This window comes from Tetrao urogallus (genome assembly GCF_951394365.1).
Source record: "Tetrao urogallus genome assembly, chromosome: 1".
In the NCBI taxonomy this organism is placed as follows: Eukaryota; Metazoa; Chordata; class Aves; order Galliformes; family Phasianidae; genus Tetrao; species Tetrao urogallus.
The window spans coordinates 93,999,267-94,525,146 of record NC_136813.1 but is presented as its reverse complement, the minus strand read 5'-3'; the positions used below and the strand labels follow the sequence as shown (position 1 = coordinate 94,525,146).

At 36.1% G+C, this 525,880-nt stretch overlaps 1 protein-coding gene across 2 annotated transcripts; it reads left to right on the top strand.

The window, feature by feature from the left end:
* Nucleotides 1-38,920: 38,920 nt before the first annotated feature.
* NCAM2 (neural cell adhesion molecule 2) lies at nt 38,921-289,381 on the top strand (the record flags this gene model as incomplete). Of its 2 annotated transcripts, XM_079547212.1 has the most annotated exons (18): nt 38,921-39,203; nt 164,012-164,086; nt 164,843-165,049; nt 167,314-167,457; nt 170,717-170,854; nt 174,210-174,327; nt 179,922-180,082; nt 188,400-188,545; nt 209,892-210,042; nt 221,478-221,665; nt 223,792-223,888; nt 232,673-232,846; nt 247,941-248,060; nt 249,617-249,738; nt 256,897-257,077; nt 280,880-281,084; nt 285,064-285,183; nt 289,270-289,381. In XM_079547212.1, the coding sequence occupies 18 exons, from the start codon at nt 39,152-39,154 to the stop codon at nt 289,379-289,381; spliced, it is 2,511 nt and encodes an 836-aa protein (XP_079403338.1). The 2 variants fall into 2 exon arrangements, with proteins under 2 accessions (XP_079403338.1, XP_079403339.1); XM_079547213.1 differs by lacking the exons at nt 164,012-164,086; nt 164,843-165,049; nt 167,314-167,457 and having other exon boundaries at nt 39,152-39,203.
* Nucleotides 289,382-525,880: the final 236,499 nt, after the last annotated feature.

Genomic DNA, 525,880 nt, shown 5'->3' with positions numbered 1-525,880 from the left:
GGCTGCAGATAAAAGGTAGGAATATGCACGTAATGACAGTGTTAAGCAGCTACGCCATACTAACTGCTATATACAGTCATGCAGTTGCAATTACACATGAAGTCATATTGGCATATGCATTTGCTGCCTAGTTATTATAGAAATTTAACTTCTGCACAAGATCTGTACTGACACTTCCACTTCTAATACTGCTGAAAACAATCCAGAACATAACAAACTTAGAACAGTGGAAGTAGAGGTTCTGAGAGGAGAAGGAGACTAATAGTCATTTCTGTTGATTCATTTGACTTACAGCTTGGTGAGTGAAATCAGATTGCAGACTGGGGACAGACTATAGCTGTGGAAAAGAAAGTAGCTGTAGCTTGAAATTCAGGAGGAAGTTGTGATGCACAACTTTTTACAAACTTCTGACACAGGAGCAAATAGCTAAAACAGAACAAAAACTATTTATTGCAACGCTCTAATTTTTTTTTAAGAGCATCATGATAGCTCTTAAGTAGATAGTTGAGTATTTTAAAACAAACTTAAAAGTGGTAAGTTGTCGGTGGATGAAAATATGTTGATGTAGGACTTCATCAGAGCTGGTCCATAATTATAAAATTTGTTACCTTTTAGGTCTGTAGTCAGCACAATCTAATTGAAAAAATAAACTCCATTAATTATGTACACCAAGAGGAAAAGAAATTTTTCCACTATAGTCTGTTAGGACATTCTCACACTACCTTCTTAATTTTTTTTTTTTAATAAATATTTAATTATTTTAGTTCTTATAACAACTTCAATTTTATAACTGCTTTTTTGTGTAAAAAAATGTTGAATGAAAGAAAATACACCTAAATATTTTTACGCTTTGAATGCATAGTCTACATAAATGCTCCAATTTTATTGCTGAAGAACAAGGAGTGACATTTAAAATTAAATTAACAATTTTATAAGTGTTCACAGGATGTAAACATCCATATTTATTTTTAATAGATGACATTTTCAATGTTTTTATAGTGGTTCTAGTGTTATATAGTTTTCACTGAAAAAAATACTCACAGAATAGTAAAGCATTCTGTATTATGACAATTTTTATGCATTACTGTTATTGTATTGCTGTTAGTAACAAATTGGTTACTGCTACCTGAGAGACTGAAAAAGATCATGCATACTCGCTTTCCAACACTTTCAACACCTACTTAATTCTCTCCACTCTCTTCTCTAAATATCTTTTTTTTTCCATCATACAGATGAATTTGCAGAATTGGATTATCAAATATGTTTGAAATGTGAACTGAATACAGTGTAGTTAAAGCCATCAATAATCAGCATCTTCCATTCACGCAGTTGGAAATGCCAGTGTGGCGATGGGAGAACTTCTAATTTAATGTCATGATTGTCTTAATCTATTACAAAGATCTGTTTGCTTTTTTTTTTTCTTTTTTTTTTTTCATTTTTCTCTTCTAAGGGTGTCTCGTCCAACTCAGTGGATTTGGAAAGAGGTGAATCTTTCTATTTCCTGAGTCACACCTCCTCCTGTCAGCGAGGGTTGCTGCCATGATGGAGGCATTCAAGACTCAGAGGAATAATACACATCCATTTATTGAGAGCTTTCTTAACAAGTAAGAACAACTACTTGAAGGTAAAACTGGCTAATTGGCTAATTACGATTAACAAGCATTACGGGTAAGCCAGCAGAAAAGATAGAAAATGAGGGAAGAGAAAATGACAGATATATAAATACAGTGAATCAGTTCACCACCCTGGGTCCAGTGATGTCTCGGTGTCAGATGCTGATCAGTGATGAGTTGCCGGAGGTTGTGTTGTTCAGCTGACGACGACTAACGACTACAAAGTTTGTACAGAGTACAAACTCTTACTTACAGTCCAAAGTGACTGAGCCAGCTCCTTTGGAGTGACAGCTCCTGGCTTTGGGATCTTTGGGATCTCAACAGGAATTCCTTTGTTCCCATCTTCCAGGCCTTGCAAATTTAAGTCAGCATCTAAGAGAAAGCAGGGAGATGCCAGCTTGTACCTTCTCTTGACAGGATCCAGCGATATCAACTCCCAGTCTCCCATATCAAGCTGGAGTTACTTGCTCACAGGCCAAATCTTTAGCTAGTTAATACTCCTGAGCACTCCCTTTCAAAAGCAAGCAGCTCCAAAGAAATGCTGTCAAATGCAAAATTGTCCACAAAATGATGTTGATGTCTCATGTTGATTTGAGACTCTCCTTCCCAGTCTCAGACAAAGGGTTTGTGGGTCAGGAGGTTGGTCGTGTTCTTTGTTGTTTTGCTTTGTCTTCAGTTTGAGGCAGAAATAAACCACGAGTATTTTTCCTTCCCCTTCTAAAGAAGAAAGTGTAGTGAAAATTTTTAAAGTGAAGTGAATGAATCATGTTTACCAAAAAGTTATCACTGAGGTTAGGTCTTTCTCAAAACAAACTCTTTTACTTTGTAATACAGTGAGTCTGTAAACTATGCATAAGTCCTGTGTCTTATGAAGATGCAATTCGTGAATCAGAGCAGACTATAGTAACATTAAGTTATTTTCTGAATCAGCTTTCCCATCATAATTTGACATTTGTATGTTTGACATTTTTAAGGCTGAGTTTTCATACAAATCTCTGTGTTTTTTGGCATCTGAGTGGGAGGTGACGTTTCACAGGGGACCCAGAATATACTTAATGAAATGAGCTTTGTTAAAAGCATTGTAATGACAGGTTTTGTTCGAGGGTAGTGAGGCAATTTTAACAACAGAGTTAACAAAAGATATATATGTGGTTTACTATCTCAGAACTTTATTAATAATAGCAAATAATATATTATTCTACTACTTTGGTTTTTTTTAATAATACGTAGATAGATGTGCTAGTTCTTCAGATCAGGCTTGAGATATCAAGAAAACCTCAGTAAGAATCATATATAAGAAATTATCAGATGGTAGCACTTGTGGAAAAGTAGCTGTAGAAAGATTGTAGAAAGATTTGTAGAAAGACTGGGTTTTGAAACTCAAGTATAAGGCAACAGATGAGAGTGGGCCTTGTGTTTTATGAGCAAGTGTACAATTTTTACAGTCCATGTCTTTTTTCAGAGTAAGGATAAAAGTATTTTAAATCAACGTTCTAGGGGAAGATACTGTTTATGACCTGATGTGAACAGTACTTTGGAACAACTGGTCACGTTGATCATTCATTTTTACTGTAACCAGACCTTCTATTCATAGATTATTTATAAATGGTCTAATGATTTCAATGCTATAAACCTAATGGGAATGTGGCTGAGAGAGAGGAGGTGATGAACTGTCATTTGGCTATTCGATGTTTGCTATTCATAAATCATGCTGTGCTGTTTGTCACCTAAATCATATGCTTTTGCTCTGCTTAGTAATTAATTGGAAAAAAAAAAATTGCAACTGAAACTTGACGAAAACTCCTATTGCCATAGGGATAATGTTGTTTATGTGGTAGTATACACATATTTACTTAATAGCAGGTGTTGTTTTGTTGTTTTTTTTTAAACAGTCATGTAAGCCACAATCCATTCACACGTCCTTTCAAACATCAAGAAACAGAAGTCATATATAAATCAAACTGCCATGAAGTTGTCAAAGATTTTTTTTCAGTTCTGCTGTACTTAAGAATTACTAAGTTTTATAATTGGTTAGTCCTGTGTCACTGATAAATTGTTTATTATTCAAATTTCAGAATTGCTATGAAAACTAAATGACAGCTCCTTGACTTGGGAAGTTGTGTACACCCAGCTTCTCTGGGCCTCCCACACACCTTAACTTTTACCTGTAAAAGAGTAATCTTTTTCCTAACATTTCTTAAGGCTGGTATAGTGAATAAACTGTTATTTATTATTACAACAGATGTGAAAATGTGTAGGTAAGCCTAGGCAGCAGGTCTTCCCAAGGGAAAGAAAAAGATCTCAGACCTAATATCTCTTTTAAATGTGCCTTCTTCATTAAGTAGATAAGACACTATAGAAAGCTCTTCAGAGATACAGTAGAATAATTGAGCTACAGAAGTTAAGTACTTTGGTTTTGATATACTGAAAGCATTTCAAATTGTGATATTAATGGCTTTGCTTTTATGCCCTATACACGCTAATAAAAGCTGAACAAGATCTTTTTTTTCCTGTGACGGAGGCTGGTATAAAGTGGAACCAAACTGTTTCAATACAAAATATTCTTTGCTCTTTACAGTATCTCTGGCTTCCAATATATACTATACTTACAAAGGGGTACCTCAGACTACCAAACGTGCAGGTGAATTGTGTATCAACTGTGATAAAATCTCTTCACACAACACTGAACTTTCACAAACTTGCCTTATTTGCTTAAATTTTACTAGTGTTTGAATTTTCTTAGGAAGTTGTTCAGACTGTAGTATTTTGTCTTCTCAAGCTTCCTTGATATTTTTCTCTATTTGCCTAATTAATCAATGAAATAATTCTTCAAGCACTGGTCAGAACAACTTCCTATAGTGATATCCATCCAAAGTTTAACAAATTACATTTCAATAGTACGCATTTTTTTTTTCAGTAATGTAACATGATGACATCAAGCAACTATTGCACTTCATGTTTTTGTGGTGTTGTTATTATCCCCCTTTGTAGAGGGTATTAAGTCACCACAGAAACTTGAGTGACTGACCTTGAACAGTGCTGATGATCTTTGGAAAGAGCCTGTGTAGCTAAATCAAGGGACAAACAAATACAACTAGCTAAGCTCTTAATGTCTTAATTTCATATGGAAACATCCTATGAAATTTTGTTCACATGAACATGCACGCTCAGTTGTTGGGAGATCAAAAGAGAATTAAAATTTGCTATTTATACAGACAACCCAACTACATTCCGCATGCAAACATAGACTTGTTATGGAGATAGGTGACTACACAATTTCTGAAATTCAGTCCCCCATCCCCCATTTTGTAAGTCAAAGAGATAATTTTTGTTGTACCAAAAAAATCGCTTGATACCTTTGTTTTGTTTTTACAAAGACATGTAATAATGGGACAAGGAGTAACAGTTTTAAACTGAAAGAGAGGAGATTTAGATTAGATATGTGGAAGAAGTACTTTACTCAGGATGGTGAGGCACTGCACAGGCTGCCTAGAGAAGCTGCGGATGCCCCATTCCTGAAGGTGTTCAAGGCCAAGTTGGATGGAGCTTTGGGAAACTTGAACTAGTGGGAGGTGTCACTATCCATGGCAGGGATTTGAAACTAGGTGATCTTTAGGGTCTTTTCCAACCCAAATAATTCAGTGATTCTATGATTGATTTTAATGAAGGAGACATATAAATAAGTCTGAGCCTGAAAGTTTTCTGGCTTGAATTTGATGTAATAAGTCAGCTCTGACAGATTCCAGTGCAAGCTGGAGATCAAAGAGTTCCCAAAAGGTTCCTGTCCCCTGCTCACTTGGTTGTTGCTGATGGTTTATTCAATTCTGAGAACCGTAAGATCTGACTAGTGATAATGCTGCTGCTCTCTTTGGCAGCAATCACTTGAAATCATCTGTGCATGAGACCAAGACTTCCTACTGTTTTCCTAGTAAAAATCAATCCACTGTTTCCTAACTTTCAGGCTACAAGCTCTAATGCATGTGGAATGATGGATGACTTCTCGTTATACACACAATTAAATATTTTACCCTTAGGCAAATATTTGTTTTGACATTCCTAGTACAATTCAAGGTGTTTTTGTGACCTTTAAAACACTGAATAGACCACAAGACTGTTACTGCAGCTGAGATAAGCTGGAAGAAAAGTCATGTCTGTGTCTCAGCTTGAAAGTGCCATTCAGAAGACTGCTTCTGAAATCTGCTTCCTTTGGCAGTTTATCAGAACTCAAGTCTAGTGACCTTCAGATAAAAAAGAAAAAAATGAAATGCTAAACATAAAAAGAAAGCAAACCATACCTACTTTTTCTTCTGAACTTTGTAGTTCAACTCTTGATTGCCCTAACAATAGCCAGAGTTGATGTTAGTATAAATACAAAGAGCCTCCCCCCTTTAGATTATTTCTTTTCCATGTCTTTTCAAAACAGAACTTGTTTTACAGTACAAAATATTCTAGTTTCTCTGCACAAGGTAATGTTAGCTGATATGTTTTCTCAGTAGCTTATATTTGTTTTCCCATAGCTGAATATGTTTACTCTCCTCTTTTCCCACTAGGAGACTAGTACTTATATTTTAAAATATTATGTTATTAGTGCCAATCAGAATGACTGTCTTAAACAGTAATAGAGAATATACTGTTCCTTCTTGCCCAAGAAATTAGGCTAGTGAGTATGGCTTATCAACAACTAATGGACTGAGTTGCTTCAATGCTTCTGAGAGTTTTGACAATTTCACTTGTATTTTTCACTCCAAGTTTATCATATTATTGTTAGAGTTTCAGTGATCAAGAAAGTTTAAACGTCTGAGAAAAGAAATACGTGACCATTGCAAAAAAAAAGCCTACAGTAAATATTTGTAACATATGCAGTTTTGAAGACACATATCAAAAGTGGATAATGAGATATAAATCTTAGGACCCAAAGGAACATTTACTCAAACTGTTACACTGTCAGATGCTTTGTGGCCCTCTGTTTGTATGCAAGAAATGCTTTAAGACTACTGAAAAAGATTAGATTCTTTAAAAAAAAAAAAAAATCTATATCTATATATAAATATATATGTGTGTGTGTCTTTCTTAGAAAGGTAGAAAGACAATATAAGAGGATTTCTTCTGCCCTTGGGATTTTGGAAAAACTGAGTATACAACATATTTATAGCAATAAGATCATGAAGTTCTTATATAGTCATATCACCTCTTGCCTTTGACAACGGTCCCTCAAAAGCTACTTCAACTTCCTGAGTCAGTAGAAAACCTTCTAGTGATTTCAAGAGAATTGGATGAGGTTTTAAATGCAGTTATCCAGCTGCACAATTAACAGCCAGAAAAGCACATTCTATAAATTATTTCGCTATTTAGGGATACATTTAGCATGTCCTAGCAATATCAATTAACTGGGAGAAGAGTGACTCATCCAAGCCTTCTCCAAATCCATTAAGTCAATATCTGACTCACTTTTTGTGGTATGAAAAATGGGTTGTTCATGTAAATTCACTCTGGATTTTAATCAGATCAAGTAAACTGTATAAAACTGAACTGCAATTGAGGCAAAAATTTGTGGTCAGAAAGCACCATGCTGCAGTAGAAAAATAAAAGGAGCAAATCTGCCATTCTGCTGCGATTTGCCTTGCTGTTTGTATAAAGAAACCTTGGCCCTAAGCAGTGCAGGAGCTTTAGGAGGATCACTAAAGGCCATGCTGTGCAGCAGTGCTTGCGTGATGCCCTGGTTGCAGATGCAGCGTGCATGTAGCCACCCTCAGCCCCTCTATAGCAGTCAAAGCAGACTCCTTGCAGCAATGAATTTGTGAACTCTTGACAAATTCCTAGCAATTACAACCCATTTTGAGGAAAATGTCTTCCTTCTTCAAAAATTGAGGACGCCCAGATGCCCTTTCCTGATGGTCAGATTGATTAAGAATATCTTGTTGTCTGATGTCAGGGGGCTTTTGGAGGTAGGTTTAAGAAAGCAAGAGGTTAGGGAAAACAAATTCCCTACAGCAAGACCTTTTGGAGAGATGATTGTTGCACTAGGGCACACAAAAAGCAAATTTTTGACAGATAGCTTAGGATCTTTAGCACCATCCACTGTTGCTTAAATACCCAAATGGTTTCAGCACATTCCTTATGACAAGTTTTATGAGCAGCGGCTGAGGGAACTGGGATTGTTTAGACTGGAGAAGAGGAGGCTTGGGGAGACCTTATTGCCCTCTACTACCACCTGAATGTAGCTGGTAGAGAGGTGGGGGTTGATCTATTCTCCAAGATAGGATGAGAGGTATTGGCCTCAAGTTGTACCAGGGGGGTGGTTCAGGTTGGATGTTTGGAAAAATTTCTTCTTCAAAAGAGTAATCAGATATCGGAATGGACTGCCCAGTGAGAAGGTTGAGTCAGGGTCCCTGGAGGTATTCAAGAAATGTTTAGATGTTGTACTGAGGGACATGGTTTAGTGGGGAAATATTGATGGTAGGTGGATGGTTGGATTGGACGATCTTAGAGGTCTTTTCCAACCTTTGCAATTCTATGATTCTGTGGTTATCCACCCGGATTTGTGTTGTGCTTAGAGAATATGGCCAAGTGTTAAATATATTCTACATTTTTCACATTACTGAGTGCAAAAAATAACTTAATATTGATGTGAAAACATGCAGAGACAATATTTTATTAGCTGAAAAATGATCCATAAGGAGGTAAGTTTACATATCATAATTCACTAAAAATATTCTACATGGATCATTTCAAAATTAATGCCTCCTGTCTACTTCCATGGGAATAACAATAGATGCAAAGAGCACAGTAACAGTATTTGATAGTTATTCTCTGCTAAAAATGCTATTTTGTCAGCAGTCTCTGCCATTAGCTACATGTGTGCTCATAAAAATCTACATGGCTATCCTGAGCATGGCTTCTCTCTCATGTCACTGTCAACACTGATTAAACGTAAAACCCACCTCCTCACTGTACTCACATCTACTCTTCGGTTTCCATAAATGTTCAGCAAGCAGCAATGAATGTCAATGGGTGCCATTTTTCTTTTTCTGCATGGAGGAATTCAATGAAGCACCTTTGCTTCATTTGTACTTTCATGTCGGACACCATTCTATCAGACTGCCCCTCTGCTGCCATCTGTCACACAGCAACAAAATGTAGTGGAACATTGGTGGGAGTTTCAACCTCTACTGCTATACCACCAACATCTGCCGCTGACATCACAGTCCAGAAAACTAAAATAGGAGTCTTTAATTTTGAAGAAGTCCTGGAATGAGGTAGCATTTTGTGTGCATATTCGAGTAAATTAAATGCACAAGCAAAGTGAACTTCAGGCTATATAGTTATTTCAATGAAGTTTTCTTAGGAAACTTGTGATTTTTTCCTCATAATTATGCTATTGTGTTCCTAGGTTATCTCAGTTTAGTTAACTTTCCCCTTGAAACTCTGAAGATGTTATGCTGAGACTCATTCAATAAGGACCTTGACAAAGTTCAGTTAAAAGTCCCAGCAATTTTTCACTTTATCATAAGCACATTGTAATTCTAACCTATTGAAAACAAACAAAGAAAAAACAAACAATAAAAACATACAAAACAAAGACAAAAAACCCAAACACTTATTTGGTCCAAGTGAAGATTTCATGTCACACACAAAGATTGTATTATGTGTTATCATTTTCATTCATAGTTCTTTGTCTCACAAAACTTTCATAACCTTCTATTCGTTCTAATGTAGAAATTATCTTTTGTGATCATCTCAGTCCAGTATTCTGGTTTTCATCACAATTTTTTCACAGATTTCTTCTTTAAAACTTTCTTTATGTGGTAGAAAACACTTTATTCTCTGTCCTCTGTCTTTGTGACTGCTTGTGATCTTATTGAAGAATGCTCTTGTTTTTCTGATTTGATGGTGCTGTCTTAAGAAAGGGAAATGTCTGGATCATAGGAAATAGAGGGAGTTAGAACTCTAATATGTTTCTTTATTATGGACATAAGGAACCATTTATTTCCTTTCTCATAGGAAAAAACTTTACATGTCAAGTATAGGATTTCCTCTTCTTTTTTTTTTTCCTTTTTTTTTTTTTTTCCCCTCCTGTTAGCTCAACAACTTCGTTTTAGTCATTGTCTGTAAATGGTGTCCTTACTGGTTTTCTCTGAATTCATTTTAGTGGGTGCACTTCTTTTTGGACTTCAGAAGTCAAAAGACTATAGCATTTTTATCTGCTTCAACTCTTCTTTATGTTTAAGATCATACTAATGCAAAATTAAATAGTGTTAAGATAAGTTTACATTCCTTTTTTATTGTCCCCAGTTTGCCTGAAATAGTTGGTGATCAATAATAGCTACAACTCCCTAGCTTCTCTCTTGAGAAAGCTAATGGCTGCCACTTATACTCAAGTATCATATTCTTTCAGCTGAACAGTGAAATATGTTTTTTCTTTCATTCTTCAAATACTATTTTTTCTTTAATTTAAATCACTTCAGCTTGTAAAGATTATCTTGATTTCTAATTCCAGTCCCCAGAGATTTGCAATGCCTGTGAAGATGTGTACTCTGAAGTCCTTGAAGTACCAAGAGTAGGTAAATCAAGATCAATTTTAACTCATCTTCGTGGGGAAGAAAACATTCCCTAAAAATGCCACAGAATGCACTGAAATTGATTCTTTCACAGGATCACAGAATCACAGAATAGCCAGGGTTGGAAGGGACCTCAAGGATCATGAATCTCCAACCCCCCTGCCACAGGCAGGGTCACCAACCTCCACATTTAATACTAGACCAGGCTGCCCAGGGCCCCATCCAACCTGGCCTTGAACACCTCCAGGGACGGGGCATCCAACCTCTCTGGGCAGCCTGTTCCAGCACCTCACCACTCTCTCTGTAAAGAACTTTCCTCTGACGTCTAACCTCAATCTCCCCTCCCTCAACTGAAAATTATTTCCCCTTGTTCTGCAGTTATCTACCCTTTCAAAGAGTTGATTCTCCTCCCCTCTGCAGGCTCCCTTTATGTATTGAAAGGCTGCAATGAGGTCACCCCACAGCCTTCTTTTCTCCAGGCTGAACAAGCCCAGCTCCCTCAGCCTGTCCTCACAGGGGAGGTGCTCCAATCCCCTGATCATCTTCATGGCTCTCCTCTGGACCCTCTCCAACAGCTCCCTGTCTTTCTTGTACTGGGGGCTCCACACTTGGATGCAGTACTCCAGATGGGGCCTCACAAGAGCAGTGTAGAGGGAGACAATCACCTCCCTGCCCCTGCTGGCCACCCCTCTTTTGATGGAGCCCAGGATACCATTTGTCTTGCGAGCCACAAGAGCACACTGCTGGCTCATGTTAAGTTTTTCATCTATCAAAACCCCCAGGCCCTTCTCTGCAGGGCACCTCTCAAGGACCGCTCCTTCCAGTCTGTATGGATGCCTGGGATTCCTCCAGCCCAAGTGCAAAACTCTGCACTTTGCTGTGTTGAACCTCATCAGGTTCACCCAGGCCCACCTTTCTAGCCTCTCAAGGTCCCTCTGAATGGCATCCCTTCCTTCCACCATGTCAACTGCACCGCTCAGCTTGGTTTTATCAGCAAACTTGCTGAGGGTGCACTCGATTCCTACATCGAAGTCATTGGTAAAGATGTTAAAGAGCACCGGTCCCAAGACAGACTTCTGGGGGACGCCGCTCGTTACCGGCCTCCATCTGGACACAGAGCCATTGATGACTACCCTCCGTCTGCAGCCTTTCAACCAGTTTCTTATCCATCGAGTGGTCCACCCATCAAATCCACATCCCTCCAATTTGGAGATGAGGATGTGGTGGGGGACCATGTCAAAGGCCTTGCTCAAGTCCAGGTAAATGACATCAGTGGCCTTTCCCTTGTCCACCGATGCCATCACTCCATAATAGAAAGCCACCAGATTGGTCAAGCATGACCTTCCTCTGGTGAAGCCATGCTGGCTGTCTCGGATAAATGTTCATTCCTCGTGTGATCAAGCATGTTGTCCAGGAGGATCTGTTCCATGATCTTCCAAGGTACAGAGCTGAGACTCACTGGCCTGTAGTTCCTGGGATCCTCTTTGCTCCCTTTCTTGTAAATGGGAGTGATGTGACCCTTCCTCCAGTCATCCGGGACCTCACCTGACAGCCATGACTTTTCAAATATGATGGAGAGCAGCTTGGCAACCACCTCAGCCAGCTTCTTCAGAACCCTTCAGAACCCTTCTTTGCCTTTGTGCAGTGCAATTTATTGCCTTATGGTCCTATATGCAGTTCATTTCCATCAGAAGCAGAATGGATATATTTGTGTGTTAATTATCAGGTACCTATGTATATTTATTAATATGTCACCTGTTATCTGGTCATGTGTCAGCTGCTCCCAGTTTTCTTCAGCTCATTAGAAGCCTGCAGCATTGCATTTTCCTGGAAGCAAGGAATGAAGATGGCATACACTTCTGGATAACGTTTTATTGTCTGGCAAACAGAGAAACATGAATGCAAGCCTTGCATTGGTCTGCTAATACTTCTATGAAAATGACTTCCAACTGTTTTGAAACAGATTCTGTTTATAAACAGAACTTGCTACTGCTGGAAGCAGATTACTTCCAGTTCATCCACTCTCCCACTTTTTTGCCATGTTATGTTTCATTGATATGTTTCACTGCAAGCAGGGAAAGTCACAGCCTGGTTAAGCAACATTTAAATGTCAGCCTTTCTTATCTGCTACATTTTTTCCTTATATAATACACACTACAAACCCAGAAATTTCAGTACTGTTCCAGATACATTTGTCTTTAGATTTATGATAAAGTCAGTGATTAATGCATCATAAGAAAAGTAAATAATTTTATTTTACTTCCTTTAAAGTGCACAGTCTATTTTCACTAGGAGGACTGTATTAGCTCCTGAACTATGAATATTACTCACCTTATAATCATTCTAATGTCTTACTTGCTTTGCCAGGATTAAAATACTGGCACATCCCCATTCTGAATCATTTTCAGAATTAAAATAAATCTTTCAGGCTTAAATTGAGAACACTCTCATCATTTGATTTGTTTTTAATCTAAAATTCTTCCATTTGACAAAAACATGGTAAAAATAATAATTCTTTTCCTTTAAACACTTGATTTGAAAGTGGTGCTTTCAAGATTACTGCAAACTACATATGTATATATATAAATTATAATTAAAGATAAAGTGGTAAAAATTGCCTGGAAAATGTTTCTGACAATGACATTTTGATTCAGCTGGAAGAAAAATCTGGTGTTGTGCTGAGATGGTGGAACTTTTAACTGTCTTAAAGCAAAGGAGAATTGGATTTCTGTGATTAGTGTTTGCTCTGCCCTCTTGTGGGTAAAGAGTCCTCTGGGGCCTTGACACAATTGTTTAATTTTTAAATATTCATAACTCCTTCAAAAAAAAAATGTATAATTCAATTGATGCCCTTTTCCCAGTATCTGTGTAAACCATGGACATGAGGAAAATATACTGATAAACAGAAGTCTTCACACATGAATAATGGATGGATGAATGGTTATAATTCAAAGCAATTTTGCAAAATAATTTTTTTAGGTTATGGAAGGAAGCTTGAAAACTTAAAATGTATGCAACAATTTCTTCAGAATGTAATACTAATGGAAATAAGATAGAAATAAAGAGTAATTTCAGCTTTAAATACAGCTTTTCCACTATGGTTTTACTGATACGACTCAGCAGTAGGGTTGTTTTTCTTTCTCACAAGAAAAAAAAAAAGTAATTACCTTTGAAGTCAAATTCACCCAGAGCCATAATTCATGCTGTAACACCATTGCGTCTACAAAAGTGCATGTATATGTTCAATATTTTCATTTACATAGATAAATTCTAGAAATATTTCACTTAATTGTGAGGAGACTCCACAGTTTTTTTTATTACAGATTAATTCTTGGATAACAGGTCAGACTTTAATATCAAGAGGTGATGTAATAGACAAAGTTAATGTCTCAACATCCTGTTGATGATGGTTCAATGTAATTCAAAGACTAAATATTAGCTGTTCTTAAAGAGAAATTTTCTTAGACTTTTCCTGTTAAATAGAAGATAGAGCAATATTATTACTTCATTTTCCTTCAAAAATTCACTAGAAAATTTATTAAAATACTTTTTTTTTAATAGGGTAATTTTTTATTATTATTATTATTTCCAGAATACTGACTCAATCGTTAGATGGTATTGTTTCAACTTTTATTTGAAGAAACAAAATAACCACATTTATTAGTCTTCATCGTTTCAAAAAATTCCAGTTCAGTTGCCCTGAAATCCACACTTGTTTCAATATAACTTAAAAATACCTTGGCAACCTAAATTGTGCCTGCTTTATTATTGAGTGGAGTTGTAGTACTAGTAAACAATGTAAGAAGAATTGTAATGTATAGAAAGTTAAGACAAGCCTCTCTCATCCGTACACACCCATAATGTATATTATGTAATATATATAGTGTTATACTGCATGTAGCTGAATTTTTGGTATTTATATTTTTCTTTATCTCATGACATGACTATAATTTTGTAACCATCTGCTGCATCTCAAATACTTCAAACCTTTACAAAGAGGATACATTGGAATAACTCCACAGATAAATCACATCACTGAGTGACTCAAAAATAATCTGAAATAAGGAAAACAGATTTTGAAAATAAGTGTGTTCTTGACAAATCTGTGTAACACAAATGTATTTACAGTAAGAACTGGCTGCTGAATCTGTGGTTTCTTTTGGAGAAATGTATGTGTTATATGTGCATGTTAGAACATGGTACTTGCTCTTATTCTCCATGGAAAGCAAGTTGAGGTTAGCCTAGTTTCATAGCCACTGCAACTATCAGACTGTTGTGAACCTTACAAAGCAGTTGCACAGCTTTCCTTTCTCACTGCTCATCCATCACCACACAGCATAATGGTGCAGAGCATGTAGTTATTTGTGCAGTTTTGTATTCATCTAATCTAATGCATTTCTAATGAACCCTTCACTGTGAAATTGGTGCATTCTTGAATATAAAAAGAATAAATCCTTGGAATCCTTGCCTAATTTTCAGACCAAACTGAGGCTATGTACCATTAAGCATTTGTATTCATGAATATTTAAACATATTTGTTCTTGTATTGATTTTGTACAATGCCTTTGGGTGTTTCCTAGTAGGACTTCCTATGTAAACCTAAGCAAGTGACTTACTGGGGGCAGGGTTTCAGAAATCCATAAATACGTACTTACAAAAGTAAAGGATATAGTCAGTATGTTAACATTTCATTCCCTTCTTTCTTCCTTTCTTCCTTTCTTCCTTTCTCTCTTTCTCTCTTTCTCTCTTTCTCTCTTTCTCTCTCTCTCTCTCTCTCTCTCTCTCTCTCTCTCTCTCTCTCTCTTCCTTCCTTCCTTCCTTCCTTCCTTCCTTCCTTCCTTCCTTCCTTCCTTCCTTCTCTCTTTCTTTCTTTCCTTTTTTTTTTTTCATGTTCATGAAGAGTCTGATATGCTTATAAAGACACCTGATGTTTTACATTGCATAAAGTATACATTCTCAGTCTTTTAAATCCATTCCTCCAGACTTTTTTTTCTTCTTGCTATTCTTTTCTTGAATCTTTTATCATGCATTAACCTTGTGAAATGTTTTAATAGACTTCTGTAGAATAGCAAGTACAACAGGCTCCCAACTTATTTGGATGGAATGTAGGAGTGAGGAGCAACTTCTTCCACTGTAGTATTCATAGTTATATAGTTCACGCTTATTGATGTGTTTCCACTTCCATTTGTAATATATAGCTTGTATTCAACTCTTCATTGTTATACAGGATAATCTGATCACATTCCTCTTCTTCAAATGTTTTAGTGAAACATACAATATTATTTACAGATGTGAGATTACAAGATATTCCAGGGCCCATATGCTGTAGTTTTATTGTAAATTAATTAGTTTATTGTCATTTTGTTTACTTTGGTTAACACAGAGCCTCCATTGATGTAATGGGTGGATAAAGAAAAAACATCTTAGAACATGGAAGGTTACCTCCTGTATCACTGTACATGATGAGTGCTTAGCTACGTCTCTACAACACATAGCAGGTGCTCTAGAAACAGCTGGCAAGAAAGAATTAGCGAAACAAAAACACATTGCAATGTTGCATGATATTTTCTTGAGCGGAGGGAGCATCAGCATGCAGCATCCAGATGATGTTATGTATTTAAGCACTTAATTCTGAAATCTTCCTTCTCTGCACATTAGCTCAGGTGGAACTCAGATGATAACTTCACCAGCATCATTAATAACAGAAGTGATGGAAATTATTTTTAGAAAGTTGAACTGTCAGGGGTGTCACTAGCTGCCATATACAATCTCTCCCCAAGTAGCACATCTGAAAATGTTTGAATTCAACTTTTGTGCCGATACCTTCTGTGCTAACTTACATAGTTAGAGGATAACAGGCTTACTTTTCCCTCTTGGGTTGAAAGATAAGTTTCACTGTTGAAGAGAAAGATGAAATATTTTGGAAAACATGAAACTGTTTATTTTTACAACTATTATTGAGATGTTACATAAAATACATTTATGTGTTCAGAAGAGAAATAGAGTGTATCAGAGTCATATTTACATTCTAAACACTGAAGATGCCTGTTCAACAATTTTTTCTGTTGAGAAAGCTGTTGAGAAACATCACATGTTCTTTTCTACAAGGAATAGAAAATGGTTCAGTGCAAGTTACATGAGTTTGAGTAGTAAAAAGCAAAGACTGTCTTCCAAGCATTTTCAGGCTTTCCTTATACTTACCCTTGAAATCTTGCTCTTTTCTAACTCAAGTTTTAACAAGCAATATTTAATATTACAGCACCTTCTATGAAGATATGACGCTTCTACTGAATTTTCCTAATGCTTTATTTATGTCTAACAGTTGCTGATGGAACTGTGGAGATGCTCAGATTTTCTTACCAGCCATGAGAACCTTATCCCTTATTTGAAACCAGTAGTTTCTGAGATATATTTGGAATACCACTTCACACTATCTGCTAATGCTGCCATTAAATGTTCAGCAAGAGTCACAACTTATGATTTAAGCTCACCAGCTCTCTCTAGGTTCCTGAACATTCATTTCAACTTCTCTTGAATTGAAATTATCCCAAAGTACAAGGCTGTCTAGTGCTAAGTATCTAAAGAATCTGATGATGTTTAACACTATCTGCAGCTAAAACAGAAATGATCTGTACTTCCTTAGGTATACATTATCTCTGCCATCTATGGAATAAGATTTCATTGCAGAACATTTATAATTCCTCCTCTACTTCTTTTCATTTCTAATTTGTTTAATAAGAACGATAGTACATTGTCCTTATTCAGATCACAAATGTATTATCATTTACAATTGTGCAAATGCATTTTTATTTTCAATGTTCAATGTTTTATCTGTAAATAAAATACCTCAGAAAAGCTAGAGAGAGTCTTTCTTAGGCACTGTATGCAACACTAAATCCAATGTCATTGGATTCACTAAACTCTATACATACAAACTGCATGAATATTTTGATAGAATTTTGCAGATATAGGATTGTGAGGCTCTACACATTAGTTTCCTGAGAGCTTGAAATACATTCACCTCCTCTAATGTATTTTAAACTCCACTAAAAATAAAGTATTGTGAGCAGCAGTCTAAGAAGTACTTCTGCTTTTGCAGGGAGACTAATAAAATAATCCAATAGGCTTTCTTCATCAGTAATTTTTGTGATTCAGTTAACTGGGATAATGTGGTTAATTATATAATTTTAAACTGATTAAGCCTGTAAACATTCACTTCTCAAAGAGCTTTTGTGCTTGTATACTCTGTGACAAACAGGCTACCATCACTAACGTAAGATCTGTTCTCATAAGTTTTTGTTAAACCATTTCATCAGTTGTTCTTGAAACCAGTTAGAAATCCATATGAGAATTGCAGGCTTTGAAAAAAAAAAAAAAAAAAGAAAAAAATCCTTTTGGTGAGTTTTTGCTTGCAGGAAAGCCATGAAGAAAAGAAACACATAGCAAAGGTTAGATATTGGCACAGCATCTTAAAATCTAACATAGCATGTCATAATCTACAGAACTGAGTAGTTATAATCCCCTTAGCACAAAACAAACATGTCAGTATGGAAAGATTAAAAGGTTTAGTACTTACAATTGGATAGAAAGCAAAATTTCTTTCTGGAGAATAAACTGTAAATGAATTGCATCTGCATTGGATTCAGATGGATTTTATCATCCACAAAACTACCTACAGTGAAGCTACTCTTGCACCAGTATGGTCTAGAGAAGATGTACATTGGACACAGAGATCCATCTCCTCTGTGCCAACCCAGTGCTGCACAGGATGCTTCACTCTCCCACAGCTCCCCTGCCAGCACGCTCCTCCTGGCAAGGATGCATCTTCCCCAGGCCCTCTGAGAAGTCCTCACAATCTCCACAGTGCCAAACCTGCAGAGCTGTGTCCTCCCTTAGGAGCTGGGTTGAGTCAAGGACTCTGACAGGCTGGTTAGATAGAGTAAGGGTGTGCTGGGGACTGGGTCCTGCAGGGCTTCACCTATGCTGTTAAGTGTAGGGACACAGCGATGCTGCCCTCAGCCGAGCTGCTTGCTTCTTTCCATGCCCCCTCCAGTGCCCTCTGCTCCACATGCAGTTGCATCTTTTGGCTGCCTCGGCTCACAATACAACAAATTATAAAGGATTGTATGGTTTCCTGAGATGTGGTATAAATGTGACTTAAGATGTTAGCTCTTTTCCACAAAAACAAAACAAAACAAAACAAACCAACAACCACAAAACTAAAAAAATATATAAAAAAAAATCAGAGATTTACTTTCTTATATATTGGATCAAGCTACCTTGGATTCTAAAAGCCTTAATCCTAATGCTATAAAGCTTTAGGAATGAAGCTTCACAACTACTTTTTGCTACATTTTGATTCTACTTCTTTGCTAACATGTTATATTAGAAATATATCAAAAGCAGTAACACAGACAGGTCAGGACCTGGTATTTTTTCTATGGCAATGAAAATGAAAGAAATGGATTCTGAGGGTCTTTTATTACAGTAAAAAGTAAAGCAAAAGCTAACATAAAGACCAAAACTAACTGTCAAATCTGTCACACCTCACAGAGTTGGATCTATATCCATTTTGTAAATATTTACAAATAGGAACATTTTAATTTACTGAATGGTTGAAACTTGCTAAAATTATGCTTGCTTACAGGAATAGCTAATGGGAAAAAAAAAATAGAATGCCTGAAGTGTATAATCACTATCCAGTTCAATATGGCAGCATATGAATCTCGTGAAATATGGCAATATACTTATATAACTATGTAATATTTTTAAAAAAGTAAATAATGTTATTAGGGAAAGCTCTACACATTCAATTTATTAAAGATAAATGGAAAGTCTGTCCAAATGAATGGATTCTTCAACCCTTCACCTCTTCATTCTACCTGTACAAATAAATCCAGTGCTGCCATAATCGCTTGTTATCACAGATCAAGGAAATGCTCTGCAAGATACCAGAAACCTGCAATAATTGCAAATTGTCTCGATTTAGCAAGACGTCATTAATATTTTAAAACAAAATACAGCCTTCATTACAGAAGTTACACTGCTCACTTGCTAATTTCCCCCCAAATACCTCTTCTTTTTCCTGAAAGAATTTAGCCGTGAACAACTCTTTTAATATTTATAAACTCAGTCATGATTTGATCATTTGTTCATGAATAAAATTACTTTGTTCTCACTACTAGATGAAGTATGATTCCAACTATACACCTTATAGAAGATAATTTTTTTTTTTCCAAAACCTTAAATTTGAAAATTTATTTCTATATTTTAATAACATAATCTGGGTAGTTCTGGACAACAACAGAAATAATAATTATGTTTCAATTGTGTCTAAGCCAGTTTACTCTTTAGGTGGTTTTAAGTAAAATTAACCTTTCTTATCTGCAAACTCTCATATTTCCTCTGCTGTCATTTTGCTTCCCCTTTATATTTTGTGAATAAACACAGCATATCTCTTCCTCAGCATAACAAAAAGAGTGGGACGCAATACCAATGTTTGCATTTTTCAACTGTCACGTATACCCATTTCTGTCTTCTTCCTACTTACGCTATTGGTTTTTACTCCTCAACAAAGCTCTCTGTCCTAATAAGCTGCATGTACCTCCTGCAGTACCACTTGACCTTGGTGAAAGTCTTCTTAGGGTGGTCATGCAATAGAGATTTCATAAATATTTTTAAGGCTCTAAAGTTTGTCCAAAATTCCCCAGACAAATCCTGTCTGCTATTTGTTCATACGTACCTGTATGTTTGTCTCTCTGGTCTTCTGTGAAGCCATGCTAATTATACTCAACATTGCTGCTAATTCTTTACTGTTTTATCTTTAATCAGCTTGATCTTATTTGCTCTTTGTACCTCCAGACTTGAATACTCTTTTTTCTTTAATCATTACTTCTTACAGGATATCCCTTTGGATGACTCCCTACATCTCATTTATTACTTTTTTTCCCCTGCTTTCTAATGACTCCTGTTGATTTTAGTGTCTTTCTTAAATATGTTTTTTTTTTTTCCAAATTGTTAGTATTTTTCTCATGTAATACAATTTTGCTTCAGTATTTGGGACATATTGTAGTTTGGTGTATTTCCCAACAATTAGTTCTCTCTTCAACCTTTTTTTTTCCTTCTTTAAGAATGTTGATGCAACAACATCATGTAAGCAGCCTGGAGTGATGGCTGTTTGTACTGATAAAATATTCCTACACTTATTGAAGGGTTTCTCACTCCAGCAGACTCCTTTTCTCCTTATCATTCCTGCAATAATATTACTTTATTCTTTGCTTCAACTTTCCTTAAAATTACTTCTGCATTCCTTTAGCTTAATTTTATAACATTTGCATTCTTCTCCATGGTTGAAGTGGTTTATGTTTTACACCTTATTCTTTTTATAACAATGCCCTTTCACTTCAGTAATATATCTTATGCTAGGACCTATGTGCTTTTAACTCATGAGTTAAGCTTTCAGCATAATGTAAGAACTAATGTCCATTATTGTCATACTAGTAAAAGGAAACTGAGGCACTGTAATAATCCAGAAGAATTCTTGGAGATAAATAGTAAATATCAATAAAGCTGTAGAAATGTAATCTTTTCTCCTTGTTTGCTTTATTGTTTACATATTCCGTTTATCACAATATAATTATCTCATATGTAAAATATTTTTATAATTATTATTCCCTGTTCATTCACTGGTAGTATTTCATATGACTACTATTTAACCTGTCAGACCAATTAGAAAGGAAAGAACTGTATTTTAAAAACTCTTTGAAGGTATTTATATTGTGAGTTTTCACATATTCAATACAATAGTACCTCTAGTACAAGACATTCTTCTGGGTACATATTTATATATATTATTTGTATATTTTTTAATAACTCAGAATCTAGAAAAAACAATTGATGTATTTATTTCTCTGTATGCATGCATGTTATTTGAATTTTTAATTACATGATGACAATTACAGTTAAAGGTTTTAATGCGGACATATGTATCATTCAAATTTTTAGCTACCCCCTACTTACCCTTTAAATTTTGTTCTGTTCTATGCTTTTCTATTCTATTTTATTCTATTTTATTCCAGTCTATTCTTTGTTTTGATGATCTCTGTAATATAAATACTTCTGAATAGAGATGATCTTACTAAAACATTGATACAACTGATGCTCGTATGCTAAACATGCATGTTTTAGCCTTGATGTAATATAAATATATATATTGATTTTCAACTCTTTTAAAATTTTTGCATTCATAGCTCCATAATGCTCTTCTGTGCCTCTTACATCATGTGTCTTACAGCAAATGTTCAACACTTTCTCTCTTGTCTTACTTTCTGTTGTCAGATATTGATCAGTGGAGATTTCATAGAATCACAGAATCACAGAATGGCTTAGGTAGGAAGGAACATTAGAGATCATCTAGTTACAAACCTTCTGCTTTGGGCTGGCTGCAATTCACAACATCAAGCTTCCCACAGACCTACCCAACCTGGCCTGGAACATCTTCAAGGATGGGACATCTACAGCTTCTCTGGGTAATCTGTTCTAACACCTCACCACCCTCTGAGTAAGGAATTTCTTCCTAACACCTAACCTAGATTTCCTTTCTTTTAGTTTAAAGCTATTCTTCCTCGTTCTAATATTATCAAACTGTGTAAAAAGTCAGTCTCCTATTTTATCCAATTTTAGGTTTTCCTAGATCCTTCCAGTGCTTTCAGAAATTCCATTTCTACATAATTGTAAAATCTAGTTCTATCTTCTTCCAATCCAGAAACATCTTTAGAGAGTCATATTTCCATTACTCAGTGCCTGTCCCTGCGTAAAAAATTGTGCAGTGAGGAAATATGAAATACTACATTTTCTAAATCTGAATTGGCCCTCTTAGTAATTCAGTTTATTTTATTTTATTTTATTTTATTTTATTTTATTTTATTTTATTTTATTTTATTTTATTTGCCTGAGAAACTACTCTTCACTTTTGGCAAGCAACATTGCTTTTATAATATTTTTATAAGTGTTTTCTTTGGGGAAATAAGGGTGATGGAAAGGAAAACAATTTACATTGTTTCTTGGATCTCTTCTTACAACAAAACCATGACATAAAACACCAAATAAACTAGCAGCCCCCAGCCCTGATTAGTAAATATTGTAAGGCTTAGTTATGCCATAGTTAGTTATGGAAGAGATCTTCATCCTCGCTGAAGGGTAAAATCAAAACACACATACTTTACCTCAGAGTGATTAAGGGCATCAAAATGTAGCTCTTAGCTCTTTCCTTTTCAGACAAAGTCTTTCTGAAAAGATGATGAGAGAAAAAGAGAAGTAAATGTCGTCTTTGAAAGAGATCTAATTTTAGCACTTATCTAGCTGAATATACTTCTCCAACTTTTAATTGAATAGTTGGATTCAGCTGAAGAAGTGTAGACTGAGGTCTTTACTGAGCAATTATGGCATCCCCACTGTAGCTTCCCAGCAGTTGATGCATACCAGTGATGTGAATCACACACAGATAATACACATTATTGGTGCACTGAAACCTAAATGTGAAGGCTGAAAAAAAAATAAAGGAGAAAAACTTATTCTCTTAGTCTTAGTCTTTGTCCTAGTCATATTTCTGTGTACACTAGCTTGTGACATTTCCCTATGCTTGGAAGAATTATAAAGTAAAGTAAAAAAATATCACAGAATCATAAAATCATAGAATGGCTTGGGTTGGATGGAGCCTTAAAGTTTCTAACCCCTGCTGCAGGCAGGGTTACAGCAACTAAACCAGGCTGTCCAGGGCCTCACCAACCTGTCCTTGAATACTTTCAGGTATGAGTGAATATCTCTATACAGCCAGAGGAAAGCTACAATATCTTATAGAACAGAAGAAAGAAAGAAAGAAAGAAAGAAAGAAAGAAAGAAAGAAAGAAAGAAAGAAAGAAAGAAAGAAAGAAAGAAAGAAAGAAAGAAAGAAAGAAAGAAAGAAAGAAAGAAAGAAAGAAAGAAAGAAAGAAAGAAAGAAAGAAAGAAAGAAAGAAAGAAAGAAAGAAAGAAAGAAAGAAAGAAAGAAAGAAAGAAAGAAAGAAAGAAAGAAAGAAAGAAAGAAAGAAAGAAAGAAGGAAAGGAAGAAGGAAGGAAGGAAGGAAGGAAGGAAGGAAGGAAGGAAGGAAGGAAGGAAGGAAGGAAGGAAGGAAGGAAGGAAGGAAGGAAGGAAGGAAGGAAGGAAGGAAGGAAGGAAGGAAGGAAGGAAGGAAGGAAGGAAGGAAGGAAGGAAGGAAGGAAGGAAGGAAGGAAGGAAGGAAGGAAGGAAGGAAGGAAGGAAGGAAGGAAGGAAGGAAGGAAGGAAGGAAGGAAGGAAGGAAGAAGATTTAAAAAATTATTAATCTTTAATAATGACCACTCTTAAAGAATTAATTCTTCTTCCAGTTGCTGCAATCTTTGCCTCATTCACTAAACTTGTGAAAAGCTTTCTTAAAGATAACATAGCAGATGGAAATCAAGAGAAAATCTAAAATCTACAGCTGTGTTTTACTGTGAGTTTGGAGTTCATACACAAAGGAGGTATCTGATTGCTACCTTTGCTGGCAAAAGCAGTTCTCTAATTTTGCTTGAGTTTGTTTCCAGGGAAAGCATCACATGCCATTGAATTCTCTCACAGACTCGGGGAGATATTCCCCAAGGCCACAAATCTTGACTAGCTTTTCACACAGAGCTCTTACTCTTAAATTATGAACATTACGTTTGAATTGTTTTTTTGCAGTGTGCCAGTTTCAGGCTTGGTCTTTGTATCTGGCAGATTGAAATAGCATTAAAGGCACTGTAAACTGACTGAAGATGTAGTTGGATCTTTCTGCCTTTTCATCTGACTTGCACGTGTGTCTTCCCAGTTACGGTTATTTTTCCCAAATCAAAAGAAAAATGTGACATTTTGTATACAAATTTCATCAAAACAGTCTTTGAGAAACACTTCTGCTTTTAGTGAGAATGCTCCAGCCTTATAAGAATGCTTGATTTGTATTCTTCTCTTCAAAAATTAGAAGGTAAGTACAGAGGAACACTTCACTGTATAACTGATAACTGATTCTAAAACTGTTACCTCCCCATGGCAATGCTATGAAATAATAAAGCACAGAGAATTGTAGAATTGCAGAATCATAGAATAATAGAGTGGTTCAGTTGGAAAGAGCTTAAATACCTCCAATTTCCAATGCTCCTGCAATGGGCAGGGTTGCCACATTCAGATCAGTCTGCCCAGGGCTCCATCCAACCTGGCATTGAAAGAGGCATCCACAACTTCCCTGGGCAGCCTGTTCCAGTGTTTCAACATCCTCATCATGAAGAATTTTTTTCTTACATCAAATCTAAACCTACCCTTTCATTATCTCTTGTCTTGTCACTACACTCCCTGATAAAGAGTCTCAATCCATCTTTTCTGTAGGCTCTTTTTAAATATTGGAAAGCCACCACAAGATGACCGTAGAGCCTTCCCTTCTCTAGGTTCATTAACTTCAGATTACTCAGTGTTCCTCCCTCAAAGATATGCTCCAGCCATCTGATCATTCGTCTTTCTTAAGCTGGGGGCCCCAGCACTACACCGTGTGGGGTTTCACCACAGTGGTGAAAATCACGTCTTTCAATCTTCTTTGATGCAGTCCAGAATACAGTTGGTTTCTGGGGTTGCAAGCATGCTGTTCTAGCTCATTTTGAGTATTTCATCCATCAACGCTCCTAACTCCCTCTCCTTAGGGCTGCTATCTATCTCCTTGTCGCAAAGACTGTATTTCTGTTTGAGACTGCCCTGACTCAGGTTCAAGATCTTGCACATGGCCTTGTTGAACTCCATGTTGTTCACGTTATATAGTGCCAACCCAATACTGATCCTCTGAGGAACACTACCTTTCACTGGTCTCTACTTGGACACTGAGCTGTTGATCACAATTCTTTGAATGCGAGTATCCAACCAATTCCTTATTTAATGAGTGGTCCATCCATCAAATCCATGTCTCCAATTTGAAGACAAGGACACAATGAAGAACAGTGCCAAATGCTTTGCACAAGTCCAAGCAGATAAAGAGAATTTGCTCTTTTCCCTGTCCAACAATGCTGTCCCCCATTGTAAAAGGCAATTGGAACAGAGGTTATTGTTGATAGTCAGCACAATTACAGTAAAAGCAAACGATGATTTAATAAATTCTACAACATTGTACACTGGGCTTTTTTTCTACTTTTTCAGTCACTGTTTAGAAATAAAGTTGTGGAGTAAAGTGGAGAAGAAAGTGAATGTTTCTCAGCATGGCTGCAGAGGCAGTGTGAATTGTTTAATCTTTTGCATGTGAGACTTGAGCTTCAGTGAGAAACTGTCTAAAAATCTAAAGCAGAATTTGCAGGGTTCTTTGTGTCTCTGACTCCATAGTTCTCCTAATCTCTCTCACAACACTGCATTTTATATAGGATAAGACAAAGTTTATGTATATCACCTTCTAGAATACAGGATTAATGTATTCCTGCATCTTGAGAAAGTGTAAAGGATGATAAGTATAAATCATCTTGGACTTTGAAGCTGAACATCTTCATCCATGAATAATAGTCTTGGGGTATCTGTTAGGATCTGGGATGGTTCACAGGGTGCTGTGGAGATGCTGAGGATCAATTTCCATATATCTGACTAGCAGCTACACTAAATAATGGATATAATCCTGCTCCAGACTTTTCTCAAAGATATAACTGTTCAAAGAAGGTCCTTTTCAATAAATCCACCAGAAGCAACTTACTGTTTCCAGAAACCAATCTACATATAAACAGGGAGAATGTTCATACAAATATATTCTTTCTTATGTATGTACATAAAGAAATATCTATGTAAATATAAACCTGCAACCATACTATCATAGAAAAGAACACGGAAGCACAAATATATGTACACACTTCTCTCCACCTAAATATATCAAAGCTGAACAGATGTAGTACTGAAATATATCTGTACAGCTATGTTCTAGACATGTGTTCTGTTAAGATAATTCTTCAGTAAGGGAAGGAATAGGCAAATACAACTTATTTCTACCATTACAAACTGTGCTTTTGAGTACCTAATGAAATACTGATATGCTACTTAAAATGAATCATTCTATCCTGTATCAGATAAACATGAGTACATAAACATATCTTGTCTTTTCTTTCTCTCACTATTCTATCCACTCCTTAAAACAACTTTAATTCAGATTTTTACTGCCAAGAAGAAATTAAAGAAAAAGTAAACTTTTTTTTTTTTACTGCCAAGAAGAAATTAAAGAAAAAGTAAACTTTATGGAGTGCAGTTTCCCTTGCAAGCAGTCAGTAAACACTTTGCTGCTTTGAATATTTTCATGCCTTTGGCAACCACCTGTTTTGTTTGTGTGCTAAAGCCAAAGAGAGTTCCAAGAAATAAACATTCAGTGCCATAGTTCAGGGAACTCAACAGATCACTCCCATAACTGATAATTGAAGAGTGCCCTTAAAACAGGATGTGAAAATTCTGTCTGATGGAAAACAATGTTGCAGTGCAACCAGGGAACTTTCTTGAGAATCACCCCAGCAGTGAGAGACAGGTGCACTTTCTTACTCAAGCATTAAAGAGCAAATATCTTGCAGCAGCTTCTTTTTCTCCCCCTCACCATCAGTAATCCAGGATTTGATTGTGTTTGTTTCTTTATAATTTATTAATCTCTTCAATTAGAGGAATGTAGTGGAGGAGTAGACTTACTCCCATGTAACAGTAAGAATTGTTAAAATCAGTTGCAGGGCACAAGCAGGCCAAATGAAAACAGAACTGGGTTTTAATAGACTATTTATTGTTTTCTTCCTGTTTCTTTCATCTCTGAAAATAAAAACTGTCTTTGCAAATGGGATCTCACTTCTAGACAGTCAGTTGAAACAAAAAGTATCTCTTTTTTTCTTTGTCATATTATTCCTCAGAGGAAAGACGGTATTAATAAAGATTACAACCCAACATGGACATACAGAATTCTCCCTATAATGTTCGCTGTGCAGTTGATTCAAGTTGTTTTTTGTTTTTTGTTTTTTGTTTTTTTTTCCAAATCCAATATCAACTTTTCATCTTTAATGAATTAACATCCTGGAACGAAGATAAGTTTTCATTTGCACAAATCACATTAGGTTAAACCCCCATTGACTGAATCAGACACAGACACTGAAATTACGTTGGGTTGCTATATCCTCATGAATGGTGGGCATTCTGTTCCTTTTGTTGCCTAAACAAAATGAAATGTTCCGGCTCTTCAACATGCCAGTCTGAAATTTTTGTGGCCAAGGTGTGTATTATAATATTTTGTAGATGTAAGGCATTCAATTAATATTGTTAATTGAAATAAATTATTTTTAAGTTTTATATGTATTTTATTGAAATAACATTCTTATGTCAATTTTTAAAATAAAGTTGATCTAATATTTAAAAAATTGCTTATATATATATATTTTTCTCTTTAACTTGCCAACTACAAAAATATTTTCCTGATTTTAAAGAGTTGAAAAATACCTCATCTAAGACTTACTTGTATTTCATCAGACTCCTTTTATGCGGTGGCAAATTCTTCTTTGATCATAATTCTGGAGTGCTCATTTCCTCTGTTTGTCAGACAGTCATACCCCCAGATGCCCTCTAATAATCAACCTTACTTAACATGATGCTGTTTGAGGTTGTTTAAATCTGACTGTTTTATCAATATTCATACCTTTGATTTTTTGTAGGTCAATTTAAAAACACAAGTAGTTTCAGAAAAGAGAAAGTATATTGCCTTTGCATTAACATACACATTATAGTGGAAGGCATTATAAATCAGAGTTAAAGTAAAGTTAGGCTTTAAAGATAATATGATGCGTGTTGCTATTTATATTTGGTAGAATTTGATTCATGAAAATTCTGAATGAATAAAGGAAACATTTTTGTGTACAACTTTGTCAACTTTGTTGCCATAAAGGTTTGCAAAAGCTGAAAAGCACTACAGCCTTCTGATTCTTACTTAAAGGAATATAATTCTATTGAATGCCTGTCTTCTGTTTGCTACTCAGAAAAACATCAATCCCTCTGTAGCACTGATAAAGTTCTAAGTAATCTAATTTGCTTCGAAAATCATCATTTTTGAAGTAGAAAAGGGTAGACAGACTAAATGAGCTCCAGAGGGCCTTTCCAACCTAATTGTATTTTTTTGCTTGCATAATTTGCAATTGTATTCCAAGCAAACTACAAGTATGCTGCTCAAGCTAGAAAAGACAGAAAACGTACAAAGTGGACTTTTTTGATGAACCAAATCTAGACTACATAACTCCATATTTCAAGATTAAAAAACTCATAAGAACAACCAGACGACAAACAGAATCATATGAAAGGTCCATTTCCTTCTTAAGCTGTTTAAGATTCCTATAAGCTGTCGATTCCTGTAAGTGAATCGACTACCAGTTTTCAAGGGGAAGAGTATCTCTTTTCCCATTTGAGGGTTTTTGAACACTAAGATGGCAAGTACTTAAATTTAGTTGTTTAAGAGTAATTTGCTCCTCAGCATATAACTAGAAGTACATGCAGGAAAATGAAACAGTTGCTTTGCTTGAATTGTGGACACTTAAGGGAAAATATTGCAGCAGTTCCAAACATACATAAAAGCTTAACATTACAGAGTGCATAGATCATGGATGTACTGCTTAAGAAATCCTATTATTTTGTTATTTAAAGTTGTATAGCTATAAAAATAGAGATGTACATCTTTGTACTTAAAGCAGTTAGATAAAATGTTTCCAAACTAATGTAAAAAGAGGGGTATCTGCTTGGCTCTTCCCCCCCTCCCTTTTTTTCCATGAAGAACATACAAATTAGAAGAAAAGGAGTACACTACCAGTACTCAGAAAATAGAGAGGTACATTGCTTTACCTACAAGTCTTAGTAAAACATTCTTGTGAACACTCAAGGAAAGACAAAAGCAAAAGCAAATTCTCCAGCATTTCCCTTTTCTTTTTCTTCTAAAAGCTTCTGAGGACAGAGGATCCCTCAGAGAATGTATGCTTTGTTGACACTAGTAGAAACAGTTATGTATTAAAAGGCCCCTCTCAGCTCTGCAAATTTTCTTTACTGTGAGTAGCAAGAATTCTGAAATCACACTGTGGACCACAGGAGGTTTTGCTTGATCACAGAAATCAAAATCCAGACCCATATTTCCAAATCACATTTAGAACAGAATTAAAACACTGATCCAAAATAACTCCTCAAGCTGATTCCCAAAAAGAAATGCTGGAAGCAAGAGCAAATAAAATAACCAGGAAAGGCTACTTTTTTTTTTTTTTTTTTTTTTTTTTTTTTTTTTTAAGTAATAGTGCTATTGTACAATACATTACCATCTGTTGGGATGGGGCTCTTTGAAATTGTTTAAATAAATGAAGTGTGATTAACAGGAAGTTTGGCTTAAAGTCATACATACTATTAATCAGATTTTAACAAACTTAGTTGCAATATTCATTGAAATATTTTGACAAATACTAATATTGTGGCCAATTAAGATTTCTAACGTACTTTTTATGTGTTCACGTGCTACACATCTACTCCAACATGTGAACAGGAGCTGTATGAGAATCACCATGCTATCTTCTATAAATGTCAGTTCAGTGAGATTCCTGTCTGTTCTTGTTACAAAGTAAGAAGATGCTTCTTTGCATCCTGAGGCCATCAGAAAGTTTTTTCTAAAAATTGCATGCTCCAGTTCAGTAGCCATTTCAGCACTATGGATGATATCTTGGGGCACAAAAACATTTTCTGCACCCAGCCAGCATTAAAGTCTGCAGAATTAAAAAATTAAAAACAAACAAACAAACAAACCATGAACTGCAATCACAAGTAGCAGTCAAATTATATATTTTATGAGTATCAAAGGATGTTAAAGCAACATCATGATAGGGACCACTAAAGAAAAATACCACAAGGACAATAAAAAACTCATCCAAAGAGCTTAAGAAAAAAAAAAAGTGGGAAAATTAAAAAACAATACATAGAAATAATGAAAATTAATTGTGATATCGATATCAGTGTCAAGATTGACTGTAACTACTGGCCTGAAAATCACGCTGAAAAGTTTGAATGTACAGCAGCATACATGACACAGGAAAAGGCTGATTGCCCCACCCCATGCAGGTACTGAGCAACTACTCTGATTAGAGGTATCTCAAGAGATCAAACAAAAAGTATTGGATATTGGTTCTGATATCTCATAATTCTGCTGAAGAGTTTCCCCAAATTATTCCAGTATTTATGTAATGGACAACCTTAACTGATAACAGTAACTTTTTAAAGTGATGCTCCTAATACATGATATGACTAGACTGAATCAGAGTAATTATTTTTTCTTTTCCTTTTTTTTTTTTTTTTTCTTTAATAATTGCCAGTTTTCCTGGAGCTTATTAATAATTACTATTATTTTTCAAACTCATTGTACATACAAAAGGCAACTCAAGAGCTCACGCTGATCATTACATACACTACTGTTTGTAATTTCACAACAAGGATTCTATTAAGAACTAAAAAAAAAAAGGAATAAACACTTTCATGTTTCCTGTACTTAAATGTTTTCAAGTGGAGATTTAGTTGGCAAATAAGGTAAATGAAAAAAACCTGAGAATGCTTCTTAACACTCTACATGCCTGCTATCTGTAGCCGCACAGAAGTCAGACAATAGGGGGGAAAGGTTCCCGAGGCAACCAGGATGCTAAGAGAAAGGAAACAACTGCAGAAAGATTTAAAGCTTTCTTTCTCTTGCATCTGCGGAGTCATATGATAGTCACATAATCACAGAGTCTATGAGGCAGAAAGGAACCTCCTGAGATCCTCTGATCCAACACAACTGAAAAAGAAGAGTCAGACAGAGCAGACTGTCTGAGACTGTGTCCAGTCATGTTTTGAATAGCTCCACGGATGAGATTTCAACAGTTTCTTGGACATACTGTTACGGTGTTGGAAATTCATCACAGAAAAAGAGATTTTTCTTAGTTTGAAGGAATGTAATTTGAAGAAACATAGGAAATGGAATTTTCTATGTTTCAGTGTGTGCACGTTGACCCATCACTGGGCACCAATGGAGAGAGAATGACTTCATCTTTTATGTCGTCCACTTCCACACACTGATGAAATGCCCTACAGCCTCCTCTGTTCCAGGTCATAGACTCCCAGTTCTCCTGGCTTTTCATCACGTATCAGATGCTCTGAGTCCTTAGTGGATCCTTATGGCCCCGTGCTGGATTCAGACCAGTATATCCCATTGTCTCAGCACGGACTCCACACTTTGGATGTGTCCCATCTAAGTTGAGCAGAGGGGAAGATTCACTTCTCTTGGCTTGCTGGCAGCTCCCTGCCTAATGCTGCTGGAGGCTGTTGGCCCTCTTTGTTGAGAGTACATTGCTGTTCCTGGTCAGATTGGTGTCCATCTATTTGTGTTGTCACTGCTGTAAATTTCTCATCAGTTCTGTGAATTAAACTTTGACCAAAATTTAGTGTAGGATCCTTTAAGAACTTTACTAACAAACAGAGATATTCTCAATTCAAACAATTTTTACTTCAGTACCCTTGGTCAAAAGCAGACAGTGCTAAGGAGTTACATACAAATCTTTATTTCCATATACCTCCCATCGGTTTTATTCCCCTGTATTTTTTAAAGTATAGGGAACAATCTAGTTCTGAAACAGTTTTGAATTCTTGATATAGGTTTTGGCTATGTTCTGCTGATTTGCAAAGATAAACAAATAAACACAAAGCCCTAGAGAAAAATAATATTAAAAAAAATATCAATGCCTTATATTTCTCCCTTTCTAACTCTCATTCTTCTAACAAATATTGATCATTCTCAAACCTTCTGCCTTCCCTTTCTCCCTCGAAGTACAAGACAGAGCAGCAGTATATACAGTACACTGATTCCCCTTGCCTGTCAAAAACATAACTGATGACTTCATCAGTGTTATTGGCAAAGTTGTTGAAAAAAGAAAGCTGTAATGTAAGTATTCTACAGCATAATGTGGTTATTGGTGGCAACTATGAGATTTTAAAATGTTCTTTTTATTTTCAAGGAATTTATCTAAAGCTTAAATGCTTCTACATACAATTTTAAAAATAACGTTTAATGCTGAATCTAAGTTACAGCAGAAATTGCTAGAAAGATGACCTGAGTTCAATTCTCTGTATTCATCTCATTTCCTGTTTCCACCTGATTTGAGGCACAAATAAACTATCTTTGTTGAGCAGATCAAGTTTAAAGAGTCTGAATATATGCACAGGCATCATGTGTACCTGAAAACAGAAACTGGAACGCCTGGAAACTAGACCATGTTTGAGGGCCTTGTTTTACAAGCATTTCAATAGAAAGATATAATTGTGCTTTCACAGAGTCAAATCTGCAAAGGTTGAGGTCTGCTCACATAAAACAGTCAATTAGGAATATCTAGGCTTTCATATATTTTTAAGATCATTCTTTAGCTGGATTTTTCTCAAGTTTTCAGCTTGGTAATCCTATGGAATAGGCTTCCCTGTGGGATAAAATTCTCGGATATAATGCTTCCGAAATTACAAAACAACACATTAAAATAGTTATTCATGTAATCTCAGAAGCAGACAAATATTAGCTCTGATAAATTTGGTAGAAAAATTCGATTTCAAAATTTATTTTTCACTCTGTTGTTTACTTATAACTTTACATATACGCAGACGAAACATTATAAAAAGGTACAAGCAAATGTGTTGTGAAACCAACTATGCTATTATTTTAGGTATTTTTAATTTCAGTATTCTTCTAATCATTATGTCTTATATATGACCTTTTTTTTTTTTTTTTTTTTTTGCTATCCTGTTTTAAGTTCAATATCTCTCCAACTTAGTATTCCTTGTCCTGAGAATATCTAGTGCATACAAGTTCAGCTGCTCCATAATCTTGATGTAACATATTGTTAATGTGGAAAAAAATAGATTTTTTTCCTGAAAAACAGAAAAAGGCATCTCCAAAGCAAAGTTCTTGATAAAGGACTGGGGATAATATAGATTTGATTAACAATACAAGATTTTCCCCCAGTGTTTCAGACAGACTTCATAACACCTTAAGGTTTTCCAACTTGAGTAGTTATTAGAAAGTATTCATTATTTACACTGAAAATCTAAACCAGTAAAAACCAAAAAAGTATTTGTGATGTTTATTGTTATAATGCAGTATTTAGAGGAACCAAATTGAGAACTCCTATCTTTCAAAACTCAGCAACTTAAAAATAGTGAAGGAATTGCTGTGTAGCCAACATAGCTAGCCTTCTAAACTGCTATATCAAAATGCTGGAACGTGTTAGGAGCTCAGAATATTTCAGCAAAGGAGCAGATGTCTGCTCATGAATAAGAACTTCTGAAGTTGTAGGTCTCAAATTAAATTAAAAGGTAAGTGCTGATATAAAGTCTGGTTTTTTTAGAATACACTCCTCTATAACAGCATGGAGTCAAAATCTACAATCTTTTGGCTTTTACATCATTGTTTAGTTAATAATCTCTACCTAAATCCACAACTGAACTCTTTTAGCATGACCTTTCCCATGTGTCGACAGCTGGAGTTGTGGACTCAGTTCTTTTAGTACATGGATAAATTAATATATTTAAAACAACTTATCATCTTTTCCTAGTCTTATTTACATATTTTTAAGTCCTCCACAAAGATTTCACTGGCTGCTGACATCCTTCATTTTGGCCATCATATCTCTTTTCTCATTTGTATGTGGTCTAACTCAGCAGTTGCTTGGTTCCAATGAGAAATGGGACAGCGAGATGGATCTGGGGTGATTAAATTGTGAATCCCTTACACTCTGTTTAACCCAGACAGTGCTTTAAATGTGAGGCACATTTAGCATCAGGATACAGAAGTGTAACTCAAATGTATTCATAAACTTTCTAATTTCTATTTGAGCTCTAATTTCACATTCTGGAGATAGCTTTTATTTCTTTGGTCTGGGTTTTAATATCTTTTTGGTGTTTGCTGTTAATGAAAGTATGGATGGCTGAATAAGTATGATTTAAATTCTGTTCCAAATGTCTCTGAAATTTATGATGATTCCAAACACTTCTGGAAACAAGTTCCACAGTTACAGAACAGTGGTATGTCTTTGCACACACAGTAACTTTAAAATCATCTGTTGTTCAAACTCTTACCATTCTTTGCTACTCCACATACCATAATATCTTCTGTGCATCTTGGTTAGGGCCAACAAACTTTGTTGTTGTCTGATCTTCAATGCCACCGTAAAAAAATATTCATGAAGAAATGTCTACTAATATTAAAAAACTGTACTAGCATGAAAAAAAAAAGGTGGCAGGGTGGTTGTAGATAACGAGCAAATCGTAACGGAGGTAAAGTACACAAATGCCGTGTTGCTGAACACGTGAGCAGTTACACTTGAGCCAAGTGCAGCACCACCCCTAGCACTGGCAGCTTCATTCTCAGGTGAAATGAAGTCTCCATGACCCCACCCGCACATCTGAGGCTGACAGTGGCTGTTGAGAGTTTGTGGTTATTTGAGTGTCTGAATGGAGATGGGGAATAAAGTCATACATCTAGAAATGTAACCTGGAAGATACAAAGATTTTACTTCTAGAATTCAGACAAGCTACCTTTTCCAATCTCTCAAATACTACTTTTGCTGCACTACGGTATTTCCCTCAGACATATAAATTCATTGTATTGATTTCTTTTGTCAGCACAGTGTTCTATATTGTGATCAAATTAGTACACTGTACTTCAAGCAACCTTGCTATCTTTTAGAATTAAGCAGTCATCTTACCTGGAAAAATAATTTCACACATGCACTTGTCATTATTCAGTTCTAGGAGTGGTACAGGAATTTATCCTCCTTACACAAAATCCATGAGTCTCTTCTTAGCATCTGAGTAATCTCAAGATCTTTTTATGTTTCTCTAATGGGAAGGAGAATTCTTTATTTAAAGCCACTTGAAAGAGAATGGAAACATTTTTTTTACTTTTTCTCATAAAATTTTAATCCAAAATGGTAGTAATTTTAGATCTTTATAAAAGTTTTTATAAGATGTTAAGAACTTGAAACATAATAGTGGTGCAAACACTTACGAAACTGCCTTTTGTTTATTGTGCATCATTTCCTCACAACAACAATGCTGTTATTCACTGTTGTATAATTTATCCTAGTGCCACTTTAATTGTGCTTTCAACATTCATAGGAACGCATTCTATTTGGGATAATTACTCACTTTGGAGATGATCAGCAATTTGGTTCAATGAGCACCTCTGAAAATTACCCTAAATGTCTGCAGAAGGCGTTTTCTTGCAAACTCAAGACACTAGGTTTGTGAGAAGGTTGTTGTTTTTGTTTTCTCTTTTTGTCTTTTCCTTTTTTCTCTCCTTTCCAGTCCAGAAAACATTTGAAGGCTGCCCTAGAGCATTCTGTTCCTGCTAACTGTTTACCAGCTATTTCTTTTTGTTTGTTTTCTTTGTAACTGTGGCACAAACCTACGACTCCCCAAAAAAACTCAACTAACTTTAAGGCGCTTCCTTAATATTTCAGTTTATTTAAGACAAGTAAGCAAAACCAGATGGATCCCTCGGCAACTTGGGTGTCCACAGGGAAACATGTATTTCAGTATAAATATCCATTATGAAATCATCGCTAAGATTTAAATTTCTCTATTTAATTACATTTGCATTGAACATGCAATCATCAATCAATTTAAAAATAAAGTAATCCTTGCTATTCCTGTTTAGACTGCAAAAACACCATGGAGACGGGTCTTTATAAACAGGTTCAGTCACAGCAAGTTTATGGATCCTGTTCTTCTAAACTGACTTAAATGCAGTGATGAAAGCTTGAAACAGTTTTGTTGCCGGAGCCCATTTCTGACGCATTTATTCATACTAGGTTACCACATAGGCAACTACTCTGAGTTAAACAGGTAACTTACATGGGGAAAAGAGCATTCTTGGTATCTTTCTATCTTTTTGCTAACTTCACAGATAGTAAAACTTTTTAGTAGAAAAGTTGTGTATGACAGCACAGTGGTGAAAGCTGGAGAATGATGCATGCAAGAAAAAAAAACAAACAAACATGGAATTTACAGATAACACTTTGATTCTGAGTGTGGTATAGATCTAGTAGTAGATCCAAAGTAGATCTATGGTGCTAATCAAATATGTATATAATATTATGTAATATTTTCCCTTCTCTTCCCTAAGAGGCTTCAGCAAGGCTTTTCAGTCTCTGTATTTTAATTTGCTTCAAGAACATATCAAAGTTAATGCCCCCACCTTTGCAATATCTACCTGGGTAAAATCCTGCTCTGAAGATACATCCCTTGGTAGTTCATACGAGATGCTGCTCAGTGCAGCTGATTTCTGATATGGTAGTTCTAAAACAATCACAGCATGAAAATGTATTTGTTTTCTGCCATCATATCTGATGGCAGACTCCAACCTAACTGATTCTATGTTTATTATGCATGTGCTATTATCCATAAATGTCTTCTAACTCCCTAGTTTAAGAACAGCCACAAAACTCCTTGTCAGCTTTCCCCCCAGTAAACAGCATTCTCTTTAAAGAAAAATACCATTGTACAAAGAATGGCAAGCATTACAGGAGTATCATTGACACGGATTAGTGTTTTACAGCACTTTGAAATGCTCATCTTTTGATTCATTTGAAGTATGGTCACAAATATAGATTATCTGTGTATATAGTATAATCTATATAATATAGATTATAGAGCCATATAGATAAGGATGGCAGAAAAGCTGAGCACTTTTCCTACATCTTTCTAATCTCTGATTGCATGACCTCAATGTGATCTGCTGCTCTGGTTCAGTGTGATACATATTTTGAAATCCCTCTTCTGTAAAAATGAGTTTTCAGTAAGAAATAACAAAATCCTGCATACTTGCATATCTTTCCCCCTATCTCCTCTCCTTCCCCCCGCTCCATAGTCTTAGGATCCTTGCAACATATGCACCAAGTAAGAGATGATATACATGAGCATACCTAGATCTCTGTGTCTACTGATGGACAAAACAGCTGCTGCCTCTGGACCTGTGTGTCTACTGATGGATGAACCAGCTGCTGCCACTTCCTTCTGTGATGAAGATTTATCACAATACCATTCTTTCTATTATGTGTAGTTCACATGGGAAAATAGTTTACTTGCTTCCTTCTGTATTGTCTGTGGGATGCCTGCTGTACATTGATTTCACGTCTGTGTACATGTGGAAACCAAGGTGCTTCTGCATTACTTCTGGCCCTTATCTAAAGCAGGCTGGTTGTCTTGGTTAATACTGTATTTGTTGCACATCTGCTGGATGGTAATGTTCCAAACATATTGAAACCAAAGATACATTTGACAATAGCATCTTACATACTTCATAGTGAAAGTTTCTTGATTTCTGTCCAGTAAGATTTACATTTCATTAAAGGTTTTTGCATGATACTTGATTTAATCTTTCTGTATCACTTCATTAACGATGTCTATTTCTGCAGTTGGGCACTGTGGCCAACATATTATTTTTATCTGATAGGAAAACAGTCATCAAAAAGCCTCCTTTCATTGTGCTTTCCTGAACCTGGGCTAAGAACTCTAGCCAGAGGTGTCTGCAAGACATCCAGAATGGCTCCAAAGTAGAAATCCTTTTGTCACCTAAAAGTTTCAACCAAAGCTGACTCATTTGGGATTTCCAAAACTACATGAGGAATTACAGTTCCATGTCTGCTTACAGGTACCTGAAAACTAATCTGTTCATTTTATAATAGGCTGAAAACACTTTTACTTTCAAGAACAAGGGTCCTTGTGATGTCATCAAGCCATGAACTCCTGATGGACATCCCACACATTCACCAAGAAATGGCAGAGAGCCCTCAACGACTTGCAGTGCATGTCTTTAAGTATCCTAAAATGTCCCCTCTAGAGGAAAGACTTCCAGTTTTACTGTGTGCCTTGTTCATCCCAGCAAGACCTGCTGAGTGTCTCATTTCTTCCTCCTACATCTCATAATTTTGTAAGACTACTGTGCAGCAAGACTCAAGCTGAGGGATTTGTCTCCCTTTCCTCCCTAAACCCAAATCCTGTTTAAAAAAAAAAAAAATTATTAGGGGTACACTAATTTGGATTAATCTTTATTAATTGCTACCACTGCTCGACATTAATATAAATCCACTTCTGTCTCCTCTCACGTATCACACAGGTGGCACGGCTGCAAATTTATAGAAGCTGCTCTGGAGACCGCGGCTTAATTAATGCAAGGCAAAGAATTACCTCTGGATGGAAATCCATCTCCTTACTTTAAAGCGGGTTTTTATATTTGTTACCGAGTAAGGTTCTCAGCCAGACAGCGCAAAAGTACAGTAAAGGTAAGCGAGTTACTTTTCATTGGCTTCCTTTCCTACACAGCCGTGAACAGCAGAGGCATTCTCCCTCTCTGTAACTAAGAAAACTCAAAACGCGCGAGTGCCAGCAGACCACAGAACGGTCTGAAAACACGGCGGCGAGGCGCAGCCACCCGCACAGGGTCCCGCAGCGCGCTGCCTCACTGCCGCTCCGCACCGGGTGCCGAGGGCGGCAGAGCCCCGCCGCCCCGTGCGGGCTGCCCTCCCTCTGCCCGCCGCCCCTCAGGCACGGGAGCGGCCTCTGTGGGGCCGCGGTGGCCAGGCTGCCGGCGAGCAGGGAAGCAGGGAAGCAAGCAAGCAAGCAAGCAAGCAAGCAGTCAGACTGCAGGCTGGCTACCACCACTTAGCTCGGCGGAGGAATCGCCCGGCGGTGCTTTGGTAGTGCGTGTGCCGCGGAAGGATCCGCGCGGGCCGCCGTGTGCCCGCCTCCTGCGCGGTGCCGCTGCCTCCCGATATAGTGCGGCGCGGCGCGGTGCGGACAGCAGTTGGCGGGCGGCGCTGTGCGGTGTCGGCTGCGAGCGCGTCGAACTTGGGACTGTCCGCCGGCGTCAGCTGCTGAACATGAGCCTCCTGCCTCTGTACCTGCTCGGATTGCTCCTCAGTAGCGGGCAAGGTAGGAGCGGGATTTTATTTTTTTTATTTTTTAAAATTGTTATTATTTTTTCATTCTCCCTGAATTATCGCTGTCTCCGCGCTCCGTCACTCAGCTTCGCGTGCAACGGGGGAAGGAGGAAAAATCAAAGCGGTGTGTCAGCCGGGAGCCGAATTAAAGCGGGTCTCAAAGTTGTTCCATTCCCTCGCCCCTCCCTTTCCTAGCGGTCTTCGAGGCGCGGGGAGAATCGCTTATGAGAAGGGGGGAAAAGCTGCGAGGTTCTCAGCGCACTTCGCCGCTCCTGGTTGCGATTTTTTTTTTTTTTTTTTTTTTTTTTTTTTCCGGAGATAAATGTGGGAGGGAATTCAAACCAATAAAAAAAAAATAAATCAGTTGGGGATCGCGCTTTAAAATCCGCGTCTGAGTGAGGCAGAGGCAGCGTGGGCTCCGTTCTGGGTGCGGGCGGGGAGGCAGCCGGCCGCGGGGAGCCGCTCCCTGGGGCAGGTGTGCGGGGTGGCCCCTTGTGCCCGCGGCGCTGCGCGGTGGTGTTTTAATGTGGGGAGGGGGGAAGAGCGATGGGTGGCTGTCACCTGCGTGGTTACCTGGGGCTCAGCCCCGCCTGAGGAGGCGGCGGTGCGCGGCCGTGCGCGCGGTGCCCTCTGCCAGGACTGCCCGCCGCGCTCCGAAGTGTTGAGGCAAGTTTGAGCGTTGGTTTCGGCAGCCGCTGAGCACCTGGGAGCAGAGCGCCCGTGGGAAGGGCGGGCGGCAGCAGCTCGCGGCTTTTCTTTTTTTTCTTTTTTTTTTGGAGGCGGTGTCAGGGAAAATAATTAAAAAAAAAATAAAAAATAAAAAAATAAAAAATGCGCTCGATGCGAGCGGAGCTCCGCGTGGGAGCGGCGGGGAGCGCCCCTCGGGCCGTGCCGGCGCCCGACAGCAGGGGGCGCCAGAGCTCCATGGCGCCGCGCTGTTGTCGGTCCCGGGTACTGCCCCGCGCTAAGCTCCGGGGCGCCGGGCCGGGTGGGGAGGTTCGGGGGGAGGCGGTGGACCGTGGCTAGGAGCCTCGGCTGGACACCGCCCGGAGCTCTACGGAACGGCGGTGCCGCCCGTTGCGCCTGGGCGGGGTGTGTGTGGGGGTTCAGCCTGAAGGTATTGAGAGCCCTGCTCGGAACGTCTTCTCCTTCGTTGTACTTGCCTCCGAACCTCCTGCCATGCAGACATTTTGTCTCGGTGTTAAGTAGTGAGACTCCACCGGATGCTCACCGTTTGCAGAGAAATACTTCTCTGCTTTTGTCACCTCGGGATGAGCTCGGTGCGCTTCCCAATTAGTGACCGAGAAGCAGTTCGGAGGCTTTCCAGCGCAGCTAGCGCTGGGATGGCAATGGAAATGCATCTCCGGGTCTTTCTGTCGATCTACCTGAGTGTAAATGGTTATAGGAACGTGGTCTGTGGTTCCTCTAACAGAGGAACGGCAGAAGGGTGGTTCATGAACTGTGATTACTGCAGCTTGGAAAGATCGCATAGTTTCGGTATCTTCCTATTGCATATGTCAGGCGTTAAATAATGGAGTGTAATTCGAGATGCCATTAAGCAGAGTTCTAGAAATGATAGCAAGACAGATACGATAGAGAGATGAGAAGGATGAAATCTGAGTAAATGTAACACTGATAGTAAGTTACAAGCGTTAACACAATGAAATTAGTCCTTTTGTAAATTGATTTTTCTAATGAATGGAGTGCAGTTGTTTTAAGGTGGGAAGAATTTCTGGAGTAGTTGTGGAAATAGTCACACAGCCTCAATGCACAGTGAAGGGATAGTAAATGCAAGTGGGAGATATTGCCTTTTAGGTTGGTAGGGGACAAGGATGTTCTGCAGTGATTGCTTTGAAGATAAACAAAGCCTTGGTCAGGGTTTTATCGTTGCTTTCTGTATTTTTTCTTGGCATCTCCTCCAGGTAATCTTGACATATCTTGAAATAATTCAAATAATCTCAGAGGCTGTTCCAAATTCTCTGGGGGCTTATCCTCTCGATATATTAATGAAACTACTATTTTTTTTTTTTTCTTTATGTTGAAGAGGAGATAAAGAAGAATTTGGATGGTTAAGAAAAACCCAGTAATGGGATTTAGATCATTTGCTTCAGAAATACAGAAAATCTTAGGCTGAGGGTTGTTTTTTGGTGTTTTTTTTTAAGTATGTAGCTGCAGTAGATGTCATGAAAAATGACTGAAGCTTCTTCAATGTGAAGTGCTGTTGTCTAAGACTGAGGCGAGGAAACTGTGATGTGTTTGTTCCATTTCAGAAGACTGAAGCAGTTTGAAAAACAAGTGGCTGACAGCAGCCCCTTCTCCCAGCCCCCTTGTGTTGAGAGCTTATGAATGTCATAATTATCTACCAGGGCCAAATATTCCCTTTCCTAATTTCACCACAAGGGAGGAGTTTTAGCATAATAACATTGTCAGTTAAACAAAAGGATTTTTCTTTCCTTAACCTTTCCAAGCTGTCCAGGATGAAAGGCTCAAATTTAATTAGCTTTGCTTTAATAAATAAATAAGCAATAAACAAAACTCTCCCCTTTTACTATGTACAGTGATACAATGCTCAGAAGAGCGGGCTTCATTACTTCTTGTTGTGGTTTTTTTTTTTTTTTTTTTTTTTTTTTTTTTTTTTAAAACCAGTGTCTGGGGACACTGACTTACAGAACAATAAAAGAAATAGGATTTTGCTATGTAACATACAGTTCTTCAGGTTAACAGAAAATTTGTGATACTGCAGTATAAATTGCTTCACATGCAGGATTTAATCCGTTTTGTGTTCATCCTCAGTATTTGTTTTGGTGAGTACTTGTACTGTTATTGCGCTCTAGGTTTCATCTTCTTGCTGTTTTGATGCAGAGCTCACTTTTGTTTTTAATGAAACATTTCTCTTTACAAGTGCTTATAAGGAACTGCTTGTTAATAAAGACTGTTCCCCCAAAAGAGACACCAGTGTGTACATCTCATTTACCATGGTATAGTCACTTCCTAGAGCCTTGCAGCTTTCTGCTTTTTATGTTGGAGACAGATGAAATCTTGAATTGTCAGAATCGATGGTATGTCTGCTGGATTAAGTGGAACTGGTATTATAGCTTGAGATGTAAACTGAAGTCTGAAACCTGTCCTGTGACTTCAGCTAGCCATTATTTTTTGTTACCAGTTGATTCATAGAACTGCAGTAGGATGAAAACAATTTCTCTGGTGTCTTCTCTCCTTTTCATCCTTCAAAAAAAAAAAAAGTATTAAAAATGTTTTGAATTTGCTTTTTCTTTTTTAAGCCTTTGTAACTTCTCTTCGTGTATAAACCAGAATCAGAGTATCTGCTTGAAAATAAATTGGCTGAAGTGTTCTAGCAGATTTCCTTCAGAACGGATTCTTCAGAAGTATGTAGTTTTGTTTCATGCAATCCTATAAAAATGCTTTATTCAAGGAGATTTTTACTGCTTTTGGTGGCTTCAAATAATGAAAAGTATGAGATACTCCTGGAGCTGAAGCTTTAGTCTTTTGTTAGAAGTTGAATAGGGTTACAGTTGTTATCTGTAGGAGTGTTCCTGAGGTGTTATGACCAGTTTGTGTATTATTTTGCCTTTAACAGGTGTTTCTTACAACATACAGAAAACAAACAGAGGTTTGTTTGCCCTTTCATTGACCTTTTGAGGTACCCATCCCAGATGATTCCTGTTTATTTACTGGTTTCTTTCCGACTTACTACAGTAATCCTCCAATTATATTCAGTACGTGGCATTTGATTCCAGGATGAGATCAAGTCAAGTTAGTATGATATTTTGGAAAACACATGTTTTAACTGCATAGTAGTTGGTGGCTGCAAGTTGAAGATCTGTTACTGAAAGAGTAGGATAGGCTGATCTAGATAGATAATATGGGTAATACCTCATATTTTGAGCAGTTCAGAGTAACTAATTTATACCAGATTATTTTTCTTAAAAGCATGCCTTAGTTGTTATAAAACAATTGCAGTATACTAGAGGCATGCTGCAAGGTATTGCATGTTGCGGGTCATTTGAAATTGGTTTGATTGCTCTCGAAATTCAGAAACAGAGGAGGGCTTATGAGTAACCTGATAAATGGGCCTTCAGGTTGGAATTTAATAGATTAGATCCAGGCATCCTGGTATCTAGCATATCTTCATTTATTTTGATATCGTAAATTATTATGACCTAATAATTGTGTAATGTTCCCCTTTTTTCCACCCTTAGTATATTTAGGTGCTTTCTAGTGTATGTAGTTCACTAAAATCATCCAACTTTTGGTATCTGTTTTAAAGCTTGAAATAGTTTTGAATGATAAGAGAACTCAAAATGCTCTTATTTCGATAATATCAGCAATCCAAGGATGTCTGGCTTCAGTAATGTAATCCTGCGTTCTTTAACAATCTTTCTATTGCTTTTAAGCTCAGTTTAACTCAGTGCTGTGGTTGTGATTTTAGATATTCTTAAAGGATGTCAAGAAAATGAAAGGAGTTGATTTTAAAATAGCAAAATAGTCTTCAAACTCTGCATAATACTTATAACACCTTAAAACAAAGGTACCAAGCTTCTTATCTTTGTTTTAGGGTTACATTTCTATATTACTTGTTATCATTGATTGATTGCATTAATTGGAGAAGGTTTTTTTTTTTTTTTTTTTAAATTTAGTGTAGGTGAGATAAGAATCTGACTTGTAATTTTTTTGAAGGGAAAACATAAATAAGCTAGAGAAGTAAACAGGGAGAGTCACCTGATTATAGATATTTGCATTTGCGGGTTATGTTATTAAAATCTTGTACTAGAAAAAACACTGGCCCTGTAAAACCTGCTTAAATGTAGTATGGAGAACGAGCCTTGAAGAATACATGTATGCATACGGAAGCCTTCTTTTTAGAACACTTTTTTTTTTTTTTTTTAACAAGAACTTAATATAAATAGCCTGCATTTGGGTATCTGTGTGAGCAGTGCTGGTTGCACTAGTGTGGAAGCTGCTGTGCTGTGCAGGAGTCAGTTGTCTGCAGTAGGCTTTGCATTAGGCTGTGGAGTGTGAAAGCATAGCTTGAAATGGCAGGTGGTGAATAACTTTCACTTATGAAAAGGCATGGGATGGGGTAGTGTTATCAGTTCATGGTGCTTTTACAATTTAGGAAATGTATGTTTTCCTAAGTAACGGAGAATTTATCTCTGTGTGTTGAAATTTAGGTTGTTAATGACATGAGATGTCACAGGAGTGGTGGCTACAAATGAGATACTATAAGAAATTTAATTCTACAGGCGATCTTAAAGGCAGCTATTAAATGTGAAGATGACTGCAGGCTTTGTGGCAGAGCTCTAATACTTCCAGTCAGTGGATAATTTCCACTCACTTAAGCTTTTGTTTGCATGAGAATGATGCAGGACCAGTTCAAGGAATTATTTTATTCCCTCACCTAAGTTAATTTGCGGTGAGGTAGATGACAAAGTGTATCAACTACAAATCCATTACATGGCTTCTGTCTACATAAAAACAGTACTGCCATTTCAAACAAAAAGTTCTGAAACGTTTTGTGATCCCAGTTCTTAGAAAAGGAATCAGCATCTGTTTGACCTCATCCCTCCTTAATAAGGTACACCAGAAGCTCTGAAAGTAGGGTGATTGAGTCTTCTAAAAACCTATTTTAAGAAATAATTTCAGTGAACCTGAAGATCTGTTAAGCAAGGTGCTTGCATACCACCAGTTTCCCCTGCTATAAGTGTGATCTGATACGATCAATTCGTGGATGTAAACTGTCTAGATAAACTTGCAAAGCTACATTAAATATTATGGATATTTAGTCAGCTTCTTTACAGCTGTGGTAGGTGGGAACAACAATAAATTTCCTCTTATCCATGTCTTACATGTGTTCCTTCAAGAGCTAGCTCTGCATAAAAAGCATAAAACATCAACATATTCATTTAAGATGTAGTAGTGTTCTGTTTTTTTTTTTTTTTTTTTTTTCCCCAGAGAAAAAGGGGAAGAGGAGAGCGGAAGCAGCCATTTTTGTCTTTTTTTATTGTGCTTTTAGAAGCATACGCTGCTTTCTATTTACTATTCTAATTATTTGAGTAGTGTTGCTAAACAGCAGACAAAGGTTGATGAATAACTTCACAGTCCAGAAATAAGCAAAGTAATACATAATAAACTTGTCGCACATGAATAAAATATTAGGATATGAATGAAAGTTTCCTTCTCAAAATGACTTTTCTAGTTAGCTACAACTGCAGCATAAATATTCAGTTTAATATTAGCTTAAGTAACAAATACCAATTGTTTGGCTATAAGCTGAAATTCTTAGTTGGAATTCATGTATGAAATTCATAGAATTGCTATCCTCATGGCTTTGCCCAAGTGGTACCATTTGAAGCATAGTTTGAATTTAGTTTTAAAACAAAATCATTGCCATCAATTTTCTTACTACTGCAACGCTTTGCACAATATTCAGTCAAGCTGCAAGCAATTGCAAACCCATTAATTTCACAGACCATCATGCTGCAGCTGAATTTGACTTGTTTGAAGTCAAGCCTATACTTAAAATGATAGAGTACTGAAAAGGAAGCATAAAGCAGTGCATGAAGATCCTTTTAGCATGTGTCGTAGATGGGTGTGAACAGATAAGAGTTGATTCTCTTGCTGTGAAATAGTTTTCTGTCCTGATCATATATTGTCAGTTTTCTTCACAACACAGAAGATGCAATTGTAGTGGCAGTGTTACCATGCCAATTGTTTCCCTTTTTGTTACCTTATTAATCTAAGCTAAATATCCAGAGATTGGGGGAGAGGGTAGAAAAGAAAGGGTGTGTTAAATGTACTTATGACCAGTTAACAGGAATAATATGATGCAGTGTTGTTTTTGAAGTTATTAAACAAATTAATGTGCCTACCAAGTCAGAATTGATGTACTGTGTGACCTCATGATCTGACAGACTAAAGACAGTGGAGAAAGAAACAGGATAAGTACAGAACGAGTGGTATGTTACTTCTGTTGGTTCACCCTACAGCATTTGGGGATTTCTCAAGTTATGTCTGTGTGATCTTCCTGTATAATCTCAACAAATCTCTGGTGCGTGAATTTGTTTCTAAAACTTTTGATACTCTGATCTACTTGATGCCTTGTCAGTGACTGTCAGGAAGATGAAGAGAGCCTTTTTTTTAAAAAAAAAAAAAAAAAAAAAAAAAAAAAAGTTGCTTAGTTGCTGTGTTTAAAGTAATGTAAGGAGTATAGTAACGTTAATGCAAATAAAGTGTAATGAACAATAATTCTTTACTCACCTCTTCTGTGACATTGTATGTACCATGAGAAGCTCAACTAGAAAAGCTATTCTGAGAGGGGATCAGGATTAAGTACTGTATTCATGGACTTCTCAGAGGTTTTAGTATGCTATCTAGTTTCTTTCCTAGTTTTCTTTTTCCCCTAGTACTTAGTTTCCTAGCCTTTTAGTAGTGGTTATCTTTACATTACCATTTGTTAGATAGTTAAAGTAATTTTAATCTGATCTGCATCAGGCTAATTGTAATCAACCTCTTTGTTTGTAAGACTGTATTCTTCTGGGGATGGGAAGGGCTGTAATTGATGTTGTGGGATCTGCCTTAGGTGTGAAGTGGGGGCTAAGATTTCTGACCAGTTACAGTAGTAACACAAATGCTGAGAGGTTAATTGCAAGGAAGAAGACCCCAGGAATGAATATGTGGAAAGTGCAGAGGCAGTTAAAATCATGATATAAGAATAAATGTATCTACACAGACCAGAGAATGTCCAGTACAAATATAAATTACTGGTCAAAAAGGCAGCAACTCTAGAGCATTCCAATAGTGAGAAGAAAGAAGCATGATTATTCTGAAGATGGTCTTTGTCAATTTATTGAAGCATTACATGCAGAGTTTCAGGAATGTCCCAGGAGAGTGTCTTAAGAGATGTGAATGCTCCATGTGAATGTTGTTGATGTAGAGAGAAGTGACTTTCAGACTGCTGAATGATACTTTGTAGAAATTATTATTGCAGTGTTTCTCATCCTTTCGTGTGTTTTCCATAGCAGAAACTATTTCTGAATGTGGTATGAATTGCTGGAGTTTCTTCCTTATTACCTGTTGCAGTTTCTGCTGATGTGACTAGATGTCTGAATGTTTATAGAGAACATCTGAGCCCTACTAAGCCATTTCTAGGAAGGCATTAAAAAAAAAAAAAATCAGATGCTTGGCTATCTGAAACCTTTTTTTCTGTGTTTCTGAATGTCTGAATGTGTCTTGTCACATGTTCGAAAGTGAAAGGAAGTTGATCTTGGGAAATGGAGCCTTAAGTTATATGTGTATTTACATACACAAAATAATAGAGAATTAGATAAAAATGAAGAACACTGGAATGCTGTGGCTTCTGCAGTTGCTTAAATGATTTTGTCAGTCACTCATATTTCACAGTAGAATTAAGTTTGGTTTTGCTAGTTTTTTGCTTTTTGTCCTTCCATTTTAATGTCAGTCTAGTCTCAGATCTGAAATTATAGATGAATTATATTTAAGTGGGCATTATCACCAATAATTTGAGTTTTGTGAATAACACAATAATTCATATACTCTGCACTTGCAAAATAATACTCTGACTTCAGATTTATGAAGAACTGCATGCTGACTTTTTCCCAGTAGACAGTGCCTGTTGTGTAATATGAATGCAGAGTTTATCTTCAGCCTTCACCATTTATTTTAAGAAAATTATATTATGTGAGGTGAGTTCTGCTGACAGAACTGTGCATACCTGCGGTCATAGAACTGAAGTCAGTGGGAGGCTTGTGTATCAAGAGTGCTGTTTCAGAGGTTATACTGATTGCAGCTTTCAGGGCCTGATTGAAGCTTTTGGGAGTTGTGTAACTACTGTGTGTGGAGGAATTTCGATTTAGTGAAGAATAGAAAATCAAGCTCTGACTCCATGTATATGTAAGTAGTGGGCGTGTTTATTAAGTAGCACTGATAAAGCAGAACAGTAATCCAACAGCAGAGAAGAACTGAGATCTGAAGTTATGTTCTGATGTAACCAGATTCTATTCAAGATATGAGACAAAAAAAGGTGGTTTTTATTTTAATAGTTAAGCAAAAGTCTTATTTTAAGGCCCTCATTTTTATTTTGTTTTCCCCTCCCTCCCCCCCCCCCCCTCAGGAGTATATGAAGAAGTTGAGCCTTGTGCAGTTAATCATTATGTGTTACTAGGTTGTTCCTGCTCAGGTAGAGCTGTGCTGTGGACTTTACTGAACAGTACTACTGAACAGTAGAAATAAATAAAATCACCATTTGGTTTTGTTCTTTTTTTTTTTTTTTTTGAGAGATGTGATTTACTTGTTTGTTTTTTGTTCTGTGACTAGTCAGAATTGTTCCTTGGATGCTCAGTATTCAGAGCGTGCCTGTAGGTCTGTAAGCATTCTGTCTGAATGATAGATGTGAAATGGATTTCTGCCTGTTTATGGCAGTTATGGACATTGGGTTCAACAGCTTCTTAGCATTTAGTCAAAATAATCCTCCCCAGCACCTTTGCATTACATTTGTGAGCAGTTTTGCATTTTGCAACTGGAGTACGTATATATTCATGTTACTGAGTCTGGGAAATATTGTGATGTTTTCCTGTACAGTTCCCCTAAAGTCACTGTAGACTTATTTGAAGCTTTAACATTCTAAGAAGTAGAATTACAGGTGTTCATGTAATGTGATCGTGGTAGTAGTAGATTAAGTTTTTGTGCGCATGATGCAGCTGAAAGAACATGGAATAGCATGTGCTTACATGCTGAATATGTCTTGTCACATGTTCGAAAGTGAAAGGAAGTTGATCTTGGGAAATGGAGCCTTAAGTTATTTGTGTATTTACGTACACAAAATAATAGAGAGTTAGATAAAAATGAAGAACACTGGAACGCTGGAATGATTCTTGATATTGTGTTCACTTTTTCTGTCACTTACAAGTGTTAGTTAAGATTCTTGTATGTGTTCTCAGACCTCAGGAAAGAACTGTCTGCATGCAGCCTTTATAGGTGCCATGTTATATTTACTCCTTCCGTGCAGAAATGAGTGTGAGCAAATCTGGTTGGAGAAATTATTGCTTCTGGGAGGAAGAAAAAAAACTTTGAAAGAAAATACTTTCCTATGAATAGTAAATGTTTCTCTTTTAGGTATTCAGAAATAAATAAAACTGAGAAGTACTACTTTTCAGAGGGGGGTTCTTTCCGTTGAATGGGAGTTCTGATCTGGTTTGTTTATCACTATTTATACTATGTAAAATGACTGAAGTCACTGAATGGACTGAAAAATTAAAAGAAAATAATTTTTTGTACAAGTGTTATTGCAGAATACTATTCTGAATATTTTTATATTTAGTAAATATTGATATTGCTTAATGCAACTTAGTCTCTTATTTTAGAGACTACGGAGTTCACTGGATTAAATCCTGTAAAAAATTTCTAGGTATGTTCCACTTTGAACTTAATTAAAATTAGCCCTGTGGAAAACCTTTTATACTGTTCATAGATCCACACTGGATCTATTACATGTGATGTGCAGGTTTTGAAGAAGTAATATCTGTATTTGTCAACCACTAAAACGATCTATCTGCACAGCAATACTCTGTTTTTACCTCTGAAAATAGTGCAATTTTCTAACTGTATTTGTAGACATTTAGTTAGAAAAATCTGTGTTTTAATGAGGAGGAAAATGGATAACTCAGCAAGAAGGAGATAACAGCAAGCACTTAATATTTATTAAAGATGTATGCTTTAATCAGAGGAGAGTTTTTTTTCTGGGCAGTGGGAGGTGAGTTTTTTTTTTTAAATATCTTTTGTTTTCATAGCCCAGTTATGCTTTCAGTGTCTCTCACGAAGTTTTGCATAAAAGCTCTGGAAGACTTTAGTCTTAAGACTAGAAAACAGGCTTTACTTACAGACAATGTTGGCATTTTCGCAAGTGTTGGATGACTTATTTGATCTGTAACTACATGTGGTATTTGTGAGAGTTTATATGATAACTTGAACAATAACTTTTTAAGAAATAATACTGCAAAACATTCTTTATAGTCTTGCATCTTTGTCCTAGAAATAGCTGCAGATCTGTGATGAGGAATTATTAAAACAGGAAAAATGAGTAGGAATTTTAAGGCTTTATTAGGAAAAAAAATACATAGCAAAGCAGAAGCACTTTTGACAATGCTTTTCTACAGAACAAACACTACTTTCAGTCTAAGTTTAATCATTCCTGAAGTATTTTTGTATAAGGCTTTATTTTTTATTACATAAATGATTTTGTTTTCTAGCCTTTACATTACAGAAGTACCTCTGTGATCCCAGTGTCTTACAAGAAGGAAAATAAGCATGGGAACAGTTTACTTTCTTAAAGATTCATTCAATTAACTCAGCTTTGCCCTACTTCTGTTGGCAGGATTTCTCTCCTCAAGCAGTGCTTCTTTTCAGTTACATTGGATGGTGTGACTCCATAATCAAAGCTGCATTTTGAGGTATGATGTCATGGAGGTAAATATTTTTGTGGTGAAACTTCTGGTTTCAGCCTTTTTGCATCTTGTAGTGTAAACAGTCTACAGAAAAACCTGGCAAAATAAATTAAAAAAAGGCTGATCTAACTGAAGAATGAAGTATGTCGCTTGTTGGTTGTGATTACCAACAAGTAAAATGCATTTATTATCAGAATACAGATTTCAAGCTATCAGTGTTCCTAAAATTACGTTGTCCATCTGTAATGCAAAAGTGCCTGTGCTTTTGTGTAAGGTTTGCTAATCCTGAAGAAAGTAGGAGATGCAGGTTAATGGCAACTTCAGTAGAGGTTCTCGCAGAACCAAGGGTGGCTAGCCAGTCAAGTCTCTGCCGAATTCTTAGTACCAGTGGTGGCTAGCCAATATAGCATCAGCCCTGAGATTATCTCCAGCATATACTGCTGGTGTCAGCCTGGCAAAATGTCTTCTAATCTCCTCTTAGTACTGTGGCCATATATGTAGTAATGGGAGACAACACATCATGTATCAGGATATGCAAGGTCATTCACAGAAAGCAAGGGTACTTGTGGCTATAGAGCAGTTTCTCACAATGCTCTCACATGCTGAAGCTAGAGGCAATTTATTTGCATTCCCAAGCTAACACAAGCTTTTTTTTTCTTCTCAAGGGCTAGTCACCTGTTCAGGCTGTGATCTTTATTTTTCCACGTGTTCCAATCCTTTGTGGCTTACTGTGGGACGTAACTTGTTGGAAGATAGCTGAAGTGTGCTGCATTCTGATAACACAGTCATTAGAGAGCGCAGCAACTAATAAGACAAATAAGACAGAATCCAATAATACTGTACAACCACTTCCTCCAAAAGGAAGGTATGGAGGCTAACCAGAGAGATGAGATTATTCTTCAGTTGTCTGATTTGAGTAAGTTGGCTCTTCATCTGTGTCATCATAAGAGATTTTTTTTTAGGAAACATGAGGAATGTATATGCAGTAATTGGACTTGGTGATTCCACAGTTACTCTAATGGGCAGTGATCAATATGTCTAAAACCATGTGATTCTGTGATGCAATTTTTCATGTTTGTTCTAATTCCTAGTTAATCAAGCCACTGGCTTGTTGGATTAAACTTAGTCCTGCTGCAGTATAATTAGCTAATGCTGATAGTTGCAATGGCAAAGAAGCACCAAGCTGTCAGCTCATAATGGTAGAGTTCATTGGCAGCAGCTCTGGTTCCAGTATTGGACAGACCCACCGAAGATGAGTGTTACTGGACCTGTTGCTCGCCAGTGCAGAAGAGATCATAAAAGAGGTTAAGATTAGAGGTGGCCTGGGCTACGGTGAATGTGGCCTAGTGGAGCGTGGTCTTGAAGAATGTGGGCTTGCCAAAGAGTAGAGTCAGGACTATGAACTTTAGGCTGTTTAAGGAATTGTTGGATTAAATCCCTGGGAAACTGTCCTTAGGGACAAAGGAACAGAACAGAGCTGGCAGTGCTTTAAAGATGCCTTTGAGAGCGCAAGAGCTCTCCTTCTCTCAGAATAAAAAAATCAGGCAGATGAGACAGGAAACCGGTGTAGCTGAGCAAGGACCTGCAAATCAGACTGAAGAGGAAAAAAAAAAAGGAAAAGTATAAGCAGTGGAAGCAGGGAGAAGTTGTCAAGGAAAAATATAGGGATGCTGTATGGGTCTGTAGGGATGGAGTCAAGAAAGCCAAGGTACAGATGGAATTGAACTTTGCCAGGGATGTGAAAAACAACAAGAAGGGATTCTTTATACTTATTGGGTAGAAGAGACAGGCAAAGGAGAGTGTACCTTTCTCTGATAAATGAAAAGGGAGAGCAGACCACCTCAGGCATGGAGAAGGCTGAGGTACTTAACAAATTCTTTGCCTCAGCCTTCACAGCCAGTCAGGCTTCTCATACCTCTCATTTTCCTGAAGTTCTAAGTGGGAATTGGAGCAAAATCTCTCCCAGTGCTTAAGACCAGAGCATATCTGAGAACACCTCATGGGGCTGACTGTACAATTTATGGGGTCAAATAGCATGCACCTCAGGGTTTTGAAGCCACGGACTGATGTTGTCAAGCTGATCTCCATCAAACTTAAGTCACGACTGTCAGGTGAAGTCCCATGTGACTGGAAAAAGGGAAACATCACTCTCATATTAAGGAAAAGAAGAGAAAAGAGAATCTGAGGAGCTACAGGCTGGTCAGCCTCATGTCTGTCTGGGAGGATCATGGAGTGGATCCTTTCGGAAGAGATGTTAAAACACATGCCAGATGTGGAGGTGATCTGAGATAATCAGCACAGCTGCATCGAGGGCAGATCATGCCTGACCAATCTAGTGGCCTTCTATGGTGGAGTGATGGCATTAGTGGACAAAGAAAGACAACATCAAGAGTCCTACCTGGATTTGTGCAAGGTGTTTGATGTGGTCTCACATAACACTTTTATCTCTGTGTTAGAGTGAGGTGTATTTCAGTGCTGGACTACTAAGTGGATAAAGAAATAGTTGGATGGTCATAACCAAAGAGTTGTTGTCAGTGGCTCTGTGTTCAAGTGGAGGCTGGTGATGAGAATTGTTCCGTGGGGGTCAGTTGTGGGACCAGTGTTCTTCAGCATCTTTCTCTGTGATGTAGACAGTGGGATTGAGTGCACCTGTAATAGGTTTGCTGATGACACCAAGTTGTGTGGTGCAGTTGACACAGTAGAAGGAAAGCACACAATCCAGAGGGATGTGGACACATTCAAAAAGTGAAAATATGAGAATCTAATGAGGTTCAACAAGTGCGGGGTATTCCATTTGGGTCAGGGTCATCCCAGGTTTGTATACAGATCATGAGAAGGGCTCATTGAGAGTAACCCTGCAGAGAAGGACTTGAAGGTCCTGATGAATGAAAAGCTGGTCATGAGCCAGCAGTGTACTCTTGTGGTCCAGAAGGTCAGCAGTATCCTGGGCTGCATCAAAAGAAAGTGGTTAGCATGGAGAGGGATGTGATTGTTACCCTCTATTCCACCCTTCTGTAAGGCCCTATCTGGAGTACTGTGTTGAAGCCTGGGTCCCCCCCCAGTACAGTAGGGATGTGGAGTTTGTGTGAGTAGATCCAGAGGAGGGCCATGAAGACAGCCAGAGGGCTGAAGCACTTAATTGCAACCTTCTAGTACTTGAAGGGAGCTTACAGGCAGGAGAGAGACTGGCTTTACATGGTCTGATAGTGATAGGACAAGGGGAATTGCTTTAAGCTGATATAGGGTAGATTTAGGTAGATGTTGGTAAGGAATCTTTTACTGAGGGGATGGTGAGAGTCTGGAACTGGTTGCCTGGGGGGGTTGTAGATGACCCATCTCTGGAGGCATTCAAGATCAGTTGCATGGGATCCTGAGCAAGCTGATGCAGGGGCTCGCCACTCTGCCTGTGGCAGAGGGTTTGGAACTAGAAGATTTTAAGATTCTCTCCAACTGAAGCCATTCTGTGAAGACAAATGTTAAATTGACACCAGTTGTAATGCATTCGCCTTCCATGGTAATATGCAGGCAATGCTAAAATCTTGAGTCAGTGCTCCTGCTTGAGTAGGGACATTACCAGGTCTGTTATACCAGAGTTTTTGTTCTGGTATTAGGTGCTGCTCGAGTAGATCTGGTAACAAAAGAGGGACCTGGATCTGCCACAATATAATCAGTGGTCTGTGTAAAATAAAAACAGACTCATTGCTAAATGTTTTTGTGGGCCAGGTGCCAGTAGGCAAGCACGCTGTTGCTATTGCTTTGCTCCACATCCTTTTTTTTTTTTTTTTTTTTTTAATTCATGTCTTTATGGGGCAAAACTATTTGTAAGAGTTCAGTGTGTACAGCATAGACAGTGTGGGTGATAATTGGTTGTTTTCCAAATTAGGTTTATCTTCAGAAATTCTACATTGTGCAACAGCAGAATTTGGATACTTTGTCACATCTGTAACTTCAGCATTAAAAATGTAAGAGTTGTGCAAACTGAGAGTACCTGTGCAATATATATTCATGAAGCAAAAATAAAACCATATCCTTTTAGAAGACAGGTCACTGCTAGATTGAAATTGAACTGGTAGTGAGAAAGGAAATCCAAGCTTCACTAAATCCTAGAAAATGTTCTAAGTCATTATTTTATTGTTAATCTTCTGTCAAAAAGTCTTATTCTCCAGACAAAAAACCTGTAGGTCAAATTTGGTAGATTAAATACCATTTCTAGACAATAGACCGGATACCCATTTAAATAGGGAAGAATTATTTTACGATGTCTAAGAGGCATTCTAGTTTTCTTGTTAGAAAACCTGTTTCCTCCTGTTGAGAAGACTTGTGATTTAGTTCAGATGACTTTATTTGTGCCTCATGATTTTACATATTGGGCCACATGAACATGTACTCTGGATTAACTAGTTCAGGCATTATGAAGAGATGAGATAGGTGTTGCACCTTGGCTGATAGTTCTCTTAATGTTGTTTATTTTGCTTCAATTCTGTCCTAGTCTCTAAAATAGGACTACTTGAATTTACTTTCATGGTTTTGGTAAAAATTTCTGTTTTTTCATTAAAGTCAGCATGTGAGTGCTTCTCAGAATGAGCAAAGTCATACTTCTCTCTTGGATTTTTCTTATTGTATTAAGATTCCCCAAGTTACTGGCATGAACTGAGACACAAATGAACATGAACAAGGTCAGACAAGTCCTCTGTGAATCTGGAATTGAATTAGCTTTTTTAATTTCAGTCCAGAGCCTTCAAGAGTCATCCTGCTTTTCTTCTTTGATAAGATTCAGAGTCAACACTGGCATGAAAATGTGTTGACTGTAAACTGATTTCTTCTGTTCTTTAGGGGGTGTACACACTGATTGCAGCAGCTGCATTAAATAGGTTTAATCTGTGGCTAGTGTGATTGGGTGTGGTGATTTGTCCTTTCTTACTGAAATCTGCAGATTAGCCAATGGAACATTCACTTTAGAGAAGATAATGAAGCAAAACATAAGTATACTTGTTGATGCTTTTCTATATTTTGTGTCAGAAATTATTTTTCTTTTGTAGGTTTTTTTTTTTTTTGCAGTTTTGAAATAATAGCACTCATGATTCTTTTGAAGAATGGAAATGAGTAACAACGCTGTTTTGTTTCTATGGCAAAATGGGCAGTTTTGGTGTTTCAGGCTGATTTTGAATGTTAAATGGCTATCACTGCAAGTGATTGAAATTGAACAAGAAAGATGCTGTCAGTATCAGTAAGTTCAGAATCTGACCAGCTTTTTTTTTTTTTTTTTGTCTTTGCTTACTAAAAAAAGTCTGAATTTGTTCCTGTGTGTCCTCATCTAGGTGTTCCTGCTCCAGCAGGGGGATTGGACGAGGTGATCTTTCGAGGGCCTTTCCAATCTCTAACATCCTGTAATTCTGTGAAAATGCCAGCTTTAGTCTTGAGCTTTGTTTCTAGTTTTGAAGTTAAGATGAACCTTTCTTTGTCTTATGGATATTTTTTCCCCTTTTTTAAATAAAAGTGGTATAGTGTGACATTGCTGTTTTGTGATAAGTTTTAGGGTCATACAGTACTAGTACAAAAACACTAAAACTTTATCAGTTGAACAACTGGTGACATAAAAGCAAGCAATAACATTATTTATGTGAATGTTTTGAATTGGTGTTTTATAGTGTACTAAATGCTGTTATAGGCTGTGTAGATGCTTTAATCCACACACAGTAAAAGAAGGACTCTGAAACGCTCTCTGGAATACACCTTCTGCTTTACTGATCTGCTAGCACAGAAGAGAGAACAATAATTACAAGACAAAAATTTGTGTATTCCTTTTATTGTTCGTACACATAAGCAATCATCTATTGCTGTAAATTGGATTAGCTATTTGAATAGCAGTGTAATTGATTTAAAGTCTTGAAGTCTTGGAGAAAAGTAGTGCAAGAATGAGGATTGTAAAAAGTAGAGTGAACCTGTACTTGTGAGACTTATTAACTTCAACAGGTTATTTGTTCAGCTATGGCTGAATGTATTGGATTACAGCAGAATTCTTAACCATTGACAGTGTAAAGAGCTTAAGGCTCAAAATGTCAGCAGAACCTTTAAATCTGCATCTAAGGGCTGTTGAAATGACATTGAAAACTAGTCATATAAGTTTGTGAAATCAATTGCTACTTTCTGCAGAGCACATACAAATATTCATGCTTACACTTTTTCCCCAAATGGCTGGGAGAAATCATGATGTGCCTTCCAAACAGATTTGTATAGTTGTCAGTGAAGTCAGTTCTTGTGCTTTGAATTTGTTTAGTGTGTTCATTCTTAAGTACTGAAAGGAATGTTTTGGGTATCTTCCTGAACTACGACAGTGATGACAGCATGAGAGCTGTGGATACGTGGCACTGATGAGGTCCATTAGAACATGCATTACATCTCTCCTGGGTTCCACAGAGCTGGAAAGAATATTTTTTTCTTCCTTCAGGGACTACTTAAATGATGAAAAGCATAACTTATACTAACACAAACAAGTTAAATCAGGATTGTTATTTATAGTGTTTAAGCATAGAGTTACTTTGCTGGTAAAAGCAATGCAACTGGATCAGCATGCATGACACTGGCTGACGGAACCATGAATAACACTTGCATTAACCCATTTTGCAAATAAAACTGAATTCTATGTTTTAAGTGTGCTTTCTGGTATTTTTTTGGGGGGAGGGAATAACTTATCTATTCAATTAGATCTTTAATACTTTTTTTTTTTTTTTGAAACTGCTATTTATTTAGAATTTTCTCCAGTAAGAGACCCTGTATTTTTGGGGAAATTTTAGAACTGAGTGCTTCTAATTTTTTTTTGGATCTTTTAAATGTTTGCCAAAATATGTAAAAATATGCTTCCTGTTACTTAGGTGAAAAAACCTTTTTTAATGTGTATTTAAAATAAGCTGCTTGACAAGAATAGCTGTTTTTTTTATTAGATGTTATATTGTTTCATGTAGTATGTACCTTGTTTTTCATAATCTTCATTGGAGATTTTACACATCAAGCCTGTCAGTTTGGTAAACTAGAGGTTGTATTTAATCTGTAGCCTTTATGCAGTTTTCTAAAAGAGGGATCTTTTTGAGTGCAAAGTTTGTTGTCATGTTGCTAGTGTGTGTTTCTGACCAGAATGCAAAGTAGTTTCAATCCATACATTCTTTTTTCCCTGGACTGGGGTAGCTGCCAAAACTATGTCAGTAGATTAACTTCTAAACGTGTCAGCTTTTACAAAATGCAGTTCATTGTTTCTTGACCAGTTAGCAGCTAGTTAAAAGGCAAAAAAAACAGTTAAAATAGTTGTGTATCTAAAATACTGAGGCGTTTAAAACTACCGATAGAGAGGGGCTGAAAAATCAATTATTGAAACGATTTCTAGGTAGATAAAAAATACTTAACTGACTCTTCAAATCAAAACATGCCAATTCACTGTGTAAGGAAGATGACTAAATTATGACCAATTACCTTCAATACACTATTATATTACTCAGTATTAAAGACTTTATGTTGCTTGTGTGAAAAACAAAACAAAACTATCCAGAACAATTAAACTTGCCTGGAACTGTTAAAAAGATATCTAATAAAAAACCAAAATGCCTGAGCTTACTTAAGGAACCAGAGAGTATGAAAGTTACCTGTGTAAAGCAAACTGCAAAATAACCTTTTTAGGGGAGTGAGGTAGTGATGCATTTCCTCCACACAGACATGTATACATGTTCACATTGGTCGTGTCTTTTTGCTTGTGTACTACTTACACCAAGATACAACAATTGGATGTTTATGCTTTGTATTACTTTCAGTACATTTTGTTCTACAGGTGGAAAACGAGCAGTTGGCTGTAAATACCTTGAAGTTATGTACTTTGTTATTTAAACTTCATGTAGACTTTTTTCTAAATTTTGAATGAACTGTCCCAGCAGGAGCTAAGCTTTGCAATGCAAACTGCATTTTTTGTGATTTTTTTTTTTTTTTTTCATACTTAGATCTTAAAAAGTATATTGTCTCTTCTGTTTTGCTGTAACACATTACTAAATATTATCTGTAAGAAAGCAGATTGTTATTTTATCATAGTGATGACAGGTGCTAGGTGCAGAGAGGCAGAATTATTTTTGTTGACTGGCTGATTTGACCTCTGTTATTTTAAGTTACGTTGACTGAAAAGCTTGAATTGCCTGTTAGGCAAAGCAAAGACAGGAGGTGGTGCAATGAAAAGTCAGTAACCTTAACTTGAAGTGAAAATTTATATTGCTATATAAAAAGAACAGAAAATCTCTGGAAAACATGTATCTGTTTAATGTTGAACATTAGAACTGTACACTTTGACAGCCAGCTAGCTGTATTAAGTGAATTGTTACATGCTAGGTGAGGGGGGTGGAAGTCATGTGCTTAAGTATTTTTGAAACAAATTATGTAACTTAAAGAAAATGAAGAGGGAAGATGTTTCTGCATAGCTAGAGAATATGGACTTACTGTGTCAGTTTGTGGAATTGAATCTTCTCAACTGATTGATGGTGGAGTAGACTATACAGTAAAGTAGTATTTACACCTGCTGTGTAGATTATGGATCTGTAGATTCATTCCTTTAGCGCCTATTCAGTCTGTTCTTCCAGGGCCCTCTCTGCCATCCCATTCCCCTCGTTGCCTTCTTACAATGGAGTACTGTTTGATTTAATAAGAGACTCCAGACAGTGACATACCCTATACATGAATCACTAGTTTAATGTTGAAAATGTGTAATTTTGCAGAACAGTAGTATTTCTATCTGTAGAACAGTAGTTATGAGTCATGAGCTGCATTTGTTTGTCCTCAACTTACAAACAGCGTACATGGTGGAAGACAGGCATGGTTCTCTCCTCCTGTGACACTTTTTTCTTTCTTCCACTCCCTTCATCTTCTGGTGGAATAATCTGTGAGTCTTAAGGGAAAAAAAAAAAAAAAAAAAAGTTGAGAGGAATATATCAAGAAATGTGGTAATGTTAATTTGGCATCCAGACTCTCTTCCAGTAAAGTTAAATGCTTCTAGCTCACTTTTTTTATGAAAGCTCAACTAGCTTCACCATTATTTTCTATCATTACTTTTTGTTACTCTTCCTGAGATGCTGGTTATAGTGGGATTAGTTCAAGGGTGTCACATGCATTCATTTTCTTGAGTTCAGGAGCTGAGTAATGTTTTAGTGCAATGCTAAGGTTTTTGTAAGGAAAATAAAGAATTAAATAAGGCATTGGAATGTGGAGATAATGGTTTTTGTAAGTTACTGCAGTGGAAGTGGAAGAAAATGAATGGGCAGGTATAGTGGAAATGCTAAGTCAAAGCCTGAAGCAGTGGTTGAGCACCTGGTGAGAAGGTGGGCCAGCCCAGGGGAGCTCAGGTGCAGCTAAGTGACTGGAAGAGATAGAGCCAGTATCCATCCCTTCCCAGCCCTCATTTAAGGGCTGACAGTGGAGGGGAAGAGTGTTTTGTTGGAGATCCCTGCATACCTGGAGCCTTCTGATGGTAAGCAGCTTCTTTGTGTGCCCACAACTGTTGCATTTAAGCTAATCCTCACTTGCTGCAGCCTAGGACCTTACTGCTCTGATGCTACTGGTGTGCTTTCTGTTGCATAGAGTGAGTAATTTCCTATCATCTTGAAATCATAATCCATAGAATGGTTTGGTTTGGAAGGGACCTTAGAAAAATGTGCTTTGCCGTATGGGCAGGGATGCCTCCCAGTAAATCAAGTTTCTCAAGGTCCTGTACCTGAAATAAACAGGATTCAGTGGCAAATGCTTATGCTTTTGTTAAAAGGTAGAAGAAAGATGTCCTTCTGGTTCAGACTTTCTGTTTGTTTTGAAATAGTGTGTGAAGCTGTATTTGTGTAAATATGTATTTATCATGCAGTTTTCACAAATAATTTCATTTGCAATTATACTGTTGTCCCAGATTCCAATGAGTTCTGTTCTTTTAATAACTGTATACAAATCTAGTGATTCATTTTCAAGCATAAATGCCCATGCAAGATGAGGAAAACATAAGAAAATGGACTTGTTTCCTTTAAAATAGAGGAAGATACACTTGAAGACTCCAAAAATTCTGGAGTGGTATGTGGAAGGGAGAATTATTCCCTCTTGAGCTGGAAATATGTGCTCAGTACAGGAACAGGTGATCATGGACTGATTGAACAATATTAGTCTGAAAATGTAAAGACTGTTTTCATGTATAAAACAATGGAACAGCCTTGAAAGTTTAATGGATTTTTAAGGAGGGAAAAATCTGAGTAGCGTAGTGCCTGCAGTAGCAGGTCAATAGATTGTTTTAGTTAAAATTGTTCTGTTCTCCTCAAGAACTCCTTGATTTAGTTTTGTAACTTAAATTGTTCCTCTTAGATTGCGTTTAGTAAATAAGTACGTCTAACTATTCAATTATGTAATAAATTCTTTTAGTAATCCCTACTGAATAATAGCATATTTATTTTTTCAGCAAATTATTTCTGTAACTTCAAGATGTATAAAATCTGTTCAGTGAATTCTCATGCAGTGAGAATTACTTCTGTTTTCATACATGTCATGATCTCGTTATGAATTGGCAATGATTAACTTAGTCTAGAATTTGAGATTAAAAGTAGTGTTTTGTAGTACTTTAAAAGTATGCCTACAGAATTTACTCGTGGTCTGAAATGTTTTGTAAGTGCTTGAGAGAGAGAGAGTAGAGCAGGAATTGTAATGCCTTGCAAGTTGAGTGTGTCCAGCATGTTGAAGTCTCGTTCTGCAAACTTAAAAGGATGAACAAATGAAATGTGGGGATCATCTGCACTGTTTAATATCCTCTCTTATGAAATAGCAGTAACCTTGCCAGAATGTACTGTCCAGATTTTGAAGCTTCCTTCTTTTACTGAAAGATGCTCTTCTCACCTTCACCAAATTGAAGCTATTTGGGCTATAATTTAAACTTGCATTGCTCTGTCACTTGTATTTTAGTAGCTATTAAGTGTATTACCATAAAAAGTTAGGTATCTATATATATTTGCCACACTTTTCTAATCAGGGAAGTCTAATTTCCATTGCTAATATCAGTGAAGGAAATAAATTTATGTTGCTAGTAATGTTGAAGTTTGTATTATATGAAAGTCTATCAAAATATCCATCTTATCCAAGTACATTATTTATAGTTGCAGTTTGTGGTGAACAGTGACCTTCTTTTTTTTCCCCCTAATTCTGTTGAATCCTTTTTACTACGTAGTAATTGCTTCAATGCCTCGCCTTTGTGTTAGAGCTTTAATTGCATGTGCCAGCATGCCATAAAAAAACATGGATTATAGTTTGTAGGGTCAAGCTCTTCCAAGTTCACATGCTTCAAATAATTGCTTTTCACTTGACAAGAATGTCTATCTGTGGAACATTCACACAGATCTAGAGTTCTCCAAATGCTGGAGATACCTGAATTTTAGCTCTGGTTCATGTTCAGGTGGTTTTCCAGGCTGTTATTAAGTCAGTATCTGGCATGATATCTCCAGTTTAGTTCTTCCTTACTCAGTACAATCCCATCAGCAATCCCTCAGTAGAAATAAATCTTTCTACTAAATGTCAGCTGAATTTCAAATGATATCTCTAAATCTTTAACTCATTGAGAGACTTCTATTTTAGAAATGACTTGCTACTTGAAAAAAGAACCAAAAAAAAAAAAAAAAAAAAAAACAAAAACAAAAACAAAAATGACTTTAAGATGTGCAGTTCTATAGCTTTCATAGCTGCTTATCCATTCTATGACCAATGAAAACTTCCGTTTAAGGAATAAGGTGCAGATATTTTAATGTAGCTCATCTTTTGTTTATCTCTGCTGCAATGCTATAATTTAGTTTTAAAAAAAAAAAAAAGTAGCAATGTATAATTAAATATCATGTGCCTCTTGATATCACTGTTTCACTGTTTTGTTGTACTCACTGCCCAGAGAGGAAATTATATGTTACAGATTGAAGCAAAAAGAGTGCTCTCAAGTACCTGTTTTGAAAAGATGAGAATGAAAGAAGGTGTGAAGGGGATGTTTTCGAAAATAACTACAAAGGTGAACATCTGTTTACTTTACGGCCTGGAGGTCTAAACCAAAACAAAAATAATAGGAAATGACATACTGAATAGGAAGGAAAAACTGATAACCAGTTAGTTGAGCTTGTTTGTTTTACATAGCATGGGTAATTGTAAATATTTGAAAATGTATGCAAATCTACAGCTGGGCATAAAAATCAATGAGCATTCTTAGTATGAGCAATACTCTTCATCTTTGCTTGACTATGCCATCTGCAGTGAAGATAAATTGCAAATTTGATGCTTTTAATTTTGGCTTGGAATGAAGTTGATTGTGAACTCTTCCACCAGCCTAACTTCTTACAATCCTGGTGATAGCCTTTACTGCTGGTGTAACTTCACAAGCCAATATGTAGACAATGTAACAGTGGCTCAGCAGGCCTCGGGAGGAAAAAAAAAATCTAATTTTTGTAGAACTGTGGAATCACAAGGTTGGAAAGGACTTACAGGATCGTCCAGTCCAACTGTCCTCCCACTACTACCACAAGCCCCTAAACCATCTCTCATAGCTCCTCATCCAAACTCCTCTTGAGCACTGCCAGGGACAGCGACTCCACTACCTGCCTGGGCAGCCATTCCAGTGCCTGACCACTCTCTGAGAGATTTTCCTTATGTCTAAAATGTAGTTGTGTCCCTCTAGTAGGAGGGAAGCAAGCCACGTATTATCTTTGCCGTTCTGTTTTTATTGTTTTACTAACACATAGAAACAAAACCAGTGTGTATTTACTTGTGTATGTTAGAGAAGCAGCCCATCTGGTGCCTCAGTTCCATCACGCTAAGCAGTTATCTTCTCCCCTCTCCCCACTGGGATTGCATTTGGAGTGGCTCTCTGGTTTGTTGGCAGCTACTGAGCTCTCGTAACGAATTTGTTCTAAACTTACCAAATCAGAGAACTTCCAGATTTTTTTTTTTTTTTGTCAAGATACAGTGTCTATAGCTTATATTTGAAGTACACACAAGATATATGGCCAAGTTAAGCAGTTTTAATTGAGGTTCTGTTTTCACTTATTTCTTTTACAATAGTAATTTTAGGTTACGAAATTCCCTCCAATGTCACAATACACAAATGGGCATCTTCTTATGAAGTGATCTCCACCTGGTGGCAGTATGTCATAGCTAGCAACAGACTAACAAGCAGAACTGGAACACTTTTTATTTTGCGGAAAGATAACAAAAGTTAGTCAAAACAGATGAGTCACTTTTTTTTTTTTTCTTGAAACAGCCTGTAGATATGCATGAAATATTTTAAAACTGAACTGTGGTATGCCTTGTATGAAAACTGAAATAAATACTTGGATGGTTACTTATAGGTATCCCATGTAGGGGTGCCTTCAAAGTGAAGTCGGTTGCAAAAAACTTCTAGGCATTAACACAACTACGCTGTATTATTACATTTTTTAAAAGGAAGCAATAGAAGTATTTTGATGGGTAAAGTCAAAACTCAGAAGCGTAAGGTACGTTCTGCTTGTTCCTGAAGTTATAAAATATGGATGAGTTTGTGCAAAGCTTGCATAACGTGTTTTCTTCAAGCACAATTTTGTATGCTCTTACAAAGAAGTGTTCTTTCCTGATGTGCTGATTTTCCTCAGAGAAGAAAGATTTATTTTTTTTTTTTTTTAAAGAATAAGCACAATATCAACTTAGCAGAACATGTAGATTGCTCTGAAAGTAATAATTCTTATTTATGTCTATGGAAGCAACAGATACAAAGAGAACAATGACACTATTTGATAGAACTATTCTCATCTACAAAATGCTTTTTTTTCCTCAACTTAGTTACTGAAATTAGCTATGCATTTTACCAGCAGCTCACTAGTGCCACTGATGGAATGCACCACCTGCTGCCTCACTGTGCTTAGGCGCGCTGTTTAGTCTTCATAACTCTTCAGCAAAAGTCAGTGGATACCACTTGGAGTTCAGTGTCTCACTTTCTGCTTCATACACACTTCCATGTCAGACATCGTTCTGTCAGACTGCTCCTCTGCTGCCATCTATCACATGGCAACAAAATGTAAGGGGATGTTGGTGGGAAGATTCAACCTCTACTGCCATATCACTAATGTTCACCGCTGATGTTGTGAGACAACAGAATATAATAGGAACTATTAGTTTTGGAGCAGCCCTTTTTAAGAACTTAGCTTGGCTTTTCATATTCAGTTCTCAGAAGAACAGAGTTTACATAAAAGCTATACAATCAATTCCATATTAAGAAGGGCCATGTATGATTAAGATTCTTGCAGGGAAAGCAATTATTTAGTTATCCACAGTTGAGTAGTTGTTTTGTCACACAAGTAGTCACCTTTCAAGTGGTATTTACATATCAAGTTTCAAGAGCACTCCAGAATGATTCTTGTTTGGAAAGGAAGTTAGAGATTATGCTGTATTTTCAGTACTTCCTATGACAAAAGGAATCTCCAGCATCTCTGGGTGTTAGAAATTGCTTTGACCAGCTATAGTAATAGTTTTTCTAATGTCAGGGAGTTTTTAGAAAATGGTTAGAGTTTTTCCTTTGGAAAATACTGTGGTGTTGGTTTCTTTTTTTGTTGTTGATATTGTGAAGAAAAAAAAAAAAGTGGAATACTTATGGTAGTCTAGAACTTACTGGTTTTGAGGAAATTGTGAAAAATATTTTCTCCCTAACATATGTGGAGCTAGTTAGCACCTGAGAACTTGCAGCAAGTCATATGTTTAATGGTTTAAAGGCTCTTAAATACTAAGCAAATGATTTTATTTGCCTTGTTAAATGTAAAAACAGTGAATCAAATACAACCAATTTATTAATATACTATTTTTGTTTACCTTCAGAGTGCTGGAGGATACAAAGACTTTGACTTTAATATTTCTATTTGCAATCTCAATTGAAGAAAAAGATGGAGCTTTTGAAGTGATGTTTGAGAAATGTATATTTCTTGAATGATCACTTCAAGTGTAGACTAACAACATTTTTAGGGTAATACTTGAGAAAACTTGATACCCACTTGCCTCATTTTTATAACTTTTCAAATACTGGTTAGCAATATAATCTACTGCTGTTGTTAGAATATCTGGAGCTTGTGAAGTCCTTAGGAAATATGAAAAAAAGTCTTTTGTAATTGGCTTGGTAATTTAATACCATTGGCCATATTTACTTCCACTTTTTTTACTTTTAACTTTGCTCAAAACTTGCACTGAATTCTGTTCTTAAGAATTTTATTGCTTAGAGTGGGAACAAGAGATTCTTTTTGTAAAACCTTTCTATCTTTTTCTCAAAGTATTTTTCTTCCCTGAACTATTTTAACTATAACTAGTTTATTAAAAGAAAAATGCAAGGAGGAGAACAGCAGAAATGTAGCCAAAAATATGTGATTTTTAGAAGTTATGTCCTTGCTTTTCATCAGTGGGTTCCGACTGAGGTGGTATAGAAACTAATTCCATTAAGCTGACTTCTGAGCCCTAAAGTAACAGTTGTCTTTGCTACATGTAGACTATGGTTGTATGGATGTTTTTTTTTTTTTGGGTGTCTGCGTAGATTGACCTTTAATGAAGTCTGAGGCTATGACATGAAATTTTGTTTTTCATAAAACCACTCATTAAATTTCTTCAATACTTAGTAAATCTAAACAGAGTGCTTATAAGGTAATTTTCCATAATGCCTGCAGAAATTAGCAATTCCTGTCTGACTATTTATTAAAATGGATTTAGGGTAGGTATTTCAATTTGTTTTATTTGAAACTTCAGTTACTTTGAAAGCATGAGCATAATTTGGTTCTGAACAATTAATGTATTTCTGAAGACTTTAAACGTTGTCAGCCCTGGGTAGTGCTAAAACTTATAAGCTACTGCCTGCCTATTCTTTCAAAATTTGAATGTAAGGGGGGAGAAAAAAAAAAAAATTGTTACCACTAGCTTGTTATGGTAAAGTAAATCAGACTTGCAAGACTGAATTGCTTTATAGTGCCTTTACCCAATGCTGCTGCCTTCAAAAAATTCCATTAATGAGTTTTGTGAAAAATCTTAGGATGGAATGCTGTATGATTTAGGTGCAGTAGATGTTACCACATCTCTATAGAGGTTTAAGGAGTTATTTCCTTACATGCTTGAAGCTGGTTTGTAGGCATCTGATAAAGAAAACTACTGCTGTACAGAAGCGCAGTAATGAACTCCTGTCCTCTCCCCCCTCACTCAAATCTTTGAACATCTTGTGCTTTCCTATTCTCCCAGTATGGGAATGAACTGAAATTACCTGTGGTGTCCTTGTCTGTTACTCCTTGTTTGTATTCTTGCATTTTATGTCACCTTATAGGAAAAATGTTGAGTTAGATTAATGTTTTTTAGACTAATAGAAAGCAACACCATAAATTGTGCATTTATTTTGTACCTTTACTTAGCCTCTAAAGCACTAATGGAAATTTTATTTTTTTGAGTAAAACTGTGACTGCTGACTTACTGCTGATATTGCCATGATGATTTCATCTTGAGACAAAATTAATGCAGTGTCAAAAAAAAAAAAACTATTATACACTCAGTAGCTTTTTTTGTTAGTTCTCAATCTTGAAGTTCATCTAAGTATTTCATGGGCATTTCAATGTTTTCTGGCACTTTATGGTGAAACTAGTTTTTCTCTAATTGCAATATTATGCAATACTGAGAAGCATTTCTTGCTTTCTTGTCTTAAAGCTAAATAATTTTAGCTTTTGTGGGAATTCATCAAGAATACACAGTGTTGTAATTAAGTAGCTACAGTGTTGTAGGTAAAGAGACATTACTTTCAATAATAGTTTAATCTTCAATTTTTACTGCCTCTGATTTAGGAAAGTGCTTTGACAGCTCATCAATTCATAGAGAATAACTGCATTACAGACCTCCCAAGAAATGTTCATGCTATTTCTTAATTGGCTTTGAGTTATTTGTATACATCTGACTTGAGTTACTGAGGAGAAGTTTAGAGGGTAGACTGGAGGGCATAAAGGTTTCAGCTGCCTAAGCCACTGTGTGTTTCTGTAAAAGAAACCAGTGCAAGTATCTTATATCAAGAATGGATATTGTGTGAGTTGTCCTGAGTCCCTGGGACTAACATTTATTTCATAATGCTCTGGAATCACCATCTATTGTTTGCATATGTAACACTGCTATTTATGACATTCAGTTGCCCATTTTGCTTCTGTGTATTAAGCGCAACGTTACTTGTGATGTTGGTTGTTTAAAAATGTTAACTACAATATTTAAAACTTCAAGTCAGTTAATTTTGGTTGACTATGTACAAGTCTGTGTAGAAATGCTGTATATTTTGGTGTTCTTTCCTCAATCACTAAACATTTGAAAATTGTGAAGGATGCATAAGACAAAGGCTAAATGCATGTGTACGTCAATGTGAAGTTTTTCAACTTCTGTGGGGCCTAAAAATGTTGGAATCTTTGTTTATATAAATATCTTCAAGAAATTTCGATTAAAATCTTGAGCAGACCAGTATAAGATTATGAAGGGAATAGGTGCATTCTAGTGTTGATAACATACAAATAGCTGTGCCTGTGGAGGCTATATGTGCAAGGGAATGTGACGTGTCTGTAGCCAGTCTCCTGGAGAAGTACAGCGCTTCCCCATAGGCATTTCAAAGTAGGGATTTGAAGATTTTTGAAAACTAAATGGTTTGGATTCTTTAGACGATGAAGGTGTGGTGTTGAATTCATCTGAATATTCTGGGTGGGGGGGATGTACTACAGTGCTGAGGGGGACCTCTTATAATACTTAACTGTCATATAATTGCATCCACATTCAGTAAGTGAAGTATATGCTTCAATACTTCTGTGATTATAATAGGATATTTATACTTTTGCTCCAGTGGAAGAAAAACTAAATTGCTGAGTTCCAGCTGTCTTCAAGGCTTCTCATGACATTGCAAGGAAGTGATAGAAGGAATCTTATCCTTCCTAATAGCAGGAAGTAGTTTAACTTGTAGTCTGCATATGTGTTGAGTTTGGGGATTTAAAAATATCCACATACCATTCTTTAGCTTGGATCTGAGCAGCCATTGGTTATATTCAAACAAGATCTATCTCTTATGTATTGAAAAGTTTTTAATTTGTCAGTCATAGCACTAGGAAAGACACAGGCTTAAGAGGATGAACTATGGTAGTTTTGTATATTACTGTCTGAATTGGAAGTGTTATAGGTGAAAGATGTTTTGAAAGTCGGAGAAAGCATTTTCAGCATGGAAAGTGACCAATAGGATTCAGTGTAAAGAAAGAGAAAGAACTTGATTGACTCTGAAAACTATCATGTCTCTTCCCTGTCGGAGGCTCCAGACTTCAGCGTCACATCCTTAGTTCTTAATGTCTCCTGCACCTCATGCATTATATACTAGGAACTAAAGAGCATTTCCTGTCTTTAAACAACTACATGGGAGGTGTGTGGCTCTTCTGTCTGTTTCAGATTCTTCTCAGGCAAACCATACTTGCTCATCCCTTATTGACACTGGGGATGTGACTCTACTGTGTCATCAGGGGGAAGACAATTTAGGATATTTCCGTGTTCCTGTAAGGTTCTGTTCTGTTAGTCACATCACTATAGTGACTAATTATAAAGCCATTTCCTCAAAAACTGTTTCTATTCTGTGAGAACTTAATGAAGTTTGGAGATACAGATAGTACTGACTGAGCACTAGACAAATCTAGGTATATTTAATCCTTATGGGTGTACAGTAAGGGGGAGGAAAAGGGAAGAATGTAATAGTTGCTTGTGATGAAGTCTCTGTCAACAATATACATGAATCTGCTGTGTTAAAGGAATTCTTTTAATGTGGGACAAATGACAAAACATAAAAGGAGATATATATTTATACCCTTCTGTAGTTTTTTAATTCAAAATGTCATTATCATACTATTGTTGTTATAAGGAAAATTTATTGCTGTAGTTTAAAATGTTCAATTCCAAGGTAGGCTTGAATGTAGACCTGTGGTTTGGCACATCTGTCACCGGAGCAGAAGATATTTATGCCCTTCGCTGCTGAGTTCTGTTCTTTGCTTCTTTAAATGTCACCTGCTAAAATTTTAGAAGACTGGCATTAAATTGTGTCCTTATACACACAATTTTGTTAAGGGCAAAAAAGAATCACGTGATATGTCAGGTCAGTTTATTGTTAGTTCAATAATGTTTAATGATATAGTCTCTCCCTCCAGAAACTGTAGCTAGCATTTATTAATGTTGACAGCTTACATCTTCCTTAATACTGGTGGGAAGAAAGGGTTATGAGAATTAGTCAGCATCCTGAGGTCTCTGTCAGCTGCATGCGTTTCACAGTAGTGGTGTTTATTTCATCTGAAAACACGTAGATCTGCTACTGCATTTGTTCAGGCTTAATGATGACTTGATCATTAAGGAACAAAAGATCTGAGATTTTAAAGAAAACTTCAATTTTTCTTTCTGCTGAAATGCATTTATTTTGAAACCCTTTAACTATTGTCATTGCAAAAAGTGTTAGCTAGTAGGTGCCACTTGACATGAAATGACAGGTCATTCAGAATATAGGAAAATATTTTCTTGTTCAACATGAATATTTGATAATATTGAACTTGCATCATTCTTCCAATGTGGAAGGTTTATTCATCTGAAATTCACCTTAGTCAGTGTAACATGTATTGAATTCCAGTAGTAAATAACTAATACCTCATAATATCCTTTTAAGACACTTTAAGCAGTGTAATGTCCTACCTACAAAGGGTGGGAAGGAGTGATGGGGTTCACAAATTCCTCTGACTGTATCAAGGTAAAATGATATTCAGAGGTCCACACACATCATCAATTTTGAGAGCTTGTATGCTACGATTATCTCAAAAAATTGCCACTCTAACACTTAATATCTGCCCTAAACAGTGAAGCTAATCTATATAGCAGTAAGGAGTGGAAGTAAGTCTTGCAATTGCTTAAAATTGCAACAGCATACAACTTCTAAGAAACTGAAATAGGTCTTGCAATTACTTGATAACTTTGTGAGAGAAAAAGAATGAAAAGGGGAAGCTGAGGAAAAGCCAGAAAGAGCAAGAGTCAGATTCTGTTTCAAAGGTCTATTTTGAGGAGTTGCAGCATTGGCCTGGAGCAATGGAGAAGGGATGGGGCAGTGAGTGTGTTGATCTGGAGATTGTGGTTTCAAGCCAGCGAGTAGTAAATGATGACCATAAAAAGGTGATGATATGAGGTAACTCTCAGACATCCTTTAATGCCTGCTAGGTTTGTAGGTGTGCAGTCCCAAGGTCAAAGATAAGCAAGTTTGCAATAGTAAGTTTGTCAAAAATAAGTTTGTAGCAAAAACTTTCTCACAGGAAAGTTAAGGAAGTTTGTCAGTGAAGCAACACCATCATATGCAAGAACAGGATCTTGAACTTCATGATATCAGCCTTCAACTGGTGGTCATGGCAATGACCTTGCCCTGCAGGAGTTTGAGACATACTTATCTCATCCCAGGAAGTCAGAAAGTGTTTTGTTGGTCCTTTACACAGAGTATTTTAATTGCTTTCTATGTATTTCTGCTTAATTATATTTACATATGCTTTATAATAAGAGCTGAGGTTTAAGAAAAGGTCTATTGAAAGATATCTTTTCCACTTAATTCTGTAACTTTAAAGACACCAAAAATGAAACTTCAATAGTCAGGTTCACATTATGGCTTAGAAGACTAGATGACTAAATACAAGTACTTCAGCAGTCCTTAGAGATCTTGTTACTGGTTTGAACATCAGTTTTATGCTTTTTGTTATCAGGAAATGACTGGAAATATTTCCTTGTTTCTGCCAGGCGGTAATTCATTTTGCCTTTTCATTTAAAACTTCACTAAAAGGTTTACACATCAAACTCAGTGGGAGGTTTTCACCTAAGGATGTAGTTTGTAAAAACACTGTGTAAAGACATGGAAGGAGAGAAAATGGAACGTTTGAAAGTGCTAGATTATATTACTCATGTAGTTTTCTGGGTATTTTTAATAGAGTAATTCAGATGCATTAGCACCTGGCTACTTTTTAGGTAGCTAGATCCCTTGCAAATTGAATTTAATCTTAAAAAGTAACTATTGAAGTGAACTAAGAGTGAGTTGTATGATGCAAAATTTTCTGTGTTCTGAATTCTCTTCTGCACATCCTGCAGAAAATTTACTGGTTTGTTCAAACCATTGTTGTGCTCTGTGGAGTAGGTAGAATTAATTAGCCTATATGTTATCCCTTAAAACATCAAGTATTTCAGCTGTTCATTTTTTTCCTCTTTTCTTATTCTGGGTTTTCAACTACCTTTCATTTCCTTTTTGCTGTGATAAAGGTAACTTCTTTGATTCATAGAATTGAGTTGGAAGGTACCTTTGAAGGTCATCTGGTCCAACTCCCTCCCCTGCAGTGAAGAGGGACACCTGCAGTTAAATCAGATTGCTCAGAGCTTGGTCCAGCCTGACCTTGGATGTTTCCAGAGATGGATAATCCACCACCTCTCTGGGCAATCTGTTGCAGTGCCTCAGCACACTTGCCATTAAAAGTCTTTTATATTCAATCCAAATCTACCCTCTCATAGTTTGAAACCATTTCAACAGACCCTGCTAGAGTCTGTCCCCTTCTGCCCTCCTTTAAGTACTGAAATGCTGCTACCACGTTTCCCCAGAGTCTTCTCTTCTCTAGGTAAAACTATCTCAGCATGTTCCTGTAGGGAAGGTGTCCTGTCCCTTGAATTATTTTCATGGCTCACCTCAAGATGCACTCCAACAGGTGCATGTCTTCTGTCTTACATGGATAGTGGGGGTTACCACTATCCAGGTGCAAGACTTGGCTTTATTGAACCTCATGAGGTTCTCCTAGGCTCACTGCTTGAGCTTGTCTAGGTGTCTCTGGATGGCATCCTTTCCCTTGGGCATGGTGTAAACTACAGGTTTGCTGAGAGTGCACTTCATTGTGCTGATAGTGTCATTGATGAAGATGTTAAAGAGCACTGGTCTCAGAACTGATCCCTGATGGATACCAGTTGTCAGTAATCTAAGTACAGACATTGAGCCCTCTGGGCGCAATCTCTCAACTGGTTTCTTGTTCAACAAACAGCCCACCCATCGCATCTGTATCATTCCCATTTGAAGGATGTTATGGGGAGCCATGTCAAAGGCCTTACTGTGATGCAGATAGATGACATTGTTGGCCCTTCCCTTGTCCTCTAATGCAGTTACACCATTGTAAAAAGCCTCAAGATTGGTCAAACAGGACCTGCTCCCATTGAACCCATACTGATTATCCCATATTATATTCCTCTTTTCCATGTGCCTTATCACTTCCAGGATTGCTTTACGATCTTCCTTGATACAGAGATGAGGCTAACAGTTCGGTAGATCCCTGAGTCATCCTTTGTCCTCCTTAAAAATGAATGTGATACTGCCTTCTTTCCAGACTCCAGGGACTTGTTCAAGCTCTTGAATGACAGTGTTCAATTTAGACTTGTAAACCCAAAATTCGGTTTGTAAATGTGTTTTATCCTGTTAACCAGCAGTGACAAAAAAAAAAAAAACCACAACATGATAGATACCATTTAGACCATAAGGATAGGGGCTTTTTTGAAGACTACTGAATTCCATGCCCTTGAGTGACCAGTAAGCTCTCTTTGAGTCAAGGTGGAATAGATGTATCACAATATATTTTATTTCCTCACTCTGATAATGACAAAAAAAAAAGTATTTTCAATAGAAACTCAGCTGCTCCTGTGATGTTTGAAGAAGCATTCATATAATCATTTATCTTCCCATGAGTGTTTTGATTGTGCTCTTCAACATCTTTATCAATGACATAGAGTGGAATTCAGTGCACTCAGAGCAAGTATGCTGATGACACCAAGCTGAGTGGTGTACTTGGCACAATAGATCCCTTGCAATCCAGAGACACATGGAGAAGCTCAAAAGGTGAACTGCTGTGAATCTAGTGAAGTTGAACAAAGCTGTTGCACTTGTTTGGGAAGTTTCAGATATGTATACAGACTGGGAGAAGAACTAATCGAGAGCAGCAATGTTGAGAAGAATCTGGGGATCATTCTAGTGCATGAAAAGCTGGACATAAGCCAGCAGTGTGTGCTTGCCAACAATTTTCTGGGCTGCATCAAAAGAGGGGTGTGTCAACGGTTTATGGGTTGGTCCGGCCCAGTTCCGTGACCAGCAGGGCGGAGGGATCTGCGGATCCGTGCCTCTGGGAAAGGGGAAGCAGGGGACCCCAAAATACTTGAAAACAACAGCACTAATCTGAGGTGGAACAAATGATTTTACTAAATATAGTATTAGTAAAATACAATGAGAGAGAGAGAGAGAATCTGTTTGAATTGTATAGACCTCACCACAATGCTGGGGTGAGAAGTGCAGTCCAGTTGAGTGACTGAAGTGCAGACGGCAAAGTGCAGATGGCGAAGCGCAGGCAGCGAAGCGCAGATAGCGAAGCGCAGACAGCGAAGCGCAGGCGAAGAAGAAGGATCAGGTGACCTTGCATGGAGTTATATCCCCTTGCTGACCGCAAAGCCTCCTGGGGAAATGCAGTTCTTCTCCGTCGGACGAACATTCGGCAGATATCAAACCCCACCCCCAGTGCATTACATGATGTTATGGTGTGGAATACTGATGACCAAAAATCATAAAACCATGACATTCCACCCCTTATTCTACATCACTACATCATGCTTAACACATGGGATTACAGACTGCACTCCCCCAACATCAAATTCCCTTGTGGTACACACTGAACATCCCCGTTTTTCTGCATCACCCACCAGGTGGACCCAGGTCCCTGGGCAAAGACAGTTCCGCGAAGAGGTTTGCCCTTCCCAGAAGCAGGAAAAACCCAAACTGCTTTTCCTAACATGTTCTTTACATGTACTACAGGGACCTTATCTCCCTCTACAATATGTAGGGAGCTGGATTGGGTAGGACCATCTCGACTGATTGATCCTCTGGTGTTAACCAGCCAGGTGGCTTCTGCCAAATGCTTCTCCCAGTGTTTAAATGTTCCGCCACCCATTGCTTTCAACATGGTTTTTAACAACCCGTTGTAGCGTTCGATCTTACCAGAGGCTGGTGCATGATAGGGGATATGATAAATCCACTCGATGCCATGTTCTCTGGCCCAAGTATGCACAAGTGAATTTTTAAAATGAGTCCCATTATCTGACTCAATTCTTTCCGGGGTGCCATGTCGCCACAGGATTTGCCTCTCCAGACCTAATATGGTGTTTCGGGCGGTAGCATGGGGTACTGCATATGTTTCGAGCCACCCGGTTGTTGCCTCCACCATGGTGAGCACATAATGCTTACCATTGCGAGATCGTGGCAAAGTGATATAATCAACCTGCCATGCCTCCCCATATTTGTACTTTTGCCATCGCCCTTCCTCCCAGAGAGGTTTCATCCTCTTAGCTTGTTTAATTGTGGTGCATGTATCACAGTCATGAATGATTTGTACAATGGCATCCATAGTTAAGTCCACCCCTCGGTCTCTGGCCCATTTGTATGTTGCGTCTCTCCCTTGATGACCTGAGGTCTCATGGGCCCACCGAGCTAAAAATAACTCACCCTTGTTCTGCCAGTCCAGGTCTACTTGAGCCACCTCAATTCTGGCAGCTTGGTCTACCTGATGGTTATTTCGCTGATCTTCTGTAGCTCTACTCTTGGGCACATGAGCATCTACATGACGCACCTTTATAACCATATTTTTTGTTCGGGTAGCAATATCTTTCCATAGGTCAGCAGCCCAAATAGGCTTGCCCTTTCTTTGCCAATTATTTTGCTCCCACTGCTGTAACCACCCCCATAAGGCATTTGCTACCATCCATGAATCAGTGTAAAGATAGAGCATTGGCCACCTCTCCCGTTCAGTGACATCTAAGGCCAGTTGGACAGCCTTTACCTCTGCAAATTGGCTTGATTCTCCTTTCCCTTCGGTGGCCTCTGCAACTTGTCGTGTGGGGCTCCACACAGCAGATTTCCATCTGCGATGCTTTCCCACAATACGACACGATCCATCTGTGAACAGGGCATATTTCTTTTCATTTTCTGGTAATTCATTGTATGGTGGGGCTTCTTTAGCACGAGATACATCTTCTGCTGGTGGTGTTCCAAACTTTTTACCTTCAGGCCAGTCCATGATGACTTCTAGGATTCCTGGACGGCTGAGGTTCCCCATCCGTGCTCGTTGTGTAATCAGTGCAACCCACTTACTCCAAGTGGCATCAGTAGCATGATGGGTGGAAGGAACCTTTCCCTTGAACATCCAGTTCAGCACTGGCAGTCGAGGTGCCAGGAGGAGCTGTGTTTCAGTACCGACTACTTCGGAAGCAGCCCGAACCCCTTCATACGCAGCTAAGATCTCCTTTTCAGTTGGAGTGTAGCCCTCCTCCGACCCCCTGTAGGCTCGACTCCAGAATCCCAAGGGTCGGCCTCGGGTCTCTCCTAAGGCTCTTTGCCACAAACTCCAAGTGGGGCCTTTCTCTCCAGCAGCAGTGTAGAGGATGTTCTTCACATCCTGTTCCATCCGTACTGGCCCCAGGGCCACAGCACGGGCTATCTCTTGTTTAATCTGCTCAAAAGCCTGCTGCTGCTCAGGACCCCACACAAAATCATTCTTCTTCCGTGTCACCTGATAAAGTGGGCTTACAATGAGGCTGTAGTTTGGAACATGCATTCTCCAAAAACCCACTACACCCAGAAACGATTGTGTCTCTTTCTTATTAGTGGGGGGAGACATGGCAGTGATTTTGTCGATCACATCTGTCGGGATGTGACGACGGCCATCTTGCCACTTTATGCCTAGGAACTGAATCTCCTGGGCAGGTCCTTTCACTTTGCTTCGCTTAATAGCAAAACCAGCACGGAGAAGGATCTGGATTATTTGCTCTCCTTTCTCAAAAACTTCCTTTGCTGTGTTGCCCCACACAATGATGTCATCAATGTACTGTAAGTGCTCAGGAGCACCTCCCTGTTCCAGTGCAGCTTGGATCAACCCATGGCAAATGGTTGGACTATGTTTCCACCCCTGGGGCAAACGGTTCCAGGTATACTGAATGCCCCTCCATGTGAAAGCAAACTGTGGCCTACATTCTTTGGCCAAAGGAATGGAGAAAAAGGCGTTAGCAATGTCAATGGTGGCATACCACTTAGCTGCTTTTGACTCCAGTTCGTATTGGAGTTCTAACATATCTGGCACAGCAGCACTCAATGAGGGTGTGACTTCATTCAGGCCACGGTAGTCCACCGTCAGCCTCCATTCTCCACTGGCTTTACGCACTGGCCATATGGGGCTGTTAAAAGGCGAGTGAGTTTTGCTGATCACTCCCTGATTCTCTAATTGATGAATTAACTTCTGAATGGGGAGCAAGGAATCCCTGTTGGTACGATACTGCCGTCTGTGCACCGTTTTTGTAGCTATCGGTACCTGTTGCTCTTCCACTTGTAGCAACCCCACAACAGATGGATCTTCTGATAGGCCAGGCAAAACAGATAACTGCTTAACACCTGTGTCTACAGCAGCTATTCCAAAGGCCCATTGATACCCTTTGGGATCCTTAAAATATCCCCTTCTGAGGTAATCAATACCAAGTATACATGGAGCCTCTGGGCCAGTCACAATAGGGTGCTTTTGCCAGTCTCTACCAGTGAGGCTGATTTCGGCCTCCAACATAGTCAGTTCTTGGGAACCTCCTGTCACCCCATGAATATAAATTGATTCTGTCCCTTGGTGACTCGAGGGCATTAGAGTGCACTGTGCACCAGTATCCACCAGGGCCCTATATTTTAGTGATTCTGATGTGCCAGGCCATCTAATCCACACAGTCCAATAAACTCTATTATCCCTTTCCCCCCCCTGGCTGGGGGCAGGGCCCCTCTATTTGTTACCTCCGTTGTCTGCAGCAACTGGAGCAATCACCTTTCTGGAGAAGTTCACCTTGGTGGTTGATTTGTCTTGTAATTCTTTTACCCGTGCTTGAAGTGCTGGAGTAGGTTGCTTATGCCACTTCTTCATATCTTCTCCATGGTTGCGTAGGTAATGCCACAAGGCAAAACGTGACGTGGTCTTACTGTTGTCACTTGTTCGAGCAGGAGGACGTCTTCTTTTGATAGCTGAGACGTTGGATGACACTGACTGGGAGGAAATCAAGTTGATTAGCCCCTCAAGTAGGCTGTTTTGGGAATTCTGTTCCTCATTGGATGTATCTGTTACCACCATGTATTCATCGGCATCAGGCACGATTGATAGTTTACCTATTATATCTTCTTGTTTGTTCTCCATTCTGTCCAGCTTTTCAGCTACTTTTTCAATGGCTGAAACACAAGCTCGTAGAGGGCTTAAATGTAACTCAAAGTCTTGAAGTTTATTAAGCAACTCATTTATAAGGGGTCTTCTTTCCCCTCTGCCATACATAGCTGCAAATGTACTGGCGTACCTTTCTGGTGCAGTCTTTGTGAATGTACGCCACATGTTTGGTGTACACCTGGCTCTCTCGGGATCATGCTCTTGGTCTGGCTCATCAGGAATGAAATCGGGGCTATGTAGTGTTTCCACCACAGCACATTCTCTCAAATAACGGATGCCTTCTTCCATATCAGCCCATTTCTTCTTCTCAGGCATCAGATCGTCTTTGAAGGGGTATCTTTCTTTTACAGCTAACAACATCCGCTTCCAGAGGGTGAAGGCCTGGTTCTGGCATGTACTAATACCTCTGTCAATGGCTGAGTCCCTAGCAATGCCACCCAGTTGGCGAGCTTCTCTACTATCTAGCCACACACTGTTGGCCCCATTGTCCCAGCATCGAAGTAACCAAGTAGCAATAGGCTCATTTGGGTGGCGTGAGAAGTCTTTTCTCAGACTTCGAATTTCATTCATTTTCAGAGATCGATCAACAAAGGTAACAATATCTTGCTCACCTCTTGCTCTTCCAGGACTTCTTGCCCTTGTAGGTGTTGGTGACCGTGGTCTTACTGAGGGCCCCTCCCCTGGACTCAGAGGTGCTTCTCTTGGCCCTCGGAGCCACTCCTCTGGACCTCTTTCCTCCTCTTTCTTCTCTTCTAACTGAGTCGAGATTCGCTTTGTTTTCCGTCCTCTTACAGGGGCAACTGACATCGATTGTGGTGCCTCCTGTGGTTGATCAGGTTGGTCAGTTCCAATGCTCTCATCCTCCAGTTCAGCTTGGAGCTTGTTTCGTTCGATTATGAGAGTATCTAGCTCAGATTGGAGGGTGTGTTGTTGAGATTGAAGATTGTCGAGCTTGGATTGCAGGGAGTCTCTCTCAATTCGGAGGGCATCTCTCTCAGATCGGAGGTTTTTCCTCTGGAGCAGGAGACTCTCTCGCTCATTTTGAACTTTTTCCCTGAGACTCTCCCTTTCAATTTCAGAAGCTCTCTCTCTCTCCAGGATAGTATTGAATAAGGCCCGATAAGCATTAGCCAGGCCCCAAATCATATGTGCCTCCTCAGAACTGCCCAAGCCGCAACATTCCTGCCTTAAATAGCTGTTTAGACTCTCGGGGTCTTTCAGGTGTTCTGGAGTAAAGTTCCATGAGACTGAAGATTTCCATCTGTCTAAAGTCTTTCCCAGACCTCTCCACACTCCCTGCCACTCAGTATTCTCTGGTTTTGGGGAGGACATGCTCAAAATATAATAAATACTAATACTGAGCGAAATGATGAGCAATACATTCAGGGAGATTAGTAATGCGACTAGGTGTTCATTCAAAAACTGCATTACAGGCTGAAAGGTGAGACTGGAAACCTTAAAAAATCCCAGTCCTGTAAAATTGACAGCTGTCTCCGGAATTGTAAGCCACATTGTACGAACGTGCCAGGTCCATATTTCCACCCATGTTTTCAATTGATTGTATATGCCGATTGCTCCATAGAGCAAGGTGGCCAGCTTAATTAATGCCCAGTATGTTTTGAGCATTAGGAAAGAAGAGGCAGCAGCGTGCAGCCCTTTAAGAGTCAGTTTCACTACAGAAAGCATTTTTTTTTTTTTTTTTTTTTCTTTTTTTTACAGAGGCAAGATAGTAAAGCTCAGAGTTTACAAATATCCTACGATACTGGCAGTCCGCCTGGAGTTCTCAAGGTCACGTTTTCAGAGAGTAGCGGTAAAACAGATAAGCTTTCCCAACGGAACTCTCCGAGAGCAGAGAGTCTAAACAGCTAGAAAGCAACTGATGCCCGCATTCTCCACCAAAAATGTCAACGGTTTATGGGCTGGTCCGGCCCAGTTCCGTGACCAGCAGGGCGGAGGGATCTGCGGATCCGCGCCTCTGGGAAAGGGGAAGCAGGGGACCCCAAAATACTTGAAAACAACAGCACTAATCTGAGGTGGAACAAATGATTTTACTAAATATAGTATTAGTAAAATACAATGAGAGAGAGAGAGAGAATCTGTTTGAATTGTATAGACCTCACCACAATGCTGGGGTGAGAAGTGCAGTCCAGTTGAGTGACTGAAGTACAGACGGCAAAGTGCAGATGGCGAAGCGCAGATAGCGAAGCGCAGACAGCGAAGCACAGGCGAAGAAGAAGGATCAGGTGACCTTGCATGGAGTTATATCCCCTTGCTGACCGCAAAGCCTCCTGGGGAAATGCAGTTCTTCTCCGTCGGACGAACATTCGGCAGATATCAAACCCCACCCCCAGTGCATTACATGATGTTATGGTGTGGAATACTGATGACCAAAAATCATAAAACCATGACAGGGTGACAGCAGGGAGAGGTGGGGATTGTCCCCCTATACTCTTAAGATCCTTTCTGGAGTACTGTCTGGGCCTGGGGATCCTAGCACAAGGAGATTGTGGAGTAGGAGCAGGTCCAGAGGAGGGCCATTGAAGATGGTCAAAGGGCTGGAGTGTCTGCCTTATGATGAAAAGGTTTAAGGGAGTTGGGCTTGTTTAGCTGGGACAGGAGAGAGGTATTGGGGGGACCTCTTTAAGGCCTTCCAGTACTTGAAGGGAGCTTATAAACAGGAGGGAGACATGTTAGGACAAGGAGGGGTGGCTTTAAACAATTAAGAGGAGAAATTTAGGTTATATGTTAACATAAAATTTTTAACTCAAAATGATGAGGCACTGGAACAGGTTGCCTGGAAGTGCCATCTCTAGAAGCATTCAAGGCTAATTTAGCTGGAGCCCTGCATAGCGTGGTCTAGTAGTAGTTGGCAGATCTGTTGGTTATGGGTATGTTGGAACTATATGGTCTTAAGATCTCTTCCAACCTTAACCATTCTGTAATACTGCTTCTGTTCCCTTCCTATCCAGGCTGTTAGAATTCTCTTTCACGGTGCTATCCTTCTAGCTATTCTAAAATAGAGCTCTCAGGTCGAAGATCTAGATGGAAGAAAACTATCTTAAGTTTTATCTCAACCTGCGTTGTCTGAAAGGAATTAACAGTACAGAGTAAAACTATACCTCAGGGGGGCCTTAATTTTCTCAAAGAGGCTATGTGAGCTTTCAAGGGCCCCCCAGATGCAAATTTGAAGTAGTTTCAGCACCAGCGCAACTCCAAAATCATCTTCCCACATCAGGCTGGTGCTATTGCTGAAACATGAGGTATTCCTTGAACTTATATCCGACTCTCAATTTTGCAATGATGATTTTTTGTTAGTATATATTTGTATTAAATGAGCATATGTATGAGAGGAAGCAGTCAGGAAAGGGGTTAAAAGATACACATCACTGATAAAAATTTGTGTAACTTCTTTCTCTTTATTGTGGTTGGAGGACTAGTACCATGCATTCTGAAATTCTAGTATTACTGCATATTAGTATAGTAATTCAAAACTTAAATTCAGTTAGTGCTATTTCTAATGTTATAGTAATTGTCAGACCTGAAATTCCTTTGTTATCTAGCACCACTTTTTCCCACAGTTGCCATTTTTGCTTTCTAATGATAAATGTTTGATATAGCAAAGCTTTCAGCATTGCTTTTGCATGTGGCACACATATACAGACTTGCACAATTCTTACTCTTTTTCATTAAGACAAAAAGCTTCTTAGTGGTACCCAAGACAGAGTCAATTTTCTTTGACTTGAGTTTTTGAATTCCTGAAGCTCAATTGAAGAATTCAAACCAAATAAGCCAAGTAAATACTTCTTAAATGTCATTCCCTTTAATAGAAAAATTTCTCTTGCAATGGGATCAGAATTCTTGTTTCTTAGTGTCATATAAGCAGAAAGCGTGTCTTAGTTGTTCATATTGCTGTATTAACTGTCAGTACTGGCTTCTTTCTGCGGGATTTCTGATAACTTGGAAGGGTTCTTGTTTTTTGTCTCTAAGGAGCATTTGAAATGGCAGAAGAACAGCTTCTCTGAGTCAGTACTTACCAGTCTTTAACCCAAATCTTACACAGCTTACACAGCTAACCGTCAAATCTAAGTTGCTGTTATTTTTCATGATGTGCTGGCTAGGAAAAGGGGGAAAAAATACTTTAGTTTGCCTCTGATGGACCAACATAGTACAAAAAAAAGTATTACTTTCAGAGCAGCCCTCATATATATTCTTTTGGTCCTCAGGAACATGTTTGAAAGTGAGCAAACACATAAAATGATTAGAAAAGAACTGTGAAAGATGTTATTTGGAAATGAAATTGAGACAATCTTACTAGAAATATAGCTTCACTAAAGCATTTGTAAGAAGTAGAAGTTTAAATGAGAAGTAGTAGTTCTTAGATCTAGCGCTTGGGGAAAGATCTGGAAAGGAAGAAGCTTATACAATAGATTACATTGTTAGTGATCACTAGACAGAGCAATATTGTAATGAGAAAATCCACTTGTAGCCCTTAAATCCTAATACTAATAGCAGTCACTAGTATAATGATGTTTCTTTCCACTTTATTTTAAATCCAGGGCTTCAGAGTACTGTAAAATTGTACCCAGTTAAAAAAAAAAAAGTTCACAGAGAATGAGAAAGTGGTTTAAGTTATTACCTTGTAACTCATGAAGAATAAGAAATCTGTTTGCTCCAGGTTCTCATTGGTGGGTTCATCCAAATAGTTAATTATTTGTCTTTGTATCTACTTTTCTGTGCATTGGTGGGTTGGGTTGGCATCTATCAGAGTAGTTTCCTGCTTGTTCTAGTTTGTCTACATTGTAGAGGCAAACTTAGAAAATAAGTTTTTATGGAGTAGGAAACCCAAATATGGGAGTTCTGTTTTGCTTTCATTATTAAAATATATCTGTTTAAAAAAAAAAAAAAGAACCTTCAAATATTACACTAATAAAACAGTTAAAAATATGGAAACATCATGATGGTTTAAATCAGGTCACATGTTGTGGCTGTGGAAAAAAAGGAACAGAAATAAGCTTAGTTGGTATAATATACTTGAGAGATTTCTATTGCCTGAGAACTGTACACCATAAGGTTCTGTCTATGCGTTTGGAACAAGTGTGTTTTTTTTTTTTTTTCCTTCAAATGTCGGGGCTTTATGCAGTTGTTTTGCAGAACTTACAATCTGAATGCTACAGTTTTTGTTGTGGTCTCTTAAGGCTTAAAATATAAGTGTACATTGTGGCATTTTAGGAGTTTTGCTTTGTTTCTACTTTCATTATGTGAGTTGTGTATTCACAGATACGCTGAACTTTGTTTTTCTTTTTTTTCTTTCCAAGTTAAAAGATCTGTGATAAAATAAGCAGAAGGCTCATGTGGCTTTCAGGAACCATGATAAATCATTCTTTTGGATACTTTTCAGCAGAAAGCCAAGTCCCTTCAGAAGATTTGATTTCAGTGGCAGAAATATGTTCTTTGAATTTAATATCCTGAAATGCAATTTTGTCTGTCAAGCAAATGTCAAAGTAAATAGAAGTTATATTCAGTCTAGACTCAACTTTGACAGTAGTTTAAGAATAAATCTTGCAGATGAGTTGCACTTTTTCACTCTACCTAACACTGATGTGAAATTCAAAAAGTATATATATATTTTTTTTTTTAGTTTGTGCTACTGTAGAACATCGACTATAATAATGTTCTTAAAATATTCAAAATATGTTTTGCATTACCTCTTATTTTTCTGTAGGAAGCTGACATCATGAAAAACATGTAAGATCTAAGTAGATTATACTTTTTGTATTTTAGATTTAAAGTTCAGATTTTTTAGTAGGCTGTTATTTCAGTTTGAGATACTTCATGACTGGAGATGCCTAAAGGACAGAAGGTTATTGAGAGACTTCTCCGGATAGTTAACATAAATTTACTTAACTGAAAATGTGTTCATACTGAATTATGTGTATTGTTTCATTGCAGATGTTATGTGTGAGTACAGATCTACATCAAATGTTTGTTCTGGAATGTAGGTGACTGGAATGTTGAGTATACTGGACAGTATAATCTAAATCACAAGTTAATTTTCCTCAAGTTAAGGTGATTCTACTTTGGACCAAGAATTATTTGGTAGTATTGTAAGTCCTTCTTATTTTTTTCTTCCAGAACTTGATGTTTTCTAACTGATTAAGACTATTAGTATAATTGAAAAGATTATTTTCAGATTGGAGATAAAGAAGGCAAAATAAATTTCAGGTAAACTTATCACTTCAGCATATGGTGGAGTTTCTGAACATTTAAGGTTTTTTTTTTTTTGTTTTAAGTATGAATGCACAAGTCTGTGACTTGGATACTGAGGCAGAGTTGTTTTTTTTTTTTTTCTGGCAATGCTGGTTGGAAATGCACAGAAGTGAGATATGCTGGAGTCAACATGGTGAATGTAATGGGAAAGTTTGACCCTGCATTTTCCAAGAGGAAAGCTATGGAACTGTTGATTAGATTACAAAAAAATCTTCCAATTCTTCCAATTTTACTGTTATGATAGTTTTGAGTTTGTTGGAACCAACAAATTGGTTAGGGTTTGTGTCCTAGTGGTCCTACAGGCCTCCGTGGAAACCTAGAAATCTGCTTGATGTATTTCTTTAGGCAGGTAATTATTATTATTTTTTTTTTTTTCCAGAGATGCATAATCCTGCTTTATGATACTAAAAAGGAAAAAAATACTTGCTATGCAAAAGCTGTTGGCATTAAAGAAAAACTAATATAAGACTAATATCTAGGCAACCTTCTTGAGCAAGGAGGCCAGACGAGATGATCTCTGGTCCCTTCCAATGTCCATCTGCTCTGTAATTCTAAGGAAAAATCTTAACTAGTTATTTCTGGTCTCATGAGGAATTTCCTTTGTATATAATCATACACTGTTAGTGGGATGTCAAGATGGTTCTTGGCTGTCGAAGTTTTAATTTGGATTCTGCCTTATTGATCATTTGAGTTATATTCTGAAAATGTATAACCTGTATATATGCCATCTACAGAGGAAGACATGAAAGTTGCTTTGTATTTTCTTCTCAGCTCACTAACCTTTATTAAGAGTAATTGTAGTAATAAAGGTTTTCTGGAAGAAAATGTTTCTGTCCAGTTATCTAGACAAATCAGAGAAAAGATGTGAATTGCTTTCATAATCAGTTTTCAGGCTTGCAAAATTAAATTTCATTGCCACAGTATATTCTTAGATGGTATGGGGGAGGGGAACTTAAACTAGAGTGTACTGCTGCAGAGGCCAGTAATAGGCTGCATTATTGTTGCTGTGACTCCATGATGAATAGTGCTTTGTAATATAACCTATGAGACTGCTGCATGCAAACTAAAAGCTTTAATGCTTCTATGTGTATTTCATGTTCTTGGAGATGACTGAAGATACAGAAATCTTGCAGCCAAAATGTGGAGTCTAGAAGCTGTTTGTTATTGATGGGCATAAAAGTATTACAAAAAGTCTGATGGTTTTGTTCTGTTGTACATATGAAATGGAGAATGGTGGGAAGGGGAGAAGGTGAAAGGTGGATCTTGATGCATCTGAGAAAATCAGAAGGTGCTCTTAATGGCTGATACTGTTCATAAAAGCTGCAGTTTTCACAGGTCTTAAGAGGAATGGAAAGAACAGGGGATTAGAAGGAGGAAAAGTTCATGCCTAACGGTTTATTTTCTGTTGTTCAGTTAATTCTCATTATTGCTCCCTTAAAATTCAGGGAGGGATATGTAATAACATTTCTAGACACACAGCAAGTCTTTCTGTAACTAGAAGAGTTTCAGCAACGATTATGTTTGTTCTTGAAGTTTGCCTGCCTGTCTTTATTAAGTCCAGTAGGTTTCTGAAATCAAACTTTGTCTATTTGTATTCACAGTTATTTATTATTTAGGAGATTGATTCTGCTCCAGGATAACCTAATGGTAAGAGAATTTAAAGTACAATGGTTGATACTTAATAGATTATAGGTTAACTCAATTCACTGAACAGAAAATAAATTTTAAGCATTAACTACTTCTACTTTATCTCTCAACTGTTTACCCTGTTAGTTAATATGGCATCAGTATGTATACATATGTAGTACAAGTACACACATGATATGTCTGCATAACCAATTAAGAGCAAGTGTGGAGTCTTACACCCTGGGAGGAATAACTACATACATCAGTTGAGGTTAGGGAATAACCTGGTAGAGGGGACCTCTGCAGAGAAGGGCCTGGGTGTTCTGATGTACAACAGGTTGGCCATTAATCAGCAGCGTGCCTATGAGGCCAAGAAAGCCATTGCTGTTCTGGGGCGCATTTAAAAAGAGCGTGGCCAGCAGGTTGAGGGGGGTGATCCCATCTGCTTTGTACTGGTGAGGCCATATTTAGACTACAGTGTGTAATTCTGGGCTCACAATTCGAGAAAGGTGGGTATCTTCTGGAAGTCCATTGGAGGGGCTCAAAAATGATAAAGGGCCTGGAGCATCTCCTGTATGAGGAAAGACTGAGTAGCCTGGGTCTGTTCAGCCTGAGGAAAAGACTGAGAAGGGGATATGATGAGATGGGAGGCAAATAGATGAGGCCAGCTCTTCTCAGTGGTGTGTAGTGATAGGACAAGGAGCAATGGTCTAGAACTTGGACATGGAAGGCTTTATAAAAACGTGCTGAACTTTTTTGTGGTAATGGTGACTGAGCAGTGGAGCTGGTTGCTCAGAGAGGTTATGGACTCTCCTTCTATGGATGTATTCAAAACCCTCTGGTTGCCTACTAGTGTGACTTAAAACAGTGTTGAAACTCAGAATTAATCTGTCTGTGGCCCCTCCAGGAGCTCACCCACTCACAAACAATTTTTCACTGTAATTCCCACTCAAATTTAATTAAGTTACAAAACAAAGGAAACAAAAGCCCTATCATTTTAATTTTGTTAAATAGACTGGCAGTATTGTTTTGGTTTATCATTTAATCATTTGCACTACTATGCAGACATCCTACAGAAGTCTAAATTAGTTAAATCAATCTTAAAAAAAAAAAAAATAGCTGAGATCTGATGAATCTGCTGGTAAGTATCAGCTTAGTGCAATTTTTATCAGTGTTCTGTGTTCATTTTTTTGCTTTGCAATGACCCCAGTTGATGGGTCTGTAATTACTCTTTTGAGCAACTTTCTGAACAGGAATAAATTAGAAGGTATACTTGGTATATACTTGGTATTCCTACTGCCTATTTTAGATCTTTTCATGTGGTAATCTTTGCTTATAGGGAATTGTTGATAACCTCATCACAGTGAATAATCATTCCCTGTTTCTTAGGATTCATTGAATTATTTTTAATGAAATTGAGTTGCACTGGTATGGAATAAAATTTTGCAAAATGTAATGAAACTTCAAGTGTACTATATTATCTTCTACAAATGATAATCCATGTTTATGATTTAACCCCTGTGGGCAGCTGAGCCCCACACAACAGCTTGCTTATTCTCCCTTAGAATTATAGAATCACCAAGGTTTGAGAAGACCTATAAGGTCATCCCTTGGTTGGATAGAGATCAGAATCTCAAAGGTGAAACTGCGAGAACCAGTAGATTGAGATAAAAGAATGTTATCATAGGTAAAGAAAAAAGCTATGTGTATAAGAAAAACAAGGAATTCATTCATTGTATTCTTTTGTCAGGCAGATGTTCATTCCTAGGGAAGTGGGGCTCATGATTTGTAGTAGTTACTTGGGAAGATGAACAATTCTGAATGTTTTCCCCTTCTTCCTCCTCTATCCTAGCTTTTATTGCTCGGCATGATACAATATGGTGTCGAGTAGTGCTATGGCCACTTTGAGTCAGCTGTTGTGGTGTGTTCCCTCACAGCTTCTTGCACACCCTCAACTTCCTTGCTGGCAGAGCAGTGTGGGAAGCAGAAAAGGCCTTAAGCTGAGAAGTGCTTACACAGCATCGAAACATCTGTGTTAACAACAATGTTTGGGTCACAAATCCAAAACTCATTGCCATATGTGTTATTGTAAAGAAAATCAACTCTATCCCGACCATAAAGTCACGACTGAAATTTTATCAGGAATTCTGAGCAGTGGTGTTATATTTTTCTTCTTCCTGAAATACAAGCTAAATATGTAGCTAATAGTTTGATTTCATGAAATTATCACCTTGATCTGTGCATCCTAGAAGGGTGTTGTTAGTGCTCTTGACTGGACTTCAAGTATTGATCAGAGCTGTCACAGTTGCCTACTTAGTTTCCCAACCTGCCATTTCAAAATTGAAGGCTTGTACCCTTCAATATTTTCAGACTGACTATGTTTAAACATAGAAGTAGTAGCACTGTGTTTTCTAGCTATGGTAAATGAAGTACATTTAAAAAAGAATCTGATGGTATAAAACTAAGTGCAGTAAGCTAATCTGAGAGTTTAGTTGTATAAGGCAGAAGAAAACTGTTTTGTTTCTTCATCTATTAAAAAAAACAATTCAAGATTTACAACACTAAAATAGTTCTGACACTACATGTTTCATGGATATTTATATTATACTATACTTTTATACTAGTTACTATACCTGCTATGTATTATTTGATACTAAATTATATAAACAGCCATTTTCCAAAACATGCACATGTATGGGAATGACCACACATACATCTTCCGGAGGGACGAAGAGATAATTGAAGTTTGTGATAGGACATAAGGCTTGAGAATGTGGATGAGAATGCAGAGCTTTGCTCTAGATCTGTCCTTTATGTAGCGTCAGATGATGTGCATAAGTTGAGAGAGTGTAGTAGAAAATGGAAGATATGGAGCATGCACTATTAGTGCATGAACAAATTTTGGAGAATAAAATGATCTGTGTCTTTTACTGCTGCTGAAATCATTTAATTTTGGTAGTGGATGTGGAATTAACAGTATAGTGTTTGCTTTAAAACTGATACTGTCAGCAAGTACACTGAAAATACTGAGATCACTTGTACCACTTCAGATATTTCAAGTAAGATGCTGATCAATGTTTAATGTACAGTACTGCGCAAGATATACTTAATGCATCTTCTAGTCTAATTATTTAAAGGTTAAAACTTTTCTTTTTAGTCAAGTTAATCTGTCAGCAGAATCAAATTCAAGACTTGTAGTGTTTATGATAAATGTTTCCAGTTTTTGTACATTGCTAGTTGCCAGTAAAATGTTAGTGTTTTTCTGAATGATAGTATATTAACTGAAAGTCGACAAGAAAGATAAAAGGTCAGTTAGAACAGAAATGAACAAATATGTACTGAACTTCATATTTGTTTAGAGGATTTTCATTGTAAAGATGGAAGCAGGAGTGCTTCCATCTATAACAACATGAAGAAATGTTTTGTCTGTTACTAATTCAAATGGAATGCTCCATTTTTAAGGCAATTTTTTTTTTTTTTTTTTTTTTTACCATTCTTCAACTTGTAGCTTTTCTTGTGACTTCCTGTGTGGTTTTTAAATGAATATCACTTCCTGTGATACCTGTATCTTCTGGTTACTTTGGAGGGGAAAAAATGTGGAGTGTAGCTCTTTGAAAACGGAACCCTTGAGGGGGGAAAAATGGTGTGGAAAGAATAATCAGGCCTCCTATGTTAGTTTGGGGCACTTCAGAAGAGGTTGTATATTTCACTTATTTTCTTGAAGCTCAGAAAATTGATCTTCCAGACTAATAGACAAAATACCATCAAGAGCATGTGTTATAGCCCTTAATACTTAAACTGTTTTCTGAGAAGACTAACCACTGTCAAAAGGCTAATACTTGGTATTTTCAGAGACCTAGACAGGCTTAAGCAGTGGGTTCCAGAGAGCCTCATGAGGTTCAACAAATCCAAGTGCAAGGTCTTGCACCTGGATAGTGGCAACCCCTGCTATCAGCATGAGATAGGGGATGTATGAATAGAGCACAACCCTGACTAAAAACCTGAAGTAGTGATGGATGGCAGGCTGGATGTGAGCCAGCAATGTGCCCTCACAGCCCAGAAAGCCAACCATATCCTGGGCTGTATTAAAAGAATACAGTGTCCACATGTGAAGTCCTCAGTGCATGACACACAAATTCCAACTCAAATATTCTATGATTCTAAACAATTTTGGTAATAAGAAATAGAAATGATCCCAAGAGTTCCAAGGAATGCTCACTTTCTCTGCCTCTTATTGCAGAGCTTAAGGGAATACTTCAATAATGTGCTGAAGAAAGCAGAAGACTGTAAAATCAAGTCATTGCTCATGTAGTGTGTCCATACTGCATGAAGAACAGCCACTGGGGCTTTAAAATGCGTGATCTGATGTACATATATCTGGACATGATGTACCAGACTTTCAGCTATCTCTAGGTTGTTTATTGGCTTCTTTCAAAGCTTTGGGAGGAGGAGGACTATTACAGGCGTGATGATCTATCTGACTGCGGGTGCTTCTACTCTTTTTTTTTTTTTTTTTGTGCTGCTAATTGTTCTGCAGTTGTGACAGATTGTCATCTTTACAGACTGTCACCTGTGGGAAGATGCACCTACTCAGAGTGATGTCTCAAATCATAATAGATTCTGCTTCCCTTTTTGAGATCATTTACACTATTAGAGTTGTTTGCTTTGTGTTTTGCTTTTGATCTGCTTGTTCTTGTACTAAAATAGTGGTTAAAAGCTTGTTTCTTGTGGTTTTTTTTTTTTTTTTTTTTTTTCCTACCTTCTTCCAAAGTGTTTTTGTTGCTGTAATGACCTGTGTGTGAACACCATGGAACTTAATTATCGGCATTTGGACAGTGCCCTCAATAGTATGATTTATCTCTTAGCCCTGTGAAAGTCAGGCAGTTGGACTCCTATCATCTTTGAAATTCCCTTCCAACTGAACACTATTCCACTATTCTAAACATCTCTCATAATTGAATGTGTGATATTAAACATTTAAATTGGCCATTGCATCAGTTTAAGTGGGATATATCAATTTTAACTTGTATGCAAGTTGGATACAACTGAAGCTGCTCTAGTGAACTCAATGCCTTTTTCTTGATTCCAGGGTTATCTTCTGTATGCAGTGGTTTCTAGGGTATAATGATAAAATAAATGTCAGAGGACAGTGATGTATAAACATCTTTCACATATCACTTGCATTTACATCTTAAATGTATTAAAATGTGATAATGAATTTTAAGATTTAGATTTTAAGTTCAAGGTTGCACATATCTTGTGTGTGGTCTTAAACATGTGCTTGTAACATTTTCTTAATGTGATTTTATTAATACTTTCCATCTAAAATCGACTAAGTTCATGTAGCTCAGTTAAGATTTTTCTATAATCCCCACATATAACTTTTTGTATGTCAGCTGGGTGTGTGGAACTATATTGCTGTTTTCTTTAACTGTCTTCCAAAATGTCTTGAGCATTTTCTAACTACTAATTATATATATGCATGTCTATATATAAATATTACAATTAAATGTATTTAAATTTACCAGTCATATGTGTAATACTGTGCACAAACCACATGCCTTCATCCTTAAAATAAAAAGTTTGATAGAAGGTTCTGTTCTTTTTAATTTTTGTTACAGAAATCATTGCAACTGTGCATATGTAACTCAGACATTATATGGTTTGATTAAAAAAAAAAAAGTCTCAAATACATTTTTAATATTTTCATATTGCATCAGAAGCCATTCCACTACCATACAAATCTTTTGATAATTAATTTTCATTGTAAAGATGGAAGCAGGAGTGCAAGTCTGATTAATCATTGTCTGACATACTTGTATTATCTGGCATACTTGTAGATACTTTTAGGGTTTAAATTTACCATTTTAGGTACATTTAATAACTTCTAATAGCAGATGTGCTACTTGCACTGTATGTGAGTAGTGTACAGTAGTAACAGTAATGTATTTCACCAAGCTCTCTGTGACTGGTATAGTAGCACAAAATTAATTCTAGTGAGAAAAGCTTTTTTTTAAGTCTGTGAAACCATCAACCAACAGTTGCTTCCTCTGTCTTTAGTAAACCTACTACTGAAAAATGGAGAAAAAGCTGTGGAAACTGCTCAAATTCTTTGTATAATACCCTGTAATTCCTGGCTTCTATTAGGTATTTTCCAGAGATGTGGTTCTTTTAATATCTGTATACCCGGTGTGAGATTAAGAAACAACGGTTCATATGTTGTTCCATCCAGTTTATTACTAAACCTAATCAGGGAGACGGGGAAGAGAAGGAGGGCGATAGAAAAGATGGAAAAGAAGCAGGAGTTGCGTAAAGCGGGGATAGTCACCAGCAGGATCCAGCAGCGGTCCCGTTGCACGGTGTTTGAAGGTCCCGGGCAGACGCAGCAGAAGATGGGGAGCAGCAGCGTGGCCGGACTTGGGCAGCAGGCAGGTAGACGAGAAAGTCGAGGAGCCAATTCTTGAAGCTGCAGCAGCGCTCAGGCAGCAGGCACAGGAGAATTCGACAGTATGCAGGAATCACCTCAATCTTCAGGAATCGCTCTTCTTCAGGAGGAATCTGTTGTCAGAAACCTCCGTTCTTCATGAGGAATCTGTTGTCAGAAACCTATCCTCATGGTTTTCAGTTCCTCTTTTATCCTCCTTGTTCTCCTGCCTACGTGACAAGGATGGGCCTCGAGCAAGAGTCATTGAGCACCCTCTAAGATGGCCATCATCCTGAGATAGGTCCACACAAAGAAGCACTTCACAGCTATTTAGCTGCAGCTCATCTCGCTCTCGTCGCCCCTGGCCTCGTCCATCTGCGTTCCCCCAGACAAAGGATTTCACAACCTTTGCCTAGGGCTTGCCTGGCCTTGTCCATCTGTCTCCTTAAGACAAAGGTTTTCACGGTCCTTGCTCGGGACTTGTCTGGACTTGAACAAGTCCATCGGTGTCCCCAGCAAACTTTGAGACACAGACGTTGACAGAATAATATCTTACAGAGTAATATCTTACAGCGGCTCCATTTGAACTTGCTTAACTGTCATTGGTTTTGGAAGACTTTTTCTCTATTTGGTTGTAGCATCTAGATACAATTGTTCAATACATAAATCCAATTACATGTAAAGCTTTCTGAGAGTTCACTCCTGTACAGCACACGTACTTGAATCTCTTTATCCCTGTGGTAGGGATAACTATTAAATCTAGAGATACTAGAGCATCAAATAGAAAGGACACTAGGTTTACTTTGGAACTGAGGGAAACTAATTCTCTAATTTGTAAGTATTACAGCAGTATCTGTGACACTGCTGCTTATTAGGCTCACAGTGCTTCTGGGAGAAGAGGAACTCTTCTATTATTTGCAAGCTCTTGAGATTTTTGAGTACATTTGTTGCTTTAAATATCCTTCAGTTCCTGTATTGTCCTTACGCAGAGCTTTTAGTGTTAATGTTAAAGACAAAGGTTGCTAAGAAGCCATGTCAGCTATGACCAGTGCTGAAAAGTTCCAAGTGAAATACAGAAGTATTTAATTGTCCTTCTGCGAATTGATTTATGGAGAAATGCATGTGGGATATGATAGTAAGTGGGAAATAGTGTATCAGACAAATATGTGTAAGAATCTCTCTGTTCAGAGTGGCGACAAAGAGCTACTCTGTAGCAGTGTTGCTTAAAACAACATGTAACAGTTACTTTTTTTCTAACAATAGTAGTAATTCTAACTTACTCAGAAGCCCCCATAGCAATTTCAGGTATTTTAAGTTCTAGTAATGTTTCTGTGGTGTTAAATTTGGAAGCAATGGTGTCCTTGTTAGCTGAAAAAGTGTGAAAGTAACATTGTTACTTAATTTACAGTGGCAAAAAATGCAATAAATTTTATTAGTGGTGCACGTAGTGGATTGCAGTTTTAAGATTTGACCTTTTTCAAAGCAGTGTTTTCAGTACACTACATTGTTTTGAACTCCAGTCAAGAACATAATCAAGTGATTTCTTTTGTAACAAATTTATAGTGACGTAGTGTTATTGTTTCTTTATATACATGATCTTTTTAGGTATTGACACTGCACGGGAAGAGGGGATGATCAGGAATTAAGTTGTATTGTTTGCTTTTCCATATTGTGGAAATGCTAAATTGTGACCTGGAAGAAAGGCAGGGCAGAATACATCTGCAATGGAAGTGGCAGTGCTATGTCTCATAGTGGCAAAATAAGATGGAATGAAGTTCCTGCATGAACCAATGCAACGTGGACCACTTTTTTTTTTTTTTTAATTAAATATGATTGGTCTCTAACATAGAAAGAAAGACATGTTTTAATAAAAACCTTGTCTGTTCACAAGACTTAATTCGGCTGGTAATTTAGAGGAGATTTGCTAATTGCCAAACAGGTCAAATTCTAAAACTGACTTCTGGTACAAATATTACCAGAGGGATGGGGAAGGAAATAAAAGTTGGTTAACTGTTGCATGAATCAGGGAATTTCCTGTCATAACATGGGGTGGCTCTCCCATTTTTAGGATTGTAGCCCAGGAATTTATGAAAATATTCATCTTGTATTTTTGTTTATGGATAAAACTGAAGTTTCAAAACAAATAAACTAGAGACGTTTAGTCAGGACAAATAACATTATTATATCATGAAGTTCTTAGAAGATATTGCTGTAGGACATAAAAGTATATAGGAAAATACAACTTATTTGCTTATAACCAAGTGATCAGGAATTAAGTTGTATTGTTTGCTTTTCCATATTGTGGAAATGCTAAATTGTGACCTGGAAGAAAGGCAGGGCAGACCCAGGGGAGTTCAGATGCATGCAGTGCATCTGAGTGGCCAGCAGGGGTAGAGCCAGGATCCAACCCCTTCCCAGATGTCATCTAAGGGTTGGCAGTGGAGGTGAAGGTATCTTATCGGGAGATCCCTGCCTGCCTGAGGACTTTACAGGCTTTCCAAAGGTAAACAGCTTCTTTTCCTTATTTTTGTGTCTGCTGCTGTTATGTCTGAGCAGATCCTCATTTGCAGGCTGGGACCTTGCTGCTCTGCTGTCTTGTTATGCTTTCAATCATGTTACACACTTGTATTTCTTATATATTTGTTGCTGATTGCTTTTCCATTATGGGTGGAATAATAAGTTTAGAAATGTACTTCAACTTTTTTGTTGGTTCTCTTTCCACTATGAGGAGATATCATCCTTCTCTCCCTTCTTCTATACAATTTCTATTTGTATTTGTATTACACCTAACTGTAAAAGTTTCATATTCTCCGGAAATAAATTATTCTTAATTTCATCAAATTATCTTGGTTTTTTTCATGTTAGAGTTTTAATTCTTTAAATTAGTATGTCTATGTTTCTGTAAGCAAATAACTATGTTCATTAAAAAAACCATGCATTTAGAATTTAGTCTCTTATTAATTACCGTATTATACCCTAGCAAGCCTGAAAAAATATTACATTTTGTTAACTCTTAATAGAAGTACACATTTGATTTTACGTGCAATGTGTCTTAATGTCATGATAATATATCTGTAATATGTAGCTAGGTGAAAGGATAGCGTGATGTACTCTTGTTCTAATTTAAGTTGGAAGTGAGAACAAGAGTAGCTTTTCCTTTTTTTTTTTTGCTATTGAAAAACTTAAAAAGGTAGAAAAGACTTGTGTGTTTTGTCCCTGCGTATCTCAGCTCTGTGACAAGGATTAGGAAGGGCAGACAGAAGTTAAAAATTTTTGTATCTTACGGTACGTAGTCACTAGAGAAATGCACTGCAATGTATGTCTTCCTTCTGTAAAGATGAGAATGTCTTCTGGATAACCAAGGCATCTGAAAATGGTGATGTTTTCATTCTGGATCACTTTATTGTCACCGTAAAATAAATGTCTTCTGTATTTTTATGGAATTCTGAACTGGTTAAGCTTTTTCCATTTGCTTTAAGTATTTAGGAGTGCCTCTGCATTTGTGTCTGCCGGGTTTCTAACATACAACTTCCATTACTGTTAATGGTAACTCACTGCATAAATCCTCATTGATGAGAACATGGATATATTTCTTTTCATTATTTTAGCATTATTTCATTTATGGGACTTCTTAAGGAAGAAAATCAAGAAAAATTGAGTGCTAGTAACTTAAGAAATGAGCATAAACATGCATAAATTATAAAATATAATAAAAATCTATTTAAAATATTGTAATGAAAATAGAAATTTGCTGACTTTCTTTTTCCTTAAGTGGTATGATAATGTAAAACTGCTGCCATTGAGACCTTTTTTGTAACTACTCAAAAACAGCATTTCCTAAGAAAGAGACTGTGCATGTGATTTTAATATTTTTCCACTAGGCTCTGTTGACAAAGATTTGTCTATAAGCTGTTCTGCATAGTTTTCCAGAGGGAGGAAATTTCTCTGGATCTTTCTGCATTTGTTAGGATTATATACTTCTGCTTTTTTTTTTGTTTTTTTCAGGTCAAGTACAAAGATTCTCAAGAGATGTCCTAATAAGCAATAGCATTGCCAACTTAATCTTTTGTATTATGTATTTTTGTAATGTTACTGTGCTGGAGAAGCAAGTTAAGATCTAGTTTCTTTACATTTAACAAAGACTGTTTAATTTCAATAATTTTTATGAGCATTTTGAATGTTACGAACTGTTTAGAAAAATAAGGTTTGTAGATTTTGCTACTGATTTGAAAATGTACTTTTTCATTAAAAAAAAAAAAAAAAACAAACAGGTATCATCTCTGGCTTATTCACAAGTCATAAGATTTGACAAGATAGAATTTATTAGTCAAACAAATGCGGAAATAATAGCAACGTAGTTACTAAAACTTGGTAATGCTTTAGATTTATATGAACAAATAGTAAAATCCAAAGTAATTCTAAGCTCTTAGAGGCTGACTTATGAAGCTTAGTATTTTATTGGCATCAAAGGTGGAAAAATTTAAAGGAGTTGATGTAATGCTGATCTGCACTTCAGTCTTCCGAGCATTGTTTCAAGCTGGCTTAAATTGGTCACTCATGAGAGGACACAACAGAGTTTTCTGATCACCATATTAAAATTTTGACTATCTTAAGAGTTTAAGAATGTACTTAAACACTAAGCTTTGAAATGTGAGCAGTGTGCAGTTGTTTGTATTTTTTTCCAACCTAAACTTTTAAATTATTTAAATTTCATATAAAACGTGTTAAGAATAGAATAAAACTTAATTCCTGAAGTTCTAAGAGAAGCACATGTGGACTGATGAAATATTAACCTACGGGATATGTTGTCATTATATTAGCTTTTACATGTTTGCATTCTAATGATAGATCTAAATAATGAAAAATTTTCCATTAGAAAATTGATTCAAGACAAAATGGATTATTGGCAATCTGAAGATGTGTGAAGCGTGGAAATGGTTATGAAATGTGTAGCGTTGGTACAGGGAAGCCATGCAAGGAGTCAGATCTTACTTAAAGTTGAGAAATAAAAGTAGAACATTTTCATCTGCGGTTGTTTTCTTGATAGTGTCTGGTATGATTCCATATTTTGACTTTAGGAGAAAAGCATTGTTGACAACACACCGATATTTTGGTAGTTGCTGAGCAGAGCTGTACAGAGCCAAGGACATCTCAGTTTTCTCAGTTTCTCATACTGTCCTGCCAGTAAGGGCTCTGGTGCAGCAAAAAGTAGCTGGGAGGGGACAAGACTGGGACAGTTAACCTAAACTTCCCAAAGGGATATTTGATACACATGACATAATGTGAAAAAGCTATAAAAGTACCTGGGGACTGGCTGGAAGCCAGTCTGTGAGTGTCAAGCAATTGTTTTCTGCGTCATTTTTTTAATGTGTATGTATATATATTATAATTACTGTTATTTGTCTATGGAGGTATTCAAGATCCGTCTGGATGCCTATCTGTGTGACCTATTGTAGGGTACAAGCAGAGGGATTAGACTTGATCTCTTGAGGTCCCTTCCAACCCCTCCAGATCTGTGGTTCTGCAACTCTGTCATTTCTTTAGCAAAGAAGATTGAGTTCAGCATAGTGTATACTTTGCATACAGAGGAAACTGCTTGTGTAACTTGCATGAATCAGAAGTCATTTCCACAGAGGTGGAATAAATCCTAAGACTGATTACACAATTCATGGATGTAAATGTAAACACTGTGGTTACTTGCAGTAGTATTGGCAGTATATGGCAAAAAAGGCCATGACAGTGCCTTCTAACAGGATACAAACACCGTGGAGCAGTAGCAGGTAACAAAGAAGAAAAATTGGCTCACCTCTTCCTACAAGCAGTGAAGGTTCAAGATGAGTGCAACCTGTATTCAGGCAAATGCTGCTCCTTTGACTGCCAACCCTTAAATGAGAATGAGGAGACATGGATCCAAGCTTCACCCCTTCTAGTCTCCCACTGCATTGCTTGCACTTGAGCTCCCTGTGTTGGCCATGCTTTCTCAGCTGATGCTCAAGCATTGGTTCAGGCCGTGATCTGGCCATTCTGCTGCAGGATGAATCAAGTAAATTGTGTTTTACCACAGGCTTTTTTCATTGTGAGAATTATCAACCATTACTGGCCGTGGTAAGTGAGATGAAAATTTCTACTGGACAGGCCTTCTCACTGCTTCTGAAACCTCAGAACCAAGAATGTAAGACTTCATTGTAATTAATTATAGCTTCTTTGTACAGAAGCAGATATAATCGCAACTCTTCCATGGTTGGCACACACATGATGTGGAGAGAAGTGTTGACTATTAATCCTAATCATTTCTGAACTTGAATTTCATCTTATTTGTGCTTAGTTTCAGACAAAGCCAATCAGTGACTTGAACAGTTTTGTCCTAGCTCTTGCAGTGCTGTCATAAAAGTCTCCTGTCTTCATTACTGTTTGCCACAATATCAATCCTGCTAATTTTGGTTCATGTGCACTGCCTTATGTGGTGATGGCAGGAGCGAGCCAGTTTGTACAGATGAGGGGGTGCTGACAATATGCTGATCTCCAGCAGAAACAGTAGATTTCTACTCCTCGTCATTGGTACTAAAAAGACATCTGCAGGCACAAAGGCTTAGGTATTTATTTAATGAATCCCACATAGGCTGACTTGCTGTTGAGCCAGAAGTGATTAAAAAAAAATCCATTTGAAGTACTGGAGAGGATTTTTTTTTTGTTCCAACAATATCATCAACAAGACAGAATTTGTTTTTGTTGCTGTTGTTCTAATATTGTCGTTAACAATTTATACTACAGAAAGCAAGTTCATAAAGTAGGGGAAAAAGCTTAAACAGGCTCAGAGCTATGGTAAAGCTAGAAATGTTTCTACTGCTGAGAAGACCTTGAAAGGAATATTATTAAACCTGCATGGTCCTGCATTTGCTCTAGTAAATGATGCTTACCGCAAGTGTCTCTGTGAAAGCTGCCTTCAGCCTACTCAAAGCTCAGAAAGGTGTGTGAGTCATTGAGCTGCACTCCAGGTATCATCTCAATGGAGAAGGTGTGCATGGAAGTGGTGGTCACCTTGATCTTGTAGGAGCTGTGGGAGGGCAGCGCTCTCAGTTGGCAGTCCTGACAGATGCAGACGCCTCCAAGCTGCTTTGATCTGGTTCTGGAACCAGTGGGCGATTTTCTTGACGTGCAGATAGGAGTCCTTGCACAAGGTGTGTAGCAGGCTGGGCTCCTGTTTCTCTCTCATCTTTCTCAGAGGAGAAAGTGGCGGGTATCCCCCAGCACTTCTCCCTTGTGCAGGTGCACTCCAAATCAATGTGCAGGCAAGACTTCCTTCCTGGTATCTCCTCAGTGTCACCTGGCTTCAGGTAGAAGCTGTGCCCAGGCAGTGGACTCAGGGATGTGAACAGATGGTAGAGGACATTGTCTTCATGGGCACTCCATCCTTCATAACACAGGCCACCCAGATGGCTGTCTGCAGCCGTGGCCTGAAGGTGTGGTAACAGAGTCCTCAGCAGGCCTGAAGATCCACCAGCTCCTCCACCACCTGGCACTTATTTGCCATGTATGGCGCCTGCCACTGGGTGCTATCAGCAAGCATTTAATGGTGTGGCCACTGAAAAGATCTGGAGCTGTTTATATTAGTTACACATGCATGTGTGTCAGTAGGTATATCATTTTTTATGGTGTACTGTCTTGCTTTTTACTTCACAGTTGTTGTCCTAACATAGTTCTTTACTGCTACTGGTTATTTCCAGTATGTGGTGGCACAGCCAGTGCACGGTACTGTTGTTCTATATGGAGTAAGGAAATTGCTTTGTAGTAGGTGAGAAAGCTCTCTGTGTCTCTGAATGTTACGTGCTAAATATCTCTCTTTCAATCTTATGTGTTGCTAAGTACCTTGTGGTTACCTGTCCAAGTATGTCATTTGGAAATGTACCAAGTGAATGAGGTACAGTAATATGTGTAACAGATATTTGGTTAGTTGTGAAAAGAACAGAGTAGAACAACTGTCTTGAGATGTAAGCAGTGTTGTTACTACAAGACTTGTTACTGTGGTCATCTTGTATCAGAAAAAACAGTATAACCTTCTGTCTCAAACTGCTCTGAAAGCAAAACTTACATAAGGAATCCCTACAACTTTCTTTTCCTGTCATTTCCCTTTACATACTTTTTGGCTTGTATGTTTGAATATATTTACAAGGAAAAATGCTATACATGGTGTATCGCAGAAGGTTCTTGATTTCTGCAATATTATTTTGTTGGAAGATATATAAAAAAGAAAAATATTTGAGCTTATTATAGTAGGCTATATTTTGGCCTATGAAATCTGCCGTTTTGGGGAAAATACTGGGAGTCTGGAACCTGATGTGCAGTACATGGTTCTGAAGTTTTCTGACAACCTCTTCCTCCAATAGGACTTTTAATGTCTGATCTTAGCAGTTCACAATAACATTGAGTTTCTCATTTATTTACTTCAAATCTAAAAGTATTTATTAAAGTGTTTTCATATATATGAATAATCATTATGCAGTGTTGGTTTAATGATTACCTCATGGACCTTGATTGTTGGCTTTTTTTTTTTTTATGGAGAGGCCTGTGGTATTGACTTAAGCAGGTCTAAAATCTGAAAACTCATGAATGTAAAAGAATTAAGCTTCAGTATCCAATGCTGCTTGTCTGTTTTCATCCAAGAGATTTCTAGTCTTCCCTAAAAATTTATAGGTTAAGATGAATATGTTCCTTTAGTCCTTCATTTTTCATTTTCATTAGTAATGCAAAGGCTGTGCGTTGTTGCCAGAAAAATAAAATGCCTTTTTTTTTTTTTTTCTCTCGAAGAGATGAACTTGAACCTAGTTTGAACTTTTCCAAGCTCATCTTGTTTACTTCAAAATCTTATTGATGCATGACCTTTAGCTATTGGGTTAAAACGTGATCAAAAGTGAGTAGATTTGGGATTACATAAGTTGTGAAATCCACTGAACTTTCTGCAGCTTCCATTGCATTTTCTGTGAGATATACTATTCAAAGAACAAATTTAATTTATGCATTGATATTCAAATTCAGCAATTAAGATTATGCTCATTTGGGCTCAGTAGCAATAATTCTGTGATCTCAATTTCATATGTTGCTACGCTTTGCTCTACTTACTCAACTTGAAGTGATTTTAAATCAAGTGTGCTAGTTAATTCATGAGCATCTAGTAATTTGTTCTTAGAAGCTATGTCATGATCTTGTGTTACAGCCTTTTGGAACCTAAGGATCTTGTCTTGGATGTAACCGTCCATTAAATCTGCCATTATTTTCTTGAAACAATCTAAACTTCACTTAGTATTCCGATTTGCAGTTAGTCTGAGTAACTTGTGTCCTTGTTCAGAGATAGCAATTGCTACAAAGTTTTCCTCTGACAGCAGTGAATGTCTCACTCTCTACAGTTGTCAGTAATCTTAGCCTCTGGTGAATCAAGTCCATAATTTCTATTCTAAATCTTACAGATGAGTGCTTCTGAGCTTGCAATATTTTTTAAAGCAGATAAATTCAATATGAAGACTTTCCTAGTGCTTAACAATAAAATGATGAAATATTGCCGATTCACCAGTCCTGTGATTCTGTAATGACACTCAGTGACTATGGTTGGCATATTTATCTAGTATAAGAAACTGAAGGTCTTCTGAGAGTACCACAACGAAAACTTGGCAGTTGTATTAGCTTGTCTGTCTTGCTTTTTTCAAGAAGCAACCGACTTTGCCGTGCCCTTGTATGTGCTATTGATTTCTCAAATAAATAAATAAGTCTTGATGATAATCAGTGAGCTGTTAAAGAGCACGTTTTGCCAAGCATTCATTGCAATTGACTTTTCTATACCTCATCTTCTCTATTTTCTCAGTAGGAAATACTGTTCTAAAACCGACACAGTATGGACAAACTTTCCATCTTTGGAGATCCAAAGGTCTTAAATAGTTTTAAAAAATACTTATTAAGGTAGCAGGATTCAGCCTGACATAGCTTTACTTTGAAGTTAATTTTTGCCTATTTGTGTAGTGTAAGCACTTTGTTTCAGGAGATGATAAAATCATGTATATACAAGAAACAGTAAAGGTGATTATTATTATTATTTTTTTTAACTTCTCCTGAGGTGGATTCCTGAGATCTACTCTGTGTAGCAGGTGACAGTGGATGCTAAGAAAGTGTCTGGCATTTCTGATGTGGAAAAAGTTCAGCATTTTCTCATTTTACTGGAGTACTTCTTTTTTTTCCCAAGACCCTTAACTAACTGAACTTTTCTAGAAAATTATTTTCTGATTGCCAATATATTGAGTACCTTGACATAACTATTTATCCTAAGAGATTGGTATTCTGAAATCTTCCTATAGCAAAAGGAAGTGGATGAATTCATGTTCTAGGTTTTGGGCTTATTCCAGACTTCTTTCTGCACTTGTAAGCCTGTTTTGAATAAGAAACTTTGTGGGATGCTGAAGAATATCAGAGCTGTATTCTGATGGTGCTATCATCATCACTTTTAGAGTACCAGTACCCTGATGGAAAATGGTCATATTTGGTTGAAAGTCTGTAGAACTTCATACTACTTTAGACTTGGTCAGTGGGAGGGTCAGTTGCTGTGTGTGGCGTCATTGCTTTGTTACCCAGTTTTGTAGCATTGATTTAAAACTTATTTCTTTGTTGGACTCTGGTAAGTTTGGGAAAATTTAGTAATTATGCTTCAAAGGTCAGACAGTTGAGTTAAAGGTAGTCAGTTATTCTAAAATACCTTCCACGCCCTCCTCAAATCTGCCTGTCATCAAGGTGTCAGTTCCTTTTTTTTTTTTTTTTTTGCCATGATACAATCAGTAATTGAATGGTGACCAACTCAGCTACCATCATAATTTGAAACAAAAGCAACTGGCATGATCACCTGTAACATAAATAATCAGAGTCAATTGACCAAGACCTTCAGTGCTACCTCTCAGAGGTAATATAGACCCCTCTAAGGATCTATAGCTGTCTGTAGTCAGTCTCAATAAAAATACTAATTTCAGTTATTTCTATGCTGCTATTTCATCTTTTTAGACCTGTTACATACCTGTGTCTGCTCATCTGGTTTGACACTTCAGCTACAAAGAGATGAAAACTGTCAGTGGGTCCAGATTGTGCGTAAATATTTTGTCAGTAGTTATAACATTGAAGTTTTGATGCTTGTGTGAAATGACTGCTTTCATAGGATACTTATGTTTTCCGGTCTTCTCACTATTTAATTATTATTAGTTTGAAACATGTAAGCCAGTGATGTGTGTTGTGGATGTCTTGTGGTCTGTTGATGTTTCCTGTAATATCTGTTAACTGTGTTCATGAGCCGCCCCCAGAGAAATTAGAAGCTTGTCATTGCTGGGTAATATGTACAGCACCTCTGAGAGTTTGCAGGAGTTAAATAGTGAAATTTAGCATGAGAGTTCGTATACACTGTAGGCTGGAATGGCAGGTTATGCAATTAATCTTTGAACCTCTTATCCAAAAGTGCACAGAAGTTTCTTGAAAATTTTTCACAGTGGTAATCCCAATATACCTGCAGCACTACTGTTTATCTCAGACATTCTGAGTCCTTGAAACTGCAGTGTCAAATTAGCAAGTGACCAAATGCTCCTGACCTTTCGTAAGTCTGTTATCAAGGGATTATTATCCTTTATATGTAGGTTATAGATCCTGTGGACAGTTCCTGGAATTACGCTCACATCTCAGTCTTTGCCTTCTGTATACTGTATTCCTCAATTTGGAACCTAATAGCCTACTGTTATAATTTAATACCTGCAGCCAGATTCTTGAGCATTTTCCTTCTCTAAGGAATACTAACTCACATATATTAATTCTAGTAAAATTTCTGTGACATAAAATCCATCTTCTTAGGATAACTGTGAGGTAGTAGGTGGGCTCAGTAATGGAAGAGAGTACATCAAATTGTGCTACAAGGAACAGAAAGAGTGTATTATGAAAAATGTGTGAATTTTCTCTTTTTGGTGAAAGCAATATTAAGAAATCCCATGAATAGGGCATTGTGAAAATATTTGGGAAGATTTCACTGATCAGTCTGTGCTTAAAAAGAATGTTGCAGTTCTACAGAACTGGAAAAAATGGCCACCCTGAAGAAAACATTTGAAATATTTCCTACATGTGGAGTATGCAATGCTTACCATAAAATAAGAAAAGTATTCTTTTATATAGCACCTAATGCAAATGTGAAATGCTCTGTGTATAACGGAGACAGACAACTTAACAAGCTGTTCAGGATTTTACATTTAATATCAAAAGGAAGCGAATACTAATCACATTCATGGATTTGAGTTTTTAAAAGGAACGCTTTCAGTTCAGTCAAAAGCATAAATTATTGCATGTTGTTACATTTTGATTGAGCTTTTAGAAGTATGTGATAATTTGAAGTGAAACAAAAGTTCTGTGTTGTAGTTTATGTAATGTGACGTAAAACAGTAGATAGGTTCTTTATAAGGCTTTGTTGGAAGTGAGTACTGCTGTATTTAGTAATGTAGTTTAGTTTCTCTGTCTTGCATTGTCAGTATCAATAGGGGCTGAACTCTGCAAACCAGTGTAGTGAAAGATAACACCAACTAATTAAAAACCCATCAAGTATATAATTAGACAAAGGATTTTCTTTTAAGGTATCTTTTTTCTATACCTTTTTTACACACAGGCTTTGAAAGGGTGAAATATTCATAAGTAGAATGTCTACTATAACAAAAGTACAAATAAGGTACTATAAAACTTTAGTTTCAGCATGAGATTATAGCATTGAAAGAAAGCAAAGAAATATAGCTGGTACAATGGAAAATGCATATCATGATTTTTCTTTTTTTTTTTTTTCTGTGGTTGTGTGAAAGATGAGACTTGAAAATGTAGGTTTAGAAGTAAAAATCTGGTAAGTTTTGTTGAAGTTGCAATACTACAACTTTATACTTCTAATGTACTTTATCATTCTGTTTATTTTGAAGTTAATTACTTGTTTTCCTGTGTAATTTAAGCTCAGTATTGTTAATTAAGGACGTGCAAGTAGCCAGTTAAATATGGAAAACATACTTGTGGTTTGATAATATTTTCATTACATTATTCTTTGTCACATGCTTTACTTGTTCCATCCTAGTTCCATCCTATTATATTAGTGGATAGTTACAGTAATATATTATTGTACAAGAAGTGGTACATGTTTCTCTTCCTTTTTTTCCTATGACTTTTTTTCTTAATATGATCAAATATAAGAGCTGTATTTCACTAGAGATTTGTTTAATATAACTTTGGCTTTGTAAATACTGATTTTTTTTCTGCTGCACTGAAAACAATGCAAATTCAAGTAACAGAAGTAATGTAGTAATTCAGAAGCAATTAATAATTGGAAATAAAAATAATAAATAATAATGATTAACATATAACATTGCAATGTGGAATTAAATACAGTGGTCTCTGATGTGCCAGATTGTCTGAGAAGCGTTAGCTAAAATTTAGAGGTCAAATTTTGCCCAAAAGTAACAAATCCCCTTCTCTGAGAATAGAATGTATGCATCAAATTTTAGTAATGTTTGAATGCAGGAACACTGTTAATAAACCCCACTTACAGTGTGTCAAAGAACCATATGAAACAACAGAAAGAGCCTTTAAAAATTCATATTACAGTTTCCTAATCAGACTTTTCATATATTTGAAATGGAAATCCACATACTTTTCTTGTCAATTGTCAAAGTTCTCATTAAAAGTAAGATCATAAATTACACATGAAAGATGGATTTTGGCCTTTTGAGAATGAAAAGATGACGTTGAAGTCTGCATGTAAATTATGTTATTTGCATTTGCCTTTATTACAAGGACACTGAAATGATACATGTACAAAGCATACATTTATTGTTCAGAACCTTTTGTTTGGTTGCAATCTAAGTCAAGTATCCTTCTAATGTTCTTTGCTTTTAACTCATCTTTCCCAAATTTTTTGTGCTATCCACCCTTGCACATTTGTTTCTTCTCAAATCCCATACAGAAGACATTGATTCTAGCAGGGAAGAGAAAAGGAATTAGACGGGTGCCCCAGAATTGAGATACACAAACTTAGAATGGCTTGGGTGAGAGAAGGGTCTGTTTCAACTCCCCTTCCTTGGGCAGAGTTGCCTCCCAACTAGATAAAGCTGCCCAGGGCCACTTCTTACCTGACGTTGAATGCCTCCCAGGGATGAGGTATCCACAGCTTCTTTGGGCAGCTTGTTCCAGTGCCTCAACAGCCTTTGAGTAAATACTTTCCTCGTAATGTACTGTAGAGTCATAGAATGGCCTGGGTTGAAAAGAACCTCAAAGATCATCTAGTTTCAACACCCTTGCCATGGGCAGGGTCTCCAACCATTAGACAAGGCTGCCCAGAGCCACATCCAGCCTTAACTTGAATGCCTCCAGGGACTGGCCATCCACAACTTCTCTGGGCAAAATATAATCCTAATCGTATGTGAGTGGTTTCTTATGTTTAAGGGAATTTCTTGTATTTGTGCTCTTGTCTCTCTCCTCCTTGATTGGAAGAGTTTGGCTCTGTATTTTCTGAACCCTCCCATCAGGTATTATGTGTATTGATAATACCCTTGAGCCTTTTCTGCTCCATGCTGAAGAATCCTGGCTTTCTCAGCAAAGATGCACAAAGCCCTTAATTATCGTTATTGTCTTTCTGTGCGACTCACCTCAGTATGCCTCTGTTGTTTTTGTATTTTTTTTTTTTTAATGTGGAGCACATCGCTGGACCGGATGTATTTCACTATGGTTGAGTAGAGAGGAAGAATAATTCCTTTTACCTGCTGGAACTCTGCCCAGCCCCAGAGGCTGTTGGTCTTTCTTTCAAAGGTGCCTTGGTCAGTGATGTGATCAACGGAACACTTCATCTGCAAGCAGTCAAAAGCTGCTTTACAGCTGGGTCACCCTCAGGTTCTTCTGGTACATGATGTGCTTATTTCTCCCCAAAGGCAAGGCATTTCATTATTTCCCATACTGAGCTTCCTGTTGGACCATTTCTTACATACAACCTGCTAGGGTCCCTTCAAAGGTAGCAAAACCTTGTCAACCACTGCTCTCAGTTTTGTGTCACACAGCCTTGCTGAAGGTTGTACACTGTCTGATCAGCCAGGTACGTTATTGGCCTCAGTATTGATGCTGAGAATTACCCTTTCATTTGATGGACTGAGCAATTACTTCAGACTTCTCATGTCTTTCATTACCAGGTCCCCTGCGCAACTCAGAGTTAACATTTTCTATCACTTTTCCTTTCTTTCTTTTTTCTCTTTTTCTTTTTTCCTGTTCATGTTTCTGTAAACACCCTTTTTGTTTCTGTTAGAATCCTTGCTGGATTCTACTCTAACTGGACTTCAGCTTTCTGAACCTCATCCATACAGTTAAGCAGTGTCACTGTTTTTCTCACGGTTATTTGAGGAATCTCTTGGGCTCCTCTTATTCTGCATCCTTGGGAGTTCTTCCCCAGCATTTTTTCCACGTACGAGATTAATTCTTTTCCATCCATTTTTTAGCCAGAAATTTTAACGCACCTTCCAAAGTGATTGCTTTTGTATAAAACAAATTCTTCCACATTTTACAAAGCTGCAATAGTATCCTTCCCTGCAATCATTACTTCCTTTTATAGTCTAACAGTGTTCTGATACATTCTGATACATACAGGTGACTCTTGGGCTGTTTTGATGAGTGGTAGTGCTGTCTTTTTTTTTTTTTTTTCTTTTTAATGAAGAATTTTCTTATTTCTTTTCAGGTAATAGGTTGGAGATACAAAAGAACCTTTTGAGTTTCTTATGTCCCCCTGAGAAAAAGTAAAAAGAATACACACAAGAGCAAGTGGGATACATTCCATAGTAATAGGTAATCAAAGTACCCATGCTACAAGCAATTCGTTATAGCATGAGTACATATTTGTCACAGGTTGAAAGCCTTCTGTTGCATAAGAGGGGGCCTAAGGCCTTCCCACCCCCCCACTGCAAGAAGCTAACAGAGAAGTGAGAAGGAGAGTGGCTCGATTTAAACAAAAAGAAACTATTTTACAAAAAAATGATAAAAGGATGTGAGATAATATCATATAAAAGGAACCAAGGGTCATTAATCAAAGAAATAGGAAAGTGAATGTCTCTGAACCATGCTACTCAGTGGTACAGAGAGGAAACAAAAAAATGTCCTTATGTCACTATCACTAGGTCACTGTCTCTTCTTTCTGGAAACCATGTGTGAAGTACCAGAACATCTTGGGAACTGTAGCTCTTCCTTAACAGCTTTCTCAATTCCTCCAATTCATTGCATTATGTCACAATATGGAATGCTTAGGAAAGCCATGACAGTATTAAACACACATCCTTTAAAGAGTTAAGGAAAACTCGTATAATTTTAGTATGCATTGCTTTTCCAGTGAGCAGTACAGGCTTTGTCTCAATGTGTTATCATTAAAGGAATATTGAAGTGACGTAAATGGAAGAGAATAAACAAGAAATTAAAACATTGTACTTTAATCAGTTAGTGTAACTGGCCCTGCATACTGTAGCCCTTCTGTGTGTCACTTCTTTTTTCAGAAACAACTGCTAATTTGTTTCATAGTCAATTAGTAGTTTTATTTTTTAATGTGTTCTTCTAGGTACTGATAGCAAATGTTAAATATCCAACCAATAACAAATTATTTCTTATCCTTTTAGATACTACAGGCTTTTGAGGCATGCCTTCATGATGCGTGCTGTATTCTGCGTACAAAAATCCCTAATTGGATACCTGCTATTTATAGTTACTAAGAGTTGGGACTAGTCTACCATGATTCAATGTACCGATTGACTGGTGATTCCTGAACTAGCTCCAGGGTTCTGGTACATTTACCAGGTTCAGTACAGTACTCTGCAGAGATATCAACTTCAGTTCGAAAGTAGTAGTATAATCATGTCTTTAGGAAGCAGAGATCTTTAAGTTTCTCTCAGGAACATTTTTGTGATTGTGGTTCTCCAACTAGCGTGGAGAATGCTAGTTTGAAGTCCAGAATAAAAAGAGAAAAGCGGTCAGACAGTTTTGCAGATGGTGGTCGGTGGTGGTTGCCTTTACAGTTCACTTATCTATTTTGTGTTTCTTATAAGGGACAAAAAACTGCAAATCTGTAGATTTTTCACCTGTAACTTGAATTCTAAAGAATTGGAGTGCAAACTTACTGTGAGCTTGGAAGTACTTGAAGTGATGTATGGCATCATTCTTCTGAATAAGCCCCAGCTTTACCAGTGGCAAAAAGAAAGTATTAACTCCTCCAGAAAATGAATCTGTAGTGTCTGTGGAGGAAAAAAGTCATGATCTAAATTCCAGTGAGTATATCACCATAATCAAGGAAAAACACCAATTTTAGTAATACCCACCAGGAGCTGGACTTTTTTCTATGTAGAGAAAGGAGTAGGTGTAATTAATGTGTTATCAGTATTCTGTGGCATTTACTGAGGAAGTAAAGCAGAATATTGTTCTGCAGCACTGTAAAATAAACGACATTGCATGGTAGATGGAAGAAGTCCATTTTGTGGAGAAAAAAGCTGAAACTATTTCTGGTTCTGTAATTGAGTACTAATAAGTTCATTTTAAGAGGCCTTTTATAAATGAATGAATGAAGTGTTTCAAATGTGAGGAAATGTGAAGAAAGAACTACAATAATACCACTACAATAAATTTTGATTGTTTTCCTGTCTGTATTTAACAAGTAAAAACTGGGAGTTCAAAATATGGGTTAGACAAGAAAGCAAGCAAGCAAGGAAGGAGGGAAAGGGTAGGCAGGGAAGGATAGAAGAGACCAGACTTAAACAGTCAAAACTAGAATATATTTGTGGGTATTTCTGAACAGAAGTTACTGAATATTTACACTGTTTGTTCCATATTCAGCAAAACACTATTCAGAATATGAGAAATTAATCTAACTTGCAGTTAACTTGGCTCCTGCTCTGAAAAGTCCTGGTTTAGCTTTTTTTTTTTTTTTTTTTTTAGGGGGGAGTTCTCCTGACTTGTCTCATTTACAGATGTAGCTGAACTATGATACTCAACATAGAAAAAGGAAATTTATTTGCATTCTTCATAGATTTATGTATGAAGAACTCATGTTTATTCCAGACTCTACTGCATGTATTTCAGTACTGAATGCTCAAGATTCCACTTTGTTGATCATTAATCAAAAATCAAAAATCTGTGAAACCAAATTACAGGAATAAAAATGCAGGAGTCATTAAATGCAGTTGCTCTTATAAATGAAGAATGTATTTCAAAGTAAGCCTTGCATATTTAAAATTCTTCTTCACTCCTGTTAATGTAGGTACCCTGTTTATATTTCCTCTGCTACTTATCTTTTGGCAACCGTCCATTTTAAATCTTTTTAAGAGTCTGTACCATTGTATCATAGTATGTAGGAAACAATCCTTACACAGTATGATCATTTTTAGATGTTTCTACACATAATCCAACCTTAAAATAACAGTGTGCTTACCTACGTGAAATTGATTTGATTTTTTCCTCAGCCTTTTCATTTGTGGGCTCTTCTCACTGTTGCTTCAGGTTATAAAAAGAGTGTAAGAACTAATAAAACCACTATATTGGAATTCAGCTAGGTGATTGAAGTGATACAGTGGTATAATTTATGTATCATTGTGTGATGGATAAAAGGGAATCACTTTGTGAACTGGCTTGTTTTACTTGGAAAAGAAGTAAAGTTTTCTTACGAAGGACAAAAGTAACTAATCCCACCATTGTCTCTGTCAAAATTTTTTCTTTTGCGTGGCTCTTAAAGCAGATGGGACAGGATCATCTTCAGTATGCTAGGCTGTTCACTTGCATTGAATAGATATAGCCTATTGGTCTCGGAAATGGTTCTATTTGTAGCTGCTTAGCTTAGTTTTTTCTTGTCATCTCAAATTTTCCTTTTCCCCTTTTGTCTCTTGTTAGCTCCACTATAACAAATCTGCTGTTTAAAAGAGTTAGGTTCATTCTGGCTGACTGCTAGAAAACAACCTGGTAGAGTAGATTGCCTGGCCAGCATTAGTTATAGAAATGATAGGGAGATATTTCTGGTATTCATTCTGACCATTACCTTGTCATTGGCCAATGAATGGATTGTGTAAGGAATTAAACAGTGACTTATGCTCCTAGTTGTTCACAGTAGCAAGCTTATAACAGCTGAGTGGTTACGTAAAAATCTAGATGTCAAAATGGGTTCTAACTTCCTTCTAAAACAAAACCCTGAAAATATTCTGTTAGTTTTAGATCTAGGTGTACACTTTGTATGCAATAAATAAAAACATGCAGTCAAGTGCTCTTCTTTGTAGAAGACCAACTATGAAAACTTGACACTGAGTTAAGCTTTCAGTCTTACTCAGATGTGTTCCTTGTGGAACATTCAGAAAATTAGAAGCATTCTTTGGCCTGAAACATTCAGACAGTTTATATACATAAAATGCCAGCATGGGCTCTGATCTAAAATAATTAAGAAGTCCAAGTGAGCTGAGCCCAGTCCAATATTAACCTCCGTTTAACGAGTTCAAATGGATACTTTGTTATTGAAACTGAACATTATAGAATTTATTTCTAAACAATGCATTTTAAAAATCAAATCGCTTCAGTAATAAGGTTGTTAGACTACGTGGAAGACAGTGTCAGTATAACAATCTCTTTGTGGCCTTCTTTCTCGTCTGCAGGCTGGAGTTACTTATCCTGCTTTTTCTCGCCATTTGACTTCATATTTTTTAGAATATTGAAGTTTGTCTTCTCCATGCAAATAGCCTGATTTTTCTGTGACCGTAAGATAACTTGCATATTTCAAAATATGTTGTTTTATTAGAAGATGTTATTTACGAAAATTGATATGACTTGCATATCCTACAATGTTATAAAAAACTACAGTTTTATTAAGAAAAATGTGATTTAAACCCAGCAGTCAACTAAGGCCCACTCTCTTTCTCTCCCTCCCCAGGGTTGGGAAAGAGAATCAGAATGGCAACAGTTAGAAAACTTGTGGGTTGAGATAAAGAGAGTTTATGAAGCAAACATATATGTATCACACACATATATATATATATTTTAAAAAGGAAATGAAAAACAAAATAACATGATCAGTAAAACAAAGGGTAAAAAAAATTACAGTACTTGTTTATTTGAAACTCAGTTTTTCACCACCAGATAAGCAGTGTTGAACCAGTGCTCAAGCAATAGCAGCCCTGGCAGACTTGCTTCATAGTTTTATTGCTGAGTACAAGGTCATATGGTTTCAGACATCTGGGTCAGTTGAGGTCAGCTGTCCTGGCTGTGTCCTCTCAGCCCACTTGCTAACAGTGCACCATGAGAAATACAAAGGACCTTTGTGAGGACTGCTTAGAGATAGATGAAATGTTGATATGATGTCAGCAACTGTATTCATCTCAAGTCCAAAATCTATCACTCTATTAATTCTATCCCAACCAAAACCCAGCACAAATTGTTACAAAATTAAAGGACTGCTTGAAAATAAGAATGTCAGACAGGATAGATGGTAAAATTCACACAGAGTCAAACCACAGAAGTCTCATTTAAGTAGAGCAGCATTAAATTGTCTGTTCCTGAAATACTTAATTCTGAAGGAAAATAATTGAGATATTTCTTCGTTTTTTTCTAGATATGTATTTTTACTTATTAGTGTGATAAAACAATTTCAACTGTCAGAAACCACTGGACATGGGAAAACAACATGAATTATTTCCCTAGACAAGCAGAAGAAAGCAAAATATTGTTTTCTGTAGGAATTTTGCTGTGTGTGAGTACTCAAATCCTGCAGCTATTTAATTCTTCTCTCTCCATCTCCCCCCCCCTCACCCCCCAGGTCTCTTCTCTTGTGTTGTTCCTTAGCCACTTCTTTGGTGAAATTGTGGAAATTCACTGATTTTCTTTTATCTTTTTTTTTTCCCCTTTTTTCCTTGACCCTGACACCGTTGTGGTTAGAACAAGATGCCTGTACTAGTTCTACTAATTGTGCATAAGTAGCTTTTTAAGAGAGTTCTTTTCATAGATCTTAAGACCAGTTTCATAGTGCGTCATTTTCTTTGCTCCTGTGCAGGTTCTTACATGTATTCATCAAAGCAGTTTTCTTCCAACACTGCAAAAAAGGTCATCTAATTTGAATGGTACTATTTTTTTTGTTGTTGTTTTACTTTTGGAAGAATGGAAAAGCTTTTCCTTTTCCAGATTACTAACTTAGCTGTACAGCTTTATGTGTACAGTGATTTTTACTGTAGTATGAAAAAAGTATGTTTCAACCTGAAAGATGAATTCTTCTCTCAGAGATCTAACTTGGTTTAACTGGGCTTCCAGTCAAACAACGACTTTAGGTTTCCCCATCTTATATTTTTCACAGACTCCACAGAGATGTTGGTAATGTCTAGAAATTGTTAATTGCTTGATAAGGACGTGTAAGGTTATAAATAAATGCTTTAACATTAATGTTTGAGGAATAACAACAGGGATTTGTTTGTGTGAATGTCATTAACAGAATTTGCACAATGAAAAAAATCCTTGTGTACTGTATTGTAACTGTCTTTTTGTGTGTTTCCTGTTTGGTTTGTCATTGCTCCTTCCTATAATGCAAAAAGAAAGAAAAAAAAAAAAAGATTACATGTGGTGCGTAGGTTGCAAATCTACATTCATGCTGCAGTGTCACAGGTCAACAAAACATTAAGGCTGGGGGGAGCAAATGAACAAACAAAAATCACATTGAAACAGATGGTGCTTCTGCAAATTTTGGCTGTAATTCGGAAGGTCCTATTGAAACAGCATACCCTTGGCTTGTAGCTCTTCATAATTTTCCCCAGTGGTCATTCCAGACATCCAAGGTTACTTTCAAGAACAGCTGTTTTGCACAGATTGTAGCAGATCTGATGTCTGTCTGATGGTTCCAAGAGAAATCCTGTAAGTGCTGCTGAGAAGTCAGGCTTCTTCAGGAGTGTCATAAACAAAATGCACTTTGTGGTCCAGAATGTATCTCCATGAATTGAAGTTGTTTTTAGGTGATTCTTCAACCATCTCTTCCCACTTCTGTCATTTTAAGCCGAGGTACTGCTATAAAAAAAAAAAAAAAAAATTCTGTCAGGAGTGCAGATGTAGGTCATTTAATGTTTGTTCTCTGATTATCTTCTAATAATAAGGGGGAAAAATGCTCAAATAGAAGTGTTTCCCTAATAATTGTGGCAGTGTGAAGCATTTAAGATGCATACAATTCAACGTGCTATTAGTATGAGACCATTCAAGCTGTCATTATTTCTCAAGGCAGATTTACATGAGAATCTTCACTTAAACCTGTACAGTCTACCCTGTTTTTACTTTACAATCCTCTTCAGTTATGATTATGTTTAGTTCAGTGAAAGAGTGCACAGGAAGTGTTTTTCAGTGATAAGGTCATAGTTCCCTGTTTTCTATCAACCATTACAATTCTGGAACATATATGCAATTTTGGGAAAAACAATGTAACTGTTCACTTTATCTTCCGCTATACAGTAGTTGATACTATTTTTCATGCTGCATTTTACAATTATGTATCAGCTGTCCTTATGGAGTTCTCTGATTGAGCGGTAGCAATGCAGCTGGTACAGTAGAAGGAAGGGTTGCCATCCAGAGGGACCTGGACAGACTAAAAAAGTGGGCATATGAAAACTTAATGAGGTTTAACAAGGCCAAGTGCAAGGTGTTGCACTTAAGTTGAGGTAGTGACAGATGTGAATGCAGACTGGGAGAAAAATTTGATAAAAGCAGCTGTGTGGTGAAGGACATAGGGGATTCTGGTGGATGGAAAGCTGAGCACAAACCAGCAGTATGTGCTTGTGGCCCAGAATGCAAGCAGTATCCTGGGCTGCATCAAAAGAGGAGTGGGCAGCAGGGACAGGGCGGGGATTGTCCCCCTCTACTCTGCCCTTGTGAGGTCCCACCCCAGGCCTGATACCTGGTACAGAAAGGATGCAGAGCTGTGGCAGTGGGTCCAGGAAAGGACTGTGAAGATGATCAGAGATCTGGAGCAACTCTCCTGTGAAGAAAGGGTGAGAGAGTTGGGCTTGTTTAGCTTGGGGCAGGCTTTGGGGAGACTTCATTGTGGTCTTCTGGTACTTGAAGAGAGCTTACAACTAGGAATTAGGAAAGAATTCTTTACTCAGAGAGTGACGTGGCACAGCTGCCCAGAGAAGCTGTGGTGCCCCATCCCTGGAGGTGCTCAAGGCCAGGTTGGATGGGGCCCTGGGCAGCTGAGCTGGTGGGTGTAGCAACTTCTGAAGTGATGTGTCGGATGTATGATTTTATTCCAGTTATTCCTGTCATACTTTCATTCTGACAAGAGCTGTTCTGCATCTTTGAGCTCTGGTGGATAGGTTTGTGGGTTTTTTTCCTCATTTTAGGAAATGCAATTTTTATATTTTAAAGGCCACTGTCTACTGTAATAATTGTTCCATAGGCAAGCTTATAGTTTCGTTTTACTTAGTTCTTCTTTCCAAATCTGCATTGGATTATCTTTGGAAGAGTTTGCTAAGCCAATCATTTCCTATATCCCTATTAGTAGTTCTGCCAGTAAGATTTGAAAGTAGTTTATGGTTTGTAACTATTATACTTTATGTGCATGTGGACAGTTCTTGTTTGTTTCAAATCAATCAAAACAAAAATTGCTTTTCTAAAGCAAAGTGACTTAATAACTATTAAAACTAAATCAGTATTTCTAAAATAAGAATCTGCACATTTGAAAATATGGTACAGCATACTCTAATATACTCTAAATAGGATTACTGTCAATTTTTTTGCGTCATCTGAAGTACTAAGCAGTTTCTGTATTGGATGCATTAGTAGGGAGATGAAACCCTTTAGAATGAAAAGTAGAAAAATAATTTCGGTATTTATTGAAAATGATCAATTAGTACAATTTCTATAACAGAAGCTTGCATATGCTTCCTTTTTTTGTGTGTGTCTCGTTCCTCTACTGTATTTTTAAGTCTCCGAAAGAGCTTTTGAAATGTTATGAAGTTCATGATTTTTTTTTTCATTTCTCAGATTTTTGTGTTCTTAAGGCAATAAGAATATGCTTTTTTTTTTTTTTTTTCCTTTATGATTGCTAATCAACTGAGCATGCCTAAGGCCAAATTATTATTTTAAAATAATTGGTTCAGTAGAGTTACTGAGTCATATCTACGATCGTCAGAACAATGTGGTTTTTACTGAATGGCATTTGTTGAAATATGTATGGCATTTTGCCACTTCAAAAGAATTTATGATTCGTGTAGCAAAAGTACTGCTTTGCAGTCTAGTCACCTATTTCATGTAATCGTTAGTGGAGTAACTGGTCTTCAGAAAACATGGTGAAGAAACATAATGTGAAAAGTTGATTTTTGAGTCACTACAGCAAAATTTTGATCTTCCTAAGTTGCCTAAATTCATATACTGGCTACACTGTGATCAACAGAGAAGTTCATATGAGAAGGAACTCCATTGCTTTGTAGCTTAAATATGTTTTAAAATATTTGGTTAAATACTTCTGTTAAATTTGTGTCCCATGAGCCCTTTTACCCTTCTTGCGAATACTTAGTTTTCATAGTCAATATATATATTATGTACTGCTAATTTTTTGCAATACTTCTGAAAAACTCTCAAGTCTTTAAAGTAAAAAAAATACCTGGAAGGGACTCCAAACAAGTGATCTGTTTTATCCCTCCCCTTTTTTTTTTTTTTTTTTTGCTTGTTAATAGTACTGTAACCATGAGTGTCATTGGCTGATTATAATTGCAAGTGTATTGTTAAGCCAGGTGAAGTACAGAGATGCAAAGGCTGTGACTGAGTTTTATGTTTCTGCTTTATTCTTCGTTGAGTTTCTTTTTCAGTAAAGATAAATCCAGGAGCAATATTTAATGTCTGTGGCTGTGATGAATGATTAGCAAAAATAGTAAATTTTATCGTCATTTAGCAGATTATCACCAGGTTATGAACAACATATGGGCTAACTTAAATCAGCTAGTCTGTCTGTTGTAGTTCATTCTAACTGTATGTCAGTTTTATGGCAGAGGAATAGAGTGAATCCCCTTCACCTCTGAGAGAAAGTTCATTACTGACAGTAAAGAAAGAAGAAAGAGGGAAGTGGAGCAAAACCTAAACCGAGACAGTGAAGGTCCTTTAATAATAAAAGGATTGGTGACGTGTTTATCCAAAGGCAAATTTAAAACTACATTTTTTTGTACTTGAAAGACATTGCAGTATTGGTTTTGAAGATAAATGAGAAAATAAAGGAATTGATTTGTTAAGCTATCCTTTGCTGTTATGATTATGTGGGCAATTACTAAATGCCCTTTCCTTCTCTTTCATTTGTGATACTGACATAATGCTACCTGGAATAGCTGTGATTTAATGTTAGTTTAAAAAAAAAAAAAAAAGACAAACTAAAAACAAACAAAAAAGAATAGCATTTTTTAATTACCAGGGTATGTTAAATTCACAGATGCTATAAAATTAGAATAGATTGAAATTTGGCTTATATTTTCACCGAATGCACCTTCTTTCTTGCTTTTGAGTTGATACCTGTAGGCGTACATGGACTTCGTTTCTCCCTGTGGTGATGTTTTTCATAGATTGCTATTTACCTATGTAATGATTCTGTTCTTAATTGCTGGTAAATGCAGCTATCTGAAAAGAGTCAGGTGAGACTACTGACCCACAGCCATCTATACTGCCCTTTTAAAATGTTTTGTTTTCCAATTAAGCTCTCTTAATCATCCTTCTGTTCCTTCTTAAGTTGCTGTGCACAGCTGAAGGCAAGGACAAAATGGCCTGATGGCTGATTGTAACTTTGATTATCTTCTGAACCTGGATTTTCTTGTACTTGAGAAGTTCAGGAGCCCAAGTTTGTCAAATGGAGTTCCTGATTACATTTACAGAGGTATCCTGGGTATTTCTTGGTGTTCATTAATAATGTGTAATGAATGAGAGAATAGAATTCTAAAAACAAGTAATTAGTTGATTTGTACCTGCATTCTATAGAAGATAATTTTTTAGGCGTGTATCACTTTTTCTACACACGTCCAAATAAAAACATTTTCGATGAAATACATAAGCAAATGTGTTGAATTGTAAACTATTGATCACATTGTCCTCTTTAAATTTCTTCTAACAGTTCCATCTTTGTCTTGTGCAAATAAAACAGTTATGTATTATCACAAAATTTTAATTATAAAAATAAAATGTCTCCAGCATAATGGAAATTGAAAATCGTAAAATTTTGAGCGGCACACAGAGGATTGTAACGAGTTATCTTCTCGTATTTGTAATAAATACAATCAGAGGAAATGTTAAACGTCTGCTACTTCCAGGTAGTTTCTAATTCGTTGAAAGGTTGTGAGCCAAACAGAATCCCTTTAAGTTTATAAATAGGTTAGTTCTCAGTAAATGCATGATATAGCTGGGCTGCTTTCAGAGCTATACAATCATCTCGGAGTGCTGAAGTTTTAACCATTATATTTTGAAATATCATACAATGGCTTAGGCTGGAATGTGCCTTAAAGATCGAGTTCCAACCTCTCTGCTGTGGGCAGGGCTGCCCCCACCAGCTCAGCTGCCCAGGGCCCCATCCAACCAGGCCTTGTGTGTCTCCAGGGATGGGGCACCACAACTTCTATGGGCAGCTGTGCCAGCACCTCGCTGTCCTCTGAAGAAAGAATCTTTTCCTAATTTCTAATCCTAAATTTCTTCTTTCTTAGTTTAAAGCTGTTCCCCTTGGTCCTATCTCTGTCAGACCATGTAAAAAGTCATTCCCCTTCATGTTTATAAAGCTCTCTTCAAGTACTAGAAGGCTGCAGTGAGATCTCCCTGGAGCCTCAACCTTTCTGGGATCTAGAGCTATTTTTTTTTTTACTAAAATCTGTCAAGTGTGGAATTTACTACATGAGCCACAAAGCTTTGTGTACATGTGCATACACACTTGGGAACAGTCAACAACTGGCCGAAGTGGGACAACTTTTTTGTAGGACACAAGGGATGGCAGAGATTTTAGTACCTGTTTTCTATATAAGGATTTTAGCAGTTAGAACTGCTTCTGTGATACAGACAGTGGGTTTCAATCAGTCTGAGAAATGCAAATGGTATCTTCTCCGTCTCAGCAGATTTCTGAGCAGAATTCTTGGCCTGTCTTTCAGGATTTGTAACTCTCTACATATATCAAGAATAGTCATAGGCACTGATAAGATATTTCTGCGTTTCTAGCATACAGTAAAGTAGGGTACAAAGTATGATCTTTCTTCTAGTGTTGTTAAAAGGCAGTTTTAATTTGCCAAACAAAAATAGTCTTCACTCATAAAGCACAAAAACCGTGTTCTTTAATTTCTAAATGTGGCAAATCTGAAAGAAGATAGAAAACAAATGCAAAATAATAGTTACCATTCGTGTATGAAAAGTAGACTTCTTTGCATGAAATGATATAGCTGAGAAAAGTGTAACTTAGTATAACTAAGCCAAAACAAATTTGCAGGTTTAAAATATTTACAGTTCTGAATGTTGTTCATGTATACATGGTTACATAGAAGTTCTTTTTTATTATTTTCATTTTAAGATGGAAAATACTACTAAGTTATCATAATGTTTGATATGCCAGATGTTTTCAATATAGAAAGAATCAGTAATGAAAATAACAATGATTTTGTCCTTAGCCTGTGTGAATTCGATCAGAGAAATGCTCTTTGTGTCTGAGAAATGAGACACATCCCAAAATGTTAGTGTAGCTCAGGCGCATTTGCACCTTTATTAAAAAAAGGTTGTTCTGTTGTCTACTTAAGCCAGGACCAACCCTATTCACAGTTGTGCTAAGGCTGCAGGCAGACTACTAGACTGCTGATTACTTGCATCAGGAGTTGACTCAGTGATCCTCCTGGATCACTTCCAACTCAGGATATCCTATGATTCTGTGATCTGAGGTTAAGCTAATTGAACAGGTGTAAGAAACTGATGGCATGAGAAATTGCTGTGTGTCAGGTAGCTGTGAGAAGCTGACAAGTTACAAATTGTGCCTTAAGGAACTGCAGAATTTCTCAGGTGGCTGAAGAGGAATTGTGACAGACTTCACAGAAAACTGAAGTGGATTCTTGGGACGCTTTGCAGGAGAAGAATCTTCCAGAGAAAACAGTGTCTAGACAACCTAATTGGTGATACCATGTTAAGCTGAGGAGACCTGCATGACTGTGTCAGAAATTGGACGTGAATGTAGCAAAACCTGGTGCTATATAATAAAGCAAATTGGGGATGGATTGTTTATCTGGAAAGATGAGAATGGCAAAAGGAGAAAACCTGAAAGGGCAATAGAGAGCGAAGAAAAGAAGTACCAAGTCCTGTGTGTGGTGCTTTTCAGGATTCTCCATCGATCAGTCCTACATCTAATCATTCAGTTTGAAGCAGGACAATTAAAAATATTGTTTACAGTAAAAGTGGCCCAAAGAGGTGGTGGATGCCCCATCCCTAGGGACATCGAAAGTCAGGCTGGGCAGGGCTCTCAGCAACCGAGCTGTAGGTGTCCCTGTTCATTGCAGGGGGGTTGGACCAGATGACCTTTAAAGGTACCTTCCAACTCAAACCATTCTGTGTTTCTATGAATAAACCTGCTATTTCCATCATCATTCTCATATCTGAATTTCTTCTTTGCTCAGGAGGAATCTGACAAGTCTTTGCTTGCATCAGGGTTGTGAGGGAGTCCTGTCAGTGCTCTTTCTACCAAGAGATGTCACAGCATCTTCATTTCCAGCCTTTTAAGATGACACAAATCTTCTAAATCTGCCTTTCTGATTCTCACTTGTATTTTAGTTGTAGATCTGTGTATTAATTGGCACTGTTTAGACTCTTTTGCTTAGATTAATTATTTAATTAATAGTTGGAATTATTTACTAAGAATTTATTCTCTAGGAAGAACACTGATACAGCAGTTCACTTGGAGCTGAAGAAATCGGATTTGAAACTGATACTCAATGAATATACTTTAAAACTGGTTTGGAAGAGCAAACTATCCATCATACATTGTTTACTGTTCCAATGAAAGATTGATCTTGCTTTCATTTTCAGAATACTTTCTAACTGAAAAATTAAGGGCTTTGTAACATTTTTACACTTTCCATTTGTTGCCTAAGTACCAGGTCCATTTAGAACAGGTTTCCCAGGACCATATGCAGACAGCTTTTGAAAATCTCTGCAGCAGGAGGAAAACCTTCTCTATGCAATCTGCTTCAATGCTCTGTTCGCCTTCATAGTGAGAAAGTGTTTCTTAATATTTGTGCCTCATTGTGTCCTGTCCCTTCATTGAAACCACTCAGAAATGCTTCGCTCCATTTTCTTCATACCCTTCCTATAGGAATTTGTTGAGAAGAGATTTTAGAAGATTGACCTGAGGCTTCTATTCTCTTAAGCGCAACAGTCCCAGCCTTACCTCGTAGGAGGAATGCTTGATTCCTTTGATCGTTCTCATGGCTTTCTGCTGAACCCTTTCCTGTATGCCTATGTTGCTCTTGAACTGGAACCAACACTCGAGGCGTTGCCTCACCAGTGTTGAGAAGAGGGGGAAGTATCACCTCTCTTGACCAGCTGGCGGTGCTTTTCCTCAGCAGCCCAGGATGCTTTTATCCTTTGCTACAAGGCACATTGCTGCTAATCCAGCATACAAGGAATGAAACCAGAGTTATTTACGCAGTACATAAACATTTTATAAATATTTGAAGACTGACTTGAATTTTAGGGGGCTGGATGAAGTGTGGGAATTATACTGTTTTCCATATTTGTGTAGCAAGTTGCAGGATCTCTAGGAAATACCAGCTTGCATTTTATGTATTTCTAAACTTCATACATGTGAGTCCAAAGAAGAAGGATTTGGCTGAATGGCTTTTTGCTTTAATTTGCAAAGTAGAAGTAGAACCGTAGGACGAAATCTGACAAAGGTTCAGAATTGATACCAACCATTTCATGTCAGTGTTTTTTGTTGGTCAGATTGTCAGAAAAAGTGCCAATTTCCAGTACCATGTCTGAAATGCTTGGAAACATTTTTTGTTAGTTTTTTTAATCTGAAGTACTTGGAGTAGACATCCAAACCTTTTCTTTTAAAGTGTCTATTTTAGAAGGCCATAGTTCCTTGTAAATTAAGCCACTGGATTTTAGTGTAAAAAAAAAAAAAAAAAAAAAAAAAAAAAATCTATCGATTGCAGTTTGACTCCAGTCTTTATTTCAGCTGTACCTGGGAAACGAAGATTGATTTTCTTGGTATGCATGAGGCAGTGGTTAGTGCTGGGAGCTACTTAATCAATTAGAGATGCAATTAGTCATGAAAATTGGGGCTATTTGTGTTAGTTTCTACGGGCACACCTCTCTATGGGAGGAAGAGCATTAGAGGCTTTCTGCTTATCCTTCTTTTCCCATTTTCCAGTACCTACAGGTAAGTACTGGGTGAGTAGAAGTTTCTGCACCTGAACAAAGTGTAAAAGGTTTAAGAACAGTCTAGAGAGTAATGGTCCCTTAAATAAAAGGAATAGTAGGCACACATTCCTGTTCTTACTGAAATCTATGGCTTCTATAAATCCCTGTCAGAGCCAGTGCATTCCCGAAGAAAATGGCTTCTATCCAGGTTTCTAAAAATTGTCTTAAATTTACTCTGGACCATGATCAAAGCCAAAAAACCTGTTGAGAATAGGTGGCAGCATAGGTGAAAGGAGAAATGATTACTTACGAACTGCTCATCATCATCAAAAGATTATTGAGATTCATTTATTCCTCTATCAAAATGTTCTTTTGAGCTCTAAGACAGATACTTTTCTTTGTGTGTCATTTAATCAAGTAAAATGCAAAATTCTTTTACTCCATTTTACCTTTTTTTAAAATCTTGTTATATTTGGATTGTTTTTGACGTGCATTTACTATACAGCTGCCTGTACAATTGCACATTGTTAAGAGGGTGCAAATAATACTGAAGCAGCATTTGAAAAGGTTGATGGAACGACGTTGTGGAACAACAATTGGTATAGAAGAGTTGCTAATAATGCTTAAAGTAAAGACATATGAATCGTTATGATTTGTATATCACCAATAGTCCCATTTTTGACTCCTTGATTTTGAATTAGGGCAAATAAAGATTTTAAAGATCAAGAGGAAAGTAAGAAATGTTTAAGAAAAAGTTATCTGGGAGCAGGGATGGCCACAAAAATGATCCAAGGGATGGAATACCTTCCCTGTGAGAACAGGATGAGAGAGCTGAGGCTGTTCAGCCTGGAGAAGAGAAGGCTCTAAAGTGACCTGATAGCAGCCTTTCAGTATCTACAGGGAAGCTACAGGAAAGGAGGGGACTGAGCCTTTAGCAGCGTCTGTGCTGACAGGACAAGAGGAAATGGCTTCAAACTGAAAGAAGAGACTGGATATAAGGAAGATGATTTTTACAATAAGTGGTGAGGCACTGGTACATGTTTCCCAGAGAGGTGATGGATGCTCAGTCCCTGCTGATATCCAGGGTCAGGCAGGATGGGGCTCTGAGCAACCTGATCTAGCTCTAGGTGTCCATGTTCATTGCAGTGGATTTGGGCTAGATGACCTTTAAAGGGTTTATTCCATCTCAAGGAATTCTATGATTCTAAATCTTTGAATAATTTTTTTTTTTTTTTTTTTTTTTTTTTTTTTTTTTTTTTTTTTTTTTTTTTTTTTTCTCCAAGTGAACTGACTTCATTAATCTTTCATTGACTTGCAGTATGGTTGATGACTGTTTCTGCAAACAGGCAAGCTAAAACTATTTTTCTGTGTTATAATATAAATAATTAGAATATGGTTATTGTATTTGATGCTAAAAGATAATGCTTTCCTGTTCAGTATGAATGCTTTTTTTTTTTCCCTCCAAAGAAGGTAACGTGATATTACCATAAAGTATTGATTTGGGTTTACAGATTGTCTCAGAATTATTGTTCAAAATCCCCCAAAACTACTCTTCAAGAATTTACTTAATAATTTCCTCTACTTTACTGGCCAGCTTGGTTTTGGAGTAGCTTTCCCTGTATTTAAAAAAGATAAGCATGAATGCTTTTGGGTTTTGTCTCCAAATGCATTTACTTTATAATTCAGAGACATTTTCTCTAAAAATGGATTGCTATCTTTTAAAAAGAAATGCAAATGAGCTTACAAATGACAGCAGCTACAGCCTCTATGGGTTTTTTAAGCCATAGTCCTGGCTACATACAGGGCCATGAAGTGAAAGTTAGCAAAGCCTTCATCAAGCTTTGAAAACGCAGCATTTAAAAGCATTTTCTGATACTTGACAATAAATGTTGCTAGCAGATAGAAGTAGCTGTACTTGTAAAACAAAGCAAGCACTGCATTTTAAAGAGTGTTGCAAGCTGTGGAATTATAAGTCAGTTATCTTTGCAGTTGACCTGTTGATGGGTTTATTTGTTATGATAATTTTCATAGTGTTTGGAGTTGTTATTAGGAAAAAGAGAACAGAAATTGAACTGATTCCTGTATCTCATCAAAAGAATTGAACATTTTTCTTTCTTTATTGTTACAGTTTATTTCTTGTTCAGCACACTTATGTTGATGGATTGGAAGAAGTTCTGTAAATGAGATGAGCTCAAATAAGAAATGGTGCATGAGAAATCTTGTAATACTAAATAATGTATCAGCTCCAAATAATTTAATTTCTGATGGGACTTTTTTTCCCCCACAGTAGCAAGAAAAATTAGGCTAAATGTTTATTTAAAATACATTATGATTTCTCTTTTCTTTTTTCTTAATTATTGAATGACTCCCAAAATAGATTATTTTGGCAAAATAGGTTATGTTGGAGGATATAATTTAGTGCCTGTCAGTCAGATAATCTCTTTTACTTCTGAAAGGCTGTGTTTGTTCAGATCTGGTGACAAGAAGGGATGTTAGCATGCTTCCCAAATTAGCAACTCAGTATTCAAGGCCCAAGTTTAACACAGCTTGAAAAAATGCATTTCTTTAACTGTTTATTAGAGCCTACCACAGATAGTCAAAAACTGGTAATAAATACCAGGTAAGAAAGGGAAAAGCATTTGGACTGTTAGAACAGAGAATTTACCAGCTATCCTTACAAGTCTAAGTCAGAAGAAAGCGTAGTGAGAAAGTGTAGTGAGTGAGGTTTTTGTCTCTCAGCTACTTTCTTTGGTGATAGATATTTTTAGCCAATGTACTTTTTATTTGTTTAAAGCAATATACAAGAAATTTAAGCAATTCTAAACACATATGGCAAGGTTTTTTTGCTTGATTATAGACCTCTATCTCAGCTCCTGCTATCAGCAATGGAGAGAAACACTGTGAGAAACAGTCATTATTTTCCTGAAGTATGTGCCTTCCCTGGGATGGAATGGATTTGTACTGATGAATCTATTCAATATAAGGACAAGTCTTTAGATTGTTCCTGTTAGTCCCAAATACAGTTGCTCTTTTGGTGCCATATTTAGAAACCACAGATAATCTACTTCATGTACCTTTTAATTTTTCACCATTTACTCATGCTGTCAGCCTCTTCTCTGATCTAACTGTAATGAGGAGTTTCTGTCTCAGATGCAAGACACCTGAGATCCTGCAGGCCTTTCCTGTTCCTGCTTATTTGGCAGAAGTACACAATAAAATGCCAATTGGTAGAGGTCTGTTTTATAGTTAATTCTACAAGTTATTACTGGGAATATACTAATTTGTCTATTGTACTGATTCATCATAAGAATTGAATTTTATTGTATTCATGTCCTTCTTCTTTCCAAAAAGATGCAAAATGATGAGTTATTTTTGGAAGTGAATCGTGGCCGTCTGTACTGAGTGAGACCATACAATACCCATTAACAAAGTGGTTGCCCTTTCAGCAGCCTTTCACTTTATATCATAACCTGTGGCTTTTAGTTTTTAATGATGATGAATGTGATGAAAGCAGTCCTGCTAAGATCCTACCATGTGTATTTCTCAGTCAAGCTATTGGGTATGAACAGTTGTTATACTTAAAATTATTATAAAGAAAAATACAATCTCTTCAATGTATTGACTTGTATATGTAGTTTTCATTTAGAAAAAAATGTGTGTGGACTGGAACTTTTTATAGAAGGTACACTTAAGTCTGATTTTTTTTTTTTTTTTTTTTTTTTTTTTAGAAGGCTTACTAAAATAAAAGCTATTCTCCTTCAGAATCCTTCTGGCCTGTTCTTGCTTTATAGTAAATCATTTTTTGCAATCCAGTAATCTAAAGTATACTTAAGACCCATGCCACCAGGTTTTGAGGTATTCAGTTTTCAGAGTTTCTTAATTCTTATAGCACTGATGAAGGAAGGCTAACAAAAGTGATTTTTCACTTCTTTTTGGACACTAATTTGCCTGTGTCTGAGAAATCATTCACTGATAACTGTCATAGCCTATCATAAGCATCATCTCTTCATCACTGTCCTCCCTCTACCAAGTTGGAGTGCAACATTTTGAAAATTCAAAGGCCAACCTTCTTCCCTTTTTCTATGAGTTTTTACATTTTTACATTTGCATATTTTAAAGACGCAGGAGATGGAAAGTAAGAGGTAACTTCTGCTATATCTTTATTTCATTTCTGCATGTTTAATTAGTCTAATAACATAATCTAAATGTAGCAGAAAAGCCTGAGGCTTTCTGCTTCCAGAAATTTAATTTCATATGTAGTCCTAAAAAGATTCACCCATCTCAGTGACATTAAATGCAGATAACCTTTTTCTGAAGTTAAGACCTTGCTGTCTCCTTGTGACATTTTAGATTGCCTGTTGCTTGCATCCTAGTTACAAAACTTAGATAAAGGTAGAGGGAGGGAGGGAATGAGTTGCAGCAAACAAAATACGGATGAACAGTTGAGCAGTTTACTCATTAAAAAAAAAAAGAAAAAAAGAGCTCATCTTAATTTCCTGTCTCCTTTTTGTAGATGCTGAGACAATAACAGCAGTACTAGACTTTATTTGTGGCATATTTTTTTACACTTAAATACACACAAAGAATTATGTATGCATTTGTGTACCATGTCTATAGTCTCTATTTTCAGAGTTACCTTGTCTCTTTTGAAAAGGAAAAAAGAGTAGCAACTTTGCTAGGAAGAATACTTTGGACCTTCTGTAAACAGGATAAAAACAAGACGGTAAATCACAGAGGTTAATGTCTTCGTACATGCTGACATTTTTAACCAGAGAAAAATAATTAGGATAATTTCTTCTTGGGAGCCAGCCACAAATTGAATAAAGATACAAGGCAAAGTAAAAGAAAATAAACTTCACTCTCTAGGCTGTCTGGCACCAAATTCTACAATAAATTTCAAAAAATGTAAGGTAAGTTTAGTTAACTACGCCTTCCTTATGTTGTTGTTCCCTGTCTACTCCATTCCCTTCCCTTTTCTCCATCCCCTCCATCTGAGCTCTTCCAAAACTCATTCTCTCCTCTCATCCTGCACCTATGTAAAATGTAAGACTTGAGGAGTGCTTTAATTTTTTTTTTTATTATTTATTTTTTTGCCTTTGGAGTATTGTTTTTGTCCTCCTGGGTAAGCATGCAACTATTGTTTTACAAGCATTTCATTTTATGTTTTTAAATGTGTCAGACCGAACAACTTCAAGTCTGCAGCAATCTATATGAGTCCTGACCAAAATAGACTAAACTATTTAAGATTCAACTTTTTTGTTGGCATAGTGTGCGGTTTTGACCCTTCTTTCACACTGTTATTAAAGATTGTGTGCATCTGCTGGAAGAGATTAAACTGTAGGAAACTGCATTCAACAGAAGAATTAATGTAATGTAAATTAAATTGGCAGATACATAACCCATTGGCATATAGTATGTTTTATTTACATTATGCATATGTTTAAATCCAGAAGAATTGAGCAGACATCTTTAAATATTCTTTGAACAGCACTGAAGACAAGAGCAAATATTTGCAAATATGAACAAATTATGCAGCCATCAAATACAATTTTCTATAATTAGTGGGTAAGCAGAAGTTGTTGACTTTGTAATTATATGACAATTCTAAAGGAAGTTCCCCTTCAATTTGTCTTAGCAAATACCTCCAGTGCTGTCAGCATTCAAATACTACACTGTTTTATATTTATACTCATCAACTGTAAGGCTAGCTAAGCTACAGGAAGAAAGATACACATAAGCACAGCAGGAATAAAGAGCAGAAATTTATGCTTTAGAGATTTTCATATATTACAAAAGATTTTACTTAATTATCTGGAATTTTTCCTGCCAGAGCTGAAGAACTGGCTCACTGAGTTTCTCATTAAAGAGGGAAAGTAGTAATTGCAATTTGGAACTGGGGAGAAATGCAGATGCTTAATAATGTTGGGAAGGAAATAAGTGATGTACCAAGTAGAAAAATATACTGACCAGAAGAAGAATTGAGAATAAAAGGAAACAGTTTTCTAAGCCGTGGCATTTTGCAACAAACAAGTAAGAGAAAAGATAATCAAAAAAGGTTAAAAACAAAATTAGTGTTGCTGTGAGAGAAAAATCTTGATAAACTCTGAAATATGGAACATACCTAGAAGTAGTAGTTACAGTATCAAATTGACGGAATCATGGAGATATTTTTCCATATTAAATATATGAAGTCAAAACTGAATGTCAGCTGGATGTAAAAATGTCTTAATTTTAAGTATGTCTTAAAAGAGAACTGGAGGTTGCTGTGTCTATTAGAACAGAGTAATTTATCAGCAGTACCTGTGGGACAAATCTTTTGAATAGTTACAAAACAAATTGCAGAATACTAAGAGAGATACTGAGACACATACGCTGCTGAATATCTGAACATCTTTTCATATTTTTTCTCATGAGCTGAGAGATTGCTGTCATGAGAGAAATGGCCAAATGAATTCCTAGAACGAGCTACACTAGAAGAACTATAAATGGCTAGTGAATTATTTTCTTCTACAGTAAGAAACTGAGGAGGAATAAAGAATGAAGGAAAAGTAGATTTGCTTCATTAAGAAAATGTCAGTATCACTTAAAAAAGCAGTGACCTGTAATTAGAAAGCTCAGCATAATGGAGAATTTTTATTCACAGTAAGGTGAGTGTGGGAAGCAAACTTAAGAACAAGCCAGAATCGTAACATGCTTTACTGTGAATAGACATAGAAGTATTAGTTACAGGTTTCTTTGAGAAGAGTGTAATTGAGCCATTATACATAATTTCTTCAATACAAGATCAGAGAATTCTCTTAAGAACATAGATGTCCTTTACTCAGAGGGTGGTGATGAGTTGGAACAGGTTTTCCAGAAAATTGGTGGATGCCTCATCTCTGGAAGTGTTTGAGGCCAAGTTGGATGGGGCCCTGTGCAGCCTGAGCTGGTGAGTGACAGCCCTGCCCACAGAGGGCAGTTTGGAGCTTCATCATCTTTAATGTTCCTTACCACCTAAGGCCTTTGGTTTTTCGGTGTTTTAGCATCCTGAGGCTAAATTAGCAGATTGGAATATACTTTAAGCCAGGCATGTCCAATCTGCGGGCCACATGTGATCCAGCACAGCTTGCAATGTGGCCCACCCAATTCCCACGATTTAAAGGTGGCGACTCATCCCTGCAGAGCTATTCTGAGCATATGCCTGTCGCTTAGCAGCAGCCAAATGGTCAGTGTGCTGTTAACAGTGTCAACTTAAAGCAGGACATGGGGAAGGCAGTACTGTGCAGTGCTGACTCAAGTAATTGCAAATAACTGTATGCTTTTCGATACATTGGCTAAACACAGGGCTCTGAATAGCAAAGAATACACAGCTGTGCCTTCTGTTTTGGTAAAGGAGTTTGAAACTTGAATAATAGAATCATAGACCTTAGAGTTGGTAGGGACCTTTAAAGGACATGTAGTCCAGCTCTCCAGCAATGAACAGGGACACCTACAGCTAGATCAAGTTGTTTGGAGTCTTGTTCAGCCTGGCCCTGAATGTGTCCAGGAACGGGGCTTCTACCACATCTCTGGGCAACCTGTCCCAGTGCCTCACCACCCTCCCTGTGAAAGACTTTTTCCTTACTAAAATCTCCCCTCTTCAAGGTTAAAACCATTTCCCCATGTCCTGTCATCGCAGGCCCTGCTAAGGAGTCTGTCCCCTTCTTTTCTGTAGCAATCCTTTTGAAACTGAAAGTCCACTGTCAGATCTCCAAGCTGAAGAGACGCAGCTCTGTCGGCCTCTTCTCATAGGGGTGGTTTTCCATCTGTTGGATCAATTTTGTGTCCCTCCTTTGGATTCACTCCGACAGGTCCATTTCCTCTCCTGTACTGAGTACTTCACATCTGGATGCAGTAGTCCAGGTGAGGCATCACCAGCGCAGAGCAGAGGGGCAAGATCACCTACCTCCCCTTGACCTGCTGGCCATGCTTCTTTGGATGCAGCCCAGGATACAGTTGGCATTCTGGGCTGTGAGAGCACATGTCCAGCTTGCCATCCACCAGTTCCCCCAAGTCTTATTCTGCAGGGCTGTGCTCAATCCTTTCATCCCACTGCTTGTACTGATGCCTTGATCCAGGTGCAAGACCTTGTACTTGGATTTGTTGAGCCTCATGAGGTTCTCCTGGACCCACTGCTCGTACCTGTCTAGGTCTCTCTGAAGGGCGTCCTGTCTTGTGAGCGTGTCAATAACACATCTTGGGATTTCAGGATTGAAAAAAATAAATAAAATCATGTTTGCACAACTTTTTTCAGTTGATATAAATATATAGCAAATTTTTAAATGATATGTATGGAGTAGCTATCAAATATTCAACTCAAAAATCTGATCACATCTCTTTACTGGACTTTCATAATCTCTAATTTAGCAGAAAAAAATACACTTTGCTTCACAGTCATACCTTATTCATGTCATCACTTTTTGGTAGGTCACACATTTTGAACAATTACTATCAAGGATGACATACAGGAAGAGTAAAATTTCATCAAAAGTTTCTGATTTCTGATTTTCCTTGAGAACTCGTGCTATCAGACCAGACTGCTGCATCAGTTTCACAAAAAAAAAAAAAAAAAAAAGGTCAAATATTCCCAATAGTTATCTCCAGTAGTTTGTTTTTTCCTCTCTCTGTCTTTTTGTTTTTGTTTTTCTTTTTACTGTTTTAAGAAAAACAATTCAAAATTAGGATGTTTAGTTACTTATGTATTAATGATTTTGTATATTTTGCAAGGGCTGGTATGAAAGCATTAATTCCTGTTTTATTACGTTTGCCCATAGCATCAGAGGTGGATGTTGTTGGTATGGTAGTTGAAGTTGAATCTTCCCATCAGTATTCCGTTAATGTTTTGCTGCTGTGTGACAGATGGCAGCAGAGATGCAGTCTGACGAAATGGTGTCTGACATGGGAGTGCATATGAAGCAAAGGTGTATTGAATTTCTGTGTGTGAAAAAAATTGGGACTCATTCATCATTGCTTGCTGAGTGTTTATAGAGATGAAACTGAATCTGAGCACAGCAGTGCGTGCTCTGTTTCATCAGTGGTCACAGGGGGTCACTTCAACTGGTGCGTATTGTGATGAGTGGTGCCTTCTCTTGCTGTTAACTAAGAAATTAATTCTAATTGTGATAAATAATTCTTAAGCAGGTGTCTGTTATATCTGAACATTTTTGTTTTCTGTAAGTCAGTATATAGGGGGATGTCAATATATATTGAAACGTCTTTTTGGGACTTATCTTCTTCACTGTTTTTCTCTTTTTAAAGAAATGTATGTACAGGCATAAAAGTTAAAAGTGGAATTTATTTAATGGGATCCTCGAATTTCAGCCACTCTTTATGATTTTACAACAGTTATGTGTGCTATATATGTGTATTATTTACATAAAGAACATTGATCTGTATCTGTGTACTTTAAAATAATTGTAATTTTTTACTGGCTTATTGTTATTATTTTTTAAATATGAGGTATCAGTATACTCCATATGCAAAGATGTTCCCCCATCCTTCAAGATCCTAGCATTAAATAAACTCTGTTTCCTCACCGATATTTGATATTTGCAATGACATAGGCTTACTTAAAGCTTTTCTTGACTAACTAAAGTAATAAAACGAGGGAAGAATAATGGTACATACTTCATTTATCAGGCATAGCATGTTAATGGATTATCGTTTCCTCACACACATTATTGCTTGATATTTAGTAACGGCTAACGTGTAATTAAACTGAAAGTACATGGAAAAAAATTACATATTCATAGTGACTGAAGAAGAGTCTGACACCTGCTTTGTAAGCCATGTATATTGAAGCTTTGCTACAAATGTCAGCTTTCCAAGGGTAAACTTTTAACGATTGTCAGTCATTGTAATGATAATTGATCAGCACCTTTTTTCTTTTTCTGTCTTGAGGAGGTGTACTAAGAAGCTGAATTTTGAAATAAAGACTGTCCTTGAAGCAAGAACATCCATAACTCTCTAAGCAATGTAGTGTTTGTGGCATTCTGCCTCATATATCTTTCCATTAAATTGAACTAATATCATTATCTACTTTTGTTTGTCATTAAGAAATTTGATGAAAATGTTTAGGTAAATGCCATGTGTTTTTACCCCTTTTTCATTGTACGGATATATGTCAACTGCATCAATCAGTAGAAACTTTGGGACAAGATGGTTGGGCTAGATCCCATTTTTATACAACCACAGGAACAGTGGAGATTTGAATCTTAGGCCTGTTTGTCTGCAAATATATGTATCTTTTTTTGTTATGATTCAGAAACTGCATCAGAATATGAAAACTAGAAACGTTGACCATGATGTTGCGTAGCAGCAATAGAATATAGAAGGTAGTAAGTTGCAGTCTCAGCAGGTCATGGTTTGAAAGATTAAGGCTTACAAGTCAGTATGACCTTTTTTGATACTCTAGGATTTAACTGAGGGGAAATACTGTATTTTGGAGTGTGTATATGTCTTTTGGGACATAAAAGCTTATGAATATTTCCAGCCATATTAATTACACTCAGGAAAAAAAAAGGAAGATTACTCCCTTAATCCTGACTCCATATGAAAACGATAAAAGATCCTGTGAGATTGTTTCATATTTCTGTTAGCAACTCACGTTACCATTTGAAAACACTGGGTTTTCTTTATTTTTGGTTTCAATTTGTGAGGCTAATCTTCCCATCTTCACCCATTTAGTAAAGTCTACTCTGGCAAAATGACAGGAAATAGGAATTGTGTTTCACTGAGTTGTAATTTCTGGTGGAAAGAAGGAAGCTTTTATGTACCTTGAGAGCCTGTATGAACATACACAGGTAAATTAAATAACAATACAGTTAAATTTTCTGAGCTAATATGTTGCAATTAGAAACAAAGCAGAATGCTATGGGGGGAAAAAAAAAAAAAAAGGAAGAGGTTTTCTGATTTTACAGGGAAAGCAATATTAATCAGTAGCCAGATAATACGTCTGAAAATCAGATGAATAAAGTTCATTTTCGTAAGTTTGAAAATGGATAAAATAATACATACTCATTTAAGTAAAGCTTTAAGAGTGCTTGTGCTGAGGAGCATAGCACAAAGTGTAGCAATATCAGGCTATTTTAAAGTCAAATCAGCTTGAAAATTTAGCTGAATTAATGGTCTCTCAAAGCATTACAATGTAGTTCTCCTTCCTCTCTTTATCTTCAATTCTAGAACCTGGTTCTCTAATGCAATTCTCAGATGTAGTCTGAACGTTAGTTATTTGATGATCTTATTTTAGTAAGAGTAGAATACAATAAATTAGGTTGGATATTAGGAGAAACATTTTCTCTCAAAGGGTGGTCAGGCACTGGAATGGCTGCCCAGGGAGGTGGTGGAGTCGCCGTCCCTGGTAGTGTTCAAGAGGCGCCTGGATGAGGAGCTGCGAGAGATGGTTTAGTGCTTGTGGTACTAATAGGAACGGGAGGGTGGTTGGACTAGATGATCTTGCAGGTCGTTTCCAACCTTGTGATTCTGTGATTCTGTGTGAAAATTATTGAAACTATAATGATGTTAACATTGTCCAAGCTGAAATGCAGGAATATTATTTTTATTTAACGTAAATTTATTTTGAGTTGTGATAACTTAATTTGGACTGGTGAGTACAGCAAACTTGCTGAAGAGTTTGAAGACAATTTACTTTAGTATAAATATTAGTAACGTATAAAGAACTGTGTTTAGTTCTCTTTTCTTTAATAGCCCCAAAAGTAAAAGTGCTATATGTGAAAACGTGGGTAGAAGTAATCAGACTGTCTTTCTGTTTGAACTTTGTGTTGGTTTTGGTACTGTTTAACATTCAGTGTAGAGCAGTGGATGACTGGAAATCTGTTTTTAGCAGTTTTCTTTGGAAAGGAGTAACTATTCTCAAGACAAGTTTGTAAGAATAGATTGTCTGTAGCCTAATAATGTTTTTTGAAATAAAACATTTCAACTGGTCGAATAGAAGTGGTTTGTTGGGTTGATTTGAGTGTGGGTTTTTTTTGTTTGTTTCTGATTTGTTTTTTTTTGGCCATGTTTTGTTTTGATAAAATGTAAATGTTGGAAGAATTCTGTGTGAAAGCATCAGAAGAACTACTGCTTGTTTTTTAGATCATAAGCTAATTACAGACCCTTGTGAACCCGAAAAGGTCTGGTATGTCTTCTTGCCAATAGATGTCTCTTTAGTCTAAGCATATTTCAGTCTCAGGTAAACAGTAGATCTTTGTGTCAAAATCTTGGAAATGTTTTGTCTGCATATTTATTTGGTTGCTGAGGTTGGTTTGGTTGGTTGATTGGTTAGTTTCAAATAAATACTTAGTGAATTATGGCTTTTGTAGAATCTTTTATGGTTTACCTGGGGCCATAAACTGCCAGAAGAGGGAGTATTTTTACTGTTTAATTTGGTTTATGAAGTGGTAGCACTGATGAACCAAAAATATCTGGTAAAAAAACGTTATTTTAATCTTGGAAATTATTATTTTTTTTTTCCTGGAAGTGATATATTTCACAGATCTTCATTGATATTGTGGACAACTGACTATAACTTGGGCTAACTCTTGTTGGATAGATCTGAGTGGGTCAGGTGAAAATTCTTGGCCATATTATTCACAAAGAAAAAAAAGGACAGTTAAGTATGAGTGTGAATATGTTCAAAAAGAGTGAAGTTAAGATCACTAATGCTTCTTACTTACGCAGTATTTCTCTTGTCTTTAAAGAACTTCAGGTGAAATTGAGAAAATAGGTAAAAGAGTGGCTACACTAAGGAAACACAAGTTCCATTTTCTTTTTGGCAATAAGCAGGATTGAATTTTTTTTGTAAATACATAAATGTGTAAATGTATAGAACCTCATAAATAAGCAGTCTTATTTTCTGAGTTTCTAACAAAACATCTTTTAAGTCACTAAATGCTGTGTATTTCTTGTGACTAAATAACCCTCTGACATACATGTATAATCAACCAAGATTTTTCATTTCGTTTTATTAGTTCTAATTGTGTACTGATGTATAGAATCTGATAACCTTACATTTGCACATTAACATGTATCCTCATCTATTATGTTTTGTTCTCTTCTCTCCCTTGAGAACTCTGATGAGGTTTTGGTTCAGTTATTTGTAGCTTGTGCACACAGATTCATACACGTGTTCCCTGGTGTATATAATTTAAGGAGAGTCTAGGTCAAAGCCATGTAAGTAGAGATGAAAGCAAAGGAGGCTCATCTTCTCTGCAGGAATAAATTCCCTGGTTTTAGTCCAAGCTCATGAAGTCTGTATATGAGCAAATGGTCTCATATTAGTCTTATTATAAAAACAAATGATAACTCACATTATATTCCTGTCCATATCATACTAGGATAGGATGGTTTTGGTCTTAACTTCCCTTTCATAAAGTGTTAAACACTTAGAACGTGTTGGAAAATGCATACAAAATTAAAATCCTTTATAGTTATATAGCATCTGAAGCTTTAAATAATTCCTGAATGCCTTATGGATGAAATAGAAGAGAAACTGTGATGTGGTGTGTTTAGTTATCCATGTGGGAGATCAGAGGAAACGTTCTAATGATCAGAGTTCAGGTAGAAAGAGCTTGTAATTTTAGGGTCAGGAACCAATTTGTGTGACTTATGTATGAATCTGTGACAAAATCCCACAAGGATTCTAGTAGCTTATGCAACTGGGTTTCAAAAGCTTCTGACTTTGAAACATAAATAATTTCTGGACTTCTGTAATCTTTTATGCGTGCCTGTTAAAAGTTGTGAAGCAGTACTGAACCAGTGAAAATAAACGGCTTTGCCAGGTGTGTATTTTGTATCAAAAGATAAAGTCTTCATTTTATCTGGTTGGAATGAGTAGTGGGCACATACATGTGATAGCTGCAAGAGTAATAATGTTCTTTCCAGATTTTCATATAGTGATGAAATGCATGAGAATTTTTTTGCAATTGAAGAAACTAACTTGAATAATAAAAATTGTTCATTGTGATCCCTTGTCAAGTCACATCTCTTTGATTGAAATCTTCTTAATCCTTTTAAAACAGTGTAATATGAACCTTATGAGTAGTCCATAGTCTTAGATCATGAAGGATTTACATCATTGGAATGTGTTTGTGTCTTTCTACTATTAGAATAACACTTGGCCTTTCTCTAATGAACGGTTTTTTAGCTAATGAATAGGTATAGTCTAATCACTGTGAAATTAAGTTATACTGGAGCCTATTCTGAGGGAATCAAATCTAGTTGTGGTCACTGTCTTATCTAAATACTTCTTTGGCTTTTTTTCTTCTTTAGATATAAATCACTTTCTGCCTCAAATTGGTCTGCTATCTGTTGGCATTTGGCAGAAAACAGTAAACCGTTAAGGATTACTACTCTTGGATAACACAGCTGAAATTCATTAGAACATTACACAATTAAGGAATTTAATTAAGCTGTTTTCTTAAAATCCTGCTAACCTTCAATTTGCTGATTTTAGGGCTACTTGTTATCTTTCATTTGAAAGTAATAAAGCTTTCATTGTTTGTAATGAAGCAAGAATAGTGCATAGCTTGTGAAACGGTTGGTGTAAACTCCAAACCTGGACACTTTCAAGTGATTTTTGTCTCCTTGCTCTACATGGCTTCGGAAATCTTTTATCTTCAGCTTAAGTAAACAAAAAGATGCTATGCCCCTGTGAGTATTTTATTTATCATACATATATTTAAGGTTTACAGTGGTGTTTTGGCTTAACCCTGGTGAGCAGCTGAGCCCCAAGCAGCCGCTCTCTTGCTTATCCACAGTAGAATGAGGGAGAGAATCATGAGGGCAAAAGTGAAAAAACTTTTGGATCAAGGTAAAGATGATTTAACAAGTGAAAGAAAAGCCGCCCTCAGGCGCAAAACAAGGCACTCATTCTGCCCTTCCCATTGGCTGGCATGTGACCAGCCTTTTCCTGGAAAGCGGGTTCTCAGCATGTGTAGTGGTTGCTTGAGAAGACAAAAGCCGTCATCACAAACATCCTTCCTTCTGCCTCCTTTCTTAGAGCTCTTGTTGCTGAAGGTAAGGTCCTGCAGTGTAGAATATCTCTTTGGTCAGGGCTGCCGTGTTCCCTCCCAGCCCCTACCTTGCCCCCAGCCTACTCTCTGCTGACAGGGGGAAAGAAATCCTTCACGTTTTACAAATGCTGCTCGGCGTCAGCTAGACATTGGTGCCTTATCAGCACTGATTCAGCCACAAATGGAAAGCAAAGCACTGTGCAGGCTGCTATGACATAAGTTAACTCCATCCCAGCCAGACACAGTACAGATACTTATCTATAATTATGTTAATTCTGTATTTCCCACTATCCCTGGAAGCCATTTATAATGGTAGGTGTCCCATTTGCCACCTTTCTTCAGTCCTAGGGTTTCATTGTGATTTAAGGAAGGTGTCTTTAGTTAATTGCTTAGTTAATTGCTCAGTAGTTTCATCCTGCATTCCTTCTGAATTTGGTTTAGGTCATCTCTTCCTGTTCACACTATTGCTCTGTTCCACAGCTACTTCTGTCAGTGCTTTGATCAGAGACATACCCTTTGGTGTGTCTGCCCTTAGAGAAGGCTTCTGCTGTAAACTTCTTCCACAGTACACACAGTAGCAAAAGATCTTTTTTTCTTCTGTCACCATAGCTTCACAGAGTGCTTTCTTTATCCTGTGACTACATATTGGTCTAACACACTCTTTGGTGAGCTTTCTGCTTCCAATGTATTTTGTGTAGAACTTAGTAATAGTATTTATGTCTTTCCCAAGCTGTTCTTTGGGTTCTTTTTTGACTGCTTCAGTCTGTTGTTACATAACCTTGCAGAGTTTGTGGTCCTTTCTATTTTCAACTTTTAAAAGTACTCTTTGTCCTCCCATTATATCTACATTTGATCTTTCTCAATTCTGTCTCACAAAAGAAAGAATGGAGTACAAATTTGCTGCAGCTCTAATAGTTTCATTTAGTAGTTTCCATGCTAGAGCAAGCATATAAATTCTTTAGCCATTTTTTTAGCTTCTTTTTGACAAGCTTGCTTGTTTTTCAGTACTCATGCTGTGTTTCAGTGCAATTGTGTATTACAATATTTCATGCAATTTCTATACTTTGAGCACATTGGGTATGAAGGAATGGGACTATTCTTTATTAAAGTGGGTAGGAGAAATTATCTGTTTAGGAGATGAAAGAAAGAGGGAGTATTTGAATTAATTAGACCAAGAGGACCCTTGTTCTTTTTTTGGTTGCTTTTTTTTTTTTTTTTTTTTTTTTTTTTTTTAATAACAGTAGCAATGTTTATAAGTTTCTACAATTATGTTTTTGGGTAGCACATGTAGGCCAGGATATTCAAATGAATTGCTTATTTCTTCCTTGTTTTTAAAGGCAATATGCTAACTTCATTTAAATGTAGCCCAAGGGAAAGCTGTCAAAAAAAAAAAAAAACCTGCTAAAATCTTTGTGTGCTTACTGCCACTTACTGTGAAAATACCTTACTAACAAAATACTGCTACTTAACAATCCATGTGTTCTGAACAGAAGAAGCATCTGCATGTTTTCTGCTATTCCACGTTTAGCTGAAGTTCTGCATTTAAAATCAAAATAATATAACATTTCTAGAAATTTACGAAAAACCTTGAAGTTAATACAGAAAACAACTAGTTTTGAAGATTGTATTCTCTTGTGGAAAAGAAACTGTTCCCATCACAACATCTGAATACTACAGATGCTTATAAATATTTTAAATAGATATGGTTGAGGACCTACAGCTGTAAGAAGTTAGCATATTTGCATACATGTTCATGTTGGTGAAGACTCGGTCTCAGTATCTTTACTTAATTAAAGTTCCAATTGATTGCAGTGCTTCTTTTCCTAAAGTATTTATTATAGGTTCTAGAAAGCAAAACAGCCTTCATTTTAAAAAAGAGAAAAAAGGAAAAATAAAATCTGTGAATGTTCATAAATTAAGTAAAATTTTAATGAGACTGTCCTACAGTTATTCCATAATCTGTTTAAAAAGAAGCTTGCATTAGTGCTTTGTGGTTGTTTTTTTTTTTTTTTTTGTTAAGAAAGAAGTTTTCAGGGAAAAAAAAATATTAGTAGGTGCTATATACTTTTCATGGAAACGTTCACATTTCTGATGCCATCTTATTATACTTTATTCTGGGAAAGCTTATTTTTGATGGTACAGAGAAAGAGGATTCCAGTAAATGTGATTACGTAGTTTAATGCAACAATATACGTGACTCACCAGGACTTTTGTGATAAGTAATCTGCTTAAGTGTTTTTTGCTAATTGTCAACTTTAATGAACACTTTAAAACGGTATTTCTCATTTGTGATGTTTAGGAATATTAATGTAATATATGAATATTAAAGTTCTTAAACATCCTTTAAAATGTGATAATGGAAATCATTTCAACATGCTCTAAGACTCATTCTTCATTTAATTATTATACAAATATAATGACACAATATCCTGTTATTTACTAGAGGTTTCAACAATATGCTGATAAGGACATATTTAAACAAGTTTAACATATAGACTTCAAGAACACGTTCTGTGTATAACCTTGTCCTCTGCTGTTTATTGGAATATGTAAAAAAATAGATATGTTTGTTTTGTGTATGCGTCTGTGTACATTATTTAATTACAAATCACTGCTAGACTGTGCATATAACAGGAAAAAATGCTTTCCTCAGAGGGTGGTGAGGCGCTGGCACAGCTGCCCAGAGAAGCTGTGGTGCCCCATCCCTGGAGATGTTCAAGGCCAGGTTGGATGGGGCCCTGGGCAGCTGAGCTGGTGGGGGGCAGCCCTGCCCATGGCAGGGGTTGGGGTGGTGTGGGCTTTGAGCGCCCTTCTAACCCCAAGCTGTTCTGTGAAAACAGCATAACCATATTACATCGGTCATAGGAATGCATCACAAAGATACAATGTAAATAACCAAGTTCTTATCCTGAGTGTACTTTTGCTCTGCCTTCACAGTGACTGAAAAGTTAAGCTTTAAAACATTTTGAAATGCTTTATTTAAAGTGATGTAAGACAATTGTTCTTCTTTTCATTTTTTTAATATTGGATGATGCATCGCACATTTTACTGTCATTTGTTTATTATGATCACAGAGAATGTAAAACTGTGTTCTCTTTGAACTGTGGCAGACAAAACACAGTAAGGCATAACAACGTAATCTTTTCGCCTCTAATTTAGTCTTTCATGTGTTTAATCTGTAAACTAATTGAGCAATACTGGATTGAGCTTCTGAATTTTTCTTTTCTCCATATGCAAGAAGTGAGTAATAATGAATAGATTAAATAATGAGTCAGGCAGCCAGCAGACTGAAGAATATGATATTAGTTGTGATCATGAGGCTGGTTTGCTAGATTTGTTGCTGTGGTTTCAACCAGTTGTTCACCAGAACTTCCACTTAAATGGAAGACTGAAAGTGAAAAGATGTGATTGTTATTCTTTGTTTTCTATTGTAATTCATCATAATTTCAATTAAAAATGACAAAAAAGAAAGGAAAAGTCATCTGTGAAATAACATTTGCTGTCTAACACATGTAGAGGTCTGTTTATTTCAAAAATGATTCATAAACAGAGTATGTTCTCTTATAAATATTATGTTAGTGGAACGTTAGCCATGAAGTGAAATCTATTTAAAATGGGTATAATTTATCCTATCAAGGATATTTACACGGAGCACAAAAGAGGGTACATTTTGAAATTTCCATCTTGCACTTAATTTACTTCACTTTATATTTCATCAAAGTGATGCTTCTGTAAATAATGGATACTAAAAACGTACACAGGATTTTAAAAAACAGTGAGAGGAATTAAATTATGATATAGCAAGAAATGGATAATATAATCTGCTGAATATACCATGGCCATGAGCGATAAGTACTAAAATATAAATCATTGAATATTATCATCTGACAAGTCCTAGATACATGAGTTTTGTATTATTGATCCCTAGCTCCTTCTCCAGTATGGCTGTTCCATGCGGGGGAGAAATCTTAAATATTGTCTGCTTTTTGCGATGGCTGTGCTTTCTCTCACTTCTCTAGAACAATGACTTCCATAGTTGAAACATCCCTTTAAGTTCTTAAATGTCACATAATGTCTGCTCATGCTTTCCTTTCTGCTTCAGTTCTCTCATTTTTTCTCAGTCCAGACTTACAAAATGTGTTTTTCTTATGACTTGTCTCTTTGCTGTATGATGAATAAGATGAGAATATTCTTGGTATAGTTTTGGCCACAGCTTTTGACATGCTTGGGAAATGTGAGCGGTAGTGGCCAGCGTGTCCGACGTTATCAAAAACACAGAACTAGCTGAAGTTTCTCTTGATTGCAGTCGTAAGACGCTGTCTATTTGATAGAAACAATGCCTGTTTCAGTAGCTCGGTCTGGGAAAATACAAGATAACTGCCATAGTTGTCAATTGCTGTTGTATCACTGGTATTGAATATGTCTTTGAGGTGACATATCTCCATTTTCTGAGGGACAGTTATTGTGTTTTATGTTTGATTTCTTTGGAGAATTATTTATCAATTAATGTGACAGTTACAGTTCCACATGTTGTGAGAACATATCTGAAATAGACCTGAAAGAAACTGCATCAGAAGCAATACTTTATTAAAAGAATATAGCCAACAGCTTGGACCACAGCGGTCAAATTGGTTTTCAATTCAGATCACATTTTTCTATTTTTGTAAGTTAAAGGCGGGCAGGTGAGAGAAAAAAAAGTTGCTTCCAAGTGCAAAATTGAAAACTGAAGCATTGAAATGCAGTGTTCCAAGTGGGGGGGGGGGGGGGGGGGGGAAGAGGGGGGGAGCAGCAGAATGAGTTATTAGTAAGCAAAATTGATGTAGAAGGAAATGCACCTGAAAAGATAACAGTCAGAAAGGAATAATGCTATTTCAAATATAATAAAATCAGGTTTTCAAAGCAGCCTTCCAGACCAATAGATAGGAGAGAGTTTAAGTGCTGAAGAATAATGCAAGTAAATTGTTTTTAAGTTTTATAACTGAATAACATATATTGTCTTCAGGCTGAGATGCATAAATCAACCTTCAGTAAAGCTAGCACAGGTTTCTGTCCCAGGAATTTTTTCTTTCTGCACTATTTGCATTTATATTATCCACAGAATAACTGTCATTAAATAATAGTTCAAATAATCTCAGTAGAGACTGTTTTTTTTGTTGTTGTTGTTTTTTTTTTTTTTTTTTTTTTTTTTTTAATAAAAAAGCAAGAACAAAAAAGCAAATATTTATCCCAACAACAATACAAGAAGCAGCAGCTTTGGCTCTCTCAATTAACTAAACTGTTAAGTAAACTGAGAAACTTCTACAGTTCCTTTAAGTTGTTTTTTTTTATTATTCTTCCAAAATAATAATATATTCTCCTTTTGGGAAGCCTTCAATAACAGTCAGTTACTCAGAAATTAGAGATGAAAATTAAAATTTGCAAAATACACAGGCTGCTCCAAAAGTAATGCTTCCTTTTTTATTATGGTGGCTAACAGCATCAGAAGCATTGGTGGTATGGCAGTAGAGGCCAAACCTTCCTATCAGTATTGCTTTACATTTTGTTGCTGTGTGACAGATGGCAGCAGAGAGGCAATCTGACGAATGGCATCTGACTTGGAAGTCTGTGTGAAGCAAAGGTGTGGAATTGAATTCCTCGATGTGGAAAAAATCGCACCCACTGACATTTATCAGTGCATGCTGAATATTTACGGAGATGAAAGAGTGGAGTCCACGGTGAGGCATTGGATGGTGCATTTCAGCAGTGGTGACAGAGATGTGAATGAAAATTCATGTTCTGGATGGCCAGGCACAGATATCGCTCCTCATTTCTTGGTGTGACTCAGTCAGCTTATCTCAGTGAATTGGTGGATTACTACTGGGGAGCTGAATACAGAACTGAACATCAGCTTCAGTGGGTTGGAAACAGTGGTGGCAATGTTACAATATTACAAAGTTTGTACCAGGTGGATCCCATGAATGCTCGCACAGGAACGCAACACCAAGTATTTGTCAAGATCATTGAAGCAAAATAAGTTTGAAGGTGACAGTTTCCTGGATCTCGTCTTCACTGGTAATGAGATGTGGTGTAACCAGTACAAGCCAAAGTCAAAACTTCAGTCAGTGATGTGATGCTATATGAATTCCTCTTTGAAGAAGTTGTTCAAGATGCAGCCCTCAGTGGGTAAAGTGATGTGCCTTATCTTTTGGGATAGTAAAAAGAAGATCCTTCTGAATTTCCTGGAACTCAGACGAACTATCTACATTGTGATGCTGACTAACCTGAAGGCTCGAATTTCCAGTCAGGCCTGAGAGGGAGATAACAGTTCTCATGCAGCACCATGACCCCAGGCCCCATAGCACTTTGAAGACTGTAGAATACATTGCCAATCTTGGCAGCACTGTCCTGCTATACCCACCACATAGTCCAGATTTGCCTTCTGACTTCCATCTGTTTGAGCCAATGAAAGACTGATTCTGTGGGCAACATTTTCCTAGCAGTGATGCCATTACAGCATCTGTGAAACAGTAGGTTACCTGCATTGCTGCAGATTTTTATGAGTGTGACATGCAGGCTGTTCATCGCTGGCGAAAATCCATAGCTAATGTTGGTGACTATATTGAAAAATAATATTTTGTAGCTGAGAATTTGTTCTATCAAATAATTTTATTTTGCTCTTTGCTGTAATTTCCAGAAATGAAAATAAATAGGAAATGGAAATAAATAGAAGAGATTGATTTCAGAGCGAGCTACATATTATAACTCATTCCTTAAACATAAACTATTTTTCATCATCACGGGCATTTATCTGAGGCTACTCTTCAAGAGCATGCCTAACAAGAGTTCCAGAATGATGATTCTGCCCATGTTCAAAATAAAAGTAATGAATAGGAATCTAGTGAATCCACAATTTGCCTACAAATTAAATTGCTACATTTTATTCATTGATGTTAACTTTTTAAAATATATTTTCGTATGTGTATTTGAAGTCATTATTCTGAAAGCAAGATTCTTTTTTTTTTTTTTTTCACAAAGCAAAATGCTTTTGCCAACATGGAGTACCATTCAGGGTACTGCTAAATACTGATGGTATTTTTCAGTTTTAGAATAAAAGAAAAGCAGGCTATATATACTTACATATATATGCGCTTGTTAAAATATTCATACATACATATAAGTGTCTGTGGATTGCCTCAGTGTGTACTTTAGCAAATAGAATGGAACAGCTTTTTTGGAGCTCCTGCTGTCGAGAAGGATATCGGATTTTTGCTTCATTTAGGCAGATTCAGTGGAGGCTCTGCACAGATTCTGTGCTGTAGAATACTGATGAGTTTGAAAAGCAGCAGATATCATTGGATCTGGCTTTTTGATAGAATTGGTTCTTTGGAGATACTTGTACTGGTATCATGTCCTACTGATTGAAAGGTAATACTGAACTGGTCTGAAATGTCTGTCTATGTGAGAGAATGTTCACTGTAAGGCTGTTTTACTTTTCACTGTAATTCCTGTTTTTCTTTTTTTTTTTTTTTTTAACTGAAATTAGCTTTTGCATATTTGTAATTTATTCCAGGTTGATTTCTATATAATGACAAAAAATTAGAGTTGCATTGAAGAGTCATCTATTATTCTAGTGACCTGAAAACCATGCTAAAACTGTAGTAAACCTGTGAAGATTGATAGATTCATAAAGTGAGCAACTAACAAGATTTGCTAGTTCAGTCAGTTGTCTTAGATCTCTAATGTGTTCTACTGAATTTAAAAACTAAATACTGCATTGCAGTTGTTTGCTATCAACTGCACCATGGGTACTGCAAAATACTATACGACAAGTGAAATGGCTGTGGGAAGATCTTCAGAATATCCCTCTTAATGTTCTGTACTACTGTATGGATAGTATAAGAAAGCATTGGATCGGTGAGTGAGACAGTCAGGGATTATGAAGCAGCAAAATAGTCTTCAGAGTAGATTATTAGCACAGTCTCTCTAGCAAAGAGAAATTTATTTACTCAGTGAAACAGTTTATTTAGGTAGCACACAAAGAAGGAAAAATTCCGGTACTCCAAAGATTACTACCAAAATTAACAAATCAGCTTACTGATCACAGTGTTCTAATAGGAAGTCTCTGGTAGCAAGTCAGAGCTGGTTCCAAGTCTGGTTCCAACTCTAAGCATAAATATGGTTTCATGTAGCACCTAAGAAAATTGTAAAGGTGCTGGGAATTACCCTTTTTTTTTTCTCTTTTTTTTTTGGTGAGCAAGAGGTAACATAAGGTAGGGGAAAAGTGATATTGTCTATCATGTTCCTGGAATTTAGTGGCTCTCTGCTAGAACAGCGAAAACATTTTCTTTGAGATTTGTCATTGTGACAAAATTATTTTTAGATACATAAGAACTTCTTTGGAAATATATTGCATGTAGGATTCAATCAAATTTATGTGTATGGTTTTATTGGTGTGTGTGTGAATTTTCATATTAATTTGGGGAAGAACAATGTATGGAGAATTATTTTGGGTGACTACTCAGGAACATGCATACTCATGTCAAGAACTCATGTATTATGTTTTGTAGGCAAAACATACCCTGTCATAGTATTTTGTGGTCTGCTGCAATTCAGATAATGTAAGGAAAAGCTGTCAGACAAGATAAACTGTTATATAATCATTTGTTACTTGTGCTGTTCCAACATTATTGTTCAAAGAAAGGAAGTGTGTATGGGCTGGAAATAAAACAGGCGTCAGAGGAGGGATATAGAGACGTTGTCTGAATGTGCACTCTACATATATCGGTACAGAATTTTTTGACAGATAACTCAAGAGGTCCATAATAATTTCTTACTTTTGTCTGTATCAATGATCTTGACGAGGGGATTGAGTGCACCTTGAGGTAAGTTTGCAGATGACACCAAGCTGAGAGGGAGTGCCTGAGGGGAGAAAGACACTACTGAGAGACCTGGATAGACTGGATCGATGGGCCAAGGTAAAATGCTTGAGTTTCAATAAGGACAAGTGTCAGGTCCTGCATTTTGGTCACAACAACCCCAGGCAACCCTGCAGACTGGGGGAGGAGTGGCTGGAAAGCTGCCTGATGAAAAAAGACCATGGTGTACTGATGGACAGTCAGCTGAACAACCAGCAGTGTGTCCAGGTGGCCAAGAAGGCCAATGGCATCCTGGTTTGTATCAGGAATGGTGTGGTGAGCTGGACTAGGGAAGTAATCCTGTACCCAGCATAGGTGAGGCCTCATCTCAAGTACTGTGTTCAGTTTTAGGCAGCTCAGTACGGAAAGGACATTGAGGTGCTGGAGAAGGTCCAAAGAAGGGCAACAAGGCTTATAAAGGACTTGAAGAATATGCCCTATGAGGAGAGACTGAAGGAACTGGGGCTGTTCGGTCTGGGGAAAATACACTGAGGGGAGATGTTATTGCTCTTTCAGTATCGGAATGGTGATTGCAGCGAGAGTGGGGCTGATCTCACTGGTGACAGGTGACAGCATGAGGGGAAATGGCCTTAAGTTGCACCATGGTAAGTTTAGGTTGGATGTCAGGAAAAACTTCTTTACAGAAAAGGTTGTTAAGCCCTGGAATAGGCTCTCCAGGGAGGTGGTTGAGTCACCGTCCCTGAACGTGTTTAAAAACTGTTTGGTTGTGGTGCTCAGGGACGTGATTTAGTGGAGGGTTGTTAGGGTAGTATGGTTAGGTCGTGGTTGGACTTGATGATCTTTAAGGTCTTTTTCAACCCGAGTGATTCTGTGTCTAAGTGAGGTTGCTATTCTCTTCCAGTATTAGAAACTGATATGATCACGTAAATAATGCTTGAAACACAATGCTGTATTAAAACCAAGTTAATGGCTAGTTTACAGTAGTCTTGAATGACATGATTAACAATTTTGGGGAAGTTTGTTTTTTTCCTGAGGGCATTTTTCAAGAAATGATGATCTGGGGGATATTATTTGCAAATACCTATCTTCAGAATTCAACTGTTTTTAATATTTCTACTTTATTCACTGATATATTAAGGACAAAGGCAAGATAAACGGTACATGTTTTGCAGTGATTTTGCAAATGAATCATTGCTAATAATCCAGAGTCTGTTTATTGATTTTCATTTAAGAGGCTGCCAGAAGCAGCCTTTGTCTCATTTCTGTCGGAATGTAGAGTTGATTTACTAGCTCAAGGTGTAGTAAATTTAACAAACCTGCTTGTATATAGAGAGCATATGGCAAAGTAGTCAATATAACTTGTCTATTAAATCAGAAGAACTTAATAAACAATGCTTAGATGTATTACTTAATACAGTTTTTGCTTCTCTAGGCAGAACTTACAGGGACATTCATCAATCATTTTTAATCTTTAATATTGCGCAAAGCATGTAGTGGACTTTATTCTAAGAAATTCAATTAAAAATATTTAAATAACAAGCCAAGTCTAATATTTGACGTTTTGTTTTCTTCAATGCACAGAGATGATCTGAATTAAATTTATAATATTTATAAATGTTATTGCATGGAACAGCTAGTAATACGAAATTGGAAAGATTAACATGTTCATTCTGCTTGCTCATCTTTATCACTTAGATTTAGCTGTTGTTCTAGAGTTGTTCATTTGCACTTCCAGATTTGAAAGTAAATGTCGCATAAGGTTGTACTCTTCTGAAGATAAGCTGTATTCCACAGGTATAGCTAATCTGATACACAGCCTTTTTCTAAATCTTCTGAAGCCTTACCATGTTGTGATTATGAGGCAGGTATTTCAGAGCACATTTAAGGGTTTAAAGCATATTAGAATTCTATTTCTTCAGTGTTATACAGGAGGATTCACTTCAGATTTTTTATGTTTGCACTGCAAAGCAGTAGCAATTAGAGAAATAGTTGGAAGGAAATAAAGGCACCATGCACAATAGTCCTCTAATTTGCTGTTTTCTGGAAGAGTCTTTGCTTTGTCTGGAAGATCAGTGAGGATTTTTGCAAAGTCAGTCCCAAGGTAATAGTCTGTCAACAGCAAATCACAGCCTTCTACTAGCCAAATGTATCGCTCCCTCTCTCCTCTACACAAACCAATCTTGTTTTAATGGAGAGTGTTCTAAAAAGAAGCTCATACCACATTCCGATCTATGCCTGCATATGAAATTGTAATGAATAAAATTCTAAAATGTTTGAATGAGAGTTAAAAAATGAAAAAATAGTAACACCGATTTACAGTCACATGTTCACTGCATGTACACTTCTATTGTGACTTGAAACATACTTTTTTTGCTTTTTTCTCTCTTGCATTTGGAGCATGAGGCAATGAGTGTTGTGCATCTCCAATCATTTCAGTTTTTCTCAATTACTTTTGCAAGAGAAAATATTTTTCTATGTTATTATTAATATCTGACAGTGGGACATGTAATTAAAATCAGTTGCCTCTTGAGATTTATTAGCAGTCAGTTTTCTGGAACTGGACTTGCAGTGAAGAGATTTAACTTCTGTGCCCAGGAAGTTCAGCATTGAGACAGGCTCCGTTATCTTTCTCTCAAGGTTTTATGATGGTAGACTGTGTGAGAGGTTTCAAGTACAAAACACACATATCAAAACAGATAGGACACCAACTAAGAAAATATATACTTCTAAATAATTTGTCAACATTGAAGGAACACAAGAAGTTTGGTGAACTGGCTTCCTCTTTTTCCATTGATATGAAATAAAATTTTCTGAGATCACTTTCTGAGATTTCTAAAGTAGATTTCCTCAGTGCTCCACCTCACGTCCTGAATGCTGGATTGCTTTCATCGCTGAATAAAAAATGGAGTGCATGGAGTCTTCTCTTAATATCTGAAGAGGTCTGCTATTCCTGTAAGTCTGCCTTACCATGTGAGGCTGGTGGTAACTCAGTAGAGAAAAAGAAGTCTAAATTCTGTCCTTGATCACTTAAAGAGCTATAGCGCTTCAGCTTACCTCTGGTGGGTGTGATATCTCAGATTTTATAACGAAAGATTGTCTTCAGACAATTTCAAGTTTCTATGCTTTATATAGACACAGTTTCCAGTTCCTTATATGCTTTAAAATCAGATTCTTTGTGTTTTAGAGTCTGCAACCAAGAGCAAAATACTTTTGAATCCATTTCATTCAGTGGTGAAACTGAAGTACTAGTTGCAGCCATTGCTAGTTGTCATATTATTCCTGAAAATAACATTTTTATAAAGGGTATATTTTTATTATTTGCGTGGACGTGTTCTTAATTAATTAATGTCAGCAAATACTCCACAGTGTACCCAAACTGTGAAAATGAACAGTTAGTCATTTAGCTCTCCCTGGATTTCCTTAGGCAACAAGCTGTAAAAAGAAATTCATAGTTAATCATAGTGGATTAAGTCAGGTAAAACCAGAGATTATTTATTAATCCGTTAGTTTAGTGGGCAATGTAAATATTCTTTAAAATGAAACACTTGTTTAAAAATCTGCAGAAATTTCTAGGTAATTCTTCATAATTAAGAAAACTTCTTTTCATGGTATCTCTGCATTTAGTTTTTGTGTGTTATACTAGAAAAGAACTATAGTGTTTCTGGTTTTATGCATAACAAATATATAACACTATCCATTTTTTCTTATATGAATTGGAATTCTTAATTTTACAAGCATTGGCTTTTGTTGCTTAAGCTGCTAGACCTTACAATTTTTTTGTAAACTATATAGTGGGCAAGATTTGTGGAACTCAATATGATGCGTTACAATAAAGGTATAAGAAGTATGTAGCAGAGTTATACTGAGAGAATATTACTTGTTCCTATTCAAAAATATGTGCAAATCCCTGGGGTTCGGGCAGAAGAAATAGTTTGAGTATTAATGATGAGAGATCAAGCCAGGCAATCAGTAATATGAATAAAAAGTAAAAGGGTGGGCATACATGAATCTGTTTGTTCTTGTAGGAACTATTATTTCATTCCTAATACATTCAGTGACGCATAGAGCTTCATTTTCTAGTGAAACCAGGGATTTTACATGTTTCCTGAAAATACTTAGAATCATAATCACATATTTAAAGGTTGGATGTTCAGCACTTCTGTAAACTTGAACCTGTAGTGTTATCTCAAAAAAAATATGTATCAAATATACAAGTATCAACATATCAAGTCTAATATATATGAAATATGTATTAAGATGGGTATCAGATGTAGATCAAGTATCTTAATATATTGATTCTTAGTAGATGATAGCCTGTTCATGCTGGAATCTTTTTGCAACTAATAAAAAGAAGGAACTTGTAAGTTATGAGTTAAATGACATAGTTGAGATACCTATTTTTTTATAAATGACTTGTCTCTAATATTATCTAAAATAGATAATTTAAATTTGTCCATTTGAATGACACTCAGAGAGATTTTAGTAATGGAATATCTAAAATAATGTGGTTAGACCTACAGGTTGTTTTGGGGATTATAGTTATCTGGATAGATGATAAGCAAGATTAAATTATTTGTGTATTGTATTGTCTAAACTGATGCACAAAAATTACCTGGAAAGGAGTAAAAATTCAGATTTGTTCTGAAGATTTTTCTAGCATTTCACATTAGGACATGTCTCTAATTTATGTTGAAGCTCTGTGGTACAAAGTGCTTCCGTCCTAGAGTTTGTTTCACTGAGTTTGCTAGTGGTGTGAAACAGTGATCCATTTCCCTCCCTCCCTCCCATCTGGGGGAATTGCTAAGAGCTGTCATTCAGAAATACACAGTGTGGGCCTGAGGGCTAATTAGAGAGCAGTAATGTGTCTGGCCACTGACCTCATAAAATGCAGACTCATAAAATATATAAATAAAAAAATTAATTACATCAGTGAAAAAGGGACTTTCCTGCGGTGTGGAAAGGTTGAACACTTACAGAAGCATACAACAAATTTATTGCTATTTCCATTCCACAAAGGAATAATTCATTAGCTTATAGAGCTTTCTGACTCACCAGTATTTTTCACTCAAAAAGAGTTACCGATGTGCTGCAATTGATGGGTGTCAACGAGGAATTTTGAAAAATCTCTTTGGTGTGTTTTTCCCCTTTTATGAACTAAAACTTGAGAAGTGAAAGAAAAAAAGTAGTACTTTACTCTGAAGTTGTAAAGGCCCCTCACATCTGACCAAAATAATCACATATCTCAAGATAATTACTATAAATACTGCTTCAAATTGCAGCCCAAGGGTGAAAATGTTTCTGCAACATATCAAGATACTCACATAGCAGAGTGTAAACCCAGGTTCTATTTCGTATCCATTGTATGTCTGATTATCTACAAGAAGCAAACATCCTCAGATGAGAGATTAAGACTACTCCACCACAGGTTGTCCAATAGCTTTGAGGTAGAGGTTTTATCTTTGGAAGTGAACAGTCCAAACTCAAATGCACTTGCTAACACTCAAGATATTGGGAAAAGGGATTATATATATATAAGCCCTGATAAAATTTAACTGTTGTGTAATCCTAACTAGCTCAGGAAAAAAAAAGTCATAATTGTGGTATAAAAAAACCTTTCAGATTTTTATTGCTTTTTTTGTTACTTTGCTCTGGGTTCTCTCTGGGCTCTAAGGCTGATAGGTTCAGTACTCTGAAAGGAGATGAGAATGTCCTACAGGGAGAGGCTGAGAACACTTAATAAGATATAGAACTCTGTGAAGCAGAGGCCAAGAGATGACTTCATTGCTTTCTGCAACTGCCTGATGCAGAGAAGTGCAGGGGGAGGTGCCTCTTTCATCTCCTTGGTAAATGGTTGTAGAAGGGTATAAAGGTTCTCCAGAGGAGATTCAGACTGGACATGAGGAAAAATTTGTATAATGTGAGTGTGGTCAGACACTGGAACAGGCTTACTAGAGAGGTGGTTGATGTCCTGTATGTGTCAGCATTCAAAAGGTATTTGAACAATGCCTTCAGTATTGTCATTTCACATTTGGTTAGTCTGGCAGTTGGTCTCAATGGTCCTTAAGGGTTTCTATCAACTGGTTTGGTTCCATTCCATTGGTCTGTCAGGAGGAGCTCCATATTGGCAGGATGGGAGTGGATCTTACTGTTACAAAAGTAGCGTGAGGTTGCTGCTTCCTTCCAACAGCACCCTGACTACGCTTGGATTTGCTTTTGTTTTCTCATCAGTCCCGTGCTCCCAGGTAGCATTGCCCTCAGGGATGGCCTGGGGCTGTCAGCCCTTTCTCCTGTGGCACTTCCAGAGCTGAAGCTTAGCCAGGCTGGGCAGTATGCTGTTGGCTATGAGGAACCAGCAAAACCCAGCTTGTCCCTGCTTAGGCTTAGGGCAGCCCAGCTGCCCCTACCACTTGGCACGGCTTAGGCTTCCAAAAGCAAATACAACAGTGCTGTCTGGGCCACACTGGTGGCAAGAGGCTGGGAGTACATTCACATAACTTCCATAAGCTTAGAAAAAGGAGCTTGCAGAACAAGACTCAGAACTGTATTCCATGCACAAAGAGATAGTTCTTCATAGGCAGTCTGGCAAGTTGGTAAAATTCAAGGTCAAATTATGATTATTAAATGGATCAGCAGATTAGCTATTTTTTATTTCTTTGCATTTTCAGTGACTGGATAACTGCATAAAGCTTCACATCTAGAAAATGAAGCTTGTGCAGGCATTCTTCCTGTCATTTCCCTTAGTGCGTATACAGTTTTATAGCCAATTTCAGCCAAACAGAAGCTAGAGGCCTGAAGCTGCCTGATGCAGCTATTCACATGAGTTCCTCAGAAATGTGCAACAGGATATTTGTCTTTCTAAAAAAAATAGCTTTTGGTCAATTGCATGAGGAAGTGTCCCTCTGCTGCCTTCTGTCACACAGCAACAAAACGTAACAGAACATTAACAGGAAGGCTCAGTCTCCACTGCCAACTACCAACATCTGGTATGTTGGGCCAACATAATTAAATGGGAGTCATTACTTTTGGAGCAGTCCTTGTACTTTTTTTTTTTCTGTGTATTTTCCTGCTTGGTATTTAAGCGCTTTTTTTCTTTTTCTTCCAAAGGTAAATGTATTTTCACAACAAGTGTACTGTTCAGTATTGGTGTGTAGTGGGTGAAGTAATGTACCTTCTGTAAAAGTATGAGCTAAGGCCTATGCTTTGTCAGAAACTGACCCTTTAGTTATTTTATCTTTGCCATCAATGATGCCATCAATCTCTTTGTCTTCATTGTTTTGAAAATTAGAGGTCTCATATACTCTCTCATTCCAGTTTTTCTTAAGGAATGATTTTTGCTGGAGAAAAATAATTCATCAGAGATGTGTTATGAAAAAATGGAATTGACTGTGAAAGAATACATTATTCAGATTAAGTTCAAAGGTTGCTTTTTTTTTTTTTTTTTCTTTCTATGACTTTCTGTTTACTTGTTAGGGATTCATCAGTTTCTGTTCCTAATGAAACAGATGTGCCATGTTACATGAAACTTGTTTCATAATTGGTTTAATACAGCATAGACTTGCAGCATTGTTGAAATCAGTGGTCCTGCTTTTTGGTATCTGTTTTCTTTTACTGGAAGAAAGTGGAGTAGTCTAGAGGGACAGTCCTACTGAGGGGTGTATTTGGAAATATTTACATCAATTTTTTTTTTTAATTAATTAATTTGTTTTCTAAGATGTTTCTCTTAGGAAAAAAAAATCAATTTTGTTTTGTATTTTATAGAATGAACTTTCATAGGTAACATTTCTATGTATATATTTTTTTATTTAGAATATTGTACTTGATTGGTTTTTGTAGTAATTTAAAACAAAAATTAAAATCTGAGTAACTAAGATTATTGGAGGTGGTAGTCGGAAGAAAAAAAGGTTTCTTCCATAAGCCAAAAAAAAAAAAACCCTAGAACATCAGATTTTTTTAAATAAAATATTACATAATGGTATTTGAGAAAGGATATTAATGGTACACAAAACAGTTTGATAGTCAGCACAGTGTTACTTGCTACAAATTTTGTTCAGGGATTTGGTAGTAGAAGTAACAATAGAATCCTCATTAATATTCTTGTCATTCTATAGTTATAATGAAATGTGTTTCTTGTTTGTTGACACAAACACAAATTTTGTCTATTCCTTTCATATTCCAGCATGTCTTAATATATAGAGAAAATTATATTATTTATTAAGTGTCATCTTTAAAATACATAGTTGTCAAGCATACCTGGGAACTGGAACTGCATTTTACCCTTCCTCTTTGATTCTGCCTAATGATAATGTTACTGGAGAAACTGTGATGAATGATGAATTATAATAATCTGGTTGAACATTATCTTTCAGTTAGAGAAAAGATCGAGAGTAAAATTCTATAATATCAGGAAAAATTGGGAAAGGAAATCACAGAATCCTTGGAGTTGGAAGAAACAGCTGAGGGTCATCTAGTCACACTCCCCTGCAGTGAATGATGTTCTGTTCACAAAAGTGGAAGAGATAAACACTCAGTGAAGTAGTCTGGCACCAACTGTATGAAAGAAAATATTTTTGGAAAAGTATAAATTAATAATGTAATTAATTTTCAGTAGTTTTTGAAGAATCCAAAAGTTTTAAGGGCTTAGAAGATAGTGAATTTGCTATAATAGAGAATGGATCTTGCAGGGGCCGTTAAAAATGAGTGCTACAAATACACCTTTGGACAGCTAAAAAAAACCTCAGTAAAAACTTGTGCTGATTCTTCAGATTGTCATGTTTAGCTGTTCTGAAAACTGTAGCACTTAGTAAGATATCTGACCTGACCTGTTTTGTGTTATTCAGTTGGAAATTTAAAGTTTAGTTGCACTTGCTTACAGAAAGTATTTGTAATCCTGAAAGTAGTTATAACTTGACCAGTAAATATCTAAACAAAAGAGTTACAGCAACCTTAATGGAAATGTTTTAAAGTTCATGAAAAGATTAATTTTTTAAAGCCTATGAATGTCTGCTGCAATAGGTTGTTTGCTTATTAATTTGTCTTGTTATTTTCATATTAATTGCCACCCTGTTGGTTCTCAATTAGAAAGCCTTCAAAGCAATCCTTTGAGAGGAAATTAGTTTCTTAAATCACGATAATTAAAAATGGGAACTTGTTAGTGCCCATACAGTGACACTCAAAGATCAAAGAGCTTAAGGGTTAAAAGAAAGAGCTTGAAAAGCCGGTGTGATTTCTAATGATCTCTGACAGCGTCAGTTATTTATGAGCATTTCCTTGAACTTCTAATTTTTCAAAACAAAAAGAATATTTATGCTTGAAACTATTTTTATAATCCAGATGGGGCTCAGGAAACTGTTCTGACATTCTTCCATAAGTCAAAGAGAATACTTCAACTGTATGAACAACAGTAATTTTTTATACTACCTTAATATGAACTCATTCTTTTTAGGTAAAGTAACTAGATTTTCAGTGGATTTTCTTTTTAATAATCCTTCTAATACCGATGATAAGAATGTTTGTTATTTGCCTATTCTTAATATTTACATTTTTTAGTTTCAGGTCATTTTCACCAGAGTATCAAAACTTTGGATACATTTCTCTATTTTCTAGTAAGATGGTTCAGTGAAGGTGATTGAAACAAAGCTCGTATCAATGTATGTTGATTAAAAAAAAAATAGTTTAACCAATCCCTATTTATAATTTTTAATCTCTGAAGTTATCACTATTGTAACTGTAATTCTTAAATTATAGAGTTCATCTATATTAATTTTTTTTTGTTGTTGTTGTTTTTGTATGAATCACTGGTGTGCTTTAGAACTGATTTCCCAGATGACCATCCTTATTACTGTGTTTTGTCTGACATTGTGGAATGATCACAAAGCAGGTAGACTGGGTTCTTTATTGTGAGATTGAGGTGAAACATGTATGTTTGGAGTGACAGCTAAAGAGTTAACCCACTGAAGACACTTCATTTCATAGGGCCATGTGAAAGTCCAAAACATCACATCTGAAACTCATCTAGCATGGACTTCAGCACTGTCATTAATTTATAGGAGGGAGAGGAGGTTCTTTTAATATCTGTAGACCCGGCCTGAGATTAAGAAGCAGCGGTTCAAATGTTGGTCCAACCAGTTTATTATGAATCCTAATCAGGGAGATGGGGAAGGGAAGGAGGGCAATAGAAAAGGTAAAAAAGAAGCAAGAATCATGTGAAGTGGGGAGAGTTAGCACCAGGATCCAGCAGCATCCCATTGCATGACGTTTCAAAGATCCAAGGCAAAAGCAGCAAGGGGTGAGAGCAGCAGCATGACCGGCCTTGGGCAAGCAGCAGGAAGAAGTCACAGAGCCAATCCGTGTGGAAGCAGCAGGACTCAGGTAGCAAGCCCAGGAGGCTCTGTCAGCATGCAGGAATTCCGTAGTGAGGAATCTGATGGCAGACACCTCTGTTCTTCTTCAGCAGGCTGGTAGAGTGCATAGCAAGTCCAGGAGGGAGAGAAGCAGGTCGTGAGGCTTCTCATGGCAGAAATCTCTTCTTCTTCATGAGGAATCTGTTGCCAGAAAACCTAAACCTTGTGGTTTTCGATTCCTCTTTTATCCTACTTTTTCTCCTGCCTGTATGACATCCCTGGGTGCTTGAGCAAGAGTCCTGTGAGTACCTCTGAAATGGCTATCTTCCTTGAAATAAGTCCACATAAAAGACCGCTTCACAGCCATTAAGCTGCAGCTTATCTCTCTCACTGCCCTTGGCCTTGTCCATCTCTGTCCTATATTTATTCTGTATTTAAGTGTGATAGTTCATGTACATGCCCAGTTTTATGAAGAACAGAAATACTTGTGAGGTAATTGAATTATTTCTTTACGAAGATTATGTTTTCTACACTTCACAATGTATGTCCTTTCAATAGACTGGTTGTGGTTCTGAAGCTGCAAGACAAATTCTTAAAATATACGCTTTTGTGGATTTGTTAAAATGGGATTGGGAGTATTCACTGCTAAAGAAATTCTGTGCATGAAAATGTATTATCTTTCCAGAGAACGGTGGTGTTAACAGCTATAGAGACAAGTTTTGCTTCCACACAGATAAGGTGCAGTAACTCCAACAGTCACACTTCCATAGCAATTACTTCCAAACCATTTTTTGATAGATGTTTCTTAGGTCTAATTTCTTGCTTAGATAAGGTCTCACCATTTAGCTAAGGTAAGACTTTGTGATAAAATAATATTTGTCTAAAATACTATTATCTTTACTTAATATTTAATATCTCGATTTGATTATTAATTAGAAGATTATCAAGCTTCAGTATTTATGCCTTTATTGCACAGTACTGTATCATATTGGTTGACTTATATCATGCATTTCATCCCTACACCCTCTGTTATGCCCCTTAAAGCAGTTTGATCATCATGTGACTTCTAGCTCTTCTCATCAGGGAATGACACTTCAAATAAAGCATTAGAACTTTGTATCAGGATTTTGTTTCCTGCTGATGCATCCCAATAAATGCTAATATAAGGAAATGGAAAGTTCAGTTAGTCTGAGGCGATTGTGGAACTTGCTAGTTCATTTTAGTTGTCTATCATCATATCTCAGTACTGTCATACTGTAGAGGAGTGATGCTTAATAATTTAGTAGTAGCCCATCCTTCACAAGGCTGAAAACTAACCAGTGTTCATAGAGTTTATTTTTTTGTTCATTGGAAATTGTAGATTCAGTGTAATTTTCAGGTATTTCTACTGAAATTGACTCCTCTTCCCAGAAGCATTCAGGACCGTCAGATAAAAGACAGGCTATCATTAGACCAGTTAGTGTATCTTTAATCATATACTCAAAATAAAAGTAATAATAAAGTTTGAGAGTATAGTGTTATAATGCTTATAAGATGTTAGAATAGTCTGAATAGCGAATTTATTTAATTAACTGCTAAACAGAAATTAGAAGAAAAATCCTTCAGTATCTCAAAATGATGAAGTGTGGAGTAAATTAAACTCTAATAGGTGGTTTGGATTAAATTTTCACCCTTGGTCTCCCCCCACAGTACTCTCAATTACTTCTTTGCCAGTACTGTTAGTCAGAAGGGATTGCAAATACTTGAAAGCACCACAACCTTCACAGGCTTTAAAAGCACCACAGGAACATCATTTCCTCTATACTGATAAACAGATTCCTTCCCCATAGACAGTATACCTAGATATAGAAGAGTTGTGACAGTACATGGTAAAAACTTGTTTTTATAGCTGTTACAGTCAGAAAGATTAGTGTGGTGAAAGGTAATACAAGAGTGAAATGGCAAAAGGGACAAACAGGGAAAGAATGCTCACGTGTCTCTGAAGATCCAGGCTCTCGGGGAAAAACTCCACAAAGAAGAAATCTCCAGAAAAGAGATCCCTCCTCAGTGGCAGTCAGCCCTTAAATGGGGTCTTAAGAGAGCTGCAGCCAGGCTCCACCCCTTCTGGTCACAAAGCTGAATTTCCTTCACTTGCATGCCCAGGGCTGAGCCGGTCCTTTCCTCAGTTGATCAGTCAGTGCTTCATACTGTGACTCAGCAGTTCCCATACAGTAGCATTTTCATGTGTGTCTGTTCTTTAATTATGACAGTTTCAATAATTATACTGTTAATTCTAATGGTCTTCCTTTGTGTGACATCTGATTGCATGCTCTTCTTATATAGCACCTTACATGACCTAAGATATCTTTCAGCATTATTTCTGTTTGGGCTGTTTGCTCTTTCAAATACAAACAGAGTCTTAGCTCTGTTTTGAAATGGTTGCTTTTGTGGAATTCTTTATAAAGAGGTTTACCCTTCCTAGTTGTTTCCTAGTTGTTTCTCACTGGAATGACTCAGATTAGACATTTTCTTACCTAATTGTAACCATGTAGAATTCTTAACATCTTTATATTTCTGACTCTGCTGAATTACTAATTAAAATAAGTTATTTTTATTTATTTAGTTAGTTAGTTAGTTGAAGAAAAAAGTAAAACTAACCTCAAAGAGCATTTGTTCTAAACACCAAATGCCCTTGATCTCTTCATTCTTTTCTATTTTCTCATTTCAATTCAGGGTACCCAGAGGAGTAAAGTATATAGAAAATAAAAATTTAAAAAAAAAAAAAAAATCTTTTTTGATGTTTCAAAATATATCATTATATATTAGCATTAGAAATTTAAGAAAGAATCAGTTTCTGTGAGAATTATGTTAGTATAATTTGCATGCAAAACCCATTCACTGTTATCTGGAATCAGTAAAATCAAAATGTTTTCAGAAGCCTGTATAATAAATGGAAAGAAGATTAACAGGGTAAATGGTTGTTCTGGTTAGGAGTTGGGTACCAATTAAAAACATAATTTCTTTGTGCTTCAGAATAGGGCGTTTTCTAAGCATATTTAACATTAAATGATACTGTAATCATTTGCTGAAAGCAAAAACATATCACTCAAGGAAGTTTAACTGCTACTTGAAGTCAAAGCATACCAATAAGCTAGCTCGTAATTACAGCTAGGGAATTCAAGCTCTCTAGCTTGAATTACAATCTTTACCTTCCTCCCAGCTGTATATAGTAGTCATCTTTTTTGTCTAAGGAGCCACTGCCAAAGACACCTATATTAACTGCTGTAGCTATCGCTCCTCTCCTTGGATGCAGCTTGATTCCCAGCAATGCCTTATACGGTTTTCATACTTGTGTCCTTTCCTTTTTACTGACTCTGTCTTCTGCTTTATGAGCAGCCCAGCAGGTTTAGAATGACCTCTCCGCAGTAGAATGCTGCCTCGTTCCTCAAAAACAAATTTCAAAAAAGCATTCAAATCTATTGACGTAGCATAAACTACTAATTCTGTTGTAGTAAGTTTACACTGAGGAAAGTGGTTGGTTGATTGTTTTTGTTTGCTGTTTTTATCTGTATTGTTTCATACTTTTAAATAGAACTGACGGACTTGAAAGCTTTTCAGGATTTTTGAAGTGATTATTTTTTTGTTGTTTTTATTTTTACCATTGTTTTTTTAAGAAGTGGAATTCTGAAGACGTCCTGGAAGCCAATTGGAGCACAGCTCTAACCAATAATTTTCAAATTCTATCCAAATACTGTCTCTTCTTCCTTTTTGATATGGCATACATTATATACATATGCTTTGAGTATATGTGTTTTAATATATTGCTATGTGGCAGTAATAATGAAACTTCATCAAAGCTTATACTGATGACAGTATATATATATATATATATATATATATATATATATATATACACACAAGCTTCTGTTGTATTCAGAATTCATCTGTGTAGACAGAGCTATGAAAGGTGTGTGATGGAGTTCTGAAATGTGAGGTATACTAGTGTAAATGGCTCTGAAATCAAATAGTCTGCTAAACATTAAATCTTATGAACAGAGTCAACTGTCTCCATATTTAACAGAACAAATGGACCTCTTGTTACTGTTCCTACTTACCTTCCTAAGTGGAAGCCATTAAGAAATAATTTGACAGAATCCTCTTAGCATAGATAATAATTCTTTTGTAATGACTGTGACCAGAGTGGAAGGGATTGCTTTTATCACCTACTGCTAACTGCTTTATTTTGATGTAAAATTGCATGTGTACTGAAGACTTAAATGAAGCCCTCACCAACTTCACTTTTTCCCAGAACAGGAGATACTACTAAAGGAGCATTGTATTCCACTTCAACTAATGCATTGCCTTATATATATATATATATATATATATGTGTGTGTGTATGTGTGTGTGTGTGTATATATATAAATAACTATATGTATGCATGTATGTGTGTGTATATATATATATATATATATATATATACATATAAATAACTTTTTGCTAGTTTAGTAATATCCTTGGAAACATGAGAAGAGGCAGTACTTTGTCAGATCTAGCCAGAAGCCACTATTCATTTCTCGGTTTGTTTGAACATAGCTAGACACAGCCTCTGCTGACTTGAATTCTTGGAACAGCTTCAGTGACCTGATAAAATAAGGATTCATTTGTGTATTCAAAGATGTTCAAACCAGTCTGGTACAAACTACTCCTTTTTACACTTATTCATTAGCTGCTAGCATACAGCTAGCATTAATGTGAATAGTATGCACATTGCATACCATCTTCATCAGCTTATAATAACCTAATGCACCTATGTAATTCTTGAAGTACATTTGGAAGTAATGTAAAACGTTTGGGATATGTGGCCTCTGTGCAATATTTACTTTTAATTGCATGTCTTACTTGAAGAAACTAATGAGTGAGCCTTCTAGGCTGAGGACTGTTTTATTTCCCTGATTACCTAATATGTGCAGATTGCTAGATTAATCACTTAGGCAATATTTTTCATTCTCGTTTGCATAAAGCAATATTTTTCTATTTACATGAAGCTATAAAAGGGTGAATCTGAAAAAAAATGGGCAGATGGTCTTTTATTTTGTAAATACTAGTGTACCGTGTATGGAAAATATTATTTTCATTTTGTTTCAGAGATTTAGCTAGCATATCTTCACAGTTTTTATAACTGCACTTATGCTAATAATTTTAAACTGTTCATCTCTTTGCCAAAATTGTCCTGCAGTATCAAGTATGTATCATGTAGATGAAGAAAAAAAAATTTCTAACTTTGTTTTTCACTTCTTGTCACAGTTTCTTAAATTCTGAATGTTACTTATTTCTTTGTTGAAGATCAGATATTACAGTTTTGTTTGTCTTTTTGATTTCTGTTCTTGACATGACTGTTAAACAGTAATTCAAATCTTGCCTATTTCATGTTCATATCCAGGCTGATTATATACAGATACTTAATTTAATAACAAATCTATTTCATGATGGTTTCAATTGCCATATGATGATTTATGCAATATTACTTAGTATTTTTCTGTGCTCATATTTACTATTAGCAAAGCAATACAATTGTTTTTCTAGCAAGTTTGTAAGTTCTAAGATATTCATGGAGAAATTTTGGCATTCAGAACGTTTGATTTAGATTGTAATAGTTCCTACTTCCAGAGAAGTTTGTTCAGATGATCCTTTGTACCAATTAACAAAAAGGAATCTAGAAAGGTCAGGGTATTCAGTATATGCTCAATACAGTCATTAACATAATAAAAATAGTAAAATATTTCCACCATAATTCCAGCACTGCAGAACTTTGTATTTCAAGATTCCAAACCCCATGTTCGTGAAACAGTACTTTTATTTTTTTTTAAATCTCATGTGAATCCCAGTTATCTACTGTCTACAGTACTAAAGTAAAATTTAGTAAGTGTTCTTCTCTAAACAGAGAGTTCTTTTCTGCGTACCTTTATATGTGTTGATTAGAGCTTGAAATTAACGTGACCTTTTTTATTCATTGATTCATGAACATTTATTGGCCAATTTTGTAAGGTAACAAATCTTGAAGAGCTACAGATACTGTAAGGCTTTATCCAGTAAGCTCTTGAAACTTGCAAGAACTGAGACTGCACAATCTTTCTGGGTAACCCCTTCCAATACATCATAAATAATTTTTTCCTAATGGCCAGCCTGAACTTCTCTTGTTTCTCAATTTATCAGTTGTCTTTCATCCATCTTTTTAATAACTTCCCACAGGCATGAGCAGTTGATTGTTTAGTTCCTCTATAGCTCTCTCCTGTTTAAGCAAGTCCTCCCAACCTCTCCTCATTCATTGAGTACCCAGCTACATCCACCATGTCAACCCATACTTAATTTCACTCATGTGAAGCTTAAAATCATTCTTACATTCTGAGGTTAGGGTTGGGGGAAGCTGGTTGATATGCGGTATTCTGCATTTGGCATGAAGAGCACCTAGAAGAGGTGTTAATTGCTCTCCTTCATCTACTGATGTATATGATCTCCTTGATCATGATCTTGTGAATAAAACCCAGTTGGCTTCTGCTGTTGCCTGTGCACACTTGTCTTCTACGACTGTCCTCAGCTTGAATGATTTCAGTTTCCTTATTTCCTACGAGGTACAAAACTCAGCATTTTTCCTTACTGATTATCATGATGTTCCTACATATGTATTCTTCCTGTCTTTCTAGATCAGTAACCTCATCCAAGTTATTGATAAAGATGTTAAATTTGGAAATAGGCAGAACCCTGTGGTACTCCACTTGTTACTGACCTCAAGGTAGAGAACGATCAATTAACTGCTGCCTTTTAAGCCTAACCATCCAACTAGATTCTTAAGAAACCTACCTGTCTGCTTGTCCAGAGTTTATGGGGATTTGCCTTGGCTGGCAGCCCAGAGAACCTGTACATACATACATATGCTCCAGAAGGCACAATGCTGAATTTGATATACAGCTTATATAGTACGCTGTATAGAATAAGAAAATATAAGCTATCGACATATGAATGAGAATGTGTTCACAGCATACTTTTTATTTTTCAGCTCTACTTCAGGTTTCCATTTCTCTTAGCAAAGTCGAACTCAGTGTCGGTGAATCCAAATTCTTCACATGTACAGGTGTGTATTCATGTTATTTTGAGATTTTTTTTCTTAGATTTTCAACCTTATGCTTAATTTAAAAGTGAACTAATCAATATTAGTTCACAGTATTAACTTACATTTGTGTATTTTTATATATTCATATTGACTTATGAGAATTCTGAGAAATGGATCTTCACTGATTTCACATTTGCAGTCTAGAAACTATTGATTTCAGATTCCAACAAACCGTATTACTTTAGTTTCAAATTTGTCTGCATTGGTGTATTATATAATTTATATCTATCATTGTTCTTACTTGGTCAAGATACTTTTACTTGTTTAAATTAATGATTTAATAAGCTAGTAGGTTAGGCTGTTGTATCCTTAGAAAGTCTTTTCCATAGTGATAGAAGTAAGTCAGAAGAAAAGAGTTTGCTTTTGCTGCTGTCTGAAACGAATTCTTAATGCTGCTGATTTGTGAATGTCCATTGAGAATGACGTATGACCGATTATAAGACAAAGTGATTGCTGACCAGACTTCTTTTCCTTTCAAATTTTATATGTTTCTGTGTTTATTTTTTCCTCATGAATTCTGGAGCTATTAATTAACCTGTCTCAACAATCATACCTTTGTCTGCGGTTTTACCTTTCTTATCTTTCTGCAGTTTCTCAGAACTCCTTCTCGCAGTTCAGCAGTCTATGACTTTGCATAGAGATTGTGCATATGCATTACTTAATGTCTCCTTGAACTTATAACCTTGCATATTATTTATTTTTTTATTTATTTTGCAGCCATTGGTGAGCCTGACAACATAGATTGGTACAATCCGCAAGGAGAGAAAATTGTTTCTAGTCAAAGAGTGGTTGTTCAGAAAGAAGGTGTTCGATCACGTCTCATCATTTATAATGCAGATGTAGAAGATGCTGGCATATATCGATGTCAAGCAACAGATGCTAAAGGACAAACTCAAGAAGCTACTGTTGTTTTGGAAATTTATCGTAAGTACAGTAATATCAAATAGAACACAAAAGAATATGATTTGAGAGCCACTGCTATTGAGAAAGCAAAGCCTATCAAAATACTGTTCCAGGCTCTGGAGTGTATCTTCCAAATAATTGTGTCTCCTGCAGTTTAGTTCACAGTTAGGAAGAAGACTTTATATTATTGCAGATTACTTTCTGTTTGTCACTTTAAATACCATTTCTGTGGGGTGCACGACATGTTCCTCGTGGAAAAGAGGGACTATGAGGGACTACCAGAAAAAAAAGTTTTTTCAGCCTTATTTATAAGTACAAGTACATATGCAACCTATAACAAATATGTACGTAAATAAAGAAGTAAGAAAGGCAAAGTAGATTATTAATTAAGTGAAGTTTAGAGTGAATTTATTAGTTTTCTATCAGTCTTCACATATTCTTGGCCCTGCAATGGAACATTTTATAGAGCATTGAAGCTTAATATGATAAACAGCTAAAATGCATTTCAGTTGCTAACAATTGAATATATGTTAAAAGCAAATACATTCTGTTACTGCTAGAGATTCTCTGAGAGTTTGTTTGTTTTTCCAATTTCACTACATTTGCAGTATAATATATTCTTTAGATTAATCAAAATGACTAAAAGCTAATATTAAATAAATACAGTGAAAAGATATAAGCTAAGGGATGTTTGGGTGAAAGAAGCGGACATTTGCTAACATCCTTTCAGCTGAATTCTTCAGTAATTTCATTGGAGAGTAGTCTTTCATAAAAAATACATTTCTGGTTGGATTAAATGTTAAGGAATTGCCTTGTGACAGAAAATAATCATAAAGCACTGCTTCTGAAAGGTATAGATAACTCAGACAACAAAAGATACACTTTTTTTTTTTTTAAAGCTATTGATAAAACAACCATTAGAATGATGATAGCAGTTACAAGCAATTACATGATGGCTTGAAAGCTGACAGTTCAAAGGATTGCAAGTTCTGTGGAATTCATTTTTATGCTTAAAGCTGCCAGTCACTCTGTCAGCAAGGAGCTGAATGTAGCTGAAATCTTTTGAAGTGTGTGCATATGGTAATTTTAATAATTCTGAGACAAGCCCAAAGACGTACACAAGAAATGGAAATGTTTATGGAGACTAACATATAGAAGTGTCATTGTTTGTATTTGTAATGTATTATAAGGAAAAAGCAGGATATACTGTGTAACTTGTTTGTAAGAGTTTTTCTTCTCAGGTGTAATTGTAGTCAAATACTTCAGATATTTTAAACAAATACTTTATAAAAATGGGCAAGATGTGTACATAGCAAAAGCTCGCTCACTCTGCTGTGGAAAATGTATGGATTATTGGAGCGTGCACTCATATTAATACAGAAAGAATTGCATTCTCTGACTTACATTCTTCAAAATATCCTCTTAAATGGAATTGGCAATGTTTGGTTCTAGGGAATATAAGCCAACTTGTTTCTTCTGCGTGCAAGAAATTCTTGCAGAAATTTTCTGCATTAGATCTTGGATGAGACTATGTTTTAATGCCAGCTTGAAGTTCTTCTGCTGAAATCTCATAATACTGAACTTTTTAAACTCACTAATAAAACTAAATATTAAGTGTGATTACTTGAAACCAGAATCAAGAAAAGGCGTTATCAAAATCCTCAGAATCTTAGAGCAAAAAAATCCCTACAAATTCTTGTGACAAAAATAGAAACTTTTTTCATATAGTTTCCCATTGTTTTTTAACTTATGTTTTACTCAGCTGATAATTTATCATAGTCAATGAAGCTGTAGTTCCACCTTTCTAATAAGACTTCTCCAGGTGGTTTCAGTGGACGTTTAGATGGAATGATAACATGGGGAATTAATTCAATAATAAGATCATGAGAAATGAAACATGAAAGAGAGTAGAAAAGACTATTAACCTGAATGTGTAGACCTCTGAAAAACTAGAGCTTCAAAACTGGGCTCTGGACCATTAAAAATGATGAAAAACATATTTATGAAGCATGCTGAGTTTATATACATAAAACAAACATTTTTGTAATGCCAAATGATTGTAAAATCATTCCTAGAGATAGAGTGAATGTTCTGTCTTCAGGACCATTTTGAATTTTGAAATGTTAGAGTCTTTGAATCTTAGAAAAATGTATTATGGAAATAATTCTGTACTGTGAACATGATGAAGTCTTAATAGTTAACTACATCTAATTTGATACCACACTTAACTTCAATGCTGAGCGAACTGTAAAGTACCAATGGTATTCTGTTTTCTTCCTTTTTAGAAAAGCTCACTTTTCGGGACATAGTATCACCACAAGAGTTCAGGCAGGGAGAAGTTGCAGAAGTTGTTTGCCGTGTCACTAGTTCACCTGCTCCCGTTGTCAGCTGGCTGTATCGGAATGAAGAAATATCAACTCTTGCTGACAGTTAGTATTTTGGTAACTCTTTAAGTTATACATTTTAACTCACATTGAAATGTTGTTAAAGAAAATGACATTATAACGTTGTAATTATGAAGTGCATTTTGACTAGTCCATCAGTTAAGTGGAGTTTAACCAGGTGCTGTGTTCTATTAAGAATCTGTATGCTATAGTATCCGTCCTTCTTTTTTAAAATTGGAAATTTTCTCTAGCTATGCCATGAAGGTCCAAATGTGCATAAGATTATTTGGAACTATTCTGCAGGAACTCTTTCTGGGCTACCATGCATGTAGGAGCTGAACATGTTTTTAAAACATACTCGGATAAAATTCTTCATGCTGGCAAAGTTGTGATGCTTCCTCAGAGTGTAGAATTTACTGAGCAAACACTGATGGACTTCATATACTTGCACATTAGCTCTGAGACTTGTAGGTAGATAGGCTTGTTGCACTGTTGTGAGCATTAACTTATGTAAGTGTAAGCTACATTTAAGTTACAAGCAGTAGGAGATATAGGTGATCTGCTTAGGATAGATTCCTAATAGCTAGACTATAAGATTTGTTGAAGATGAATCTCTCTGATTCTGTAAATTGACCTTGGGGAAGTTTGTCTGCGTAGAAATGGAGCACACTAAGACAGATGATGTTAAGATTTGAAAAAAACAGAAGTAATCAAAAGTCCATGCTGCAAAATTCTTACCTTTAATATAGAATAAAATGCTATTACTTTATAATATTTGCTTTACTCATGAGAATATCTCCTCCTAGCTGTTAAGCTGTGTAGGGACAGGGTCAGGAAAGCCAAGGTCCAGCTTGAGCTAAACTTGACCAAGAAGAATGAGAAAGGTTTCTATAGGTAACTCAGACAGGAAAGGAATGCATACTCCCCTAGGTGAGTGACAAAGGCAAAATGGTAACTACAGATAAGGAGAAGGCTAACTCAAAGTACTCAACAATTTTTTTTGCCTCAGTCTTCTCTGATAACAGCTCATCACCCAACCTTCAAACAATTGGATTGGAAGGAGGGGGCTGGGGAAGCAATGACTCTCCCACTGTTAGGGAAGATCAGATTCGTGACCACCTGAGGAAACTGAACATCTGAAAATCTCTGGGTCCTGATTGGATGTATCCCAGAGTCCTGAGGAAATTGGCTGATAGTCACCAAGCCACTCCTGATGATATTTGAAAAGTCATGGCAATCAGGTGAAGTCCCTCATGACTGGAAAAATGGCAGCATCACACCCATTTTTAAGAAGGGTAAGAAGGATGACTGTGGGAACTGCCAACTTGTCAGTCTCACCTTTCTGCTGGGAAGGATTATGGAGCAGATCCTCCTAGGAGCAATGCTAAGGCACATGGAAGACAGGGAGGTGAAATGAGAGAACCAGCATGGCTTTACCAAGGGCGAGTCCTACTTGAGCAACCTGGTGGCTTTCTATGATGGTGTCACTGCAAGGACAAGGGGAGAGCCACTGATATAATCTATTTGGACTTCAGTAAGGCACTGTACCTCTCAACATACTTTTCTCCAAATTGAAAACATGTGGATGTGATTAATGGACTGTTAGATGGATGAAGAACTGACTGCAGGATCGAAGCCAGAGAGTGGTGGTCGATGGCTCAATGTCTGGATGGAGATGAGTGATGAGTGGTGTCTTCCAGGAGTTGGTGCTGGGACCAATACTCTTTAATATCTCTTCATCAGCGACCTGGACAGTAGGGCTGAGTGCACCTTTAGCATGTTTACGATGACAACAAGCTGTGGGTTGCAGTTGACATGCCCAAGGGACAGGGTGCCATTCAGAGAGTCCTAGACAGGCTTGAGCAGTGGGCCCAGGAGAAGGAACTCATGATGTTCAACAATGCCAAGTACAAGATACTGCACCTGAAACAAGGCAACTCATACTACCAATACAAGCTAAGAGATAAAAGGTTTGAGCACAAACCTTTCAAAAGTCAAAAAAGACCTGGGGTACTGATGGATGGAAAGCAAGACATAAGGCCTCAATATGCCCTCACAGCCCAGAAAGTCAGGTGTATCCTGGGCTGCATCAAAAGAAGTGTGGCCAGCAGGTTGAGGGAGGTCATCCTGCACTTCTGCTCTGCACTGGTGAGGTCTCACCTGTGGTACACCTGTAGTGTGTCCAAGATGTGAAGTCCTCAGTGCAGAATAGATATGGACCTGTTGGAGTGTATCCAGAGGAGGGCCACAAAGATGATCCAAGGGATGGAACACCTGTCCTACGAAGACAGGCTGAAAAAGTTGGGGCTGTTCAGCCTGGAGAAGAGAAGGCTGCAAGGTGACCTGACAGTGGCCTTTCAATATCTAAAGGGGAGCTACAGGAAAGAAGGGGACAGACTTCTTCTTTAATAGGGTCTTTTATGAAGATCCAGGGCAAATGGTTTCAAACTAAAAGAGGGGAGATTTAGATTGGGTATAAGGAAGAAATCTTTTACAGTGAGAGTGGTGACATACTGGCAGAGGTTGCTCAGAGATGTGGTTGATGCCTTGTCCTTGGAGGCTTTCAAGGTCAGTCTGGAGCAGGCTCTGAGCAACCCGATTGAGCTGTGGATGTCCCTGTTCGTTGCAGGGAAGTTGGACTAGGTGACCTTTAAAGGTTCCTTCCAACTCTGAGGATTCTATGATTCTAGTGTATCCATTTTATTATTCTTCATCAAGAGTTGAAAAAGTATTCAGTCAACATCTCCCATTCCTTTTTTCCACTGATAAATGAGCTTTCAGTGTTTCAACATTTTAAAGAAATGTTCTCTGTTTCTCTCATCTGTCTCACACATTAACAATTTACTTTAGCAAAAAGTTCACCAAAGTCAAAAGAGGAGATCTCAGCTTATCAAAATGTCTTGAAGCACAGTTCTCTGGGAATTGGAAAGCAACAGGAAAGAGAAAGTGATTTCATTTTTTTGTGGTAGTGTGTGTAGTGGCATTAATTTTCAAGCTTGACTTTAAGAATCTATGCATCATTAATGTAAACACATTGACACCATCAGTGTCCTGTAAACCTCCATCAGATGAAGCACAATTAAATGTTCTATTTACATTTCTGTCTTCATTTTCTGATAGAGTCTCTGGTAATGAAACTAAATTCACATAGCATTAAAAAAACTTTTTTTTTTTCCTGTTAAGATATATATACGTATGTTCTGTGAACAAACTCTTAGCTGTTTTGAAATATAAACACTGTGTTTGTTTTGTGTTGTGAGGAAATGGCTGTTAACACCACTTAATCTTTTACATGACTTTCTAGATCGATTTGCAATATTAGCAAACAATAATCTTCAGATTCTTAACATCAATAAAAGTGATGAAGGAGTATACCGTTGTGAAGGAAGAGTGGAAGCCAGAGGAGAGATTGACTTTCGGGATATAATTGTTATTGTGAATGGTAAGGAGTAAAAGTTAATGAGTTGACTTCTTAATTTAGCTGATTATCATAGCCTTAATTATAAACAATATTAGTTTCTAACAGTCCTAATTAAATTGATTAATAAGGATTTCATGTTTGTTCAGTATTGTTTTCCTATAAAGGTAATTACTTGCTATTAAAAAAAAAAAAAATCTTACACAGTATATAAGTAGAATTCATTGCATTTCATAGTATCGAAGTATATTATTATGCAAAAGCTCAACTGTTATTAATAATTTGAACAATACTAACAATCACTATGAAGCTTGAGTTTCAGGTTACAATGTGTAGTTATTTATTTCAGTGTATTTTTCAGTGCTAGTGTTACTTACTGTTAAAAACCTTTTGATTTTTCATAGTAATTCATCTTTACTCCATTGTACGTGTTTTATTAATTATTTTGTTTAAAACCATCCCAAAAATCATGAATACTTTTTATTAAGAAGTATTGCTTATTGATCCTTAACATTCTGTTTTTAATGTAGATTAAAAGGAGTTATCTGATAATTGGCATTTTAACATTTTATTAGTTTCTTAAAAAACTCCAGGAAGGAACATGAGAAAATGTGGACAAAATAGAGCATTTAGTTTACCCTCTCTCTTAAATTCAGGGTTGGCCTGTTGAAAAATAAATGTATCTTCATATGTTGTCTAGAAAAGACACAGTTCATGAAGGGCATTTTTTGTCCACCCCATTCTGTTTAATGTCAGTATTTCAATGAAGCTGCTTCCATTGTGCCATTAGTTCCTGAGTTATAAATGCTTTATCCTTGACTGGTCCTCTGCACATCTTGGTTTACATAAGTTATTATATAAGTTGAATTCTCAGTTAATTGCATTCTGGCTCACATTATTTAATCCCTGTAGTCAAGCAGCAATATTTGAAAGAGAACTCTAGGAGTTTTTAGACAGTGTGCAGACTGTGACAATCAAATGGGTGGTTAACTTGTGTGTTGTGATAAAATATAACAATATGTGCCCCATGCAATGAAGACCCTTAAACTAATTACTGTTTGTTTTTAAGCAGATTACCTCTTGACTCCTGAGTATATTCCAACAGTTCCTTCACTTGATAATATTTAAAATGCTGAATGACGTTTTATTCTACTACTATTTGTATATATGTATACAAACCTACATTTTGAACACCTGTCATTTCTCTTTGATATATGCTGTTGAGCTGAGTGAGAGTGAAACCTGGAACATCAGATTTCAAACTGTGATCCCACATCACGTCTTCTATTGGTAGATTAGATCTACAGATTTCTTTTTTATATATATATTTGTTATTATTCTGGACAAGAACGCCAACACTCACTTCAGTCTAGAGTTTGGAGTTCTGTAGTGTTGTGAGGAAAAGAGGTTTCCAACAGAGATTCTAACATTGTTGCTCATGTAGAGTGGTATCAATTAAGAGCTATTTTCCACTTAATTTGTATGGGAATAAATAGCTTTTCAGAGATAAAAGTGAGTGTATTTAACCCAACCACAAATAAGTTTTATATTAATATCGAAAATCAGGAAGATACAAAAAATTTTAATGCTCTTCGGTGAAAAGATGAAAAATGTTATCAGTGAGTTGTACTTAAATGTACTGAAAGTCTGGACTTTTCCATTTTGCTTTAAATTAGAAATGTGAGAGACTTGCTAGTGTCTTGCTTATTATATCCAAAACCATTTAGCTTTTCCTCTTTTAGGTTCATTCTTTAGCTGTACATAAAAGTACAGAACTGAGATAAACAGACTTCACTTCCCAGAAAGAGCTGTAAGAAAATGGATATTTGATTTAATTGTCATCACAGTGTCTCTGGGAAGATTGAAACACTAAAGTAATTTGCTGAAATGGGTCATGGTCCTGTAGTTCTTAGTTGTGAGTAGAGAAGAAGCTGCTGCTTTTGGGGAAGGATTGATTAGTCATCTCATGTCACTAACCATATTTTCAGATCTAAATGTTAGAATGCACTACAGAAAGTCTACAAATGCTTTCTGTGCGACACTTTGAAATGCAAGATGGACAAGTTACTGCAGCACAACAGAATGGTTTTTATAAGCTGAGTACTGCAATTTTAAGTAGGAAAGAATTGATCTGTGAAATATGTAAATTTCAACACACGATGACAAAGAGTCAAAAGTACAGAAGAACATTTACTTGCTACTCATCAGTGATTCTGGGTCACTGTTTTAATAATTCAGTGTGTTCAAAGTTCAGAAGTTGGAATGGTTTATGAGAGAGAAACTTAAAGCTAAAATATTTGTATTGTTTAAAACAACAGAAACTGATTCTCAACAGTTTTTGAGAAAAGATGTGGAGTTACAGTGGTAAAGCATAAGCAAATTCATTGGGGTTGCCTTCTGTCCTCTACTGAAAATTAAAGCTAAAAAGGATAAATCTGAGCCATTCTAATGACAGGGTATTCTTACTAGCAGAAAGCTGTACTTTGTGTGTTTTTTTTCTTCCTCTCATTTATTTTCCATGTTATCTTACTTCCAGTTTGCTGGAATTATTTTTCTTTGTTTATTTACGTGAGAGTTTAATGGAAACAGGGCAAGTGTCTTAAAATTTCATATGAACAGAGATACTGAAAGCATCCTCTGAGTTGTTCTGTCTTTAATATTACTGCTATTTTTTCTGTTGGGCAGAGAGGTTCTCTGTGAATGGTTTTAATTTCATTATTGAATTTATCTCATAAAGGACAGACAAAATATGTGATCCACAGAACACAATTACCAAAACAGGTTGTAATTCCTAAATAGATTATTAAAATAAATAAAAGTAATTCCTAAAATAGATTATGTCCATTGTGTCTGTCACAGTTTATGTTCTTTAAGCTGGTGATAGTCATACCCAGGAAATTCAATAAAAAGAATGAAGTATATTTAGTAGATAATGCTGTGTATTTACAACTATTTTTTAAGCAGTATCTGGTATCAGTGTGTAGTTCTGTGTCCACTGTGTAGTTGAGTGAAAGAGAAAGAGACTATGTTTTCATTGAAAATAATTAAATTACCAACAGTAACTCTTTGTGTGTGGTAGAGTACATACATAACTGCTAGGTATGACTTCGTTAGCTTTAAAACGCTCTGTAAGAAAATCGGCAGCTATCAAACAAGACTTATTTTGAATTTATCCCAGTGCAAAGAAGTCGTAAATGCCTGACAATATTAGAAGTCTGTCACTGTCTGTTTAAGATAAAATACAAAAATACTGATAACTGATTCATATTGTGTAAGTATAAATTCCAAATTTAGCAAAGGATTCTGTGCTTTAAATTTCTTCAGAAACATAAAGAATCTTGTATGTTCCATTAATGGGAAATAATGTTTTATTCTCCAGTTCCCCCTGCAATTACCGTGCTGCAGAAATCTTTTAATGCCACTGCAGATCGAGGAGAATCCATAACTTTGTTTTGCAGAGCCACTGGATCGCCTCCACCAGAAATAAGTTGGTCTAGGTAAGTTCAGTTGAGATCTGCACATCATAGCACATTGGTTTTTTTCTGTCGTGATTTAATGTAACACTCCATGAAGTAAGCTGTGCAATCTTAATTATTTACTGAATTTTAAAACGGTTTGCTATTTAGTTATCCTCTTAATTTCTGAAACTAGATTCAGCATTAACAAATGAATTATTATGATAATACATGTATAAAATAAGAATCATTATAATAAGTGAAAACACACAGAAATGCAACTGTACTCAGGTTACTATGAAAGTGAGATAAATTAAAAATGTAAAATACTGTATTCATATTATTTCTTCATATTTGAACAAAATCAACGTTGAAGCAATTAGTGCATTTCTCCAAGAAAATACAAACAAAAGACTTAAAACTTTTGCATGGAAGTACTTCACGTAAAAACTGAACATACATATATACATACAAACACATACAGTTATGCAATAAATAAATAACCAATACAGATCAGCAGTTCTAATAACAAAAATAACACTTTATCTTTCTGTAAAAATAACACATTTTTAAATCTGATTCTAATCCTAATTCTGCATTTCAATTACATTCTCATTCAGAAGGAGATCAGAAGGCTCCAAACAACCCTACCATTGCGAATGCTTCATGGAATAAGTTTAAAGTGTTGTTTATATTTTTTTAAACACGTAATATATTTTGAAATATGGAAGTGCTTTTTAAGTTTGTGTGTTCTTTGATGATGTCATTGGAATGAACACCAGAGATATTTGGGAACATTTACTATGTAACTGTTGTAAAAATGCAAATAATTGCATCCATACATTTTATTTCAGGTCTACATTTTATAAATGACTTACGGATTCCCATCAGTTATTAATCTCCTTTGGAGTCTTTGAATAATTTTATTGATTTTTAAATGTTAGCTTCCTTTGACTGAGACCTTTATCCTAACATGTCATAAGGCAAACATAGAGTTAAATTTTTCTCTTTTACAATTTCAATGGCAGACACAAATAAATAGAACAAAAAGTTAATTCTTTAGTGTGGCCTTTTTGTAAGACAAACCAGTGCTGATTTTTTTTACTGTTATGAAAGAAACTCTGTTTACAGATGTGTTTTTTTCCAATGCTTTATAAGTATTACAATATGTGTACAGGCTAAGTGTCTTGGAGAGACATTTGTCTGTGTTGATGTACTGACTTTTTAATTTTCCTCTAGTTTGCCTGTCACTGGGACAACCAGCTGTTTTACACCATTCATTATCTTTCATACAGATTTTACAAAAGCTTTTCAGGTAGTGTAGTCTGTACTGATTTTAAACAAGAATATATAGGTTATTTCAGAAACCAAGTGAGCAGTACTGGCTTGTGTTTCCCTTTTTATTTTATTTTATTTTATTTTATTTTATTTTATTTTATTTTATTTTATTTTATTTTGTCTTATTTTGTCTTATTAGGCTATATATTCTGGGTGGGTAGAAAACATTCTTTGTTTTGTTTTTTTTTTTTTGCTAGTGGTAAGAGGTTGTAAATTGATAAGTAGAAAAGGTCCCCAAAGTCTGTGACAGGAAATGTGACAGGTATGGAAACGGGAAAAAAGATGGAAGGAGCTCAGTAATTATATTCTGGAAGGAACAAACTTGATCTAATATTTCATGGAATCATATAATTATTTGGTTTGTAAGAAACCTTAGAGGACATCTAGTTCCAAACCCTGGTATAGGCAGGGACACCTCCCACTAGACCAGGTTGCTCAAAGTCCCATCCAGCCTGGCCTTGAAAGCTCCCAGGAAGGGGCGTTCACAGTCTCACTGGGTAACTTGTTCCAGTGTCTTACCACCTTCACAGCAAAGAATTTCTTCCTAATATCTAGTCTAAATCTACCCTCTTCCAGTTTAAAACCATTTCCCCTTGTCCTGTCACTACCTGCCCTTATAAAAAGTCCCTCCCCAGCTTTTCTGTAGGCCCGCTTCAGGTAGTGGAAGGCCACTGTAAGGCAGTGCTAGAGCCACCTGTTCTCTAGGCTGAACAGCCTCAGCTCTCTCAGCCTTCTGGTCATCTCTGTGGCCCCCACTGGACCTGCTCCAGCAACTTGATGCCTTTCTCGTGTTGGGGACTCCAGAACTTTATGCAGTACTCCAGGTGTGGTGTCACGAGATCAGAGCAGAGGGCAGAATCACCTCCGTCGACCTGCTTCTCTTGATGCAACTCAGCGTACAGTTGGCCTTCTAGGTTGCAAGTGCAATTGCCAGCTCATGTTGAGTTTGCATCAACTGCCACCCCAAATCCTCCTCCTCAGGGCCAATCACCTCATCTTTATTTTCCATGTTCCTTAGTAGAATCTTCAGGAGGATCTGCTCCATGATTTTGCCCAGCACAGAGATGAGACTGACTGGACTGCAGTTCTCTGGATCTTCTTTTTTCCCTTTCTTGAAAATAGGGGTTATGTTTCTCCTTTTCCAATCAGTGGGACCTTCACCAGACTTTCATGACCTTTCAAATATGATGGATAGCAGCTTTGTAACTTCACCTCCCAGTTCCCTCAAAACTTGTAGATGGATCTCATTGCGTCCCATGGATTTGTGCACCTTCAGTTCAGTTCTTGAACTTGATCTTCACTTAGAGCTGGCAGATCTTCTTTCTCCAAGTCTTACCTTTGCTTTCTGTGGCTTGGGTGGTGTTGCTGGAACCCTTGCAGGTGAAGATTGAGGCACAGAAGTCGTTGAGCACATCCGTTTCCTGGGATGTGCGTCTATGGGTCCTATTGGTCACAGAACTGGGCCGACCCATCCCATAAACCCATAAACACCATCCCCCCATCCTACCCTTTTTTGGATTGATGGGCCTGTGAGCCTGCTTTCCCCCTTTCATGGACACAGGTAGATCTAGAGATAACTGTGACAGTTTGTCAGTGTGTGTTCAGACATTTTATTTAGCTTGTCTCAGGTTATCCATTTGTAAAATGAGCAGGTATAGTGAAGTGATTTAATGGAAGTCTATTGTATGAATTCATAGCTATGCTAAGGAAGAAAGAACAGAAAGGTACAAACTATTATAGAACACGATAAAAAAAACTTGTGGACGTCCCTGTTGTCATTTAGGAATAAACACAAAGTGCACTAAATACAAGGAATAGAAATATATGTTCTTAATCCCTCTTAGAACACTTACAAGTGTAATGAGTTTTCTGGAGACCTGATTGACAGAAAGGATGTGGACAAGTTCTACTTCAGTTGTTTAGAGGATTTTCATTATACTATCTAGAAAGCAGTACCTCTGTACCTGTTGACATGATTCAGCAATATTAAGTAACAGTGGAATGTTCTCTGTATTTTTTTCATTTTTTAAGATATGCCCTGACTCCTAAAAATCTCTCATTGGCTCAAGTGAATTTTCTTTAACAAGGCTTGCATAATTTGGGTTTCTCATTGTATAGCCCTACCTTCCTTACAATCCTTTGCTATTTTAATCAGTTGAAATCTGATTTTCTTTTCTCTTGATTCTTTTTCACTTTCCAGTGAACTGATTTAACAGAATGTTAAATTCTGCCCGGACATGAAAAAAGTCTTGAAAATCAAATGCTAGTGATATTGAAGTGTCTTACATTCTTCTCCATTGAATTAATCAAGTTGCTGATCAAAACTGTAGTTTCAAGCTTAAACATCTCTTTAGACCGTATCTAGTATGACAGAGCTTTAACTAGTTGTGTTGACCCTTTTTATTTCTAGCTGTATTTTTCTCATTCTAGAATGGAGGCATCTGAGCTGTTGTGTCGACATTACTCAAAAATGCCATAGGTCATTTTCTAGTTAGTCAGCTTGAGGTACCTAGAAGAAGGGTTGTCAACATTTAGTTTTAGTGCACTGTATTTAATATGTAAATGTACTTTGTTAATATTTCATGGACTAAGGGAATGTAATTCTTCCTCTGCTTAACTGATATTACATTAAACCATGGCCTTCAGAGAAACAATATGCTAATAGAAATAAATTAGTGGTGGCTGAAATATAATTTAAACGTACGGGTCCTGAACTGGTAATGTTTACTCATGGGAATAGTCCTACGGAAAACACAGTTATTGTTTACATTTGTGGAGATCATTTACAGTAATAAAATTTAGTGGGATCTGTTCCCTATGTCTCTACCGACAGGGCATAGAACTATCTAACAAAAGAAATAATAAAAGAAACAGTCTTCTTTTAACGCGTTGTGTTTTCTTGTTCACCTGTATCAGTGTTAATCTGAACCTTCCCTTTTCCTAGAAGGTCCATGATAATCTTCATGATCTAATTTCTTCTCATATGCGATCATAGATATAGGTAGTGGATGAGATGAAGGACACTTGGACGCTACTTTTGACACTCAGAATGGTCTCTTGTCTCCTACAGAGATTATTGTAATTTTAATGAAAACACTTAAGTGGAAAAATAACAAAAATGTTAGTGAAATGCAAGATTTCAGATGCCAGGATACACCATTAATATTCCCAAGGAGGGGAAAAAACAAACAGTAAATGAAGTTTTCACTTTTAGGGAAAGTATTATTTTAGAAAATATGAAGTATAACAATATGTCAGCATTCTATGAGCAGAAAGAATGTGAACATGGTTTCTGTTCAAATCTTGAAGTAAAATGGCCATGAAAACAGGGATATGCATTGGTTTCCTTTCACAAAGAGCTTGGCCATCAAGTTTATTAATGCTGATGAAAACCAGGCAGTCTTCACGTAGGCATATGAGAACACGCTGGTGATTCAACATAAGTAAGGACAAAAGAATCCTAGATCAAACAAGTCAGAATGAAAAAAAAAAAAAAACAACTAAGTTAGAATTGCTCCCATTTAGAAAAAACCATTACAATAAGCATGTGTGTGCCAAGGTACTGAGATGGAGTGGTCAAGCCTTGATCAGCCCTCAAAATTGTTCACAGGTTTTATTATTTCTATACCATCTGGTCAGGGGTAATTATAATGTCTGGAAATATGTCTGCTTACTAAATTGTGGCTAGCTAACAACATCCGAAAGGAAATAACTCAGAAGAGTTCTTTAGAGCCAGGAGGCTCTATGTGTAAGTAATATAAAATTATTTTTCTGAATCGATACTTTATTACTAATGTGAACTGCAATGGTAAACTTAAAAATGTGCTTTTGAATGTTTCATTTATACAACTATGTATTTGTCTGATTCCTTGAGTGCAAGTCATGTATTAGAGTTCTATTCACAAGTATTTCTTCTACCATTAAGTCATGAAAATTTAAGAATAAAACTATTATAGTATTTTTAATACATATATTTTAGAATCTGACAATAAAATGGTGAACCTGGGGTCTTGAACATCAAAATGGAGTCCAGAATGCATTGCTTATGTCTAGAATGTGCACATTCTTATGGAAAAAAAAAACACGACACTAATCCAGCAGAACAGTTGTCGTCATGCTCAAATTAACTCCCTTCTGCACACACTGCCCGTTTATGTCACGTGAGTTAATGCATTTTTCTTAACAGCATAATAGAACTTTCTTACAAGATTATTTAAAATTGATTGGTGCTTTCATTGTGCACTATTGCACTTTGGATCCCACTGATTTTTTTACTTTTTTTTATTTTTCTTTTTTAGGAATGGTAAACTTATTGAAGAAAATGAAAAATACATATTGAGAGGGAGCAATGCAGAGTTAACAATAAGAGATATAAAAAATATTGATGCAGGTCCTTATATCTGCAGTGCTAAAAACAAAGCAGGAAATGATAAAAGACAGACATTCCTTCAAGTTTTTGGTAAGTACTGTATATAATGTACCATCCTTCCTTTTGCAAGAGGGAATTGAAGTTATAATTCCCAATTTTCAATGGAGCAGTATTCCTGCAGTGTGTCTACTGATGCAGGAAACCACTCTACAATTTTATAACTTTTTCCTTGCTATTAACCACTTTAACCTTTAATCCTGAATCCAATTTTGAAAAGGCTATCTTTACTATTGTACTATTCAGATACAATACAATGGTGTGTTAAATTGTTAATTCGCTCTGGTTTGCCTTTAGAAGATGGCTGCTTGCAAGAAAACCAAAGGGAGAATAAAAGAAAACTATTGTAAGAGGCAACATGGTTATTTGTCCTTTCAATCACATTTTGTTGTTGTTTTTGAAGAATACCATGCAGAGGTGTTCCTGATTTTGTATCTGTTTTTGTCTTTTTAGTTTTGCTTCTTTTTTTTTTAAGTATGTGATTGCATACTCACTAAAAATTCTCGGATATTAAGAAAAAAGAATTTCAAAATCAAAAAGTAATAAAAACATGAAAACTTACCTATCTTTCTATGCCCTACTACCCAATCTGTTTTCATGACTGTGTCCTTTACACAGAACACTTGACTGTTTTTTGATCATTTGTGTAGCTTTGGCCTCATAAGAGTAGACATCTGTAAGAATATAGATCTCCCTCAGAATCATTCTGCAGGATCAGGGCCATAGATTATTTATGAAAATAGTGAAAATTAAGCAATCTATTTTTTTTTTTTTAAACTTATTTTTTCTTATGTAAAGTATCAATGTATTGTTAGTGTACCTCTACACTATATAATTAACTATAGGTTTTAGTAGAGAGGAAGATCACTTATATTTGAACATCTAAAGCATGTACTGAAGACAATGGGAAAGGAAATTTTGCATCCCTATTAAAACTAGTAGTTACCTATACAAAGCAAAACAGTTCCAACAGAAGAGGCTAACCTGATGTCTTTCACTTGAAGCTGATGTATTGGTTGATGCTGTTTTCTGAATTTGAAGCTTGAGGCTGAAGCCATCTATAAACTCAACAGATTGACTGTCTCTGTGTGTCTTTCCCTGTCTTTCCTTGGGAAGCTCCTTGTTGTTCCAGACTGTGCAGTTTCTAGTCCTCCTTATACATACACATACACAGATGTGTTGCCTAAACATTGGGATACTTACTGTTCTGTGGTGATTGAGTGATCTTCTGAATTACTTTTCAAAAGAGTGAAAATTAAACAGTTTTAAATTTCATTCTTGCAAAATTAATTGATTAAATAGATATCATGAGTTTGTTCAGTCCTTTTGAATCTGTATTTCCTTTTTGCTTTCACAACATCCTATGCTCCTAAAATCCTTAGGTAATTTCTTTCTTGCATGAGAAAAAGTAATTCTTTTGCTTAATCTGGATGGAGCCTGTTCGTTTCTTTGGCTCATTTTAAGTTAAAAAAAAAAAAAAAAAGTATAATTCTGCAAGTTCTTTACATCAAATCTAGTTCATTTCTTTAATAAGATGAAAAATTCCAGGTTAGAAATTTCTCTCTATGCCTACTTTTGCATTCTTTTTACCTCTCTGGCTTCCCGAGTTTTGAACTGTTGTTTCCACAAAACTGTCGGACTTGTCTCCCAAGTCTCTTTCCTGAGTCTTTATAGGTAATTTAGAGTATATCATTGAGTATGTATATTTAGAGCTACTTTTCCTGTGTGCTCTTCTATTGGATATATTTCAATTAGGTTATAATAATCTGTGTACTGTCAGTTTGACTTGGCTTTGTATCAGAAAATAAGCTTCTTACCTCATTTGTAGTCTTAAAAGCTCACTGGGATTTTAGTCTAATATTTCCTTTACAAAAATCACCTCTCACTCTGAAAATGTGGAGCAGAGTTGCTGTATTTTCTCCTTCTAATAACTCTCCTTCTTTTGTGTCTTTCACCCAGATTAAACTTGCCAACGTGTGTACAGCCAACCATTATTATACTTTTCTTCCCCTTAAATGCATTGAAAAAACTGCAGGCTGAAAATGGCAAGGCAGATGGCTAATTATTATAGCTCGGTAGCTCACAAACAGACAGTTTATGTTAAAATAACCTATTAAATTACATGTATTTTTTTTTCCCACTCTGTTAGCTTGTTTATCTCACCTACCTTCTATCTCTAATCTTAATTTACAATTCAAGCTTCTTGAGACTATTGTCTCCATGAGTACATCAGGGCTCTGGTAGTATTGAAGACTCTAATGCTAACTGTAAAGCAGTAATAATAACAGTGATGTTACAGAATTCACCATTTTAAATTTCTTGTACTCTGCATTTTGGTATGGGTGTGGTCAACATAGTGCCATCTAATATCTGCAGATGTTTATTTTCCATACGTGACTTTGGTTTCTGTTTGTTTTTTTTTTTAATTGCTTCAGGTATCAGTGTTTTAAAAGCTATTTTATTTTCATATCAAATTGTTATCCAGACTTTTTCTGGAACCATGACACATGTATAAAGTCCTACATACTTCTACCCTGCTCTCTCCACAGTTTTTAACTGTGATTGCTGCATTGTATTTGTTCTAAATAATACATTTTAGAGGAGAGGGGAAATCCCTGACACTGAGGATTTCTTAATGATCATGCTTATAATTATAGTATCATCTGACCACGTACTATTTCTGTTTCCCAGATTTTCTTAAGTATAATCTGAAGCTTGTATAGCAGGAAGATTTATGCAGCTGTGTACAACGTAAATTTAATTGATTATTGTGGAAAGAATGTACTGTCATTCCTATATGATTTGTCATCAGACAGATGAGAAGATAGAAAATGTAAATGACCTCTTCTGACTTTTCCCCTCTTATGCTTATTCCAAATAATTAAAATAAAAATATTTCACTTTCTTATGCTCTCAGAAGCCCTGGACCTTTTAACCAAGCAGGCTAGAATCTATACTGAAAATGTGGTGTTAAGGTTGCCTACATTTTTCACTATTTTCAAGCTTTTTAGCCACATGTTTTACTTTTCCAGTGCCTTGAACACATCTAGTTATTTTTCTTTCATCTTAACAAGCAGATAAATGTATGTTCTGCTTTGTTTTCTGTGGTAGCATTCAGTACATGTGTAGGTGCACTTTGTTTAAATCTACTGATATATCCACCCAGGGAATACTATGTACTTGTTTATAAAACTATCTGTGCTTGCTCATCCCCACACCAGCTGCAGTTTCAGGAAGTGCAAGTCATCAATTGAAGATTCAGTGTTAAACATTCATATGCCTTCTATATTCCTTCTTCCCTTTCTTAACTGTGTGGAAAAACACTAATTCTTCAAATAAAAATGATGCTGTCTATAAAAGTGATTATGCCATATCTGTCAGAAGACAAGCCTTAAATCCCTTCAAGTGGAAATTAGTAATACACAATAGTGCATTTATCATGTGCTAAATCAAGTCCTAATGTATGAGCAAGGTTGTTGTTGTTTTTTTTTCTTTTTTTTTTTCTTTAAGATAGGACTCAAATTTCAAGAATCAATTGTTTATATATTTCTTTGTTGGGCTCTGGCTTATGTACGAAATTCAAATTGTACCAGCAATTTTCAGGAGGACAGAGTTGCAGTTTTGCTACCTGATTGAGCTGTGGATGTGCTGGAAAACAGCATATCAGGCAATGATTTCACCGTATAATAAATCCATGTTTCAACTGATAGCATTTATTTTCAAGGGATATAATCAGGACAGTCTCAAACTTTCTATTTGTTCTCCTGAATTTCTTGTTAATGGTATGGGTAGAACTTTGTGAATTCATTAAAATATATATATTTTCCAGGAATAAGTTGTAAACAGCAAATAACAGATCTAGAGTCTCAGATTGCTATCCATGTTCTTAAGCTTTGTAGGGGAGGCTGTAAAGTGCACAGCAATGAGCATAAACTGTCAGTTTATAACGTATTCTCCCCTTGTTTGAAATCAATTCAGAAGAGACCAAGGAGGAAATTTTAAACTAAATTATTGAGAAAGTGGTAGAGATCTGAAGACCAGACTTCTCTGCTCAGAGAACAAACTTTCCAACCAGCAAATGTTATTTCTTTCTTTGGCAGCATCACTCTTGCTAATATTTCAAAAGTAACATCTGTAGTGATGAGCACTGTGATGAGAATAATAGAATAGTTGAGGTTGGAAGAGATCTCAGGAGGTCATCTGGTCCAAGTCCCCAGCTACACACAGAGGCACCTAGACCAAATTGCCTAGGACTATGTCCAAAGGCAGTACTGCTGCCTTCCAAGTAAAATCATTTTAATGAAGCTCAAGCATAACTCCTTTCTCAAACGTAATTCCTTTCTGAAGTGCTCAAACCTACTTTCATTTCAGTCAGATCATTTGGTTAAGAATTTTTTAAGTACATTATTATCAGATTGGATAATAGGAAAAAATTCTTCACTGAGATGGTGGTTAGGTACTGGGACAGACTCTTCATGGCAGTGTTGTCATCACCAAGCCTGTCAGAGTTCGAGGAACATTTAGACTATGCTCTCAGCAATATTGTTTGATTTGTAGGTAGTACGATGTGTAGCCAGGAGTACAACTTGATTGTCCTTGTGCATCCCTTCCAACTCAGCATATGTTGTGATTCTGTGATTATAACACCAATGCTTCAATTGAAGCATGATTTTGACTGAAGAAACTAGCAAAGGCCGGGAGGTCTTCTGGACTGACAGTCCAAGACCCTTTATTTTCATCTGTTTCTTTTTTGCTAGAATACTGAAAGTAAATACCATTTCAGTTTGAAAATGATCATGTCAGTTTAAAAAGAACAGTTTAAGAACTGAAAAAAATAAATCCGTTTCAGTATTTCTGTCAGTCGTAGTATTTGCTTTCTTGAATAAATGTTTTTTTATTTCTATGCAAAAGTATTTTAATATTTTCTAATGCCCAAAATGTAATTTAAAAGCTGTCAAACTATTAGTCAATAGCTTGTGACCTATTAAAATTAAGCAATTAAATAATATCTTTTCCCGTTTTCAGCTCTTCTTCCTAGTAATAACTGTCAGCTAGATACATTTGATGATTAATCAGTGCTTGTTCCTTTAAATGTCAGCCTTCATGTCTAAAATGTCAAGTTAAAACTTTGCCTTCTAATAATCTATTTGAAGAAGACTTTAAAGAAATTTAGAATATAAATCAGAGAGATAAAAATATAAATACTTAAAATTATATACTTTAGAAGAAGATGCATCATCCTGAGAAAATGGAATTGTCATGTATATGTGGGGAAACAATCGTTCTGATGAAGATAATGCCAAATTTTGCAAATTTCTTTCATAAAATACTGTGTGTGATGCTTTTATTTGGATGATGTATCTGCCATACATTTTTCCTTGTTTTCAAGAATGATAATATATCAAAAGAAAGAAAGAATTGTTTATACTATAGCCAGGAGGCATGGCTATAGAAATAGAGTATCTGAGCTTAGTATCATAGAATGTTTCATTGACATTGGAATGATCCTAGAAGTGAGAGTTAATACTGTAATTATTATGATGTTATCTATTATCTCAAATTCTTCTTTACTTATTTCTCCAAAGTAGCATCCTTAGTTATAATACTGAGAGCAGTTACAGCTTTTCTCAACTGAATTGCTATCCTACCTTAATGCTTTGCTTACTGCCTTGTAATGTACTAAATAAAGATGGATCCAACTGATATTTATAGAGACCCTGCTCTCGCAGGATATTTTCTTCTTGTGCAGAGAGTCTCTCACCTTAGATTTATCTTAATGAAGGATACTAGAGTACTACTTTGCTAGGGAAAATATGACTTGTTTTTCATCTCTATACAGTAAACATAAAGTAGATTTTTTGTAGTAGCCAAGGATGAACAGACTATATGCAAGCAACTGAATGGCTATGGAGATAAGGAGTGAAAAGTGAGATCAAGAATGATGTGGTAGAAATGAAAGAAGATGATCTGGATATAGCAAATTTGAACCTGGTTTTATCATTTTTCTTGGTGATACAAAATGCAGTATCTGTGAGACACTAATAATAAATTTCAATAGTGGTAAAAAAAAAAACAAAAAAAAAAAACAACAACAACAACAAAAAAAACGATACCAGATATAAGGAAAAAAAAAATCTATACAGTGAGGACAATTTTTAAGATAATCCTCAACAAATCTGTGATCAATCTGATCTGATTGTCCTCATGGAATAGGACTGCAGTAGCAGGTTGGTGAGAAAGATCATGTAGTCTATTCTTGGAATTTTTTTTAAGATAATCCTCAACAAATCTGTGATCAGTCTGATCTGAACAGAGTTTGCTGATTCGGTTTTGAGCAAGGAGTTGGAAAAGATGACATCCTAGTTTCCCTTCTAACTGGAATGACTCTCTTTCCCCTTCTGATCTATGAACGTAACATGATTACTTTTCTGCATAGTATGTACTTCTAAAAATCCATTAGAAGATACATTCACTCACTGTTTATTTTGTGCTTCATGTAGACTATAATCTAGCAGCATTTCATCAAAAACAAAATAATTGCATGGAAAATATACTATTAAATTTACTCATAGAAACCTAGCTCACTGCTTTTAAATGTAAACATATTGAATCATATTTCTATTACAGGGTTACATACTAGGTTTTCCAATGAGATGTGTGTCTCATTCAATTTGCAAATATTTGGAGAAGCTTGTTAATGGTTAAATATGACTGAATATATAGTGCCAACACATTTTTTTTATGAAGGTACTTGAATGCAATGGAAGAGAGTAATATTCTATGCATAGTTCTGCAGCAGAGTTCTCTTATGATATTGTACAGACAAGTCCTTTAAGAAGTGTTCCTATTTAACTGGAAGTAGCATTGCAATGTAAATAGCCTGTCAAGACACAATATAGCTTGAGAGCTGTACCAGTATCTGCACCAGTATCTGTAAACTGGAATGATCTGAAGAATATGAACAGTTTCTGGACTTTTAAAAAACGTATTTTTTCACCAATTTACAGGGTAGCTAAAGATATATATAAATATATAGCTCAGAGTGCAGAAGGAGGACTCTCTGGAGGACTCTGTGCCCTCCCTGGGAGGGGACACAGTCTGAACAGCTGACCTAAACTGACCAAAGGGATTTCCCACAGTACATGGTGTTGTACTCAGTAATAAAAGTTGGTGAAAGAAAGAAGGAAGAGGGAATGCTGAGTTAGGCCATTTGTCTTCCCAAGTAACCATTACACATGATAGAGCTTTGCTTTCCTGGAAATTTATGAACATCTGCCTGCAAGATGGGAAGTGGTGTTTCTTTGCTTGTGCACACAACTTTCGCTGATCTAATAACTGTCTTTTATCACAACCCACAAGTTTTTTTTACCTTTACCTTTCTAATTCTCTAATCCATCCCACTGAGGATACTCTGTTGCCTACCAAGCTAACCCACAACAAATATTAATAATCCTGTATTATTCCAAGTCTTTGAAGACAAGCACAGATTATCTTAGAGTCACAGAACAGGTGAATCAGGAAGGCGTTTCTGGAGGTCATCTAGTGCAACCCCACTGCTTAGAGCAGCATTAGCCCAGGCAGATTGCTTGGGACCGTGTCTAGCTGTGTTTTGAATACAGTCAAGGATGGAGACTCTTCAGCCTCCTGGGCTTGCTTTTGAGTTCAGCTACTCTTCACAGTAAAAAAAGGTTTTGCTCTTCTTAAATGTTATTTCAATTTGCACCTATTGTTTCTTGTCCTGTCTTGGCACCACTGAGAAGAGCTTGTCTCCACATTTATTCACCTCTATCAGATACTTACACTCGTGGTTAAGATTCCTTTGAGTCATCTCTACTCAGGGGCACCCTGCTGGTTCGCAGCCAACTTCTTGTTCACCGGGACCCTCTTAGGCCCTCTATGCATAGCTGCTTTCCAGTTGTTAAGCACCAAGCTCTTACTGTGACACAGAGTTACTCCTACTCGTGTTCAGAATTGCCATGGAGACATTGAGTCTTTGTTTCATTCCTGGAATGTCCTGTTCCCTAAGAGACAAGAAGCCAGGAGAAAAGCACAAAGACAGGGCCGCCAGGGCAAGGGCCTTGTTGATAAGGGCTTATCCCATTGAACTGAAGCAAGGGAGTAGGCAGCCCAGGTTCTGGCAGCCATTCTTAGACGAGAGTTCAGGTTGTCAAACGCAGAGAAATAGTTGTTCTGCAACTTGAAATCAGAAAAGTTGATTGCTCTTATAGATGGTCATGTTAAACCTGTAGGTAAACTGAAGTAAATGAATATAAATGCACTTTTTTAAAGTAAAAAAAAATATTTTTACATTCTTTATGCAAGGTGAATAATATAATTTGTATTTTAACAGTACAGCCTCAAATAATACAACTTAAAAATGAAACCACTTTTGAGAATGGGAAAGCCACCCTCATCTGTGAAGCAGAAGGAGAACCTATTCCAGAGATTACTTGGAAAAGGGCCATTGATGGAATAACTTTCTCTGAAGGTGACAAGGTAAATCAGCCTTTACGATATCTAAATATACATTGTTTTGCTACTCTTCATAAGCAGAAAGTGAACTTAGAGAAATTGAAATTAATTTTAAGTGAAATTGGAAGGAACTAATATTTCCTAAGGTAATAAAAAAGATGTTTAAATTCCAAATTTTAAATTAATGGTTAAATTATAAAAACATAAAACAAAACCAAATACACACACACACACAAAAAAAAAAAAAAAAAAAAAAAAAAAAAAAAAAATTTTAGAAAGGTAATACTTAGATTTTCTTGACCATATTTGGAATTGGTCCAGTATTTCTCAAACTGCTGTGAAGCTTACAGAAGTCTGAAATTTAAAAAAATAAAATAAAATAAAATCTTTTCCAGATAGTTTGGAAATCTCTCCTTTTCACCTCACTTTTTTTTTTCTTCACTTTTCTCTTCCGTTACATTTTTCCTGCCAAAGAGCAAGGTTGTCTTTTACTACGAATTGAGCCCATTTTTCCTATTATGTTTCCATTTTCATGCTTTATTACAAAAATAAGTTGAGTAGAAAAAGATTGTAATGAAAAAAGTCAGTTGCTGTGGGAACAAAAGCTATGAGGAGATGAAATGGTAAGCAAAATGGAAAGGTGTAACATTATTCCTAATGAAGTAGATCTGTTTCTCAAGAGTGTTTTAAAAATAATTTTCTTTGAATATTTGAACAAAAGTTTGCTTCTTAGATAAAATACAGATCGTGTCTTCACTACTTGAATTGTGAGATAGCATCTGTATGGATTGCTAATTCTGAATTTAGGCAAAATAATTAAACAGTCTGCTTGTAGATGTTTGCAAATTAATAGCTGTCACTTAAAAAAAAAAAAAAAAAAAGAAGTGATCAGATCAATCAGGGATTTAGATACAAAGTAAGTTTGCTGAGTTTATAGGGAGTTATTGTGCAAGGATTGTTCTGAAAGTAATGCCTCCTATTTTATTCTGTTGGTCCATAATGTCAGAGGTGAATGTTGATAGTGTGGTGGTAGAGGTTGAACCTTCCCACCAATATTCCATTACATTTTAATGGCCAGCAGAGCAGCAGTCTGACAATGAAATAGTGTCTGACATGGAAGTGTGTATGGAACAAAGGTATGGAATTGAATTCCTTCAGCTGGAAAACGTACTCAACAACATGTGTTGATGCTTGCTGAATGTTCATGGAGACCAAACAGTGGATGTGAACGCAGTGAGACAGTGAGTGGTGCGGTTCAACAGTGGCGACACCGTTGTGAAAGACAAGCCACATTCCAGATGGCCATGCACAACTGTCGTACTGTGAAGAGCATCTTGATCAGTTCACCCACACATATCAGGGGATTATGACTACGGAACTATGTATGGAGTTGAATATTGGCTTCAGTGCATTGGAAACAATGGTGGCAGTGTTGGATTATTGCAAAGTTTGCATCAGGTAGGTCCCATGAATGCTCACAAAGGAATAGCAGAAAAACTGTATTCAAGTTTGAACCAACGGGAAGCTGAAGATGATGGTTTCCTGGATTGCATCATTATGAATGATGAGACATGCTGTCACCACTGCAAGCCAGAGTCAAAATGACAGCCCGTGCTGTGGCAACATATGAATTACTCATTGAAGAAAATGTTTGAGATGCAGCCCTCAGTAGGTGAAGTGATACACACTGTCTTTTGGGATAGGAAAGGGGCAATCATTCTATATTTTCTAGAATTCAAACGAACTATCAACTCTGATTGCTACATTGTGACACTGACTAAGCTGAAGGCATGAACTTCCACAGTCAGGCCAGAGAAGAATACAACCTTTCTCTTCCAACACTGTAACTCCAGGCCCAATACCATGGAAGACCATGGAGCACGTTGTCATCCTTGTGTGCAGTGTCCTACCACACCCACTGTATAGTCCAGATTTGGCACCATCTGACTTCCATCTGTTTGGGCTAATGAAAGATTGACTGTGTGGGCAACATTTTCCTAGCAACAGCACTATCATAGCTCCTGTGAAATAGTGGGGCACCTCCACCACTGCAGGTTTTTTTGAATGCTGCATGCAGGTTGCTGTCCGCTACTAGTGGAAATAAATAGCTAGTGGTAACTGTGTAGATAAATAGTGTTTTGTGACTGAGAATTTGTTCTATCAAACAGTATTGTTGTACTCTTTGTTGTATTTTCCATAGAAATAGATAGGAGGCATTACTTTTAAAGCGACTTACATATATTAAGGAATTACTTAGATTTATTGTTCTAATGGAGAATGTTTTTTCTTGTCAGTTCTCCTACTCCACCTCTCCTGGCATTGTGGCAGTTTATATGAGGTTGTGCCTACCATTTTCTTGTTCTGTGATTTCCATTAAAGAAAAACATCTTTTTTTTCTTTTTTCTTTTTTCTTCTTTTTCCAAGTAGTTTTTCATTATTCAAAACAGTCTCTCTCCTCCTTAACTATTTCAAGTTGAAGATAATCTTTCTAATGCATCAAGTCTGCACTTGGTTCAAATGTTAAAAATGTGTTTTTTTCACTTATGATTGGAATACTCCTAAAATAGTTATATCAGAAAATGAAAGAAAATTGCAGAAACAAGCTAAACACATCGATGGCATTGAAATCTGTTATTTGTCCAGTACTCATGTAGTATGGTATTACATTCGTAATTCAAACTACAGATGATTAAGCTCTTTAGACTTGTCAGTATTATATAGGTATCGTTTTTTGTGTGTGAAAGATAAAAAGACCAAAAGTAGTTAGATGGTTTCATTTTGTTCTTGCCAGTGAAGGAACTTTCAATGTATTGCTCATGGCAGGCTTTTGCCAAATGTTGAATAACTGTTCTGAAATACTTTATGTTTTGAGCTATAAAAAATGCTTCTTAATTTTCCACACGGTTTTGCAATACTCTAAGGAGGAAAGACTTGCTTAACTAGACCTTTCCTACCAAATTTTGTGAATAGGTTAATAGGAAACCAAACTGGTGATGAATAAATTGTTGAGTATTTTTTGAGTAATACAGCAGTGTCCTGCAACAAGAAAGAGAAGCAAAAGGTGAGTTGAAGAAAATAGAGGTTTTTATAGGCAATCATAAACTCAAGTTATTTATTATATGTGTTATAACTTGAAATAGTGTCCAGTCACCAGACTTATTTGCATAAATATAAAAAAAAATGTTTTCTACATTCAGTGAATTCATCTTTTGAATTTTTTAGTAGTGAAAAAAAATTGGTGCAGACTGTAGTTCATGAATACTTTTGTTGAACCAAGTGTTGAGGGGATGGTAGCAGGTTTTTTTTTTTTTCTAGAAGAAGAGGTAGAAGAGATAAGATTTGCTGTCACAAGAACAATTACCATGATAGTGAATAAAAATCATAAAGTGTTAATATTTTTAATTATTGTTTTATTATTTTTAGAATATAGCTGCTCAGTCTTACTCTTGTTCTGCAGGTATAGCTTGTGTGGTTAGTTATAGGATGGCTGTCTGAAATGTTTAACGGTTCCATACCTTTGGAATGTTGCCTGAAGGATTTCTTTGCCAGAAAAAAATGCAATGGCATTTTAATTTCTCAAAACCAAAATTAATTTGATCAAAGAACATATGGAAAACTTATTATGTAAGCTGCAAATTATGTAATAACTCTTTCTTTCCTTTCTCTTCCTCCCTAAACATAGTGGATTGAACAAAATACTGCAAAATTTGAGGCATCCTTTGGTTTATGGGATTCTGATTTAACAAAGAGTAAATATCAGTGAGAGATATCTTTGTGATTTGTGACCATTATTTTTTCCTGTATGAAAGCTTTTTTTTTTTTTTTTTTTTTTATTACTGGCTAATATGATTGCCTTCCCTTATAGGTTTATTAAAGCAACATTACCAAAATTCCAAGTTTTTCCCAATTGGAAAGAAACAGTGTTTTCCTTGAAACTAGCAGATTTTGTGAGATTGCTCAGATGCAGGCTGTTATATCTCATTCAAAGTATTTTCTGTCATCTTAGAATCATAGAATCACCAAGGTTGGAAAAGACCTAAGAGATCATCCAGTCCAACCGTTCACCTATTCCCAATAGCTCCCACTAAACCATGTCCCTCAACACAACATCCAGTCTTTCCTTGAACACCCCCAGGCTCGGTGACTCCACCACCTCCCTGGGCAGTCCATTCCAGTGCCTGACCACCCTTTCTGAAAAGTAATACTTCCTGATGTCCAGCCTGAATCTCCCCTGCCATAGCTTGAAGCCATTCCCTCTGGTCCTATCACTAATGACACGAGAGAAGAGGCCGACCCCCAGCTCACTACAACCTCCCTTCAGGAAGTTATAGAGAGCAATGAGGTCTCCCCTGAGCCTCCTCTTCTCCAGGCTTCTTCAAACCATAATAGAGTTTTTCTTCAGACATGGCATTTCATAGGGTTATTGCTGGCTGCTCTGAACTTGCAGTCCTAAACCTCAAATGTAATTTTTTAGGCTGGTTGCCACAATTTTTATAATGATATCTGGATGTCATGATTTGTAGCAAATTAGGCATGTTTGATTTTTATTTCCCTTACTGCTACTGCCCTTTATACTTCTCAGAACTGTGCAAAAGACATTCAGCGCTTTCTACAGCTTTTTGTCATTCACTTTGCAGACTTTGACACCTTTGCGTTGTCTAGTTACAAGTTTAAATGCATTTATGTAGGTGACACACATAATATATAAAGGAATGGGAGATGGCCAATAAATGTTTCAGACTCGTGCTGTTGATTCTTAGTAAATCCTAGAACACTCTTGAGTTCCAAAGAGCTTGGAAAGAAAAATGAATGTGGCAGTAGCTAAAAGGATAACTGAAGTCTACATGACTAATTCCTCAGCAAAATACTAGGAAAGCTGAAGTAGATGCAATACATATTTTTTCAGTAATGTAATCATTGATAGTTGCCATGAATTCACTGCAAATAGATCTTGTCTAACTGACTCTGCATAAATTAAAAATAAATTAAAAATCTAGGTTGTTTTACTGCCAAAATTAACTGAGTCAGTGTGCTAAATTTTTTGAGGAGATAGAGTTAGTGACAAAGCCAGTAGGTTGGAAGCCCAGCTAAATAATACGGGTGCATATTTCTTTCCTCTGTACTGTTTCAAGGCACGAAGGATGGATTGTTCTTCCTTCATGCTTGCCATCTTATAAGTTTCATATAGAAAATCTTTGGGACACATGCTTGACAGTAGCAATCACTTAAGACTACATATTTAAATTCTTGATATAGGGATAAATTCTTGATATAGGGAAAAAAATATTAACAAGATACCAAATTTGATGGATACACTATTACAGTAACTGGTATATAGGTTTCTGTATGAAAGAAAGAAGGAAAGAAAGAAATTGATCCTGGGAAATGCAAATTTCTAAGAGTGAGATTTTGAATACAGGTTACGTACAGGAACAGATTTAAGCAACTTGGGTATTCCTGTGCTTAATCATTACACGCTATGAAAGAGGAGTTCAAAAATCCAGAATTCTTCAATGAGGAGAGAATCACTGGTCTTACAGAAGTTCTTCAGAAGCCACGTATACTGAATAGGGATGACTGTTAAGTAAATCATAGAATCATTAAGGTTGGAAAAGACCTCTAAAATTATCTAGTCCAACCATCAGCCCATCCCCACCATGCACAGTAGCTCTGTCTCTCAGTGCCAAATCTACATGCTTCTTGAACACCTCCAGGAATTCCTTCAGAGACTCCACCACTTCCCTGGGCAGCCTGTGCCTCGCTACTCTTTCTGAGAAGAATCTTTTCTTAATATCCAACCTGTGTCTCCCCTGGCACAACTTAAGGCCATTAACTATCTATCACTAACATTCTATCACTGTTACCGTGGAAAAGAGGCTGATCCCCACCTTGCTGCAACCCCCTTTCATAGTTCTGCAAGAGCAAACAGGTCTCCCCTGAACCTCCTCTTCTCCAGACTAAGCAATGCCAGAAGTGCGTGGTCTGCTCCTTCTTCTCTTGACAGCTTTGATGATAGCATCAGGCTGCAGATAGACATTTGGTGCACTGACTATCCTGGCTACATAGTCCTTCTGGGGATAGCTACCTAAGAAATACCCTGTCAAGTAAATGAGTGAGATGTGGTGAGTGCATTTTAAATGATAACCTTGTTTTAAGAGTAATCACTGAAGAAGGAAGAGGTCTGAATGTGAGATCATTTGTACTCTTCACAAAGTGAAAATAGTGTTTTAAATGATGTTTTTTATAACTGGGGCATAGACTTTTTGGAGTTTTGAAATGATTGTGCACAAAAGAAGGGAAAATATGCACCAAAGTTATAGATAAAAGTAATAACCCTACTGGGCTTAAGAAATAGAATGTTAATCAGTAAGAGGTCTATAATGATCTCTAAAGAAAGCATAACTTTGATAAAGAATTTTCAATATATCAGATCTGTGTATTTGAAAATTGAAGCCCAGTGATTTCAAACAAGACACAAAGAAACTTTCTCCTCTCTCCTTTTTTTCCAGTTAGCCTTTGGAACAATATGTAACAGTGTGGTCTCCCTTTCATTGAGGATTTGAAATAAAAGTTTCTTTTCCCTTCCTCTGACCTCTGTTGAAAGTTTAAATGGAAAGTTTTCCAGGCAGCTACAATAGATGACCTCTATAATCCTTTTATAGCTTTATAACTCATAACTGCATAAGAGCGGATAAGCCTGAGTAAATGAATGATTATGTGTGACAGAAAGCATTTGGCTCACCCTTTAAGATTTGGAAATTGAAATGGAGATTTACTCCATGATTAGAGCTTCATCCACTGTTTCAGCGTCAAGCCAAAGCTCTGTGTATGGTGCATGTACTTTGTTTCTATGCTTCTGTTGCCCAGCTCCTTCCTCAGCATTGCACATCTTGACACTGATGTGCCAACCTGGCCATTGCCTCTTTTGTCTGCGATGTGAAATGGTCTGATCTTACAGACTTGTGCATCCAGCCGGCCTGGACCTTTTCCCAGTAAAAATGGGCTGGAGAAGTTACACTTTCGTAGAGCAGAAGGAAGGATAATGACTGGATTTGATTTGCTGTAATCGCTTATAAAATGTATTTGGGACACATACACACACACCTATGCACAACCCTGCATGAAAACATATCCTGATTCTCTGAGACAAAAATGTCATTCATTTCTGTGCATTCTGCAGTAGTGTGAAAGCAAGGTTTCATGATATATTTTCCTTAAGTAATTCTAGCACAATTATGAAAGCTGACCATTGTAGTTTGTAATTACCATTTCAGGCTCTATTTTGGAATACTAATAACAATAACAGATGGGGATTGATTTGAGACAGTAGCTCTCTGTATGCAGCATGTGTGCAAAGAGACAATCTTTACCCAGAAGAATTTGCATTCTAAACATGTAAAATGAATGAAAGAAGAAAATCCACTACACAGAGATCACATTCCTGTGTCCATCCAATACTTAGGTTTTATAATGCCTCATTATCTGGACTAACCGGTTAAAAAAGAAAAATAATATTACTTTATTTTATATAAACTAGGTAGAATTTAGCCAAAAAGACTTTGAAATACCTTACAGTATTCTATCTCTATGCACAAGGATCTCAGATTTTAAACTTTATAGTGAAGGTTATAGAGATAGCCTGAAAGTTTGAGTTCTGCTTCCTTGCATGTACTGTGCTGCGTGTTCCTGTGTAATTTCCTATTTTCTATGTATTACAAAGCCTAGACAAGCAGTTTTTTTCCAAGTTTGATTTCTCATCCTATATTGGTGTATAAGTCATAGCTGTTAGGAGTTTGTAGTTTTTTTGTAGTTCTCATGATCCAGCAATGGGCAAAAGAGTTGAAGTTTGTTTTGTTCTGTTCTTTGAAATGTTAACTCTGCTTTGTACCCTATCCTTTTAACTCCACTTCAGCTCTCGCAAACAGTAACAAAATAGATTAGAAATTTTTTGGACTATCTATGATAGCCATTGTCATCTCACAAAAAGATGCAATGTTTTAGAAGCAATTTTAGGATAAATGTTAGGAAACTACATTGCTTTTATTTTGAGATAGTAATGAGAATTCTTGTATTCTTATATTAAAGATGAGCTTTTTATTTGACAGATGACTTATGCAGAAAGAGAAAACACAGACATAACGAGGATATTTTAAATACCAGTAGATTTCTTTCTTTTTATGACCTATGCAAATCTCAGCCTGTTAAGTTAATCTCAGGAATTTCTCTTTTGAATAGTTTGAAGACTGTAAGGGGCAAGTCCCCTTGCCTTAGTGAAGAAAATTCTTTTGTATCCTTGTTGTGCAAGCAGCTTCTATTATAATGCCAAAGACTATTCTTGCTGTTGTGCTACAGGCCAGAATTAATGTATACTTCTGCAGTTGACTTAGTGCAGCTGACTGCAACTGAGAAATTGCAAACAATTAAACCAGGCATCATTGGCTAACTAGGCACCCTGGCAATGTACAGGTCTCTGAGATGCTGGAATAGCTGATGATCATCACTGCAGTCATTCTCTTTACATAGAAATGAGCAGAGACATGTGGAGCATGAGGACTTTCTTTTCTTTCTCTCTTTTTTTTTTTTCTTTTCCTGAATGAATCATAATGGGCATCACATGCTGAGGGTATGAAATGGTAGTGAGAATGTTTTCACTGGAAGGAGAAGGTAAATAAAAAGACTTGTAAGTGAATGGAAAACATGAAGCTGACCTTAAATGTTAGATAACTAATGCTGTTGGAGCTATACCGACTCTGGTATATGCAAACTGTGCAGTATGTATAGATAATATACTCTTACCAGTCATCAGATGCAATGAAATCTGTGTGTGTTGGGGCTGCTTCATCTTTTTTATGTCAGTTTCTTATGGCACAGTTCAGATGCAATACTTGCAGTGTTGGGATAAATTATTCAGGAGCTAAAAATAAGAGTGTACAGTTCTGGGAGTGTTTTGGTAGGATGATTGATTTCGGAGGTCTAAGATAATGTGTAGTTAGATGGATGAGAAAATAAAAAGCAGCTTTCCTGAGCGAGCTGATGAAGCATTGCATTAGGAAAGCTGTAAAGCATTGTGAATGTTTCAGAATCCGTAAGCAGTACAACCATTCATCTGAGTTCCCCTCTCTCTTTTTGATAACAGTATCAGCAGTGATATGTAAGTGAAGTCAAAACTGAAGTTAGAAATTATTTTGATGTACTGTAACATCTTCCCTAATGCAGGTTTGACCAGTGGCTATATTTGACTACTCCATACAAAATCTCAGCCACTTGACCAAAAGGCCATTAGATTTATTCCTCCCTTAGAAGACAAGTTAAATGCTCTTTGACACAGAACAAAACGAAATGGCTATGTATGTATGCATCTATAAATGTATTCAAGTTGTATTGATGCTTGTTTTGGTTTACACTAGTTCAGAATTTAGAAAACAAAACAAACAACAACAACAACAACACAACAAACATAGAATATCCTGACTTTGAAGGGACCCACCAGGATAATTAAGTCCAACTTCTGGCTCCACGCAGGACCATCCAAAGTTCAAATCCTGTGTCTGAGAGCATTGTACAAACGTTTCTTGAACTTCAGCAGCTGGTGCTGTGACCATTCTGCAATTTTTCCTTTCAGTGAAACTTTGTATGTGGGACCGAATTAAGTAGGCAAAGTTGTGGCTCTTCGCATTCTTGAAAAACGACAAAGAGCCAAGAAAATGTAGATTTTACCACCTCTGCTTTATCAAAAGCTTAAGCGAACTAAGGAAAATGGAACATCACTACTTTAATCAATTGTTCCTAATGAAGTCTTAACTGCAGATTTTTTATTCTGTAAATGAATAATCCTATTTCTACATAAGTTATATAATAAACTTAAAAAATGTCTTCTATTTTTAATCCATTTGCTTATGGAGCAGGTATATATTTGTGGGTACTTTCCCTAGGATGTGACATTCCATTTACAGGCTGAAATAAAGCTATGCAGGCTTCAAAATGGCACACAATAGTAGCTTTTTTCATTTGGTCGTCAGTGGTGATAATCTGTTTGTTATATTAATGAAGATTAAAATTATCAGGGAACTTTTTTAGATCAGTATTTCCTATGATAGCTTGGACTTGGCTATTCATACAGCTACATGTTATAAACTGATCTCAGTTGGTAGTGTTCACTGATTTAACAAGATGTTTTCCAGAGACTTTGGGAAGGATAAATCTTCTAGATACCAAAGAAACTCATGTGAAATGAGAAATACAGGCTATGACACAACCAACAGTGGAATGCTGGAAAAAATGTATTTTTCTGTAACCTGTAATCAGTTTTCCTGACATGAAAAACAGTTTGAATATTAGGAATATTCTCCGTCGTGTTAGAAGAAAATGAAAGGATATAGACTTCTGGCAAAACCAAAATGATTTGAAAGCAAGGATGCTGGCTCAATCTATTGTTCAGTTTGTTTAACAAATTATCTAAATTCAATATAATAATTAGTTCTTAATATGTTTTTTTATGTCCTCTATCTGCTGTTAAGAAATTTATTTTCTTATCACATTTTCACTATATCGTTTTCCTCTGTGCATACACTCATATGCTATTTTTCTATTAATACCAGTTGTAAGATTTCAAACAGTCATATTTTGATGGCTTAACACAGTAATGTCAATGAACTGGCCTTTGTCATCTGTGGAAGTTGGGAGACTGTGGAACCAAACCTAAAGCATAGTGCAATATTTTCTTTTATTTCCACAGGGAAAATTGAAGACTGCTTGACCTGCCCTTACTGGCAGCCTCTAACATTAATATTTCTTAAGTCTGCATAACTGAACTGTTTGTCTGAGCTCTGATCCACGGTCAAAATAGCAACACTCAGTTATGTGTGGAGTAAACCTGTGTTACTAAAATTTCTGTGTGTCACATTAATATGAATAATGGTATTAACAGTAAGATTTTTTTCTTTACTTTGCATAAATTTCTGCTTAGGCAAATCAAGTTGTGACACATATGTCAGAATTCAATGAATTAATTGTATATGGTAATCTTTATCTTACTAAAGCTGACATTGTAACATAGTTTAATATACTTAATAAATAGCTGATACGTAATATTGAAGTGCTCCGGGTTTTATTACATGGTAAAAATTTATACAACACTAGTTTCTTAATTCAGAAATTGGCAATTAAAAAATTATTTTGTGAATATCTGAAAGTCTAAATGGAAAAAATCAACAAACCACAACACTGTTTTACCAGCTGTCATGGTTTCAAAACCTAACTTGGGGTTACAATCTGTTGATGGATAAATATTTTCTGTTCTAATTTAGAAAATGTGAGTATGAGTGCAGAGTCTTATTGGAAGCCAGAATGACTCTACAGCTTTTAAATGGAGGGGGAAAAAAAAATTTACAGTATGAATATTGTTTAGGCCTTGGCCACAGTTGTCAGTGCCTCTTTATGGGTTTTTTGTTCATTCGTTTTTTGGGTTTTGGTTTTTTTTTTTTTTTTGATCATACATTCAAAGTGGTTTAATACCAGCATTGTAGTAAGATTTATTTGGATAAAAATATCACTCACCCGAAAGCAATGTTGTGTATGTTGAAAATAAAGATCTCTAAGAGCTCTTTAAGTTTCATACATTGGTGTTAGAAATTCTCATGCCCTTAGGTCTTTGTGTTTAGGAAATATGTTCTAATTATGTTTAAAAAAAAATTACTAATTCTGCGTGAAGATGTGCTGGTTTATACAAACAGATAAGTCCTTGTTTACCTTTAGCTTATTTGTTAAAATGAAATTGTGTAATCATAAAACATAAAATCCTAGTCATTTATCTTGTAGCAAATGCCCAGATATTAAATAACATGAATGTTTTTGCTCATGAGATATCCTCAACAAATGTATTTTTTGACAGTTTTATTGTTTAACTGCATTGGGTAAGACAGAGAATTGGTATCTGTACAAATAAAAAGAAAGAAAACTCTTACACCTCCTAATAACCCACCAAGAGGCTATTAGCTGCTGTCAGCCTCCTCTGAAGCCATTTGGGATGGGCTGACTTAGGCCAGCTCCCAACTGCTCACTCAGCCACTCTCTTACTCTCTCTTCAGCAGGACAGGTGGAGAAAATAAGAAGGAAAAGCTCCTGGGCTGAACTAAAAACACAAGATCACTTATCAATTACCATCACAGGCAAAGCATTTTCATCTTGGGTGAAGTTCATTTATTGTCAGTTTAAGAACAGAGTATGATAATGAGAAATAAAGACAAACCTAAAAGAGCTTCCCCCAACTCTTTTTCTTTCCAGGCTCATCTTCACTATTTTCTTCACTGACTGCTGTCTCTTCCACACGTCCTCCTGAGCCTTACAGGGGAATGAGGGCTGTGGTCTGTTTTTGTGCTTAATGCACCTTCCTCACACTTTTCCAGTATGAAGTGCCCAATTGGCTAAAGTCCTTCAGAAACTGCTCCAGCAGAGATTATTTCCGTTGTAGATTCACACTTGAATTTTTTGTGTTGCCTTATCGCAGTCTCTGCTGTCCATCTTTTTTCCAAGCTCTAGTAGTAGCAGGTTTTTCCATAATAGGTTTCATCCAATTTGGTTGATTTTTACAGCATAATCTCTTACTTATATCTCTACATATAAATAAAGTCAGAAATATAAATAGAGAAGCTCAAATAATATTAATGAAATAGAATGATTTGAAAACAAATACTTTTGTCCTTTCAGATCTGTCCAGATTAGTTCTTCTCATTTTTATTTTTATTTTTTTTTACTACTTCAATAATTTCCTGTTGTCTCTCAAGTAGTGAAAAGCCCTACAGACTTCTCTGGTTTTGTGAGCAGATTTTTTGATCTTTGAGGGCTGACATTTGGATCTGTGTCCTGCTGCATACAATTCCCCCACCCTTCATCACTCAAGTTATGTATTTCTGGCTTTCTGTGCCTTTCCTTCCCCTAAGGAACCCTTGTTGCTTGTATACCGCTGCAGGGTTCCACCTCATCCCAGTTTCCAGACAGACTTTATATCTGCTGTCTAGCCGTAGTCATTTTAATAAAAGATACATCACCTTTACAGAAAACTGGAAAGAATCCTAAGCTGCATACAACTACTGAACAAATCCGTAAGAGAATTTCAAATTCTGTTACTTTTTGTTTTAAAGAAAGCAGATACTGTGCTATTCTCTATGGACTGTTCCACAGTGTAGATAACTGCATACCTTCACCGTACTAGTTATTCCTGCAACTAAAGCAATGGAAGCAACTCAGTCATGGTTTGAGCTTAAAACATACTAAAATTATACAAGCAAATTTACAAATGCAGTAAGTTCTGCTTGAGGTTCCTGGAGTAGATGCAATTTGAGGGATTATTTTATATGCTTACAGAAGAGCTTAATGAGTAAATAAACATACAGCCTTCCAATAATTTGTTACTGATCCAAGTAGTGCTATCAGTAAAAGCAAAATAGAGGAAAATGTTATTCTTACTCAAGTTACAGTACCAACAATTTAAGTTATAAACATGCTACAGAAATAATAATTAATATTATGCTTAAAATTATAAAAGCTTCCTAGTTTTCTTCATGTTGTTACAATCATCCTTCCAGTCCTACCCTGAGACCTGTGGTTGAGAGTGCTAATTTTCCTCAATAAAAAATAAAAAATTATGAAGGGTTTGCAATTCATCAGTTTCTTAAATTCTTCTCCAGTGAAAAATAGAAGAGGCTCAAGCTAACATATTTAAATGAAGCCATAACTCATACCATGTTTCCTTCCTTACCTCAATTAGGTTGACGTCTATTCTGTATTGCAGGCAGTTCACAGGCTTTTCTTTTTTTTCCCCATTGATTTTTGGCTATAGTTTGACTATTTTCACTGGTAGAAATGATCAGATTGATTAGATTGGTGATTAGATATTAGTGGTTAGATACTGAGTTACAAAGCCACCTTCTCCAATCCCTAATAAGATAAAAAGGTAATAACTTTTCGGCATTTGCTATACAGGAATGCTCATTGCTAAGAAACAAATTTAGGTAGTTACTTAATGACAGAGGATCTTGTAATCCTGGAACAAGCTGAAATTGCCTCCCACCAAGGCAACTCCTGATTAAGTCCTGAGAGAGGTCTGCACTGCTGGATCAATACAGAGCCTTTGTAAATAACAGTGAAATTGTACTCACTGGGTTACAATTCCCGCTTGAAGGATAGCTGGGTCCTAGTGCTTAATGTTTCCATGTTCTCACACTGTTTTCTAACAGCTCATAAGGAGAACTCTGTATGGGCACTTCAGCATAGGACAGTGGTATATTTTCATTTCACTAATGATTTCTGCAGCTGATCTAATGTTCACTTAAAATTTGAATAGATATGAATAGAAACAGGGCCAGGTTGAAGTTCCCTTTCTGAATAATCAAATTGATTGTTACTTAAACCTTTTATATTCAGTAGTGATATTTATTTTTTATATGCATAGAGGTCAAGTAAGCACTGAAGAATAAATTCTAGGAAATCACAGTATTTTACATTTAAGCAGTGCTTGATACCTTGTTGGTACTTGTTTGAAGCCCTGTGCTTCTGCTGAAATATTCCCGTATTCATTCTTTGCTGCAAGGCCTTGTGACTAATCTGAACTGAAGCTGGACACATTTCTCAGTCATTTTAAAGACTTACAGAGGTATCCTATAATCATGTGTCATTCTCATTTATCCAAAGAAGCAGTCTACAAAATTTTATTATAGAAGTGAAACATAATTGTATAGCAGAACCATTATTTTTAGTGGCAGTCTCTCTCTCTTCAGTCTTTTTTTTAATTATTATTATTGCTATTATTATTATTATTATTGAATAAGACTGCTGTGGCTTAACAGTCTTATTCCTGAGAATTCTGCTGATCAGAATCCATCTGAGTCACTTATGCTAATGGCATCATAGCTGAGGTAGATTCGGATCAGTAGAATTCTGAGAAATAAAACCACAAATTACAGTATTATTTGTCAGTGAATCAGAATTTCTAATTACAAGATATATATGTAGTTAGTACTGATGGAATATTTTTTGTTACCCTTCTACACAATTGTGGATGTTGTTGTTATTTTTATGACTAACACTAATGCATGTTTTCCTCTACAAGATTTTATCATATAATGCTAAAATTTTTGCCATTAAGCATCTTTCTTGTGATTTGCCTGTTCAGTTGATGAAATGTTGAATGGCTGATGATCTTATTTTCTCTATTATTTTGTTTCATACTCTTTTGTAAGTAAATCCAACCAAGGGAAGAAGGTTGTTTTTGTTGCTGTTGTTGGGTTTTTTGTTTTGTTTTGTTTTGTTTTTGTGTCTTACTGTGTGCTTTTGGTGTATTGGATATCTTGTGTCATCTCATTACTAATTAACTTAAGTTTAAAAGAAGTACTGGCATGAATCAGTCAAATACCAGTTCATAATTTCTAAAAGTTTTATGAAGCTTGCAAGAATACATCTTTTCTGATATTATACACGCTGTTAGAAACCTGCATAGAACCTCTACAATTTTCAATCTGAGCTCTTTAAAAGTAGCTGCTGTATCTGCAGATGAACAGAAAATCAAAAGAACCATTCTTTTTTCTTCAGGATTCTTTTTTTGTGACTTCCCTGGTGTTACACTATAGATCTGAAAGCAGTAGGCTCTTCAGTAATGTCATCCTTGTGGAGAACCAAATTCCTAATCAATTCAGGAATTTGCAGCATGCTGAAATATGTATTAAATGAGCTGCAGTTCTAAAAGAAACACTGAAAAAAAATCACTGAAGTCCAAGACACTACTGTAACATTATTCTGATTCACTGGACATTAAGGCAAATACACATAGCAATACTCTGGAATTTTCTACTGTCTCCAACAGGTGCATGGATAGAATACATTTACCTGAAGAGAATGGGGAAATATTGTGAATATGCCATCCATAATCCAGAAGGGAGCTTCCATCAGCTTCTACACGATGATGGCTGTTGTGACTAACAGCCCTTTCTCATCATCAAAGGTAGATTTTCAGACTAGGAATTTTGGTCACATATTTAATCGACTTCTGGAATTTTATCGTCATTCAGTATCAGCATGTCAGCTTGCAAAAGGTCTTGTCTTTCATGCTGCTTCAAGGAACAGTTTCATGCACAAGTTGCTTAAATTTCACATATAAAAAACATCAATCTGAAGTACTTGGTATGAAGATTTCCTCATGTGTGTCCATCAACACAACCTGAAATCAGAAAGCTTCCTAAAAAAATTGTGATTCTTGAAATTCCAAAGGTGATTCTTTTAATCACGATTTGTTTACATTTAGTGATGCATACACAGAGCACAACTAAGACAACAAAATGTTCTTGCTTTGGCAGTTTTTACCCTTTGCTCCAGAAAAGGAAGAACTGTGCATAAAATTAAAACAGATTCCCTTTTTTGTTTTTCTCCTTTTTTTTTTCTTTTTTTTTTTTTTTCATTTTATTCAACCATGTACATCTGCAGCATCTCGCTTGGAGGATCTTGGGAAACTCCTGTAGTTTTTACTGAAGTTATGTATTCCCACATTGACTGTTCTTGAGTATGTTTCATCATGTTTTATAAAGGAAACAACACTCTGAAATCTAAGCCACCGTTTCTTCATTTTTTCTGTTGTTAACACGTGCAGTCTGTATCCAGAATAGCACAAAATTACACAGGATGTCAGAAGACATAATTGACAAAACTGATCTGTAGTGGCATAACTATTGGGAGTAATGGTACTTAGATCACAAATAAATCTTAAATGTTAGGAAAAAAAAACAAACAAACAAAAAAAAACCACAAAGGAGTTTCAATGTATCCAGATTTTAAATGCACGATTGTTTTTTATGTCAGTCTTGCGCTTGGACTTCGAGGCATGGAGTACTTTGTCAGCCAAACTATGAAGAGCTTAACAGAAAAAGTCCTGTAATAGAACAACATGGACAGCATTATAAATTCTCGTCATAAAATAAAAATTATTTACTTCTAATATCTGTACTTAATCTCAAGCAATGAGATAGCGCTCATTTTTTAATTATTGTTTTGCAAGTCAGAATATTGAAATTGTAGAAAAATCTTTTTTTTTTTCAGTTAAATGTTGCTGTTATTTGTAGTTTTAATGTATAGAACAATCTTGTTCAATTTTGTTTTCTTTGACAGTGACAGAGGACTAGACTGCTATCAGTATTTGAAATACCTAAGGTTGTTTTTTTCTTTCTTTGAAACATTATAAAGTTTATATGGATAGAATTATAGAATCATATGATCACCAAAGTTGGAGAAGACCCCTAAGATCATCCAGTCCAACCATCCACATACCAACCATATTTCCCCGCTAAACCCCATCCCTTAGTACAACTTGTGAGCATTTCTTGAACGCCTCCATGGACTCAACCACCTCCCTGGGCAGCCCATTCCATCACCTGACCACTCTTTTGAAGAATTTTTTTCATAATATCCAACCTGAATCTCCCCTAGTTCAACTTGAGGCCATTCCCTCTAGTCCTGTCACTAGTTAAGAGTCCTGTCAGGAGAAGAGGCTGACCCCCAACTTTCCACAACTTCCTTTCAGGTAGTTGTAGAGAGCAGTAAACTCATAGAGCCAGCTACATGTGAGTAAAAATTTGTCAAAGCCTGTACTGAAGAGAAAATTTTTAATGCCTTTTACAAAATTATTTGATTAACAGTCACGTTGGAAAATATTTTGATTTTTATTGGGATTTCCATAACCCTGTAAAAAAAGTAACTTCTAAACACTTTGTTTTTCTGTAGCATTTGCAAGATGCGCAATGATCTGTTTATTGAAATAATTCTTCTTGTGCTTTTGAGTGTAAGTGCCTTCTAATGTACATGTTCATGGATTTAGAACTGTTTTGGTTATGTATGTGTTTTCAGACTTCACTGATTATTCATAATCTGCAGTTGTACAGAGTAATTCAGTGAGTAGGCAGGAGTCACGAGCATTGAACCACATGGACTGTTCTGGCTGTCCACATTTTTGTTTTCTCTATTTCGTGCATTCTTTAATACTACTAAGAAATAAAACCATGCTCAGTTTAGCAGAACAAGAACATAGTAATGTATGTATTAAATCTCTTCCCCTAGGGTATTTGAAATGGAAAAAATAGAATACCACCATTCTCTAAGTGTCCGTATTCATTTCAGGCAGATTAGAATTAGCATTATCGATTTATAGAGATTGTGTCTATGTTTTGAGTTCTCATCTATGGCAACGCCTACACTATTTCTCCAGCGAGGATGCAGTGTACTTCATGTTCCTCTTCGTTTTCCAGTTCTGGTCTGCTACTGTGAGAGAAATGGTGCTAATGTGTGCTGTCCATACTCCCTGTAGGAGTGAATTAAACCTCAGAAAGATTTTACCAGGAGATATCAAGTTCTGATTGGTGCAGTGTCCAAGATTAGGGCTGTCCCTGTTTCACATTTTGTATTTGCAGTTCCAAGTTAGATAAAAAGACTGACATTATGGATTAAAGCAGATTACTTCTTTCTCAGTATATTCTAATTTTGATAATACCACTTAGAAGATCAGGAAAATATAGGGTGGTTTTAGTTTTTACTTCAGGATAAAGCTGTGTGAAGATTGTCCCATCTTCTTCTCTGCTCTTCATAGGAGTCCAAAGCAGTCAGCTTCTGTCACTTTGCTCCATTCTTTCCAAGCTATGCTTCAGTGTGTTTGTGTTGTTACTGTACCTGTTTATAGTATCCCAGTATGTACTTCATTTATTTACCCAGATGCCTATTAGCCAACTTACTTTGTAGAATGATGAAATACAGACACAGTGGTATTTTTGAAATCTGTGTGGAAAATGATTGTATTTTCTAGCATTTTTAATAGGCATGCATTTCTCTTTGGGATAGTCTGGGAATCATCTATAGACATGGACAACTATTTCTATTTATTTATTTATTTATTCATTTACTTATTTGAGAATTTTCTTAGAATGTATTTGCGCTCACATTTCGTATATTTTTGTTTGTCAGGAATGTTTGTTCAACAATATATTTTAGTGAAGTACAGAATAATGAATGGAATTGTATCAATTAGTCTTGATTCTTTGAAGTGCTGTAGTAAGGCAACTGCAGGATAGGACCAGGAACAACTTAACTGCTTATGAAGTAATCAGAGGAATATACACATTCTGTGGACTGCAGCGAAAGAATATCACATATTTTGCATTATTTTATGAACAATTTCAAAGAGGTTATTCTCACACAATTTTGAAAAACTTGAGGTTAATTGTTAAATGTTGATATTTTCTGAATCATTTGGGCCAAATTATTTTATTTCCTGTAATTGTTACGCATTTTATTCATTTTTGTGGACTTTGAATGAAAATATCTCATTGGTTTTGAAATCAATTGAATCAACTCATAAATCTGTCTCAAAGTGCTTCTTAGTAAATGTTTGGTGATAGTGAGAGTAGATGTTGTGGTTGTCAAAAATCTTCTTCCATTCAGAGTATTGATTATGTTTTGGTTTACTTTTTCCCTAGAGAGATAAAAAGTCAATTTCCCTAAGACTTATTATTTTTCAGTCATCCATGTTCAAATGAAATATGTTTTCTCATACATACATACATACAACTTCAGAAAGTTACTCTAGGTACATACTAAATGTCTATGTAGCAAAATATTTGGAGTATTTTCCAGCACTAGAAAATAATGAGATAAAACAAGAAGGAGAATCTTTTGTGATCTGTATTTAGAGATCTTTGTGATTTTTTTTTTTTTTTCTTAACATCAATTAACACTCATATCTCTGCTTTGGAATGTATGGAGTCAATTATTGTGAATGTATTTTACAGTTATTATATCTATAGACCAGGGCAGCCTGGTCTGGTGGTTGGTGACCCTGCACATAGCAGGGGGGTTGAAACTAGGTGATCATTGTGGTCCTTTTCAACCCAGGCCTTTCTATGATTCTATGATAATATAGTGAATTTCAGTATTTGGTATTAGTGTTGAACTGAAAAAAAAATCCTTTTGATGTTTTGATGTTTCTATGAATCACTGTTACAGGTTGTTTCAGTGTATATCTTTTCACAAATTAAATTTTGGCTTCTTTGAGAAATACTTCTAGCTAAGTTAAAATCAGAAATAAATTGGCCAAAGTACATGTAATATATAATAAGGAAATAATCATTAGATAAATTATACTTATATTGTGCTTGTAAAATATAGGTATATAAGAGATATATCTATATCAGAGAAAATTTTCACAGGAAACAAAATTCAGTGTTCATGGAGTCCGATGCTCTTTTCCTTCTTAGAAATCTGATGTAAATAGTACTGTATACAACTGTTTTATTTTGAATATTAGTATCCTTAATTGTATGCATATTTTCCTGCATTCACTGATGAAACAATCTGTGTTAGGTCGTGAATATATATAGTTATAGAATTGGACATTAAAGTTTTTTTCTCTTCCTTTTCCATTTTTCTTAGTAATGAAGGTAGGTATACATCACTATTTTGTATCAGCCTTTTTTTTTTCTTAAATGAAATAAAAATGAAACAAAGAAGTAAAGTTTCCCAATACTACATACTACAGAACAAGTAATTTGTAGAGCCAGATTAAAAATAACTTTATTTTTTTCTCTCAGGTATGCTTCTCCATGGAATTTGAAGTGTAAATAACTGGATTTTTTTTTTTTTTTCCCCTCCTCTTTTATAGTCTTGAAAGTCAAATAGGTTTGAATTAGGGGATTGAGATATTATTTTTTATCAAGTCAATGAATATAAAAATTATTTTCTAGAAAATTGGGAGCTATTATTCATTTTTATCTCCTCCCTTCTTCCTTGCAATGATATAAAAATGAAATCCAGAAATTCGAGTTACATCTGTGGATCATGTTTTTAATAACTTTAAGCTTCTGACAAGAAAATAACAAATAATGCAATTTAGAAGTCTGTGACTGGATTTGTACTTTGATCATTGTTTTGTGGGATCTCAGAGGCACTTTAAGAACAGCAGTGATAATGCCAACTGTTACATGAGACACTGATTTGACACATAATATTTTCATTAACCACATCATCATAGCAAAATAAATGCGGTCATAAACAGGCTTTCAGTATGTCATTCACCAGGCCAGTTGATAATTTTTGTGATTTACCTTGACTGTGTTCCTTTAAGCATGTACTTATTCCCATGATTATAGTGCCTAGAACAGCATCTTCTCTCTATATTTTTAATTCATTTGACAAATTTTGAAATTGCCTATCTGTCAGTAATAGTTTCACCCCAGGTGAAGAAATGCTTTCAGTCATACTATATCAGTGGTGTTTAATATATAAAGCATATATAAATATACATATCTGTATAAAACCTTTCTTTTTCCTAAATCAATGTAAACAGAGCCCAGATGGCCGTATAGAAGTCAAAGGGCAGCATGGAAAATCGTCACTGCATATTAAAGATGTGAAGTTGTCAGATTCAGGGAGATATGACTGTGAAGCTGCAAGTAGAATTGGTGGGCACCAAAAGAGCATGTACCTTGATATTGAATGTAAGTTCCCATATTTTGTTTTCTCTTTAAAAATTGTTCTAAAAAACAAAAGTACATTCTTAATGGAAGATCAGTTTTTCCTTGATGTTTAAACTTGCATAATTTAAGAAAGTATGTACTTCTGTAGTCAGTGATAATGAATTCTGTGGAGGAATCTTTGCTTTTTTGAAGTTTACGTGAGTCTTTGTCAGGGATTTAAACACAACAGGGTTTCATCTCATATCATATTCTAATGGTTCTAGCTACTTAATTAATGCCAGATTTCAATTCTTTGGGCTAGGGGAGACTGCAGTGGGGGCAAAGTATTCAGTAAGGACTGATTTGAGCAACAGCTGAGGTTGGAGCTTAAACTTCTAAGATTAAATACTCTTTGGTCCTGTTTTTTGTTTTGTTTTGTTTTGTTATTTAGCTCTCTTAATCCCCTGAAAGTATCCCTTTGTTACATCTCCTCATGGAGTTCAAGGTTTGTGACAATTTTACTTACACATGGTGCTTTGTGGACAGACCATTTCAGTCAAAACTTTTGAATTTTGTCTAGGAGGCAAATAAGATATACTTTTGCTTGGAGAAGAGTCTGATGTTATAGAAGCCATCAGAGGGTGTTTATTTTCAAATACAGGAAAATACAGCGGAAAATTGTCTCTTAAAACACTTTTTCTCTTAAAACCTTTTATTCAAACTTCTGAAGCAAAACTTCTGTATCTATGATACAGAGATCAGTAATGTTTGCAGACTATCAAATGATTGATTTCTGGAAGGGTTCTGAAAGTTACTTCAGTACACTGTTGCATGTTCCATTATTTTTTAAATGTTTATTATAGGAAAGAAATCTGAAACACAAATTTTTTCCACATTGGAATTGGATGTTAGGAATGCAAAGATTTGCCAGCTCTGATGTCATAGAAGAAGTAACTGCGATTGCTTTAGCATAATCACTTTAAAAAAAAAAAAAGATATTTGAAGAAATTTGAAATTTGCAAAACATTACTCTCCTAGAAGCGTATGAGTTTAAAATACTGACTCGGGACTTTCTGGTGCACTGCTAATTATTTATATTTTATGTTTTCAAGGGAAAAATTCTTTATTAGATAAAAAAGAAAGTTCATTGAAGCTCCTTTAAAATTTCTGTACAGTTCTAGATCATATCTTAGCCTATAGGTAAAATATATTGTTTGATTAAGTGTATATAGCCATTATGACTTAAAATTCAATACTGTTGTGGTTTTGTGTTTTTTTTTTTTTTTTTAATTCACAAGGGAGTTATAGAATGTGTTATATTTTATGAAACATAGGCAACAGAAAATGAGGAATTCATTAGAAGCACAGAATTCATACCAAAGGTCACAACAAAATTTCTGTGTTTATACATTTTATGTCATTTTAACATCTTTCAGGGTGAAAAGATAATCTATTAATTTAAATATTCCAATATGTCCCAATTGAATTAATGTGAGGAGTATGGCACACTTAATTTGCAGTATGTATAGAAGCAATCTGTGTGTGAAGATGGATTAGCATATTGTTTTGATCCTGAGTTTATGCATTAGTACAAACACTTTTTTGACACAAAACATTGCAGTTTAGAAATGTGATAAAAACATTTTTTATATTATTCTATCATCAGATTATTTTTATATATAACACAAGATTTTTTTTTTAATCTAATGTAAAATGAAATTTATAAAACTGGAATCTCCAGTTTTGAAAACTTGAACCGATATGAAGTTTGAGCCATATAACGTGGTTGGGTTGTTTTTTTTTTTTTCTAGCACAGGTGTTCTTTGAATACCAAAAATAGAAACATTTTCATACCAATGAGTGTCCAGTAATTTTATAATGCAGTGCTAGTATATTAGAGTGATACAATCTAAGTCTGTCTCTGTTGACATTCTGACTAACCCCTTAGAGCAGTTTTAAATTTGTGCTGAAAGTAACTTTGCATCAGTGTGTGAAACTGCAACTGTGGGTTGCTTGTCTCACCTAGGCAAACAAAAAAAACATCTTGTCTAATGGCAAAGACTTCTGCCCTTTAAAATAGTGTCCTCAGAGGACAGGGTCTTCATTCTGGCCTCATCCTCCATCAGTCTCGTTTCTGTCATAACCTTCTGTGATGAAACAGTCTTATCAAGTGATCTGTCAGAAGATGATTCTTATCGCTCTTTCCCCATAGCGTTTTGTTGCCAAAAATAACAGAGTGCTTTTCTCAAAGTGCTTTTTTTTCCCCCCTTTTATTTGTGTGTGTTTTGTTTCATAGCAAGTGCCATAGTTACCTTTCATTCATCATTTCCTTTTATAATTAGCAAGTAAGAAACTTTCACCTAAAGTTACATGTTCAAAAACTAAATAAGTGATTGGTCTTCACAGCAAAAATGGGAAAAGGGGAATTTTTTGAGATTTAGTGAAGTTGGTATTGAATAAATGATTTGACCTTCTTTCTATTGATCTTTTTTCAGTATATTGTTTATATAACATTGCTATCAGGGTTGCTTTTTTTTTTTAAATATTCATTTACAAAATTACAAATATGAAAAATCATGTAATTTCTATGTAATTGATTTCGATTTTCTTCTCTTCAGACTTAGTTTTGAGATGAATCTTTTTTCAGGTTCACTCTTTGCATAATCACTAGTAGACCATTCTATCAGAATTTTTATTATTTTAATAACATTCTTGTATAAATTACAGTATTTTACAATTAAAACATAAATAAAGAACCGAGGCCTATTTGTACATATTGTTCCATAGCTACTAGACATGAACAAATGATGCACCTAATGCTACTCCATAATATCAGTAGTCTTCTTTATATGTGTTTAAAGCATTTGGTAGTTTTTGTTGTCAGGAGGGAAGGCATGTTCTTGGCACATTCTCAAACGACAGTGCAGTTAAACATCCCTAATGGCGACACAAAGTGCCCTGGTGTCACTGTCTCATCCTTCACTTACTGTCCTCTATCAGAGACTTAAACTGACAGTGGGATTGCACAGAGTTTCTGTACTTTATCCTTGTTCTCTGTTGAGGTTGTTTTTGATGATAAGAGCAGTTCTCCAGGACAGAAGGAGATTATCAGGTTTGATACCATCTGGGTGCAGTTAACCCTGCCTTTTATCTGAAGTAAATGCTAGACAGCCATAAATTGTTTGGAGCCCAGAGGCACTTCAGTGATTTCTCCCTACAAAGTCATCTTTGTGTTCAGTTCTGTTTGTTTTTCTTTATATTTAATATGTAAAAAAACCAAGTACATGAAAAATAAGGTATCATTCTTAATATGGTTCATTAATGAATATAATCAACTGCAATTGTTGATTATACATATGAAGCTGAGTATTGGGTGTTATTAACATTAATCACAATCACTACTGCCAATAATAATAATAATTGAATCAACTATTTTTTAAAAAATTAGATATAGCAGAAAGTACTCTAAAGGTGGGGTTTTAAAAGGACTGAAGGAAATAAAATGTATAAATCCCAGTGAATTACAAAGTGATTTGTACATACAAATCAGGTGCCTTTCCATGTTACAGTTTTAGCACAAATGTTTGCATTTCTATAAGGTACTGTTGTGGTTTTAGCTGAGATATGTTCGTTCTGAAAATATATACTAGGGATATAAGGGAATCTTAAAAATCACAGTATAGATTGATTAAAAAAAGAAAATTTCTGATGAGAGAGCGCATTATTTCTTGGGTGTTTTTCTACAAATTATTCACTGCAGTGATTAGCATTAGAGAATGAAAATGCATAATTTTGACATATTAGATACAATGGGTAATCTATCTTCAGGTATTATTCTCAGTAAGCACGCATTACTAATTTGGAAAAGATTTAAACAATCCAGTAATGATTAACAGACTACTACTCCTACAAGCAGTTCTCTGCTTGCCCTTAAAGTTATCTCTTCATCGTGTTTCAACTGTCATTAACACAATCAGAAATATTCAAACCACTTAATTGTTTACACCTAGGAGCAGGCATGTGCACACTACAGTAATACACTTGTATATCCAGTCACTCTATATCACCAAAGGGAATTGCAAGTTCCTTTGGAGAATATATCCCTTACCAGCAAAAACTTTCTAAGTCATGTTGTTTATAAAAGGCTGTCTTTTCTACCTACTGCCTAGGAAGCATCCTGACATAGTTTTTCATAGCTGCAATTACAGGTTTTCACAGGTTTCAGTTTCATTTGAAATTCTCCATTCTGCAGTTATTAAATATGCTGTAAGGTCCAACCTCATGGTAAGCTAGTGTTGTGGGTAATAGACTATCAATCACAAACATATTACGTTTGGTAATACGGTACATTTTTATATGAGAGCAGCCACATGAGTGGTTAAAAAATATGATTTCTTAGAAAACAATTTATGGAAAACATTTAAGTAATTAATAGTTTCACCCATAAAAGAGAAGATTTGCTTACTACTGTTCTTTTTGTCCAAAGCTGAATTTTGTAGTTTTATTCCTTATTACATATCAACATTTTTTCAGTTACACACACAAAAAAAATTGTATAACAGTGCAGAATATTATTTATCAGTAAATTAACTTTTGCAGTATTTATTATTTTACTGCTTATCGAAAAGTCTTTTTTTTTTTCTTCCACCTCAACTTGAAATCAACCTCTTTACTGTTAAATTAATCGACTTTTGCTTTCTGAATAGGTTAACCTTTTAGGCCTTCATTATGTTAGTCAGCTGTTTTGCACTGCAGTTATTTCAGATGCTTTGGATTCTTGCTATTTAATTTATACCTTTGCAAAAACACATTTTTTGGAAAAAAAAAAAAAAATTACTTAAAAACAGACTGAATAAGTTGAGCCACAAATTCTACCTTACAAAGAAGGAAGGCTTTGAATTAGTGAAAATATTACTGTGGGTAGTACATCACAATAACTGTAGTCTATTTGATTCCAAATAGAATTCCAGGTATGTACTGATACTATGAATTCTACAAATATGATCAGTGTATGTACAGTTTTACTACCCATGTAGTCACCAAATGTTTGAAGTTGGATGGGATTGCCTTTTGTCCTGTCACTGGCACCACTGAAAAGAACCTGATTCCATCTACTTAGTCTGTCCCTTTGGATATTTGTGTGCATTGATGAGATCTCCACTGAGTCTTCTTCAGACTCAGCAGTCCCAGCTCTTGGGGACTCCATTACCACATATGAATGATTATGGTCTAGTTTGCCCCATCTTGTTATCACTACCTGAGAACAATGCTGGTAAATATATTTGACCTTGTGAGTCAAGGTCAAGTGAACAAGAAAGTGAACCAAAATGCTGACATATTCTGGAAGATTTTCCATCTTTTGTAAGATCTCTGTGGTTTTAGTTGCATTTCTTCTTGTTAAGTTTGCAGCTCAAATGAGAAAAGAAAGATGGTTGAGATCACTTGTTAGCATCATGAAATATATACTGTTATTGTAGCATAAGTTTAGGGCTCAGGAGTGACACTGGTTAAGACTTAACTTTTCCTTGTCTACCTTTTGTTCATACATCATAGAAGTAAATTTGGTTTGCTGTTTCAGTAATTTAAAGGGAATCAAATAATTAAATGAGCAAAAATGAGGATTGTTGCATAAAGTCACTTGGCAAAAAACATGTTACCAAGACTGCCTGTACTGGGCATGGATGAATGCAGCTTTGTTTTCTCTTTCTCATTCTGCCACAATAAATGTAAAATGATAATTTATTAATCTATACAATAAATCAACCTATTACTTAAAGCAGTAATTTCCATTTTGAAAGATTTTTGGCTTATGTGTGCCTACAACTTGTTAAAATACCACGTTCACCTCAAGAATATCTCTAATATTTTTTCCGAATGCAGCTCTGTATTACTTGGTCTTGCTGACATTACAATGTGCTTGATGCTATTTTAAGTAGATTTTTAATACCTTGTTGGCTTGAATAAAGTATTTTGAATTTTATTCTGTTTCTTTTCAGATTTAGTAGTTTCATTCATGTTTGCATAAACATCTTTACTTGCCACCATTATTTTTCATGTATTCAACTATATAAGTAAAGATTTAAAATATATATATATTTTTAAATATTTCCTTCATCCTCATTTTGCTTCACGAGTTTTTGTTGTAGGGCTAAAAATGTTAAATAAGTGATAGTAAGCACTGAAATTTTAAACTGTAGTTTTCATAATTTGAAAATTTAATAGAATTTTACAAGTCATTTTTTCCTAGATAAAATCTTTCTTTTTTTGTGCTCAGAAGATCTTGAAGTGATTGAAACATCTACAAATGTATCACCTACCTGGTATGGATCTCACGCACCACAGAACTTACCCCTGACCTGCTTTTTCTTCACATACTGGGAGCATAGGGCTAAAGTAGGGAGGGAAACCAGGTGAGTTTGAGAAATCTCTACTGAAGGTCTATGGGTTTATAGGTATAGGCTTAGGGAAATCAACCTGTTGGAAGTTGAGTTGGATTTACAAGGTAGTTTCAGCAGTGCTATTATTATTTTTAAGCCATTCCTAAAAATTTCATGGTGATTATTGTTCTTTTCTGGACAGTAATGACTGTAAAGTGAAGTGAAAGCTGAATTCCTGTACCACATAGGAACAACTATTATGGTTTTGGGAATATGAGATGGACAGGGAGAGCAAAAGAGTGGAGAGAAAGGGGAATAGAGGAAAGAGATCAACAAGAGTCATATTGTGGAGCTAAGGATGACAGGGAAGTACAGAAGGTAAAGGTTGTTGAATAAGAAATATGTAAATATCAGAAATACGTACAACTCACAAGATCACAGATTTTCAGACATTAGTAAATCAGGAAGCTAAGAGTTCAGATTAAACTTAGTGAAATTAGACTAGCTGAAGATATCAAAGTGCTACCTTGAAAACTGTATCCCAGCAGTAGCATAAATATTTTAGGCAGTTTTAGATGATTTTAAACAGGTTTATCCATTCACAACATATTTTTCTATGAAAGTGGTTTCTTTTTTTTTTTTTTTTTAAGTGATGAACCGAATACTTTTTCAACATGCCAAGTGAAATTCAGCAAAAAATACATTTAGATTTTTTGTGTCTGTCAGCACAAAGCACCAGAACTATGCAAACATTCATTGCTCATAATTTGTTAACGTCTGATGGTACTGTCATAAAAAACACACATTGCATCTAGCAGAAAGATACCTTATCTTCATTAGAAATGATTTTTTATCTATTTTTACGGAGATGAAGAAATCAGCATGATGTTTGGGTTTAAAAATATGATGTTGTAGTCAAGGTAATCAGGGACTAGAACTTGGTTGCCCTTCCCTTCCCTTGGTTGCACTTACTCCTACTCCTTTATAAACTGTATTATTAGTAGATAGTCTATCTTACTATTGACTACTATGTGTTTTATTGTATGCATTTGAAGAAGAACCAAAAAGGGAAGGGGAAGGAAATAATTACTGTGGTCAAGGAAAGTACTAGATTTGTTAAAATATCGAGTTCTTGATGATGGGAAATATATGCCAGCGTTAATAGAATGAGAGATTTCCAAAAATGTAGTACAGGAAACATCCAGCATCTTAGACCTGACAATACATTACGTATTTTCACTGTGGGATTTTGTAAGATTAATTATTTGAGGAACAAATACCAAAAAGTTAGATAGCGTATGCTTTTAAATGAAGTACAAATCTGAATCTGCTCACTACTTTGCTATTATGGCTGTCTGGACACATGCACTGAATCAGTAATCTGCCATATCCAATTTTTTTTTTCAACTCTGAGCATACACCAGAACTGGATCTTTGAAGTTGTTAATTGAATTATTTTCTGGATGAGACAGATGATTTATTGATTTGTCTTGAATCACTGTTCTCAGACATTATACCTAATACGAATGCCTACATGCCAGAAACAATTTTCAGCATTTGCTTCTCTTACGCAGTCTTCATACACTGTTTATGAGTAATGACTCTTCCTAAATGTTTTGCTGTGCTGTCTGTTTCTTTCCCATTTAGGAAAATGAAAAGCTTGAGCATAGCTGGTGCTCATCCCCTAATATTCTCAAGTGCCATTCTGAAGTTAGAATTACGTACAGAATCCTACTCTAATAGAGGATTTTGTTTAATTTCATACCTATATGGCATAGTGTGTCTTCATTCTAAGCATATTTTTAATTTGGGTTACCTCATCTCTCCAAAATAATACTGCATGTTTTATCATTAAAGTTTATAACAATACTTACGAGCTTCATTGTTTGCCTGTGGCAACTGATAGGAAAAGTTGCTTTTGTATGTTTTGGCAGCATTTTTTATTTTTAGTGGAGTCATAAGGTTTAAGTGTAATAAATATCTGTGACTCAGTTTTTATTAAATTTGTGAACAAATTTTTTTTTCAGTGAAGTGCATTCAATCTCATAGTTTTGTATTTAGCCATTTAAAAGTCACGTATGTTGTTTCAACTGGTAGTATTCAATGGACAAATGCTTAAAAAGAATGGTTAATTTATGAATAGCCCTGAACTGATTTGTTGTCTGGCACAAATTAGTCCTGAGTTACATATTTCTATTTTTTTGTTGTTGTTTTACCTTTCTCACATATCTGTTTTTCATTTCTTATTATACAGTACATGCATTGCATTTAAATATCCTACATCACTATATGTCATAGGATATTTCTGTCTCTCAGTTATTTTAAAAGACTGAAGACATTAGATTTTAAGACATCAAGTAGTCAATGTTATGTTTTCAAAACTTTGAAGTGTTTCTTTTTCTGTTCACTGCTTTATGCTAAACATATTATGTGCTTCCCTTTGAAATGCCAATTTTGTAACCATTTAAGCCTGCTATATTACAGTTAATGATGAAAATGTACAAGAAGAAAAAGGAAAATCTCTCTATAAAACAATTATCCCCTTCCACTTCAGCATTTTTATTTTATAAGAAATACTACATTATCTTCTATACATAATTAAATAATGATTTCCAGACTTTCTACTTCGTATGAAATACCATTCCAGTTATCTATTACTGACTAGTGAGTTTAAGATGATTTGTCTGAATAAAACCATTAATGTTTCTTTTCTCTTCACTGGGTCTATTAACTACTGGGGAAATTACTGAAAAGCCTTTTTTTCTACAAGGCTTTTAAGAGGGACAATGAAAAGCTCATTTTGTTTAGCAGTGCTTTACATTTGGGAGTTGTTGATTTTGGTATATCTTTATTTGAAGGACTCCTAGCACTATTTGTAATTTCGAATGTTAAAACTGCTGTTAGTATGTATAGTCACATGTAAATAACAGCCCCGAACTTGTAAATTATTCTTTTAAAACATAAACAGATACTGTAAGCATCCAATAAATATCTATCTTGAGAAGATAGAGCAGTTTAAAATGAAAGTCCCTGTTCTTCTAAATGTATGTACAGCAAGAGTGCAGTCTTTTTTTACGTGTAACACTTACATATGATATAAATTGGCCAAATGTATACTTAAACCCACAGTAAGCATCAAATCATGCAATTTTACCTAGGGAGGAAAGGTATTTGGGTTCCGACAGAGCATCCTTACATCTTCCGTGTTCGTGCCATTGTTCTTGGACAGAATGAACTTGTCATGAGAAATTATACATTATGGAGGATAAAGCTTGTCTAAAATCTGTTGTGTGGTAACCACATTTTGTGTCTCATGCACACTATGATGAGATTCCTATCCATACATTTGTCACGTTCCATACTTAAGCGTAAAACAGGCATATGCAAAGGTTTGATGTTTTTTTTTGTTTGTTTGTTTTTTTTAAGGGAGGTTGTATGTTTTGAAATGTCACATCCAGAACACTCTTTAGTACTCTGTTCTTTGCATGATGTTTAGATGCTGAAGTACGGTTTTTAAAGGTCTATGAGAATCAAAGGGCAGTAGAATTTCTTGCTACAACACTTGAAAAAAAGGACAAGCTTCTGTGTCTTGTAAATAAAGCCATAGTAAGACATACTTTGTTTATTCAAAATATGTTGATTGTGCTGATCAGTGTAGCAGGTTTGATTTGTACTTGGAACTGGTGAGAGTTCTCTTGTAAAAGCCTGCATGCACCAGCAGTATAGTAACACCAAAAAGTTAGTATTGCAGAAAGGCAAACACATAAGGAAGTTGAAAACATGCACTACAGAAAGAAGAAAGTAGTTTTACGCCATTCCCAAAGATAAATTTTACAGTTCAATTAAATATGCTCTGTTCTGGTCTTTGTTAGACTTCTAGAAATTTTCTAGTGTAAAGTTAAGGTAATTGAGAAGTCTAAAACAGAGATTCCTGAGACAACAGGAAGCATTTAAGATTTCTTTATTAAAACAGGTATATATATGTAAATATTTCAAGTATTAAGAGATGCCGTGACACCCATTTTAATTGATAAATATCCTCAAGAATTGTGTTAGTTTCCCTCACTTTCAGTAATATAAAGAATACTTACGTAATACTCTTAAATATAATAAGTGGGATTAAAATGAAAAAGACACTTCAAAATATTCAGTAGACAAAAAATACTGTTTTACCCAAGACAGAGGCAGAAGAGCAGGGAAAGAATCACTCCCTCCCTCTCATTTTCTGGAGGCCATCAGGGTCTTCAGGAAACTGTGTAGAGTGGAAAAGCCTTGTCACTGCAGGCACTGCGATCTCAAGATTATAATTAGTTCACAAACCAGACATTTTCTCTCTATCTGATTCAGTGTTTAGCTACATGTTTAATATAGCCATGTACAGCCAGATTTGCAAGGAAGATGCACCATTTTTTTATTTTCAGTAACTAGGTTTTGTTAAGGAACCGGTATGAAGATTATCTTAAATAGAAAGTGTGCTAATGTGTACAGTATTTTACCTGAAGTTGGTAGAATACATCGCAATATTTTAGGTATTCTTTTCGCTTTCTTTTTTTTTTTTCTTCTAGGTTTATTCACACTGCTAATCATCTTTAGAAGGATTTGATAAGGTATATGCTAATTCCAGTAGAAAACTGGTGAAGCTCCTAGATATCTGTGAATATTCATAGTGAATGTAATTTCTGCATGGCAAAAGTGGACACTATAAATTCGATCACCAAACAACTTATATAAGTTTTGTAATCCGATTACATTTGTCACAGAAGAGTCTTACTAAAGAGTTTCTCATCCTTGGGAAGAAATAATCTTTGTCATTTCTGAAACACATCTTTCAAGGGACTGGTGTTGCCTAATATTAAATATAATTGATAGGTCTTCTCTTTCCGAGAATTTCATCTGAAACAATTTCAGTAGAGGAGAAGCACATGAAAATTAGGTCCCTAGAAACTCAGGATTGTATACTGCTGTTATCATGGTTAGTAATAAATTGAAACAGAATTAAATTAAACTTTCTAAAATGTTAATGCTTCAATAGGTTTATATAGCTTGTTTTACTGAAACAGTTAACATATTTGTGTATTACTTTTTTTTTTTTTTAAACAGATGCTCCAACATTTCTGTCAAATCAAACTGTGTATTTCTCTTGGGAAGGCAATCCCATCAATATAACATGTGAAGTACTAGCAAATCCATCTGCCTCAGTTCAGTGGAGAAAAGGAAAATTAGTTCTACCAGTAAAGAATACAACACATCTGAAGACCTACAGTGCAGGAAGAAAGCTGATTCTAGAGGTAAGGCTTAAAATGGAAATCAGTTCAGTGAAATTAGCTAATTAATTTCTTCCTCAGTGTGGCATCATTGCAAGTATTATACTGTGTGTGTAAAGGTAAGATTTGCGATCTAATAAGTAAAGCTCTAAAAAACAAAACAAAACAAAAAAAGGTGAACTGATTTATCTCCACATTTCTTGTGAACAGTTAGGAAATAAACCTAATTTACATAGCTTATATTTAGGATTCGCTGGCACTGAATGTAATTTGCATTTATGGCAAGTAAATAATGGCATAAGTATAAAATTAAACCATCAGGTTGAAATTTAAAAATTAAGTGACATAATGGAATATGCTTGGCATATAGAGAACTATGTATTTGGCTTCAGTCATGACTGTGAAGGAAGGTAAAGTGGTAAAAGACTGCAGTTGATTTGGTGGTCGCAGAGGCACTGGAAAACAAAGAACTATGTTCCTTTCTTTTACGTTAAGTGTACACTTAAGAAAATAAAACCCATGAAAGGCAGAAGACAAAGAATGAACTTTAATTTTCCAGCTACTCTATTATCTTGAATAAACAATGAACTGGCTGAACTTCTTTACAGAAAGGGTTGTTAAGCCCTGGAATAGGCTCCCCAGGGAGGTAGTTGAGTCATCATCCCTGGATGTGTTTAAAAACCATTTGGATGTGGTGCTCAGGGACACAATTTAGTGGTGGGTTGTTAGAGTTAGGCCAGTATGGTTTCGTTGTGGTAGAACTTGATGATCCTTAAGGTCTTTTCCAACCTGAGCAATTCTATGATTTTGTGATTCTATGACATAGAATATATATAGACATATAACTGATGTAATTTAGGCATGAAGTTTTGGCTACCTGATTCAAAAATTAAATTGTACGGAGAAAAGAGGCAGTTAGAAACTTCACATTTCCAAAGTCACAGCTTTCCATGAAATAATCTCTACAGTTCCCTTAAAGAAAATTTTGGACTGTCACTGAAATCTGTTCATTTATATAGATCTGCACTTAATCCACCCTTTGGTGCTATTTTGGCATATCAATACAGACTTATATGACATATCAAAAATATTATTGAACCTCCAGTTAACTAACTGACTAACAAAGAAGTCAAGTTTACAAAGATTTTATGATACAGTTTGTCTTCCATTTTCTTCTTTTACTCCTGCCTGGCAACTTATAGGTATGGAAACCGTTCCTTTTCCATCTTTTGCTCAGGGTTTTGCTAATTAAAAAAGAAGTTGAAATATCTCCCTTCAGGTGGGAAACTCTGGTAATTTTTACTAACAATTTGCACACAGGATGTAAAAATGAAGATGCTACAACAACACAGTCCTTACTGTCTATCATATTGTTGTTAAGCATATATGTAGATTAACAGTTGAATTACAAGTTCTTCGTAAGCCTTGAACAGACATTGTATGTTTAAAAAGACATAGTCTTATCCTTGTTTGAAGTTGATCTTTAGAGCTCTTAACTTAAAGGAAATCTTTCAAGAGGCTTTACTTAACAGCACAAATTATTCTTTACATCCTATAGTTTTTTGAGTTCTTTTCCAGTTTTCTATCACCTGAACAGTTGGATGGGCTGCATTTCCAATAAGACCCTAACTTACTGTGATATCCATTACCTTTTCTGTCTCACATACATATTAACCTGAGTTTATAGTTGTCACATACTTGTATCTTCTTTTTTTCTTACTGAATGTCTAGTATGTTGTGAATCTTGTAAACAATAAGCAGTAAAATATGATCCTTGCAGTGTTTGTAGGAATCAGCAGATTTCAGACCTATCATTGCTTTAGTTCAGTCCAATACAAGCAAATATTATCTATCTTTGTGAACAAACGTGCAGTTTATTAGATGTTTTTCTTTTTTGTTCAGAAGTGAAATTATAAAACTGAATAATGTTTCCATTTTTCATTATTTAATTTCCACATTTCTTTTTGAAAAGAGGGAGTTTTACTTGAAAAATGATTAATTTAGATCTGTATTTTGAGGAATATCCCAGATAGGGTAAGGTAAGAACACATCTCAATGTTGATTACACAGAACATGTTTGCATTTCTGATATTTTAAAAGAAATATACTTGATTAAAAAGTAATATTTACAAATTGTATTCATTTTAAAGATTGCTCCTACATCTGACAGTGATTTTGGACAGTATAATTGTACAGCTACAAACAGAATAGGAACAAGATATCAGGAGTACACACTCGGTCAAGCTGGTAAGTTATAACTGTTCATTTAAGTTCATTTAAACCTTTTTTCCATTCTCATCACAATACACTTCAAGACTTTTCTTTGTTTATTTTATTCCAATAGAATGCTTACAGTTAATTTTAATACTCTAAAATTAGAGTGGCAGTACAATGTAAAATAAGCCAGATTCCTCAAAATATGAATCTTCTTTAGACTGAATTTTAAGCCCCTCTGAAAATTGAAAAGAAATCTAGTAAAAGCAAGGGCAGATTAGGAAAGACTTTTTCCTTTTTCTTGCCTGCATTTTTTTGAGAAATCAAGGATGTCAAAAAAGTTCAGGGAAGACTTATTGTCATTTGCAGTTCTAGTTATTTAAAAGCAGAATTTGATCTAGAATGATAGATTGGATTAATTTAAGCTCAAAAATATTCTAGAACCAGTTAGAGAGTTTCTGAATATTTTTAGGTCCGTCTATCATTGTTCAGAGAAATACAAAAATATTACTGTATATTTGTTTTTTTTGCCAGAATTAGCTGTTAACTGAGAGTAAATGAGAGCTTCTTAGCTTTTCTTCCAGTGTTATTTTGTTGTGATATGGACCAATGCTTGTTCAGCAAGCTTTGAGGTCTCCCAACATGTTGATCTACATTCTAGGTGATGCAAATTGTTACAGTTTCAATGAATCTATGGAGTTACAATGTAGTTTGTAGTTGTAACAGAATTTCAACCAAAACAAATGTTTTACATCCCTTGTGATGCATTATCAATCATTTTCTACATGGATCTTTTAGGTCATACTAGTCTGCTGACTGAAAGTTACACTTGAAGGGTAGAGATAGAAATAAGGATTAGAGCATTTCCAGCCTTTTTTTTTTAATTATTATTTTTTACCATCTTTATTGTTTCAGCTGTAACTTCTAGTTATATTTTTTGAAATAAGAAAATAAATTATTTAGACCCATTCTAGCAGGACCTTTTTGGGTGCATTGCTGAAATGTGCATGTCTAAATATAGGGAGTCTCTCTTATACTACCTAGTATTTTAATTTTTTTAATATTGCTCATTAGGGTAATTATCTTCTTTTCATTTCTTAGGAGTTAGTAAAAACAGTTGTTTATTAAATTTCTTAGATATAAGCAATCTCATCTTTGAAATTTATTTCCATTATCTCTAAGGAAATAGCTACTAGCACATCATTTACCATGAATGCTACACTTTTTGTCTTTTGATGGTCAAAATGACTGAGCTTCCTCAAATAGGGAAATACATTTTTTCTTTTAAGAAACAGCAGATTTTGATGAACATTTTTTTAGTTGCTCTATTGCAAATCTGATCATCCTTTGATAGCTACATATTACTAATGAAAATATACTACCACTTCCTTTTGCATGTAAATATCCTTTGTCTCAACTAAAGTCTAATTCTGTACAGTAAATTATTTATATTCTGCCTTGCAAAACTCTCTCCCATTTAAGAACAGTCACATTCTAACCCATACTCAAAATATTTTTTGCATATGTGTACGAGAAAAGAATTTCCAGAAAAGAACAGGTTGTAGTGTCTTCATTCATGATCATTTTGCTATTTTGTCCCATTTATTTCAGTGGTCCTACTTGAAAACTGGAGTTTCTACAAAAAAGGCTAAAGTTAGGACTGTAAGAGTTCATCAGTACTACACATGGCTTTAATTGTATAAAATGAATTATTCCTGTAATGTTCAAAATTGAAGTAGTAAGAGAAAAGCTCTAACTATGATCTATTCTGTCATAATTTAAGAAATAGGCTCAGCCCTCTGAAAACTCAGGGCATGATTTTGTAAATATTAATGACTGACATAGGATTTGCAGAGCTGCATTAAATTCATCAAACTAGAAAACTGCACCTAACCCCCTAACTTTAGTCAGGTTACATCTATTTCTCTTCAACCTTGTTTTCTCTTTGAGTCAACACATGCATCTCTTGATCGAGCACCAGCATTTCCTCTATCTATCCTGGTGCACTAAGTGCTACGTTGGCCTCTGGAGTATCATCTCTAAGGTTTGATACATGCAGGGATTCACTGGAAGAGAAAAGCAGTAAAAGGGCAGTATGAAATCTGCTTAGGGTGGTTTCTCAGTTCTTCTCAGAAACAGAAAGTATGCCAATGGAACTTTCTTAAAGCCATGAACAAAGATGTTGGGAAATGTTAGGAAAATTCCCTCTGATGTCTTAGCTCCTGGGACAAAAGGAAATGATAAAATGATGCAGTTGTGCCAATGGGAACAAAGGCAGTCAGATTCTGCTATTGCTTTGCATGGGTTTTTTTTCATAAAGATGTGTATACATACGATAGCATCTCTGTAGATATTTTATAAGTATTAAATGATTCCTAGATTTGCAAAACAGTAACGTCGAAACTCAGTGATACTACGTGATGATTTTAGCTATGCATTTATTTCCTGCTTTTATAAATAATTGATCTTAATACAAAACAATTTTCATCATTAATTGAACAGTAACCTGTTATTTTGACTATGCATTTTATTTCAGCTAAGTCTCACAGGAGAGCCCCTGGAAATGCAAATGAGAGCAAATAACTGTCATTTTCAAATAGTTCTAGTTTTCAAACAGCTTACTATTCTCTATTTCTACAGCAATTCGTTTAAGACTTTTCAGTCACTTCTACAGAAGATTTATCAGCTCTTTAGAAAACTATTTATTGAAGTTATTAACAGAGGTAAATTAATACATATTTAATGAAACTAACAGATAAAGAACTATGGGAAGTTACTGTGTTAAGCATTAGCTCTATATGGACATTCATTTCATATGAAATGAAATAGAAAATAGAATAAACTCATATTTTGTAGAAATTATTGTGAACACCTACCCTTAATATATCATTTTGATGTAATATTTGTATGATGTTTGAGGGTTTCAGGACTCCAGTATTCTAGGTACTACGTACAGTAGCGTAATTTTCTTCCTAATTTTCCTACATCTACTGTTTTACTCCAGTAAATTAGGAAATCTTAATGACTGATATTTCACATGTTAAAAAGCCTATAAAATCTTCATGCATTTAAATACAGCCTGGATTTCTATTGGCTTTGATTATAAGTGCTAATGCTAACGTGTAATGTACTTTTATAGTGGATCTGTCAGGGAAAAATAATTACTGTTTCTAGGTGGGAAATATTATTAAACAAAGTATCCCGCTACAGTAAATTTTACAAATAATGATCATTTTACAAAATTGTTTTCTCTTAAAATCCTTCTGGAATGACTCGTTGAATGTTTTGTTCCATTTTTCTGCTTTGGTTGGTTTTCAGCAGATTCAAACTGCTTTTTTTCGTTGTTGTTATTTAATTAAATGCTGGCTGAAAAGCAATCATATGGCACAATACTGTTATCTTTATTTCTTTTCCCCTCCTCAAGAAATTAGGCTTATTATTGACAGAAGAATATTTCTTTCACAATTTACACTTGCCCCTATGCCATTTTGTATGACAGAGGAACTATGCCTGTTCGCTCTAATTTATACAAAGCTGCTAAATTAGCCAGAACTTCAGATATTGTCATTTAAATCTTTCACGACAATTGAACATATTCAGGGCTTCACAGTGAAAGGTTCTGACCATTACTTGCAAAGTGCTGAGAATCTTCAGTGCTTATTGAAGTCCTATTTAGGTATGTTCAGCACTTGTGTGGTGGGGGTCAACTCCAAAAGAGTGACATACTCTTTCTTATTGCTTAAGCATTTAAATCTCTTTCTTAGTAAGTATAAAATACAGAAAGCGCCACAGTCTTTTTCATTTATTGCCACTGCAAATGAATTACCTCACATCACATCCACAACTTTCATTTTAGAAATCTACTTATACTCTGTTTTTTCTCCACGACAGGCTTAGTCTATGACAAGCCAGGTGAGCTTGACAGATTGTCCCAATGGCTTTCAAAGCCTGAGGTGAGCACAGATATTCCTAGATTTACCCAGATATAGTTTAGTCATAGTTAATGTGAATTGTCAGTGTTTAGGGAGATGGTATAACAAGTAAAGCATATTTCATTTCTGTCACGATCTCAGTATTGTTATTTCAAATGCATGGGAAAGATAGTAATTGAACTTCACAGAAGTCCTTTAACTTGTTTGTTGTTGTTTTTTTTTTAAAAACTTCCTGTTCAAGATATGATAAGGTTGACCCATAAGTGACAAAAACTACAGCATCAAATTTAATTATCTGAATTTTTGATGCTGGCACTTTGGGTCTGGTTAGTGGGTGTTGCTCCTTGTTTCTCCATACATTCCTGTTCTCACACAGGCAAAAAAAAATCAAAGAAGTAGCACTTTATTTTCTCTGGAAAATTACATAACAAAAAAGCTGTTCTGTGCCAGAACAGTGCTTTTAGATCTTACTGACATTTTTTTTAGGATTGCTGGTTTTTTTGTTTTGTTTGTTTTTTGTTTGTTTTTCTTTGGTTGTTATTTGTTTGGTTTTTGCATAAATTGTACCTTGCTGCTGCCTAAAGCCCATTTATTTTCATAAAATATAGACAGATCGCAAATGCAGATCTCAGTCCTATAACTTGCCATGCACGTCTTCTGTAGTAGCATCAACTAAGGTATTTTACTAGAAAAAGCACCATAATATTTTCAATAAGCATGGAGTGAAACTGTTAATAAACAATGTGGTGGGTGGATTTTTCTATTTTTTGCTTTGTGTGCATGTATTTTATTTTTATTTACTATTTATGTATTTATTTGCTAGCTGTGGTCCAGTTTTCTAATCCATTCCTTATTTTCAAGAACCCTCAGCAATTTGATTAAATAAATCTGTTGTAGCTGTCACCAGTGAAAGGTATCAAGGCAGTACTCCTCATCTCTTTCCCTGCAGTGGTCCTGATACATTCAGTATTTAGACATAATTACTTTCTCCAAGTTATACAACTGTAAGCTGCAGAACTGTATGTAGTAGGAACATGCTGACAGGAGATAAGGAGAAAAGAACTAACTGGAAGATAATTCCTGACCTCACAACGTACTTCCACAACCTACTCCCACACCATTACTTCTTTCTTCCATTTTTACTGCTAAACTCTCAGATGGAAAATTATTTTCTTCCACAGAACTATCAAAGAAATAGCTTGAAAAAAAATCTTCTGTGATAAAGATTTGGTCATTCCTTAAATGTGTTGGATAAACCATAATAGACTTGAAATAGTATTTGCATGGCTGTGGAGATAAATACATACTTATAATTGTATGTGTATTTTTTTTGTTTTTTTTACTTGGAACTAAACCAAGTCTACTTAATTTAGGCCAGTGGATCACAAAGTTCGTTTGTGCTAACCTGCTTTATGCGCTGAATACAAAACGTATTAAGTGCAACTTTACACGTAATGCTATGGGGTCTTTTTATTTTATTTTTTTAATTAATGCTTTAACATCATACATGAGCTTATTTTTTCTGCAGTATATTTTCTACTAGAGCTTATATAGAGCTTATAACAGAGTATGAAAAACTAATCACTGCCTAGCTAAACTCTTAAAAGTCTTGTTGGTTAGTTTGGCTTTAAGGGGAAAAAGAACCCTTGCAAGCACCCACTTGTTCTGCCCTTCCACATGCAGACTAAAGCATATACAAGCAGTCTTGCAGATCATTCTTTATTTGTGCTAATCATTGAGACAGAGCCCCACAATTGTAAAACATTATCATGGCAATGCTCCAAATAATTTCAACTGATGTGACATACAGTTCAAATGCTGAGGTGTAGATCAGGACCAGAGAACTGTTTACTTTGCATGATGAAATTTATGCTCAGTATAGAACTACCAAATTGGATTCAGTTCATCATGCTGCTGATGATCTTTGGGAAAAAGCTGCAATAGTACATAGTCTGAAAGAGATAGTAGGTATTTCATTCTATCCCAACAGAGTTGCTATTACTTGTTCGCTATTTTGGCTAGGAATTTGTCTCCTTTTCTGTTTTCTTCTAGTGATTCTTTACTGAAAATAAGATGCTGATACAGTTCAACTTTGAAAATCACATTAATATTACCTACACATATGTGGGTAGCCTGAATCATGAATGCATATCTGAAATAGTATTGTGGATGCATTTCACAATGAGTTCGAAACATACTGCATTATTTGGCTAATTATGCCAAATATTTTATTAGATTTTCTCTGGAGCTTCAGTTATTGCCTATTTCGAAATGCAACCATATCTTCATATGGCATAAATCATACATGAATCTGCATTGGAGAACATGAAGTTTCTTTAAGGATGTCTGCTTCCCAATGCCATACTTCGGACGTTTAATCATATTCAGACATAAATACAGGGAAAAGAGATTTCCTTAACATGTTGAAATTCAAGCAGAGTAGATATACAAATGAAGTATGTTTGATTCACATCATTGACTGAAAAATTGTTTTGATCTAAACTGAAATACCAGTGAATTGACTCATAAAAAGATCGTACAGAAACTAACATGAAACTAATCTCAGTGAAATTAAATATTCACTCAACCTTATAAAAAATAATTTGTTTCTATTTTCAATTCTTTTAACAACAGAAAAGGAAACAAAAATTTTTAGGAACTATTTGTAACAGTATTGGTATCCACAGCAGCTTCTAGCTCATAATTAAATGTTAAGGCCGTTCATCTTCTTTACTGGTAAGCCATATTCATCTTCCCATATGGTTGGTATCTGTATGTCTCATACAGTACTGTGTCGCTTCATTTTGCTATCCTGGGCTGCTTAACTCAGATACTAATGCTGGCTTTTTGCTGCTTCTGTCAGAACAGGACAAGAGGAGTGTGTCCACGGGATGGTTCTTAAGTTAAGTGTGCTAGCAGGAACAAAACTTAGTGTTCTTAGCTGAAGGACAATCTGGAGGAGAGAAGTCACAATCTAGTATTAATTCTTATCCTCTGAATTTGAGATCAGTGCTTATTTAGCATGCAACTCATATAGCTCATTCTTCTGTATGAAAAAAAAAAAACATGGTTTTTGAACATGCTTTCCTTTTCTTGAAAAACAAACTTTTGATCAATTTTGGTTTAAATTGTGGATGTCTTGATTATCTAAGCAAAGCATCCTATTAGAAAAGATTCAAAACCCAGTTAACTGTTCTAGACACACAGAATACGGTGTTACATTCTGCCATGCCCTGACTGTGAATATTGAATTCCTTTATGCACAATAATACAACTTCCATAAGAAAAGTGGACTTTTCCTGCAACATCCTATATCTGGGTGGTAGGAAAGTTTCCTGGAATGCAGAAATGTCTGGGGGTTTGAATCCCTCAAGGTGACATTTGTATTCTGCCCAAATTTTAAATTTCGTGGAGCTATTTAGTTGTGTCCACATAAATAAAACTATGTTGTTTTTAGCCCAACAAACACCAAGCACTGGAAGTTTCATACCTATTTTTAGAAATGTTAATTGTAGGAATGCTAAGAGGTATGATTCAGACACTCAGCTCTGCAAGCGTTACAGAATTTTTCTGGGAAAAAATAAGTACCTGACTGTTAAAATGTTGGATAAATTCACCCCTATATAGTGTCTTTGCCAAGCATCCTTTTCATGAGAATTCATGGATGAATGTGTTCTAAGGCCCGTTCTTGAGTATTTTATAACAATTTCTGGCTCATTTTCATTTAGGTACCGGTATTGGCTGAATTTCAGATTGATTCTTTTTACTCCCAATTGCCTAACAGCCCCTGAATAAAGGCTGTATTTTATGTAAGTGGTTGAATACCCAGTGACTTAATGATGAGCTTTGACTTAAGCCCTTGCTTGTCTTTAGAACAAATTTTCCATACCAGAGATACAAAGAGAGTGCCACATCTGTAATTAGATATGCAAGTAATTGTGAAATGTATTAGAAGTGATTATGCAAGTGTTTCAAATTCTTGATACCATGTCTACAAAACTGAAATTCATCCTATCCCATTTTCAATACTTTTTTTTTTTTTTTTTTTTTTTTTGTAATTGTAATGCTTTAAAACCTAGAACAGTTCTGTAAGTTAGTTTTTTGTCTTCTGTGTAGTTAGTTTGGACATACATTAACAGTGAAATAATGCCTACATTTTTGAAGATGTACTGACCGTGAGGTTGATTTTTCACCTTTATTTCATATTTAGTGTTTCAAAGCTACAGATTACTACTATATTTCTCTAGGTTTTTTATTTTCTATTTTAAGAGCTATGCACTTACTTCAGACTTCAGAGAAAATGTGTTTCTTGCATGCTATTATGAAAATTGTTTCTTAAACTGAAAAGAGAAACCTTCCTCTAATATTCCTTGCTAGTAGCTTAGAATTCAATCTATCAAATATGAGAAAAAGAAAAACTTATGTTTTCAGCTGTACTTCAGTTTCAGAAAAATGGCCAAATGATTTCTGCAGTTTCTTGTCATAATCTCATTTTGAAAAATTCAGACTCTGAATGATCTGTTTAGCTGTAATTGTCCCGACTGTTAAATTCTTTGTTAAATTGTTTTTCTCCTTCACATAATCATTTATCAAACTCATCAATCAACATTTTCATTTGCCTACAACAAAGTTAACTATCAAAAAAATCATACTATAAAAGGTACCCAAAAATGGAAAATAATTTTGCATATCCCTACCATACAAGAAAATAAATGTATCTGTCTTACAGCTTGAATTGTTTATCTGAAGTGAACATCATTTCATCATATTCAGTAAGTTTTTTCTCCCTTCAAGATAAGCAAACATCTTGGGGTAGATTATCAACTGTTAGTTTAGATCTGTCTAGTTGCTGCTAATCATTAAATTGATGTTTGCGTTTTTCTAGATGTGCCATCAAATCCTTATGGAGTACGAGTTTTAGAGTTGTCACAAACCACTGCCAAGGTTTCATTTACTAAGCCAGATTCACATGGAGGTGTGCCCATTCATCACTACCAAGTGGATGTAAAAGAGGTAGCCTCAGAAACCTGGAAGATTGTTCGCTCCCATGGAGTTCAAAGTAAGTTTACGAAAAATAAATGGAAATATTTTAACTGATAGAATATCAAGGGAAGAGAATCAAATGTGTATTAATTGATTCTGTGCTTCTCCATTAGTCCTTGCTGTGTCTCCACTTAATGTGGGGTAGTCAGACCTTTTTGCACCAATTAGAAATCTTGCTCTTATCAATTGTTAAGTTTTAGTTTTACGTGAGTTACATGAACAAATTTATTTTTTCACTATTTTCAAGTAGAGACAAAGAATATTTGTGAAGCTGTAAATTTCAAAGACAGTAGAAATCACAGAGGAGTTAGTTAGAGAATGCATATTACATACATAATTAAATTAAAATGTTGAGTAAGCTATTATGTGATGTTTTATCTGATTTTATTTTATTTTAATTACTGATTTTGAGCCACTTTGTAACCTTTGTTCATACCTGTCAGTATTCATTATATCTGTTTCTAAAGCATATCTATAACGTATTGTTCAATTAGTGATGCAAAAATGTATTTGCTAGATACTATGTTTATTGACTGTTATACTGGTGCTAAAATGCTAAAAATCAGTCCAGTTCACTACTGGGTCTGTGCCTTCTTTACACACCTCTAAATGCAGAAAACAGTGTAAACATACAAGAGTTCTTTAAGTACATGCATTTGCAGGGTATTTTGACAGAGTAACATTAACAGGGTCTTAATAGAACAGAAATGCCTTCCATCCATAATATTTACACTTTGGCATTTTCAGCAGATAGTGCAAGTCGAAATAGTCCCAACAGTCTTCTGATCCATACAGCAGGAGGTAAATTGTTTTGGAGCTATCACCACGTTGAGGGGATCATAAATGTAGTAAATGATCTAATGTGTCATCACATCAGCCACGCACATCCAATCAAAAAAATAGAATTATTTCAAAGAAACATACATGTAATTAACAAATATTCAAAACAACAGGACTTTTTATCTTTTCTTAACGATATTTGGTAACTATAACAGTTGTACTGGCAGCATTCATTTTAGCTCATTATAATGTGCATTTTTTCAGTACTAGGAGACCAAATGGAGGACAGTAGGTTTCCTCTGATGGCAAGGCATACACATTAATTGATATTACTGTGCCTCTTTTAAGATTGTTTCAAAATGTTGAAAATTTGAAATGTTGAAATCAATCCAAGTCTTTTTTCTCTTAGCTGTTTTTTTCAATGAATTGACAGAAAGTTTCTCTGATGACAACTACAGTCTACCACATAATAAAACTACCTGTCTGTGTAGTAGGCTGCAGTGTTCTGAAATGAAGACTAGCCAGTGCTACCATGCTTAATTTAAATGCAAAATCAGAATGACAAAGTCTTTAGTGTTAATTTTTTGTACAACAGTATACTTACCTTAGTCCTCCTGCTTTCCTATTACTGATGTTAATGTGAGATTTGTAAAAAGATTGATTGATTATGTAGAAAAGATATATAACTTCACAAACTTCTGTTACCAGAGTTAGCTTGTGCTGCTTTCTTCAAAAGTTCACAGCTTTTTGAAATATTCTATCAGCATTACATGTTCCTACAGTTGTTGCCTACAGCTTATTTTGGAGTTTGCTGTATCACATAAGTTCATCTGCTTGGAATTACTTCAGCACAGGATCTGTACTAAAGTAATTGTACTGCATTGTACTGAAACTTACTTTACAAGTGGGAAGCAGTGTGAAGGATACAAATACCTTCAGTAGTTATGAACACAGTACCTATGTGAAGTAGATTTTTACAATCTCTGCCTCCATTCCCGCTGCAATTAAAGACAGCTTAATTGAGAAAAAGACTGTGTTAGTTCCTACATGCTGTCACATTTTCTCTCACATTGTCTTCCTTTTGTGCCATTTACCATACATCCATTTTTTCTCTTTCCTCACCAGTAAGTTTTCAGGGCTTTTATCTTACCTCAAATCAGTGCTTTCATTTTAATGCCATTGTCTTCTAACTAGCACTGAGAGTTTTTGTGGAAAAAAAAACCAACAAAATAAATCACACTGGTTTTGAACATTTTAAAGGTAACTCATTATAGCATATGTGATTAGAGACTCCTCTAAATGATGACAGAAAACTGGTAATCATAGAAGTGACCTGAAGAATCATCTTCGTCTACAAGGACTATTTGGTAACAGGAATAGATATTGAGAATGTGAACTTTACTGAGAGAATGGTGGACAATGTTAAAAATTCATAACAGATCCATAATTAATATAACCTGTTTTGAGAAATCTCTTTTTGTATTCTCCTGCACAGATAGATTGAGATTGTATTGTCTATATTTCTCTGTATTTATTTCTGAACTACTTTAGAGATCAAATGCTACTTCAGAATTTCAAACATTGGCTAAGCAGGAGACATCTTTTTTTATAAATACTGTTGATTCTACACCACAGAGTAGCATACAAATAGTACAAAGAAAACAAAAGAGATCAAAAAAGCATTTATCAAAAGTTGTTGAAGATACTTCATGAGTTAAAAATGCTTCTAATGTGTTATACGGACACAGCAGAAAAACAAGATATGTTGCCAAAATGTATGGTTAAGATTCAGATATGAATGCTTTTACACAGGGACAGTTAACTGCTCTCACAACTCAAGTCATGATGCAAACCTAATGCGTGAGTCATGACTGTTTTTCCCAGCAGCCAATGAGAAACCATGCTGCAGTTTCACAGGAAGACTTTTTATCAGTCTGATTTGAATCAGGAGTGATAAAACAGCACTGCAGTCCCTTCTTTCTACAGTGTAGTCAATGGGTGAGTTCCAAGGCTGCATTTTAACAGGGGTAGGTAGAAGATCCTATATTCTTTAGAAAGTAGCGCCCAAAAGACTGTTATTCTTCCAGTATGGAGATTGTCAAGACTAAACTGGGTCTTCTGGTCCCTTTGTACTGTGACCAGAAGCCGCAATGTAGTTGTCTTTGTACAGCCAGAAGGAACAACCATGAACTGCTAAAATGGATGATGGATGTATTTTAGATGAAACAGACATCTATCTTGACAATGTTGCTGCAGGAGTTAGTTTTTAATTAAAGTGTTACAAAATGATTCATAGATGTTTGAAAAAGTTGTTGAAAGGAATTGCTACTAACACTATCGAGTCATTAATTTTCTCACGATCATTACCTAAAAGCCGTGTATAAAGCCTTCTAGAAGTAGGATTAGAAATGTTTTTGTTTAGATGAAAAATACTAAACAAAGTTGTTAGACAGTCTTATAAGTTCAATCAAGAAAATCGTGTAATACAAAATAAATTCTGCCAATCTGTTCAAACAGCTTGCAGTTTTCTTCATCTGAGATTCATGCTGCCTGTTTCTTCAAAGATTCCCTCATAAGATAACTTTTTTTTTTTCAAACTGTACTAGTTTGAGATATTTTCAGATCAAGTTAAGGAGAGAATTTCAGGGTCCAGGAGCTGTATCTGCTTCCCTATTCCCTCTCCTTTGTCTTTTATAATGAAGAAGATTTCATTTGAAAAGCTGTGCTGATTACGGCTATTGAATGTGGGCGCAGAAAATGAAGCAATCATTCTGATACACCAACCTCAGGCTATTTAAGGATTTAAAAGTCATAATCAATACTAGCATAGTTCACCAAGAGATCAGTGGGCAAATGGTAGCCAGATTTTTCTACACTTCTGCAATATCTGTTGAATACGCAAACTTTTGTTACAAGTGACCTTCAACCTTATGGCCACATGGGTCTAACATGGCCTGAAACTAGGTCCCATCCCAAAGCTCCAGCCTGCAGCAGTACAGCCAGAGACACCTCTTGGAACTGGAAACCTCCCTGAGACCACAGTTCAGCTGAGGCTAGGCTGGGACGTGGGCATGCAGTTGGCCCAGGCTGGGAAGAGGCATGGCCAGGCAGGGCAGGGCTGTGGGGAGCTGGATTGTGGCCCTGCTACAGCTGATCTGGGGCTGAGGTCCCCCAGACTGTCTGGGGCTCTGGACCTGGGCAGGTGGGAGAACCCAATGGCAGGGGGTGGCAATTCCAGATCTGATGTTTTATTTTTTTAATTTTCTATATCAATAAGAAAGTGTACATGTAGGTAAATCTTACTTCAATCTTTATAATAAAAAAAGCATTCAGAACATTTAGAATAGGGTAATACCATCTTCTCTGTTTCTTTTTAGCTTTTATATGTTATTTCCAAGCATACGACTAATGAAAGTGTGATGTGTGTGTGCAGCTTGGGTTTCTGGGTTGAACTACTGAAATTTGTTTTCTGTCTTTAAGCAATGCTTTTTGGTAGTTATCAAACAGATATTGTTTCAGAAGATGTGAAGAGCTTACGATGTATGATTTTCTGCTGAGATTTCAGAAACACAAACACAAAAGAATTTTTTTTTCTTAATGTTAAAATACAGCAATTATGATGTCTTGTTATTGTCCTTGGGGAGGAAATGTAATATATAGGTTAATTATCATTCTCATGTACTACATCTTAGATTGTAGGTTTTGCACTACCTACTTCTTTTATAGTGAAGTATGAAAGTGCATCCAGTTTATTATTGGAACAGTTACTGATAGCATAGCAATGCTTCACCATTAAGCCTGGAAGGCTTTCAGATGGACTCTTGAGAGATATGAAGCCCATATAAATTAATAATTTTATTAATGCATTTAATGATTAAATAAAATATATATCAGCATAATTTGTAGATCAAAGAAATTGCAAATATTTTGGTAGTGTAAATCAGCACTCAAAATTATTTTAATACATGAGAATCTTCAAGACAGTAACATCTATTGCAAGCTGCTGGAGCAGAAGGAAAAAACAAGTTCATTAGCCAGTTGCAGTGGGAGAATGTATTTTTAGGAAGTATTTGTAAAAAAACTTAGAGGATCATTCTCTGTATCAGATAATATGATATAATTGCTGCCTCTAAGCACATAGGATTTCTTTTCAAAATAAACTGGATATTTGTCTTGATTGAAATTAATATAAACAATATAAACAAGCTTTGAAAATTATCAGAACTCGCGTGTGTGTGTGTGTGTGTATGTATACATATAAGCTAAAATGGAGCAGAATGAAACTACAAATTGCATGAATAAAATGACTTTAATTTTTATAAATGGAAATTTTTGGGATAAGATAGCTTGATGCAGTTTGCTACTGGAAAAAGTTAAAGAATAGATGCAATTTATGAGCACTATAGATTATATTTAAATGGAAGTGTTAAAAAACAAACCTTTTATCCAAATTAGTTTGTGTGCACATCTGCATATATGTAATTTTTTCATGCCTCTCATTCAATCTCCATACTATTCTTGGTCTCACTCCACTTTAACATCGGGTTTAAAAATCTCATGTGGGTAGAAAGGTTGATGAGAAATAAATTTCCTATAGAAAAATGCATGGACAGATTAGGAAAGCTGAAAAGTGAAAACTGCAAAGGGAAAACTATGTTTAAGTATTTCAGGTCTTTATTCAAGAGAATGAAATGTGCTTTTCACATTCAAAGCCGAATAAGTTGTCATAAAAAGTGAAGAAAACTCAGGCAATTCACTTCATATCACAAGTTTATAACTAAAAGCAACATGAAGATATATATACCACCAATATCTGAGGCTGCGCTTCAATAGTTTATAATTCTGTGCTTGCAATTTCATTTAGTCAAACAGTCAAAGCTCATTGTGAAGCATGATTTATGTTGAATGTTTTAAAAAAGGAACATCTGAAAATTTATAAAAACAAATGCAGTATGTTTTCACAGAATCACAGAATCACAGAAACACCAAGGTTGGAGGAGACCTACAAGATCATCCAGTCCAACCATCCACCTATCACCAATAGTTCTCACTAAACCATTTCCATCATCACAAAGTCCAACCGTTCATTGAACACCTCCAGGGTCGGTGACTCCACCACCCCCTGGGCAGCCCATTCCAGTGCCTGACCACTCTTTCAGAAAAACAGTATTTCCTAATATTCAGCCTGAATCTCCCCTGGCACAGCTTGAAGCCATTCCCTCTAGTTCTATCATCAGTTATACAAGAGAAGAGGCCAACCCCCAGCTCACTACAACCTCCCTTCAGGTAGTTATAGAGAGCAGTAATGTCTCTCCTGAGCCTCCTCTTCTTCAGATTGAACAATCCCGGCTCCTTCAGCCACTCCTCGTGAGGCCTGTGCTCCAGACCTCTCAGCTGCTTTCATTGGAAGATGTACATAGTGAATGTATTTTAAAAAGAGTTAAATGGAGAATCAGTTATTCCAAATATTTTTCACCTGATGTTCCTCTATTTTTTTCCTGCTTTGCTGGTAAATCTTGCCTAGTCTGTATTTAGACCTTTTCAAGCTTTCTGTGATGGTACATTCTCAAGTAGATTTGCAGTGAACATGCTGATCCACTGTACAGGTCTTGCTGATCTGGCTTCTAAGTGTAAAATCTCATTAAGAAAAGTGTTGTTCAGTGCAATATTGGAAATGAATAGCTGATAAGTGGGACACGTGGTGCAGCTGCAAATTTTGCCTTTCAAATCAGTATTGTATTCATTTGCATCCAGTTTACATTGCCAATGTGCTTACAAAAAGGTACAGTCAATTTTTGGAATATTTATGCATACAAATTTCATCTGCATTTTGTAATATAAGCTGGGTAAGTGTTATTGGAGAACAGAATATTCCTTAAGCATTGTCAAGGTCATCAAATGACAGAGTAACTTTGAATGGAGTTTTCCTTCTATTGCACACAAGAGCTGGCAACAAGCAAATAGCTTAGCCTGTATGTGTTACATTTTATGGTATCGTTAAATGAAACTGCTTTTTGTCACTTTTCTTCTCTGCTCTTTTTATTCTCTTTTGGCAAGTTGGAAAGCATAGCATGAAAGAGTAGGATGGAAACGAGGAGGAAAATCTATGAATGAAAATTACCTTCGCATGCGAGAAGCATGTTAGAATTGTTGAAATTGTATTCATGCCAGTTTTGAGGTTGCTTTCTCGCTGTGGTGAAAATCATTATAAAACACCTATTTGAAATCACATTTTTGTTCTTTTTCTTTTCACCCTAATCCGGAGTTGATTCTAGCTTTGATATAAAACACAGAATACATACAGACATTTGAAAGCTTAGAAAAAGTCTGACGACTTTAGAGTCCCATAATCAGTGGGATTCCCTTTTATCCTTAGAGGAACTTCTTTTATTTTAATTGCATGTTATCATCTATTTCTTCAATCTGTGGGCTTTAAAATCCTTGCATTAATAAGTGAAGAATAGTTTTATAGCAGAAGAGAAAACTGGACTCAAAGAACTAAGATGTTATTCTTCTTAAGTTTATATAATCTTACAATCTTGTCCAGCCTCTTGCCTGAAGCAGGAATAGTGGTAGTTTTGGATCAGGTCAGGCGTGGCTTTCTCTAACCTCCAAGAGGAAGATTCCCCACCCTCTTCTCTTGGTGAAATCTGCTTAGTGCTTCATTACTCTCCCATTGATTAAGCTTTTCAAATATCCAGTTTGAATATGCTTAAGCTACAGCTTCTGACTGTTGAGAAGAGTCTCACACTGCTGTTTGTGTGACACTCCTTGGCTTCTTCACCAGACCAAATAAGCCTCAACATCTACTTGTCACTCTTATGTCCTAGGCTGTTCTTGGTTGCTGTCTGCTGGATCCTCTCCTGTTTCTTATTGTTCCTGGACACCAAGTGTTCCCCCAAAGTTCTTTAGTTATCTTAACAGAGGTTTCTGTTGAGTATCATATTAGTGCCTGCGTGGGTGAACATCAAAATGATATCTGACATGGAAGTGCATATAAAGCAAAGGTATGGAAGTGGTTTCCTCTACTGAGGAACTGAACTGCACCCACTGACATTCATTTACATTTTCTGAATGTTTCTATAACCAAACAATAGATGTGAGTACTGTGAGGTAGTAGGTGGTGTGTTTCAACAGTGGCAACAGTGACAGTGGATCACCTCCACTGGTGCAGATTTCAAGCAGCACACAAAGGCATGCAGGCTCTTGTTCATTGCTGTGCAAATGCATACCTAATGGTGGTGATTGTTGAAAAATAGTATTCTGTATCTGAGAATTTGCTTTCAAATATGGCTCTTGTGCTCTTTCTATCTTCTGTCATTTCCATGGAAATAAATACAAGGCATTACTTTCAAAAGAAGTAGATAACTAAATCCTAAACCCTCAACTTCCATATGATCTAACCAGGGGTATTGATTCCATACTAAAGCAACATTCTACAACATGTTTTAATGAAAATTTGAAAATGTTTTGTTTCATTCAAGTGTCAACCATGGAGTTAATAGCATAAGAAAACTATTCCAAACTTGGAGTGAAAGCACTTTTCTTCCAGCAAATTTAATCTAGAATAATGCAATTATTTTAATATAGATAGCATGCCTAGTTCTTGGAGATGAAGAATGGACAAATGAATGAAACTATGCATAGAGAACTGAATTTTGAAGTTGAGATTATTTATTCTGTCTGACCCCTGTACTCACAAAGTAGGAGAACGGGAGTTATCAGTTGCATCTTTATTATACAGAAGGCTGAAATTGCATAGGATAGAAAGCAAGAAAAGAACTCTCAGAATCCACAATGTACTAGAGTTCCCATAGGCCAAAAAAACTAGTTTTATGCATTCCTGTCCTTTGGGCTACGGTATGGCATGCTATTATCTGAGTCATCTGCAGCTTTGTTGGGTTAGAGAAAAGAGCAGCAAAGAAAACTTGAAGTAGTGAACAACTGAACTACAAATATGTCAAGGAACTGTATCCAATCTGCAAGAGATATTTTGATAGTAATCCAGAAGAATTTTGCCATACCTTGAAAGCAATGCAGAGTACAAAGTATTTTAGACAGATTTTATCCTAATGAAAGTAAACTTGGCATAGTTTTGTTGAAGTTAGAATGTGCTTAGATTTAAAAATCTAAAGAACCTAAATTCTATTTTACTGGTGAGAAGAGCCAAAATCTGCCAGAGATAGATCCTAGTTGCACAGGACTGTTGATGGAACAGAAGGCTGTGAGCAGTGGTGATGCAAGTGGCAGAATTTGTTCATAAAACATTCTCTATTGTCAGATAGATATAACACAATAATTTAAGAATATATATATAAAATAAGGGATATTTTAAAAATGGGAGTACTAGTGTCTTTCGTAGGTTTATAGCTTAACATTTTTCATTCAGTTAGTAGCTTCCCTTTTTTTATTTAACATTAGTTTTTGTAAATGCATCATTTGAGAAGCAATTCATGGAAGTACGTTACTATTTTCAAACAGGTTATGTGAGCAGTTTATTGCTATAATGATCTCTGTAATTGGTTTTGTTGCGGGAATGCTTCTCTTAATTTTTTTTTTTTTCTAAACTGTGTGCTAAAATGCAATTTAGATTAAATATGGAAGTGATTTAGATTAGGTACAGAAAGAAAGTTGCTTTTAAAATAAATAAACTAGAAAGTGAATGAAGTCTTCTAAACATAACCTGTTCACCGCTACCTTGTAAGTGATGTAAAACAACAAAATCCTTCTTCTGAATTAATTTTGATCCAATGTATTCAAAACTATGTTGTCAGATCACTAATATGCCTTTTACTAGGGGCATTGTAATTGCTTACTTCATTTTCATTAATATTTCATTAATATTATTTTCATTGTATACAACTGTACATTTTGTAACTATAATTCCCCCACTAGATTGTTTTGACTTCTTAGTTTTACTTCAATGAAAATAATTATCAAAGTAATTTCTTGGGTAACTGTTTGTAGCTGTTGTTACTCCTGGCTTAATTTGTACACCTGACACCTCAGAATCCTGCCCAGTAAAAATAAGTAAGACATGAGAACAGGAGCTTAACAGAGTCATTGTGCTTTTGGGACTGATAATAAGTTGCTTTTTAAAATGAAGTTTTTATATCAACTGCTGTGAACTATTTTCTAATGAAATTAATAATGATATTGAACACTATTAATTATATTAAATATGTATGACCTACAATACTACTTATTTTTATTCACAGTTGATTACTTATATTCAAAATGAACTAAGTGGCTACAACCTTTATTGAAAAAGAATACAATAATTATATGTTACAGTGCAAGAGGGATGGAAATTTTGACAAAGCCATTATCTCTGATTTTTCAAATGATTATGTTCTTTTCTGAGTATGCATATGAGGATATAGCTTAGAGCTTGATCCTGTCTCCATATATACTTACGGAAATTATGTCAATAATTTCTGTAGCAGTAGGATTGGCTACTACTGTTATTTTCATATGATGTCCAACTTGAAATATTTTCATTATTGAAGTTCATTTCTTTATGTTAATTGCATTCTGACATTTATGGACAGATGTTGAATCAGTATTTATAAAACTGATTGTTCTTCAGGCAAGGCAGACAGATGGAGCTGAGGCAGTGTGACTGTTTTTGCTTATGAATAAACATGTTGCATGTTGTGTAGCAAAAACACTTCTATGTTACTTTTCCTGTATTTCTCCACCAGTGGCAAATTCTAACTTTATTTGGCCACCATTTCTGTTAACTAACTCTGTAAGCCTCAGATAGAAAAACAGCTTTTATTTTCCTCCTATTGTGCATATACTAGATGAAGCCATATTGTTCATCCCAGGCAGACAAAGGTTCTGGGAGAAGTTCTTCACAATGTGTGACATCTACACAAGAAGTCTCGTACATATGTACTGGAACTTAATGCTATTCTACCACAGGTTCCTCACTGCTCTGTTCACTTGTACTACAACCGTAGGTTCCTTTCTGCTCCCTTCCAGCATCCATTTCTTCTGTCCTTAAAAGAAAATGTGTCATCACTGCAAAGAGAAAACTGCTTTGAGCTCCATAAAAATGCTATTCATTTTTTTCTCTGAAAGAGATTCAGGTATTTGCAGGGAACGTAGTTTCTCCTTGAGAGTTGTCACAAATGCGTGAAAAGATCAACACAATTTTGCTGAATAAAAACACCACGCTTACTAACCTGCAAGATATTCAGTCTGTGTAGGTAATGGATATTGAGACTAAGAGGAAAGAAATAGGAAGAGCCCATCCTAGAATCTGTAATGCTTCCTTGGCAGAAATGTTGCACTGCTGCCGTTATCTGAAATATTTATGAGTGAATATGATATTTCAGCATTGATCTGTATCAGCTGCTTTGTTTCAAAACAAATTTATGTCCTACTTCAGTTAGGCTTGACATCCTCAAGGGATTAAAGTCAGGACTAGGAGTAGAACATTGTTCTATGCAACAAGCATCTCTCCAGTGAATACTGATGCAATATGTCTATTAATTAACCTCATATAAGATCTGCTTTGGGATTAGTGTAATGTAACTGTATTATTAGATCCTTAACCTTCTTTTTGTGATGGTTTATGTAATATGTGACAGACCTTTGAAGATTTCTGAGCTAGATTTCCTTTGGTGAAAAGACAGCTTAGTATGCAAACCATTTCCCATGTCATTGTTCACGATTAAGGTAATATAAACAAGCTACCTTTGGACTAGAAAAGCAGCTGGTGATTTTTACCATGTTTTTACTAACTTGGCTTTATGATACAACTTATTTCACAGCAAATCTTATGTCAGATGTTATTTTCCTACAGTGCATCTTGATAATAATTGAAATTTTAATATTCTTCAATAAAGCTTTCCTAGCTGAAATGTGTGCAGTCAGTATTTGAAATAGTTCGACTATTCAGTTCTGAATTTTTACCTGTCTACCTGTCTTTACCTGCTTTTTTTTTTTTTCTGTCAAAACTTTAGTTAATCTTAGATTACTCTTAAGACTTGTATTTTTGCAATGTAATATGGGAACGTTACTTAATCTTGCTTAATTATTCTAGATTTTCTTTCTTTTGTTGTTTATTTAAAGTATTCTGCTGAGTAGTGGCTCTTTGCTTTGCTTTCCTGGAAGATATGGTTATAAATTTCCTGCTATTACATTATGCCAACACTGATACTTAAGAGGTTCTAGCTTTTGAGAGCATATGATGCTATCAGATTTTGTTGTGTCAGTTTCATAAACATATTTGTAAGAGTCATTGTATCCAGATACATAGTGTTGTTCAGGGGATTATAAACTAGATACTGATTCTTTAAATACTACATACATAAGAAATTTTATTCATTTATATAGGCCCCAGGAGTCTCTCAAGTGTTTCTAGAATTGGATTCTTTGGTTTTATGTAGTTAACACATCCGTGTTTTATTAAGCGTAGACTCATAGCCATGTTTTGATGTTGTTTAAATTTTAAAAACATTTACAGTAACACTAATTTTTAATATGCCCAAAGATTTATTTTCAGTGAAATTATTCAGCCTTGGAAAGTAATCAGGGCTGAAAGACAAATCAAATGTTGCTACTGCTCTGTTTAGATTTTAAATTTCATCTTACCATAGCTGAAAGTTATATATCATAATCTTTCTCTGAATTAATTCTTATTCTCCTGATAGTACTTTATTATTTCCAAAATGGTTCTACCATACTTTTAAATCTCTTGAAAATTATTGTTTGCTGGAAGAGGTACTGCTCTGTTTATAATAAAATGATTACTGTTTCTCAGTAGGGAGTTTGTGTGAAGTGCTCAAAAATGAAATTTGGAAGTTACTGTTTTCCCAAAATTCATTAGATTCCTTTGGCTCCACTTGTAAAGGGACCTCTGTCTGTCTGCTGTACAAACAAAAATAATAGAAGTTCTAATAAATCTGGAGTAAAAAGAAAAAGTGCTGATAAAAAATAATTCTACTTTCATTAGGTATAAAACTTGAAAAGCAAACTTAAAGCAACTATTGAAATACTCCTCTCTAATGAAAAAAAAAAAAACCAACAAACAAGCAGTGTAGACTTCTTAGAGACTGGGAAAGATACTACTGGTTCTTTCTTAAGACACTGGAGTTCTGTAGCTTATTGTTAGATGATACAGGCCCCATTTTTCTGTGCAAAGCAACTATTGATATTCTTCAACATAGTTATCCTGGAGAAGCTGGCAGCCCATGGCTTGAACAGGTGTGCTCTTCACTGGACAAAAAACTGGCTGGATGGCCAGGCCCAGAAAGTGGTGGTGAATGGAATTAAATCCAGCTGGCAACCGGTCATGAGTAGTGTTTCCCAGGAGTCAGTACTGGGGCCTGTCCTGTTTGATATCTTTACTGATGATTTGGACAAGGAGATTGAGTGCACCATAAGTAAGTTTGCGGAGAACACTAAATAGGGACGAAATGTTTCTCTACCTGAGGGTAGGAATTTCTGCAGAGAGATCTGGATAGGCTCAGTTGTTGATCTATCATTTCAGCAAGTGCTGGTGAGGCTGTAGCTTGAGTACTGTGTTCAGTTTTGGGCCCTTCATTACAAGAAAGACATCGAGGCCCTAAGGCATGTCCAGAGAAGGTCAACGAAGCCAGAGAGGGATCTGGAACACAAGTCTTATGGAGAGCAACTGAGAGAATTGAGGTTGTTCAGTCTGCAGAAGAGGAGGCTTGAGGTAGACATCCTTGCTCTCTACAACTTCCTGAGAGGAGATTATAATAAGGTGGAGGTCAACCTCTTTTCTCAGGTAATTGGTGATAGGACTAGAGGGAATGGCCTGAAATTGCACCAGGGGAAGTTCAGGTTGGACATTGGGAAAAAAAATGTGTGATAGAGTGATTAGACACTGAAACAGGCTGCCCAGGGAGGTGATGGAGTCACTATCCATGAAGGTGTTTAAGAACCCTGTGGATGTGGCACTGAGGGACATGAGTGGGCATGATGGTGATAGATTGATGGTTGGGCTAAGTGATCTTAGAAGGTCTTTCCCACCCTTAATGATTTTATGATTCAACTAAAGTCCATCCCGTGTATGTCCGTTCCTTAGAATGAATCTCACATTGTGAGAGCTCACTACAGAGCTGGTAAACAAGAGACGGTCAGTTTATGTAGAGACAACAAAAGGTAGCTTTCTTGCAATGACACGGTAATGGTCCAAGAACTCTTTGTGGATCTAAGTTTCTAGGTGCAATATTGGTATCAGTATACCAATCAGTGTACCCTACTATGGTAATGTACAATACTGAATTCATGTAGAGGGTCCAGGAATCCAACATTCTTTTTCTGGATTTTGTTTCTGGATTTTGTGCTGTACATCATCAACTGCAGTATTTTTAGAGCTGTACAGTATTTTTTGAGCAAGATTCTGTGCCCTTTTTTCTGCTGCTGATGGCATTTCCAGGTAGATGTCTTCAGGCTATGTGAAAATCTGCTGGCAAGGTTTCAGTCTTGATTTCTGAAAGTATGGTACTTAATTGATGTACATAATACAAAATTTGGTCTTGATCTTAAAGGATTTTTTCCAACATAAATGGTTCAGTCATTCTTTGAAATTAGTTGGGTAGTGAGAAGGGGATTGTTTTGTCTTTAACGTTACAGGAAAACTCTCTTTAAGTCTGAAATTCAAACATGTTTGCTTCCCAAATCACTTTTTTTTTGTTACAATTTAATACACATTTCCATTCACCACCTGTTGAGTATCTACAGATATGCCTAATTCACTTTCAGGTCCTTAGTTGATAGCTTGGAACTCTTCCTTTGATCATCGTAAAACACCTGTCATTTTAGCTTGAACTGTCATCTGTAATTCAGCATTGATGTGCACATAGCTGCATTCAGTAGATGGAGCTGCCCAGCTTCTAAGTTGTCAAATTGGTTCTGCTGTCCAGCAAACAATGTAAAAAAGTAATGACTTGACAGACATATCAAGTCATGAACTGTATGAAAATGGCTTCAATGTGTGTCAGAAGACCATTGCCATACAGGATACAGATTCGTTCCTCCTGTGTTCACAGTCTGAACACAAAACAGCAAACCTTTATTAAGTTCCTTAATTATTGCATATGGTTTCTGTATCACTGGCATTAAATTCCTCCAGAAGCATAAATTACTCAGTCACAATGTTTGCACACAAAAATGGGACTGTGTAAGCAAGACAGCTAATTTTGGAACCACTGTAATTGAAATTAAACTGTCTGAAAATTAGACACTTAGTTGCAGGTAAAGCAAGTGAATTATGAAATCACCTGGCTTTTTCTTTCTTTTAAACACATTACTTCACTGAATTTTCTTTCTGTATTTTTTCTTTCCTTTAGCAATGGTTGTTCTCAGCAATTTGGAACCAAATACAACGTATGAAATCAAAGTAGCTGCTGTAAATGGAAAAGGGCAAGGAGAATATAGCAAAATCGAGATATTTCAGACTTTACCTGTCCGTGAGTAATACCTGTGTGATTAAATGGAAATATAAATACTTACATTCTCTAGAATATGTTGCCTTCAGATCTGCTAATAATTTGCAGTATGATTTTCCATTGATAATATGATTTATTGACTGTTTCCTAGTGTACAACACCAGTTTTCTCTACATTGTTTCTCAGAAATTGTGTTATGTTCTTCTTATCCTCTCCACTGACTAATATGAATTAACTGAAATTGGAGTATTTCTCCAGTTGTGTCCAGACAAGTCTTCGTGTTACATGCTAGAGCACAAAGCATGCAAGATACTAGGTTAAGAATTTTTTCTCATTTACACACAGAATATTACAGACATCTGTGAGAAAAGAATGGGCCCTTCCCAGAGACATTCCTCCAGCAAAAAACACTGCCACAAGAGTTGCAGCTATAATACCTAAAACAAAAACTATAGACAAAAAACAAGAATACGTTGTTTTAACTGTGATTACATAGAAATGACATATGATGCAAAGACATTTCTATGTTAGTGGTAAAATTTACTAGCAAGAAATCCTGATGTTAAGACGAACAGTTAATGAAAAATATTTTCCCCAAATTAGTTTTAAAAAGGCAAAATTATATGTAAAGAACAGTAAAAATGCGGCAGCTATGAAAACCACAAAAATATCTGTGTTATTATATTCCCATTGACAAGGGCTTTCTGTCCAAAACATGTCACTTGTCAGCTTTCAAACTTCTTTTTGTTTAAAGCACATGCATATTTCAGATATATTGCATGATAAAACAGTTTGCTGTTATTCATACGGCACATTACACCTGATAGAAAAGTGATAGGATTTGACAGAAGCAACACATACATTGCCTGATAGAAAACTAGGAAAATCGCCATTGAGATTTAGATTATTCTTTTCATTAACAAAAGATAAATGCAAATATAACTAATATTATAAATATTTTGAACTTAAAATATACCTCTACGTGAATGGAAATTTACATATTTTTATGTTTTGAGTTGGAGACAATTATGACATGTTCATTTAGGATACAAAACTTTACAATAGGCATTGCATAAAGAAATGTTAGTTGGTCTGTGAAATATTATTAGAAAAGTAATTAAAGCTAGCTTATAACTATTCAATTTTAAGTTTATTTTTGTCCTCCCGTTGCAGAGAAAACTTTTTGCTTTTTGGAATCTTATTCTTCATGCTCATTCTTAATATAGTCTACTTTAGAAGTATTTAACTTTGTCTTGGCACAGTTATTGAATTAATGGCTAAGTCATTTCTGATGTAAATTACATTTGAAAATATTAAAGTCAGAAAATCTCAAAGAAACTTAGACTTACTTGATATTATTTTGTTTCACTGTGTGAAATAATCTAGTTTAGAACATACTTCAAGCAAAACATTCAGCACACTTATAAAGGATGTTTTGCAATACTTGAAAGAATCATGCTGATTTTAAAGATTTTGATGAATAATCTTATTGGTGAACTCCCAGCTGTAATTTAAGGTTTTTGCCATTGCTTTTTTTTTTTTTTTTTTAATTTATTTACTTTATTTTCTTTATTTAGGCGAGCCAAGCCCACCGTCAATTCATGGACAGCCAGGAAGTGGAAAGAGTTTCAAACTTAGTATAACTAAACAAGATGATGGAGGTGCCCCCATTTTGGAATACATTGTCAAATACAGAAGTGTAAGTATTTCAGTGAATCAAAGTAGGTGGGATCTGCGTAGTAATATCTTTTGACATAGAGAAGATTGATTATGTTATTTGAAACATTAAAAAAATGGTTTGTGTAATAGAAAAAGGAAAGAAGAAAAATAGTCTAAGATATAGTATAGTATGTTTTCTTTTGTGACTAGGTTACTAATGCCAGATTATTAAAAAGAAAGAAAAACAGAGAATGAAAGAAAAACACGCTGCTCCTCCTAAAGGTATAACTGAAAGCTCTTTGTAATAGGAAAACTCTTTTCTCTGTCTTGTTACGTGGTAAATAAGGAACGTTCAGCTCTCAAAGGTGCAGTCAATCAGCGGACATTAAATTACATAATTAAAAGATGTTTGAAGAACAAGTTTCATGTTACAACTGTATCTGTACTGATAGATGGCATCCCAGAGATAGGATGCTGTATTCCAGTGTTCCACGTTCAGTTTAAAAGAAATTAGTTAATCTTTCTATACTCCAAGGCTCAATTCAAAATATCAGAACGAAATCATTTACAAATTGCTGTGACTCTTGGACTTCCAGTGTACGGATCAATTAGTTAAGACATATCATGGAGACTTCATTGGTCTACAGTCAACTAGAATCTCATTTGTTGGTCTCTTGTAAAATATGGCAAGTTTAGAACGCAGACTTGCTTGTAGTGTACAATTTTTTTTTTAATGAAAAATATTCTATATTTTTTTCTATGAGAAATGAATATATTTTATATTTAAGTAGCTAAAATATAAATAAAATAGTTAAATAAATTAAATTTCTAAACGTAGCCTATTAGCCTATTAGGCTAAGTTTAGAAATGACTACATTGAAGAAGTACCTCTACAACTAGCAAAGGCAAGGAAATTAATTCAGAAGTGTTCATATTCTATTAAGTTCCTTCTATTCTTTTAGAAAGATTGTACCATACTTATCTGACCAGACCCAGTAAGAAAACATTTTAACAGAGTATAGTCACAGATTTATATGTCCACTTCAGGAGTCTGAAAGAGATTAGACATATAACACCAGCTATTTAAACATATTTAACAGAAAATAAAGAGGACCATATTTTGCAGAAATTAGAAAGCCTTGAGAGATCAAATGCAGAACCTGTTTTAGTATTCCCAGAAAGGATAAGTCAACACCTGATTTTGCAGTAATTTCTGTTATGTTTCCTGATGTTTTCTATAATATAACTTTTTTGATGGTTGCTCTAGGATTATCCATGTGCTAAGACTGGCATGTAAAGTGATTTCCTACATCATTTGCTAAAAAATTTACAATCTATGTGCAGATATTGTACATACATGTGATATGAGAAATTTAATCTATTTCTGTGATTTTGGTAATTTAAATGATTTTTGGATCTATTGTGAATAACTTTGGAAACACGATTAACCCAGTGTTTTGACTAAGGTACACCACTGTAGAATAAAAGTTCGCTTTTTGTGTTTGTTATTGAAAGATAAATGTACAGTTTAAGCACTAACTGAAAACATAATAGGTTACAGAAGGAGATAGCTTTTACTTGGAGCTGAAATCCATGTCTCCCTATGCTTTCAATTGAAAAAGCAGTTTGACTAAATTAAAGGTCTTCTTACAACAAAAAAAAAGCACAGTATTTTTTTGGTGTTCTAATCAGAATGAATGGATGCTATTTAAAGTTCTAAATCATTTGTTGACTGCTTCTGTTTTGTCTTGCCCATTGGTCATATTTAATTGGCTCTCCTATAATTCTTGTCAGCCTCATTACTAGTGCCTGGACCAGTGAATTTGCTTGCAAGTATAAAAAGCATGTTAGATAACAAGTTACATATCAGTGGATTTCTTTTTTGTGTTTCATAGCAGTTCATGTCTTATTAAGGGACAGTTCGTTCATACTTAAGTTTTGTAAAGATTTTCTTGAAACGAGGAGTAGAACAGCCATTAAGATATTGTAGAGTTATTATAGCCTGGGCTAAGAACTAAGAACTGGTAAGTTTTATTTTTCTCAAGAAATCATCTGTTTCATTCTGCCAACTCTTGCTTTCTTAAGATTAATTAATTCTTACGGGAAGATCTTGCTAACTGTGATGAGGACCCACTCAATTTCTTCTCTCATTCCCAGTTATGGTACTACTGTTTTTGGTTGGGGTACGCATGTCCAGGTGCTGGTGCTGGGCAATGGGCATTAAGCTTTATCCATGTCAATTACTGGGGAATTGTGTGTTGGATTCGTAAATGGCTGTTATCTGTTGTGCTGCCTGCCAAGTGGTAAACTAGGAGTTAGCCAGGAATGTGGAACAGATGGTAGTATGGAGTTACAGTCTAAAATGAAGGGTGAGGATAAAGTTCACATGGAAAAAGCATTTGGGATACTAGGAGTTACTGCCACAGCAGCTTACAACTGGTGGGTGAAAAGGCACATGTCTGCAAGAGAAAGGCTACAAAGCAGCAAATGGAAGGTATTAAGCAGGATGAGACACCGGAAACAGCATGCCAACAAATCCTGATCACCATACAGGAATAGTCATTTACGCTATTCACAGTCACAAGCAAAAGTGCATGCTTGTTGCTCAAGTGGATCCTGACAGTGGAGGATATTGTGAAGCTGGACATGTTGCAGTTGTGAATTTGTGGTTGGTGCTTAATGTTCCCTGCAAATAAATGTCAGCATATTATTTTGAAGGGATCTAATCCAAGTCTTCAGTTATAAATTTGGTACCATATCTTAAATTGAATTTCATTTGTGATTAAAAGAGAAGTTTTGAAACAGGCTTCTGAGTGATTGTAAAAGGGAATTCTGTTTCTGTAGTTCAAATTGCAGAATGCCAGCAGTCAGCTGAAGAAATTGTAGGAGGGGTTTCTCTTTCATTCCAGGTTTCAGTAGTAGCTTAGAATTACAATGAAGTAGTAAAAATATCCATATTTTATGGTGATATACTTTTAGGTAAAGGCAAGAAAAAAGTCATATTTTGAGAAATAGGGACTGCACAAAAATTCTTTTTTCCTTTAGCACACCTAATGATGTCTGGAGGATACACTACATGAGCAATTAGCTTTTGCAGGCATAAAAGCTTTTGGTAGTGTTGACCTGTTACAGTGTTACTATTAATGCTTTGAATTTTTGTACTGGCAGTTGTATGATTTCTGATTGTATCCTTCAGTCATGTTTGATTATGTTGATGGATAACCATGTTCATTTTGTGGCCTTGTGATATGTTTTGAAAAAAACTGATAGAAGATGAATACAAATAATTTTAGAATAGAGAATTTCTCATTCACTCCTGCTATAAAACAGTTACGTGTTTTTATGTCTCAGAGTTATGCATTACTTGCCAGGTCCTTGATCTTTCTGTGCATTTTAGCACTATGTTTTCAGCCACTTTGTGCTTTGTTCAGCATTCATCTTGTATTATTACCTCTTCTAAAACATCACCCAGACCTATAAAGTACCATCCTTAGGTATTGAATTCTTGTGAAGTCACTGCTTTGAACTGTCAGATTGTCTTCCCTGAGAATTTCTTGATCTTTTTCCTGTGTGCTTTCAAGATAGTATGGCATCTCCTGCCCTTTTTTTGTCACAGTGACCAGCATAATAAGTCTTTCTGAGCTGAATTTACAGTGCAAACAGTTTATAGTGGATGGAAAAAAAAGGAAGAAATGAAAGAGGTTAATTAGATTTTTTTCAAGTTTCCAGAGAAAGTAATCTTAGGTGCAGTGTAATATGACCATTAAATGGACAAACATTATTTTCTAGACTAGTGAATAGTTCAGTTCCCTGAAAAAGTGTTTGGCTTTCCTTCTACCATTGTCAGATCTGCCCTCAATTTTGAGAAGAAATCAAGTAGATTGAAGTTATGCTGTAATTTTTTCATGCTTTTTTTTGTCAAGTAATTTAGGTGCTTAAGCTACTCCCAGGTATCTTACAAATCTAGCTCTTAGACACTTAACAGAAAAATTTCATTCATTCTTATATTTAAATGCAGTATACAAGAAATAAGAATTAAGAAATAATTGTAATTTTTTAGTGACTTTAATCTGAGACATTGTAGCAGGTTTGTTTCAATCAAAGATCGGGGCAGAGACAAGAGCAGTGTGAATTTAAAATTTGTGAGTAATGGCAATGGGCAGTAAGATCTCCAGAAATTGCCAGACATTGGTCAGTCCCACAGTGACAGTGACCTTCCTTTAAAAAGTATTTTGGAATTATAAAAATAGAATAGAAATGAGGGAACAGTCAAACCTCTGAGATTGCAGATCTGATTCCAGTGTCTGAAATATCCAGTGTCTGGATTATCTAATGCGTGTTAATGATAAAATTGCAAATAGTAAATAATGATTGAAGGTATTTACATTAGAGCACTCCTCAACTTAGACTTAAGTTCACGATTTCAGAGTTCCTTGCATTTGTTGTAAAACACCCTGCATATTTGGAGCCTCCTGTGAATTTTAAGCAATATTAATGATAGAGTAACCTAATAAAGTATGAAGTGATACTTCATAGTTCTATTTTCTGCTCCTTGAGCTACCAATTAAAGGGTCTTAGCATAGACAGGGAGATTTGTAGGAATATTTTACTGGCAAAATTTGTGTTCTCATCCCTTTCCAATGCTACTCTAATAGTGAAATTAATCTGGACTCATTACTGATCTCCACTTTGTTAAACGTGCTTGAAAATGCATGTGAAATAGCAGCTAGAATGAAGGATATTGCCATTATTCTTAGTCTTTAAGATGCCAAAAGTAGATTATATTTTAGAAGACTTCCTCTTTCCACCATTGGATGACTACCTTCATTCTTTTTCTTTCTTTCAGCTTGTGTTTGTCACTCTTGGTAAAATGCTTTGATGTCTTTGAGCTCAGTGCTTGGACTCTGCCTGTTTCATTTATCTCAATCTATCTAGTAGGCATCACTTTCAACTAATCTTAAGGTGTCACTTTTTACTGGCATAGCACACAGATATTCTGTTATGTTTCAGCTCTTTCATTGTTCTTTGCCTTACTAAACTGTGAAACAATTGCTTTGTCACCTAATATTATGTTTGCAGAAGCAACCTCATATTTATATGAGCAGCTGGAATATTTTCCATTTTGATATCTATTTTTTTCTCCTGTGAATCTGATTTTCTTCTGAACTGCTTAGTGTGTTCACACAGCTCTGTGTGCATGCACTAAGATCACATGTGCACCCTCTAATTTGCTCGTGTTTATATTCTTTGGAAACCAGTTCTAATTTTTCCTAACTCTTCCCAAATTACACAGATTTAAACAGCCTCTGAAATACAGCACTATGCAACAGTGCTGCTAATATAATTACTACAGAGTATTTGTACATGTATGTTTGCAATCAATATTAATTCTTAATATTTTATCAATGCTATGCAAAAATACAGATTGAAAAATCAGTGTGATGTGAAAATATATATAGATTCAATCAGTGGAATGTAAATATAAAGGATTTGTGCAGTAGTATGTCAGTAACGGACAGAGAAGTCATCTGTGAGGACTAACACTTTATAAAAAATTTAAAAAAAAAAATTGATAGAAAATACCATTTTCGCTGTGTTGTGTAAACTATTTTTATTCCAGTGTATTTACTCTTTTTTCTTGATGTGTAATGTAACAACCATTCTGATGTTTTTTGTTGGTCTATGCTGCAGCCACTTACTTTCACCTTGCTGCAAATGTTCCTGAAACTTTTTTTTTTTTTTTAAATTTTAATTATCTCAGTACTATTTTGTGTTGATGAATTTGTAGAACAAAAGGTGAAGTCAGTATGGAGAATTCATCACACTCAGTGCTGATAGCAAATAAGTTATTTAAGCAGTACATATAAAGGAGTTCAGTATTTCACTCTATTTTCTGGAAGCTGAGGACAAAAAGAATAGACATAGACAACATGGTTGGGCTGTCAGCTTATCTAATTTAGATACTATTTTTTTGAACACTTCTATCATTCAAGAGCAAGATCCTTCAGTGAAGAGCCTAAATGTAAGCTACTGAAGGATGGTGGTCCATAGCAAAAAGCTGCACTTCTTTCTATTTGATTTTTTTTTTTTTTTTCCAGAAAGTTACATCCATTGACTGCACTGCTGTGTGGGGTGGATGGCCAGGATTTGGCTCTCAGCCATGGTTTTTGTCAGTGCATTGTACTTCTGTGTTTAATAGGACTGCGTGAATTCTTAATGTTACTGAAAATCCTTTGATCAAGATGGCTTACTGTTTGCCAATGCACATTATTTTATTGTTTTACCTATTAGTTATTTTCTAAATATCATTTGTATAAAGAGTAATTTGAATATATTATGCTTCAAAAATACTAAACGAAGAGATTGCAAAGGTAAGTACTCCAGATTTATAAAATGCCTTTTAAGGTTGCTGCCTGAGGCCTCATTTGTTCTCTCTGTATTGGTGTCTTATAACTGTGTCTTATAACTGTGAGAATTACTTGAACATTTTTTTCAGTATGATACCATCTGACTGATTTAAATGTATCCTCTCACCAGTGTAAACATGGTGCTGCATACTTTTTTAACAATGTTTATGTTTTTGCTTACAGCTTCTTTTGCAAAATGGTACTGTGGTACAATATACTGCTACAGTTCGTTTATGTATTCATTGTGTAACTAATATATAATATAAGCACAGCTTACATTCGTGAGCTATTTCTGAATATGGGTTATGGTTTTGATGGGAAAGTTCTCTTTAAGAACATTTGGCAAAATACAATTGCAACATCTTCATAAAATAAAATTTTAAAAAAATTATTCTTAACAGAATTTATACATAACTGTCCTTTTTCCTAAGTTGAAATGTGTGTTTGTGTAGAAATTCAACCCAAAAGGTTGAAAAAAAGTTGCTGACAAAATCCCTACATCCACATTGTGGAATGATGAGGTATAGTCATAATCACAAAAAGCCTGGTTACTCAGAACTCCAAAATTAGATGATTCAAAAGTTTATAACCTTTGGAAATTAATTTATGTAGTTTTTTTACTTCATGTAGTCAGGCAGTTTAGACAAATAGTACAAGAGATTTTGAGAATATTAACTAAAATAACCTTTGGAAATTAATTTATGTAGTTTTTTTACTTCATGTAGTCAGGCAGTTCAGACAAATAGTACAAGAGATTTTGAGAATATAAACTAATGTTTGCATTTTTACAGAAAGATAAGGAAGACCAGTGGCTAGAGAAAAAAGTGCAGGGTAGTAGAGACCACATCATCTTAGAGCATCTTCAGTGGACCATGGGTTATGAAGTACAAATTACAGCTGCAAACAGACTGGGTTTTTCTGAACCAACGTTGTACGAATTTAGCATGCCACCGAAGCCCAACATTATTACAGGTAAGTTGATTATGGAGTGTTTTCTCTCTCTGAACTGCTCAGACTTAGTATTAACATAGTATGTTAATGTGTGTAGTTGAATGGTCTGTTAGGGTAGCTGGAGTCTTTCTTAACTGACAAAGCTTGAGACTGCATACTTTGTTATCAGTAAAGAAAACTCAGTTAAAAATCCTTAAATGGGACTTTCCTTTTCTACTTTGCTCTTAGTAACGTTATTTCTAAGCACAGAACAAATGCTGAATCTTCAACTCAGATAATGACAGTTAAAAAGAAATATAATATTTAAGATGCATTTATTTTACAATTTCTAAGTTGTCTCTTACTCTATATGTGCCTGTTTTCAGTGAATTTATTTGTTAGAATTCTGTATTTCAGCCCAGCCTGCATGTGCTTTGAGGAATACATGTAACAAGGGTACTTATTTTAGTGACTGATGAGATTAAGACTTCAAGGAGAGTAATTTAGATATTGTCTTACCGATTAACAGGACTCAGTATTAGTACAGTGAGCATGCAGCCTTCTAACTGGCCTATTTTCAAGCTTTGACATAAGTAAATACATCATTCATATTTTTAAGTGTCTAAATAGAAAGATTTAAAACTTTTTAAAGGAAAAATGAATAGGAGGTAAGAGTGAGTGATTTTCAGTAACTAATTCATGAAGTTTTAGTGCTTCTGAAGTTATATTTTGGAATAACAATGTAAATTGTTTAATTCAGAATAAACACAAGTTGTGATAGTAATTTCTGATATTTTGTGAGTAATTTTAGTTTTTATAATGTAAACAATATGAAGCAAATGATACCTAACTTATCAATTAAATTGATGTAGAAAGTGTTGACTTGCTTCTTGTTGCACTGCAACTGTTCTATAACCTGTTACAGTTCTTTAAATTCTTCCCTGTTATTGTAGCAGCTACTGTAAATGAGAATAATGAGATTCCTGTTTAAATTGTAACATAAATAGTTTCTGGATGTTGAAGTAAAAAGTGCCTTTTTTAATTTATCCTGTGAATATAGAACATTTTTCTTTGTACATAGCATTATAGCTGTTATGGAGCTTTTTCCTTTCAGCACTCTCATAACCTCAAAATAGTTAGAAAGAAAAATCCGTTACACTATTGAACGTCAAGTCTTTATATGAATCGTTATTGCAGTTATGATTGTGGAACTAATTAGTTTCCTTGACAACTGTTTTTGCAAAGTGTGAAAAGAGTGTGAAATTCTCATCATAAGAACATTCTGTAAGCAATTTAAAAACATACGTCAAAAGATTCTTAAAATCAGTGGATATTAATATTCACATTAATGAGTCAGTATGGTTATCTGGTTATGAAATTGCATGATATTATACTCTTAATGATATTATTACAAAAGTAAAAATTAACTGTGATAGAAAATGTATATAAAAAGCTCATTAAAGCAGATCAGTTCTTTCTCATACCAGTTAGTCAACTCAGATGATGCAACATTTGTTTGCTGTAAACCTCTTATATGTAAGCATCTACAGCTAGGTCTAAAGAAGGAATAATCTAATTAGGCACAATTTTGAATGAAATATGCATCCCCTCTCCTGTGCTCTCTTAGCTGCTTGTGATGACTGAGATTCATTATCTAATTCTTTGTGTGGTTATTTGAAAAGTTTGTAAGACTCATGAATGTTTTCATCCGTATGTGTCCAGATCTGGCTGAACTGTTTTTGTCTTGCTCTTAAAGTTATTCAAAAGCAAGGTATCTGTAGGTCCTATGTACCCAATCTCATGGGCATAGCAGGAGAATTTTGTGACTCCTGAATTATTATCATGGTCAGCTGTACCTAACATAATACATTGCAAATGTGTACAAGCTAATACAAACCATCAGTGCTATCCTCGCCATGGAAATGGGTGTTACCACAAGAAATAAGACTTTGATTCTGATTCCTGCAGAAAGATCCTGATTATGCTCAAAGTGCTGTTGGATATGTCAGAAGTCATCCCTGAGTCCAGGTACAGGAAGCTAAAAGTCTTTTTCAGTGAATATGTAATTCCTGTGGACACAGAACCCACAACTTTGATTGGTTAGAGAAATGTGAATGAGGACCAGCAGGTCCTGCCTGACAGTCAATTTTTATAATAAAACAATGTGATAATCTTCCACTATTAATCTTAGCTGCAAATTGGCATCAGTTAGATGTGTAAATGATACTAACATTCCTTTAAACTTTCACACGATTGACCTTGGCAGCCTCCAACTAGCTATACTTCATTTTGTAATTTCTTTGGCTGGACCTATAAAACTGTCTCCATTCACTGAATCACTCATGTTTGTGATTAGTTCCTCAGAATTTAATTCTTCTCATAAAATTTTCCAGGTTTTCCGAAAGGTTGGAATATTGTTCTGCTTTTGAGAAATACTCAGTGGATGGACTTGTTAAAACATTGTTCCTTAGATAAACATATGCATAAATACATTAATGTGTGTGTATGTATACATATATAATTACTCTAAATTTTAATCATATATATAATTTTACTTCCTACCTTTTTTTTGTTTTTGTATTCAGAAATTCCATCTATTTGACTGCTTAAGATTATGAGTATGTATTTAAGGATCACACTTTGAAGAAAGAGTAACATATTCTTCACTGTAATATTTTATATATTCCAATATTTCACTATTTCCAATATTTCACGTTAGTTGGCAGTCCTTGTAGGCAGGTGCAACTCTAATATTAGAGTGCTTGCCTATGAATGAAATCTTTACCAGATTTTGAGCCCTGATTTGTGGTATTTTAGAAAATCTCGTTTCAGCTTCTCTGTACTGTTATATCTTCTAATTTTGTGGGTAAATAAATAAATAAATAAATAAATAGAAGCATTTTCAAAGAAGCTGTGTGCCTTAGCTCACAGCTATTTATCAGTCTTTGGACGGAATAGCCTAGCGTCTGCAGCTACAACAAATTTTCTGAATAGGTGTCACTACAGGCAGATGAAGTCCATCAGCTTCTAGAGGTGACAGCACAGCCCATTTGTACGGCTCCATTTAATCTCTCTGAGCAGAGCAGAGATGCATACCCTCTCTTCTCGTACATCTGGTATAAAAATGTCCAAGTCATAGTTGTCTTTCTGAAACGTTACTATTGAAACCTAAAAATACATCTGCAGTTCTATATTAAACAAATCTTAAAAGATAAAATGAATGATGTTAGAAGAGGATAATTTGTGCAAATGTTAGATGTGTTTTCAGAAATTAGTGGCAAAGATTTATGCAGGTGCAGTCTTCCAAAAACTTTTATCCAGTCATTACTGTTTCTCTAGAAGTCCGGTATATATTAAAACTGGCTGCAAATTTTGTTTTATCATAACAGTTTTTCATTATCATTGTAGGTTAATAAATCGGTGCTATAGTAGGAAAATCAAAAAGCATATGAAAACAGTAAGAAGGCCTTAGAACTACTTCTTTCTCTTTACTGTTATTTTAAAAAACTTTTAATATTGCATAAACTGTTGGAATCTTCTTTTTATTAGAATACCTGAAGAAGTTTAAATCCCTTATGAACCCCAAGACTGTTATTGTACTGAACATATTGACTTTTTTGCATTGTATATCTGTCAATAATTCTTAAAATCATATAGTGATAGGTGAAGAGGGACAACCCAAAATATAATATTTTCTCTCACCATCACTAGCAGCTAATATTCTGCACCAAACATGGCTTCTGTCAGTAGTATTTAGAAAAATGGAATGGTAGGATTTTTCAGTGGTCTCTTGCTAAATGAAAATAGCTCATACAAATACTATACATATTATATATATATATATAATATATATATTATATATTTGAATGTGTTTATGTTTATCTTACTATTACACAGCTATAATTGGGCTGTCAGAGTCTACATCCAGTGGTTTATTAGAATATAAGCTAGAAAATGTACTTTTTACTCTGGAGACTGAAAATTTCTAAGTACAGAAAAATAGAAATAACTTTCTATGATGCCTACAGTTTTCTCTCAGAACGTGTCCTTTTCTTTAATGTTGCTCTCAGCCAAACAGTTCAATGACTTTTTGGAGTTGAAATAAATTCAAAATTATTCCATCTGTGTCACCAGGGAATGTTTTTGATCCTGTCATGTCCTTTTGCCAGAGAGCAGACTTTGTTGATCCAGGTGCTCTCTACGCCTCTAAGGAATGTGAGCTCCTTCAATCTTGCTACCTGGAAAGGAAGAAGCACCCTGGGGCATAATCTACCTTGTGCTGAAGGGAAGCATAGCCTAACTTTTCTCTAGAAGGTTTCCTGTGTCTCCTTTGGGTTAGCGATCACAGAATCACAGAGTGGTTGAGGTTGTAGGGGATTTCTGAAGGTCATTTTATCCAAACCCTCTGCTTAAGTAGGGACAAGCAAGTATCCCTTGATATCTGTGTCCAGATAATTTTTGGATGTCTCCAAGAATGAAAGTTACACAGCCTCTGAGGGCATCTTTGTCCAGTGCTCAGTTATCTTCAAATTAGAAAGGCTTCTCCTTATGTTCACAGAGTGCCTCCTGTATTTCAGTTTGTGCTCAATTTCATACTGTCATTCACTGAGAAGAGCTTTGCTCCATCTTCTTGCATCATTCCTTTAGGTGACTATACACATTCAGATCCTCCTGAGTGTTCTCTGTGCTGAACACATACAGCTCTCTCAGCCTTTCCTCAAAGAAAGATGTTCCAGTCCCTTGAATCCTCTTACAAGCCCTGTGCTGGACTCTTTCCAACAGCTTCTTTTCCTTCATGTGCCTAGAAATGGTTCCTAGGATTAACTGCCCAATCATCTTCCCAGGGATCAAGATGAGGCATGAATAGCATACACATCCTTTCAGCCCTTTCTGAAGATAGGAGTGATATTTCCTTTCCTTCAGTCACGTCATAGAATCATAGAACGGCTTAGGTTGGAAGAGATCTCAAAGATCACCTTGTTCCAACCCGCTTTGCCATGGACAAGGTTGCCAAATGCTAGATCAAATACTAGATCAGGTTGCTCCCATTCATCCTGGCCTTGAACACCTCCATGAACGGGGAATCCACAAGCTCACCAGGCAACATATTCCAGCACCTCACTACCCTGTCGGTGAATTCCCTCCCATCATCACTATCAGACCATGTAAAGATTTGATTTCCCTTCTCTTTATAATCTCCCTTTAAATATTGGAAGGCCACAATGAGGTCTCCCCAGAGCCAGAGTCTTCTCCAGACTGACCCTCAGCCGTTCTTTGAAATATGGTTGCTCCAGCCCTCTGATCATCCTCATGGCCCTCCTCTGGACACTCTTCAAAAGCTCCGCATCTTTCCTGAGCTAGGATCATCCAGACCTGGATGCAGTACTCCAGATAGGGCTTCTCAAGAGCAGAGTAGAGAGGGACAGTCACCTCCCTTACCCTGCTGGCATCAGGTATTTTTCCATGATTGTTCAAATTTTATTGTGAACATCTTTACAGTGATACCTGCGAGCTCCCTCAGTGCTTTTGTATGTATACCATAAAGGCCCATGGACTTAAGAATGTCTGATTTGCTTAAGTATTCTCTACTTCGATCTTTGCTCCAGACTTCCCTGTGTCTCTCTGTCCTTAGATTTCTGAAGTCAAAGATTTCCCTTCTATGTCTATTTTCCAGTCTTCTATTTTCCAGTCTTCTACTCATAACACGAAGCCAGATTTCTTCCTTCCTCACTTTCAGTTGAGTAGAAACAACAGAATTCTGCAGACCAGATTGAATTCTTAGTTATATTTGTGGCATTTTATTGCGTCTGTACACAGTCACTAACCTATGTGTTTCTGCAAATGAAAGTTGTCTTGTTTTTGAACTCTACTCAGCAATTCTGTAGGTAACGAAAAAGGAAACAGCTGTAGATATCACCTTTTGAGAATTTTGAAAAATTAGTCAGTAGTCATCATATTTGAAGCAAATCCCCGACTATGTGTTATTTTATAGGCAGAGTTAGCTCAGAGGTAATGTCAACAGTTGGCCTCTTTTAATTTTTCTTAATTCTAGGAAAAGATAAGTTGCATCAGTAAGAGTTAAATTAGATGGCGTGGGGGAATGTGTAGTTCTTTTTCTTCTGTAGACTCTTTCAATTTAACTAAGCTAGAAAGGCTGCCAGTAGGTACTTAAGCCAGGACAGCAAGTCACTGCTCAAGGCTTGTTAAGTTGCTGTTTACATTTAAGGAAAATGCTATAGAATTATAGCATTTAAGAAAAAACATTTTGGCCTGATTTTCAGCTAATGACTTGTGACTGCACTGCCTGTGTATGTGTGTGTGCATGCGTATCTCCACAAAAATCCATCTGTTTTTCTGTGTGTCTTCTGATAACTATTGAATGCATTTCAAAAACAACGCATTCCTGCAAGCATTTTTAAAACTTGGCAGATAAGAATATAAGCGAAATGTTCTGTACCCTGGCAAGGAATAAGACTGAATTAAAAATTCACTCACTTAAAAATCAGTCAGAAACATTTGGGAATGAATGGTTGTATCTTTCTGGCTCTTGAAACTTTGCAGCAGCTTGGAAAGCACCAATAAATTTAAACCAAAAAGAAAAAGGAAAAGCACATGAGTTTGAAGACCTTTCCAAAGGCAAAATTTTCATTATGGGCATCAGAAATTTTAAGACCAACAGAGTATCTGTTTTGTACTGTTTTAATTTTATGATTTTATTATGAAGACAGTTAAAGGTTATATACCTACATTTGGTTCCATTTTTAAGTGACAAGCTTCTCCTTCAAGACAAGAGAACACCTGTACATGTTGGAGGATTGTAGATAGACCTGGTAGTTCCTCTAGATGAGCTACCAAGTGCTCACTTACAACTCTGCAAATCTCTTTGTTCAAATCTCTTATTAGACCTCAAGAATCCGTGCAATATTTTAATGGAGATGCACATCTATCGTCTAGGTGATTTTTTCTTTTAGAATTTTCTTAATTATTTCAAAGGAAGAGTAGAACTTTTTTCATAACCTAACTGGTATTGACTAATTTACATACTAATCTCTAAATTAGTTGGGAGAACCTTCTCTTTAGAACGAACGAACTAGAGAAAAAGGTCTTTGGATTTTTCGTCATGTTAATATGCACTAAAACCCTTTGTCCGTATTTTAGTTCATATGTATTTTTAACAAATACCAAAATGTATAAGTCCAAAACCGTTACTTTCAAGAGTATATACAGTGCATGCATAGATTTTTTATCATGTTCTAAGGAGTTTGTGCAATAGCCAGAACTCAAGCATTATTTGGTTTTGTAAAGCCTTTATAGCTTTGACTTGTTAGCTTTTTATTTAAATCTAAAAGGAGGAGGAAAATAACTGCAGGCAAAAAAGGAAAGCCTTGTGGATATTACTCCCTTTACAGCTCTGATCATACTGCCAAGATAAAGAAGAGCTGCAGTGTTAACCTACTAACTCCATCATTTTCTTGTAGGTTGAAGAACATTTATTCCAAAATCAAAAATGAATACTTCTCTGACAGTTATTTAGATCATAATGCTGAGTTAAAAATGTAAAGCAAAGTCATCAGCTTGTATTGCTTTACTGAAAGAATAATTTTTCTTTACTATTAAATAAGAGATTAAATGTCTTTGTGATCTCACATTTTGAGAATAATAGTTGGTGGTGGGAATCACAACCAGAGAAATCTATATTCAAATCCACAGCAAGACGATACCTCCCACAAAACCTATTTGCCATTTTTTTTGCAAGCCAATAACATAAATTGCTGAGTAAGAGCTTTTTCTCTTCAAATCCAGGAGATTACCATTGTTTTAAATGACAAGAAATAGTCTTACTTTAGGTGAAAAAGAAGCTCAGTTTGCTCCATTTTCTGCAAAAACTGTAGTGGTTTTTACATGAAAAGGTCTAGAGATTACTCCTGAAATTATTAGAACTTACCTGATGTAATCAGGCAAAGGAAGTCTTATACTGTCACTACAATCATGTATGTTTGTAGGCAGAAATAAATTCAAGAAAAAAAATTATTTTTGACAAAACAGATCTTACAGTATGACTGTCACAGGAAATTACTACTAACAAATACTAGAAAAACAGTAGAATGCTAGAAAGTACTAGTAATAATTGAAGAGTTACTCTATATTCATAGAACTTCTGATTCAACAGCAACTGAATTCATTTTAAGTTTGCTTATGTATTGAATATTGAGAAAAAAAAAGAAGTTGAAGGTTGAAGTTCTGAGTCACACTTTACAAGTATTGTACTCTTATTCACAATGTAATATTTGCCATAAATAGTTCCTAGTTGCTTTGTAATACTAATGATTTCTAAAAGTATGTATTAAACAATAAAATCATTAGGTTCATTTTCTAGTAATATAAAGAGGTACGCTATGAAAACAGCTTTTGGAAACTGTTTTCATAGTGGAAATTTTTACTGTCAAAAATTTTCTTAATACACAGATAAGGAACAAACTGTTCTTAATAAAAATAACTGATTTTGAATTCTGAACAGCTTGAACATCGTTATTTCTTAAATAAACTTGTATCATTAAAAACACCACGGTAAGGATACGTATTAGGATTGGGTAAAGTACTGTCTTTTCTACTTGTTTTGTAACACCAAGGTGTGTATTTGTGGAATAAGAGCAGACATGTTATAAGTGCATAATTCAGCCAGTTTCCCATCAGAGCATATTCATAAAGCAACAGATCTGTGTTTTAAGATAAATTTGAATGGCATTGCAGCAACTTTATATGATTCAAATCCCCAAACCTTTGATTTTGGGCAGTGTTTACATTCTGCATTTCTTAGTGTGTATTTTTTGAGAGAGATGATGATTTGTCTAGCAATTGCCTTTCTCTTTATGCTGTGAACTCAGTAGATTGGAAGAGATACTATAATATATTTGTTCTAAAATCTAATTCATTGTCCTCTACTATGATTTTAACTTTAAATAAATTGTTTTCAAGCTTAAATAATTCTATTAAGGAACAGAAACATCACAGTTCAAATGAAATTGGGGAGACTTAAGACTCTTTATCTATTTTCATTACAGTTTCTTAAAATGCACTTTTTAAAAATATGTTTGAATGTAAGCAAGGTTATTGTTCACACTACACAAAATTTTCCACGTTTCAATTTCTTTTGAAATCTGTCTTGAAACATTAGCCTTACACTAATTCTGTTCACTATCCATATAATTACTGTGTCACTGTACCTAAAAGTTAAAAAAAAAAAAAATATATCCAGTCAAGGAGATAGAAATGCTTAAACATACACTGCATGGTATAAACTTGACTACATCATCTGACAGAAAATGAGCTTTCAATATAATTGTTAGTAGAAAATATATGCTATATATATAGATACAAACTTCATATATTACACTGGATTGCATCCAGACGTACTGTAAAGACTTGAATATCCAAGAAGTTGAATATTTTGAAAAGCCTCTTTGTTCTGATCACACCCTAGTATTAAAGTCAAAATCTAAGTAATTATACAGCTGCTCTTGGTAATTGCGTTGGTGTTCCCTATTTTGGGTGGACTTATGTCTGTGTTATTAAGATGATCTTTTGACAATGATCTGTTCTAGATTTCTCCAGTAATTCAGAAACAGGATAAACTTTTTTTGGCAAGAAGAAACAGCTCACTATGTTTGTGTTTTCTCTATGTTCAGGCATGATGGAAACCTTTTTCTGTATGTAATAATTTGTTTTTTCTACAGTTTCTTCTGTCATCCTAGTCTACTATTTGTTAATGCTTCAAATATCCAGTATTTCCAATTGGTGTTGCATTGTAGTTTCCTGACTTCCATGTACCTCCAATGCGAAAAACACATGAAAGCTACTATTTAGTTGTTTGTTGAGCATGGTTGAATAATTTTCTATCTTTTGAGGGAAAACTCAAGAGAATTGATCACATGCTTTAGGTTGAATGCTTAAATGAGTTGCTTTAAAGTTAGACCAAAGAGCTTACCACTTTATCAACTGTGAAGAGCCACATGTTGCTCCTGCTAAGGAACATCTTTTTTTTTTGTGGTTTGAGAACTGAGAAATGTATCCAGATTTGTCCATTCTACAGCTCCAAAGCACCTTAGTAGTTACAATTTCATACACATTTTAATCATATTTTAATGCTTTTAGTATAGTGATGTTTTTCAAGTGATTGTATTTGGCAGTGTTACTGGTGAATTAATTCTTCTTTCTTCTTTTCTTTCCCACTGTCACTGTTTTCTTTCCTTTTGATCCCTTATTTTTAATGTTTTATCTAATTTTTCACTTTTTATTTTCAATATATTTCTCTTTCGCACCCCTTGTTTTCTCTAACACTTCCTATCCACACAGATAGATGCTGTGAAGCTACTAGACGTGAAAATGGAGGCCAGTCCCTGCAGCTGAATGCTGCTGGTTTCTCTTTCATTGTAGTCATAAGTTTCTGGTGCATGTTGTGAAGCTGTTGATGAGGCAAGCAATACGTATTTTTCCTCTCCCTCTTAATATTTAGAGGAAATTAACACAAACCTGTAAAGACATAAATAAATGTACTTTTCTATAGCTCTTCTAAAATTTCTAATCCAAGATAAGACCCCGAATAGTGTAATTTCTTCAGTCTATGCATGTAAAATTCTTCATCCAGTTTTTTGTAAACTTGTAAATGTTGAAACAAATTCAACAGATTATGCGTGGATGTTCTGTCTGACAGAAGTTGGAGAATGTGATCTGTTCAGTTTCATTTGATTGATTTGAGTCAATGCTGTTTTCTAAACTGTGTTTTGGTTATAAGAAATCTTTGCCTAGACTTTTATCTCAGTAATACAGTTTTCTAGATATGACATGAACTGAACTTCTTTGAGAGCATTTTGATTCTCTGTTAATCGCTTTTAGTGTTGTGCTTATACTTACTAGTTCCTTCCATCATGTACTTAAAACTTTGTGCTTAATATAGACATTTTTTGTACTTTCCACTGGATTTTAAAAATCATTTATTCACTGATTTGTAGTCTACAAGTTGCTTTAGTTCACAGAATTTAATTTCCTATAATTTCAGTGTACCTCTCTGCAGCCTTGCTTCAGCACATAAAATACGTTGCTGTCTTCCATACTCAGTTCTGAAACTGGAACAGTGCCACATTCAAATTCATGGCATTTGTTGGTCTTGAAATTCCAGTGAACTTAATCTTGACCTTCAGTACAGAATAGGTAGAAGCCTTTTCCCTGTTTCATATGTAAAACATATGTTCTGTGTAACATAGAACATAGGAGCATGGAACAAAGAATACAAAGCCTCAGATTTTTTTCTAAATTGATTTAGTAAGTATGTATGTAAAAGTTGACCTGCATATATCTGATATTAGAATCTACGTAGTTGACTTTTTTAGGGTACTTGACTTCAAATCATTACTGAGTGTAGCAAAAACTATACATTTACAGTATATGGTGTTTTTTCTTTTGTTTCTTCAGGGGGTTATAACCATTAGCTTATAACTTTGAAAGTATTTGGTCAAATTTAAGTTCACATATCTTCACCAGTGTAAAGGATATTCTTATTTCTTAGAAACAGTGATTATTGTCAGTTTTGCTAGTTCTTGGTTGTTCTCTGAAGTCATTAATACAACATTAATAGACCCTCTTTCCGTCATAAAAATAAACAAACAAAAAGTCATTTTAGAAAGCCAATTTATGTCATAAATTGACACAAGATGTCCTCATAAGTGAGATGTCCTCAGCATGCATACATGTAAATCTGAAGACTACTTTATTTTATTCACAAAAAGACTTGTATATAAATCTGCATATTTAATGTAATGAAATTATAGCTGGAATTCAAGCAAATGAAATTTTTGGCCTTCTTACAATCTTCGGAAGAACTTTCACCCCATTAAGTAGGGCCGGTGTTTCATTCACAAACATTGCCTATGTACTTTATCACTTTAACCCACTGCCTTTTCACTAATTTGAACTGAATTGCATTGACATGTGCTTGGCATAACATGGCAGGGAATAAGATATCTGTTCAAATTTTGTAAGATTGCAAGCTGTTGGTTCCCAGTCAAAATTAGTTGAGTGAAAGTCTGTTTTGACATCAATAATATGAATGTATACGTTGACTTTTTTACTTAGTTTTATTTTTATAAAACTTTTTTTTATTATTCTTATAAAACTTATTTATTTCATGCTTATTGTCCCTAGAGAGAATGCTGATTGAAGAACAGGAATCTTAACACCAACTTTTTTTATTTTATTTTATGAAAACTTCTTTGTTTAACTATGGTTTGAGCCATTAGCTGCACTTAACAGTTACAAAAAACTTCCAAATGCAAAAATATATTTTCAGTTGATTATAACTGCGATAAGTGCTATTGCTTATGCTGAATAGTTTTAGAGAGGAATTGTCTCAGGAACTTTTGCAAGAAGCTTTGTTTTTTTCTAACCATTTATAAAATCTGTAGTTTAGAAAATTTCTGTCATCATGTTATTATCAGAGAAAAAAAAAACAAAAAAAACAGGCAAAACTGGCAACAGAAAAACATCCTGCAAGTACATCTGTACTTAAAATCAGAGAGCTGACATTTAGCAGATATGTAGAAATTAGATGCTGCTTACATTCCAAAGGAAAAAAAAAAAAAATCCCCGCTGAAGTCTGGCCTCATTATAAGTCTCTGAAAATCTCAGTCCAAACTGATCAAGAGAGAACTGTTTGATCTCCACTGGGTGTGCCTCAGCACAAGCTCATCATAATCTGCTGCAAGGAGCTCTTTCTCAGTTTGCAGAAGCACAGTGGTACAGACACTGTGGCTCCTTGTAAAACCAGGGCAGCAGCAAATCCTTTCAAGAGGCTGTTCTTTTCATTGTAAGGTAGGCAACAGATGATTTAAGGAAAATAACTTTCCTTTGCAGACACAATAGAGCACTCGCTAATGCAGTGCTGAATAACAAAGAAAACCAAAATACGGATACCATCAAAACTAGTCAGTACCTGTCACTGGGTAGCTAGAATGTCTAGAATAAATCTTAGATGATCTCTTAAAAGGAAAAGTAAAACATTCTCATTAAGGTTGCACAGTCAACACTCAACCCAATTATAATTTTGCCTTATTTTGCAATATTTTCCCAATCTAAAACCTTTATGCTCTGCTACTGACTTTTATTATGTATGCCAAAGATGTTATAAACCTTTCTGTGTTCTTGGTAAACATTTGAAATGTTCTTCACTGGTTAAAAATTTACCATTCTGCCATTTCACGCAGGAATACAAAATGGCAAGATAGGAATTAGGGCACAGAGAATGATGAGCTCTGCACTCTCCAAGCATAATTATGAAAGGGCTAATTAAATGCTGTGAAAAATTTTAGAAGCTGCATGTACACTGTGACTGAAAAGTTTTCTGTTATATTCAGCGTACCAGTGCCAGTGGGATAAAGAGACAGTTTTCATTTTTCTAACTGATAGTAGATTTATCTTAATAATACATAATTTTTTGTAAAATGATAGAAAATTTTGGTCTACTGCAATTTATGCTCTTCTGCTTTATGCATTTTGAAATTATCAGGCATTGTGAATATTTAATTTTCTTTGGCTCTACCCTTCCCAACCGACTATGAATTAAGTCAATTATTATAGGGACTTTGTTACAGGAGAGCCAGGCCAGTCTAAGCAATGTCTCTAAACTGCTGTTAAGAGAAGGAAGAAGAAGAGGATAATATCCTTGGGTTGTTCATCTGTCTCCTGACATTAATAATTAACACTGTTTTGTTTGAATTTCATTTCAAAAAATCGTAATTCATTTTTTGAAAACAATGAGAACAAGATTATTTTGCAGTATTTTATACATTCTGTAGGAAGACACTGGAGATTTTAAAATCTTGTCTTCCTACAGACAAGAATAAGGAAAAGTGGAAAGAGACATTTGCAAATTAAAATATGATTGGTAGATAAAGACTGAATAGCTTTTAAATTGTAGTTTAGACTGTACTAAAATGATAAATATGTCTTCACAAATTGAATGTGATATTCTGCTGTCATTAGTACTTTAATGTTAGATTAGTAAATTTGTTCCTTTAAATATAGTAATTGTGAAGGAGATTTTAGATCTCATGATTGACAATGTAAAGTATTCCCATTTTTCAACATTGTCACATATTTTGAAATGCTAATATTCAACTGTCTGCAGGACTGAAGCGCTGAAATGCTCTGCACTGAACTTACAGCCTTAAATTTAAATTGATGGTGCAGAAAAGTAAAGAAGGATAATGATTATTCTTTAATATCTCTAAAGAACAGTATTTTTTAAATCTTTTTGTTTACAACTTTTTGAGTCTAAGGCTGTTTTCTTTCCTAATCAGATTTTAGTTGTCTTCTTGCTTCCTGAGTTTGACAAGTTACAAAATAGTTTGATTTACCTAGCAGAACTTCAGATATGATCCTTTATTTTTTACAGTAGGGTTATTAGAAGATAAATTACTGTGTCTAGATAAATAGGAAAACACTGCCCATAAAAACACATACTTCCCACATAATCCATACATTTATCAGGAATAAAGTATGTCTGTCCATATGATTTCACAGGATATACAAAGCATACCATCACTAAAGAACAAACTAACATTCCATTTAATGTTGTGATGGAAGTGCAGAGCCAAACAGTAATGTGAAAAGTATGTTCATGGAAAAATAGTTAGAATGAAAACAAATACACTAGTTTAATTAAAGATGTAAAAGTATGATTAATATTCAGTTAGATACATGGGCCTTACTTAATTAGTTATAACATGGAAGCTTCTGGCACTAAATTCTATAGCTCCACTCAAATCTATATATAAATGTAAGATGAATGGATTAAGATTTCAAAAGAATTTTTATTAAAAAGATAACAGTGATGCATTTACAATTTGTGACTGGACTAATAGTCTCCAGTCTTCTATCTGTTGTTCATTATGTTGATGATTACCATTGCTCATTTCTTCAGGATTTTTAGGGAAAAGGGGAAAAACAAAGTTGTTGAACAGACAAATGTAGCTTCTAAAGTCTGTAATAGCATCACTGAAATCTGTGCTACATCCAGGGCTCTGTTGAGCTTCTCACGTTTTACTTCATCCATCGCATTTCTCCAGGCATATAAGGAGTCTTCGGTTTTCCTTTGCTACGCACATAGTGGACGTAAAGTGTAAGTGATGGAACTTACAGGGAAAAGTCTGTTTGTTCTAATGCCAGTGGAAATCTAATATAGTCAATGATGTCAAATAGCAAACATAGAAAATCTGACAACTTTCCAGTTGAGAAACAGTACCTGTACGGAAGATGTATGTATGAAAGATATGTTAATTATAAATGGTTAACAGGCACTAGGTCAAGCAGCTGAGGCAGGAATATCCATTTTGTTCATTTTCTATATAAACTGACTGAAGTTCTCAGAAAAAGTTGTAATCACTCTTGTCTTTGTAATTACATTACTAAGTATGATACTGTTATTAAAGGTTCTGAATATCTATTATTTCATACCCAACATTTTTGTGGAGGCAACTCCTAGTAAAAATGTCATTTTCATATAATTTTAATAATGATACATTTTAAGGCAGCTGTAATACAAGCAAAATAAATCTACTGAATGAATGTTTCCAAAAGAATTGCAATTAAAAATGAATACAGCATACCCCAAACTACTTCTCTGAAACACATTGCAAGCAGCGCTGTTTCTCTAAGTTTGTTGTTTCAAAACCAACATAAAAGGCAATTAGAAAAATCTAGATTTAAAATAGTTTAATTTGTACAGTGATTACATGGTTTCAGTTCATCACATTTGTGTTTCACTGCCACTTTGTTCACTGGTTTCTTTCATGCATGCAATGCCTGCTGTCATCTCTCTGCTTTGTCCCTGAAGAATGTCTGAATAGTGTCAATGTAATGTCCTTCAGCATATTTCCAGCACAGTATCAAGAAATGTATGTAACTTTCTGTGTCTTTCATCTGTTATTCAAAGTTCACATTTTGTGCAGTTCTGTCTTCATTTTTTTTTTTTTTTGTAATAAACAAAACTGACTTAAACCATTTCTATCTGTATTTTCTTTATTACTTAAAAATACTATTTTCCTTGAATTATCTATCTTTTAACTGGAGAGATTTTTTCGTATTGTGTCAATATTTACATTTTCACAGTAAACCTCAGTGTTTTATCTAATAGCAAATCTTTTGAAAAAAATAAAAATCATTAAATCAAAATTCCCTGATTTTTGGTTTGGCTCACGCTAGATTGCTGCCATGATAGTCAACTAACAGAGCAAATTTGTGAAATATATGTATAAGTATACTGTCAGAGCATTTGAAGCACAGCAATTTAATCTGTCTTCTTGAAACAACTGTATCTCAAAAGGCAAGTGTTTTATGCTCGGAGAAATTGCAGTGGTGCACAGCACTTCCATGCTGTGTCAAACTGCTGACATTTGCAGTTGTATCAGTGTAACTATTTCAAATGAAAACATGCATCATATACTGCCAACTCGCATAATACTAAACTTATATTTTTATAGCTAATGCTATACAATAATTATGCACTTAAAATATTATTCCAAGTAATACTTCCAAGCTCAAAACTGCTGTGTTTGCATATATGTCTGTAATGAACTAAAAGAAAGTGCTGCCAGGCCTGAAATATTTTATCATTTCAAATACAGACCCAACACAGTTTGTCTCTTAGAGACCTCCTGACTATATTTCTCTGGTTACAGCTGTCATCCACCAAGAAGATGCAAAAATCTCTCAGGTCTCTGTGGTATATGCACATAATTTTGAATCTTTCCAATTCCAATTAGCACAATAAAAATAATTTCATCTTTTATGCACTGACAGTACTCAGAACACCCATAATTGTATGTTTTCTATACACACGCCAATCTTAATTAATCTTTACAGATTTTTAGAAATTCCTTTAAGAGATGTTCAGTAAATCTGTTGTCAGTTTGGATTGAGGAAACTGGGGCACAGTCATTTCTTCAAGGCCCTTTAATATCCTGAGCATGGAGCTGATGCCACAATCTCCACAAACTCAATGTCTTTGCACAGCTATTCACCACTCAATGTACCGGAAGGAAGACCAGGCTGTTTGTCCTCATTTTTAGGTGTTTTTGTTTGAAAGCAAAAAGTGATGCTTTCTCATACATGTGAAGTGCTGGGGCTTTCCTTTCCTTCCTTGTCTTTTTTTGCCTTGAAAAAACTGGGGAAAATGTATTGATTGGCTGGCTGAAGTGTGAAACAGATTGCCCTGGAAATGTATTTCTTCTCTCGGCCTTGTCTGGCTGCTGCTATAGGAAGAGAGGGGATTTCTTCCCTGTTTCCTCAAGGGTTGCCCAAGGAAGTAAACAATAGCAAAAAAAAAAAAAAAAAAAAAGCTGTGATTTAGTATAGTTGCAGAGCAAATATGCAACAAAAAGAGCTGTAGCTACCTTATAACTCTTTAGGTGTGCTAGAGATGCTTCTGAAGCTGCTTGAAGATCGATTGATGATACTAGGAGTAATTTTTAAAACTCTGCTTAAAAAATGTAATTGACAGCTCCAAAGAATAACTTCAGTTCCAAACCTAGAACTTTTTCTACTTAACATGGCTTTATTTCCCTTCCCTTCTTATCCCTAATCAGACACAGACAAGACATCCTCGACAGGAACATTCAAGCTGTAATTTATACTACAATACTTGTTTTATTTAGCTTTTTCAATTGCATCTCGTTTAAGACATTTTGTATGAAAAAAATGAAAAAAAAAAGGCCATTAGAGTAATTGAGAATTTGAGTACTATTAAGTACCCAGAAAGAGCCATAAAAGAAATTTTCATCTGAAGTGAAAAAAGTAATTTCAGAAAACTTCTTGGCTAGAAGATATCTGCGTAGTAAAGAAAAACTCCTTCACTTGAAGGAGTATCAGGAAAGGATAACATTTCTGATAAATAGAATTTTAGAAATGCTTCTTTGAGTAGCTCACATCTCTCAAGTCAGTAATGTTTCTGGCACAGCAGACTGCCTTGACTGTGTATGCATCTTGTGCAGTCAGTTTAAAGCTCTGTAACTCCACTGTGGGCAGGCTTGGTGATGAGCCAACTGGTTGGTATCTTCAGTGAAGATACATAATTTATGGCCACGAGAGTTGGAGTGATCCTTCACTCTTGCTAGTCAGTTACATCAGGATCAATAATAATGTCCCCGTATTTTCCACAGCTGTGTGTGTGTCAGGCGTGTCTGTCAGTGCTTGTTAGTGCTGTACAGAGCACATATCCTTGTGCGCTTGTACACTGCCCTGCAGCAGTATCTGTCGTAGGAGAAGTTGAAGGAAAAATCACTACAGAAAAAAATACATTGAGACTTGCTGTTTGATACTCCATAATTGTTGATTATGGATTTATCATCTTTTTGTATTAAAGGATGAGATAGAAAAGAATCCTAATGACTGGAGTGGTCTCTTTTGCATCACACATTATCCCAGTAAATGTTCGCACAGCATCATAACAATTGTTTAAAAGTTGATACTGCAACTGTGTTGTATTTTTTATTTCTTCTGGAGGTAGATATGTAGCTGCTGGACACTTACTGACTCAACAGACGAGTTTTATTGCTTTAAATCACTGAGATCAGCACATGCAGCTTCAGCTCTGTCAGACAAATTATTGGAGCTTGTTTGGGCAGGAGAGCGGATTACTGGTTGGTTTCTCCTTTTTGTTTCAGTAAGGCATAGGACTGCTCAGTAGTGGTTAGCTCTTGTACAAAGCTTAAGCGTTGTCTTTAGTCATCAAACTATTTTCTTGAGGGCTTTGCTACCAAAGCTCAGTACATACTGCTCTCATGTACTACCTAGGATACAATTCACTCTGTGAGTGAATGTGGTTACGTGTTACTTGGGAGATTCACTGGGTGTCACAGAGTCTTTGCATCCTGATCATCCTCACCAAAGGAATCACAGCACACATCACTCCCTTCACATATATCCAGGAGAACACTTTGACAGACAGCAAGCAAAGTGCTACTCTTGAAGTGTATCAATTTCCAGTACAAAAAAATGCGAGGAAGCGTTATATATTATTATATCATTTATAAAAGAGTAATGAGTCCTTTTTAGATGCTATAAATTGTTTTTTTTTGTTGTTTTTTTTTTTTTTTTTTGTACAAATTCCAATGTACATATATATCCCCAGAGGAAAGAAGGAAGCATTTCAAAATATTCGAAAACAAATTAATAATTTCATTGATTAAAAGGAAGAACTGGCTTTTGTGTATTTTGTCATACACCGTCTTCAAGACACATTGTAGGGTATTTGCATACATTTTTATATCTGGACTGGGCCTGTATTTCAGATCCATGTTGTCTGTCTGGAATTTTGTAACATTTCCCATAAATTCTTTCATTGCTGCTGTTATTTTTGTCATGATGTACATGCTGTTTAGCTGTAGAAAAGAAAACTTGTACAGCTGTTAGACTTTTTGGTACAATGTTTGTTTGAGTGCCAATCAACAGATACTGACTTCTGAAATACGTTATTTTTTTAGAGGTTTTGAATAAGTGTCTGAATTTTAGAAGCTTTTGATTCCAATAAATGTTCCAGATCTGATAAAAATTAAAGACAACATTCATAGTGCAGAAATAGCTATTGTGGATGGACAACCTATGTCTTGGCAAGCTTAGGGCAGTTCAAGAGGACGACAAGCCGGATCAAGGTTTTTTCCTCCCACTACCCAGTGCAGCACTTCAGGTTCCTCCTCTAGCTTATGATTTTTGACTGCTGCAGCTGAAAAGAAGTTCCAACTTTAGCTTCAAACCTGTCTGAAAGAAAGGATGATGGTTCAAGTATAATACCCCATAATGCACACACATGGACACCCATTCAAATGTATCTGTCAGATACTACCCTGTGAGCTTACTGAAGTATTTTATGTAATTGCTTTTTCTTTTCCTTAAAAAATGTAAATGGCCATAAAAGTTAAGGACTAAGTGGAATCATCTCTTTTCTTTAATTATGTGTCCACCGATAATGAGGAGAAGGGAATAAAGGAACATAAAGACACTCCATTAAATGTTTTTCAACAAAACTTAGAATCACTGAATGACTGAAAATGTGAGGGACCTCTGGAGAGGTCCTCCTCTTGTCTAACTCCCCTGTTCAAACAGGATATTTCATACTTCACTGGCAATTATTTTATTTATTATTTATTATTTATTGTTATTTATTTATTATTGCACAAGCAGTTCAACATATACGTTGTGATTCCGTACAAGTACAGAAAACTTCTGTCATGTCAAAGGATCTATGTAACATGAGGGTGAGTATATGAATGTTGTGTATGAAGTTCCAGTCTTTTTGTGCAGAAGCAATAACTTTAGTTTTCTGTGTATGAAGTGTACCATGCTCGTATAGTCTGTAGATATTTTGGTGATTATTCTCACTTCAGACCTGCTTCCACTTAATGTATCTGATCTAAACCCCCAAAAAGAATTCACTCTGAATTTGAATCTGTATGCCCATAAAATTTGCCTTTCCAGTTATTTCTCTTCACTGGGAAATTCTGCTCCACTTGCCAAAGTTCTTCATTGGTATTTCCTGTTATTTAGATGACTATTTAAAAAAAAGTTCAGTTATGGTTTTGAAAATTAAAAGTACATTTTATAGAATAAAGGAGACCTTGAAAATTGCCAGTAGTTTCCATGGCATTTATAGAAACTTCCTTCATTTTTTTTGTACATTTCTAAAAAGTTTTATTTCTGTAAGTATTCATTGATAAATTTGAGGGAGCAGAGAGTGAAGTGGCTCTGCTTAAAGTTGGCATTTTTCTTCATTATCATGACAAGGTATATTGTATTATTTATGCCACATTTTATATAATAAAAATCACATTGTCTTGAATCTAGCATAATTTTAATGAAGGTTAATGAAATCTCCTCCAGAACTTTGAACTTAAAATTGTTTTTTTTCAATCATTATTTATAGTCTTGTTAGACTACTCGGACAAGTAGACAATAAACCTTTCAAAACAAACAAACAAAAAGATCATCTTCACTCACATAGCATTGAATTTGTATGGTTTAAAATAAGTGTATTTTCAACTAGAAGAAGAATGTACCTAATATACAAATACATTTTTGTGCTGTGGCACAAAGTGGAGCTGGTATTTTGACTCCATTTGGACCTCAAAGCCCACCCAGCCCAACCCCTGCCAAGGGCAGGGCTGCCCCCACCAGCTCAGCTACCCAGGGCCCCATCCACCCTGGCCTTGAGTGCCTCCAGGGATGGGGCACCACAGCTTCTCCGGGCAGCTGTGCCAGCGCCTCACTGCTCTCTGAGTCAAAAATCTCTCCTCTTTCAGTTTATAACTAAGTCCTTTTCTTATCACTGTCAGTAAAGAAAAAAAAAAAAAAACAAAACAAAAAAACAGTCTAAAAAGCCCCTCTCTACCTTTCCTGTAAACCTCCCTGAGTTATTTGGAAGGTTGCTATAAGGTCTTCTCAGAGCTTTCTCATCTGCAGTCTGAACAAAGTCTTTCTTCCTAGGAGAAGTGTCCAGCCCTTTGGTCATCTTCATGGCCTTCCTCTGGACTCGTTCCAACAACTCCACATCTTTTGTGTGCTAGGAGCTCCGGGCCTGGAGGCAGTACTCCAGGTCTTTCATCAGCCAACACCCCCTAGTCTTTCTCCTCAGGGCTGTTCTCAGTTCACTCCCCACCTTGCTTGTACTTGTGTGTGGGATTGCCCTGACCCAGTGGCAGGAGCTTGCACTTGGGCTTGTTGAGCTTCATGAAGTTCACACAGACCCACTTCTCAAGCCTGTCTAAGTCCCTCTGTGTAGTATCCCTTCCTTCTGTTGCATCAGCTGCACTACTCAGCTTTGTGTTGTCTGCACACTTGCTGAGGGTGCATTCAATCCCACTCTCTGTGTCACCGTCAAACATATTAAATAACATCAGTATCAGTATCCTCAAGGAACACCCCCTTTATTCATCTCCTCATGGACACTGAGCCGTTGACAGCAACTCAGAGTGCAACCAGTTAAATGGGTGGATATATGAAAATACAGTAAGTTTTAGAAGATGTATAACAAATTAGACTTGTAATATTTAACTAGGATTATTGATGTTAAAAAAAGAGAAAGAATATGTGTGAAATGTCAACTTTCAATGCATAAATGGAACAACCTTTCATTGCTACACCATCATTTTGCTTATTTGAAACTGTTCCTTTGCATTTTTAAAAAGGGAGAATAAATTTGAATATCTGTCTACCTGGTGATCCAGTCACCCAATTAAATGTATATATTCAGTGTTGGCTTATTACATGATACCACGATACCATTCTGAAGAGCAGTTCTGTAATAAAACAGCTGATAAGTAGACAATGAAACAGATTGCATAAAAAATAAAATTCTCTCCTCCAATTGGAAAAAAGTTTTTAATTTTCCATTTAAGTATCAAATAGATCAAAAAAGCATATATTTCTATTAGTATGAACTGATGTAGAAGTTATTAAGAAAATTATTTTTAAATTGTGTTTGAAAAGGTAAATACACATTTTCTTAAAAATTAGCTGAGTAAAAATTATGAAAGCTTAAAATATTTTCTTAATTTTCATATTTGCAGTATATTGTAAAAGTGGGAGAAAGATGATAGCAGTTACCTTGTTAAAACATTTATATTAATAAATCACATTGTTTATGTTTTTATGTCTGTCAGCTGAAACAGTACTTATGTACTCTGCTGTGAAAAAATCTTGCTCTTATTTTTGGAACAGGCATAGACAGCTGCAAATGGAAATGTACCACTGCACTGCTGACTCATACTCCCAAGACGTGGCAAAACTAAGCAAGGAATGCTGATGCACTACACCAGCGTGCAAAGTAAAAGTTTCCCTCACCAGTGGTATCGGCTCAGGACATACCACCACACCTGCAATGGTCACTAGCCAACTCCTGAGCTAGAGTGATACCTTCTTGAACTAGGCTGGCCCATGAACCATTACTGAGTTCTGTTTTTTTCCCTTGAGTTACTGATCAGATGCAATTCCTCGCCTTCATAGCAGTCATCTGAATTCATAAGGCAGTATTTGTTCCTTCAGAGTCACGGTATTGAAAACTATAGCATTATTGTCTACTACAGAAGTATCATTTGAGACAAAATTAGATAAGCAGCTTTAAAAGTACAACTACAGAAAGCAGCATCAGATGTGGAATATATTTATTCTGAAACGTATGACAGTATTTCAAGGTTCAAAACTATACAAGATGAGGTCCTGACCAGACAGTCATTTAATAATACAACTAGTTTACTTCATGTTAATTTATTTGGCAGTTTGTCTCTGTTTGCAGACTATTACCTTGAAAAAAAATGTTCTCTGACTTCTTCATTCTGCTGTAATTTAAAAAAGTGACCTTTACAAGAATATTGTTTTACCACTCTTTAGTAATTCTCCTTAGCACCAATGTTAATTAATTACATTTGAAATGTGGAAGGTGACAACTTACATCAACTGTTATTATTTAAAATGTACAGTATTTTTCTTAGGATCCATTCTGATATATTTAGTTTTGAAATGTTAAAAGTATCATATTGTTTATTATTGAATAATGTGATTTATGCTCTGTGACCATACTGGATTTTCAGCAGTGGGAGAGTGTTATGTAGAAAAGATGGCTCTTGGATTTTTTAACTGTGTTGTATATGCACTTACTTTCCAGTATTGCTTCTTTCCTTTAGTTTCTGAATGGTATATTTGTAAACATCCTTTAGCCTCCTGATCTGTGACTTAAAAACTTCAGAAAATTTTATTTCTTCAGGATTAATTTTGTTAATGAATTCAAATTTTCTTTCTTTCAAGACACTCTTTTTAATGGTCTTGGACTTCGTGCTGTTATTGGCCTGGGAGTGGCGGCCCTTTTGTTAATCCTTGTTGTGACTGATGTCAGCTGTTTCTTTGTACGACAATGCGGATTGCTAATGTGCATCACCAGGAGGATTTGTGGGAAAAAGAGTGGTTCAAGTGGAAAAAGTAAAGAACTGGAAGAAGGAAAGGCTGCCTACTTGTGAGTATTATTTATATATTATAGAAACATAATTAAAAGAAAAACCTTGCTGTTCAACTTGAACATTTTGAGATTGATAAAGGGACTGTTACAAAAGATTACAATTACTTGGAAAACTGTTCTCGTGGAGCTCTTAGAGCAGGTCCAGAGGAGGGTCACTAAGATGACCAGAGGGCTGGAGCACCTCTCCTATAAGGAAAGGTTGAGGAAACTAGGACTGTTCAGCTTGGAGAAGAGAAGGCCCCGAGGAGACCTTTTTATGGCCTTCCAATACTTGAGGGGAGAATATAAACAGGAGGGGGAATGTCTGTTTGTGAGGGTGGACAGTTTTAGGACAAGGGGGAATGGTCTTAAACTGAGACAGGGGAGGTTTAGGTTAGATATTAGGAGGAAGTTTTTCATACAGAGGGTGGTGACGCACTGGAACAGGTTGCCCAAGGAGGCTGTGGATGCCCCATCCCTGGAGGCATTCAAGTCCAGGCTGGATGTGGCTCTGGGCAGCCTGGTCTGGTGGCTGGTGACCCTGCACATAGCAGGGGGGTTGAAACTACATGATCTTTGAGGTCCTTTTCAATCCAGGACATTCTGTGATTCTATGATTTGTGGACAACTGTTTTCTTAAAGGAGAAACAAAGACAAAAAAGAGGAGCGTGGACCATGCTTCACTTTAAGACAGCCATCTTATGCCACTTGTGCTACTCTATTAGAAGAAAAATTCAATCATAGATCAGTGTAGGCACATTTCTGCACTGTTACAAATTCATCTTGGAGCTGCTAATACCCAAAAACTTAGCCTGTGGTTGTGGCAGAGCCAGTAGATTTGGAAATAAAAGCACATAGCTTTGTGGAAAATACGTGAAAAAGTTTCTCAAATATAGCTATTACTAGAAAATCTTGGGTTTTGCCCATAGAGTTTTGGAATTACAAGTATTGTTTACTTTTAAAAATAGAAGTTCTGAGATGGATGTGGTTGAATTGTTTGTAAGATTGTTCTTCATGGCAATAGTTAATGCTTGCTAAAAATAAAGGAGAAAGAGCAATCCTATTTCTCAAATATACCTCATGTAGAGGCTAGATAAATGGGAATGAAATGGTCATTTATGTTCAAGTTTCCTTAAATGATAAAAGCAGATGGTGAAATCTCTGGAAAAACAAGTTCAGTTATTGATTGCATAAAATAAGTTCTTTAAAGAACCAGTGTTCACAGGGTTTCCAAAAGATGAGACGGAGAAAGGATTACTTATCATCCCTTGTTTTAGGTGGTTCCATTTATTTATTTAATGTGGCAGCTTCATTTTCTTGTCATATGCTTCATATGCTCATCTAAAAGATCTTTTTTTTTTAAATGTACGATGTAATATCGGTGACAAGCTGTATTTTGTGGCGTAAATAGCATTTACAAGTACAGCTCCTATGCGGTGCAGCTCTCCCAGGATTCAGAACATGCACTTCATTCCTCTGCACCTTCCCAGAACCCATCTTTCCCAGATGCAGATCGGAGAGCAGATACGTTGACCCTTATTATTCATAGCTACACTGGAGTTCTCTGTTGCCAGTGCTGGAAGTGTAAAAGTCTCTTTTATCGTTTTATTTCTGGCTATTGGAATTCAGACACTGTGCCTTTGTGAGGTAACCTGATTGATTTCTTGGTGGGGTTCTCAACCCTTTTTGAAACAGCTGCACAGAACCAGAACAATCATAAGCAGGCACACAGTATTTACATCAAGTAATGTTTCTGAATAAAAGAAGTTATGCCTTAAACCAGGTATTTCCTAATTCTTGACAGGTTACAGTCATAGAAAGTATAACACAGTTTTTCTATTGCGTGAAGCCAGCGTGTCCTGTTCAATAGAGTCAGCATTTACAGCTTCTGGCTGAGATTCAGCTGTCCTTTCCTATTGAGCACAGCACTTCAGTTTGTGTTTTAATTTCATTTTCAAGAAGTAACCACGTATGAATTGGTGTACAGACCCCTTCTGAATGGGAAGACCTCAGGGAGCTGCAGCTCTAAATGTCATTTGACAGCAGTTTATGCATTGCTATCAACATCTGATACACAAATGCAACTCCATGTTGTCTAGAGCTGGTCGTGTAACAGTAATTCCTCCATGAGACTTTTTTTTTTTTTGCAAGAACAACTATACTATTTAATTATATTTCTTTCCTTGTTGTGGTTATCTTCAGTGAGTCTGATTATAAATAAGTTGAAACTGTTTTTATTTACCTTATTCTTTGATTTGAATGTTAAGTGTTAAGGGTCAAAATTTGAATTTCTTTCATGCCAAATGCCATTCCCTAAAAGATGCTGACATTTGAATATGTCAGATCACATTCTGGATCTTTGAGTGGCTTTTTGATATTTTTTGGTTGTATTTTGATTGGTGGGAAATGTATAGTCATTACTTATGTTCCATATGTAACTCATGTAGATAATACAGTGCATGCAACATACACACAGCCATCTGGAACAGAAAAGCTGAAATATGTTTCCCATAAGGAGTATTCCCCTCCATATAATTTCTAATTATTACACAGTTTGTACTTTTTGTATGGATCGATTCCTCAACTATGAAATATGCACAATAACATACATTTATCCATAAGATTGTGCATATACAGACAAAACAAGTAGAACTTATGTTCCCTCTGCCAGCCCTGTTATGAACCATTATATTTTCAGAGATATCAGACAGCCATGACTCCACTTGTAACTATATGGCAGTGTTATCGAACAGCCGACTCCTATGTAGCACATAAATTAAATGCCTCTGTTACATGCATTGTCTACAGAAATGAGCATGGCATCCATTTATGTATGTTAAAATCAAATTTCAATTGAATAGATAAATAAGCACAAACTATGCATCTAAAATTAAAAATATGTTTTAGGATTCTACCTGTGCATTCTTCCTTAGTCAACTTTGCAATTGCACATTTTTATGTGCTAGACTCCTGTTAGCCTGTAGATTTCCTCGAGTATAATTACCAGAAGATGCTCAAGTTTCCAGGTACTTTCTGAATAGATTGTTGTGCAGCTTTTTTAAAGGTGATCTTTTCAGAAATGATACAAGTATAAGAGATGAATTAGACAAGGATTTAATGAGACTTGTTCTATGGTGCACAGCAATCTGACTGCTCTCTGTGACACCTGTATTTGGTTACCCTGTGTTTTTAGACTGCAGCTGATATGTATACATGGAAAGAGATTTTATTTTGAAAATATCAGATGTATCTTGGATATCCTTGGATATCCTTTGATCTGTCTTTCGAGATTCAAAGTATTTGCTGGTCCTATTAATAAATACTGCTTTAAATGCAAACAGTGCTTTGCATATCAAGACCATATTACCAACAAAAGTGTAATGACAATACTCACTGTTCTGTCCTCTTAACAATCCATTGTCCAACTGACACAAAAGTTATTAATTGCCTTGTGTGTGAAAAATTAGCCCCTGTTCCTAAAATGGGGGAATTGCCACATAGAAACAGAGAATTTCTTCCACCAATCTGAAAAGAGTGGGCTTGGTTCTTATCACAAACTGAAACTGTCAGAATCTTAGAAGACTGAAAACACACTTAGGCTATGTATATGCTGCAAGAGTGGCTCTTTATACTTCGAAAAATTTCAAGCATAATTGGGCGTCAAGTTCTATACTTACTATACTATGTTAGCCAAATTTATGTCTATTCCCATGAGAAGGTCATCCATTGTTTTATTATTTATTTGTAAACAAAATGCTCTTTTAAGATACTAATCTATGATTTTTGTGGGATAGGTAAGTAGCCATGCATACAGGATACTTTGAAGACTTCAAGGAATTGAGGACACACTGCTAAGTGTGTCTCAGTGGTGTTAATTGTTGATAATTAGTTCCACTTTTTCTCTGCCAGCTTCTGAAGGGAAGAGATCTTGGTAATTAGTTAAGTGCAATGTAGTTAATATGATGATAAAAACTCAGACTCTTTTAATAATTTTTAGGAAAGATGGATCAAAAGAGCCAATAGTGGAAATGAGAACAGAGGATGAAAGAATTACCAGCCATGAAGACGGGAGCCCAGTAAATGAGCCGAATGAGACTACTCCTCTCACAGAGCCGGAGTAAGTAGCCCAATATTCCCCAGTGTCTTACTCACAGTGTTGACTGCAAGGCTGCCCTCACTCTGCCAGGTAAAGAGGTACATGACAGCCATGTGCTGTGGCAGTGCAGTTCGGCAGTGTGGTTTTTTTACAGTAGTTGATCTAAACCACAGTACCCCGAGGGCAATGGCCAAGGTTATCACCAGGCATTTTTCTCTTCTTTCTGTGACCCAGACTCTCACTCACATCAGCCATGGGATGGCAACATAACAATTGTGGGAGTTCTTCAACATACCTGGATGTTAGTGAACATCTTAAGGAACTTTTCTTGCCTTCTCTACCACTCTGACTCCCATAGAGCTCCTTCTATTATTCTCTTAATGAAGACAGCACCCCAGGGACATGAGCAGCTCTGCCCTATCCTCACTGTCCTTCCTACTATTCTTCTGCTGATGGCCCAGGAGGCCCCTCTCATCTCCGGCCATCCCAGCAGCCCATGCCCAGCTCTGGTGGGACGTGGGCCCACACCCCTCTGCCATCCTTGCTCTGCCTGCCATGTTGAGGGGTGGGAACATGAGGGCCTGGCCCTGCCTGCCTCCTTGGATCAGCAGTGTGCCAAATATTGAGAGAACTCTTATAGAATAGTCTTTTAATCTTCTGAAAAATACTTGGAATTTGTACTGAGGGGTACTGCAGTGAACCAAGTTATCTAAGGAGTCAGTGGAATGTAACTGTAAACATTATACAAACTACATTATATATATATATATATATATATATATATACATTATACATTAGGTCATGGCTGCATTAGCAGCTAAGCCACTGGTGCCAAATTATTTAATGTCTTTAAAGACATAGAAATGTGGTGGAACATGATAGCAGCAAAGATTAAGCTCAGATCTTTCTGCTTGTCCAAGTCAGTAGAACAGCTGGCAGACTGAAACATGAAACAGTTAAGATCAAAAATGTTTTATAATCTTACTGAGGGACTGGTCACTGGTTGCAGGGAAAATAGTTAAATCATTGGTATAGGTATAATGGATAAGGTATCTGATGGGTATTCGTCCCTGAGAGAATAGGGTTGCTGAAAGATACTAGTAATGATGACAATTTCTTTCTTGGTCATTTTTTTTCTGACAACAAATGGCAAAAGGCAGCAGTGCAAGCCACAGCTGGATGAAGGTCAGATGGGTTAGCTAAAGTTTCAGGGCAGTGTCACTGAAGAAACCATAGATGAGTCAAAAGCATCAGGCAGTCAGGACATCTGAAGGGACACTGGCTCTAGGGGAACACTGCAAGACCTTCTGCTCATTCACAAGTCATAACAGATAAAGCAGAGAAGCAATATAAAAAATGGGTGAGATGCCACTGAAGAAAAGGAGGATGCGATAGGGTAAGTCTTTCTGGAGGAATAACACACACACATACTGAACAACAGGTGCAACGGCAATCTTGTAGGGAAGAGCTAAGCTTGCAGGAGGGAAGAGCTTCAGGGATGAATCAATCAGGTAGTGTCCATACAAGGCAGGATTCATTATGGCTAATTTAGGCTGCCTTAAAGACAGTAGAGTTAAATCTTCAGTTTAAATTAGGTAAAATTTGTACTCAACAGAGGGAGACAGGAAATGTCTATGTATTTGAAAGGGATTATTTCAGTACAAGATGTCTACCTTTGTGATGCCTGTCTCTTTCTTGAATGTGAATTCAGTCTAAGCTTATGCCTAACTTTCAGGGAGCCTTTCTTGCATTTTCTTTTTGAAGCTGAGCTACATGTACCCAGGCACTATATTGCTTTGAATGTAAAAATTTGTGTAAAATAACTAAGAAGGAGATTTTTTTCCACAATAATGTAGTATTTTCATCGTATTTACTCATCATATTACTCAGTAACCTTCATTTAAACTTAACTCACTGTTAAAGCAATATTTGGGATCCATTTGTGACAGATTAGCACAAAGCACTTTTTCCTGAAAGTAAAGAAGTTTTAATAATACTGGCAGGAAACCGATATAAGTTGTGTATTTCTTACTGTATTTCTAAAATGTGATTAAAATTCCACGTGCAACATGATACTATAATTAGATTCCTAGTCTGATATTGTTATGTTCCTAGTATTTGTTGACTTTTTTCTCCATACTAAGGAAGCTGGGTGAATTTCAGTATCAAAATGGCTAGGAGCCGTTTTCCTATGAAATAGACATCTATTAGAGAAGTGATTATTCTAAATTTTGTGTGGGTAATATCAGCAAAATATTGTGATTAGGCCACATGCAGTGCTAGAGGAACTAAATAACATTACTGATTGGTAATAGACAGTGTCTGAAAAACAAAAAGAACCTTTTAAGGTTTCCCAGTCCTTTTTTTCTTTGAAAATACTTCAATTTTAAAACATTTTGATTTGAATAATTAATGCTCGCCCAGCTCAAAAATATAGAATGATTTCAAATAGGTACAGCTATATAGTGAGTAAGTGTAAGAAAACTAATGTAATTAAATCATTTAAACTTGATTTAGTTAGTTAAAAAAGGGAAACTACTGAATCTGATAATAGAGATTAAATATGAATTAATATTTGACACAAAAGGAGAGGAAAATTTCACAATAACAAAAATATTGTCCTCATCAGTAGGTGAACTGATCACACCATATCTAAAAAAAACACAGGTGTTGGTTTTTTTTTTTGAGACAGTAAGGTCACAGAATGCTGTACTGACTTTTTCAGTGAGGAAAATTTATAAACACTTTATATGTTTGTAGTTTGTTTTATTTCTCTTCTTGCTTGCATTGAAAGCAAGGCTAATTGTGTCATACTGTTTGTATTTACCTGGATTTTGGTTATATCTAGTAATTTTCAACAGAGTTTAGCAATATCTTTCTATTTAAAATACTTGTGCATTATTTGTGACATGTTCTTAATCCACTTCTCAAAAAGTATTTTATTTAAATTTACTTTTAATATATTGTCAATTGCTCAGTTATGACTTAGGCTATGTATTTCCTCCTTTTCAGCACCATCATTTCAGTAACTGCTCCGATCTTACATAAATCTTGGTTAAATATGGTTTATTTTTTTAATACCAGCTCATTTTGCTTCATTAGGCCTATAACACAGGTGTCTCATGAGTTGTGTTTCCTCTGCCTCCATAATTTTTTTTTCTTTTTCAAAAATAGAAAAAAATTCTGCTTTCTGTTTCCATTCTTTCAAGTCTTGTGTTGTGGGCTGTTTCGTTTGTGTGCCATGTGGAACAGACAGTTGCTTGACAACATCCTCTGTGTTCAAAGCCAGAGAGCTGATGATACACATCCCATATTTTACTGTAACAGAAGAAGTTAGTTTTCTCGTAGATTTTTCTTAGATAAGATTACGCTCATTGTTCAACATCTAGTTAATTTCAGACAGATGAAATATCATGTGACTGAGAATTTAAGTATTGTTTATTGTCATTAAATGCTGTTATTACAAGACATTCCTAAAGGATTCCTCATACAGAATAAAATATAGCACATTGGGACATCAAAGCAATCACAGTGGAAGATTACTGAAACATTTAATGGTTGTTATGAATGGAAAAAATGCATATGCATACTACTCCCTAGTTAAAAAAATACAGAAAACAAACCCAAATTGGAATCAGGATAAATAGCTACTATGCCCGAGAGATATTATTACAGGAACATCTACCTAAACCATACATATTTTTCACAGCTATATTTTTGACAGCTAACTAGCGGCAGTAGGGAATGATTTTTTAGAACTTTTCGAAAGAAATCAGTGTTTTATCTTTCCTGTAAATACGAGTGGGGATTCCCTTGATACTGGAGTTTAGGATTGTACGATTGTAAGACTCGAAGGAACGTTCCTGAAATTAAAATACCATCTGAATGTCTTCATGCATCCGCACAAGAACTGGAAGGGACTAATGTTAATTTATTTGAAAAAAAAAGAACCTCAGTACTCGTAATAAAATAATTATGTGTTATTTTCATTGACTAATGTTTCTATAAGCACTATGGACTGTATAAAGAATGCACTCCTTGTAGATTTAAATTCCACATCATTTGTTATTTTTTGTAATGTCCATGATTTCTCTTTTTTTCTGATAGGAAGCTGCCACTGAAGGAGGAAAATGGGAAAGAAGCTTTAAATCCAGAAACCATAGAAATCAAAGTTGCTAATGACATCATCCAGTCAAAAGAAGATGATAGCAAAGCATAAGATAAACTACAGCTTTCTGGATAATACATTTGGATAAAAGCAACCCCGTGACCAAAACTTTACAGCTGACCTTAATTTCCTGGGAAACTTAAGCTTGGAATAGTTAGTACATGTGTACATATGATAAAACAGTTTCTGTCTACAGTTCTTTTCTATTTTTTTGTTAATGGTTTTAGTATGTTGTTTTGCTGACACCAAGTTCCATGGTATAAATTGGAAAAATCTTCTGAATAAGAACTAAAACTTATTATACGAAAAAGTATGTCTTTTTAGAAGAATACTTGGCAAAGCACCCCTAACCACAAACCACACATCATGTCTCTCCAGATCTTACAGGGCAATTTACATAGATAAAGTGCCATTTGTTATTGTATTTATTTCCATTTATAATCAAGGAAAAGTTGAGGTTGCCTTTTAAAAAATGAGCACCAATCTCAGCATAACATTTAAGATCTTATCACTGGCAGACACTCAATAGTCGTTCCAACTGTGCATAGCACTTGAAATAAAAAAAGCAACAAACTGTCTTCAACAACACAAAGCCAGCTCTACCTGTAGTTTTACCTGGGTTCTCTTGTATCATAAAAATTTGATAACTATGATGTACATATTTAACTCAAAATGGCTGAATATTTTATCGGATATTGGCCTCATCCTAACTTTAGAGTGTGACTGAAAGGCCCAGGATTTTCAGAATGCCAGATTTTTTACATTAACCTTTGGAAGGTGGTGTGTAAACTGGAATGTAGGATATGTGTGGAAAGGGAACTCTTTTCTCAATAACTTTTGACTTCAAAGGAAACCTTCTAACACAGACTTACATTTGTTGCCCCAGTGTATTTATGCATATGAGTATACACTCTTCTAACCATTCAGTCAAGGGATAAACTGCATTTAGGTTTTCACCACAAATCAGTATGTGAAATATTTGAAGTTGGCCTTATTAAAGAAGTTCTCGCTATGTTATGAATTTTTATCTTATAACAAGATACATAGGAACAGATGGAAAGACTTTGGCTAAGTGGTTAGGAACATTTTTAAATTTTTAATTAATCAGACCATGTAATAGTCGAAATACTTGTTTCCTGTCAAGCATTTTTTAAGATGATCTATTTTATTATTACGGATAATATGCACTACTTAGAAATTTGGCTAATTTATTTGATGAAAAGGAATATATTTATTAATATTGATTTAATTATGTCACTAATTGGAGTAATACATCCTGCTTCCATTCCAGCGTAGTGTATCCACATCTATCAACCTATTCAAAATATTTCTTTGGAAGAAGTAGATAAAATAGTGGACTAGATTAGAAAATTCTACTTGTTAGGATCAAACTGTAGAGTACCTTGTGAATTTTTCACATCTAAGTCATACTCAAGGTTTTAGTGTAGCTTTATTCAGCAAATTATGTCCTCTCCATACTGTATCTGAATTTTGCTATTAGTTGCAAATTTCTACCTGATTTCACACAGAATGTCATCAACTCTTAGCTGATATTTTATTGTTATGTCAAAGTGGTTGACTTTTGTGCAGTAAAGCTAAAAGTGAAATGTAAAAGAATGTTATTGCATTTGAGGATAATGGCACATTTACCATCTTGATAACCCAGACATTATCGGATTTGAAAATGATGAGGAGATAATGAACTTTCAGATCTTCCTTATTTTTCAAAGGCACTAATTTTATCAAGAAAGAAAGAAAGAAAGAAAGAAAGAAAGAAAGAAAGAAAGAAAGAAAGAAAGAAAGAAAGAAAGAAAGAAAGAAAGAAAGAAAGAAAGAAAGAAAGAAAGAAAGAAAGAAAGAAAGAAAGAAAGAAAGAAAGAAAGAAAGAAAGAAAAAAAGAGAGAGAGAAAGAAAGAGAAAGAGAAAGAGAAAGAGAAAGAGAAAGAGAAAGAGAAAGAGAAAGAGAAAGAGAAAGAGAAAGAGAAAGAGAAAGAGAAAGAGAAAGAGAAAGAGAAAGAGAAAGAAAAACCAAGCACTTTTAGTTACTTTGGGAAAAACCTACAGTGAAGCCAGTAGTTGAGAGCAGAGGCATAACGCTGATATGGCTAGATGAGAAGCCAAATTCCCACAAAATCATAATCAAAATGAAAAGTATGAGTAAGAGCAATGATTGACAAAAGTAATGAAAAAGAATAATTTTAAACTGCTGCATAATAGTTTCTTTAAATGCTAAGGAATTACTTCTGGATAAAAGAAAGTTGAAGATATTCCTCTATAGCCTGTCACTGTTGCTCCCACATACGGCAGGCAGTATTATCAAGAATCTGCTTGCCTGTTAAATTTCTGTCCTGTTTCTTTCAGAGTAGTGTACACAGTGAGCAGAACTGCCTCCTACTTTATAATTAAGGTTGTCTTCTTTATGTATGTGAATATATATATTCTTTCTACAAAGTACATGTATGCAACTGGGCTTTCTCCCTCTATTGAAATGCAAGGAAGGGACCTGGAAAATTCAAGTAGTTGGATGTCATTGATGTGGCTTGAACATCTATACCCCGCATCATCTCAAGCAGTATTATTAATAAGATGAAGGTACAAGACCTCCTTTCCTCTTCTGCCTGCCATCACAAAGTTAGGTGGTGCTGTGCATTCTCAAATAAGACAAGGTTCACTAAGCAAATGGTGCTTTTTCTGAAGCCAGCACAATCATTTGCACAAGGTTCCTATACAATGGATGCAGGGCTAACACTGTCTAGGCTCAACTGTAGTTGCATTTCAACTTTTTAGTACTTCTTGCTAAAATTTATGCAAAAAACTTAACATGGCTTAACAACTAAAAGTTGGATGTTGTTTTTTTCTTGTTGTTTTTGTTTGTTTGTTTGTTTTAACATAGCCTCTAATCCCAGTGTGAAAAGATTAGAGGATTTAAAAGGTTTCTTCAGCAGATTTAGTATTAATACTCCTGTCTTACTATCTACTAGTAAAATATGCAGCAAAATTATTTCAATAATGGAAGCAAAAGCATTTCCTAGTATATTGGAATACAAATCAAAATCTGTTTCCAGAAGTGTTTCTGATTATAAGTCTCTTGCCAGTTGGGCTGAGAATTGAACAGTTCGTTATTACTGGTAGACTGCTCCAAGCATGCCCCTTGGTCTGTGAACTAATAGGTTATCTCTTGTGTTTTGCCTCTGTGCTTTGCAGGAGGAAGCCAAACTGTGATAAAATTCTCAAGACCACTTGTATTTGCAAATGTTTCCAAATGAGGGACAGCGCACTGTAATTTGTAAGATGTGTGTAGAACTGGAGTAACCTCATGTCTTTATTTTCTTTTCTGATTCTAGACTTAAAAGAAAAAGAACCAGGTATCTGTATAAATGTCACTTTTACTGTCTAAAAGTAATTTTAAGTGTTGGCATGAAATGTCAGAAGAGTTGACAGAATATAACTATTTGTAAAAATAACCTGAATTGTTACGCCGGTGTACTCCACGGAGGAGTGTGAGAGGGCTGAAATTATGGACAAAATGGAATGTGGCAGTGACAATCTCTCTTCAACAAAAAATAAGGAGTAAAATTAAGTAAAATGACTTAGTTTTTTTTGTTGATGTTGTTGTTTTTAGTAGCATTCTGATTTACCACAATAATAACAAAAGAAAGAAAAAATTAACCTTTTACAATTTAGTATATAAATGTACTACAGAGAGGTTTTCTGGTTTTGTTTGTTTGATTGCTTTTTGGTTTTGTTTTTTGTTTGTTTGTTTTTTTACTTCTAAAGTTGGTGGGGTTTTTTGTTTGTTTTTTTGTTTTTGGTGGTTGCAGAAATATTTACTATTCTGGTGATGCTAATGCCTAATGTGACAAAGTTTCATTTATTTAGGCTTCAGGCCTTGCAAGAAATTTTTGTGTGGCTAAACCCATTGTTCATATGGCATCCAACAGACACCAGTGGAGTCAGCATGAGCAGGAGGATGGATGTACTATCATAGAAAAGCTTGCAGGACTGAGCTGACTTTGATATATACAACGTAGTTACACAGTGACAGTCACATACAAAGGCTGTTTGACAACAGTCCATAGTAGAGTAAATTCCACCTCCTGTCTTCAGCCTCTACGTTGATGTTCATCCAAAAAGTGGCTTTCTTTTTATGATGGTATTTATTTATTTAAGTGCCAATCATCAAACTGTAGTATAATAATCATGCCATTTTTCTGTTTCCTAGACCAGATAATGGAAATGTATTTGTGCCTTTTGATAGCATGCCACTTTGCTTTATTAAAGAAAAAATCTTCAGTAATTTGTCTACAAAGCCTGTTTAAAGTATTTGAAAGCTTTACCATGACATACATTTCTGCTCAGATATGCTCAAATACTCATCTAAAGTAAACTGGAGACAATACTTTCAATTCAATTCAATATTTTAAACACAAAATTGGCAAAAAAGCTATTGAAATCACAATTCTAGTGAGGGTCATTGTGGGTGTGTTACTGCTGAAAAGATTCAAGTAGATGGAGCACATGGGGAGTATGAAAGGGTGTTTTGACCAATTTTTCAAGTTGAAGAGTCAGATAGAAAGTCTCTCTAGTTTTATTTAGGCACTTAGATATAAAACATTAGCATCTTTTCTCAAATCTAAAAGATGACGAGGAACATATTCCCACCATTTTACCTCTGGAGTAAAACTGCAGTGAATATTTGTTTTGCAGTCATTTGTGGTCTCATCATCCCTGTGTAATCTGTCATAGGAAGTCATACCTTTGTAAAGTGCTTGTGTCTGCTGGATGACATTCACTCCTGATTAAAGGAGAGGTCTACAGAGAGGTGTAGAAAACACTGTGAATAAGGTCTTGGGGGAATCCAAGTCTCACTGCGGTTTAGGACATGAACTCACTTCAGTGGGGCCTGAATTTCACCCATTTATCTCAGTGAGGCTCCACATGTCTTTGTCCAGTTGAGTCGTCCAGGTATAAGCAGAACTTAAATATCCTATCAAGCTCCTGCTAACATTTTGCACAGGGAAGGCTTGCCTGTGGAGTTTGTAGTGATCAGGAAACACGGATAAAGGACCATAACTTATGTGTCCAGAATTAAGAAGTAAAGCATCCTTACAAATAGTTTGTTATGATTGCAATGTTTTAAGTAAAGTCATTCTACAAAGTATTGTTTCTTGTTAAATCACATTGTTTAACTTCAGATGCTTGTGCTGATCAATGCAAAGCATGGTTGAATGGATAATTTAAAAAAATGTTCCACCCCTTTTTCAGATTGTTTCATATCATTCCCTGGAAAGCACTCACTAAATTTTAAGTGACCTTCAATATTTCCAATGTGTTCTTAGATCATTTCATTTGAACCTGAGCCAGAAAGAAACCTTTCTGTTACAAATTTGGCTTTGGATGTAGTTCGGAGAAAACACAGTTTACTTGTCTATTTCTCCTCTTAAAAGGCATTGTGAACCTCATGATGTTTGACTTTCAAACTTGAATATTGGCCATTTTTAGCCCAGAGAAATGAAATAAGTATTTATTGCCAAATTTGTATTGGCAGCTTTAAGTCACGGGTGAGATTGGAAGTGGGCAAGATGTCCGGCTTCGGTGCTGACAAAATTAAGAGAAGGATAACAAGTGCAAACGAATGAACTGAGAGAGGGCTCAGAAACTGGGAGGCCTTAAAGATACTGGTGGGCAAGTGGAGAGCTACTAAAATAAAAGACGCTACTGCAGACTGTAAAAAGTAGAGAAGGGTTAAAGTTAGCCCTGCTGCATCCTTTAAGTCTGCTGTGTGAGAAGGCTATGTTTTTAAATGCAGAGTACAGAGTTGGGGGAAGGGAAAGTCCCTACAGATTGGTGGTAGACAATATAAAGCAGTCAGATCCCCCAGGAAGGGGAACTTTGTTGCTTTTGATGTAGAGTTCTCACTACGAATTTTGAGCTACGTAAAAGATTTAAAAAAAAAAAAAAAAAAAAGAAAAAAAAAAAGCTTTCCTGCTACAATGAGCACTCAGTATGTATTTGTATGCTGTGTACAGTATGAGCTAAAGCATACCATATATTGTTTTTGTTATTCCACACGTTGTCAACAGCCCACTTGCGATATATACCACCTGAATTATATATTAATAAGTTAGCTACCACAGGAGCTAGTTTGTTTCTTGTTTCAAAATCTTATGTCCCTATGAAATGCTGTGTATATATATATATCTCTATACTGTAAAAAGAAGTAATATCGCAGATGCTGGTTTTGTATTTATGAAAGACATTGAAAGTATGGCTTAAAGTATATCAATTATTTGTCACTCTTCACCATTTGTATATTAATAGTAAAGATACTTTTACTTTAATGAAGTATTGTAGTTCACATTTATTTTTGCTAAGTGTCTTTCTCTCAACGATGTCTGATTCATTAGGAGACTTATTGCCAAAAAAGAAGCATATAAATTGCTTCTTTTCCTCCATTATAGAAGTACTGAATAATGCTCAAGCACTTATGCAATTTATTATTCTCTTTTCTGTCAAAATACATCATTGGTATTAAGAACTACTGTTGTTGCATCCCCAGTCTCTAGCAGAGCTCGAGGCTCATTACAATCAGCCCCTATATGTTAGCATTGAAAGATAATCCTTTTTCTGAAGAATGAGAGTGCAACATTTTAAAGGCATTTAGTGTATTCAAGCCAAAGAGCAGAAACTAGCTTGTTTTGCCAAACTTTGAGCCTTCCTAAAGGCTCCTTGGAAATACATTAGGAGCACCAGGAACTGGTCATAACAGGCTGGTCACTGTCTGCCATGAAATGGGCTTTTACTTCATTACTGGTCTGTCTTCCACTAAGGCAGAAGATGAGTGAAGCACACTCCAGACAGCACAGTTAAGCAACTTTTCTGAAAAGGCAGAGGTACAGACATGCCCTCTCTTGTTACCAGTAAAATGAAGAGGCTCACACAGACATTTGCTGGATTGTGTTTTAGTGCTCAAGCTTTCTCTAACAAATTGTATGAACCAAAGGATGGAGGGGGCTGTACATATGAGGAAAAAAAAGAAAAAGAAAAAAATGTTTCATACAACAGTGTATTCATAGTTGTATCTTCTTTTTTCCACAGTTCTCATTCAGCAGATGTCTTAGCCATGTGCTTTCTTAAATGTCAGTTACAACATCAACAATTAGCAAAATGGTTGAAAAAACTGAGCCAAAGAGAACTGATTTAGAAGGGCTGACATCAGTGTGAAACTTTTTCATACAGGTATATGTCTAGCTCAGAAGTCATTTTCATAGATTATGCATAAATTCAGATCAGCTATATTGATAGTTAATCATCTGAGTGCAGTGGTGGTAAGAAAGGTCCCCCTTTAATTTACAGGTGAATGGTAAATACAACTGTTGTGAATTACTGATCATGCAAAGATAATGTAGGATACCTTCAGAAACAGAATCAACTTCTTAAAATTCCGCCTTTATGCTCTGGTGTATTTCAGACCTACTACTCAAAATACAAGAAAATCTATTTAAATGGAGATTTGGATAACTTGATAAAGACAATTTATTTACCTGTGTTATTGCTAATAACCTAAACACAGATAATGCCCCAGCAAGGACATGAATAAAATGGAAGAAACGTGTCACACTGTGTATTCCTAGGTAAGCAAAAGATTACCTTTCTCATTTTGGCCCTGACAGACCATGATAAACAAACAATAGTTTTAAATTCATTCCTATGTAGAAAACGTATATGTTTGAGGATGTGGTTTGAACTTACTTGGTTTATGAATCATTATATATAACAGTGTAACACTTAAATTTCAGTAATTAAACCACTCCACAGTCATACCAATATAAAACATTGGCAACAGTACTGCTGGAAAAACAGAATTAAATGTCTGTCAGCATACGGATCAGGTCATGCAGTGAATTTATAGATTTCATTCCAACACTCTTTATCAATAAGATGAACAGAAAAAAATTTGAATTAAAAAGAAAAGTTTTCTTCTATTAAGTAAATGTCATGAACAAATGATATCTTTCAAACAGAAAAAGAAAAAACAGTTCCCTTGCCTTAGTCCAAGACACGATAAACAAATTTTACTTCAGTACAATTTTATCATGAGGAGGAAGAAAGTAATAATTTACTTGTATCTGAAGGGCTCAATCACCTTTAACCATTCAAAAGAGGAAGATAAGTAGCAGTTCTAGGATACTTTCCAGAACTACAACAAAAAAATGAACGCTATGACTTCTGAAACAATTGCTTTCAAATGGATTTGAGAATTTACAGATATATTTTGAAAGTGCAGATGATGCAAAATGTAATGACTCCTTGGACGCAGCATTCTCCAAGTATTATTAAAAGGTCATTTGCAATGCACTTCAAACTGTTATCTTCTAAGTATGGCGAAATGAAACTGGTGACATTTTTTAGTGGTTTCTTATGGCTTTTCACTGTTGAGGAGTGATCTAATGAAGCCATTCCATAGTAGGATGTTAGGGTTGAGAATTACACTGCAGCGGCGCCTCTGCCTTCATGTTGTTCACAACGTGCCCAGGGGTTGGAGTGTTTTGTTCTGACATGTATAGAAAATATACATTCGGTGGAAAGCAGTCTCTTGAAAAAGCTATTCAGTCTGTAAAGTAATAATTTTGTGTCTGTGAGCGAAGGAAAACAAATAAACAGCAGCTGTATAATCTGGTGATAAAAAATGCAATTGTAATACCACTGTTGCTTATATCGTCACTTCTGTTCTTCCCTGACGCAACATAAACGCCTTAAGCGGAAACACCTGAAGGATTCATGTCGTTGGCCTGGACTGAGGGTTGGGGACCTAGCAGTGCTGCAAACGTGACCAAATGTCAGGCTGTTATCTGTGGGCTTGTTCCCTGCATCACTTTGGGGCACAACTTTGCAGATCTCACTCAGTGTCTGCTGGCTGAGGGCATGGCAGCGAAGCAGTAACAAACAGACATAAGAATCGCTGAAACCAATCTATCATTTGCTGATGGATTTACAGCTAACCTCACTAATTAAAGCTAGTATTGATTGTATTTTTCTGATGATAGTGAAAGATGACCACTGTGAAGCTGGTGTGAGGGCTGGCAAATCTCTGAGTCTGGGGCACCGTGTGTAGCACTCAGGGCACAGCAGGGTTTGCTGCCCAATTCTTCTCAACACCCCATCAAGAGCAGCAGGGCAGCAGCCTCATGCTGAGTTGGCTGGGACACGGTTCTGGCTGGGGGCCCAGCTGGTGGGGCCATGATTGGGGGTGCAGGGCGTTGGCCTTGCTGGGGCTGGAGCTGATGCTGATGGGCTGGGGGGTCTGGGTAAGCTGGAGAGAGCCCCTGTGGTGTGCAGGGACTGTTAGGTCTGGGGGTGACCTCGGGGCCTGCAGAGCGAGAAAAAAATTCACAGAGCGGTAAGAAGGTAGCATACCTTTGCACCAGGGTTAAATGCTTAGAAGGAAAACAATATTTTGGAGATAAGAATTGGGTAAATGTCAATTGCCAACATTTTAAAGTACTATGATGTTGCTCATTCTGGCAATTTAGGTTGATCTTTTTTTCCGTGGCTGAGAAAAATACAGTGTTAAAAGTAGATAAATCCATCTTAGCAGATGGATCTTGTTATATTTCGTATTAGGTCCTTGAGAGATAAGCTCCTTGTCATTTGTAATTTGTTTTAAGTGGAAGAGCAGAAGGCTGTCATGGAGATGGGAAAAGCAGAGGGCTGAGGTGCAGGAGGCACAGTTTCCATGCCAGGCGCTGGCTGCTTGGGCTGAGCAAATCAATGGGCAGGAGCGAGCAATGTTTCTTCTCCTCACCTTGTCTATTTTGTGCTGAAGATTTATGGACCCATTTATCTTACTGATTTCAGTGAGACTACATGCAATAAATATAAGAACAAGTCTGAACCATTTGCAAGATTTAAGCCTTAGATTAAATGTGGGTTTTGTTTGGTCTTCTGGCAGAGAAGTCTTCTTGCTGCCACTTCACACCGTGTTTGCACGTTTGCATTGTGATGTATTACTGCATTCAGTTCTTGTGGTGCAAATCTTATTAGTCACTCGCTCAGTAATTCAGTTGTTGCTGCTACTTGGGGATGGGTAACCAATTCATGGGCATAGCATGTGTTCTTGCTGTGTGGCAGTGTTGGATTAGACAGAGCAGACCTGTTAATGTTGATCATGATACTGTTACCTCTACCCCAAAGAATTCTGAATTCTGGTTACAAAAAACTGAATGTTGATGCTCAGCTCTGAAACAGAAGTTATCTTGACTGATTATGCTGTGAGATGTGTGACACGTGCATGTCTGCGCTAAAGTGCAGCTGGTGACTTCTGGGAGAGAAGGCAATCGCATTGGCTGACTGCTCAGAACATAAAGACTATTTCCTCCCTACAGTGGACCACCTGATTTTCCCCAGAAATACTGAAGTAATATAACAAACTAATGAAACACTAATTTAGTAGCATTATTTACATCTGAGAACATCCATACTACCTGTAGCTGTAAAATTAACCTCTTCTAAGATTTTATTTTTGCTTGGTAGTCTCTTTTCAGGATAGCACTCAGGCATCAAAGGGGTTAAATTTTTATCTTTTGTTTCTAAGAAAAGGAGTTATTGTCAGAGTGACTGTGTTAGGCAAGCTTATTGTTTATTGATATTGCTGCAGTGCCTGAGGGCACCAAGCGTGCTGAAGTAGCAAGAAACCATAATTCTAGCCCCCCAAATCCATAGTCAACACAGAGAAAATGGCAGAGGAGGAAGGAGGGAAAGTTTATGTAATAAATCACAAGAAATATGTATTGAGGGCAAGAATTATATGTTTAATACTTTTTGATCATGTTTTATTCTGAAAAGGAGTAGGATGGGTGAAATGAGTAGAAAGAGTTCAGTATGATATAGACTTAGGCAAGGAATGCATTACAAGGTTACCGAGAGAGAGAAGATTGAAAATTTATTTTAAAAATTTATTAAAACCAAAATAACCAATTTGATGGTAGAAATGATTTTTGAACAATGAAAAGCAAGTGATAGACATCATAAATTTTAGATAGATACTGTAAGAAGTCCTAACTTCTGCTTTGAGGGGTGGGAAAGATATCTATGCAAAAGATACATGGGATGTCTGATCTGATGATTTTCTCTGATAACTAGAGATTGTGATTAGGGTAGAGTTATCCTAATTCTTTGTAACTTTCTGAATATATCTCATCACTCTACTGTGAATTTTGATTGGGAATGGGAGGTTTTCATACAGTGGCTGCCTTTCCTGCATTGCTGGCTCTGGTCTTCCTCAGTGTCATAGTGGCAGCAGCCATCTCAAGTTCTCAGTGAATATCTACCTGGTCATGCCTTATATCATCATACTGGTGAAAACTGACAGGCCTGTAGAGTCATTTATTATAAACACAGAAAAGAAGTGGAGGAGTGTAAGCCCCAAATTCATACCATTCATATATTTGGTTTATACTGATGTAATTGACTGTTTCTACTAAAGCAAGCTGCTCTTTGTGGAGCTCTTTGTTCTAGTGTTTGTTTGCTTGTTTGTTTTCCAAATATTCCCAGAGGTTTCTGACGTGCCTTGTGTTGGCCTGTTCCTTTAGTATTGAGTACATAACTGTGACTGAAGCATTTTCCTTGTTCTGTAAGCAATTCATCTCTTTCTTCTCCGGCTCTATTTCTCTAATTCCACTGACAAGCATGGAGCAGCTAGGTGTGCTGTAAAGCCCTGCCTGAGGTGGAACATTTGCGGGCTTCAGATTAATTATATTCCCTGTGTCTTTTCTTTTTTATGGATGTTTTTAGAGTAGCCTTGCAGAGAGATTAAGCTCAATTTGTGTAATTGGATAATTATTCTTCCATGAAAGCTTTCTGCTGTCAAACTTGAATCTTAAAAACAGCAGACAAGAGAAGCACACTGCTGCTTCTGTCTTCCTTTCTATCTGCTCGGGCCCTTTCTTGGACTGATGGACCATTCCCAGATTTAGTCATTCCCGGCTCCATTGTGTGACCTACAGATCTTACCAGACTTGTCCGTGTAACAGCACCATAGCTTAGACTTTGAAAGGTTGTCAGTTGGGCGAAAGGTTGTGTTTGAGCCTTAGTTTGTATGTTTTACTTCAGTAATTTACCTGAGCAAGTAGGCAGATCAGAGGAGTATGCTATACAATAGAGTATATGTACCATGGAAGGTTTTTGGTGGTACTTGTTCATATCTAAGCTAATGGTGCTTCTGACAGGAATGCCCAATTTTGAGTGAACTAGAGGAGAACTTGGTGGTGGGCTGCCAGGCTTTGAAAATATTTACTCTATATTTTTGTTTTGTTTATAAATCAAATTCCTAGCTCTTGGTCTGCTCACAGAATGACTGCATAATATGAGTCATTTAAACATCTCTTTGGTACAGTAAAATAACAGGTCTCCATTTCAAAATTGACTAATTCATGCATCTTAGATTCTTCATACACTTTCTTTTGTTAACCTTCATTCATATCAGTTCAAATGAGTTCATAGTAGGTTGTGATTTTCTAGAAGCAAAATAGACTGCAAGTATTTTCCAACAGCCTGAATGCATTGCAGAAGGTAATACTGTTAAGACAGTAATGGAAGTTGCTGCGTCCTCATAGCAGCATAGAAGGATTTTGGGGGGTGTTTTTTTTTGTTTTTTTTGTTTTTTGGGGGGGGGGAGAGGGGAGAGGGGAAGTTGTTTGTTTGTTTTAATGTATTTAGTAATAAGAAATACTCTCAAAGAATTATTTCAAATACACAATTTCTGTGCTGTGTCTTTTTTGTAGGCAAATTGATTGCTGCTGTTAACAAGAAGCTTGTCAGTCTCATAGGTGTGTGCTAGCATGTGATAATCAAGAATATGTTAGAATATATAGCAGAGACTTGCAATGTTAGTTACAGTCTCTCCTTTACTAACTTTCTGCAACAATACTTGTACTTAGGCTGCCATTGCATCATACTGCATTTAAAACTGCAAAGGATGCCTTGAGTTGGAAGGGACATTAAAGATCATCTATTTCCAACCCCTCTGTTATGTGCAGAGACACCTTCCACTGGACTAGGTTGCATGAAGTCCTATGTAGCCTGGCCCTGAACACCTGCAGAGATGGAGCATCCACAAGTTCTCTAGGCAACCTGTTCCAGTGCTTTACCACTATCATTATCAATAATTTCTTCCTTATATAAATCTATGCTCTTTCACTTTAAAACTACTACTGTTGTCCTATCATTACATGCCCCTCCCAATCTTTCACTTCAGGTATTATATGGCCAGCATAAGTTCTTCTCAGAGCCTTCACTTCTCCATACTGAACAAGCCTGTTTGCTTCAGCCTTTCTTCATAGGAAGGGTGCTCCAGCCCTTTGATATCTCCATGCCCTCTTTTGGACTCACTATAACAGCTCTGCATCTTTCTTGTGCTGGGGGCTCCGGGCCTGGATACAGTACTCCAGGTGGGGCATCATTAGGACAGAATACAATAAGACAGTTGCCTTCCTTGCTCTGTTGGCCATACATGTCTTGTTCTGGTTGAGCATAACATTGAGTAACAGTATAGTTTAAGTGTTGGGTTTTTTTAGATCCAAATCAGTTGGGTGCAGACAACATACACGTAACCTCTAGGCCTAGCTTCTTTTCTTTTTTTTTTTTTTTTTTTGTCCCATTAAAAGTTACTCTGTTATAGTAAGAAAAGACATTATTTTCACAAAGAAATGGTTTTCAGCTTGCTAGATACAGACATATAGATACAGCTTGTAAGCTTTGTTTGTTTTTATTTCTTAACAGTGTAATTTCTTCAATGCAAAACCTCTGTACTTGCACACAAATTAAGATAGCTTCATCACTTTCTACAGAGTATTTCAGAAATAAATATCATAATTGCTTCCTTTTCATCACAATATTGTACCAGCCGACTGCTTCAGCTAGCCAACCTCCTCAGACCATCCAGAACTGCCAAAACATCTGAGATAATACACATTCAATTACAGTATTGTGAAGATGAACCATCTGTGCTAGGATATCCAGTGTTGCATGAGAATGAAAATAGAAACATGCAAAATTCCAGCTAAAATTCCAGTTTATTGTGAGTCCCAGCGTGACATAAGTGAATTGGACTCAGTCAGTTCCTGCCATTGTTAAATAACCATCATTGATTTAACCACTTGCAATTAAGGCCAGAATTAGAAAAAGTATGTCGAGTATGCTGTGGAATCCACTGAGACCAAAGGGAAGTAAACTTCTTCAGCATGCTCAACAACTGGTAGTAATTTTATCAAAGCTTCTCTTTACTAATGGAACCAAACTCAGTCCATATTTAAGGAGTCTGGAAGTATGCTTTCTTTCTGTTAGCCCTTACTCCAAAGGGATGGAGCAGATAATGAAACAGTTTGCTATCAATGCTTTTTCACTGTCCACATTTCCTTATGCCTTTCCCTTGACTTCAGTATATATGTCTTTAAACAAGGATAACCTACACTTTATCCTGCAGTATCTCTGAGATTCCTATCACAGGGATAGGAGCAAACCTCTGTGCCAAAGATGACGTGCAGCCAGTGCTTTATATTCACTGATGGCTTATAAATAGGTCTAGTTCTCAGAGTAGCTCTTTCCTGGGATTTTTAAGTGACTATTTTGGATAAAGTGGACTATATTTGCTAAGCTAAAATAAACTTACTTGTATACAAGGATTAGCGTGTGGAAAATATTCTAATTTAAAGCCATTTCTTTTTTCAAAGATCACTAGATTTTTAGCTTTTGTTAAAGGTAATGAGCATCTTCTACTTCTGCAGCAGCACAGAAGGCTGAATAGAGGAAGAAAAAACATTTTACTGGTTAGCTGTTATCCTAACGACATTCCTAATGACTTAAATTGAAAGAGGGCATGGAGATATCAAAGGGCTGGAGCACCCTTCCTATGAAGAAAGGCTGAAGCAAACAGGCTTGTTCAGTATGGAGACGTGAAGGCTCTGAGAAGAACTTATGCTGGCCATGTAATACCTGAAGTGAAAGATTGGGAGGGGCATGTAATGACAGGACAACAGTAGTAGTTTTAAAGTGAAAGAGCATAGATTTATATAAGGAAGAAATTATTGATAATGATAGTGGTAAAGCACTGGAACAGGTTGCCTAGAGAATGACTGGGTTCCAATGACTGCCCAGGGAGGTGGTGGAGTCACCGACCCTGGGGGTGTTCAAGGAAAGGCTGGATGTTGTGTTGAGGGACATGGTTTAGTGGGAGCTACTGGGAATAGGTGAACGGTTGGACTGGATGATCTTTTAGGTCTTTTCCAACCTTGGTGATTTTGTGATTCTGTGATTCTGTGAAATGCAGTGTATTCCAAATTTTAGCCAGAGTTACAGAAGAATTTCTGTTATATGCATACTGTTTTACATGAGAAACGAAGCAGGAAAAAAAGTGGAGCAGGAAGGCAGAATAGTTGGCTGCAGGAAAGAGAGTAGTTCCATAAGAATGAATCCAATTTCCAAGTGAGAAGATAACTTCTTATTCTGTGATGTAGTATTAGCCCATGTTAGGATCTGTTCATTTTGTGCCTGATTTCCTCTGTTGATGGAGAGAGGATAACAAAGTTCCACTGCTATTATATCTTTCACTCTCTGTATGGACCAGACAACTCTGGATGCAGAGCATGGATGCCCTGGCCATTCTGGATGACCCCTAGGTTTATTTGGATGATAAGCTCTATCTTACTCATTGGATAAGAAGTAATTTATAGGCATCCCTACTCTTCTCACCCATCTCTACAGCACATCTGATTCAGGATCTCTGTAGAGTAGCAAGATAATGCCTTTGCACTCGTTCACACTATGGGAAAGGTGGTTTTCAATAGTTTCACACTTTTCTACAATACCACCTCTGAGCCAAAAAGATCCAGATTTTGAAGACTGTTCTGCTCAGAATATAAGACCTGAAACTGGAATAGCCTTCCTGAAGTGCTAGGCATTCCAAGATGCACCTTTCTTTTTCCACTGGGTGCATTTAAATCTGGAGCGTTGTGAACCCTGTGACCTGGGTGTTTGTTCTGAAGCCTGCCTCAGGCTGCCCTCCATCCTCATTTGCCATTTTAGCCTCTCTAAGGACACCTAAATGTGCACAGTTCATTGTGCTGATATGGCCATCTCCATCCAGCTGACTGCCTTGAAAAAGTCAGGCCTTTGCAAGTCTTCTATACCATGTGCAGGCAGAGCCTGTGAAAGCAAGGCTTCTACAACCATGGGGGGAATTATATTGGGCCAAGCTGTGAAAAAGAATAAACCTCCAGGGTTTATGAGGAGGGTACAATCGTTATTACTGCTGGTTTTAAATTGCATTGATTGACCCCACTCTTCCATTTACTAAAATATTTTTATAACAGGTCCACCTATAGCTTGCTGCTGTCATACAAAGCTTTCAAAATGAGACACTGAGCCTGAATATAAAGATATGTTGAAAAGTGATTGAATCAGCAGTATGACCCTAAGATTTTTCGGAGACGTGAATCAGCATGCAGTGGTTAATATAATTTTCTGAATCTGCATGTATACAAACCCTTCCTGATAGTTCACAATAATCATCTGCATTATGACAGTTAGATGTATATTCTTTGCTGAAGTGAGTTGAACTGTTGAATCAAAGTTTCCACGTTGTAAAATTCGTGTATTCTGATGTGATACTAAAAGCTGAGTTGATTATGAAGTTATTGTTTAATGGAGAGTTCATGGAAATGGAATGTGATACCCCATTGAATCACACCATTTCTTTTCCAAATAGTGCTAATATAATGGATTAAAATTAGTCGCCATTTTTTTTACAGACAATGTTTTGCTCAGCTTGGGTACTCCTATTTGTGTTTAAGATAAATTATTGTTAATTTTCCTTTCTGTTAGCACACAAAAATGATTTTAAATTCTCTTTGTTATTTTGCTGTTCAGTGACTAATGGTCTTTCTAAGATACTGGGACATTATTACCTACATATAAAATGCACAATATGCTACTAATATCAGCTGAAACAAACAGTTATAGGTGAGTGAGGTTTGGGGGAATTTTTGGGTTTTTGAGGTTTAGATATCCAACTATAGTTTGTATGTAAAAATTGCTGGAAGTGCTGAAGATACTGGACCTCTCAATTTTTTTCTATATTTATAGCTAACACTTTAGTTACATCAGGAGCTGGTGCAGAAGAAATAAATAGCAAGCCATTGCATATGACTTGGTTCCATTTATCAATCAGACAAATTGATTTCCAGTCTCTTTCCAATTGCAAAAAATGTCCCCTGTTAAACTCACTCTTGTTTATGCTTCTGTCTTCAGAACCAATTATCTCCTCAGAATCTAAGCCAGCCTGAACTAAAAATTTTGAGTATGATAAGGCATGCTTAAAAGTTTCTCTGTGCTTTTGGGTGTGCAACTCTGTGTGTTTCCAAGCATCTTTTCCATGTGTTAGGAAAACAATTCATTTTCTCTCTCTGAGCCAACCTTTTTATTTCTTTCACTCACAGGAAAATACAGCGAGTGAAGAGGCTGTTTCTGCATGGCCCTCACTGTGCCTTGGTACTGCAGCAGGGTACAGGGCAGAAGCGGGACCCAAACATTTGAGCATTGTCAGGGCCTTCACTTCGCAAAGAAGAGGCTTTCTAGGAGCTGGTTAAACTCCTCCTATTTAAATATTTCCAGAAACATTTGTGTTCTGAAGAAATCATTTGTGTATATATATTTATGCAAACAAAATGCATGCAAAGTTCCTGTATTCACTGACCATCCTGAATTTCTGGAGGAACTCCTAGTTAAGTAGATACAGATCAGATGGTTCACCAAGGTGGAGAAGTGAATGGCAAGAAATCTCAGAGGGATCTGATTTTACGATTTTACCTTTGTGGCATAAATACCCTATTTTCTAGGTGAAAATTACTTCATGTTCACATACTTCAAGAATGATAGCATTTCAAAGTCAATCACTTCTGAAATCTGATGCAAAGTCAACACTATTTTTAATTTATTTAGTATTATATTCCACTGTGAACTTGCTCAAGTGGGTGCTCAGTGCTTGCTATTAGGTCTACATTTTTCCTCAGCTCAGTCATAGACTCTCAAGAAAACTAAATTATAATGTGCATCTGTGTAGCCATGTAATTGTGAAGTTTTAAAATCATTCGAGATCATTTAAAATGCAGTCTAAAATTCAATGTGAATGCTATTTGCCGTCTAGATCTCCCATCTCATTTTTGAAATGAAGCATTCCAATATTACTCAATAGAATGCAATAGGAGAGGACCCTTTGTGTGTCTTGCTCTCCATGTCTTCAGGATTTTCCTTTGACTTGGTAGTTTACCCAAAAAAGAAAAATATTGGAATGAAGAGTATAAGGTAAACATATATGTTGGTAAATAACCCAAAGGTAAGTGCCTCTAGCTACTTTGCTTCAAGTTTCCATCAATTTGTAAAATAGAAAAAAGAAATCATAATTTTAAGGAGTTCTAAGAGACACTTTAAAAATTTCAACACATGTAAACTACACACAGCTATATACATATTTGTATATATACAAAAGCCCCCTACTCCTAGGACTTACTGATTAATTTCAAATGAATCATTTATTTGAAATGTTCTCTTTTGCCTTTTGAATTTATCAGGAATACAATGTAAATAGCTATCTGTTGTTCAGAAATGTCAATGTAATAGTTTGTGTCGTATATTTTGCCCTGAAATTAAGTCTTTGCCAACAATCAACAGATCTTTGATGACAATGACTGGAAAGTACAAATGGAACAGATGTTTAAAGGTGCTTAAATGCAATATATACAGGTGCTCAGACAAAAAAAAAAGCATAGATGACAGAAAGATTGCAGGGATAAAATACTCCACTGAAACCATCAAGTTCTCAACTCTCCATTCTGCCATGGTGCCCAAAGTAACTGAGAAATTATGGCTGTTTTACTGAGTCAATATCCTTACAACACCCTTGACTATTGCATAGTATTACAGAGACAGAGATGCTCTACTAATTTTGCCTGTGTACCTCTACATTAGAGTAGCTTATTTAAACTAGCAAGTTTCATTTTCTTCTTACATCTTAGTACAAATCTTTCTTGTGAACTAGCATTACCAGATTCCAGCTGGAGCCTCTGTTCTCATGCAATTAAATGTAATAAACTACCGACACTTCCAGTGATCTATCTTTCTCATGTCTTTGAATTAAAGTGTGGGAATGCTATTATTTTGCCCTTGGGACTCAATATCTCTTTTCCTATACTTTCAATTTTTGTTCGTTGCTTATTTTTGACAGCAGAGGACGAGATGTGCATTTTGAGGTCATGCATATGTGGCACAACATGGGTACTCATGTTAACTATGAATAAAGCACGATTTCTCTGGACCCTTAAATTTACATGGCCCATGTGTAGAAATAATATTTATGACAGGTAGTGTGATGTTTTGTTGTTTACATGATTTCAAATCACCGAGTTGTGAAAGCTGTGTGGCATCTGTCTTTAAAAGCAGACCAAGAAAGTATTCTGGAGGAGCACTTGTCTCTTCTGTGTCAATTTGCAATTCTACCCTAGCTGAAGAATGTTACTTGACACAGTAACCTTGAGTCACTTACAACATTTTATTGACAGCTGCAACCCTTTGCCAAATCTCTCTTTATTTTTACACAACTTTTGGCTGTCCTTGTTAGGACATGTTAGCATCAAGCTGAGAAATACTGATTGGGGAAGACAAGTCATGTACAGTACACAGGCTTTCTGTTGCAGTCTCATTTAAATGAAGGCATAATGTCTTTTGTCTCTTTGGAGCAGATATAATTTGAGATGTGTTCTCCCTCCCCCCTTCCTCTCCTCCTCTCTTTGATAAGCAGTAATTTGTGCAACCAAAGGTAACAGTGAAATGAAATCTCTACCAAGGTTAAGAATAAAGTAAGTCAGTGCAGCTAGGCTTGGACTGGAGGCAGGACAGCAGAGTGGAAAGACGTGCTGAATGTGTGCAGTAATCGAGGCAGGGTCAGCACGGAAGTATATTAATTGTTCTTAAAAGGAAGCAAACAAATCTGCTTTCTGAGTGAGGGCCAAAAGCTGAAGGTCTGGAAAGTTGCACTTGGAATGTTCTCTCCATGAAACTGCCTGCAACTTCTATGACTAGAGGTTTTAGCTGGGACATGGTGATTGCTCTCTATTTTAGCACAGCTTCAAAAAGCTCATCTACTGCAGTGTGTGAGTAGATGAACACACATACATACCTATATATATGTCTGGTTGCTCAGTGCCCCCAGTCCTAGGACAGCAATGTGTTAGGGCAGGGGGAAAAAAAAAGGCAAAACAACATCTGAGTTGTGGCAGCTTCAGCCAGTGAGAATGTAAATAATAGTAACTAACTGAATAATAAGTCCTAGAATTACTGAGAACAATTCAGTTCTTATGCTGTCACATCATGGTATTATAGTTTGCTGCTACATCACAAAAGCTATACTGCTGTTAATGTGCACACTCTTGTCTCTGTAATGTATCACATTTCAAGGTGAATGACCAGTAGTGAAAACGTTTAAAAATTCCTGTAGTTGAAGCTTTCTTTACCGGTGTACTGTACTCTGAAAATTGAAAGAAAGCACAGCTTGTCATACAAGGTGTTTCAGATGCAACCTAACTCTTCAGCATAATGGCTGCTGTTTTTTTTCCAATGTCACAGCTCGGTATTCATGAACAGATCATTAGCTTCCACACTGCAGGAGTACTATCTCTAGAAAATCTGTATGAGGGCAATTTCCTATATAATTTCTTATATTCTTTTCAACGGGGAACTAAAATAAACAAAAAAAAAACAAAATTATGTCCACTACACTTATCAAGGATGATGTGTGAAGCTAGTGATACTAAACTAAATAGACATTATAGGCAGAAAAGGTTGAGAAGCATCATATCATGATAATTTTATCATAATCCTGGACTGTACATAGGAATTCTAGGAGTGCTGATTCCTTCCCCTTTTTCGCTCCATGTATTCTTCATTGAGGGCTATAGGAATGCTGGCAGAAATGACCATAGGTAATCACAGCAGTGGAGATGGAGCAGTTATTGTAGCGTAAACAAAATGTCAGTGATTATCAAGAATCCCACGTTAATTTGAAGATATTTTGTGGAAGGAAACTGACAAAAGAATATTAGGAAAAAAAGTAAGAAAATTCACGTAAAAAGTATGAGGAAGAGACTGTAGTGGGAAAGATCTATAATTTTGTAATAAAAATACGCAAGTATTTAAAGAGCTTGGTAGAGTAGCAGAGCAATTCATATTTGTGAATGTCACCAAACTATTGCCTGTATATGCAGCTTCTCCCTCCTGCCCTGAGAAAACTTATGACAGTAAATTTTCTTAAGCTGTAAACCTCAAGAAGAAGATTTTGTGGTTCACCGTGTTTTGTGAAGGGATAATTCCTTTAAGTCATGTTATCTCTTTCCTTTTATAAATACACTTTCCAGAATGATTTATTGTCATGTCTTTGGCTGATATTAGTAATAAGTTGCATGCTATACATCAAGGCATCAGCTGCCTGCCACTGCTGATAGAATTCTGCAGTGTGGGGGTCCTCCAGCAGTTTATGGGTTTGTACTGATTTGCTGTATGAAACAGCTAAGCAGAAAATCTTCAGAACAACCCATGTTCCAATGTGGATTTTCAACTTTTTTTTTTTTTTTTTTTCAATACTAAGAGGCTATAGGTTGCAATTGAAATACAACACATCTGTAAGTGATTGGGCATTCTCTAGAAAATAGCTAAGAGCCTGTTCACATGCCTTCTTGGTAGCTGTGTATTCCACTTATTTCTTATTCTTTGACATATACTTGCAAAAAAGGTGCTGATTTTCTTACACCTGAAATTTAAACCTTTACTTAAACAGGTCAATATAAATATCAGAGAGGTTTTCTTCACTTTATTTGCCAATAATGAAAGACAAAATAAAACTAATTGCAGTAAAAAGAACCTAGTAAAATGTACAAATTCCAGGGAACTTTCATGTGAGCTCTAATAACAACAGCAACAACAAATTGAGGTGACATAACTACTTCTCAAAAATATGCTGAAGAATTGGTTCAGAAAAGCATCTCTATTTGTAGCTCTGCTCTTGAAAAATCAGAAATTTAATGTTAACTGAGCTATTTTAACATTTGCTAGATAAATTAAATGGAAGGACAGGAAAATTGCACTAACCTAATGGCACAGAGGATGGTAATCACCTTCCGAGTGTCAATGACTTCTCAGTGCTGAACTTCACAGAGTAATTTAAACGTACCTTTTCAGGAACGCTTAAACTGTAGATGCTTTTACTGCAAGAATGCTTTCACAGATAATATGGACAGTTGCAGAAAACTGTGCCTCAGGGATCATCGCTTTGGTGCTGCTACTGTCTGCTTGGCTTTTGGCAGAGTATAGGTGAGCTGCAAATGTGTTTGCTACTCAAGCAAATTATTAATAAAGTGTCAAATTTAAAAGCATCTGTACATTCTTAAAAATACATAAAGACATCCTTCTTTGCCGACAAAATGTTTTTAACTCTAAATTGGCAGTGGTCTACTGGTTGAGGTGTAAATTCTGGACTAAGAATTTTATCTGACATTACTCATTGGCATGAACAAACAAAAGTGAATTTGAGGTTTTCCTGGCAGGATTCACATTTTCTTATCAAAAAAATTAAATGTCTCTTAGTTTCAAAGAGTTCTTTTCTTCCTTCCTTTGCTTATGGTGGCAGTTTCAATCTAATTGTTACTTCTCCTATTCAGTATTTAGAGTCCAAGTCTTGGAGAAACACTTTGATGCCACATTTTAAAAATACCCTTTGGTTGTTTCTCTTCTGATCATTTTCATCCCACAAATCTCAGCTGTGTGAATTTCTGCTTATGTAACTTTAAAAAAAAATCTCATTTTCAAATGGCATCTTTAGACTGTTCTTTTTGTAAGATGAAAATGAAAGAGAAAATAAAATCAAAATAAAATATTTGTTTCTGTAGATCATATGCTGCTCAGCAGTCTTAGCAAAGTAGGTGGAAAAGGAGATTTTGCAGAACAAATAGCCACTCCCCACACAAAGTGCCCAGAGACCCTTCCAGACTTTTATCTTTTATATTTCAAACCAGCTAGCACATGTTCCTGGAACTTACATCTGGCAATGTCTTTGAAAACCAGGAAGGATCTCTAAGTTCACTGGATTTCAAATCATGATATTATTACCCCCAATGACAACTAACATATTTACTGAAGCAAGTCCTTGCAGCCTTACATGCAGATTGGGAAATTATCATCATGTTGGAAACTGCTCAAGCAGTATCCAGAAAGGACCTACGATATGACTTTTAGAAACTCTTGTGCCCTATTCTGTGTTGGAGTGTTTCTATGCTATCTATCAAAGAGGTAATTAATAGAATTTCATATACAAACCCATTGGAAACCAAAACTTAGATTTAGCAACATGAAGCATATATTTTGATCCGATCTCCTGAAGGAGTTGCACATCTGTAATAGAAAACGTAGTACAAGAAAGTTTGGATGTTCAGGAAGATGTTGATCAGTCTTCACCCTCATATCATGACCCTGAAATAAAGTCATATCAACTGAGCAAGAATTTCAAGGCTTTGATAGTCAAGTCTATGATAAATACTGAGAGAACTGTATTTTTGTCCTCCCCATACACCATTTTAATTAAAAGTAGATCTTATTTTTGTGTAGTGCTGCAATTCTTCATATTTTTGATAACTTTGAGCTGACTTTCATCTTTGCCTAAGTAAGTTCAGCATGGTAATAACGTTTTATAGTCTCTCCAAGTTTTCATTTTCACCTGTTTTATGAACACCTTCATAACAACCTAAAGGGCTCTTCTTCAATGCCAAAATGCTAATCAAATACCAACTCTAATAAAAAATGAAAGATTTTTTTCCCGTTTAACTGAAGATTCTGTGTATATATAACACATTTCCTGATGAGTCTATCAGGAAAAAAATGGATAAAAGATTTCACAAATCCTTCTACTAGCTTGTTAATTTAATATTCCAAAGAATATGAAATCCATCCAGCAAAGCACATACCATGTAAGTTTAAGCATGTACTTATGTTCCTTTCTATTCAGCACAGTACTAAAATCATGAATTTAAAATTAAATATACAGTTAAGAGTTTAAATAAGTGCTTAATCACTATTCCCATTAGGGGTACTATTTTGACAGGCAGGCTCTAATGATTAAACTCCTTGCTGAATTAGAGTCTTAAGCATCTGACTAATTTAAGCACTAAATCCTATTGAAGCCAGTGGGACTTATCCTGATTAAGTCTCTTACTAAACTATGGTGAAAGTGAGAGATGGATAATCCTGAGCAGCCTAAAAGTCTGGCAAGCAGGCACCAAAGTTGGCTCAGGCAAGGTATGAATTACATTTCCCCAGCTAGTCATGTCTGTAAGCACAAATTTCAAATAGTGCCAGTCTCTTCATTTAGCAGATGAATCACACTGCTAAATGTGTTTCTCTAGAGAAACACTATACAATGCTATTACTATATATTCTATAACTAGAATAATGCTATTGAAGCAGGTATCTGGTGCAATCTAAAAAAAAAAAAAAAAAGCAAAAATAAAAGTGTTTTCCATTCATTCAGTACCTCTGCTCTATGTTATCTTCACCAAAGCTCAGAATGTTGTCAGTATTTTGTTTTGTGCTGGGCTTACCCAGCAAAGCTTTGGTGCTGCAAGGGGGCTTTCAGTGAGCATAGCCCCACACTGCCTCACGTTCAGCGGTTCCAACCCTCTGCTGCCGGAGCTGAGCCGTGAGCCGGGTGCTCTGGGAGAGCAGAGTTACGGAAGGGAAAATGCCGTGCAGCTGCATCTGGGAGAGGGGTGCGAGATGTGGGAGGAACGGATGCAGTAGCTCCCTGCAGCAGCCCAGGACCCTGAAGTCCGCGGGCACCGCGCGGAGCAGAGCTCCCCGTGCGGCTACGGAACGGCCCGTGGTGCAGAAGGAGGATTGAGGGAGCTGCTGCCCGGAGGGACCACGTGGAGCAGTGCTTGAAGGGTGCCGAGCGGTGCTTGGGGCGGTACTGGGAAAGCTGCAGCTTGTGGGAATCCTGTGTAGGATCAGTTTGGGAAGGACTGATAGAATACCGAAACTGCAAGTATAGAGTCATAGAATATCCCAGGTTGGAAGGGACCTATAAAAATCAAGTCCTGGATCCACACAGGACCACCCAAAAATGAGGCCATAAGGTGTACTTACTTTTATCCACAATGTGATTTTTGAATGTTACATTGCCTACCAGCACAATTTGGAAATGCGTGTTTTTTCCCTGTCACATATTCATTAAAATCACCCTGTTTCCGTTTCATGGGGATGTGGGTGGAAAGCTTTTACACCTTTTCAGAAGTTGAAACCGAGGTTGTCACGTTGCATGGTTTTTGATCATTTTGGAGTTAAATCTCCTTTTTATTGAGTAAAGATAAATATGCTTCGGATGAAAGCTGTCTGGAGTCCAACTACCATCTGGAACAACACTTTCTGTAGATGTTTTGTTGTCTGTTTAGAGTTCCAAGGGAACTTAAGATGTAATTACAACATACGTGTTTTTGGCAGCTACTGCTCCTTTTCCTGTTCTTTTCTCAAAATGACATTGACTGCTGCAATGTAGTTTCTTGTGTGGGGTTTTTTTTTTTTTTTCTTTTAAATAACTTTTTTGATATAATGATGTTTGTATTTGGAAAGTATCTGTGCATACTGTCCTATCACTACACACCACTGAGAAGAGCCTGGCCTCATCCATTTGCCTCTCATCTCCATTTAGGTGTTTATAAATGTTAAACAAATCCCCCCTCAGTTTTCTCCCCAGGCTGAACAGACCCAGGTCGCTCAGCCCTTCCTCATATCAGAGATGCTCCAGGCCCTTTATCATCTTTGTGGCCCTCCATTGGATTCCTTCTCGGAGATTCCTGTCTTTTTTGAACAGGGGAGCCCAGAACTGGACAGAGTGTTCTAAATGTGGCCTCACCAGGACAGAGTAGCAGGGGAGGATTATCTTCCTTGGCCTCCTGGCCACACTCTTTTTTAATGTGTCCTGTGATACCACCGACCTTCTTAATCTCTAGGGCACACTGCTGGCTCACAGACAACTTGTCCACAAGAACACCCAGGTCCTTTGATCTGGATCAATCACATAATTGTTTGAGTTGGAAGGGACTCTTAAAGGTCATCTAGTCCAACTCCCGTGCAATGAACAGGGACACCTACAGCTAAACCAGGTTGCTCAGTGCCCAGTCCAGCCTGACCTTGAATATTCGTCTCCAAGGACAGGTCATCCACTACCTCTGTGGGCAATCTGTTCCAGTGCCTCACCACCCTTATTGGAAAAAACTTCCTTATATCCAGTCTGAATTTCCCCTCTTTGAGCTTCAAACCATTTCCCATTGTCCCATTGCAACATTTGGTTATTTTCTGTCATAACTGCGTAGTCTACTCTTCCTACCCATCACCAGCACCACTGTGAGAAGCAAATTCCTTAAAGGGCTTCCTGCTGATAATGAGGTGCTGGTGCATGTGCCGTTGTTTGATGTTGGTGATCTTCAGTACAGACCTAGAAGAGTTTTTCCCCATTTGAATGATGTGGCAGTGTGTCTCCTTCAGTAGCACAGTTTAAAATTAATGTATTGTGTTCTGTCACACAAACATCTTGTGTGTCAAGCAGCAGCAGAGGTCAGCTGCAGCACTGTGGCTTTGCCATGAGGTAGCACTGACTGCAAGCAGCTCACTGCCTATCTTCTTCCTTGCTTTTGGAGGCTGGGATAGACGGACTGTGAGACTTCACTACATAAAATGCTAAGTAAAGGTTTTTTGCAAATCTCCATTTGTTTATACATTATATCTGAATAAATAAATATCTTACTCCAGTTTATCACTTTTTAGAAGAATATAACAACCATTCCAGGAGTTGGTATTCCTTGAGTGGAATGATGTGTACTGCACATTTATTTAAAATATTAAATAGAATTTTAAATATTTTAAGTACTGTATAAAATACTGTATGCTCATTTGATGATAGCTTTTTTTTTTTTTGGATCATGCTGGCTTCTCTGTATTGTATGAACAGTATATTCCTTTTTCTGATAATTATGCTTTCGAAGTATCAGATTTCCCAGTTAGATGTTATTAGCTCCTGTGAAAGCTTTTGGTGACACATAGTTTTTGTCATGGTCGTAAACAACTGCCCCTCCTTGAGGTTTGTTGAGCCAAAATACTGACTGAGCCAAAATAGTCTCTGTTTATTGCTACTTCAAGCAACAAGGATAATGAAAAAATACTTTTTTTTTCTTCGTAGATAACTTCATTTCTTCCTTTCACGTTTTTTGATCCATGTTGACTTGTTAGTATCACCATAGATCACTTTAGAACAGAAATGGAAGGGAAAATAAGGGACAGATAAAAAGATACTAGCTATAAAAAGAAAATTGAATTACAGCTTCTTTAAATAAACGGTACTTTTTAGGGCTGTGATAAATGTGATTGTATGTAGGCCAATGAATAGGAATCAAGTAGGGCAATGGAAATATCTCTGTATTTGTTACCTAGACTCTCTTCTTACTCTTTATTCCTTTTTTCTTTTTCTTTTATTTTAGAGTTCTTATTTGACAAGTAAATCATACATGCTTAATGACGTCAGGAATGGAATCCTGAAATGTATCTTTTCTTAACATTTTTCATTTGTTTGTTTCATTTCATATTTTATTATTTCATTTGTTTGTACTTCATGCCATAATTCAGTGGTCATTCTGAAGTTTATTCCCACTAGAACACACTTAAAAGAAAGTCTCTTCTTTCTTGGTGTGATGTATCTCTTACGGGGAAATCGCTTATTTCTCACACAACATACATTTTTCAAGCTTTATTGAGGTGATAATGGCTGATGACACTGAATACGCACGTTGGCTGGAAAGGGTCTTGTACTGAATAAGGCTAGAAGACATTGGAAAAACTAGCTGTATGGTCTAGTATGCAAGCATAGTGTGCTTCTAAGTGGAGCTATATTTTCCCCTTCAAACCAGCAAGTGAATCTGCAGATGCATTAGTAGCTTTTTATAGAACTCTTTTTTCAAGTAAAAAGAGAGGTGTCTATAACATGCTGAAGTTTGAGGTGGCAGTATTTTTTCCACTGATGCTAGAGGGATGTTGAGGATTAGTGCTGAGCTAATTAAGACTTCAAGGCTTCCTGCCCTTTTGGAAAGGAGCAGATATTGCCAGTGTGTTAGGCACTGGATGTAGAGTGCAGCACATTGTCTAGAATGCCTCCTTTTTTCTTTTGAGTAAATTTTAGTCTGTTCAGATGTGGTACTGGCTGGACTTTGCTCATGCAGGAGTTACTACTATTTGGGAAATCATGAGGAATGTGGTTGGAAAACACTGTGCCACTGGTAGTGCAAAATGTGTTGTCGCTGCTGTCCTCTTTGGTCTGTACAGTGTTGAAAGTAGAAGGGAAATAGAATATGTTTGAGCAGCTCCCACAGAAAGGGATGACAGGTTGTAAATAGCAACTCATGGAATTGCTTAGGTGAAGGAAGACTGCAAGTGTATGCTTTGCCATGCTCATGAGCTGAGCATACAGGCAAATAATGTTGTGTCTCAAATGTGTTTGAAAAATTAATTAAATTTCAAAAGTGTTTGAAAAGTTTCCAGAAGTTTCCAGAAAAAAAAAAAAAAAATATATATATATATATATATATGTTCCCTCTAGAGTTGTCTCAACCATCTCCTCCATGGCTTTTCAGGTCATATCCTACATTTAATAAAAAAAAAGAAAGAAAGAAAAAAAAAAAAAAAAAAAAAGGACAGAAAGGAAAAAAAAAAAAAGAAGTGAATAATATAAAGTATTTGGGAAAGTGAATTATTTGGGCTTTTTTGTTGTTGTTTTTTGATTGTTTTTACGAATGGATAGTTACTATATTTTCAGATATTGCACTTACATGAGTTAATGCATGTGAACTTGGAGAATTTGACATCTGAATGGATGTGTAATGTTGAGGACAGAAGGATAAAATTCATTCATTTATCTAAGTCAGACTGTAACGAATTCCCTTTAGTCAGCTATTGTTTGCCCTACTTCCATATGCTGAGAGAGGGAACGACTGTGTGACTATGCTTTGATCAAGTTCATGAAACTTCAGTTTCAGTTTAACTTACTAGATTTGATTCAGTTTTGGAGTCCCAGATTTAAGAAATGCTTAGAATGTTTTATTTTTAAAGAATCTGCAGGTAAACACTGGAGTGAAACAAAGTTACAGACCTAACTGGTGGCAGGGCAATTTCCAATTGGTTCCTGCCTAAGAATGAAAGCCAGCTTGCTGACGTGAGCGTGTGTGTCTTTACTAACCAGCTGGTGTTTGCAGAGCTGTGCCAGCAGTCACCTGAGTGTGCAGGAGCTTTTAACTGAGTTGGCAATATTGTGAAGGACTGAGGGAAGTGCTAGTTGATATGAATCCATAACAACAGTCTCGATCAATTTAACACCATACAGACATCTTGATTTATTGACATTTACTAGTGCAGAGATAGCTGGTTCTGTTTTGTAGATAAAGATTTAAATATTTCTTACTCCTTTTTGGCTTATATGAGCACTCTGACTAAAACGTCAATGTGTGAAAGTCCAGAAGCATTTTCTTGCAATATTGGTCTTCATGCAAAAATGTTAAGCTTGCAATTCCAACACCATTGTCTCCTTTAGTTATGGGTAGAATGATAAGTTGATAAATGTATTGATTCCGTAAGTCTGTGGCATGTACTGAGAGAAGATTCTTGTGCTGTTTTACAAATGTAACAAAAAAATTGTTGGGAATGTACTTCAATGGGAGTAAATAATTTGGAGTGCATTGCAAAAGATGAAGGTATTTCTGATTTTCAAAAGCAGCATTGGATCATTGGGAAATTTGTAGGATAGTGAAAGTGTAGCACTCGTAAAAAGAGAAAATAAATTAGGCCTTATCTGACTGGCATTTTTGAAAAGGGCAAAATAAAAACTGAAGATAAAATACTAATGATGGTCATAAAAACAGCTGATCTCCTTCAGTATTCAAACTTTTTTTGCTTCTGAAATGACAAGTTAACATCACTTGTAATAAAATGCATTTTTGCTCAGAGTTCTTTTTCTTGAAAGCCAAAATAGGGTATTTTAGATATTTTCCCCTCTAATTGGGAGGAAAAATTGCATCCTTTTGAAAAGTCTTCACAACTGTGTGCTGGCAGATGAAATGTTAGTCTACATATATTCAGGAATACAATGAAAGCTTAACATAATTGTAATGGGTCTTGTTTTTCTTCAAACCTTTGGTTTCAGTATGGAATTATATTATGGAGAAAAAAAAAATCTGTTGAGAGGGAACTATGTGAGGAAAAGGAAAGAGGAAATGAAGTTCAAAGAGTAGAACGGTTTGTAACACTTTGAGAGGAAACTGTGTTTATGTATGTGTTCATAGCTCTGTCAAAAAGAATAAAAAATACAGTGAGAAAAGCAGGGGAGAAGAGCAGAGGTTGACAAGGGAAGAAAGCATTAAGTTTCATGACTCCCTCCAATAGTTTGTTAGAAGTACTTCAGGCAAAGGATGAATATCTTCAAAGGGAATTTTAGCTCCCATTGGTAGTGAATTTTTGTAAAGAGGTTTTATATTTTCCCTGTGGAAACATACCCGATTTTAATCACTCCAGTAAGCAATTGGTTTCTTTTATGGCCCTTAATTCAGAATGCTTTGAGTCCAAACCTTTCTTCCTCATGTGAGTTTTGGCTGAGTGAGATGAGTGGAATTAGGTTCTAAAATACCATGATACTTGGTTTAAGTATGCTTTAAATCATACAATAAAGCATTTAGAAGTTCATGCTCTCCATGGCATGCATATGTAATTCCTCTAGACATTAATGGAAATCCTTATCATTACTTTCAAGGTCAGGGTTGTATTAAACAGTGAATTGGAGCCCTTAGAGCATCTTAGCACTCCAGTGATATCTTTGTAACTCCTAAGTCAAAGGCATTTTCTTGAAGCTTTTCACATGTGAAGGACATGAGATGTAAATTACAAGGGTCAGCTTAAGTGCTGTTGAATCAGGTTGTGTGTAGAGTTTGCTATCAGACAGAGATCATTCAATCACTGCTGTCTATAGGGAAGTGAGAAGAGCTATGACATTTCCTGGGGCTATTCCTTCCTCCTAGGTTGTGGGAGCTTCTTGGCAGCCTGTTGTTATGTCAGGTAGGCTCTTCTTGCACGCCTTTCTGATATCAAAAATCAGCCTCTTAAGTTCTGACCATCTTTTCAGTGCTTAGCCAGATGGAGGGTAAAAACTTACTGTTCGCAAGCATTATGCTTGTGAAGAGGAAAAATCCAGCAACTGGTTCAGGGGAAGCATTTGTTGCTTATGTGTGTTCTAGAAGATAACTATGCAGTGTAGTCAAGACCAGTAATCTCAGTCAGAAACAGAAACAATCCAGGTTTTTGAGATAATGAGGTAGTGTGGGATATCTGCAGTTACTGAAGTTCAGGCTACCTAAATATGTTTTCATGTTTATGTTTATGTTTTCTTACTGTTGGCTGGCGTTCTCATTTATACCTGTATGGATGAAGATAGTTTTTTCTGTGTAACAAAGCTATTTTGAATTACATTGCTTCCCTTGGGCTTGTGAGGTTAATACTACAATTCATAACGTAATGCAAGATACCAACATTACATTAATACCTGCACAACCAAAGCTCTTTGCTTAGAGGCACAGAATGAGAAACAGTGCCATTTTGGTGACATTGCTGCAGTTTAACATTGTTCCTGGAAAGTCCCCTCTCCAGCAAAAATAAATGCTAATATAATCTTAATTGCATTTTTATAGTTTATTTCTGTTTTTCTTATTGCACTTTTGCAGTTGGAGTAATGGAGAAATAAGCTCAACACTGGAGTAAGTTGAATGTCTCACACTAGTTACTGGAAGCCTGGGCACAGCACTGTGGTTAGTTATGTATGTAATCCATTGTACTATGAGAGTGAAGCTGGAGGGGTAAACTTGTAGAATTAAAAACAATTTTTCAGTGCTTAGTATTTTTTAAGAAGGAAGTAACACACTTTATATGCCATTGGCAAAAAATGAGGAACTCTGTGTAATTATGGAAAAGACAACTTTTAAAAAATATGTAACCTCTATCCCATTTCCCTGCCCCTTTACGTCATAGCATCTTTAGGGTAACTGTAAAAAGGATTCTAAGGAACAGTTCAAGTTTGAAGTGGGCTGACATCATCAGATGTATCTAATTATACGTGCTGTTGGTAAAAATCTTAGTTTTGAAAGCTGTGCAGATAGTGTCATTTTTGAATCTGTTGGGAGATTTGTCTATGTAAGAACAGGAGAAATCTATATTTTGATTTTTAAGTCCTGTCTGTTAGAGTTAAGTTGCTGACATAGATGACAGAAATTTTTCTGTACCTTCAGGAAGATATTCCTAATCCAATCAATTTATGGAAGTTGATAAAATTTCACACTTCATATCTTTAATCAAATAAAGGAGCAGGAACTGTGCTTTCACTTGTATGCTGCTTACAGAGCTTGAACGTAAACACCGTTATAAGATTTTGTGCATAGCAAAGGGATTATTTTTCTGAAGTTTCAAATATCTGCAAGCAAGTTTAACCTCTCCATTTAACTTTGAAAATATGCTCAACTGTTTTTTAATTTCACATCTTCGTGCTTCACATTCAGTGTAGATGACACAGATGAGATTGCACACATTCACACAGAATATGTCATGTTTCGGTACTAACCAATAGTAACCAATATTTTTAGGTGCTTACTCTGTATGCCAAAGTCAGCTGTCTGGATCCTGTCTCCAGAAAATATTCTGAAGCAATGAGCAACCAAAGTGTTCTTCTGAGCAGGATAAATGCAGATTGAATGGAAGGAATTAAGTGATACAGTGCTTTACTGTTTGGTTTGTGATGTTACTGTGACAATGTGGGGAAAATATTTATGTCATATACTATATGAATTTGGTTTGATGTTAGGGATTCTGCACGTTACTGTTGGATTGCAAGCTCCATTTTGAAGGTGAGGATTATTTTCCTCAATTTCTGTCTTTAAGTTGAGCTAAATTCACAGGAGGTGGTAGAAGATCTTGGACTGGGCATGGAGCTAACAACAGGGAACAGTCTAATTTCTGTCTATTCAAATTAAATATGTTTTGGAGAGGAAAAAATGGCAATTACCCTTTGCTAGTTCATGCAGGCAGCTCATCACCTAGCAGGAAGCTGTGATCAGCATTTCATATCAGCACTGATAGGTCAACTGAAAAGTTTTCACAGCCATATTTTGATAATGGGGTAAAGATGGGTTAACTGGATCTTTGACATATGGAGGGCCGGTGTTTGGGAAAGAACCTGAAAATCAAAGGAAGCAGGAGGTTGCAGTCTGCTGAGATTTATGTAAGCTAATTTCGTGCACTTCCCGGATGGAATCATAATAATGTTGGTAATGCTCCCCGCAAATATGTTTGCAAGCATCCTGCCATGATTTTGGGAGGAGAAAAATCACTGTGCTTGGACAGATTTTTGTTTTTAAATAAGGGGCAAATAGTCTGAAAGTATTTATTCCCTCAGTGTGTGGAGAAGTGTAACAACAAGTTAGAGTGAAACCATACTTTAAAAATCAAGGCATACACTGAATTTTTTTGTTACACTAATCCTGGAAAGCGGTAGGTGAGAAAGAAGAGAGGTTGAGGAGGAGAAAGATGGACATTCATCAGATGGACAAAATTTTCCAGTTCTTGATAGACATGCAAGAAAAATAAATATTCTAATTGGTTTTAGTTTCCTGTCATTGTTCGCTTTTAAGGTATTGATTAGATGGAAATATTTGTGGTTATGAAAGAGAGGTGGGGAAGTTGACTCTCAGGGGATGTGCTGTTGAATAACAGAAGTGGCCTGTCGGACGGATACTTGAAATATGTACTTGTGACTGTTGTGTGATTACCTTTGGTTAGATGCCTGTCAAACACTAAATGACAAAATTAGATATAGTGTTATAAAAGTTTCCAGTTTTTATGTCATCTGGCTTGCCTGTGACTGTTGCAAAGTTTATTTTAAGATGTGTTCATACTGATAAGATTGTGGGCCAAGTGTCTATTTTATCCCTTTCATCTTTCATGCTGGTAGCTGGTCTGTAAGCAGGCTTAGTTGGAACTTTCTGCCTCTTCTAAATGAGGAAAACCAGATGGATTGGTCTCACCTGAACCAATAATAATAGTCCAAAGGATTTAGGCTTCAGTTCTATGCAGCTGAATTCTCAATGCTCCAAATACCAATGTTAGAATCCTGTGTAACTTTTTCATAGCAGGCTTTTCTATTTGGAAGATTTTTCTTCATCCAGACATTGAGTATACCTGAAAGTTAAAAATTCCTGAAGAAGTTCTTGTGGTTATAGAAGTCTTTAAATTCTTCATTGGTCTGAATATGTGTATACATAGGTCTTGACTTCAGTAGAATTCCATGCAGCCCTTTTCATTTTATGTATTAAAGTGTTCTTAAGCCATACCAAAAGCATAAGGAGCAAAGATAATTTGAAACCCAGAGGACTAGGACATGAATGTTTCCTTTACTCAGAGGGACCTTGGTAGACTTGAAGGGTGAGCCCTTGTGAACATAATGAGGATCAACAAAGCAAAGTACAAGATTTTGTACTTGGGTTGATGCAATCCCAGATATCTCTACAAACTGGGATAAGAATTCCTTGAGAGTAGCCTTGCTGCGAAGGACATTGGGATCCCAGTTGATGAAATACTAAACATGAGCCACTAGAGTGCAATTGCAGCCTGGAAGCCAATGGTACCCTGGGTTCCCTCAGAAGAGGGCTGGCCAGCAGGGTGGGGGAGATGATTGTCCCACTCTACTCTGCCCTCATGAAGCTCCAGCTGCAGTACTGACTCCAAGTCAGGGGAGCATAGGAAAGATGTGGAGTTTTTTGGAGAGGGTCCAGAGGAGGTCCACAAAGATGATCAAGGGGCTGGAGCACCTCTCCTATGAAGACAGGCTGAAGAAACTGGGCTTGTTCAACCTGGAAAAGAGAATGCTGTGGGGAGACCTCATTGCAACCTTCCAATATTTAAAGGGAGTTTATAAACATGAGGGAAATGAACATGACGGTAGATAGTCATGGGAGAAGAGGGAATAGTTTTAAACTAAAGGAGGGGAGATTTAGATTAGATGTCAGGGAGAAGTTTTTTACTGTGAGGATGGTAGAGTGCTGGAACAGGTTGCCCAGAATGGCTGTGAATGTGTTCCTGAAGGTGTTTAAGGCCAGATTGGGTAAGGCCCTGGGCAATTTGATCTAGTTCTTGATCTAGTGACTGGTAACCTTGCCAGCCACTACATTCTTGAGGTCTCTCCCAGGCCATTCTGTGATTCTCAGCTGCAGAGTTGTGCTGATTGCTTCCTTTTCCATTAATGTGTTCCATGTATAAAGGCAGTTACACACAATATTAGAACAAATCTTATAATCCAAATTAGTAATACACTGTGAACTAACAGCTCAGTTTCTGTCTTACGGGGTTAGAAAGCTGCAGAACTGCTATTAGGTGAATTAATCCATTTCTTTTTAATTGACTGTAGTCTTAGCTCACATTTTTGAATTGAGGCGTGACTTTATTATGTTTTGTGGTTGTACTCCCTTTTTTTAATAATCAGTGAGTGCTTTCCAGTAATAGTTCACAATAATTTACCTCTTTTTATTAGTAAAACTCTTCAGCTCTGGATTTATTGCTGTGTTTGTAGGAGTACTTGGTCTTGGTTGCCCCAGTGTTGTTTAAATATTTTTTTCAGATGCTTAGCCTTGCTTCTAAATTCTTGGGTTTTTTTCCTTATCTCTACTAAGGCAACAAGATCAGTTCATTTGTAGTGTGAGATTAATATGCTGCTAATATAGCATATTTGTCTGAAATAGTATGAATTTTATTAATAAATTTATTTAATTTTTTGTCCACTGATTTTAGTGGGAACTGTTTCAACATGGCTTATTTTCTTAACTAACAAGGCTCAGAGTGATTCAATCAATCTTAAAAAGAAATTAGAATTGAACTAATACTGAAAATAAGGGAAGACTTAAAGAAAATCATTAATCTGAAATATTTATGAAATATCAATGGAAATGACTAGACTTGAGCTGTAGAGGATTTTATCTGTTAATTTTCACTGGCTGCAAAATAAATACGTATTTGATCAGAAGAGATAGATTTTGCTTTGCATATGAAGTCCAAAAAACTCACTTGTGGGAAAACTATTACCCAGTTGCCATGAGTATTTAGAGGGATATAGGGATGCTACAGAGTATAGAAGTTTTATGCAATAACTTTGCCTTGCTTTAATGAAGCTTAATCAGTTTCAATTAATTAATTAATTAATTGCTAGTGATGCCCTAATGCTTGCTTACTGACATACCCTGCATTCTGTGATGCTGATTCTGTATTAGGTATATACTGATATGTGTGTTTAAGTATACATGTATACCTTTCTGAGCAGACACTACATAGAAAACATTATGCTGAGATTCGTGTGGTGCAGTTTCCCAACATCTCTGAAAAATTCTCTCAGGTTTCTGTGTCCCCATGCTTGGTTTCAGAGTGTTATTCTCTTGCACAGTGCTTCCTATTCTGAAGACAAAGCCATTTACCGATTACTTTGATGCTGTATATACTTTGAACAGTTGAATGTCTCTTGAATATAACAAAACTTGAGTGATACACTGGCAAGCAGAAAAAAGCTAATTCCTATATGTGAACCTTCCAGTTTTTGTTTTTCTTAATACCTTTTCTCTTTGTGTTGGTCAAACCAAATAACAATTTCTTGAACTTTGAGACACTAATAGTCATTTCAGGTATAAAAGAAAATCAAGCAATTTATTCTACATTTACATGTACTCCCCTAGAGTACAGAGGAATCCAGTTATCTAGCATATGATACATATGGGTTTACTGAAAAGGAAAGGAGAAATAGGAAGGATTATTTATGTTCAGGAAATCTTACTAAGCTGGATGACTCCAGAAGCTGTATGAAGCTCATCAAGAAAAGTAAGAAGAATCTAATTACATAAAATATTTCCAACTAAAATCAGTTTAAAAGTTCTGAACACAAACTGTCTGGTAGTTAAAAATTGAATTATCTTTATTGATGGAACTCTAGCTAAACCGTGGTGTTTGTCTTGTTATAATCTTCCTTCTGTCTTTTATTTATTAACTGTCATTCTTAAACTTTTTCCTTGGAATATAAACTTACAATACGTTATATGACTGTATTACATATTCTGTGATCTCATCATATTATTTTCCATCCTGTTTCTTAAATGATCTTACTTTGGTTGCTTTATTAACAGAGGTCTTCAGCAAGGTCTGCAATAAATCATATCTTTACACAGTTTGAGACAGTTAATTTGGATCCAGAAAGAAGTATGGGTACTTTTATTGTAGCTTCATCAAGATAACTGTTCAAACTTACACCAGTTTCAAAGTGAGGTATTGTTACACTTCTTCTAAACTGTTTATCCATCTTCTGGGAATTAATTGGCAGCCTTAGTCTAGCTTTTTAGAGGCAATATATCCGTAGTAATAAAGCCATTGCTAAACTTGGAAAATATATCTCAGACAAAAAGAGTGGTATTTCTGGAGACCTCAGCCCATGCAAGTTCTTTGAAATACTGATGGAATAATATATTGAAGCTTTTAGGTCTGTTCTTACTCTGACATCAAATACAAGGCTGATATTAATAACGATGATGTTAATGGGGTTGCTGTTTGCTATGCCTTGGGATCACCAAAGAAAACTGAATGTTTCCTTATAGTGCTCTGACAGAAATTTGACCGTGGTAAACCTTGATGATGAAAAGGATACTACGGTGCTGACAAATGTCAAATTACTGTCTAAATCTGGTATGGTTATTTTCAAAGCACTGGTAAGGACACTGAAGTATAAGATTTTAGAGGTAATGAATTAACTAAATCCTCTGAAAAGTCTCAGTTCTCCAGGTCCATGGCTTCTTGAAGTATTTGACTTACATTCAGTTTACATATTCAAGTTTTCAGTCTCTATTTCTCATCTTAAGTTAACGTATCTTGCATACCATCTATGACATATAGTAAGACATTGACTGAATGAATTGTGCATTTGTTTGTGGGTTTTTTTCTTTTGTGGTGATGGTTGATGTATAGCTTTTGATGTATAGGCTTTTGATTCATTCTTAATAAAAGTCGGGCTCAACATAATGCTACTGAAGTCCTTCAGAAAAGCCACTTACCCTAGGAGAACTTTACTCACATGATTTTGAGTGGGTTATTCAGAAAGGTATGGTCATCTTGTAGGAAATTATGTTTAGCTGTACTGAATAAGTACTTGTAATAGGTTTCTACTTTATTGTCTTTGCTCTAAGTAGAGAGTCAAAGTCAATATGAAAATATTAATTGCTCCTGTGCAAAGATTTGTGATGCATGCTAGTTGAAACAGAACTTATGCCTCACATATAAGCTCTTCTCTTTGCCAAATTTTCTTTCTTACGAGGTTTTTTTTTTTCCCCAGGTTTTTTATTCTCCTAAATCTGGAGTGACTCAAGAGTAACTACTCTGACAATCTTCAAATGCTGTTAATTGTGAGGTGTTGACCCTGTAGAACTCTTTATATTAAACCTGCTTATATTTTATAGAGGTGAATTAATGACTTGCATGGATGGCTGGAGTCATCTGTGTTAGGAGCATAGGTTTTGTTTTTATTTCTTTATTTGCTCATCAGTGCATCATATTGTCTGGTTCTTTTAGAATACCTCTTCATATAATACCCAGTATACATTAGTTCTATTTGGGAAGCCAACAATTATCAAAGCTTTTATTACTACTACAAAGTAAAATGTGAAGTAGGTCTAGTCAATACAAATTTCTTCCCTTACTGCTTGAGGAAAAATTATTCCCAGAATAGCTTTGCAAGCACAGGGAGAGGAGGGAAGTGCTTTTTCCTACTTTGTGGTTAGCCTGTTTCCTAGTGTACTTTATATCGGCATATGCCTCATCTCCCCAGGTGGGTGCAGAAAGATAAAAAGTTTTATGGTGTGCAGGTAGATGCTGGAGGAGATATATCCTTTGTACATGCTAGAATCTTTCACAAGAATTTCTGAAATATTTTCAGAAAATATTTTGGATACTGAAGAAATCAAGAACTGTACTTTTTAAAGTACAGCATCCTTTTTTCAGTACTATTCTATTAGACCTAGGATTTTTATTTTCCCATTATGAGGCGCTGTGACAATATTTGCTCCAGCCAGTCAGCACACATATCACATCTTGATGGGAGTGTTAAACTCAGTGAACTTATCCCTTATCTACTGTTAAGGGATACTGTTAAGGGAAGCTTAATGGATGGCTGAGACTCCTGTGCATGTACTCTCACTCCTTAGTGATCAGAACACTGTCCAGAGGGCCATAATAAAACATATGACGAGGGGGAGAAAATAGTAATGAAACCTTCCTTGTTTGTGTTTGCTCTGTTCTGATTAGATTGACTGTCCACTCATTCAGTAATGTGAATATGAAAGTCCATCATGTTTACACTCTGTCTCACAAATCTTGGGACCTCATGGCAGAAATATGTCCTACAAATGTTAAATTACAAAACTTGATATACTAACTTCTTCACATCTATCTGCAGCTTAAAATGTATTAGACTCAGACCTCTGAGATAAAAATGGGAGAGGTATGTGTACCTTATATCAGTATTCATTGCAGACTTCTGTCTGCAACACACAGCAATGAGTGCATGTTCATATGTGAGAAATTTAAGAGCAGATTAAATTTGCTGCTATGGTTGTCCTTAGGGGAAATGATGGCAAACTTGAAAAGGTGCTTCTGTTGACACTAATTGTAATATGATTTCTGTAATCTATAATGTCCTTCAGAGTGAGGTTAAAGTTCCAGTTGGAATTTACTCCAGATGTAGCTGCTCATAGATACTTGTTGCTCTATTGAGGCTTTAGTTTTTTTGAAAGTATTTGGGTTCTATGCAGTATTTGATTTATAATTCCAGCATGATTTACTACATTGACTTCTGTGTTTTTTCAAGGGTCAAAACATATTTCCCAGTTTGAGTTATTTTGCCCAAGTTGTGCATTCGTGAACTCTCTTAAAAAGGATTATTTACTCTGCAAGAGTGGAAAAGTTTCCATTGTCTGTTAAAATGGAGAAATAAGTATGAGTTCTTGTTAATCCTGAACTGATATGCAATATTGTTCTGTAAGGACAAGGAGCAACCATGCTGGAACAAAATGCTGATTATTCTATTTTGTGGATTTCTATTTATGTAATCTGAATTGTCATGACAATCTCACTGCTGAGGTTGATTATAATAAATTGCTTTCTTAGATGGCTTCTGATGTTCTGCAACACTAACACATGAGGCCAGGTAGTAGAGTCACCTGGAGCTCTGCTGACTATCAGCAGCTGAGGTTTCCTTGAAAGAAGAGAATTGCATCACTCTGAGTACGGATATTAAATGATTGTGGATGTTTCATTTTTGCTTTGTTGAATTGTTTTCAGATTCTAAGAAATATTTTACAAGATGCACAGTGAGCCTCTTAAGATGTAGCAGGTGGACAGTGATACTCAGAACTGACTGTGAAATGTATTGGTGTGTTTGACAGTAGCTTGGTTGTTGTCATTGCTTACAAGGAATATTCTTAAAACCCAAGTAAAATGATGTTTAGGTCTCTAGCTCAAAAGGCCTAAAAGATATGGTCAGAACTGCTACCCTCTAGCTCAGTGCCCACAGTCTGGTATTAGTCAGTGACAGACCTTCATCTCAAGGAATTTTTTGAGCTCTGCTCTGCTCAGTTAGCTGATTAACACTAGTATGCCTCCATCTACAGTCTTTTTCATCTCTGAACTGATTAGGATATCAATTACAGTAGATCCACATTAATTTTTTCCTTTTCCTTATCTTTAAAATTAAGCTTGTAAATGTGGAAGTGAAACTGCATGAAAGTACTGACTTATAATAATGAACCTGTGACAGGAAATGCAAATTTAGGGCAGTGAACTGCCATAACTCAGTGTTGCTCCTGTATGTGCTATGTTCATTCTTGTAATATTCATAGTTTTCTGTAGCTCCACTTAGCTCCACTTTTCTGTGAACCATGTACCCAGCTGCCACTGTGGCAGAGTTTTAGGCTTATTACAGACCACTGCCACATGTTTCACTGTCAAGAGTGTTTCTGACCATATGGATAACAGAAAATAATAACATTTAAAATGTAATAATCTCTTTTGTCTTAGCAGTAATATTGATTTTTTTTGTTGTTGTTGCACTGTTTTGTGGATAGCTTTGAATTCTTTTCCATAAAGGCAGACTGATTTCAAGGACTGACTTAGTTTTTTATGAGAGTGGTCTGCAAGAACTCTGTAATGGAAAAGAAGCACTGGCAGTGGTTTGTTTTTCAGCATTTTCAACATGACACATCCTCACACCTATTAAATGTAGTATGAGCAGTCAGTTCAGACAGTGAAGCTGTTTTCTCAAAATCTTGACCAGATTGCATTCTATTTCAGAACTTGTGGATTTTGAGATACTGTTGCTTTATTCCCATAAGATAAATGAAGCAAATGGCTCAGCATGTATTCGGTAGATCAATTTAAAATGTGTGCCAGACTTCAAATTTTATCATGTTCTGTGGCACTTGACAAACAATCAGTGTGAGAAGGTCATTGCTTTCAGACAGAGAGCAAACGCCTTTAGACAACAGTAATTTTTAGTGTGGTTCAGTTCTCATACCCATTTATTTGCAGGTATCCCACTACAAATAGGATATATCTTTCTTCATATAACATTTTGAAAATAAACATCTATTTTATTCTGTCTGAGCTTTGTGTGGCATCCATATTACCTTCTTTCAAAACCCCTGATGGATTTATGTTCTCAAGTATGATCAGAGATTCTAGTTCCTATTTAGTTTAGGTGCACTGTGTTGCTGTCAGTGCATGCTAATGTGCAGTGAGCATTCTTATATGTGAAGAACCCTTACATATTTAAGATCTTGTGTGTAACTGCATAGATGTAATCTTGGTGAGTCATATTAAATCTTTTAATTTAGTTTACAGTGATATTCTTGTATTGTATTTTCTTCACTAAGGGCATAGATCACTAATGGGAAATGGATTATGAAGAACTGAGTGTTATCTTCATTAAATAATGAGCTGTTTCATAATTAAGAATGCTGGAAATGTATGATTGACTCATAAAGCAATAGCTTTAGGCTGTCTTTTTTGTAATCGGAGGCCCTAGAATTGTTGAAGTTCCAGGTTGTCTTCTCAACTGACTGGCAGAGTTGAGATTTAGGAGTTCTGCTGTCAGTGAAGTGAAAGTGGAGGGACATATATAGTGACTGTATATTTAATATGCAAAATATATGTTTTATAAATAATTTGAATTTTGCTTCTTTTAAATCAGTATTACCTCGTAGTGCAGATGTTTAGCTCAATATCAGCCATAAGGAATGCACCTTTGTGGGATTCAAGAATGTGTTTTAGTGCTTATTTAAACAAAGACAAATTTGAGGAATTCAATAAACACTGATATTCAGTTATGAGGCTGAAACATAGTCTTTACAATGCATAAACACTTGAAATACAGATAAAAAGTTTTTTTGACTGTCAGCAGTGAGACTGCCATAGTAATCGCTAACCTGTCACAGACTGAAGGAGGGCTGCAGGAGTGACTTTGTGTTCTCAGGGCATTTGTCCTCATTCCCTGTTTGAAGCTCAAATTTTTCTATACAAAGATTGGATGGGGAACCTAAGAGAGAAACAGATCACTTTCAGCACATTTATTAGAAATGTTAGGTTTACAGTAGACTTAATTGATGACTAGTTTCTAGATTACTTATTTTTAAAAGTTCTCTGTAGTATTAATGCAGAGAGGACCTCCTGGATACCCTTACAAAGGCATTCATTGACTTAGATCCTACAAAACTCAAAATGCAGCTTCTTGTTAATGTAAGAGACTCCATGTTTCTTTCACATAATCAGGTTTTGCTGCCATGAGGGAGAGCTAGACATAAGACCATCTGTTCTGTGGCATTTATGTTACTGATGTAGTGACCTTCATTTCATTGTTAAACTATTAATTGGTAAACTATTTTGAAGCCCATATGTCTTGAAGTTTTCTGCAGGTAGCCCAGATACACACTGTGCTTCCACATATGCATTGTTACACAAACACATTTCTCCCTCCCTTCCAGATTTGAATGAATCACAGATCAAAGAAGTATGGAAAATAGCAGAGTATAAGCTTCTACTATGCTCTCGAGAGTTTGGAACAAATTATTAAGGTAAGTATGTGTTAAAATGCACAAAATTATGTGTCAGGCAAGGTTTAGAATGGTAAGGAAACAAAAGGACTATATATGTCAAATTTGCAATATCCTGAATATGAAGACAAACCATTTTGATTAAGCTAGCATTCCATCAGTATGTCAGAACAGTGCACAGCAGATTATATGTTGATTTAGCCCTAAATAAAATCTTAAGTGAACAAAGCAAAGTGAACAAAGCAAAGCAAAACTTAAATGAACAAAGCATTCCCTCTTTGAATGCACCACTGGCTATAGTAGCTGCCTGCTCCTATGAGTGTTGCTCCATTCAACTTGATTCAGTACAGCAGAACAAAATTATAGTAAGAATGAGCACCCAAATATTGTCCCTGACACAGAAGTTCAGCTGATATTCCCTCTGTGGAATGCAGCATGCACTCATTGGACTTGTGTGCTGATACAGCACCAAGAGAACTGCTTGTGTGTCACCTGTGGCCAAGGGAACATGCCACATTTGTAGCTCATCTGAGGTGCTGATGAAGGAGTGTTCTAAGACTGCCTCCTCCTTTTTCTTTTGTGCTTATGATAGACTATTCATGTGTCAGGCTAACGTATTTTGGCATTCTTAGCCTCTTCAGTTAAATTACTTATCAGTAGTAATTTCTACCTTCTTATTACATTTCTTATAGCAGCACATATTAAAAACAGCGCATAACCAAGCCACCACTGAATAGTGCTGTATGTGGCTCAAAGCTGAGGTGAAACTTAATGATCCTCCATTGGCTCATTATACTTCAGTTGCTTTGGATATCAAAGCATGGATATCACAACTAATAATCTGAATTTTGTCAATTATTTGATATTAAACATTATTTCAACCTCCTCCAGATGAGTGGTGGAAGCATTTTAAAAAACTGTTTTCTCTTTCAGTACTTACATGCTTAGAATTTTTAATGAAAAATAAATGATTCCTGTTAGCTACAAATGATGAACGATGAGAAATGTTGGTTTCTGAGATGCATTTCAAATGAATCTTTGAGTAATTTCTGTTAAATGACTATATATATTCAAATGTCTTATTTAACTCTACAAGTCAATGGAATCTAGCAGCATTCTTACTGGGGATGCTTTTATCACAGTAGTCAACATGTGAGCCTTTGATTAATAAAAGAATAGACCTACCCATTTCTGGAAAAAAAGGGAGGAGAGAGAAATTAAAGATGAAAGCAAAAATGTTCAGTAGAAAATGCATACCTTAACAAAATTTTCATTTGAAACCCAAAGCAACAACACATTAATTCAGCGATCTGTACAATAGTTATCTAACGGATAAAATCTATTTCTGTATTTAACTACTTAGGAAAGTCAGTCTTGCATGCAAAGGTCTTATTTTGGTTCTGTTTATCATCATGGGGGATCAATACAAATGAGAACAAAAGCGTTCACTGCTGTGTAATTGGGCATACTGTAGCTCTTCATGAAGATTTGCAGCCCAGTGAAACACTCTGCAGTAACCCAAATAGCATTTGGGTGGGATTGTAACAACTGTAAAGATTTTATCATCATAATTAGAGCAAGGTCTGGGTACGATAGAACTCTGTTCAAGCGTGCACAGAAACTGCTGTTGCTGTTGCTCGGGTAAAATGTGCAATTTGACTTGGGTAATTGTTTACATGAATCAGAATAAAGAAAGCAGAATGCTGCAGTGATACCTGCATTGATGACTGTTTTGGCAGTCTTGATCTAGGTGAGCTCATGCTTCTCTCATAGCTCTTGTGTAGGTCTTTTCTTTCTGAGATCAAGAGGCTAAAATACACGTGTACTGTGCTGTGTATCATCAGTTGTGTTTAAAAAATAGAGAAGTGGGAAGATCAAACAAAAAATTTGTTTGATCTGGATGATGCATAAAAATAAGCACTCTTCACCTTCTTGCAGAAGCTGTGCTGTATTTTATGCTGCAGTACTCATACCAGGTTTTATGTGGTTTACTTTCCACATGCTATTCTCGCCCCCACCCCAAGCAATCTTAGCTCCTCTATTGTTAGGGGTTGTAGAAAAATGCATTGAATTTTGTAACATAAGCTTCTTGGAAATTTGAAAGGAATTTGATAATCTAGCACTGAATTTATTGCACAAATTGAAAAGTCTGTTGTGAACTGAGATTTTCTTCTTGCCTTGGTGTTTTTCTCATTACTAAGGTTTTCCTTTTAGCATGATGGTGGATATTTTTTAATAGAACGCTATCACCAAACAGATCATGAGATAAGTCTGTAAAGGTACCACTGGAAGCTAAGTGAGCTACAAAAAAACCCTGAAACCCAGACATAACCTTGTGAAATACGAAAGCAACATTCACCTCCCTGACAAGCCTGCTGTTAGTGAATGAGGCCTGGCAGAGCACCACTCTGTCTTGGCTTCTCTTTCATCTGAGTCAGGACATTGTCATGAGGAACCTGCAGGAACCTCCTGACTTGCTTATGATCTTCTGTGTTGCCTCTCTAGCAGATATCAAGGTGATTGAAGTTCTCCATAAGGACCAAAGCCTGTCAATGTGGGACTGTAGAGGGTTTCATCCATTTCCTTTTCATTGTCAGTGCGTATAGCAGAAACCTATTAAAATGTGACCTTTAACTGTTTTCTATGTAATTCTCATTCATAGAATTCCAGTTGCCTTGTTCATCCCCAACCAGAGCTCCATTTACTCCATCTTCTGCTCTTAGTTACTGAACAACTCTACCTTCTTATCTACCTACCCTATCATTCCTATAGAGCCTGAATATGTCTTCTGCAGCACTCAGTTTCATGAGCAATATGTCTCTGTGATCCTCACAAGATCAGTCTCGCAGGTGTATGCAGTTCTATAATGCCTGATGTTTATTCTCTGTGCTGCGTGCACTAGCATATAAGTAGTTCGAAGAGGCATCCTAGTATGCTGATTTGTTAGGAAAAAAAGGTTGGTATTTTTTTCTCCTAATGGTGTCTTGCAGGCATTTCCTTGGATAGGTTAATAGAGCATGTCTGTCTGTCAGAGCGTACAAATACAGTTGAAGTTGATAGATGGTTTGCTGCATTTGCTCTGTTTGCTGTTGAATAAAGCGTAATACTTGTTTTTCTTTTTCTTGAGTATTACCTCAAACAACAGCTTTGGACTGTTTTTTTGTAATTTTGTTGCCTTACATTAAAGGTGATCTCTGCAAGTATTACTTTTATTTTTGATGATCGCAAACGCTTGGTTAGTAAGTTATGCATATTGGATAATGTACCTGAAAAGCAAATTGGTGAAAATTCAGCTGGTCTATATGTTTGTTTTGATAATTGGCCTCATTCTATTTCAGATAGGAAGCAAGAGCTTTCAAAAAGATGTTGGCTATCAGATGCTACCTGAATTCCTTGCTTTCTAGGAGAACCCTGCTCTTGTTCTCAGTCTGCTTTATCAGTTCTTCATTTCTTCTGCTCTATTCTGTTCCACTGAAACTGTCTGTCAAAAGTAGCACTTTGTTTTGATGCATTGTTTTTGCCATGTTTTCCCTACTAGCTTTGTCAGAAATTTGTGTATGCTATTAGAATTGTCACCGATGCCTTCTGTGTTCCTCTTAGAACACAAGAACAAAATTACATTAATATAAATTCAAATCTGATATATTATACTTTGCTACAGTATATTACCAGTTGATAATGGATAAGCTTTCTGTGAAGACCATTTTGATGACTCTTGTTTTCACTGAGTGCCCTGTATTTGGAGAATATTGCACGCTACTTATGCAGAAGATTTGGTACAGTCTTAACTGCACATCTCCCTTTGTGGTTAATTCTCAGATGTCATATTTGTGATCTTCTGTCTTCCTAATCAACAAAAACTTTTATTTGAAAACATGTTTTCATTTTCAGTAAGTTGTTTTGGCATAGTTTTTTTTAACAGCAAAAGCTAAAGCAGTAATAACCAATGTTTTAAGCAGCTGAAGAGCTGGGAGATGAAGTTCCTCCCTACTATTTTTTATAATTCATGCTTTCATAACTGAAAGAATTAGGCTGCTGTATTTGAAGCTTCTGATCCTATGTAGGAAAAGAGCAGAGGAAGTTAACTTTCTGATGCTTTTCCAGAAGGCTTTAAAACTAAAGGTGTCCCTTCCTTTCAGATCTTAAATGGCAGCAGTCATTCTTTTCATTTTATCAGAACTGTGTTTGCTGTTAGGATGGATAGAGGTGGGTGATTGATATTCAGGTTGCTGCTGTTGATCAGTTATGCAAAGACATGATAGTGTACTCTCTAAAACAACTAGGCAGCATTGAAGACTACTTGAATGCTAGTAGGATAAATTATTTCTGAAAGCTAATATAAATGCAGATTCTCTAAAGTACTTGGCTAGGTTAATGTGTCCCTTGCTGTATTCTGACAGAAAAGACTATACATACAGATGCTAACCTCATTCAAAACTTGTCTAAGAAATTGACATTTGAGATTAGAGTAATGTGTTTTCCTGAGAAGATGAAAATGTCCTGGAGTGACAAAAATCATGCAATACTTTATGCACATATGTAATTCTATTTAGAGCTTTGTAACAACAGGAAGAAATTTCTATAATGTACATCATACACACACAAGATCTGAGCTGGCTTCTGCACTGTATTCTAAAAATAACAAGTGTTAAGACATAAAGTGGCTAACAACAACATGAATTAGGGTGGGACACCTCTTAAGAAAATAAATACTTGACTTGAGGCAGTCAAGATTTCAACAAAGAAACTGTGTGCTTTGTACATCACTTCCTGTAAGTAATGCTAGTAAGTCTTTCCAGTTGAGAAATACAATTATTTTAATTTGCTTTTCATAAATAAACTGCTTTTTAAAATCTAATTTCTCTACTCAGGATTAGGATCCTGCTGATCACTTCATATTTTCTAGGTGAAAGCTAGTAGACACATTAATTGTACATGATTTGTAATTTTTTGCCAATGAATTAATTCTTGAATTGGTGTTTGTCATTTTTGCCATTTTAAGACTAACACTGACATCAAGTAGGCTTCTCACAGTTTCATTTTATTGAATGATTGCTTTCAAGTGCCAGCTAAGAGTAGGAATTAGTTGTCTTTTGTTCTGAGAGTAGTAGCTCTCAAGACAATGAAAAAAGTAAAAAGAAAGAAATTCTGCATTTATTAAGCCAATTAATTGATCTTTTGTAGGAGTCTATCTAGCATAAACGACTAGTATATGTTGCTTATTTTCTACCTAGTATTAATAGAGAATGTGGAGTATCTTAAGGACTTCAAGTTAACATAAAAATGAACCACAAGCAGTCACTTAGTAAAATTGTTTTTCTTTCTTTTTAGTAAGTAAAACTTTGTTACAGAAGTTACCAAAAACTGTAGGCAAACCTTGCATTTCATAGAAATTAATGTTTTGGAGATCATATCTTTGTATTTTGTTTGTTTCGCCAGAACCATTCCTATCTTAGATCTCTAAATATGATCATGGCACAACTTCTCTGCCATTACGGACCCACAAGAGCCCAGTGATAATAGATTAAGTAGAGTCATCTTAAAAAGGGAATCAAGAATAAATGATGAGAATGAACTTTTCCTGGAAAAGAACTGGAGGAGTATAAAAAGAAGGACAACTAAAAGGGAGTATAGAAAAGAACAAAACAATTAGATGAAGACAAAAACTAATTTTGAATTCTTTTTCCATATGCTAGCTTTGGTCTTCAAAGAAACCTTGGAGTACCACTGTGGATAAAAATTGGAATACATAAAAATTAATACAGGATGCATAACTATGCTATGATTTGTATATTTCAGACTGAAGTTCTGTTGCAAGTCACTTGTAGGTGGTAAATCTAAAAACTATCATCTCCTTTGAAAGGTTTTTTTTAATTCCTACTTTCCTGCACTTTTTCTATCACTCTTTTTTACCTGTCACATTCTGAAAAGCAGTTGAATAAAGAGAAGGATGTTTCTGACTTGATTATTATAATCAGAAAAAGAGTTAATTCCTATAATTGTGATTGGCAGCTTGAAATCAATTTAAGGAATTGAATACTTGTGTGTACTCTCCTGCATTCTTTACCACATCCTGCTAATGAAAGGCAATTCAAGTGAGACTGTTTATGATTAAATACCTGAAGCTCCTGCATAATTGTCATGTTTTTCCACTGTTCCTCTTTAAAAATGAAGAGGATCTTTCCAAAGGATCTGCAAAATGAATATTTATATCTCTCTGTGGACCACAGGAGTTCATTTTTCCCCATGTATAGTACTGCCTTCCAGCTTTTGAATTAAGTTCTACATCAGTGATAGACTATGGGAAAATAGTTTTGTGAACAAGATCTTGTTGTTGCTATGAGATCTTTTGTTACTGGTAATGTAGTTATTGAAGTAACTGGTGTGTAAGATTTCAAGTGTAGGTAGAATGCATTGGGAAAGATTTAATGAATTTCAATATCTTTTAGCTTGCCACAAAGTTGACTTCTTGGCAAAAAGGCAGGTCTTTTCATTTTGACTAATTAAAATGGCTGCAACCACTACAGAAAAATCATTTATGAAAAAGGGCTGGTCTTCTTTTCAACACAAGTTGGTATGACTTGGGTAACTTTGCTAAGTAAAATGGATGTTTCTCTGTAGTTATTTGTGGCTATGTTTTCGTAGGTGATAAAATAATTGAGACTGAAAGGAATCTTAGGAAATGTCCTAGTCCAGCTTCCTGTTCAAGCTGGTGTGGTTGTGAGCAGAGTGAGGCAGGGTGATGTTTTTCAGCAGCGGTGACAGAGACAGTGAATCACCTCCACTAGTTCAGATTTTTACAAGCATATGGCATGCTGGCTCTTGTTGATCTTGGCAAAAATGCATAGCTAATGGTTGAAAAATAGCAAATTTTGTACTTGAGAATCTGCTCTATCAAACAGTGTTACTATGGCCTTCACTGTAGTTTCCATGGAAATAAATAGAAGGCACCACTTTCAAAGAAGCCTATGTAATTCCCTCTCACGGATCTCTGCAGATTGAGCAAGCCTTCGCCTACTAGTGGCCACTGTTCTGGAGCAGTTGCTCCAAAACAACCACCTCAGAAAAAAAAAAAAAAAACAACCAAACACACACAGAAAAACATTTGAACTGTTCTCTGTTGAACTTGAACTTCTTTCCCATTGTCTCTCACGCACGGGGAAGCCTAAATCTGCCTACTATATATTCTGTGATCTTGTGCATGAAAAGTAAAGGGAGATAATTGTGTATCTTTTGATGTGGTTCTGTAAGTACAGCACAGGCTGCTGCTATAACTATTTTAGCTGTTTATGCAGTCAAGAACAGTTCACATTTCACTTTACTGCCTATCCCATCCACCATCTCAGAGCTTCTCCCCAGCCAGCCAGGCCTCAGCCTATCCCATTGCAAAAGCAGGGGCAGGACTCTGTTCCAGTTATTATTCCAGTATATTTCATAATGTTCTTCTCAGCCCATTCTTATAAATTGCCTAGGTCTCAGACTCATGAATTTAGTCTCACCTGCAGATTTGGTGTTCTCTGTTTCCCTGAAGCAACTAATAAATATGTTCAACAGGATAGGAACTGGGATAGCCCTTTGTAATAAGCACTGCATTTGATACTGGCTTTTGGTGGAGCACAACACAATAACTCCTCTCTGGGACTGACTGTCTAACCCTATTTTTATTTACCTAGTGAACAACTCCTCCAGACAAGAGCATCTTACCTTTGTCAGGAAAATACTGTTGGAAACTGCCAGAATCTTTGCTAAGGTTGAAATAACTAACAGACGCTCTTCTCTCTTCATTTAAAAATATTGTTATTTTATCCTAGGCAAGAATGAGGTAGGCCAGCCATGAATTCTCCCTTGATTGATCTATGCTAATCCCAGTCAATTTCTCATTTGTGTGTCCAGAAATGAAGGCCTTGATCATTGCTTTTTCCCCAACCTTTGGTAGCCAGGTAAGTAAGTTGCTTAGAAGAGTATACACATCACTTGAATATAAACATATATCTTTGTTGATTAACTCCTGAAACAGAAAAAGTTGTATTCACATTTACTTCTCCAAATTGCAGTTTGGGAACAAGTAGTCACAGATGGCATACATTTGAAGTGGAAATTAAGATTTGAGCAGATTTTAGGGCATGAAGTGAAAATAGGAAAGGTTTTGCCTAGATATTTGTTAACACAGCAGCTTTCTGGAATGCATTGACTAGATTAGATTTAGGGGGAAAAAAAATGGTTTCCACATGATTCCAAATCCTTGGCTCCCAAATATGTTACTTTCAGAAATGCAGGCCCAAAAATTTGATGCTTGTTGAATTAAAACCATATGAAACCAAGTTATTTGGGAACAGATTTCATTGTTTCAGGAAGCTAGGAATTCCACAAAATGGAAGCAAAGCATCTTAGTTCTGCACAATTTTTAAAGACCACAGTTATTGCTCTTTTTGTTTGTTTGTTTGTTTTGTATTAAGATGATAGTCTTTATATAATATTCTAATGTTTGAATTCAAAATTCTTAGATTAGAGGCAGGAAGGAAAAAAGGAGAAATTGCTTCAAGCAATTTACAGGTAACCTCTAAAGCTCAAAAGAGTAGGAGTGAGTACAGTAAGGAACAGATGAACAGTTACTGTTAAAGCTGGATTGTTTGTTATAACAGATGGATTTTGAAGAGAGCAGGGACCAAGAGACTTCTGGCATATTTTATTCTGCAGGTGGTTTAGAATTAAGGACTGTTATCTGCCTAATGTAAAGTTTTCCAGGGACATTCATATTAAAAAAAAAAAAAAAAGAATTTTGTTTTCTGGTTTATACCAGTTGATAGAGGGAGAATAATCTTGGAATCATAGAATATACTGAGTTGGAAGGATCAAGGATCATTAAGTCCAACTCCTGGCTCCATGTGGGACTACCCAAAATTCAGATTGTATGTAGAAAGGACCAATAGAAAATCTGTATACTGAAACTTAAAATGGAAGTTCATTGAATTCTACGTAAAAATAGTTGTTCTAATTTTGCTTGTAACTGTAAAGAGGAAAAAAAAAATCATTTAAATCCACAAATATGCAAGAGCAGGGAAGATCAATTTTTGTCACAAATACATTAGTCTGTTGGAAATGTAATTAACAAGGCACTCTTGAGAGAAAGATTTGAGATACTTTAGAAAAAATGTTGGAAAATGTATTGAATTTCTTAAAATCAGATGTTAATTCTATTACTGAAGATATTTATGTCCGCCTAGAGCTTTTAAAAATTGATGGAGACCAGTTTAAGCATTTCATTTAGTGACAAATTGTATAAAAGTAAATGAATCTATTTCATAGTTGCAAATAAGGAACTTGTCTGAAAGTAAAAGACTCTGGAGTTCACTCTTTGATGAAAGGGAAATTGAATAGCATGTAAGGCCTAGGTTGAAGTAAATGATTGAAATTACTGAATTTGTTGGTCTAAATACCAAGTATATTTAGGAATTTTATTTTAATGTAATTTTGTCTCATTGTAGACATTATCTGTGCTTAGGGAAAGATAATGGATTATATCATGCACACTATTTTTGTAGTATTCTTGTAGAGTACTACTCTAATTATACTACCATGGCCAATCAAAAAGGGTGCTTCTTACCACTTGAAAAAATGAACTTGGTATCCACAGCAGTGATTCAAGCTGATTCTTACCACTTGTTTTGTTTTGTTGTTTTTTTTTTTTTAATATAATACGTATATATAATAAAATACATATATAGATATTATTGCAGTGAGCATGTGATTAGGCATTGTTACCTCCAGCAATTCTACTGTTTGAAGTCTCCCTCAAGGAAAAGTACTGTCTTCCTCAGACAGATGTTAGAACCACTGCCAGTTGCTGAAGTTCTTCCCTGGTTGTATGCCTGGTCAATATGGAGGGAAAGAGCTTGTTCTCAGTTCCTCATATCACTGATTTGTTATGACAATTAGGATTCATTTTTCTTTCTCAGTTAGGAATGCTGACGTTTGCTCCAAGGCAGTTGTCAATCCTAAGCTCCATGTGGGAGTCCAGTAGCAGGGTTTTCTGTTAACTCTTTGTGGTTACAGAATATTGTCAAAAAGCTGTAGTCAGCAAAACATGTAGATTATGTATGACCTTAAATGCATCGCTATTCTGTGCATTAAGTCCTTTCAGATGGGATTTACCTTCTTTCCTCCTCCCTCCTAATGTGAGAAAAGATGATTACTTCTTTCATTCACTTGAACTCTGCCACAGAAATCCTTGTATTTTGAGACTGCAGGTATTCCTATTCCAGGCAAGTTTACAGATATTATCGTACCCTGAGAAGAACACTAGAAGTTTTCTTTAAATTGGTTACTTACAGATGAATAGGTATTTTCCTGGATTACTTGAGCTTTGGAACTCATTCTAGAAGGGGGAAAACAACCCGTTGTCATTTTTTTCATAAAGAAAGTTAAATGTAGGGCCAGCAAATCTACTACGTCTAAAGTTCTGCATATTTTAAATTGAAATATTGATAGAAATTATGTTTAGCAATTGATTTTCTTGATAGATCTAGCGGGTTGAACAGAAGGGGCCTTATAGATTACATTATTATATTGGTAAGAGCACTACCAGATGAGCATAGGTTACTGTGGTCACTAAAGGAATGCAATTAAAAACCATTGTACAATTACAATCAGAACTATTAGCTCACATTATTGCTAGTGTATGGGAACTACTGAGTCACGGCCTGAACCTCTGATTGATCACCTGAGGGGAGCAATGAGTCAGCCAGAGGAGCACAGGTGAAGGCAATTCACCTGTGCTGCCGAAAGGAGTGGAGCCTGGCTGCACCCCTCCTAAACCTATTTAAGAGCTGGCTACCAGTGGGGAAGGATCTCTTCTAGAGATCTGCTCTGCTGGAGTTTTGTAAGTGAGCCCAGGATAGAGGTAAGCTTTCTAGCAATTCTTTTTTTGTTATCATTATCTGCTTTGCCAAACTCTCTTGTTTATTTTGTAGTTACAACCTCTTAATGTTCATTGATTATACAGCTGTATATTGAGATATTCTGTAATGTGAAAAGAAAGAAAACAGTACCTGGCTTAGTTGTAACTGGTAGAAACAGTTTTGCTTTTAGGTCAGGAGTTCAAGGAACCTACAACTTACTTTTTTATTGTCATTTTTTTAAATAAAGTTCTAATGAAAACTATGTTTGTAATTAGCTTAGGAGCGTATGTGCTTTCATGAAAAAAGTAGAATGTTTTTACTTTACATTAATCTTTGCCTTCAAGTAAATCCCACTCAACATCAATTGCAGAAACTTCGTCTAATAGCTTTTGACAGTTCTGATGCACTAGGATGTTTTCTTAGAGGGGTGGAGAGAAGTGGCAGTATATTATGTTTACCTGAGGATATTCATAACAGCTCTCTTAATGGCATTTCTCTGCAATTTCAAAAGCTTGATTTACATTCTAATAGACAATCAAGTAATACTAGTCATATGTGTAATCGATGAATATACAGATGTTATAATTAAGAAATATTCAGGAAAGTTAGGCTAAATAGGTTATCGTGCTAAAGAATGGATAGAAAGCGTACCCTTGTCCCAGGCTCACTAAGAAGACTCCAACAGGAGCAACCCCCAAAAAGATCCTTCCCCAGTGGTAGTCACCTCTTAAATGGGGTCTAGGAGAGGTGCAGCCAGACTCCACCCCTTCCAGTAGCACAGGAGAATTATCTTTCCCTGTGCTCCTAGGACTGACACATTGCTTGCCTCAGGTGGTCAATCGGAGGTTCAGGCTGTGATTCAGCAGTTCCCATACAGTCATATATACATACAGATGTGTATTTTATATATGTAGTACATAAAGTGATGCTGCTGAACCAAGTGGAAAATTTCTACGTGTGTATATAAAAACATACATATACGTTACATGTAAAATAAGTATGTGCATATTTAAACTGAATGAGGGAAAAAGTACTAGCAAACTGATTTGTATGATTCAGATGATTTTAAATAGAATTTTGGTGCAAGTTGAGCTGAAATAATTGCATAGAAATTAGAGATAGAGACACACTTTTGCTCACCTGATGATGACAATGTACAAGCACTCATTTGCAAATGCTTGCTTCGTTTGGTTTTTCCGTATAATTATTATTCTCATGAGAAGGCTATTCTGAGTTGTTATTTGCAAACTACGTATTTAGCCTTCTGTTTTTCAGTAGGATATAAATTGAATATAGTTTGTTTAATTCTCATTCAGTTCTCTTCGGCTACTGTGTTACAAGTGGGTTTTCAACCCTTGTTATCGCTTATTACTTCATTCTTTTATATAGTGTCATGGACTGAATGCAAAAAGCCTTCTAACACTCAAACACTTTTGTCCTAAATGCATGAATTAGCGACAGCAGTTTTATGGAGTTTTCTTCCTTTTCGTAATATCTAATGACCCCATAAGTTTTTTTGCTAGGGTATAATGGGGAGAAACAGTTCACTTTGGAAATAACTATGAAGTTTGAAGTGGCTGGTGGACTTTATTTTGCTTTCTATTGGCAATGGTGCATTTTGGTTGTCTTTACTCAGATCGAGGCTTTTTTTCCACTTTGTTGATGCAGTTTTTTTCCAATCCATTTCTAATCTTAACTGTGATTATCCTAATGTGTCATTTTAAAAATGATCAAAACAGATCATGTCTGTAACAGTGTTAATGAAATTAAATTAATTAAATAAACACTTAAGTTAAACTGTATGGATTTACAGTAGCTGTTTGTGTGGAATGAGAAGGGTCAGTACTGGCATGCATGATGGTTCCATGTAGTTTCCCTTTTCAAATTTTCAAAACCTTTGCTTGCTGTGTGCCAGTGAGGTAAGATGCAATTAGCAGTAGAAGACAAATTCTGTTTTCCAGGAGAACTGAAATAAAATTGTTGTTCTCACGTATTTAAGTGCATAGGAATTATACAGTATCCAGCAATACTATGTAGGAGATTGTTTGCCAGTTAATTATGCATAATTGGCATCATATCTGAAGACTTCCATTATGTTTTGTAAGAAAATAGACTAATAAAAATCCCAAAGCAGCAAGGTTCTACTTAAATATTTAATAGACAATCATTAAAAGTTATTCAATGGAGTTGCCTCAAATATTTCCTTACAGATTAATTCCGTAGTAGTACAGTCATTTTAGATACATGGCCAAATTAAGTCCTTAGGCAAACAGTTACAGTTCTACCAACTTCCATACTGCTGGATGTGAATCTAGCTGAGGTTTATGATATTTCTGCGTTCTGCTGAAAAGGTGACAGGCAATTTGCAGTGTAAAAAATTAATTTTTCCTTAGTTCATAATGGAAACTAGAATTTGGTTTTGAGCATCCAAAGATTATCCAGTTTGGAATTGTAAGGCAGATGTGCACTGAAATGCGACTATCAATTTCAGCCTCTCTGAATTTTGCTAAATATTAACAGAACATAAAGGGAATGGAGGGAAAGAAAAGCATGGAAATGTTTTATTAAGACCTATAATGATAAATAAACTATGTATCAGCTTTGTAATATATTAAAGACATGGATTTATCAGAAATCACCACTAGTAAAAAGGAAAAACAGTGAACAAAAAAAAAAACCAACAAACAAGACAGTGAAAAGGTAGATGTTTCTAGACACAGCAGCTTTTTGTATTTCGAAGTTTAAACAACTTGGAAAAATCTGAGTGCAGATGACAAGATTTACAGTAATATATGTCAAAATAATCTGAATATTTAACCCTGAGCTATATGACCTTAGCTGAAACAAGTAGCAGGCTCATCACACAAATGGATGGATGAGATGACTGAATTCTGCCAACAAAAAAATCCTACTTATCAGCTGTATCTCCTATCCCTTGACGTCTATTCTTTTCCAGTCTCATTTTCCTAATTTTGCTTACTCTTTTTGAGTGTATGGCTGTTAAATATGTGTATATATTCGTAAGTAAAATCTGGCTTAACCAAGACTGCCTGATGGAAAAGAAGCATTAGATGAGGCATTCAGACAGCTACAAGAAGCTTCATGTTCACGGGCTCTGGTTGTTATCAGGGACTTAAAGCTGTTGGAGAGACAACACTGTGATGTAGTGAGAGGTTTCTGGAGTATATGAAAACTTTATTACATTGGTAATGGAGGGTTTGATGTTGGGAGATGTTCCACCCAAGCTGATACATAAAAACAGGAAGGACCAACTGGAGATGTGGAGGCTGGGGCAATCTTGGGTTCAGTGACCATGAAATGGTGGAGTTCAGTATCTAGAAGAGTGACAGCTAGGGAAATCATGCATAATGAATCTGCAGTGGGTTTCTATAATTAGATGACTGCCTTGATGGGTGGGGGTAGAGCTGTGGATGTTGCTTGTCATGACTTAAGCAAGGGTTTCAGCACTGTCTCTTGTGACATGAGATGACTGACAAACTCTTGGAGTATGGACTACTTGAACGGACAGTGAGGTGGGACTGGCCTGCAGCCCATAGCAAAATACTTCAGGAGTTGCTACTAGCTATTGCTTAGCTTTTTAATGAGCTGTTTGATGAGATAGACTGCATGCTCAAACTTGCAGGTGAAAAACAGATGGTTGTGCAGCCTCCTGTCAAACTTTGGCAGACTAGAGTAATGAGCAGAATCAGTGTCTGAAGTTGAACAAAAGATAACGTGAAGTCCTGTGCTTGTGAAGGCAAAACCTGAGGCCCAAGTACAGACTAGAGGTGGCCAGGCTGGGTAGAAACTTTGAACATAAAGTGTGGGGTCGTATAAGGAGTTCCTGGGGAACCCCAGATTGACTATGCACCAGTAACATGTGCACTTAAGTTGGGGGAAAAAAAAGAAGAAAAAAAAAAAAGGATGCTTTTATTCCTGGAGATTCTCACATTTCAGCTATTGTTTTTGTCACCTTGACTTGCTGTGAACAAGATGTTGGGCTGGGCAGTCTCCAGAGGTGCCTTCTAGCCTCAGCTATTCCTTGAGGATCCTTAGAAGTCTGCAGGCTGCCAGCTCTGTTTTGGTGATAAACAGATAAAGAAATCCTTTCTGATAACCAGAGCTTTATTTTTGTTGTTGTGCTTTCCGCGTCAGTTTGGAAAAATCATTTCTCTTTTTTTGGAGGTTTCTAATAAGGACAGATACATTCATCTCTTTTAAGTATTCATGTGTAGTATTAATAGTCTCTAGAGAAGAACTTTAAATATAATGGTACTTTGTTCTGTAGTCAATTTCAAATTCTGTTTTATTGAATAAAATATCAACATAGATATCAAGTACTTGAAGAAAGAATCTTCTATGAATTATCATTGTATGTGAAACTTGAACATCAGTACAATTGCTGTGGTACCTTATTGTCTTCTAGTTTTTCAAAATAATGCAATCTGTGTTAATGTGCTGCAGTGGTACTTAGTGTCATGCATTGCACTACTTTGTGAATAATTTTATGTAACCATAATAATAAGCCATGTATTTTTTATTTATATCGCCTCATTTTTGTTTTCTGCTGGTTTACTGGGAAGGGGAGAATCATGCCTTTTTGTTATACTAGAGAATGAGATAGTGATTCTCATTTCTAGTTTCTGTGTGGCGAAACTCCATACTTGGATTGTTGAAGAGAAAAGTGCGAAATCAGTAGCAGATATAGGTGCTGCACATGTGAATTTATACCAAATAGTTGATTTATCAGCATAAGCAGAGAGTAGTGACACTTCCAACTGCTGAAGCAACTAAGCTGCTCAATATGCTGGCCAAATGTTTTTGAAAGGATAAGTCGTCCTCCTGTATAGATAATTGAGCTCATACATGGTGTCTAGTGTTCTGTATTTATATCCATAGTCTGTCACAAAGAAATAAGTGACAATAGTCACAAACTGCAGGGGTAGTCTCTGAAAGGGGTTTGTTTTTAAGGCTTTGTGGAAGGAGATCTTTGAAAAGGAAATTCTTGCCTGCTATTTCCAGCTTGACATTGTTTTTTGTATTTTTAAGTGTAGACATCAGAGAGAGGAGGAACAAGAGAGATTCTCTCTGCCAAAATAGACAGATGAAAAGTACTTATCCTCTAAAAAGCCATCATATATAATTAATAGTCATCATTGTGACGAACAGTAATTAATTTGTGTCTAAAAGTACAAAAGAGAAGTATGTGATTACTTATGATCAGAGAAAAGATAAATAGCTTCTGGAGCAATCTAAACTATCCCTTGTTTGATAACGATGATAGTTCAGAAGATACCAATCTCTAAAATAAGGGTATAAATGGGACAAAAGCATTGATAGGAAATATTTTCCAGGTGTTTTCCTAACATTACAACTTTTTTTCAGCTTGTTTTCACTAAATTCCAGAAAGCATCAGCAAAAAATATTAACTTACACTCATACATTTTCAGGTAAGCTTATGGCTTTCAGTTGAGAACAATAGGTAGGAAGTACCTCTCTGATGTGTTCTGTTAGCATAGAGGTCTCATCCTTGCATATAAACATTGCAATCATTTTCAGTAGGTATTGAGTATTAAGTATTTTTGGCTGTAACTTGAGATATCATACAATTCCTATTGTAGCAATTTTAAATGGCCTTTTAAAAATGAAACTGTGAATGATGGTTACTTATTTGTCAACAACAACAAAAAAGAACTATTTGCCTATCAGTACTCTGTGCAGCAATTATTTTCCTTTCAATTATTGCTTCTGAAGGAAATATAAAATCCCAAACACCGTAGTGTACCTTCTTAGAGGATTTTGTCATGTTCTCATGTTAGTAAGTGCTGCCAGATTCACATTTTTTTAAGGGATTGATGGTTTGAATTTATATGGCCACATGAGCAGTTCAGAACCTTAGTTGCAGTGCTGCGTATGATAATGTAAAGCTTCCTCCTCTTTGGTACAGAGTTCAGACTAGGTTTAAGATGAAACAGAAATACTAAAAGAAATCAAAGTTCCAGAAAACGTATTACCTTTGAAATCTCTAGGAAGTGACCGTGTTGAGAACTAACGATACATTGCCAAAGGAGAGTGCAGAAGTGATGGAGTCACCAAAATACAAGCATGCCACTTTCTGACATAAAACTTAGTATGTTCTTACTAAGTTGGATGAGCAAAGAAGGTAGTAAGCTTCTCATCTCAATAAAGGCTGTTGGTTTGGTTATAACTAGCAGGGGAAGAGTACGTTTGTTTGAACTTGACAAAGTTTCAGAGCCATGTCAGGTAACCAATCTTCCTAGTCCAATAGCTAAAATCTGCTGCTGCTTTCCTGTTTCTGTGGCTTTCTAATCCAGGTGTTTCACATATGCTTCTAGTGTCTGCACTGATTGTTTGGCTTTGACTTTGCACTCACTTCATCTTACTATCACCTGGCTTCTGCCCCTAGTATGTCAAATGGATGTGAATCTGAAAAGAGTTAATCTTTGCTGCTTTGCTTCTTTTTCTTGCATACCTAAAGCCTTAAAACAGGACAGAGTAAGACAAAAACTTGTGATTGAGCCTTTAACAATGCTTAATCTTTTCCCAAAGCATACAAGAATCATCTAGAGGAAGAAAGAGGAAATGGTGTAATAAAGGCCTTCCTTAGCTAAGCAATACTTTTGGGTAGCTTTATGGTGATACTTTTCCTTACAGCACTCCTACCAACTTTCACAAAGTTAGAAAAACTTCATCACTGAATTGAGAATGTCCAGTTGGCCTCTGTGCTCATAAGCCATTCTTTCAACTGAACATTCATTATGGAGCTCAAAGATAGGGATATGCTTGACTTTGTGGAGACACAAACGATATGGTTACAAACCAAGTTGACTACTGAAAGGAAAGTTTCTGACTAATAAATGCTTACTGTGCATGATGTATATGCTTTACAGTACTACTAGAAACAAAGGTCTATTTTATGCTGGAGATCTGTGTGGGATCTTGTTGGGCTTTTATCATGTCAGACATCTGTAATTTAGGCAAGGATTTAATAAGCTAAAGTCTAGCTTTAAAACAAGATTTCAGTCTTCTAACAATAAACAAGCAGCCCCTTTCCTCTTCCAAATCAGAATATTGGAGCTTTGAAATCTGTTTGAATTCCTCGAGAACAAAAATGAGCCTTCTAAATGATTTCACAAAATAAGGATATTAGAGTAGCCTGAGACTTTTTCATCGGTGCAACACTCTTGAAGATTAAAATACTTGAATGCATATTACAATTTCTTGGAAGTCTTTGCTTTAGAGAAGCTGGTTTTCTGTATTTCTGATCTGTTACTTTGTCAGAGCTACTGGGTGTTTTGAGTATGAAAAGGAATATATATGCCGTGAGAAGTTTTGTAAACACTTTTATCATACACCTTGTAAACTGTTTTTTTTGTGCCTGTTTTGAGGCTGTCAAGTTAAAAATAGTTTGGGTTTAGTACAGTAAAACCTTTCCATGGAGAAAAATATTTTTTCATTGAAGCCTGTATCCTTATTTTTTTCTGGCTATTAAATTTGCTTTGTTATAACTCATCTCATTGGTAAGAGATGTCCTTTTGAAGGATTTCTAGAATATCATGTGTTTCATCACAGGTTTGTCTGTTGGGTATACATAATGTGCAGACATTTATCTCCATATGCATGTGACTTGCCCATGATAGATGTAGCGTTGTATACATTTCTGTGCCTCTTCATGTTTTTCTTATATCTTAGATATAAGAAATTATCTTATATCTATAGGAGCCTATCTAAGGCTTCTATTCACATATTCTTCTTGTTTAGTATGAGTTGAGTTTCAGGTTCAAGTATTTCAGGATTTCTCATCATACAGCTGGATGTCTACTTCCGTGTGGAGAAGGGACTAATCCTGAGTAGGGAAAAATGGTAGAAATTTATAATGGCTCATGTTTAAAAATAGGATTTCTAATGTTTTCTTGATGATTTTATTAAAAGAAAGGTTATCTTCTAAAAGCTATTGGCATGTGAACTCAGTTCCTTTAAAGAAACTGCTCTGTTATTGCCTGTAACCATCAAATATTGTATGCAAGCAGGAGACTTGGATGGTTTGAGAAGCATAATAACATAGTAAGAAAAAAAAAAAAAAAGACTCTGGAGGAAACTAAAACTTGAAGAAAAGTGCCAGGATAAATACTGTAGGTGTTCGCTGGAGAAACTAGAGGCAGAATGCATAATCTGTTTCTCTGATTTTTTTTTTTTTTTTTTTTTTTTTTTTTTTTTTAAACCTACAGCTTCATCTTAGAAAAATTTGTCTTTAGTCTTGACTAAGTTCATCTTTTGTCAAATTCTTTTATTTTCATCTACACCTGTAAAACAAATGTTATTGAAGACTCCTGAATCAGAATAAACTTTCATAAGACCAACTGCTTGTCTGAGCTGCAGGTAGCAACAGACAGCGAGGCTGCCACAAATATGGTAGTAAGGACTTCCACGTGAGATTTGGACAATAATTAACTTTCCTCAATTCTATCAGCAGATCTTTTTGAACCTGCACTCTATTTCTCTCTTTCTCTTTCTTTATGAATAGATTCCTGGGAAAGAGTAATTTCACATTCACAGCTTATGGATGGAGTAGGAGCATGTATTAAATCATGTGTAATTCTCTGGTGACTTTGTCACCCTTACAGCATGAATTTACTGTCACCCAGTATGCTTGCCTAAAATTGTTTTTAAATATCTTTGAAATCTCCCACGCTAACCTTAAAAACAGGATATGACTACTGCTTTTTGCTTCTTATTTCAGCTTTTAAATCAAATTAATAAAGAAGCAGATCTCCACAGTCTGTGTCAAAACAATGTTTCTTTGAAGGCATTCCATGCAAAGACAGTCATGTTCTGTTTTAAGTCTCAGTCCATGGAAACTATCGTCTTACTCAAGAAATTAGACTATCCCAGCCTTGTGGTGCTTGTGAGAGTCAGTCCTTTCTCCAAGAGCATCCTTTTGTGACCTTTTTCTTTGGAAAGGATTTTTGAAAGACTGTGTAAACTACTGAAATAGCTTCAATGGACATTTTGTATTAATAGCTTCCTTTTTTAAAATGGCTGCTTGGGTGTGAAAAATACATTTGTATCTGTATCCACTTAATTCATAGTAACATCACACTCCGCATTCTTAAGTTGAAAATGCAATGCCTTTGAAAATAAGGGAAGGTACCAGACTTTGCTTAGGAAGTTAGAATGAAAGGCAAGTTGTTCCGAAGTCACTTTGTGGGCTAGTAAATTCAGTATTCCTCTTGGAAAGGAGAAGAGTGTGAAAAGCTGCCCTATAAACCATATTTTATGTCTGTTCTTTCTCACTGGCTCATAGAGTCATACTGTTATAAATGTGCAAAATGATATCGTATAAGAAAGAAGAGGAATGAGAAGAAACAAAGAACAATACTTCCGAGGTGTTTTTTTCTTGGTGACAAAGTGTTCTTTGTTTTCATTTAATTATTCCTATATTTTAGAAAAGAGGAACTGAAGCATCATGCTAGTTTTCCAGAAGGTAGATATCTATTATCTTTAATAAAAAATGTTAGAATTGAGTTAACTATGTAATTCAGATTCCACAGTCTTAAAACATACTGTTGGTCAAAATAAAATGAAAAAATCAAAATCAAAATCAAGGAATCATAGATTAATAATGTAGTTGGCAAAATTAACTTTTATTTATGAAACATAATCTGACAGATCATTAATTCCACAAAGCTGTCTGTTGCTTAAGTATGAGTTTGAGTTCTTCTGCTCTATAATCCAACTGTTATCTTTGTACTGTTTTTCTTCTTCATACTTGTTCACTGTGGTGATTGGTGTCCATTGTTGAATTTCAGTCACTACAGTTGTGAGAAATGTATAAAAAATTTAAACTGTGAAGAGGTCCTTAATGTAGATAATGCACAAATTTGACTTGTTCCTGGGATCTGAGCAATCTTGCTTAGAACCACCTTGATTTCTTTGTATTGTGCTATTCTGACATTATGTTCTTGGAATAAGTGTTGAAAATCGTCTTGTGCTAACTGACAGATGGTGAACTAGTGAAATGTACAGCTATTAAAATATTCTGGTTCATCAATTTTATTGCCCTTTTGTCAGGAGTTACTAGTCCCACTGCTCAGCTAATAGAGCCACTTGTCTATGTGATCTCCAATTTTCTTCAGGCAAAAATCAGTCAGGTTAGTCTAAATTACTTAAACCAGTTATTTAAACAAAACCGAAGTATTTATCAGTAAATGAATAGAGAACTCTCTTCCTCTGTCATTAATGGCAGTAGTTTGTGACTGTTGATATGTGGTGGAGGAGGAAAGTGTTTAAAGCTATTGCTGTATTATGAGTTGTGTTGGAGTTCTATATGTCATCTGGCTTTCTTAGAAGCTCCGTACTGCTCACTATCCTTGTAGTCTTCGAACTCCTTCCATGAAAAATTGCTGACAGTATTTGAGAATGCCTTCACTTTTTTGGTCAAGCAAATGAGATAGAGTAATGCCACAGTGGTACAGAGAAATCTGTGTCTTGTTTTACTACATATGGCTTTGATCTTTTTTTGTGATAAGGTGTTAGTGACTGAAGAAGTAACCCAGAAGATTTCTTCAAACCTAACTTTTTATCTTGAGGAAAAATAAAATTTCTAAAATAAGCATAGATATATGACACTGAGTGATTGTAGCTAACCCATTTTTTTTCTTTAACTTTCATGGTAGTTCTCCTCCATATCATAAACCTCCGCATCTGTTTGCATATGGGTAAGTGCTAATAATTTAGTGTGAAATTATACACACCTATCTTTCTGTTAAGATACAACTTCTATTTTATCAAGAAAATATCTGTCTTATCAGAAAGGAGGTGGATAGTTCAGGGGAAGTGAGGTTGCCTCCACACTACTTTGTTCTGTCTCAGTGAATCCAGTGACTATGAAAATTGACCATCATATTTCTGTTCTTGGGATACCTGACAAAGAGTCTCATCTACCCATAGCTGGAATTAACATAATTGCATTTTGCTGCTTAAATTAATTCCATCCAGATGTTCTTGGGTATAAATTCTTCAGGACTCACTGAAGTAGGAATCTCACTGAATACCCCCTAAAAGTCATAATAGATCTGATGGAATTTTTGAGTGTAGAAAAAGTGGTTTTCCACAGGGACTGTGATTTCTTTAGAGCTGCTGCAAATACTCTTTTGCCATCTACATGAACATTGTGGACATGTGACTGAGTTACTAGACATATACTGCCCTGTCAACATTTATCTGCTAAGTACTTAATCGGAAAAAAATTTTAAGGATCAAACACTTAAATTTTTGAAATCTCAAAGCATATGTTGCTTGGTAAGCTGGAAGAAAGAGGAAAATGCTTACAGTTTTGAGCAATTTTATTGCAGTGGTGATGTTTCTTAAAAATATCTCCATTTTTCTCAGTTAGCTTTGTAGACTGTTTTCTAAGAACTAATTATGATACTTTCATCATTTTATAAAGCGAAATCAATCTCACATCCTTTCTTCCTAATAATAAGGTAAAGGACCTCTCCGATGCTTCTTATACTGACTAGAAACTCTAATATTTCTCTTCTTACCGGCATAACTTAGACTTTTCCCAGACACATTTGTGTCTTCTGAATTGTTTACTGTTCCATCAGTTACATATATCTTGAATATGTTGAAGTGAAACTACTTTAGAGTGTTTTGTGTGGCATAGATTAAGGTTTCATAAGCTTATGTCCAGTAGAAATTGAAATTTATTCTTTGTTCTGCAAGACATCTGGAACTTCTTCATTGTATTGAAGCTTCAAGTACCTCCAAAAGAAACAAAAACAAACAAGTTATTCAGAAATTGAAGAAAAAAGAGCTAAAAGGAGAAAAACAATGTTGAAAACTAATTTTAATCATATGCAACAGTTTATGCTCTGGGATATAACTGTCACGTATCACCTTAATTTGAAATAATGAAGAAAAGTAATGCAGAAAATGTACTGCCTTGTATTTCTCAAGGACTAGTGTGGTTATAAACATTTCCTGCAGAAAGCAGATAATTTTAAGATGGTGACAGCTAGAAGTAATATTGTGTTAAGCAGCAATGTAGTGGAATGAAGAATGGTGTTGCTACACAAAAGCTATATTTACCGTTGATACTATTAGTTCTTTAACATGCCACTGAAAGGTCAGCCTTCAAGAGTAATGGAGAAATTATTGGAATGAATGTTAGGAAATAAATTACAAAGGATGTACTGGAAGAACACTCCAACTTTATTTTGTTCATAAAGAGACTGCCAAAGCTGTTTCTTTTTTAAAATACAAAGAATAAAGAATTCTTTAAATATGTAATTTTCTCCAGTCAGAGAATCACGGAATGGTTTTGTTTGAAAGTGACCTTGAAGATCACCAGTTCCAATCTCCCTGCTGTAGGCCGGGACACCACCCTATAGAGGAGCTTGCTCAAAACCCCATCCATCCTGGTCTTGAACCATCCTTGGCCTTCAGGGAGGGGGCATCTACAACTTCACTGAGCAATCTGTTCCAGTGTTACACCACCCTCACAGTAAATAATTTCTTCCTAGTATCTAGTTTAAATCTACCCTCTTCCAGTTTAAAGCCATTTCCCAAACTCCTGTTTTTACATGCTTTTATAAAAAGTCCCTCCTTCCCATGTTTTCTGTAGGCTCCTTTCAGGACTGAAAGGCTGTTACAATGTCCTCCTGGAGCCTTTTACAGGCTGAAGAGCCCTGACTTTTTCAGCTTGCTCCCATGCTCAAGCCATTCAAACCCATGCCTGAATTTTAGGATTTCTAAGTGCTTTTTATCGACATTCAATATTTTCTTGATTCCTTCAGAACATATAGTAAGTATGGCTGTTGGGTACTTTAGCCGTGGCGTGGGCAATACCTGCCAGGTAAACGTTCCCGATGCATGCTGGTAACCAGAGCTGAGAAATTCAGTCTTGAATAGGAATTTAGGATAAAGCTGTCCTTGTACCTTGCATTCATGCTGTCAGCACACTTTATAGAAAGACTGCCATATATGAGTAGTTCTGATTTGTTTGCTCTCAAATAGTTGTTATCAATGGCTCAATGACCAAGTGGAGACCAATGACAAATGGCATTGGTTAAGGTTTTTGTATTGATACTAGCACTATTTAACATCTTTGTTGGTGACATGGGCAGTGGGATTGAGTGCTCCCTCATCAGTTTTATGGATGACACCAAGCTAAGTGCTGCAGTTGATGCACAGGAGAAAAGGAATGGCATCCAGAGGGACCTTGATGGGCTTGAAAGCTTGGCTAATGAGAACCTAATGAAGTTCAATAAGGCCAAGTGCCAAGGTCCAGAGCTGAGCTGGGGCAATTCCAAGCAAAAATACAGGCTGGGTGGAAAGCTGCCCTTAGGAAAAGAATATGGAGGAGTTGGATGATGAAAAATTCAACACGAGACATCAATGTGCACTTGCAGCCCAGGAAGTTAACCATATCCTGGGCTGGTAAGAAAGATATGACTTGTTGGGACGAGTCCAGAGGAGGGCCATGTGGATGATCAAAGAGATGGAGAACCTCTCCTTTGGAAACAGGCTGAGAGAGCTAGAATTCTTCAGCCTGAAGAAAAGAAAGTTCTAGGCAGACCTCAATGAGGCCTTCCTAGACAAAACCTGGAAAAGGAAAAGGGACTCCTTGATAGAGTTTAGTCGTAAGACGAGATAATGTATTTAAGCTAAAAGAGGGTGGATTTAAATGAGATATTAAGAGGAAATTGCCTACGGAGAGGGTGGTGAGGCACAGGAACAGGTTGCCCAGAGAACGTGTGAATGTCCCTTCCCTGGAAATATTCAGTGCCCAGGGCTTTGGGCAACCTGGTCTAGTGGAACATGTCCTTGCACATAGCAGAGAGGTTGGAACTAGATGATCTTTAAGGTCTTTTCTAACACAACATGTTTTATAATTGTATGGTAACTGCTGAGTCATGGCCTGAACCTCTGATTGATCACCTGAGGGGAACAATGAGTCAGCCAGAGGAGCACAGGTGAAGGCAATTCAGGCAATAGCTCCTAGACCTATTTAAGAGCTGGCTACCAGTGGGGAAGGATCTCTTCTAGAGATCTGCTCTGCTGGAGTTTTGTAAGTGAGCCCAGGATAGGGATAAGCTTTCTATCTATTCTCTTTTTGTTATCATAATCTGCTTTGCCAAACTCTCTTGTTTATTTTGTAATTATAACATCTTAATATTCATTGATTATACAATAATCTACTGATTTGAAGAGCTACTGATTTTTCTTCCACCTAATAAAGAAGGTATTTTTAGACTATTACATGATTTCTCAAACTTTCCACCAGGTTTATGTGTTCTCTTGGTTGACCAAACACTACATATTCCCTCTTGATTGTTGGTGGAGAGTGTCCAGCATGACAGGTTTTAAGTAATTTGTATTAATGTTTCCAGAGACTTAATGGAGACACCTCTGCATAAAAATTTCTAAATGTATTCTCTTCAGTTATCCCCTTACTTGCAAGAGCATCAGTGGCTGTCCAGAGTGTTTTGTAGTGTTAGAAGGCTGGACTCAGTGCTGAAGTTGAATAAAGGTAGGAAAAAACCTGAAGGTGAGCTGGCTAAACACAAGTACAGTGAGACTGTGTCATAATAAATGTGCTTTGTCAAAGCAAGAGATGAATGCAAGATGTCTTTTTCCTATTATCTTCCATTTAAGCAAGTGAGGAAGTGACAGCTGGAAAATAAGATATTAAAAAATATGTGCTAAATTTGAACTTTCTCATGGGAGCCACTTCCATTTCAGTTAGACATGAAACATTCAGGAGGCACTGACAGAATTTTTTTTGTTCACGTTCAGTTTGATTCCATAATACTCATGTTACTGTAATTTTTTTGGTTGTTGAAATTACTTTTCCATAGGTTCTGTTTTGTACTATTCCAGTTACTGCTTGGAGAATTAAGAATTGCTTGGAACAAAGTTTATTTGTTCTGGCTTTATAGTACAGGGAACTTAACTATTATGCAGTGTTCTGTAAGCAAGGCTTTAAGTCAGTGAATACCAATGCTTTTTCAAGTTAGTCTGGGAAACGGAATGTAACCCATATGCTCTTCAGTTGTTGAAGGTCTTACCCACCAAGCAGGGATTTTTTTTTTCTCATAGCATCTCTTAGTTATGCTCTTTCTTAGATATTGTTGCTTAACATATGTTTTGAAGAACAGAGTAATAGTGTATGGCCGACTGTAGTGTTCTTCTAGAGAGATGGGAGACCATAGGTCTGAAGTGTTCATTGGAAGGTAAAAATCTGATCTCTTCAGTGTAATAAAGTGTCTTTAGAAATTATTACCATTCTGTATGTGTGTGTGTATGTGTGTGTGTGTGTGTGTATATATATATATATATATACACACACACACAGAACAGAGGTGAAGGATCTTAATTCCGATTCTTTTTGTTGATGATTTAAATTTTTTGCTATATTATTTGGATGATAAAAGTCTGTTTTAACTACAAGGTAAATATTTTAATTACATTCAGTAACGTCAGCATTATATTACTAATTACCAAACTTAAAGATCGAATGCAGTAGACTCAGTAGACTTCACACATTAGTACTTAATTTAAAAGAAATTAAAGCTATAGTAATTTTTTCCATCTGTGAGTGTTGTAGAATGACATTTAAGTTGCTAAATTTCTCTCTCGCTACTCCTCCACCTATAAATTGTATTTGGGTTTGAATTACTGCAGCACACTTTGTTTTTTCACCAGCTCTTAATGTAATGCTGCATAATGCTAGCTAAGCCAACTAATCTTGCCTAAAAAATGATCAGCATTAGGATAGAAATAGACAGGTTTTATTGATGCTATCAGTTCTGTGGCACCTCTAAGAAGGCTGTTCTAAATTGTGTGGTGTTTCAAAAAAAAAAAAAAAAATTTGCAGCTGATAGTAATGTCTTCTGTAGAAATAGCTATAATTTTTTTATTAGTTGTCATTTACAAGCAGTTACAGGTGACTGTGATTTAATGTTTCCGTCATATGACAAGTTAAACATTCTTTGGAAAAGCCAATGAAAAAAAGTACTGCGAAAATATGTACATGAAATATGAGGCTACTACAGTTGATAATATTATCTTCTTTTTTGAAAGACCTCACCTAGCATTTTGACTGAACCCTGCTCCCAGTGATTTAGGATTGGCCCTGAGCTTGCTGTTGGGCTCCCACTGTGCTGTTTGAAGCAAACTTCCTCACTGCAAAGACCACATTTATGGGACTGGCTACAGACCTCATTTCTCAGTGTTTCTATCTCTAATCCTGAATCAGAAACTAATTCACAAAGGGATTGTGCTGTTTTATTGCCAGCTTACATTGATCCTAGTTTGATTTACTTAGGACTATAGTAGCAGATGCTTCTCTGCAACTGTGCAGCAGTTCCCTGTGAAACGAGGAGAGTTAAAGGCGTTGCACTGAGTTTCTGACATGTTTTTGTTGCTCAGCAGCTTGTGCAGGAGTTTTCAAAAGCACCTGGGTGATTAGCTGTGATCTTTTCTTGTGAAAAAAAGATCTGCTCCTTTCTGAATAACTTTAGTCCATAAAGAAAAACAAGAGATGAGACTAAATGAATAGAGGTAGATGGAGGTAATGGATTCCGGAATTTTCATTTAATACTGCTTTATATTGGTTTAATGCATACTGCATCCTTAAAAGCTCTGTGCTCTGTTTCTGCCTCTTCCTTGCTTTCCTTTAAGAATTTATTACTCACAAGCTATGAATAAGCACTGGCCTAGATCACTGATGCCAGTAGTTCCTCAGTGGTTTCCAGTGTTCCCTTAGTATACTGTTTTTTTTCATTCTTTCTAATGAAAGCAAACTTAAGGGTTTTCTGTATTACAACTGATACATTTGCCAGTCAGTGAGACAAAGAAGGGCTTGTGAGGGCGTACCAGCATTGTAGGTGTCAGCAGTTTATGGGCCGGTTTGGCCCAGTTCTGTGACTAGCGGGAAGGAGGGATTTCACAAAATCTGCACCTCCAGAAAAAGGGAAACAGGGGACCGTAAAATAATTAAAACAGTGGCAACAATCTGAGGAGAAACAAACTAATTTACTGAATATAGTATCGGAATGCAAGATAACACACCATAATACAATATAATTAGAATTGAAGATAATAAATCAAATATAATGAGAGAGAGAATGTCCAAAAGATGGATAGGCCTCACCATAACACTGAGGTGAGATGCGCAGTCCAGTTGAGCAGCAGGGAGACGGGAGGAGAGCTGATGAAGAAGAGCAGATGAAAAAGTGCATCAGGTGACCTTGCCAGGAGTTCTATCTCCTCTCTGTGGCTGTGAAGTACCCTGGGGAATGTAGTTCTTCTTCTTTCCTGGGCAGGTACCCAGAACTTGAGCATTAACAGTTAAGCTCCCAGTGCCCCACATGATGTTATGATGTGGAATACTGATAACTAATAATCATAAAACCATGACATTCCACCCCTTATTCTACATCACTACATCATGCTTAATATATACAAACAAAATATAATTACCAAACAGTAAATACACGCACACACAAGCCTATGTATATACACATGCAATTACTGATTGCACTCCCCTAACATCAAATTTCCTTGTAGCACACATTGAACGTTCCTGTTCTTCTGCATCACCCACGAAGTGGACCCAGATCCCTGGGCAAAAACAGTTCCATGCAGAGGTTTGCCCTTCCTAGAAGCTGGAGAGACCCAAACTGCTTTTTCCAACATGTTCTTTACATGTACTACAGGAACCTTATCTCCCTTGACAGTATGTAGGGAGCTAGCAGGACTATCACGATTGATCAGTCCTCTAGTATTGACCAGCCAGGTAGCTTCTGCCAGATGCTTTTCCCAATGCTTAAATGTTCTGCCACCCATTGTTTTCAGCATGGTTTTTAACAACCCATTGTAGTGTTCAATTTTACCAGAAGCTGGTGCATGATAGGGGATATGATGAATCCACTTGATGCCATGATTTTTGGTCCAAGTATTTACTTGAGAATTTTTGAAACTAGTCCCATTATCTGACTCGATTCCTTCTGGAGCATCGCATTGCCACAGGACTTGTTTCTCAAGACCTAATGTGGTGTTCCGGGTGGTAGCATGGGGTACTGCATATGTTTCACGCCACCCAGTGGCTGCCTCACCCATAATAAGCACATAACACTTACCATTGTGAGATCGTGGCAGGGTGATATAATCAACCTGCCATACTTCCCCATATTTGTACTTTTGCCATTGTCCATCCCCCCAGAGAGGTTTCATCCTCTTGGCTTGTTTAATTGTGGTACATGTGTCACAGTCATGGATAACCTGTGCAATAGCATCCATAGTTAAGTCCACCCTTAAGTTTCTAGCCCATCTGTATGTTGCATCTCTTTCTTGATGCCTGAGGTCTCGTGGGCCCACTGGGCTAGAAATAATTCATTCTTGTGTTGCCAGTCTGAGTCTATTTGAACCATCTTAATTTTGGTAGCTTGATCTACCTGATGGTTATTTTGCTGTTCTTCAGTAGTCTGATTCTTGGGCACCTGCATGGTGCACCTTTATAACCATATTCTTTATTTGGGCAGAAATATCTTTCCACAGTTCAGTAGCCCAAATAGATTTGCCCTTTCTTTTCCAGTTGTTTTGTTCCCATTGTTGTAACCACCCCCATAAAGCGTTTGCCACCATCTATGAGTCAGTGTAAAGATAAAGCATTGGCCACCTCTTCCGTTCAGCGACATCTAAGGCCAGCTGGACAGCCTTTACCTCTGCAAATTGGCTTGATTCTCCTTTCCCTTCAGTGGCCTCTGCAACTTGTCATGTGGGGCTCCATACAGCAGATTTCCATCTGTGATGATTCCCCACAATATGACACGATCCATCTGTGAACAGGGCATATTTCTTTTCATTTTCTGGTAGTTCATTGTATGGTGGGGCCTCTTTAGCATGTGATACTACTTCTGCTGGTGATGTTGCCAACTTTTTACCTTCAGGCCGGTCCATGATGACCTCTAGGATCCCTGGTCAGCTGAGGTTCCCCATCCATGCTCACTGCGTAATCAACGCAACCCACTTACTCCAAATGGCATCAGTAGCATGGTGGGTGGAGGGAACCTTTCCTTTAAACATCCAGTTCAGCACTGGCAGTCGAGGTGCCAGAAGGAGCTGTGTTTCTGTACTGACTACTTCGGAAGCAGCCTGAATCCCCTCATATACAGCTAAGATCTCCTTTTCACATGGAGTGTAGCCCTCTTCTGGCCCCCTGTATGCCCGACTCCAGAATCCCAGGGTTTGGCCTCAGGTCTCTCCTGAGGCTCTTTGCCACAGACTCCAAGTGGGACCTTTCTCTCCAGCAGCAGCGTAGAGGATGTTCTTTACATCCTGTTCCATCCATACTGGCCCCAGGGCCATAGCATGGACTATCTCTTGTTTAATCTGCTCAAAAGCCTGCTGCTGCTCAGGACCCCGCACAAAGTCATTCTTCCGTGTCACCTGATAAAGGGGGCTTACAATAAGGCTGCAGACATGGCAGTGATTTTGTTGACCACATCTGTCAGGATGTGATGACAGCCATCTTGACACTTTATACCTAGAAACTGAATTTCCTGGGCAGGTCCTTTTACTTTGCTTCACTTAATAGTGAAACCAGCAAGCAGAAGGATTTGGATTATTTGCTCTCCTTTCTCAAAAACTTCCTTTGCTGTGTTGCCCCATACAGTAATGTCATCAATGTACTGTAAGTGCTCAGGAGTACCGCCTTGTTCTAGTGCAGCTTGGATCAACCTATGGCAAATGGTTGGGCTATATTTCCACCCCGGAGCAAATGATTCCAGGTATACTGAATGCCCCTCCAGGTGAAAGCAAACTGTGGCCTAGATTCTTTGGCCAAAGGAATGGAGAAAAAGGCATTAGCAATGTCAATGGTGGCATACCATTTGGCTGTTTTTGACTCCAATTCATAGTTGAGTTCTAACATGTCCGGTACAGCAGCACTCAGTGGGGGTGTGACTTCATTCAGGCCATGGTAATCCACTGTCAGCCTCCATTCTCCACTGGCTTTACTCACTGTTGTCACTTGCTTGAGCAGGAGGACATCTTCTTTTGATAGCTGAGATGTTGGATGACACTGGCTGGGAGGAAACCAAGTTGATCAGCCCCTCCAGTAGGCTGTTTTGGGAATTCTGATCCCCATTGGATATATCTGTTACCACCATGGATCCATCAACATTAGGCACAGTTGACAGTTTGTCTATGATATCTTCTTGTTTGCTCTCCTTTCTGTCCAGCTTTTCAGCTACTTCTGCGATGACTGAAACACAAGCTCATAGAGGGCTTAAATGTAACTCAAAGTCTTGAAGTTTGTTAATCAGTTCATTTATAAGGGGTCTTCTTTCCCCTTTGCCATACATTGCTGCAAATGTATTGGCGTACCTTTCTGGTGCAGTCTTTGTGAATATATGCCACATATTTGTTGTACACCTGACTCTCTCAGGATCATGCTCTTGATCTGGCTTGTTAGGAATGAAATCGGGGCTTTGTAGTGTTTCCACCACAGCATATTCTCTCAAATAACGGATGCCTTCTTCCATATCAGCCCATTTCTTTTTCTCAGGCATCAGATCGTCTTTGAAGGGGTATCTTTCTTTTCAGCTAACAGCATCCGCTTCCAGAGAGTGAAGGCCTCGTCCTGGCATGTACTAATGCCTCTATCAGTGGCTGAGTCCCTAGCAATGTCACCCAGTTGGTGAGCTTCTCTACTATCTAGCCACACACTGTTGGCCCCATTGTCCAAACATCGAAGTAACCAAGTGACAATAGGCTCATTTGGGTGGCGTGAGAAGTCTTTTCTCAGACTTCGAATTTCATTCATTTTCAGTGATAGGTCAACAATGGTAACAATATCTTGCTCACCTCTTACTTGTTCAGGACTTCTTACCGATAACTAATAATCATAAAACTATGGCAGTAGGAAAGCTGCTTAACCTTTGTAATTGAGAAGGGAAATGCTACTGTGGGAGAGGGTAGTTGAATGACTTGAAGGAAGAATATTAATCTTTGTGTCAGTATTTGGAATGTAGTTAAATTGTTTCATTCTAAGAAATCTTTATTGGTGTCATTTTCACCGATATAGGCTGCCTGTGGTTTTCTCAAGTATAAAAAATATTTGGAAAAAAGTACATTTTTGAAAGGTGATTTAAAAATAGCTAAAGCAGTCAAGAATGGTAAGAGTTACTCCTGCTGTAATTTTTATTCATCTGATTATTTTAAAACTCTTTTGCACACTGACTGTCCGTAAATCTACAATTAACTTTTTCTTTTCCATTCATAAGGTAACTTGCAGAACATGTCATTGTGTGGAGTAACACCTTCAAGGTGGTTGAAATCATTTAGCACAACTTTAAGTTCTGAAAGAAAGTAGAGATTTTAAACAGGCAAAGAGGAAAAGTCTGAGAACACCAGGCAGATAAGTGTTCAGTCAAGCTCTGAAAAGAGACAGAATAATGTAAATGATTAAATTTATAAATGTCTTGCGGCTATCAAAACAAAATTGCTAGCTTTCTGTAGGTGAGTCAGAATACCTAACAGAATGGGAACACGTGTTAAAATTTTCTTGTCAGTTTGAAGCTTGCTCATAAACCATTTGAACAAACTGGTTTTTATCCAATTTTGTGGATTGACCTGCCTTTGTTATGAAGCTCATTTTTTTTCATTCACTACCTCTAGAGAAGACTCCTGTGAATCTTTCTGTGCCTTTTTTCTTGCCCCGACTGCTGACTAATCATTTTCAGCAGTCATTACTTGGTCTTATATCTAGGAATTTAAATAATTTATGTGGTTGTTTTTGTTTTGTTTTTTTTTTTTGAAGTAAGGTGTTGGTTGCAGGGTTTGATTATCCAAGCCAGTATATCCTGTCAAGGAATAGCAAAGCCAGCGTTTGAAGGAGAAATCTTTTCAGGGAAGCAAAGTATGTTTAAAAAAAAAAAAAAAATAATAATAAATAAACAAACAACGGATTTCAAAATGCATTTGGTAATTTGTAAGCTTATTGCTAAAGTGTGGGGGTAATATGAACAAGCAGTAGGAATTTATCTTTGGTTTCTTAGCATACAAATTGATGGTTGAGCAAGAATCAGATGCCAGGAAGGCTGGAACTGAAGCCTGCCATTTTTCTTAGAAGCTAAGTAGATGAGGTTCTGTATAACTAAGGTTAGAAGGGATGAGATCCCTTTTGATTGCAGTGATTTGACTTTTTCTCCAAACAAAGGAGAATATAAGCTCCTGAGTCACACTTGCGATCTATTTAGCCTGTATTCTCTTGCCAAATGACAGAGGAAGCTATACAGGGACAGCTTTAGACCCTGCTCACTTTCTGCATTCCATTTTCCCAAATCATTCTTCATCTGTGGTGATGTTATTGAAATCACAGGTTATTTCCCTGCCTAGTGATATTTAATACACATTTATGAATCCATGATCCTTGAATTTGTCTAAAAGCCTTCTGAACCTGCTTTCACATCCTGACAGAATCAAGTCTCAGATGTTTGCTGCCTGCTGTGTAATCCATCTTAAATCTGCTGTTAAGAGCCTCCCTAGTTCCAGTATTTCAGGGTTTTGGTCAAAAAGTTTTGTCTTTACACTACAGGCTGTCTTCATGGTGTTATAAACATGGATCACCTCCCCTTCAGCTTTTTCCTCTTCAAAGAGTCAGGTGCAAGACCTTTTTATCTTCTCCTCATAAAGCAACTAAAACAGCTACTTTTTGGCTTTGAGATCAGAACTGCATGCTGTGGGCTCTTTCTCACTGTTCTATCCTTTCTAGTTGTGCCCAGTCTTTTGTTGACTCTTTTGGCTGCCTCTACACATTGCTCAAAAGTTTTCAGAGAGCAGTTAGTGATGACTCCAGGATGCAGAGCTGTCAGAGTTGTCTTCTGGTTCAGAGTTCAGCATCATATAGGAATGCTTTACATTTTCCCATTGTTTACAACCTTGTATTTATCTGCCCTGAAACTAATCTGCAATTTTATGCTCATGCACTTAGCTCAGTGAGATCTTCATCATTGTTACAGCATTTTCTACCTGGAAAATTTTAATACCCTCTACACACTTGGATCTGGTACAGCACTGCCTCTTCTGTGTCAAGTTTTGATTAACTATCATTAAGCACAAGTACAGGAAATTCAGATCAGTTCTATGAACAAACCTTTGTTTTGATCATCATATAGGATGTTTTATCATCAGTGTTTTCTGTGCAATTTGTCTGGCAGATGTAATTCTTTAAGTCCTTATTGGAAAGCTGCTTCCATGCTTTAAGAAACTCATAGAGACCTTATATTTGCTGGGAAATTGGTTTCATTTCTCTATTCCTAAATGTCACAGATACTCTTTTAACACAGAAACTGTATAGAATTACATAAATAATGAGATACTATGGAAGTTTTCCAGAAATACAAATCCACAAGATTAATCTTAATCTCATGAAAGTTATTTAATCAATTCTTCACCTCAGCAATGATGAGGAAAGTCCAGAGCAGTTTCTGAAATTGTAACAATTGAATCACAAGCAAATATGAAGCAGGGGAGTTTGAGAAAGGCTGGATGTGGATCTGGGCAGCCTAGTCTAGTGGCTGGTGACCCTGTCTATGGCAGGGGGTTGAAACTAGATGATTTCAGAGGTCCTTTTCAACCAAGGCCATTCTATGAGAAACATGTGTTTGTACCACAGTAATTACTGAGGCTGTACAAAAGTACAGTGTGAGTCATTTGTGAAGACATTACTTTTCCTAATGTGGTCAGTGTTTCTAATTTCTATGTTGATTTGTGGTACTTTTCACCTGATGCCCCACAGGTCTTGTGAGGTCCCATCTGCAGTTCTGCTCAGGGGCCACCAGCACAAGACTGGCAGAGGAGGCCACAAGAAGGCTCCTGTGAAGACAGGCTGAGAGAGCTGTGGTTGTGAAGAGAAGGCTCCAGGGTGATTTTTAAACAGTGTTCCATTACCTAAAGGAAACCTACGGGAAAGCTAGAAAGAGTCTTCATTGCTAAGGTGGTTAAGCGTGATAAGGCAAAGCATAACAATTTTAAACTAAAAGAGGGGATATTCAGATCAGATCTTAGAAGGAGATTCTTCATTTGGAGCGCAGTGAGGCGCTGGCACAGCTGCCCAGGGAAGCTGTGGTCCCCATGCCTGGAGGTGCCCAAGGCCAGGTTGGATGGGGTCCTGGGCAGCTGAGCTGGTGGAGGGCAGCCCTGTCCATAGCAGAAGGCAGGGGCTGGGTGGATTTTATGTCCCTTCCAACCAAAACCATTATATGGTTCTATAATCTGCTTTCCTGTCACCTTACTGGAAAATACAGCTTAATTTTAAGCAAGCTTTTTACTTTGTTTTTCACATTTTTATCTTTCTTTTTTCTGTATTTGAAAATCCAACAAGGAAATCCCCCCCTTTTTTTTCCAATTTTTCCACCTTAGCAGAATTTCTGAGAAGAAAGACCACACTCAATTTTAGTAATGATTCTTGTATAGCAGTTTTGAATTCAAATGGGAGTTGCATACAAATGATTACCAGGAAAAAAAATAAAACAATTTACCTGCGTAAACTGTGATATAATTTCTATGCTTGCTGAGCTGGCAGCTGTCGCAGGCAAACACTGCATGATTAATGTAGTTTACCAAATCAGGATCAAAGAGGTTTAATTAATTTAGTGATTTATTAATGATGTTTAATTAGACAGCAATCAGTGGAATACACATTTGGGATCGATATGACTAATAGAACAGATGAACTAGAATTAAACATTAATAAGCTTTACACTTTCCAAAACATCCTTTTCCAACTAATATTCTTGCAGTTGTAGGCATCTCTCTGTCTGAGCAGTGTGGGTTACCAACGTACATACCCTTACTAGGGATTCTTCTCTTTGCATACACCTGTAGATGTGAATGCACAAGCTTTCTATGTAGTTTTCATGCTTCCTACCATCTGATTAAAGCAAAAAGTAGTGATTCTGACACTAAGAAAATGGACTGGAGAAACCCCAGATAAAAATTTCTATTTCTGCTCAGTATTTGGACTTATGACTTTAGAGATTGAGCAGTCGTGTTTAGAATAATAGTCTCCATAGACAACATCTATGAAATTGTAAAGGAAAAAACATTAGTTGTGATGGTTGAGGCCATTCATTTCACTAATTGAAATTGGAAATTGAAAGCACAATCTCCTCCTATGGAATATATCCAATTAAAATATTGATCTGTTGACTGGACTGCTTCTGTGGTTTTTGGCAATTATTTCCTTCATCTATACCAATTTGGTGATCTTGTCAGAAACCAGTAACTTCTGTAGTTAGTTTCTGTAACTTAAGTGTATCTCACTTGAGTAACTGAACTGTTGCTGCAAGTAGCTTTTGCAGGCCAACAGGACTTTTTTTAATCCTTCTAAGTAGATATAATTGTCTTTGTACGTACTGTAAGTCAACAAAATTACCCCAGTTTTTATAGTATGGTTTTATGTCTCAATGGAAAAAAATCAGTTTGCTGTATTTTAGGTAAGTCCAGAAATTCTGTTCCTGTAAAAATACATTGTTTGGTATGTTGTGCTCAGTTATAACCAGCAAAAAAGATGAAATAACTACCCTTTCATCTGTGGTGTCCTGTTGTTACTATAATAGCATATTAACACACATTTTCCTGCAATTACTGCATTTAATTTTAAACATTCCTTCTGACATTTTTCTGCTATCAATACAAAATTACCTCACTTCATCTATTTGATTTGTCGACGCAAAGCACACAAAACATATTGAATTTTCTTATCAGAACTTTTCCATTTATTTGCACATCAAAGAAAACATCTAAAAATGTGACTAGAATAAGCCTGTTTGCTGGAGTGGGCAACAAAAGCTTGAAGACATTTGATGGGAAGTGAAGAATTGCATATCAAATGTCTAATTTAAATATTTCAAATGCTGGTATTTCTGATATCCTGCTGCTTGCAAGTTATTAAATCTGGCATCCTTCATGGTGAAGATAACAGGAGACAAAATGTGAAGTGAAATAGAATTTTCAGGATGCAATAGCATAGTTCTGAATGCATTTTAAAAGCCAGAGCTGCAAAGTTTCTTTGGGTCCCTCAAGCAGGAAGGATATATACCCACAGATGACCGTTTAATGGGTCTGTATAGGTGTGTATGGAAAATCAAGATAGATGGTACAGAATGCACAGATGGATTCAGTGTACTGAGTGTAAAGATCAATATTACTGCCTGCAACCCTCATTACTTTTTTGATTTTCACCCTCTGAAGATTTCCTCCCCCCCCCCCCTTTTGTCACAGAAAACAGCACATCTTGAAAACAAACATTCTTCCAAGTTGTCAGAAGTGAGAAAGCAATCATGATGGTGACTTACTGCTAAGGGATACATGCTTTGGTGCTACCCAGATCTGGTTTAACAGGTAGCATTCAGGAGATGGATTTAATTCCCAGATATTTTGACTAACCAGGTGAGGTCTTGCTGTACCTATATGAACTAAGCTGTCTCCCCTTTCTTGAAAAATATTCAGAAGGGATGTATTATGTAAATGCCTGAAATGTGTGCAAGCTGTGCTCAGAGTATCCTGTCTCACAGGCACCTTCTCAGGGAACTGTCATGCGTAGTCCTTTGCTGTGGAACGTGCCTATTTCCTTTGGAGCTTGGAGCTAGTAGAGGCTAAACTCAGTAAAACCAGGCTTTTTCACTCGTGACAGTGTAGAAGAACATCTGCTTTCAAGACATACTGCTTTCTGTGACATAAAGGAGGAGATTTTCTTAGAGGGTCAGAGTCAAAACACTAATAAGGATTACAAGCAGTAATATACACACATATATATATGTAATTGTCCACTGTAAGACTTCTTAGTAATGTTAACAAATGCTATTTAACTTGTTTAGGTAGAAGTTTTGATTATAGCTGTAACAATTAGACAGATCAATATGATGGGAAGCTCAGCACAATAGAAAAGTGCTATAAGGGAAGGATACCTATATCAGAAGATTCCAGGTTTACAGGACAAAGCCCCACAAAGAAGAAATCTCCAGAAAAGAGATCCCTCCTCAGTGGCAGTCATCCCTTAAATGGGGTCTAAGAGAGCTGCAGCCAGGCTCCACCCCTTCTGGTCACAAAGCTGAATTTCTTTCACCTGTGCTCCCAGGGCTGAGCCGGTCCTTTCCCCAGGTGATCAGTCACTGCTTCAGGCTGTGACTCAATAGCTCACATAGAGTAGCTTAATTAACAACTGATGTGTCTTCCCTCATTTGTTATGTTGGAGTAAAATAGCATCCTCCTTGAGTTCTTTTCCTTAATCTTATAAGGGTGAAAACAGCACCCGCTTAACTGAAGACAAACTAGGATATTGTAGAATTTTTGTAGTAGCGATCTAGTCTTTCAAGACTTGTAAGTCTAATCTTTCAATGAAGTTTTGTGCAACTGCTTTAAAGTGAGGAAAAAATCACTATGGTTAAATTTTAGAATTAGTGTGTTGTTGGTTTCTTTTTTTTAATAGGTAGCTTAAAATTCACCATTGTTGTCCACGAAGTTTGACTGCTTCCAAGAGGGTGGCTTTAAGGAGTGAATCAGATAGATATGTAGTTATTACTACATTTTTGTCTTCTGTGGACAATTCAGTTCTGCATTTATATTTTAGATGCTTCTGCACGATTAAAAATTAGCTTAATCTAGAATTATGATCTTGGAAGTGTAAGCAGTTAGAGTTGCATTTGTAACTGTTTTGACAGTCTTATATGTACTTTGAGTTTTACAAGTTTGTGAGTGGTATTTCATATTAGGTCCAAAAACCAGTAATACATTGTAAAGGGAGCTAAAGCTGGTGTGTTAGTCTTTCCCGATGGATTTCCTTCTAGTCAGCTGAACTTGGCAACCCTGTGTTCTTACTGTGGAATTCAAGCAGCAAATTTGTTGTATGTGGAATCCAGGTAGTTTTTGATGATGAGCTTTCAGTGGTTATAACATTAAAAAAAATTAAAAAAAAAAAAAAAGGAATGCATGTCCTGAAGGATTACTGCTAATGTAAAAAGTTCTTTGCACTAGTAGTGCTTCATGTTTTAGTATTCAGTAATCTTTTTTCCAACACATCTGCCTTTGAGTTTGGTGGGTAGGAATAAAGGATATGTTGAAAAAACGAGGAGGATTAAATGCTCAATCTTGTGTGTTAGTCCTTAGTGAATTAGATGTTAAAATTTAGTCCTTTTAAAGAAATTATGCAAGAGAATAAAGGTAAATTATTTATGAGGGTTACGAGGCTCTCAGTGAATTCCATTCTGGGAGAAAGTGATGGACTGGTTTGTCTGCTTTTGAGTTTCCCTTGAGATGGAAATGGATTTAAGTCCAGAAATAAGAGCTGAATTTAGATCTTTTTTTCCAAAATATGCAATCCTGGGAAATCTGCCAGGTTTAGAAATATATTTCTAGGGAGATAGGGGAAAATTATGATAAAATCTGAAGCCACAGGTTGTGTAACCTGGTTTGCTGGGATTTAGGCTGCACATATATGTTATATGAGGAGTACCACTGTTAACAGTTGAAATCAGGTATGAGTTAGCAGGTATTTTAACAAATGATCTCTATGAAGTGAAATTTTTCTGAACACTTAAAATGTTCTGGAATGCTGAATTTGCTGATAGGTCTTCAACGATAGGTAGCAAGATTTTTATAGCATTGTTATGTAAAGGCAGAATAAGACATTTAGTACTCTTTTCAAAAGGGCTTAGATTCCAATCCTGAATCAAAATAAAAGGAATGGGTTATCCAAACATAAATGTCCAGTACTGTTTACTGACTTGTGTTCAGAGATAAGAAGAAAATACATGCGTGCGTTGTCACTCTCAGTGGAATAATTTGATTAAAAATATTTTGGGTAAAAAGTTTGCTTATCTCTCTCAGGCAACACAGTCAGTTCTTTGATATCTTAATTCCCACTTTTGTATGTACTGACAAGGGGCAGTGTTTGGACAAAGTAGCTTACGTTTTTTGAAAGTGAATAGTTTCTTCTATGGAACAAGACTTCACAACAGATGAAGACAGGTATGTGACCAGACTAGATATACAATGAGGAAAAACTTTGGATTTCCTTTAATTATTATTATTTTTATTTATTACAGCTGTAGGAATTTTTAATTATGATTTTTTTTAAGTCCTGGAAAATTACCCTTCTTGTCCTCTTGCCTCTAGTCCTTATTGCATGCACCCTTTTCCTAGCAATGACACCAACAATTTCAAAATGAGCAAGACTTTTGTGTCATATAAAGAAAAACAATTACAGTGTTAATGCTTTTTTTTTTTTTTTTCCAATTGGAGAGGGGTTTTGGTCAGTCCTAGGGAAATTTCCATTAAAAAATATAAAAAGAAGTAAGTCAACATGGTGTATTTTTGTAATCATGGAATCTGTAGGGGTTGGAATAGGCCTCTGGAGATCACTGAGTCCAACCTCTCTGTTAAAAGCAGGTTCCCTACAGTACGTTGAGCATGAAAGCATCCTGGTAGGTCTTGAATATCTCCTGAGAAGGAGACTCTGCAACCTCTTTGGGCAGCTTGTTCCAGTGCTCTAGCACCAGAATACCATTGGCCATCTTGGCTACATGGGCACACTGCTGGCTCATGACCAACTTGTTGCCTACTAGGACACCCTAATCTTTATCTGTAGAGTTCCCATTCAGCAGATCAGACCCTAACCTGTACTGATACATGCAGTTATTCCTCCCCAGGTGTAAGAGTCTACACATACTTTTATTGAAAATCATATTCCTCTCTGCCCAGCTCTCTACCCTGTCTAGATTTCACTGAATGGCAGCACAGTCTTCCAGTGTGTCAGCCACTCCTTCTAGGTTTATCATCAATATATATGTATAATCAACAAACTTGCTGAGGGTGCGCTCTATCCGTTCATCCAGGTTTGAACAAGACCAGACCCAAAACTGATCCCTGGGGAACACTTCTATCTACTGCTATCTCCAAATAGAATGTGGCACAGATCACAACCTTCTGAGTTCTGTCATTCAGCCAGTTCTCAATCCATTGTCTACTCATATATCTCATGCTTCCTAAGCATCATTACAAGGATGAGTGAGACAGTGTCAAAAGCCTTGCTGAAGTCAAAGAACACAACAAAGTCTGTTGCTCTCCCCATCTGGTGAGATCAAGTCTCATAATTTTTTCAGATAAATGGAGGAAGAGAACATTGTTATATCTGCTTACTGCTTCTGCTTAAAAATGGAAACAAAATAACCCAAACTTGAGTTTGCACATAGGTGCTCATGACTCCTCCCAGCCTCATAAGAATGTACCAGAATGAATTGCCTTCTAATGGTTGTTTTGTAAAGACAACTGAATCAGCATGGCAAAGGTGAGAGTATAAGTGAATACAAAGCAACGGAGCCAACTCTCATTTGGTAGTTGTGTAGCAAAGGGATATCATAATTCAGTTTCAAACCCCACAAGTACATGTACGAAGTAGCTGTTTTGCATGAAGTTTGATAATTGAGACTTGCTTTGATTTTAAATGATGAATTAATAGATTCCTTGAATTGCAAACAATTCTTGTAAAGGTGAGGAAATTGACTAAGTAAGTGTATCTCAGTGTACTACAGTATCAGCACTTGGATATAAAGACAGATTTCTATAGATCCCTCATGAACTTTTTCAAGCTATTTTCTACTGATTTAAATGGTCATCAATTTATCACTGATATTCACATTTCAGTACTATGGCATTTTTATTTTTTGAAGAGTTGCCTAGAAACCTGATTGAAGAACCTTGGAGGGTTTTTAACTCTACCTACTGTTTGGTTATGAAATGTACAGAAGAGGAAGTGTGCTGAAGCATTTGGGAGATGGAGCATTGATTACTAAAACATAAAAAAGCTTGAATGAAAAACAATGCAGCACTTTCAGCTGATCAATTTATTTTCATTGGATAAAGAGGGAAAGATACAAATACCAAATGCTTTCAAATTAGGGAGAATATCAGTATTTGAAGAGTATAAGATGTTTTTCCTGACTATCTGAAAGGTCATATGATGATCAGTTTTGGTTTGTTGTCTGTTTTTTAAGGAGTATCATTATTCTAAGACATTGTGTGACTAACACAGTGGGTCAACATTTCAGTGCTATTTTCGCTTAGCAAGATTTATAAAATACTAGTTTTATTTATTAAAACATTTTAGTAGGCAGTTTTCAGGAAGCTGAGTTTTGGTGATTCACAACTGTGTTTATCAGTAACTGTTAAATATGTAATTTAAAGATTAAATGGGCAATCTATGATATGAGGGAATGAACAGTTTGGAAAGCAAGCAAACAGCAGAAGAGCTATAAACACAGCACTCACATCAGCCTAAATTAGGAGTGAGTTGCAACAAAGCTCATGCAAATATTTATGCTGAAGTTATACTATTTCAGTGTAGTATCCTAATGAGAACTGGAATCAGTCTAGCCAAATAATTCATCCACTCTCGCCATCAATAACTTCAAATATTCCTTATTCCCTGAAAATGCATTGTCTTAAAACAGAATGTGTGCAGTATTTTTTTTAAAGAAGCAGGGGATTGTCAAGACGGTTTTTTTGCACTTCATCCTAAGCCAAGTTCATATAGGTTTACTGACATGCTTGCTTCCCCACATCTACTGTTGTCACTTAGATATTGAAATAGAATAGCATTCAAGAAAAACATATTTTAGTAAGATAAATTCTAGAAGTTGGTTAACCATTAAAGCCCAGATTAGGTGTCAGGAATGTGAAGTCTCATCTTGTCCAAGACCAGTGATAATGAGTATACCAAATAGGTGGGTACTCCTGCGAAGTGCTGATTTCCCTCTGGTTCAGGGGAGCAGTCATAAAATCATGAAGTCATAAAGTTGCACTTGTAGTAAGATGTGACTTCACTAATGTTTGAAATTGGAAGGCTATAGCAGTGTTTGAATTACAGGTGTTGGAAAATGGAAGAATAATGCTATTATACTCGTTTTTTTCTGCCTGGATTTATTTGGTTATGGCTATGTGTAGCTTTGAGTACAGGAGTTTTGATGATTGTCTCTGTTATTTACTAATATATTCCATAGTAAAATCTTTCAAGGGGAAATTATTAATCTACCGCTAATTAGGACACTTTAAGAATGGCATTAACAAAATGTTATATACTTTTTTTTTTCTTTTTTTTTACAATTATCACATCTCTGAAGTTGCACACATTTTTTTGAACTAGTTTTTACCAGATCAACAGTACCTTAAAAGCTTCTTGATGCCTAGCTTAAATGAATCCATTTAAGGGTCAAGATTTTACTCAAAGATCATTCTGATATAATTAAATTATGCTTCATTTAATTACTAGCCAGAATGACTTTATTAATGGGAGCAGGGGAAATTGTAGGAAATATATTGTTCAGATGTGCTTCTCAGTGTACTCTGACTTTCTTCTGGTTTATATTCTGTTTTTTAATGCAATATTAAACAGAACTAAATTCTTAAAAATCACAAACAGATATTGTGTTTATTCTGAACCTGACATTTTCACTTTGAAAGAGATTATATAACCACGTAGTCTAACACAGCATTCATTTTAGTTCACTTTAAAATTTTTTTCCTGTTTGGTAATGGTCTTTTTCTTAAGGCTTTAAATGCCTGGGAGGATAGCCTGTCAGCCAGTTTTGAGAAAGTTCCATAATATGGGTATGAGGGGACATTTTAAGCATCCTCAAATTAAATAACGTGACTGTAATAGAAAACTTGAGCTGCTTTTTCTGACTATAAAGCCAAAGTACAATGTTGATTGCTCTTGTTGTTCAATATGGCATCCTGTTTTCCTACGTAAATGCAGAAGACCATTTGATACTGCTAACTGCGATTAATCAAAATTAAAATTGTTCAGCCTGACTATTAAAACTACAGTTTTCAAAAACTATGATTAAGAGAGTAATACAGTTTTGGTTTTGCATAGAAATTCTGAGAAAGTGTTAAAGGGAGACATGGACCCCAAACCTTAATTTACAGAACTCCTATATCATGTAAGTAAGAATATGTGAGAGTGGTTTTCAGTTTTTACTTTTCCAGTGTATCATGGATCACGATCAGGGAATCTTATGATCACTTCATTAAAAAAACAAAGACTTGAGAACTATTCCTGCCTCCCAGAGTAATACAGAAAAGCAGAACACTATTGACAACAACAACAAAAAAGTATTGAATCTTTTGTCTATGTGCAGAATTTCTCAGTCTCATCTTAGAGCTTCAACAATAGAGTTCAACAATAGTGATGATGAATTTCTTGCTTGCTTGCTTTGTTTTGTTTGTTTGTTTTTCGTTAGGATCAAACTTCAGAAATCCGTAAAGAAATCTTTACATCTGCGATGGTGTCTGACTTTTGTGGTTCTTGTGTATTGACAGAATTATTGTCCTACCTGCTCCTTAATCAGCTGTCATAACTTCAGATTTAGACTTCAATTTTAAGAGTTGTCATAATTCCAAATGGAATAAAAGCTTCTAGTATTGTGATGTAGAGTCAGTCCAGGTAAGTTTTCTGTTCTGAGAGCTTCTAGGACTGAAGTTGCTGATTGCATTGCTGGCAGGGATCCAAATCCCTTGATTTGAAATTGAGCTTTAATGGAATTGATGATAAGGACATGTAACTCTGCCACTTGGAGTGCTATGAGAAGTGTCTTGGAGCCAGCTCAAAACACAAGAAGGTCATGTGGAAAGAGTGTCGTTCTTAGTCTGAAATTCATACATAAATTGCAAAGGAAAGAGAATGTCCTTGTATATTTGTTATTACCGTATTCCTGATGATTAGCAGTGATTGGTAGCTATTTTCTCATACATTTTTCTACAAGACTTCTGAATATCTTCCCAGTAATTCATCCAATAGCTATTTATTTCCGTCTGTTCTTAAGCTCTTTGCCATCCCACATTACCAGTAGGATTGGATGTTTATTAAACTGGACACAGTAAAATGTGTATAAGTAATTTAAAAAAAATAAACAATGAAGACCAAAATTATGAGTGCTATGCAAGAAGAAGGCAGGATGTCTAAAATAATTGAAGAGTGTCTCTCAGCTGTATTCTTCTTTACTGAAAAGTATTTACTTGGAGAAGCTACCTATAGAAAAATGTTTAAATCTGTGTTCTGTCTCTAGAAGCAGCAGTATTTTAGTGTAAGTTAGCATCTGATGGAGATATTTATCATCAGATTTAGATGGAAATATGTGGATTGCACTGAGAACTCTGATTCCCTCTTGATTTAAGAACTTCTTTCTATTTCTGTCAGTTGGGATTCCAGGATTCTCTTCTTGTCTATCGGTAAAGTTAGAGATGATCTTCCTTCATCTCATTACACTGAGAGGACTGGTTCAGCATGTGTGGTGCATATGAGAAAAAAGGGCAATTAATATCTATAGATAAGAGGTGGGTGTAATCATATCAGCTTAATTATAATAAGGAACTGGATAATTATGTTTAAAACTGAGCTAAGAGAAATGCAGTTTAGTTTAACTGAAGGCTAGATAAAGCTTTTGTAGCATGTTGAATTCATTAGAAAACTGAAATTGCTTAAATATTTAAATTAAATATTTAAATTAATGGTGAGAGTTCTTTTTTAGTACTCCATTTTCAGTTTGTCATCAGTTAAAGATGGTTCAATCTATTTATCACTACGTTAATCTCATGCTAATGAAGTTAACATAATGAGTAACCCACCATTTCACAATATTACATTTATTAGAGTGCCCAACTTGAGCACATTATAGTTAATTGAAACAGCAACTGAAGAAAGATCATAGGTTAAAAATGAGACAGGGAATGGAGCTTCCCTAGCATTTTTGATCATAGAGGGAAAAAATTAAAATAGTTACAATTATAGTCTTAAATTGTGAGAATCCTTCTTTGTTTTTTTGTTGGCTCAAAGCTTGCTTCCTGAGGTTTTTGTTGTGATGATTTGTCAAGGAGGCAAGTGATGGGTGCTAACCGTGTGACAATCGATTTCGTTTTGGGAACATCTGAAAGCCCCTTCCTCCAGAGCTGCTTGCTCTGTAGAAAAGCGGAAGAGAGTGCTCAGGAGTGTTCACTGGTGGAAGATCTGGCCTGTGACTAAACCGCTCCAGCTTGGTATGGGAGGCTGGGGGATGATGCCATTGTATCCTGCAAAGGCAAGATACAAGTTGGTGCCTCCCTGCTTCCTCTTATCTGCTGGCAAGGCCAGAAAGATAAGAACAAAGGAATTTCCTGCTGAGGTCCCAGAGCCAGAAGCTGCCACAGAGAGCTGACTCAACCACTTTGGATTTGAGCTGTCACTCCAAAGACAGCTGACTCGACCACTTTGAAACCATTGAAAAGGGGCCATCATCACCATGGTCGTTGTTGTCAATAAAACAATTTTGCCCGATGACCCACCACTACTGAAGATCAAAGACTGAGCTATGAACCTCGTTGGATCCATGGTGGTGACTATTTCCCTCTTGCTTCCTATAAAGACTCCTTGCTTCTTCTTTTCTATCTTTTCTATTGCCCTCCTTCCCTTCCCCATTACCCTAATTCATAATAGTGTCCGTCCTCCCCTTCCCCGTTTCCCTAATTAAGATCTGTAATAAACTGGTCGGACCAACATTTGAACCGCTGTTTTTTAATCTCACGCCAGGTGTATAGTGATATATATATTATACATATATTATACATGATAATAAAAGAACCTCCTCTCCCTCCTATAACTTGGAGCGAGACATAAATGCAACTGAAAAACAAGCAAGACTGGTGTGTCTCTGCAGAAGCAGACAATGTCTGTTTTTGTGTAAATGACTGGCTTTCTATGTTTGCAAAGAAAAAGTTGGTCATTGGCTCCGTGATGAAGAGTACCAGTATTTGGGAGTTGGTGGAGCTGTTCTCAGACCTCAAGTACTGGAATTTCCATTCCATGAGACTTCACATACCAGGCTGAGGTAAACTTTCAGTCCAATTAATAATTACTGTGCTCATCCAGAGAAACAAGAACCTGCTATGAGATGTCCTGGAGTGTTTGGCACACAGCTCTGGAATCATTCCTCTGCAGTGTCTGCAGAGGAAACTAGAAGTACTGTGTATGTATATTTTGAGTGGAGTCTTCCAATGCAAGAAGTTATATAATGCTTTTTGAAGCAAATGGGAAAAAAAAGAAATGAGATTATTGTGCTGTGCCTGAGCTTGCTCTTTTGTGAGGCTTTGTGAAAAGGAATACAAGATTCTACTCTTCGTGAATTTTGAAAGCTAAACTTTGGACAAACTTGCAATGCATTTGATGCCACTACATGGAATTTGTATGATCAGGAAAAATAGTGTGTAAAACAACTGTGGTCACATTAGAAAATTCATTACTCCATGGGTTCAATATTTAATGAATTCATATGAAGATATATTGTTACATTATAGCTGTAATGCATGCTGCTAAAAATTTTATATCACTGGTGGGTGCCTCAGTGACATCTGTGCTTACTGGTACTCAGTTTTTCTACGCTATATACTTTATAGTGGCCAGCAAATGTTGATATTTTTTATAGATTCTTCTTCATACCATACTGTTAAGCACAGCCAAAATAAGTAAGTACCACCCTCTGAAGAAGCTAAATTTTATGTGTCTAATTTTGTACGTATGAGGCAACAAGGGGGTAAGTCAGGGAATAGAAATTTAAATAACAAGTGGAAAACTGTATAAACATGTTGATAGCAGTGATAGCAATAATTACAGTGGTCTTTATTTTTAAAAACACATACTTAGTAAAAATTGGTAATTCCTTTGGGAAAGTAGCTACTAACACTTTCTGGAGATTGTGAAATATTATGCCACCTAAGAAAATGGAATCTCCCAAATTCTCACCTTAAAAAAAAAAAAAAAAAAAAAAAAAAAAAAGATGCCCCTCCCCAAGAGTCAAGACATCTCTCTTTTTACTTTTTAGCTGCAAAAGCAGTTTATCTTATCCAAGACGCTCAGAAAGTAATGCCTGCTATTTCATTGTAGTGACACATGACATCAGAGTTGGATATTGGTGATATGACAGTGTGGATTGAACCTTCCCACCCATACACCATTACATTTTGTTGCATGTGATAGATGGCAGCAAAGGGGCAATCTGACAAAATACTATCTGACATGGAAGTGTTTATGAACCAAAAGTGTGTCACTGAATTCCTCCATATGGAAAAAATGTCACATGTTGACATTCACTGTCATTTGCTGAACACTGATGGAAACCAAACAGTGGATGTGAGTACAGTGAGATGGTGAGTGGTGCATTTCAGTAGTGGCAACAGTGACAGTGGGTCACCTCCACTGGTGCAGTTTTTTATGAGTGTGGCATGCAGGCTCTTGTTCATTTCTGGCAAAAATGCATAGCTAATGGTGGTGAATCTGTTTAAAAATAGTGTTTTCTAGCTGAGAATTTGCTTTATCAAATAATGTTATTGCATTTTTTGTATTTGTTTACTTTCCGTAAAAATAAAAGAAGGCATTACTTTCAGTGCAATCTGTGTATGTGTAGGCAGCAAAAGAGGGGGAAAAAAAGCATTAATTTCAGAATTGTTGGCAATGCATTTTTCCTTTTCTTTTGATAAAATAATGCCAAATTTAATACAGAAGTAGAAAGATTTTTATGTTGGTTTCTTCATGTGGGTGAAATATATTGCCACCTCTTTCACTGTCAGTCTTACGAGAGTATGGTAGGACTCTTAGGTAACCAGTCATCTGTCAATTAGTTCAAAGATACTGTTATCTTTCATTTCTCTCAGATATGTGGTGCATGCCCTGTTAGTAGTATGTAGGTTTGTTCAGGACCCTACCTTTTGACCAAGTCTGGAATTCAGGCAATTTTTAGGAGGATCGATTATTGTTAACTCTATTATAGTACCTAGTCATGTGAATATAAGCTGTAAATGTTTTGATTTACCACACTGGCATGTAAGTAAAACTGGTTTCTAGCAACTACAGGGCTGATACCTGAAGTAGTGATTTGGTACTTTTGCTATCATTTAGACTTTGTTTTGTGTTTTTAATTTGCTTAAGACACATGAAATAGCTTCTGCATTTTTGATTTCCACAGTTTAGCTCTCTTTTTCCAGAGGATAACTAAATGAGGGTACTGGACACAAGAGTAGTGAAATTTCTGATGACTCTTCTGCAGCTATATAATCAACTACTGTAAGCTGTAATTTGAGATGAAATGCTATGTTTATTTGAAATCCATGAAGATTCTTTTATATAAAATTTTTGGGACAAAAATAGGAGTGAAGTTAGCAGAAGAAAAAGAGTATAAACTTAGGGAGATGAGTTTTTGAGCCTTTCTGTTATTAGTGTTGTGATGTACAAGATCCATCTCAAAAATCTGTTGTTTTCAGAAGAAAATAGTTCATCAAGAACTTCTCTTAACACTCCTTTGCCAGGAATTGTAGCTTACACTGCCACAAATACTTCTTGACAGCTTTCCTCTGAGATGTGTTCAAATGTAGATTTCATCACTGTGATTGAATAGCAGAAGCTTGAAGGGTCTATGTCCTTAAAGGATGGCTGGCTGATATTTGTTATTCTTTCTATCACAACTTGTCACCCTCATATTTTATATATAAAAATGAGGGCATGCTATTGGGTGCTATTAACCTTTCTAAAAGTCAGCCTTCTACATTTAGCTTTGGGTGATAGAGAAGCTTTCTTGCTTGAGATGTTTGAATACCCTGAAGTGAGGTGTTTTACAGTTAACTTCTGCTTCTTTTCAATTTTAGAAAATAAACCCTGCATCTTTAATTTGCAAGATAGTATTCAGAGTATTTCTATTGTAATTCTCCCTTAAAATTAAATTTATTGAAGCATACTCTAAACTGTGAATATTGTAAGGGTAAATGAACACTTGCATTTCACTTCACTGTCTTATTCTAAGGAATAGTATTTTGTTTATTGAAACTATATGGGTTATGGTTCTTTAGCTGTGAGTTTGGTAGTATACGTTCTACAAAACAATGGATTAATGTGTCATGATTGTTCTAGGTCTGTGCATTGTATTAACAGCAGTTTGTCACTTCCATTTTTCTTCTCGTTATTGATACTCAAGCTGCTTGTGTTAAATTGAAATTGGAAGTTAATAGTATATTAGATGTGGAAGACTAGTTCAAGACTCAGAGTTCATGATTTGGATTATAAAAGAAAGTTCACCGAATGCTTTAGGGATTTGAAATTGCTGCTTCAAAACTTTTTATTGTTGCTTATTTTCTCAATTATTGTTATTGGTAAGGAGAAGAGTTAGTGGTCATTTCACTAGTTTGTCTGTCTGGCACATTTTTTGAATATGTTTTATACCAGTACATAGATTTATGATGCTCTTACTGCATCAAATGTTACTTTTTTAAAAGTTTAATTATTTGTACCGCTGGTTCACTGGTGTCATGGAGTTGACCAGATCAATCTATGTCCGTAACAGGGGGCAACAGGCCTCTGCCCTCCCCCCCACCCCAGTCCCACAAAAATGGGAAGGAAGGAAGGGAGGAAAAGAACAGCGGCAACAATCTATGGAGGAAAACTTATTTTACTATAATACTAGAATACAAGATAACACAATATAATACAATTTAATTGAAATTGAGATTAATAAATCAGACAAGATGAGAGAGAGAGTTCCCGGGACCAAGTCAAACCTGAGAAGCTTGGAACGGCTAGGAAAGCACCCTCCAGCACCCACTGCAAGGCAGCAAAAAGAGCGCATCCCCCAAACGGGAGATCCCGTGACTTCTGTAATGTACAGGGATAGGTACCTGGAATTGGGGCATTAACACTTTAATGCCCCGTACACTACATGATGTTTTGATGTGGAATACTGAAACCCAAAAAATAAAAAACACAGAGCCATGACAACTGGGTTTTATATCCCTAGATCAAGAACTCCCTGATCTCCACAGCCTTTGGAAAGACAGTAGTAGCCTTGAGCTGACATTGGTGATTTCCCCCAGAAACCTTCTTGGTTGCTTGTCCTAACGTGTTTCCTTATCAGCTGATGTCAAGAAAGCCAAAGCTGCTTAAGCTGTGCCATAATGACAAAATTTTGTGACTGTATTTGGAACTCTTAATTCCTTCTGCTTTCTTCTCAGGAAAGAGAATACTTATTTATGTAAATTTTTGAGGTCCACGTATATTTGCCTTGCTTTACCAATGTGGAGGTCTCTCTTGCCCTAACCTCTTGCTTTGAATCCTCTTTTTCTGACTGTTCAGACCCACATTTCGTCTCTATTTATTGTGCATAATAGTCTCCATCCCCACTTGAGAATTCATCCTCCTTAAATCCATCCACAGTAGAAGTTTCTTAGAGAATCAAAATGTTTTATGTTTAGTAAACATTGAGATTTATTAAACAGTTGATTATTACTTGGATACTTTGTAAAGGTCTTCATGAGTGAAGAGATTTCTTCTCTGCTGTTGCTTTTGGCCCCCAAGTTACCAAGTAATTACCCTCCAGACTGCTAATCCTTAATCCGAAGATGATGCAAGCATTATGATGTATTACTCTTGCAGTGAATATTTTAACACTTTAGAAAAAATTGTATTAGATTTGAAAGTTTAGTTCTGTAGTTTTTTTGACTTACTGAAGATGTATATTATATGTCTAGTAGCTGTCTTCTGTGATGTATAAATATTAAATAAATGTTAATATAAATATGTATTTAGACTAGATATTAGGAAGAAATTCTTTTCTGTGAGGGTGATGAGACACCGGAACATGTTGTGCGGATAGGCTGTGGATGCCCTCTCCTTGGAATCGTTCAAGGCTGGATGGGTCTTCGAGCAACCTGGGCAACAGGAGATGTCCCTGCCTACAGCAGGGGGATTGGAGCTAAGTGATCTTAAAGGTGCCTTCCAACCCAAACAATTCTGTTGATTCTATGATTCTATGATATTAATATTAATATTTGTACCATAGACCCATAAAATAAATATTCTCTTGAATAGACCCCATTAGTCATTAATCTAGATGCCTCTAAGAATGTTCAGCAGTGGAAAGTCTGGCCTTTGTAACAAATAATGTCTGATGTTCAGTGATGGAAGGAAGAAAACTGTATGTTGAGCTGTTCAATTCTTCAGTGGTTGTGTTAGAGTGAGAAAAATAGACCCGTGGGAAACTGAAGATTTTCTGAGTGACTAAATAGAAGTAAAAATAAATAAAATCAGGGATAGATACTTGAATTCTAACAAAGTTCTGGTTTAGTTGTTATAATACATATAAAAATAAAAGTATAGATCCGATTTAAACATGAAAGTAATTGTGTTATGTTGGAAGTACCTGTGTTTAAAATGGATACATTAATATATTTATTGATATTAGAAAAATCATTATTTTTTCAAAAAGAATTACAAGATCTTTTGTTAATGTTTTCCCCTAGGAATGATGATTTTAAGAAACTTTCATTTTTTGCTTTTTATTTTTTTTTATTACAGCCTGTAAAGAGAATGTTACTGTAAATACATTTTTGTTCAGTCAAGCATTGAAATTTCAGTGTGAATTACTAGATTGAAGTGTCCCATGATTCATTCAGTTATTTGTAAGTTGAAAACCAATGCAGTTTTTATCACTGAAAAACATCGAGGACCTCTACAGTGAGAATTTTAAACTCTAGAAGCAAAGCTGACTTACCTGCATTTAAAGTTTTCTGATCTGGCAAAATAAACATAAAATTGAGAATAAGGAGATTATTTGTTTGTAGGTAGCTTTTTGAGTAACCTTATCTACACAAGAAAAGAATATATGAGATTTTGCTATATCTCTGCCTACTCTGCTGTTTCCAGTCTTTGCACAGGAAACAATAACTCAGCTTTATTAACCAGTCTGCCACAGTTATTTAGTACTGTAGCTACAGAATTTTGATCATTGAAGGCACATCCCAAGTGTGGCTTTATTAGCATTTCTATGAAATGTATCTATGAATGAAAGTAATTTCAGGTGCTTGAAATGGGACTTCAGTGCAGCTTTGTTCAAACTCTGTGATATGAAAGGGAAAGCAAGTAAAATGATTCTGTTGCAGTGCATGATTATTGATTTGGGGCACAGGAAGAGGATTTTAAAAATGTAAATCATGCTCATTTCTGAATGTACTCTTAAAGGCTAATATAAAATTCTAGTGTATGTATTTGTTCAAGGCTTTGCTTTCTTTTGTCATTATTCAATGGTAAAAGAAAACTGTTGAGATAATACTGGATGTTTAGTATCCAGTACAATGTCTGAATATTACCACATCTACTCTTAAAGTAGACTTCAATTCTCTGTGTGTCTTTGCCTTAGCCCTTGCTGATTGCTGTGCTGTGACAAGACTGTGCTCTGAGATGCATTCTGACCAGGACAACTGTGAACTGATGTGTGATGTGGATAACTGCAGCTTGTGGTGAGACTCAGTATTGTTTTTTTTTCCTTGCTGTTGAAATTGGCTGTCAGTGTGTTTTGAAAGACTATGAAAGTTGTTACAGGTTAAGTATGCAGGATATTGCCATTGGAAAGCAGGAAAGGATCATCCGTTCTTGGTCATTCATTCTTATTTGTCCCAGTCTCCTTTAGGATTCCCTTGGCATTAGCCAGTTGCAGTTTTACAGTATTTTATTTAATTCTAAGCACTCTTTGGTTACACTTCAGCACTGCTTGTTCCATCATTGAAACTCAGTACATTCCTTAAAGTCTTACCATGTGTGATCCTGCTACTCTGCTGAATCTCTGAGATAATGGATCAGTCTACTTTAATTTCTCTAAAGTTTAGTCTGCGTATGTCTGTGCTCTATTCAAGTCAGAATCAATTACACTGTAAAAGTCAGCAGAAATCCTGAGGGAATAAATATCAACTACTTGAAGGAAGGAGAATTGTTCATAGAAAATCTTGCACCTAACTTTCTCTCAGTCTGCTTAGAGAGGTGTTGCTGACTCCCGTGACACCTCCAGTGCTTGTGGTTCAGGACATGTTAGCCAGCCAGGGAGAGCATTCATCCTTGCAGAAGATTGAACAGGAGATGGGAAAAAGGCTTGTGAGGAGCGATTTTTGGTATCTTCTCTGTCTGGGGAAAAAAAATCAGCTTTTGTTCTGAGCCAAAGTGGAACAATTTTATAAAATAGAAGAGTGAACACCCAGAAATTTTCAGTCACCTAACCAACTATCACAGGCATGAATACTTAAAAAATAGAAACCATTATTAATATAGCAATACCAAAATAATAAAGGGGGTGTTTGGCTATGAGGAAGAAAATACACTACTTCTTTGTCCTCAATTTGTGTGCTGCAATACCTTACATGGAGAACAGACCAACTGTTCGGTGTTTTTTTCCATAAGGAGAAAAATAATTGTTTTTGTAAGATGCACTTTCAAATTTATGCTGTGACTGATGCTAGCCCTCAAGGAAGCAGACTGTTAATTACAGGGTTGCTTGTCAGGTGCTTACAGGAGTAACTCATTTATAACTCCAGTCAAGTTTTAAAGTTAGGGCATGTTTTCTTGCAAATGACTTCTTTTTTTTTTTTTTTTTTTTTTTAAGGCATGCAAACAGGAAGCGAGTAATTTAGATGAGACAGAGGGGGATAGAGAAGATTATGAGAAAGTGAGAAGGTAATATGTGTACCAGAGACTGTCAGTTGGAAGTGAAATGAAATAAAGATTATTTACATGTTTATTTGCTCCCTGGTAATCTTATAATTGCTGTAAACAGTGGACATGTGTTAAGAACACATGTTTACAAGGGAGTTTAAGATTGTTTTGGTTTCAGATGTGTTGGTAGCATACAGTTTTATACCTAATTCTTTTTCTCATTTGTTAAACTCTGCAGGGGGATGCGAGTCATAACAAGTTGCTTGACTACATTATTGTTATATATGTATGTCTGCACATACGTGAGAATTTATAGAATTTATAGGAAGTTAATTCTAGAGGGCACAAAATGTCAGGTATTTAAATGTCTGTCAGTTTCACTTTGGTCAAAACGATTCCAGTGATGCCTGCCCAGATGAAACCGAATGATACAAGGACTACGTCTTGAAAAGGTCTAATTGTTGAGGAGGGCTGAACCCAGATAACTTCTAAGCAATCACCAGCCTCTTGCTCACTCTGCAAATTTAATTGAGTGTGCATTTGAACATCCAGTAAAGGCTGATGCCAAAAGGAGCAGTGTTCTATACCAACTGCTTCTGAAAAAGCTTGAATAACTTTGTGTGGGTAAGTATCATCTTTTAAGTTGAGATGATTCAACTTGTCCCAGGTACATTCTGCCAGAGTCTCTTATTTGAGGCCATACTTCCTGGCTCCAGTGTTGACTTCACATCTCTCACCTGGTCCTGTCTGGACTGACCCAGGAGCCACTTCATGAATTAGACTCTGAACAGATCTATTTGGATAGGTACATACCTACTGCCATTTTGTTTACTGAAACTGGATGTTTTCTGCAGGTTCTTTGACTTTGCTTTTTTTTTTTTTAGGCAAAACCAGCTTTTGAAGGATTTGTTTTTTCAAACAGTTCCTTTGTTGTGTTGACTCACAGGATGATGTAATAAACATACTGGAAGTGTTGAGAGGCTTTGTCCTGTTCCAGTACAGTTTGTGTCAGCCTCTGATAAATAGTAGGGCTAGTCTTCTACCTCTGGTCAATTGTAGGTATTGGACACCTTTCCAAATGGAAACATGTTGTGGCCTTTGCTCTGCTTCCAAAGGAATTGAGGAAAAAATGCGTTTATCACTCTGTTCATTGGTGTCCCCACACCTAGACCCCAAAAATGGAATAAGAGGAGGGATGTTCACCTTATCATTGGTGATGCTAATCATATTTCCAGTGGTCAGGAGCAGAGGGCACAGGTCAAACAGTACAGGAAAAATGAACATTTTCCAATCTTTAACTAGATGTCTTAAGAATCTACTTATTATCTGTATGAAAAGTATTGTGTTTTGTGCTACTGTCTGGATTAGAAACTTCAGGAAACTAGTTAACACCTCTCCCAGAAAATTTGAAGTATAAACCTCCCTTGAATCTCCCCTAGTGCAGCTTGAAGCCATTCCCTCTAGTTCTATCATAGTTACATGAGAGGCCGACCCCCAGCTCACTACAACCTCCCTCTGCTAGTTATAGAGAGCAATAAGGTCTCCCCTGAGCCTCCTCTTCTCCAGACTGAGCAATCCCAGCTCCTTCAATTGCTCCTCATAAGACCTGTGCTCCAGACCCCTCACCAACTTGCAGCTGGTGAGCTGAAGGAGAGAGGACTTCTTTTTAACGAACTGAATATATCTGTGTTTTTCTCTGACTGTAGGTAAGACATGAGATGAATATCCATATAACTCCTATTATAAATTTCTGAAAAGAATAGGTGTAAATTTTTGCTACAGATATCAAACAGTGTTCTACTAAGCTTATCAGAGCTTTCCAGGGGAGGCCATTTCTGGCTTCTATTGACTGTTGACTTGACTTGATCTAGTTATAAAGTCATGGGCTAAGGCATGTTTTGTTATGCTTCAGAGTTTCTGCACATCTTTGGTGCCACTGATGCATCCTCTGTAAAACAATGCGCCTGTATCTGCTCACTTAAAATTCTGTTGCTGTGCACAGCTGATGGATGTAAAGAGATTTTGCTAATGTTACAGTTGGATAATATGATGAAAGCTGGAAGATAACAGCAGTGCAGAAAACAGTGTGATCAAAATAAAAGGTCAGTTTAAATAGAATAACTTTGCTAGCTTGATCACCAAAAATATATGATCTAGTATCATAAATCTAGTATCTCACAAATTGAGAAAGTATGCTTATTACCAAATATTATGATGTTCCCAGGAGAAGATTGAGTTACTTTTTCACAAAAGGTGAAGCTTCCTAACTTGTTTCTGTGGAAATCAGTGTTACCTGTGTAGTAATGAGGGAAGAACCTGCACACAATTTTTCATGCAAATTAATTTTTTACTGCCTTTTTAGGAATTATGCATTATCGTTTCTTGAAATTCTTTTTCAGGCTAAAAGCTTTAAAACATTTGCTACAGATTTGAATAATTTTGTATTCCATTTAGTATGAGTCCATCTACTTACTCAGATACTTATTACTGTGTTTTGAGGGAGAAAAATGTGTTTTATGGGTCAGATCATTTAGTTTTACCAATGAAGGGAAATCATTTTCCTAGAATCAGTGATAATTTTAAGCATGTAGATTGAAAACAGCAGTGCATTTTTATAATTTAAGATAGTGACTGCTAATTTTTATGTACTTTTATTGTGCTTGTTAAAAAAAAGGAAAATGTTTATGTTACAGAAACACATTTTAAAAAATGCATGGGCAGCATGAGGTTCAGGGTATATCAACCTTCCTTCTTCCAAATTATTGCCCTCCACTTATAAAAACATCTGTGTGGCAGGGATGCAGTTCTTCCATATTTTCAAGATTATAGTACAGTCAGAAGTCAAGCAGGGGAAAAAAGCACTCATATTTTATTGCAATGTTACTGCAGCTTTTGTATTCTTTAAATCTGTACTTTCTTTTGGAGGGGGAGAAAAAGTAATATCCAGAATATCCAACAAGTCTTTATGTCCAAAACCATAACTGAATGGTCACTAGATGTTATTGTCATGTTGTTTCATTTATCCTCTTCTTATGTCCATTAATTCATATTGATGCTTTTTCAGGTTCTATAATATTAAGTATACCTAATAGTGATATAGTAGATATACCAAAAATAAATCCATATTGCTTCATGTAGTCATGTTTTAAGATGTTATATAACTGAAAGATATCATGAAAGAACTATCATGAAAGATAGCTTATCTGCTACTGAGAAAAATCTTTTCAAAATGATGGTTTTTCATATGCAGTCACTCTCTGTGATTCTAAAATAACCTTACATGTGGAGCAAGTACTATTTCAGCTTTAGAGGGCCAATTTACAGAAATTTTCTAGACCTCTGAGATTGTCGTGCAAGGATGATAAGCCTTCAGAGAAAAGAGTGATAAATTACAGCAGACAAAATAATCGGGCCTTTGACATTTTAATAAAATGTTTCATAGTCCCACTAGATCTCTCATTTGTCACAGTTCTCTGTATTCTTTTGATCTTGGAAGAAATAAATCATCAGCTTATCACATTGCTTTTCCTCATCCAGAATTGCATCAGCATGCATTGCACATACCAGTAAGCAAGTACTAGACAGATTCTTAGTCAAGAAGCCTACAGTGCAGTGGTTGTTTTTTTTTTTGCCCACTACTTTGCAACCACTACTTGTTTGCAGCAAAAACTTTGCTCTCATTAAGCTCAATAAACTTAGAGTAGACAACAGCTTTTTCATCTCTTGTCATCAAAGGTTTGTTTCTTTAAAACAACAACAACACAAAACAACAGAAAAACCAAAACCCAAGCTGCTGCCACAGATTTTTAAATGAATAGCCCAAAGTCTATTATATACTGAATTCACAATATGCTCCATACTTTCACTAGAGTAGGTAGTTACAATTTGCCAAAAACAGTGAAAAACAGATTCAGTATGATTTTGAAAGCTATTGCTTGCAGTTCTTACAGCTCACTTCTTAAATTAAACAGTGTGTTCAGAAATGTATTTAGTTATGACTGGAGCTCTTGAGAACAGGAAAGATAAAATCAGAAGAAAAAAATCACCTTAATGGTTATCTTGATTGAGTGACTCTTTAACACTGTAGGTATGAGAGTGCTGGGTACAAATGAAATGCGATTTTTCTTTGTATAGTTTCAATCTTTTTTGCTGCCTTGAATGTGAAAACCTTATTGGAGACAACCCTGTGAATCAGCTATTCTTCATTGATTATGTGAGCTTTCTCCACTGTCACGGTCAAGGTTTTTGTGTGATTTTCTTGAGTGTAACTTAATGAGTAATAATAGAAGCTATCATTTCCAGTCAGGTTTATGGTTATAACAAGTTTCAGTGAATTTGCACCAGTTGCAGCTATGAATATTTAAAGTCCCTCTTCTGCAGAAGTTCCTTCAAATATGACAAGAATTTTCAGTACAGAAGAACTTAGGAAAACACTTTAAGGCGTTAGGAAACTCTCTTATTTAAATGCTCAGTACTCTAGTCCTTTAGCATAGCTTCAGTTCAAAAAAATAAAAAGCATCACAAGAACTGTGACTCGCATAAAGCAAATACTGAAAAATTCTAGAAGGCTTGATTGTTTTATAATCTTAGATCACGAGAGAGAAATAGAGGAAGAACCATTTTTCACTTGCTATTTTGGTTGAAAAATGAGCTCTTGGAGCAATTCAGTACACCTTCATTTAATACATGCTTGCTTATTGTTGTAGCACAAGTGAAATGCATCAGAACTTGAATTGAATCTAGATGTTCTTGAAGTCCATGATAGGACAAGAGGGAAAGTTTTTAAATTAAAAGAGGGAAGAAATAAATTAGATCTTAGGAGATTTTTCACTCAGACGGTGGTGCAGTGCTGGCAGAGCTGCCCAGAGAAGATGTGGTGCCCCATTCCTGGAGGTGCTCAAGGCCAGGTTGGATGGGGCCCTGGGCAGCTGAGCTGGTGGGGGACTGGAATGGGATGAGCTTCACAGTACCTTGCAGCCCAAGTCATTTTGTGATTCAGTATTGTAGTTTAAATATTCTATTCTCTAATGCTGTATTTATATCAACATGTTGTCTTCAAATTTGGAAGCTCTTAGTTTAGATCTATCGGAAAATTAAAGTTAAAAATCTATTTTTTTGAGTTTTTGAGTTGAATTTTTCTTTATCAAAAAGTGCTGCAACTTCTGGTATTCTGTAGGAAGTATTTGCTTTATCACAGAAAAACTTCAGAGAAGTGGGCTGTGGAGATTGTGCTCTTGTGAATTTCAAATGCTCCAGGTTCCCCACCTTGTATCACATTTGCAACCACTCATCCATTTTTATCTCAGCGAAACGCTTAGTGAAGTTTACATTTTGATTAATATATTCCTGTTACTGTTCTCTAATTCAAAATTAAAGAAAATGAGAAGAAAATAACCACACACAACTTAAAACTAAGAAAAGCCATTTATGTCTATGTATTTCTGATAGCAGCTTTAAGGCAGCAGAGTTCAATTGATGAGAAATTAGAACAGCTTTAGCATGTAAATTCTAGGGTATCTAGAACGTCAAACAGGCATAACTTCCATTTGTTTAACTGCTGTCACCTTAAGCCATAAAATGTCGACTAAAACTAGGAACTATTTTACTGTTTTCCAATATTCTTTATAGATGTAGGGCTCAATCATACAGTACAGTAAGTTTTAAGTATGAATTCATTACTTGAAATTAACTCTGAAAAGTTAATGAAAAAACTGGTTATAATCACTAATGATATATCACATCATTACAATTGCCAGTCGTAAATTATTCCACAGCATTTTAATATGCTTTTGACTTTTTTCTTAGAAATTCTTTTAGCTCGTCTTACTTGTAATGTTTTACACTCAAAGCCCTAGGGAATACAGAACTCATTTTCACACAGAGATTTCATGAGGTTTTGCATATTGCTTCTGCATGAATTCAGTGCCTTTTTTGCCTGGAAAGGATGGGAGATTTTGCTTTGGCTGAGATATCTGGAGTCATTTAGGCAGTAAACAGAGAGAGGCTGGAAATTTCTCATTTTTAAAGATGGTTGTACTGAAATGTCCCTTTAGAAAATGTTGCATCTCTTCTGTGACTGTAGAAGTCATTTGGACCATGAACCTGGACTGGGAATGTTTTAGATAGCTCTTTGGGAGAAGAATACAAGCAGAGATGTGCATCTTTCTTTCATGATGGCTTCTCTTAATGATCAGAGTTTTCTCCTCAGTGAGAACTTGGGTTTTCTGACAGTGAAAGCTTCACTATTTATGGCTTATATCCACCAATGTAAATGAAGGAAGTAGTTAATATATTATAGTGTAATAACTGTAACATAAATATAATTCCACAGATTTGGAAATAGAGATGGTTAAAAGACCACTTCCACACCTTCACCATAAAAATTCTGCATTTTGCCAGTGCCATGCACGTGCCATACATCTTTGATTGGCTGCACAATAAAAGGTAGTTTTCAAAGTAGATCTTTCTTATGGACATTATGTTGATGTGAGAGAAAGCCTTGTTACTAATCCAGTTGAAACATTTTGCTCTCCTATCTTAGAGATGCATAGAATTTTTGGATTCCAGTTTACGTGTGGTTAACCACTCTATTTTGCTTGTAGATCATAAAAATATATTTAATGGAAAAGTTTTATCCATTTCTTTTTCAGTACACCTGTAACTAATCCTGTTTCTACCCACACTGTACTAGTAATTATGGTTGCCTTAGTTTGCAGATATATTTTGGTGCTCAGGCAAATTTTAATCATGTAAGAAATTACTAAAATCATTAAAAAAAAATCATGTCATCTGCACATTATTTAGCAGCAGATTAAATACAACTAATTTAACCTGTGAGTCAGATAGACATCTCAGAATATTTTTGCAGCAGTGCATTTATAGTTATTAAAACTTTTAGTAACAAGTAGCTCTACAAAGCTAAAACTTCAAGTTCTGCTAAGATTGAAGCATCACTTAGATTTTGATGAGTAGCTTCCTCCTGGAGTAGCTAACTAGTACAGATTAATGCTCATTAAGTATTGTCCCTACAAGCCATCTTCTCTTCTTTCTGTTTTGTTCCAGATTTTTTTTATATCACCTGTTTGTACTGTTAGTTCACTTTTGAAACAATTGTTCTAAGAAAAGAAGTTCTTAGAACTGAAAACAGTGACTGTGAGATCAAAGTCATGATTTCTGCCAAGCATTTGTAGCAGTGAATGATTTATCACAGTGTCACTGAGTAAGATACCTGGTAACAAGAAGTTTAATTGTTTTTTTTTTATAGAAAGTCTGCTTCAATTTGCTAATATTTTTGTACTCATATTTTATAATACTCTATTTTATACTTTATCTACTTTTACAACTTCATCTATTTTAAGTATTTAGATGAAAATGTTTACCAGTCACAATGCAATCTTGAATTTAGAATATCTTGTATGCTTCAAATTTCATCAAATTGTAAAATCTGATCATATCAATATTAAACCTATATTGCATAATTTCTGTGAACATTACTTGCTAAATTCTTTCTTTGAATAATGTGTTTTTTTTAATGAGTTATGTATCAGAGTCATGGAATTGTGGAGCATAGGTGTTGTTTGAGAGCAGTTGTCATGCACAGGATGAATCTTATTTTTTTTTTTTTTTTTATAAAGTTACTCTTTGCCTTTATTATTTTTTGAGAGCCCATCTTGTAAAACAGGCTGGACAGCTGGACAGAGGGGAACCGGATGAAGTTTAACAAGAGCTGGTGCGGAGTCTTGCACCTAGGGAGAAATAACCACACACACCAGTACAGGTTGGGGGATGACCTGCTGGAAAGGAGCTCTGTGGAGAAAGACCTGGGGGTCCTGGTGAACAACAGGTTGGCCATGAGCCAACAATGTGCCCTGCTGGCCAAGAAGGCTGAGCATGAAAAAAAGTGTGGCCAGCCAGTCGAGGAAGGTGATCCCCTCTACTCTGCCCTGGTCAGGGCTCACCTAAAGTATTGTTTTTGGGCTCCCCAGTACAAAAAAACAGGGGTGTCCTGGAATGAGTCTAGCAGAGGGCCATGAAGATGGTAAAGGGCCAGGAGCATCTTTCTTATGAGGAAAGGCTGAGCAACCTGGGTCTGTTCAGCCTTGAGCAAATAAGACTCTGAGGGGATCGATCAATGTCCATAAATATCTAAGGTGTGGGAGGTAAAGGGATGAGGCCAGACTCTTTTCAGCAGTGAGTGGTGATAGGACAAGGGAAAATGGCAGGAAATTGAAGCATAGGAAGTTCCTCACAGATGTACGTAAGAACTTCTTCACAGTGAGGGTGATGGAGCACTGGAATGGGCTGCCCAGAGAGGTTGTGAAGTCTTCTTCTCTGGGGATGATCAAGACCTGACTGGATGCCTACCTGTGCAACCTGATCTAGGGAGCCTGCTTTGACAGGAGTTTGGACTCGATGTTCTCTGGAGGTCCCTTCCAACCCCTACAATTCTGTGATTCTGTAAAAATGTTTGAAGTCTTCTCTTAAGTCACTTAAGAAAATACATAAAACTATAATAGACCTCAAAAATAGAATATATAATGAAGTGCAGCTCATTTTGTCACTTAATAAAATAGCAAATTATTTGTTTTAAAAATGAATGCTGACATATTGCTTATGGAGTACATATGCAATTTTTTTGTTTGTTGGTTTTTATAAATGTACAAGCAAAAGTACCCCACAACAGTCCTCCATAAAACTGGGAAGAGTCCAATTTTTATTAGCAGTTACTGTATACAGAAGGCTCTTAGCAGGTTTACACTTCTGCTTTATTCACTATGCACTTGAGCTGAATTAAAAACTAAGACTGCAGGCCTTCTTGCAAGTATAGTAATTCAAACTGCATGTAGTGTTTTCTAACTATAGTTTGCAATAATAAATTCAAAGCTCTTACCTTGTCTACTGAACTTTAAGGAAGGCATGATAGTGGGGAAGATAAATAGTTTTATTGGAGAGGTTATACCTTATCATGATAATAAGGAGTTCCTTTCTCTTTTCTTATTTTTTTAGCAACAGAAACTGAAATTTGGATAAAAGGGAAGAAAAGCAAAAGCACTGGAATTCTTTAGAAGAAAGCTGATACCTGAGCAAGATGCTGTTATGCTTGTCTTATTTTTCCTGAGACAAAGCCAGTGATGAGTAGCTGCTGCTTCCACCTCCACAAACAGATGGGCATCATGGTATCCCAGCACCTTCCTGATATGGTAGTCTAGGCACTGGTAGTGGCATGTGAATAGCATTGGACAACTCAGGCTGATACCAGTTTTATCTGGAAGAAGAGCTATCTGCTGTCTGATGGAGAGGAACGTGTGGTTTAGATGTGCAAATATATGCATTCCCTGTAGCTGAATGTGAACTGGTTAGCAGTGTAGCTGCATTACCATGAGTAGGTCTTCTGTATTTCTCAATGTGTAGTGCAAATAAGTGAGATACATCACACATTGAAAAGTATCCAAAGTATTGAACAGACTTCCAGAACTTTTTGTAAGTTTAGAGTAAGAAAATAGAACAAAAGGGGGTTTAATAGAACACTGTAGGGGATGCCCTGTCTGGTTTGCCAGACCCCTTGATACCTGTCATGACTATATTTTTTAGAAAGCATACTGTACATTTATTAAATATTTTGGTTTAAAAACAGAAGTTTGGAATTTTTAGGGAACTTTAAGTCTACTCTGTGTAAGGTCTGTTACGCTGGGAATAAAAGCTTTCTTCAGTGAATTGATAGTGGCATATAAAAGTCATTTACAGACTCAACAAGGAGTAAACCAGGAGTAAACCAGGTATGTGGATCAGTTAAGGATAGAATTAATAGTGGAGCAAATCAGTTACGTAGATACTAAGGAGCTGGAAAAATATGAACAGAATTTCTGTAAGTTTTTGCTTTCCTATTTCATAAATAAATGTAGACATCTAACTATACATTCATGCACAGACATATTTATATCTGTATGAATTTTACAAGAGTTTTTGGAGACTGTGTGGATGAAGTGGATTGTTAAGAATGATTTTTTTGCTGTCAGTGCTGTTTGACTGGTTGCTTAAATCTTATGTTCTTTCGTAAATCAGAAAACTGAAGCTTTGTAAGTGAGAAACAGTAATGCACCAGCATCATGCATTTTAATGGTTGCTCACTGCTGTAAAAATGTCATTAATGAAACTGGAAGATTTAAGTAGGTGATTGTGTTAATATATACTGAAGCTGTAATCATGATCTTCTACTGAGCAGTAGAAATTCACATTCACAATACCATTGTTTCAAAGCATTAGTAATTTTAATAACTTCTTCCAATTACTCTGAATTTTAAAGCAATTGAGCCTGTTTCTGTAGATAAGTTGTAGAAAGTGAGTTGAAGCACTGAGAGAAACAATGCTCAGAGAGTAGTCTGTCCTAGTCTATTTCTCTAGCAAACATAACCTAAGCATACAGTATGCAAATCTGTACTGCAGTAAATTAATAATTTTGTTATGAACACATTTCAGCTACCTGTATTTGTCATTAAAATTGTTGGAAATGCACCCCTGGGAAGATGTCTCATTAGCACTGCATTAATTTGAGCCATTTGGGGAACTAGTCTATTATATTCTGCTTGTCTTTATTTCTGATCCTCTTTGTGCAAAAGTTATGTGCCCCTCTCTATATTTCAAAAGATGATTTCAGGCTCCAAAATATGCTGCACTGTGAGCTGCATATCAAGATTCTACAGTGTAGAGTTTGTATAAGGAGACTGAACAATGTCAGAGCACAGTGTGGAAATTTTAAACCGTATCTGTGCTTATCTATCTATCTTATCTATCTATCTTATCCATCTATCTTATCTATCAGAAGTAGCTTTTGGTTCTCATGGTTATGAAGGGAACAGCTCTCCTCTAGATTCTCTGTGTACAGACCAAAGAGCGCTGATGGGGACAGAATGAGTATCCAGTCATGAAGACGGTCATGATGGTAACGAGTTATAAAGCTGTGACTTTTCTGGAATTTTATACCATTCCTCTCCACACCAAGGCAGGCTAATGGTGAAGGCCATAGCTGCTTGCAAAATGGGTAATTGGTGATACCTGGAATCTATACTATGACAGTTTGCAGTAGAGACTCAAGTTGCAATGCCTAAGGCAGAGGTTCAAGGGGCTTACAATAATCTGTGATGCTGGAAGCCACTGATAATGCATCCTTCTAGCCAGCCTTTCTTCCAACAACAAAAATACCATTTAAATTTGTATCCTCAGAAATTTGTTTTGTTGGTGTTCTGCCTAGCAGAGTGCAGCATTGCAGCTCACGTGAGGTGCATTAACTCCAAGGAATTTGGCAGTTTTCTGTTGTACAGTGCCATTGCTCTCTACAAGTAAATTATTATCAAACGTCTGTATATTTCATTACTGCAAAGGTATAAAAGCTGTTGTCAGTAGGAAAGTGACTCTAAGTAAAAAAGGCTGAATTGCTAAAATTTTATTTACCTTTTACATTATTTGAAATAGTCGTTATAGAAAATTGTAAATGAGGGACAGTAAAACATACCTTTCTGTTTCTCTAGTGATTTTTCAAGGCTAATGTCAGAAAGACTGAAGTACAGAATACAGTTGGAAGTCAACAGCACTTTTGTGGTAAGAAGAAAAAAGAATGAATTGGGTGCTGCTACTATTTGGGACTGCAGAATGAGATTTCTGTTCGTGGGGAATGGGAGGTGGGCAACTGCACTTGTGCACCAGTCTTCAAAAATGGGGTTACTACTGATGTCTCATAGAATGAATGCTGGCAGCAGGCTAACATCAGTCTTGACTAAGAAAAGTTTTGATTAATTAGAGGTGTTTGTGTTAGTTGAATCTGTTGATAATCATGACCAGATACTTAATGAGCTCAGAATATCTCAAAGGTGTTAGCAATCGTTTTCAAGAATTTGCAGAGAACAAGTAAGCTGCCAAATGTCTGAAGAAGGGGAAATATTTTGCCCTTTTTTCTTTTTTTTTTTTTTTTTAAGCAGACAACTTATGAACAACAACTTATTATGAAGATTTCTCTTGAACTTTCAGAAAAGTATCTAAGGAAATAACTACAAAATTGAGCTGTGTTCTTTAGAAGGTAGTGAGAGGAATAACTCTCGTATGAAAACTCTGAAAACAGCAACAAAACATGAATACCTGCCAAGTACAGTGTGCTCAGTATGATTTTTGACATTTTTGTTATCTTTCTCTGTAAACTAGCATGGTTTATTTAAATCTCAAGCAAGATATGAGAAGTAGTATGTAGAATACTCATCTGTTGTACTGTCATACAGAATGCATTGAGTGAAGCTCTGTTAAGATCTTTGATTCTGTTTTCACCTTATGTTAATTAGTGATCTGAATGAGGCGAATTGCTACAGTTTCAGATCATACTGAGTGGGAGCTGTGTGATGTAGTACGTTTTCAGTTTCTTCACTGCAAGGATGCTCTTGCTCTCAAGCTGAACTAGACCAAAATGGTCTCATTGCCGCTGCATTGCTCGCTGCATTGCTCACTGCATCTAAGCCCCAGAAAATGTATGATCAGTACAAACTGCAAAATTGCAATAGCCTCAAATCAAGACACATTTTTCTCTGTAATGGAGAAAGTATAGAATAAATTGTTGCTGAAGACCTGCTCTAAGAAGAGATCTCTGTGAAATGCTTTGAAATAAGAAATGCCCATAGCTAAGTTGTTGTATAACTTGCAAAATAAATCTGGTAGACTTATCCCAGACTAAGGGTATCTGGTCACTTGTCATGGTTTTGTGTTTTTTGGTTTTCAGTATTCCACATCATAACATAATGTAGTGCACTGGGAGATAAAGTGTTAATGCTCCAATTCCAGGTACCTGTCCCTGTACATCACGGAAATCATGGGATCTGGCCCTTCCAGGTGGGGTGATTTCTTAATGCCTTGCAGTGGGCGCTGGAGGGTGCATTCCTAGCCATACCAAGCTTTTCAGGTTTGACTTGATCTCAGGAACTCCTTCTCTCACCTATCTTATTTGGTTTATTAGTCTCAGTTTCAATTAGATTGTATTATACTGTGTTATCTTGCATGCCAATATCATAGTTTTCCTCCATAGATCGTTGCTGCTTTTTTTTTTTTTTTTTTTTTTTTTTCCTTCCTTGAGCCCAGCTCCCAACTCCCAATCCCTTTTCCCTTTTCCTTCCCATTTTGTGGGGCCAGAGGGGGGCACAGGCCTACTGCCCCCCTGTCATGGGCATAGATCGATCAAGTTAACTCCGTGACATCACTGAAGAACAGTTGCTGTGTAGACTGTACTTGTATGCACTGCTGACGTGGAGAAATGAGAATGCAGATTAACTTACGAGTGTCTTTCTCCTGTAAGTAGAAAATTTAAAGAAAGCCTAGCTATTCTTAGTTTAATAGCTAGGGCCTTTGACTTCTTTAGGAATGATGAAAGTAGCCGTAGCATGGCAGTGAATATGGTGTGGTGCTGAGCTTTAATCTGTGTGTTTCCCTTCATCCTGTTTTCAGGGTGAGCGCAAAGCTACGGTCTTACACTGGGAAATTGTAAGGAGTGAAGGTCCTGTCACAAGCCAAGGTCATAGTATGAAATCTGATACGGAGGCTTTGATTTGCCTTGCACTGGTTGCAGCTCAGGGTTGACTGCATACTTTGAACTACCAATCCTGTCAGTCAAAGTCCAGTGTAGTGTGGGCTAGTCTGTGCTTTGAATATTGCTTTCAGTACAAATAATACCTCAGTCTCATTACATTTCTAAAATAAGTCAGAACTTAGCATGAGAATGGGATTTTGGAACATGTACCATTTCTCAAGCTGTGTTTCTTTTTTGTTTGTTTGTGGTTTTTGTTTTTTTTTTAATTCCAAGTGGCAAACAATATGAAGTCTTGCTCTAAATCATTATGGTGCATTTCTTCTCTTCATCGACTCTTACATTAACACGTTCTGTCACAACAAATCTTGTGTTTTTCATTGAGTATGATGAACTGTATAAAAATCCTGTCAATTTGCCTTGAAATATGGGCCAGAACTAATATAATGAGGTACCTTGTTACTAAGTCAGCACAAAGACATAAATAATTATTTTCAAAGACAGTATATCTGTACGCTTTGTGTCTCTACAAATACATCAAATAGACATTTCTGGCTTCTGTCATGAAAAAATTACCAACAATGTGTATATCAAAGGCAATTATATTTGTTCCTGCATCATTCTGCTTTTCAGAGGAAACTAGAGAAATATTGGGCCTGATTATCTTGCATAAAGCAATTGCAGCAGTGAAACTGATCTGATCAGTTTTAGTTGGTATAAGTGATAGCCTTTTGTTTCTAATTCTGAAATGAGTTAATGAGTTAATTTAACATGAGTCTTGTGTGCATTGCTAATATAATGGTACCTTTCATATTTATTTTAGAACATATGATGCATCACTTTTATAATATATTGCATAGGGAGAGCTTTTCTTTGTGATTAGTCATCATCCTACTTTGTGTGAAATTCCCTCAATGCTGAGGAGAGCAGTTATAATTGTTGCGATGGGATGTGCAGAAGGAAAGCACTGTGAAGTTTAATCCAAATGGAATCTTCACAGATGCAGAGCCTGCAGAATTTTAGTCTCTGCTATAGCAATGTCTGTATCTAATCATCTACAGTCTTTAACTGCCTTAAGTTGAAGGCAGGGAATACCTGGTTTGTTATTAGGTATTCTTGTTTATTTACAGATACAGTTTACCTGAAATACATGATATGTGGTGACTTTCTGTGTTTTGTTTCTATTCCAGTATTCTATTTTGAATATTCTATTTTTGAACATGCTACTTTTGAATCTGTAAAACAAGTGGAAATAACTGGACAAAAATAGGAAATCAGAACATAAATGGCTATAATTCTGCAGATGAGATGTTATGTGCTGTTAAGAGGAATTAGCATCTTGGCTTTCTAAGTTTGAAATGTGCTCAGTTCATTAAAAATATGTAATGCTTGAATGAACAGAATACATAATTATGTCTTTGGATTTCAGAGGTGCTTGTGTATTTCAATGTCAAATTTCAGTTTTGAAATTTGCTTAAATATTTCTTACTATGGGAAAATACTTATTAGGCATCATTTACGGAAATACTGGTTTACAATATAAAATTTGACAGTAACTTGCACTGAAACAGTGTTAATTACTGTTTTCCAACAGATAATAAAAACAGCCAAAGATACTGATGGTATTATTTTATAATCAACAATCAGACTTGGAAGATACAGCTAGCCTGAAACAAAAGAGTCAATGATTTATTTAGTCTGACTTTCCTGATTTCTGACTACAAAAATGGCCAGTTGTAAGGACTGGAAAGCTTTGTACTATACAGTAATAACAAGGCCTATTTATTTTTCTCTGTGTTCATTGCATGTTGGTAGTGTTAAACACAGCACTTCTCAGGTCATACCTATGTAGTTTTCTGGACAATCAACTACAACTTACAGCAGAAGAATTTCTCGTACTTCAGGTGTCAACTTGCCAACTTCTTTTGTTTGTTTGTTTTTTGTTTTGTTCTGTAACTTCATGCATAGAGGGAGCATAGAAAATATTCTGCCTTCTAATGCAGCTGTTAGAGGGAAAAATATAACCCTATCTTTATGGCAAAGATAAAGAAGGAAGATAGAAAGGTGAGAAGGATGGGGAGAAACATGAATTAAAGCGATCAAAAGAAAGATGAAAATGTAGCAGAAAGAAAAGATGCTAACTGAATTGTCAGTAAAAAGAACTCTTAAAAATGATGTAATATTTTTGAAAAAGAAATTCAGAATATGTTCTGTACCTGGGGGTAATTGTCAATGCTTGGCTGAACATGAACCAGCAGTGTGCCCAGGAAAGCCAGTGGCATCCTGGCTTGTATCAGAAATGGTGTTGCCAGCAGGAGCAGGGAAGCAATTGTCCCTCTGTACTTAGCCCTGATGAGGCCACACCTTGAATACTGTGTCCAGTTTTAGGCCCCCCACTGCAAGAAAAATATTGAGGCTCTGGAGTGTGTTCAGAGAAAGGCAATGAAGTTGGTGAGGGGTCTGGAGCACAAATCTTATGAGGGGTTGCTGAGGGAGCTGGGATTGTTCAGTCTGGAGAAGAGGAGGCTCAGGGGAGACCTTACTGCTCTCTTTAACTACATGAAGGGAGGTTGTGATGAGCTGGGGGTTGGCCTCTTCTCTCGTGTAACTCATGATAGAACTAGAGGGAATGGCCTCAAGTTGCACCAGGGGAGATTCAGACTGGACATTAGGAAATACTACTTTTCCGAAAGAGTGGTCAGGCACAGTAACGAGCTGCCCAGGGAAGTAGTGAAGTCACCGACCCCGGAGGTATTCAAGGAATGTTTAGATGCTGTGTTGATGGATATGGTTTAAAGAACTATTGGTGGACGGTTGGGCTGGATGATCTTGTAGGTCTTTTCCAGCCTTGGTGATTCTATGATTCTAAACCCTTTTATTTCCAAATAAAAGAACAAGTATTAGTTTTTCTGGAAAGAATTTTAAGAGTCAAGAGATTTGTAAAAAGCTTTTTGACAGGGGTAATTGATAAATCCTCAAAGGTAAGTTTTGCCTCCAGACCAGTTGCTGTAAGTACACAACATTGTTGAGTTTTATTTCTCAAAGTTAATGAACTGTGTTCTTCAGGCTACATTTTTTACCTTAACACCCACATGACTGAAAGAGAAGTCAGGAAAAAAAAAAAATCTCATTTGAGGAGGCAGACAAAATGATATGTAGTTAAGAACACAAGCCATTTCATGATATATATATATATATGTGCATATCAGTGTGCATACATGTGCTTATATGTATATGTATGAAAATATAGATACATCTGTGTATGTGTAAAGGGAGAATACCAAAACATGAGAGGTAGTACGTACTAGCTAATCACTTAATAGATCCAGGTTATCAGCTTCATTGTCACTTTAGAGGAGACAAAAATAATTTGTTTTTGTATTATAAAGCTAATGTAAATGAAAATTAAGAATCTTGGGATTAGTAACTCTTGGAATGTCAGTGACCACTCCGTTAGGCTGAAGCTTTCAGTTCTCAATTAACAGCTAAATAAGCACAATCTTTAAAAGCGTCATTTTGTAGAAACTAGATCTTGCTAGATACTGTGTTTTTCCTTTAGATTAATTATTACGTACTTCTTTCATATCTTTCACTAACTACAATTATGAGAAATCAACATTTTAGGTGATATAATTATTCTTATAGAATATGGCATGCTATTTTCAAAATGATCTTATTGCTGCTTTTTCCATCTTTCCGCAAACATCTAATTACCAGACCTAATGTCTTTTGTAATCAGAAAATCTAATTTCACTGAGAGTCTTCTAACTCCATGCTGTGAAATTATTATTACTTATTTTCATCATCTCTTATCTTTACTTGCTGTAGGAGACGAGAGTTTGCTTACTTCTCTGATCAGATAAATGAAAGAATCACTTAAAGACTGTGTGCATTTTTGTAAAATACATATTACTGTAGGCATTTTTCTCCTTGTCACTGTCTCATCTATATGGTTTACAGCTCTTTGATAAAAAAAAAAATATATTTTGAGAATTGTTGCATCAAAATGTGATTGAATGTAAATGTCAGGAGTAGTCTCAGAGATAGCACGGCTTTAAAAACTATGTAGGTTTTTTTTCCATACATTGAGCTATAAAACATGTATTGCAGTGTTGGAATGTCTCTGTATTTATCATGTGATAGTATTTGCATGGAAATGTTATGAAGCTGCATTCCTTGTAGCACCTGTGATTTTTGTGGTGTAATGCACATAGCAGATCAAACTGGTCAGTATTTCTTGGCTGTGACGTTGTGAGAAAAGTAATTAGTTTGGCCTTCTGGGAAAAATATTTAAAAAATAGATTGGAATTTTTAGAATGGTTTATAATAATAATACCTGCAGAGTAACTTTAGGAGAACTGCACAACCATCTCAGAATTTTTAGTAGGATGGCAGTTTTATGCCTTCGGGGTCTTTCACAAAGCAGTTCCAACAGCATCCCTCAGACTGGTTTTTCTTACTGGCTTTTTGTTTCTTTGTTTGTTACTTTTGTTTTACTTTTGGAGCTGTCTTCTCAATTTCTTGTCTCCTAGATAATCAGAATAAGTGTACCATTTATTAAAATGGTTGGTAATGCAGGAAGAAGATATGCTGGAGCTACATCATATATTTAAAAAACAAACAAAACAAGAACAAAAAACAGAATCCGAATTTGATACCAACCACAAAGTACATAATATATGTTTAAGGATAGGACATATCTTCATTTTTCCTTCAGCAAAAGCAAGAATTTCTATTTGTGTAGAGGAGTTCTATTTTGTCGCTTCTGTATTGTTGTATCTATTCTTGAAGAAATTGCTCCGTTGTCCTTCAGTGGAAAAAATGACCTCTAATTAATGATGATCACACAGAAATTACAGTAAAGTGTTGATTAGCTGAATGTCATGGAGTTCACTGAATAATTTCAGACAGTCAAGAGAGTCTTCCATACACTTAATAGACATCATGACCCTGTTTTAGTTAAAATGAAAGTTTAAATAAGAGAGCAAAGAGCACAGCTTTCTAATCAGGTTACATGAACCACTGTGAAACACGAAGGTGTGTCCCCTAAAATGGATAGGCGTTACCTTAAAGAAATTGTTAATCTCATTTAGCAGCAGAAGTAGTATCCACTGTGTCTTTGAACAATCTTCTAATCTGTTTTACAGGTCTAGTATTTCACTGATGTAATTATAGTACGAATAGATATACGAATCTAATGAGAACAGGATGACTTTGTAAAACGCGACCTTTTCTTAAAAATTAAATTCCAGATTAATTTTATAGCAACAGGGGGTTGCTGATGCCTGTTATTTCCACTGAGCTGATTCCTTGTTAGTTGGCCAAGGCCAAATAATTAGTCATTGACTGGATGTATAGTTTAATCTTTTTAGTTAATAAAGGACCAATCACTGCCTGGGAGGAGAAATCTGGAAATAATAATTATTTCTAAAATCCTGTAGTGCTCTAAAGTCTGATGTGTCTGCTAGGCTGAGAGAATCTAGAACTGTTATTTGGAAAAATATTTTTAAAAACTTTCCTTTTTTTATGTTACAGAGGTAGTATTTTCTCTTTAGGCTTTGTACTTTGTTTAGTGATTTATATCTTTTTATAGAAGTAAATTTCCAATTAGGATGAGATTTTGGAGAGCTTGTACTTATGTTCAGAAGTTCATATATTGTTTTCATGATGCTCATAAGTTGTACAGATATTAAAGGAAAAACTTCAACCAAAAAGCAGTGACTGATAACCAACAAGCTGCTTTCTGAAGGCTGTTCTGACTTTGGGAACAAGAGGCCCTGATAGAGAAGTAGGCCTCAGCTAAGACCCCTTAAATGGAGCAAGGATGTTTCCTAAGTAGCATTTCACGGTCAGTGATGTCTAATCAAGCAGCTACTACAGAAAGCAGGGTTCTCTGTGAGCCGTGAAAGGTGAGCAGTGCCATGGTACCTCTCAGGGTACTAAGAGGATCTGCTTGTCCCTGTGCAATCCTCCTAAGACCTCCACTTGCACTGCCATGGGCCCAGGAGCCCATTCCAGTTCAGCTTTGGCCCATGAACTCCTGATCCATTGACAGTGTAGGTGGGTCTGCATGCAGCCCTGTCACAGCTGGCCGTGTTGCCTGTGGACCTTGTTGATCTTGACCTGTGGACTCTGCACAGCTTGACAGTGTATCTGCTTTGTTGTGATTGACCTGCTTGGAAATCACTAGGCTGTCTTGATCCCTGGTCTGATTCTGACTTCCCAGCTTGATCTTAGAGCTGTCTCATCACCATGAACTCGACTGCTGATAAGAACTTCAGGCAGTCCTACATCTTCCCCATCCTGCTCCTTTCACATGGTGATGGGCTCTGGGTAGTGATGCCTGTGCTATTAGAGTGCCAAGATCCCCCTTGACTGCTGCTTTCCCCTCTACTTCCCCTCTACTTAGCTTGTCCCTTGCTGTGCTACTGGAAAAGTAATGATACCTGTGATTAATATCTATCAGTAACATCATATAAAGCTGAGATTGACCAGGAAATGGTATATGAAATGCTGAATTGAGGTACAGATGTAGAAGAACTGGGAGGAGACTGCCTGGAGAAATAGTGGTAAAATTATGGCAAAAAGGAAGGTCTAGAAATGAGGGAAAAATGAGAATGTGATATGGAAATCAAGCAGTGAAGAATAGAGGGGGTACCCTGATGACCATAGGAATGAAGTTGTTTAAGGAATGCAGGTGACCTAGACCTGCAAGCCCACCTGGAAAGAGTTTTCTCAGTCAAAGCACAGGACTGTCAGTCAAATCATTCTGTTTTCAAAAGGCTTGGTGTGGAAGCCTGGAGCAAAAGGGAATTGTCTGAAAACTGAAATAATTTGTAGATCAGTAATTGAGTAGTTCATATGTTTTAAGTGTAATAGTAAATTTGTAATTGTGTGTGATAGGATGTACAGTGATGCAATTGCAATGTAGTTATGTGTTTTACTACTTAAGTTTTAGGTTGTTTATTTATCTATTAGTTTTAAATGTCTTAATTTAAGTAATGAACATCACAGTTATCTTAACTGATCTACTTGAGCCTGCAGACTAAAGAGGGAAAATCAGAACCCAAGGAAACGTTCTTAGACATCTTGTGGAGAGGCTCTAGTGGTTATGTGTTACAGTATAGCATACAGAAGGTCATCAGCTATCATATTTCTTCCCAACTTCCATTTGAAAAAGAGAGCTTCCTGGAGGAAGGAAAGAGAGTGGTTTCCTTCTTTCATATCAAGCTTTTTCAAAGGAAGGGTTCAAATGTGACTCTGAATGTTGTATCCTTCATATAATTAGTATATATTTGTATTAGGACTGTTTTCTAATTTTAGAGAGTGTCTTAATCCTTTGGGATCTTCTGCTTCTCTTGAGTTTCTTTAGTATTCCTTTGTCTTATGTAGTTGTCCAAAGCAGTTTATGCTAAGATTTCTAGATCCTCAGAAGAACTGTACTTGAATAATTTGCTCTGTGCATGCACCTTCTGTAGTTCAATAGCAAGCAATATATAGTTTGATGTAAATAAATTTGTATAGTCTCTCTTTTGAAGGAAAAGAAGAGAGAGCTGAACGTGTTACTCAAATTTTCAAATTCTCATGGTATTTAATAGATGAAAGAGTATGTGCATGTGTTCTATGTGTATGTGTTCGTACTTGGCTGCTATTCAGTGAGATGATGATTGTAGTGAATGACAAATTATCCATAAGAAATATTCCTCTTTAAATTTGTTGCTTAAATTGACATTTATGAGGAAAAGATCATGAACAATTAGCTGGAATGAAATTCATAGATTTAAATTTTACTATTAGCTCTTCAGATGATTTTTTTCAGTGGGTATTTCATATGTAATTTTTTTTCAGTGATGTTTTTGACATTAACAGTCTGATCGATGTTCATTCAAATAAACCCTTGAAGAATTTACTCTTTAAAGTAAAGAATTTACTTCACAGACTCTGTGAAGTTTCATTTTTTCTTTATTATTACCACTGCCCATGGTTATCAAATAATCACAGGTAAATTTAAGAAAATTATTTTATTTTATGTCTTGGGAGTTGGATTGCTGAGGAGTTGAAAATTTATCTTAATTTAAACATAAAAGCATCATAAATGTTTAGTGGTGATGGTAAAGCATTTTTTACCTCTGCAAAAATGATATCAAGAAGAGAAATAAATTGCAATTTCTTGCCCTTTTATTCTCTGAATAATTTAATTTTACAACTGTCTTTTTTCCTCATTACTTGTCCATGCTAATAGTGTTGTTGAATTCTTGAAGTTTTTTGATGAAGTCTTTTATTAAATATAACAGTGAAGTCAAGCTGAAACATAAGAAATAATAATTTTACATTTGAAAACAAAGTCTACACATAATCTTCCCTGTTTGTTTAATGATTGCTTAATAATGTTTTCTCTGTTTACACAATACATAAAAAATGAAGGTACATTAATAGGATGATTTCAAGCCTAAGAAAACTGCAGTTTTATGTGGACTGTAATAGCCTCCTGAATGTAGATGATGTTGAAAGTAATTGGAGTTCACTGTACCCTCCAGGTATAGCTGTTTAATGTTGTTTGTATACATAATTCCTGCATGCAAATATTTAAGAATTGCATTCCATCTTCCAGAACGCTTTTTCAACTCTGACATTTTCCTTTACTTTCTTTGTTGCGTTTTGAGTGCTACAGTATTGTAGTTGTGGATAAAATTGAAAAAGGCAAAAATTAAGAAATGTTTGCATACTTAATGTTCTTACAAATGTTGATATATATGTGTATTTTATTTTAGGAAATAATTTAAGTAGACTTATGCTTGAGAAATTATTTGAAAATAATTAACACTTTCACTAGTATATGTGTCGCAAATGTTTTCTATGCTACTTACTCATGATTGGAAAAGCTAGTAGACTAAGAAAATGGAGGTTTTTTACTTACTTAAAAGAGTTATATCCCTACTTAAATGTATAGGAGTAGTAAATATAACAGAAAAGTTATAATGTGTTCTTGTTAACTTTATAGTACTTGTGCATTAAATCTTATTTCTCTCTATTGATTCTCACTTCACTTACAGTCTGGGTAACAAATTCTCTTTGTTAAGACAATGAAAGGTGTTCTTCCAAGATCTGAATGATAAATTATTTAAAAATTGCAACAGCAGTTACTACTTTACTTTGTTTCAGCTTTCTGACAACATCAATTGCCCCAAATTAGAACATAAAATAAAACAGTGCTGACAGTATGTTTTTTATAGGGGACTCATCAATCATTTTATATTTTTATTGTGCCCCTTATTCTAGAAGTCTGACAGTATGATGTACGGAGGTCTCACTAAAATTCAAATGAGACCAAGTGCAGTTGAGAAATGTATGATCAGTTTAGTGAATAGACTAACCAAGATTTAAAAGCTTGAGCACCTCCCTATATTTGACATTAAGATGCAGAAAGGCCCAAGCAGGCAAAAACAGACACTGCTTCTTGGCCTTTCTTTCACATATTTTTTGTATGATGAATGACAACTATGCCCTTGTGCGTAGGTGTAGTAATCATTATAAACAAACTAACATCCTTCCCAAATAAATCATAGGTGATTTTTATTGGTAACTTGAAACCTAGAAATACTGCTTTATTAATAATAGCCTTGTGGCAGGAATAGTTCACCACAGTGTTACATCAAGGATAAAGACAGATTAGTGTGAACAGATGCAGTTTGACAATTGAAGCCCTAATTCACTATTGATCACGTTCTGTTCAGAAGGGTTCTGGTCTTCAGGCCCTGTTACTGGGACAGTCCAGTTTGTAGCAGTTGTGGTGCATGTTTTCTTTGGCGTGGTTTTTCTTTTGCTGTTGTTGCATTTTGCTTTTGATGCTTTTTTTTTGATGTATGTTTTCTTTTTTGAGTCATTTTGAATAATTTTTTTGTTATTTTGGTAGTAATTGAGATGTGCTCTCTGCTATAAATATGACCATGCATTTTTGGAATGAGGAATATATCACCTAGAATGTGAGATTTTTTCATCTAGATTCTTCAAATTTATCTCCTCTCTTGCAGTTGTTCTCTGTTCAATTACTTTTTCTTTTATACTGATCTATACCTTAGGACTATTCAGAAGGGCCACTATCAAAGTGAACTATATCTACATGGATCAAGTGGATGATAATTTTTGTTTGTCTGCTTTGACTGAGGAGTGGAGAGAACTTTTAATTTTGTTTTGAAATTTCAACTAAATGGCTTTACCATTTTATTTACAAGTATTTCAGGTTTTATTGCAGCTCTTATGAGTTTGTTTCCTTTTAATATCACATAAATGTTAACTTCCTGCCCTTCTTTACAGTAGTGGTCCATCATGATATTTCCATGCTAGGATTTCATTTATTTTGATTGAGACACTGAGATATTTCAATTCCAGTCATTTACCTTCATATTTTGATCATTTTGCCTTGAATGCTAGTGGCATATTGTATGGGAACTGCTGAATCACGGCCTGAACCTCTGATTGAACTACCTGATGTGAGCAATGAGTCAGCCCTGGGAGCACAGGTGAAGGCAATTCACCTGCGCTACTGGAAGAGGGGAAGCCTGGCTCCACCTCTCCTGGACCCCATTTAAGAGTTGACTGCCACTGGGGAAGGTTCTCTATTGGAGATTGCCTCTCTTGGAGACTTCTCAGTGAACCCAGGGCAAGGGTAAACTTTCAATCCATTCTTTTTTAGCATGATAAACTGTTTAGCCTAACTTTCTTGTATATTTCTTAATTATAACATATATTCATTGATTGTGCACATACTTCTGTATTCTGTGTATTGGATTAGTTACACTAGTTTTATATAATAGTGTTCTTATGTTTTTTTTGCCTGTGTATGTTTATTTTTTGGTCTTATTTACTTCTGCCTGCAATTATATGTTATTCAGCATTTGATGTGAGATGTAGTTTACATTATTGGTCATCTGTTGCGTTCCAAGTGCATCTGCATTAATCTGCATCTTTAAAAAGGTGATGGTAACACTTTCCATAGAATCCTTTGCTCTTTCAGCCCTTTCAGCAGTTAACACAATTGATATATATTAAAACTTACTCATTTTATTTTTATTCCCTTATGCCCCTTCTCGAAATGTCCAACTGGCAGAATCCAGGGTCTTGACAGCTTAATGCAGATTTTTGGGAAGGTGTTTCACTACCTGTCTTGCCCATGCAGCAAATCTGACTGAGCAGCTAGAGATTTGATGGCATTTGGCTCATTTCCAAATGGCAATAATAAAACAAGTCAGAACTAATAGAAGCCACAAGAAATAAAACAAGGGTATCTTTGAGGATGGAGGAAAATACAGGATAAGCCCACCAATTACTGATTCTCTTTTATAGAGTGTGTTTTATTTGAGGAAAAGATTTCTTCTGCAGTATATTGTGTAGGAGTGTTTTGTCTTATGTTTATGGAACTACACTGTATGCCAGTACATTTGTAATTTAAAAAAAGTTTGTTCAAGATTAGTTGATGCAATTTTGCTCATGCAGGGTTAGCTAGTGCTTAAGTATATGGAAATTATAGCAATCAAAATGTACAGTTACTTAGTCTTTGTAATAAGCAATAGAACAAGGCTAAAATTTATTAGAGTAGAAGTTTATATGTAGCATAGAGATTTTTAATCACATGTAATTCTTCTAGATGAAGAAACACAATATACTGTTTTAATATTTTCCTGTAATTTCTCTCTGGTAAACATAATACACTATTAATGCCTAACTCAGTATTGTAAATGTTTTTCTCTAGCTTAAAGTAGAAAGAGTGCTAACTGCTTCATGAATACCAAATATTGTCTTTGATAGATCAGGATTTAATCAAATAACTGAAGACTATTTCTTTAGTGCAAATGAAGGTAATGCCATTCTTTTATCTATCTGAATTATGGAGGAATTATGGGATATCAGCATTAAACAATTACTTTTCCTTATGAAACTTGTGAGGAATATGCTGATGGAATCTCAGAAAAGTGCATCAGTTTTAATTTGGGAGTATCCATAAGAGCAGTATCACAACTTTGTGCTGATATGCCCCATCAACTGCCCAAAGTTGTTAACTGCTCATTTTAAATTGCTTATTTTTCAGCCGTTGATTCTTGTTGGATTTCATCTTTATTAAACTGAAATTCACTATCTGAAATCTATTTTCTTCCTGCAAAGGTGCTTAAATGTTGTTAGGTCTTAATTTTGAATCTGGAGAATGAGAGTTCATTATGCCCTGTTAGTTTAAATTGCCTTATTTTAGATGTAAGAGTAGTAAGAAAAATTTCTCATTGTTTTTCATTTGTTTGTTTTAGAAACTGCAGGATGTCACTGAGAACTCAGAGTTATATGCTCATTTAAGCCTTAAGCTACAGGATTTTCTGTTAGATGGTCCTCAGTATTTTTCCTCAGTCAGTTTCTGGCACAGAGTAATTTAGATGTGTTTAGGCTGATTTTTTTGTTATAGCTCTATAGTGAAAAGAAACAAAATTATTCTAATTATTATAATTTAACAACCCATTTTTGTCTTTCTTGGAAATCAGAAGGGTTTTTTCCTATAATTTTCTTCCAAAGCTTTGATGAACCTGAGGCATTGTCACTGAATTCAAACCACAGCATTTGTGAGATGGTCCCATGTTTGGCACCATAATTAAAAGGAACAAAGCAGTACATTCGGTATGTATTCACACTGTCAGATAATTCTATGTACTTGTTTACTGTGCTACATTTTGTTTTTAAGCCTCAGGGTACTGTGGCCAGTCCTGCTAAGAGAGTGGAATGTTCATTGGAGTTATTTTTACTTCTCTTTTTCCAGGAGTACAAACATTGGGAACTAAAAGAGTTTACCAGGAATGTGAGTTTCTTGAGGCTTTGAGACTCGGAGGTGGTGATTTCTCCATGTTTTTAATGTGGACACCTGTTGCTTCCCAGAATTTTGAAATACTACATGAGGTACTAATTAAATATAGATGAAAATGTTTTTTTTGTTTTGGTTTTTTGTTTTGGTTTTTTTTTTTTTTTGGTTTTTTTTTTGTGACAGTTGAACTACAGAAGTACCACTAGCTGGTGTAAAATCTTTGAAATCTGTAATTAGGAAACTGACAAACTAAGATGTAGGTATGTTGTATTTTGTATTTCTGAGTAAAACAAAAAAATCCAAATTACCTTCAACTGCCTGATAGTAATCTGCTTCATTTCCCATTTTCTCTTTCTTCTTTAAAGCTGCTGCTTAGTTAAATGGCTGTGGGCTGTGTAGTAGGAACACAGTTGCTTCAAACTCGCTACACTATTTTTCCTGAAAAATAGTTCTTATAAATACTTTTATGAATGGATGAACATCAACTCATCTGAGAATACTCAAGTATGCAATGTTGATATGAATTTGAAATTTTCATCACCATTATGACTGGGAGAGAATTACAAGGAAAGTGAAGTTTTCATTTTGGAATACCAAGTTACACAAGCAGAAAAATCCCTTCTTGGAGGTACTTACCTTGTTACACATTTAGTGGAGTAAAAAGGAGAGGATGTCATGATTCGTTTGTCTTCTCCTTTGTCTTGCTGTAGTTTGATACACTGATGCAGACAGTTAGAAGAGGAGGGTAGCATGTGATTGTTAAGCTGCCATCTATTTGTAGAAGTAGCTGAGCTTCTTTGGCTCTAACTGATTTAAAATTACATATTTTGTTTTAACTGAAACTGTCTGGCAAATAATTTTTGCAAATGCATCATTTGGATATTTCTAGAATCATCCAAAAGCTTGCTAACGAAACAATAACAGCATAAATGTGGTAGTATGGCACATGTGCTGGAATGAATTAACCCTACGCTACTTCATTGGTAGTCTCTCATGTATTTGTACTGTGGACTGAAGTTTGAGTGGCATGTTGAATGGATGGTCTGACAGTCTAAACAGATCTTGACAGGAGTAGCTTTAGTCCTGCTGTGGTTTGCCTCTTTAGCCTTGTTGTTTTGACTTTGATTAATCAGATCTACTCTGGTGAATCTCAATTCCATCCTCAGAGGTAAAGCCCCTTAAAAATTCTCCCAATCTGTCTACCCAAACTGTGCAAACTACCTGTTGCACAGGACAGGGATTGAGGGCCTGTGCCACTTAAAGCAGGAAGGCTCTAGCTGTGGGGTAGCAGTGGAGTGAACTGCGTGTGACAGCATAGCTGGGGGTTACCTGCTGGGGCATTCAGGATTATGGAAGATCATCTTGGGCATTGTGAGTTTTAACTGTGAGATTTCTTACAATTGTCTGCTGACTATACAGGTATTCCGTGCTGGTTGCACCCCAGGATATGATTGGCCTTCCTGGCTGCCTTGCCACACTGTTGACTCATGTTCTTGACTTGCTGTTGACCAAGAGCCCCTTCCCCCCCCCCCCAAAGCCATGTCAGTGGGGCTGCTGTGCAGTTGTCTCAAGCCCCAGTCTGTATGTACAGAAAGAATTGTCCATTCCCAAGTGCTCTTGTTAAAATTCATGCAATTGGTGATTACTCAGATCTCAAATTTCTCCAGATCTCTCTCCAGGCCTCTCTGCGCTTGATGGGATCGACAACTCCAACCAATTTAGTATCATCAGGAGAATTGCCCAAAACACCTTCTGTCCTACCTCAGGATCATTTATAAAAAACAGTGAAGAGAACTGGTCCTAAAATGAAGCACTGGGAATAACATTTGTGACCAGCTGCCAGCTTGATATAACCCCATTTGCTATCACCTATCACGTTATTGTCTAGCCCTGTTTGACATCTTGTCCAGAAGGATGTTGTAAGAAACAATAACAAAAGCTTTACTGAAATCCCAGAAGATAACATTAATTGGCTTCCCTTGGTCAGCTAGATCTGTGACCTTGTCCAAAAGGAAATTAAATAAATTAAACAGGACCTTTCCTTCATGGACCCATGTTGGCTGTGAGCAATTAAATTTCTAACCTAAATACCTCAGTAAACAATAAGCAGACTACTCATGCAGGTACTTCTAAGTATTGTAAAATTTAGGTTAGCATCAGCTGAAAAGAGTTCAGCTCTCCTTGTTACTCTTCAAAGACCAGGTGACCTCAAGAGGTCCCTTCCAATGTCAGTCATTCTGTGGCTCTGTTTTTCTGGAAATGCTCCCTGGTTGTGTGACGTTGCTGCACTCAGCACCCTATGGCCACGTTGCACCCTGAAGTTCTGCATAGATGTTCACTGACAGTGTTTGTTCATAGGAGCAATTTATTAGCAAAACTGCACAGATTCAATCTTCCAGAGATAATGGATTTTTGGTGGTCACTGCCTGGATGTTACAACTCTCTCTGTTGCAAGCCTCCATGCAACATCATCTTCAGCTGCATGGGATCTGGCTCCCCAGAATGTGGTTTGGCACAGCACTGCTGCATTGCCTCTTCTATGGTCTACTAACACACCTCTCTTTTTGGCTAATTCTGCTGATGTCACAAATACTGCTGCCATATCACTATGCTTCTTGTCTCTCTCCCCACTCTCTCCTTTCTGTAGCAGCCCATTGTTTCTTGTCTTTCCACTTGCTCTCCAGTTCTCTTCCCTTAATGTGATTTCAAGGAAAAAAATATGTTCAAGACAAACATACTTTATGTATTGCAGCACAGGAATTTCTAGTTTTCTGCAATTTTTTTTTTTTTGTTGTTGTTAGAAGAATTAGTACAAAGCAAAGAGAAAAAAGGAATATTATCTCTACATGAAAAAATAACGTAATATCTTTAACAGAAGTATCGTCTTAAGTTCCTCCAAAATATCTCCTTGTTATGTTTGTGAGACTACGCCATTCAAATCAGTTGCTGGAAAATTTAAGATAGTTATCTGAACTAAGAATTGTGCTATCTGTGATGCAGTTTCAAAGGGGTTCTGCTTTTCTCCTTTCAAGAAAGTTCCCACACATGACTTGAAACAGTTGGTAGACTCCAATAATTGCCTTGATTTGCAAGGAAAAGAGCATCTGAGACTCTAGACTTCTCTACTGACTGGTGCAGTCATTTTCTGATGATAGGAAGGAAACTTATGTTTTGTTTTCTGATGAAGCTACATGTTAAACTTTGAATGATGTTGTTCTTATTTGTTTTGATACCTATAGGAAGCTGTACTAGGCTTTATGATGTTCTTTGCAGAAAATTATTATTGAATGTGTTTACACTATGGGCATGCTAGAATATTTTCTTAATTTAACCTTCATGTTATTATATATGATGGACTTGGGCAAATATCAAAAGCAGATTGAGGGACTTAAAATTTTTTGCTGTCACAGAAAAGTAAGCTGCTGTATTGTATTGGTGCTAATCTGACAGCTTTTGAGTGTGTTTTAGTTTCCTTTCATCTCATGTGGATTCAAACACTGCAGCCTAACTCCCTGTATTAGATACAGGGTGGTATACAGGGACACATGGGAGAACTGCGAAACAGAGAGCAAGCAGTCTAAACCTGGGAAGAACTGGGAGACAGCTTTTAAGTTAAATGTTTTCCAAAGGCTTCCTGAATGCCCACAGGCTTGGAGCTGTGGCCACTGCCCTGGGGGGCCTGTTACAGTGCCCAACCACCTTCTGTTGAATAACCCTTTCCTAACCCACAACCTGACCCTTCCCTGATGCAGCTCCATGCAGTTTCCTCAGTTGATGCTGCTGCTGCCAGAGAGCAGAGATCAGTGCTGCTTTTCTGCTTCCCTCACAAGGAGCTGTAGGCTGACATAAGGCTTCCCATCTACCTCCTCTGCTCTGGGCTGAGCAAAGCAGGGCACTTCAGCTGCTCCTCACACATCTTGCCCTCCAGACCCTTCATCTCAGTGGCCCTCCTTTGGACGCTCTGGTATTGTTTTATGTCCTCCTCACATTGATTCCCAAGCCTACACACAGTATTCAGGTTGCCTTATCCCAAGTGCCAAGATCCATATGTAGGGACTGGGAAAACCTGACCAAAAATAACACTATTGTCTAGTTTGTGTTGAAACCCAGCTAAAAGTGGTTGTCTGATCATTTAGCACAAAGACCAAGGCATGATTGGTTTTTATGCCAAGTGTGAATTAGTGATGAATGTGATTTATGCTTTGCGTTACTGACAGGAAAGATGTGCTTCTGCTATTTTGACAGTGGTTGTGGTATGACCAAGAGCTTGGCCAGACGGTATATGTTCTTCTGAGTTCCACTGCCAGTAGATTAACTAGACTTGACCAAGATGAGATCTGACAGTTCATCATGCAACGTAAAAACTGAAGTTATAATCCTGAAGAATCCTTGTTTTAAGAAATCTTTCTTTTTTTTTTTTTTTTTTTTTTTTTTTTTTTTTTTTAATACAGGAACTTTCTTCCCCTGATTAGTCTGAGAAATCTTTAGGCCTGATTTCTAATCCTTAATATCCTGTTTGTAGTTTCTACATCATACTAACTTCCTTAATTTGCAAGAAGAGTGAGAATTACAAAAGCATTCCACTGTACTACTATTTGTTGTATCTGTCTATATTACCCTTGATTTTGAATGTCTTTTTGTATAATTATATTTTATGGCAAAGCATCACTGGATTCTCTGGCTCCTCTGTTATTCCCTTTGATTTTTGAACTCTTGGAGAAACTAGTATGGGTAGAACAATGCAAACATCTGTTTTCTGTGGGGGATTTTTGTAATAGGCAAGCAAGGCTGATTTATTTTATTTTGTCCAGTTGGACAATATTGTCCAATATGCCATTATGGCAGAAAATATATATGATTATTGCTGGAGACTGTTTATCATTAATATTTCACTCGCATATGCTTCAGAAAACAGTTATGGAATTAAGTCTGCAGTTAGAAGTCATCTAAGCCTTCCTTCCCTGACTATGATTACACTATTAAAAAAATGGTATTAAAGTTTGCAATGCTAAGTCACGGCTTGAAACAGTGATTGAGCACTTTTGATTGAGTGGGGAAGGCAAGGTCAATGCAGGGGAGCTCAGGTGCAAGCACTGCAGCTGACTGACCATAAGGTGTGGAGCCAGGATTCACCCCTTCCCAGACCTCATGTAAGAGCTCACAGTGGAGGGAAGAGTATCTTGATCTCTGCATGCACGGGACTCCCTGAAGCAAAGTCTTTTCCTTTTTTTCTGTCGCATCTAGTAGACTGTCCCTTATATTAGTCCAAGACCTTGCTGCTGTTGCTTCTTGTAAAATAGTTTAAATCAAATTATAAACTTACATAGTCAATTAACTGTATGCTTATTTTATCATATGTGTATATTCGATATTTTTTGAGTCTATTAAGACATGCATTTTTTCTTAAGTCTCAGTACAAAGTAATGCCAATCTTACACTGCAGTTGTCTTTTAATGATTGATTTTTTTTTTCCTTTCAAGAAATTTCAAATGGTGCTAAACTAAAGGGAATGATTTAGGAGTATTCAAACACATGAAGACAGTGCTAGTGAACAGAGTATGTTTGCAAATGCTAGCATCTCATACATACAAGGTAAGGAAAAGGTAGGAAAGCAAGGAAGTTAGCATAGCTAACCTGCGTTACAAACATGATAACATGGCTTACCTGTGTTATAAGCAGGAAGTCGAAATTCTGACTTGTATTTAAACAAGCACTTTTGTTGCTGAGGAAAGTATAGGAATATGCCATAAGAGCCAAATTCTTTCTGATGGAAAGAAATGCTTGCAGGACACACAGAAAAGATCCTGCTTTCATTTAAGGAAGATTGAGAAGGAATGTCATTTCTAAGCATATTAAGGGAATTATGAAATAAACTAAGCATGAAAATTAAAGTAATTGAAAATAAATCAATATTAATTGACAACTGCCACTCTTCCTAATTTGCTTTGTTGTCTCTAGTAACTTGAAGGACTAGAGGCAACAAGTAGAATGGTATGCCTATTTCACAGGACTACCTGGGAAGACTTCCACTGAATAACAACAGTCTTCAGTGCTATGTCAACTCATTTCTCAGTCAGATCACTTCATAATTCTTTATGCTTAAGTTTCATGCAATATTTCCATTTTATGAAGAATTGTTTTCTTCAACTGTCCTACATCACTATATTCCAGTTGTAATATCATTGACTTACAATGGAAGAAGAATGTAGAAATGACATTTGCATAATCTAATTGGCATCATTAACAATTTTTTCCATCATTAAGGAAAAAGCGGTGGTGGTTCTTGAGAGCACCATACTCCTGGGAACGGAGGAATCAATGTTTAATTGGGGTGGTAATGCTTTTTCTCTCTAGGCAAGACTAGTCAAAGAATTCCTATCACCTGAATATCAACAGCTTCTTTTGAAAGAAAAAGCCAGGTGTTTTCTTTTTAGGGGTGCTGGAAGAGCTGATATAGAATTACATATCACAGAAGACTAAATATGAGACTTGTCAGAAAAGTTGAAACATGTTGAACTATTTTATAGTGGAAGTAGACATAAACCTAATTCTTCTGGGGACTAGCCAGAACACAAATCTTTTCAAATGCCTGAGGAAAACCTTGTGAATGATTGCAGTGCTTCAAAATCCAGTGACAGACCTCGACTGATTGCCCAGAGTAAAAATACTAGATGTTTGGAAAGGCTCTGTGTTCAGGGATGAACCATAAAATTTTGAAACTCTCTGTTTCTTATAATGTCAGTGTGTATGCTGTTTGAGTAGGGAATAATAAGAAAAAGTATCAGCTTCTATTAACTTTAGAATTATTTAACATATGATTTTATTTAAATGACTTGTGGCTCTTTCTGTGTTGTACATACTAATTTAAATGACACTTCAGCTAAAGATGTGCCAAACAAACTGAAGCTTGCACGCTGTAGAGCTATCCTCTATAACAGTCATTGTTTAATATGATAGATGAAGGTCTCTGAAGGACATACGCATTCAGATGATGAGATGCTGGAGATAGTTTTGAGATCCTTTCTTAGAGAACTAGATCATATTTCCAGTGCTAATCGAGTTAGTTCAAAACATTAATGTGACTTCCCTTATATGGAAAATGAAATCAAGCAAATGAGATGTGGTTTAGCTAACTTACCTGACAAGTCTGGGGTTGTACTCGGAGTAGAGCTCAGTCTGTAACTCCACACCTGTACCCTACCTCTGCAGCCTCCTGCTCAAATTAGAGTCTTGAATTAATTTCTTCACAATATAGTGGAGTTTTTCCTTTTGCGTGAACTTAAATCAAGCACCTAAAATACTCTGGATTCTAGCTAACATGCTTTGATTAACCTGCTCTTATCATGTATTTTCATATTCTCTTGTTTGATAATATCACAAATGGCACCAGATCTTTTTGCTTAAACTACTGATTGTGAGGCTTCCTAAGAAAATTGCTGTATTTTATTTGTGTACATCCTACTGATTGCAGTCTAATCACAGAATCATTTAGTGTGGAAGATGCCCACAGAGCTTTATCTAATCTGGTACTCTGTTCCACACTAGCTTACTTTCAAAGTTTGAGTAAATTTTTTTTAGGAATTTTTGTCAAATTTGTCTTTGTCAAATTATCAAAGTCAAAAACATTTATTGAAGGGGTTCTGCAGCTTCTTTGGGTTCTCAGTGCCAAATATTTTTCTCCTTCCATTGGGAATTTCACTTGCTTTAGTTTCATGGAATGATTTGGGTGGGACTTAAAAGATCATCCAGCCCCAACCCCCTGCCATGGGCAGGGCTGACCCTTACCAGCCCAGGCTGCCCAGGGCCCCATCCAACCTGGCCTTGGGCATCTCCAGGGATGGTGCACCATAGCTTCTCTGGGCAGCCTGTGCCAGCGTGTTGCTGCTTTCTGAGTAAAGAATCTCCTAAATTTTAATCTAAATCTACCCTCTTGTAATTTAGAGCCACTGTGTCTTGCCCTATCATTGTTCTCTCTGATGAATAATCTCTTCCCATCTTTCACATAAAGCCACTTTGTGTATTGAAAGGCTGTAGTAATGTCTCCCTGGAGGCTTTTCTTTAGCCTGTACAACTCTTGTTGCCTTGTCTCTGTCTCTGTTTGACAGAGACTGTATTGTCTTCAATGTGTTAAAGACATCTGGGCACCTTCAGAGGTATTCTCTGCATCCAAACACTTGTCTTGGATGAGTTTACTTTGTAAGTATTTTGGATGAGTACTTAATATTTTGTAAGTACTAAGGATGAGTACTTTGTAACTTGATTCTTTTCTGCAATGGATAGTACTTTTCTCCCCTAATTTTCACTGTCAATGCCGGGGAGCTGGGAGACCCAAGAACTTACCTGCTAGTGAGAGAGACATTGGGTATCTCAGCCTTTCCTATATTATTTATCAGTTAGGTTACCTTTGTTATTCAGCAGGAAACCAACATGGTGTTTGTTTTTCTGCTGATGGGCTTGCTGATGTGTGAAATGAGTGCTAAGAACATCTTCCTCACTATCTTCAAACTGAGATTCAGTTTGGCTTCTTGTTGCTGTCCTGGCATGTTCAGATGACACTTCCGTGTTCTGCCCAAGTAGCTTGTTCCTGTTTCCACTACAGAGTCTTGCACACTCAGAAAGTTCATCTTTCACTGACAGCGTGTAAAGCTTCTAGCAAACTGTGGAGTAATTAGCTTGGACATAAGGGTTTGCATGTCCATATCCAGACTGAAGATGTCATCCCCCATGGTGCTTTTCACATACACCTAACCTGTCAAAAAACGGTAAAATGAGTCTTGACTTTTCTCAGTTTTTGCACTGGGTGGTAAATAAACTCAGCCTTCTACCACCATGGCTGTGAGGGTTCTTACCATACTGTAAATAAAAGCACAAAAACTACAGGGTAATTAAATTGTTCTCAAAATATATTTTAAAACATTACATCACTCAGAATTTACCAAGGTTTTATTTTTAAGATTCCCTTTTCTGGATTGTAGAGATTCGAAGTGGGTGATATTACTGTACCTAAAGCAGATGCCATAGATACAGCTGCATGGTTAAAAATATGCAGTTTTTTTTTTTTTTTTTTTTTTTCTTTTTTTTTTTTTTTTTTAAGAATACTTGAAAAGTTTGTCAGGATCTTGAGTTTAGCTGCTTTAAAAATAAAGCAGGAAGCATGAACGTAATGGTAACTTGCTAATTGAAAGCATGAGTTAGTCAAGTGCCATCAGTTTTAGACTGACAAGAGGTTTTTTTTTGTCATCTTGTGTGACTACCAATATAGAATATTTATTGTACCACGTCCCCTTTTCATTCTAACCATGACATCTTCCAGGAAAAAAAAGTGTGCAGTATCAGCTTGATGACAAATGAGATTATCCTACTTTGAAGTTTCTAAAAAGAATGTGAAAGGTTAGGAAAACAGTACCATCCCCCACCACTTTCTACGTTTTCTTCCTCTCTTCTTCTGCAAGAGGTACAGATATTGAGAACACTGCTGTGTACAAATGGACAGAGTATGAAAAATTAGAAGGCTGTTGATTTGCTGGTACTGAGGAAAAAGCAAACATGGAACGGGTTAGTAGGCGTAGCAGGCTGGTGTGTCCATGTGCTGAGTTATTCACCTTTTCACAATTTTTAGTTATAATAATATTCTCAAAAAGGTAAATCCATGAAAAATAAAATTGAAAAAGTAAGAAGACCATTGGTGATGTTGACAATTCAACACGATCAGAATTTCATTTAAAAAAAATTAACAATAAAAATGAGTTAGGCTTTGATACATGCTAAATATACTTTAAAGAGCTATTGAAATCCTGTCATTAGAAGCAATGCGTGTAGTACAAATATTTTCACTTTAGAGAGTATAATTATTAGATTATAATTGATTTTTAAAAGCATTTTCATATTCAGGTACCTACAATTTTTTAATCTTTGTGCCTATTCAGAATTAGTGCTACAGCTGTCTGTTTATAAACTATATCCACCTTCTATACCATTTATACAGTTGGTAGTCTGCACTAGATATGATTTTTTTGTCTTTTATGGCATAATATCACATGCTGATTACAGGAGTACGTGTCTTAAAAGTAAGCATAACGCAGTGTTAAGTTCTGAGTCTTTCTCCATCTACAACACTGTTCCTAAGAAAGTGAAGAAGATTATTACTTCTCATTCATCTGTTGATACTTATAGATGTAAATATTTGGGAGGCCTGGTGATTTTTGAGCATTATGCTATTGAGTTAGGGGATGAAGGGTAAACATGGGCCGGCTGTAAAGGAAGGCAAGACAAGAGAATGTAGCAAACAGGATGTGCAGCAAATAAAGGTTAACCACTGCATAGGAATGCAGGTAAGCAGGATGTGAGGCCAGATAAGAAAAGAGCATCTTGAAACTCTACTGTAAACTTGAAGAGAACATCACACAAGGAACAGTTCGGATCGGGTTACTTTGATTGGAGCCTTCATCCCGTGACCACCAGAAGACCCCACTGCCCACGTACAAGAGGGAGGGACCGTATGCTGATGGGTTCTCGGAAATGTAATGAATATGTATACAAATTCCGGGAAAAACACTGATTATGTATTAGTTCAGCCTATATCTGTACCAACATTTTGTCCTACTGTGTGTAAGTTCGGAGGAGCTATCCCCCTTGCACCCAGCTTGGCCCCAAATGCTGAATAAAAACATACTTGCTTTGTAACCTAAGTCTGGGTTATAGATTTTGATTCCATAAATCACTATTAGAATTAAGGTGAAGTCAGTGAATGTATTTGCTTTAAAAGATATTTTTCTGAACATTTGAGAAGGAAACTAGTTATACTCTAACCACACATTTGTTTGAATTCCCACAAGATTTTAATCACTTTCTCTTTCAATATTTTCCTTCGTTGATCTTGTTATAAAAGGGTTTTTTCACCCTTTCTGTAAGGAGAAGGGTATTATTTCCTTCCCTTCAAATACTGCCTGTACAAATGTCAAAATTCACAAGTTATTGAGCTGCCAAGTCAAAGAGAATTCCATGACTGTATTTGAAAAGAGCCCTTTGAAATGGGAATGAAATGAACTTCTGAATACTGCATACCACTCAGTGATAACAAAAATTCATAGTGGAAAATGTCACTGAGCAGCAAAACTGGGTGTTTTCTGTTGAGGTATAATAGGTACGTGTTTTTCCTAGATGTCATTTGTTGCATACAAATGTTGTTTCTAAGGCAAGCCAATGTTCATTTCAGCAAGGATTCATATTGTTTGCATTGAAGAGCTGATCAGCACAATTCTGAGCCTAATCTCTGTGCTCAGCTAATCAGAATGATACTATTAAATGTGTATGTGAAATACACACAGCGTGTCTTAACGTTCGTCCTAGTCAAGTGTATTGTGGATACAAGTAAAAGAATAGATTTGCCTCAGTCTTTCTTGTATTTTTGCAGGCTAAGGAAAATTCAGGAAGCATCCTATTTATCTAATTTATAGGACTACACTAGTAGGAACTATAGAGAACTTAGTTCTTCTTTGATTAATAGTGACTAAATTTAATTTAAGAGACTAATATTTAAAATGAACAAGCTCTTTATGCACTCAACATACTACAGTATTTTTAATGGCTTCAGCTGGTGATTATGATAATTCCTTGCACTTTTTCTTAGAAAATATTTGTGATTTCAAGCAAAAAACCCCAATTTTTACTATTTCTCTGTACTGAAAATTGGCTTATTTTAGTAGTTTCAAAATGTGATATATCCTCTTAGTTCCTTTTGAGCTTGTTTAAGCAACACACTATTTCATATTCTCATTTCTTTAATTTCTGTGGACTAATCAGAGTGTAAATTATATTTGAAATACTACAGATCTTTGCTTTTTTTCCTCTCTCCTAACTACGCAGAGGATGATTGAACAATGCCTTCATTGAGAATGGTGTATGGGAGGAAGACTAGTCATCTGGTCTGCCCTTACAGAAATACAAAAGGCCTTTATCTTTGTGTTTCTATCCAGAATATGTATAATTCTATACTTCACATGCTTATGATGTTCCAGGAGGTGGCTACTGCACTTGCAGATCATGTAAATGTCTGAAATGCTTTATAAGAATAGGTGCAAATCAAGAGGGAAGCAAACAAAATAGAATGTGCTAATGGGCTCAGGAATGCGAGTTGCTTGTTTTTATCAAATGAGTTGAATTTATAAGACTTTATTTGCAGACTAAAGAAAAGCTAGTATTTACATTATAAAGCAGTGATACATTTTATTGCTCTTACAAAATGCTGTGTATTCTTCAGCACCCTCTACTGGTCTTGGATGAAGCAAAAGTTGAGCAAGCATATACAAAGCAAGCAAACAAAAATTGTTTTCTTTCCCCGTGTTTCAGTTATGACTCCATTTGTGCTTCTGTTTTTACCAAGATATAGTTTTTCGCTTGTGAATCTTCAAGTCCTGCAGCAGAGTGGTTGGAGCTTGATGATCCTTGAGATCCCTATGATTCTACAAATGCTTTTCAAATGCGACTACATTAAGATGACTTAGTCACCTCCCTGAGGTGCCTGTTTATCTTGCTCCAAGATGTTAAACAAGAACATAACCACACCACAGTTTCCTCTTTGTCTCTTATTTTGCTGTATAAGATTAGGAAGCAGAGAAAGGAGTTATGCTGCAAGTGCAAGCAGTCTTGTGTATTTGTTTTTTTTTTGTGTTTTTTTTTTTCGTTTCCCTCCAAAGAAGAAGGGAAAGAGCGCTATAGGCAGGAAGGACCTTGCTTCTGTTGGAAAGCTGTTCCAAGGAAATGAATAATAGAGAAGTTAAGGGAAGCTAGACAGCAAAATGCAAGCTAATCCATCTCACGTTTTCCTTTTAAGAAGGATCTTCTTCAGCGTCTCGCTTATCTTTGAAGAATGTGTTAGTTTTTCCACTGTTACCTCACAAATAGCTAAACAGTTCATCCCTATAGTCTGTGTGCTGCTTCATGTGAAAAGCTTTGTAATAAAAAAGCAATATTCTGAACAAAGCTGTGAGTACAGTAGAAAAAGTTTGCACAGTTGAATCTGAGAAGAAACAGTCTTAGAGTTTTCTGTACTGCTGCAAAGATTTTAGCAAGTCAGAAGGTGGCTTTGTCTGCGTTTCAGAGTTTGGGAATGCTGCTGAGCTGCAGGAATTTCTCCTTAGCACACTGCTGGCTCTTTTTTTGAGTATAGGGACATATTGTGCAAGGTAATTTAGGAAATGATAAAATATTAGTTTACACCAACTGCAGCCACAGATGTGTTCATCTACCTACCATTGAATTTTAGTGAGAGAAGCTCATCAAGTCAGAACGTGCAGTTTGTTGCGCTGCACCAACAGAAATTATTGTTGTTAATAAAGATCAATCTTTATTTCTGCAAAATAAAAATTGTTGAATGGTGCCTAGTTTCCATGAAAAGATCTTTGTAACTAGGCATGTATTTCAAATCACTCTGACAGTATTACTGTCTTGTGATTTTAGTACTTGTTTGAGGAGTACTGCAGTTTAGGGAGGTATAAAATTTCTTAGAGCAGTTTGTATGCAATTTCAACAAAAACTTACTGCGTTTCAAAGAGATTGTATAGAGGTTAAATAAAGAGTGAATTACTCATCACTGTGCTATGGCAGGTGGCATTGAACTGAAAATCCATCTTCTCCTTCCTTCAAATATTAGAATTTATTGCTGCAGAAAATAATAGCTGCTAATTTTCCAACCAACCACCTGTAAAGAACAAGTCATTGAACAGATATGATGTGATTCTGCCTCTCACCATGTACTGTACCTTCAACTAACTTTATTACCACTACTTGAATAAAAGCGTATTTCAAGTGTAGGGCAATTATATGGTTCTGTGCCTTGTATACTTGTGAAAAACAGTAATTTACTGACATAAAATTAATTCTGTGCTCAGTTCACAGATCTAACTAGCTTAGGGTAAGAGTATTTCTCATCTTAAAAATCTCAGAGTGCTAGAGAATTGGTTTGGTGTTTACTATTCATATTGTATTTTGACAGAATATTGAATCTAGGGTAGATCTGCAGACAGTTGTGATAATAATGCCATTATATATTGACAGTGTAACATAATGCCATTTTTTCCTGTACAAAATTTCCTTTAATCTGTGTGTAATTCCTTTCATCTGAATGGAACCATGAATAGTGGTGTTTGTACTCACCGTAGGAGAAATTTAGCAGTGATAATGCAGATTTTTATTGGTTTAAATGTTTGGAGTTTTGTCTCTTCTTTCTGTATTGTGTTGGGTAAATGCTTGGCAAACTCAAAAGATCCAGGGCCATCTTCTTTGCAGTATAGCATGCTTGTATAGTAGCCGTGTTGGCTGTATTGATACTGTGGGCCTTGAAGGAACTCGTGATATTTTTATATATGTCTGAAACCTTAATAACTCCTTTTCAGAAATACTGAAAAATAGAATTACTTTTTACAACAGTACCTGACCTGTAGTCCAGAGCATGTGTTTTGCTCTTCTGATTTGACACAGTGACAAATGAATGTCAAGTCCAAGCCATCAGAAGCTCTTGTAATTGGGTAATCTCAGTTTGCGAGGGGATGGGGATTACCAGCAGGACAGTTATTTGCCAATTGTTTCATTAGTTCTTAATGTGGAAGATTCTAGGTTAAGAGCAGACACGAATGACCATCAACAGATTTCTTGAGATTTTCTCAGGTGAGACACTGTTGTCAGAGTTGTTGTCAGGAGGATTTTTAATCTTCTGGCAGGTGCTATGAAAGCTCCAGAAGGCATCTTGAAAGATGAAGGAAACAATCATGGTAGCATTCTGTGATTCTATACAAAAACTTTTTCCATTAAGTTCACTGTTAAACTTCTGCATTCTTTGCCTTGATATTCCTCTATCCCTAGACGTGGTTGTTAACTTTATTCAGGAAGCTGTAGGTCGTAAGGGGGAATGCCAGACAAGAAGCATTCACTCGGTAATGAATGGAAACTGGAAGCAGAGTCTGAATACTATTCAATCCTAGGTTTTAAGGTGTTTGATGTCCCAAGTTTCTTTCTTAGAGCAATCTGAAGAACTGTAAAACATCACTTGTGTTCATATAATAGTCTGAGATATATTTTCAGTCCAGATGGCTTTTTTTTGCTACTTCTATGGGTCTATGAATAATTACCTATTCACTTGTCTGAGGAAGCGTGAGGGTTGTTTATCTAAGAGTATTTATGAAGTTGAAACACTCTCAGAAGTATTTTGGGATGAGAACAGATGGTGAATGCATTACTCAAGAGTGATGCATCCCCAGGTGATCTATGAACGCCATTTTGTTTCCACGGATGTCAATAAGGAGCCGCTAGTTTCTTGAGGTGATCTTGTTAATTTCAAATACAAGTTTTACAGTTTATCTGTCAGGCTCTGAAGAGCAATTAAATTCACCTATGCTAATCAAAGGCTTAATGAGCTTCATAAGTTTTGATGATAGCACTGTTCTTTTCTTCTTTAGGTAGTATCATTTGCTAAGAGGGCTATAGAATTTAAGCACATAAATGTCACATTCTCGGAATAAATGTGCTTTCTTGCAGGGAGGCCTTTAAAGTTCTGACTTCATTTTGTATCCTACACAGGATAGGTCTTTTGCAGAATATCTATCTGACAGAACATCAGATAGATATTCTAGGCATAGTCTATCCAGGCTTCTACATGTATGTAGTATTGATACCATAACTTTTTCAAAGGGTGGCTTTTGTCTGACACTTGTTTCCTATGTACATCAAAAGCAGCAGTGAAACCTCTGTAGATGTGTTAGAATTTATTATTATTTTTAATTATTAATTTTAATTATTTTATTATTGAATATTAATTATTAATTCTAGAATAAAACCCTCAAAGGATTTTTAATAGATTATTAACACTCACATGGTTTTTCTTAACCTTGACAAACCTCTTAACTGATAGTTGTGAGTTCTAAAATAAAGAAAAACTAGTTGATGCAATCCTCTGGTGTGAAATATTTACACTGTAATGTGAAAAATATGTATCCACAGCGTTTCTATATGATGAACACCAGTCTGATATCTCCCTGTGTTTTCAGATGTATCTAGACTTTTCAGCCTATTAATTTTGGATTAATTTCTTCTGTATCAATGTCACTTCAGTGTGAGTGAGTAAGGAATAAGTGCATAGAGGTGAAATTAAGTCATTCACATGATATTTTAAAATGTAATAAATGTCCCCAAAGAGCCAAAATCATATTGAAACTTGTATTTTTATAACTTCGTTAGCAATTGTAATTGCTGCATGGTGAAAGCCTTCATGGCAGCACACAAATGATTCTGTAAGATTTACTGAATGGAAGAAGCTTTATGTTCAGGAAAAAGGAGAGTTGCTGGAACTGAGGTTTTTGTAAAAATAAGATAAACTTTTACTAACTATAAAAGAAAAAAAAAAACAACTGTTTTTTATACAGTGTATGCAAGCAAATATGTATAACTTTGTGAGTTTTATATAATGAACAAATTTGACAAGCATACTCATACCCTCTTCACTATAAAATCACATTCCTGTTGTATTATATTGACTGAAGTTAAATTCAACTGAATGATGCTTAAAAGGCTAATTCTGTGTGAGAATAGGAAGGGTGAAAATTGTATAAAATGCAATATTCCCCACAACATGTACGTATTCTATTTGCTTTAAAGTGCATAGTTCAATTGAAAACATTATTGGAGAATTGTTTACAATTTCTAACATTTTTGGAAACCCGACCATTCTAACTACTTATGAACATTTCATAGACAAATGGAGACAGATCTAGGATCCCTTCCTCCCACACCCCCCCCTCCAAACACACACACACAAACCCAGTTATTGCATTGTTTGAAGTTATTCACATACATTTGTCGTAAACTTAAAATGCTGCTAGAATGCATTTAAAGCACTGGAGAGCAATGGAGAACAGAAGGAAAATCTGTATGTGTAATAGATAAAATGATGCCTTGAACAGAGAATAAACATTTAAAATATCTTACAAACACTTTAAAACAAGCAGATATAAGTACTGCCCTAATATTTTTGGACTCCTCTTGTAGGCTTATATTAGTATCTTGGAAAGGAAGAAAGTATATACCTATGAGCATACAAACTTACAGCCTGTATACTTATGAAATCAGAAGGAAGTTGAAGACAGACTTTTCCAAATACAGGAGGGTTACTAAGATATTGTTTATTAAGCTAACTTTCTGATTCTCCTTTTATCCTTCCTTTTTCATATTTCATCACTTCTGTGGAAATTGATATCCATGTATTTCAAGACAGTCTTTTTTCTCTTGACAGAAATTCAAATAGGAGTTCACATTACACTGGAATCAAACTGGAAGCCCACCATTTTCTCAAGACTGTTTCAAAGATGTGTTGGCTAACAGCAGTAGGTTAAAGAGGCATGACATGGTGATAATTTTGTTGTACAACAGGGAGGTAGGTATTTAAACAAATGAACTTCAATTTGTGTGCAGAGGTGAACCCTGCAGTATTTTAAACCATCTTAACCTTTTTCTTTTTTCTCCTCTAGCTTAAACAGTTTCCAAAGTCCCTCATGTAAGCATGCTCTGTTGAGCTGAGGAGCAGCTAACACACATGTTGATGGGGTAGGTGAATACCACATCTTGGGTAGGGAATATGAAGGAAAGAGGAAATAGTGCTCTTAATCTGCGAATTCCATCAGCCTTGGTATGTTCACTGAATGGGTGTTGATACTGGATATGGCTACCCTTCTGCTGAATATAAGTATCTTTTTTGAAAGTTAGGGGGAAGTAGTGGAAAAGCTAAGAAGTAGTTGTCTTCATTTAAAAGATAAATATAGGGAGTTAAATAGTTAGCACTTTCAGTTAGAGTCTGACTTTTCTTGGCTGTCAAGTTACCAGTATATTGTGAAGAGTACTGGATGTGATGAACTAATAAGCTAATATTTTTGTTGGCTCCAGTACTTTCATCATCTTACTTGTCATGTGAGCTTATGCTCAAAGAGCATAAAGAGCTCAAAGAGAGTCTTAAAGTCTATTCTAACCTGAAGAACTGCTAATAATCTTGAACTGTAACCTTCCAGGATACAATTTCCAGGTGCTTAGTGTTAACAGTAATTGCACCCATTGTCATTCATTTCCACTTGCTGAACATCCTTGGAGACAATAGTAGATGTGAGCACAGTGAGGTGGTGGGTGATGAAGGACTGTGAAGCAGTGGGTCACTTCTGCTGGTGTGTGGTTTTTTGTTTTTTGTTTCTTGTTTCTTTGACAAGTGCAACATGTTGCTCAGTGCAGCAAATCTATAGCTAATGATGGTGACTAAGTTGAAAAACAGTGTTTTGTAGCTGAGAAATTGTCAAAAAAGTTTTATTGTGCTCTTTGTGTCTGGTGGTAGTTTGCATCAAAATAAAAAAAGCATTACTTTCAGAGCAACCTCCTCATACTATAATTATCTTGGCTTCTGTGCAATGCTAGCAGTATGTCAGCTCTCTGCAATTGTTCATTGTTTGAGTTTTAATATCTCAGACATCTCATTCTTTACTATATATGATATTATTTGTAGACTGCATTAAGGAACAGATTATCTTTTATCATCATCATTTCTGATTGCTTCCTGTCAATTGTTATTACGTTGCTAAAGCACTATAATGATTACACTAATGTATGAACACAAGGTGTTCAGATTGTAATTTTATAATATAACATTTTAATGAAGAAAAACTTAGTATACAAGCTCTGTTCAAGAATGTATGGAGTTATGAGCATCTGGATTCTTAGTAGGAAATTTGAATCTTGAGTGCTGTTAAGACATAAAAATCATTAAAAGGAGTCGAAGCAGTTTATTTCCAATTTAAGAAAGTAATTTCTATTTTTGTATGTAATATTGTGGTACAGATAACACAATACTATGTGCTAACAGGAGAGCCTGGTAACGGTAATTGTTACATTTGGAGTTGGAGAAGCTCTTAAAAGCCTGCTCATTTTTAACTCAATTTTAAGGCTAGTAATTTAACTATTTTTTTATTGATTAAACCATTTCCAAAGCAGTTATCACAAGAGTTTACCACACCTTTGTCAAAGAACAGTAATGAGATTTTTATCTATTTATCTAAGTAGTTAAAGGAATTTGGCAAATTCCTTTCTTTGCTCTTATGTTCAAGTTAGATCAGCTTTTCTAAAACTGGACAGAAGGAGCTTTAATTTTTGCCACTAAAAATGTATGTGGTATATTTGACAGTGTTTGATCCTAATGTTGAAGTCAACCAGAATTTCCTCTTGCTTTCAGAACAAGTAGGATTTCCTTCTCAAGATATAATTAGAAAATGCTTCTCAGTGTGAATTCTCAATCCTTTCAGTATCTTTGTCTTTAATAACACTCATCTTTAGGACTTCATCTGTTCCACGCTGCTACAGTATATTTTTATATACAGTATATTTTTATATTACAGTATAGCTGTACAGTATATTTTTATATTATATATACAGTATATATTGCTAACTGCTCAAATGCTTTAGACAAGATGATGATTTCTGCTATGCAGTGCATTCATCATGACAAGATAGTTTTTACAATAATTCCTTCTGCATCTTCCACATAATCTTAAAATTACTGAAGAAAATTGTATTTCTTAAGATCCTCTGCAAAGCAGAGCAGTTGAAGAAAATATAAAGATATGTCAATGAAGACATACAGGCAAGGAGACTAATGTATTGAGAACTGACTACAGTATGTCATGTTGTAGTTGCTGTAAATACAAAAGAAATTACCAGAATGTAGATCTTGTTACTGAGTTTTTTGTCTTAAGAATGTAAGCAGAAAAGTAATCTCTACTTAATTCTTAATATGCTATGCTTATTACATAACTTTAGAGGTCTGTTTCCTCAAAAGTGATAGACTTAAACTGGGGCATGTTCAGAACTAAAGGATGCGAAGATCACCATGGGTAATTAGCAAAGCTGCTTTCTAATCTTTAGGTGGTTTGCCGTGCAGGAATCTCTCTACATGAATCTCTGTCCTGGTTTTTGGTTCTGTGTCAAAAACTGTACCATCAGAGCTGAGCACCAAAGATTACTGCCACACTCCTGATTTAAAATTATTAAGTGATATTAAAATTTACTAAGTAGGAGAGCCAGTTTTGTTGGTCTGCTTCTAGTGAGAATGCTTTCCAAACACAATAAGAGTGTGTGTCATTGGTATATGACTGAGATAATTCTGTTAAATGTAGATCACAAATAGAGGTGCCTTGCCCACTTTGTGAACATTTATGTCTCATTTAAGGTATTTATTAAACATAAGATCTGACCTTTGTGGCAGTTAGATTTTTTTTTTTATTATTATAAAAGCAAACAGATTTCACTGTCTTGATTCTAGAATCTGCTAGGATCCTTGTGGTCTGTTTGGTGAGCTGACATGTTGTTTAATGCAGATACTAGAAAAGTAGTGGTCTGGTTTTCAGTATCAATCAAGTTAATTCTGGCTTGTGTTACTTTGATAATAAGGGGAACAGAATAAACAGGAAGGGTAGCTTTTGTAGCAAAGTGGAATTCTTCTCCTACTCCACAATAATTAATTTTTCATGGGAGTAAAGGAAGAGCGTTGTTCCTACATCTCTACTCAGTTAATGTTGCCAGTGTTACCAGTTATTTCTACTCCTAGGCCTTGTCTCCCCTTTGCTAGAAAACTGGCATCACTTTATGACTGGCTGTTCATTGTGTTTCTTTATGGTTGAGTCAGGAATCTTTTTTAAAATTTTATTTTTATAAATCTAGCCAAGTATATTAGAAGTACAGAGAATAATACACATGTATTTTGTGGTTTGACATTCTTACACAGCATGAGGGATGTTACAGCACTGGGAGGTAAATTTAGATCCAATGACTTCTGAGACATCTTCTGAGACACTGAAGTAAGGCTGCAGTAGCTGTTTCAGCTCATTTACCTTGAAAACAGAGAGGGTAAAGCAGGGTGGTTGGACCCTGGTTTTATGGGATTGCTGAAACTTTTTCTTTGCTCTGAAAGGAAACAGTAAATCCACAGAATCAGAGTACTGAAGTTGGAAGGGCACTTGAACTTTTGAATACTCTTCCATGCAGGGTCAACAAGAGGACGTTGACAAGGACTTTGGTCAGGTTTTGAATAACTCCAAAGATAATTTGTTATCCTAAAGATTAGGACTTAAGTCTTCATAATTTATAACAGATCTATTGTAGCAAGAGGTTCAAAGTTACAACTTATATTCTTTTTTTTTTTCTTTCTTAATTTTAAGCCCTAAATCATAGGTTTGATTGAAATTGAAATATGTTAAATTCACAGCTATCAAAGCTGAGATGCTATAGAAAAAAATAACCAGTTCACAAAAGCAAGGAAGAAGCCTAGCAATGAGTGGACCTCTGGTACCTAACTCTCAACATCCTTCAGCTGAAGATGTAAAGCAATCCAGCCATGTATGAAATAGACTCCATTACTTGAAAGTTATATTCTGCTCTCCTTTACTGTGCTTACTGTCTAATTTTGTTAATAGTTTGTTCCTGCTGAATAGTGAGAGAAAATGTATGGATTAAGTCTTTAGCTTAGCCTGACCCGTGTATGACTGTTGTGATAGGTATAGATAGCCATATAATGAATGCATATGAACTATATTTTTTCCTCCTTCAGAATACTTTGTAGAAAGGTGGGAGGTGACACAGCTGTATTCTTTGTCTGCCTTTTAAAATAAACTAAACAGCTTTGTGTTTCCAAAACATTTATTTACATGTTTGAATTTCAAACAGAAGCTTGGACTGTTGTTTTCAGTCCCACATATGCAACAATTTAAAGTGCTGACAAGTAAGAATGGAGATTGTTTTAGAAACATTCTGTCTGGCTTAACAAACTTAATTTCCTTTTAAGATAAGATTGCCCACCTAAGTTGATGAGAGGAAGCCAATTGTTGTAATCTTCTTGAAATTACGTGTATGTATGTGTGTTTGTGTGCCTATATATAAACCAGCAACAAGAAGTACTAACACTGGTATCAAGCAGGTGAGGCAATACTTAATCTGCTTTCTGTCAGACAAATGAAGCCCCATTTAATCTAAGCTCTAAAACAGAACTGCATTCTCCTTCATTTGTGAAGCATGATTATACTTGGATAGAGTATTTCTGAACATTTTAATTGCCTATGCATTGTAAATGTGTGACTGTCTATTAAAATCAGCTTTAACAACATCTGCAGATGTTTTAGGTGTGTAAGTCCTCATTGTTTCCATTGGCAGAAGAATTTAGGTCATTAATATCAAGTTTGGATGAGAATTTGTGTTAAAATGAAAATAAGTCCTTTGTCTTAATCTTATCATTATAGTTTCACTTCAGGGAGCTGATTTTTGACTTGGAGATAACCAGTTGTGTTTACAGTTAGTTTACTGCTGAAACCTTAAGTACTTTCTTGCTTTAGTTTCTCTCTCTTTTTTTTTTTTTTTTGTTTTTGTTTTTTGTTCTTTTTCTTTGTGAGTGAGTGGAGGAAGCAAGGGTGTATGTTTCTACCCTGAAATGTGGCAAAAAGGCATAGAAATTTTTTCTTTCTTCTTTTTTCTTTCAAAGTGTTTTCATTAGAATTGCAGTAATGAGGAAAGAATATTGTGGTAGTAAGAATCCCAGCTGTTCAGTGCATTTTTCCTTAAAGCACTTCTTTGTTGAGTCACTTTATGGCTCTTTTACACCCAAGCAATTGTATATGATCACAACTATACATGACCTTGTGTACCCAAGCCAGTGGAATAATACTTTCTATTTCTTTTAAATACCTCTCTAAGACAATAAGTTTAAGGGAAATTATTTAGGGTAATTGTTGAATTCCTTTGGGTAAAATTCATCGCTGTCTTAATTGCTTTTAAGCCTGTTGATAAATCATCTGATTTAAGAAAACATTACACTACTTCAATTTGAAAGTATCTTAAAAATTTATAATCATTTTAAAAACATTTTTGCACAGAAAATTTGCTATTGGAAGCTGTCAAGTGAACTAATTGAGTAGGTTCAATTTATCATACTTTAATTTCCCAAGATTGTGGAACAGTGATAGGGACTGAAATATGAACAGTAAAGCTGTCAATAGATGGGTGATTTTTGATTTAATTATGTTTTCCCTCTCATTCCATTCCAGGGAGGTAACTGAGATGTGCTGCAGAAAAAAGGTGCATGTTTTCCTTGCAAATTGTTGAGAACTAGAAATTGGATACAAGTACAGTATACATTAAAGGAAACTCTGGAAACCAGAGCTTTTTATATTTCTGTAATTTTATTTTTTAACTCAGTAAAAGGTCAAAGTGCCTTCTTTACATTCAGTCATGAAGTGTAGTTTGTATGAAAGATTTCCAAAAATCTTCTTTGGAATTTTGAAATCCAATCATGTATTAACTTTGATAATTCTTTTGGTGGTGCATCAGACTTAGTTCTCACTGGTAATTCCGAGCATATTTTTGTCTACATAAAGCTGTCTCTTTAAAATAAACAAACAAACAAAAAAAACCCATCCACACAGCTTTTGAGCATAGGTTTTCATTTTTCATGTCTTTTTATGTGTCTATGAGTAGAGAGTTGTAGTAGGCTATTTCCAGAGAAGCTTTCTGATCGCAATTGGTTGATTCTGCTATGGTCATTAATTTGTGTTCTAGTGACTAGTTTGTCAAAAGCAGTGGATGGATCATGCAGTGTATGCTTGTTATAGACCTGTTTTTCATGAAGTGGGAAAGGTGTCTTTAACTGCTGTGCTCTTTAGGAGCCTATAAAGAAAAAGAAATACTTTTTTGCCATCAGCCTTTTAGTGTAGCAAGACTTAAGGGTACCAGTCTGTGTATGTGTTCGTGTGATGTCAGATGCAGCAGTATGAAGATCCTTACTAACCTGTGGTTCTTGAATAGGATTCATGTGTAGTTGATGCTCTGACTACATCCTGTTCCCCAGTGGAGCATAATGGAGAGACCTTCTTCTAATTTTAGCTTTTATTCTCATTATTGGTGAGTAATGAGTGCCACAAAACTGTAAATATCACTCACCTCATGTTACGTGTTCCTTTTTAAAAAGTGATCATAACTCAAATTCTATTTTGTTATGAAAGATCAGTGTGTTCAAGATTGAATGCCTTAGACTGATTCTTTGTTAGAAACTCATTTTAATTTCTGCAATAAGTGCTATAAAAATCTAGCTCAAATAATTTTTTTCTTCCTGAAAATTGCCATACTCATCCTATTTCTATCACAGACTTGATTGTAGATTTCTTTTTGTATTGAAGCAGTACCTGGACCTGTACTGGAAATCTCTAAAGGTCCAAATAATTCCTGCCTGAAAGGGTATTTCCAGTACACCTTGCAAACAAATCTTGGCAATGCGAATTTCTATCCGGATGATCTTTCTATTTGGAGCAGTGTGTAGCTGCTCAACAACAAAAAAGAAGTTATTTGGTGTTTATCTGTTCACAAAATAGATGTGTGCCAGTTGCCAAGCATGAAATAGGTAATACTGTCCCTCAGTTACACTGGTTTTGATACAGACAGTTAAATCTAAAAAGAGGTATTTTGTAGTGCAGTATATTAGGGGGAACCTGATACATCCTTTGAAAAACCATGATATGTGAACTCAATCTTCATCACAGTGTTGTTCTTGACCCTGAACAGTTTTGTTAAACAGTGAAACTTGATCTGTACTGCCTTTGTGTGTTTACTGAGATTGACCAGCAATATTATTTCTCTTTTCAAATTCATTCACTGAAAAGGAAGGATTTATTGAAATAAGTAGTCATTCCAGATGTACACTGATTGATAGCTTTGAGCAGTCTAACTCACAGGCTGGTTCAGTTTTTCAAAATAGAGTAGTAGAGGCAATGGTCACCTTTCTAGTTTCTCATATTTGATGTAAGAAAACATTCAAAAATATCTTCAGGTATTTGAAAATACTTTTCTGAAATCCTTGACTTAAAGAAAAAGAAATTAGCAATCATAGGAAAAAACCTTCTGTGTGTGCCTAGAATGAAATCTATGGCAGAGCTTAGAATATTTTAAATGTATTAGATTTAAATGTTTAAATAATGTTAAAATGTGTGCATATGCTCTTCCCAAGTATTACATACTGCATTTTATATTACTGAAAAATCAAATGTTGTGGTTGGTTATTTCCTTCAGATGTAACTTCAAATTTTCAAATTTCAATTCCAGTGTTCTAGATTATTATTATGTGAAATCTCATCGAGGCTAATGCATTATGTTTCTTTTTCAAAATAGATGAACATGAAGATGTTTTTTTAATAAAAAAGTTGATTTTATTTGTGCTTAGTCTTTTTATCTTCTTAAGAAGACTGGGAAGTACTTTACTTCCTTTTGTAAACTGATAGTATTTACCATGAGGAATACTTTCATATAATCAAATTAGTTTCACTTTTCAGATTATTATATGTGGAAATTTAGGAATGCTATTTTGATTTCTACTCAAAAAATCAGTATCTCGTTGCACATGGAGTACTTTTAAAAGGCATTTAGGTTTTGGTGCTGTGCTGTGATATTGAATGTATCACTATCTTATGAAGTATAAGAGCAAATTTAGTTCTTTTCCTTGTGATACTATTGCCTTAGTGGCAGTAGTATATACTATATAATAGTATATAGTGGCAATAGTGTGATACTATTGCCAGTGGCAGAACACCATGATACGTAGTCTGCACTATACACTTGCTATGACATGCAATCTTTTCAGATAAATAGATGCACTCCACCTTCATTCATGAAGGTGTAAATATGCTCATTGGCATTTCATGGCTTTATACTCTGGACCCCTCCCTCTTTAACGTCTGCCAAGTGTTCGGGGCTTGGTCTCACCTTTTCCCTCCTCTTGAATTACTAAATTTATTCTGAGTTTATTCAGTTCCCGATTAGTGCTACTCGTTTCTAATGCAGTTATACAGTCACTGTGTATGTGTTTGACTAGGCTAAGATTTTCTTTGTTGGACAATTCTTTAATCTCTTCCTTAGGACTTCTAATTTTTTTCATCATGCTGTTTTACAGTACTTCAAATACTCAAGGCAATAGCACACAGTTCCCTCATAGTTTTCCTTTGTGTCAAAGTTGCCAACTCTTCTGATCAGATTTGGCTTCTGGCCACTCTTTCATTTTTCTTGTTCACCTCAAGAAAGCTTCCCTATCAGACATAAATATCTACTCTTTTTCTTTTCCTAGAACTCCTGGAAAAGATATCTGCTAATTTTTTTGCAAGATGGCAGATCTTGTATTAACAGTGAGTAACAGCTGTAGGAGTGTGGGGTATAGGAATTCACTATAAAGCGAATCTTATGAAGAAATGGTACACTGCTAATGGAGATCATAGAACTCTTCTCAGGTACAAAGTGCCCACATTCATATTTGCTGTTACCATGTGAACGTGCTTAAATGCCACTTCAGATGTCACCTGATTTCATGGGCTGGTAACAACAGGACTGTCATAGAATGACATTCCCTGTTAAGTGACTCTTTTATTAGGGAGAAAGCGGATGAGGTCAGATCTCTATTGTTTTCCTTTACTTAACACTACTTCCTTTAAAGAAGTGTAAGATGAGTCCCAGAGAGGAGAGAGAAGAGAGTACTTGATACTTTCAATTAATTGAAGTATCAGAGTTTTTCTGAAATGACTACAAAGGATGAAGGTGATCTGCTTCCGAAGCGCTGGAAATAATATGACTCTGATACTGGAAGGAGCCAGGAGACTTGCTCATTATCTCTCAGCTGCAGAAGCAAGATAAAGCTGATAAGCCTGCCCCTTCCCTTAGAAACAGCAGTTCCTGTTCTCCTGTAGCAAAGTTGCTGTGCGTTCTTTGGCACTTCTTACCAGAAGTAGGTATGACCAAAAAATTGTGCCTTTCTTATTTGTCATTCTAACTAGCCAATTATTCCCTGTACTTTCTTCTCGAGTTTGAAATGATATTCTGAAATCAAGAAAATTACTTCATAACAATCTATTTTGGGTGTTGACTGCATTGAAATAAAAGGAACAATTACCTCTGTCTTCTGTAAAAGTTAACTTTATTATCTCCTAGGAAATTGAGAAGAAAGTGAGAGAAGGAAGTGTTATCATAAATGATAACATGAAAACCTATCATAACCTTCATAATCATAACATACGGCCTAAACTTTGCATGAATAAGTAACTTTTGCTTATTCAGTGCCATATGCTGCTTTATGTTGTTAAAACACTTTACATATTTTATCAGAAGTGTAGGGAAATTATTTAACTAAAATGTCTGTTCTTTTCTCCTGCATCAGAATGCTATTCCGCCTGCTACTTGCATAGATCAGCTCATTTCCATGGAGGCAACAATAAATCCTTCAGAATAAAAAGGAAGATGATGGCACTGCAATTAAAGCCTAAATATCTAACAGCAATGTTTGCATCGCAGAGACAGTTTTTATGCAAACATACGACACAGTGAGAGAGCTCGTTGTCAAGCCTCAACACTTTTATGTTTGTCTCATGGGTAAAATACTGCATGTTTTATACCTTGTATTAACAGATAACGCGAATGTGAAGAAAAAGTAACATGGCATTTTGTACATTATATATGCTGCTGCTTTGTACTGCTTATTGATTGGAGACTCAAAGTCCTTAGGTTAGCCACATGTGACTCTTCCTAAAGCATTGGCAATTTTATTGCTTCAGAACATGCTGTGTTTCAGGATTATTATCAACACTGCTGCTAGAAATGCCATTTTTTTAATTACTAGTGGAGCTATAACTGATGGTAAACTTCAGATGAAATAGAAGTTAAAAAGATGCTGAATTTCATGATTTTGAAGCAGCTATTTTCAATAATCTAATCTGTTATTATTGATTATTATTTTTTAAACTAAGGAAAACCATCTAAAATGTTGAAATGGGCTCTCATGCTCTTGTTGCAGTAGTTCTGTAGCTGAAAACATGAATGTGGTTCTCCACTTAAATATAAGGCAAATAGTACTGACTATATTTTTCATCCTGAAGGGAAGAATAAATTTATGAACTACTTGAGATTAGACAGGAAAATCCTCGCCAGAAACATTGTACCTTAGAACTTGCAGAGTTCTAAACTGAGAGCAAAGTATTGTTTAACAACAGTCATCCTAAAATATAAGTTTAATTCAACTCCAGTGGTATTTAATAACAGTATTTTTGGTAAGACATTGGAAGGAAACATGCAATGACCAAGACTTGTAGAGGCTATAAGGAGATAGGGTGTGTATGTACTTCAGGAGGAATGAGAAGTAATTTTTGAACAGCAAATTGCACCTGAAAAAGGATTTCCTCAGTGCTGTGAGGTATTTTTCAGTAAGCTTTCCAAAATAAAGGCAGGGAGTACACATTCTTTAGTTAAGAACTGTGAAATTTTTTGTCTTTTGAAATTTTAAAAAGAAACAACTTGTAATTTGATAAGATGAAAAAATACTTCAGCCGAAAAAGTGGGGAGTGAAAGTGAGAAATATGAAACGTATTGAAGTCTCTGTTTATGAATGAAAATAGTCCGATTTCTTCGTTTCTGAAAGTGAATTATAATATTCATTTTTAATAATGAGACTGACTAAAACTTAGCCTGTGGGGTTATGCACAGCTACAAATACTTTGCTTTCTATTGAGAATTTAGAAGGTGTTGCCATCAAGTTTTGGCAATACTTGAATTGTCACTTGAAATATTCAAATTTTGAGTTTTATTTTGATATACGCTTTCTTTAGAAGTATTCTACTTGGAAAAAAAAATTCTGGATCCTGGAACATAATTTTTGAAGAGAAAAACAGAAGGTGCATTCAGGTACTTCCCAGAGAGGCTATGAAGTCCCTCTTACTGCCTTGAAGAGGCGCAGAGCCTGACTGGACACAACTCTGAGTAACCTGCCATGGCCATACTAGCTCTTAGCAGAAAGCTTGGAGTGGATGATCTCTGGGGGTGCCTTCTTGCTTCAGCTGTCGTGTGATTCTGCTATGTTAAAAGTAGTGCTTTGCAGTGGTGAACTTGCTCTATCAAATAGTGTTATTGGGTTCTTTATATCTGTTGTGGTTAGGAGGCAGTACTTCTGGAGCAACCTATGTAACTTGAAACACAAGCTGAAGGTGAAAAGTAAGTAGATAAATATTACTGTTAAGGAAAATCTTACAGTGAAGAACTGTCTTCATGAAAATACTTGAGCCTTTCAAGTGTCATAGAATAATTCTGGAATAAATTTGTTAGATTCACAGAATCTTTGTTTATTTCAGTACTAAAGATGGTGGTTTATGAAATAGTTTTCTGTAGTTGTTGCTGAAAATAAGATCTATAACTGTTAATCATCTAATGGATTAATTAAGCTAGTTCTCAAGATTAGCATGATGTTTGTGTTAAAATTGTATTATTTAAATAGAACTTGAATTATATAAACTGGTAGTGTCGTAGAGCTTTCTAAATTACCTTTTTCCTTAGGGATTTGTTTTACTATTTCTCCACTGACATTAGAAATATGACAAAAAATATGGCCAGCCATGGATCAGAATGATGGAGTGTTTCAGATCCAAGTGATGCACTGCCAGTTTCGTTCAGAGCTTGTCTTACAGTTTGTTCCATGGAGTGAGGGGTACTACTCACTTAGAATAAAACTAAAGAAACTCTGTCATGTGAGTTTAGATGGCTTTATATGTTAAATATTTGATCTTCAGAAATGGAAGTACCTTCTTTTCCCCTGCACTAGATTAGCAAATGTTTTCAAGTAGTAAGAAACATTTTTTTCACTCTTTTCATGAGATTTGAGAGCCCATGTATTCATTCATTTCTTGAATTTACAGCAGTAATAATGTGAATCTAAGAGTCAAATGTTGAACACCTATGTGATTTTTATATACAGATTTTCTGAACAGATTTTCCTGTGCTGACATGCTAACTGTGGGTCTTCTGAACGCTGAAGTTCCAAGCAATGCCTTTCTCATTTCTCTACTTCAAGTGTAGTTGTCTGAATGACCTATTTTCAATTTTATTTCTTTTTCCAGCTTCTTCCACCTTTTGCAGGAGTAAGAAAGCGTAAAAACAATTTTCTTGATGCATGTGCTGTTATGGTGCATTGTGAGATAAAATTCTCCAGGCTCTAGATTGATTCCAGTTAACTGCTTTCTGGAAGCTTCTCTTTGGAATATCTATTTGAAAAGGCTCTTGAGCTATTTCTGACAATCTCAAAGAAGATTGGTGGTTGCCATATTAAGCAAAATATACCTTTTGCATTAGTGTTTTGTTGAAATAATTCACAGTGTACTGCAGGTTATCAAGAATGCTTTTCTTTATTCAAAGTATTATTCTTGCATCAGTTGTTTTGCATAGTTTTATCTGCTAATCTTTGCAACTTGATTCCTATGGAACAATGAGGGCAAGTTCTCATTTAACAACTTCAGAGGAATGAAAGAGGTGTATTAAGCAATTAAAAAAAAGATTCTGCACTCTTAACATTTTACAGTGATGAGATATGTTTCAACTTTAAAAAACGTTTATGATAAATTGAATATTGAGATTATTGGACACAATAGAGTTAGAAAGCATAAAGTATTCATTATCAACTAATTTCTACTCTATTAAATCTCACGCCAAATAAAAAATATCCTAGTACATTTGCTCTTTTCAGTACAAGTCATCAACATTATACGCCCTTAAATTGATTTCTATTGATATTACATCTTAATCACCTTTTAAGAGTGCTGTAAACATTGGAGAATCTAGGGAATTATTCCTAATAACCCAATATCTACATATTCTCTAACTTCTAAGGTATTGCAGGGAAAAAATAAAGCAATTAGCAGTAATAGTATAGTGCTTCCAGAGAGTTCCATAAAGTTTGGAATACAACACTGCCAAATGAAACTGAAATCCAGAATAGAAATCATTTGCAATTAAAGTGGTTCCTGTTTGCTGTTTTCATAGTCCATCCGCTCAGACCTGAGAAACTTCCCAAATGTTTTCAAGCATACAAGCTCCTTTTTCTGTTATGCTATAGACATGAGGCATTCTTACTACATATTTTAATGGCTTGACAGGTAACAATGCTGTTTTGAAGCCATGTTCTTGCCTCCTGAGTAGTAGCAATTTAAAATAGCTGCATCAATTTGTATAACCAAAGGGCTTTAAGCCTTTTAGAATTAAAAATGAAAAATAGTTATTTAAAACACACCTAGCAATCCCACTTCACTATTATCTGCCTAAATACGGAGTAATAACATCTTAGTACATCTGTTGTAGTTGTCAAATATTCAGCCCATATATCAAAATGAATACTCCTTCTAGTTTAAAGCTCTCCATACACAGAATTTCTGCAACTCAGAACTGGGAGCTCTTGTGGTCTTCTGGTGCCATCTGGTCTTTAAGTGAGAAAGCAATGGTCATTGACCTACCTGTCTAAAATCTTGATGATGATGATGATGATTATTATTATTATCATTATTATTATATATAATATATTTATATATATATTAAATTATATATATATTATATATATATATATTTTTTTAGAGGCAGGCAAACAAAGATTATTTACAAAACAGATTCGCTGGGTGCAAATGTTGGCACAATTGTAAGCATTCAAATGCATTGTTGCTGCCCTGGGGGCATGCGATTGGCTTGAGGTTATCTAGAGTCACCAAAGCTTATCTGAGGAAAACATTATATGTTTGAAGATACGCAAGTAACAGCAAAGTGGCAAGAAGTGAATAGAAGAGTAAGAAAACCCTGACTGCGCAGGGATGCACTGGGATGTGGTCCTGGAGTTGCGTGCTGTCCACTGAGCAAGGGCACCATTCTGGAAGGTTGTGGTTTAAAAAGTCAAAAGGCAAGGAAAATAAAAACTTGTGTGGCCATTTTAAGAAAACAAGGCCACTGCTCTAAGTCAGTGATATGCAGAGAATAATTTTCTGGAATACTGGCACTGTAACATTCAGCTTTTTAGGTTCCAGAACACCATGTAACATCATTATGAAAATATATGAAACGCAAGCTAATTTTTAAAGTACATGGTGCTTGTCTGTAAAATGTGTTTGAAAGGACTCATGAGATACTGGTACAGGAATTCCATCTATTCTTAAACTGTTGTTCTAATTGGTTATACAAGTTCTCCAATGACTGTATTTGTATTCTATATATTCTATATAATTCTATATTACTATATACTATAACATAGTGCAGTGTGTTTTCATAGGTACTTAGAGGTATTGCATATACCGATAGTCCCATGTTTCGTGTAAATGTTTTGTGCTACATAGAGATGGATGCAGAACAGTCTCGTGGCTATTTGCCCTCTTGTAGATAAGGTATTCAGAAGGGAGCAGCCAGACAAGAATAGAGGGCCATGGATGTATGTGCATGCATTTATATTATAGTTTTATCACAACTTGAACACTCTTGTTCTCTGAACAGTTATTTGTTGTTGTTTTTCTCACTTCAGCTTTATTTTGTGACAGCACAGATAACTTTTTCCTTAGATAAAAATAAGGTGTGGATAAAGAACACAAATGAACAGTCGCATTCCAAGGACATTAATGCAGATTGTAGTATTAAACTGAGTGGTTTAGCCTACAGTAATGACTTAGATTATGTGCTGAATTGTGCTGCTCTTCTATATAAGAAAGATCTTTGTTATTAAAATATTGCAGAGGAGTGTGCTGGGATATTGGTTTGGTAGACGTGAAAAGCTTAATTCAGAATATTTTTGGAGTTGAAATGCAGTGACAGAAAATTATTGACTGCACTTTAGGTTGTCTGAAAGTACTCTTAACAGTTTAAAAGACTTTTTCCTCTCTCAGTTTGAGGAAGTTGCCTGCTGTCAGATTTTGAATATTCTAATATTCTTTAGTTTGCAATATAAATTACTGTACTGACAAGAAAATGTGAGCTAAAGGTAATTCACGGTCAATTCTAGTGCTTCTTCTTTCCTGTCTTCTCATCTGTCTACAGAGGGTTTCAGCCAGACTCCTTACATTTAATCTATGCGTAGCTAAGGCTACTGTTGTGAACATCTGGTTAGCTAGTGTCGCTTTGCTGCACTTTGTTTCTCAAAGGGGAATAAATTGTGTTAATGCTTAAACATAATCTTAACAACTGAAAATTAATTTTCTTCTTTTTTTTCCCCACAGTAATTCTCAATGGTTTTATCATTTAAACATGGATGTTGTCTAGATTTATCAGATATAAGTTCTTTAACATTAAGTACATTCTTGACAGCCAAGAAAGGTATAAAAAAAATATAAATATATAAATGGAATTCTAATTCTGCTGGATATGAGACTAGTGTGGCATTCAACAGTACCTCTTGAATTTTGACACTTCTGAAATGAACTCAACAGTTTTTAAGGTAGTGCATGTTATTTCACTTGCAGTTAAATTTAGCAGTGCTTTCCCTGAACTGTTCATTTTGCATATAAGAATTTCTTTTAGAGGGATGCACCTTATGAAACAGATGAGAAGAATCAGAAGCCATTTTTAGTGTTTCCCTAGGTTTTGGGGGTTTAAAATATGTGTAGGCTATACCCACGCTCTGTCTCTTCATGATAACCGTCCCAAAACATGAAGGAACTTACTGCAACAGAAAGGTGTTTTTTCATGCGTGTACTACAAAATCTGTTCCTTAACCAAACTGTCGTAAAATGTTTCTACCTCTCAGTAGTGCTGGCACAGTTGCAGACATTACTGTGAAGCTGAAAGATAAAGTGAAATAGTAAAATGCATTTTTTTGTTCTGTTTTTTTTTGTTCTGTTTTTTTTTGATGAAGGAGGAGGGAAGAGATTGCTGTGGGCCAGTGCATGCCATGAAGTGCTCTGAAGTGAGTGCTGTAGGGAATGGGATAGTGAAATAAACAGCTCTGCAGTCTCTACCAGTGAGAGGGGGTTCTAGAGGAGGTGAGGAGAGCACTGGGAGTGGCCATATTGGATTTCTCCTCTAGCTGAAAAAAGCTTGACTTTGTAGGCAATTAATTCTGTATATATGAGAGGGCAGTATTTTGATTCACTTCTATGTGGTTCTGATGATTTAGGATTTGGTACAGTTAATTGTCTCATTCTGGAGATTGCTATGTTTTGTGATACAAAATTTATTGTGCAGAAAAGAAATGTTGGATTCAAAACTTTCTTCCTTCCTTGACACCAGGGAAGACTCGAGCCTTGAATGTCTGGTGTCTCATAGATTTATTCACAGAAATCAGAGTAGTCAGCACATGCTCGTTAAGTATTGGATGAAAACATACTATAAAATTCATCTTATTTTTGGTAGCATAGAGGAATTCACAAGGATACCTCTCCTTCTTAGACATGAATCACTGAAACTGGGCCAGGTACTGGCAGTGATTTAAAACAGTGGGTAGGTGAGAAAAGATGCTAATAAGGCTTGGTGGATGGAAAGCAGTGATGAAAATCAGCAAAAGCAAAAGGATGCTGTCTGTGTTTTCACATGCTGTTAGGCACATGTGTACTTCAGACTAAGTAGACAGTGAATTTCTTTCCTAGCATGGAGATTATTGTATTTCTGAATGTGTGGATGCAAAGGTTTATCCCAGTTTTCTCCATCCTTGTTTCAGCATGTTAGGACATCAGAAGGCTGTATATATGGTCTTCCCTTCAGCTCTATCTCACTAGGAGGTATCCATCTGTCTCATATACTGGAAGTAAAATGTAGTAGAAAACTTGTGTATCCAGATGGACCTTTCCAGGTACTGACAAGGAGCAGACATTCCAGTCAACTTTTTGTTTAGAAAAGGAAGTTTGGAAGATCAACTGGCAAAGTTCAGTTCATAACTCCTGGTCTTAAATGTGTAGAACTGTTACTTCTATCTAACTTAATTCTGTAGACTTTTGGGAATTGAGTACTACAAACTTTTTTGACCAGTTGAAATACAGCTTTTGGACGCGTTTAACTGATACAGCATGGCAATGCAACCTGAATAAGTTACATATCTCTGTGTGTACATATATGAGCATACAAATAAATAAAATATAAGGCAAAAATAGAATCATAAGGCTACATTGCAGCAATCTCTAAGTATAATTAAATCAGTGGTTTGTAAAGGGGCTTTTTATTGTATACAGTTACGTTTCATTACTTCAACTGCAAGAGAAACTGCCTTTTAAATTACAATGAAAAAGCTATTAAATAGAATAACAACATCAATGCAGTTTTAAAAACCTGAGCTTCAAAATATTTATTCCTATGGTTAATAGCTTTGTGTGTGCTGAGTTCAGCATTAAAATTTTTATCTAAACAAAGTTAACTGTAAGTATGTACTACCAAGTACAAGAAAGTAATTAAAAAAAAAAAAAATTCCCTCACTACTATGTATTTCACTGTAGCTGAGCTATTACAATTTGTCCTTGTGGAAAATAAAAATAAAGTATCTAGCACAATCCATTATGCATCCTTTCAGCTGTAGTTTCAGATGCATTTAAAAGAAAAAGGCACTAAATACTACTGGTAGATTTCTCTCCTATGAGGAAAGGCTGAGTGAACTGGGTCTGTTCAGCCTTGAGAAAAGAAGACTTAGAGGGGACCTGATCCAGGTCTATAAGTATCTAAGGTGTGGGGGGCAGAATGGTGAGGCCGGACTCTTTTCAGTGGTGAGTGCAGACAGGACAAGGGGAAACGGCCGGAAATTGCAGCATAGGAAGTTCTGCACAAATAGGCACAAGAACTTTACGGTGAGGGTGACGGAGCACTGGAACAGGCTGCCCAGGGAGGTGGTGGAGTCTCCTTCTCTGGAGATGTTCAAGACCTGCCTGGATGCCTACCTGTGCGACCTGGTGTAGGGAACCTGCTTTGGCAGAGAGGTTGGACTCGATGATCTCTGGAGGTTCCTTCCAATCCCTACAATTCTGTGATTTTGTAATTGCGAGTACATCTAAACATTGCTCTAAGCTGCAGAACAGTATTTTAGGTAAACACTGTTTTTTGATCTTGTCATTGTTTGAAAAATGTAAATTGGACACTATAGAGCTTCTCTTCAACAAAGTGAAGTTTGTTTACAATGAACTTACTGAGTCTGAATATGGAAATTTTTCCCTGTTTTCATCATGCACATTAACAGAAAGATATACCACTATTTTGGAATCATGCTTTTGTGGTCGAGCTGTTTAAACACAGTTAAGTCCCTGTATATAGTCCCTTTTGTTGCTGAAATAAGGCAGACTTAGAGTAGGATACATTCAGGTTGGTTTTGTCTCTAATTAAATATTCATGGAATCATTAAGGTTGGAAAAGGCCACTGAGATCGTCTAGTCAAACTGTCAAGCCATGATCCCCGGGCTCACTGTGTCCCCTCATGAGGGTACCCTTTTATTGAACACCTCCAGGAATGGTGACTCCACCACATCCTTGGGCAGCCAGTTCAAATGCCTCACCACTCTTTCTGGGATTCGTTTTTCCTAACCAAATCTCTCCTCTCAACAAGTTGAGGTCATTACCTCTCATTTTGTTGTTACTGGGAGAGGAGACTGATCCCATCTCGCTACAGTCTCCTTTTGAGTAGTTGTAGAGAGTGGTAAGGTCTCCCCTGAGCCTCCACTTCTCCAGACTAAACAATCCCATTTCTTTCAGCCTCTCTGTACTTGTGCTCCAGACTTTGCTCCTGCTTATTTTATTTTTTGCACTGGGCAGTGAAAAGGTGTAGTGGTGTCTCTCCAGCTTTCTGGCAGAGGATATAGGTAAGAAAAAGAGGAAGCATTAGACATAACTACATACTACTAGTAATATCATACAGTCATTGACTCATTTGAGTTGGAAGGGACAGGGACATTTTAAGGTCTTCTACTCCAACTCCCCTACATTGAACAAAGACTTCTCAGCTGGATCAGATTGCATTTGCAACATTCAAGCATGCTGTGCTACTGCGTGTTGGTTTAGCTACTGACATCCTGCCATCTTTCAGGATACGTGGCTTACTGTCCTGTAGAATTTACTGACCTGCAGGAGAAGTGATAGGTTGGAAAAAAGTATCTCTGCTTGAGCAAGTCAGCCGAAAGTACAGAACATACTGAGTATAATAATCATGTTGCTTCTATCAAGTATGCTAATAGCACAGGATGACAGTTGAGCAGACTTGTTGAGCAGACTTGGAGCTGTATGTTAAACGATTACTTAATTGTTTTATTAAATCAGTTAAAACCTCTCCATTAGTCATCCTGAGATGACATTCGAGTGTTCGAAGTTGATGTTATTCCTTCTTCCAAGATCAGTGTCTTATCCCAGTAAAAGTTTCAGTTGCAGGAGAGAGCAAATTACTCTTCACTATTAAACTCAAAATTTCCCTGAAAGGAATGTTGATTATTTTGATCACATGTAAGTGCTGGGCATCTGACAACCCAAATGAAATTCTTGAATCTGATCCTAGTTGAAGGACACATGAAGCTTTTAGAGAAATGATTGGAGTTACACTACATAAAAGAATGTATATCTTGTAGTTGTTGCATTATTAAATACAGTAATTAGGGAAAATCAACAACATCCAAAAGTAATAAAACAGAATTCTAACAGGTTTTCTCTTCTTATGTCAATAAGTATTTTAAGTAGAGTCAAAGTGCAATTACTACCGTTTACCCCGAGACTTTTGTGTGAGGAGTCTTTTTTTCTGATGACTTGCGAATGAAAACTGTACACTTCTTGAATATTCATAGGACAGAATAGTAGAGCAATGCTACTGTCTGCATTTATTCTTCACTCATCACTTTGCAAATATGCCATTATAGCATTCAAATCACCTAAGCCTATTTATCTGTCACTTTATCTGAACAAACTGTGAACAAAAGGAAAACAAATAATGAAAAATCTGATCTTGCAAACATTTATACATGTATCTCTAATAAGATAATTCATGTGAGTAAAGTTATCCTGAAGTTGATCTGCTGTGTTGTCATTGCTTCATCTGATTTCTCAATGTTTTCCACTTTCCACAGTTTTTCTTGGTGATTTCTGTGCTGTAGGAACTTCTACCCCGTATGCCATTATTTAATATTCACAATTATCATCTAATGTTAAATTTATTACAGTTTGGTAGAGTGCTTCATCTAACACATCTGCATATAATTTTTTCACTGAGAAAGTGGTGAGGTGCTGGATGCCCCGTTCCTGGAGGTGTTCAGGGTCATGTGGATGGGGCCTTGGGCAACACGATCTCATACTTGATCTAGCTAGCAGCTGGCAATCCTGCCTGGCAGGGGGTTGGAACTTGATGATCATTGAGGTCCCTTTCAACCCAAGCCATTCTATGATTTCTATTTTAAATATTCTTGAAAGATACCTGGATTTTTTTTTTTTCCTCATGAAATTATTTTTTCAAAAATTCTGTCTTCTAAGTGCCTTTGTATTTTGCAGAAAGGTTTAGCATAGAACATTGCTTTTCAGTCAAGCGAGTCAGATGTTTTTTTTTTTAAAAAAAAAAAGAAGGGAAGCCAAAGAATGTATGTAACTGGTTAGCTTCTTAAATATAATCAAAAGCAAACTCAATCATGTTTGACTTCAGTGCCACTCCTCCTCCTTCCAGAAAAACATTACAGTAAGTGATCTCTTTAATGGCACAAGGAAGAGTGCTTCAGTGCTCAGATCTGATAGTGAAGTGTCATTTTCTTGTAGTACAGTTATACTACTTTCTCTGACTTCCTCTGATCTCCAGAAGGAGAAAGAACTGATGCTGTACCATATTTATAGAGCTTTTTCACTTCTTTACTGACTTCAAAAAAAATTCATGCAAGAAATCCCTACCTCATAATTGTTCTTAGAATTACTTACAGTCCAATTTCTGAATGGTGTATTCATGAATGGCGTGTTAGGAAGGAACTTAACGTATACCCTTTTGTATTTTGACAAAACAATAAAGAAGTTGAGCATCCCTTCATAGTTTCAGCCTTGAACGCCAAATTTAATAAAAATCACTATGGCTTTCTGTAAATATTTTAAATATTTTTTTTTTTTTTTTTTTTTTTTTTCCCCATTGAATCAAGGAACAGAACTTTTGGGAATGGTTAAACTTGTCCAAGTTGCCTGAAAAATAAGTCAAGTGGAGTTGAGGTTGTTTTTTTTTTTTTTTTTTTCATTTTAAGTATCCAAGAAGGAAGCTTTTTATGTATGTGCACATATATGTATGTATATGTTTACATATCTTTTTAACAAGCTACTAGAGATTATTTCTAGGAATGTTGTGGGGAGAAGCACTGGAAGGTCAGGCAGGTTTGCTTTCAAAACCCTTTATGTCATAGATGTGCTAAACTATTCTATTTAATTGAGAACATATTTAGCCATCAGGGTTTGAAAAATGGTGATAGAATAACCCAATTCTGTGCGAAGAAGAGGATACAGAGACTCAGTGAGGTAGCATGTAGGCATCACCATTGGTCTTTGTTCTTAAGAGGAGTATCAAGTGGCAGATCTCTTCTTAGCAGATGCTTTAAATTTAAACGGAAGGCAGGTGGGTGGGGGTTCTCAGGGTCAGTAACCATGGTATCCTGGTATGATGGTGGAAAAAAAGGAAGATGGTGGCAAAGAGTGTTATGCAAAGAGGATAATATAAAAAGTGAAAGGAAGGGGGGGGAGTACAGTTGATAAAGCAAGTACATTCAGAATTTATGTCCTCATTCTGGAGTGTCTGTTGTTCACATGGTGTACGTTATTTAGGATGTTTGGTTTAATTTTGTTTACTTCTTTCTGCACCAGCTTTGCTGTGAAGGTATTTCTGCTACTCTTCCTGTACTTGAGCATAATTTTATGATGGACCTCAGTATCTTTTAATGTAATATCCTATACTGACATGCATGGATTCATGCATAGGGCATGCAGAAGGACTCCACTCTGAGTATGTACAAAGGCAGAATACCCTGTCCCTGAGTAATTGGAGCATCTCCTCATCAGCAGAATATTAAGTGTTGATATCATGTGCCTGTTCCTAGTTTAACTTGCCAAAGTTAAGTGATACTACTGCCTAATTTTAAGACTTTCATTTCAGTTTGGCACAGTGTAGTAGAAAACCAGATGAAACACTGCACTAAACTAAACTAAATCAGTTTTTTTTTTTTTTTTTTTTTAGATCTCTTAGGATTGTAGCTGAGATTTGTGGCTTTTGGGTGCTGTGGATCTTTTCACACAAGCAGTTTCTTTGCTTGCTCGAGGAAGTGCCTCAAACTTGATAAAACTGCGCTGCTTGGCACTAGTCTGCTGCCTTTGTTAGAAAGTCACGTTGTGGGATTAATTCAGCATTAGTTAGGCAGTAAAATGAAAGGATTCTCCCGCCATATCACCACCATCTATGCTGAGTGATTGGTATTCATACTTTTTGCATACAATTTCATATGTAGCATTTTCTATTTAAGCAGTAAACTACTGGAATGTATTCTTGGACCTTTCTTCGTGTAAATTTGAAAATCAAATCAATTTGTAAAGCTCAGGTGTGTTCATGGATAATTCACAAATCGAAAGAGTTGTCTTCTGTGAAAATACTAATGAAAAGAGTTCACCAATCACTCTTGGAAACTTAAAATGTAAATCGGCTCAAATCAGTGACCTGCTGAATATTGTAGCATGAAGAAAAGCTGCTTGAGGTAGGCATGGGAATCTGAATGCTGTGATTTTATACAGGATCTATGCCAAGATTTCTGCTGAGATGAGACGAATTTTCTGGCAAACAGTTACAAAAAGGAGGAAAAAGTGAGGGTTTTTTTAATTGAATTTTACTGTCTCATTTCTGTGGTTGAGAAGACTTTCAATTCCTTTGTTTACTGTAGCACTGCATTGTTAAATGCTAGCTCATATGCAGGTTTTGTTTTAAAATTAATTGGCATGACTCATTTAACTACATATGGAAAAATTATAAATATCTTAATTTTTTTATTCACATCTTGTGTCAATTTCATGGAAAAAACACTGGAGTTTCTGCTGAATTTCAGGGAAGTCAAACATCTTTTGAAGTGTGTTTTTTCCAAAATTGGTCTGGGTAAGAATCCATTTACAGCAAATATTTCATTGCTTATTAAGAGTTTTACAATATTTAAAGAAAGAGAAGAAAAGTGTGAGAGTCTAGTGATTCGTGGTCAAATTGGAGTGCCACTGACATCTGGGGAAAGTCTTCAAATTCCAGCTAGTTCAAAGACTCATGTTTCCTATCCACCTGAAAGACAATTTCTGGAGAGATACAGCGTAGTGTTGTGGTTTAACCTGGCAAGCAGCTAAATAGCACACAGCCCTTTGCTTGCTTCCCATCTGCCTCAGTGAGATGGGGAAGAAAATCGGAAAGAAAGTGGAACTCATAGGTTGAGATAAAAACTATTTACTAAGAAGGGAGAAATAATGTAATTACTGTAAAATGTGTGTGTATATATAAATTAGATATATTCATATACACCAAACAAATGAGGCACAAAACAATTGCTTACCACCTGCCAATCGATCCCAGCCAGTTTCCAAACAGTGGCTGTGCCTCCCTGCCCCTGGCCAATTCTACTCAGTTTTACAGTTATTTCACATGATGCTATGTGGTATGGGCTATCCCTTTGGCCAGTTCAGGTCACCTGAATTGGCTCTGCCCCCTCCCGGCTCTTGTGCCCTGCAGTCCCCTTACTGGCAGGATGGTACATGAAGCTAAGGAAACTGAAACACCCTCAACTTTGTACAGCACTGTTCAACAACAGCTAAAACATCAGTGTGTTAGCAACAACGTTTTTCTCCCAAAGCCAAAATATAGCATTATACTAGATATTATGAAGAAAATAAACTTTATCCCAGCTGAAACCAGAACATGTAGCTAATAATGAAAATGAATTTAAATCTTAGAAAAGTGACACTGGTGTTGAGAGAAGGTGTTTTCTTGAGCAGACTCTTGACTTTATTATCATTGGACACTTCCTTTAAAGTCAGCTGCGGCTGGCTTATGTTCGTGCAGGAGGACTGGCAAGAGCAACCCTGCTGCTGTGTATAATTGGCACAGTAATTTAGAGTTCTATTTTTGACAGCTGCCCAGGATTTTGTAGCAGATAATTCTCAGATGTTGGCATATGAGAAGCAGTATATCTACAGTGACCGCTGGTAGGTGTGTTATAGTCCTTTAGTTATTGTTTTTTGTTGTTTTTTTTTAAGTAGAGGCCAGAAGGGTACATTTGTTTTTTTTATGGAAGCCTATCAATCTACAAACCCTCCCCAGTTAGGGCGCACTCTTTTAATTTTCAGTTAATCAAGGTGAACAGCTTTCAGCAGAATGGGATGCGCTTGATTCTACTCTTGAGTAAAGCTCTAGTCCACAGTTTAAAGCTCTTAATGTGAATTTTGTTAGTCTTTTGTTTACACCCATCTCTTCTTTTTTTTTTTTTTTTTCTCTCCATACTCCACTTCTTTTTTCCCCTCTTGGGCCATTGCTGGCAGGCAGAGGAGAGTAGTTCCCATGAAGCTCTGTCATTTGAAAGGCTGAAATGGAATCATTTGCACACTCTTGGGTATTCAGCCCTTGAATTATAATTGTACAGTTAAAACAAAACACAGAAATAAAAATATCAAAGATGGCATATTTATCTTAGGAATACTTATATCACATCACATTCATCTTTGCACATAATTCCCTTTTCATATAAAATGTTTCAATTGACACATTTTACTGTAAAGAACAAGAAATCTGATGCATCTCACGATGAATTCCATTTAAAGATATACTGTAAAATTAATTTAGATTTTCATGTTCTCACTGGAGATATCTACCAAAAGTTCTCAGTACATATGATGTAATTTTTCAGATTTGTGAGGTTTGGAGGTTTGGTGTTACATGAATCGCCCACAGTAGAATCCTGTACTCATACACTTCATTGCTTTGACTTTTTTTCAGTATGTGCTCAGAAGTACTTGGTGAAAAAGAAAAAAAAAAAAAAAAAAAAAAAAGTGGGGGAGATGAAGTTGATGGCTTTTTTTAAATACAACTTTATAATATAAGGGAAAAAGTCTGCAGAGAGACTTGGGCGTCTGCCTTCAACAGTCTTGGCTCTTTGACAGCAGAATTTTCTTCTGTATGTTGAACAGAGGGAGAGAAAAAAAAAATATATATATATATATATAAAATATATTTTACTACAGTGTTCCAAACTTCAGTCTTATTTAATCAGATTTAAATTTGTCTCTTGATAATAGAACTACATTTAAAATGAGCTGACACAGACAATATATGACTCCATCTAACTGATGATACTGGGTAGTTATTCTGCCTGTGTAGTCAGTAGGAAAAGGGTACCATTTCCAGGGGAGAATTAGAGGAAGTGCCTTGGAGTCAACAAGTGATCAGAATATGCTGTGAAGAGAAACCTGCTGCTGCAATAGGGAAGGAATGAGAGGAGAGATGGCTCATGAGAAGGTTGATGAGCTGAGAGAAGAGCTAGAAAATCAGGCTGTCCTACTGCAGGGGGCTGGAACAAGTCAAGGTTGAGTGATCAATGGGTCTTCTGATGCTTTACAGGCCAGTTGACCTTTTTGGACATTAATACTAGTCATCATTATTGTAAAAGCATTGTGAGGTAATGTTAAATGTTCAGAACATAGTGAGAGGGGAATTTCAAGTAGCTGTGGTATTTTGATAGGCCTTTGCACTTAAAATAGGATTGGGTCACTGTAGAGCTCAGAGTCCTGATCTCACACGTATGCTGGCTGTATTGCCTAGTGAAGGCATTGGCCAACAGTGTTCTCTTGTGGCCTACAGCTTGCTTTGAAGGAAACATGAGAATGTAATTGTAAGAGGAAATTTGGTTTGTTGTAGGATGTTCTTGGGGCAGGTGCTGGTGTAGTTTATAGGCTGCTTTATTCCCACGGCCAGTGCTATCATTGAAAGTAAGGTCTGAACTAGGGCACTGAATTTATTTCTTTATCTACAAAATAATTGTGTCTCTGGCAACAGCTATTGTATTCTCTATTAGCAGAGGAGGCTCTTACTGAGGAGAGAATGATTTCTTTGTGTAGCCTCATTGTCAGCTTGAGGACTCAGACTTTCAACTTGAGCAATGTAGATAAATGATTGTGCTCAGGAGGAATAACTTCAGAGTTATCAACTTGCTTTATCTGTTATAAGTGTACAGAACTATAGGGGAGAGGGTTCAATGTGTAGGTGGAATTGTCTGAAACCAACTTCAAAGGCGTAAATTCCTTTGCTTAATTAAAAACAAAAGCCATTTGCATCAATTTATATTTTCCTCAACAGTTTGACTTCTAACTGATAAAATAAAACTTTTCTGAATTCTAGGTAATGTGAAAAAATTCGTAGTAAGACAATACACTGAAACTTAGTAATTGAGTGGACCAGAAGTCACGTTCCATTTTATTTTTTTCCTACATGATTAGAGCTTTCATGGCCCATTTTGTGCTGTAACAGGTAGTGAGCACTGAAAATAACATTAGGATGATTGAGAAAATTTGTCTTATGCTTTCGGCCAGCTCCTCCAGTTAGGACAAGTGATCAAGTTGACTGTGGAAACAGGATTTCAGTCAGCTCACAAAAACACAGATCTGGCATATGTTATTGCTTCAGCTTTTATGAGATGTTGAGGTTTAGCAAACCCATGATGAGCATTTGGATTTGAACAAGTAGAAAGAAGTGAAATCTGAGAGGAATTAAATCTATAAGAGGACTATTACAATAATTTATTCTGAAATGGTGGTGGGATAGTTGAAAAAGCTGTAGGATTTTTCTCAGAAAAAAAAGAACATATATATTTATTAATTTGGTAATTGCTAGTATGATGATGTAGACGTGATACATTAAAGTTGTGAACTGGAATTTCTGTGGATTACCTCTTTGGATGTATTTTATTTATTAAATAAGATATGGATAAGATTGGGCTTTCAGGTGACTGGAGTTTTGCTAAAGTAGTTCTGGGATCACTTGGGTTTTCAACGTGTGGGAAGTGAAATGAGTACGTACTTGCTATGGTATCTCCTACTGTAATGATATAAATTACATAATTGAGAAAAAGAGATGTTTTAAGAATGGTTTGGGAAAACTTTATTCAAGGTGATATCCCACATTATTTGTTAATCATCTTATTTTATCAAGCTAAGGATGTTAAGACAAAGGAGATCACAAATTTTTGTACTATGGAAACGTCTTTTTTGTTCTAATAAGGGATCAATTTTGCCTATTCATTTCTTCCTAAGCAAAAATGTGGCTTTCTAGGATAGATTAGACTCGGAGCAGCTGTATAAGCTTCCAAAAAATAACATCAGTTAACTGAATATCTGACTCCAATCTAAACTAACAGACAATTTGGGGAATGTATTTTTACTGACCATGACAGTTACAGAGAATAGCTTTTTAGTGTATCCTTATCCAGTCACTGTGGATGACATGTCACATGGATGAAAATTATGATACCCTCAATTATTCTTTCACTACAGTGTCTAAAGATATATAAATTTAAATTTGGTGAGTTCTTTTTATACGCATATACCTATATATACGTATATATATAAAAGTTTTAGATGCTTTGGGGTTTCCACTTCTGCCTTTCTTCATTCTTTTTCACATTTATGATCTGAATAATGATTAAAAGTAAAAGGTAAAATTTTTGATTGGCTTACAGATAATTCTCTACAAAAAAGAATGTTTTCTGAAGGATAGCCCAGCATAATTTTCCACTTTTTTGTTACATAAAACCAAAGAATAAACTTCCTGTTTAATTTATGTGTAAAACTGTTTATGTGCTAACTGGTGCATTAGCACTTGAGGATAAATAAATACTAGCTGTATTTGTGTAATTGTTGACAATTGTTATGACCTCTGGCTAAGTGTTTAGAGATACATTTATGTTTAATCTTTAGTTAACCGTAATTAAGAATGAATTCTTATCCAGTTGGAAAAAATAGCTGGAAGAACAGAGATAATTACACTTTTCCTCTCCACTGGATGAAAGGACAGAAGATAAGGGTTATCTCTAGGTGATGTGGCTACATTTTCAAAGGAATTTCTTAGTTCAGGAAGGGAAGAACAAAGTAAGTTAAATTTCAAGTCTCATCTAAAGCAATCAGAGAAATTGTTAGTGAACTGGGTAACAAAAATAATTTTTTGTATAAGTCTCTCTAATTTACACTGAAGCAGAGACCAATTTTGATGCTTCTCAATTTCATGTGGAGTGGAAGAGTAATCCAACTTTGACTTTTTCCTTGCCATTCATCCAGGTTGCCTAATGAATCTAGTTGGTTTTCACAAGGAATCTATGTACGTTTTTCTATCTCTATCATCCATTGGATTTAGGAGATAAAGTGTTGATGGCGTCATGTTTCAGCTGTTGCTGAGCACTGTTTACAACAAATCAAGGACATTTCAACTTCTGATACTGCCCTGCCAGTAAGGAGGCTGCACAATAAGCTGGGAGCAGGCACAGCTGGGACAGATAACCAAAAATGGCCAAAGGGATCTTCCATATTGTGTAGAATCTTGCTTAACAATAAAACTGGGAAAGCAAGAGGAGCTGCTGATGCTCAGTGAGTGGCTGAGGGTTCAGCAGGTGGTGAACGACTGCATTGGGCATCATTTAATTTGTACATTCTATTATTATTACTTTTCGTTTCTTTTCTGTTCTATTAACTATCTTTTTAGTTTTAACTTTTTCTGATTCTCTCCTCCATCCCACTGGGAGTAGAAAATGGCTATGTGGTGCTGACTGTCTACCAGGCCAAACCACAACAGGCTGTAACATTGCAACCTTCATACATTTCAAATGAGAGATTTTCTTAAAGCAATGCTATTATTTTAACAATTTATTGTAAAGTCATTGATTTTTATGTTGCTTCAGGGAAGATTCAATTTATTACTGCTAATAGTGCTTCCGTGATTACATGAAAAGATCCTCGTTGCCACCAATTAATTAACCCATCAGAAAGTATCCTTCCTTTTAGAATAGATAATGATTTTTTTTTTTTTTTTTTTTAATATCTGGCATTGCCAGTTGTCAGGTGGAGCAAGAATGTGAATATTCTGGAAAACTTTTCTTGCTTCATTTTCCTGTAAATGTTCTGTTCAAATTAGTCTCAGCACAGTCAGGCATTGGACAAATTATTTGCTTGATCAAACCTTCTGGTGTCTGCTTTTCCAGTGAATCTTGGTCCGTGCTTGTACTACTTCTGTTAACTTATGTGTTTAAACTTCAGTATTTGTTGAATAAGCAAGGTTTCTTACTGAAGAATCAAAGGTTTTTAAAGTCTCTTAAAAGTCTATGTAGAGTGATTAAGTCCATGTGACTTAGTACTGGTTAGTACGCCTGTCTGCCTGAGCTTGATTATCACTGTTTCTACTATGTTCTTAAGTCCTATTTCTAACCTTCCTTCATGTCTGTCTCTAAAACAAGCTGCTGGAGTGGCAGGCAAAATCATACATTCCAGTTGCATGCTTGATTGTAATCAAGCAGGAGTGAGGAAGATCAGACCATTCCTGTTAGAGGGTCTCAGTCTGCGGATACTGGTAGAGGCACTGCTCAGTATACGATGATCTGTTTGGCTGGCCTTGCATATTTACATATATATTTATAGTGTATATCTGTTTAAGAATATAGTGGCAGCCTTGCTTCTGGCTCCATCTGGAATCACCACAGTCTTGAATCAGTCCAGCTACAATGAGAGGACTCCTGGGTCCTGAATCCCACTGACTTTGGCATCCTCTAGTATTATTTTTTTTTTTGAAAGAAAGCTAAGTAGCTTAAACACATTCAAAGTGTATGATCATCGCAACTTGTAACTCCATTTTAATTGTAGATGTCTAGTGCTTTATATGTATGTATATACTAGTCATTCTTTCTGCTAAATTGGAATATGATTCATAATAAACAGCAAAGTTGAATATAGAGCAACAGATACTAACAAGTTTTAACTTACCATACTGTGTAAATGGGCTCTGATTACCTTCTCTATGCTGATTGCTAAAGGAGACTTTCTGAATAGGAGAGTCATGTAGTCTTAATTCAGGAAAACTGATGCAAAAATTGAGATTAGCTCACTGGAAAGTATAAGCTGAGGATTCCTAAAGAGATAACAAATTACCTAGAATAATTTGGCTAATCAGTGAGCCGTTGAAAGTACTGCACTGTTCTTCAGTGTTCTTAGAGCTTTTGCTCACGCTTGTGTATTTTAATTGGAAAAAATACAGGTTTTTACTACCTGTTGTTTTTACATGCTGCTTAGCTGTAGGATATGAATAGATTGCAATGTATAAGCTAATAATCTAAGTAATGACATAGTTATTAATTCAATATTACTGTAAAAAGGAACAACACAACTTGGGTATATGAAGGGCATTCCTGCCTTCCTTTTTCACAGGGTTACTATCTACTTATAAAAATTATGTTGAATTACTGCTTACAGAGGAGGCATTGACCACACAGGGAATTATGTGATTACTTGACAATAGTGATCTTTTACTCCCCCAAGCAAAGATATAACAAGATCCAAAGGCTGGAAACTTAAGTCAGTAAAGTGCACACTACAGAGATGGTAAAAACAGCCAGCAATGAGGGCAAACATTAGTTGGAACACATTACTAATAGACATGGTACTTTTTTTCCCCTCTTTTCAGGGAATTTGATTTGTCAAATATTGAAGTTCAGTGTTCTATGTAATGCATAATGCCATGCTTATTAAATATATGAAAATATCAAATACAAATGTTGTCTGTATAACCTGTCAAAACGTCTACAGAGATACAAATAAGGTAGTTTTAAAAAGTTCAATTGACCAGCCGGTCGCAGTATAATAGTACTTAGTCAAGGAACTTGTAGCCTGTAAAATGATTGAGAGGCACATTTTAGTGACAATATAAGAGAAGGCTTCTGTCAGCTCCTGCTTGAATCAGGACTTCCATGCCATAGAGGAGATGGTGAAAGGCCTGCTGCTCCTGGCAAAGTACTTTCGGTATTGCTTGTTCTGGGAAAGATTACTCACTTTTATCAGTTACAGGTTTGTTGTTATTGCTAAGATAGTCCAGGAAGAGACAATATGGTGACATTTGTTCAACTGTAATTGCAGTAATATGCTAAAAATCTGTATTTATTGCATCCCATCAGCCTTCCAGATGAAAAGTGGAGGAAGATGAACTACTGTCAATATGTTCTGCTGTTGGTCTTTGCTTTAGTCATGGCCAAATGGCCATGTGTTAAAAAATAAAAAAATAAAAATGCCCATCAGTGAGGAATCTCATTCCCTTCAGAATGAAAATTTATTTTCTATTTGTATCTTTAAGATGTCTTGAACAAGATAAATGTTTATTGAATTCCATCTTGAATTAGATGGTGCCTAGATATTAATATAAAATATATAGGCCCTTGTTGATTCTTAAATGTTCAGGCTTACTTTTCAGAATGATGATGCAACTAGACATTTCCTGCTAACTAGATATTCTGCTAACTAGACGTTTCCAGGGACAGTCTTTTAATATGGAAAAATATTAAAAATATTAAAAATATTTATAAATAAATATTTAAATTAAAATGATTTTAAATATTTTAAAATATTTTAAAATATTTTTATTCCTTCTTTGCGACTACTTTGTCGCATTGTTATAAAAAGAAAAGGTACAAAACAGACCTGGTGTAGAAGGATCTGCGTAACAAAGAAGAGTTATTCAAAAGTGTTGTTTGGATAATGTGCATATAAAGCAAAAATTTCATCAGTTTAATATAATTTGACTCTTATCAAGAAAAGAAAATCAAGAAAAGGGAAAGAAAATCTCCTAGGTCTTGAGTAGAAACCTTGCTGACATGAAGTGTAGAAACTTGGATACTTGGTGCGATATTATATCTATGCTGGAATCTGACAAACACAAGCATATTATTATTTTTTATTTTTAAAAAATGCAGAGTATATTTATTGAGTATTAATACGCTTTTTTCATGTTTAAAAATACTGCGGTGATTAAGTTCCTTTTACTGCAATTAATAGCAATGACTAACATAAAAGGAAAAAATGTAATTGTCCTTTTTTTTATTAAATGAAGCACATACAATATAGGGAATTAAAAAATGTGGTGATTGTCAAAAATGGATAATAGAGGAACTGTAATAGAAGGAAGGAATTCTGTTAAATTGTGTACTTTAAAACACATGACTAATAGATGGGAGAGAGATACATCAGTTATATGAAGGTCAATCAATAATTGGTCTTTACAAAGAGGAATAAGAAACAAGTGTGTGCCGTTAATGAGAAGGAATTAAATACAGTCAAGAAGTCAAAAGCATACATCATAAAATATGAATAGTGAGACTGAATGATGAAACAAATCAAAATCCTGTTCAAGATGAAGTCCTGCGGTCTCGCTAATGGAGACTACATAGCTTCATCAGGGAAGAGGAATAACCTTTCTGAAGAAATAAACGTGCTTTCATTTGAAAGTATAAAATGAATAGCTCTTTAAAATTCAGAACAAATTCTTGTCTGTGAACCAACAAAGATATTTGTTATCCAATGCTTAAATGTGCAATGATGATGAATATAAAATATAGTTGGAATTCTGGACAACTGTAATTAATGAAGTAAGATACGGTTAGTTTAAAAAACAAACAAAACCCATCAAGACTGACAGATGAAAAAAGTCAAGTGCAGATATTGAAAATACTGGCATTTTGTGTTTCACTAGTTGTTCATACCAGCATCCTTAGTGAAGAATGAGGAACTGAAAACTTAAGACAAAACTCGGTATACAATGTCAACTTTTATGTTTGTCTCTACAGAGGAACAGAAGGGAGCAATGAGAAAATAATTTTTATACACATCTGTAAATTAAGTAAAATTATTTAAAAAAAGAAAAAAGTTATGAGGATGAGAAATACTCCTTTTTGTGAGTAGCAGTTTCAGAGTTTTTTACTGGAAAACATGGTGTACAGTTAAACTGGCATAGTCACACAAGAATTGGAGGGTTAAGTCCTTATAAGATACATCTAACTTGTGTAGTTTTGATATCTGTTAAACACTTGCTTCTACTTCAGTCAGTCCTTCACCTTTGCCTTCAAATCCTGATAGTTTCAGTATTCTCTGTCTCTGATGCATCCCTCTATTACGAAAACTTTGGAAACTGTTGGATCCATGCAGGATCTCCTTTGAAAGGAGATCTTCATAGAAGTCTGAAAAAGCTCATTCTCAACTTTCAGCTGGGAATCCCCACTATGTAAGGACGCTGTACCTGTTCCACACTTATGAAGAACAAGGTGTTTTTTTTTTTTGCTATTGACAATTGGAAAGCAGAATGTGATATTTTCGTGAGGTTTTACATTGAGAATGGTACTGAGGTGAGTTCATAAGACTTTCTCATTAATAAGAATAAGAATAATCTGAATAAGAGACAGAATGTGTATGTAGAACATCAAGCAATAAGTGGTACTCAGAGGGTGATGAGGCACTGGAAGAAGTTGCCCAGAGAGGTGGTGTCTGGAGACATTCAAGATCAAACTGGACAGAACTTTGAGGAACCTGATCTAGCTGTAGGTGTTCCTGTTCGTTGCAGGGGAGTTGGTCTAGATGACATTTTTGGGACCTTTTCAATGCTAAGGATTCTATGATTCTAATTAAAAATATACTTTTAATTGCATTAGTGATACATATTCACAAAAGTTATAGAGAGCATTTAGAATGAGCATGAAATTAAAATTTAAAAAATATAATATTTTAGAAGCAATATCACCTTTGGTAGAGAGAAGGACACAGTATGTGAAAATGGAGAAGAAAAAAAACAAGGAATTCTTCTGTGCATTTGATTTTGTGGCATTACCAATGGATTATTTTCCTTTTATTGGTAACTATTTTCATTTAAAAAAAACCCACAACATATTGTTCTACTCATAAACACATTTTTTATTCTGCTTGAAAGTAATTTTTGCTAGTATCAGTTGAATGAAATAATACATGTTTGGGTATAATTATTGTTCTATTTTGCTGAATTTTGTATTTAATGGTGGGTTAGCTGGATCAACTTTTTATGGGCAACCACCAGATAAATTGACACTTTTCATCTTCAAACTCTACCTATTTAAAAATCTGGTAACATTTTTTGGTGATTATGTAATTATGAATATTATCAGAAAAAAAATAAGGAAGGGAAGATAAATAAACCACAACAGAAGGTTAGAAGGTTAATCTTAAAAGTTTTGCCCCAAATTTACACATCATCTGCAGGTGGCATGTGTCTAAATGTGTTGTCAGATCAAAAGTGCTGGTTAAAAAAACCATGTGTTTCTTAGATGAGGGAGATTTTACAGGTCTGGCTAGAATCTGACATTTGCTATGAAAGTAATATTGCATGAGGAAAAGCATTTCTGAATTATAAGCTCACCAAAAATCTTCTAATGAGTAGGGAAGGTCATACTGCACATGAGAGCATGACTAGCTTTTTTGTGTGTTGAAAAATCTAACAGAGGTGAGAAGCTAAGGCACTACACTGCTTTTATGTTCAAGAAGGTTTTGAAATGAAAGCTATTTCACTATTTCTACATACTCCTTTATGTATTTTGATAGTGAAAACTGGTTATATGCTAAGGGAACACCCTTCTGCACCTATTACAAGATAATTGCTATAGAAGGAGATATTCCTAACAGTGTACTGGAAGGAAACAGTAGTTACTGTAACTATTTTATTCTTTATAAATCAGCCTGGGAGAGAAAATATTGCTGGGGCAGAGGAAGCAGGGAGAAGGATGAGGGACACACGGAGGCTGATATGATGATGAAACTATCAAATATTGCTGAAAGGAATTAATAATTAATCCTCTACTGTACTTTATTTCTTTGTATTTGGTAATAAGTTCCTTATCACCATATCAGTGTGATAGGTAGGATCAAGAAATAAACTATTTATGTGTGTGCTTGAGTGGATGACTGCATGCATAAGAATTACTTTTTTTCTTAAAGCATTCATAAATTGAGATCCAATATGAGATTTTATATTACATAAAAACATAATTATATTGGGGAAGATTGATCTAAGAACATGTTTTGCCTTATTACCTTAGTGCTATAACTAATAAGGTGAATGTTAACTACATGAAGAGAGATGTTAAGATGATAATATTTTACCCAGAGGTCTTCATCTTGACCAACAGTTGATATTCAATTTAAGAAATACAGTTTAAGCAATGTATACTTTAAAGATTTTGCAGTATATATTACCTTATAGTTTTCAAATGTATCTTCATTTTTGTCAGGTTCTGGCTCTCATAAGGAGGAATGAAGACTTGTTCATGAAACAATAATTCAACATATACTGCTAGATATTGCACTAAATGTGCTGTGTTTTACATTGGGCAATAATTGTAATGGCTATGAGCCGAAAAGTGTGTTGAAATGCACAACTTACTGCCTTTTGTTTTTAGTTTGGTTTCTAAGTACAAATCTCTGAGGACTCTGGCTATCAAAGTCAGACAAAAGACATGTAGATAGGAGTGAAAAAAGATTTATTTTGACAAGTTTATGCTAAAAAAAAAAAAGTTTCAATTGACAGAGAATTCACAATTTCTATGTTTAACATGCCATTTGATTTTTGCACTTCTGACAAAGGAATACTAGCGCATTTTCCAAGTTATTGTTGGTGACTGCTTACCCTAAGTATGAATGGCCCAGATTTTTCTTTTCCTTCTTAAAATACGTTGATTTCAGGAGTTATAGTGGATAGAAATAGTCGTCTCTCCATAGAGATGGTTTTCTGTGATGTAAATAGCAAAGTATTTACTTGAGAGAATGTCACAATAACATTCTGTTGACCTACATAATATATGCTATGCTGACTGTATTCTGCCTTGCATTATAAGCACACTGATCAACTGTTTCTCAAAATGGATTGACGTTACATCCTAAGAATTTTTACTAGTGTCTGTTGCCATTAATCAGCATCAGTAAACCTGTATTATTTCATTTCAGCAATTGGTATATTCAGAGTAATTTGTCCAAGTAAAGCAAGATTTATTTGTCAGAACATACACATTCCTAGGAGAAGAGAAGTTCTGGTAGGAGTCGCTTCACCATTTACTGTTGCATTGAATGGTTAAGCTGAACCGGATAATGACTTAATCAAAACTTACAATGAAATTCCTTGTAGTTTTATGGTTAGGAGGAAGTGAAAGATATGGCATAATATTTTCTCCAAAAGTGGGGATAGCTGAACCTAAGTTACTGGATAAAAGGTAGTACAGGCTTTCTCCCCAGTTAGTACTGAAATGCCATCTAGGTCACTTTTAATTTGTTATATATCCTCTAAACTGAAGTTTCTAGACAGAAGGGAGGAAATATTTTTTTTTTGTAATTTTAGTAATTTTTGAGGGGTGAATAATGTGTGCAGCTGGCAAATCAAAGCTAATTATTATTCCCTCCTTCAGTTCATTAACTGAACTGGTGAAAATTCATTTACTTGAACTGTGATAAAGTGAGGGCTGTTTCCTCTTTTCACCCAGAATAACCTGTTTTGTCATTTTCTTCCACATGCATACTAATAATAATCACAACGGCTGTAATAAAGGTTTCAGTGTAGTGGTAGCAATAATTGTTCTTTCCCTGTAAAAAGCCAACGTCAGGACGTCTTGTAGTACTTAGCCTCTTTATAGCACCTCTCCAGTGGGTGAGCTGGTGGGCAAGCTGGCATCATCCACATTGTCCCTTCTTGCAGCCCTGACGGACTACTCTGCTCGAAGATGTATTGCAGAACTGTCCCAAGTGCTGGAAAGAGCAGGATCTGCACCAGGTCTAATTCTTCACTGTAGTACTGAATTGTGATGGGGACAAGACAGTGCTAGAAATAAATGTTTTCGGCAGTGGTGAGACAAGTGGTGGTAAAAAACTCTGTGTCATTTTCTTACCTAATTCTTCATTTCAACCATTTTATAAAGAGAACACAAGATAAGGTCTTAGTGATTCGATGTTTCTTGTTATTGCCACAGGCTGAGAGGATGGAAGATATGTAGCAGTATTTTATGGTATTTTTCTGTTAGCTTCAATTTTGCTGAATCCTCAAATGACTGACTCAGCTGATTTTAGGAGAATGTTTCAATGGGAAGGTGTCTGTCACCATTAAAGGGTACCCAGTTTGGAATTATACTATTGCCTACTATAAAGATGATTTAGAATTTCTATAATTCCTAAATTATAGAATTTGGAAAATGAAACAACTTTATTTTTCCTTCTAGTTCTTTGGTGACTGTATTGTTTGTTGTGTCATTTGTTGTGGAAATGTCTGAATGCGGCGCTTGATGTGACTTCACAGATATGAAGTCAGATCTTCATTTTGCTTTGAATTGTGGTCTGATTGATTTGCTTGTGAATCTTTGAAAAAAATAGAAATCCATCATTCTGTTTTCTTTTTCCTGTGCTAAACTACTGAAGAAATAACAGATTAATTGACTTAGTTATAATTCTGTCAACTATCAAAACACGTGATTGGAAATTACTCATGTGAAAGACTGTTCCTGATGTCTGTACTGGCTTTGGTTTTAGCTCAGATTCAGATCTCTTCTTTTCCCTGTAAAACAGCACAGGACTTGTTGTGAACTGAATGGAAAGAGGGCACGAAAACTGAATGTCTGCTACGATGGATTGATTATCCATAACAGTTTTATTTTAAATAGGTGAAGAGTTGTGTTCTGCCTTTCAGGACTTTGATCATAATTTTTTCTTAGCATATCTTTGGAAGGGAGCCAGCTGCCTTCAGGGTGACTTGAACCTCTGCTGATTTTGCTGGCATATGTCATTCCAGTCTCCTTCGTTTTTCTAGCTGCGGTAGTGTCTTAGTCAACTGCTTTAGGAATCTTCTAGGAAGGAATAGAGAGAAACTTTCTTTCTGTTCAAGACAATCATGTTAATGTGCTTTTAAGCATTTCCAAGATGATAGCTTACTCTCTCTCTTGCTTCAGCTGCTGCTTCTAGGCTTTTGCCTGCAGCTTTTAGATCTCCAAAATATATCAAATAATATTACTTAAACAATCTGGTGCTGTTGTCTGTTGATCATTCCTTGTCTTGCACCATCTTGGATTCTAAACATAAAAACAGATGGATAAATGTCTTTCCCTTTCATTTCTTAGTATATACATTTTGCCTGCAGTTTGCTCAAGTGTGCCTGTTGGAGAGCAAGTGCAGCAGTGGCTGCTGGTACGCACAACTGCTCAGAATGTTCTCCTGCAACCACCTTAGGCAAGGATGGTGCTGTGAATCAAAGGGGACTCAGATATGTGTTTTAGGTACAGACTTCAACCAAGGCAACAAATTCACTGAGCTACATTATCAATGTGAACAGAACTATTTCTTCCCTTATACCATGGTATCATAGATGACACAGTAAATTTATTTTCATAGAATACAGGTGCTTAGCAATCTTTAAAAGGTATTATGGGTTAATGCCAGTACAGCATTTCTAGTACTGAGTAAAGAAAAAAATAAAAATTGTCTTAATGTTCTTTGTCTTTCTAGGGCCTTTCCTATAAGAGTTTTCTAGAGCATGGAATATAGGCTTTCTGAAACAGAGTGAGTCAAAAATATTGGTATTGAAAAAAGATGAGTATCAAAAGCTGCTGAAAATAACTTCTAAAGACCTGGATAATTTTAGTTTATCTTGCTCAACTAGAAACACTGCATACACTATTTTTTTGCAGTAACATTTAAAGTTGAACAAACAGTCCAATATCAGCAAAGGCAACAGAAGCTGACTACTTCTGTTTCAGTTAGCCACATGAATAAATCACTTTAAGCCCACTCATTCTATGTATTCTCCTTCTAGAGCAATCACCACGTTTATTCCTTCCCATTACACAGTTTTTTTTCTGTAACCCACTTGAAGCTTATAGACCCAGCACTGATGCATACTGTATTTTTCTGTCCTTTGTGTACCTGGTATAGACTTCTTTGATGTGGCTTTTTGTTCAGATTAGTGACCATGTGATTCTATGGGCATAACCTCATTTGACACTTGATCCATTGACTCAAAATAAGTTTAGAAAAATAATACTCATAAGAAAACTCACTGAATTCAGAATGTAATATATTCACACACGAGTATGTATACAAGAATCCTAAAATAATGACTACATTACAGTATATGTGAAATTTGAATATATTTTTTCCTCTTGATATTGGGAAGATAAATATAAAACATCTAGACTGCAGCAGATCCTGTGGAAAGAACAGAATGAGTGAAAAGTGTATGTGAAGTTCATCTAATTCACTTAGTAAAGAAAGGGGCTTCTCAGTTTGTCTGTGCTGTTTTTTTTTTTTGTTTGTTTTGTTTTTTCTGGTTTACGGCGATATACTGTTTAATCTTAGACACTCTGAGTATCTTCTCTATCTCTCTTAAATGCATATTTGCAAATATGTGAGTACACAGGCAAATTGGTGAGTTTGTACTTGTCAACCAAACTGAATATTGAAGCTTGATAAATCATTGTTTAGAGAATATCTCAGGGTTATTTTCCTGTTTTTGAATCCAGTAAATTTCCATAAAACGTTTCGAATCTACTGAAGCAATCCTTGGAAATAAGGGTGCTATATACAAACGTATTTTTCTGATACTGATTTTCCATTGCAAACTCAGTTTATTTTCTCATCTTAAAAGGACTTTTGATAGAGGGAGTGAATTATCTTCAAGTGAGAATGAGGAGAAAATCATATGTACTCAAGAAAACTCATCTAGTAGAAGTCAAATGCTTTTCACTATATTACAGCTGCTCAGAATTTTCTTGGAATCTACTCAGCCTCCACGTTTTTTCATTCTGCAATTTTTATATAAATAATTTTAAAGTAACTAATTTTTGATGTTCAGAATCTCAACATATCTTTTACATTCTGGAAATATATTTTTTTCAGAGCATTGAAAATTTGAAACTCAATGAAATAGATATTAAAGTGAAAAGAACTCATCCACTCTTTCCTTCCTTATAGAGCCTCCTTATATATTCCCTCTCAGGGAATACACTGTACTTCACTTTCTTGTTTCAAAGCCACCTGGAATAAAAAAAGGATGTGCATGTGAAAAGGAGGAAGAAGCTCCCATGTCCTACGTAATGGGTGTACTGCAGAAATAGTTCACCTCACCTGTCATTTATTAAAGGAGTATACTGTACCTGTAGTAACACTTGCGGGGAAACTATACTCTGAAATAGTTCAGACTGCAGTTTTGCAATACATCAATCTGTACAGATAAAGTTAATGAAGTGTTAATTTGCTAACATGCTTAGTACAGGTAGCCAAAATATCCATGAGTGCTGAGGAATACAGAATTTACACAGACTTAGCATCAAAGGCAACTTTTTTTTTTAACACTATTATTTTTTCTGTTACTTTTCAGAACTGAGACATTGTCTTATTTTTAAGCAACTATAAGATATTATATCTAGTTATTAGAGCTAGTCAAACAACTGATTATATGAAATTCCATAAGAGGGGAGAAGCTTCAGTGTTACTAAAAAAGCTATGTACATAGTTAAGAATGCTTACTAATTCTACCTCGCATAAAAGTGAAAACTAATTATGAGAATGTGTGGGATGAGAAGAGAAAGGAAGGTTTTCTAATATGGTCTTATTTCTTTCCTTTTTAAAACTTTCTAGAAGATGGAGAGGCATCATTTACCTATGTAAGTGGCTTGCCAGTAAATGTTTGGGGTTAGATCTATCTTCAGCCATAAAAAGGGCACCATTCAATAGTAATTCCACTGTTAATAAAAACTCTCTGATTTTAGGAAAATAACCAAGATGACACATGGATAAATCATAGAAGAAAAATTTATTAAAGCCGAATTACTTACTAGGTCTAATTTTGTCTGGCATAGAGATTATGTATGTTAAGATAGCACTGTAAAGATGATAGTGCAATATCTTAAATTTTCTGGTTAAGAAAGTATACCATTAATATTACAGACTGATAGAATTAGGGCTAGTATAGAGTATGTAAATTCCTTCTCAGCCTGGAGTTAAATTTGACTGATTAAATATATTTTTAGATCACTGAATATTTTGTAAATGTCAGTGAAAACTCCAAATATTTCTGATGATTTGAAGGAATTTGGTAGTTACTTTATCTATTTACAACAAGAATATATTTTATCCTTTATTTTGTATGGATTCAGGCTTAAATCTCAGTAACTCCAGCAGGAGAACTATCTTTGTCTAAACAGGAACAAATATTTTGGGATGTGTAAGTAGAACTAATTCTACTTTCTCACTGCTATCCCTTTCCTGAATATTGTGAATACAATTTATTAGGTTGCGTGAAAACATTACTTGAAAATTCACTTCTTGTCTGAACACAACCAGATGGATTTTAGTATGAAGTACATGCCTAAAATACCATATTTATGCAGCTTGGACTTGGAGTACTATCTGTATCTTTCACAGGGCACCAGCAGGGGAAAAGCAGTTAGTGATTCTATTCAATCCCCAAAATAAACCTGTTTGCTTTTGTGTATTTGTGTGTGAGAGATAGGAATTCAGCTAAAGTAAGGATATTCGAAGGAAAATTTGGAGCCTAGTTTGCCTATCTATGCCTTTGGAAAGTTGTCCAATTTGAAAAAAAACTAACCTTGCCATGTCTTTTGTTTTTTCTTACTTCCTCTATGTTATCTATTTACACCTAAAAAAAAAACATTTTCAGGATTCATAGATACACAAAAACATTTTGCAGGGTATGAATATTTTTTAAAAGGAAAACAAATTTCATTTTTTATTGTATTATCATCTTCCTCCAACCTAGGGGATAGGTTATCCTTTGTTACAACTTTTAAACTGACCTCAATATTTGTCTTTTTAAGAAATAATAACTGTGCCATTGTTCAAATGCTTACAATTACTGATGAAGATCATAAAGCTTCAAGGAGGCTTGTAGGATGATGAGAAAGGCAAAGGCCCTCTTGGAATTAAATCTTGCAAAGGAGATAAAGGATAAAAAGAAAGGTTTTTTTTGAAGGTATGTCAACAGTAAAAGGAAGACTAGGGAAAATGCAACTAAATGAGGGGGGTGTTCTGGTCAGGGGATGCTGAGAAGGAAGAGATAACAATACCTTCTCTGCTTCAGTCTTCAATGCTAAGACTAGCCCCCAGGAATCCCAGCTTCTGGAGTTAAGAGGGAGAGAGTCAGAAGAAAGGCAGACTTCCCTTTGGTTGAGCAGGATATGGTCAGAGAGCATCAAGCCAAAATCACTGCACACAAATCCGTGGCCCAGTTGGAATGCATCCATATGTGCTGAAGGAGCTGGCTGAGGTGATTGTTGAACCACTCGCTATCATCTTTGAAAGGTCTTGGCAAATGGGAGAGATGCCTGAAGACTCAAGCATAGCTTGAAGCTGTCACTTCAGTCTTCAAAAAGAGCAAAAAGGATCTGGGAAACTGCGGGCAGTCAGCCTCACCTCTGACTCTGGAAAGGCAGAGAAACAACTTGTCCTGGATCCCATCTCCATACAGTTGGAAAGAGAAGGTTATCAGGAGTAATCAACATGGATTCACCAAAGGGACATAATTCTTGACCAACCTGATAGCTTTCTGTGATGTCATCACTGGTTGGGTAGATATAGGTATAGCAGTAGATGTAGTGTACCTTGTGACCTCGTTGTACCTTTAGCAAGGCATTTTACACTGTTTCTCATGTTATCCTTGTTATGAAGCTCAGAAAGTGCAGAATGGATAAGTGGACAGTGAGGTGAATTGAAAACTGGTTGTCTGGCAGAGCTCAGAGGGTTGTCATCAGTGGCAGAGAATCTGGTTGTAGGCCTGTAATTAATGGTATTTCCCATGGGTTTCTCTCTCCAATTTATAGGAAGGAGAGGAGGTTCTTTTATTATCTATATACCTGGCATGAGATTAAGAAACAATGGTTCAAATGTTGGTCCGACCAGTTTATTACAAATCTTAATTAGGGAAATGAGGAAGGGGAGGACGGACACTATTATGAATTAGGGTAATGGGGAAGGGAAGGAGGGCGATAGAAAAGATAGAAAAGAAGAAACAAGGAGTCTTTATAGGAAGCAACAGAGAGATAGTCACCACCATGGATCCAGTGTGGTTCGTCCTTCAGTCTTTGATCTTCAGTAGTAGTGGGTCATTGGGCACTGCTCTGTTGATGACGACGACAACGACAACCATGGAGATGATGGCCCCTTTTCAATGGTTTCAAAGTGGTCGAGTCAGCTGTCTTTGGAGTGACAGCTCAAATCCAAAGTGGTTGAGTCAGCTCTCCTTTGAGTGGCATCCTCTGGCTCTGGGACCTCAGCAGGAAACTCCTTTGTTCCTATTTTCCTGGCCTTGCCAGCAGATAAGGGAGCAGGGAGGCACCAACTTGTATCTTGCCTTTGCAGGATACAATGGCATCATATGGCATCATCCCCCAGCCCCCCATACTAAGCTGGAGCTGTTTAGTCACAGGCCAGATCTTCCGCCAGTGAACACTCCTGAGCACCCTCTTCCGCTCTTCTACAAAGCAAGCAGCTCTGGGGAAAGGGGCTTTCAAATGTTCCCAAAGTTATATCGATTGTCACACGGTTAGCACCCATCACTTGGCTCCTCAACAAATCAATCAGAATCTTATCACAAGAAATACCTCAGGAAGCAAGCTTTGAGCCAAAAAAGCAAAGAAGGATTCTCACAGTGGGTCAGTGCTGGGTCTGGTGTTGCTCAGCATCTTCATCAACAGTGACCTCGACGAAGGGATAAAGTGTCAGCAAGTTTGATCATCATACAAAGTTGGGAGGAATGGCTGACATGCCTGAATGCTGTGCTACCATTCAGCAAGACCTGGACAGACTGGAGAGCTGGGCAGGGAGGAACCTGATGAGGTTTAACAAGATTAAATGCTGAGCCCTGCACCTGGGGAGGAATAACCACATGCATCAGTACAGGTTAAGGGCTGACCTGCTGGAAAGGAGCAGGTAGAGAAAGACCTGGGGAGCCTGAGGAACAGCAGGTTGGCCATGAGCCAGCAGTGTGCCCTTGTGGCCAAGAGGGCCAATGGTTTCCTGAGATACATTAAAAAGAATGTGGCCAGCAGTTTGAGGGTGATGATCTTCCCCCTGTACTTTGCCCTGGACTGCTGTGTCCAGTCAGAACTCCTTGGTTCAAAAAAAGACAGGGATCTCATGGAAGGAGCCCAGCAGAGGGCCAGAAAGATGATTAAGGGCCTGGAATATCTCTCACATGAGGAAAGACTGAGTAACTTGTGCCTGTTTAGCCTGGAGAAGATTGGGAGTGGGGAATCTGACAAATGTTTATTAATATCTATGCTTTTCGTCAAGGTACTTGGCTCTGCAGCAGATGAATTCTGTGGCGAGGCAGGGAATGGCCTTGGTTGGCTGAGGCACGGCCCTATCAGGCAGCAGCTGCTGTGCCACTGTTCTCCATGTGGTCAGGGAGGTGGTTGGGTCACCAACCCTGGAGGTGTTCAAGAAACATTTAGATGTTGTACTGAGGGACATGGTGTTAAATATTGGTGATAGGTAAATGGTTGGACTGGATAGTCTTGTAGGTCTTTTCCAATCTTGGTGATTCTATGATTCTATTATTCTGTGGTTCTATAAAGGGACATGGGAGGTAAATGGATGAGACCATACTCTTTTTAGTCGTATACAGTGATAGGATGTGTGGGTGTGGGTAAAGATGTAACTGTGGGTTAGACAAAGTGGTTTTCGGACTACTGCTCAAAACCTCACTTTATTCAGCATGTTTGCTCTCACTCTTCTCTGCCTGGCCCTATTTTTTCAAGGCAAGAGTTTGTCTGCACAGGCAGACAAACTAGCACGAACTGTTGTTGTTCCTGATCAGTTTGCCTAACCGTACTTATCTCATGACTTTACCACCAAAATGCAAAAGCATTGCCAGCATGCTTTTCAGCTAACCATGGACGAGGCCAGACATAGGTATCAATCCCTGAGGACTGAACTCCTTAGAAATTTGGCAGACGGAAGTTACACGTTTACCAGAATTTGGAAAGCTCTGCTACATTCACGTTTCCATTGATACCTTTTCTACCTGTATTTTTGTATCTGCTCATACAGGGGAAAAAGCAAAAGATGTGTGTAAACAATTTTTATTAGCCTTTGCAGCCCTTGGGGTCTCTAGAATGATTGAAACAGACAATGGGCCAAGATACATAGCCCACGCTACCCACTCCTTTTTTCAGCAGTGGGGTATTCAACACCTGACAGGCATACTCCACTCTCCCACAGATCAAGTCATTATTGAACAGACCTGTGGCGCTTTAAAGGCCATGCTTTAAAAACAAAAAAGGGGGTGTGGGTATGACTGCTCTGGAAAGAATAGCTAAAGCATGCTTTGTTCTTTATTTTCTAAATTGCTGGAAGGGCGGGGGTTGCATTTGGATTGTAATACTTTAACTCCAGTCCAGGAAAGAACACAAGATATGGTAAAAAAAAGTCTGAGCACTAACCAAGGGGAAGGGCCTTGCTCATTGATAACTTGGGGTTGAGGTTATGCTTGTGTTTCAACAGGAACGGGTCCAAGATGGGTGCCAGCACAATGGGTCCAGCCATCTGCTGTAATTTGATCACAACACTCTCATCAGCAGTTTGGATTCCAGCTCAATCAAAACAGAATATATGGGTCACCCTAGCCAACAACACAGGACAAGACGCACTTTGTTGACTGTGTCACCAGAGAACCTGTTCTTGACCTATTTGGTCAAGGGGACAACCCCTAGACAAACGGCCCATCCCGAGTGCTCCTTTTGGTGTAAGATCCAACACAAGCAATGTGGTTGACAGTTGGGATGGATATGTACCCTATCAGCAGCAGAATAACTGGAGTTGTTGGGATCTGTTAAAATGGACTATGATATGTACTTTAATTATAGTGGGAAGAATCAGTCACTAATTAATTGTGTTAATTCAAGTTTATAGAAATTGCTCTGCTTGGTGTAATTATACTTCAGCTAACATTTCAAAATCTAGTAACCACCTGCTTAGCTTGTCAGCAAGTGTTTTTCTCATTTGTAGGAACAGGGCTTGGCCTGCTGCTCTCACATCAAAGGAGGTCTGTGCAGTTTAGGAAGACTAACTTAACTACCACCCAGTGTTTCCATGATTACTCACCATCGAAAGCACTTTAAGTGAACTACTCGTCCTTTTCAATCAGATTGCAAGGATATTGTAGAGTTGTGGAATCCTGGAAGGATAATAGCATCCTTTTTAGCCTCAGGTGTTGCTTCAGCTAAAGCATTGAGCACTCTTAACAAGCTCGGATGTTGGCTGGCCAAGAAAATGAATGCTACTTCTCTGGCTTTAAGCAGACTTCTACTAGATGTAGACTCAACAAGGCATGCTACACTACAGAATCGTACTGCCATAGATTTCTTACTATTAGCTCAAGATCATGGGTGCCAAGACTTTGATGGTATGAGTTGTATGAATTTGTCAGATCATTCAGAATCAGTACACGAGCATTCTAGATTTGCAGAACAGGGTAGAAAAACTGCAGGTTGACAATGAATGGAATATATTTGGGGGTCTCTTTGGGGGTCTTGCAGGATGGATATGGAATTTGCTAAAAATAGGGTTAGTTTGTCTCATTGCTTTTCTTTGTGTTCTCATTTGTGTTCTGTGCTTATTGCAGTGTATACAGAAAATGATACGAAATGCTATTAACCACACTTTTTTTTATTAATAAAGAAAGGGGAGATGTGGGTGAAGATGTAGCTGCCATGTGGCTCAGCAAACTCCATGGTAGATCTTGCAGCTATGAAACTTTGGGAGTCAGCAAACTAAAACAAAGAGCAAACTCTGCAGTTGAAGAATAATGGGATGTTCTGTTTACCCTCTTCTCCTGATAAGCACAGTTGATCTTGTCACCTATTGTCCTTATTGCTGTTGCTTGGTACAATCTGAAGCCGATGAGCTGTTTGTGGAAGATTACTGCTTGCTAGTGGAGGATATATAAGATGTATGTTGAGCACGCTAAAGGATTATTCCTATTCCATGATAATTAAGAGAGCTCTCGTTTGGGTTGCACAGCGACAGGACAAGGGGCAATGGCCTAGAACTTGAACATAGGAAGTTTCATGCAAACATGTAGAACTTCTTTACGGTAAGGGTGATGGAGCATGGAAACAGGTTGCCCAGAGATGCTGTGGAGTCTCCTTGTATGGAGAAACTCCTTGAGATGTCTGTGCAACTGATTGTAGGGAATCTACTTCATCAGGAAAGTTGCACTTGATGATGTCTTGAGGTCCCTTGCAACCTTCGCAATTTTCTGAGTCTGTGAGGCCAGTCGTAGACCTAGTACAAGAGGATCATAGTTACCATAGACCTGAATTAAGCAGGAAGAACGTGTGGCTAAGATTTTCAAAGTTATCTGTGACAGACATCCTGACTCTGAGCTGTGGTCTAGAGTTTATGTGTAATCTTGAACAAGGTGCTACTTTGAAGAGTTTAGAAAGAGAATTGTATGAAATCAAGAAATTTGTGGAAGAGACACCTGTGAATTATGTGCTGAGTAGTTGATTCAAGGGTAGCCATCAGAACAGCACTGAAGAAGAGTAGCAGGTAGCAATTTACTCACTAGACTTCATGTATAAATTGTTGTGTGTGGTAGGGTGCCTGTCTTTCAAAAGAGTGACTTTCCAAAAGACCATACATTTTTATATTCTTCTGTGGAAATGACTGATTAGCCTAGATGGCATATGAAGTGAATTTCAGTGTAAGACTAAAAAAAAGAAGGCAATAATGACATGCTTCCTTTTCTATTTCCATGATTTTCAGGCATTATTCAGGTTTTTAATACAACAGCAGGGAAAACTTAATCTGTGATGTAGTGAATAGTGACTGGTTTACAGGTTAGGGCAAATTCAAACTGTCTTCCTCTATATTAGGTCAGAGCTGTGTTTCATTTATTAGATCAGTTGATGCATTTGGAAATTCTTTGAGGGAACAGAGAAAGTAAAGGACAACAAGAGGTAAAATTTTGTTGCCATTAAAATTTTCTGACTAATCTTTAGACTCTTTCGACTTAAATAATGAGTTGCTTTCATCGTAGTCTGTTTTGTAATGTAGTCTGTAACTCTGTGAAACTCTGGCTTATGTGAAATAGACTACACTGTAGCTATGCAGTCTGGAAGTTTCAGTACGTCTGTCCATTGAAGACCTTCAGGGAATTCAGAATAAGCCCTTTCCTGGGCTTGCGAGTGTTGCTTAGCATGGAAGACAAAATGATGAGGAGCTCTGAGCAACATGGGGTCTTCAGCAGGTCACAGCTGCTTTACTAGAGAGAAAAAATAAAAATGACCGAAATTTTTTTGAGTTTTGCTGAATGCTATTGAAACCATACTATCTTAGAGGAAACTCTTACCTTTAGTGAATCAACAGGTTTTTGAGAAGGTAGAGAAGAATATATACCATGGGTGTCCAACTTTTTGAATCATCTGGGCCATGCTGAGTGAAGAGGGATTGACTGGGGCTGATGTTGTGATTGTTACTGAGTGATGGATATGTGCCTGGAGCCAGGTCAAACCAGTCGGCAAGGAAGAGCCACTGCCATTGTGGTGTGGGGACAGGAACTGGGGCTTATTACTAGCTGTCCTAGGCTGCATACCTAATACAGAGTGTTATTTTTGGCAGGCTATTTGTGGAGTTATGGCAACACAGCATGTGTTCCATGTGGTTGGATTGCTCACTTCAACATATTTCTGAAGAAGGAATGGTTTAAAGAATCCATATACAGTTAAGTAGTTTGTTGTTGTTGTTGTTGTTGAACTTTTGATGATGTCAGCTCACTTCACGTTTCCTATTACTGTGAAAGTCAAAGAACTGCTAACTTCAATAAAGGAAATCTACTTAAAAAGAACCATCCTGTATAAAGAAAATCAGAGTCTTCTGAGTTAAGAAAACAGTCTTTCATTCAAGAAACCACAAAGTAATAAGTAATTCCACCAAGGCATAGAGTATCAAGAAAATAAAATTTCTTCAGGGGTCTGTTAATCATGCAGTGCCAAGCCCTCAGTTCTTCCCAAGGAAACAGCCATATTCGCTGCTTGAGATATTGCTCCTCATCCTAAAGTGGAAATCTTTGTGCTGAGAATGGAGCCCTTGGGCTCAATCCCATCTTGCATCCATTTATCTCAGCAGGCAGGGTCAGCTGTCTTTCTAGCTTCTTAGAGTCCTTTATGCTCTTCCAAAGGTGCATCGTACAGTACTTTTTCCCTTCCTAATCATATAATTCAAGGATAATCCTCTCTGGCAGTGGAAAGGTTATACTGTACTATGGTGATGAATATCAAATGAAACTACCTCTATCCATCCATTCAGTTAGTAAGATGAATAAGATACTTCATAACTTCAGCTGTAGCCTTTAGGCAAAATAAGCTATGCTTTGAGCAAAAGCTTCAAACGCAGCTCACGTTACATGTTATTCATTAAACAGTCAATTTACTGTACCTAAGAAAGAAGTTAATTTTGAACATAAACAATATTTGCAAAAAAAGACTAATTTAAATTTAGAATTTTCAGATTCTGCTATTGGGTTTTCAATATTTAAGGAAAAACTGCTGTTAGATGTTATGGAAATGAAGGTAAAACTACATGTAGGTGAGCTCTGTCATTACCACTCTTTCTCATCTAATTCAGTTCACTCATGGTGTATTTGTTTGCTTCACTTCTTTAAGATATGGTACATATTACCATGTGATATCAAATGATTTTGAACTTTGTATCTAATTTTCAAACCAGTACACTCAACGCTTTCCCAGAAGATTAAAATAGTTAATTCTTTTACATTAGTTCTTTGATGTCTGCTTTGAGTCCAGTATCTATTGTTGTTTTTGTCATATGTTCTAAGTATTGAAATTGGTTTGGCCTGGGTATTTATCAGCTAAATAAGGTACTGTAGATAATACATTTGTAACTATTTGGATTTAGAAGCTATTATTTGCGAAATTGTTCCAATGTGGTTTTGAAAATGAAATATTTGTGAATACTGTTATTCCTTTTAAAATCAAAATTGCCACAGTGATCTTGAAGACTGTCTGTCTAGCCTGATTACTTGTTCCCAGCAATATTCTGTAGCAAATGCTAAGAAAATCTTGTAGAAACGGAATAAGTCAGAGGAGCCCTTCCCCTTCAGTTTTGAGCAATGAGCAGATGAATGACTTTATTAGCCAGAGGCTCCATCAAACCACTGCATTCAGTAGTTTGAATTGATCTCTCCTTCATGAATTTATCTCATCCCTTTATAAATTCATTTGTACATTGTGTCTCTTGTGAGTTTTACTGTCTAATTACATTTTGTGTGGAGAATGTAATTCCTTCTGACGATTTTGAATTGCAAACTGGCAGTATTATGAGTTTCCTCTTCTATGCTGCAAAAAATAAGAAATAGTTGCTACTGTTTAGCTCTCCCTATATCTGCCATGATGTTCCAGATATTTTTTGTGCCTTCACAGTTCCCGCCCCCCAAATTGCATTCAGTTTTTCAGCTGTTCATTCAACTGAATTGCAGTCAATTGAATTATGTCCTAAGACATAATTCGATAATAATAATAATAATAATAAATAAAATAATAATAATTCAATAATAAGACACTGTTATATATCTGTCCATTCTATTACCCTTCTCTGTTCTTTTATTCCATTCTGCACTTAATTAATTCTGAGAGGTAATGGCCAAAAACTAGCACTGATGTCAATGGATATTATGCTCCATGGATTTCCATATTAGTACAGTCAAGTCCTCAGTTTTTCTTGTTGTAACTCCTTGCATCGTTCTCTCATTCTTGACCTCAGCTGAACACTCACTACATTGAATTAGAATAGAATACACTTAACTTTCTTTTTTTTTCTTTAGAAGTTTAATTGCTTCTTATACAGTCAAGTTTGATGAAACTTTGTTAACATTCAGAGAAAGGCCTCGTGTTAAGGCAGTGCAACACTAAACAGCTTCTCAGCAAGTAATGCTGTATCTCTTATTCCAAAGGGAAAGATTAAAAATAGAGAGGCAAAAGTGAATATAAATTTTTTAAAAGCAGCTCTCCAGAATTTGACCTTCACTGTGGTTTATTAATGCTGAAAAACTAAGTAATTTATTGAGAACCTTTATTATTTTAGGCAGGGATACGAGGCAACAGGCTAAATTAAAAAAGAACAAAACCAAAGAACAACATGGTTTACATACATGTATCTAAAGAATGCTTCCTGTTTAATTTGCTGCTATGTACAGCATGTGTTATGCTTCCTTTGGTCACTGGAGTCCAATGGATTCTGAAAGTGACACAGTTTTCCATATAACGGAAGGGACTAGCATAATTACCACCATAGTGGGGAAAAATACTAGTTCTTCTCTGCTAAATATTATATTTGAATTGCATGGCCAGTGGGTTCTGTTCCATCAGAAGAATTGATTTTTGTTTTCAAAGGGAAAGGAATAAGGAAGATGGAAAATAACAATTCTGTTGCCTCTCATTATCCTCTTTTAGTAGGGGTACACAGCTGTAGCCTCTTTCTTAAAATTTAGGACTCCAAAAAACTTTGAAAATTGTTAGATTTTATCAAAAAATCATAGTAATAAGGTATAACTTCTGAAATTTTGTGCATGTAGTATGATTTAAATAAAGGGATTTATAAGAAAATTGTCCTGCCCATTTGCATACAGTTCATAAGCTTACTCTGAAACCATCAACTTTACATAGCTAGCACAGTTGTGAACGAATTATTCAAAATTCTCTGAAAATATTCCCATTTCATGATTACTTGGGCTTTTCTACATGTTCACTCCCCAGACTTCTGAGCCACCCTGTGCTCCCTGCAGGTGCAGCAGCTCTTCAGTTCTTGGTCTAGGTGAGCTCAGAGGCATTCTCCTGAAGGTAGTCATATGCCTTTCTCTGCTAAGAGCTGACATCAATCAAGGAAATAGATCTTTGTGGGGGCACAAATCAGTGGGAAGTTCTTGTGATTAAAGGGATTGCAAAAATATCCAAAGCATAATTTATTAATTTAACATGCATACATTTGTATGCTCTGTCCTAAAAATAATCTAGAAAACAGAGTATCAGAGAAAAAAAATATTCGGTTTTTATTTCATTTCTGATGTTCCTTTACTACTGTGTTTTGTTTGTTGGATTGTTTATTTTTTATTTTTAGGAAGATGAGGGGAGCTATGGGACAGAACTTGATATTAGGGTTAAAAGTGAGAAATGCAAGGAAGTTATAAATATACACAGAAGAACAGATTTTTCTTTTTTCCATATACTCTTTGTCTTCAGGCACTGATCCTTGAATTGAACCTTTAAGTGCAAACAAAGTTGAAAAACTATGTCCTTTTCAAGGTCATCTTCTATGTCCCTGAAACTTCTATTTAGTGTATCATGGGGTAGCTCTTTCCTGCTGAAAGAACTTCAGTTAGGATGTTTCAGATCTTACCATTTATTAAAAATAAATATAATTTTAAAACACTACTTAAGAGATGAGGATCTCTCTTGTGGTCAGGGGTCTGACTTCAGAGGGGCGTGAAAGAAGCAAATTCAAGAATTTAATTATCTTGGTTACATGCTTGAAAGGTTTCAAACGAACCTCAACATGTCCTGGAAACACTGGAAATTCTTTCCAGAGTAGAACATATGAAACTATAAGTATACATAATTCAGAAACTGGAGAGACAGCCAAGGAGACTTAATTTCTGGTAAATTACTTTCAGGAAATAAATTCTCAAATGTTAGCATTAGAGTTTAAAGATAAAATGTATTTGTACAGAAACCAAGTGTTGTTAATAGCTTAGTAATTACTTTCCATTCTGAAATCTGAAGTGTTGGTATGTAGTGCATCATGAACTTCATTGTTATTACTAAATTATTAGAGTATATAATTACAAAAAAGTATATGTAAAGTCATCAGAGTTTAAGAGTATGAGAGAGTCTCTTTTATTACCACCTCATTAGAACACTGCAAAGAAGCATCCTCAAATGCAAGGATGTGACTAGGGAAAAACAGAAACAGGCTCATTAATCTCTTTTAAACAAGCTAACAAAGACTTTATGTCTGATAAATTTATTTATCTCTGCAACTACAGCTGTTTAAAATGATAATTCTTCATTTGGGAAGAAATTACCTGTGGTAAACTGCTAAACAAAGTCAAATACAGGTATAATGACCAGCTTTTTTCCCTACTCCCTTCAGCAGCATAGCTTCACTTCCATCTCTTCCAAGAAACAACTTATGATTTATCGATTATGGAAAGTCAGAAGGATTAGTCAATGGACAAAATAAATCAGCAATGTTATTAGAGCATGAGATCAAGAATACTGAATGTAAAACAGTACCCCTATATTATGTTAACTCAACTGAATAGACTCATCAAAGTCAATGGAAAGATGGGCATAAATAATCCTTTTCCAGAATTAAGTCCTCAAATAACTGTTTTATTGTGTCTGAATGTAATGGTAATATTGAAAATCTAGTTGCATCATAGTGTTTACAGCTCCTTTGTTATCTTGTTAATGTTTAACTTGACTTATTAAAACTGGTCCAGTCTTATTCAGAAAATGTCCTTAGCCTTTGCTTATGTCTGTCTTTAGGTATGAGGTAAGCTGGATTTGCCCCTTTAGCAAGGGGCTTGGACTAGAAGATCAACCTGTGATTCTGTCTTGATTCTGTTGCTACAAATTTCTATTTCTTGTATGCAACTTGTCATTTTGTGTCCAAGGTATTTCACTTGGAATATGATAATTTAGTAAACCAGAACAAAAAATTTGGATGTGTTGTTTTATTGACTCATGACTGGGATTAGACAAACACAGCTGTATTGATAGGATATGAAGAGGTATATGTAAAATCTGAGAAGAGATGCATAACTGTGTAAATCTCAAAGCTGACAAGGTAGCTAGTTCTGATGTCATCGTTATATCATAAGCAACTTTTATCACAGTGCAGTAATAAGTTGCTTGATTTCTTCATCTATTTAAAAACAAAGGAGCAATGAATGGCAGATTGCTAATGGTGCTGTAAATAATTTAGTGTTGTTGGAACAAAAAAAAAGACTTCTTAAATGCAAGGTATAGTCAAAGAACTATCATGAAAGTATACTTTAATATTTACAAATATTGAGGGATTGGAAAGCCAAATATATCCTGAAACACTCAGAAAATTACAGAAGATTTGTTATTATATAGCCTTTTATATATCATGCTTTGCTATATTCTGATGTCTTAGAGTTGGGCAGTTTACTGGAAGAAAACCTGCAACTTGTTCTTGCCTTCCCTAACTTGCAGTAAATAAAAAAAAACCTGAATGTTATCCTCTGTAAGTAAAGACTGGCAGAGCTCAAACTGTTTGATTGTAGTACCATTTTTGTATTTTCAGGTGGTTTTGGTGCAGTATTATTGCTTTTATTTTGATTGCATAATGATGGGCTGTTATCAGATACATTTCCATGGTTTTTGTTAAAGTGGTGATAAAATGTATTTGTCCTTGTTTTGTATGTTTTTGATAAAAAGACTTTGTCATACGAATTATCATAAACTATTTTTACAGTCAGTTGGGAAAAATAGAATGCGATTCATGTGACCTGTTTCAGCCATTTATGTAGAGTTAGATAAATTGTGCCCAGAGGTTATACTTTTCCTTTCTCTAAATTGAACATAGGTGACTAGCTTAAGTGGAGATGTCTGTACCGTTAAAAATCTGAAACTTAGGGAAGTGATTCCTGCCCCAGATTTCTTCATGCTGAATGAAGCGATATAAGCAAGAGCTACGTGACCAACAATGTGAACTAGGAAGCTTTCCCCTTTTCTTGGTTAATTATCCATCTGATTTGTCATGTGAAAACAAGAGAAGAAATCAGAGGAGTAAAGGATAGCTTTTTTAGTAAAATGGGTTGTTGGTATCCATATATGTGACTTGAAAGAATTTAGCTTGCATAGAAAAAAAAGTACAGATAGCTTCCATGCAAAATTCCAGTTTTATGGAGAACTATTTCCAGTGTGCCTTACTGTTTTGTTTTGTTTTGTTTTTGCTTTTTGCATAGATACCTGAGTATCTATGTTGTAGATAGTATCTATCTAGTGTTGACAGAGATAATCACTGGACTTGGTGTGGTGGGCTGATGTATAAAAGCATGTTTTGGGGAACAGGGAGGGTAAAATCTGTTCAAGCACACATTCTTCTCTATTCCCTTTGTGTTCATCTTCAAAGAAGTTATTTTGTCTTTATCCACAAACTTTGAAGATGAATTTAGATTCAGTCCAGTTAAGAGCTTGGACATGCCAAAGGAATCAAACATTTAGAACTTTTAAGAGTTAAAAGTTTTAAGAATGATAATGAAACAGCGGAGATTCAGCCATTAGAGAGCAAGAAAGATACATGGAACATTCCCTTGTAGAGAATCTTACTTTCTCATATTTACACTTACACTGCTTAATCTACTGTGTCTGTTTCATGTAAAAAAATCCTTACAATGTCTGAAGATGTTCATAACTTCTGAGTTCTGTGTTAGGAAAAAATTGCAGTCTTTAAATTAATATGCTGTAGCATTAGGTATGCCTGGGGGAAGACAGATCAGAAATGTATAAATATTGAAGGAGGAGTTTGTTCTTCACTGTTCTCTTTGTATAAACACTAATGAAATGAAGTAGAAAACTACAGAATATGTGATGAGAAGAAGGGGATTGTTTATTTATGCTAATATAATTTATTTTTGAGGTCATCAATAACGAGTCCGCATAGTTAATGGAAAGCCAGTCTGTTTTTATTACAGCTTCCAAAATAATTTCTAGAAAAGTCTGGAAAGCAAAGGCCATGATTTAGTGCAAATCATCTTTTAATGTGTTTTTGTTTGTTTTTTTTTAATTCCCAGTAAATCAGAATTTTAAATTAGTTGAAATAATACCTCTCAATTTCTTCAGAATTTTCCAAAGATTTACAAAGAATGAAGCAATGACAATTTTGGTACTTTCTGAAAGTAACTCTTTCTGGTAAGTCTGAAAGAGAAAAGCAGAAGTGTTAGAATAAAACGTGATTCAGATATTTAAAGGGGTGTTTCAGATGTCCAGGTGTGACAAGGAAGAGATCAGGCAGTCTCATCTGTGATGCTACGGTGGTTTAGAGAACAGCAAGGTACATATGTTTAATTGGAAAGGGGTCATACCTGTATACCAACTTAAATGACCGCATTTGAGCCCTGGGATGCAGAGAAAATGAGCAAATTAGGCTCATTAAGGTGAGCTTAAATGAGTTGAAATAAACTGTTTCTGAGAGGCTGTTGGACTGCTGTGGCAAAAGTGTCTTGAAATGAAGAAGTGCTGATCAGAAAAATCTGAATTTGGGATGTAACACTGAAAGTACAGTTCAGAAACTGAATGCATAGCATTAACAATGATTGGAACCTAGAAGAAAGCAAATGAAATTATTGTGGTGAAAAGTGATATGTTAAAGCAATACAATGTTTTGCTTTACAGAGACGAAATCTACTAAATGGATACATATTAAGAAATACTACACTCAGAATTTTCAGAACTGGGCTGTTAGTATATAACAAAGAAGCTTGGTTGTTGAACTATGGGACAAGAAGAAGAGATAAGAGGATAAAAAACTGTGAATGATTAACACCATGCATAAAGGATACCAGTCATTAATACACTGCATTGTGTTCCTACAAAAACTGGAGAAAATACTGATTTTAATGTGTTTTGACAAAGTCAGAAGTTCAGTGGAGTAGTGAGCTATACTTCTGTAATAGATAATCTTGTGCCTAGATGTGTGCAATTACTGTTGTCTTCCGTGTAGACCAGCATACCTATAGAATAACGTGATGACATCACTGCTGTATAATCATTCTGTGATGAATGGGAGTATATATTCTCAAATTTAGCACAAATACTTTTGACTGTAGTATCTGGAGGCTGAAATTAGTGAAGTCCTGGAGACGTAGGTCCAACACAAGTCAGAATTGGGGCTTTTGAACTATTTTTTGAGTGGCTTCAACGCATCTGTTTTTTTCTTCTTCTTCTTTTTTTTTTTTTTTTTTTTTTCCCCCTTTGAATCTAAATACACTGTTATCTTGGGGATATAGAATATGGGAGAAAACAATTTGCTGCTTTTCAGTATTTGTGATGGCACTAAGAGTGTTTTATTTTTTCTTGGCCAAACGATTATAGTGTGTTTGTTGCTATTCTGGTACACTTTTAATTGGAAAATCTTGCCATGTTGAAGTTAACAGAGAAATTTTTGTACATTAAAAATATTCTTTACCTTGATATATTTAAAACTTTAGAAACAATTTTAAAAAATACGTATATTTCATTATGCTGTTCCTCATATTTTGAAACATAACTGATGGAATTAAATAAATTTAGACTAAAAGCAGAACATTGTTCTACGAGGAGTTTAAGATATTTTTAATTGCTTCATTTCAATATTTATCAATTTTTCTTAGAAATAGGCCAACAAAAAATGAAATCTTTCTTTTTTGGCTTGATGGAAAATCTCCAGAAATTCCAACAAAAGGTAATTTTTGTTAGGCTCACCTTTGTAATGGGTAGATTTCAGTTAATACATAGTCAGTGAAGATGTGTTGCAGAATTCCAGAGTGCTCATTATAAACTTGGGGCTGTAGTTTCAGGTATAATGTAAAGCAGTCTCTCTTGGGAGTGCTGTACTTCACTGAGGGAACCAGAGATGATAAACAAACCTCAGGATTTGGAAATCCTAAACGTAAACTAAAATCACATTTGCATCCACTCTTTCCATCTTCAGCTGGGAGCTGGGAGCAGTGTATAACCATCATGTAGCTGCCAAAACAAATTACCAGAGGAAGCACATTAAGTTGGTCCTTAAAAAATCTGCAAGATATTTTTAGCAATCTTTATTAAGACTTTGTTCAGCTGTGCTGAAACAAAGAAGGACCTAGTGATGCGAAGTGAAGTTAATTCTCAAAGATCTGAGGAGAAAATGAGAACTGCCAGAACGAAAAAGGAATCTCACTCTGGAGATCTAGTTGCAGGTTGATGGAAATGTATAGAAGATGCTAAATTGAGGGAGAGTTCTCCAAAGTGTTGGTATTTTGAATTTAGTTCCCAGACTCAGGCGTGATCCAGTGTGAATCATTTTGTAACCTGTTGTCTTGAGGTCTTCTGTCATCCCAGTTTTTCTGCTCTCTGTCGTTGTGCTGGACTCTAATGCAGAAAAATTGCAGATATCTGTTGCCCTCCGCCTGACACTTGCTTTTTTGTAGAGGTTACCTTTCGTAGAGGTTTTTCGTAGAGTTGAGGGAACTGACAACCGCTATGATTAGAATAGGGTGGGAGAAATGGACGTAAGGTCAGGTTTGCTCTCAAAGGAGTTGAGAGATTCAGAGTATTGTCCACTAAGAAGCATATGCTTTCTCTGAGCACTGATATCTCCAGGTTCAATCCCAGTTTCCTAGGAAGGATGAGTCAAGTTCTGAATTAATGTCTATGGACTCCCAGCAATCACAGAATCACAGAATGGCCTGGGTTGAAAAGGATCACAATGATCGTCTAGTTTCAACCCCCCTGCTATGTGCAGAGTTGCTAATCACTAAACCAGTCTGCCCAGAGCCACATCCAGCCTGGCCTTGAGTGCCTCCAGGGATGGGGCATCCACAGCCTCCTTGGGCAACCTGTTCCAGTGTGTCACACCCTGTGAGTGAAAAAATTCCTCCAAATCTAATCTAAACCTCCTCTGTTTCAGTTTAAAGCCATTCCCCCTTGTCCTATCACTATCCACCCTTGTAAACACCCATTCCCCCTCCTGTTTATATGCTCCTTTAAGTATTGGAAGGCCACAGAGAGGTCTTCCCTTCTCCAAGCTAAACAATCCTAGTTCCCTCAACCTTTCTTCGTAGGAGAAGTGCTTCTCAATCAATTGGTGCTGAGGGCTTTCTTATGCTAGCTCCTCTTTCAGTAGGCTATTAGCTAGGGTCTGAGTAACCCTGGGAAAGAAAGGCAGCAGGATCTATGACTGTGTGGCTTGAGGTTATCTTGCATATTGAGACAATTAAGAGAAATCACCAAGAAATGATGTTCAAGGAATTGGCTTTTTGAATTAGTTTCATGAGCGTGTTATAAAGCAATTTTAATTCTTAATTACAAATGTCTTAAGTAGGAAAAGTTTTTAGTTGAAAGTAAGTTTTATTCCAAAACACAGTCTGACTTTTTGTCAGAAAATTCATGTTTTGATGAAAATTGAACTTCAGGTATCACTTGCCTTTGTTCTTTGTTTCCCCAGCTGCACTTTATCTCCCCTGCTGTGATACTGCTCTGCAGGAAAGTTCAGTCAACAAGGACTGTCAGGTTGCCTTGTAACAGACATAAAATTTGGTTTTTTGTTTTTTGTTTTTTTTTTTTTTGTTTTTTGTTAGTTTTCCTTTTATAATAGAAATTTGTTATAACTAACATATTTCTTTTTAAGCCCCACACTTTTCCCTAGCATCATCTACAGGGCTGTGGAGAGACTTTGCTGATCTTCTGAGGTGGGAGCTGGGATTTAGCACCTGTTTCATAGTACAGGGAATGAGAAAGTAGCATTCTCTACTCCCTCCCTGCATGAAGCACCATAATGTATGAGGGCACTTCTCTGGTGCTGATATCATACTGTGAAAGCTGCTTTACAACATAATCAATTGCTGAACTAATGATAAATACACCAGTGGTGATAGGAGCACACTGCTTTTAAGCCTCTCACAGGCTGTGTGTACCTAACTCTTCTGCATATCTTCACAGAATATTTTCTGAAGAATATCTGGCAAGAAGCCTAGATCTCTGGTAGGAGAAGCAAATGAGCACAGGGTTTTCCACAGATGTCTTTGAGGTAGAAGTATGTGGAAAATGAATGTAAAATATTCAGCGTTTACCTTGAAAACTTATTTTCTTTTAATTCTTAGTATCCAGATATTAAAGATAGTTTCCTAGTTTATTTTTACTTAAAGATGAGCTTTTTCCTTAGAGAAATATCTTCTTGCATATAATGACTGTTCAAAAAAAAATTAAAATTAATACATTATTCAGCACAGATGTGAATAAATAAGCTGAAAAAGTAGGCAAAAGTGTCAGTGAGTTTTATTTTCTTCAGCATTCATAAGCATCTGATCTGCCTTTATCCGCAGCAGCTGATGATCCAGACTTTTTCTCTAGATTGGCTTTCTACATATGTGCTTTGGATGACGGCTAAGAGTTTGTGCCAGTAATTATTTCATTGACAGTGATAAGGCTGACTTCTCAAACTTCTCAAATATAAAAGCAGAGGAGGGATGGGAATTCAGTCTTAATTACTGTAAGGAATCGGGTTTCAAGTTGTGAAAAAGTGCTTATAGCTAGCTTATAAAGCTGTTACCCTTTACCTGTCTATTACAGTACCATTTCCTTCCCCTGTAGTACTCATATTGCAGTCCCCTCTAATAGAGTACCTTCAGTACAACATTATGTAGCTTTTGGTCTGATATTTATCTTCTTTCCCTGCTCTTCTTTCTTTCCTTTCTTCAGCTTTGCTTGTAACCATTCTAGAAGTATTGAATGATATTTTCAATAATTTGAAGGTGTTATCTGAATGTATTCCTATGTTAAAGGAATGCATTTGGAATTAAATGAATGCATCAATAATTTTTAACATCAATCATTTGAGTGACTACTGAGTGACAGTTGTTGATGTTATCACTTAATGATGAAATTAAAATACTTATATTTTCATCTTAATTTTGATATTTTATGGTAGGAGGTGGGACTGATGTATCAGATAAGAAAATTGGTCCTTCAGAGGAAGAGCGTATGACCAGTAAATCCAAGTCTATAACTGAGAATTGCCTTACTTGTCTGGTCTTCATGCATGGCAAGTTTGCTTTCTTATTTTCTCCTGACCCCCACACCATGCTCCTTCACTTACAATAAATGTGTAAATAATAAATATGTAAATTGATCATACACAGTTTTAGTTTCTGCTAAAAATGAAAAGATGAGATGACCAGTCTTTTTTTTTTTCGCCTCTACATTTAAAGCTGCATTTAAAGTCAATACGGATTAAACCTTCTGCTATTCAGATCATTATTTTCTTAAGTCCTTTTGAGGAGGGCAGCATACTGCAATCTCTCTCTCTTCACTTAAAGTGGATGTTAGTTTCAAAGTACTGCAGGCGGCACAATGAATATTCAATGAGAAGTTTGCCTGCGACACCTACATCTCCTGTAGAGCTTTCAGACTGTCTTTAAAAGCTGACAGAGGAATGGTATTATGTGCCTGTAAAAGCAGTGAGTTTCATTTAAGAAGATATATACTAAGGCTGTCATGGATGGCCTGATTAATGTAGCACCTCAGTGAATTTATTATTTCCCATGAAGCAGCACCAAGCAATATTTTATGTCAAAAACACATATCAGGATTGATCCTCCTGTTAATGCCTCAGTTTTATGGCTAATCTTCTGATTCTGTCAGCAAAATGGGTCCTATTTCTTAGTTGGATTTTTTATTTTTAAAAAAGTTTAAAGCTATGTATATGTTTGTGTTACTACAGAGTTGCTCTGTAACTAAGTGGAATACACTGAGTTTTATCAGGAATTAGTGAAGTTCAGATGTGCAACCATGAGGATGAAATTGGTCACACTGTTTTTAATCTGCTTAATCATTAGGATTCTTCAGAGATAACTGGATCTCATCTCCAGCAAATACATAAGTATTACCCATCAACTGTCAGTGCAGTACCAAAGAAAAACAGTGCAGAATAAGAAACTAATATGTTATACGCAATTTAGTAAACGCTTGATTAAGCACAAAGTGTCAAGGACTCCCACTACAGTAGCTAGGTCTTCTTGTGGGATGTCCAGTTAATAAGTACATATATATGTATAATTATATATATGTGTGTATATTTATATTCTTATTCTTCATAGATAAAAAATCAGGTGCTCATAATCTACATGGAGACTAACATCTTAATAAGTGAGGAAGAGATAGTGAAGAAAATCTTTTCATCTTCTCAGGAGAATTAGCTAAATTGCCTTCAACAAGAAGTTATCATGGGCATAAATGAATCTGAAAACTGCTGATACCTAAAGCGTTTCCTTCTTTGAATCCTAGTTATAAGGTCTACTAGATGGGGGACTTACTGTCTCATGGAATGATACTTGGTGTTTGCTGAAACCTGATTATTTACAGTGTTGACTGGGCTATTAGAGACAAGAGCTCCCATGTCTTCAATGAAAGCCAGTGTGTTACTAAACAATCTGTAGCTTAAGTTTTTTTAGGTGGAAAACTTAAAGTTATAACATTTTTTTTTTTATTATTATTATTTCTGGAATCCTCATTCACAGCTTTGGTAAACTCTACATTACTCAGTTAACAGTTGTGATAGAGGGATACCCCATCTAGTTCAGAAAGCAGGAGCAGCTTAATTATGATAGAATGGAGTGGGAATGTTTCTGTCCAGGAAGAATGGTTAGATGCTCTGTGTTGTTTTCCTTCCTGAACCTCATTCATTGCCATCTGCCATTGATCAGAAAGGGATAGGGAACAGAGATGAGTGTGGTTTTTCAAACCCTTCTTTTTGACTATGGTGCTTGTGAATGGTAAGGGAGATTTCTCATTTGCTCAGGACTTTCACATCTAAAACTGTGCTTACCTTTTTGTCATATGATAAAGCATCAGAAGATAAATTATAAGAATGGAACTGCTTGTGTAACCTTAACTGTGGCTGTAAATATCGTCGTGCACATGTTCGGGGACTATAAGCTACTTCCAGAATGCCCCCAGTAGCAATTCTGTGAAATTAAACTTACTTGTTCGTTGTGCTGTGCAGAGTATGAGGAACTGTGGATGAGTATGAGGAACTGTTTATGCTGTGCAGCAAAAGGGCTTTCTGTTTTTTGTCATTGCCCTCCAGACTGATGTGGATGGTTATGGTGGTTTGCTACTGCCAAACTCTGATGTTTCAGACTGGAAAATGAACAGATTTCATTTAATGATGTAAATGTATGTGGGTGATGGGAGGCAGGAGGGGAGGGAGGAGAGTATTCCTGGTTCCATTTTTTTTTAATGTTCTTGGCACAATTTGATAAATAGTAGTTGTGAATACAATTCTGCTTATCTTTATGTCTTTTTTCTTCTTTTTTCTTTTTTTCCTTTTTTAAAAATGCACAATATCCAGGAAATAGCTCTCCTTTCTCACTTGTGGATAAATGTTTATAAAGACAAATCTTTTCCTATATCATATATGACCCCTTCTTCCTTCCAGGACTGAGGTTAAGGTGACCATGTAAATTAAGTGTTAAGATGTTCTCTGTATTTTCTTTTTACGAAAGGTTAAAGAAAACAAATAGTGGGACACTTAGTGCTTACCAAATTAGGAGTATCTCTTAGATATTCTTTAGAAACACCAAGATAAAAAATGTTTTCTGCCAATAACACACAAAAGAGAAGAAATTGAAGGAAATGTGCTCCCAGGGAACAGTTTATGTGTTTCTAAGAAGGGAGGGTAATCTAGAAACATGTGATGGAAGCATCATGTGGGCTTTTACTTTGCCTTTCCTCCAACTTAACTCTTTATCTTCTTACACAAGCAAGTCTCAGAATAGATAAGACATTTGGCTTCCAAGTTTTTCTCACTCCAAATCCATCTTTCCTCTTGCATGATGAAATTCATCAGATTTTTGAATGTTGGAAGTTTTCCAAGAACTAGCCTAGAAAATTGATTACACATGATTGGAAAATACTGCTACAGTGCATGGAATCTCACTGTGTAGTGGTCATTACCCGAAAAAAAAAATATCTATTTGCTTCAAGAAGTAAGAAGGAATATATTCCAGTCATGAGATCAGATAAGAATACAATTCTCTTGAAGTCATAAGGCAAGTATGGTTAATTTTTTTTTTATTTTTTTTTTTTTGGAAACATATTGAACTAGTTAGATGCTGTTAGGAATAGAGCTTAACTACATGGTGGCAAGTCTGCTTAGGTTATAGATGTAAAGAGTCCAAGAATAATAATAACAGCGGTTTTCATATGCATTAATCTGTATGATTATACAACTTAAAGCTGTTTTTTTTTTTTCTTCTTTTCTACATTTTTTGGTATTACATGTTCTCACCTCTTGTCTTTTACTTACATAGGCATGTCACAGGTATAATTTAAGAAAAATGAAGTTTTTCAGAAATACAAATCATTTTTTCAGGAATTCAAAGAATATCATCATTTCATAAATATGGAAGGAGGTAGAATCAAATATTGCTAAATACTGTTAGAGCAGAAGTGGTTAAATTGATCATCATAAAAGGACTTATAAATATTATTGTATAAATGAAGACACCACCATCAGTGTTAGAATTCAATGAGTTTAACAGGATGAAAGAAAAATAATCACGTGGTTGGAAAAATGGTGTATTTTCCATTGCATGGGTTAAAAATCTGTTCCTTGCTCCTTGCCTTTGACCCTAGAAGCATTTCAAGATTCCATTAAAGGCATTTAACTTCAGAAAAAACATACAAAGAAAGCTTTGCAATTTCACTGAAAGCTTCATTAGTAAAACATACTTCTTATCTGTATATGCAGGTGAAAATCGGCGTCAAGAATATAAATACATTTTCAATCAATTCTACAATCAATCCTTCAATTATTCTGGCAAGACATTTATATAATGAGGCACATTGTCTCCATGTATTTTTCTTGCACTACAGCATTCAAGCAGCTTGCAGTCTACTAGTAAAAATATGTGCAAATTCTCAAAGTGCATTCTCACTGCCTACATCCTGCCTTTCTCGAGGTGGTGTCACGGACATCAGTAGCAAATAGTTGTTTTCTGAAGGTAATGCTTCCTATTTATTTCCATGGAAATTACAAGAGATACAAAGAGCACAATTACAATATACAATAGAGCAAATTCTGAATGAATGTCAGTGGGTATCATTTTTTTCTGCATGGAGGAATGCAGTTCCACACCTTTTCTATGTATGCTCTTCCATATCAGACAACATTTTGTTACACTTCACCTCTGTTTCCATCTTCATACAGCAACAAAATGTAAAGGGGTATTGGTGAGAAGGTCCAACCTCTACTGCCATAACACTAACATATTTCTCTGATGTTGTGAGCCAACATAAAATAGGAGGCATTACTTTCGAAGTAGCCCTCAGAGTTTTGGCTACAGCAGAGAACAAGAAGGGTGAGCACTCCTACACATTTCCCTGAAAAAAATTCTTAAGAGCATTTCAGTGATGTGCAACATGCTTGGCAAAATATGTAGTGTAGGGCATTAAGCTGGCTGTTCTCCAGCCAAAAAACAATTCTCATCTCTGCAGTCTTCCTAACTGCAGTTCACCCCCCCATGTTCTGCGGTTTGCAGTGCAGATTGCTTTCCGCAAATGTTAGCTATAGCATTGTGTGCATGTGGGTGGTGGAAAGGTATGCTTCCACTCTAAGTTCAGACTTGGAGCTTGAAAGCAGAAATTGTCTCCCAACCAAATAATATCTAATTTTATTGCTCTTTATTCTTACACATGAAAGCATGGAAACCAGATATATTCACAGAGACAATCTGAAGGCAATAATTCATTCAGCCTCTAGAGTTACATGAAACTTAGTCACTATCAGCATGTAAATTCATGGTGCTGCAAGTAGCTGAGCATCTTCATCTTTAAATTTTCATATATTTATATAGGCTAATTGAAGATGCCATATCCGATAGACTGAGGAAATCTTGCAGCTTTACTTTTAGTCCTCTGGTCCCCAGATGCCCCAGAGTCGCTGCTGGGCCTGTCCCTGTGCTGGGGCCAATGGGAGCCAGCTGGAACCATCTGTGTTTCACCTCATGGGGCAGCACTGACTTTGCCTCATGCTGCAGTCCCACAGTGTCCTGACAACAAGAGGGCACCCACACTTCTAAATAGAAATTTATATTATTGTAAAATATAAGGAAGGAGGAAGGGGCGTCTCGTTGTTAGTCTGGAAAATATATTATTTTTACTCAAAGCATCCCAGTAAATGATGCTACCATGGAATCAGCATATCAAGACAGCTGAAAGTGTGTTTATTTTGTACCACATATAATTAGCAAGAAAAATTATCATTTTGCCTGCAGGAAGCTTTTCTGCAATGGAGTATTACTTCAAACAAAGAATAAATAAACAGAAGTAGGAGTATTTTTTAATACACAAGCAGAAGAAAAGTTGAGTTTCATGGAAAATTTTGCTCTGGAAGTGGCAAAATTGAGAAACACATAAGCATAAGTTCTTTTGCAGTAAGAGGAAATGAAGACAAATAGGAAATCAGCAGGTGAGGGCAGCATGCTGAAGTTGTGCTTTCATCCTATCCTTTCTATAATTTTCTCATCCAACATTCGTCTCATCCCATTTACAATGCTTGATCTGCTTTCCAGTCTGAGCACCACCAGGAGCACCCAACATAAATGAATTTGCTTCTTTGATCAGGTTGATTTGCAGGTGATGTTCTGGGGCTGGTAGCACTTACTTGACAGCCCAGTTCATGCCTAAAATGGTGAGCAGTTCCGAGCCAGTAGTCAGGGCCTGTCTTGCCACAGATCACGTCTTCCAGCACAGGAGAAAACTTCTCTGCAGATATTACTGAAAGCAAAGTTGTGAGTGGCTTAAGGCCCTAACTGGATAAATGAGAATGAAACCAAGCAAGTGCATATGGATGTCCAGCACAAAAGCTTATTTTCATGGAACAAATCATGAAGTCATTCAGAGGGTGGTGATGCACTGGAACAGGTTGCCCAAGGAGGTTGTGGATGCCCCATCCCTGGAGGCATTCAAGGCCAGGCTGGATGTGGCTCTGGGAAGCCTGGTCTAGTGGTTGACGACCCAGCACGTAGCAGGGGATTGGAACTGGATGACTAGAGTACTACTAGATGTGATACTTTTCAACCCAGGCCATTCTATGATTTTGTGAAACTGGAACTTAATGTTGGCATTGGAAACAGCATTTCCTTTTAAACGGGGAAAAAAAAGAATAAAAATGTAAAGTAATCCTTGTGTTATGGGTTTCTGCCTCTTCTCTTTAATTGATTAATGTTAATCAATTTTTAAAAATTGATTAAAATGTTTAATTGATTAGTGTTAGCATCCTCTGTTGACTTAGGCTGAATCAGATGTGAAGAGGAAAGAGCGATGGTTTAGATAAGTCTTTTGGCATGAGAAACAACAAAAAGCTGAATGTTGCTTAAAGTATTTTACTGAAATGGTATGAAATAAAAATATAACAGTGTTATTCCTGGAACTTTTTTCAGTTGCAGAGAGGAATACCAGCTAGAAAGGAAGAAATACACCCACCTGTACAACAGCACAGCTTTGATGACCATCTTTGAAAAGGTAAAGAAAATCTGGCCTTAATACTCCTAGAATTGGGTCAAACATGTTATGCCTAAACAATGGAAGTGCTGATTAATTACTTCCTAATTCTTTTCCATTACCAATTATTTTCTAAAGTTTAATTTCTTAATAATACATTATAAAATCTGGTATAAAAATAGGGAATCTATAAAACAAATCTCATCTCAGTGATACCTCACTTCTACTTGGGTTTTTGTTTTGGTTTTATGTATGTAGAGACAATTCCTGAAATTTTAATGTAAAATGCACTGAAGCAATCATTTTCAAAACAGCTCTTTTTTTTAACTTGTCCTGCTTATCTACTTTTTCCTAGAAGTCTTTTATCTCGGGCAAAAAGTTATATTTTTCACACAGGAGATTAGATTTTTTGAGAACTCCTGATTTTCTACAACCTTCTGATAAATATGACAATCTGCATGAGGAACACATCAAAGGAATAGTACTTCGAAATACTGGCATAGTTTTGTTTCAGTACTCTCAAGATTTATTTATTTTTATTATGCAATGTATTTTTATGTGTAAAAGTGCATGCATATGTATGCCAAAAGGAAACTTTATGTATTATTTTTGTTTCTTTTTTAATTCAATAATATTGAAGAAATTAAGTATAAGTATACAACTGCTGTTGAATAATAGAGAAAAGTTGCTGAAGCAAAAGAAAACATAAAGTCAGGAAACTACTAATGGCATGGTGAGATTAAATTAGAAAATTTAATCAGTTCCTTAGCTTTTTAGTCATGCTTGTATGCCCTAAAAGATGAAACATAAAAATCAGAAAGAGTGTAAGAGGAATACTGCTTAACCTCTAATGTGCAAGACCAAGAATCACAGCTGAACAGGTTTTTGAGCCTTGTATCAATGTCAGCTAATCTGCTTCCTCAGGGCTGCAGCTTGTGTTTTTGAAGACAGCCTTCACAGCTTCACGAGAGCTCTTTTTTGTCCAGTCCATAGGAGCAACAGAAATGGATGGAACAACACATAATCTGTACTCTTGATGAGCTAAAAAAGAGACATCTTGATTAATCTCTACAGGTGCAAGGGAGTATTCAAATCGAAACACTAAAATAATAGGCAATGAGGTCTGTATTGACAGATGTCATTTAGTACACAATGCTTTGAGGTTACCTTAAAATTCAATTTTTTTTGGAACCATTTATGGAATAAATTAGTCTGATTTTAGGCTCTCCTCTGGGAATCAATGTACAAAATATGCCGTTAAGAGAAGATGGTCTGAACCTTCATCAACATGTGACCTTTTATTACACTTCTAGCTGACTTGCTGACAGGTTCATTCTTGCTGCTTAATAGCATAGGTTGATTTTTCTTACTACAGACAGTACTACTACAGTACTACTACAGTACTACTGTCTGTAGTACTACTGTCGTAGTAAACTGTAGAATAATATGTTGTGGAAAATCCCACTTGTAGCAAGTAGAGAAATGATGACTATTTTGCTAATGACTTTTATAAAATATTCTGAAACTAATACAGAAACTGTTCAGCCCTTTCTACTGCAGTAGTTTTCAATGTAGTATAAAATCTCATCCACGTCTATTCTTTGTATGATTCATGGAGTATGCCATTCAGGGCCAATGTTTCTATTGTCTCTTTTTGTTTGTTGGTTTTTCAGTGAATATGATATTTGCATTTATTTTGACATTTGTTAATATGAGCAAAGCTGTAAGGAATAAGTGGCATGTTGTCTAATCAAAACTATTGACTATAAAAAAAAAGACATATTTTGATGCTCAGTGAAAAAGGCAGTTTTATTGCAGACATCTGCTTCCATTGCATGCAGTATTATTTGTCTTGCATTTCTTCTGTGAAGAATGATGACTGTCTGACAAAGGTTATTTAGAACTGCAGAAAATTAAGAGAGACAATGATTAAGACCTTGGAAAACTTCCACAGTGAAATAAAACTTAAAAAAGTTTGCCTATTTTAGGAAACAGAGAAGAGTATTTAAAACATGATTAATGTCAGTGTAGCCCACTAACCAACATTTGTGGCAATAAGGGTCTCAGTTCACTGGTCTTTAATTAACATCTCTTCAGGCCTTGACTAGAGCCTTGAGAAAGTGACAGTAAACTGCTTTTATTACTCCCAGAGTTATTTCTGCTTGCTTGCAAATGCTGACTCAAAATGGCTTAGCAAAGCAAGAGAGATAAAACAAAGAAAGAGGGAAGATAGGTTAGATGGGATGTCATATGTGCTTTTCCTAGGACTTGAATCTTCCAGTTGCCTTCTCTGATTTGGTGAAGCAGTGTTATAACTACTTGGTTTCTTTTTCCTGTGCTGTTAGTACCCCCTTCATACTTTGCATTTACTGGCTGCAAAGCAGCATTTGTACCTATTTCTCTCAGATGACTGAGCCTCAGCCCAGCCATGCTGATGCTTCACAGTCCACTGCCTGTCAGCCAGCCCAGCTAGCTGCTTCCTTTACCCTTATAGCTCTTCTACTATCTTTAATTTTTCAGTGACCTCTGTTGCTGCAGAATACAGCAGTGTCCAGGATCACAGAAACACTTTCATGCCAAAGAAACACTGTAATATGCAATCTCATAATATTTAAGCATGGAAGTTTTCCACTTAACCCTTTAAGACATTCCGTGACATTAAGTTGGCTAAATACTTGAGATATAGTTGAACATAACTGCCCTGTCTCGTGCTAACGCAGATTTATAACTTCCACTTTGTTAGGAAGGAATATTTAATTTCAGTTTGTCTTGACCACTGATTAGTACTTCTTACTCAGTTTTAATTTTGTTCACCATACAGTAGTATGCATACCTATTTTCTGTTTCTGCAGTCTTGATGATCCTTATCTTTAATACCTCAGCATAGCCCAAACGTGTGTATTGTTTGAGGTACCAAATGCTTAAGGTGAAGCATAAAAGAATGATGCTGAACTTCTTATCCCCCTATTTGTTAAAACAAAGGGACACAGAGCCAAAAAGAAGGGAATAAGAAGGAATGTGTAATTAGGGTGCAATTGAATCCAAGACTTTAGTAAGATTCTTTTTAAAAAAAAGAATTTATATAAATAAGAGATATCACCGGAGTTACAAAATACTACTAAATTCTTATTTTTTCATCTGAAGGATTTTGTACGGGCTATTAATTCATCCTTCTCTTAGTGATAATAACCAGTTCATATTTAAATGTGTGAAACATTTGGCTTCACAGCTCTTCCCTGACTGGTCTGATATTCATACTAGTATGCATTCATTTATGGAATCTGATTAAGTTTGTGGATTCCACTGTCTCCTGAATGGAAGGTAGTTCCTTAGATCTCCTACGTGCTTTGGCAGTTCCCAGTTCAGCTATTTATTTGTTCTTGCAGACTGCTGTAAGGATGCACACAAATATTAAAAACTTGTTTGTTTCCAAGAAACTAGTGCTGCTATGTTCTGCTCACCCACATTGCCTCCATCCCCTGACAGGGAGAGTTACAAATTTGTTGTAATCACTAATCACTCCAGATATCATAGTAGCTGAGTCATGTAGCAGGGTCCACATCTAGTCACATGTATATATATATACATTTTCCCATATGTCTTGTTGATTTTTTCCTCTTTTTTGGTGATTGCTACTGAGCATACTTGAAGTAAGGAAGAAGCAGAAGCAGGAGACATCTCTTTTGTTTGCTGTCGTGTGCACTTGAAGTGATGCACATGGGGGAATTTCTTCTCTCAAGCTATCTGCTGAAAATGAAAACTAACAGAAAATTACAACCATTAAAGCAAAGATTTATTTTCCCAGCTGCTCTACTTGTGGTAACTTAAATGAGGTTTCTTGAGAAAGAAGCAGTTTACATTTAATACTCTCAGGAGCAAGCAGACTGTCAGTGCAGGTTCAGCGAGTTAATTCTCTCCATGCTTCTCCTGTACCCAGCAAGTTCTAATTTAATGCAGCACCTCTTTGCTCAGTGAAACAAATGTTTTTAAGTAATTTGCTAAACAGTGAGTAAGTGCAGAAGTATTTTTGTTTCAATTTTGGCTGCTAGTAGGAACTGCTGTGTTGTAAAAAGTTCTGTTGTGTTGGACTCTGTGAGTGAAACTATCATGTTTTCCAGTGCAGGAACCTCCTGCTTTTGGGAGAAAAAAGAAGAAAGAAAGAAAGAAACAAACCAACTTGCTGGAACCTCACTGAAAAAGGTTAGAGCTGGGAAAGTGGTAAATTGCCAAAGTATGCAACAATAGCAACAACTGGTGTTAGACTTTGAAAAGGCGGACATTCAAACAGGCCAGAAGTACATGAAAGAGTTCTGGAGACTCTTCTGTTCTTTACAACACTACTGTAGACTTAAAATGTAGCAATGTTCACCTCTCTTGGTGAAGGTAATTTCATGATTCAGGAGATTTGAAGGTTGTGAAAGGTTTTTCTGCACCAATGGGCATTACATAAATCCATTGCTAAGGAAATGAAAAAAATTAGGGTTTATTATTGTGTCTAGACGTGTCAGCCATCTCATGTCTGAGAACTGCTATTAAAAAGTGCTGCATGCATATGCATAGTGCAGCTAAGCATCTCTACTGAGAATTAATCTGTGGAGTTAAAGCAAGTCAAAAAGCATGAGGAGTGTGTAGTGTAGTGATCTCCTGAGCTGTAAAGTTTCAGCTTTTAGGAACAGGGACGTTTGCAAAACGAATTCCTAGGTTATGTTCAGACCCTGAAGACAGAGCCTGGAGCAACAGAGTGGTTGGATCTATGCGGCAGGCATGCACAGTAGATGAGCATGTGTAAAGCACCTAGACTCTTGACAAAGATGGTTACTTCTTGCATTCAGAGGGACTCTCAACTTTTTTTTTCCAGTGAACTTGTGTCCTCATGTCACATTGACCCTTCTTGACTCTAGGTTATTTGTTATTTATCAGCTGGAGTTATTGCTTTGAATAACATGGAACTTTCCAACCTTCGCCTGGGGGTGAATGTGTAGCCCTGAAGTGTTCTCATCTTCTCTTGCCTGTGAATTAATAGAGAGATTTAAAATGATGATTGAACTTGTGTAACATGGAAATGCAGAGCATTTCTAGTAAGATTCTGGATATATATTTGCTTACACTTTTGCTCTTTCTGAGCATTGGCTAGTCTCAGCTCTCAATCTCACTTGAACAAATATACATTAAAGTATATTGCTTTTTCTATATTTGAAGGGAAACAGGAAGAGGAGGTGGGCTACTTTTCTTATTACAACCTTGCCTACCTGCTGTTTCTGCCTTGTATTTCTGAGTAGTTTTCAGCATGAAATAATTGTACATACGCTGTGCACGTAATCTGTGCTACAGTTTCACTGTTTTCCATGAATTTTGAGGGAATGACAATTGATCAAATTGTATTAAGAGTCATTTCAAAACAAGACCTCTTTCAGAAGATATTAAAATCCACATGTATTTCAGTTTGGTAGTTACAGAATCATTTAGGGAAAATGGTGCTGTATTTAGTTATCAGAGCCTTACAAGCTGAGCATAAAATTATTCAAGTAGTCATTTTGAGGATAACAAAGAAAATACTTAGCAAAAATGTTCTATTCCTCCTTAGAGCTAATAGTGCTGTCTTCTTTTTTGAAACAAGTACAGATCTAAGACTCAGCCATCGAACAATCCAAGCAACAGCATAACAGACAGATTTGGATCAAGTAGATGCTAAATACTATACAGTTTATTTCCTCCATTTCAGGGTAGTTTTGCAGGGACAGTCTCATTTTACAATGTGTTTCCCATGTGAATAGATGTACAGTTTTCTATGAAATACCAGCTGTCAATGTAACTCTGTACTTGAACAGTTATTCTGAGAGAACAATTATACTTACTGATCTATTCTGCACATAATATCTAGTTGTTGTTATTTTTAATTTTTATTTTTAATTTCTTTGCTATTAAATGTCACTCTGTACAGTATCTGCAATAAAATGTTCATATGAAACTGTTGAGGACAGAACTAGTTGGAGCAATTCTACAGTGTTTTTCTAACCAATTCCTTTTCCCTTTCCTCTTGTTGACTATTATCAGCAATTGAAAGTTTGTTCTCCCAAAAGGAGGCTGCAACAACTAAGAAATATTTCAGATAGTCTGTCTCTACCTTACTATTATCTGCCTTTTAAGTGATAGTGTTTTCCTTGCTCTCTTTTTCTCAAATTTTGCAGTTTAAAACATCAACAGATACACAGGATGCAGCTCAGAATATGTTATCGTGTCCTGTCAGGCAGGAGAAGGATAAGAACTCCATATTTTGATGATATGACTAACTGGATCATTATGCACTTGTCTAGGAACAGGTATTTATGTACTATGATCATTTTATTGATAGAATATCTGTGATGTTTCCAGAGTATATGGCAGTTGAGCAGGGTCTTGGTAATTTGAATTTTTAGGTAAGAGAGTATCTCTTATTGCATGTGCATTCTTACAAATCCTATCATTGTGTTCAGCTTCCAGAAGGGTTTAAGGTCACTCTAAAATCCTTCTGAAGGTATCTATCCATACCAGCAGGTATCTAAACACTTTTTATGTTTTTGTTCTTTTTGCACATTTCCATTTTTGTTCCTGTGGACATGGAGCTTCCAGTTTAAGAAGTGCTATAAACTTCAGTGGGATAAGCTGAGCTTTGAAGTTAAATATGTTATCAGGGAATTGCATTTAAGAGTCTGAAATCTGCATGCATGTCTGGATATGTTAACTTCATTGCTAACTGCATCATCTCAGAATTTAACTGAAGTGATTTAAAAATTTTGCAGAATTACATGATTGGAATATGCTTTCTTAACTATATACATTAGATTAATAAATAGTTAAAAATCAGGTGTGCTAGGCAAGAATCACAATACAGAAAGTGATATTCAAAAGAAAGAGAAATATTACAGGGCTATCTGGGGAAATACTACAGGGTTATCTATGGAATAAAAGAAAGGTAATTTCATAGTGTAACACTAACAAGCACGTGTTTTCGTTTATATAGAAAACTGATATTGGTTGTCATATAAAAACTCAGAGTTCAGATTCTATAAATTCGTCAATACCTTTGTATGACTGTGGTTTACGTAGTGTATTTTCATTTTCAGAGTCTGTATTTGTGAGTTCAGTGTACTCCTTAAATACAATCTGTTTGAAATGTGCAAGCAGTTATCTGAAACAACAGTGTGAATTTTATTTATATATACTTCTTTTCCTACTATTTTATAGAATTATTTTTGAGGTCAGACCATGTAAAGCAATGTATAACTTCTTTTTTTTTTTTTTTTTTTTTTTTTTTTTTTTTTGTGTGTGTGTGTGTGTGTGTGTGTGTGTGTGTGTGTGTGAGATTTGTCATTTTATAGTCAATACTATTTATTTGTATTTACTCATATTTAGAAGAGATGGATGTGAAAAATGCACTCCTTATTGCAAAGGTGCTGGCATCTGTTCAGTGTTGTCTCCTAGGGCCCCCACATCTTTTTCCAAAAAGCTGTTTTTTAATGTGTTGTCCAGAAATATCTTAGAGTTCTTTTCTATTTTAACATTGTTTCTGTAAACTAGCACACACTGTTACTTTTATCTGCTTAGACAATATTATCTCTGCTCAAATTATGAGTTGACATTTTGAGAGGATTAGATACATTCATACTTATCATGGAATATACATTCTAGCCTGAAGTGCAAAATTTACTTATCTGGAACCATGGTTTTGATTGGCGTGTCCATAATTAAACATTAAAAATGTTTCACTAGCAGATCTATATCAACAGTTGATATGGTCAGCAAGATAAGAAAAAGTCTTGTCATACCAATTCAATTTTCCTTTGAGGAGACCTAGCGAAGCGGCATATACAGAGCTCCTAGGTAATCTAATCATATCCCTGCTTTTACAGTGTTCCAAGCAATGGAGCATGAAAGATACTAATGCAAAATCTTAAGACAGAACACAAAGTGAATAGGAGCTATTCTAAGTTGGTATGGATTGTTTTCTTTGAAACAACTTCTGTTTATAAAAAATTAATAATTTGAGAGCGTAGCAGCCCAGCATGCTAGGAGCTAATTTAACAGATGACAGCAGCTCTGTTTCTGACATGCTGGTCTGCAAGATACGAAAACTGTGGTTAGTCTGATTTTGCAATTGATGACATACATTCAGTAAGGCAAGACAGTTTTCTCTCTTATTTTACAAAAGTAAAAATGACAGAAGAAAGAGTGACAGCTTTTTCCTGATCCTATGCTCAAAAATGTTAAAGATCTTGGCACTCTGCTCTATGAGACAGTAATCATAAGATGTAGTATATTATTAGTGGTAGTAATCACTAAATATGTTCAAGACAACAAATAATACAAACAGGGCATTGCAAGCTTTTTCAATCCACTGCAAGATAATAGCTAGGAAAATACTGTGTTTGAACTGACAGTGAAGTGAAAGACAGATTTCTCTCCAACTGAAATGTACAGGGCCAGTGACAGATGAGTTGATAATCATAGAAGACTGTAAGTTAACTCAAGAAGTCACTGAGTCCAATTCCATCCTCCAAGTCAGGATCAGATCCATACACCCCTTTTTTTGTTATCTATTTTGTTCTTAAAAATTATCAGTAAAACAGATTCAGGAACTCCATGGTTGACTTTTACTTCTAGAATTCATATAATCTAACATGAATGCTCCTTAATACAGTTTGCTTTTATTTCTTCTTGTCCTATCTTGAGTGTACACAGAGAAAGCACGCTTTATTTAAGGAAGCTTTTGTCATGTATTAAGGACACTTAGAATCTCTCCCCAGTTTTCAAATAAATCTCCTTTTATAGCTCACATATATGCTTTTGTAGATCTGCTATTTGGTGGCTAAGTGCTTGTATTTGCACAGCAGATTATTCTTGCCTATTAAAAATTTTCTCTTCCTCTTAGCAAATTACATCCTACATAATTCAGGGTATTGCCTCAATTAGTCAACAACGTTTTTTAAATCACATCCTTCCTGGCAGCACTGAAAACACTTTACACATCTCTCCCCTTCTATATTCATATTGCCTTCAAATTCAAAGAAGGTCCTTCCATTATCTAACTCATTAATGGAAGTACTGAATCTAGGATAGACAGTTGACTGATTTCATTCAACACAGCTTTAATGTTTTATTTTTACTGTGAAACTTTGCCTAATGTCTTTCATATTGAGGTTTTGTTTTGTTTTTTACTAGATATAAACTCATTTTAAAACTTCTTAATCTATACTGATTTAATCAACATAGTTCTACAGTGAAGTTTTGGTTCCTTTTTGTAAGATAAGTTTTGTTGGTAACTGGTTTCTTTTTGAAGAATGAAGACTATGAGAATAGAAGACAAGTCTTTACATTTTTTGTATATACTAGCCATGTACTTTCACATTATTTAGGTAATCAAGTCCTTCAGAACATTCAGAAATAAGTGCCTGTATTTCTAAACAATGATTGGAGTTTAACTAAATGTATTTCAGTTTCATTTATCTCAGAGAAAATGTTCAAATACTGTGCACTGAAGGGGAAAATTGTTTATGATATTTCTAAGTAAACTTCTGGAGCATGGACTTAGAGAACCACAGATGTCCTACTCCTAGGTATATATAGATATTGGGATACTATAGACACAGAAAGCTCAAAGTGCAACACATTCTCTAAGAAGAGATGTAGAACAATATAGTGATCTTGTTAGAAATCTGCTCCCTACATATTTTTAAAAGGCAATCAAACAGCAATAAATTGAACTTTAGAAATTTGCCTTTTAAAAATATAAATAAATAAAAATAAGAAAAATAAGGAAAAATAATAAATTAAAAATAATAAAATAAATTGCCTTTAAAAATAATAAAAATATATGCAAGGGACTTCTAAGTAAAGATGATATAAAAAAAATCTAGGAGAATGACTCATCTCTTTTATTAATTTTCTTTCATTTTCTTTTTTGTCATTTTTAGCTTAGTAGAGACAGAGGTACTGTTGAATTCCTGTCTCCACAACTCTTGGTCCATTTAACTTTCAGCCATCATAATATCTGGAATCCACCCAAGGATGTTTTAGGAATCTCACAGAAAGAGAGAGCCTCATGATATCCCTGAAATTAAATGAATGCTTGACAGTATGTTGTCTTTTTGGACCCTTTTTCTAGCCTGTGCCCATTCTCTAAAGTCTTCTGATATGTTTTGAGATGTTTCAGAAGGAAAACAGAAGAATGATGGAGGATAAAGACAGTGATGTGGAGGTTCATCAGCTGAAAAAGGGCTATTCTAGAAAGGTAACTAATGAGTATAATTAGCACAATAAATTATTTTGCTAGATAGATAACTGTTTCTCACCATGAATTTGCACAACAGTGTCAGAGCTAATGTATGTCAATCTACTTATGAAAAGTTTTTATGACTTCAGTATAACTACCTTGAAATATAATATGCTGTATACGAGACTATGCACTTACTCCGTATTTTTATGTTGTCAATTCAGTTAAAAATCTGAAGCAGGGCAGTGGGGAGGACTTCTTAGTATTATGCATGCAATAGGCTTCCACATTACTTTTTACATGATTTGGTGGTTTTCTGATGGACATGAGTGCAGTGATTGACAACTGATATACTGTTTACATGTTTAATACAAGGAAAAACATCTTTGTTCAACCAGAAGCCCATATAACATGCCTGAAAACCATTCCTACAAAATATAATCCTCTTCATTGTAGAATACGATTGTTACCTTTAATCCTGTTTGCTCCAAACACAATATTTTTTTTATCCTTCTTCATAAAATTGAGTTGGCTAGCATGCAGGTCTCTAGCAGGAAAGAAAGGAAAAGGATAACTGAGCTTGTCAGAGACAAGCAGCTGTGTAAATATTGCTTCTTTCATTCATTTTTCCCCAGTATTGGTTATTCTTTAATAATATTTCTGTGTGGCACCAGAAAAGCTAAAGTTACCTTTGCTTTGGTCTGTTTGATAAAATTAAAAAGAAATTGATGTAGATCTTCCCTCTTACCCTTAATTTTATTTTTAGGGTAAATACTGGGGAAATTCAAAGAATAAGCTACCACTTACCTTATGAATTGATAATTCAATTTTATCCTAGTCTTAATTTCAGGATTTGAAGTTAATTTAGTGTTAGATATTCTACTATATAGTAAGGAAGAGGACAAGAATTATTAATTTTGAAGCTATGTTCATTTGTCTGTAGCAGCTATGCACAAAATCTATTAGAAAAATAATAGCTAAAGTCCTAAAATCCAGATGGAGAGAGTGATACTTAAATGCTACTCTTCATCAGCATCTAGCTTCTGATGGATTCTCTTTGCTCTTTGCCTGTATATAAAGTATATAAGTAAGTATATAATATTTTCTCAGTTCTGTACAGACTTTCTGAGACTACTACGCTTACATCAAACTACTTTCTATTTTTGATAGAAAGATAGACCAACTTGAAAAATGGAGCCTGTTCTGCAGGCATTTTCTTAACTTCTTTCTATTTGATTTTGATTTATTATATGTAGTTACTTTTTAAAATTTCTTCCCTTTAATCTGAAGTATATGTATCACAGGTATATAGTCTGGTAGAGTGTACGCTGTCACTGAGAAACTGAAACAATGCCAAAGCAGGCATTCAAATTGAACCCTATGTGTTATGCATAGTACAGATAAAGTGTGTTACCTTATGTAGTCTGGAACAAGTTCAAAGGAAGCAAAATGTTGATTTAAAAAGTCAATAGGGGAACAAACATGATAGAGGAGAATGAAAATGTAAATTGACAAAGCCACTTGAAATGGAAAAATACAAATCTTCTGTTACTTTATATTCATTTGGTAGCTTCTGCTGTAGTGATATGGTTTCTCTGTATCGATACGCTCTTGGCATTAACTGTGTAAGCCACTGTAGGACTGAAGTTATACAATGCATGAAATAAGGTGATTTGTATTGGAAAGGATTGGAAAATAAGAATTAATGAGGTTTTTTTGTGTGCTCTGATTTCTTTGCTAATGAAGCAGAATAGCAGTAGCAGCAACACTATACAACAGCAGATACTCATTTGCTTATTTCTAGGGGTTTTTTTGGTATCACTTTGAGGAATACGATGCTGCGATGATTCATAATATAGCTGGTATTTGGGATGAAATTGAGATCATAGAATCACACTCAATAAGGTTGTATAAGGCCTTGGAGATCATCTAGTCCAACTGTCTCGCTACTACCAATATTGCCCACTAAACCATGTCCAGAAATACCACATCTACAGGTTTATTGAACACTTTCAGGAATGGTGAATTCACCACTTCCATGGGCAGACTGTAGCAGTGCCTGACCTTCTGGAGAATTTTTTCCTAAAATCCAACCTGAACCTCCCACAGAACAAATTGAGGTCATGCCCTCTGGTCCAGAAGCCAGAAGAAGCCAGAAGAAGCCAGAAGAAGAGATCAGCCCCTTCTTTGCCACAAGATCATTTCAGGTAGTTGTAGGGAGTGATTAAGGCCTCTCCTGAGACTCCTCCAGCCTAAACAAACCCAGTTCCCTCAGCTGCTCCCCATAAGACTTGCGCTCTAGACCCCTCACAAACTACATAGCCCTTTTCTGGGTGTGCTCCTTGGCCTCAATGTTTTTCTTGTAGTGAAGGGCCTAAGACTGAACTCAGTACTTTAGATGTGGCCCCACCAGGGCTGAGTACAGAGAGATGATCACCTCCCTGCTCCTGCTGGTGGCACTATTTCTAATACAAACCAGGATGCCATTGGCCTTCTTGTCTATCTGGGCACACTGTCAGATCATGTTCAGTCAAGTGCTAACCAACACTGCCAGATCCTTTTCCTCTTTACAGCCTTCCATGACCAAAGTGCAGGACCCAGCACATGGCCTTGTTGATAGGGTAAAAATTTGGTTTGCTAAAAGTTTCTTCAGTCTGAAATGAAGTTAAGCAAATAGCATGTGATATTTCAATATGCAGTCAGAACTTTTTCTCTTTTTTTTATAAAATTTATGGACTTGTTTCTGATAAAGCCTACTGTTCTGTGCTAAGAATAAATCATTGCAAAGTGTGTTCTAAAGAATACATATAACTTTAAATACCTGACCATGAATGAAAACAGATTGTGTTTAATTTGCTGTTGATTTTTGTGTTTTAACACAAAAACACATTCCAGTAAAATCACAAATCTAACAAAATCAAGGACATTCTCAGCAGGGGCTAAAATGGAAAGTGAATACTTAGAATTAATTTTTTTGTTTCATTTCCATGCAGGATAAATCCTTCCTTCAAAATAAAACCAAAATTACTGTGGAACAAGTAAAGGAATTACTATTTAGAGGCTCTGCTTAGTTATTAAAATTTTCTGTGTTAGCAAGTTAGACTATCCTCTCTTTGCTTAATAAGCTCTTTTTTTCTCTAAATGAAAAGTCAGCAATAGCTGGTTTATTGTCATGATTTTATATAATGCCTTCTTGCAAAATTCTGCTTTATCACTTACATGACTTTGTTATATTTCTCATATATCAGATCTTTCTAAGCTTATCTATTAACAGTGCTCCTCTATTCTGTGTAACCATAACAAGAAAAATATTCACTTGGTATTTCATATAATAATATTTTGAATACACAACTGTACATGTGTTGAAACAGAATTCCAGTATACATTACAGTGGTCACTGCTTAGGCAGACACTTCAGGAAAGAACAGATTGCCCCTTTAACAGTATTTTAGGAGTGATGAGGAGGAGGCCTACGGAGCATCTATGGGCAAATTGTGCAGTCTGTTTTTGATTAAGGAGTGCTTGTGAGTTAGCGTATCAAACACCAACCTGAGCTATTTCAGGAAACAATGATTCAGCTTTTGGGTGTGCTAATAACATATCCTGGGAAGAATCCATTAAGATGCTAGTTCCCTAAGAATTCTAATAAAATGTTGATCTACACTGCTCTTTTTGAGAAGCAAAGAGTTTTGAAACTGTAGTAGTAAATGATCATCCTTATTAAATGTGGTTCAGGAATTAGTAATGTTTACTGTGATATACCCCTGTTTTTCTACAATTCAAAATATAGAACTTAAATTTCAAATGAACCTGTAATATTAGCTGAGTGATTATCAAGCATGCTGGTTAGAAAACTCAAGACCTATTTAGTCCCCTGTACTAGTAAAGCTATAAAGCTGAAAATGTCAAGGTTTAGGAGTGTTGAAGAGCCAGGAGCTTGTGGAGGCAACATTACTAACCATTTGGGGTGTGGCAGTAGACAGGGAAAAGAGGAAACTCGTTAGTTTGAAAGAATAAGCAAGTAACCAAAAATACCCTTTCTCCCCACTAGGACTTTCCAAATCAAAATGTAGAAGGAAATCCACATAGGACTTAAAAAAAGATATCTGATTTTGTGCTTAAAGGAAAGAAATTTCAGGGTTTTCAGCATGGAGCATAGTAGGTGTAATTATCTGCCATGAAGGTTTAATGGCATGTGGTACATATGATCTTCACAAAATTCTGATGCTTCTGCCAGTGTGCTTAGAGCAAAGGAGCACAAGAAAGCAAACATGTTTTCAACAAGTCAGATAACATCACAGTACAGCTTTACCTCTAAGCTGCAAGTAAGAGGGAGAGATTATTTGAAGCGGAAAGCATTGAGCTGAAGCAGATCATGTAAAGAATGTTTGTACCAGTCAACAGATTTGTGTTTTCTTAGTGAGCGTGCCCTATGGCAGAAAGTTTAACTGATAATCAGGCAACCGCAGTGGGTAGGTCTGATTGTTAGGTGTTTATATGTATACCCTCTGGTGTTACCAATAACTGCATGCTCATTTCCTCTTGAGTGCCATGACCCTTTGTATCAGCAACCTGAGGAGAAGCAGAAGAGAGGTTCTGGACTCAAAGTTTAAGTGATTAGCAAGGAAATGCATTCTGGGTGTAGTTCCCCCCTCAAAAGTTATATAGGAAAGAAGGATTTCATTTTATAAGAAGCTTCCTGAGTTCTTTAAAATTAAAATCATCATCATCTAAACAAGTGATGCAGCAGTAAAACAACAGTTATAAAGGCTGGAAAACAGTATACGAGAAGAGATGAAAATGCTGTTCAAAATTACTCCCTTTCTACAGATAAATGAAGGCAAGCAAAAAGTCCTCTTCAGTCTACTTATAAATTATTTGAAACAATGAAGAATATTTAGGTGACAAAGTTCTCTGATAATACCAAATGATGTCACATAATGAGAACAATCCCTAACTTCACTATCTAAGTTATTTCACTATCCTGATATCTTAGTTGCTGAACAAAAAGTGCCAGATGAAATTTAGAATAGATAAAGAAAGACAAGGAGAATCCTAGTTACTGCATAATTGAAAAAAATATGTATTAACCTTCTCTAAACTCTCAAGAAAGAGGTCTTAGTACCATTAAAACACCTATGCTTTCAGAAAAAGTGCATGTAGGAATTTTCAGGAATGGATGAAAGAAAAGGGAAAAACAAGAAGTACTGCTGTAGGCCAGTTTGCATTTATTTGTGATGCTCTTAAATCTTTAATATTACAATAAGTTGTGATCCTCTCATCTCAAATGTATAATAATCTGGAAAATGTAAGAAAGGATATGAAATTCAACAGAGTTATAGAACAGGTGAAAGTAAATAAATATACTTAGTACAGCTAATCTCAGATAAACATATGAGGAAGCATATTTAATTAATGACATTCAAAATCATGAAAGATGTTGGGGAATGATTATCCATGATGTATTACAAAAATAAGAAGTGAAAAATATCAAATGAAATGACAAGAGGCTTTAAAAGGAACAAAAGGAAGTGCTGCTTCAAACCATGCCTAATTAAGCTGTGGAAATCCTTGCCAAAGGATGCAGTGGATGCCAAAGTAGAAATTGGTTTAAAAGCAGTTAGGGAAATTCATGGAAGAAAAGACCTTCAGTACTTATTAAACACAAAGATGAGGATAAAACCACTTACTAATGAAGTATCTAAACCGCAGGTTTATATTTAACAGCATCAGGGAAACACCTGAACTTAAATGGGTTTTGGCCTGTATTTTTTTTTCATGCTATCATGCTGTCACTTGCTCCCTAGCTTCAGAACTGCAGGTTTAACGTGAAGCTTAATTTTCTTCAGTGCTATCCACTCCTATCATGGTTTTTTGTACATAAATATTGTCACCTTCTGCCATTTACTCTTCATCTTTAAGCTTAAAGATCTATGAGTTTTCTGTTTGTTTTGTTTTGTTTTGTTTTTTGTTGTTTGTTTGTTTTTTTAATTGTAAACTGTTCCCCATCTCTGATAATTTCTGTTATCCTCTGAAATTTTAATTAAATTATGTTTTTAAGAGACTAGAATTGCATGCATCACTAGAGATAAGTGTGCACTGAGGAAGCTTGCTGCATTCCCTTTTCCATATCCTTTCTGATAATGTCCAGCACTTTCTTGACCTTTTTTAACTGTTATTACACTTCTGTTGTCTGAAGGACTCTAGATACCTGTCAGTAATTACTGTAGGATGTAGAGCAATATCTGAAACTTCAGCATTCAGTATCATACAGGCATGGCTTTGAACATTTTAGTCTTTGTATTACTTACTACTTATCTATCATGAAGCTCATCTGCCATTTTGTGCTCCCACAGCCAAATCCAAAGTGGAGTCTTGTCTTGTCTGTTCTAAACCTACTTTTGGTTCATCATTTGTACCCATTTGTATGTCTAAAATTTATTCTGACGAGACTTTGTTATAGTCATGAAATTTTTCACTTTTATAAACTGTTGTAATTTTCATCATCTTGTATCTCATTCAGTGTTTCCTGATCTCTAGACTGAAGCTTGTTTCAGTCCAACTTACAATTCTAGTAGTCTGTTTTTATCATATATGATGTAGGATTTTCACTCATAGGGGTTCCATTGTGCTCCTCTTTCCCTACAAAGGTTGTATGATGTTGACATTGATAAGATCCTTTGTTTACTGTACTACATTTCTCACACCTTCTCTGTGTCCAATTTTATCTCAATTATTTATAAGAATTTGTCATTCTTATACATTTGGTTTCCAGACAACATGATAGTTGACTGGCTTAATGTCCAGCTAAGATGCCACAGAGAGGCAGGTTGATGCCAATCATTCTTTTTCCTGTCATGCATTTTAGACTTTAGTTATTGACCTCAAAGTACTTACTTGTTCTGCTTTTGCCCTGTTTCTTACTGTTTCACATGCCAGTCAACATTCATGTTTTCCAATTTGTGATTCATCTTTATTGTGGTTATGGATTTTGTTTTCCCGTTGGCCTTTTCAGTGATGTTCTGAATGTTAGCCATGTGTACTTAACTTAGTAGGTCACATCTGACTGTACTAGGCTATTCCAGGCCTGTTGTCTTTTCCTAGTTTTCAAGTTTGAATATTCCTCTGAGCTTCACAGTCTTCATTACAAGGACTCCAGCCCCACTGTGAGTATAATATAGTCTATCCTTCCTAGACAATGTGAATATACCTTGTTTAAAGAGTGTGATGTCAGAGCATTAATACAAGTTCAACTTCTATGTTCTTGCTGCACGGTTCCTCTTGCATGCAGTTAGTAACTGTGGCCTCCTCGTGACTGTATGCTAATCATGAGTGCAAGTGATTTTTCATTCTGCCACAGCTACCACAGCTTCCTCCCTTCCTAGTTGTTCTCCTGTTTTCTTTTCATACCTGTATTGTAACATAGAGATGTTATTTGATTTTGGTTTCATTCAGTGTTCCTGTAGAGGTATATTTATTTTTCCCCAGGAGAGTTTAGACTCCTTGCTTTCACAGAGTTATATGCCGTTGTGAGCATACTTCCAAGGCAAAATGAAAATTCAGTATGAACTAAATTTACAAGAAAGTACATTAGAGCAAAACATAGTAAAAAATTACTGCCTGGAACCAGCTAATTTAGGGGCTTGTTGTGGGGTAAAAAAAAAAAAAAAAAAAAAAAAAAAAAGAACTATAAGACTACACAACACTTTTATTTGTCAAGATATTTCATTCTTTTTGCACCATCTAAAGTGCAATGTCAATGTCTGTATGTATTTATATTCATATGCACCAGCTTTCATTGTCTTTGAAGTGGGTCACTGTTTTCCCAGTCCTCCACATTTACCTTTTAACATTTGCACATGTGTCATGAATGGAAGAGTACACTTTATTCACTATTTTAATGAAGCCCTCTATTGCACATTTGCAAGTAAGAGCAATAATCGTAGCACCAAAACTGATTAACTTCTATGAAATCATCCTCCTCCAGAGTCATATTGTTATTTGTATCCTAGAGGGCTGATATTAATTAATATTCATGTTGTCCTCTTAAGACGGTACTCTCTTAATTGCTAATTATGCTCCCTATTTCACGGCCTAAAGTGTAACCTCCAGCAGTTTTTCTGCTTGGTTCTCTAACCTAGATTGAAATACAGATTCTTCACTTTATACAAAAGAATATTAATCTGTTGTTCCTTCTTGGGTTGCCACTTCCACCTGATAGGCTGTACTGGATTGCTTTTGACAAATTCTTCTATTGCTCTGGGGAACAACTTCACTGGGCCTGGCAATGAAATCTGGAAAGTAGCCCAATCTCATTTGTTTGATTGAAACTGTAAATCTCTGTGAGCAAAAAACCATGTTTTACCAAGAAATAGGTGGAGGATTAATTTTTGGAGTCTTTCAATGGAACATGCTTTTCAGAGAACTGACTTGACAAACAAACAAGAACTAAATCTCAGGGAGGAGCTGAAATGATGTTTGGGAAATCAAACATAATACAGTCATGCATCATCTGTGGTTGCTATGGGAACCAGCTTTGGGATCCTGACAGTGCGATTCTTTGAAATCATCAAAGACGACACCACTGGTGTCTGTCAGTTAAGTCACCTACTGCTGCAAAGGTCAATTTCTTGCTCCTTTTCTCAGGAGTAGTCAATATATTAGTTTTGTAAGATAAAGAGAATATCAGAAAATCATCACTCCTGTAAGGTGGCTGTGATGCCATCTCTCCCAGCTAGCAGCACCTATGCTTCCATCAAAGCAGCAGTGGATGAACAGTGGGTAATGTAAGAATCTTCCAGTTCTGATAGTGTTCAGGTCATGTGCCTGACAGTGTAAAACTTCATGGATGTATAGCAGTATAAAATATTAATATGGCCTCAAATTGTGCATGTCACTGCTGATTTCTTCAGTCTAATCTGTCTTTTTCTGATAGCTGCCCTGCATGGTCTCCTGTACATAAAATTTCTTATGCTTTGTAGTAAAAAACTAGAATTACTTTAGAATATTGCTTTTGTTGATGATGCTGTTGTTCACTAAGATTGTCTGCCCACCTGCTCTGCTATGGTCTGTATTTCTGTTACTCAGCTTCCCAGGTTTCACTAACTGGCTCATCAAGCACTGCTTTTGTCAACTTTTCTTTCCGTTCTAACTACTTTGTAGCTCCTCCTCTCTGTTCATAGACTTTCTTTTCCAATAATCTTCTGGTTTCCTTGTTCCTTTCCTTTCTTTCCTTTTAACGTATTTAATACTTGGTGGAGATTACAGGTGAGAGCAAAGAATAGACCAGGAAGAGGAAGAAGAAAAAGTGGGAAAAAAAATAGTCTATATAACTTTTCAGTCTAGTAACTGGACTAGTCTAGTAACTTCAGTCTAGTAACTTCAAACCTTTACCAGAGGTTTGAAATTGGCTGAATTTGAAGTCATCTACATCCGCAGGTTGGTTTTGAGACCAGGGCAGTGTGTTAAAAACCAAAATGTTTTGGTACAAAGCCTACTGATCAGGAAAATAATGCCTGTTAACTGGATATACTCTCTCTGGAGAGAACATGCAGATATACCTTCAGTTATAATGGAGCAATCAATATTTTATGAATCTCTTAGATAACCTGGAAAGTTAGGGTGACTTTCTATCCTGCTTGTAAGGATGGTGAGTTCCTATGGGAAGCTTCTCCTTCTGGTGTGAATATTTTAATTACTACATAAATATTTTAATTAGCAGTGCTGATGTGCAATTGAGACATCTAACCATTTCCTCATCTTTTTTCTTATGTTGTGTGATAGTGCTTCACGTGATCTGGAAGAAGTGAAATCAGCTTTTCTCAAGCAGAGGAAGAAGGTCTACTACATACACATGTACACACATATGAAAAAGAAAAAAAAAAACAACCACAAAAGCATCAATTTTGCACTGCCCACCCAATTCAAATTTCAGTCTTCTATCACTCCCATTTATTTTTACTATCTGTTCTTGAGAATAAAAGAATGGGAACGGATTTGTTTCTACTTATTTGTAGCCACCTTTTCTGCACTATTGATCTTATAATAGTACTTGATGCAAAGACAGTTTTCTATAAAGAGCATGAAGCTGTTCTGTGGTATTCAGGGTTTCCTTTCTTTGATTCCTCTTCTGCTCTTCTCCTGAAAGGAAAGATTGGGAGAGGATGTATGAGTGCTCAGGACTCCACTAGTTGGGATTCTAGACGGTACCCTAAATGTACCTTAATGTCAGCTTTCAGGTGATATTACCTAAACTGTTAATATTGCATGGGATGAGTGATATTGACATACAAAATAATTTATTCCAGTAATAGAAATCAATTTTAATGGACTCTTTAGAGTTAGGTGCTACTTAGTATGGCTCTGGGATGAGTGCCATCGTAGACGGAGCCCACACATAGCTAAAGCAACTCTCCTCCAACAGGGATTGTTGTATAGGTTGATGTCATTATGATGCAGAGTTGAGGCTTTTAAAGAAAAACCAACTTCTCTCTTGGCAGAGGGTGGTTAGGCATAACAAGAAATAAAAGGGGTGTTTATCTTTTAAGAAAAAAAAAAAAAAAAAATACAGCAAAACCTTTTCTGTTTCCTAGTCAGTGCTTTAGAGGAGTTGTGTGTCCATTAGGGTACCAGAGCTGAACATGAATTTTCTTTAGTGATCTTTTGCTAGAAATTGCAGTGTCTGCAAAAGTAAAATTCTCCTTAGGGAAATACAAAATATGATAGTGGGATGCGTTAGGATTCTGCTGTAGGGAAACCCTCTTGAGAGCTTGTTGGAAATACTGAATGTGGTTTTTCAAGAAAACATGTGCAAGAATGATAACTTTAAGCTGGAGTAAGGGCAAAGAAAGAATAGAAAGAGTCTATTTTCCAAGGCAAAGCATTGGCTTGCCTTACTGATTGTAACTAAAGCAAGACTGATGCATTCTCTCTCTTTAAATGAGGAGGGGAAAATGACATCATCTAAGGACAGTACTGGCTTTAGATAAGTTTAAATTGGAAACTATCTCAGACGATCTGCAAGGGTTCTTTTGAAGAATACTGCTAGTACAGAAACTAAGTACTGTAAGGGAGATTTTGAAGATGGCTGTCAAAGGAATTACATGACCAAATGCAGTTTATCCAGGGTGTTTAGCATACTTTATTTAAAATATATTGAGGACTCCTTAAATCAATACAAATTTAAATAGGAAAATAAAAAATACTTTTCTATAATCAATGAATATACAGATGTTGTAATTATGAAATATACCAGAAAGTTTGGATAAGCAGGTTATTATACTAAAAGACAATAGATAGAGCACTTACCCATGTCCTGGGCTCACTGTAAAACTCCAAAAGAGGGACCTCCAGAAAGAGATCCTTCCCTACTGGTAGCCAGCTCTTATATAGGTCTAGGAGCAAGGCTCCACCCCTTCTGGCAGCACAGGTGAATTGCCTTCACCTGTGCTCCTCTGGCTGATTCATTGCTCGCCTCAGGTGATCAATCAGAGGTTCAGGCCGTGACTCAGCAGTTCCCATATAACTTTGTACTCTGAAAAATTTGTGGTCTAAAATGAAAACATTGATATATCACTATTTTTGAATCAATATAATCTTGAATTTTATTGCTATATTCAAAATGTGTATAACAAAAAGAAGTAATTACATATATATTAATGTAAAAAAGTTTTATTAATCCAATAACTGGCGGAACCAATATGAAATATCAGTGTTTCCTGTGAAACAGAAATTTCAATTTTTTTCTAGACTATAACAACTGCACAGTATTTGTGTGACTTCACTGTCAAAATTACCTTGACATTGTTCTTTCAGCTGCTAACTGACTATTGGTCTTTCCTATCAGCATTGCTGATCATCTGCAACTTTCCAAGTTTCTGAGGAGAACTTAACAGGAACTAATGTCAGCTTAAATTTTCCTCCATTTTTTGTCACCTGTAACTAATGGATATTTGTATACGTAGATTGCATTTGATTTCCTTAATTATGTCATGAAACCAGGAATTTTTCAATTGGCAGTTAGAAGCAGAGAATAAAGCAAGAACTACTTTATTATTTGCTTTCCAAAAGAATTCACCACACCTTGGGACCTTCTGCAAGATTTTCTGGGTTGGCTTTTATCTCTCTTTCATTATAAACAAAGTCTGATAAAACAGTGAAATATATTAAACATTAACAGTTGTCCTGATTTTAATGACTTTTAAGAGCACGTAGAACCCTTTTAAATATTTGAGTGGAACTTAATGTACATGCAAGCTTTTAAATCAGAATCAGTACTATGTTAATGTACAAGTTTTTATCACCTGACTTGTCTTTTTCAGTGTCTAATCTCTGTATGAAATAAATAAATTAATAAATAAACACATTTTGATTATACTTAGTTAATTGTTCACAATCTCCACACTGACCCTGGCTTTTCTAACTTCTTCCTAAGGCTTGTCTCTATCATAAGTAAATTGTGTATGAAAATATCATAATTCTATATAATTTAGCCCTCTTATTTGGAAGTCAAGTATTTCTTATGCACTCTAAGAGCAATCTGTTCTTCTTTATCTTAAGCAGAGGATATTTTATTGTAAGCTGGAACCATGGATTGGTAGTTGAAAGCTTTTCAAAACAACTCTGATTACTTTTAGGAATTCCAGTGTCTATTACTTCATTTGTCTTCATCTTTTTTGAGGTCCATCCTTACTGACTCAGCAGGAGAAAAAAACAGACAGACAACAACAACAAAAAACAACAACAGACCTTTCTCTTTGTTGTCAAATCATTCTGTATTGCTTTTGCTCACCATGGAGTCCAGGAACTAATCCACTTTCCTATTTTTAAACACAAATAACTAGTCTGAATTGAATTGAAAGCTCTAAGTAAACGTTCAGGAAGTTGACCTTTTTTTTTTTTTGCTGTTTAGACAAATAAAATTTGCTTCACTGGCTACAACTCTAGGCTCTGAATGGATACTGCTGACTGCTGTCTTATTTCAGCAAACTTTTTACTTGCTGCTGGTTATAGCCACTGCTAATAAAGTTCATAAACATTTCTAGTGTCCAAATTGTAGGTTCTTCAGTCAGACAATCTGTTTTGTGGGTAATGAACTGTCATTGTAAATTTGTTACAGAAGCGATTGTAAAGTATGTTGGAAACTAAGTTACGCAGGAAGAGTGAGGAGGAGAGCTGGATCAAATGGAAACAGTATTTTAGCCAGAACTATCTACATCAACTCCCTGCCTGAGGAAAGACAGTTCAGTAAAAACGATGAGAACAAAAGGTAACAGAAGAACCCAAGGACAAATACCAATAACTGTTTTATTGTCCTGCTGAAGGTATATGGTTTTGATTTTTTTTCCCATTATTTTGTGACAATCTTGATATTTGGTATTGCATCTGAAAGTTGTACAAGGTACCACTGCAGGTGACAGTGCTATCTGCTGACATTATGACATTATTCAACATCATGGAAGTTGAGTTTCTGGATACTCTGTAAGATACACACCTAAACAAGAGGAAAATTATCTTGCTGTTGTGTGTTACAAGTTATTTATATGATACACTAGGTCATCTAGATGTGTGCAAGGACATGGATGTAATATGCAGGATCAGGTATATTCTTTCCAAATATTTTTGAGTAGTTATTTGAGGTTATGTTCTAAACAACATTTTCAAGAAGCTTAGAAATTAAGTGTTAGTTTGTAATTGTCTTTATACAAATAATTACATTAATTTCTCACTGAAATTACAGACAAGATTTAGGAATTCCATTCTTCAAATAGAATCTCTCTAAACACACATCTGCACACATCTGTTACATGCTAAAAGTGTTGAATTTACTTCTGCCAAAGGTGGAGAATCTGTTTTCTAAAGTTACATTAAAGTGTTATTGACTGAAGAAAAGTACTGGATATGACACTGCACTTTTTTTCTCAGTTTTGTTCTATTTTGGCACTTAATCAAATGAATTCAGAATCAAAGGAAAAGCATATGAAATGACTTGAAATAGGAGTCTTGCCCATTCTTTTAATTGAAGTTATCAAGGTAGACAGGACTTGAGATCATCAGCAGCTGCTGTTTTATTAACATTCTAAAATTGCTAGCCCTGTGACAGTGCACACGAATACATAACCACAGCCAGGGGACTGAGATGGAAGTGCAGTTGGGAGCTACGCAGAGCTGCCTGTGCCGTGTACCACTGCACGGTTCACAAGCTGCACAAATTAAGTTTCAGACCACTCAGAAAACCCTAGCATTTATCCTGCTCTGTGTAATATCATCAGAGAAATTGTTTCTTGCCTGTGTGCACTTACGCTCAAGCAAAACACGCAGCACAAAACATGTAATACATTGTGTGGTTTCTGGAGAAAGGAAAAAGGAGAAGGCAGGTAAGTGAACTGTCATTCAAACAGAGGCAGCAAGATCTGCCTGTTATTACTTTTGTTACTGATACTGTTAAATCTGCCAAGTTATTCCTATTCTTTGTGATCACTCAAGGGTGAGGGCACTTTAAAATGAAAAGAGGAATCTGAACTGCATATTAACAACTGCATATTGATGCCTCTGGTGTGTGCCTTTTCTGTCTCCTGATACTCTTTCTTTCTTGCAAAGATTTCTTGACATATTTTTAATAACAAGTTTTGGTGAAAGCATTGACACATGTTGTTATTGCCCTGCTTCTGAAAAGCAATATATACAGCTTGGAGCAATGTAAATTGTATTGTAGCCTTTTGAAGGTGTTCAATTAGCATTAATCAAAATATACAGAAGAAAAACATGTGATGCTTTATTCTCTCAGATGTGTGCTTGTGCTGTAACTTCTTCTACACTAAAGCCATACTGAAGGGTGGAAATTAAGAGTACTTTGTTCTTCTCCCATGTTCTTTCTTCTTGTCTCTGGGACAGAAGAGCTGATGTACTGTCATTAGTGTTACACATGAACACATGTGTCTTCATGGTAACTGTATAATCAATAGATATCAAGATGTTACAATCACAATATAATCAAGAGAGTTAAGCAAAGTGGACAATGATAACAAAAGAAAACAAATGGAAAGCTTACCCTTATGCTGGGCTCACCTACAAAACACCAGAAGAGGCGATCTCCAGAAGAGATCCTTCCCCACTGGTAGCCAGCTCTTAAATAGGTCTATTGCCTTCACCTGTGCTCCTCTGGCTGACTCATGCCTTGCCTCAGGTGATCAATCAGAGGTTCAGGCCATGACTCAGCAGTTCCCATACAGTAGCATAATGCTTTTTTCTTATAGAATTTTTTGATTGTATAATGAATACTTTCTCTGCTGTATTATCTGCTTCATCATGCTGAAGATTAATGCTGATTTACAGTCTCCTTTCTTGGCCAGTTTTCTTGTGTGATTACTTCTGTCACCAGTGATGCTTTTGGAGACCACACTGCAGATGAGGCTTATATAGCTGCAGTGTGTTGTCAGCACTGAGACTGAGGCTGGATCATCACATATGTATGTTTGCTGGTGGCTTCCAGAGTGGGGAGTGGTTTGCTGTGGTTTCTGAGACTTTGTGCCATAAGAAGCTACAGATGCACAGAACAACAATTGCACTGCTCTTGATTGAGGCTGAGCAACTGGACCAGCACACAGCATAGCAAAGCTCGCTAGTCTAGGTAAACATTATCTTTGTGGAATCATTTCAGAATGTACTCACTGTTTCCATCTGTAACTTCCCCGAGCTAAATGTTATGTAGGGTGAGAGCAGCTCAATCTCATTCTTAAAAGCACTGAAGCTTTCTCTGTCTTGCTCTTAAAGGCTCTGTGTGTCTCTCACCAAACCAGAGGCAGATTTTTTTCCAGGCCTTGCTGGAACAGTTTTCAGGCAGAGAAGAATTATTTCCTCCAGAAATACCTCATTTCACAGCTGAGAGAAACACTTCTGAAAGTTACACCATCTGTAAAATATTTGTACCTTAAGATCTCTAAAATAAAGAGTTAGCCTTATTTTGTAGGACAACATAGGAGATGCTATATTGCGTTTATGTCTTGTCTTTCATTTTTACTTTAATAAACAACAAATGTTCAGAATCAGATTGTCTTTTTGGAATATGGCAATGGAAATAAGGAACGCAAAGCATACAGAGGCAAATATCTCTAATCTCACTTGTCATGCATGTACAGAAACAGGCTATGTGGCAGATGCTCTGCTCTGATAACTGTTTTCTGTTGCCTCTCAGCCACATACGTATGGGTTCAAAGATGGGCTTCACCATTTACCCTCATTTACCCTGAGTAACTCTTACAGAATTGTGGTTTTTTTTTTTTTTTTTTAAAAAAAAAAGAGAATTCTTGATAGAATTCTGGAGACAGATTTGTGCATGGCAAAAGATGAAAAATGGATAAGTACTTGGACAGTTTCTTAGACTGATTTGGGCATAATAGATGTTTTCTGAAACTGGTTTCACATGTTTGTTTGGCTTTGTGTTCTGATGATTTTGCACAAGTACATTGAATGTAAGATGCTGAAGGAAGAAGTTTTTGAAACATGCACACTTTTAGCTGTATCAGCTACTGGTGCAGTTCCACTGCTCCTAGTTAATGCAAGAATCAGCTGTATGGCATATTGCAATTACATGACAGAGGCTGGATATATTAGATTGCCTCTTAGGAGAAATAGTGATTTTTTCATTTTTTTTTTTTTTTTAAACATATAGAAAAGTTAAACTACAATTATTTAAAAAATAGAGGGAATTAAAGCAACTTCTTTTTTTTTTTAGTTGATATTTAGTTTTGCTTATCAGATTAAATGCACTTTAAAACAGCAGCTGTTCTAATTAGCAGTTTCCTGAAGAAGTCCTGAGTATCTGGAAGAGGTTCTCTGACAAAAGAAATAAAAATATATAAAGTTCTTTTTCCCCCCCCCCTCAACTTCTGCAGGCTGATCTAAGAAGA